Raw genomic sequence first — 576,716 nt, 5'->3', positions numbered from 1 at the left:
TATTGGTGAGAACTTTGGCTTTGGATTCAGCAAAAATTATCCCATTTCCACTACTTCCTAACTCTAGCTTCCTGGTCATGAATAATTATGGTAATAATTCACAATAGTAATAATAAAAGTTAACATATATGGAGTGCTTACTCTGCATCCAGGTGCTGTGCTAAGTACATTACATGCATTGTCTTTAATGCTTGCAACAACCTTATGAAGAACCTATGGCTATTAACGTCTATAGATACGGCAGAACTGAAGTTAATGGGTCTCTAGGACCTTGACCAAGGTCTTATGGCCAATAAGTAAGTGGTGGTGCTGAGACTGGAATCCAGGCTCTCTGACTCCTGGGCAAGAGTCAAGCTTTTAATTATCAACTCCTGGGCAGTTGTTTTCTGCCTTTCCCACTACACATACACGTTCCCTTCTCCTCACCTACTGATTCTTTTTGAAGCAAATCACAGACATTATGTCATCTTGTCTGTACCTACTAGATTATATTTCTAAATGATAACAGCTTTTTTTTTCTTTTAATATAGCCAAGTATCATTATCATTCCTTAAAAATATTAACAATAATTTCTTATTATCTAGTCAGTAATCAAATTTTCCTGGTGAGCCCATATTTTTTTTTAACGATTAATGTATTTTATTCAGAATGCAAACAATATTCACACTTGAGAGATGCATCCATCTTTCTTTATAGACTTCCTTTGTCTATTTTGGGCTTCCCTTGTGGCTCAGCTGGTAAACAATCCACCTGCAATGTGGGAGACCTGGGTTCAATCTCTCGGTTGGGAAGATCCCCTGGAGAAGGGAAAGGCTACCCACTCCAGTGTTCTGGCCTGGAGAGTTCCATGGACTGTATAGTCCATGGGGTCTCAAAGAGGTGGGCACAACTGAGTGACTCACTTTCTCTGTTTCCCCTCTTTTTATTCTTTCCTAGCAGTTTATTTGTTAAAGAAACAGAGATTTATCCTATGGGATTCTCTGAAGTCTGTAGTTTTCATCTTCTTTTTTAGTGTTCTTTACTATATTCTTCCGTTTCCAATACTTCCTGTAGTTTGATCGAGACTGGAAGCTTGATCAGGTAGTTTGGTAGGAGTACCTCATAGAAAGTGCTCTGTGAGAGGCACACATGCCTTTTTGTTTCTTTATTTGTGAGGTTAAGACTCACTGGACTAACTGGGTGGTGATGGGGGCTTCCCTGGTGGCTCAGTGGCTAAGAATCCACCTACCAATGCAGGAGACATGGGTTCAATTCCTGATCCAGGAAAATCCCACATGCCCCAGAGCAACTAAACCCATGAGCCACAACTAGAGGCTGCACTCTTGAGCCCGTGCTCCGCGACAAGAGAAGCTGCAGCGATGGGAAACTTGTGCCCTGCAACTAGAGAGTGGCCCCCACATGGCGCAAGTAGCAAGAAGACCATGCAGCAATGAAGACCCAGAGCAAAATAAATAAATAAATTTCTTTTTTAAAGAAAGACTAACTGGTGGCTTTAGGTGTTGGCAGTCTGATCTTTCCATTGGAAAGCTTCCCGAGGCCCTTCAAAAACCACTTTGGTCATTGCTTAGATATATTATTTCAGAAATTGTTGACAAATGATAATATTCTGTCATCTCGTCTGCATTTGGTTAGCTGGAGTTTTTCTATCAAGATGAGATTTACCACACCACTTATTTGGTCACTTCAGGGTGTAGTCCATATAGGACAATGAATGCTCAGTTTTATTCCCTCTATTTTAAATAATGTTCAGAATTGTGAGTTTATTTTCTAACATCTTTCAAAGAAGACCAATGAGAGTATCATTATGAACGCATGGATTTTAACACAATTCATGTGTTTATAGTCCTTTGCAGTTATTTCTTTTGAAGTTCAAGTTATCTTTGGCCCAAAGGAGAATCTTTAAATTGGCTTCTGAATCCTTTTGACGTGACTATGCTGGTGTTTGAGGATGTCCTCACTTTGTGGTATAACAAAGATATTTCAGAATTCTCTAGTATATTTCCTGTCCCAGATCTTTTTATTTATAACTGATATTTAGAGACCACAATACAGGTGTTAGGAGTTCTTGTTGCCTTTGGACTGGTCATTGTTCCTAGATCTGTTCAAGTGGACAGAGTTTAAAAATATAGATATGTATGTATATCTAGCTACGGAGACATAGATATATATATATGTTTGTGTATGGATATGTTTTTGTAAAAATGTGTGTATGTATGACGTGTGTGTGTGTATATGTGTGTGTGTGTATATATATATGCTTATTGTTTCTGTTTAATATAAGCAAGGGCTTCCCCAGTGGCTCTGCAGTGAAGAACCTGCCTGCCAGTGCAGAAGATGTAGGAGACACAGGTTAGATCCCTGGGTTGGGGAGATCCCTTGGAGCAGGGCATGGCAACCCACTCCAGTATTCACGCCTGGAGAATTCCATGGACAGAGGAGCCTGCTGGGCTACAGTCCATAGGGTTGCAAAGAGTCAGACATGATTGAAGTGACTGAGCACACAATGTAAGCAAATGTATCTATTTTTTCCCTTTTTCCTGAAAGGTAGCATACCTTACCCACCTTGCTTTTTGCACTTACTGGTATTTTTCAGAGATCACTCTGAAGCCATATATTAATATAAACATTTTTCAGTAACTTTTACAACTACAGAGACTCCATTGTGTAAATATACCAAACTTTGTTTGGCTACATGGCTATTTTCAGTCTTTTGCTTTTACATTGTAATGGGAATGGTTGGTTTTTGGTGGTGGGGGTTTATTTGCAAATCAAACATAAAGCCTGAATGGTTAAGTTTTTCCTTAACTAAATGGACAGTTGAATGAACAGTGCTATGGTGAATAGCCTTGTGAATATTTATATGTATGTATTCTTGCCAGTTTATCTTTAGATAGATTCCTAGGAGTGAAGTGGGATTGCTGGGTCAGAGGATAAATGGATTTACAGTTTTGTTTGATATCACCAAAGTCCTTTCTGTGGGTACTGTACAATTTTGCATTCCCACCAGCAGGTAGTGAGAGTTCCCTCTTACCCCACAGTCTTACCAGTAGACATATTGTAAAAAACCTTTGGGTCTTTGCCATTCAAATGGTGAGAGATGATACTCTAGTGTAATTTTAATTTGCATCTCTTATTATGAGCTAGCTTGAGTTCCTTTTCTTATGTTTTGGGGCCATTTGCATTTCTTTTTCTGTGAACTGTTTCTTCATATTTTTTGGCCATTGTTATAGGATTTTAGGTCTTTTCCCCCTTTATTTATGAAGCTTTTTATACATTAGGGACATTATGTACTAGGCATATGATCCCTAATATTTGACCCTTTTCCCCAGTTTATCATTTGTCTTTTTCCTCTGATTATGGTTTTTCTAATGTAATTTTTTCCCTTTACTTTCTCAGTTATGTCAGTCATTCTTTATTCCTTCTTGGATTTGAATCATGATGTCAAAAAACTTCTAAACTGTAGAGCAGCACTGTTCAATAAAAACATAGTAGGAATCATGTATGGAAATTTTTAGCAGCCACAATAAAGCAAGTAAAAAGAAAGGTGTAATTAATTTAATAATATATTTCATTTAATCTAATATGTCAAAATATTGTTATTTCAACAAGTAATCAGCATTTTTTAATTACTAATGAGCTATTTTACAATTTTTTCATGCTGAATTTTTCAGAATTGTTGTGTATTTTATACTATAGCACACCTCAATGTGGTCACTAAATTTTCATTGTAAATACTTAATCTGTATGTATATTTCATAAAATTTACAGTTTAAAAGTAAGTTTACATAACAAAGTTATTCCAAGTGTACATAAAAGTCTTTCAATAGCTGTATTGTCAGTTTTTAAATTTCAATTTAAATTATTCTGCAAATGCAGTTCTTAGCACGTTTCAGGTGCTTGTTAGCCATGTGTGGATAATGACTACCATCTTGGACAGCACAGTTATAGGCTAGTCACCCATATTTTCTTTTAGTATTTGTGTGGTTTAATCATTAACATTTAAATCAGTGACCATTGGAATTTATGTTGGTGTATGGTATGGGGAATGGATCCAATTTTCTTTTTTTCTAACATGTTTATTTGGAAATCACAAACCACCTATTTATTAAAAAGTTCATCTTTTCCCCACTAATTTGGGATGTACCCCTATCATATAGGCTTCCCTGGTGGCTCAGATGGCAAAGAATCCACCTGCAGTGTAGGAGATCTGGGTTCAATCGCTGGGTTGGGAAGGTCCTCTGGAGAAGGAAATGGCAATCCACTCCAGTATTCTTGCCTGGAGAATCCCATGGACAGAGGAGCCTGGCGGACTACAGTCCATAAGGTTGCAAAGAGTCAGACAGGATGGAAGTGAGTAAGGACATCACAGCACACTTACCATATACTTAATTGTCATAAGTAATTAATAAGCTATATTTCTACATTTTCTATTCTCTTCTGTTGGTTTGTCCCTGCATGTTCCAGTACCCTACTATTTTCATCAGAGAGAACAGATAAATATGTTTTAATACTAAAACCATGTTGGGATACCGTTTCATACCAAGCAGATTAGTAAATGTCTGTCAGCATCAAGCATTGGGCAAGAACGTGGAGTGGAGGAAATATATACATACATTGGTAGTGACAGTATAATTTGATAATGATTTTGGGAAGAAGTTTGGAATGCCTTGTGAGATGGTCATCCCCTGACCTTCACCTTCAGGAGAGCAGAGCAGATCCACACCTGGAGTGGGAGCAGTTTTGTCTAATAACTTCAGCTTGCCATTCTAATATTATCAATTTCTGTAGGAGTTGGATCGTGAAAAAGGTTAGGAACCAGTGCCTTAGAGAAACTTACACGTGTGCAAGAATGCTTAGAGATAGCAACCCTGTTCATAACAATCGAACACTGAAAACAGCTTTTATGGCAATCAACAGTATACTGAATACAGAAACTGTGATGTGTTCATAATAGTCCTGAGAGTAACCTGCAACTGTGTGTAACAATACAGATGAATCTCACAAGTGTAACGTTGAGAGGAAAAGGAATGTAGAAAAATGATACAGTGTGATCCCATTTATGTAAAATTCAAAAAATAACTAAACCAAAGCAATACATTGTTTAAGGACTGAGTCATATATGAGATGACTAAAGAAAAACGAAGGAACTATTAATATAAAGTGCTGGAAGATAGTGACTCCTTCTGAGGGAACAGGGGAGGGGCAAAGTCACATGGAACTTCGAAGGTGTTTATAAGGTTCTGCAGGCAGGTTCCATATGTAGGTAGGTGCATAAACATTTTTGTTATTATACATTAAATTGTATCTGTGTTATGTGACTACTATTTTATAACAAAACAGAAGCAAAACAACAGCAAAATTCCAGACTCAGGAACAGGCTAGCCAAAATTCAAATAATTAAATTTATGCATGAGAAAAACTTTAGATGTAAAACACTTTGCTTTTTCTGTCTCTTATTTAGTGGCAGTGACTTTTTAATTGGCTGGCAGAACAGTTGAAGACAGATTTGCTTTTATTGTCTGGGTCAGGCAGCAAGAGCTATATCGTTGTGTTCTACACACAAGAGTGACTGTCACTTTACCAGGTGACAACTACAGGTAGAAGGTTCTTTGACACTGAAGCAATTTGTTTTGGTACCAAGCAATTAATTTTGGAACCATTTTTTGCATTTTAAACTATGGCCAGCTTTAAACTTTATTCAGAGAGATTTTTGAAGAGACAGCATCATAAATAGCAAGCGTTTATCAAGTATATGCTATACTCCAGATACAGTGTGTACCTTAAGTCATTCAATCCAGATAACAGTCTCCTATCAAGCCATACAGGTTATACGTACTGCCAGAGAGTCAACACAGGAAATACATGATGAGATTTTCATGAAAGCTTGTCTGACCCCAAATCCCATATTCCAGAACAGCTTTTTAAGAGCTTCAAGAACTAATACATCCTTTACTTAGTGCAGTGCATCCTAACTCATTCCAGAAAGAGTATTTCTAGCCTTAACATTTCAGAGAAGGAAGTGCAGGTCTTCAGAATGTCTGTGAATTTTAACATCGGTTTAAGATTGCTGTCTTCAGTAGCATTAAGCAGTTGCTCTTTACCCCTCTGTTTGATGGTCCTTTCATAGGCTTGGTGGCCTTAAAGAATCTGATTGACTGGGCAGTGGAAGACCTGCCAGGGTTTCTCTTGGTTTTCTGATGTGAACTCTTTCTTAATTTTGCATCCCCAGGACTAGCCCAACCCCCAAAACCTCTCTTCACCATGCCTGTGCAAAGCCTTTGCAACCTATTGCACCTTCTGGCATTAAGATTACATGTATCTCTTTCTCCAACTTGCCAAAATTTTGAAACCATTTTTTTTCCCTTGGTTCTTCAAGGATTACCTTATGTATCCCAACTTGTCCTTTCAACAAGTGAAACTTATTCCTGATCTTTTATCTGAGTCGTTATTTGGCATATTATTATCAGACCCAGCACTGATCATTGTTATTATGCTTTGAAGTTACATCATGTTTAGCTTCAGAATTCCCCCATTCTTACCCCTTCTTTCCACTGGTATTTTTCTGGAGAGAACACAGCTGAGGAAGGCAACAGGGTGGGAAGGAGTATTCAAATGAGCATTTGGTTGCTAGGCAACCTGGCTTACTCAGGATTTGTGACTTCCTAAAGTTATGTAGAAATTAACTGCAGAGCTATTTGGAATCTCTGTCCAATGGCACATTCCTCTTTAGATTAGTGTACATTCACTTTGGAGCTGACAGTAGCTTCTAAATCTACACAGCCTCTTTTCTCTAGGAGCTATTAGACTTACTCTTTCAAAGAAGTGAATATGACAAAAAAAAATATGCTTTTTTTTTATATAAATAAAAATGAGGTCAGTGTGCAAGTGAAGATGGTGAATCCCCATCACATCCTGTGATCTATGGATGTGTAAGTGCCTTTCCAAGCCCTGGGAGGATAGTTTTCATAGTGATATTGAAGCCAACCTTGTATCTTCCTTCTGTCTTCATTATATTTGAGTTTCCGCCAAGTTTGCTTTAGGTTCTAATGTCAAGAAATATACTTGTCCTTTGTGTAATCTCCAATGAGAGTTATATGGTGTTCTGTGTGAAGATAAAACCGCTTGCCTGTGTTTAGATATTTTAAAAAGCATAATATCTAAGATTAACAAAGTTTAAAAGGAACCAAATAGAATTAAATAAGCTCCTATGATTTGCAAGGAAGTAAAGTGAGTATGTGCAGAAAATGAAATGCATGTGAGATTTACACTGGTTTTGTACTACTTGATTAGATCCTATAATAATATTTTTTGAGGGCATTTCCTTGGATCTTAGATGTTGTCAGCCACAAAGGTGGGATCAGAGTGAGGGTGAGGGAGTAATGGCCTTGAAAGGAAATTAAAAAAGCAGTGGTATTTATGATCAAGTGTTGTTCTTTGGAAAATAACATTTATTTTCAAACTTGTAGCAGGTTATTTGTTAAGTGGCAGAGAGGATCCGAATTCTGAGGGAAATTCAGTTCAGATAGCACTGCTTATCCTCTGCACGCAGCCTGAAGATAACCTTGTAATTTACAGCAGCACATTCAGACTGTATCTTCCTGATTGCTCCTTTAAAGGCCTATTCCGGAAGGACTTGAGCCTCTCTCTCTGTTACTTTGTGCTTTAATGGGCCAGCTGCGTGCATGTGCAAGCAGTAAGGGAAACTTGGAGAGGCTGTAGTCTTTTGGATACTTCCTTGAGATTGAGTGGGTTTTTTCCTCTTTTCTACACTGCCCTCCTTCCCCTTTCTCTATGCAGTTGAATTTTCGTTGTGGAACTAACACATGTGGCTATAACATCTTATATATTTAAAATGAGTGGGAAAAAATTAAATACATGCCTAAATGGTATTTCCCATAATTGAATGAACTACAGCTCCATTTGCTAACATTTAATATGAAAAACTCCAAGAATCTCTCAGGTTAAGATTTTCTCTCTAAGCTAAACAGAACTTTCCCCAAGTCTGATCAAGCCTGTGTCCTGCCACCACCACTTAGCGCCGTGAATGCATCTTTTAAACAAATGCATGCACAGTAGTTCAGAAATCCACAAATGCTGTTTTCTCTCCCCAAGTAAGTAAAACACTGGGTTGGCCAAAAGGGATGTTTGGGAACTGAAAACCCGAACAAACATTTTGGCCACCCCAGTGCGTCATCTTGGGTTATTTTGATAGCTCTAAGCAATCTCTTACCTGCTTACCTTTGAAGTATCTTGCCTTTTTTAGGGCAGATGGTGGGACTGGGGCACTTAGGGAAATGTGCCAGGTCTCTAGCAAATCATTCATGATGCCAAATGAACATTGTATTTCACATGGCTATTTATCTTTTTTAATCAGGTGTAAAGAAGTCTAAAATAAAAAGTTATGTCTCTTCCTTGCATTGATAAGTCATGCTGAGGCCGTGAGAAAGTCAGGATGAAGAGAACTCAGTCTTGTTTGTGCTGCATGGGTACAGGGATTCCACAGCAGATGTGCTGATGGGTGGCAGGTGAGGAAAAGAGCCGTGACCTTCCAAGACTAGGGTTTAGAAACCATGGAGTGGGCCACGGGGAGTTGGGATTCTCATTTTCGCTTTTCACTAGACTGGTTCTCCCTTTGTTACCTATGGTCAACATAAGAAAGAGCAGTTGGAGAATTAATAACTCAGTGATCATTATTAATACTGCGACAGGGCAGCTAAGAAGGTGAAACATGTCCTAAATCGAACTTGTAACAGTTCAGTATTTCCTTGCTGAGTGGGTAGATGACTCAATGCACTTGGTATAATACATTAGAATTGCTCTGTTAAAACTGGAAAATGTTTCTTAATATTGTAACATTGCAGTCAGGAATGGTTTATTTTTGTTGGTGGTAGTTTATTTCCAAATCAAACATAAAGCCTGAACTGAAACATTACTTGTCATTTACTGGACAGACAGCTGAATGAACAGAGAAGGTAACTGAATTTATTCTACAGCCGCCGAAGCCCTGGGTATGAAGGCTTTGTGCTTGTTGGCAAACCCTGCTGCCAAAGAGACTTCAGAGAGACTTAAGTGTCGCAACAGTGGGACCCACTCTATTGGTGAGAAAATACTGCTCTGCTGGGCTTTTCATGAACTTGAAATTTTAAATTCATCATTCCTTATTTTGAATCCAGCTCAACAAAGGGTTATTATTTGGGTCCTTTGCTAGGGCCTGGAGCTTTGCTAAATTGAGCTATAGGTTAAAATGTTTATCATCAAAGAGGAAATTTTGTCTATGTTAGGTATTTGTGAGGAATGAGAAATCCCTGATAAGCGCTGAGAAATAAGAATAGTCACTCAGCTGCTAAAGAGATAGAATGGGAAGGCACATCCCGCTGAAGGCTTTACCTATCCTTTGGGGATAGTCTGACCTTTGAAAAAGCTCCAGTGGTCAGATTTCACCACCTTTTCTCTTGCATCCCAATCTGATGAAGTCTCATGCATAACAAAAATGGCACATTAAGGTCCTTTTATTTAATTCTGACAATGCCCCACCAGAAAATTGTAGAACAAAGTCTGTTCCTTAGCCACAGGGCTATTCTCCCAGTGACCTAATGGGTTTGAATGTCAGCGCTCTTTCAGTAGTAGACTACTAAGAATTATTTCAGCTGAGAAGGTGAAATATGGGTAGTTTCCATCTATTCAGCACTTTTTTTTTGCATTCTTACACAACTTTCAGAGAAAGTTTCCTTTGGTGTTTGTAGTGTTGGGATGACCTGAGGCTAGCAGTTGGCTAAACTGTTTGCTGTAGTTTCGCCTTGGGCCAGGTGAGTCACAGCTGTGGGGCCAGGAATCTGCTGTTTGTATGTTTCAGTGAGTGGGCTCTTGTGTTGGAATACACTAAGGTCAGAATTGATTCTGACCTTCAGCCTTTGTAGAAAGAATTATCTCACAGTATTGGGAAAAAGTAAATGAAATGGGGTAGTGGTGGAGTGTGTGTGGGCTATGGAATGTGGACTTGAGATGGAGGCCAGGAGGACTGCAAGAAATGACCTGCAGATGGGTTTTTAACACAACACCTTTTTCAGGTCTCTGTGCTCAGTCACTTCAGCCATGTCCGATTCTTTGAGACTCCATGGACTGGAGTCATCTGTCCATGGGCTTCTCCAGGCAAGAATACTGGAGTGGGTTGCCATGATCTCCTGAACCCAGGGATTGAACCCGTGTCGCTTGCCTCTCCTGCATCGCAGGCAGATCCTTTACCAACTGAGCCACCGGGGAAGCCCCGCTATTGGAATAAAGGGATTCATGGTGGATTTTGGTGAATTAAAACAGAAAGAGCAAGAAAGTGATCTATACCAAAGTAAAATAACCCTCTTAATCATGAATTAATAACTCTTTTGTTGTAGTTTACTTGCTAAGTTGTGTCTGACTCTTAGTGACCTCATGGACTGTAGTCTGCCAGGCTCCTCTGTTCATGGGATTCTCCAGGCAAGAATACTGGAGTGGGTTGCCATTTCCTCCTCCAGGGGATCATCTCCACCCAGGGATCGAACCTGCATCTCCTGCATTGGCAGGCAGATTCTTTACCGCTGAGCCACCACTTTGCAGAGAGAGGATTTCAGTCCCCCTGGCCTACCTCAACGTTGAAGCTGACTGTCTTCCTAGCACACTGTCTGGTTCACCGCAGGCCTCAAAAAAATTGAATTAAATGTTATGGTGACTCCAGAGCCTCTAGGTATTCATTGTTTCTTTCCCTCCTCTGTGGGTTTCTGAGTAATATCTTACTGTTCTAAACTGTCCTCTCAGTTGGCTTGACTTTTATTTATGCCCTTTCCCAAGCAGCACTGCAGAGTAGCTACCAACAGAGGAGAATCAAGACATCTATATAAATTTGTATAATGGCAGGCAAAGACATATAGCAGAATAGAAATAAAGTATAAAAATTGGCAAACTTATAAAACATAAAATGATAAGACTATGGAGAAGAAAGTGTAAGGACAGTAGGAAATTTATTATTTCAGTATAATGGAAATAAAGCATCTGTTTGTAAATTTTAAAATAATATCTAATAGATATGCTGCAAGAGTCTTCTTTGTAAAGAATGTATTGTTCTGGTCAGGAAAAGAGAGAAAAAGAACTGTAATAGAAAAAAGGTCTGTGAATAGTATGTTTACATAGGAAATATGACTTTGGAAGCAATGTTCAGATAATTATGCTTGTATCTGAATAGGTAAAGATGTTTCAGGCCATCAGAATTTGTCTTGGGAGGAAGAGTTATACTAAGATCAAGGAGGCTTTTCAGGTGGATATATTGGATTTCATACTTTAGTCATAACTCTTGAACATGTTGAATAATTTTGACCAGATTTGTAATAGCAGAAGAAATGTCTTAGGTTCAACCCTGTGGTTTGATGTGCAGTATTGAAACAACCAGTGAAAGCCAGTACATTTCCAAATGAACATATTTCTGTGAATTAAAATGAATTACAGTGTACTTTAAGTGGATAAGGTGGCTAGTGGTATATGCCCATATTGAATGAGAAGGTGTGGTCAGTTTTCCAATCTTCTAATATACATTTTGGATTAATTTTATCTGAGATTATGAAAGGTTAATTTACCAAAACTGTTTTTTTCCCTTAAGTCCCTTCATCAGCTAGAGTTGTTTTTCTCAGGCAATTCTAAAATCCTACAGAAAAAATATAAATGAAATATTTCCAATTGGAGAAAGTGCTTTATTGATTCTCTAATTTTATTTCCATTAAAAAGATTTCAAAATATAGGCTTAAACTTGAATATATGTGGCTTCTGGGGAAGTTTATGATCAAATACACAATCAGTGGTGTCCTATGTAGTTTTCAGGGTTGGTGTTAAGCAGGCTTAGAAAACCTACTGGCTTCTCTGGTCTTCAGAGATCTCTTCTGCAAATGGGCTAGAGGCTGTTACTCCCTTACTCATGATTGCAAACGAATTATATTGATCTGTTTGTGTGTGTGTGTGTGTGTGTGTGTGTGTGTGCAGTAAATTGTGGCTATTGGGCAGCAACTTATAAACTAGGGTGTGGAGAGTTCAATGTTATCTTTTTCTTAAAGCCAACATAACTAAAAGTTATTGGTTACATGAGTCTCTTTGGAAATGACTCATCCTGAGTTTATTATGAGACATTAGTAGGTTCTGTGTTATTTCTGTCATAAGCTAAAATTTGTCTTCAGTCCAATAAGCTTGCCTCACTGTGCCAGACCTGATTGCAGGATTCAAAACTTATTTGATGCCCTCCCGGTGGTAATCATATAGTCAAGAAGATACATAAAATTATGCAAAGATGACTCTTTAGAGACTATTTGATATGGCTGATCATCATTGAATTAAATTTCCCAGAGAACTGGGATGTCCAAGTGTTCCTCCTGCACAAGTACAGATGGCTTTTTAGTGGGATGGATTCTATGGCAAAGATAATATCATTGGGTGCTTTTTATATTTCTTTGTTTTTAGTTTAGTTATTTTACTTCCCTAACCCCTGTTTTTCAGTCCCTGTCAGATAAAGCAAGGGTTTTCTTAGGAAATAATGCAGCCAGGTTTAATTGCCACTCAAATGAAGACAGCACACAACCCATAGTTAAAGCGAGAGTGTCACCCTGGGGATTGTCAGCAGACCAGCCATGGGTTTTCCTGAGTAAGGAATGTATGCTTGAAGATACAGTATAAATTATACACTCTGGGTAATGTGAACACATCTCCATCGGATGGAGGCTTGCAAACATCCTCACGGTTGGTGAACACTTAGAAGAAGCCTCATACAGGGGTAAATAATGCTCAGGTACTCATTTGTCTACTTCTTAAAGAAACACATTAGTAAAAACAAAGAAATCAGAATGAAAACGGCAAAGGGATCAAACCAATGAAGCTAGATGAGAGTTAAAGTCCAGAAATGCATTCTGGAAGGCTCTGCCTAATTACATTACAGGTAGTCTGCGGATTTAGCCCTGAGTTTCCCTGTAGCCATAGGAGAGGAAACATGATCAGTTACAAGATTCAGTTATAAAATAAAAATATGTCATTTCTTTGCACAAGCACAATTGTCGCAGCTACTCATACGGAGGAAATTCCCCCTCGTGAAGGGTCAGCTGGATGATGACAGTTTAACTTTGCTTTGGAAAATCCAGATTTCTTCCTGAGCCTTTTCTAGAAATAGTTCTGTTGATTATTGAAGGTGGGGAGCATTGTAAGACATCACACTTTACACATCTAGAGGGATTTCCTGGCTTTCCTCCTGGGAGTCAGTCATCTAAAACCCCAAGAGCAAGTGAAAGAAACATGATCTCTGCTGTTTGCCTGTTATCCCTTTGGTGGGTTTGTGTTGCTGGGTGACCCTGCAGTGTCCACCGTGAGTCATTTCTTAAATTCTTTAAGGAAAAGAATGAGGGACTTCCCTGGTGGTGCCATGGTTAAGAATCTGCCTGCTAATGTCGGTGACACAGGTTTGATCCCTGGTTTTCAGCTAAGATCCCACATGCCTTGGGGCAACTAAGCCCGTGCGTGGCAACTACTGAAGCCCGCAAGCATGTGGGCTGCAACAAGCACTGCCTGTGCTCTGCAACAAGAGATGCTACCAAAATGAGAAGCCCCGACTCACCACGACTAGAGAAAACCCAGGTGCAACAACAAAGACCTGGTGAAGCCAAAAATAAATAAATAAATGGGAAAAAAGTTTTTTGTATTTTTTTTAAAAGAAGGAATGATTGTGGCTTTGTGCATGTTGAGATGTACGGGTATGACAAAATCTATGTAGGAGAAATTCTTAAAACCCTAATATTGGTCATCAAACTCCAGAGGTAAAGCTCATCCTCACATCCTGATAAAAATTATACAGTGTCTGTAGGCAGTAAATTGAATTTATCTGAACTAAATCTCATAGTATTGATGATGACCAAGGTAAGGGAGTGAGTCGCTGCTTTGGGTCAGGATAGATGTCCTGTCTGAACATCTTAATGATGCCAGAGTTGATTTTCTTTTTAGGTTCATAAAAGCATTTGAAATCTGTAGGATGTTTTTGGATTCTTTCTGGTTTTGATCAGCTGCAGAGGTTGCCAGTCAATCTCTGAAGGAGTTCTGATCAGACCTGAGTTACCAGAGGAGTATGTTTCTGAAAAATGCTCAGTAAACCGAGGCATTGAATCTGTAGCCAGGGTTGGCTGTCTCTACCACCACTAGTTTCCAGAGAAGACCGCAGGGAATCTTGGAGAGGGGTGTAAGAAATGGAGTGAGAGTGTGTGTTAGGTCTGCCCGGACTCCCAGAGCCTTGTGAAGAATTCTCTCTGCTCCTGGAGTATGGCCTGTGTGTATGAGCGTATGTGTGGTAAGGACAGCTTCAAACCTCTTATTTCATCTATACTTTTAACAGAGAAGTCGAAAGCAAAGAGGAGCCTCAAAGTCAGAGAGGAGTGGCAAGGGAAAGTCACTCTGCCTCACATTTGAATATTTCCCTGGATAAAAAAAGATCCCCTTGTGTACATATCACAGCTACTTCCTCCTTCCTCTCAGGCAAATCCATTGGCCATTGTGGAGTTGCTTGTGTGATTATTAATAATAACCTTCCACTTACACAGACACTGGGAAATCTTTGCAGTGGAATATGTGACCTGAAAACTACAGAGTCTGGTTGTATCTCCTCCCACTCCCCAATAACCTAACACTAGACCCAGAACTTAATGGTTGCTCAATAAATGCATTTGGGATTGATTTGATTTTAGACACCGTGAAAACAGTCCTTGGGCAGTTTTTGGAAGAGAGGGCAAACATCACTCAGTGGAATCCTCAGAGAGTGCTGGTCATGCCTAGGTATTCCGGTGCTTGACACATGTGAACCTGAACTAACTGGAGGAGCCGTACAGATGGAAAATTTGATTTTAGTATAACGAAATCAGGAAACCTAACCAAACCATGGATCTGGCAGTAAACGTACTAATTAAATGGTCTACTTTTTATTCTCTTACATAAGACCCAAATTCATTCCCTGGATCAGGAAGATCCCCTGGAGAAGGCAGTGGCTACCCACTCCAGTATTCTGGCCTGGAGACTTCCATGGACAGAGGGGCCTGGTGGATTACAGTCCACGGGGTCGCAAAGAGTCAGACATGACTGAGCGAGTAACACTTTTCAGTTTCGCTTATTTAGTATGCTAGATTGACTTGCTTTTTGTTGATATTGTTCTTTGATTAAAATCTGAGAAAACTATTTGTAAGTTTTCTGATTTAAAAAGGAAAACGGATGCTTCTCATTACTAGTTTAGATGCATTTGATGAAGATGAGTACTTATTAAACAATGTGCTGGTTGTTGGATTGGCCATATGTGTGATTTTGCACTCTTGTGTTCTTGGAACTTTACTTTTCAAAATGATAAGACATACATTTCTGTGGTTCTTCCTTATTCCCACCCAGACATGGTACTGTGCTGGGCATTGGAAGTACAGCAGTGAGCGTGACATTGAGTGAAGTTGTGGGATGCATGCATGCATGCTCAGTCACTCAGTCATGTCTGACTCTTTGCTGCCCTATGGACTGCAGCCCGCCAGGTTCCTCCATCCATGCAATTTTTATGGCAAGAATACTGGAGCGGGTTGCCATTTCCCCCTCCAGAGGACCCTTCCAATCCAGGGATTGAAACCGAGACTCCTGTGTCTCCTGCATTGCAGGCGGATTCTTTACATCTGAGCCACCAGGGAAGCCCAGAGTTGTAGGATACTGGATCACAGATGTGTACAAGTGGTCTTTGTGTATTTAAAGAACACTACCCAGGAATACCCTGGAGAAGGGAATGGCTACCCACTCCAGTATTCTTGCCTGGAGAATTCCGTGGACAGAGGAGCCTGACAGGCTGCAGTCCATGGGGTCCCAAAGAGTCAGACATGACTGAGCAACTAACACACCCAGGAATACAGAAGGCAAGGCTCCACACTGTTGGCTCCACTACCAATTAGCAATGTGATGTTGAAAACACGAAGCCTCTTTGGACCTGTTTGCCTTATGACTCATGATTGGACTGGGGTCTAGATGAGTTTCCAAACTTCAGTGCATGTAAGAATCAGCTAGAAAAGTTATTTAAATGACAGTTCCTGGGCTTTACCATCAGATAATCTGTTGCAGTAGGTCTGGGATGGAACCCATAATTTTTTCTTTTTTGGATGTTCTGTTCTGATGGAAGTGGTCTGTGGGTTACACTGTCAAAAACACCTGGTATAGGTCAGTGATTTTCAAACCATGGGAGGTGTCCCATTAATGAGTCATGTAATCAATTTACTAAACTTTGAAAAGCCTTTAAAAATGAAATAGAAGAGTAGAGAAATTATCCAAGGTAGCTTCCCTGGTGGCCCAGATGGTAAAGAATCTTCCTGCAATGCAGGAGACCTGGGTTCACTCCCTGGGTGGGGAAGATCCCCTGGAGAAGGGGATGGCAACCCACTCCAGTATTCTTGCCTGGAGAATCCCATAGACAGAGGAGCTTGGCAGGCTATAGTCTAGGGGGTCGCAAAGAGTCGGACACGACTGATCAACTAACACTTTCATTGAGCAAAGATAAATTAGAAAGCCATTATCTATATTTTGAACAGTTTGTTACAGCAGAACCCAATTCCAGAAATCTAGAAGACTATTCATCCTATTCTCTGCTGATTGATTTGAATGTGCAAATAGATCTGGAACTCATCTCATTCCTGGAGCACTAAATATTTCAAGAAAATGAATTTATATGGGTTTTAATATGCACAGTGCCACCTGACCTGCCCTTGGATAGAAGTGCTGATCTCATCCTTACAGGGGAAACTTCTCAGTATCATAACATTGAATAAGAAGGTCCTTCCTAAGTCTTGTCCTCATGAATGTAAGAAGAAGCCCTGCTCCCTTCCACTTGTTGAAAATGACTTGGATAACATGGAAATTACAGTCCCAGGCCAAAAATAACACCAGAGGCAAACTCACAGCCACAAGATCTTCTTCCTAAAGAGAGGATTTATTGAGAGGAACTGTAGATGGTTACTCTGGAAAACTGAACATCTCTCTTTGCTAGTATTTGCCCAGTGTGTGTCTTTTGGATGAATGTTCTGTTGAACCACTTCAAGTCTAAGATGCTAAGTAAGACCTTTCTTTCATTCATTTGGTCACTTATTCCTTGAAGGAATCATAGCCTTTAATTTTTAATTTTTTCCCATCAGTGAATGATTTTAACTGATGAGAATGATAATAGGAAGAGAGTATAGTTTTGTGAAAATAAGATGTTAGATTTGGAGGCAATTGGCAGAAATCAATCATTTAATTTATTATAGATACTCATATATGTGTGTACAAATGGGAAACACTGTCTTCAAAGTAACTTTGCTGATTTTGTACTCATTCCAAAGATCTTATTGTGGCTTAAAAACCAGAGTGTCTATAGCCAAACACTATTTGAACTCCTTTTTTTTTTTTTGTATTTGCCTGCAGAGTCTAGTTATGAGCCTCCTAAGAAAACCAGTTTCATTACCTCTATGGTCACACCTCATTTTTATGAAAAACAGTATTACTCAACATGATTACCTGCCTTACTTGGCAAGCATGGCTCTGAATGTCTGTTGATTGCATCCCGGAATCAAAGACAGCTTCAAAGAATGACAGTATACTGTCACTGAGCTATTGAAATAAGAGTTCAGAAAGAGGAGTTTCAAAATGTATATGAGCAACCCTCTTCATTGTGTCACTGGAAGAAGTACAAGTTTCTAAAGGTGACCATTCTAAAAGGCTGGTACTCTTAAATATGACATTTCTGAAGCATTTGTTTTAAAACAATACTGGGTCACACTTACTCCATTTTGACTGACAAGTTGCCAACGATGGTCCAAAAAAGACCCAAGAAATGGTTGGAATTTAGGCCAGTTTCACCAGTGACAGAGACCTGAACAGGCTTTGTCTGTGATTCCTCCAAGGAATGAATGCTTGGTGAATAAAAATCACCTTTTTCTTTTGCTGGTGAATGCTCCTATACTGGTTGATCTATTCTCTAGCTGCATGTTTGTGGCTCAGCTAAAAGCATGGTGCCTGAACAGTAAGAGGGAAGGGGGACTGCCTAGGCAAGACAGGGCTTGCTTACAAAATAGTAGATTACCATCAAAGCCCTTTCCAATGAACAGAAAAGATGCATATAATGAATATGGCCTTTGCTAGCATAAGAAAAAACAGTCAAAATTCATTGCTGCTTCCATAGCGACAATGCTATTTTTCAAGTATTGTTAGATTCTAAGTACACCCTTCCCCCAAAGACATCCATGTGTCAAGACAGCTCTCAGAGTAGTTATGGAATACTTCTGAAGGTTTTTAATTAAAAATTTTCCCTAGAGATAGCCTGTTTGATTTACATTGTTAATAAAGTAAAAATGTCTGCAAATAAGAGGTCTCAAAAATTAAGGCTTTAGGATCTCACTTATGTGTGGAATCTAAAAACAAAATAAAAGAAAGCAGTATGAATGAACTTATTTACAAGACAGAAATAGAGTCATAGGAGTAGAAAACAAACTTATGGTTACCAGGAGGAAAAGCAGTGAGGGTTGGGGTGAGAGGGGGATTGCAAGGGAAGGAAACATTGAGAGACTGAGACTGACATATATACAGTACTATATATAAAACAAATAAGAACCTGTTGTATAGTCCAGGACTCTATAATGACCTATATGAAAAAAGAATCTAAAAAGTGTATATGTGTGTGTATATATGTATATATATATATGTATAACTGATACACTTTGCTATACAGCAGAAACTAACAGCATTGTACATCAGTTATAGTCTAATAAAAGTTAACTTAAAAAAAATAAAACTAATGGGATTGCCATCTTAATTGAAACAGTTTAAGCAGGGATTTTAAATTGGGGATTTTCAACAATTCCCTAAAGGGATTCTTGGCATTTATATGTGTGATCTAATTTTAGATATTTGAGCTCACAATTTAGAATGATCAAGTAAAAGAAAAACTTCAGTTATCCGTGGGATACATTGAAGTTTCAGCAGACATTTCTTGTGAAAGAGGCAATTTCCAACATCAGCATCTGCTAGATCCTCATTTACCTCTGTTCCTAGCCCCTGACGTTGCCACCTCCCATCCAAGAAGGATGAAAGAAGATATTTTGTTAGGCAATGTCTGAATTTGGGTAGAAGGTCTAATGAGCTGTGTCAGAATAAGGCCAAGTCTGACTGGGGAGAAAACATTGTCGTGCTCTGTGTACGGGAGCCCTCGGCTGGTCTTTCTTTCCATCCCTCCCAGTGTCTGTAGTTCAGGAATTGATTAAGGTGGGGACAGTAGCTTTGGGCCTTGCCTAACCACACAGCCTATTCTGAGCCATAGCTGTGGGTTTGGACCGTTCCCCCACGGTCTGAAGAGAAGCTGACCTTTCCAGAAACTTTTGCTCACAGACCCTGTCTCCTCTGTGGTGTGGTGGCAACTGAGACTTTGGTCCACCACTGAGATGATTCAGGGAAAACAGCCTCCATTGGAGTTGCTGTTTCTCTGCCACTCTCTGGGGACTGCTGGACTTAGCTGTCTGAGTTGACGTAGGTTTTCCTCTGTTGGGTTTGGGTAATGGCCCTTACACTACTCCTACCCACCTCAGAAACGGTGATCAGGAGGTAATTGAACGTACGGAGTGCTTTTCTTCTGTAAATTCATTCATTCATGCCAGTTGGTGGAGGCCCAGTGAAGAGGTTGGAGTCGTCCTGGTTGCACAGCTAGTCTTCAGGGAGACAAGTGGTGAAGTTACTTGGTCACGCCATCTCCCTTTCTTGTTCTGTTATTGCTGGTTTGATTGTAACAGTAGGAGAATGATTTCATTCAAATGACTGTTTTATTATAAAACTACAGCTCCTTTCACAAAATTGTATTGTGTGTGTGTGTGTGTGTTTTAATAGTCCAAGTTTTCTCTCTATAATTAACTGCACTGTGGATTCTTTCCCTAACACTTCCGTAGGGGTCTGTTTGTTATCTGGTGCTATCAAAGAAGTGAATCCATTTTAAATACTATTTATTTATTTTAAAATTTATTTATTTACTATAATTGGAGGATCAATATTGTGTTGGTTTCTGCCATACAGAAACCATTCAAATGTATTTGAATACATTTATTCAAATATTAGAATAAATATGTACGGTTAGCCATACAGATATTTGGGGGAAGGGCATTCCAGGTGGGGGGAGGGGGAACGACCGGTGCTGAGAGAGACCAGTGTGTCTAGAGGAGGTGAGCAAAGGGAGGAGCGGGAGATGAGGACACAGGGGCCTGGAAGCCCTGGTTGTTGCTGTTCGGTCGCTAAGTCGTGTCTGACTCTTTGCAACCCCATGGACAGCAGCATGCCTGGCTTCCCTGTCCTTCACTATTTTCCAGAGTTTGCTCAAACTCATGTCCATTGAGTCGGTGATGCTATCATACTGTCTCATCCTCTGTTGTCCCTTTCTCCTCCTGCCCTCAATCTTTCCCAGCATCAGAGTCTTTCCAGTGAGTCAGCTCTTCGCAGCAGGTGGCCAAAGTTTTGGAAGTTCAGCTTGAGCACCAGTCCTTTCAAGGAGTATTCAGGACTGATTTCCTTTAGGATGGACTGGTTGGATCCCTTTGCTGTCCAAGGTTTTACTCTGATAGGGAAAGTGAAGGGAGAGTTTTGAGAGCAGAACTTACAGGATCTGACTTAGTTTTAATAGGATCACTCTGGCAGATGCTCAGAGAGCAGCAGAGATGAAGAGAGAGCATAGATCTTGGAGATTATCACCTTTAACCCCTTCATGTTAGAAGAGAATTTGGATTCAGGCTTTGAATCTGGGTCTGCTGCTGTGCCCATCTCATGGGTATCAGAGATCCCCCAGGTAAGGAAATCTTCCACGTATCCTTTTATTCTTTGAGAGCCAGGATTAAGGCTTTTCAAGAAGGGTAAAAAAAAATTGCTGATTTCATGTGTTTTACTAACAATGTATCTTTGGGGTTAGAAAGCTGAGGAATTTTTGTAACCTAAAACTACTTTGGGGGCATTGGTCCATAGAGCTTTGGGTTGATGGATATTTCAAATAAGAGATGAGATTTCATTAGGTTGGCTGCGACATTTTATTAGACTTAAATGCTCTAGGTCTAGTTAGCTGTGAAGTTAGCTGTCAAGAAATTGTGGACTCAAAATATTTCAGTGGTATTAAAAAGGGAAGTTTGTGATAATATATCGTTTTTACCTAAAGAAAGAAAACCTTGCTAAAGTATCTAATTTTAGACTGTTAGGAGGAAAAAATAACTTAGTTTGGTAGACTTGCCTTCCTGTTAAGCCTTGCTATTTTTAACCTTGGTCAATATTCCATCCCCCCAGTCTCTCTGCTTTCAAGAACCCCGAAATGTCTTATTTTTGCATCAAAATGTTCTTTTGTCTTCTCTTTTGCTTAACATGAAGTTGTTAAAAATAAGCTAATGTCTTTAAAAAAAAAAAACTCAAAAGCCAAAAAAAAAAATTTCTCCTTCAGTTCTAATAAGCGCATGATTTTTTTACATAAGGAGAACTGTAATAAATAAAGATTAATCAGTGCTCAGAGGCCAAGTTAATTCTTTGAAGGAGGGCTGAGTATCTAATTTTGGATCTTCTTGATCTTTCTACTTCTTTTCTGTCATTTTGACTACATTGTGACCACAAATCTGCCTGCCCCTTCTATAATTAGATTGAAAGAAGGAAAGAGATGGAATTTATATTTGTCCATTTCATCCATTAATACAGTTTCACCATTTGGGGTGCATCTTCTCTCTGACTGGCTATTACATTTTAGCTTGATTGCATTCTTGAGGTGTTTGATCAAAAGTTGGCCATGAGAAAAACAAAATTCCTTCAGTCTTAAAAATAAAGCAATATTTGACATAGGCTGTCATTAGGAAATTTTTATTATGCTTCTGATAATTTTTAATATAAGATTCCTTCCAGGTTTTTTTCCACCCCAGCTTACAAGGAAGCCAAGAAAGTAAATATGACAATTTTAGATAAATGTGTATTGGAGAGGATAGAAGTTTCTTTAGTGTCAAGTTCTCCTTGTCCATTTTTTAACTATTTAGATGGAGTAGCAGTTTTAAATAATAAATCAGAATTTACCTCCCCCATCAGTGAGATATTCATGATAAGTTCGGATGAGTAGGCCATATTGTTTACAGTGGAGCTGTCTGCAGTTTTGAGAATGGTTTCTAAATTCAGCTCTGGAATGGTAATTAGTATAACAAATATCTCTGAACTTGAGCTGATGAGCATTATCTGTGGGGCTTTAGAAAGTATCTGCTGCATGAGGGTGAGGCATTCTGGAAGCCTGGAAGGTGTCTATTCATATACATGCATGTGTGTCCATACTTGTATGGATGAAAGTGTGTAACTATCAACTGCATACCCAAGACTAACCCTGACCAGAGAGGTATCAGCCAAGTACAGGGGGAGGAGATCAGAGGCACGTTCATGGAAGAAGTCGAATAGAATGGCTTCGTTGGCTGATGGGTAGGATTTCAGGGGGTCAGGATTGCTGGAGAAGGATCATCATGCAGAGGAAAGAATGAGCAGAAGTGCAACAGTAGGGCAGTGTGGAATATTGGTTGTTCCCATAGCTGATCATACCCTCCTTGCTCTTATCCCTTCAGTGCCCTTTCAAAGCCCAGCTCAAGTATCACCATGTCTTAGGTGTGTTCTGAAGGAAGGCTCTTGTGGATGGATGTGGGTGCTGGAATCAGACATTTACTTGCAATGCTGCTGGTCAGGTTATTTAATAATAAGTGAAATTTACGTAACACTGTATACCAGGCAGCATTTTTAGTGCCTTGCATAGGTTTAGTCTTTAAAAATAACAGCATCCCTTTGAGGTAGGAACTACTATTATTCTTATTTTACAGATGGGGAAACTAAGGGGCAAAAAGTGTGAGTAACTTGCTCAAGGGCTCACAGCTAGAAAGTCGCAGTACTGAGGGTGGAAGAGCAACACTTGGACATAAGAAAGTGCTGTCTGAACCACCAGTGGCACTGTAACCTTGATCAGCCTAATTTGTAACCTTGATCACAGCTTATTTGTAAAGCCTTGTGATTGGATTTTCAGCAAACTTCTTTAGCATGCAGTGGGCACTTGCTAATTGGAAATCGTTGCTATAATTAATAGTTCCTGTCTCCTCAGTTTGATTGATACTTGCCTCTCTTATGGACTTACCATGTGGCTCAGTGGTAAAGAACCCACCTGCCAATGCAGGAGACATAAGAGACATGGGTTCAATCCCTGGGTTGGGAATATCCTCTGGAGAAGGACATGGCAACCCACTCCAATATTCTTGACTGGAGAATCCCATGGACAGAGGAGCCTGGTGGGCTACAGTCCATAGGGTCACAAAGAGTTGGACATGACTGACTTAGCATGCATGCACATACCTCTCTTTTAGCCTGCTTGCATTGCACTATCATTGTTGATTTGTCTATTTCACACACTGAACTGTAAGCTTCTTGAAGGAGGGATCTCTGTGTACAGGGCCTGTCCGCTAATGGCTCAATAAATACTTGCTGAACGAGTGAATGGATAACATGTTTGGACTGTCATGGGTGGTCTTGCTGCCCAGAAAGCAGCACTGTAGAGCAGTTCTTATGCAGGACTTTAGAGTGTGCAGTTTAAGATTTGAATCCAGCCCCTACCATCTACTTGCTTTGTGTCTTGTGTAAATTATTTATCTTCCCTTCAGTCTCCATTTCCCTCTTTATTTATTGGAGACCATGGAGTTGTTATAAAGATCCAGGTAGGTAGTACATATCAGGAATTTAACGGAATGCCTGATTTCAGATAAACAAGAAGTGACTCCTATTTTATTACTATTGAATACCTGCTGAAAGGCAGGTGCTCTGCTATTCATTGGAAGCACAGAGGTAAAGATTCCTGCCCCACGCAAGGGCTTTACAGCTTCACAAAGAGAAGAGCTTCCACCAAATGCATTATAATGGGGTGTAATAATATCCAACAGTGACACGTTTCAGATAAACTGTGGGGGATAGGAGAAGGGTGGTCATTTTCTTGATATATCCAGGTTGGGTTTTGAAAAATGAGTTAAAGTCCTTAAGGCAAAGCCAGATAAGGCCCTCAGACATCAGGACTGTGGACTTAATTGAATAGGCAATGGGGAACTAGTAAATTTTTTGAGTAGGAGAGTGACATCAAAAGAACTGTCCTTTAGGAAGATTATTCTGATGAAATTATGTAGGATGAGTTAGTGGGGAGAAAATGAGGAAATAAATATCACCTAGACCTTTAGTGGAACCTCCTATATGGGGTAGAAATCCATTCTGCAGCACCCCTTACAGATGGTCATCTAGCTGTCTGTGTCTGAACATACCCAGCAAAGGGAGGTTCACTGCCTCTTAAGGCAGCTCCTTCTTGCCTCTTTTATCCCCTTCTTCCTTCCTCTCCTATGCATTCATCCACTTATCCACCCAGTATTCACCTACCCTTCCATCTATCTGTCCACCCATCTATTCACTCATCTACTCTCCCATCCATCCACCCATCCACCCACCCAGCTACCCACCCATCTACTCTTCCATGGACCCACCTATCCATCTCTCCATCATTTCTTCAGTGTTTCCTTTGTGCCACTTCCTGACTTAACAAGAGTACAAGGTGAATACAATATTGTCCTGCCCTTGAGGATCTCAGAATCTTGAATGATCATATGTCCATTATTGAATAATTTTTGTTGTTGGAAAATTCCTTTTTCCTTAGCTTAAGCCAAAATCTGCTTCCTTTGGAGCTTCTCTCCTACTGGGCCTACTTTTCTCATTATTTCTTCTAAAACACATTAGGTGTACCCTTCTTTTATGTGATTGCTTTTATTATTTTAAAAATTGTATCATGGAGCTTCTGAATTCTCTCTTTCTTTGGAAAATCTACTTCCTTTAAAGGTTTCTCATAAGGTAGGATTCATAATATTTAAAGACTTTTGGAGATGAATGGTACTTAAGAAGTCAATTAGAATTTATATCTTAACCCTCATCACTTTACAGGTAGGAGCTAAACCAAAGGTAAGTTGTGCCTTGCCTAAGATCACAGAGCTAGGTTAGGTGTCCATACTCACAAAACTACTGTCTTCTCAAACCTTGTCTCCTAATAACCCTTCCCAAACATTTTATAAATTTTCCATATCTCTCACAAAATGTGGAACCAGAAGTTGAGTGTGGTGTCTAGAATAACAGTGTTCTGACCTTGGGAGAGAGCTGTAACAAGAGTTAATAAAGCCCAGCATTAAAAGAGTGTGCCAGGCTTTGTGCCAACCTCAATACCTGCATTTTCCCATTCAGTCTCCCAACAGTCCTTCCAGGATGAGTTTACTGCTGCAGTTGGAAGATGGGGAAACTGCACTTGAGAGGGAAGTAATTTCCAGTCCATGGCCATGCAGCTAGTAAGTGGACGTGCTGGAAATGAAGTCTCTCTGCCTTCATAGTCATAGAAGGGCCATTATTAACCATAGTTTTGTAATTATATCTTCATCTTTTTTTAACTTTTTATTTTGTATTGGGGTATAGCCAATTAACAATGTTGTGATAGTTTCAAGTGAACAGTGAAGGGACTCCACCATACTATAAATATATCCATTTTTCCCCAATCTCCCCTCCAGTCCAGGCTGCCACATAACATTGAGTAGAATTCCCTCTGCTATATAGTAGGTCCTTGTTGGTTATCCATTTTAACTGTAGCAGAGTGTACATGTCCATCCCAAACTCCCTAACTATTCCTTCTCCCCATCCTTCCCACCAGCAACCATAAGTTCGTTCTCTTAAGTCTGTGAGTCTCTTTATGTTTTGTAAGTTCATAAGTATTGTTTTTAGATTCTGCATATAAGGAATGTCATACAATATTTCTCCTTCTCTATCTTTGACTTACTTCATTCAATATAACAATCACTAGGTCCATCTGTGTTGCTGCTGATGGCATTATTTCATTCTTTTTAATGGCTGGGTAATATTCCATTGTATATATGTACCACATCTTCTTTATCCATTCCTTTGTCCATGGACATTTAGGTTGCTTCCGTGTCTTGGCTATTGTAAACAATGCCACAGTGAACATTGGGGTTTGTGTATCTTTTTGGGTCATATTTTTCTCTGAATATATACCCAGAAGTGGGATTGCAGGGTCATATGGTAGCTCTATCTTTAGTTTTTTAAGGACCCTCCATACTATTCTCCATAGTGGCTGTACCAATTTACCTTCCTACCAACAGTGTAGGAGTCCCTGCTCTCCACATCCTCTCCAGCATTTATTATTTGTGGATTTTTTGATGAGAGCTATTCTGGCTGATGTGAGGTGATATCTCATTGCAATTTTGATTTGTATTTCTTCAGTAGCAGTGTTGAACAACTTTTCATGTGCCCCTTGGCCGTCTGTATGTCTTTTAACTAAATCTGTATCTTAAAGAAGCACTGGCTGAAGCATAGTATTTGCGAGCACGTGTTGAACTTATGGTCATCTCGCATTTCTAAAATTAAAAAAAATATATATCACAGTCTTTATTTTTTTTCTACAAAGTGTCGCACTGTTGTTTTTATCTGGTCTCATTGAGTGGAACAAGGCTCATGCATACGTCCTTGACTGTGACTCCTGGCCCCATCCCTTGTGGTTGGGTCACGTGTTCTCAGATGTCAATCCCAGTCAGTCCTACTGACCTCACTGTGGATGTGAGATTAAATTGGACAATATATGAGGAAGGGCATTGTAAGCAAGCAAGTTAATGCTAATCCTGATCTTTTAAAATATGGATTGGGGCCCGCCTTACCCCCAAGCTCTAGCAAGCTTGCTCCTCTCTGTTCTAACCTTACTCAGGTTTTTCCCCCTCCCAGGAATACCTCTTCCCTGCCCTCCTCCACCCCTCAAAAATGGTCCAAGTTTAAATCCTGGCTCAGTGCGTGACCTCTGGCAAGATATGTCGCCTCCTCTAAATCTCAGTTTCCTAGTCTGTAAAACGAGGATGATAATAGATCCCACCCACTTCAGTGGCTGTTGTGAGGTGTCAGTACCCCCCACTGAACACAGTAATTTACAAGTGATGAGCATGCCTTAAAAGCTGTTTTTAGTGTTTGTGACTCTTTTTGTGCTTTAGTCATTAGAATTTCCCCCAACAAACTTACACTGAATTCTCTAGCTATCACATATGGTATATCACTGTAGAAGATTGTATAAAATCCTACAAATTTGCTGCATGAAGCAGCATTTATTTATTTATTTATTTTTTAAAATAAATTTATTTATTTTAGTTGGGGGCTAATTACTTTACAATATTGTAGTAGTTTTTGCCATACATTGACATGAATCAGCCATGGGTTTACATGTGTTCCCCTTCCTGGACCCCCCTCCCACCTCCCTCCCCATCCCATCCCTCTGGGTCATCCCATTGCCCCAGCCCTGAACATTTGTCTCATGCATCGAACATGGAATGGTGTTCTGTTTCACATATGATAATATACATGTTTCAATGCTATTCTCCCAGAACGTCCCACCCTCACCTTCTCCCTCAGAGTCCATAAGATTGTTCTATGCATCTGTGTCTCTTATTCTGTCTCGCATATAGGGTTATCGTTACCATCTTTCAAATTCCATATATATGCATTAGTATACTGTATTGGTGTTTTTCTTTCTGGCTTACTTCCCTCTGTATAATGGGCTCCAGTTTCATCCATCTCAATAGAACCGATTCAAATGTATTTTTTTTTAATGGCTGAGTAATATTCCATTGTGTATATGTACCACAGCTTCCTTATCCATTCGTCTGCTGATGGACATCTAGGTTGCTTCCATGTCCTGGCTATTGTAAACAGTGCTGCAATGAACATTGGGGTACACGCGTCTCTTTCAATTCTCATTTCCTCGGTGTGTATGCCCAGCAGTGGGATTGCTGGGTCATATGGCAGTTCTATTCCCAGTTTTTTAAGGAATCTCCACACTGTTCTCCATAGTGGCTGTACTAGTTTGCATTCCCACCAACAGTGTAAGAGGGTTCCCTTTTCTCCACACCCTCTCCAGCATTTATTGCTTGTAGACTTTTGGATAGCAGCCATTCTGACTGGTGTGAAGTGGTACCTCATTGTGGTTTTGATTTGCATTTCTCTAATAATGAGTGATGTTGAGCATCTTTTCATGTGTTTGTTAGCCATCTGTATGTCTTCTTTGGAGAAACGTCTGTTTAGTTCTTTGGCCCATTTTTTGATTGGGTCGTTTATTTTTCTGGAATTCAGCTGCAGGAGTTGCTTGTATATTTTTGAGATTAATTGTTTGTCTGTTGCTTCGTTTGCTATTATTTTCTCCCATTCTGAAGGCTGTCTTTTCACCTTGCTTATAGTTTCCTTTGTTGTGCAAAAGCTTTTAATTTTAATTAGGTCCCATTTGTTTATTTTTGCTTTTATTTCCAATATTCTGGGAGGTGGGTCATGGAGGATCCTGCTGTGATTTATGTCAGGGAGTGTTTTGCCTATGTTTTCCTCTAGGAGTTTTATAGTTTCTGGTCTTATGTTTAGATCTTTAATCCATTTTGAGTTTATTTTTGTGTATGGTGTTAGGAAGTGTTCTAGTTTCATTCTTTTACAAGTGGTTGACCAGTTTTCCCAGCACCACTTGTTAAAGAGATTGTCTTTTCTCCATTGTATATTCTTGCCTCCTTTGTCGAAGATAAGGTGTCCATAGGTGCGTGGGTTTATCTCTGGGCTTTCTATTTTGTTCCATTGATCTATATTTCTATCTTTGTGCCAGTACCATACTGTCTTGATGACTGTGGCTTTGTAGTAGAGCCTGAAGTCAGGCAGGTTGATTCCTCCAGTTCCATTCTTCTTTCTCAAGATTGCTTTGGCTATTCGAGGTTTCTTATATTTCCATACAAATTGTGAAATGATTTGTTCTAGTTCTGTGAAAAATACCATTGGTAGCTTGATAGGGATTGCATTGAATCTATAGATTGCTTTGGGTAGTATACTCATTTTCACTATATTAATTCTTCCAATCCATGAATACGGTATATTTCTCCATCTGTTTGTGTCTTCTTTGATTTCTTTCATCAGTGTTTTATAGTTTTCTATATATAAGTCTTTTGTTTCTTTAGGTAGATATAGTCCTAAGTATTTTATTCTTTTTGTTGCAATGGTGGATGGTATTGTTTCCTTAATTTCTCTTTCTGTTTTCTCATTATTGGAGTATAGGAATGCAAGGGATTTCTGTGTGTTAATTTTATATCCTGCAACTTTACTATATTCATTGATTAGCTCTAGTAATTTTCTGGTAGAATCTTTAGGGTTTTACTTTAGTGGGCTTTATCCCAGGAATGCAAGGTTTCTTTAACATCCGCAAATCAATCAATGTAATACACCACATTAACAAATTGAAAGATAAAAACCATATGATTATCTCAATAGATGCAGAAAAAGCCTTTGACAAAATTCAACATCCATTTATGATAAAAACCCTCCAGAAAGCAGGAATAGAAGGAACATACCTCAACATAATAAAAGCTATATATGACAAACCCACAGCAAATATTATCCTCAATGGTGAAAAATTGAAAGCATTTCCCCTAAAGTCAGGAACAAGGCAAGGATGCCCACTTTCACCACTACTATTCAACATAGTTTTGGAAGTTTTGGCCACAGCAATCAGAGCGGAAAAAGAAATAAAAGGAATACAGATAGGAAAAGAAGAAGTAAAACTCTCACTGTTTGCAGATGACATGATCCTCTACATGAAGCAGCATTTAAAATCAAGGCTTTAATGCAATGAGGAGCGTTGAGAAGGAAGAGGATAGGAGGTTAAAAGGGACCAGGAGAAATGATTCTTTTTCTAAATGCTTTGGGAGATGATCGACCAGATAAGTTACATTAGAATAGCTTCAGATGGGAAGGAGGAGGGAACATGGACACGGCTGGTCATACTTCTGGAAGTGAAGTGAAATGAAGTGTTAGTCGCTCAGTTGTGTCTGACTCTTTGCGACCCTATGGATTATATTTCGTCAGGCTTCTCTGTCCATGGAATTCTCCAGGCAAGAATACTGGAGTGGGTAGCCATTCCCTTCTCCAGGAGATCTTTCTGACCCAGAGATCATACCCAGGTCTCCTGCATTGCAGGCAGATTCTTTACCATCTGAGCCACCAGGGAAGCCTGATCATGCTTCTTGGTGTATGATAATTAACGAAATGTACCCTTATCTTCTCAAAGAGTCGGTCACAACTGAGCGACTAACACAAGACCCTTATCTTATGGGGCTTCCCAGGTGGCGCTAGTGGTAAACAATCTGCCTGCCAATGCAGGTAGATGTAAGCGACGTGGATTCGATTCCTGGGTTGGGAAGATTCCCTGGAGGAGGGCATGGCAACCCACTCCAGTATTCTTACTTGGAGAATCCCATGGACAGAGAAGACTGGTGGGCTGCAGTTCATCAGGTCGCAAAGAGTCGAACACAACTGAAGTGACTTGGCACGCATGCACCCTTATCTTGTATTCAACCTGATTTATGTTTAACTATGTGAGCATTGAGCTGTATTTTTTGTTGACTTAAAGTAATATTTTGTAGACATTTAAGCAAACATTTGCTAATTTGGTAGTTCTCATTTCTTTTTGTATTCTGTTCATTTCCCACCCACCCCCCTCAGTTGGCAGTTGTTTCTGCAGGTCAGTGAGACCTAGGCTACTACCCATGCCTGTGATGGGTAAGGAGAACCTGGAGAAGGCAAGCAGCTGGGGCTGAGCAGACACCAGGCTGAGATCAGGTTGCCTTCTTGAAAACCCACAGGCAGGGAGTGTGGAGATCTTCACACCACTATTGGGGGACCAGACACACAAAAGGAGGGGGAACCTGGGGCAGGAGCTGTGATGATCCTGCCTTCTCCCATCCCCCTGCCCTCAGGCCTCCCTGCCTTTTGCTTTTCCCTATCTATCTCTCCCCAGCCAACACACATTTGGTATCAGTGACTTAAGACTATACACACCATCACTCATTCATTCATCAAACATTCATTGAGTGCCCACCAAATGCCAAACTCTTGGGTTACACAGATGAATTTAATACCCATTCTGTCCTCAAGGAGCTCACGGTCCAGTTCTCCTTTGCTTATATCACCACTTGTGAAAAGGGCCCTGAACAAGTTGCTAACACTGAGAAAATAAATAAATTCTGGGACTGGAGGGGCCCTGGAATCTTCTTGGCTCTTCTGTGGTTAAATGTGGTGCCCGCATCACTCTTCTCATTCCCACGTTGGTAATTGGTTGTAGGAAAGTTCTTTGCACTGGGGATGACATAATTTTTTTTCTTAAAAAAAAAAAATGAAGGCATCTATGCAAGTCTCCAATTCTAAAATTCTGTGATTGTATGATTCCAACTTAAATTAGGAAAGCAGGCAGACAGTTTCTGAACGTGTTGCCATGGACACTGTGGATGTTGGGTTGAGGTGTCTGCTTAGTCATATTTGGTGCCATCTGGCATGAAAGAGTTTCTGGATTTTGGTCTGAGGGCAACTCAAGGTACCCAGAGGGATTTGCTATTCTTCCAGTATTCGGTTGAAATGTCCTAGCGACTTAGCAGACCACCTGCCAGATAAAATACAATGCAGTATATTTAAAATATGAGTGATTGTTTTAGTGTAAGTACATCATGTGGAATGGGATGCACTTATACTAAAAAATGATCTGTTGTTTATCTGGAATGCATATTTAACTGGCGATTTTTTAGGGGGGAGGGTGCTAAATCTGGTAGCATCCACCTGTAATCTGTGATCTTGGGAACATTTTGGTACAGGTAATACTGCACAAAAGTGTCTGTCAGAAAATAAGAAAGTTTCCAGTCAATCAAGTCTGCCTCCTGTTCCACTGAATGTTCTGCACTCTGAGTTTCTCTTCACATTTTACTGTTTGCAGAACTTTGATTAATGTTTCTCTTTCCTGCACAGCTAATGAAGTGACGAACAACCGTTCTATTAAAATCCTTAAAATGTCCATAAATGTAATTTATATTTCAATTAGCAGTCAGCTACTTATATTTTGAAAAACAGGCTTCTTTTGGCTAAAAAATATTTGGTGAAGTTTGAATGTACAGTAATTTATGAGTACTTTGTGGCTTTCTTTTTCTTATCTGATAAAATAGCTCTGGAATTTACATGAGGTCAGGACCTGTTAACCCCAGCACATGGCAGCAGCTCTCCCCAAATACCAGATTTTTCTACAGTTCATCTTCGGTTTTCATTAGCCTTTGAGTATTTATAACTGTACCCATTCATCATTTTTCTTTTGAGAGCTGGTGCATCTGCGAGGAAGAAGGGAAAATACAGCCCTACATTCTTGCAAAATTTATAGGCTTTTGGTGAGTTAAGATATTTGGTGAAGATAAATGGAGAACATGAGAGTGTTTCAAAATCTTTATTAGGAACTCTCCTGCATTGCTTTTCCTGGTTTTCATGAAGGAAAATAAAGTATGGAATAATGAACTTGCTGGTTTTCATGATTGTATTTGATATCAAAAGACAAGTCTTAGAATATTTTTTTACACCTTAATTCAGTCATGGAATTTTGGCACTAAAGGTCAGGATCAGTGGTATCCAATCAGACTCAAGAGGCACATGCTTTTGTTTGCTCGAGTTTGTAGAGTGAGGAACCATATGTAATGCTCTATTTCTGAACTGTCCTCAGATGCAGTGGGTGAACTTCTTCCACAGCCCTGGATTCCCCCCTTCCTCTGGCCATTCCTTAGGCAGGTAGCTGTCTGCCACAGCCCAAGACAGCAGTGTCTGGCCACCTCCCCTTGGCCTCTAGAGGAATGGCAGAGGTGGCTGCCCTTCTGGTTGCAGGGGGAGGTGGGCTGTGGGGGGAGGTGTGTGCACGGTAGTCCTCTTTGCCCTGATCTTCCCTATATGTTAGTCACTTCAGTTGTGTCTGACTCTTCGCGACCCTATGGACTGTAGCCTGCCAGGCTCCTCTGTCCCTGGGATTCTCCAGGCAAGAATACTGGAGTGGGTAGCTAGTCCGTTCTCCAGGGGATCTTCCCGACCAAGGGATTGAACTTGGGCTCTCCTGCATTGCAGGCAGATTCTTTGCTATCTGAGCCACCAGGGAAGTCCCTGCTCTGGTCCAAAACCATAGCCGAGGAAAACCCTTTTCCCCCTGCTCAGGCTGCCAAGAGGAGTGCTCATTGCTTTCTAGTGGGCTGGCAGAAAGTAGGTTTGCAGAAGACTTTCTTTTCCAGTTCTGTCTTTGCAAGGGACTGAGAAAGGACTGATTTAAAATATGTAGTGCATACGTGGTGTCCCTTGTCTTTGTAAAGGGCAGATCTGAATGTACTACTTGCCTACAAAGATGCTCCCAGTGACTCCCATCATCTATGGAAAGAATTCGAAAAATCTAAGGATAGCAGCGTGATGAGAACCAAAGCCCAACTGGGCTACAAGGGAAAAAAAAAAGAGGATGTGAAGATGAGAATGATCCAACAGAAAGGGAGGTGCCGATGATGCAGGAGAAAGAGAACGATGCAGGAGAGACAGCGTTGGTAGGTGAGAAGAGGTGAAGAGGTTGGCCTTAGAAGGAATACTGTCGGCATTGTAACCAGCTGGAAGGCAGAGTATGTGGAATAGATGCAGCTAAGTTGGTGGAGTTATTGTGGAAAGACAGGGTAATTCTTTCATCATGGCATCTCTTTTCTTTATTATGTAGGTAATAAATATCAGTTGAGAGTAAAGGTTGAAATCTGAGATGTGAAGAAGTGAGAGTGATCAGTGTGGAGATTTGGAAGGTGCACACACATGGGGAGTGTAGCAGAGTGTGTGGCAAAGTTGACTGCCCGATACTCAGCATAATGAGAAGTCATCACTTGTGTGGTCTGAGGCAGAGTGGCTTCGAACCCCGTCCTGCCCACCCCCTAGGAGCCCATGACTTAGCAACAGGCTTTGGTGAAGGTTGAAAAATCATCCTGAGCTGTGCCATCCTGCTCCGTTGCCCTGTTGACTTGTTGTTAGCCACTTTTTGCCTTTGCCTCCCCTCTGCCTTCCTGGGCCTTGTCCCGCTCCCTTACCCCTCTAGCTATCTCTCCCTTGATCGTTCATTGATCATTCAACAGTGGCAGGCGTTGGTCTGTGTGCTGGGAATGCAGCTGTGACAAGGCAGACGAGGATCCTGGAACATCTGTTCTAAGGGGCAGCAGCCGTAATCAAGGAAAGAGAAATTGCCCACAAGACACCAAGTGCTGTGAAGTTAAAAAATGGAGGCAGTGAGATTGAGTGACCGGGATGTGGAAGGGGAAGGAATCTTAGAAAGTCCCTCCCAGGACAGGATCTCTGAGTTGAGACTCAAAGGGTAGGAAAAAGCCAGCCATGCTGCATCTGTCCCTTGTGGGGAAGAGGAGACAAGATGAAAGAGCAGTCCTGTGGGATGGGTGTTAGCATGGGCTGAAGAAATCCTCTGGCTGTTTTTATTCAGGTGATTAAAATATTAAAATATTTCAAGACTTCCGTGGTGGTCTAGTGGCTAAGAATCCGCCTACCAGTACAGGGGACACGGGTTCGATCCCTGGTCCTGGAAGATACCACATGCCTCAGGGCATCTGGGCCCGAGAGCCACAGCTACTGAAGCCCACGATCCTAGAGCCCAGACTCCGCAACAAGAGAAGACACCAGAAAGAGAAGCCTGCGCATCCCAACTAGAGAGTAGCCCCCGCTCTCAACTAGAGACAGCCTGAGACAGCAGTGAAGACCCAGCACAGCCAAAAATAAAAAAAATAAATAAAATTAAAAAAAAAATGTGTCGGTCTCGTCCTGGAAGGAATCTCTCTCTTTTCCTTCCTCCGCTACATTTCAACAACTGTTCATTTCAGGAAGCAAAATCACCCTGGTAGCACAAAAAGGGGTTTGGTCTTCGGATCAAACCCACTCCAGGCTGAACTCAGAAAGGGGACCAGTGACACGCAACCAAGGCTCTTGTTTCAGTAACACAAACAAACAACGACAATAAGGAGCTACTTTCTCAAGTAAGAAGTTTCACCCAAACCTTCTGGCTCTTGTTTTCCCTCCTCTCTTAACTTGGTATGTTGGTTCCTATCATGCCTGAGGATCGTTTTCATTTTTTCCTCCTTGTGTCACACCCCAAATGTAAAGACAGACAACGGCTGTGGGTGAACGTGGGTTGGAGGGCTGGAGGTATCAGGTTGTCTGTGTGCTTGTTGGGTGGAGCCCAGGGGAACTTAGGTTTAATTTGCAGCCATAATACCATTTTATGGGCTTTTCACAGTAGAAGAGGGGGGAAAAAAAACAAGCGAGGAAGGCTAAAAAAGGTCACATTTGTAGGTGCTCTCAAAAATAGACTCTCTTCCTCATGGCTGATGTGTGTCACATAGAACTTAGCTTTAATTCCAAACTCTGGGTTACCCTGGGAGTCCTGAGCAGGTACCATCCTGAGAAAAATTTCATCCATCAATTATATTTCACCTTCAGGGATCTGGGGGCCAGAAGGGATCTCGGGACTTGTCTAGGTCACCCAGAGAAGTCCCTCGGTTCTCCTTGGCAGTGCTTTGTCCGGATGACTTGGTGTAGGCAGAGCAGACCAGCTACTCTTGCTGGCAGCCCCTCCGTTACCATAGTGTACTTCCCAGCCTTTGCTCACTTCACAGGACTCGTAGAATATGATCACCTTGGCTAGGCACATTGGGGTTCATAGACAGGGTTGCTCAAGACTAGTGGTGGCAGGAGAGCTTGGGTTGGCGTGGATGCACAGAGCAGGGGGTTTGTATCTTGGCGCATGTAGGATCCACTGGTAGTCTCTGGTTGGGAAGCACTCCTGATAGACTGTACTCCTTTATGTGGGCCCCTTGAGAGTAGGTAGACTGTGTTTGGTGGTTGTTGAATACTTTGGGCCCTTAAAAAGTTCTTTACAACTGGGAGAGAGCCTAGGGAATATGGTTGCTTTCAATGCAACAAGGATGTCTTCAGTGAGAAATAGTCAACAGCTACAGAGAATTCTTGCTAAGTTACATCTTTGCACTGCCTGGAGTTGCACTGCTCAGGTTTTAGTTCTCATTGGCTGTTCCATCCTAAGTGGATTGCTTCATCTCTCGAGGGCATTGCCTCATCTTGGCCATGAGGGTAACACTATTTGGTATGCGACAGAGTCTAGACCCTACCCCAGAGCTATCTGACTTCAAAAGCCTTTTTCTACGTCACTCCATTGAAATCTCTGTGTGGAAGCCTTTTATTAACACAAACACATTTACAAGACAGTGGAAAAGTCAGAGGTTGCATTTTTTGGAGGAAAGATTTTGTGATTTAGTTAAAATAGATGTTGGCCAATAATGCCTAGATTTTTAAAGTGTTTGAGATTCATCATATCAGTACATTATTGGGCTTAAGAGTTACAAAGGTGATCAAAATAAAGATGGTATGAAAGAGTAGGAGAAGTGAGCCTGATGATTTCTTAAGGTTTTATGTGGTTGTTAATTTAGCAGAAATTTAAATGAAGTATTTACCATGTATGTGTGGAATGTAGAAAAATGGTGTAGATGATCTTATTTGCAGAGCAGAAATAGAAATACAGACGTAAAGAACAAATATATGGATATCAAGGGAAGAGGGAGTAGAATGGATTGGAAGATTGGAATTGACGCATATACACTACTGGTGCTGCGTGCCTGCCAAGTCGCTTCAGTTGTATCCAGTTCTTTGCAACCCCAGGGACCATAACCTGCCAGGCTCCTCTGGCCATTGGATTCTCCAGGCAAGAATACTGGAGTGGTTTGCCATGCCTTCCTTCAGGGGATTTTCCTGAAAGAAAAGTAAAGAAAGAAAGAAAGTGAAGTAGCTCAGTCGTGTCCTACTCTTTGCGACCTGGTGGTCTGTAGCCTACCAGACTCCTCCATCCATGGAATTTTCCAGGCAAGAATTCTGGAGTGGGTTGCCATGACCCAAGGATCAAACCAGCATTTCTTGCGTCTCCTGCTTTGGCAGGTGGGTTCTTTATCACTAGCTCCACCTGGGAAGGTATCAAATAGATGACTGAGAATATTCTGTATAGCACAGGGACCTCTAGTTAATGCTCTGTGGTGACCTGAATGGGAAGGAAATCCGAAAGGGAGAGGATATACGTGTGTGCATGGCTGATTAATTTTGCTATGCAGTAGAAACTAACACAATATTGTAAAGCAACTATACGCCAATAAAAATTAATTTAAAAAAAATGAATTCAGCTTGGTTACAAATCAATTTATCTAAAGAAATCACTACCCCTCCTAAATAATATTAAACTTGTTTCTTACTTCTGATTGGGGCTGAGTCTCATGAGAGTGAGGGTCCACTATGTAGGATTTTAAAATGATTGTTGGGAAAGGAAGTGATAACTAATTTCTCCACAGTGGATATTGTTTGCCTTGGTAGAAATTAGCATGATTGAGACTTGCCTTAAGATGATTAGCACCCAGAAAATATGTCAATTTCATTATTTTCTTTTTTTTAGTATTAGAGGAAACTGTCTGAATATTTGCCTTGAGGAAATATGATAGATTCACAAAGCTTCTTTGAAGTTTATTAAGAAGTTGAACAAACATATTCTAATATAATTAGTTTGGGAAAACATTTCTGACACTTTAAAGGCTATCCCATGAGTGACAAATAACTATATATGAAGGAGAGAAGAGTGCTTTATAAAGTTTGTGAAGTGTACATCCCTTAAAAGTATGTATTAAGTTATGCATTAAGCATTTATGTTAAAAAAAATACCTTTCCAATTAAAGGAACCTGTTTGAGAGGCCAGCCAGATTCTACATTTTCCAAGAAAATCAAGTCCTAGAAATGTTGCATTTCCTTTTGAATGTTGATGGCAGAGATACATCAGAGATACCAGGGGAAAATCTTACCAAGTTCTCCCTATAATTTGAACTGAAGGGTCCTATTTGATGTTTTTGTTGTTGTTATTGTTGGACCCAGCACCCTGGGTAAACTGAAATTCCACCCACTTCTTTTGGAGAGGCATCAGGGGAGGTGTACTTCCTTAAAATTCTAAGTCTTCTAATAGAAGAAGGCTTCCTCTCTCGGTTGGTGGAAATTTCCATTCCCAGGATACATATTCATTTTTACCTCAATGCAGCTTCCTCTTGGTTTTGTGATTGAGTTATTTTTAGTGAGTTACCATGCTTCTCCTCATTCCCTGCTTAACTATGCTGCATCTTTTACTTCTCTTTCTCCATTAATTAATTCCCACCGTGCTTTTCTTAAATTCTTCCTTCATACACTGAGGAGTATTTTAATTTTTTTACGTATACGTGCCTTAAAAAAAAAGTCATGTCCGACTCTGCGACTCCATGGACTGTGGCTTGCCAGGCTCCTCTATCCATGGGATCTCCAGGCAAGAATACTAGAGTGTGTTGCCCTGCCCTCCTCCAGAGGATCTTCCTGACCAAGTAATCGAACCCATGGCTCTTATGTCTCCTGTATTGGCAGGCAAGTTCTTATACCACTAGTGCCACCTGGGGATATATCTGGTTTATCTAGAAATCAGGTATCAGACCTGCCCAAAATCAGATGTTTGATTCCAGGCTTCTATTTCTGTGTCTTATGACACAATTTTAATTTGTTCATTAGTTTCTTAGATTTTTTATTCTTACTTGACCTGAAAGACCCAATTTCAAAAGAAGAGGGCAGTAGCAATGTTGTATGCTGATTATGTGTCATTGCTGTACACATTTATGATAAGTGATGTCATCCCCATTTTATAGATGAGTAGACAGAGCTAGTCATCTTAACCACCCTGCTTATACTGCCTGGTAATACTGTTTGGGCTCCCCAGGTAGCTCAGCGGTAAAGAATCTACCTGTGATGCAGGAGACACCAGAGATGCAGGTTTGATCCCTGGGTCCAGAAGCTCCCCTGGAGAAGGAAATGGCAATCCACTCCAGTATTCTTGCTGGAAAAATCTCATGGACAGAGGAGCCTGGTGGGCTACAGATGGCAAAGATTTGGACACAACTGAGCACTCATGAGCAACACTGTGTAGTAAAAGTACAATTCTGAGCTAGTTAGAAATTTATTCGTGTAGTTAAAGCTGCTGTAAATCCAAGATAACATTCAATCATTTGTCGCGGTTTAGAAGATGTTAAAGAATCTGACAATAATAAAAGAAATGGATAGGGCGCATTGTGCAATGCTTTATGTCCAGCAGGTGTTTAGTGGGATTGATATTCATTAGTGATCTTATGAGTGGATATCAGCGAATGACACAGCCAAACCCCTGGACTCCATTCAGTTATACTGTGGACAGTGGATGGAACAGTCCAGGTAGAGAGCACCCTGTGTTTTTAGGTCAAAGAGAACTTGATTTGAATCCCAACTTTTCCCCTACTCTTGGATAACCTTGCAAGCTGCTTAACCCTTCTAACCTCAATATATTCATGTGTAAATGGGAATATTAACACCTCATATTGCTATGGTAATGATTAAATTAAATGAGAAAATGTTTGTAAATTGCTTAGCGCCTTACACACAATATTCAGTAGAATGGCAGGTGTGAATTAACAGTTGTAATCACAGAATCTCTGAGTAGAGAAGGATCTTAGGGTCAGATGGACTGAGTACCAGTTCTGATTCTACGAGCAGTGGCATTAGCTGAGTCGTCAGCCTCTCTGAGTTTCTATTTCCTCATGTGCACAACGGAGATAATATTTAACAGGAGATTATGATCAAGATTATATGAAATGTGACATCTGTAAACTGCCTAGCACTAATTAGCCCTCATAAATGGTGATGAACCCCTCCCTTTGTGCTGACAACGTGAGGGGACAGGGTAGCTCTAGTTAGAATTGTTACAGCTTTGCTTGCACTGAACCTTAGTTTCCCTATGACATTTGCCAGTTTGGCTCTAATCCCATGACCTGATTGGGAAAGTTAATTTTTCTCTCAGGGTCATGATTTTGATTAGATCTAGAAATATTGTTAGGACCCTAGCCCACTTGCTTGATTGTTAAGATTAAAATTCTTATTCTTCTACAGTTGATCCTTATCTCCATCTTCCTGGATACATTCTGTGCCGAACAAAAATATTTGTGTACATGAAAAAAAAGTTCTAAATCAGAGGAATGTGACAGGCAGCCTTATCAGTGGATTGGATGGTTCAGTGCTCTGCGTGCATGTTGCCAGTGATTCAGAATTTAATATAGAGATCGGCGTTTTAAATAATTTAATGCTAAGTGTGACATTTTAATTTATTTGGTCTCTGCTCCATTCTCCCTTTCTGTCTACCTTCCTGTGAAACTCTACAGTTCGAAGTCAGTAAACAACAGTAGTATTATGGTGGGCTTTAAATGTGAAGACAACATGAATAAAGCAGCTGAATAAAGCATTTTCCTGAAGGGAGGGCCCCTTCCTGCAGAGTCTTCCCTGAGATTTAGGTGCAAAATCCCTTAATCATATACTTATCATTTCTATACTCCTTACATGCAGAGTTATTTGATTTCTGTGGGCCGTTCCTGTGTGCTCTGCATAAATAGCTCTGGGTGAGATTATTACATGTAATGCTAGATCTTACCTAACCTGCTTTTCAGTGTTTTGAAACTGAGAGTGCAGTAGCTGTTCTGATGTGAATAGTCACCTGGTTTTAACATCCAAAGTTGTGTTCGCCACTGGATGCCAGATTTTATATTCCACCAGCTTACAAGCCTATAAATACCACGTTAACTTTCCTTCCTTCTCTCTCAGAAGGAGACTTCATCTCCAGTAGCGATCACCATGGGCATATGCCCCAGGGTGGACTCCTGGAGCCCTCAAAGCAAGATTTCCTTTATAAACACAGTGCCTGTTAAAGAGAGTTTGCCTGCTTGGTGTTCTTTCAGGAGCATTGGGAAAGGGTTTTACCTAAGTACTTTTCTCTGCTGATGATACAGTTGATTCCTCCGGGGTCCACTTCTCTCCTTCCCAAACCCCATGTTTCCGTGGAGGGACACTACTTAAATCCCCGCTACTTGATTATTATTCCATTCAGTCCCTTTAACTGGCCCCCTTTTCCAGAGCTGCAGAAGGGATGGTAAGGCAGGGATGGGTTCCCATTGGTCTGGAGTCCCTGAAACAAGGGTATCAGGCCCAGAAATCCAATTAGAGCCTGAAGTGCCAGGGTTCCACTGTGTTCGGAGCCTTTAGGTAGGAGGGGACAAGGCCCAGTCCTGAGAAGTAGGCAGCATTTCCCATAGTGATCAGATATAAGTCACAGCTTTCTTGGATGAGCTGGTAATCAAAAATTCTTTCAATTATAAAAATAACTGCTTTTCTCTTTTTGACTTACTTCATTCTGTATAACAGGCTCTAGGTCCATCCGTCTCACTAGAACTGACTCAAATTCATTCTTTTTTATGGCTGAGTAATACTTCATTGTGTATACGTACCACATCTTCTTTATCCATTCGTCAATGGTCATCTAGGTTGTTTCCATGTCCTAGCTATTGTAAATAGTGCTGCTATGAAAGTGTATGGCAGAAACCAACACAACATTGTAAAAATTAAAAAAAAAATAGATACTGCTCTGAGGTGGGTGCAGGGAATTACAGCCTCCAACAGTTTGGAGTGTACAGCCTACTATCCCACTTTGTTTAACTCATGTCTCTTTGGAGGGCTCTGCCTCTCAATGAGGAGAGTCTTAGAAAGAGATGCCAGCACCCAGTTGTCACAATTTCTGCAAAGGAGGATTCTGTATCTTTTACCTCCACCCATAGGTCTTCTTACTTACCTATTCTCAAAATGGACTGGGTTCCAGGTATCCACTTAGTAGCTGTGAGACTTTAGTGGAGTCACAGTACTTGGAACCTGATTTCCTCACATGAAAGAGAATATGTAGTGTTCCTACTATCCACCTTGCCAGGTCGTTATGACGAAATTGAGACTAGTGCTTCTTCTAAGCATTTGACAAACACATAACAAACCCCAAGAAGGACTTATGCTAGGACAAAGACACGATGTGGTCCCCTATCTAGGGAGATAAAGAAAGCAGTCGTCCAAGCAAAGAAGATTCTGTCTCGCCTGTCATAATCTCAGTGTGTGGATATGTGTGGATACAGTATTTGTTATGTGTGGATACAGTATTTGATATGTGTGGATAAAAGTATTTGATATGTGTGGATACCTAGTGTGGATACAGCATTTGATATGTGTGGATACCTAGTGTGGATACAGTATTTGATATGTGTGGATCCAGCATTTGTTATGTGTGGATACAGCATTTGATATGTGTGGATACAGCATTTGATATATGTGGATACAGTATTTGATATGTGTGGATACAGTATTTGATATGTGTGGATACAGCATTTGATATGTGTGGATACAGCATTTGATATGTGTGGGTACCTAGTGTGGATACAGTATTTGATATGTGTGGATACAGTATTTGATATGTGTGGATACCTAGTGTGGATACAGTATTTGATATGTGTGGATACAGTATTTGATATGTGTGGATACAGTACTTCATATGTGTGGATACAGCGTTTGATATGTGTGGATACCTAGTGTGGATACCGTATTTGATATGTGTGGATACCTAGTGTGGATACAGTATTTGATATGTGTGGATACAGCATTTGATATGTGTGGATACCTAGTGTGGATACCGTGTTTGATATGTGTGGATACAGTATTTGATATGTGTGGATACAGCATTTGATATGTGTGGATACAGCATTTAATATGTGTGGATACCTACTGTGGATACAGTATTTGTTCAGTGGTCATGTGTAGTGTGTTTTGTGCTGTGATGTTATATGTGACTCCATAGGGGACAACAGAAAGATGGCGTGTGAGTGCCTCCGTAATAAATGTGGAAAGACCTCCTCACAGAGATAATGTTTGAGTTGGACCATAATGGATGAGTAAAGTTTTATGAAAAATTTAATATGTTGCCTGTGTTTTGTTTTGTTTTTTGCATTTCAGTGGGCTGTCACTGGTCAACAGACTGGCATCTGAGAAACACTCTTTGATTTTTAACTTGTCCGTTCATCTTCATAAACTCACCTCACTAATGTGTTTATAGATGTTTTTTAGCAGGATTGTTTTTGGATGAAAGTTTTCAGAATATAAAATTTTATAATGAAAAGCCTTCTAATTTATCTGAGCCCTTTTTTAAAAACCTGATACTACTGCACTTTAAATTAAGCCCTGCTTTGTTTTTAGTGCTGGCGCTTGTTCCTAATGGCAGGGTAATTATAGTGCATGGGAACACTCAGTGAATCGGAACATACTTGCTATAGATGTTGAAATAGAATTTGTTCTTTTGAGGCGGGGACAGGAGAAAAGTCACAGACAGTGAGACAGATTTTTCCAGAGGGCAGGTTGACAGAATGAATGTGTCCCTCAGGGGGCATTGGTTAATGGACTGTTTCTTACAGTTGCATTTTGTAAAAAGTTCTGGCCCTTAGAAAAAAATGTCATGTGAGGAAAATGGCAAAAATTAATTCAAAGGGCATATATAACCTTAGATCTTGCTCCTTATTACTGTTTTATGTCAATGTTATACTATTGGCTAAATATGTCCCTTGTAGGGTTGAAGGATGTGATTATATGGACTTTGTGTTTATAAGACAAAATAGTTACTCATATGAGTTATATGGTAGAGACCCCTCTTCAATGAATTTTCTTGGGAGATTAATTCTTTAAGCACAGAAGCTTCTAATTCTGAACATTCTAATAATAGACACTTTAAAAATCAGGAAATGCTTCATACTTTTGATCAAAGTAGATGCAAAATAATTTAGTTTTTTCTTTTTGATGCCTTTAGGATTATTGTGATGGGTGTCAGTTACTACCTCGAATCCTCTGGAGAGATGCTCAGGGTTGCTTGAAATGGTCCAAGAGTGTGGTGGTTTATGAGTAGAGGAAATGGTTGGTTTTTATATTTTTCTATTTCTTTTTTCATCATCCAGTGTCTTTTATGCCATGTTTTTTTCTGTTCCTCAACCTTGCCTTTTTCCACTGACTTCTTTTCCACAGCAGATAAGCATGATTTGTCAGCCCCATCTTTTACAAAACCCTGCTTGTATGTCTCCTGATGGAATAAACACTCCCTAGGAAGTATTCTTTCTAAAATATTGACCCTGAATCTAATCTAATCTAATCAAATCTCTACATCCAAGTACCAAGATACAGGATGCAGAGGAATAAAGTAAATTTTAAATGATAGTTCAAGGATGCAGTCAGCAAAATTAAACAAAAATGAAACAACTTTACAGAATAAATAAGTAAGGGAGTTTAAAAAAGAAAAAAGACAGACATGCAAGGGGAACCTTGCATTAAGGTTCATTAGGATTAAGAGACTATAGAGCCTCGTCAGCCAGTACAATGTATGCACCTTATTTGGATCCTGATTTAACTGAACTGAAAATAAAATGAAAAAATATGAGGCAATTGGGGCAAGTTGAATACTAACTGGATACTTGATGATTTTAAGGATTTATTATTATTCTTTAAGATGTGATGATGCTGTCATGGCTATGTAGTTTTTAGTATGGTCCTTTTATAGGTAGATACTGATATTTAGGAGAGCGCAGAAGAATTGATGCTTTTGAACTGGGGTGTTGGAGAAGACTCTTGAGAGTCCCTTGGACTGCAAGGAGATCCAACCAGTCTATCCTAAAGGAGATCAGTCCTGGGTGTTCATTGGAAGGACTGATGTTGAAGCTGAAACTCCAGTACTTTGGACACCTGATGTGAAGAACTGACTCATTTGAAAAGACCTTGATTCTGGGAAGGATTGAAGGCAGGAGGAGAAGGGGACGACAGAGGATGAGATGGTTGGGTGGCATCACCGACTCAGTGAACATGGGTTTGGCTGGACTCTGGGAGTAGGTGTTGGACCAGGAGGCCTGGCTTGCTGCGGTTCATGGGGTCGCGGAGAGTCGGACAGGACTGAGCAACTGAACTGAACTGAACTGAAATTATAGGAGTTTGCAATTCTTGAAGTTCAGACACAGGTTACAAGGGGCTCGATTATACTGTTCCCTCTACTTTGAATATGTTAGAAATTTTCCATAAAATTAAAAAAAAAGCCACCAAACTAAAACTCTGCTTCGTAGCCCAGTGCTGTCAATCTACACTTCCCACAGTTTCATGTTCATTTACAGAAGGAGTGGTATGCAGTCACTGTGGAGACATAGTTTTTCTCGGCAGTTCTTGCAATTTCTTTTGGACCCTATTTTGTAATTATCTCCTTCCTAAGCCCTCTTCTCTTCTTACTTTATACTAGGAACACTTAATCTGTGAGTTCACAGATGAAGTTCCTCTAAATCACGCCTTTTCTGTATTTGCAAATGTGCATTTTTAGGGATTAGGCGCATGGCATTGATCAGCATTTTAAGGGTCCATGATTGTAGAAAGTCAAACACCCACCACTGTCTGCTTTGCTCTACAGTCACATTCATGGTGTTTTCGTCTACTTGCATATTTCCTGGCTTATGCCTGTTCTGTGGTCAACAGCTTTGTCCTGTGCTTCAGTCCTGTCCATTCATTTGTCTCCTCTTTTTCTCCACTAACACCTCAAAGATAACATTTGGGTGATGGTTTTACCATTCACCCAATTGCTCTTCATGCCAAATACCTCTCAATTAGCCTAGATTTCACTTTCTTCCTTAATGAACATCTGCACCTAAATAGTCATCAAACTCCTATTATTTTACCTTCTAAATGATATTTTTTGTGTCCTTTTCTTACTTGGTTCAGTGTTTGGATGTGGATGCTCACTGTCTCTCATCTGGCGATTAGACTGGGATCCTTCATACTAACCTCCTTGCCTTTAGCCCAGCCCCTTCTGTTCCCAGAAATGACATTACTAACACAAAAATCTGATCATTTCACCCCTGTGTTGACATCAGTAGTTTACAGAGTCTTAGCAAGGCCCTTCATTATCCAGCCCCTATCTCCCTAAGCAGTCTCATTTCCTGACACTCCCTCCTCAGACCTATTTATTTAGAGCATGACATCCTTGTTAAATCTCCTAAACTTTGCTTATATCTTCACTCTGCATAGAGGTAGGCACCCCTTCCACCACCCTACGTTTGGTCATCTTGTCAACATGAGAAATGCTGCTTTACCTTTCAAGTCCTTAGGGGGACTCGTCTCTGAGAGGTGTCCTGGATAGTCCTTTGAGAGTACTTGGGACCTTCTTCTCAAATGCTTACTCTGCCATTTGCACAAACTGCCATTAAGTGGCATTGTTTTTCAGTTCATTTCAGTTCAGTCGCTCAGTTGTGTCCGACTTTTTGTGACTCCACAAACCACAGCACGCCAGGCCTCCGTGTCCATCACTAACTCCCTAAGTCCACCCAAACCCATATCCATCGAGTCGGTGATGCCATCCAGCCATCTCATCCTCTGTCGTCACCTACTCCTCCGGCCCTCAATCTTTCCCAGCATCAGGGTCTTTTCCAATGAGTCAGCTCTTCGCATCAGGTGTCCAAAGTATTGGAGTTTCAGCTTCAACATCAGACCTTCCAATGAACACCCAGGACTGATCTCATTTAGGATGAACTGGTTGGATCTCCTTGCAGTCCAAGGGACTCTCAAGAATCTTCCCCAACACCACAGTTCAAAAGCATCAATTCTGCGGTACTCAGCTTTCTTTATACTCCAACTCTCATATCTATACATGACCACTGGAAAAACCATAGCCTTGACTAGATGGACCTTTGTTGGCAAAGCAATGTCTCTGCTTTTTAATATGCTATCTAGGTTGGACATAACTTTCCTTCCAAGGCGTAAGCGTCTTTTAATTTCATGGCTGCAGTCACCATCTGCAGTGATTTTGGAGCCCAGAAAAATAAAGTCAGCCACTGTTTCCACTGTTTCCCCATCTATTTCCCATGAAGTGATGGGAACAGATGCCATGATCTTAGTTTTCTGAATGTTGAGCTTTAAGCCACCTTTTTTACCCTCCTCTTTCACTTTCATCAAGAGGCTCTTTAGTTCTTCTTCACTTTCTGCCATAAAGGTGATGTCATCTGCACATCGGAGGTTATTGATATTTCTCCCAGCAATCTTGATTCCAGCTTGTGCTTCCTCAGCCCAGTGTTTCTCATGATGTACTCTGCATATAAGTTAAATAAGCAGGGTGACAATATACAGCCTTGACGGACTCCTTTCCTATTTGGAACCAGTCTGTTGTTCCATGTCCAGTTCTAACTGTTGCTTCCTGACCTGCATACAGGTTTCTCAAGAGGCAGGTCATGTGGTCTGGTATTCCCATCTCTTTCAGAATTTTCCACAGTTTATTGTGATCCACAGAGTCAAAGGCTTTGGCATAGTCAATAAAGCAGAAATAGATGTTTTTCTGGAACTCTCTTGCTTTTTCAATGATCCATCGGATATTGGCAATTTGATCGCTGGTTCCTCTGTCTTTTCTAAAACCAGCTTGAACATCTGGAAGTTCACGGTTCACGTATTGCTGAAGCCTGGCTTGGAGAATTTTGAGCATTACTTTACTAGCGTGTGAGATGAGTGCAATTGTGCGGTAGTTTGAGCATTCTTTGGCAATGCCTTTCTTTGGGATTGGAACGAAAACTGACCTTTTCCAGTCCTGTGGCCACTGCTGAGTTTTCCAAAATGTTGGCATATTGAATGCAGCACTTTCACAGCATCATCTTTGAGGATTTGAAATAGCTCAACTGGAATTCCATCACCTCCACTAGCTTTGTTTGTAGTGATGCTTTCTAAGGCCCACTTGACTTCATATTCCAAGATGTCTGGCTCTAGATGAGTGATCACACCATTGTGATTATCTGGGTCATGAAGATCTTTTTTGTACAGTTCTTCTGTGTATTCTTGCCACCTCTTCTTAATATCTTCTGCTTCTGTTAGGTCCACACCATTTCTGTCCTTTATCAAGCCCATCTTTGCATGAAATGTTCTCTTGATATCTCTAATTTTCTTGAAGGGATCTCTAGTCTTTCCCAATCTGTTGTTTTCCTCTATTTCTTTGCATTGATTGCTGAGGAAGGCTTTCTTATCTCTCCTTGCTATTCTTTGGAACTCTGCATTCAAATGGGTATATCTTTCCTTTTCTCCTTTGCTTTTCACTTCTCTTCTTTTCACAGCTATTTATAAGGTCTCCTCAGACAGCCATTTTGCTTTTTTTGCATTTCTGTTTCTTGGGGATGGTCTTGATTCCTGTCTCCTGTACAATGTCAGGAACCTCCATCCATAGTTCATCAGGTATTCTGTCTATCAGATCTAGTCCTTTAAATCTATTTCTCACTTCTACTGTATAGTCATAAGGGATTTGATTTAGGTCATACCTGAATGGTCTAGTGATTTTCTCCACTTTCTTCAATTTCAGTCTGAATTTGGCAGTAAGGAGTTCATGATCTGAGCCACAGTCAGCTCCCGGTCTTGTTTTTGCTGACTGTATAGAGCTTCTCCATCTTTGGCTGCAAAGAATATAATCAATCTGATTTCGATGTTGACCATCTGGTGATGTCCATGTGAGGAGTCTTCTCTTGTGTTGTTGGAAGAGGGTGTTTGCTATGACCAGTGCGTTCTCTTGGCAAAACTCTATTCGCCTTTGCCCTGCTTCATTCTGTACTCCAAGGCCTCATTGGCCTGTTATCCCAGGTGTTTCTTGACTTCCTACTTTTGCATTCCAGTCCCCTATAGTGAAAAGGACGTGTTTTTTGGGTGTTAGTTCTAGAAGGTCTTGTAGGTCTTCGTAGAACTGTTCAACTTCAGCTTCTTCAGCATTACTGGTCGGGGCATAGACATGAATTACTGTGATATTGAATGATTTGCCTTGAAAACGAACAGAGATCATTCTGTCGTTTTTGAGATTGCGTCCAAATACTGCATTTCAGACTCTTTTGTTGACTATGATGGCTACTGCATTTCTTTAAGGGATTCTTGCCCACAGTAGTAAATATAATGGTCATCTGAGTTAAATTCACCCATTCCAGTCCATCTTAGTTCACTGATTCCTAGAATGTCGATGTTCACTCTTGTCATCTCCTGTTTGACCACTTCCAATTTGCCCTGATTCATGGACCTAACATTCCAGGTTCCTATGCACTATTGCTCTTTACAGCATCGAATCTTGCTTCTATCACCAGTCCCATTCACAACTGGCTGTTGTTTTTGCTTTGGCCTCATCCCTTCATTCTTTCTGTAGTTATTTCTCCACTGATCTCCGATAGCATAGTGGGCACCTACTGACCTGGCGAGTTCATCTTTCAGTGTCCTATCTTTTTGCCTTTTCATACTGTTCATGGGGTTCTCAAGAAAGAGAGGGAAATAATCAAGTCACCAAAGAAAAACTTCTCCTTGTAAAGTTTACCCCTCCCAGTGGCCACTCAGAACACCTCTCTCTTCAGGAAATGGGATCCAAGAGAAAAGGATCCCTAAGGTCTCCCTGTCAAAATCTCAGAAGAGCTCGAGGTGCTAGCCATGTGAATGGAAGAAGGTCTCTGGAGCCCCAGGTCAGCACACATTCAGCAAGCACTTATTCAACACTCATGGCCCCAGGACTGGGCAAAAGCTAAAAGTTAAAAGTTGTTTTCAGTTGCTTTTTAATTGTTTACAGGCTCTAAGCTAACCTGTTAGTACCTCCATAGCATCTATTTTTAGGAATGTGATTGGTTTGCAATGCTGTGTTACTTTCTGCTGTATAATAAAGTGAATCAGCCATCTGTATATGCATATCCCATCTCTCTTGGACCTCTCTCTCCCCTGCCCATCCCGCTCCTCTGGGTCGTCACAGAGTGCTGAGCTGAGCTCCCAGGGCTGCACAGCAGCTGCCCACCGGCTGCCTGTTTTACACACGTGAGTGTATGTATCTCACTCCCCATCTCCGAATTCTTCCAACCACCCTGCCTTCCCCCGCTATGTCCACATGTCCGTTTTCTGCACCTGTGTCTCTATTTCTGCCTTGGAAATAGGTTGATCTGTCCGATTTTTCTACATTCCACATATATGTGTTAATATACCGTATTTGTTTTTCTCTTTCTGACTTAACTTCACTCTGTATTAGATACCCTGCAGCTTTTGCCCAGTCCTGGGGCCATGAGTGTTGAATAAGTGCTTGCTGAATGCGTGCTGACCTGGGGCTCCAGAGACCTTCTTCCGTTCACATGGCTAGCACCTCGAGCTCTTCTGAGATTTTGACAGGGAGACCTTAGGGCTCCTTTTCTCTTGGATCCCATTTCCTGAAGAGAGAGGTGTTCTGAGTGGCCACTGGGAGGGGTAAACTTTACAAGGAGAAGTTTTTCTTTGGTGACTTGATTATATCCCTCCCACTTCTTGTCTCCTTTTTAAAAAAAACAAAACAAAACTGAAGTGTAGTTGATGTACGACATTATATGTTACAGATGTACTATATAATGATTGACAATTTTTAAAGTTATACTCCATTAATAGTTGTTATAATATATTGGCTCTACTTCTGTTCTTTCCCATTTCTTAGTGACTCCTTTAAAATATGTGAACATTGGGTCTGAAATAAGACTGCTGCTAATTCACTTCAGTCGTGTCCAACTCTGTGCGACCCCATAGACAGCAGCCCACCAGGCTCCACTCTCTTCCTAAACTTCCTACCCACGTATATGTATTTTTTAAATGAATTAAGGTGATTGAATTTTATTTTTAACCTATTTGGTAGTATTTTTAGGGTTTAATTCTCTTACTACCCAGGAGCCACTGAACTCAGTATTGGGATGCATGTGTGTATGTGTGTTAGTCTCTCAGTTGTGCCGCGACTGTAGCCCACTAGGCTCCTCTGTTCATGGAATTCTCCAGGCAAGAATACTGGAGTGGATTGCCATTCCCTTCTCCAGGGAATCTTCCTGACCCAGGGATTAAACCCAATTCCCCTGGATTGTAGGCAGATTATTTACCATCTGAGCCACCAGGGAAGCCTTAATATTGACAATGGAGCTTTTTTCCGAGAAAATGGTTATTTGAATTTTCTGAGAACAGTCTCCATCAGAAAGCTTTGCCAATGACCACAACATCATCTCAAAATTAAGATTTCTATTGCTAATATATTTATAAACCAACATATTAGCTGCTGTGAGTTTGTATCTAACTGTGACTCTCCATACACTTTTCCCCCCATGTTTAGTAACCTCATTCTGCCGGTCCATGGTGGAAAAGACAGGGTCTGCTAGCCCTTAGGCCTGAAAATAGGAAAGCAAGGCTTCCATGGGATCTGGGGCATCACATAAAAGTCTTCCTGCCTGGTGTGCAAGGTGTAGGTAAAAGGGAGAACACAAGATGGAGGGAAATTATCTTTATGGTGGAACTGGAGTGTGTGGTGGCTTCATTCCAGGCATGTGAGTCAATTGTGCAGTGAGGCTGTAGGTGGGTGCTGGTACAGTCATGGAGAAGATGGTGCAGAGAGGTTGCATGGAAGGTTTATCACTCAGTGTTCCATCAGAGAAGCACCCCTTGACTAGATTTCCTGGGGCCAGAGAAATGGAGAGCACAGTTTACACTGTGCGCAGGCCTCTCTGGGGCCCTCCAAGCCCAGTGCTCCTCCAGGCAGGGTGCTCATCACTGCCCTTTCCTGGGTTCCCCCTGATCTCAAACAGAACTTGCTAGGTTTCTAGCCAGGTAACGTGGAAGGGTATTAATAATGATAGAGTATGTTGTTTGTCCAAAAATATATGTGCGTTTAGTGGTTGTCAGCAATGCTTTAGGGACTTCCCTGGTGGTTCAGTGGCTCAGACTCTGCATTCCCAATGCAGGAGGCCCAGGTTTGATCCCTGGTTAAGAAACTAGATCCCACATGCTGCAACTAAGGCCCAGCGTAGCCAAATAGATTAATTAATTAAAAAAGATTAAAACAAAACAAAACAGTGCTTTAATGTAATGGATGAAAATCTGGAGTTTAATGGTGATAAGCAGCAGAGGTGATATTCCCAGTGATGTACCCACCTTGTGGTTTGTGACATGACCAAAAGGTGTATAGACACACACACACACACACACAGCTAGATGAAGCTTACCAAAATAAACATATAACCAAATTGCCTGTCCTTTTGCTATAACTTTCCTGTCCTCTGCTATGTCCATATCAATATTAAACTTAATTAAATTTCATCTGGATGAAAGGCTTTATAAAGGTCAGGAAGAAAACCTAACTCAGTTTTCTGTGCTAATGAGTTCTTTTATTCTTTAAAATGAGAATTGAGAATGGAGAGAAAAGAAGTGTCAGTTGATCTCTGAATTCACCAGCATAAAAATTGCTTGTTAAAGCTCTGACTTGAAAAAAAATGAATTACACAAAAATAATCACCATGCCCTTTTCTTTTTAAAATTGTATACTTTTACCGAATTTTGGAACTCTGGTTTTAATCTCAGTCTGCTCATCCAGAGTTATAATATTGTGCTTTGTGGCTCTAAAAACTCTACACATGCACAAAGAAAACTTAGGCATGGATGCACAGTATATTCAAAAACAAATGAATTAAAAGTTAGCAGCTGTATTTACCATCAAGTGAGTATCTTGCACACTGGAGGCCTCTTCTGCTCCAAGTTCACCAAAAGGGCATTAGCAAATGATAAGCATCTGAAAGCTAAAGTTTTCTATGATTGTAAACTTCATGAGCAAATGCTCTATCGAGTGATTTCATGCTTTATAAATAATTTTGGTTTTAGAAATAAATGTTAATGTTAGTCTGTTATTGGAGATGAATAAAAGCACCAACCAATCCCCATGTGATCTTTTGCTGTCCTTGGAAGGTGAAATATTTTGTGACATTGACCTCAGAAGTTGAAGCCAACTCCTTATGTGAAATTTCCCCCTGGATAGTGTACAGAATGCATCTTAAACTCCTAGATGTGTGTGTGTGCGATGCAAGTGTTCCTGATGAAGATTTTATGGAATGTTTCTTGGATGGAGCTTACTTCTCAATAACAAGATAGATGGTTTGGTTGGCAACAGTGATGGTATCATCACTATGTCTCCATGCTTAGTTGCTTCAGTAGTGTCCAACTCTTTGTGACCCTGTGGACTGTAGCCTGCCAGGCTCCTCTACCCATGGGATTCTCCAGGCAAGAACACTGGAGTAGGTTGCCATGCCCTCCTCAAGGCGAGCTTCCTGACACTATCTCCTATGAAAGGCTCATTCCCTTTAAAAAGATTTTGGTGTCTGGACTCCTCAAAGCCTAGTGCAGAGCAGAACTCCCCCTGTTCGCAATTGTGGGGGTGAGACCAGCTGTCTTAGCAGTCCAAAGGGAGAATATACTTCTCATGTCATTGGTGGGGTCACCGTCAGGTGTGGGTCGTTAGATAACGTTGTATTTGTCCCAAGCAACAAATTTAAGGGTTGCCCCCAAAGTAAGTTCTGTGGTTTTCTGCTTGTGAAATCAGATCATATTTGCTTTGTGTATTCTCAGTCTGACCCCAGCATAGCCAGGTGGCAGGAGAGGGTGTGACCAACACATGTGTTGTTGGCACGTAGGCAGGCTGTGATTTGTGTACCTTTTCATGGTCACGTCTGTGGTGTAGCTGATGGCTCAGAACAAACTTTGGTTGGCCTTTTTGTAGCTAAATAATACACGAGAAGTTCTGTGAGTCACTTTATTTATGGTGTTACACAGGATCGGTGGGATTATTCAAGTTATACAAGGTAGGAACAAAATCTGTATCTTGCTTGTTGATTCTCCCTGTCCCTTCTTGAGCTCTCTCTGTCTTTCTTGTGACCCAGAACAGTTTTATTATAAACTGCTCTAGCTGATGAGCAATTCTGAAGGCCTGTGAAACATTTAGTAGCTTTCCCTCACCTCTATCGTTGGTGCCTTAAAAGCTTTCTGCGGCCTCATGAGTGGAAAACTTTCAGTTAAAAGGAAGCATAAAGCCCTTTGCTGAGAGGATTGCTCTGTTCCAGGGGCCACTGGTCCCTACTCAGCTAGGATCATTTCCCTCCTCAATGGTAAACCAGCTGCCTTAGGAGCCACAGCCTGTTTCTAGAAAAATCTTAGCACTGGGAAATACACTCTGAAATGTTTCTTAAGTGGTGAGGACCACAGCCCACATCACTTTGGGGCGAAGAAGCCTGAGTTGTGTTGTAGCCAAATTCATCTGGAAGAACTGAGCCCCATTCAGTCTTCCAGCAACTCTACCAGCAGAGGTGAGAACTTGGTATTAACTGATGTTTGAGCTTGTGGGGCCCCAGGTAAACAACATTGCCTGGAGTGCAGGTAGAACGCTTCTACCTGTGTTTTGCTTTTGTTTTGCAATTCTTTCTCTGCTTTCTGTAAGATTTTAAAGTATTGACTTGTAGTTCAGTAACACATTTTTGCTAGATCTGCCTTTTTCAGGAAGCCAGTGTTTCGTTTTCCTAAAGGAAACAACCCATGGTAAACATGGGTCCGCCTTTCAGTGTTTTTGTCTTTTCCTTCGTTTGCTGAACCTTTGTTAATATCCTCTTTGTTCCAAAGCCTTGACATTTCTTGACATTGCCACCTAGTTTAGTTTTTAATCTCTGAAGAAATCTCAGCCCAAACTGGTTTTTTATTAGGTTATTTGTTCATAACTGCAGTGTTTGACTTGCTCTTCAAGAAATAGCTGTTCGTTTTATGTGTGAAACTTCAGGGCTTAAGGGACAGCGAGTGCCAGGTATTCTACAGTTTTTGTCTACCTAAGTTAGACTTTAAGGAAGCTGCTCTCCTGGTTTCCCCAGAACGTGCTTTTAAATTGCAATTTTGAAAGTCTCAACTCTCAAAGAGAAGAGAGATTATATTTAATCTTTCTTTCTGGCAGTTGGAGAAGGATTGAATTTCTTTTGAAACTTGAAAACAAGAAACAAAGTGTTGTATGGATAGAAGGTTAAGATGCATCATGTCAGGACTTCAAGTGCTCTGTACTAAATAATACACCATGAGCAGCAGATCCATAAGGAAAACTCTAAAAGTTGTGTATAGGGTGAGTTTCTTTTCATTTTATTTATGCTTGGAAAGACAGTAAGTGGAGAATAGCATGTATTTAAAGCTCAATACTTATCCAGTCATTGAAGCTGACAATCACAGAAAAGACTAGGAATATTTCAAGTTTTGATATATCTGATACACTTCATTCAGTAAGATTTGATTGAGTAGATTAGAAGCTTTCAGTTTTGTATTGTTGTTGTTCAGTTGCTAAGTCATATCTGACTCATTGTGACCCCATGGATTGTAGCATGCCAGGCTTCCCTGTCCTTCACTGTCTCCCAAAGTTTGCTCAAACTCATGTCCATTGAGTCAATGATGCCATCCAACCATCTCATCCTCTGTCACCCCCTGCTCCTCCTGCCTTCATTTTTTCCCAGTATCAGGGTCTTTTCCAATGAGCCAGCTCTTTGCATCAGGTGGCCAAAGTATTGGAGCTTCAGCTTCAGCATCAGTTCTTCCACTGAGATAATCTATTATCAGAGTTGATGTAAATCTAATCAGTAACTACAATCACAGATACTTAGAGGTCAATTTAATGGTAAGTCCAACAGCAATGGGCAACATAACCCATGTGAAAGAGACAGGATCTCTCAAAGTGATCTGGTATCATGGTGTGGTTTCTCTTAAGTTCCTTAGAATTATAAATTACTGATCCCAAGCAAGTGCAAACTGTCTTCAGATACTTGCATTCTTTGAAGAAATTAGGGGGTAGTAAATATATTTCTTTTATATAGGCTCTTTTTAGTTAGTTAGTTATATCCTTATTTCAAAACAGTCTAGCATCTGAAAGTGGGAATTAGAATTTAATGGAGTGCGATATATTGTGTATATCTGTGATCTGAATTTTGAATTCCTCAAAGTTCCACTGTTAAAGATCATATGAGTATTTGTGGGTTTGCCCCTAAGCTGACATTTAAAGGCCAAGGGAGCTCTCTCCTTGGTGTCAGTGTCATTGTATTGTCTCAAAATTTGTAAGGAACAACCTCTAAGGTAACAGTCAGCCACAAATAGAAGGCGATCCGTCTTGTAATTCAGCTTCTAAATAATATGTTAGACTAGCACTTCTGAAACTTCTACACGCACAGGAGTCACTGGGGATCTTGCTAGAACCGCACATACTGAGATCCAGGGTGGAGCCTGAGATTCTGTTTTCCTAAAAAGATCCCCAGTGGATCCCAATCCTGGTGGTCCCTAGATCACATTTTGATCTAGTAGCTGTGAGGTGGCCAGCTTCCCTCTCCCACCCCCAAACTGAAAACTTTATTTATTTTGAAGTATAGTTGGTTTACAGTATTGTGTTAGTTTCAGGTGTATAGCAAAGTGATTTGGTTTTATGTATATATATTCTTTTTATGCATTCTGCCTATGGTGTTTTGTTGGCTCCAGTATTTTTCCTCTTTGGAGAAGGCAATGAAAATACAGCTATAAATGGTAACCTTTTGGGATTTATCATAAACTCTTTTTCACGGTGACCACTTAAAGCTCCATATCATTCTTGTTCCCATCAGATCTTTAGCACCTAGAATGACTTCTGACCCATGATGGGCCTTGAATAAATATCCACTGAATGAGGTCATCATTCTATGAATGCATAACATTCAGATTTGGGGATATTATGAATACTCTTCATTTTGGATTTTCACTGTCAAATTTTCACTAGACTCGGAACACATCAAGAAGCTACGTAACTCTCTGATATGTGTAGTGTGTTTAGTCACTCAAGTTCTCTTTTCCTCTTTTGCAGCTTTCTGTCCCCTTTGGCTCTTTTCCTTTACAGATTGAAGAAGACTTATTTTATCAACCTTTGCAAAACTCTGAGCCTTTTCATTTTGTTCCTTTTTTCCTCTGGGCCGTTTATATGTTTATCATGTCATTTGTGTTTTGATCAGTGGAACTGATAATGCTGTATCACAAATATGACAGTACTACTGCTTATACACGATGAGGTTAGAGCATAAGAAACCCTTTATGCTGAGTTTCCAATAAACTTTCAGGTGATAACTAAAAAAAAGCAGCTGTATAATTCTGTGTGTATATGCTAGAGTGTGTGTGTGTGTGTGTGTGTGTGTGTGTGTGTGTGTGTGTACATACACTGGAACTTGGTTCTTACTTTCTGTGAGTTGTCAGGTTGACACTTGATCTCTTTTCATAGCTTCCTGCTTAAATTAACTTCCTCTTTTATTAACACAGTTAGGTAATTTCATTTTCATAGCTAACAACTTGAAGGCAATATCAAGAGTTTACTTCTGCAATAGAAACTTGATGATTTTCAGAAAGGTTATGATATGTTTATACTTTATCATAATAAAATATGGGGCTTCCCCAGTGGTTGAATCAGTAAAGAATCTGCCTGCAATGCAGGAGACTGCCTACAATGCAGGAGATGCAGGTTCAATCCCTGAGTTGGGAAGATGCCCCAGAGAAGGAAATGGTAACCCACTCCAGTATTCTTACCTGGGATTCCCATGGACAGGGGAGTCTAGCAGGCTACCATCCGTGGGGTTGCCAAGAGTCAGACATGACTGAGTCACTAAACCAACCATCACCACCATAATAAGATATTCCCATACTTCCCCTTTAGAAACAATGATGATAACACAAGTCCCAGATTTGATATTTTTATGTTAAAATCCTCCAAGTATCCACTCAGATCCCACCTTCTGCATAGTCTTTCTTGAATCCATCCAGGCTTCCTTTGTAACTTGGTTTAATGCTAGCCATATCAACCATCTTATAGTATTGGAGTTTCTTACTCATCTATTATTCTCTAACAGTCACTCCATTGGAGACAAATACTTATATCCAGATGTGCCCAATCTAGTGCTGGCCCATGGCAGCAGTAAATGTTGATCGAAAAATTGAATGAATGGTCACAGTATTTGGAAAGAGAGAGAAGACTTAAACCAAGCAGAAACTTATCTGAGACAACTTTCTGTAGAAGGTGATGATGATCATTTGGTTAAATGTTATCCCTTTCCTTATTGTTATGATAACATTGCTGCCAGTATGTTAGAGTTGTTAAGTACATACTCCACAAGAAAATGGGATTGCTGTATAAATCACTAAGCTGCAGATATTCACAGTGTGTTCTGAATTTAATTCTTACTCATAGGAAAAAACCTGTTGGGGACACAGAAGTGACTAAAATTGTATCTGTCATCTTGAGAGGAAAATTGACACATTCAGCAAACACTGAGCAAAGGTGAATAACACTGCTTACCTGCTTTTAAGAAGCTTATGCTCTCGTGCCGTGGAGACTAACACCAAATAGGCTATAAGGGGCTCTGTGTTGGAGAAGCAAGCAAAATGCTGCAAGAACCCAAAGGAAAGACATGGATTCCAGCTGCAGGGAGCAAAGGCCAACTAGTAGAATAGAGATATGTTTTGACATAGATCCTATCTCTCTTGCTTTCTGAAGTGGGGTCACTATGGCAAAGGCAGTCTGACCTGTGATCATCCACGTGAACACGGTTTGGGGGCTCAGTCACCTGAAAGCTGCTATCCCTGTACTGCGTTGCTCACACTCTTCTGGATTCTTGCATCTGCTCATAGTTCTGTTGTGCCTCTTTGATGGGAATCTTGCCAGCTGTCAGTGTGCTTACTTCCCCATCTTCAGTCTGATTTGTTATGGGCTGTAACAGATAAAGGGAAAGTGGGATTGCATCAGTTTTGAGTGTCCTAAAGCAATTTTATGGGAGCGAAGCTTAGTGTAAATGTTCTTTAGGCAGTCATAGCCATGTTTATCATCTAATGGCATGCATACTTCCTGATACGTATTCCCTTATTTATAATGAGAGTTATCTTCTACTCAGTGCTTGGTAACATGGTGGTTGCTTTGCAGACATTGCTTCGAATGTTCAGGGCTACCCTACAAGGTAGATGGTGTTTATATTCATTTTATAGAAGAGGAGACTGAAATTTAAGAAGTTAACTAACTTCCCTTGGGTCCCATAGCTGGTAAATAGCAGATCTTATTTGTTTCCTAATCTGTCTGACTCCAAAGCGTTGGTTCTTTTAGCTGCTCCATCCTGCCTCTGGTGGAGTTGAGTGTCCTGTGCTAGGTGAGGTGGATAGCTGGACTCAAGGAGACTCAGGGACCTCCCCTCATGGAGCTTTGACTGGGGACCAAAGTATGGTGGCTCAGACGGCTAAGAATCTGCCTGCAATGCAGGAGACCTGGGTTCGATCTCTGGGTTGGGAAGATCCCAGGGGGCAGGGAATGACAACCCACTCCAGTGTTCTTGGCCTGGAGAATTCCATGCATAGAGGAGCCTGAAGGGCTACAGTCAGTGGGGTCACAAACAGTCAGATTCGACTAAGCAACTAATACTTGCGCTTTCAAAGTATTTGAAGCCTAGATAACTGATCCCAGCAGAGGAACTATTACTATTTTGTGGTACTTACAGCAGAGTCAAAACCATATCCATTTACGAATCAATACAGATTGTTTCAGTGGTGTTTGTCCTTTTGTCCGTCTTCTGCTAATATTCGCTTCTCTTTGGGAATTTGCACAAAGATTGATAGGGGAAAAGGGTTTGTTACAACCTCTAATCACTCATTCATCTGTGTTGGTCCCACTGGGCAAAGGGACAAAAGGAATCTTGTCTCAAGGAGTTAACATATGTACCGCTAGATCTAGACTGTTTGCAGCAATGAAAAAACCATGTAGTATGCTTTGCACGTGTACACTGAATAGTAAATGGATATGGTTTTGACTCTGCTGTAATTTGAAACAACTCCAAGTATTCCAGTTTAACATCTTCATTTGTTTACACCAACTCTGGCTTTTACAACAGTCTGGCTTGTTGCCAGTTATCACAAGAGATTGGAAATTTTTCATAACAGGATTAATTGTAATTCATGACTAAATATATGCCATGAAGAAAATTTTAAAAGAATCCAAATTAGACTAATTCAGAATTTAAAGGGCCTTAAAGTTTGTGTCAGGAAACAAAATGGTGATAGAATTTTGGAACTTCAGAAAGAGTGAGAAATTAACTCTTGCATAAATGAGTCTGCATCAAATTTAAATAAATAAGGGGTGGGACTTCACTAATGGTTCAGTGGTTAAGACTTTGCCTTCCAGTGCAGGAGGTGTGAGTTTGATCCATGGTCGGGGAGCTAACACCCCACAAGCCTCACCAAAAAAAATCAAAACTTAAAACAGGAGAAATATTGTAACAGATTCAATAAATACTTGAAAAATAGTCCACACCAAAAAAAAAGAAATCTTTAAAAAAGTATTAGAGTAGTATTTGTATTTTTACTAAGTTTCTCTGTTTTAGAGGGGAATTCTATAAAAGATTTTGCCATTCCTTAAGTAAAGTTAAGTACATATTTGAAAAAAACCCAGGGAATCTTATTAATAATCATATCTACTTAAACATTATTTGACAGCATTCTATAGCTGTTACATTGTGTTGGTTGTTATGAAATACTTCTGTTTCAGTATCTTGATACCTTTTAGGGGAATGTTGACATGATAGACTTTTCCAGGGTCCTAAATTTTTCCTGCCAGCTTAGACCATCTTCATTAGAAGGGTAGATCAGGAAGTGGACTGGGGAGTAATTTGTTTTAGTGAATAGCTTGACATTTTAAGAAATTCATTTCCTTAACAGAATGGGCTATATTTTTTCAACAAATGAGTTGTTCCTGGACCAAGTGAAGGGCAAGTCAGACTCATTTAAGGTTTGCCTTAACAGTTTTAGATCAAAGAGTACAACACGTGAAACCTATACCCGTAGAGAATTGATGCCAGTTATAAAAATGCCTCATTTGGACTGTGAAATACTAAAGAAACTGCACGCAGCTTTCCTTGTTTATTTCTCAGCAACTGAAAGACTTTCCTTTCTCATCAGAGGGTTTTATTACTGTTTGTTGTGCTCTGTGTAGGTCTAAGATCCCAAAGCTGCTCTAGGATTGTTATAGCCATTATCTACATCTTCTCCATTTTTAAGATTCATGCTACTTGGCAAACATGTGTGGAACACCTTCTGTGTGTCAGTCATTGGAGGAGAGTTTTTTATTTTTTTTAGTGAAAAAGAGTCCCTCGTGGATAGTTGGGGAGACCAACATAGCAGGCAGTGAGGACATGGTGTGGAAAGGACAGGAATTGCTGAGAGAGCACGTGGGCAGAGATCACAGAGGATTCCTAGGAACTGGACACCTCGAGTGGAGTCTAGAGATTGAGTGGACCTTGCAAGAAAAGCGGTCATAAAAACTTTCGCATCCTTCCCCTTCTCTTTCCTTTTTCCTTTTCCCTTTTCCTCTGGCCGCTGCCAGTCTCCTCCACCCCCACAGCTGCTCAGCCTGTCTGTTCCTCGCACCCCATCTCTCTCCTGCTCTTTTGGCGATTCTTCAGGACTTTTCCACACGGGCACTCCCCAAGCAGCTCCGTCCACAACAGGGAGAGCAGAACGCGCGAGGGAGCAGGAGAGGACCACGCATTTCCTCCCTTGTGATGCTGGAAGCTGTCCCTGCTTTTCTCTAGATGTCTTAGCCACACATTTCATTCCAGATCACCTTGGTAAGGTAGTGATAGAAACAGGTTAGTGGTAGGGGACTGGCAAGCCGTGGAGGGAAGTCAGTCAGTGTGACCCCCAATAACAGTGTTCTCTCTGCTCCTTCGAGCAGCTGATACCATTGTCAGGAGAAGCAGGCTCCTTTGTGGGTGTTTACATCCCCAGTAAAACACAGCTTCAGTAGACATTCAATAGAAATTGAGTTGCGGAGGTGCCAGCAAGAGGTAATAAGGTCAGCGATGCTATAAATTCCATTGAATATGCTCTGATGCCCTTATTGATTTTTTTTTTTCACTAAAACCCTATTACTCTCAAGCAAAGGAAATCAAAATGGGGTGACTGTCTCTTTATCTAAAGGAGCATGTCCCCTTCCTCACCTCTCCAGATGTGCCCAAACCTGGATTCACTTCATTGGCATCTAGAGGTGTGTTGTCAGAGTTTTCTGAATCATCTACTGAAGACCCTGGCAGATTGACAGAGCCCAGTCTGTGTGTGAAAGGCTTCACAAATGGTGAAGAGATATATGAGCATCAGTTGTTTTTGCATCTGTGATGCCAGGAAAGGCCCTGAATTCCATAGCTCTCCATCACTGTTTGACATTGAAGAGGAGTTTCCTTCCTGTCTCCAGCTTGTCTACATTTTCCTTGTCTTTTCTTGAAAAAAAATTATTTATTTGATTGTACCAGGTCTTAGTTGCAGCACATGGGATCTTTAGTTGCACTGAGCAGGGTCTTTCATTGCACTTTGTGGGATCTGGTTCCCTGACCAGGGATCGACCCCAGGTCCTCTTCACTGGGAGCACAGAGTCTTAACTACTGGACCACCAGAGAAGTCCCATTGTCCTTGTCTTCTTTGTCTTCATTTTCTCCCCAGAAAATGTTGATGTTTGCATGCCTGCTGTCATCTGAGCATCACTGCTAGAGGTAGCATTTTCAACACTGGCACATCACCCTACTCCCATGACCCAGGAGCACTCACATCACCCATTCTGTTGACCAGACCTCTTGCTTAGGACCTCAGAGCTCTCAGTCAATCAAGGCTTGAATTGGTGTTCTTTGTATGCTGCTGTGATGGCTTGTCCATCTAACCAACTGTCAGAATGCTAGTGGACAGGGCTCCCCCATGGCTAACATACTCTGGTCTTCTTGACAGAATGTTCTTGGTGTCCACCTTCTAGTAATAGGTGGTAGAGTTGGAGGGGAGGAAAGCACCCCTGAGTACTCCTTATTGGATCCAGTGAGTCTAAGATTTTTGACCTTACGCACACAGCATAGACAGGCTTCCCAGATGGCTCAGTGGTAAAGAACCCGCTTGCCAAGGCAGGAGCCACAGGAGATATAGGTTCTATCCTTGGGACAAGAAGATGCCCTGGAGAAAGAAATGGCAACCCACACCAGTATTCTTGCCTGGGAAATCCCATGGACAGAGGAGTCTGGCAGGCTACAGTCCATGGAGGCACAGAGAGTCAGACATGACTTAGCAACTAAACAACAGCAACGACACAACACAGGCAGCCACCTGGTGTCTAGAACCTTGGCAGGTTTGGGTCTCCCTGTCCTCGGCCACTGGTGCCATTCAATTCTCCTGATCATTGCTACTGCCCAGAGACATGTCTTATCGGTGAGCCCATTTCCTGCACAGCAGACCCAGAGGCCCCAGCCAGGAGTCAGCTAATGTTTAAAAAGGATGCAAGTCTGGCTGCTGCATTTCCCGTCTTACAGATTGAAGCTCTTTGGCTATTTTGCTGATGTCATTGTACATCTGTTTTTTGGGAGTGAGTGTAACAAGGAAGGAGAATGGTTAATCTAGCAAGAACTCATTACACCATGAATGATGAAGGGTAGGCTCCTGTTTTATTCCTGTTTGATTTGTTTGCTTCATTGGGGAAAACAAATGATCATGTCACCCTATGGAGAATTTCGCTTTCTCTTTGACATACAAATAAACAGCCTCCCACGTTCCATTTATTTTTTCCACTGCTGGAATGGTTGATTAAAAAAAAAAAAAAAGCCACATTGTTATGCCGCTTTTCTGTATCATGACCTTCACAACTGGATAGGGAAAGGAGACCAACAAAATATGTATATTTTTTTAAGAAATGGAGGATGCTTCACTACAGATGCCCTTATAAATCCAGGTCCATTAAAGCGAGATAGATGAGGTGATGACAAAACCAAACTAAACAACAGCGAGGAGGGCATTTTCTTTCTGGTAATATGTCTCAGAGATGAGGATTCAGTTTTCATTAATTTATTGAAAAAAATTAAAGTATCCCTTTCTCTCCTTCTTGTCTTCATGTAGGAGAACATTCCTGGTAATGGAACTAAAATTCATTTTCTTGATGTTGTGTGTTCAGTCTTTGGCATATAAAACGCATGGAAGGTGTGGGTTATTAGAGGGTTCTAGATGCTGACTAACTTGGATTTTCCCAGAACCAAATACTAACTGGCAACTCTGTGGCCTGTTTCCTAGTAGTGTGTTTGTTTTCTATTTATATTCCTTTGCATGTATGCTACGTCACTGCAGTCATGTCGGACTCTTTTCGACCCTGTGGACTGTAGCCTGCCAGGCTCCTCTGTCCATGGGATTCTCTAGACAAGAATGCTGGAGTGGGTTGCCATGTCCTCCTCCAGGGGATCTTCCTGACCCAGGGATCTAACCCGTGTCTCTTATGTCTCCTGCATTGGCAGGCAGGTTCTTTACCACTAGTGCCACCTGGGAAGCCCTTCTATTCCTTTATTCTCTGGCTTTTGGAGCCCAACAAAAAGGCTCCTCTGTTTAGTGATATTTCCATTGCTGGCCACTATCGATTTGTGATCAGCCAGACCTGATTTGAACAGTGGGTTTGCAGACCCGTCTCTTGAGGGTGTGTGGATATTTGGCAGTTGAGGGTACAGATTAGGAGGTCTTGACATTCTGTTGCTAGGTTACTGAACCCTGAATTACTGATCCCTCAACACAGTGTTTGTGTTCTAAAATTGCTATTTGTGGTTGAAAGCAGCAGCTGTAACACATTGGTGGGGGAGGGTGGGGTGGGCTATAGTGAGATATAAAATGAGTAGTTAGACACAGTCCATCAAAAAATAATTACTGTAAGGAAATATTTGTGGCAAACTAGGAAAAAGAGATTGCTACTCCTCCCTCCTCCCCCTGCAACACTGGAAGAGCTATTTTGTTCATGTTCAGGGAGTTTCTGGGCAAGCATTTATAGAAGGCTGTGATGATAACTCAGTCATGAACTAGACCTTGTAATAAACATCAACGGATGCCATTGTGGAAGCTGCAGCCAGCCCTCCTGATTTAGGGGTGGGGATGGGGGATGTCAATCTTGAGTATGTTTTTCTTTCTTTCCTTTTTTATTCCTTTTCTGTTAAGTTTTCTCTTCTATTCATACTTTTTTTTATCTTATGGACAAAAGTTTCTATTTAAAAATAACCTTTATTCAGAGAGTAATTTAGCAAATTATGGTGTAATTATACTATCACCATTTGACCTTTTTAAACAGCCTCTAATAATCAGAAATTTCAACTGCACTTTTGGCAAAAGTTATGTTTTGTAATTCCTGTAATTCTCTCCTCCTATACACTTTTGCTTCTTAGCTAACACGTCAAGTAACAAATATTTATTAATCTCCTACTTTGTGTAAATAATTGCATCGGATCAAAGACATGGAAAGCATGACTTGCCTTGAAAAATGTATAAGTGGGCTAGGATACCAAGACAAAAATGCACACAAGTTAGCAATATAAAACAGTAGCGCAGGAGATGTCCCAATACCGTGTATATAATTATGTCCTAAGAGGAGAGGTAAGTGCTGACTTCGGAAGAAAGGGGATTCCCAGAGGCTGGGTTACACTAAGATGGAAAGATAACTGTGGACTTGCAGGAATTTAGACAGGTGATGAATAGGCCATGTGGACACTTGCTGATGAATTTAGAGCAGAAGATCTGTGTGACCTGGAGCAAGGTTTCTTTGAGGTGGTAAGTCTTGTTCTGGACTTTGAAGGGTGGGTAGAATTTGAATAACAGGTGGAGATGAATAACAGGAGGGCTTTCTATCTAAGGTGAGACTATGAGCGGAGGCATTTCAGGTTAGAATATGAAAATATGTTCGGGGTTAGTAGCTGGAGACTAGACTGGCTAGAGCGATATGCCTGGAGGAAGCTGAATGAGATTGGAGATCTGGAGGGAAAGCCTTGATTTCCATGAGGAGTTCAAACTTTCTTCTGGAGGACAACTCCATTCCTTATTTATTGCCTGACCACATATTCTCAGCTAAGTGCTGTTGGAAGCTAGGGATACAGTAGGAAGCAAGAAACACATCATCTGTATCACCCAAGGAGTTTATGCTCTAGACTTATGGGACCAATAGACAGGACAGTTAGGAATTAAGAATATTCTGCCCTTTATGACAGCTATGAAGGGGGCTGTCAGGTCTTGTGAGACCTTTAGGGAGGGACAGCTCATGCAAACCAGAGTTTAGCCAGGCAAAGGTGAGGAGAAAGAACCTTCTGGGCAGAGGATAGCCAGCACAGAGATGGGAAGACAAGGCCAGCTTGCTGGTCACTATTTTGAAGAGGGTTTATTGAGTTCCTACTCTGTGTCTAGCTGGGCTTTGGATATAACAGGGGAGACAAATACAGAAGGTAGTTTCTGGCCTCAAAGCACTTAGTATCTATTTAGAGAGAGAGGCCTAAGAAATGCAGAATAGTTGACTCTGTGAGTAAGAGTTTAGGAAAGAGAAAATTGACGGAAGATGTGAAATGGTATGAAGCTTCTTCCTGGAAAAGTAAAGGCTTAAGCAGACGTAGAGAGGCAGGCTTGTGAGCAGAGTATTAAAGGAGAAGGGTGGTCTATGAGACCCACCTGATGTGATGAAGAGGATGTTACCTTGGGGCAGTAGGAAGAGGAAACTGGGTCCTAAGGGACCCTGAGTTAGTCACCTGAACTCCTCAGTCTTCAGTCTTCTCATCTGCAAAGTTAAGAACCTTAACCTCAGTATCTAGCTTGAAAGTCCAGGTATCTCAGGCTTTACCCCAGAGGCATTAGTGAGTCGGGGGCTTTGGGGCCAGGGGAAGGACTCGATGGAATCGATGCACTAAGAATCTTAATTTGTCTTTGTTGTAGAAAACTAATTAATGGATAATTACTAACTTATGAGAAGTGCAATTTTTTTTTTACTAAAATTTTTAATCATGTTCTGATGTTTTTTAAAACTGCCAATAGGACCTTCCTAATGTCCACTGGACATGGCTTTTTAATTTTTTTCCTTTCTCAGAACAGCAAGTAAAGTGAAGTGCAAATCGCTCAGTTGTGTCTTACTGTTTGTAACCCCATGGACTGTAGAGTCCATGGGATTCTCTAGGCCAGAATACTGGAGTGGGTAGCCTTTCCCTTCTCCAGGGGATCTTCCCAACCCAGGGATTGAACCCAGGCCTCCCGCATTGCAGGCGGATTCTTTACCAGCTGAGCCACAAGGGAAGCCCTTGAACAGCAAAGACACAAACAAAAACTACAGCCTAGAAAATGCTGATCAAGAGTGAGAAGATGAGTCTAGAACATGGTTCACAAATACAAATTTGAGTTTGAATCCTAAAAATTCTTTAAAATTTTCAGGGAGATCTTGGAATGAGAAAATTGATGTCTTTTACACACTTCAGTATTTTTGCCTGGAGAATCCCATAGACAGAGAGGCCTGGCAGGCTATAGTCCATAGAGTCGCAAAGAGTCGGACACCACTGAAGCGACTTAGCATGCACACACATTTTTGTAGTACCGTTCCTAGGGTGGTAATGGCTGTGATGTAATATAGGTGATGTGGGGGTGACATCTCCCCTGACACAGGGATATCAAGCAGCCTACCTGATACGTCTTTGTCATATCTAGGACCAAAACCCCCTCGGCCTGGACTCCCCTAGAGATCCCAGCCTGACCATCCCTAGAGATGACAGCTGAGTAAAGGCCTTGTTAGAATAGAATGTAGTCAGGTTCTAAATGTAATATTTCTGCCATATCTCTCTCCAGTAGAAGAGTTTGCCATCAAGCCATGCAATTAGGTCTTTGTTCAGATGAAGACTTGAAACATTCATGTGTCAGGCTGGAACCGAAGTTGGATCTCCGGAGAGCGTTAGTGCCCAGAGGTGCTGGCTGGGGCAACTGGACGCTGAGCCTTGGTCTCCTGTGGGCAGGCCCCAGTTTGGCAGCTCCTGTGTTGTCTGGTCCTACTGAGCTTGTAGCTCTGGTCTCTTTTTTAAAGTACATTTTTCTGGATAAATGGGAAGGAACATCGTGTTCACTAATTATGCTACTTCAAATGGGCTGATTTCAAATAATTTTTAGAGTAGACTGCAAATTGTGATAACATTTGCAAGGTCATCATAGCTTGTAACCTGTAACCCTAGATGTTCCTTAATAGCTTTTCAGTGACTGAAGATGAGCGTCAAGGCTAGGGAAGAGCTCCTTGTCCTCTCTTTATGTGTTTGTGGTCTCAAACCCCACTAAACATCGCTGAAACAATGGTAGGTGCATGGAAAGACTCCCCAGTGCAGAGTCAGGAGCCAGAGAATAGCATCTGCTGGTACATCAGGGACCAGGGGCTATTTCTCCCATGACTTTGTCCTCCTGGGTCTGTTCTCTCAGCTTCTTACCTTTTGTTTTCTTTAAGTAGATGATCACACGGAATGTATTTTTTGGCCAAGCTCTACACAATCGATGAAGTTCCCGAAGTCTTGTGCCTTTCTTGAGAGCAGCATGAGAACTGAAGTGCTTTTTTTTTGTTTTTTGTTTTTTAACTCAGTAGGTTAAAGGGGCATTGATTTGTGCTACCTGAAATGGTATTTATACTTTCAATTTGTTTGGCTCTCTGAGGACATCTTCTGTAAATAGTTCTTTGTCATAGAAAACTCAGCAGAGATTTAAATTACAGCAAAAGCAAAAACAAACCTTTGATTTTTCAGATGGTTGAGTTTTAGAAGCGCTGCTCAACATCTTTGGATTCTAATTGACAGTCAGGAAATGCACATCAAGGTCTGGCTGACTTATCCATTTTGGAATCTCCGGTCCCTAGTGAAATGTTGAGAACTAAACAAGTTAGGAAAAAAAAAAAGATTATTGAAATAAATAAGCAGCCGAATTTTCTGGGGCAGATTAAGGACAACTATGGGTGTGTGTGCTTAGTCACTCAGTCATGTCTGACTCTTTGCGACCCCATGGACTGTAGCCCACCAGGCTCCTCTGTCCTTGGGGATTCTCCAGACAGAATACTGGAGTGGGTTGCCATGCCCTCCTCCCAACCCAGGAATCAAACTGGGGTCTCCTGCTTTGCAGAAGGAATCTTTACCAGCTGAGCCACCAGGGAAGCCCAGGGACAACTATACAAATGCCAAATGCTTCCAGAATTCCATTCTACTAGTAAGTGTTATATATAACTCTCTGTCTTTTTAGGGAGCAGATACTGAATCTTAAGTCATCTATGATGGTTCAGATGAACACTTTTAACTGTAGCTATTGGTGATACATGCTAAAGAGGTCAGTGTCCATGCAGGTGACCTAAGACCTCTGGGGCGGAGGAGAGCTCCCTTCCTTAAAAGTCCCCCATGTCTCCTTGTGAAAAGAGGTTTCCAAGAGAATTCGTCTGCTCAACATCTATTGCAGACCTACTGTGTGCCTGACCTGTGCTGGAAGGAATATAGAGAGGAATAATTAGGACATGGTCGTGACCTTGGAAGCCTGTCTGGTGAAGGAGAGAGGCACATAACCACAAAAGAGGGGAAGATGGGAGCGGCAGTCATCCAGCTGTGACCAAGCTTAGGGAAGCTCACTGACCTTCAGCTCGTCCGCACACAGCGGCCTCTGCCTTCAGAGCCCTGGGATGTCCCCACGGGGCTGGCCTGCCCACCCCCGGCGCCGCAGAGACACGGGCACTGCTCAGGGCTCTCTGTGCAGGAGCTGCAGTGAGGCCATGAGCCTCTCCTGCTGCAGAGCTGCTGTCTGTTCGTTTCCATCTGTATTCCACCTGCCTGCTTATCTTTGCTTTTGTTCCTAAGAAGAGCTAAGCTGCCAGACCTCTCATCTCTCTTCTGTCTCTTCTTTCTAGTCTCTTTTGCCCCTGCCCCTTTCTTTGCAAAGTTCGTCACTATCACAGTCATGATGATGGTGGTGAGAGTGACAGGAACTGTCATGTATTGATTACTTACTGATTGTTGCCAGGTGTTGTGCTTCAGCTCTTTACGTGTATCATCTCATCCACTCCCCTCAAAATTTATGCAGTCTTATCCATCTTATAAATGAGACCTCAAGGCCTTCTGAAGTCAATAACTTGCCCAAACTACTTTCCTTTACGAACTCACAAAATACTGGAGGTGATCTTTGCATCACTAGAATTTTTATTGTTTATGTATAAGAGAGAAATTGAGCCCTTCACCAACAAAGAGGTTTTATCTATTTGCCTTCTCTAGGTTTTCAGGGCATTTCCAGAAATGGAGCTGTTCTGGATAGAACTTGAAGATTCTAGCAGGCAGCCAAAGCTTTCTCTTAGGGACGCTCATTTCAGTGAATAGCCATCTCTGCCCAGCAGGAAAGTGATGGATTTACTCAATCACTAGATCATTGCTGGCTTCTCATCAGACCTAGGATTGTGTGGCCTGAGGCAAAGCAAAAGGAAAGAGATCTTAGGCCAGAGTTTGCAGCGGTCTCTGATGGATGGGTTCACTTATTGTGGCAGAGAGGGAAAAAAAGAGAAAAGAGGTTGTTGTGGGAAGAAAGAGGGATGTGCTTTTAGATTTTGAGAGAAATACTTTTTCCATTTCTAGCATTCAGATCTTATCAAAGTGTCACTACATTACTTTGCTGAAAGTTTTTATAGTTCTGAGGATATGAAACATACACATACTCAAATATTAGAACCAAAATCCACAAATAAAGTATCAGCTGGCTTTTTTATTTTTAAATGATTCTCACATTTTCTCCTAATGGTTAGTTTAGATAATTCTTATCTTATGTGTTGGTTGGTCATATTTCTTTTTTATCTACCACAGTAATCTGTTTAAGGCTGAAGTTTAGAGATTAAATTCAATCAGAAATGTGGAACACACTAGCCTTGTATAAAAGTTGTCTTTGTAATTCGGTGCGGAAAACACCCCATGTGCTTTTCCAGTGTGTGCATCAAAGAACAGTGGCATTCAACTCTTGCCCTCAGCACCACGAAAGTAAGACTCAGATTTCCAAGGAACGCTTCCCTGATGGCTCAGATGGTAAAGAATCTGCTTGCAATGCGGGAGACCCAGGTTCAATCCCTGGGTCGGGAAGGTCCCCTGGAGAAGGGAACAGCAACCCACTCCAGTATTCTTGCCTGGAGAATTCCATGGACAGAGGAGCCTGGCGGGCTGCAGTCCATGGCATCACAAAGAGTAGGACACGACTGAGCGACTGTCACACAATTCAGCTGCAGTTCTGCCGTAGCTTTTGGTGTTAGAGGATCAGCAGCGCACAACTTAACACGTGTTTCACTGTCCTCTTCGTCAGAAAATGAGAATCTCTTACCCAGGGTCTGCGAAGGGTAACACATTATGCTGGGTGTTTCTACATCTCTTGTTGCATTAAACAAAGCCGAGAACTTCGCTGGTGCTCCAGGAGACCCCGGGTTCAATCCGTAGTCTGGGAAGATCCCACATGCTGGAGTGCAACTAAGTGGGAGAGAGCCACAACTACCAAGCCCCCATGCCCTAGAGCCCATGCTCCACAACAAGAGAGGCCACTGCAGTGAGAAGCCCGCACACCACAACTAGACAGTAGCCCCTGCTGGCTGCCACTAGAAAAAGCCAACACACAGTACCAAAGACCCAGTGCAGCCAAAAATCGATAAACAGCTGAGACAAGCACTAATTTAATTAGCTTGAAATATGCTGTGACTTCAAAGAACATCTCCCATCATTTCTTCCCCTGCAGTGTACATTAGTGGTTGGAATTTTATTTTATTATGTTTATGATCCTTTAGCCCTGTCTGAATGCTAGCCCTTCAAAGGCAGGAATCATGCCTGTTCTTCACCATATGTTTCCACACACAGGTCACCCAGTTTGTCCTTCACTGGCCATTTGGGAAGAGTCGTGATTTATGTGCTTAGATTAAAATCAGATTGCCCTTTTAGTCCTTTGTACTTAGAACTTACATGTTCTAGTCATTTTTTGATCTTTATTCTTTCCTTTCCATCTGTTTTTCTCTCACTTTCTCCAGGGCCACATATGGGATCCCTCTGGGCAAACTGACTGCACCCAAAGCTCCTGAAAAGCCATGAAGCTGATAAGTAATGGCAGGCACATGGCCGAGCAGAGTGCACGCAACAGAAGATGACCTTGTATTTATAAGTGCCTTGCAAAGCATGTTATAATCTACCTAGGTTTCCAAAAAACCCATAAAAGAGGTAGAACATCTGTTATTATTAGGATACTGACAAGGAAGTCACATAGATTTGTCCCAAGTGACATAATGAACCAGTAACACAGCTGGCAAAAGATCCCAGTCGTGGGTGTCTTGGTATAGAAGGTTCCTCACTGACACAGATTGGCAACTTCCTGGAAATCCCTTTGGTGTTCAAAGTCTTGAAAGTGGGAAAGGGCTTTCCAGTGGTAAAGAACCTGCCTGCCAATACAGGAGACTCAAGAGACATGGGTTCAATCCCTGGGTCGGGAAGATCCCTTGGAGTAGAAAATGGCAACCTGCTCTAGTATGCTTGCCTGGAAAATTCCATGGACAGAGGAGCCTGATGGGCTGCAATCTATGGGGTTGCAAAGGGTCAGACACAACTGAGCACACACAAAGAATGGGGAAAAGTAGAACTCAAAGTCCGGGAATATCTGCCATTGGCCGTGATCACAGAGGAACAAATCTAGGAACAGCATAATTCTTCTGCACAGGTTCACCCTGGTGCGGATGGGGAGTTTTTATCGACATCAGGTGTTTTCCTCTCTTGCCTTCCCAGAAATAGTGTCAGCCATGCATGAACTTGTGTGAACACATATAGTCAATACAGGAATAGAGTTTTCAGCTATAGGGTAAAGTACCAAACTCTTAAATCCTTAGCTGAAGAACAGTTATACCACAAGCTTTTTCCATCCAACTCTCTGTAAGAAACATGTTAAAAAATTATTTTTATCTATGAAAGGCAGACTAGAAAAAAGAAAATAAGATGGCCAAGCCTTGTTCATTTTTTCACTGGATACACAATTGAAATCAACACCCTTGGGCCAAAACATAATTGGCATTGATCTTTAGACCTCAAAGGGCTTCCTGAAATATTTTTGGGGAAAAAAATTGCAAGTATATGTTAACTGGGTAAGGGTTGAAACAAATTTTGTAAATAAATTGAGTCTAGGTAGGAAATGGCCTTTTTATAAGTGGTAATTTCATTCTTCAGCATCACTTGGATATATGTTCAGGTAGATCATAGAATCAAAGGAAAAGGCACAGAGAGAGGAAGCCCAGCCTTGGTACTGAGACAGGCGTGTGATGCCTGAGACCAGAGCTCAGCATCCTCACCCCGCACCTCTAATTCTCTTTCCACTTGTCACCTTGCCTCCTTGTCCCAATTCCCCCACTGCAGGAATCCAACAGAAATGTATCTTGTTATGTTTCTGAGAGATATCTCTGTACAATTATTATTTGCAAAAGAGAGAGTTTTCCCATAGAGAAAGCAGAAGCAGATATTCCTATTTCTTTGGCATTAATAGCATGTTGTCATTTGCCATGTCACCAAATGAGTGTCAGGCGAGGAATGAATATCTTTTGTGATGCCAGCAATTCCTGGGTAATATTCCTGACTTTTCCAGACTATCCGCATGTCAAATGTGGCATCTCTTTGTGTATTATCTTTAACATGCACAATGAAACGTGAAATGGTGTTAACAGTAGCCCAAGGATACCAGAGCTTCAAAATGAGAAATCCCTTTTAGCAGTCTTTCTTCTTCCCCCCAGTGGGCTGCTATATTAACACTCATTACAGCGAAGCAGAACAGATGGGCACGCAGACTGATTAGTTATTTATATATATATTTTTTCTTTGTGGAGCTTGCATGTTGGCTCTTTCTTCAATAAAAGAAAAGAGTTTTTAGATGTTGCCTTGTCTTGATTTCCCTTTTTAATCAAAGGAAGAAAGGGGGGACACTTTGCTCCTGATCTATTAATAACATGCCTGTTATCTTTTTTTTACTGCTGACTTCATAGCTCTCTGTGTGCCCATTGCAATCAGAATTCAATTTTTCTCCAATCCTCCAAGCTCCATGTGGTGCCTTCGCATTCTTTCTGGCCTAGGATTTCTTTATGGAGTTTATCATTTTTAATTCATTTTTAGAAGTGTCTCTTTTGACAAGAGAACTGTCTACAATATTTTTGACTTTTCCATCCAAAATGAAAAAAATCCATGATTAATTGGTGAAAAGTGAAATTATCCATAATATTATGTAAGCAGAAATACCTTGCATAACCTTTTTTAAAAAAGGTCAGATATTTCTTTGATTTTTCTTAAAACAGATTTTGCATATTTTATTCCTTCCCAATTTTATGGAAGTAGGTTTTTTTCTGATAAAGTTATGTTTCCAGTTCATAAAGTTAAGGTAAAGAAAAAAGCCATCCACAGTCACAATTCTGGATATACACATTCAAAGGAAGTGAAATTATTATCTTGAAGAGATATCTGCACTTCTATTTATTGCAGCATTATTCACAATAGTCAAGGTGTGGAAACAACCTAAGTGTCCCTCAGTGAATGAATCGAGAAAATGTCACACACACACACACAGAGGAATATGATTCAGCCCGATTATGAAGGAGATCCTGCCATTTGCCACAATGTGGATGAAACTGGAAGGAATTATGCTAAGTGAAGTCAGCCAGACAGACAAAGACAAATACCACATGGCACCACTTTTGTGTAGAATCTTGTTTTTTGGCTGTGCTGGATCCTCCTTGCTGACGACCCTGATGCTGGGTCTTTTCCAATGAGTCAACCCTTCGCATGAGGTGGCCAAAGTATTGGAGTTTCAGCTTCAACATCAGACCTTCCGATGAACACCCAGGACTGATCTCGTTTAGGATGGACTGGTTGGATCTCCTTGCAGTCCAAGGGACTCTCAAGAGTCTTCTCCAACACCACAGTTCAAAAGCATCAATTCTGCGGCGCTCAGCTTTCTTTACCGTCCAACTCTCACATCCATACATGACCACTGGAAAAACCATAGCCTTGACTAGACGGACCTTTGTTGGCAAAGTAATGTCTCTGCTTTTTAATATGCTATCTAGGTTGGTCATAACTTTCCTCCCAAGGCATAAGCATCTTTTAATTTCATGGCTGCAGTCACCATCAGCAGTGATTTTGGAGCCCAAAAAAATAAAGTCTGACACTGTTTCCACTGTTTCCCCATCTATTTCCCATGAAGTGATGGGACCAGATGCCATGATCTTAGTTTTCTGAACATTGAGCTTTAAGCCAACTTTTTCACTCTCCTCTTTCACCTTCATCAAGAGGCTCTTTAGTTCTTTTTCACTTTCTGCCATAAGGGTGGTGTCATCTGCGTATCTGAGGTTATTGATATTTCTCCCAGCAATCTTGATTCCAGCTTGTGCTTCCTCCAGCCCAGTGTTTCTCATGATGTACTCTGCATATAAGTTAAATAAGCAGGGTGACAATATACAGCCTTGACGGACTCCTTTTCCTATTTGGAACCAGTCTGTTGTTCCATGTCCAGTTCTAACTGTTGCTTCCTGACCTGCATACAGGTTTCTCAAGAGGCAGGTCAGGTGGTCTGGTATGCCCATCTCTCAGAATTTTCCACAGTTTATTGTGATCCACAGAGTCAAAGGCTTTGGCATAGTCAATAAAGCAGAAATAAATGTTTTTCTGGAACTCTCTTGCTTTTTTGATGATCCAGCAGATATTGGCAATTTGATCTCTGGTTCCTCTACCTTTTCTAAAAGCAGCTTGAACATCTGGAAGTTCACAGTTCACGTATTGCTGAAGCCTGGCTTGGAGAATTTTGAGCATTACTTTACTAGCGTGTGAGATGAATGCAATTGTGTGGTAGTTTGAGCATTCTTTGGTATTGCCTTTCTTTGGGATTGGAATGAAAACTGACCTTTTTCAGCCCTGTGGCCACTGCTGAGTTTTCCAAATTTGCTGGCATATTGAGTGCAGCACTTTCACAGCATCATCTTTCAGGATTTGAACTAGCTCAACTGGAATTCCATCACCTCCACTAGCTTTGTTCGTAGTGATGCTTTCTAAGGCCCACTTGACTTCACATTCCAGGATGTCTGGCTCTAGGTAATGATCTTACATCTCCTGAAAGGCAGGAGGAGAAGGGGATGACAGAGGACAAGATGGTTGGATGGCATCACTGACTCAATGGACATGTGTTTGACTAAGCTCTGGGAGTTGGTGATGGACAGGGAAGCCTGGCGTGCTGCAGTCGATGTGGTCACAAAGAGTCAGACGTGACTGAGTGACTGAAATGAACTGAACTGATGATCTTACATATAGATTATTTAGTTTTTAAAATATGATCCTCAGTGAGACTTGGTATTAGAAGATCCTATGACACCTCACTCCAGTACTCTTGCCTGGAAAATCCCATGGACGGAGGAGCCTGGTAGGCTGCAGTCCATGCGGTCGCGAAGAGTCAGACACGACTGAGCGACTTCACTTTCACTTTTCACTTTGATGCATTGGAGAAGGAAATGGCAACCCACTCCAGTGTTCTTGCCTGGAGAATCCCAGGGACGGGGGAGCCTGGTGGGCTGCCGTCTATGGGGTCTCACAGAGTTGGACACGACTGAAGTGACTTAGCAGCAGCAGCAGCATCAAAGAGATACTTCAGTTTAATTCTCAGCCTGTGATCTGTGACTTCAGAAATAAATAACATGCTGTTAATGACAATATGTGAGAACGAGACTGTCTGCATGGTGCTCGGGTTTCTCCACGCTCATTTGCACCCTAAACCTTCCCTATGTTGGGTAGTTTCAGGGACGTGAATGAATAGATGATGTGGGGGCTGGGAGAGATAAGCTGAAGAAAACTCATGGAAAAGTGGAAACTAAAAAAAGTGCTTGGATTTATGTGAAAGGTAGTTAAGTAGAAACTTAAGGGAAGCTTTCTTTTTAAAAAATTTTTATTTATTTATTTAGTTTTGGTTGCACTGGGTCTTGGTTGCTGCCCGCCAGCTTTCTCTAGTTCAGGTGATTGGGGGCTACTCTAGTTTTACTCTCTAGTTGCAGTGCACAGGCTTCTCATTGTGGTGGCTTCTCTTGTGAGAAGGCTGTAGGGTGCGTGGGCTTCAGTAGTTGCAATTCCCGGGCTCTCGAGCACAGGCTGAGTAGCTGTGGCATGCAGACTTGGCTGCTCCATGGCACGTGGGATCTTCCCAGACCAGGGATGGGTTCTTCCCAGACCAGGGATGGGACTCACGTCTGCTGCATTCACGGGTGGATTCTCATCCCCTGGACCACAAGGGTAGCCCCGGGAAAACTTTGAGCAGATGATGGTGTCAGTCGGTAGGGGTTCATTTCTGAAGGTCTCCTCAGTTTGAGGTCTCCGTTGGTTTCACGTAAGTAAGAGAATTTTCAGTAGAAATGAAACCTTGACATTACATCAGACTATAAAAGAAATGTAGTTTTGGCGGGGGGGGGGGCGGTTTAGTGATGTTTATTCAGCTATGGTCAGATCTCAAATCCAACTTTTCTTGACATTCCTGATTTCAAGGCTGAATGAGGTACCTGTGAGGTGAATTCCCCTGTCTTCCTATATTTGACTGGCAGTTGTTGTACCACGTTGTGAAACTGGTCTTTCTCATGATCTCCTTTCTCTGAGTGTTCGTGTTCTTATAGGGACAGGAAGGAGACTGGTGCTGTTCATGTTTCTATACACAAGGTCTTCCGAAAATGTGTCTGTCACTTAGTATTTTTCAGTAGATGTCTATTGAATGAATGAATGAATAAATGCACAATGGTTTCTGTGCGGAGTCCTGATGACATAGTAAAAAAACTTTCCCCAGTACGCCGTGGTTCATTTTGAGAACTGTAGATCTTCTGCCTCTCAGGTAATTTCATAATGATCTCCTTTGAAATGGACAAAATATGAAAATATATTCCTGATGAAGTTGTAAAATTGGAAAACTTCACTCTGAAAATTAAATTACTGCAATAAAATACATAGTGTGTGTGTTTCAGAAACAAAATTTGCACCTAACTGTGTTTTGGAGAGAACTCATTTTGATTGATCGTGCTTTTTAAAAGATAGAATTAAATGAAGACTTCCCGAGTCATCACTTGAATTTTAAGTGTCTAATTAGAATCATATCTAATCTGCTTGTTAACATGCCCCTCGCTTCCATGCCTGAGTAATAGAGAAGTCCTTTGACAAGTTTTAAAATATGTTTTATTTTTGTTTTTGTTTGCCCTCTACAATGTGATTTTCATGTGACTTCAACTTTTCAAATTCAACTGAGATTTGTTGCTACAAACACAGCTTTTAAAACAGAAGAAACAGCACACAATGCTTTTGGAGAGAAGCAAAGAACAATTCACATCTTAGATTCTCACACTAATTTCTTGGGTACTTGTGAAGCTGTCCACACGAAATAGGAATGAGGAAAAGAAAAGCAAGAGGACTCCCAGAGAGGAGGGTTGTAAACTGTCTCCGGATTCCTATTGTCCTTCAGGATTTCGCCAGGGTTTCCCACTCTCCTTCCTGTTTTCACTTTGTTATGAGGAGGCGGCAACAGACTGGAAGGGGAGGGGAGGTTTCCTCTCCACGTCAGGTTGCTCTCTTGTGTATGCATGAAGTTGTTTTCCCACATTCCGTTTTGGGAAGTAAGGAATTCATTCTGGGAACCCACACCTGTCACCTTACCTGGTGATGCAGAATGAGGGGGAGGTGGCCCCTGAGAAAGTGCTGCCTGGTAGGGCAAAGCCACAGCCCTTGGCAGCCACCTGCTTGGAGAGGAGTTTTCTCCCTTCTGCCTGTGGAACTGAGCGCTGTCCCTGCTTCTTCTTGTCTCGTGTTTCAGTACTGTTTCTTTAAACACTGTAGTAGGTTGACAGAATGGATTTGAATGCTACTAATTCAGTATGTGGTGTTGGAGAAGACTCTTGAGAGTCCCTTGGACTGCAAGGAGATCCAATCAATCCATCCTAAAAGAGATCAATCCTGGGTGTTCATTGGAAGGTCTGATGTTGAAGCTGAAACTCCAATACTTTGGCCATCTCATGCGAAGGGTTGACTCATTGGAAAAGACCCTGATGCTGGGTAGGATTGGGGGCGGGAGGAGAAGGGGACGACAGAGGATGAGATGGGTGGATGGCATCACCGACTCGATGGACATGGGTTTGGGTAGACTCCGGGAGTTGGTGATGGACAGGGAGGGCTGGCGTGCTGCAATTCATGGGGTCACAAAGGGTCGGACACGACTGAGTGGCTGAACTAAACTAAATTCAGTATCTCTCAAAGTCTTCTCAAATTTGGATCAAATGGACTTCCTCTATCTTGCAACATCTTATAGTTTATCTTTATTAAATTGGGTAAAGTTAGCAAGGCTTCCTCCAGGCTCTTCACAAGCCTCAGCAGTGCAGTCCTCTTCCCTGCACCACCTCCAGTTGACCCCTCTGAACACACATGTGCACACACACACACACACACACACACACACACACACCCCATGCTCTTCCACATCCCAGTGTCTTAGCTCAGGCAGTTCTTTCCATTTGGATGATGCTACTATCCTTTCAAGCCTGGCAAGTTTCTACCAAACTTTAAGACGCTACAAAATATCACTTCCTCTTTTAATTCCTGCCTTTGCCTGATCACAGTTTAATCTATTTTTTTTGAATTCTGCATTGCCATAGATTCCTGTGATATGTTTATCATGGTACTTAATACACTGTGTTGTATAGGTGTTTTTAAAAATGTCAGTACATCTCTCCCATCTCCTTCCTTCCCAGTGTCGCCTCAGTGATAAAATATTGAATCATTTATAGAACCTACCAGAAATGCATAAGCCAGCCCATGTTCCAGCTCACTCCCTCCCGGCGAAATTGGAGTTGCTGGAAAGAGCTAGCTACAGGGCTGGATGAGAAAGATGGAGAACTTTCCCCAGCCTTCCAAACTCGGTGGATCGCATCCGTGTGCTCCCCTTCCTTTGAAGGTTTCTGAGATTCCAGAACATGAGCAAACCTAGATGGCCCTTCAAGTTGGTATGCGGCAAGTAGGAGCGCTCAAGTATTTATTAGAATAAATCAGAGAAACGTTTTATCTCCTCAAAATGTCCAGCCACGTGTTGTGCAGGGCGCAGGCCTTCCAACCCTGCTTTCCGAGCAAAGGGTGAGTGAGAATGACCCGGCTGTGTTTCCTCTTCAGTGCCTGGTTGCACCCCATCCAGTGGACTCAGGCAAGAAACATCGGGGACACGGAGACACGGGCTTCATGTTACGCATTCTGATCCAGCGCTCTCTTCTTCCAGGTGCGCACATCTTGACCGACTCAGCAAGAAGGTGGATTTTCCCCGTGTCTAAAGAAAAAAAAATGTCCCCGTGTCTGTAGAGATGATTTGCAGTTCAGCCCGGCTGAAGCTGACCGAATGAGACTATGGGCTGTGCCTCCGCCAAGCATGTTGCCACTGTTCAAAATGAAGAGGAAGCCCAGAAAGGGAAGAACTACCAGAATGGAGATGTGTTTGGCGGTAAGTGCCACTGAACTTCATTCTTGGCCCCCTTGATCTAGGCCTTTGGTGTTCGCAGGAGTGAGTGACTGCAGTGTCATGGTGTTGTTCCATTTGACAGGGGGAGCGGGTAAAGGGCCGATGAGATATGATAAACATTGATGCAGATCTTTTACACTGAACAGTTTCATCATAATTTATACCTGGAAGACTTTGAGGAGATTCATGGAGATTTTATACAGAGCTCACATTTATTTGAGGCTGCTAGATATGTGGTAGACAAATGTTAGTCTTATAAAATGACATCTACATATGATTTGCCTGGTAGGCATGTATTTTGTGTAACTTCCCTGGTGGCTCAGATGGTAAAGCGTCTGCCTACAGTGTGGGAGACCCGGGTTCAAACCCTGGGTCGGGAAGATCTCCTGGAGAAGGAAATGGCAACCCACTCCAATATTCTTGCCTGGAAAATCCCATGGTCAGAGAAGCCTGGTGGGCTACAGTCCATGGGGTCGCAAAGAGTCGGACACGACTAAGCGACTTCACTTTCACTTTCACATTTAAATCAAGTTTTGCAGAACTCGTAGGACTTAGGTGCGTCGGACAGTGGCCACAGGTGTTCTGGGCCAGAATTGTAGGACTGAAACGTGGAGGTCCAAAAATGGGTGAAGATTTACAACTGAGGAAATGTGGTGTTTCTTGGATTTTATTGTAAGTTTATGTGAATTATAAATCCTTGGATCCAAAAATACAATTTCAGTGAATTTAGAAATCATCTTTTAACCATCTCTGATGATTCATAGTGAGTTGAGACTGCAGTGCAAAGCTCACAAAGTGGCAACCCATGACCACATCTGGATTTTCTTTGGCCCCCAGAGAATTTTTAAAATAAAAAGAAAGACAGCCTTTAAAAATCAGAATGTTTCACACAAAACCCCAGATTTCTTGAGAAGATCTGGCAACACAGATTTTCCATTTCCTGAGGCAGCAGTTGGCAGGGTGGGGTAGAAGTTGCCCACTCAGTCAAGGAGTGTCTCCAGTAAACCGCTAAGCTTTCCCTGTGAACACACAGCAAGCCCAGTTCACTCGCTGATGTTCCATGCCTGGCCATTCACAGGTTTTGAGTTTGCCTAATCTTGAGTTTGTTAAGATCAGTGATTACCCTGATGAAGGCTAGCTATGTGTTTGTACTAGATTCCAGTTAGTCAAAGTAGATGAAACCGTTTTTGCTGAATTACTATAACAATAATACCCATTGACATTGGCATGGCACTTGTATTCATAAGAGCACTTCTTCATCTCTTATTCGTTAAAGAATCTTATTGAAATAATGTTTACATGTAAACAACTCAACTTGCACTATTCAGTCTCTGTCAAGAGCTTCTATGGCATTTTAGTCTCGAGCTTTTGATTCATTGCAATGGTTGCTTCAGTTCCCTGGGGAAGAATTGGGAACACTGTGGAAGGGATAACGCTCTGCTACAAGCAGACTTCGTGTATATGGAGGAAGAAGGACTCCTCTTGGTTTGTTTTAAGGAGATGTATTTGTTGCCTGGAACAAACTTGCTTCTAGCTGTCCCTACCTATAGAACCGAGAACTGTGGAGTGATATATGAGCATCTTAACACATTATTGACTGGAGACATCCCTGCATTTTTAGATGCTGATACAATAAGAATCACTGTGCAAAACTGTTAGACCTTAAAATTGATCAAGCATTCTTTATACAACTTGACTGTCATTATCATTCACATATTGCTCCATTAGGTTTTTTTCCAACCTTGTGTATATCATAAACATAGAATTTTCAAAAATGACACATTGAAAAATTTTGAGTGAAGAGGATTTTTTTGGTGAATTTTATGCAGATGCTTTCTCTGATTATCTGAGTGACATATATACTAAGTGTCTCAGAAGATCATAGTTCTTCAGAATATGGTTCTGATTCAAATGATGTAAATATTAGACCAACAAAGTGACAAAATATACTTCGTGATTCATTCTGATACTGAAAGTGAAAAATGAAACCCATGGTGCTGGAGAATGTTCCTTTGCTTCTACAGAAGAGTGGATTGAAGACAACATTTCACAAGAATTAGAAGACTTTACAGGTGTGTCAGTTCTAACTATTGAATGAAATAACCTGTAAAATGTTAGAAAAAATTTCGACCAGCGCCCTCCCCCCCAAAAAAACCCACCAGCCACAGTGTTAGTTTCTGCAAAAATCTCCTGGTCAGTAATGAGTTAATAAAACTAGAATCCAGATCTTTGAAACCACAGCTTCTGGGAAAACAGCTAATAGGAACTAGAGTTATTACTGTCACTCTCAAAATTGAACTTTTAAGAGGAAATAATTGAATATCAGGGATTTGTTTAAACCAACTTCTATGTGAGATTCTGTGTCATTGTCATTTTTGTAATTAGAGCTACCACTTATGGAGCCTCCACCATATGTCAGACAGTGAGAAGCATTTGCATTCAGTTTCATGTTGAATTTTCGCAACAATCCTGTGAAATCTGTGCCATCCTAATTTTACAGATTGGGGAGCTGGAGCACAGTGAGACTAACCGGTCCAAAGCTGCTCAGCCACTAAGTAATACAATCAGATGTCTCTGACTCCAAAGTCCACGAACCCTTCTCAGTGTTGTGGCTACTTCCTATCCATCTTTCATTCTTTAATGTGAAAAATTATTGACTAGCTGGTACATGATGTGTCAGACCCTTTGCTAAATGCCATGAAGGATACAGAGATAAGCCTTGCTTTCTAGGACTTTATAAGAGGATGAGGAAGTGTTATGAGGCAGAATAAGCCAAATGCCAGAAGAGGAAAAGACATACATATCATGATAAGAGTCAGAGGGATGGAGAGACTACCTTAAAAGATGGGATCAGAACAGATTTCTTATGGAGGGGACAGCTGAAACTGGCCTTAAAGAATGGACAATCTAAATCTGTTGGGTGAGGAGTGTAGGATGAAACTGGATGAGGAAAGACTAAAGGTGATGTGACATATTCAAAAATTACAAGTAATCCAAAAAAAAATTAAAAAGACAAGTAATCCAGTTTTTTTTTAATTGAAGTATAATTGCTTTACAAGGTTGTGTCTGTTTCTGCTGTATAACAATGTGAATCGGACATATATATATATATATATATCCCCTCCCTCTTGAGCCTCCCCCATCCCCTCAAGTAATACAGTTTGAATGGAATATAAAATATAAGTGAGAGGAAATTTGTTAGAAAACTAAGTTAGGATTATATTATGGAGAACTTTGAATACCAAATCATAACCTATAGAAAGATAATCTTAGATTTGTAAGAGCAAAAATTTAATGATAGTCTATATATATATAAAACCTTTTTATTTTGTATTGGGGTGTACCCGATTAACAAACAAGTCTGTGTAGCTTCAGGTGATCAGCAAAGGGACTCAGCCATACATATATATGTATCCATTCTCCCTCAAACTCCCCTCACATCCAGGCTGCCACATAACATTGAACAGAATTCCATGTGCTATACAGTAGGTCATTGTTGGTTATCCATTTTAAATATAGCATTGTGTACATGTCAGTCCCAAACTCCCTAACTATCCCTCATCCCTATCATTCCTCCCAGCAGCCATAAGTTTGTTCTTTAAGCCTGTGAGTCTCTTTCTGTTTTGTAAGTTCATTTGGTGATACTCAATGTATTGTATTTTCCCTATCATTCCTCCTCCCAGCAGCCATAAGTTTGTTCTTTAAGCCTGTTAGTCTCTTTCTGATTTGTAAGTTCACTTGGTGATACTCAATATATTGTATTTTATTTTGCTTGGCAGTGAAACCATCTAACCATTCATTTGCTAATATGGTTACAACTTTTATAACCAAGAAGACTTTCTGTTGTTCTAAAGTATCGTGTGTAGTTTGCAAATGTTGGCATCTAATAAAGGAGCTTTGTATTAGTCAACTATTGCTGGGTAATAGACAGCCTCAGAATCTCAGTGGCATTCAGCAATAAGTGTATCTTTCCTGATCACAAGGCAGTTGGTCAGCTGGAGTGGCTCTGCTCCATGTCTCAACTTCCTCCTGGGATCCAGAAGCCAAGGGGAGCATGCTCTTCTTTTTCAGAAGGGTAAAAGTGCAAGCAATATACATGATGCCTCTTAAGCTTGGACTTGGGCTTGGCACACTGTTGTTTGCACCCACATTTTATTAGCCAAATTGAGTCACATAAGAGGGTTCAAAGACAGAGGGCAAAGAAGTTCATCTGACCATAGCACATTGATAGCAAGGGTGTGGTTGTAGAAAAGGGTCAAGAATTTGGGGCTAATAATTCAGTCTATCCCATGCCTGCCTAGTCATTGCTGTCTGTGTGACTGCACGCAGTCCACACCACCAAGTGCGTTTAAGGTCTATTCCAGCTTCTTTCCATCCCCCCAGTATGCACAGTGAAGTTTTATTCACTCCAGCATTCATCAGCTTATTACTCTTTCTGATATCAACATTTGTAGGTTTGTGGCATGGTGTTAGATAAAGCAAGAATACAGGGAGAGAGAGAGCTTTGTGTACCAGTCAAGGGAGACACTTTTCCTAGTCCTTCCGGGTTCTGGGAGTAGAATTGTCAGAATCCAGTGTGAACATCAGTACCAGTATCCTAGATGTTACTGAGTGCTAGAGTCTGAATATAACAAGAGATGGTCCTATCTGTTTCTCCACTTGAATTAGCTTGCAAGCAGAAGTCTACAGAATCCCAGTGGAATCACAGATGGTCACAGGTGAATGGTAGATCGGACTCACTTTCAGCCACTTGATATCTGTTGTCACCCATTGTTTCAGTAATCTGTTATCACCTACAAAGGACCCCAAACTTAGCAGCACTGATTTATTATTCTCCTGATTCTTTGGGGTGGCTGGGGTTCATCTGCTGTTTTTCTGCCAGGGCTCCAGTCATGCTTTCCTTGTGGCTCAGATGGTAGAGAATTTTCCTGCAATGCAGATGACCCAGGTTCAATCCCTGGGTTGGGAAGATCCCCTGGAGAAGGGAGTGGCTGCCCACTCCAGTATTCTTGCCTGGGAAATCCCATGGACAGAGGAGCCTGGCGGTCTACAGTCCATGGGGTCACAAAGAGTCAGACACGACTGAGCGACTAACACTTTCAGTCATGCAGTTGCATTCAGCTGGGAGCTCAGTTGGGCTCAGCTGACCATGATGGCTTCAGATCTCTTTTTCCATCAGGTAGTCACATTTTCATGAGGCGACTAGCTGCCAAGAGAAGAAGTAGAAGCTGCTAGCCCTCTTAAGGCCTGGGCTTGAAAGTCCAAGAATGTTAATTGTGCTGTGTTCTGTTGAGCAAAAGCAAGTCACAAGACCAACCCAGACTCAATCAAGGCTCTCCATCTCTTGAGTCTGACCCTATAGGCAGGGGAAGAATTGTTGGGAGCCATCTTTGGAGACCAGTTACCACACCCGTTACCAGAGGCCATGAGAACTCATGACTGGACTGTATTCCATCCTGGACAGCTATATTCTGCTTTCTAAATCATGCCTCTATTTTCCACTGAATAAAGAGGCCTCATCCACTTTTTAAAAGCTTAATGTTTTAAAATGTTTGAAAATGTTGTTACAACATGTTGTGGAAGAATTGACAAAGTCTGTGAAAGGTGGCATATTTGAGGATGGCTCTGAAGTATGTGTACATACACACATTCGATCCTTTTCCTAAAAGTGTTAATTGAATTTTATAGCCTCTAAGGACATACTGGGGAGCATTAATAAGCCGTGTGTTTTTACAAATGATTTGGTTCAGTCGCTCAGTCATGTCCGACTCTTTGCAACCCCATAGACTGCAGCATGCCAGGCCTCCCTGTCCACCACCAATTCCCGGAGTTTACTCAAACTTATGTCCACTGAGTCAGTCATCAAACCATCTCATCCTCTGTTGCCCCCTTCTCCTCCCCTCCTCCTCCCACCATCAATCTTTCCCAGCATCACGGTCTTTTCAAATGAGTCAATTCTTCGCATCAGGTGGCCAAAATATTGGAGTTTCAGCTTCAGCATCAGTCCTTCCAATGAATATTCAGGACTGATTTCCTTTAGGATAGACTGGTTGGACCTCCTTGTTGTCCAAGGGACTCTCAAAAGTCTTCTCCAACACCGCAGTTCAAAAGCATCAATTCTTTGGTGCTCAGCTTTCTTTATAGTCCAACTCTCACCATCCATACATGACTACTGGAAAAACCATAGCTTTGACTAGATGGACCTTTGTTGGCAAAGTAATGTCTCTGCTTTTTAATATGCTGTCTAGGTTGGTCATAACTTTTCTTCCAAGGAGCAAGCGTCTTTTAATTTCATGGCTGCAGTCACCATCTGCAGTGATTTTGGAGCCCCCAGAAATAAAGTCAGCCACTGTTTTCACTGTTTCCCTGTCTATTTGCCATGAAGGAATGGGACTGGATGCCATGATCTTAGTTTTCTGAATGTTGCGTTTTAAGCCAACTTTGTAATTTCCATTTATGTGAAGCTTTTTGCTCTCTGTGATATTTTGGTTATTAGGAGACCTACCACTCCAAATGTAAGGGACAGAATAGAATATTCCATAGAATATTCCACTATCGAGGATCAAGTGATGGATGGGCATCTTGCCTTGTAGATTTCATAGGAGTTTTTTGACAAAGAACTTTATTACTGACATATACCTATAGACTTTCCTTCACTTTAAATATAGAGGTATGTGTGTGCATCTGTGCTAAGTAGTGTCCAGCTTTTTATGACCCCATGGACTGTAACCTGTCAGGCTCCTCTGTCCATGGAATTTTCCAGGCAAGAATACTAGAGAGTGAGTTGCCATTTCCTGCTCCAGGGGATCTTCCTGACCCAGGGATCAAACCCATGTCTTGCATCTTCTACATTGGCAAGTGATTCTTAACCACTGTTCCACCAAGTTTTAATCTAAAGTTGTGTCTCAGTACCATGGCCCTTTCAGAAGTAACATCCAGACCAGGAAGTTCCATGTCCAGATCAGAAATTTCCTTCCCTTAGTGGTCGGGTCAGACATGAAGAATGGTCAGCAGATCTTCTGAGGTCATTCAGAGGACAGCTGAGCAGATTGCCAAGACCAGCTTGCAGAAAGCAAGTGACCAGCAGGCTCAAGTTATCAGAAACTGGTTAAGCAAGTTCTGAGGAAAGCCAAGTGCTTATTGGATTTCTTTCAACCGTCATTCACTTAAACTATTAAAGTAGGTGCACAGAACAGATTCAGGCCTTATTAGGGAAATTTACATGTTAAATTTGAGATCATTATCTCTTCCAAAGCCCACCCTCCATGAGGAAAGCTGTTTAGTTATATTGACTTTCCTATTTGCATGAAGGTCACCATCATTCTTCCAATAATGTAGGCTTTAATCTTGAAAAGGCTTTAAACTTGAGGCCCTTGTCTCTTCCAGTTCCAGATCTGTAAATCTCATTCTCCTAACATCACGTTTCCTACCACCAGCATCATTTAGGTAGTTGTAATCCATAACCCAGAATAGTGCAGGGTCCTCTGAACTTACGCTCCATTAGCCCTCTTTGTTTGCCTGCTTCTTTGCTTTGTTTTTAACTCCATTTTTTTTTTTGCACCTGTAAATTGTCAGACTGTACCAGATTTTTCTAAAGCAGTCCTTTGTCCTAGTTAATTCTCCCACTCTAGAACTTTCTGTTGCACTTAGTTCTTAGACTGTAAAATCCTAAAACCTTAGTGAACATTCAAGACCTCTGAAGATGGCTTTTACCCTCTTACTCACTTTAGCAAACTTGTTCCATACTCTGTCCCTCATGTTCTACAGCCAGAGGGGACAACTTACCCTGTAACCACTTTGCACACCACTGTGCCCCAGGTCAAGTACACTGTGATCTCTGCTTGGCATGGACCCTTTGCCCACTTTCATCTGTTTAAATCCTGCTCTTTTTCCAAACCTGAGTGAAGCTTTTCTGGTACCTTCAGAAAGAATCCCTTTCCTGCCATCCCAGAATACATTTTATATACTTATGTATTTGGTTTCCTTGTTTATATGTCTAATCTCATTATTTGTGTATGTGTGTCTTCTCTTCTATAAGCTTCTCTCTTATGAGCCCCTGGAGGCAAGCACCGTTTGACCTTGAGAGGATGTGGGGTTCCAGAATGCCAGGAGCTGGAGGCAGAGAGATTGTTCAGGAACTGGGTTGGGCTCTGACCATGCTAGCTCCCTCTTTATGATGAGGTGGCCTTGACTGATTAAGGACCAAGATGGTCCTGGTTATTATATATGTTCCCTTAAGTGAAAGTGCTTAGATTATTAGAGTAAATTCTTCTGGAATGGTGGTATATAAAAGAGCATCAATAAAGCAAGAATCTGGCTGCTTTGTTTCACATGGGCTCTATACTGCTGTGTGGCTTCAGTTCTGGTCTGGTCCTTGGCTACCTAAATTGAGAACATATAACAGGTGTATGTGTGTGTGCATATGTATCTGTATGTGTGAGAGAGAGAGAAAGGGCAACCCTGTTATGCCAATCTGGTTCCTATCTAAAATACTATTGGGTCCAACTTCACAGGCTATGGGGAAGATTAAATGAGGAAATAGATTTTTGCAGAAATTCAAAGCAGTTTAAAGCAGATAGTAATTCAGTATTTCTTCCTGTAATAATTTCTGGTTGCATGAAGTGAAGATTAGTTAAGGATTAATTGATCTGTGTTTGTGAGACAGAAATGGAAACTCTGTGCCATCTAATATAATAGCCACTGGCCACATGTGATAATTAAGCATGTTAAATAAGGTTAGTCCTAATTGAGATATACTATAAGTATGAATTGGGAGTTGGTGATGGACCGGGAAGCCTGGAGTGCTGCAGTCTATGGAGCTGCAAAGAGTTGGACACGACTGAGTGACTGAACTGAACTGATAAGTATGAATCACACATGAGATTTTGAGGACTTAGTATAAAAAAAAGGATAAAAGAGCTCACCAATTTTCTTTGGATTACATGTTGAAATGATAATGTACAGAGTTAAAATTTATTATTAAAATTATGCCACTGTTTTCTTTTTATTTATTTAATGTGGCTGCTGGCAGTGTTTAACTCACTGACATAACTCACATTATTTATATTGGATAGTGCTAGTTTAAGTCACTAGAAGGTAGTGTTGGTGTTTATAGTTTCCTTCCCATTCATGTTTCAGTTTTGAAGTTGATTTATTATTGAATCGAAGCGGAAAGGGGTTCGACTGAGGAAGCAGCCCTCATTTTCTTCTTTGACTCTCCAAATGGGAGATACACACAGGTGAGGGCCCAGGAAAATCAGAGAGACAAGACTGGGAACCAGCCTGGCAGACGAAGAAGAGCAAATTCTAACTTGTTCATCTCTCAGTGCTCATTTGTGGTAATCTTTAGCTGCATTCCCTGACACTTTGCTGCTGGCCTACAGAAGCTTCTTTTGCCTTCTGAAGTTATTTCTCAAAGATCAGAGAGGACATCTTCCCCTCAACACACACCCACTTTTTTTTTTTTTTTCAGTGAATGGGGAAAGAACCTTAAAAGCAAAAATGTTTGATGAATGTATGATAGAGCTGGGTCATGGTCATAAAAGCTGAAAAAAAATTGAAAAAAATTTAAGTCAGGAAAGCAAGGAACCTGGTCCTGGCTTTAACCATTGAAGATTCCAGAATATCTTGTGCTGAGCCTCGTTCAGTGGGCCTGGGGCTTGTGAAATGATAGAAGTCAGCCCACCTCAGCCAGGAGTTTCCACCTCACACTTCCGAAGGGAAAGAGCTTAGGCCAGTGTCTGACTTAGAGAAGGTCTCAAAATGGCTTAGTTTCATTTTCTGCTGTTTCTGGGCCCTTCTGATAGGTGTTTATCACTTTGACAGGAGAGAGGAGACAAGCCCAAACCGTGAACCTGTAAAGCCGTGATTGTGAGGTCCCGCCTGCCAGCCGGGTTTCTTCCAGCTACCCCACTTCCGGTGTCATCTTTGACAAGGAGCCTCATCAGTGGCTCAGTTTCCTGTCTACAGCATAGAGAGAGCAGTGGTAGCCTCCACTCGGAGTTGTGTGGAGGAGCTAGTGAGTTAACGACAGAAAGCACTTAGAAAGATGTCAGGTGTCATTAGCAGTCGAGCATTGGTTGTACACAGGAGTAGACTGATCCAGCCTCTTCACTTTGGCCCCTTGCCCACCTCAGAACAGGCCACACTGGAATGCCACATGATGCAGAATTTAATCTAGCCAAAGAACAGTCAGGCTGAATTTCTGCTTGGAAAAAATTTTTTATGACAGAAAGTCTCGAAATGTGCTATACTTTCTATATTTAAAAAAAAAGAAAAGAAAAATCCAAGTGTTGTTTTTCCTTCCCTTGCCAACCACATCATGAGCCCGTTCTTTTAATATTAGAAATAGAGGTAAGCTGAGAAGTAGGACCATTTGTCACTTATTACTACGAAGCAGCCTGATTGCAAGATGAGGGAGCCTCTGAGTTCCCAGGTGCCTTCAGCAAGGACATGCTGGCAGGGCCCTTGGAGGCGTCCCTTCAGTTTTGTGTCTGGAGGGTTTCCTTCAGTTGCTCATTTGCCCCTCCAGGAGTCTGGTCTTCTCTGTAACTGACTGGAGCCCTTCCTCGGGTAGGAAATAAGACTGGATGTGGCCCCGGAGAAGGCAGTGGAGATGCTGCCCAGTGCCCCTCGGCCTCCTGGTACCATCCAGCGGAAACACAGAGGACCAGAGCTGTCAGCAAGGCTTGTTCTCTGCCGGGGGAAGTTCTAAAACAGTGACTCAGCCACAGAGAGAAGGTGGGAGGGTTTCTGTACCCATAGCACTTCTCCTTGGAGTTATTTTCTCCCGAATGATGTCATGGAATTCAGAAATTCAAAACAATAGCCTCTTCCTGGAATCCTGGCTGATGTGGCAGAAAGGACCTGTTTTGCTATCAGCATCTGCCAGGTAGCACTTACCTAGCAGCACCTGCCTGGCAGTGGCTACCTGCAGGGCATGCCTGGCCATCCCTGTCTGGTGCTTAGGCGCTGGCTCTCTGCGGAGCAGCATAGTACCTACCTTCTGCACCTGCAGCCTTACATGTGGCTGTTTCCTTTGCCCCTGAATTGTTACTTGGCATCAAAAGCTCCAACTCACACTTTACAGTTTAGAAGACCTTTTCGCGAGCAGTTATTATTGTAATCCCTACTTGATACAAAAGGAAAACTGAAGAGCCCTGCCAGTTCACTTAAGTAAAGAAGCAGGACTGTGGCTTAGAATTGAGGATGCCGGCTCTTGACAAAGGGTGATTCCCTCTCAGGAACAATGTATCGTCTTTGTCCTTAAATCTGAACCCACTTTTGCTCAAGAGTCTTTGTGAAGTGATTGTTAACAGGCTACCTGAGGTCAGTCTCAGTGGTTGTTTTTTTTTACAAGAGGATGTCAGGAGAGTCCATGATGGTTATTAAGGCTATTTTCAATGGACTTGAAGTTCACCATGCATAGGCTTGAAACCTGGCTAATTGGTTTCAAAGCCTGGCTCAGTTACTCACTAACATGTAGTCTTAGCAAATCACTAAATCACTGAGGCTCTCCTTGCCTCAGTTTCACCATCTGTATAGTATAGAGAATACAGTACTAGTACTTACCTGCCTTCAGAGGGCTTAAGTGTATCAAAGTATGGAAAGCCCTTAGATTAGGACTTGCCACATGATATGCACTGAGGGAAGCCCATTTATTACCACCATCATCTGATCCATCTTCGTTCCCCTTGACTATGCCGGGGAAAACGAGTTTATTGCAGATCAATTAATTTTGATTCTCTACATGATACTTACTTCTTTATCTTGTATTTTAGAATATTTGTGTTCCTATGATTTGTTCTTTCTCTGTTTTGACCTAGACTAGCTTCTGTTCTGTATAACGTATGAGTGTGTGTCTTTACATCAAAAGACTATATGATTTAAGAGCGGTGAATATAATGTTATGCCTTATTGCTATAAGTTGTTGTTGTTCAGTCACTCAGTTGTGTCCGACTTTTTGTGACCCCATGGACTGCAGCACACTAGGCTTCCCTGTCCTTCGCCACCTCCCGGAGCTTGCTCACACTCATGTCCATTGAGTCAGTGATACCATCCAACCATCTTGTCCTCTGTCGTCCCCTTCTCCTCCTGCCTTCAATTTTTCCGAGCATCAGGGTCTTTTCTAATCAGTCAGCTCTTCGCATCAGGTGACTAGAGTACTGGAGCTTCAGTTTCAGCATCAGTCTTTCTAATGAATATTCAGGATTGTTAGCAAATATATTTTCACTTATTAAACATAAATCTCTGTGTGGTGTGTTTGTGTGTGTGATGCAATCCAGCATTTTCCTACTCTTGTTGGATTTATCACATAGTGAGGATGTTTACAGAAGGAAGGACATTTCTTTGTGAAGTACTGTAGAGAAGCCAAGAGGGAAAAAACACAGATTATAATTGGACAAATGCATTCAGAGCTGACAGAACTAAAAAAATGCACAAATTAGATACTACTTCAATTCATATTTTATTCTTTATCCATATTCAATTCTGTTTTATTCTTTAAAATATGAATCATTTTATGGAATTTATATGAAATTACATTCATAAGTATAATATTACATTGAATTTCTAACTCATCCCTTCATACTAGAGTTTTCCAGATGAATCTAAAGAGCAAATTGTGAAATATGAAGCCATAGAAGTATTATAGAAAATATGGATATTTTTATAATCTTAGGTTGCAAAATGTCTTCTTTGAAATGCCACACAATCCAGCACCCTAAAAGAAAAGGTTGACTACATAAAAATTTTAAATCTCTGAGCATTGCAACAAACACACCAACTGCCGTGAACTAAGTTAAAAGACAAGTGTCAAAGTGAGACTAATATTTGCAATACAAATAGGGTTAAAATGACTAGTATAAAAAGACTAAAATTTATTAAATTTTTTTCTTAAAATCTATAAAGAAAGAACTAATACTCCAATTGAAAAATGGATGATGTTTGTGACCAGGCAATTGAAAAGGCAAAAATTCAAAAGGCCAATGAACATGCAGAAAGATATTCAACTTAGAAATCAAATAAACCACACCAAAAACCTAAAACAAAACAAGACATTTGTCACCACTCAAATTGGCAGGAACAGGCATCTGTCTTATGCCACAACTGGGAATGTCAAGCCAGAACAATTTTTCTGGGGCACCAAGTGGTAATATATACTATATAAAATTGAAATGAGCATGACCTTTGCCCCAGCAGCCCCACTTCTAGGAATTTATCATAAGGAGATAATTGGAAAAGCGTACAAACGTGTATGCTCAAGTGTCTTTTTCACTGATGAGACATATATTGAATGCAGCCATTAAAGATTAAGGTACTCTATATTTATTGAGATGGAAGGAAGTTCACAGCATATTGATAAAGGGTTTTACACAGCATACCTTGTTTATAAATTTTACGTGTTTAAAATATACGTAAAATTCTGTACAAGTGCATAAAAGAAATCTTCGGATGACTATTCACCAAAGCCTTAACAATGGCAGACTCTCTATTGTGGAGTTTCAGGTGATGACTAGTTACTTTTTTTCTTTTTTCCTGTGTGATTTAAATCTTTTATTGGTTAACATTTATCATTCAATACAACCATTTATTTTGATAAATAGAATTTTATGTTTCCATCTTCTGAAGGCCTTCAATTGTGCTTTAAGGGTAATGTGAAATCTGTCCCAGAGGAGAAAGTTTTGTCACTGGAAATAGCCCCAGGGCAACAGGGATTCATCTGATAGACTTGTTTGTCCAGGTAAATAGGTGGAGTCTGATCAGTGGTGCTTTTTTGGTTTCATTTAAAACCTAGCAGTTCGTTCAGTCTGCTAAGCGCGTACTATCTCATGTGGCTTAGGCACTGTGCTAGGCGCTGAGACTATAAAGGTGGATTAAACCTGGTCCCTGCCTTTTAGGAACTGATACTGCTGTAACAGATGAGCATCTCAACAAAATGTATCAGTATCCTATGATGATAATGCAGAACAGTCTTATCCTAGGAGTAGGAAGAGACTCATAAAAAAGACGATAAGGCTTCAGCTGAGTCTTACGAGATGAAAGGGTCAGAGATGTGGCAGGAGTTTCAGGCTGAGAGACAGTGAAAAGGCTCAGACATACATGATACATTAGGTATGTCAAGGGGAGACTGGACTGCTTTACCAAACCAGTGGAGAAATAACTTTAGAAAATATCATATTAGGGCAAGTATCTTCAATATTTGGAAATATTTTAAGTGTAATTTTTTTTCAAAACAACAAAAAGCTCACACAGGCAGTATAGGAGTCATCATTATGTTACCTAGAAATTGGCTGAACATTTAGAAGACACTGGACAGATAGTGTAGAAGATTTGACACTAATTCCTTAAGCTGCTGAAATGGTCAGCCTCACCTCAGTTTAGATAATTATAGGCCTTGAGATACTAATGCTAGTACGTGGCCTTGCATACATGTTAAGACTGTACTATCATTAAAGCATCATAGAACTGGCCAAGACATAGAATGATGGTGTAGTGTTTGTCCCATGTGGGGATCAGAACATGACAGTTATTTATTGTTGCACACTGGTGATGTCTCCAAAGTTGATTTTATATGCATCATAAGTGAAAAGTGAAAGTGTTAGTTGCTCAGTCACGTCTGACTCTTTGTGACTCCATGGACTGTAGTCCACCAGGCTCCTCTGTCCATGGGATTCTCTAGGCAAGAATACTGGAGTGGGTTGCCATTTCCTTCTCCAGGGGATCTTCCCAACCCAGGGATCAGTTTCTTTACCATTTGAGCTACCCGGGAAGCCCAACATATATGCATATATGTGCATCATATGTCTTGTGTAAATTCTTCATATCTGATGAAATAAGAAAGACAAAACAATGACGATAGTTACTGTCTTGAGAGACATGTAGGATGTCATTGTGGCACATGAGTCCTGAGTCTTTGCCCCAGATTTTAGAGAAGATGATTGGGACATAGTGGGAGGTAGCAATGGCAGGTCCATCCCCAAGAGACAGAGCAGAAGTAGGTGTACCATTCATTCAACCACCAGATCTTCCTAAGCGTTCAGCTGTGAAATATTTCCAGTTGAGTAGTTTGTGATTACAAATCAGTGTCACAGTTTAATTGTGTTTCTGATAACACATTCTAAACAGTGAGGAAAATTGCTTCACCCTATTAAGTACTCCCGGAGAAGGCAATGGCACCCCACTCCAGTACTCTTGCCTGGAAAATCCCATGGACGGAGGAGCCTGGTAGGCTACAGTCCATGGGGTCACTAAGAGTCGGACACGACTGAACGACTTCACTTTCACTTTTCACTTTCATGCATTGGAGAAGGAAATGGCAACCCACTCCAGTGTTCTTGCCTGGAGAATCCCAGGGACGGGGGAGCCAGGTGGGCTGCCATCTATGGGGTCGCACAGAGTCAGACACGACTGAAGCGACTTAGCAGCAGCAGCAGCAGCATTAAGTACTCCCAAGGTAGTAATCCTCATTCAGTGGTTGTTGATAGGCAGTTACGAGGTCAGAATGGCTCCAGTCAAATCAATGTTTATAAACAGGTCCTGTGTACTCCTGGGTGATGGGTACACGAGAAACAAAATCAAGTGACCTTGCCGTCAAAGAATTTGCCTTATTGTAGAAAAGACACCATTTATGCATGGGGAAAATTCAACAAGAAAAAGAAACTTGACAATGTGTAGCACAGTGCTACCCTGAGTGTCTGTTGGCAGAGAATGCCCTGGTATTTGCAATACCACGGATAATGGGAAAAATTAATGTAGGCCACCATTAGGGGTAGAGAGAAGAGTGAAATGTGATGGGAAAATGAAGACTTTTCCCTCCTAGAGAAAAGGGTAATCACTCCAGTAAATCGTTATTATTTTATGATCATTGACTTTGAGTGCCTTGAAGATTATGCTTATAATTTAATCATACAACACACTTGCCTAACATAACATAGTGTCCAATGTGTAAGTTATTCAATAATAATGAACTGATATTAATGATAGCTGTTATTTATCAGAGGCTGTTATGCCCTTTTATAGGTGACAGGGTGGGAGACCACCATGAGACATTGAGCAATTTCCCTAAGTTTACACAGGTTAACTTAGGGAACTTGGCTGTGTCTGGTTTCAGAACTTAAGTGAGCAAATGTGTGCTTTAGGAAGGGGGAGCAAGGGAGGTACTCTGTTAGGCATACAAAGGAAGTTTTTAAGTGTACAAAATACAGTGCCTCTGTTCCAGGAACTTTCAGTCTAATGGAAGAACAAAGCCATAAATCAGCTGCCTCTTCCTTTCTCAGCTGGGCTGTTCATCCACCAGGCACTGGTTGATGGAGACCTAATACACTTGGGGCCCTTTGGTCCCGCCCCCGCCCTGTGATCTGATGGCAGGCCTCTGGCCCAGTCCTCTCAGTGTCATCTTCACCTCCATGATCTTCCCATGACAGTGAACTTCAGTGTTCCATGGGAAGAACACACAAATGTGATGGGCCACGTTGTGCATTGAGTTTCTTTTCGTTGTTGTTGGCAAACAGTCACTGAGTACTGGTAGGAAAACAGCCCCTCCTACTGCACCCTGCTCCTGAGCCAGCGCCTGTTGACTAGGGTCTGGGAAACTTACGTCTGAGCCAAAGGACGGTCAAGGGCACCTCTGTTTTAGAGGCTGGAAACTCATCTGCATGTCTGACTCTGCAGCTCCTTGAACCAAATGAAAACTTAAGTGTATCAAATAATCCTCAACTCTCTAATTTGGGGATAGGAAGACTACACAGTTTATGATAGTTGATGTCGCACTTCCTTGTTTGGATATTTCTATTTGTTTGTTTCATTTTGTTAAGATGCTCTGATATTAAATGAAAAAAAAAAAAAAACCTGGTTGTGACACTTGTATATATAGAATGCCATTTAGCAGATGACGAAATATGTATATGTGCATGGACTGAAAACAAACCTCTGGGTATTTACCAGGAAGGGTGAATCTCTAGGTGGTGCTTTGTATTTCTGTTGTATTTTCAAATATCTACATCTTCTTTTCTTCTAAAAGAAGTTTTTTAAAAAATTAAATAAAAAATTTTTTCAAAGCACACTATGATGACAGACTTCCCTGGCAGTCAGTGGTTACAACTTCATGCTTCCACTGCAGGGAACTATGATATCATTCCCTCTCTGAAGTCTATTTTTAGCTAATGGGCCTTGTCTTGCTCTTCATTTCAAAATATAAAGAGGAGACATCATGTGGGGGTTGACAGATTACTAATTCGAAATTGAGCCATCTTCATCCTTTGTGACTTGAGTCTCAGTCTCTCGCTTCCTCTCACATTTTCTACTCTAAGTAATTCTTTGCAGAAGTTACTCTCTTAGCACCGTGGGCTACATACCTCATAAGGTTTTATTAAACAGAACAAATGACTGTGGCCCAGAAAGCCCAGTTTATAGAGCAACCCTTGACTCACTGGCTGGAGATCCTGGGTGTGTTCGGGTTTTGTTGCAGAGCAGCTGCTACAAGGCAATCGCTGTCATCCTCAGTTCCGCATCTTGGAGCAAGTGGGTTGAACTTAAGTGATTGCTGTTGGAGAGTATTGAATGCTCGTGTTCAAAGGTTGTACTTTACCTGTTTCCCAGCCTCTGGACAGTTCACATGATTCTGTGGGCTCCAGAGAGACCGTGGTTTCTCTCAAGCCATGGGGCCATTGGAAAGATTATAGATAATAGTATTTGACAATTTTTTTTTTAAGAAAAATGATGGTGGTGGTAGTGGTCAACAAGTGTGTTGATTGCTTCATACTTTTTTTCTTCTAAAAAGTTAGAAGTAGCCCCAACATCTTCTGTTGCTTCAAAGCATTACAGGAGTAGAAGACAAGAAAGGTGGAAATGTGGGGGTTACTACCCCTCTTTCCATCTTGGCTGGCTGCTTTTTAGTTTATCTTTCATGCAGCAGTGCTGGAATTGGTGCAGTTTAGTTGCTGCACCGTGTGAGATTTGTGTTGCTGACTCTCTGTTTTAAAGTTTTATTAGAAGTGGTAGTGGGATATGTTAGTTCTGTTATTTGTAAAGGATAATAAAATGCATGATAAGACATAGTTTTAAACAAAATTTAGACAAAAAGGGAACATTTAATTGTCCAGGTTGATGACTTTATACTGTCCTATACTCTAACCTGGTCACTTTCAGAATGTGATTTATTTTTTTATTGACCTACGTAGCTATAATGTGTTGACCCTGCCAGATTCTAAAAGAGCAAGAAAAACTCACAACTTGAAGTTAGATTCTGAGGAACAACAGAGAGATAAGCATCTCATGGCTGTTGTATTAAATCTACAAGTAAATACTATTCTACTAACATATAATTAACAATGCAAATGGCCTTTGGTTTAGAAAGATTGCATAATTAAATTTTTTATTTAATTTACAGGTGATTTATAATATTGTGTTAGTTTCAGGTGTATAGCTGGAGAAGGAAATGGCAACCCACTCCAGTATTCTTGCCTGAGAAATCCCATGGACGGAGGAACCTGGTAGGCTGCAGCCCATGGGGTCGCAAAGAGTCGGACAGGACTGAGCGACTTCACTTTCATGCACTGGAGAAGGCAATGGCAACCCACTCCAGTATTCTTGTCTGGAGAATCCCAGGGACGGAGGGCCTGGTGGGCTGCCATGTATGGGGTCGCACAGAGTCGGACACGACTGACGCAACTTAGCAGCAGCAGCAGCAGCTGTATAGCACAGTGATTCAGATAACATATAAATATTTTCAGATTCTTTCTGTTTTATAGATTTTTACAACATAGTAATTTAATTTTTTTTAGGAAAAAAGGGCCGTTGCTGGGAAAGGGAGTTGGTGGAGAGAGAAAAAGCCCAGGAGGGACAAATGTATGCAGTTCATCTCCTTAAAAGTAATAGTCCACGCTTAAATCATAATGTAAATGGATTTTACATTTTCACTTAAAATATATTTTCAAAAGCTATGTGCATGGCTATTAAGAATTGAAAGTAAATGATTAGCGGTGAAGTGAAAAAGCATGGTGCTAAAATACCAATCTGTGAAACTAGTGAATTCTTTCAGATTGTAAAACAAAGCCAAACTGGTACAAATCTCTGTTTAGATTATGTTTCATTTCCATTTTGAACACCACACTCAAGACAAGCTAAATTGCATTTAAGTTTCCTTCTAGCTACAGGCAACCATGCTTCACTGTATAAATGTCACTGTTGATTTTGATCTATAACAAATAAGACATAAAGTGATCAAATTATATATGAAATAAGATTTTATTTTTAATGTTTCACCCAGCGTTTTGGTCTGTATTGTGTCAGCTGTTGAACACAATATTTTTTCATCAATCTCTTATTTCCCATTGCCTTCTTTCACTCCAGAAATGTGTCTATGTTTAAAATGGATAATCAACGAGGACCTACTGGATAGCACAGGGAACTCTGCTCAATGTTATATAGCAGCCTGCATGGGAGGAGAGTCTGGGGAGAATGGTATATATATACGTATGGCCGAGTCCCTTCACTGTACGCCTAAAACTATCACAACATTGTTAATTGGCTATACCCCAATACAAAATAAAAAGTTTTTTAAAAAATAGAAATGTTTAGATTTTGAATTTTGACCATGGCTTTCCTCTTTTGCTCCTTGTCTTGTTTCCGCTAATGCAGTTGTTCACTTTCCAAATGTTAAAATGAAAAACAATATGCTTTTCGCTCAGATAGAACTCTGAAAATCACAATTATTCTTTCAAGAAGTATTTATTGAGCAATTGCAAGAAACTGGCTTTTACTAGAGGATGTAACAGTTAAAAAGACAATGACCGCCCTTGATTTGTTTACATCCTAGGGAGGGACCCAAGCTAACCGAGAGACATGTAATACACTGTCAGGTGGCGATGAGCACAATGAGAAAAACTAACAAACAGGAGAGAGAGTGACGCAGTGGCTATTTTAGACTCGCAGGTCAGAGAAGGTCTGCCTGAGCAGTTGACCTTTGGGAGCAGAGACCTGAACGAAGGAGCAGACCAGGAGAACAACCGGGAACAGTGCTTCCGGCAGAGGAACCCTGGGCCCAAATTCCCAAGAAAAGACCCTTAGGTTGGGAGAGGGGTGGGTGAAGAACTCAGAGAGGCAGCCTAGGCTTAGACTGTGTGTTGTCCTGTAGCTCAAGCGTAGACTCTGGATTCTATTCTAAATGTAACAGAAACCAGAAGAGGGTTTGGGGAGTGATTAAAAACCAAACTGACTTTGGTTTTAATTTAAAGGCTGACTCTGGCTGCTACATAGGGAATAGGCACTAAGGTGCACGAGTAGAAGCAGGTGACTGGTTAGAAGCTGGTGGAGACAAGAGATGACAGGGGTCTGGACTGAGGGGCTAGCAGTAAAGAGAGATGTGCTCAGGTTCAGGGGGTGGTTGAATGTGAGCTTCCTTAGAGCACGTCTTATCCTCGAGCTTCTTAGTGAGGCAGTGGGAGCGGTGAGGTGAGTGGGATTTTATACCAACAGAGGCTGCTCCTTGTTAGTGGTTTTCAAGTTCTGAAACCAGACCGTGCTTTGAGGCTTAGCACCGTGGGGTGAAAAGAGAAACAAGTATTATGAAAGTAAAGACTTGCTCAGATGGGGTTGTAGGGATTAACAGGATTCAAATTTTACAGTAATATGTTTTACCTTGTTTTTTTTTTGTTTTTTCTTTTTTTTAACCTTCTAGTGGCATGTTCATTGATGCAAGCTGGGATGCGGGGAGCAGTGTTCTGACTCTAGTTTGCAGTTCGTGGGGCATGGCCCCTGTGAAGGGAGTCACTTCAGGGCTCGAAAACCTCCTGGGCTGAAGTGCGTCGGTTCAGCATTTCCTCTGCTCAAATAGAAACCACTGTTTTGTTTCACTCAACCTGAGTAAAAAGGGATCTTCAGACATGACTCGTTTTTATTTTGTAGCACGTTGGTGGAAGGCTAGGGAGCCCTGAAGGCACATTTTTGGTCCCCCCTCTCCCTTCCCCTGATAACCACAGCTCCCCTTTCACATGGCTCTTCCCTTCCCCCAACCCAGACTCTTCTCATTCTGGCACTCTTTGTTCCTCATAGATCTCTGGGCTCCAGTTTCTTCTTTCCCTGACCTTCTCTGAGCTTTGGGCCCTCTGCTTCAGACCTAACCATCACCCCCCTTCAGTTACCTTTTACATCTTCCCAGAATAGGAGCCATATGCTATGAGATGCAACAACCGATACACAAATAAAACACAGATTTCTGTGGGGGCAAACGAAGGTCCCAGAAAATTTCCCATTATGAATTTCTATTCCAGTTTTCATTGTTAACTTTTAAGGAAAAAATAGCGTCACGCTTACTCACCTTCCTGCCCTCCCCTCACTCCCTGCACCACCGTGTGAAAGCATCGGTGTTCTCCAGGATGCTGCACAAATGACTTTCTTTTGTGCTCGATAGACTCTTACAGAGGAAGAAATCATCTATGAAAAGTTACGGTAAATGTGTAACCTTTTTGAGAGGTACCCTTGCTTTTTGTAGAAAGTTAGGCTTTGGCAGGTTCGATTTGCCTCCAGAGATGGTGGTGAGAAGAGAAGTTGACAATATGGAAGATGAGGTTATAAAAAGAGTCAAATGGCTGAAAGAGACAGAAAAGGGAACGGGTAACAGGGTGAGAAGAGTGGGGTTTGGTAAGCCCAGGCCAGGTCCACCCACAGAGCATCCCAAAAGAGTCAAGTGAGTCATCTTTACACCCTCCCCAGTTAAGGAGTGGTCAGAAGAACTTCGAGACCTGAAACCCACACCTTGGAGTGGGTGATGTGGCTTGCTGCCTGGGGAACAGGTGATGGAGGCTGTTTCTGGAAACCGACGTGGTGGTATAAGAGGGGTGAGCCTGCAATTCAAGCCCTTCTGGTTTGGCAGATATTTTGCTTGGCAGATATGTGCTGCCAAGACCCCAGACCTTGGGTGCACCTCTGCCAGACCCTGCAGGAGCAGTTTGGAACCTTATCACCCATGACCTTGATCAGGTGAAAGGCCTTTTTACACCACGTAAAAGAAACTTGGGAACACGTCCAAGTCATGCATTATACTTGAAGATTTTTGAACTCTTGGTATTTTATATAACTCGGGCCTTTGAGTGCAAGCAGCATCTCTGAAAAGGAACTAAGAGAAAACAGTACAAAAGATGTGCCAAGGGATTATGGCTGTTCTGTGTCTCTGTATGAACCATCCTCCCAAATTCTCCTTTGGTCTGTTTGTATAGAATTGTGTGGGCCATTCATACTTTGCTGTATGTTGAAAATGTCTGATTTAAATCAAAGTCTCAGAAATTGCAACAGCTCTTTTTTATATAAGGTATAAATTTAAGATATACCGTGTGGTGATTTGATATACATTGCAAAATGATTATCACAATAAGATCAGCTAACATATCACTGCACATAATGACCACGTATGTGCGTGTGTGCATATGTGTGTGTTGAGAACATTTAAGATTTACTCTGTTAGCAGCTTTCAAGTACATAATACAGTAGTGTTATCTGTAGTCACTATGCTGTACATTACATCCCCAGAACTTAACTCATAGCTGGAAGTTTCTAGTCTTTGACCAGCATCTCCTCATAGTCTCTCACCCTACAGCTGCTGGCAATCACCATTCTACACTCTGTTTCTGTGAGTTTAACTTTCTTAGATTCTGTATATAAGTAATATACAGTATTTGTCTTTCTCTGACTTATTTCACTTATCACAGTCCCCTCAAAATCCATCCACACTGTCACTAATGGCAGGATTCCTTCTTTCTTATGGCTGAATACTATTTCATTGGGTATATATACCACATTTTCTTTATCCATAATTCCATCAATGGACAATTAAGTCATTTCTGTACTTTGGCTCTTCTGAATTAGTGATAGTGTGGGAGTACAAATATCTCTTTGAGATCCTGATAGCATTTTGTTCAGGTGTATACCCAGAAGTGGGATTGCTGGATCATATATATGGTAGTTCTGTTTTTAATTTTTTGAGGAACTGCCATACTGTTTTCCATAGTGACTGTGTTAATTTACAATCCCACCAACAGTGCAGGAGAGTCCCCTTTTCTCTGCATCCTCCCCAGCATGTCTAATCTCTTGTCTTTTGATGATAGCCATTCTAACAGGTGTAAAATGATTTAGCAGTTCTGTTTTCTACTATACATCCCTCTTTTAAGATATTTATTTCTTTGGCTGCACCAGGTCTTAGTTGAGGCACGCAGGATCTTTAGTTGCAGCATTCGAACTCTTGGTTGCGGCATGTGGGATCTAGTTCCCTGACCAGGGATTGAACCCAGGCCACCTGCACTGGGAACACAGAGTCAATAGTCTCAGCCACCAAGGAAGTCCCTGTACACCTCTCTTGCAGAAGCAAAATGGACCCTTAAGAACATTCACTGTCTTTCAGTTCAGTTTAGTTGCTCAGTTGTGTCTGCTTGTTTGTGAACCCATGGACTGCAGCACGCCAGGCTTCCCTGTCCATCACCAACTCCCAGAGCTTATTCAAACTCATGTCCATCGAGTCAGTGATGCCATCCAACCATCTCATCCTCTGTTGTCCCCTTCTTTTCCTGCCTTCAGTCTTTCCCAGCATCAGGGTCTTTTCTAGTGAGTCAGTTCTTCGCATCAGGTGGCCAAAGTATTGGAGTTTCAGCTTCAGCATCAGTCCTTCCAATGAATATTCAGGACTGATTTCCTTTAGGATAGACTGGTTTGATCTCCTTGCTGTCCAACGGACTCTCAAGAGTCTTCTCCAGCACCACAGTTCAAAGCATCAATTCTTCAGCTCTCAGCTTTCTTTATGGTCCAACTCTCACATCCGTACATGACTACTGGAAAAACCATAGCTTTGATTAGATGGACCTTTGTTGGCAAAGTAATGTCTCTGCTTTTTAATATGCTGCCTAGGTTGATCATAGCTTTTCTCCCAAGGGGCAAGCGTCTTTTAATTTCATGGCTGCAGTCACCATCTGCAGTGATTTTGGGTGAGTGTCACTGAGGGCCACTTTCCCATCGTCTCTGTGTCCTCCCTCAGGCTCTGACTACTGAGCCTGTCTCACAGTTGCTATACCACTCAATTTGAATTTAATTGAACCATTCAATTGCCCTTATGAATCCTCCCCCAAAAGATGATAATACAAACAGCTCCCATCTCTTGCAAACAAATTGAGCAAAATGTGTTACTAAAATAGGCGTATTCAGACTGACCAGGTTGTGGAGGATGGTGTGTTCTTATTTACTGTGCTGCTCACCATTAAACTGTCATCGAACATGCTCTTGCCTCAACTCACCCAGACACCTTATTCCTAAAGAGCTATTCATTGTCACTCTCAGAGCACACTTTAGTCTCTAAGGGGAAGATAACTTGGTGATTCATTGCAAGTAGAAATGATCTTTTGCTTTGTGTGAAAGAAGCTCCTGTGAGAAGAGGTACAGACTTGTCAGAAGGAGAGGGAGTGTACGAGAGCCCTCTTCACCCCTCACAGACACATGTGAGTGAGCTCTCTCGCCTCCCTTCCGGGACCTTTCTTCATGACATCTGCAGTGAAAGTCAAGTCATGAATATTTTTCATAAGTGGGGAAGCTGTATTCTTTTATTACAAATTGTATTTTAGCCGTGTTTTTCCATTTTAAAAATTCAGTGGCCGTGCTTGTAGCCTTGGGAATTGCTTCAAATGAAAACGACTCTGTCTCGTTTTTTCCTATTCTTGCTAATGATTTCGCTGCCACTAAATTATTTCTAATGGTTGTAGAACACAGAAGCCAGCTTCAGTCCAGAGGCATAGGAAAAGAATCACCAAAGATCACTGAAAAGCAATTTAAAGTTTTACTGAATAACCTCAAAAAATCCCAAAGAAACATCTCATTATTAAACCTACTTCATGATGTACTGAAATCTATTCCCATGAATAGAGCTCTCTGCCTCTCTGGTGACTTTCTGTCTGCCCTTCTTTGGACTACCTAAAAAATCTCCCCCCTTTGTCTTTCTAATCTTCTACAAAACTTCCCTTTCCAGCCCAATTCATCTCTTTAGCTCTGCTCTTTGTGGTGTAAGTTCAGGCTGCTGCAGTTTCCCCATTGCCAGACTGTATCACAAAAGAGCACAAGCCAGGCCTGCTGGTCAGGTGCCTGGAGAGAGCAGGAGGGGACTGGGATGCTTAAGCATCTGGATTATAATCTAAGAATCTTTTCTTTAATAGAAATCCACTTAAGTCAGAACCCAATTAAAGGAATTAAATCAGATCAACATTAAGATGTCCTTCTTGTAACAAACACATACATACACATGCATGAGTGCGCCGTTGGTCAAATTGTTCAGTGTTTCAGATAACTCTATGGCAGCCACACTAAATGGGGAAGAATTCCTGGAATGGTCATGAATTTCCTAATTCACAACCATTGACCCTGGACAGTAGTGAAAGACTGACTATGGATGAATCAGCAGAAATTTATTACCAGTTTTAGAAAAGCAACTCTTGATGACATTTGAATTTGGTGAACTCCATGTCCAAAGGAAGGCATGTGAGCCATTCTGTTAGTATCTGTTTGTATTTGTTATTGTTATTTAGTTGCTAAGTCATGTCCAACTCTTTTGAGATCTCATGGACTGTAGCCCACCAAGCTCCTCTGTCCATGTGATTTCCCAGGCAAGAATACTGGAGTGGGTTGCCATTTCTTTTTTCCAGGGGATCTTCTCAGCCCAGGGATGGAACCCCTGTCTCCTGCATTGGCAAGCGAATTCTTTACCACTGAGCCACCAGCATTTGCTGTTACCTAAAAAGAAAATCACTGTTTGCATTTATTTTAGATCTTATTTTATCATAATATATATTTTAATGTCTGACCTGAAAAGGTTTATCTTAAAGATGATTTCCACTCAGGAAGAGGATACACAATGTGATAACATGTTGTAATAGTTCTGTGATGGAAATCAGCAAAGAGGATTTTTGTTTTTATCAGAAATTTCACTTTCATTTGTGGGAAAGTTGAACAAGAACATGGGGTGTCTGAATCAGACTGCCTGGGTTCAAGGGCTGGCCCCAGTCCCACCACATATTAGATGGTACAGCTGGATGAGTGAACGTTTCCTTGTGATGGAGACGTGGTTCTCTTTCTTAGAGCCCTGGGAGTATTAAATGGGTTGTGGTATAACAGATTTTCCAAACTGCATCTGGGACTCGATAATGATAGCTCTTATCCTCCTTCTCCTCCTTCTCCCCCCCACCTCTTCTGCCTTCAGTCCCTCCTCCTCCTCTTTACTCCAGTGAAGGAAGAGATCCTTGCTTGATCTTATTCCTAAGATCATGTATCAAAGTCATAGTGTATAACAGAAGCCTTAAAATGAAGTTATCTTTCAAAATGCAAAGTTTTTTGCAAAGACACTGCTGTATTTACTGCGTATTGGAGAAGAGCTTCAGTTTTCATCCATTGGATGCAGTGGTGGTCAAATCGCCATTGTAATGAAAGGTCTCGCAACCCTTACTTTGAATGGCCTGTTGATTCCTAACTTAAGGAGCACAGGGATAATATCTTCCACCGACAAAGACTCCCGACACCTGATGAGGGAGGGTCTGCTAGTTTCTCTGATGTTACCCATGAACTTTTGGTTAGATATCTGTATAGCTTTTATTTATATCACTGTGATTTGCAAATGTGTTCAGATCTTTTCTGAGTCCGTTCATACTTTATGCCTGTATCATTTCCCAAAGTGATTGTTTCCTGTGCTTTGTGGTTTAAGAAAAAGAACTGGCTTAGTGGTTAGGAGCCTAGATTCCAACTAACCTGGGTTAGAACCAGCACTGCGACTTGACCAGCCAATCAAGTACTGATCTCTGAAACTGTGGAAAGGAGCTTGTAAATACCAGCTTCATCGTACTGATGTGAGGATTAGGGAAGAGAAAAGACAGCTGGACAGGCAGGCTTTCTCTTGAACGGTTATCAAGGATAACAGGAACCCTGCCAAGAAGAGCAGAGAGGACTTAGCTGGTCTCCAGCTTTTCTCTGGTCGGTGGAGAACCAGCATTCCTGAAGAGGCAGAGCAGGGCTCTTGAGAAGCTGAGTGAATGGCTCGCAGAACCACCACGCCTGCCTTTCCTCTCTGCGAGGGACTCACCACTCTTTCTTGGTTGGGAATTATTATCGCATGGTATTAAATTAAACCCTCTCTCCATAGGAAAGCCTTGGTTTGCTTATGCTTTCCTAAAGGAACCCAGGCTGGATTTGGACCTGGTTGTACGTATCACTTCATGGGAAATAGATGGGGAAACAGTGTCAGATTTTGTTTTTTTGGGCTCCAGAATCACTGCTGATGGTGACTGCAGCCATGAAATTAAAAGACGCTTACTCCTTGGAAGGAAGGTTATGGCCAACCTAGAGAGCATATTTAAAAGCAGAGACATTACTTTGCCAACAAAAGTCCATCTAGTCAAGGCTATGGTTTTTCCAGTGGTCATGTATGGATGTGAGAGTTGGACGGTGAAGAAAGCCGAGCATCGCAGAATTGATGCTTTTGAACTGTGGTGTTGGAGAAGACTCTTGAGAGTCCCTTGGACTGCAAGGAGATCCAATCAATCCATCCTAAAAGACATCAATCCTGGGTGTTCATTGGAAGGTCTGATGTTGAAGCTGAAACTCCAATACTTTGGGCACCTCATGCGAAGGGTTGACTCATTGGAAAAGACCCTAATGCTGGGTAGGATTGGGGGCGGGAGGAGAAGGGGACGACAGAGGATGAGATGGTTGGATGGCATCACCGACTCGATGGACATGGGTTTGGGTAGACTTCAGGAGTTGGTGATGGACAGAGAGGCCTGGCGTGCTGCAATTCATGGGGTCGCAAAGAGTCGGACATGACTGAGCGACTGAACTGTGAACTGTGTATGTCTTTAGTCAGAGTATGTCAAAAGATGAATGTTCCAGGACCTTTAATGACTGGTTAATAATTCCCTGGTCATTGAATATGTGCTCAGTTGTTCAGTCATGTCCGACTCTTTGTGACCGCATGGACTGTAGCTGGCCGGGCTCCTCTGTCCATAGGATTTTACAGGCAAGAATACTGGAGTGAGTTGACATTCCCTTCCCCAGGGGATCTTCCCAACCCAGGGATTGAATCCAAGTCTCTTGCATCTCCTGAATTGACAGGCAGATATTTTACCACTAGCGCCACCTGGGAAGCTCCATCATTGAATAACAAGCCCCAGATGAATGGAGGAGACGTGCTGTCTGGCCTCTGAAATGATGAAATGATTCAGGAATGGGACCTGCAGGTCCAGTCTTAATTATTAAAGGCGTTATAGGGAGGGAAACTTTACCACTCTTGCATCCTTGCAGCTGTGGGCACCTTCAAAGACGTGAACAAGGCCCTAAGAATACTGAGAGGCCATAGCACCCATGCACATGCATCTCAACACACTCAGCTCACTCTGTCCCCTGCCTCCACGGCACATAGCTGGGAAGTCACCACGCCAGGTCCAGAAAAGAAGGGCCCTTTGAGCCAGTGCTCTGTCCCTTCTGATTCACTGCTGTCCCGCCAAAGGGAAAGTAGCTGGGGTCAGGTTCACTGGCAGCTCCTTTGCCCCAGGATAGATCACAGCCCATCCCAAGCACTCCCTGTTCTGCAAGCTTCGATACCTCCCCATCCCCAGGTGAAGGCATAACTCTCCAGGAGGCAGGAAACAGGTTCTGGCAGATGTTGTGCTTATGCTCCAGCCCCACCAGCTGACTCCAGGTAAAGACTCCACCCTCCTGAGACTCCTAGTGGCCACGCTCTCTGGCTCTCAGCCAGTCTTCACCTCCAGGTGTTGTTCTTCCTCACCTTCCTCAGCTGACTGGTCCACCTCCACTGTGTTCCATGTGTGTCCCACCTCCACTGAGTCTTCTTTCAGAGAGGCAGAAAGCCTTGGATTACAATGGCTGGGGTCTCTCCAGAGGAGATGGCTGAGGACAGAAGCTTAGGCTGTCACGGCCGCTTCAGTCTGGTACCTGGTGGGGGAGTCAATACACCCTTGGTGCGGAGCCTGACTCTAGTGGGATTTGCATCCCAGATCTTCCTGCACTTGCCCTACAGCCTCTTTTCTGTATATCTCTCTAGGCAGCAACCCCTTCCTGGCCTGCCCCCTCCCCGAATTCTTCGTGTTGGCTGTACTAGAACTGTTGCTGTTGTTCCTCTTGGCCATGTTTTCTCTGGCTGTTGAAACTCACTGTCCCCTTACCTACACCTGTCCTTCCCACACACCTTAGTGTTCCTTAGTACTCCTCTGAGTTACGTCACCTCCTCCAAGACTCTCCTTGACCTTTCTTAAGGGGTCCCTGCTTTCTGTTCTTATTACAACCACTCTGTGTTCATACTAAGTCTCTTCAGTCGTGTCCAACTCTTTGCGGCCTGGTGGACCGTAGCCCGCCAGGCTCCTCTGTTTATGGGATTCTCCAGGCAAGAGTACTGGAGTGTGTTGCTATGCCCTTCTCCAGGGGATTTTCCTGACCCAGAGATCGAACCTATGTCTCCTGTCGCTCCTGTGTTGCAGGCAGATTCTCTACCGCTGAGCCACTGGGGAAGCCCCACACTTGTGCTTTATGGCTGCAGATGGTCTGCCCTCATTTGCTCATTTTCTTAAATCTTCCCTCACTGGCTGTAAGCTCCTTGAGAACAGCATCTGCTTCCTTTCCCCAAGCGTAACCCCAGGACTGAGTACTCCGCTCTCTGGCATGTAGTAGGTGCTCAGTGAATGTTGCTGAAGTAAAGAAGGAAAGGAACACAGAAAAGATAATGTAGCATTTGACTGAAGAACAGAAAGCAGTTAGTTCCTTCCGCCTCCTCACGTCTGAATGAAACTCAAGAGGTGCTTTTGCACAGACCTTTTGGGGCCAGAAGTATATCCATAAATTGGTATAGTTTACAGAGAGCTCATGGCAGTCAATAAGAAAAATGCTACCACTCCAACTAGAGAAAAAGGGCAAAGAATATCAGAAAGAGGGGAGTACCTGTGAATTGAATGATCCAAACAGGGAAAAAGTGTTCAGTATCACTAGTAAATTTTGAAACATCAAACTAAAATGAAAACTAGATACTGTTTTCACCTCTCAATTGATTGCATATTTTTAAAAAAGGATAACACCCTTTATTAGTGAGTTTGTGCTGAAATAAGTTTTATAAGACTGAAGCAAGACTCTATCTTTTATCTATCTCTGGTTTTCAAATATGTCCCAGTGTTAGGTTTCACTAGTATACAGTAGGCATGTAAGACTAAGAATACAGTAGGCATGTAAGACTTGCTCTCTGAGTGCCATTAACAGTTTTCAATTATGAGCTATCATAAAGGGAGATGTGTACAAATATATGGGCTTCCCTCATAGCTCAATCAATAGAGAATCTGTCTGCAATTCAGGAGACCTGGGTTCGATTCCTGGATTGGGAAGATCCGCTGGAGAAGGAAATGGCAACCCACTCCAGTATTCTTGCCTGGAGAATCCCATGGACAGAGGAGCCTGGCAGGCTGCGGTCCTTGGGGTACAAATATATACAATATGCCTAATTCGCCTAGTGGAAACCCAGCGGCCAGGGTTTAATCTTCATAAATATGAAGTCTGAAAACATAATTTCCCTGTTTGTTATTTTTTAACAGCTTATATTCTTAGACCATGAGCACTTAATGCATCAAGCAATCTTACTTTGATGTTAGTTTTCCTTTATTAGGTTGATTTGAGACACACTTTGGAAAGAACCAAGAGCATTTAGTATTAAATGCACCAAAACCTTATTTTAGAAATGTTCAAAACCCTTAGAATGGGCAGTGCATAATTATCCTAGAAATTGCTTAATGATAACTGTTACATTGGAAAGAGTGAAATCATTTTCTGCAAGTGAGCATATGGTAATGATTGTGAAGGGATTGCCTAACTCAGAGAATTGCTAGTGGTCTGTGAGGTCCTTCAGCTGAGTCTCTACTTTGTGTATAATGTTTTCCAGATTAAGTCCATCCTGGTGGACTGTAGCCAAGTGGAATATGGTCAGCCTGGTTATGTGGTCAGTCTAACCTGAGGAATGTGCTCCAGGTAGTAGAAAGTTTTCCAGAGTATAAGCCTTCCCCAAGGACAGTGGTTTCTCTTGGGCACTGTTTCCTAGCCTCTTCGATTCCCTTCCTTCAACACCCCCTGCCATTGCTCAGCTCAGAGCCAGCCCAGAGTAAGCTTTCAGACTGTCCTGAATAAGAGCTTTCCAGGTGAGGAGGGTTTAGAAGTGAATCAGGGTTAGATATGCTGTGGTCATCAAAGCCTTTAATGCTTCTGTGACAAAATTCTCTTCAGTCCAACAACTATTAGGCACTGACCTGTTGCTGCAAAACTAAGAACTGCAAAGCTGTATCTTGGAGATTAGGATAATGGGAGAGGTGAGATAAGTTCCAAGCCATATCCCAATGATATAACAGTGAAGAGTGGGTTCTGAAGTCAGGCAGCTCCCCATTTACAAGCTGTGTAAAGATGGGAAGGGAGGCATGGAGAATATTAGCTGAAAAATCCCCAAATTTGATCAACAGCAGCAACCCACAGATTCAAAAGCTCAGCAGCTCCAAAAGAGATAAAGGATGGATGAGACTGGATTGCCAGCAGTGACTTTCCTACCCGATTAAGAAACTATGGCCCCTCACCCAACTCCTGGCCAGAACACTCATCAAGCCTCGAATTTTTTCCTTTATGTTGAATGTCTTAGAAGTACACCAATTAGTGATTCCTGATTTAACACAAATCATCTTTATTGGGGCACACACACAAAAAAAGGCTAGGGTGTAAGTTTGAAAAACAGGCTTTAATACACGCCTTAGTGGAATGCTACAGGAAAAGCGGGGAGAGGCAGTAGGGCTGAGAAAACTGCAGATTGAGGAGGCTTGGGGAGAGGTTTACATGGAGATGTAAGTTGGATTCAGAAGAGGAGGTTCTTTGACATCAAAGACAAACTGCCTATTTAAAGCTTTGGTTCAGGTCAAGCTTTACATCAAAGGAAAGAGAAGAAAGTGTTTCCTTTCTCCTTCTTCACCTCCTTGGATCACATGACCACCTTCTTCCAAGACCTTACTACTGAGGTGCCTATATTGAACGCGATTCAACTACATGAAATTAACTGGGTTTTCCATGGAGTAGTCTGGAAATGAAATCATCTCTTCACATGGAGAAGTTTACAATTAGTTGAAATCACTTCACATTTGAAGGAAAAAACACTAAGGGTGTTTGGGGCAAGTTAAACATGTATATTAACATATGTGAAACAGAACACCAGTCCAGGTTCGATGCAGGAGACAAGTGCTCAAGGCTGGTGCAATGAGATGACCCAGAGGGATGGGATGGGGAGGGAGGTGGGAGGGGGGTTCAGGATGGGGAACACATGTAAACCCATGGCTGATTCATGTCAATGTATGGCAAAAACCACTACAATATTGTTATTAGCCCCCAACTAAAATAAATAAATTAAAAAAAAATAAAAGTAAAAAGTAAGCACTTAGAAATTTGGAGGCAAAAGATGTTTGTATCTTAGATACTTGTAGTCCAAGGAGATTGAAGATTTCATAACGATAATGAAACTTGAACTCAAATAGTCTTTGAATCAACTGAGAGACTAGGAAAGAAATTCTCGATAGGGGAATAATACAAGTTTTAGCTCAATAGCCTACATATAAGTCAGCCAAGACTTCCACACTGAGGCCATCACAGCGAAAACGTCAAGGTGAAATAGCAGTTTCACACCCATTGCACTTGTTTGCAAAAATGTAAAGAATGGCATTGGTTTTTTGTTTTTTGTCATTAGATATCTTTTTTCTTCATTGGAGAATCCAGCAAGGGGAAAAAGGGACACCTTGTAGCAAATCTTTGTCTGCAAAGCTTGAGAGATCCAGTTAGGGGCCAGTGAGTTGTTAACAATGGAAGAATTGATAGGATCTAGAAAGTGGTGAAGATTCCATACCATCTAAAGCCAAGTCAAACCATTTTATTCCCTTCTAGCTCTAAAAACTTGGTTCTATACGCATATTTGTTGTTGTTCAGTTGCTAAGTCGTGTCTGACTCTTTGCAACCCCATGGACTGCAGCACGCCAGGCTTCCCCATCTTTCACTGTCTCCCAGAGTTTGCTCACGTTCCACTGAGTTGATGAGGCCATTCAACCATCTCGTCTTCTGTCGTCCCCGTCCCCTGCCTTCAATCTTCCCCAGCATTAGGGTCTTTTCCAGTGAGTCGGCTCTTCGCATCAGGGGGCCAAAATACTGGAGCTTCAGCTTCAGCATTAGTCCTTCCAATGAATAGTCAGGGTTGATTTCCTTGAGGATTAATTGATTTGATCTCCTTGCATTTTATGTCAAAAGTGAGCGCCAAAGATTTGGCGGGAAACAGTTGTCTTTAGTTTGATGGAGCTGCCCCTCTCTGGTGTGATCTGAGGAGTGAGATACTATCACCATGGCAGTGCTTCTACCCCAGATATATTTTGACTGGCACAACCTGCAACTATTTACACAGAGAGAAGGGGGAGCGGGTTTGAAATGGGGTGTTAGCCTACTGTTCCTGACGTGCATTTTAATAAGCCACCTGACAAGATCAACAAGAAGAAAAGAAAAATCGTGAACAGGTGTGAGGGAGCCGGAGGAAGATGGTCTGCTTCTCACTCCTCTTAATCAAGTTGGCACATTGTTCTGTCACCAGGACTCTGGCTGTTAACAGGGCTCTACTAATCCCCTGCAGTGTGGGATCTGATGAAGGGGGCCTAAAATCCCCCGTGGATTCCCCTGTTCTCTAAACAAAAGGAAAAATGGATTTCTGTGGTGGTCATGTCACAGCCATAGCCTGAAAGCTCTGTTCATCCACCCAGAGTGTCATTCGTGAAGGCGGCATTGCCATGGAAATGTGTGACACGTTGGTTGACAAGTTGTCTATTTCCAGATGGGCATCTTCATCCCCAGCATGAGCCTTTGAGAGATTTGACAGACTGTTTTTAAGTCTTGGCTTTGTACAGGCTGTGGTTTATCTAAGGGCCTTGCTGGCTTTTTTGTTTCACACTGTGATGGATTTTGTGCAGTGTGTTGTGTAAGTAATAATGATAGGTCTGGCTTTGCAGACGTGGCTGTTTGTTTTTTTCTTTCTTTTTTATCCAATCATAGTGTGTTCCATGAAATTGGCAGTGGCTAGCCAGCCGTGTTTGTTAATGACACACTAAAACCTATCCTCTTTCTAAACTGGTGATGTTATAGAAAGTCTGTATGTGGGATAATGCTCCTTGAAAGTCATGTAGCCAGCAGCTTTTCTTCATTGAAAAGAAGTATTAGAAAAATATCAATAGTTTGTCTACTACTTTCAATTCAGTTTTGTTTCCTGAATGGATAAAAAGAGAATGAAGATGGAATATCACTCCCCTGTTTAGAGAGTGTCTGCTGTTGCTTGGTATAGGAAGGGACAGCTGGCAAGGCCAGGGCAGATCCCCTCTAGGAGAGACCTTTTACTGTGCTGCAGGCAAAGGGCCATCTTTTGGAAGGCTCTTTCAGAAGGTTCTGCTTAGGACCTAAAATATTGTGCTTTCCCCATCTTATCACATGTGGTTGTGTGTCCTCTAGACAAAATCACAGAGTCTGCTGGAATTGTGTTTTAAAAAAAATAGGTATGTATGTGTGTAATTTAAGTAATCAGAGACTCACCATAAGTCATTAACATCATAATTTAGTTAAGTTAAATGTTAGTAATTATCCCAGTGAACTATCATTTATAAATATTAATGTTCCAAACTGAAGTTAGGGAGTCCCTCTTTGGCTATTTTTTTCTCTTTATTTTTATCTCTATATAATTGTACTGGAGGCATAATTAGTCAGTGTCTTTTCTTTTCAATTAACAAGTGCTTTTCCAACTTCTGAGTAAATAATTCCTATTTAAATGCACCAATTTTATTGATTTACTTTCATTTTTTTTCTCTTCTGCATACCAAATTGAAATGTGAAATTCTTATACATTGTAATTGTGGATCAGAACCCATTGATTAACTTGTTAATACATTTAGGATGTGGTATTCCCAAAGGACTCATTACTATAAACGTGAACTGCTCTTTCTAATTTCTTTAGAAAGAAGCAGGATCAATAACTACCTTGAATTGTCAAAAGGAAAAAACAATTGGCTTAGCTCTGAATAAGGAGTCTTGATTCAGAAATATGCAAATATGTTACTTTCATAAGGATGATAATTTTGAGAAACATCGGAACCACATAATTACTAAAGAAATATTACCATAACAAACATCTTTGGGGTGTAGCATATTGAGGGATAGTATGAGGAAGCCTGAAACTATTTTGGAAATGGTATTATAAATGATAAGGTAAGAAATTATGTAAGAATATAGGCATTGTAGCAAATTAACTGCAGACAATAAGAAACTACATTGCAACTTCCTAGTGATAGATATCTATTAGGTAGCCTGTTATAGACATTATTCCATGCCCTTTGCTAGGCAATCATCCTTTTATTGGTTGATGAATTTTTCTAATTCCATAATGTCTGTGATTTTTCTCCCCTCACACTAAAGATGACTCATAGTCACGTCTGTTTTTGACCTTAGTGTACCCAAGTCATTTCCTGGTGACAGAAATCTGGTGAAAGTGTCAGCATTGTCATCACCAAACCTTTATCCTGAAGAAGAACTTTAAAGTTTGACCTATGCTGTGTTTCGATATTGGAATTTGTTGTACTGTCTTTCTCTGGCTGTTGCAAAGTCCAGGTCCTGTCCATGGCCTGCTCTACTCTCCAGCCTTGACTGATACCCCTGCCAGTTAGAGCCATGCTCCTCCTGTGTGTGACTTTACAGCAAGGTTAAGAAAAAGTCTGTATATATCATATGAAATTGTTGCAGATTGTTGCACATTTAATATCTGAATCATCAATAGGAAAATTTCAACTTCCAATTGTTTACATTTATTTGTTGATCAGTCAAGCTCATTGCTTTTACTTTGTTTTTTCAAAAGAGAAAAATTTAGGTGTGAATGTACTGTATAACACTGCTGCCACAGGTATTTTGAACTAATATTCTCATGGAGGAAAATCTCCTTAGATCATTATGTGATATGCCCTATTACATGTAAATTCCAAATAGTCTTTAGAGATGGAACAACCTCCATTTCCACTGACACCATCTGCTCTCTGTAAAAGGACCAGGCAGTGCCACTTTCGTTAGCTGCCTTTATGATGCTGAACTTTTCCCAGTGGACAGAGAAGAGCACTTCATAAAAAGAGGCTAGTTAAGGGTCTTCCAGACTGTTTCAAATAAACCATATATAAAGGCCACAGGGAAAAAGGCTCTAACAAATTGTTCTGTTGGGCTTTTCTCACTGACACTTTCTACCATTGTAAAAAAAAGTTATAAAATGTCTTTTCTTTTTTTGGCACTCAGATGAGTATAGGATCAAACCGGTGGAAGAGGTCAAATACATGAAAAATGGGGCAGAAGAGGAGCAGAAAATAGCAGCCAGGAACCAAGAAAACTTGGTAAGAACTGCATTTCTTGTATAACAATGAATTTTGGTGACAACTTTATAATAAAATCTGCACTGCATGTTTAAACTGCAACTTAACACACCAGCGCACGATTTCTTGAAAATGCTCTTGCTATTTATAGCTTGCCTGGAAGCTGCACCATTTACTCCTGTATCCTGTTTGTTTTCAAACAAACCCTTCTTTAATCTTGATAGAGAATGCTCCAGGAGAAACAGCAAAATTTTTAATGTTTCAAAATGATTAAATTTAAAGGGAAAAATCATGAAGTAGGATTGAGTTTTATGGGGGGAGGACCTTTTTTTTTTTCTTTGCATCCCTTAACTCTTAATGCAGATCTGAGTGAATGGCTAAGTTTCATTATTATTGATATGTAGTGTTTTAAGGAAGTTGCCTTTCAAAGAAAAGAAGGTACTTAGAAGGTAGGTCTTTATCAAATAGTACTTCACATTCACAGTGTTAAGGTATTACGGGTTTTGAGTTGATGTGAGAATTCTAATGATCTGAAACAGATAGTTAGAAACCTCTTCCTCTAAAACAAATCAATAGACATGTTCCACCTTAATATTTCATCTCTGAAAAAAACATTTAGTAAATTATCATATTAGCTGATTTCTTAAGAGATTACAGATTGTTAAGAGTATGCATTTATTCAGTTGTGTTGGAGCAACATTGTTTTTCTCTTTTATTTTGGGATTAATTACTGCTATTTTTTCATGTTTCAGTGAATACATTTGTAAGAAGCTTGCAATGTCATAAATATTTTCACTTGACTTAAACTCCTTTTTCCGTGTTGTGCTTTGTTTTTGCTTTTATGATTTCTGCTACAGCAGAGGGAGTTGGTGGAATGTTAACCAGTGCTCATGAGTATTTAAGGCTGTCATTTTCCATGATACACTAATGAACATAACAGGCTCATTCTTTTTCCTCTATTCTTTTCTGAATATATAACTTATGACTTGCAGTACTCAAGTATCAACAACTGAATATTTTCGATAATTTTAAAGGAGCCAAAATACTTTGATAAAATTTTACTTCATAAATGGGATTTGGATGTTAAGGTATCCTTTAAGTCACAGAGTTTCATCATACCTTATGTTTTAACATCAACACTTAAATCCAAAAAAAGGTAGCTATGATTGAACAGTGAAATTAATATTATCAGGCTTTTTATATAGAAACTGTTGTGCTTTGAATAGATACATAGAATGTTTGAGTAGTTGAAGCATCAGTGGTCATTTGTCTACTCAGTTTTACTGAAAATCAGTTTGTCCTTGCTTGATATAATTTCATCTTAAGTTATAAATCTCATCTTGAGTAATAGTATTTTCACTGAATGCTAAAGAGACACTGGTGACCAGCTGGCCAGTAGCTGGTTCTTAGATGTAACAGTCCATCTCTACTTTCCATCCTTGTATCTCTGAAATCCTAAAGAAACCAATGACTTTTATCTTACAGTTTGTGAGTTCTTCCTCAGTGTTGTTAGGGCCAATACAACTTTTTTCCTTTTTCTCCCAGTTTCATAATCTGTAGACTCCTTGAGGCTAGTATTCTTTTTCAGCACTGTGGCCAAAATTGGTGCTAGCGCTTTTCCATGCAGACTGAATGGGGAGTTCAGACAAAGAGACATCTCTGGTCTTATTTATTCATGGATTATCTATGTCAGCCCCACATCTTTTTACCCTGCCCTTCAATCAGAATCTAGGCCAATAAGAGGAGTTTTCAAGTATCTAAAGATTTAGAAGGAAATGGGGAACTAAATGGTTGTTTTTGGTTCTGAGATTTCTAGACTGCTTCACAAAATTAAATGGTTTTCAGTTATCTGGAGTTATGTTACCTTTATCACCTCCATGTTGGGGGATGCATGATTAAGTACTAACCATGCATATCATTTGAGGAAACAAATAGCCTCCTAAATTTGAAGCTTACATTGGAAAGTGGAGAAGAAAGACTTAGCAATTCTTTATTTTTACACCCATTAAAATAATCTGAGAGTCAAGATGTTCTTATGTTTCAAAGAATGATTTTAAGATGTAGCTTGAAATATTTTTTAAAAGATTTTTTGTTTACCCAAATGTTGAACTAAGGGGAGTTGGCAAACATAACCAAGGCATATGGCATTATGGTGACAACCGTGGGCTCTGGAGGCAGAAATTGCTTGGGTTCAAATTTCAACTCTGCCACTGACTTGTTGCAGAATCCAGTCACTTCACTTCTGTAAATCTATGCCCATCCATTGAGGGAAAAGACAGTGCTTCATGGTGTTCTTGGTAGGATTACACAAGAGGATTGTTATAAAACTTTGAGTGCAGTGTCTGGGACAGGTGAGAGGTGATTTAGTGAATATTTTAGGTTAATGCTAATGTTACATGTGTTTTGAAATCTCTAACTCTGAAACTATGAAATTACTTAAAAACGAATTAAGTTTTGAGTACCTGTTATGCACAAGGCCCTTACATGTATTGAGAGACACTGTGTCCTTAAGATCATTGTTCTTAAGGAGATTACAGTAAAGTTGAGAGGAATGTTCAGGTCGACCAGTAGCTTATTGAGTACCTTTGTGTACAAGGCTCTGTACCAAACTCTTCAAACAATCACAAAAATAAGGAAACCACTGACCCTCACCACAAGGACCTTGTACTGCAATAAACAAGGTAAGTACCAAATCAGTATAAGTAAAGCAAGGTTAGATAAATAAAACAAGACTGACTCCAAAAAGGCAACACAAAGACCTGCTGATATCAAAGAAGGCAGCTATCTTGTCTGTGTGGTATTAGGACCTACTTCATGAAAGAGCTGACCTTTAAAATGGGCCTCAAAGGATAGAATGAGGAAGAGTGCCCCAGGTGGAAGTAACAGAGATGGAAAATGCAAGATGTATTTAATAAAAAGCACATCGTTGTATTTGACTGTGGAGTGGGAAGAGGCAGGAGAAGGCATCAGTAGATGAGCAGTGGTAAATTATAATCAAAATGTAGATGGGGTCATACATAAAGCTTTGATGTCCAGTTAAGAGATCCAGAATAATTTAGTGGATTCATGGGAGCCTTTGAAGGTTTGAAGAAAGAGATTGGCCACATGATATTATGACTCAGGAAAGTTATGTGACTTCAGCAGGTATAATATGGATCAGTGTGGGGAGCATGGGTGGGAGATCATTCATAATAGTTTTTGCAAGACATAGTATGCCTGAACCAAGGTAGTGGCAGGGAGAATAGAAAAGTTTTAACAAGGTTGTAATAGAAGCAACAAGATTTGACAGCTCATTGCCAGCATTAAAAGAAGGCAGAAGAATCAGGAGATAATGATAATAACAAAACTGTGACGTCTGGAAAGATGACCAGTGGTGGTGAGAATAACTAGTGACCTCAAGGAAATGATGAAATTACTAGGAAGACTGTGTTTGATGAAAACACAAACTATTCATTCTTTCATTATTCATTACTCGTTCTTGCTCACCCTTGAACGATCAGATGTGGTCCACAAGACAGAAAGGGAAGCCTTCACACACGTGACAGTGTAATAAGTGCAGTCACAGAGCGCCTATACTGCTACCAGGGTCTTATAAGCTCTGTGCTTTGGGGGCTGCAGAGGCACATGCTGTAAATCTCACCCTAAGGAGCTCACTTTCTGGTAGCAGATAGAAGGCGTGTGACCTCAATGACCACAACTCAAGGTACATTGCAAATGTAGAGGTTGGTTTTGAGCTAGCAAAGATTTAGGAACTTTCAGAATATCCATGCAAAGGAGCCTAGCAAAGTCCACACCCCTGAGTGTGTGGAGCTTGTCGCCAGGGACATGTTAGGTATTCATTATATTTTTGTTTGCTTCAATGGATGGAGGAATATATGAATAAGAGTCATTGTACCTCTAGGTCCAACTATTAGTTTGTGCCTAGTAGTTGCTCAATAGTATTTATATTTCCAGGTCACTTGGGCACTTTGACCACATTTTCTATGGATGGCAGAGATCATGCAAGTTTTCTGTAGCTGATGATGAATCATTTATTTATCAGTCATTTATGTAATCAGTACAAAGATGTCCATTCATGCAATTTTCACCATTGTTGAGCACCCATGTATTTCACTTTAGTTCTCTCAGATTTTAATTCCTTCTTCAGGAAGGTGGTATAAAGTAGTAACATTGGCTTTGGAGATTATGTATAAACATATATCAATATGAATCTTAGCTTATTTCTAGCTTTAGAATTTTGGTCAAATATCTGAGTCTTCGGAACTTCAAGTTCCTCATCTGGAATCTGGGAGTTATGAAATTATTGAAGTATTAGAAGAAAACATAGAAGAATGTGTTTAAAATAGGGGGCTTTCTTAAAACATAGAAAGCAAAAGCTATGAAGAAAGAAAAATAGTTTATTTCATTAGATCAAAATTAAGTGCTTTGTATGACAGACTAACTACAAAAAAGTAGTTAATAGGTTAGCAACAGTCTGGGAGAAAATATTTATGACATAAAAGACATAGGACTAGTACAGAGATTTATAAAGAACACTTGTAAATAATTAAGAAAAAGATAATCCACTAGAAAAATGGGTAAATGAAATGAACAGATGGTTCACAGTAGTGGATATTGGACAATAGCATATGAAAAGGTGTTCCACATCACTAGTAGAGAGACTACTTACTCCCTCACCCAACTTGCTGCATTAGAAGACTCTGAAAAATGCTGACTTCAGTCCAGAGTGGGCTCACTGGATGGCTGGGCAGCTACTCTCTAGGATACCTGTGTGCTTTTGCCCTCTGAGTTAAATATGTGCTTTCCAAGAGCCAATGTTGTGCTTTCCAAACCTGTTTATACTGGTTGAATGTAATTGTAATTATGTAATTCAGTTAAGTAACATGTAAACCAGTGAAACACAAGTGTGAAAAGAGAGCTCTTTTTGTAAAAATTAAATGCTTTGGAAAATCTTGATGAAGGTACATTACTAAAAACTTGTGACTAAATTAAGTTAAATTCTGCACTCAAGAGTATTTCACAAGGCTTTTACATTCTCACTTCACTTAAGAAACCAAACCACGGAGTCTTTGATGTACATTCTAAGGGTGTGGCTAATGCAGAAAGTATATGTATAGCCCCTGACAGTGATCCCTTACTTGAGAAGCTTTGTTCCTATATCAGAAGTTGGGAGGGGAAATGCACAATTGTGTATTTTAAAACAAAGAGCATGCTTAATGTATATATACATGTTTTTTATATTGCCCTTCTTTAGCTCACTTTATCATTCAATTACCAGTCCAGATGGTGTTACCTAATACAATTTGTATTGTAATGAGGGGAATGCATACTGAAACTTGATTCCTTAGCTTGGAAAAACTTTGCGATTGATAGTATCAGATTTTGGCATGGCTATAGGAAAATATTTATTCACATACTAGTGGTAAACATCTTAGAGGATAATTTAGCAGTACCTACTCAAACTTAAACATGACCTCAGCATCACCCAGCACTTCCATATCTTGATATCTACCCAAGCAGCTACCCTTGTGAATGAGAAAGCTTGCGCCAAGACTTTCACTGCATCATTTTTATTAGTGAAAAACTGAAAGTAACTTTCCTGCTATCACTAGAAGAACACTACAGGTGTAGTACATGTGCACGTGTGCTCAGTCGTGTCTGACTCTTTGTGACCCCATGGACTGTAGCCCACCAGGCTCCTCTGTCCATGAGATTTTCCAGGCAAGAATACTGGAATGGGTTGCCATTGCCTTCTCCAGGGGATCTTCCCAACCCAGGGATCGAACCTGCGTCTCTTGCATCTCCAGCATTAAAAAGCAGATTCTTTACCACTGTGCCACCTGGGAAGCCCAAAGCGTAGTACACTAGACAGCAATGTAAAAGACTGAGTTAGAACTTATGAACTGTCAGGGAGAAATACAAATGGTAAATTGGATATGTATAATATGGTACCATTCACTTTTTTTTTTTTAAGTGAAGCACAATAGCAACACTCTACATTTTCTGTAAGTGCTCATAAATGTATAGGGATCCATAGAAAAACCTGCATGGATATGTCTCTAACTACTATTAGTGGGCCCCTGAGTTAATAGGGGACATAGTATGGCCAGGCTCAGTATCCTTCTTTATAAAATGGGGATAATAACTGAACCCACTTTAGCAGGAAGTTGTGAACATTTAAGTGAGATATTCCAGTAATCTCTTAGCACAGTTTCTGGCATAGAAAACACCACTGTTGGCTGTTGTCAATAATGGAGTTGGATTGGGTGGGAAGAATGAGAAAGGACTGGGCATGTTGGAAAAGAGGGTTTTTATCTTTCTATTTAATATTTTAATTTTTAAAAGAAAATTGTTGTTGTTGTTCAGTCGCTCAGTCATGTGTAACTCTTTGTGACCCCAAGGACTGCAGCACACCAAGCTTCCCTATCCTTCACCATCTCCCAGAGCTTGCTCAAACTCATGTCCATTGAGTCAGTGATGCCATCCAACTATCTCATCTTCTATTGTCCCCTTCTTCTCCTGCCTCCAATCTTTCCCAGCATCAGGGTCTTTTCTAATGAGTTGGCTTTTCACATCCAAAGTATTGCAGCTTCAGCTTCAGCTCATAAAAGAAAATATGAGTATATTATCTGTGTGATTTGAAATTTATTTTGAAGGGGATAATAATAAGAAAACTTCAGTAACAACTTGGATATTTGGGAATCTGTAATGTAAGTAGGATTATGTCATTTTCTCACTATCTTAAATATCCTCAGGTTTTTACCATTCCCTGACATCTGATTAATAGCAGACAAGCTCAAAGAGCTCAAGGAAACTCAAGGACTATCCAGCTTCCTTTTATTTAGGTTAATAGTTTTGCATATAAATAATTTAAGAGTAAATTATGCAAGTCTTGACAGTATTCAGTCCCCTTGCATCTCTAAAGACAAATAAAAGACATTTTAGTTTTAGTTTTGAGGATTTCTCTCTCACTGTATACTAAAACATGCTCATATTTTCCTTTATTAACATTTGTCATTCTTGAGCTGTTCTCCCTTCAATTGAATTCAGTCACTCAGTTGTATCCAACTCTTTGCGACCACATGGACTGCAGCACGCCAGGCTTCCCTGTCCATCACCAACTCCCAGAGCTTGCTCAAACTCACGTCCATCAAGTCAGTGATGCCATCCAACCATCTCATCCTCTATTGTCCCCTTCTCCTCCTGCCTTCAATCTTCCCCAGCATCATGGTCTTTTCAAATGAGTCAGTTCTTCACATCAGGTAGCCAAAATATTGGAGTTTCAGTTTCAGCATCAGTCCTTCCAATGAATATTCAGAGCTGATTTCCTTTAGGATGGACTGGTTGGATCTCCTTGCAATCAAGCATCAGTTCTTCGGTGCTCAGCTTTCTTTATAGTCCAACTCTCACATCCATAATGGAAAAACCATAGCTTTCACTAGACAGACCTTTGTTGGCAAAGTAACCTCTCTGCTTTTTAATATGCTGTCTAGGTTAGTCATAACTTTTCTTCCAAGGAGCAACCGTCTTTTAATTTCGTGGCTGCATTCACCATCTGCAGTGATTTTGGAGCCCCTCAAAATAAAGTCTGTCACTGTTTCCATTGTTTCCCCATTTATTTGCCCTGAGTGATAGGACCAGATGCATGATCTTAGTTTTCTGAACGTTGAGCTTTAAGCCAACTTTTTCACTCTCCTCTTTCACTTTCATCAAGAGGCTCTTTTGTTCTTCCTCGCTTTCTGCCATAAGGGTGGTATCATCTGCATATCTGAGGTTATTGATATTTCTCCCGGCAGTCTTGATTCCAGCTTGTGCTTCATCCAACCCGGCATTTTGCACATAAGTTAAATAAGCAGGATGACAGTATACAGCCTTGACATGCTCCTTTCCCAATTTGGAACCAGTCTGTTGTTCCATGCCAGTTCTAACTGTTGCTTCTTGACCTGCACACAGATTTCTCAGGAGGCAAGTAAGGTGGCCTGGTATTCCTATCTCTAAGAATTTTCCACAGTTTGTCGTAATCCACACAGTCAAAGGCTTTGTCATAGTCAATAAAGCAGAAGTAGATTTTTTCTGGAACTCTCTTGCTTTTTCGATGATCCAACGGATATTGGCAATTTGATCTCTGGTTCCTCTGCCTTTTCTAAATCCAGCTTGAATGTGTGGAGTTCACAGTTCACATACTGTTGAAACCTGGCTTGGAGAATTTTGAGCATTACTTTGCTAGCGTGTGAGATGAGTGCAATTGTTCAGTAGTTTGAACATTCTTTCTCATAGCCTTTCTTTGGAATTGGAATGAAAACTGACCTTTTCCAGTCCTGTGGCCACTGCTGAGTTTTCCAAAATGTTGGCATATTGAGTGTAGCACTTTCACAGCATCACCTTTGAGGATTTGAAATAGCTCAACTGGAATTCCATCACCTCCACTAGCTTTGTTCATAGTGATGCTTCCTAAGTAAGGCCCACTTGACTTCACCTTCCAGGATGTCTGGCTCTAGGTGAGTGATCACACTATCGTGGTTATCTGGATCATGAAGATCTGTTTTGTATAGCTCTTCTGTGTATTGTTACCACCTCTTCTTAATATCTTCTGCTTCTGTTAGGTCCATACCATTCCTGTCCTTTATCATGCCCATCTTTGCATGAAATGTTCCCTTGGTATCTCTAATTTTCTCAAAGAGATGTCTAGTCTTTCCCATTGTATTTTTTTCCCCTATTTCTTTGCATTGATCTTTGAGGAAGTCTTTCTTATCTCTCCTTGCTATTCTTTTGAATTCTACATTCAATCATTTAATGCTGGTTTGGGATTTTTTTGGGGGGGAGGTTGGGTTTAGAGTCTTGGTATGTATTTCCTAGATTTATGTGTATAATAGTTTTGGACTCACTATTTCCAGATATCTTTGTATAAATAAGACACTCTTTTATATCAAGTGACACGGTCATGGGTGGGTAAATTTTGATTTCAGTCTTACCCTTACAATTACAGACTGAGTTGAAACATGCTTTTCTAAGTCACCAATTCCTGAGTACAATCAAGTGACAAGATAAAAAATAGAGCATTCTAATAGGCTTTAGTGGAAAAGGAGAATGAAATCAAGTTTTAGGTGTTCCCTCTTCCTGCCTGTTAAGTTTGTTAGAGCTTCTATACTGTCACCAGTGCATTACATTTCCAGTAAACGTCAGGACATCTGGTGGCAGGAATGAAGACCTAGAGGTTAGGAGACCTCCTTTGATAAGAGGCTATGTTCCAGAAGCCTTCCAGAGCTTTCTTTGGAGCAGTGACATTCAGCTGGTGAGAACTGGGAAGTGGCCCTGACCCACAGAATATGCCATGGTTGAAGCAGTCCGCTGGAGGAGGCTGGTGTTCTCCAAAGCATTGGATTGATTGACAATGCTGAAACAAACCAGAGCAGTCTGCAGTGTCTTCAGTACCTGTAGGTCAATAAGAAAACTAAGTACTCAAGATGACCATCACCATACGCCTATGAGGAACAAAAGGCATGTGAATGAACATTGTAAACTTTGACTCAATACTGTTTATTCTGATAAGGTATATGTGCTGTGCTATGCTCAGTAGTCTCTGACTGTTTTGGGACAGCATGGATGGTAGCCCACCAGGCTCCTCTGTCCATGGGATTTTCCAGGCTAGAATGCTGGAGTGGGTTGCCATTTCGTACTCCAGGGGATCTTCCCAACCCAGGGATTGAACCTGCGTCTCTTGCATCTCCTGCATTGGCAGGCAAATTCTTTACCACTGAGCCGCCTGAGAAGCACAATAAAATATATACTTCTCATCTAGACACTCTCATAATTAGGAACCCTCAAAGAGTTGATTTAAAGTCCTCTGTTTAACAAATACGACCATGTTTACTTACCCCATGACTCTGTAGAGCAACTAATATAATAGCAAACTGACTTTTCTGTTTAAAGGTTGTTCTTGGTGATCTTAGGAATAACTGTTTATCTTTTGAGTGCTTGTCTCAAATGGAAGGTCAAGTAATTATTTTGGGAAACCAAATAACGCAAAAGACCATGACTTTGAATTGAATCAGTCTCCCAAGTCATTTAAACATTCCTAGCACTCTTGAGAATAAGGCAAAATAAAGAGTCAAGAGACAAGAGTCAAGCTAGTATTACAGACATAGAGTCAAGCTTTACAAAGCACCTCTCTTCCCCTACCCTCCTACCCCTTCCCCTTCCTTCCTTCAAGGTGCCGATTGGATTTGAGCTCAGGCTGGGGCTGGAATGGATTGTGAAGGTGGGGCATTGGACTTGAAGGAGCCCTGGTTCCCAAACCAGAGTGAAGATAGGGGGGTGGTCCTGAGAGCATCTGATTTAGACAAGAGAGACCTCGCCCTCGAACAGCTTCCTAAGTGTCGCTTTAGCACAAGACTCATCCCCAAAGATTCCCAGCTTCTAGCTTAGTGAGTGGTCTCATTCTCACTTGCTGTTCTTTCATGCCTATGACACTGACACCAGTCTTATGTTCCTCCAGATAACAAGAGACAGCATCAGGACCTCAGACGTGATCTACCTTAACCAGAGCCTTTTAGTTTCTGAAGGGAATAACCTCTCACGTGAGCTTTAGTTTTGGGGATTCCATCCTCTTTCATGTGGTGTGACCCAGAGCGGATGGGAAGGAAGAATGCTGTCTCTTTGCTGATTTTGGAAATCATCCTTTGTCCAACGAGTATTTTTGTGTTACTTGAGCCAGGCACATTCAGGGTCTTAAAGATTCTCCTGGCACTGTGGTTAATTTACTTTAGAGGAGAATGGGAGTAGAAAGGATGAGGGATTTGTTGAATCGACCTTCTAAGATTTAAGTGTTGAACAGAAACAAAGTTCCTGATTCAGGAACAGAATATTATGAGAACAAAGGAAGGCCCACAAAGTGCTTTGTAAACATAAAGTCCAACACAAATTATAGTGATTATTGTTGTCCCTGCTTAAAAGGACACCTGGATTTGTTTCTGAGATTAGTTGCTACTTCAGGTGGAAACAAAGTTAATGAACAACATTCTTCTGGTTCCAAGTAAGAGGTAATACATATTCCCCTTGAAGGAAGACATGTTATCGTGTGTGTGTGTGTGTGTGTGTGTGTGTGTGTGTGTTAGTTGCTCAGTTGTGTCTGAGTCCTTGTGACCCCATGGACTGTACCCTGCTAGGCTCCTCTGACCATGGCATTCTCCAGGCAAGAATACTGGAGTGATAGCCATTCCCTTCTTCAGGGGATCTTCCCTACCCAGGGACTGAAACCGGGTCTCCTGCATTGCAGGCGGATTCTTTACCATCTGAGCCACCAGGGAAGACCTATATCATCATAGTACACTTTTTTCTCTCATAGAGAAAGGACAGTATTAAAGTGTACAGTTTCCCCCTGCTATCTGGAAGTAGTGCTGCTATGAAGCCTGTAAGCTGGAATGGTGTAAAGTGAAAAGGCAGTTACCTTAGGACACATCTTGCTAATGGAGGCACACAATAAATTGAGATACAGCACAGACGCTCACTCCTCTCGGCCCTCCTGTGCCCATGCAGCCGCCGCTCTTTGGACCTGGGGTAACACCTCTCGGCCACTGCCCCCGGCTTCGGGCGCAGGGTAGCTCCTTTCAGCTGCTGCCCCCGGCCTCCAGCCCGTTGTGACATTGTACAGGAGACAGGGATCAAGACCATCCCCATGGAAAAGAAATGCAAAAAAGCAAAATGACTGTCTGAGGAGGCCTTACAAATAGCTGGGAAAAGAAGAGAAGCGAAAAACAAAGGAGAAAAGGAAAGATAGTCCCATCTGAATGCAGAGTTCCAAAGAATAGCCAGGAGAGATAAGAAAGCCTTCCTCAGCGATCAATGCAAAGAAATAGAGGAAAACAACAGAATGGGAAAGATGAGATCTCTTCAAGAAAATTAGAGATACCAAAGGAACATTTCATGCAAAGATAGGCTCGATAAAGGACAGAAATGGTATGGACCTAACAGAAGCAGAAGATATTAAGAAGAGGTGGCAAGAATACACAGAAGAAGTGTACAAAAAAGATCTTCATGACCCAGATAATCACGATGGTGTGATCACTCACCTAGAGCCAGACATCCTGGAATGTGAAGTCAAGTGGGCCTTAGAAAGCATCACTACAAACAAAGCTAGTGGAGGTGATGGAATTCCAGTGGAGCTATTTCAAATCCTCAAAGGTGATTCTGTGAAAGTGCTGCACTCGATATGCCAGCAAATTTGGAAAACTCAGCAGTGGCCACAGGACTGGAAAAGGTCAGTTTTCATTCCAATCCCAAAGAAAGGCAATGCCAAAGAATGCTCAAACTACCGCACAATTGCACTCATCTCACATGCTAGTAAAGTAATGCCCAAAATTCTCCAAGCCAGGCTTCAGCAATACATGAACCGTGAACTTTCAGATGTTCAAGCTGCTTTTAGAAAAGGCAGAGGAACCAGCGATCAAATTGCCAACATCCGCTGGATCATCGAAAAAGCAAGAGAGTTCCAGAAAAACATCTATTTCTGCTTTATTGACTATGCTAAAGCCTTTGACTGTGTGGATCACAATAAACTGTGGAAAATTCTGAAAGAGATGGGAATACCAGACCATCTGACCTGTCTCTTGAGAAACCTGTATGCAGGTCAGGAAGCAATAGTTAGACTGGACATGGAACAACAGACTGGTTCCAAGTAGGAAAAGGAGTATGTCAAGGCTGTATATTGTCACCCTGCTTATTTAACTTCTATGCAGAGTACATCATGAGAGACGCTGGGCTGGAAGAAACACAAGCTGGAATCAAGATTACCGGGAGAAATATCAATAACCTCAGATATGCAGACCCTTATGGCAGAAAGTGAAGAAGAACTAAAGAGCCTCTTGATGAAAGTAAAAGAGGAGAGTGAAAAAGTTGGCTTAAAGCTCAACGTTCAGAAAACTAAGATCATGGCATCTGGTCCCATCACTTCATGGGAAATAGATGGGGAAACAGTGGAAACAGTGTCAGACTTTGTTTTTTCGGGCTCCAAAATCACTGCTGATGTTGATTGCAGCCATGAAATTAAAAGATGCTTACTCCTTGGAAGGAAGGTTATGACCAACCTAGACAGCATATATAACAGCAGAGACATTACTTTGCCAACAAAGGTCTGTCTAGTCAAGGCTATGGTTTTTCCAGTGGTCGTGTATGGATGTGAGAGTTGGACGGTGAAGAAAGCTGAGTGCCGCAGAATTGATGGTTTTGAACTGTGGTGTTGGAGAAGACTCTTGAGAGTCCCTTGGACTGCTAGGAGATCCAACCAGTCCATCCTAAAGGAGATCAGTCCTGGGTGTTCATTGGAGGGACTGATGTTGAAGCTGAAACTCCAATACTTTGGCCACCTCATGTGAAGAGTTGACTCATTGGAAAAGACCCTAGTGCTGGGGAGGATTGGGGGCAGGAGGAGAAGGGGATGACAGAGGATGAGATAGTTGGATGGTGTCACCGACTCAATGGACATGGGTTTGGGTAAACTCCGGGAGTTGGTGATGGACAGGAGGCCTGGCGTGCTGCGATTCATGGGGTCGCAAAGAGTCGGACACGACTGAGCGACTGAACTGAACTGAACAGATGCTCACAGACAGGGTTCCAAGCCACAGCAGCTTCATGCTGAGATGCTGAGTGTAGTTCCCAGGAAAGGAGCTTGGTGGTGCCACTCTCACTGTTTGGGGGACCCACTGCCTTTTAATGGCTCGAGCGAAACAAGTGCTGAATGTTGTTTTTCCTATTTTCGCGTTTTCCCATAACAACAAAAGTCCTCTTTGGATTTCTTTCAGCATCCAAAACAGGTACTAACATAGTTCTTTTGTAAAGGCAAAGCGGTATAAAGCAAACTTTGAAAAAAGCAAGGGATACCTGTACCGAAGAGATATAGAAACCCATGAATTGAAGGTGGTTTCTGGAGCAGCTACTATTGTCATTCCAGCAGCTGAGCATAGCAGAACATGATGGAAACCCTCTTTCAAATAGCTTTTCTTCTTTTCTATACTAATACACTGACCTGACCATAGGCAGGTGAAAATGGTGTTAGGGGTCTGGTACAACATATCCTTTTTTTTATAACCAGTTTTTAAATTGAAATATAGTTCATTTACAATGTTGTGTTAGTTTCAAGTGTACAGAAAAGTGATTCAGTTGTACAGATGTATATTTTTTTCAGACTTTTTTGCATAAGTTATTATAAGATATTGAATGTATCTCTCTGTACTGTACAGTAGGCCCTTATCTGTTTTATACATAGTAGTGTGTATACATTAATCCCAGACTCCAGATTTATTCCTCTCCTTCCCTTTCCTTTGGCAACCCATACAATTGTTTTCTATGCCTGTAAGTCTATTTTTGTTCTGTAAACAAGTTCATTTGTATCATTTTTTTTAATAATTCACATATAAGTGATATCATATGATATTTGTCTTTCTCTGGTTTTCTTCACTTAGTATTATTTTCTCTAGGTCCATCCATGTTGCTGCAAATGGCATCATTTCATTCTTTTTTATGGCTCAGTAATATTCCACTGTATATATGTGCCACATCTTTATCCATTCATCTGTCATTGGACATTTAGGTTGCTTCCATGACTTGGCTACTGTGAATAGTACTGCTATAAACATTGGCATGCATGTATCTTTTTGAATTATAGTTTTGTCCAGGTATATTTTTAGTTTTTTACAGTGTATCTCTTGAATAAATTCCTATTTCAATGTGCTCAGTTTTACTGTCAGGTAGCTACTATCTGGGTGCTGATGGAAAAAAGAATTAATGAGGTACTGCTATAACTCAGGAAGCTCAAGGGGCGACAGACACATACACCAAGTCTCTAATAAAGGCCCTAATGAAGTCTTTTGGGAAAATGGGAGTGGAACAGTGGACCCTGATTGGGAGATCTGAGGAGATTCACAGAGAGCTGACATTGCAGCAGGGTCTTGAATGAAAGCAGTTTTCATTGGAATATGAGGAGGGGAAAGGGGTTTCGAGCAGAAGGAATCGTATGAGCCAAGCACAGAGACGCGACATGAATAGTGAGTGGATTAGGAGACTGATGGAGCACATTGTGAAGTGTTTACTGGGTAGTTAATGTGCATTAGCTGTTTTTTAAATAAACCAGCACATTAATTTCTGGTTTACAGATAGCTACATTCTTTAGCCAGTTTGCAGCTACAGAACAAATAGAACAGACCTCTGCTCACCTGATTTGAAGATTGAGGGTGTTGATAATAACTTCCCTTTTCCCAGCATTGTTGCAAAATGTGATCGTTTTTAAATATGCCTTCCTTGGATGCAAAGTGTTGTCTTGACCTTCTCTGCCCAGTAAAGCATAGCTTCTGATTTATCCTTTAAAACCTTCCTTGGTTAACTTTGGGAAGTACAACAAACTGTATTTTTCTATTTAAAATTTTGGCCTCTTTTCCAAGAACCATGCCATTTAAATACCGAATGGAAAGATGCCCTCTTCAAACCCTGATTCTGTTTAATCCACATGGTCATTTTAGACGTTGGATTTATTTGTCTCACTGTTTTAGAATGGGCATTTTTTACTCAAAGGGTCCAGATACAAGAGTGGAGCAGGAGGAAATGAGTGACAAGTGAGAGGACCCCCTGCAGCTCACACCAATGACAGTATCTAGAGCAATAATAACACAGGCATGTGTCTTTTCTGCAGGTTGTTTGTATTTCTTTCTTATCTCCCCTGTGATGCTAAAAATAAAACCAAAGCATATAAGTTTCACTCCTCAGTTGGCAAACTCAGTGAGGTAGCTTCACCCAAAATTAATAATTTATGTGCTAGAGGTGAGAGTATCAAAAGGAACCATGATAATGTTTCCAGGAGTCTGGGCTTTGAATAGTGTATCTTCTGATAGAATTTATAATTAATACTTAATATTAACAGAGATATAGGACTCACCAGCCTTTAGAATTGTTTCTAAAAGGTTCTTTCTTGGTATTTTGACAGTGGATTCTATACCTGTCATTCAGAAAAGATAGAAATAAACAACCAGGAATAAAAAATTCATGCCTCTTCTTTGGAAAGGAGAGAATGCATTGTTTAGCCTGTCAACATTATAATAGATATCTGACGATGCCATTGTTACTGCCGGCTTCATGTTCACAATGCATCTAATTTATTTACTCTGTATGATAGTAGATGCCACATTTCCTCCTCCTTTGAAAATTAAAAAAACTGGTAATGACAGATATATTTTCTAAAACTTAATGAGCTGACTTCATTTTTTGTTCATATCAGAGTGTGATGTTATATTGCAGATTTTCATTTACTGACGAACTTCTGCTCATAACTAGATCATTTGAGGGCATGCTTGATTGGAGGCAAACCTTTTTTTTTTTAATATGTTATGAATTTGTATGAAGTCGAGAGCACTTCAACCAAAAACAAGACAGGAATCTGGTGACTAAAACAGGAAGATGAGGTTTAAAGGTTGGTCTCAGAAACAAGGCAGAAGAGAGACAAATATCACTCGACATCGCCAAATAAACTTATTTACAAAACGGAAACACAGACTCACAGACATAGAAAACAAGCCTACAGTTACTAAAGGGGAAAGTGGGGGAGGGATAAATTGGGATTTGGGATTAAAATATACACACTACTATATATAAAATAGATAAGCAACAGCGGCCTACTGTATAGCACAGAGAACTATGTTCAGTATCTCATAACAACTATAAGGGAAAAGAATCTAATAAGGTATATATATGTGTGGGGGGGGGGCTTTCCTGGTGGCTCAGAGGGTAAATTGTCTGCCCGCAGTGTGGAAGACCTGGGTTCGATCCCCAGGTTGGGAAGGTCCCCTGGAGAAGGAAATGGCAACCCACTCTAGTACTCTTGCCTGGAAAATGCTATGAACAGAGGAGCCTGGTAGGCTACAGTCAACGGGATTGCAAAAAGTCTTACACAACTGAGCAACTTCACTTCTCATGTAGATGTGTACATATTATGTATACATATAGATGTGTACATTATATGTGTGTGTATATGTGTGTATGTTATACGTGTATATGTACACATTAATATATGTGTACATATTATGTACACATAATATGTGAATAACTTTGTGATAACTGTGATTTATGAATTCACACATTCATAATATGTGAATATATCTGAATAATTTTGCCATATGCCTAAAACTAACACAACATTATAAATCAACTACATTTCAATTTAAAAAAATTAAAAATAAATAAATAAAAATAGGAACAAGACAGAAGGTTCCTTGTTAGAAGTGGAGTGCAGGCACAGTGATGGGAATCTGAGTCTCCCAAATGCTGACCAGGGTTCCTTTGCTTCTCCCGCGTTTGAGTTACTTAGAGCCTGAAATGAAAGGCAGGAAACACCAGCTGTAGGCAAAGAATAGAGAATCTCATTACAGTGAAATGCCTTACAGTCCGTGTGGTGCCTTAACACTCCCAGTATGTACGCTCACATCAGAGCATCCCCGCTGGCCAGGAGCTGGGGGTCTAGTGAAACAAGATGAAACAACATGAGCCATTGCATTTGGTTCCCTCCTGTTACTCTCTTACTTAGTTGTACTTTTTAAATGAATTTTTCCCTGATTAGAAATCTATTGCTTGCTTGAATTACTTCAAAACATCTTGGGAAAAACATAAAAATGAATAAAAACATAAATAAAATTGGTCATAAATCCTATCACAACTGTTAGTTTTGTGCTAAATACATAGAAGTATAATCTTCTTTTGAACAAAAATGGACCTGAATTTCTTACAAAGCTATACATAGTCTTACCATATGTCTAACACCCATGCTTCTAGGATATTTGAAAAACTATGATCCCACAAAAATCCTCATGTGAGTGTTGATAGTAGCTTTGTTCAGAATCACCAAAAAACTCTAAGCATGTAAGATGCCCTTCAGCGGTGAGTGAACAAACCATAGTACATCTACACAATAAGGTATTATTTAGTGAGAAAAAGAAATGAGCTAAGCCATGAAAAACATACATGAGTCTTAAGTATACATTGCTCAGTGAAAGAGTATAGTCCAAAAGGTACAATACATATGATATCATTCTATTTATATGACATCTGAAAAAGGCTAAAGCGTTCAATCAGTGGTTTCCATGGGTTTGAGGGAAAAGGAGGGCTGGGTGGGTGAAACACAAGGGAATTTTAAGGGGAGTGAAACTCTGCTGTATGATAATGTCATGGTAATAGATACATGACACTATGCATTTATTAAAACTCATAGAATTTACAACAAAAAAAGTGAACTTTAATGTTTGCAAAATAAAAAAAAAATTTTTAAGTGGTCAGGGGACCCCAAGATGGAATATAGATTGACAAAAGAAACTAACAGTATCCTAAGTATATGAAATAACCTCGCTGAAGGGGGGAAAGGATGGACTGACCTAAGTAACTTTGGAAAGGATGGATGGAGACTGTAGGACTAAAAGTAAAAGAAACTTTATGTAAGCACAGTAGTCTTTTTTTTTTTTTTTTCAGTGAAGCAAAGAATTAACAATTCACAAACACTGTTATTAGTGAATCCATGAATGCTGGGTGGTGGAGACAGGTTTCTCACTATTGGAATGAGAGGTTAGACACACAGTGGAAGGTGGCTAGAAGCATCCAGTGGCCCTGGATTAGAGCTGGAGACATCAGTGTGAATTAACGTTTAGCCAAATATAGATTTACATTGATGTGTGTAGAAATATTGATGGGTATGTGTATGTGTGCATGCTGCTTTGCTTCAGTCGTGTCCAACTCTTTGTGACCCCATGGACTGTAGCCTGCCAAGCTTCTCTATCCATGGGATTCTCCAGGCAAGAACACTGGAGTGGGTTGCCATGCCCTCCTCCAAGATATGTATATACTCATTTAAAAACATACACACACAATGTATGGATATGCGTGTATTTGTATACATATATGTATATACATGTATTATTGATATATATGTATGTGCAGGTATAGATATGGATGTGTACACACACACACACACACACACACACACACACACAATTTTCTTGCTCTCTCAGCTGAGGAGACAAAGGCAATGACATTCCAGATGCAACAAGCATAGCCAGTATCCTGATCTTATTTCTAGCACCATTCTCCAGAAAAAGGAACCAAGACTTTTTGAGCAAATGGTTGATTATAGAGCAGGGCGATATGTAAGATGATCCTGGAGCATTTTGTAGTACCCAAATCGGAAAGTGCTAACAATATATACACACAATGGTGGGTGTGTCAAAGAGACACAGGAGCGAACTGAAAGAGTTCCCAATGGCCAAAGCTGAAACAATTCAAGCAACAAAATTAATCATGTAGTTTTAGATCGTGATATTAATCTGGAGTAGTCTGTAATGCATTTACTGTATACAAATTATAAAAATAAATATCCATGAGTTACATACTAACATATATAAGTAATTGAATAAATGGAGAAGAGTTATAAATCTCATATGTAGAATAATTCCAAATCATTTTTGTATTACTCTGCCCTTAAGGAGGCAGAGCACAACTTCCTGCTTCTTCAGTGTGGGCTGTGCACAGTGACTTCTTCAGAGAGGATACATTGTGGATATGGAGGAAGAAAGGTAACGTTCCTCCGGAGAAAACTGACAAGCGCTACCCTAGCCAGGTGATCAAAATTAACATCCACAGTTTTAAGTTTATGTTCATAACATGTACCCTTGATATGATGTGATGAAAATGACCTCTGTGGTCTTCTTCCTCAAAACCCACAACCTCAGTGTTATCATGAGAGGAAAAATCAAACAAACCCCAGTGGAGGGACAGTCTACAAATTACCAGTACTCCCCAAAACTCTCAGGGTCATCAAACCAAAGAGAAACTGTCACAGCCACGAGGAGCCTAAGGAGACGTGACAAGTAAATGTAGTGTCCCGGCTGCACTCCTGGAACAGGAAAAGAACACTAAGTAAAAACGGAAATCTGAATATCATGTCAGTGTTGGTTCATTAATTGTGACAAGCAAATTGTCCTAATGTAAGATGTTACTAAAAGAGGAAACCGAATGTAGGGGATATGGGAGCGCTTTACTGTTCTCAGCACTTGTCTGTAAGTGCTCCATCATAAAATTTAAGTATAAAAACTGGACCTGTCCTAGACACACTGTGAATGTGCCATTTGAATATGCCATAATTTAACTAATACTTTAGTGAATAATTTTTCATAATACTTAGTATCTCTAATCATTTTCTACACATAACCCTATGTGTCAGATTACTGAGACAGTCGTGTTTTTTTGTATATATGTACACCAAATTACCCTATCTCCAAAAAAAGATCTTTCGCCAACTTATCTTCCCACCACTAAAGTATGATTGTCTATTTCTGTTGACCCTTTACCACATGGGGAACTTTATAAGTTTTAGTTGCTACTGTGTATCTTTTTTTGTTGTTGTTGTTGTTTTTACTAATGAGTTTACACTTTTAAAAATGTGTTTATACCTTAGAATGTAAGGTCCACAAGGTTGAGATCCTGTTTGTTTTATTCAGGACCTAACACTAATAATACTAATAAATATTTAATGAATAAATCATATTTAATATGCTTCATTTTTGCCAGAATTTGATGTTCTCCTTTCCTTGGCGTTTCCCTCATAGCTCAGCTAGTAAAGAATCCGCCTGCAATGCAGGAGACCCCAGTTCGATTCCTGGGTTGGGAAGATCCCCCAGAGAAGGGATAGGCTACCCACTCCAGTATTCTCAGGCTTCCCTTGTGGCTCAGTTAGTAAATAATCTGCCTGCAATGCGGGAGACCTGTGTTCGATCCCTGGGTTGGGAAGATCCCCTGGAGAAGGGAAAGGCTACTCACTCCAGTATTCTGGCCTGGAGAATTTGGTGGACGGTATAGTCCATGGGGTCACAAAAAGTTGCACACGACTGAGTGACTTTCACTTTTCCTTGGATCCTAGGGGGAGGAAAAGCAGGACAAAAGAATTTGTTAATTCTATTCTCACGCATGAATATAAGACTATAAAACTGGATATCTTCATGAGGAATTCCTAAATAATAGCCTCCTTGGATCTGATTCAGATAAGCTGGCCCATCCTTTTTTACACTGGATTTGAATTTGACCCAAGATATTGGCCCACGAGAACATTGCATAAGATGGGAAGAATCGTGACCTTTGAGGAATAGAACATTAGATGTAATTAATCCCAGATTACTAGTCCATCACCCACCCATCCATCTGAGCCTCTTTCCAATTAATTCGGATAAAGAATTGGGATAGCAATATTTTTAAAACAGTTTTGAAGTATCCATCAGTTCTTCCAACAGTGCTGAATTAAAGATATAAACATGGTTGAGCAGCATTGGGAGATTTAGGTCATTCAGTAGGTTTCAAACTCCTGGAGAAGAGCACTCTTAACCCCGTGTTGTGGACTGAGAACATCCAAACTTTCGTGATTCCTGCTTTAATCTCAGAATGATGAGGTAACTGAACTGAGACAAAACGCTTTGAACTGTGTGTTACTGGTCCCACTTTTTGTCATAGAAAGTGTTCTCAGAAGTTACTTAAGGTATCTATCAATCTGAGGAGTGCATCGAAAGTACTTACTAACAAAACCAGTATTTTCTGAGTTGGAACCATGGTGAACATTTTTTACTCCTTAAATAGTTAGACTCTTCTGCATCTACATTTCTGTAGTACAGTCATATTTTGCTTTTATATTAAGGCAAAGGTAAACAGACCTGCCAGGATAAATGGAAAAAAAATAGCTTTTATTTTAAACTTAACATTAGCTATTAACACCTCCTTGGTCTTACTTTTGTATAAATTATGATTTTTATAATAATTATTTTCATATCATTGGTTTCCATGGAAAATTAACTTTCAGTTGTAACATCTTAATTTGTCATCAAATTATCATAAAATTTGTACACTGTACTCTTCCTACTTAATTTCAGTGTGACTGAATCATAAGCTTCCAGTTTTAGCTATTCATTTTAATTTTATCCCTTTGTTTCATGGCATCTTTCTAGCCTATGATTGGTTTTGTGGGGTTTTGTAAACCAAGAAATCATATCAGCATTAAGAAAGATGGGCGTAGGGTCTTGATCGTGTAAGCAGAAGTCATATCAGTGTTGTGACATATGCAGGAATTTTGTGATCAGATCATGAAATGCATTTAAAGAATCCAAATCTGCTAGTATTAACTGAAACTCCCCCCCCCCCAAAAAAAAGTATGGTGTCAGGGTATCTCTGTGTTGCAGGGTTACAGAAGATTATTATTCTTTCTTAAAAATTCCTTTGTGCATTTAATGTGTTTTCCTCCTTAATGAACATTTGTTGCTTTTGGGGAAAGGAGATTCTACAAAAAGCATTTAAAGCACAAGGATTTACAGCAGAACAGCAATATCAGTGCTACTTCAAATATTAGTTGCTTTCTTTCTGGAAATGCATATCTCTGAGAGGAGGGAAAAGGACTATTCCCCGAATGTCCATCTCAGTTGAGAACCAGGGGAAACTTCATTTTGCTGTAGGCAGTGAGGTAAATGAATGAATGCAGCCCAATTACTGTTCAGGGCTTTGTAAACTAGGAAAATAAAAACATTCCCCATGTGGACAGATTGCCTTGCTTTTTAGGAGTTCTTTAAAAGATACTATGAAAGTACTATTGTGAAACTATTCCCATTATTTAGCAAAGTGGCAGTAATTTAAAATCTTTATTATTGAAGTTAATGACAAAAAATCTGAGTTAACCAAATTGCCCAGGATATGGAGTATATTGATCAAGCACCATCATTCTTTTATTCTTACCTTATTACTGCGATTCATGGGGTCGCAAAAAGTCGGACACGGCTGAGCGACTGAACTGAACTGATTATTGAAAGATTTTTGAAATATATTTTATTTGCCCCCTTTTTGTTACTAAGTACAAGATTTTGAGCATTAGTAAATTTTTCTTTCGTGATTCACTGTCTTGCCTGGCCTTAAGGTCGTTGTTCAAAACACTGAAAGCTAAACAGAAGATCCAAAAGCTGAGGGGTTTGGCTGAAATCTGGGCTAGCCTTCTGACATCTCCTAGAAAAGAGTTTATTTTTTATCTAAACATTATTTTTTCCTATACTTAACCTCCAAGTACTTTTGGAGTATCCTGTTTCCAACATTTTATTTTTTTTACTTTAGAATCATTAGTGCTGAATTCTCTCTTTGCTCAGGTGGAGTCTGGCAGGTAATGCAAACATGAATCAGTTTATCAGCATTCTGAAGCTGTACAGAAACTAAATTGTGTTTGGTTACTGCTTTAGAAAATGAGAATTGGAGATATCCCTGGTGGTCCAGTGGCCAAGACTCCATGCTCCCAATGCAGGGGGCCCAACTTCAGTCCTGGATCAGGAAACTAGATATCACATTGCTGCAACTAAAAAGATCCCACATGCTGCAATGAAGATGGAAGGTTGCAAGTGCTGCAACTAAGAGCTTGCATAGCCAAATAAATAAGTGAATAAATATTTTAAAAAATAAAAATTGTTTGACAGCCTTATGACAAACTAGCTCCAAATATATCTAATCATTCTTCTGAGAACCCACTCTGTTTTAGAATTTTCAGTCAGTTCAGTCACTCAGTTGTGTCCGACTCTTTGCGACCCCATGGACTGCAGCACACCAGTCTTCCCTGTCCATCGCCAACTCCTAGAGCTTGCTCAAACTCATGTCCATCGAGTCAGTGATGCCATCCAACCATCTCATCTTCTGTTGTTCCCTTCTCCTCCTACCTTCAATCTTTCCCAGCAGCAGGGTCTTTTCTAAGGAGTCAGTTCTTCCCATCAGGTGGCCAAAATGTTGTAGTTTCAGCTTCAGCATCAGTCCTTCCAATGAACATTCAGGACTGATCTCCTTTAGGATGAACTGGTTGGATCTCCTTGCAGTTCAAGCGTCTCTCAAGAGTCTTCTCCAACACCACAGTTGAAAAGCATCAGTTCTTCACACTCAACTTTATTTATGGTCCAACTGTCAAATCCATATATGACTACTGGAAAGGATGGCAAAAATTACATGATATACATGAAAGTGCCTTAGAACTGTAAAAGTTGATGCTGGTATCAGATATTTTCAATGTTTATAGTATAGATATTTTAGAATGTTTATATAGGTACATTTTCACGGTCTCTCAGTTCTTTAAAGGAATAACCCTGCAAAAGTAAATTTGCTTACTGCCCTGTCAGGATATATAATATTTCAGTATATCCCCCAAAATAACTACTCCCAGTTGCTTGAAAGAGATAGTTGCTTCACCCCACTGAAGAAAACCAACACCACCACTGTTCTGATTATCTACTGAAGTTGTATAATAAACTATGGGGCAAAATGTAGTGCTGTATAATAGCAAGTTATTATTCTCTCATGGTTCTGTGGATCAACTGGGTTTAGCTAAATAGTTGATGGCTGGCAGTTTTGGCCATGAGGTCAGCTGGGACTATCCACAAGTGCCTACGTCTGACTCTTCCACATGGCTTGGGCTTCTCACAGCCTGGAGGTCTGAGGGTAGTCAGCCTCTCACCTGACAGCTGGCTTCCTAGAGGAAGAGATTTTCTTCCAATTCTGTTTGTCAGGGCAGTCACAGAGCCTGCCCAGATTCGAGGGCATGAAAATATAGGCTTTTCCTCTTGATGGGGGAGCAGCAAGGTTACATCACACAGCACAGGGGATGGAAGATACCAGCATGGCCATCTTTGGAGACTACAGCCTGCTGCAACCACCAGCCTGTTCAAATGTTAGGGTGGGTAGGGGCCACTTTACGTGAAAAGCCTTGTGGGCAATCCCGCTGACTTCAGAAACCTAGATTGTGTCCTGGGATCTAATTTCAATTTTAAAAGACAAACTGACAGAGAAACACAACTACCTCATGCTTGTATCCTGAACAAAACACTTCTGTAAGTACCAGATACCCAAAAGGCTCAATGGATCTAATTATGTTATTCATAAGTCTTCTCAGATATAGGATGCATCTAAATGAGCCTACAAAAAACTCTTTGGCATTAAACCTAGCTGAACTACTTTCTAACTGAATGACCTTACTCATGGTCATAGACCATGGCCTTGATCTCTCATCTATAAAGTAGGAATAATAATAATAATTCTACTTCTCCTAATTTGATGAACTAGATGATTTTTATAAAACACCTAGTGTACTGCAGCACATACTTAGTACTTAATGAAAGATAATTTGTTTTCCTTTTTATTTTCTTAATGTCTATCTGTCTCATATGCCAGAGCCAGCTACTAGAGAGTTCCAGGTGCTTCTGTGTTTACTAACTTAGGTTTTACTATATTGTTGAACGTCATCCATAGAATTTTTAATGGAATTTTCTAACTTCAATTTCAGGTTTTTTCATAGTATCAAAATCAACATTAATAATTTTTCACTTTCCTAAAAATGTTTCCAGTGTGGTGGCTGATGTTAGATCACTGTGTTTAAAGTGAAAGGTATCCATTTTAGTCTTCATGTCTGATTTTGAAGTTTAAATTAGCTCATGTTATTGGAATTTAGGAAAGAACAAAAAAAAGCAAATTTATAATGGGTGTTTAACTAGAATTTGTCATCACTCATAATGAGGAAAAACTGTCTATCTCTAGGCAGCTCTCTTGTCTCAAGAGCCTGCTAATTAGCTAAATGTTTGGCATATCTCAGTAACCCTAGTAGCCTGTCTAATTAAAATTAGCTTTGAACACAGAGTATCCCACATCTTATTTCCCTTCTTGAAGGCCTCTTCTTCAACTGGGAGCTTTCTAATAATAGTTCCTCAGCACTGAACTGATCTCAGGATAAGGAGGGAACATGTCCATGAAATAAATCTTTTTATTTTGTGTTTTTTTAAAGAAGGCTTAAGTGGGAGGGTTTTTACTTTCTCAGAAGGTTCTGTTTTCAGAGAAAAAATAAATCCTTTATAGAGTTAGCACTCACAGCAATTATTGAAGAGAGTACAGAAAAATTCAACATAGATGGACAAGGAGTTTATCCTTTTTAGTTGCTCATTTGTTTTTCATAACATTCTAGAAATGCCATGAAATTGAAAGTTTCTTTTTTGTCTTGCACTGGTATAGTAGAGCATGCTACAAGTTGAAATATCTTGTCAAGACTGTAAGGAAAGAAAATGTCTCAACCCCATTCATTCAATCAATCACTCAGGAAATATTCCTTAATCAGTTGACACTTACTGTCCTTGGTTTTGAAGTTTATGAGGAATACTTACATTTCTATCCTCAGGGAGCTTACTGTTTAGAAGGATTCAGTAAGCCAGTGAGCAGAAATTTCCAATGTGTAGGCTCACAGGCCTAATGAGTAAACACATGGTACTATACACACTTAACCCAGACTCACTGCATCCAGGAAGTTTTCCTGATAGAGTGATCCTTTGTATGTTCTCATTTAACTAAACTACCTTTAACATCAAAGTTTTGTGAAAAAGAGAAATATGGGCTCTTGATTCTCCATCCTTTGTACATAGCAAATGATGCTTTGATGTAACGAGTGATTCTTGGGAATATCCTCTTGCTGCAAGTGTGTGTTAGCAAGTGGTTGTTCGGTCCTTGTCATCTTCTGGAAATTGTTCTGAGAGCCAGGAATACGCCATATACAAAACTGTATAAAACATGGTCTTTGTTGTTGTGAAACTCATTATTTATGAGAAACAAGCTGGTAAAGACATGTAGAAACAATATGGTACACAGTGACTTATAAGCACAAATTCCTAACTAAAACAGCAGCAGAAATGGGAACAATTAATTGTGCCTCTGGAGGTACAGGAAGGTGGAGCCAGGAAGGATGAGTGAGTTGTGAGGAGGATCAGTTGAGGAACAGTAGGAGCAGAGGCCAGTGGCTTAACAGGTCTTGGTGTCAACTCAAAATTCTCCCAGATCTGGAGTGAGGCGAGTATGCCAAGGTTTGGGGTTTGAAAGGCTGTGAGCACCATCCTAACAAAATGGGACAAACTGTCCCGTGGTAACAGAGCCCCTGGCTCTGAACTCTGACAGCCCCATGTTCAAACCTTGACTGTCTCCCTCACAAGTGTGTTACACAACCTCTCTGAGCCTGAATATCCTAAGGCCACAATTATAGTACCTACCTAAGGGATTGTTGTGGGCTTCCTAGGTCGCTCAGTGGGTAAAGAATCCACCTGCAATGCAGGAGACGCAGTTCGATCCCTGGGTCAAGAAGATCCCCTGGAGGAGGACATGGCAACCCTCTCCAGTATTCTTGCCTGGAGAATCCCATGGGCAGAGGAACCTGGCGGCTGGACACAACTAAAGCAACTGAGCGCATACACAAGGGATTGTTGTAAGGGCTACAGAAAATTAAGCAAGGAAAGTACAATGCATGCCATGTTGGCAAACAATAAATGTTAGCAGTTGCTTTTAATGCTGGATTTGATCCTGTGGACATTGGAAAGCTATTGAAAATTATTGTTACTTGCTGTCATCACTGTAGATTACCGAACCTCTTTCTCCTTCATCTTTAAATATTTTGATGATTAAACAAGGTAGTTTTTGTAAGGTGGTTAGAAGAGTGCCAGATACATAGTGAGTGCTATTTAAGTGTTTACCACATAATTTAATTTAATCTCCTAAGGGTTAGAAAGATGGTTTTCTCATTTTATAGATGAGTAAGCTAATTTCAGGGAAGTTCAGTTTCTTGCCTAAGGTAGTACAGCTGATAGAGTGGGGAAGCTGTGTTTCATTTCATATTCAACCCATGTTTTGTTTCATGTTATAGTGGTTGCATCTTATAATTTGATTGAAAAAATATAAAGTCCAACCATCACAACACATTTTTTATTTTTGTGAATTTTTGTCAAATGCTTTCTGTTTTTGCTCAGGTACAAGTAATAGTTTTTTACAGAGCAGGAGTCATATAGCCACATGTAACTTTGCATTCCAGTTTTTTCTTAGCATCATATCATTTTCCATTTTTCTTTGTAGTCATCATGTTAAATTTTAATGGATGAGTGAAAGTACTTTGGGCTTCCCTGATATCTCAGTTGGTAAAGAATCTGCCTGCAATGCAGGAGACCCCAGTTTGATTCTTGAGTCGGGAAGATCCCCTGGAGAAGGGATTGGCTACCCACTCCAGTATTCATGGGCTTCCCTAGTGGCTCAGACAGTAGAGAATCCACCTGCAATGCAGGAGACCTGTGCTGAGTCCCTGGTTCGGGAAGATCCCCTAGAGGAGGGCGTGGCAACCCACTCCAATATTCTTGCCTGGAGAATCCCTATGAACAAGGAGCCTGGAGAGCTACAGTCCATGGGGTCACAAAGAGTCAGACAAGACTGAGCTACTAAGGACACACAAAAGTACTTTAGATTGATTTTCCTTAGCTTTAACCCTGATGTTGGGTATTAGTCTATTTCCTGTTTTTCATTATTACATGGTACCCGATGGCACTGTAAGCATATCCCCAAATACAGCCATTTTCTTCTGTTGCTTTATTTTCTTACATACGTTTCCAGGATCATTGAGTTGACTGTTATTCATAGTTTTCTTGTTTTTGACATACATGGCCTGGTATCTTCCACTAGCCGTGTGTGGAGACTGCCAATTTCAACACCACGATAAAGGAGCAGAATTGATAGCCTCTCTAGCAATGAGTGTTTAATATTTTTAAACTCTTGAAAATTTAATTAACAAAAAATGATACCCCAAGGCCATTTTATCCTTTTGCATGTTTTGATTATTTATATATTTTTTGAAATGAATTGTTTTGAATGCCCTCTTTTATGCCATCTTCTCTTCCTTTCTTTTTCAACATCTAATATTTTTCAACCCTCCATATATGTCTCTTGTATCTGTTTCTGATGGACTAATCCAATTTTCTGCAGCATTGATTTTAATATTTACTTTATGCAATGATGATTTTATTGCTTCTGCCATAAGTGAGTGCATCTTTCTGTTCCTGTTTCTTTATGGGGATGTTTCTTTTTCTTTCCCTGAGAACCAATAACAGCTGTTTCCCAAAAATGTCTCACGTGGTGTACAAGTCTTATTTCAGGAAGGGTGATAATTGCTTCTAAGATTTTCCTAGTTTTTCATTTTTCTTCTGGGTTATAACTTTCTTGTTAGGGCCAGACTTTTTTTCTCTGTTTTCTTATACTTCCTCTTTGATTTTTGGAGTGTTTAGTTTAAGGAAACTGACTTTAAATTCCATTTCTACCTGTTGGGAGGTTGGAATCAGGCCCATCAGCGATGCTCTTTTTTCTCTCTGCTGTCCCACCCTTTCAGTAAGCAGTGTTGCATTTCTTCTAGTTGAGATTGTTGATCAGACCATTTGAAGGGTCTGTTCCATCTTGTTCCAGCCCATATGGTTATGACCAATAAGTATCTCCTGAAACAGGCTAGTGGAGCATTTTAAAAACATTGTGCCATTGATGTGGTAGATTAAAAATTTTCTTCTGAAGTTTTTCAATTCTTACTATTCCTTGTGGCTGTATATATTTGATTTATTTATGCATTTATTTAATTAACTTTCCAGAATATTTTATATAGTGTTGTTTTTTTTTTTTAATTTATAGCTAGGAAAACTTTTCCTTCCCATTCTGATTTTTCCTAGAAGACCAGAATTGGGCATTTGATAATGATAAAATCAAGAACCCATGTGGCATACTGGCAAGGTTTGGAGCCAGAGAAAAATAGACACGGGTCCTCATCACACTTAACTACCTGTGTGACCTTGGCAATTTTGAAAATATTTCTGAGCGTTGAGTTTAGTTTTTTTCAGGTGAAGCAGTAAAAAGTCATACCTACCTTACAAGATTGCTGTGAAGATTAAATATGGAAAGCACCTAACAGGTTGCCTGGCAAGTGGCAGGTTTCTAATAAACAGTTGTTGCTATTATTAGTAGTAGTTGAAGTTTAAAAGTGAGAAAGCAGTCAGTTCTGTCATTACATAGTTGTGAGTCTTAGGGTGGGAAAGCTGTGACTCCAGATTCACAGATAAAGGGTGGAGGTTGCTCTTACAGAATAAAACAAAGAAAAACCCCACTGGACCAAGAGTCATGAAAAGGAGGTTCTACCACTATCATTCTCTCTGTGTTCTTGGTCAGGTGACTTCACTTTTGAGATGTTGTCTTTATCCATAAAATGAAGGGATCCTGCAACCATGATGGCTCCCCACTCCCACCTCTGTCCAAATTCTCTGTGCTTCTTACCACCATCCGAAGCGTTAAAGTTGCCTTTTCTTTTTGCTTTTTACTGCATATCTGATCATATTACTCCCCTGTTTAAAAGCCATTCCTACAATGACTTTGTGTTGCTCTCAGGTTTTGACCTGAGGAGGGGTTGATCGCCCCTCACCACTGCCTGTCTGGGCTCCTCCACCTCCACCCATATAGTCTGGCCCAGGTCCTTCCTGCCTGGAGCCTGCATTCCTTCAGTTCCGCTCCCTGCCCCCAACCCCCTTGACTGCTTTCTCTCCTTCCTCTTCCCCTTGACCAGCTCCACCTACCCTTCTATCAGCCCTGAGGTCCTTGCCTCAGGAAAGCATTCTCTCACCCCTCCACCATCCTTCCTTGCTCCATACAGTTCTCACTGTAGCTTGAAACCCTCTACTGCTCCTTTGTCTCCCTTATCACAACGGCAGTTAAAGTTACTTATGTAATATTTGCTGCAGGTCACCTCTGCTTGTTCATGGCTGTTTCCCCAGTACCTGACTTACTGCCTACCATGTCACAGTGCTAAATAAGTATTGGTAGGATGAGTGAATGAATAAATGAATGAACGTCATCATGAACATAATGATAAAAGAGGCACAGGCTTTGATTTTTTACGTTGGATGCACAGGAAGAATGACTGCTTCCGAAACAATTTTAAAAATAAATGTTCTAGCAGGATATTTACAGCTGTTTGTTCTTTCACATGAGAAAAATGCAAAATTAAATTCTGTTGGAGTCCTTGTTTCCAGTAAGAAGTGACCAGCTCTGCTATATCCAGTCATGCTGGGAAGGGAGGATGCTTGGTGGTGGTTAATGGCTGAGCCTTTTCTTCTGTATTTGGAGTCTGTCTTGGCCTTGGAGGTGCATCTGTTGCTTTGCTGTATCCAGACCTGCCCTCAGACCATGATACTCAGACCCATGGGGACTGAACTTGTTGCAGAGTGAGTCCGTCTGAGAGCAGTACTCTGGGGGATTACCTGCCAGAGCAGTCCCAAGTCTCCGTATTTTCCTTGAATCCCTAATACCTGCTACCTTTCCTGGTCCACAGTGACCATTCTGAAGAGGATTGTTGAGTAAAAGTCACTTGTTTCCTTTTTTTTTTTTTACTTCGGTAATAATGATGCCTTTGTTGACTTAGAAAATAGTCACAACCTAAAAGTTGAGAATTATGTTCTATTCAGCAGAAATTTTTTGGACTTAAGCTTAGACAGCATCTCAAGTAACCCTGAGAGAACTGCTCCGAAGAGGTGGGGGGAGCAGTCAGGTTATATAGAAGTTTGCAACAAAAGGCAGGTAGTCTGAGCATCAAAAGTATTTTGTGAATTAGGGAAAACCGGATATCCCAAGTTAAGGGATTTAATATTTTTCTATGTATGGGAAGATGGCAAGAGTCCAGGCTCACTGAAATCATCCCTTTCATATGCATCTCAGGTATCTGAGACCACTGTCTTGTGATTTTTCACATCCTCAGTTCCTCAGTGCTCACCATAGGGAGTGGCTGCAGCCTGTTGGCCACCAGACCACGCAAATATTCTTCTCCTTCCTGAGTGCCCTAGAGGGCTGGAATCACTGATGACTGCGACACCATTGTTTACTGACACAACAGGAAATACTCCATTTCTCACCTTTCATTTACATGCCATTCTGTCATTTATAGAACACTTTCATGGCCACCAACTCATTGGAATCTCACTACGTGAAAGGTACAGCAGGTATTTTCATCTCCATTCTAAACTGATTTTTAAAAGGAAAAGAAAACCTCAGAGGAGTATTCCTTGCCAACAACCGCCTGAGACTTACTTTGGAGTGAGGTGGGATTTAGGTTTTAATTTTATAAATGTAAACTGCCTAGAGTTAAGGAGGCAGAAAGCTCAAAGCTGAAATTCAAATCTGGGTCTCCTAATTCCCAGGATAAAGATATCCATTGCCTCTTATGCAGCTTTTCTGCTCCATAAATGTTTTGCCTCTTTCTATCTAAACTTAAAAGATGGAATAAAGAGACACTATTATACATTATAATTTATAATTTCTTTTACACATTTAGGTTTTATTTTAATGACTTAGACTCTACAGTTTAGGATCCTTTCTTTTTTCTTTTATTGCCGCTGATCTATTGATTCAGCAAGCATATATTCAACAAGCATATCTTCTGTGTGCTAAGAACTGTACCAGATGACAGGGTAAATTTAGGATATGGAAAAAAAAAACTTAGGATATGATCCCTCTCTTTGATATGCTCACAACTTAGCAGGAGTTGTGGATATATAAATAATTAGAATACGGTTAAACCAGTGATATTGTAGAGGTAGGAAAAAACTAGGAGAGAGGCCAAGCAAAAAAAAAATAACTTTTCCAAAAAAAAAAAAAACGGAGGGGGGTGGGGGCAGAGGAGATTACCCCAGGCAGAAAGTGCAGAAGGATGGGTCCTTGATGTGGAGAACAGTCCAAGATAATTGTTGCAAAGAGGAGCAATAGGAGAAGATGGGGCTTGAGAGGCAAGATGGGTGGACTTGAATGTCTTTTGATGGTAAAGCTCAGGCACTCTCTAGGCAACAGGGAGCACCTGAAGCAGGTATGTGACATCAGATTTAAAAACATAACTGATATTAATATGTTCCCTTCTAGCAATTCTCAGTTCCAAATTAAGAGATTTTGAAAGCTAGAAGTGAAGTGAAGCAACAGTTTGTTGTGGAGAAGTGAGCCCCTCTGACACAAGCTGTCATTTCTGCAAATGATTCAGGACAGCTGTGGGGGAGATCAGAAAGAGGGATGGATAAAATCAAACCAAATGGCCTTGCATTCTGATGGCTGGTCCCCTGAGGTCTTGGTTCTGATGTTAGGCCTTGCTATCAGCCATTCAAACACAAGGACAACTAAAATAAATGTTTCCAAAGTATATTCCAAAGGAGAGAAAGAATTCTCGTTTTTCCATAAACTACCCAAAGCTTAAACCAACAAGGTCAGATGTTTTTGCTCTTTGAAACAGTTCCCAGCCATTTCACAACTCTTTATAGCATCAGATGCTCAAACCATGTCAAACAGTCTAATTTCTGTTGAATGGCACATGAACACAGCAAATGAGGATGTCAAGAAAGTGGGGAATTGAGAACTGTTTTTTTCCTCCTTTGCTACGAAAAAGTTAACTGAAAGCAAGTGTGGTTCAATGGGTGGACTTTGTTTAACTTATTTAAGCTTGTGGTTTCTTATATGTGTGCTGAAAGCTGGGTGCTTGCACCATCAGGGCCGAATTCCAGTCACATCTGAAGGCTTACTGTTCCTTCTCAGAAAGAAGTACAAATACAATACAACCCACTGATTGTCTCCATGTAGATTCTGGGAAATTTATTTCAAGAGTATCTTCCAAGAGTTTGACTGCTTCCTCAATCAGAACCTTCAGAATTTCCCATTAGATTTGAACCCTGGCAATCTACATTGAATTAAATTTCTATCAATAGGACATGTTGATTATCCTAGGAAACTTGGAGTGATGTAGTTCTTAGCATTAAGTTCTGTTGTTCCTTCCACTGAGTAAGACATTAAATCATTAAAAAGAAATTGTCAGAAACTTGACTCTCGTGGCCATTAACATGAGAGATGAGTAATTTTCCATCATTTTAATGTAGTCTACAGAGGGGGTAGCTGTATTACCATGGACAGACACATCTTTTAGTCTCTCTGGCCTTAGTTTCTTCATCAGAAAATAAGAGATTTGAACCAGCTGACATGAAAATAGTTGACACTTTATTTTTTTTAACCTGATTTTTAACTGTGGGAGCTTGTATTCCCAGTATATTATAAACATGTATTTCTCTTACATACAGTCCTTGCATACGCCCTCCAGGGCTGCCATGGAAGCTTCATAGTTTCAGAAACCCAGATTCCTTCTATCCTGTTGCTGTCCTCTGTTCAACACAAAGCTTCCATTTGGTGCTTAAAAATGCTGCCCTAGAGCCTGCCATCTTGCCCACATACCAGCCAATGAGAGACAGAAACGGTCAAGGGAAAGACGCATGCATTCCTTAAAAGGCATGATCTAAAAGTAACACACAACTTCCATTCAGACCGCCAGCTAGTCATGTGATCACAGCTAGCTGTGAGAGGTGTGAGGTGGCTGTCAGATCATGTAGTTGTCATCTACACTCTTCCGGGCAGGAGGAGGGGAGGCAGATGTCAGGACAACTAGAGGTCTCCTGTCATGACATCTGAGATCCTTTCCGGTTTTAAAATACATGATAACCAGTGCAGATTCCAGGTCTAATTTCTCATCTGCCTGGGAAAAAAATTCAGACCATATCTGTCTCCAGCATGTCCCTGTTTGAAGGTGTGGGTGGAGAAAAGCCCAGCATAGGGTGTCACTGTAGAGCCCTTGGAGAGTAGCCTGGTGGAGCACATTCTTTGTGTGAAAAAAAAAAAAAGTTACTTTCCCTCAAAAAGGGAAAAGAGTAAGACATATATGTTCCTCTCTATACTTACCTTGGGCTTCCCTGGTTGCTCAGTGGTAAAGAATCTTCCTGCCAATGCAAGAGACCTTGGTTCAATCCCTGGGTCAGGAAGATGTCCTGGGGAAGGAAATGGCAACCCACTCCAGTATTCTTGCCTGGGAAATCCCATGGACAGAAGAGCCTGGTGGGATACAGTCCATGGGATTGCAAAGGAATCAGACACAACTTAGTGATTAAACAACAACAACAATACTTACCTTATCACTTAACAAGAAATGAATTAACCAAGATCTTAATTTCTTCTTACTACTTTCATATCCAAGTTTTGTTTCCACTTAGAAGGGAGAATCAAGTTAGTTTCTGTTGGATACAAATTATTAATTCCCTCCCCTGCACAGCCCAGGATATGGCTGTGTAGAGCAAGGTGGCATTGCAAAAAAGCTGACATATGTTAATGACTGATGTTTGAATTAGCCACATCTGCGTGCTTAACCTTTAAAAGTGAAAGGATCCTGCAAAGCTCCCTTTAACAGTGTGTATATTTAACACTGAGGATGTTCACTAAATCTACCCACTCTGAGTCCATGGGGCACTTCTTTGCCCATAGGACCATGTGACTTGCTTTTCCTGACGAATGTGAATAGATAAGCCTTGTGTCATGTTTAAGGGAATATCTTAAAAGCGCGTGTAGAATTCTACATATTTCATTCTGCCTGCCGTGGTGACCAGGAAAGTTCTTGCCTACTGATCTCTTTGTATCTGCATCCCTGAGTGAAGACCTGACATGGTGACATGGAACAGCTTCCCTGCTGACCTGTGATGGGCATGTAGCATGAGTAGGAAAGAAACTTTGTTTATAAGCCACTGAGTTTAGGGGATGTTTGTTACTACAACACAACCTCCTGGCTGATACAAACAGAAATAAAAATGCCCCACCTATGGATGACAAGTGATGGGAGTAGGGGTCAGTTACAGCTCTATTCATGAAAGTCATTAAACAAAAATGCATTATTGTTAATAAGTGCCAAAGAAATTCAGTGTATAATGCATGCATCTTTTTGTTTCTTGTAAAAGCTTTTACCCAAATACTCATAAGTAGTGCTCAAATTATTGTCAATTTAGTTGTCTTTTCATAATAATAACAATATTTTAAGTAAATGCCAGTCCTAAACTCTCATCTTAACATAATTTTTAGGATATAACATATGCCAAAGTTTTAAAAGAAATTGACAAACTTATAGTATATCCTTGTGTTTGGCAGTTTTCAGTATTATAAGTTTTAGAAACTTGTAACCTAGTGTTGGAAAAAATTTATTTTGCTATAAAGTTCTGTTTTGTAGTTCTGAAGTCCTATAATTTGGAGAAGAAATGGTGACTTTTTGATCTGTAAACTTGCAAATGGCATTGCCATGAACAATATAAATGCCATTATATCAGTCCCCCCCCACAAATATTTATCGTTTTTTAACCATTTAAAAGAAGTATCAAAGTAAACTTATAAGTTTTCAAGTAACTTTAAAAAGAGTACTTCATTTACTTGAAAGCCAGCTCCAAAAACAATAAGAGCTAACATTCATTGTATGCTTACTATTCACCAGGTATGCTAAGTGATTCCATAAATTATGTCGTTAAACCTTCCTAACAATCCTGTTGCACATGAGAAAATTGAGGCACAGAAAACCTAAGAGATTTACTGAAGCCCATGTTATGAGTAGTTGTGAGTGAAGGAATTGGTTTGAACCCATGTTGTTTGCCCTCCTGAACCTCTATTTATATCCACGGTGCCATCCTGCCTCCTTGCGGGTGGGGGTGTTGGGGATCCCCAAAGTCCTCCTGTCTTTTGTTGACTTTGCCCACCTGTGTAAGAAGCAGGGCAGATGAAATATTGATTACACCTCTTTCCTCATTTTCCAGTTGCAGCTAGTATGTGATCCCCACCCCCCACCTCCCAGAAATACTAGTTTTATTTGTTTGGTTTTTGTTTACTTAAATATAGCTCTCTAAAGGACTAACTTGCAGCAGCATCCTAAGTGAATATGCTTGCATCATCATTGGAATAAGCCCTGACCTGGTGATCTGCTGTGCATATGGCCAGCTCTTCTCATCCCAGCAGATAGAATCATGACTTCACTCCCTTAGATCCTGGACTAGGACATTTACAGGTAGCCTGCCTGGATATCATCAGGTGACAGTAAGGATATCAATCTTATGCTCAGGACTTCCCTGGTGGTACAATGGATGAGAATCCACCTGCCAATGCAGACGACACAGGTTCAATCCCTTGTCTGGGAAGATTCCACATGCCACAGAGAAACTGAGCCCTCACACCACAACTACTGAGCCCCTGCACCTAGAGCCAGTGCTCTGCAACAAGAGAAACCACCCCAATGAGAAGCCTGTGCACTGAAACAAAGGGTGGCCCTCTCTCGCCGCAACTAAGGAAAGCCCGTGAGCAGGAACGAAGACCATAAGCAAAAATAAATAAATTATTTTTTAAAAAAGACCTTGTGCTCAGACTCTAGCAGAAATGATAAAAAGAAAATATCAGATCCTTAAATATTTACTTCGAGATCTCATCATGGTCCCCGATGATGCTGCAGATGCAGAGAGCCTAAACTGCTCTTGGCATTCTCCAGTTAAAACTTTAAAAGCAGGAGCCTGGCTTCCTCCTTTTGTGTGATAAGCAGAGCAGACTTGGCTGTCCAGATGAGAAGTGCATGATCTTGGTTGAGCTCTTTGAGAAAGGTGTGTCAAGGAGGGTGTCTCCATTTAATGATCTGGAAGCCAGGGAGGGGTCACAGGCTGGTGTGCAGAGCTACTAAGTCAGAGCCATCAGAGCTCGAGCGGAAAGGTAACAGCACTCCATGTGGCCACTAGCAGGTGTGGCATGTCTGCATGGCCAGCTGTCCTTTTACAGTTTCTTAATTGCAGAAATTGCTGAGTTTGCTGAAGTTGAATGTTCTGGGAGAAAAGGAATGAGGCTGATTAATTGCCTGAACTGTGCTCTTGTTTTTGCTTTCAGGCAAATTCTTTCTCCATACCGGGTGCAGTCATCCTTAGTCTGTCAGCATGTTATTGTCACAACATGTTGGGAGGCTCATCCGCTTAGCCACTTACAGCTAGCCAAGTGATGGAGTGAGAACCCCAGTCCTTCTGCAGGATCTCACCTGCAGATCTCCCCAGATGTGGGGATGCTGAAGTGTGTACAGGACAGGGTGATTCATATAGTAATGCCAAGAGCAAACACTGTGTGCCAGGCCCAGTTCTAGACGCTTGACATGCCTTCACTCATTTTTTAGTAATAACAAACTATGGAGAAGATTCTTTTAATAGCTCTTCTTTACAGATAAGAGGCTTTTAAGCACTTAGGTAACTTGCCTGGGGTCATGTAACCAGTAAAAGTCAGACCTGGATTTAAACCCAGAAAGTCTGGCTCTCGTAGCTGAAATGATCCAATCGCAGTTCACAGAAGCGTTCACTAGACTATGGGAAAGTACTGGATCGACAGTGATGCAGAGGGGAACTTCCCTCATGGTCCAGTGGTTGAGAATCTGCCTACCAATGCAGAGGACATGGGTTCGATCACTAGTCTAGGAAGATCCTATATGCCATGGGGCATCTAAGCCCATGGGCCACAACTATTGAGCCTGCGCTCTAGAGCCAAGAAACTGCAGCTATTGAGCCCACATGCCTCAACTACTGAAGCCCACACTCCACAACAAGAGCCACTGCAATGAAATACCTGTGCACCACAACGAAGAGTAGCTCCCGGTAGAGAAACCCCAAACTCAAAAATGAAGGCCCGGTACAACCATAAATGATAGATAGTTAATAATGCAGAGGAAGGAAGTATTTTAGCAAAACATCTAACTTTTAATCAGCAGAAAGTTGTAGATGATTACCTGAAAAGCAGGTCAGAATTCTGAGCTGCTATTGGATAAGATCATTTCACATAGAAGAAGCTTGTATCTCCTCTCCATGCAGAGTCATGGAGTTTGTGGTATAGTAACAGATAGCGCTTACACAGAGAGCACCCATTAGAAAATCTCTACAGAGTACATGTCTGTGGATCATGGAGCAATGACAGGATGGGAATGATAGTTCTTCATGTTTGCCTGAGGATCCAGCAGAGCTTTGGGGAGAAGGAGTCAAGTCTGCTGTAATGGACCCCGAGCTCCTGAAGAGCTCAGACTGCCAGCTCCATGGCTGCAACTTCCTAAAGAGAGAGAAGAAAGAGTTGCAGATCCATAGTCTTACCTGAAACTCTCTTAGGCTATGATCAGGGAGGAATGCTTTAAGGATGATGCTGAGTATTATGATTAGAATGTTCTCCCACCCAAACTATGGAGGACTGAGAGGATAGTATCTGTCTTACTGTAGGAGCCAAAGAAGAGAGCTGACGGTCCCTGAAAGAGCAAGGTCCCACTGGGCAGTGGCCCACTGCTGGGAGTGCTGACAGAGGAGGTGGTATATGGGGGGAAGGCTGGAGCCTGTCATAGGAGCCCAGGACCATATCAGGAAGAGCTAAGCTGACCCAAGTCAGGGCCAACTGGGAAGGAGGCTGCCCATTAGAGGTGACTCTGGGGAAGGGCAGGGCAGCAAGAAAGCCTTGACACCCTAATACCCACCCTGGGTTTTCCTGCCAGGAGAACTGGGGGGAGTCCTGCAGGCCCCAGAGCCTCTCCTGAGAGGAAACCATGTTTTACCCACATCCTTTGGTTTTGCTTCTTCAGAGCAGTGTAGCCTGAGAAGCAGCCACGGTAATTAAATTATATTGTCACTTATTTGTCATGTACTAGGTGAGGAGTCAACTGGTTGGTTTAATAACCATTCAGGACCTTCTGAGTTGCACATTTAAAGTGATCGTTTGATCTGCAAGCAGTTTGTCTTGGTTTTCCAATCTTAGACACCTGAATATTTAAGAAGGCTTTCTAGAGTTTCCCTGGTATAGTATGTCCATTGGATTGTTGACCAGTAGATTTTTTTTTCTAAAAATGTTTTTTATGATTTCTGGCAGTAGAAACAGATAGATGTATTTAATAATTTGGTGAAATGTCATCAAGAATAATATTTATTTTAAAAGATAACTAAATATACATTTGTTTACATTTTCTTAAAACTCAAAGTGTGCTGGTGATGGGAGACCTATAGTGATTTCAGATGCTTTTTCCCTAGTGAGAAACGTTATTTTTACTTCTCTCAAACATCACTGAGTTCCAGTCCTCTTTATAGGTTCTTATAAAAGATAAGAAGTTTTTTCCAGAACCAATTATTCTCCCCAAGAATTGAAGCCAAATTAGAAATTAGTTGAGTTCATATTTGTTTTGAGACAATTATGATGTTTCTTTTATGTAGTTTTGGAAAATACAGACATTTAGTTCCCATCTGATCCCAATCACTCACTCTATTTTTGTTTATAAGCTTCTGGTTCAGCAACATTAAAAGGAATTAATATTTGAATTTACATCACTTCTGATTTAGGGCTGATAGTTTTAAAGTTCAAGGTCATGCCTCTTACTGAAATCACTTAATGTTCTGAGCATTTTTGAGAAAACAGTCAAAACAAGGTGTTGACTTACCCTGCCAGACTTAAATTTCAGTGGTGATTTTATAAAATTAATAATTTAATAGAAACTTTAAATGATAAGGTAGTGGCTTAGAGCTTGAGGCATGGCGGCTCACTCTGTCACTTTTTAAATCATTTAGGACTCTGCAGTGCATCTTTTTCTTTTCATTTCTGATGCTGCATGGCATGTGTCCAGAAAAAAATTGAAATAAAAGAAACAAATCAAAGCAACCAGATGCCATGTGCTGCCCATTAATTTAGTAAAATTGTTTTAAGTTTGATCATACCTGGAGCTGTCGAGGTTTGAAGAAACCAACATTCTTGTGCTTTATCGGCATGATTATAAATTGCCACCACTCTTTGGTAGACAATTTGGCAATATCTTTCAAGTTTTTGAAGGCATTTACCTTTGATATGCCAGCAAATTTGGAAAACTCAGCAGTGGCCACAGGACTGGAAGAGGTCAGTCTTCGTTCCAATCCCAAAGAAAGGCAATGCCAAAGAATGCTCAAACTACCGCACAATTGCACTCATCTCACATGCTAGTGAAGTAATGCTCAAAATTCTCCAAGCCAGCCTTCAGCAATACGTGGACCGTGAACTTCCAGATGTTCAAGCTGCTTTTAGAAAAGGCAGAGGAACCAGAGATCAAATTGCCAATATCCGATGGATCATTGAAAAAGCAAGAGAGTTCCAGAAAAACATCTATTTCTGCTTTATTGACTATGCCAAAGCCTTTGACTGTGTGGATCACAATAAACTGTGGAAAATTCTGAAAGAGATGGGAATACCAGACCATCTGACCTGTCTCTTGAGAAACCTGTATGCAGGTCAGGAAGCAACAGTTAGAACTGGACATGGAACAACAGACTGGTTCCAAATAGGAAAAGGAGTACGTCAAGGCTGTATATTGTCACCCTGCTTATTTAACTTATATGCAGAGTACATCATGAGAAACGCTGGGCTGGAAGAAACACAAGCTGGAGTCAGGATTGCCGGGAGAAATATCAATAACCTCAGATATGCAGATGACACCACCCTTATGGCAGAAAGTGAAGAAGAACTAAAGGGCCTCTTGATGAAGGTGAAAGAGGAGAGTGAAAAAGTTGGCTTAAAGCTCAACGTTCAGAAAACTAAGATCATGGCATCTGGTCCCATCACTTCATGGGAAATAGATGGGGAAACAGTGGAAACAGTGTCAGACTTTATTTTTGGGGGCTCCAAAATCACTGCTGATGGTGATTGCAGCCATGAAATTAAAAGACGCTTACTCCTTGGAAGGAAGGTTGTGGTCAACCTAGATAGCATATTTAAAAGCAGAGACATTACTTTGCCAACAAATGTCCGTCTAGTCAAGGCTATGGTTTTTCCAGTGGTCATGTATGGATGTGAGAGTTGGACGGTGAAGAAAGCTGAGCACCGAAGAATTGATGCTTTTGAACTGTGGTGTTGGAGAAGACTCTTGAATGTCCCTTGGACTGCAAGGAGATCCAATCAATCCATCCTAAAAGAGATCAATCCTGGGTGTTCATTGGAAGGTCTGATGTTGAAGCTGAAACTGCAATACTTTGGCCACCTCATGCGAAGGGTTGACTCATTGGAAAAGACCCTAATGCTGGGTAGGATTGGGGACGGAAGGAGAAGGGGACGACAGAGGATGAGATGGTTGGATGGCATCACCGACTCGATGGACATGGGTTTGGGTAGACTCCGGGAGTTGGTGATGGACAGAGAGGCCTGGCGTGCTGCAATTCATGGGATCGCAAAGAGTCGGACACGACTGAGCGACTGAACTGAACTGACCTTTGTTCTAAGTAGTCCACAGCTAGGACTTTACTGTATGTGGTATATTAGTCATCTATTGTTGTTTAGTCACTCAGTCATGCCCACCTCTCTGAGACCCCCTGGACTGTAGCCCTCCAGGCTCCTCTGTCCATGGGATTCTCCATGCAAGAATACCAGAGTGGGTTGCCATTTCCTTCTCCAGGGGATCTTTCTCACTCAGGAATCAAACCTGTGTCTCCTGCATTGCAGGCAGATTCTTTACCACTGAGCCACCTGAGAAGCCCAGTCATCTGTTACTTCATAACAAAGTACCTCAAAATCTAGCAGGTTAAAACAAATACCTCACATAGTTTCAGAGTTCAGGAAGTGAGGGCAATTTAACTGTATGGTTATGGCTCAGGGTCTCTCATGAGCTTTCCATCAATCTGTCAGCAGGGGCTGCAGTCACCTGGGCTGGAGAGCTCCTCTCCACGTTCACTCCCCTGGCTGTTGGAGGCCTTGGCTCCTCACCACATGGGCCATCTCCCCACAGGCTGCCTGAGTGTCTTCATACCGTGGCTGCTGGCTTGCCTCAGAACTATGAACCAAGAGAGACAGGGTGAGCATGTGAGAGAAACCCAGGAGGGAGGCCACAGTTTTTTTAAACCTCACCTTGGGAGTGACATATTATCATTTCTGCCATAGATACTGGGTCACATAGACCAACACTGGTTCAGTGTGGGGGAGGGAAAAGCACAAGGTTTGAAAAGCAGGAGGGGGAGATTCTTGCCCCCTTCCTTGGAGGCTGCCAAGCACATGTGGCTACTTTAAAACAGACAAAAACCTGAACTATAACACCAGCCTGAATGCCCATCTCTATGTTATGTAAATTACAGTATACATCGTACTATGGAATGTGTTACAGCTGTTAACAAAGGAAAAAGATCTGTATGTGTAGATATAAAAACCTTTAAAATACTCTATTAGGTAAAGAATTCTAGTAGAGAAGGCTGTGTAGGATGATGTTTTCTATAAATATTTTCAAAGTATACATGTAATCCCCAACCTTTTTGGCACCAGGAACCAGTTTAATGGAAGATAACTTTTCCCAGACCAGGGTAGGGGAGAAGGATGGATGGTTTAGAGACGATTTAAGTGCACTAGGTTTATTGTGCACTTTATTTCTGTTTCATGGCAATCTCAGGCTATTCCACCTGGACTTTAAGGTTAGGGATCACACTCCTATGAGAATCTAAGGCCACTGCTGATCTGACAGGAGGTGGAGCTCAGTAATGAGAGCAATGGGGAGTTCACCCACCGCTCACCACCTCCTGTGCAGCCCAATTCCTAACAAGGCATGGGGACCCCTTTGGTAGAGCATCCTTTTTTTTTTCTAGAATGAAAACCTGTTACCAGTGATGGATTTTTGATCTTTTCCCTTCTCTCCATTTCCCCAATGAGTAATTTTTTAAAATTTGGAATCAGGGCACGGATGTCTGCACTGACACTCCTGCTGTCCTGCCCGTTCACTGTCAGCACCTCAGCCCTCCCCTACTCTGATCTTTCTTTTCCAAGTGCCTGAGGACTGCAGGAGCTGCTGGGCTGTGACTGTTCCTACACTGGCCTCAGGTGTTCCTTTGCAGCCTGCTTTACAGCGGTGCACGGACTGGGTGACACGTAGATGCTTTCTGCTTCAGTGTCTTCAGCCACCTGGGCAAGAATTATTGTTTGAACAAGTTTTGCAAGTTCCAAGATGCCTGGTCTACCTGGAATCTCATGAATCATTAGATTTCTGTCTCACTGAGGTTTCCTCCCAGCTGGCTGTCTTGTCTTAAAACTCCTTTTCTTCCGTGGCAGTCTCTTGAGGCACAACTGGCCTGACTCTGCTTTCTTCTACAAGTAGCTTGTTCCTTTCTAGCCCTGGGATGAAATGCTTCAGTGAAAATTATGCTTTCAGTTGTGAAGTTATGAAATCAGTCTCTTGGTCTGCCAGCTTCTGCTTCTCGCTGTCTTTCGAATCCTCGTTTACTCAGTAAGAGGAAATAAATTTGTTAGATACCTCCATCCTGTCCTGGGTCTGCTTATTTCTTCCATTATCCAGCTCCATGACCCTCCTTTTTATTAATTCATTCCATGAGTATGCAGTCAGCCTCCACTCTGGGCCAGACACAGTGTTAGGGACTGGGGAGAGAACTGTAAACAGAAAGTCACGGCCCCTCCCCTTACAGATCTTACTGTCTAGTTCGCATGACTGATACTATTATACCTAATTAAGTGTACGAATAATTGACTATAGACCAACAAGTGCTACGAATGAGAAACCCAGATGCATATGTCAAGCAGGCAGACTTGCAGGGCCAATGACAGGATATACATTGTGTCTGTGCAAGTTAGAAAAAGCCATCCCCTCTCTGTGGACAAATTAAAAGGCAACCCCTCCAGGTATATGCAAACCTGTAGGCACAGTTTGGCAACAGATGGAGCCTTTTTTTCTAGTTCACACAAACGGATCACCTTTTCCAGGCAGGTAGAGCCCAGTATCAGGGTATGTGACCTGGCCAGTACAGCAGACTTCCTCCTGCCCACCTTGATTAGAGCCCTTATTTCAAGCACAGTCTGCCCAACCCAAGGGGACCTGGCTGATCTGGAGGACTGGGTAAATCTAAAGGCTAAGTTAACCAGACAGTGGAGATGGGGCGGGGGGGTGGGGGGGTGGATGATGAGGAAGACGATCAAGAGCCTTCCAGGCAGAGAGAATTGCATGCTAAGGTCCCCAAAGTACAAAACAGCCTAGGATATTCCAGGAACAGAGACTAGAGAAGAAGAGTGGACGGACAGGTAGGCTGAGCTGAAGCCAAAACAGTCAGAAAAGGCCAGACCACACAGGGCAGGGTCTCCCTAGACCAGTCAGCAGGTCCCAGTTGAGGATGGCCTCAAATGCTGAGCTAAGGAGTTTGAACTGGAGCACCATTCTTTTATTTATGGAGGGTCTGAATTATTCTGCTTTCTTTTTGTCTTTAAGTATAATCATTTTTTTCTGGTTTAAGTTTGTTTATCATCTTCTTTCCTTGCCACTGAAAGGTACATAAATACTTATTTCTTCCTCTCTTAAAGAACTACAAATGGAAGGCATATTCAAGGCAAGTTCTTGGGCTTGCTTCTGGGTACATGGTTTCTGAGAACCACAAGGAGGAAATCATAAGGAAACTGTTCCCTTCCCCGTGACCAGCACCCACACACATATACACACTTGCACACAACCACAGGAATGTTCTCTACCATGTATCACGTCAAGAAAAGGAAGCCAAGTGTTTCACTCTGGCAGCATTTCACATATTTAGAGTTTTAGCTAACATCTTAAGTTAATTAAACTTGAATACATGAAGTGAACATATCCCATCAGTTATAAGGAGAACAATCAAAATGAATATGCTATTCTCTGGGAAGATGATGTGGATGAATATCAGACATTGTTTGACATTCACAACCATCTGAAATGTTGACCTAGGGCATCAGAACGTGCAGGGGCAAGGTAGGCAAGTCAGGTGGTTAGAAACAGACCCCTGCCCCCTGCTGCCTCGTCAGCACCCAGTCTGCTGGCTCCTGCCCCTCGTAACCAACTGCCACGGCCGGGAGGTTGCCGCAGCCCTGTGAAGGCTGTTACTCTCTGCTGAGTCTTGCCTCCTCCTTCTCCTCCTCCTCCTCCAGGTGTGTTTCCCAAAGACCTGCTGACCCCTCCTGGTGGTACCTTAGCTGCATGCTCTGAAGGAGAGAGTCAGCAGGTATCAGCCAGGTAGGATAATGAAAGTGCCTTTCGAAAATGTAGCCATTCACATTTCCCATTTTCAACTCTCCAGCACACACACACAAACATACAGGCAGGCATGCACACATACATATACACATAGACACGCATGTACACGCACAAACCCACACTCTTTGGCAAGGGGAGGCTGGTTAAATTGGCCCTGAAAGAAGTAAGCCATCAATCTGTAGTGCTTGACTCTGCTCAGTGTTTTAATGGGAACTTCCATTTGTTCATTTGTTTGACTCACCTTCATCACAGTTTCACTGTAGGAGTCTACTCAGTGTATACATGGAATCTACCAGTTCAGTACTTAACCAGTCCCTGAGGGGTCTATAGACAGAATTCTGAAGCTCCAATACTTTGGCCACCTGATGCCAAGAGTTCACTCATTGGAAGAGACCCTGATGCTGGGATAGATAGAGGGCAAGAGGAGAAATGGGTGACAGAGGATGAGATGGTTGGATGGCATCATCTACTCAATGGACATGAGTTTGAGCAAACTCTGGGAGATAGTGAAGGACAGGGAAGCCTGGTGTGCTACAGTCCATGGGGTTGCAAAGAATCAGACACAGCTTAGCGATGGAACGACAATGACGACTACAGACAGAATTCAGGGTGTCTATGAACTTAACTGAGAAGAAAAATTAACACCTTTATTTTCACTAAACGAACTAACATTCAAACTTCTGAATAGGACAAATATGTAGGATGCTTTCCTTTGGAGAAGGAAATAAGGTGTCTGGGAAGACAACATGATAATTATGAATGTGGTATACAAACCAGTAGTGGTACCTGTGACTTTTCAACAGTAGAAATCAGACGTTTTTATAGTATGGTTAAGTCATTGTAGATGTTATTATTTGTTAAAGTTGTTGAAATATTAATGCTCTTCACTGCTTCAAAATTACTATAGTTATCAGAACCTATAGTCTATCTTCTTATTTAATATTTAATAAAGAATATACATTGCTATATCACACATTATTTTCCTAAAAATATTTTGATAACTTGTTTTGTTATAATTTTTGTGCTTTATAACTCCATGTGTTTATTTAAGAATGTTAAAGCACGGTTCTGAGAAAAGGTACATTGGCTTTTCCAGACTACCAGAGGGGTTCCCAACACAAAAAGATTCTGACCTCCTTGAGCTGGAAAGCACTTGAGCTCTAGGCTCAAATCCTGCTCAGTCCCCCAGCTGCACAACTTTAGAATAGTAACTTCTGAGCCTCAGTTTCATCATCTGCAAAATGGTTTAATAATAGTGATAAAGCAGGTGAACGTCTTAGTTGAGGAAAAGACTTTTTCTTTTCCCTCTTGATACACTAACAAGTGTGAAGTCTTGTTTAGAGTGCCTGTAAATTGATAAAAAATAGAATCATTAAGAAATCACTTATACAACCCTCAACTTTGTTTTCTTTGCTTTTTGTTTCTTGTTAACAGCAGCCTTTTAAAATATGATAAATATATTTAAGTACAGTGTTAAATATATAAAATCAGGGAAAGTGTTATATACACTAACATTTTTACCTTTTTAGTTGTTGCATTGTAAAATATTTTAGTCTGTCTCTCTGTTAAGGGAATAACATTGCATTCCCCACCTATTGTCTGCATGTGAGATCATCTTTGTCGGCCTTTTTGTTTGATTGTTTTCGTGATGTGTAAAGATTCAAGTGAGGAGCTGTAGAGAAAGAACTGCCAATGAGGCAGTTCTGGGACATTCCTGGCAGATGTTTTTTCCCTAGTCCATCATTTTCCTTTCTAATGAAAAATTAATCAGTCAAGTCCCCCAAATTATTCTATTTATTTTTCTGTATTCCTATACTGCACCAAGAAAACTAATTATTAATATATAGAGAGAGTGCTTTTAGAATGATGGTTAAAAAACAAAATGTATTAGGTGATTAGAGATGTTAATGGTTATTTTTCCCTAAGGTACTAGTACCAATTGTATATAGTTATATAAAAATAAATAATATAAATAGATGTTTAAATATTAAAAAGATTTAATATCAAGGAAAGCATACTGTACTAGATCAGATTGTAAGACTTGTTAATGCCTATTTTTAAAAGCCATTTGAGAGAAAGTACATTAATCTGTTTTAATTGTGCAGGCTTCCCTGGTGGCTCAGATGGTAAAGAAATCTGCCTGCAGTGCAAGAGACCTGGGTTCCATCCCTGGGTCAGGAAGATCCCCTGGAGAATGGAATGGCAGCCCACTCCAGTATTCTTGCCTGGAGAATCCCATGGACAGAGGAGCCTGGTGGGCTACAGTCCATGGGTTGCAAAGGTTCAGACATGACTGACGGACTAACATTTTCCCTTCACATTAGTTTGTTTTAATTGTGCAGACTACCCAATTTTTTTCACTCAGTTTTTTAGAAAGAGGCAAATTATCATGCCGCCCACAGTGTGTTTGCTAAATTTCTCTTAGCTACCTTCTGGATTTCCAGAAGGTGATGAACAGAATTCATGGCAGTAAATCAGGCCATCCAGAAGTCAGGTGTCTTCTGGTTTGGTGAAGATGGACTTGGTGAAAGCATAACTGGCTGTTGAGAGCCTGAGATAGTCTAGTTAGTGACATAATGAAAGACAGGAACATCTATTTTTAATAGGTTTTTCAGCTCAGTTGAGGTGTATTTGATAAAATGTGTCTATACTCAAGTATACAAACTGACTTGGTAGATGTATGTGCTCAATCTCTCGGTCGTCTCCGACTTCTTGCGACCCCAAGGACTGTAGCCGGCCAGGCTCCTCTGTTCATGGGATTTCCCAGGCAAGAATACTGGAGCGGGTTCCCGTTTCCTCTTCCAGGGGATCTTCCCAACCCAGGGATCAAACCCCAGTCTCTTGAGTCTCCTGCATTGGCAGGCAGATTCTTTACCACTGCACCACCTGGGGAAGCCCTCATATATGTGTACACATTGTGAAATACCATAGTCAAGTTAATTAACGCATCCATCACCTCACAGTTACCTTATTTTTGTAGTGGGAGCACTTAGGAACTATTCTCTTAGCAAATTTCAAGTATGCAATACAGTATTATTCACTATAGTCACCATGCTGAACAGTAGATTCCCAGAACTTATTCATCTTGTAACTAGAATTTGTCCCCTTGACCAACATCTCCCCACCCTCCCCATCCCACAGCCCCTCCCTCTCAAAATATCTTCTGGTAACAAAATAGTTTAGGATAGGGTTGCTATGAAACAATTTTAAAAAGTGATGAAGAATAATTCAGTATCTCAAGTATCAAAATATTTAATAAGTGTACAATAAGTAAAACAATGTTTTGCAGGCATAAGAATTAATGCAACAGAATGAATAGCCCTGAAATACACACAAAGACACACACACACATATATACATACTCACATGCATCTATGATCATGTGGAACACAGCAAACCAGTAGGGGAAGAAATGGATTATTTGGCAAACCACAAACCAAAATATACTCTAGGGAACCAGGGAATTACGTGGGGTTTAAAAAAAAAATTTTTTTTTTAATCTAGGAGAAAAAAGTAGGTGACTAACCAATACTGGGATGGGAAAGGATTTTGAAATTTAAAAGCAGTGTAAGAAACCACAAGGGAAAGAATTACTTTACTTCAGTGTTGTTTTATTAAAGATAGTTAGGAGTGTGAGGAACTAAACCAACTTAAAATATCACAAATAAATGGAGGGTTTGCTGCAAAGGGATCTTGGATTAATCCACAATCCACAAGGATTGTGATTGGGATGGGCCTTCCTGAGGCTAAGATAGAGAAGCTACTTTAGCTTCTGAAAGGACCAGGGATCTGAGCACTGGACCTGAGTTCTGTTACACAACCTATTGTCATTGCTTCTTTCTGTCTAGCTGTTTCACTGTGAACCAGCTGGCCTTGATTAGTAGGAGGGAAGACCCACATGAATAGACAGTTTGCAAAAAAAGAAAAAGAAAATACTATATATGGAAAAAGAAGATTAACCTTATTAGTAGCAAAAGAGGGGACAAATTTGAGAAAACAATAAGATACATATCCTTTTTTTGGTCTAAGAAACTGACATGAATTTTTTGCCTTTTTTTGTGTTTTTAAAATCATATTGTCCTTTCTGGCAAGGGTAGAGTGGGTTAGACATTCGTATCCTTCTGCTGACGTTCAAATTGTTACAAGCTTTCTGGATGAAAATATTTTGAGCCATGAAGATAGATGCTCATGTTCAAGTTGATCAAGTAATTTTTCTGAGAAGAAAGCAGTCAAAGATATGTATAAAGATAGCTTTGTAGCATTATGTGTAATGGTAGAAATCTGAAAATAACCTAAATCTCCAATATTACCTAATTGTTACTTTATAGTTTATCCATAGATGAAATAAATGAAATAATATAAGCCATTAAAAATCATTTGTTCCAAGAATATTTATTTACATAATTCCAGTTTTGTAAGTAAACAGCAGAGAAAGAGAAAAAAATGATAGAAACAAAGACATGTAAAACTAACAAAAAATATTCTAAACTGTTAATGGCACTTGGTAGGACAATATATTTATTTTCTACAATGAAAATATTACTTTGGTTATCAGAAAAACAACAGCAGTGACATATTTGATATCTGTATCAAAGTAAAATAGACATTTTTATCATTTGACCTAGAGAAGGGACATACTTGTGCAGGAGAGCTGTTTCCATATATTTCTGCGTATTGTTTTAAAAGGATTAAATTCAGAAATCCATCTCTAAGGATCTTGGTCCATACCTGCTGCTCATCATAGTACTTAGTAAATGTCCACTGTACGTTCAGATCTCAAATCTCTGTTCGTACATGTGCAGAGGATTTAAACCCTACTGTGTGTATCTCCTTGATTCGTCATACAGTCTGGTTGTCACTTTTTACAGGCACCAGGATGAAAGAAGATGTATTTTATTATTTTAGATTAGGAAAAAAACAGATTTAAACTCTATTAATAAATCCAGGAGAAATAAACTAATTCCATTTTTTTCTTGAGAATATCTGTTGGATTTCTATCAATAATCCTAGACTCAGTAGTTTTTTCACCATCTGTCTTTTGGTGTGTGTGCGTATTCAGTCACATCCAACTCTTTGCGACCCTTGGACTATTTATTGCCCACCAGCCTCCTCTATCCATGGAATTTTCCAAGCAAGAATACTGGAATGGGTTAATGTTTTCTACTCCAAGGGATCTTCCCTACCCAAGGATCAAGCCTGCATTTCTTTCATCTCCTTCATTGGCAGGTAGACTCTTTAGCACTGTGCCACCTGGGAAGACTTCTTATTTAAATTTCTAGCTCAGGATTCACAAAAATTACATCTCGCTGTTTCTTCTTAAATCAAAAAATGTCAATGCCTCTTTACTCTTTGCCTCGCTCTGTATTACACACTCTGAAGTCACTGTCTTATCCTCACAAGTCTATGCTTATGGTTTTTACTCCCATTTTACAGAAATAGAAGCTTCAAAATCAAGTTAATAAGCGATGGCTTTAAATCTGTCTGCTTAACCAAGCTATCATGCCTCATTCATTCATTTATTTATTCACTCATTCAATGGATAAAACACATCAATTGAAGGAAGTCTATGTACAGCAAAGATTTGTAAACTTTATGATTCACTTCCTTTGTATCAATTTATAAAATAAAATCTAAGGACAATAAAAAACTATGAACAGTCCCTTAAAAATTCCTTGTAACTTAAATTGGCCTATAATAGGATTCTTTTAATTGTGATGGTTGGAAATGGAAACAAAAAGAAGCTTTTTTATTGTTTACTGTAAATTTCAAAAATATAGATAGGTGTGTTTGTCTAACAACAACATAAACATTTTGCTAATTCTGGAGACCTTGACCTCTAGCTATAGAGTAGTCTTTTCCACCAGCCCCTACTCTCTATTATCCAGTTGTATTAAAATTGTCTTCTTACTACTTCTCACTGCCTGACTGGATATTATCTGTGTGTTTGCTCATTTGTATTGCTCTTTGCTTTACAGTGAAATTTCTATTGTTGTTGTTCAGTCGCTCAGTCGTGTCCAACTCTCTGCGACCCCACGGACTGCAGCATGCCAGGTTTCCCTGTCCTTCACTGTCTTCCAGAGCTTGCTCAAGCTCATGTCCGTTGCATCAGTGACGCCATCCAACCATCTCATCCTCTGTCGTCCCCTTCTCCTCCTGCCCTCAATCTTTCCCAGCATCAAGGTCTTTTCCAATGAGTCAGTTCTTCGCATCAGGTGACCAAAGTACTGGAGCTTCAATTTCAGCATCAGTCCTTCCAATTAATATTCAGGGTTGATTTCCTTTAGGATTGACTGGCTTGATCTTGCTATCCAAGGGACTCTCAAAAGCTCTATTGGGCCACCTGTTTTTTTGTCTATGTTTTTCCCCTCCTCAGAACTATTCCTCAGTTCCATTTATGCAGAATGAATGAATAGATGAATCAATAAGTTTCTCTACCTCTATCTGCTATGTGGGAGCAGAGACCACACACACCCCCCATTTTAAGGTTCCTAAGCTGTTCCTGGGCTTTCCAGGGGATACCTGATGCATGACTTGTCCCAAACCTACCAAGTGGCACATTCCCCTGACCCCTCACCCTGCTCTGACTTCCTATGGGACCTGCCGCTGCAGCCCTACACCCAGAAAGTCCTTGGTGTCAGGCAGAGCCCCCATGAGCTGCTGCTGCTGCCTCCAGGCGCACAGCCCCTCGGAGCCCAAGCGGAAGGCACTGATGTCCATGGCCAGAGACTGCTTGTTTTTGTTATGGAAGGATCCTCACCGGAGTCCACCGTTTCGTGGAACTGTGCTCCGAGTCTCCGAGTCATCTCTGCCAATGTGGGATAACACACAGACTCTCTCGCCCACATGCAGAGACACCCATTACCTTTCTGGGCCAGGGCTACCTTGTGCTCTCACATTCTTCTCTGGTTTTAGGGGAAACCCTCCTTTCTATTTTTACCTCTAGAGCAGGGATTGGACTAAGGGGAGAGATGATTGTAAGGTGGGGTGGGAGGCTTGGGTAAATCAGAAGTTCTGAGTGAGGAAAAATGCATCGCAGCTCCATGTCAGCACTGAAGCATTAGCTAACAATGCTTCCTCCGGGAAGAATGACTTCCCTGCCGGCAACCTGGTACCTCCTGCAGAGGGTCACTGTGGGGAGCACCCTGCTGGCCCCCCAGGCCATCTGGATACCATGGACCCCTGAGATGAACTCACTTTAGCCCCAGGCTGGGATGGCTGCTAGCCGGAGATAAAGCTTAGCTGTTTCCCTTCTGCTTTGTGTTGGACTGTATTCTAGAAATATATGTAAGAAATGGTATCCTAATTAGTAATGGCTCACTCCACACACATACATACACATATACACACACACTTACACACACCACACACACACACACAGAAGAGGATTCACAGTTTTCACCACCACAGTCTATATTCTGACAGAGTTTTATTTGGCTTCTTGGACAAATAAACCGAGGCAGATGAGAGCTGGGTAAGCCGTGGGGTATGTCAGCCTGAGAAAAGGAATGTGCAGTGCCTGTTGACATGCAGGGCCTTGTTCTGCGCACGCTTCATGCAACCTAACAAAGCACATCCAGAAACCTGTTCTGGCTTCCAGAGCATTCACAGAGCCTCTGCTGGTAACGGAGGCCTTGTCCCAAGAAGGCTGGTACCTCTCGTGAATCTGAGCAGAGAAGAGGGGCAAGGGGCTTCTGCCAGAGGTCAGGCCAACCCAAAGAAAGGGCATCGGGGGGCTGCCCCCTATTGATTTATAAAAAAAAAAAACAAGAAGGAAGGAACCTTCCATCATCACTACCACTGTGACCACTGCTCACTATTTTTTCAGGTTTGTGTACTCATATAATGTTTCTGGGCTTCCCCAGTGGCTCAGCTGGTAAAGAACCTGCCTGCAATGCAGGAGACCCAGGTTCAATCCCTGGGCCGGAAAGGTCCCAAGAAAAAGGAAATGGCAACCCACTCCAGAATTCTTGCCTGGAGAGTTCCATGGACAGAGAAACCTCTCGGGCTACAATCCATGGGGTTGCAAAGCATCAGACACAACTGAGCCACTAATACTTTCACTTGCTTTGCTTCATAATGTTTTTTAACCATAAAAGGCTAGTATGTTTTATTTTGAAACAATTTAGTATGTTGAAGAAGAGGAAGGAAGGGAAAACAGAACCCGCCTTAGAAATCCTGGGCAAGTGATATCTGCTTAGCGACAGGGCACGGTCACCCTTTCCTGTGGGGGAAAGCCATACTCCACGCTTTGCAAAACATGGTCCTTCTTGTTAAGAAGGCTGGCTGTAATATTAGAGAGGAGAAGATGAATGGAGGACTGTCTTGGCTTAGGAAATCCATTTCTATTTTTTGTCCGACTGAGTCACTGTGATAAACGTGGCCCGAGCATCCCAAGACTTGTAACCTTTATGTCATCTCCCCTCCCACTCTCTTTCCAAAAATGCTCATGTTTCTGTTCTATCAGCTTTTCTCTTGCTTCAGACAGTAAAGAGTTTTTCTTCACTGGCAAACATTCCATCTATTTATGAATTGTCACTGATTTCTTTTCCTTTTTGCGTGCGCACGATCTGCCCTCTGCTCCTGTCTTTGCACCTTGTTGTTCAGTCACCCAGTCGTGTTCACTCTTTGCAACCCCAGGGACTGCACACCAGGCTTCCTTGTCTCCCGGGATTTGCTCAAACTCGTGTCCATGGAGTCAGTGATGCCATCCAACCATCTCATCCTCTGCCACCCCCGCTTCTCCTTTTGCTCTCAGTCTTTCCCAGCATCAGGGTCTTTTCCAGTGAGTCAGTTCTTCTCATCAGGTGGCCAAAGAATTGGAGCTTCGGCATCAATTCTTCCAATGAATATTCAGGGTTGATTTCCTTTAGGATTGACTGGTTTGATTTTTGCACTATCCAATTGGAATTCTTAACTGTATATGCCTTGGCCTCCTGCTTCTCAAGAATACCAGTGTGGGGGTCATGAATTGATCCAACATTGTTCTTGTAGCATTGAGTTAGCCTGAGATGCCCCATTGACAACATCATTCCCATACAGTTTTAATTTCCATTTAGGAAGTATTTAGATTCATTCTGGTTCTCTTTGATGACACATCATTAAGGTGCTCTTTGATTATACATTAGTTTAGATTATTTTTAAGTAATTTTGTTTCAACTTTAAAAAATCACCACCAGTAGCTTGGCAGTACTACCACAGACTGTAGCTGATGGACCCTTATGTGTTCAATAACCCCACTGTGATCTGGGCACAGCCATTCACTTGTGAAGTGGGGATTCCGGTGGGACTTCACCAGCGTGCAGTTGTCCTAAAGGACATCAGGATAAGCGCGTTTGTTAAATGAATTCAGGCGCAAGTCTATATACAAAGTCTAACATGTGTCCTGCTCTACCTGCTTGGTTTTCAGAATGCAAAGAGTTTAGGGCCGCCGGCTGCAGTGCCTGGATCCAACTCTCAGGACTGGTCACTGGAGCCCATTTTCTGTCCCCTCTTCCTTTCCTTCTCACTAATTCATGAGCAGCCATTAAAGGGGAAACTTAGTTACTGTTTACCCTTAGCTTTCTGTTTTCCTCTTCAGCTACCACTTTTCACATCTTTCCCAATACTCACTAATAAGAAGCTTCCAGCACCTGTATCACCAAACCTACAATCTTTAGTGGTCATTTGTAGTTGACTTCTGTGGCCCTGACTTGTGAGTGATGACTGCTAATTTCACTCGGGCTCTCTGAATCTTGGCAAGGTGACAAACTGCATTTTTTTCTTTAATTTCCTGGGATAATCACTAGGATTTCTTTTAACATCCATTTTCTATGCCAGGAATTCCAAAGTCAAAATACACATAAACCATTAGGTTGTAAACAAAAGCATCTAGGAATTTCTAGCTAGGAGAAGGTCTGAGGTCAAGGGCAACCATCTATTCCAGTATAGGGACGTCTTTCCAGTACCTCCAACTCAGTGTCCTTGGCAGCCAGCTGCCACCCCTGGTGAGGGGAGGAAAGTCCCAGTCACCAAGCTGCCACCCCACCACCACTCCCGGTTGTTGGGTTGGCAGATGCTTTTTGTGAGCGGAGGTCAGTGTCTTATGCTCTCTTGTTTCTTCACGTGAAATGGTGACTGTGATAATAGCAGCACTTCCTCATAGAGTTGTTGAGAGTGTCAGATCAGTTAATACACCTAAAGGTGCTTGTGCTCAATCGTATCTGACTCTTTGCAACCCCATGGACTGTAGCCCATCAGGCTTCTCAGTCCATGGGATTTTTCAGACAAGAATACTGGCATGAGTTGCCATGCCCTCCTCCAGGGGATCTTCCCGACCCAGGGATCAAACTTATATCTCCTGCATTGCAGGCAGTGTCTTTACCTGCTGAGCCATCAGTGAAGCCCCTGATACACATAAAAACTGTGGATAATGCCTGGCAAGAGCTAAGTGGGGCTCACTGCTCCTGGGTAATGCCACCTCTGTAGCTAGAACCCAGGAGTAGCCGAGAGAGGATGGATGAGATTCAGGCTGACTGGTCAGAGTTCAGACTCTGCCAGCAACTAGCTCTGTGAACGTGCTTAATACATTCTGAGCTTCGATTTCCTTCTGTGTAACATTTGGATAAGGAGTCGCCTGTATGTACTTGCTGTCGCAGGCAGTCAGTAAAATGCCAAGTGATTTAACGGGTTAGTAGGAATTTATGTAAGTCACCCAATACGGAGTAGACATGCATTAAACAATCATGATTAATCACATTTCCTGCTTGGTTGAAGAGGCCAAAAGAGAAGGTTCTGTTTGCCTCGCCTTAGGGGACAATATAGCACTGTGCTTGTCACATTAGTGCCTAATAGATATTGGGTTATTTTACTCAAAGGGGAGTAAAGATTAAATTGAAAAGTAATTCAGGTTTGGAGCTTCTAAGCACCAAAGAAAAGGTGTGATAGATATTTGCAAACCTAGAAATGAAAAGCCTTTTACATTAACCTACTAGAATGTATAAGGTTCTCTGAAGTGTATAAACTCAGAATTTCTAGTAATGTTTCTCTTCAATGCTTGCAAAACTATACTTGTTCATCTGAGCCAAAGAAAAAGCAACTTATAGGCTTTTTTCCTTTCAAGTTTTATAGTAAACCCTTTTCCTGGAGACTCAAGATGCAAGAGTCTTCGTTAGGTGTCTTTTCTGCGATAAAGGAGCTTCTAACTGAGGCTACCAGGCTTCCCTGGTAGCTCAGACAGTAAGGAATCTGCCTGCAATGCAGGAGACCTGGGTTCGATCCCTGGCTTGGGAAGATCTCCTGGAGAAGGACATGACAACCCACTCCAGTATTCTTTCCTGGGGAATTCCATGGACAGAGGAGCCTGGTGGACTACAGTCCATGGGGTTGCAAAGAGTCAGACACAACTGAGCGACTAACACACACACACAGAGCTGGGGCTACCAGCCTCTTTTCCACCCCTGCCAAGTCTCCTCCCCCATCAACTCCAGACGTCCCAGACCAGCAAGTCATGATCCCCAGGGGCAGACTCCAGAATCCTCAACCATAAACAGGATGATCCCTGGCTCACCACCTCTGAAAGGAGCCAGTTCCTGGCGAAGAGACCTCCATGACATTAATTCTTCTCTTTACCTTGAATGATCTTTGATTACAGATTAAAAAGATGGTGACTAATAGCAGTTTTTACATTGCTGGTTTAATGACTAGATGGGACTTATTTTTAATTAGTGCTTCAGTTGTCTATATGTAAATGATGCCCACTGATGTGCTTAAGGGCCTTTGAAAAGTGATTATTTTCTTAATTTTGTTAAACATCGCTTCTTTGCAATGCTATTTGTGTTCTCTATGAGAAATCTTTTAAGGAGAGATCATTTCCAGCCTTTGTGGACTAATTCAGTTTTAGTGGAGATCATCTTGACAAGAGCATTTACCATATTTAGAATAAATTGCAGGGCAATGGGTTTGCCTAGTCCAAAGAGAATCTACCAGTGCAGAACACGAAGGCATTTTCATGAAATTCAGAGCTGGTTCCCTCACCCAACCCTCTGCCCTCCTCAGATATACACAAGTATGCCCCCTAATTTCCATGGCAGCAGGTATTGGGGGTGCAGACACCTGGTAAACCTTGGCAGATCACCTTGAGCAGGGCTTGAGGCTCTTAGCCTGATAAAATCAGGTAGAGATATTACCCAGGTAACAGCATGCATTCAGTGACAAGATGAAACCACAATTTGGCATGTTGGGATCAACAGATGTGTTAGTTACAGGACATCAGCTGATTACTTGCCTCGGCTCCAATATCATATTCAATGTGTGTTCTCTCCTAAATCCTTGAAATTGCTCCCTGAAAAGTAACTTTGGGTTCCAAAAGTCTGACGTTGCCAATTAATAAATATAATTGTAGGATGTTTTTAGATAATACACTTTGGGAATTTTCACCCAGTTTCTTTTTTAAAAGAATCATCTTAGAATCCGTTTTCACCCACTGCGAGGCTTTTAGAGTTTTCTTTTTTTAGTCTGTATCTCAGAATAGTAGCTTCAGAGTTGCCAACTGAAAAAGAACCTATGTGTTTGTTGTGTATGTTGCTGCAAGCTATTTCCAAGCACACACTAAATAGTTTCAGAAAACTAGTACACGGAGTAAGTCACACGGCTTTAGTGGGAAAAACCACTTGACCTCAGTCCTTAGAAGCTGTCAGGTGTTCTGATTGTGAGCAGTCATTTCCTTGGACTTGCGAACTGAAAGGAGAAAAATTATATTTGACTTAGTCATGTCCAAGAAGGTAAATAAATGGTTCTTTTAGCCGAGTGGTGTTAGGCTGTTCAGTGCCACCTTTAAACTGCAGTGACAGACTAATGGCTCTCCCTGCAACTCGAGGAACCCATCAACCTGGATAAGCTCCATAGGAACCAGCACACATCGCTATCCATTCAGTTTGTCCGGCAGCAAATGTTTGCCTAGCACTGCAGTAGCAGCTGCATAAAATATCAGTGCAAATATATGTGGGAGAGCAGTAGCTGAAGCAATAAGAGAATAATCAAGGTCACATGGTCATAAATTGGTTAAATTGTCATTCATCACATTGTAGCTTTTGGCATACACAGATGATTTTTCATTTCCTTTTAAAAAGCAAATGTTAAAATGCCACAAACTTATGAGTGCTGAAGTTAAAAGATAATTTTTATTCATTCAAAAAAATTTAAACATCCACAACTAAAATTATTTTATGTAGAACTAGGAACAGTTTTAGAATAAATAATGTTTTAGACCACTATTGAAAGTTCAGAGAAGGCTATCTGTTTATACAAATGCTTAATTCCTGATTGGGTGGCCTCTAGGGGTGGTTCTGCATGTTGTTTGGCCTTTCATGTGTTTTAACTATATCACACTTTCTATTTTGGACTAAGCTCATGTGGCCAAAATTGTGTCAGTTCAGCATAAGCACTGCTGTGCTTTCTCACCATCCTAATCTTATGTATTTCCTGCATCATGATTTATTTAACAAGTATTTAGCTAATTTAGCTTAATTGTGGAGCAAGGGAGTTAGAACTAGAATTTCCTGATTGCTGATGTTTTGGTTCCACTAATTTGATTTTGTGCTTCCTTTAGCTCACGGTTTCCATTCACTATCCCAGGACACAAGTCTTGACACCATCAATAATGTTCTAGAGACATTTCCACCTTCTTTGGGTTTAATACCTACATCTCATTATCTTTTAATTGAGTTCTCGGACATGCAAGTGGAAAAGAAAATAATGGGTGATTAATGCTTCTGTCATGAGTAAGAACTAACTGTACCTATAATGAATATAACTTATTCTTCAATTTCTTCTGCAGTGGAATATTGTGTTGGTTAACAGTTACCAGACTGAGGTTAAACAGACTTTAATTGAAAACTACAAGTCCATAGCACTGCCACATGCAAATCTAACACCAAAATGAAGCAAACCCTAAAATTGTTCAATAGCACCCCCTAGCATACATAACTTTAGGCTTTCAGGCTAGGAAGCAAATTCTAGTTCTCATTTCCTGTCTAAAAAGTATATGTTTTTCACATGTCTAGTTATATTGGCACATTCTTCACATTATTCCTGACTTGAATGTCTAAAGGTAACTATAAACAGGGGATAAGGTAATCTAGTGGGCTTTCCTAATGGTTCAGTGGGTAAAGAATCCTCCTGCAATGCAGGAGACACTAGAGACTCGGGTTCGATTCCTGGGTGGGGAAGATCCCCTGGAGGAGGAAATGGCAACCCACCCCGGTATTCTCGCCTGAAAAAATCATCCCATGGACAGAGGAGACTGGTGGGCTACAGTCCACGGGGTCACAAAGAGTCAGACACAACTGAGTGACTAAGCACAAGCAAGCACACAGATGACTCTAGTGGAATAATTTCTTGTGCAAATGTTTTTGAAATGATTTTACTCTAACTGTGGTTTACTCTAACTGTGGCTGTCTTCTATTCATTGTCTGTGCTTTAGTTGGCTAGTTTAGAGGGATTTTTGTTTTCTTTTGGAGTAAGTCATCTAGGAAAGAGGAAAAGCACAGCTGGGGGATTGTGGAAATCCACAAGGTGGACATAGTATGTTTAACCGCCTTGGGTACATGTTAAGAACACAGCCTCTGAAGCCAGACTCTATGAGCTTTGTGATCTTGGGCAGGCTCTTAACCACCCTGTGACTTAGTTTTCTTTTCTGTAAAACAGGTTAAAAGTTATAGTACCTGTGTCAAGAAGCTGTCACAGTTAATGCAAGCATTTTGGAAACCTAGCACATAATGATTGCTCAGAGATGATAGATGGTCATTGTTATCATTATTTCACTGTGAATGCTTAGATGTGGTCATGATCTATAGTTTGGGATCTGACATCAGAAATTCCTGAGTTCAAATCCTCTAAGAGACCATGGGCAAGTTGCCGAAACTCATTTTGTCACCTCTAAATGGGAATAATAACAACAACTACTGCATAGCATTGTCTAATTAGACAATGTATGCAAGATGCTTAGATTAGACTGGGTAGGACAGGCGGATCATAGCTGTTACCTTTTATTTCTTCTGAAACAACTGATTAAAAAAAACAGTTAAAGACTCTGCAGAGCAATAATAAAATCCTCTATGACTAAGAACAGAAAAGAGATAGTGGAAACTGACTTAGCAAACCCAAGAAAGCCAGTTACACTGCAGAATTAGCAACAGGAATTGCTAGCACAGATGTCTCTGGAAATGGAGGGAAAAGTGGAGCTGAAAACAAGAGGATTCATTGCAAGTCGGTGTGAAAATCAGACTCTTGGGCCTCCTTCTACGCTCTTTCCAGCTGGGCACTATTGAGGGCTAGCATGCCAAGATGAACTCAGGGCTTTTAAGTGAAAGTCTGCATTCGGAATGCCAAAGTCCTTGGCATTGTTGCTTTTCCCTGTCTGGTTCCCAGAGTGCTGGCAAGGAGGATTGGACTCTCCAAGATGAGATGACATGCGCCTTTCTCTGGGATCCCTACCAGCCCAAGTAAATAGATCCAAATATGCTGCCCTTGAAAGTTATTGAACTAAAAAGCCCTGTTGCATCCCTGAAGCCCACAGTCTACACACCCATCCTGTGTGCATGGAGCTTCCAGTCAGCTGCCTAGTGTCCCATGCTTCATTAGGACCGACAGCCAGGGATCCCAGCCCATGGTCCCCTGAGGGTGTATCACAGTGGGGTGCACATGAGCCAGATCATTCACTCGGGCTGTTCCTCTTAGGTATGTTTGTTAAAGTTTGAGATCCATTCTTTGGGTCTCCTGCATTGCAGGTGGATTCTTTACCAACTGAGCTATCAAGGAAGCCCAATTCAATGCTAGCATATTCCAAACATACCCCTAGATTTGTCCTCAGGTATAGATCAAACCAGTCAACCTTAAGGGAAATCAATCCTGAATACTCATTGGAAGGACTGATGCTGAAGCTTCAGTATTTTGGTCATCTGATTCGAACAGCCAACTCATTGGAAAAGTCCCTAAGGCTGGGAAAGACGGGTCAGAAGGAGACGAGGGCATCAGAGGATGAGATGGCTGGATGGCATTACCAATACAGCGAACATGAACTTGGGCAAGCTTCAGGAGATGGTGAGGGACAGAGAGGCCTAGCTTGCTGCAGTCCGTGGGGTCTCAAAGAGTCGGACACAACTGAGCGACTGAACAACAGCAACATACCTGGCACCTAGCTGGCACTCTAGGTTCTGACATCATCATTCATTCAACCATCTCAGGACAGAGCAAGTCATCTTCCTGATGTTTCACCTGCTTCCGGAAGTAGAAGATGCGGTTTGAACATTCAGCTGCTTTTATAACTCTGCCACTTGTGAAAGTTTCACGGCAGAGAGGAGGAAGCCCTGGATTAAAGAATAGGGTTTTAATTCTGCCTCTAACAGTATGACTTTCACCACATCCTCTGATCTCTCTAGACAGTGGTTACTACCGATGTAAAGAGGAGAGACCAGACCATCTTTAGAGATGGCTTCCTTGCTCCCAAATACCCCACAACATCCCAACAAAAAGTGGTTCTGAACAAGTCTTTGAGGCTACATGTTGGAAGATTTCATGTGTATGAAATGCCCAGAACAGGCAAATCCACCAAGACGGAGAATAGATTAGTGGTTGCCAAGGGGCAGGAAGGTTTAGGGGAGAATAAGGAGTAAGTGGTAATGAGTACAGAGGTTTATTCGGGGATGATAGAAAATGTTCTAAGGTTGACTGTAGGGGTGGTTACACATATCTGTGAAAATACTAAAAATCACTGAGTTGCATACTTTAAATGAGTAAATTGTATGGTACAGTATGTGAAAAAAAAGACCAAGTCTTTGAGGTTGACCTGGTTATTTTCAGAAGTGTACATATATACTACTATAATCATAAAAATGTAATCATAGTAATAAATAACTCTTACATCATGAAAATAATAATAATATCTAAGAATGGTTAAATATGTACCATGTTCCAGATGCTTGCATCATCATATTTAATCTCATTTCATGAGCTGCTAGTACTTTATGAAAGACATCTGTTACCATCATTTTGTAGAGAAAGTAACTGAGGCTCTGAGAATTTTTGTGTGCAAAACTTATGGACACTAAACGGCAGATTCTGATTTTTGAAGATCTGGCCGTGTCTAGAGCCCCAGTTCTCTAGACCTCACCATGCACCTCTTTTGTGAACTCTGTTTGGTTGTTCCCCAATAAGATCATTACACTCATTCTGGTTTCCTCTCAGCTATTGTCAGTTTTCAGTCTGGCTTTATTGCCTTCCGCTGGAAAATTATATTTTTCCCTGTTAAGTTGATTGGCATCGGAGTCATAAACAAACCAAGACCTACCAGCCTTTCACAAAGTTCGTTTGCACCGAGTTCTCAAACCCCAAGGGCATTTAAAGCATTCTGCTTGTGTGACATAAAACAATGTAAAAGTTCCTGCGTAGCTGGACTGTTAATAGGATGTGTAGTTTCTCCCAGTGCGGCCAAACTTGCAGATCACTGTGTTTCAATGGATTATGTAACATACCAATTGTCCTTTGGGACTGCAGACTATATCAGGATATGTTTTAACAGATCTTTGCATATAAATGTCTTTTCTGTTTAATATTGATTTTGAAGTGTATAAAAATAAAGAAAGAACATAAAATAGATTTGACAAAGCAAGCAAGAAAATCTTTTAACAAAGTTTGGGGGAGGCTAGAGATGAGAACTTCTTCCAAATTTTGCTATGCACTTTTTTTCAGTTGGGTGAAAAACTTGAATGGTTTTCACCTATGTACATGACTTAAGTATACCATTTTAAGTAGCCAGTTCATTGGCATTATACACATTCACATGTTTGTGCAGCATCGCTATCATCCATCTCCAGAACTTCTTTCATCTTGCAAAACCAAAACTCTGTACCCGTTAAACACTTAACTCCCCTTTTTCCCCTCCTCCTAGTCCCTGGCAACAACCGACTGCTTTCTGTCTCCATGAATTTGACGACTCTAGTTTGCTGTGCGTTTTGTAGATGGTCTTACATGCCATGATCAGTATTATAATTAAGAGTAACAGCTGACATGGATTACTGTTAGTACCCAAACGGCTTACGGTGAAAATATCTCAGAGGTATTTAGAGTAAAATGACATATCCTAAGCTCTTTATCCTTCTTTGAAATAAGTAAAAATCTATTTTTTTAGACTCCTGAGGTTCTTGTAATTTAGCTTCTTAAATGTGACAATGCCCATGTGCTCAGACAGATGTTTCTCCTCGCTCTTTACTCCCGTGGGGCCCCAATCACAATTTTAGTGAAAACTGCAATAAAAGCACCGTTCCTTCTTCCCTTTGGTCCCCCCAGCCCTATGCCCCAGCTCCAGAGTTCATCCCCAAGATACTCCTGCCCTGTCGGTGCCCACCCTGATGTTCTGCTGTGCTTAGTTGCTCAGTTATGTCTGTTTGTGATGCCACGGACTGTAGCCCACTAGGCTCCTCCGTCCATGGAATTCTCCAGGCAAGAATACTGGAGTGGGTTGCCATGCTCTCCTCCAGGGGATCTTACTAACCCAGGGATCGAATCCAGGTCTCCTGTATTGCAGACGGATTCTTTACCAGCTGAGCCATCACGGAAACCCAGTAATACTGGAGTGGGTAGCCTATCCCTTCTCCAGCGGATCTTGCCAACACAGGGATCGAACCCAGGTCTCCCACATTACAGGTGGATTCTTTATCGTCTGAGCCACCAGGGAAGCTCATGTTCTGAGGGGGGATTCATGTTGCCAAACAGTGTAGCACTCGAATAAAGGAGGACAAATATTCGCTGATTGTTTCCTCAAACAAACCTTTACTGAACACCTACCGCTGTCACCTGGCTTACATTCTATTAGATCGAAGCGTGTGGAACAGCACGTGGTCAAGAGAGAGAGCTGTGTAAACAGATAAGCTGGGGCGCCATGACCGAAGTCTGTGCCAGCAACGGTGAAGGAGGAAGTGCCTTCACCCAGAAGGATGAGGGTGTCGTCATGGTGTTTCTTTGGCCTTTTTTCACAAGGCTGATGTGGTACACCATGGTGCCTTGAGTTGCTTCTGCAGCTCCTGTTCATAGTCTCTGGGTGGACTTGAAGTTGGCAGGAAGACACAGAAGCTGAGGAGCAGCTGGTGGTTCGTTCATTTGGACGGGGAAGCAGCAGTTGCCATTGCGTTTCCATCTTCCAGTCACTGAATGGAAGTGTAAGAATTTTCCAGAGCAGGGTTGAAAGTCCTGTTGTACACACACTAGCTACGTTGTTATTGGCCTCACATTTTGTTGGAGGTTTTAACTTTTCTTCAGAAGGCCCAACAAGGAAACACATTCGTATCCAGGTTACAGTATTCTTTCAAAAAACATTCGGAAATAGACAGCTGCCTGATTTAGAGGAGGAAAAACTAGAGCTTTCTACAAGACATAAGGATGCGAGAAATGGGTCTTGGCTAGGTGGTAATCTGAAGATGGGGACCCAAGGGGACAGAACAGTGAGTTAAGGATGGAGAAGGATCTCACTGGCATCGGTACAGAAAGAGTTCGCTATGCTGTGGAGAGGGCCTTGGCATTGTCCAAGGACCAAAGATGAGGAAAGCCAAGAATTCCAAATTTTTTAAGTATCATGATGATACTCCAGTCTGGTTCATCCGAAATATTTCCCTGGATTGTGGTTTATTCTCAACCACATATAAAGAGTATTTATTTTGAGGGGAGGATACACACACACACAGAATCATGTACGTGCACACTCATAGATACATACATACACACAGAGGGCTAATAAACCAGCTCTCTGGGGTGAAAAGTCCTGATTTATACCATTTGCCAATTTTCATAGTATAACTAGTCCCACAAAAACTGATTTTAAGTCTCCAGCAGTTCACTCACAGAATTCCTGAATAACAATTGCCTCACCCTAGTAAGAGCCAGCTTCAGCATACCACTGGATATGTGTATCATTTGCCCAGCATAAATGTGAGTATTAGTCATTCAGTTGTGTCCGACTCTTTGCGACCCCATGGACTGTAGCCTGCCAGACTCCTCTGTCCATGGAATTCTCCAGGCAAGAATACTGGAGTGGGTGGCCATTCCCCTCTCCAGAGGATCTTCCTGACACAGAGATCAAACCCAGGTCTCCCACATTGCAGGCAGATTCTTTACCATCTGAGCCACCAAGATAACCACATACAAAAATTCAAAATGCATTTTGTTTCAAACAAATGAGAAGTGAAGATGAAAACATTAGAAGACTCAAAAAGTTAGTGACTCTGTGTGCTAAGGCTTATTACACCATTGCTGTAGTTTGCTGCTGTTTGGTCACTGAGTCCTGTCCAACTCTTTGCAACCCCATGGACTGTAGCCCACCAGGCTCCTCTGTCCATGGGATTTCCTAGGCAAGAATACTGGAGCAGGTTGCCATTTCCTTCTCCTGAGACCTTCCCAACCCAGGGATTGATTGAACCCTCATCTCCTGCATTGGCAGATGGATTCTTTACCACTGAGCGACCTGGGAAGCCCCTCATTTTAAAGCCTCCAAAGATAGCACTAAGTCATGTCTTACTCTTGCGATCCCATGAACTGTGTAGCCTGCCAGGCTCCTCTGTCCGTGGGATTCTCCAGGCAAGAATACTGGAGTGAGTTGCCACTTCCTTCTCCAGGGGAACTTCCTGACCCAGGTACTGAGCCCAGGTCTCTCCCACATTGCAGGCAGATGCTTTACTGACTGAGCTACACGGGAATCCCCCTTATAAGGGAACCTTGAAGAGATAAGAAATGACATGAGCGGGGGACATAGTTCACTTGTTCTTACCTTGTCTCCCCAGCTTGGTGGCATTGCCAAAGGGGTCCCAGTCCAGTCCCATCGTGGTCCCACATCAGCAGCAAGTGCTCAGCTTGTATGTCTCTTGGGAACAGACACCCAAGTTGAGGGTCAGTGTGGACAGAAAGATCCGAAAGGCTTTTCTAGAAAGCTTCCAAAAGACTGAGGAGATAAAGAAAGACAGTCATGGTCAAACACACCCCTTTAAAACATTTCAGGGTCCATTCTATGTGTGATGTTTAGAATGAAGATATTTCTAGCAGCACATTTCTCCAAAAGGAGGGGGAAAAAAAGATGTGCTTACTCTATTGCCTGAAGTGCCATATTTCAATTTTAAAGAGATTGTTCAACCCGAATGCTAGCTGCAACCAACCAACCTTCCTCGCCCTGGGCGAAAAGGACATCAATAATGGAACAACACCAGATTTGATTATTGACTGTCAAGTCTGTTTATAAAAATCTAGTGACTGAGTCCACATTGTAAAATAATTGTACCGTGACAAAACTAATGCTTGTATTAATAGACAGCCTGGGGGTGACTATTAAAACAGCAACTTCCCCTCATTTACTCTGACTTCTGGTGGGAAGAGGTTACAGAAGAGTATAGGAGAGAGCATAAGGGTTGGGAGCTAAATTTAGAATTAGCTAGAATTCATTGTAGAAATGAAGGAAGAGATAATAAATGAAAAAAGAAGTCAGTTCTTTTCCACCAGTCATCAACTTAAAAGCTCCTGTATGGGAAAACATAAAAAGATGTTTAAGCACACTTTGAAAAATTATAATAGATGCAACAAAATTTATTTTTTTATAAAAATATGTATAGTGATAGAAAAATTTTTTTCATATGAAGTATTCATAGGCAGGAGAATAAAAGACGTTACTTCTCTTCCACCAGCAGGCTCCCTGATTTACAATGTTGTGTTAGTTTCCGCTGTAGTGCAAAGTGAATCAGTTATACATATATCCACTCTTTTTTAGATTCTTTTCCCATATAGGTCATTACAGAGTGCCATAGGGTCTTGAAAATGAAATCAAGATGATAAGCAAATAATGAGAGCCAGGGAGAGAGGGGCTATTGCTTGACCACTTCAATCCCTTTGGCCCAAGGTCAGATTCACTCCTGTGGGTTAAGCCAGTAAATGCTGGGCCTTCAGACAGGTGTTCTCACTGTCGGTAGTGCGTTCCCGCCATCCCTCTGACACAAGTGACCTCCCTCTCACTGCCTTGTTCCTACATGAATGTTGGTTAGGCTTCATATGGATTGTTGTTGTTGTTCAGTCACTCAGTCGTGTCCGACTCTTTGCCACCCCATGGACTGCAGCACGCCAGGCTTCCCTGTCCTTCACTATCTCCGGGAGTTTGCTTCAACTCATGTCCATTGAGTCGATGATGCCATCCAACCATCTCATCCTCTGTCGTCCCCTTCTCCTCCTGCCTTCAATTTTTCCCAGCATCAGGCTTTTTTCCAGTGAGACGGCTCTTTGCATCAGATGGCCAAAGTATTGGAGCTTCAGCATCAGTCCTTCCAATGAATATTCAGGGTTGTTTTCCTTTAGGATTGACTGGTTGGATCTCCTTGCAGTCCAAGGGACTCTCAAGAGTCTTCTCCAGCACCACAGTTCGAAAGCATCATTCTTTGGCTCTCGGCCTTCTTTGTGATCCAACTCTCACATCCATACATGATTACTGGAAAAATCATAGCTTTGACTAGACGGACCCTTTGTCAGCAAAGTGCTATCTCTGCTTTTTAATATGATGTCTAGGCTTGTCATTTCTTCTAAGGCACAAGCATTTTTTAAAATTCATATGGATAGACTGTGCAATAAGTAAAGGATGTGTCTAAAAAATAATTGCATTCTACTGTATCCATTCAGAAAGACAACATTTTCTCCTAATTTATTCTGAATCTTTAGGACATCATGGTCCAGGCTCTCAAGTTTCAGTTTCATTCCCTTCAAGAAAAATGCACCACTGCCTAGTCCATTTCTGCGTTAATAGCCATGTCAGCTTTCCTTTGCTTGCGGAGAAAGATACCTTTACTTGGAATGTCAACCCATCCATTATTTGTAGCAAGAAAGTAAAAGCACTTATTTATATATCCATATTCCATCCTTTTAATTAGTAACGCTAAACCTCCTTTATTTTCCATTTAGTCACCACCATTTCCTACTGTCAGCTAAGCCAAAGATCTGGCTGTTATCCTTCATGATACTTTTCCATCTCCTGCATACGCTCAGTTGACCTCACATCTTTTCTAGTTTTATATTATCATTTTGCATTTGGAGTTTTTCTTCACATATTTGCAGTTCCTCCCTGAGGCCAGGAATCTCATTGATCTTTTCTTATTGCGACCCTGAAAGCCTAGCAAGGTGCCTAGTACCTAGTGGATGCTCAGTTTTCTTTATAACCCTCAAATCTGTTCCCTTGTCTCTTAATTCACAAAGTAATTGGTTATCTTATCAGTACAAGCTAACATGTGGTATGCACTTCCTGTACAACAGGCAACCCAGGGAAGCAGGTGCAGCTTTTACCCTCATTTCATAAGTGAGCAAATTGAAGCACGGTGGTTACATAATCTGCTCAAGGTGACACAAGTAGAAAGTGGAGAGGCAGTAAGACTCCAGAACCCATACTCTTGTTATCTGCTAGGCTGTCCCCTCTTGTCTTGTTAGCTTCTCAGAGAATCTCTTCTAATTTGCTGGTACAGCTTCCTGACCAGCTCTCTGATCCCATCTTTTTTCTTTTAATTGGAGTATTACTATTTTACAATGTTATATTAGTTTCAGGTGTATGACATAATGATTCAGTATTTTTATAGATTATACTCCATGTAAAATGTTTATAAAAATATTGGCTATATTCCCTGTGCTATACCTTACACCTTTGTCTAATTTGTTTTATGGCTAGTAATTTGTACCTCTTAATCCTCTTACCCTGTTTTGCACCACCACCACCCCCTCCCCCAGCCTTCTCTGATTCCATCTTTGAAACACAGTTCTGACATGACAGAAGCTTCAATGCAGGGATTCATAAACCCCTTCAGGAGTTCCACCTTGTTTCAAAATCTAAATGCCCAACATGAGCCCTCTAATAGCCAGCCCTTGCCCACCTCACCCCCTCCTGGTACACCACGCTCTCTCTGGATCTGCCAGGCTCCATATAGCTCTGCACACCTGGTTCCGTTCTCTCCCTGCCAGGTATACGTTCTTCCCCCTTCAAGACCCAGCCCTGCCTTTCCTTCTCCAGGAAACTTCCCTGATCCCACTTCCAAGTTGTGTCATTGCAGGTGCCTGCACCACACATAACATCTATCTTTAAGTCTCTTCTCTTTGTTTTTGGTGGATAAGGATCATACCTTTGATTCCCTAGCATAACCTGCCACAGAAGTACCATGAAATAGCGATTTAGTGAAGAATGGGCCATTGGGTTTCTCTGCGATGGTTTTCCACTAGTACTTTTTAGTTTATGTTTCTCTCCCTATGTGATTATTCATGGTGAGCCATGGACCTGAGTTTTGATATTGGTTTGGCCTCATTGATGGAGATTTACAGATGTGATAGGCTGAATAATGACCCCCCCACCTCCCAGTTTGTCTACACCCTAATTCCTAGAACCTGTGAATATGTTCCTTTACATGGAAAAAAGGAAGTAACTTTGATTAAATTAAGGATCTTGACATGGAGAGATTATTCTGGATGATCACAAGGATCCCAAGAGGGATGCAGGAAGATAATAATTAGTAAAAGAAGATATAAAGAAGGAAGCAGAGGTCAGAGAAGAGAGATGCTAAGGGGCTGACTTTGAAAATGGATAAAGGGGGCATGAGTCAACAAAAGCAGCCTCCAGAAGCTGGAAGGCAAATTCTCTCCTAGAGCCTCCTTGACCTCCAAATTTATATTTTATTGAATAGGTGTGTGGTAATTTGTTAAGCAGTGGTAGGAAATCTATATATACATTTTGGTACCTTGAAACATGGCAGTGCTGTAATAAATACCTAAAAATGTGGAAGTGACTTTGAAATTGGAAAGTGGACAGAGACTAGAAGAATTTTGAAGAGCATAATAGAAAAAGCCTAGATTGCCTTGAACAGCTAGCAGAAGTGTGGATATTAAGGACTGCTAGTGAGGGTTCATAAGGAAATAAGGTACATGTTATTTGAAACTGGAGAAAAGGGAACCACTGTTATATAGTAGCAAAAAGCTTAGCTGACTGTGTCCTACAGGAATGTGGCAAGCAGAATTTGTAAACAGTGAACTTGATTATTTAGCTGAGAAGATTTCCAAACAGAGTGCTGAAGTCACAGCCTGCTTTATTCTTGCTGCTTATAGTAAAATGCAAAAGAAAAGAGATAAATTGAAGGGAAAGCTGTTCCTTAATCAAAAAGGAACCAAGATTTGATGATTTGGGAAATTCTCAGCCTAAAAAGACACTAAAACTTGGAGATTCACTACCAGGAAAGCATGCTCTGGAAAGAAAGCCAAGAATATAACTGAACAATATTGTGCTCGTTTCTGGAAAGGATTAAAAAGTCAGAGTATTTAATCACACAGATGTCTCTTTCAATAGACTTGGCATGTGATTTAGGCATGAATTCCCTCAGCCATCTCAGACGAAGCCAGGAATAGAGGTGAGATTATCCAGGAAAGATCTGTGCAGGAACATCCTGCATTACGGAGTGAATACCATGATATACACAGGAGACCCATGAGGATCTCAAGGAAGTTATATCAACAGAAATACTGCTTCTTTGAACTAAAATGAACAGAGGGTGAACTGAAAGAAGGGTGTTGCACTCCCAACCTTCTATAGGCAGGAAACAATCTGATAAGAAAAAATAAGATGCAAACCTGTACTGCCTTCAAGAAAAGAGGAAGGATGACTACAAGCTAGGAGCCACAGGCTCAGAGGGCAAAGTCTTAAACCACAGAGGATTATTCCAGTACCTTAAAACCTAATGGAGTTTGCACAGTTAGATTTTGAGATTGCTTGGGACTGATGACTCCGTTTTCCCTTCCATCTTCTCCTTTTTTGAATGGGATCACCTATAGCTGTTATAGATGTTTTGTATAACTTGTTTCTAGTTCCGCAGTTTCACAGATGGAAAGGAATTCTTCCAAAGGATAAGTTATACCCAGAGCCTAATTCATATGTAATTTAGATCATTTAGGTAGTGAGATAATTACATAATGGAACTTTTAAGCTGATGAAATTTAAACAAGACTTGAGACTTGAATTGATACTGTAGAGGGTTGAGATTTAGGCACCATGGATGAAGTGGAGGTATTTTGCATGTGGGATGGGTGTAAATCTTTGGGGGCCAGAGGGACACTGTGGTAGGCTGAACAAAGGCTCCCTACAAAGGCGTCTACATTCTAATCCATGAAACCTGTAAATATGTTACCTTCATGGGAAAGGGGATTGAATTAAGAATCTTGACCTGGAAGAATTATCTTGAATTGTTTGAGTGGGTATGATATAATTACAAGGATCCTTGTAAGAGTGAGGCAGGAGAATCCAAGTTAGATAAAGAAGGTTTAAGAAGTAGAGGTCAGAGAGGAGAGAAGATGCTAGACTGCTGCTTTGAAGATGGAGGGAGTGACCATGAGCCAAGGAATGTAGGTGAAGTCTAGAAGCTGGAAAAGCAAAGGAAACAGGATCTACCCTAGAGGCTAGGAAGGAAGGCAGCCCTGTAGACTGTTTTTAGACTTCTGCCCTCCAGAAATGTAAGATAGTAAATTTGCGTTCTTTTAAGTCACTAATTTGTGTTCATTTGCTGTAGCAGCAATAGGAAATTAATGCATCAGATTTTCTGGACACTGACAAATTTGGAATTAAAGAGAGTTGTGGGTATGTCAGCTAGATCAGGAATGCTGGAATCTGATTTTTTGCTGGCTTATACACCACAGTGAATGCGAAAAAAAAGATCATGCCTCTAAGAAAAACTAGATCGTTTAAGTTTTTGTTTTTAGCTTTGACATTTACAGTTTCTCAACTTAGTGAGGAAAACCTGTCAAGATTTTGGTTCATCACAGGCAAAGTTTAGCAATTCTGCACAAATGGTGGTTTTTTTATTTGTTAAAATATTAAAGATGTGATGGATGATATGTTTCTTTGTTCTAATATTTTGTTAACTTTGATGAAATATACTTTGATTTTTTTTTTGCCTGTGTTTTTACCCACCATAAAAATCTAGCAAAAAAAGATGTTTATTTGTGGCTATTCAGCTCTTAAATGCCAGCTTTTAGGGACCACAGTTCATCAATAGTTGGATTCTTAAAATCTTTGGTCTTTTTATTATGGATCACAATGGCTATGATTCACATCCCTATGTGTTTTGCTTTATTTGATGATTGGAAAGGAGAAATAAAAATAGAAAAATTAAGGGGTGTGTAGGTGTGGGAATGGGTGCAGTTTTCTGAGTGGGGAATAAACCACATATTTTTGCCTTTATTCTGTCTTACTGTGTCCAGGTGGCATTTAACATAATATACTAATGTCAGCTAAGCAAATAGTTTCAGCTTTGTTTGGAAATCTAAACTCTGGCATTTTGGCCCAATTTAAACTTTCAATAATTTTTTTTCATGTTTAACAAAAATGATATTTGATGGATTTACCCATCAGACTGTTTGGAAAGGAAGATCACAGTGCTTAATGTTAGGTAGTTCTTGATTTAAAAAAAAAAAGTAAGTTTTAAAAAAAATAGCATCACAGTCATCATTAGGGCTATTTTTAAAAAGTTTTTATTGGAATATAATTGCTTTACAATGTCGTGTTAGTCTCTGCTGTATAACGAAGTGAATCAGCTGTATGTCCCATCTCTCTTGGCTTTCCCTCCCTCTCCCAGCACCCCCGCCAGGCGATCACAGAGCACCGAGCTGAGCTCCCTGTGCTAGACAGCAGCTTCCACTAGCTCTCTGTCTCACACATGGTAGTGCATGTACGTTAGTGCTACTCTCCCAGTTCATCTCACCCTCCACTCCCCTCTGTGTCCACCTGTCTATTCCCTATGTCTGTGTCTGTATTCCTGCCTGATAATTGGTTCATCAGGACCATTTTTCTAGATTCCATATACATGCATTAATATACAATATTTGTTTTTCTGGCTTCACAACATTTCAGTTCTTCTCTTTCCAAGCACATAGGAGGATTGTATATTCTCCAGTCTCTTGAGTTTCAGTGTGGTCCTGTGACATGCTTTGGTGGAGTAAATGTGAACACTTAACTATTGCTCACCTTTGTTCGCCCCTCCCCTGTCATGTTGATTATGAGAGCGCATGTTAACATGGGGCCTTCATTAGCCCGAGTCCCTGAGTGATTAGAATGAGCCAAGCCCCTCTGCCAGCTTGCACTGAATGTGCAGCAGGTATAATTCATAAAGTTGTATATTATTAAACTACTGATACAAGGAGGTTTTTTTTTTTACTGCAGCAAAACCTACCCTGTCCTAACTGAAACAAGCATCTAGGTCAAAAACTAACTATGGTCCCCCCAAATTAGAAAAACCTGGAGATACATCATCTTGTTGAAAACATCCTTAACTTATAATTCTCAGTGTGATTTATAACAACGTTATAGCTTGTTTCTTTTAATTCCTGGTAACTGGTGTGAAGAGCCAACTCATTGGAAAAGACCCTCATGCTGGGAAATATTGAAGGCAAAAGGAGAAGGGGGTGGCAGAGGATGAGATGGTTAGATAGCATCACCAACTCAATGGACATGAGTTTGGGCAAACTCTGGGAGATAGTGAAGGACAGGGAAGCCTTGCATTCTGCCATCCATGGGTTCACAAAGAGTCAGACAACACAGTGAATGAACAACAAAATAGTAATTTAGTGACTTGGTTCTAGGTTTGTTGGTAAACGATGAAATCTGAGCAATTTCTTACAACTCTGTTTACTTTTTAAAGATTATTTCAAATGTTTTCATATACCTTGTGAAATAACTACGTGAAATATATTAAGAGCTTTAAAACTTATTTGCTCCACATAGCATTTACTTGATATAAAATGAGGTCCATGGTAATATTTTAATTTATAGAAAAAGAATTTCCATAAAGCTGAGACTTGCCATACTAATTTTATCAGTACTAAGTAATTCTAACAAAATACTAATAATTCTAATAATCTTTGTGGACAGGTAATTTATTACATTGACCTCACGTAATTATGATACAGGTGGGCCCATGTCAACAGTTGCATTGGTTCACCTGGGCCTTGTCATTTGCTTACACCCAGAAATTCTGTTGGAATCAATGTGGCTCAGTTGATCCCCATCACTAAGAAGACAGAAGATGAAATTCCTTTATATTTGAAGGAGGTGGTGTCCTGTCTCATGCTAATATCACTGAAGAAATCACACATAAAACGTCAAATGAGGTTGTTTTCTCAGAGTATATCGTATAGGATACTCCCCCAAAGCTGGAATGATTCTCCATTATTCACAGTTGAACATGTTCTCATTTTTAAAATGTAGGTGTATCCCACCCCACCCCCAAAAAAACCCTCTGAATTCTTGTTAACATATTGGGTTGGCCAAAAAGTTCATTCATAGTTTTCTGTACCATCCTATGGACAAACCCGAACGAGATTTTTGGCTAACTCAATGTTTACCTTTTCTAGTTTTCAGGTACTTTCTGAAATGCAGTGGTTGAAATGTATACACACACTGAGTCTGTGTAGAGAGAGAAACCCGCTGAGAGTTCACATATAGTGCTTTTGTATCTTTTCTCTGTGGCGGCCCCTCATTAGCAGTCCCAGAAGCTAGTACTCCAACCTCCATTTTTTTTTCTCCAGCCCTTCAGCTTCCTCCATCTATCAGGCCCCTGGGATTTCTTTATAAGACAGAATTTCCTGCTGTTGTACCCAGAAAAAAGAAAATGAAATCCCTCCTCACACTTCTCACTCCCTCACACTCACCTCTTCACACTTTGACTCAGGCAAAGAAATGACAGGAGCAAAGAAGCTCCTTCCCTCACTGTCAGGAAGGGGAGTGCTGTCTTCCACGGCCCAAAGGCATTGTGCTGCTTTCTTTAGAATTAAGGAGCTAAAGGTCAAGAGGATTTTGTACAGAAGCTGTCCGTTTCTCTTGGTATTCTGGCTTTCCCCTTGGGAGATACCCACCCCTCCATCCCCGCCAGGGACTGGGAGCAGCAGGATAAATACATTTCCGTTTGACAGTCTCCAAGTAGGGCTTCCCTGGTGGCACAGTGGTCAAGAATCTGCCTGCCAATGCAGGAGATGCAGGAGACACGGGTTCGATTCCTGAGTAGGAAAGATCCCCTGGAGAAGGAAATGGCAAGGAGCCTGGAGGGCTATAGCCCAAAGGGTCACAACGAGTCGGACACAGCTGAGTTTGCCTGCCAGCAACGTGAAAGAAGCTAAGAAGAGAATGATAAGTTTACCTAGACACTGACAAGTGTGTTCTGTTCATAAAGAAGTAAAATTATTCAAAGCAAAGGAGAAGTTGTTTGATTGGCTGTTTAAATAAACCTGTCACTACCTGATGTTAGTTTGCAAGCGTTTTTGAGAAATGGATGCGTTTTTGCAGTATCAGTGGAAAGCCCCCAAATGTAGAGTTCAAAGGATTGCTGCTCTGGGAGGCCTTGCTATTGACCCCTGAGGCAGCCCTGAAGAAACCCAAGGCCCAGTTTGAAAATTGCTCTGTGAAAGGCCAATAGGGGGAATTCTAAGCACAAAAGTTTCTTTTCTCTGGAAGAGAAGTCCTCCAACTTTTTTGAACTACCAATCATCTAGGATTCTTGTTTAAAATGCAATTTCCTGGGTACAGTCCCAGAGAGGCACACTCGGGAGGTAGTGCATAGGGCCTGGCAATCTGTATTTTAACAAGCATCCCAGATGGTTCTGATACCAGTATCGATAGATCATAAAAACACAGCTCCACCAGCTGCCTGCTGAGGGCCCCTTTAATGGCTTCATCTTAATCCCACTTGGTCCCAGTTTATTTTAGGTACTTAGTTTATGAATGTCAAATGCCATTAAAATAGTGTTTTTCTTGCCACGGGAAATAATATCTTCGTTACCTCTTCCGTCATCTCCCAGTTTAACTCTCTGTCCCTATGCCTGGAGCACCCCCGAGGTGGCAAGGCTCTCAGCCCTCCCTGTCAGATCTGCTCCACCTGAGACTCTCTGAGCCTCAGCCTTCCTCCAGCCATTCTTGGATTTGTTTGCTTGTTTCTTTTTTCAAAGGCAGATCTCTTTAAACCTCTCCTCCAACAAACAAACCCGAAGTGGAAGTTAAATGCAAATATAAGATGAACTTTTAAAAAGATCAATTTATTTCTTTTTTGGCCATGCTGGGTCGTCACTGCCGTCCGCGAGCTTTCTGTAGTTACGGCAAGCAGGGGCTACTCTCTAGTTGCGGTGCGGAGGCTTCTCACTGCGGGCGTTTCTCTTGTTGCGGAGAAGGAGGTCTAGGCACATGGCTTCAGTAGTTGGAGCAGACAGGCTCAGTTGCTCCGAAGCATATGAGATCCTCCCGGGCCAGGAGTGGAACCAGTATCTCCTGCAGTGGCAGGCGGATTCTTCACTCCTAGACCACCAGGGAAGCCCTAAAATGGACTTTTGATGCAAATACAGTGAACCTGTAAGCCCATAAATGTAGTAAGGTGTAGGTGTTCTGGTAGATACAAAAAAAACAAAGAACAAATCCAAATAAGTCACATTTGTAAAATAAATGAAGCCCACAATGAAACACCCATTTGAATGACTATAATCAAAAGGCAATACCAAGTGTTGGTGGGGAGGTGGAGAAACTGGATCCATCATGTACTGTGGAAATGTAAAAACGGTGCAGTCATTTTGGAAAACAGTTTGCTGATATCTTAAATTGTCAAATATAAACTTACCATATAATCTAGCAATTCCACTCCTTGAAATCCACCCAAGAGAAATGAAAATATATGTCTACACAAAGACTTGTATATGAATGTTCATAGCAGCATTACTCATAATAGCCACAAACTGGATCCAATCCATATGTTCATTAATTTTGCATGCATAAACAAAACACAGTATATCCATATGTTGGAGTATTATTTAGCAATTAAAGTAAATGATATACTGAAATATGCTAAAGTATAAATGAACCTCAAACATTACACTAAGTGATAATGCCAGATGCAAAAGCCTATATATTATATGATTCCTTTTATATGAATCTAGACAAAGCAAATTTGTAGAGACAGAAAGCAGATCTGGGGTTGCTGAGAGCATAGATGTATGATGAGACTTTGGGGGCTGATAGAACTGTTTTAAAACTGAATTGTGGTGATAGTTACACACTTCTATAAATTTACTAAATTATTTAAAGTGAAAATGTTAATCACTCAGTTGTGTCCGACTCTTTGCAACCCCATGGACTGTAGCCAACCAAGCTTCTTTGTCCATGGAATTCTCCAGGCAAAAATACTGAGTAGGCAGCCATTCCATTCTCCAGGGAATCTTCCTGACACAGGGATTGAACCCAGGTCTCCTGCATTGCAGGCAGATTCTTTACCATATGAACCACCAGGGAGGCCCCCACTAAATCATTTAATCATACATTTATACTGGGCAAATTTTACTGAATATAGATTTTATCTAATAAGGCAGGTAAATATTTTTTCTTAAAGTATATACCATAATTAAATAATCGACAATTCTTTGCTATACAAAAGAAAAAGAAAGACCCTATAGTTCAAGTGTGGCCTGCAGGCCCCTGGAGGTTCCTGAGACATTCTCAGGGAGTCTTCAAGGTCATTTTCCTAATAATAAAAAAGCTATTTGCCTTTTTCACTCTGTTGACATTTGCACTGATGGGGCAAAAGCAGTGATGGACAAACCTGCTTGTGCCTTAGCGCAAATCCAGGCACATCTTATTAGTAATCATAGTAGTGCTATTATTATTTTTTACTGGAGTATAACTGCTTTATACTGTTGTGTTAGTTTCTGCTGTACAATGAAGTGAATTAGCTGTATGTATACATATATCCCCTCTCTCTTGAATCTCCCTCTCGCCACCCTCCCTGCCACCCCTTTAGGTCATCACAGAGCACAGAGCTGAGCTCCCTGTGCTACACAGCAGCTTCCCACTGTCTGTTTTACACATGGTAGAGTAGATATGTCAATCCTAATCTCCCAATTCATCCCACCCTTCTTCCCCTCCTACCTCCACATGTCCATTCTCTGCATTTGCATCTCTATTCCTGCCCTGCAAATAGGTTCATCTGTACTATTTTTTCAGATTCCACATGTATGTGTTAAAATGTGGTGTTTTTCTGTTGCTGACTTACTTCACTCTGTATGACAGACTCTAGGTCCATCCATATCTCTACAAATGACCATATTTCATTTCTTTTAGAAATGATTCAGAAATTAATTTTACTAACTCTTATGCCTTAGATGCATATCTTTCTATTTTTGAATAAATAAGATGGTTATCTCAGGAAAAGCACTTCTGCAGTTGATTGAGCTGCAAGCTGAACTAGCAATTGTTTTTTTGAGTCACCATCTCTTGTGTAGAATACTGAATATTCAGACTTGGGTATCTGGCAAATGTTTTCTCAGAAACGAATGAAGAGAGCCTGTTACTCCAAAGAAAACAATTGTCAATTATTGTTGCTGGTTATAAAATTCAAATGTTAAACCAGAACTAGAAGTTTGGAGAACTTGTGTCCACCACCATAAGCCTGACAGCTGTTGTCAAGATTTTTCTTGTGAGATTGATGCTGATTTTAACAAATGTGGTTTTTTTTCATATTGTGTAATGAAATGTGTCAAAATTTGGAGAATATAGGTAAGGGGTCTCAATACTAAAAAGTTTGAGGACTACCAACTTAGTGACTAATAGCATGAACCCTGGGCCCATTCTGCATAGATTCAAATCCCAGTGCTGTTACTTGTTACTTATAGAATCCCAGTAAGTGCTTCACCTCTCCATATCTCAGCTTCCTCATCTATAAAATGGGGATAATAATGGTACGCATCTCAGAGAGGTGTGTGGGCATAAAAATAAATTAATATGTGTATACTTGTGAACATCAAAATGAGTTGATATATGCAAACCAGTTAGGAACTGACTTATGGTAAATGCTTCATGATTTGTTATTGATTTCTTGGCGAATGGTAATTTGTAAAAAAAAACAAATACATCGTAAATACAAAATAGATAGAAATCTCTATGTAATTATATATATATATTTGTAACTGGGAAATCTCCAGCTGCTTTGCCCCTTGCCCTTGCCTCTGCCTCACCTTTGGTCCTCTCACTTCCTGGGAAGGCATGTCTGTACTTGATGTCCTAAGGTATCTTCCCCATCTATTAAGTCTCTCTTATATCTGATGGGGGATCCTTCTTTTTAGCAACCACACAATACATTTTTAAGGAAGATTTGGTGAGACAGTATAATTATGGAGGGTAGTCTAATAAACTGAATCAAAATAGGATACAAGTATATTTCATTCTTAGAAGTCTCTTTCCTGCCTTAGCAGTGTTTAAAATAATGATGCATCATTTAAGTTCAAAGAGTTTAGGAAATTATATGAATAGAGAAAAAGTATAAGGTTCTGCCATATCATATAGATATTTTTTCAAACAGAAAAAATCCATTTTCAATGCTTAATCCAAGCAGACATAAAGTTTAGGGAGAAAATGACTCATTTGGAGGGAACCTACATCTTCAGTCCTGCAAAGAGACTACAGTTGAGCTATTTTTATCTCTAACTGTTTAAAAAAGTTGATTATGGGCTGACATCATTCATTTGTTCTACCAATATTTGATGAATGCCTCCTATGAAGTGCCAGTCTCCTAACCAGGCCCGTAAAGAAGAGTTGTGGGTCCCTCCCTCCTGGAGGCAGTGCATTCAAGTTTCCTAATTGTTCTCCCACCTTCTCTGTAAAAAATAAGATAGTTCATCTGTTGTTCTCTGCCTGTATCAGCAGAGGGAATACTATATATTTTATACTTTTCAAATGTTCATGAAAACAGTTTTGAGTTTAGTGTGAGATAAAGAAGGTAAGCTAGACTGCAAAAGGGTTGTAATGATTTTTTCTTCTCCTGGAGGATCACAGACAGAATTACCCTGTATTCTGGAGGACTGACATTATACAGATATGCTCATGTTTGATGGTAAAGAGCAAACAGCCTAGCATGTAAGTCACTATAGTTTCCCTGACTTACATGGCGGCTTCTGCTATCCTAGGAGAAGTATGAACTCTTGAAAGAGCTCATTTGAGGATCATCTGTTCTGTGTGCCCTCCCACATCACCCTGCCTCTGGTGAGAATGGTGGATTGGCCCACAGAACTCTTTATTCCTTGCCCTAGTCCAGGTCTTTAATTATTGCCACACCTCAGGTTGCTTGAGTGTATGTAGTCACCTGTTAAATGGGTTTAACATTTCATCTTGGTGGGTATATTTAGAAAGCAAATTTTAAAGCCTTAAAAATTTTTTACTGGACTATAACTGCTTTACAATGTTGTTTTTCTGCTGTATAACAATGTGAATCAGCCTTATATGTATATATATATATATCTCCCCTCCCTCATGAGTCTCCCTCCCTCCCTCCCCGTCTCACTCATCTAGGTCATCACAGAGCCCCCAGCTGAGCTCGCCGTGCTGTACAGCAGCTCCCCACTAGCTAGCTGTTTTACTCAGGGTAGAGTATACAGTATTTGTTTTTCTCTTTCTAGCTTACTTCACTCTGTGTAACAGGCTCAAGGTTCATCCACATCACTGCAGAGCAGTAGTGTTATTGAGATAGTGTGCTTGCTGATAATAGTTGCGTTTTAAGATTTGAAAGTATTCCTTTCCTATGTGGCTGGTTGATGGGGAATAAGAGATCAGATCAGGCTAAAAGCCAAGAAAGTACTTCCAGAATACAGGCTAGGTTGAGTTTTATGAATTTAATTGAATTCAATCTCAATATTCATCATTTGTGGAAAATATTAGCTATTTTTAGTCATGTCCCCGTCGATGCAAGGGCCTTGTACAAACTCAGTAACTTCAGTTGTCTTTCACAAACAAAATGCACAAAATTACTTATCCTGAGCAAGCAACCAGTGACTGTGATTATATACTACCGTTGCTCTTTTTCACAGTAAGATCTTCTGATCTTTGATTCTCTTACTATTTTCAGCAACTCCACCTAAAAATCAAATACTACTCACATGTAATTTTCTAAAAGGAGCCATTTTATAGCTGTTATAAAAATTCATTCTTCTTTTCACAATAGTGTTCTCTGTTAAAATATCTGGCAGTTCTACCTGTTCTATGTGACATCTTTGTAAGGACTTTTGTCTGCGTGAAGTAACCAGCCATAAAGTCTCCCAAACAAATTTCACATTTTGGTAATGAAAATTCATGCTCCTGTTTAATTGCTTATTCTTACCTTGTCTTTTCCATGTATGTTTATGTGTTTCAGGAAAAAAGTGCCAGTTCAAATGTCAGACTTAAAACTAATAAAGAGATTCCAGGATTAGTTCATCAACCCAGAGCAAAGTAAGTTCCATTTCCTATTTTCCTATATTGTTTTGAGAGAGAAAAACGTTTTTAGAGTGAGCTCCATTTTGCCTGCTAGATAACCAAGACTTAAGAAAAGGCCTCAGTAATTGAGACACATGATTTAGTCTAATGGAACATAATAGAGACCCAAAGCAGAACCACAGTATATGACAGAGCTGACACTTCACATCAGGTAGTAGACAATGATGGGGAGTATCTTCATGACCATGGGGTAGTGAAGAACTTTGAATAAGTCACAAAGGATACAAATTGTAAGAAAAATGATTAATTTTTATGACTATGATAAAATTAAGAACTTCTACTTCTCAAAATATACTATAGGAGAGTAAAAGGCCACAAAATGGTAGAATATATTTATAATACATATAATTAGCAATAGTGGATTCTTTACCAGCTGAGCCACAAGGGAAGCCCAAGAATACTAGAGTGGGTAGCCTATCCCTTCTCTAGCAGATCTTCCTGACCCAGGAATCAAACCAGGGTCTTCTGCATTGCAGGCGGATTCTTTACCAACTGAGCTATCAGGGAAGCCCAGTTAGATTTCCAGGATATATAAATTAACTATGTGAATCAATAAGTAAAAGATAGAACTTACAGAAAAATAGGCTAAAGACATAAACAACCACTTGACTGAAGAGGAAAATGAATAGCTGATGTGTCCGGAAAAACTACCATGTCACACCACAAGATTGGCAAAAATATAGTAGTTTGTTGATAGAAAAAGTTTACCAGGATGTGGGACAACCAGCATGCTTAACTCCTGGTGGTAGGAATATAAACTGGTACAATTACTTTGGAAAACACTTGTATTATCTAGTAAAATTGTACCTGGGCATACCTGGCTGCCTAGCAACTCCACTCTCAGATGTATACCCTAGAGAAACTCTTATGGAGGTGTGCCAGTAGGCATATTTTGAAATATCCACAGCAGCACTGTTTATATGAACTCTTAAAGTTCTTGAAAGGATGGGACTTCCCTGTGTCCCAGTGGTTAAGACTGCATTTCTACTGCAGCAGACACAGGTTTGAGCCCTGGTGGAGGAATTAAGATCCCACATGCCATGCAGCACAGCCAAAAAAAAAAAAAACCTCAGCGATAAAACCCAAATGTCCATCAAACATATAATGAATAACAAAAATGTAATATAGTCTTATGATGGAAATACTACATATCAGTGAAAATAAATGACCTGTAGCTACATAGATCAAGATGGAGGGATCTCATGAAATGTCAGACTGTGCCAATAAAGTAAGTAGTAGTACCTGCGTATATACAGTTTCATGCATATAAAAATTCAAAAACAGGCAGAACTAAGAAATATATGTATATACATATATTAAACATATGTATATACACATATTGCTCAGTCAGTAAAGAATGAGTGGCTCAGTTGGTAAAGAATCATCTGCCTGCAATGTGGGAGACCTGGGTTCAATCCCTGGGCTGAGAATATCCCCTAGAGGAGGGCATGGCAACCCACTCCAGTATTCTTGCCTGGAGAATCCCCAATGGACAGAGGAGCCTGGCTGGCAACAGTCCATGGGGTTGCAAAGAGTCGGACACAGTGAGTGATTAAGCACATAAGATAAAACAATAAAAACAAGCAAGGAAATGAAAAGATATTAAATTCAGGATAGTGCTTCTTTCTCCTGGATAGAAGACAATGGAACCAGAGGGTCTATCTCTTAATCCAAGTTGTGGTTACATGCATGTTCCTTTAGTTATTATTATTTAAAAATGTACAAATAGCATTATGTTTCCTTTTCCACGTGTTAAGTGTTTCACAATTAAAATGTTAGAGAATAATCAGTAGTTTTCTATATTATTCTGAAGCTGAGTCTGTCATTGGTGATAAAATGCACTTTGTGTGACTTTGAAGCTGCCTGTCCTTTCTTCAAAAACGCTGTTATCCCAAAGGCTGCAAATCTTTTTTGTGCTGTTCTGCCTAACTACGAACAAATTCCCTAAGGGTGCTGATCACACGAGTGAATCTGATACAGTCACTCCCATCCCCAATAAATTTAATGAGGACATATATGTAAATAAACACCGTAAGTGGAAAGAGTTGTGTTCTCTGATTCTTCCTGGGAAGGTGAGACAAAAATAACATCATCACTTAACCTGGGTGACTGTCTGTAGAACTGCTGCAGCGATGGCCACTGTGAGATGGTGGTTAGGACTCTTCAGGGGGCAGTCCATCAGCTCAGGGATTTAATTTCTTACTTCCAATGAAAACCGGACATTTTAAAATTCATTTATCATTTACAATGTCAGCCAATTTTTTTTCCCCAATAGTGGGAGAGCCAATTTTTTCACCCTCAGGTAAGTGTTATGCTATAATCACAACCTCCCTAATCAACTTCACTAGTAACCACTTTTATCTACACTAATTTTATCTGCCTCTGGGGACAACAGATATCTGAAGACACTATCCAATCATCTTTTCATCAAGCTGTTATATGTCTGCTATTTTTAAATGCTTCTCTTATCTCTGAGTTCTAAAGAAAAGACTCTATTAAGGAGAACTAAGGAGAGTTTCTTTTTTCCTTTAGAGCAAATACTTATTTACTTAATTATGACATACTGAAATAGCATGCTTTGCAGTCTGGCATGTGCTAAAGCTTCCAGAGAAGTTGATTAAATTGGCTCATGTGTTTACACTAAAATTATGAAGAGAATCCCATTTTTCACAGAGCATAATGCCCGTGTGTGTGTGTGTCTTTGTGTGTGTATGTGTGTGTATTTTAAACTGAGTCAGATCATTGGGTTTCCAGAATTCAACTAAGAAATCTTTCTGGCGGTCTGAGAGAAGGGTTTACTTTTCCTACATGCTGACACATAGGATTCAGAAAATTATTATTTATTATGCAGTTGTATGGGCTTCCCTGGTGGCTCAGAGAGTAAAGAATCCGCCTGCAATGTGGGAGACCTAGGTTCGATCCCTGGGTTGGGAAGATCCCCTGGAGGAAGGTATAGCAACGCACTCCAGTGTTCTTGCCTAGAGAATCCTTATGGACAGAGGAGCCTGGTGGGCTACAGTCCATGGGGTCACAAAGAGTTGGACACGACTGAGTGATGAAACACAGCACATACAGTTGTATAAAATGAGTTTGTTTCCCCCTTGAGTGGAGGGACAATCCCATACCTGCTAGCGGCAGATTTATTAAGAATGAAGGCGAATAGTGCTCACGCCTTCATTTGATGCACCACATAGAGTGCATTCTTACTGCCTTTGTAATCTCAGTCCAGTGAACTAATGTCTTGGAGCTTTAGTTTTCTCCAAGAAAAAGAGAGGTGAAAAATCCTATCTTATAGGCCTGGGGCTTAAGTGAAATAATGTATGCCTGGTGCTTATCAACGATGTCTGAAACTTGGTAAGAGCGACTTAGCAATTAGAAACAACTAAAAAAATGCCCTTTGACAGGAAATTGGGTAAATGAACCGCACTATATTCACACAGTGGAGTATTATCAGTTAAAACGAATGCACTGCAGCAATACACAAGGCTGGATGCCCCCTACCCGCATAGCTAGTTCTAGCAACTAAAACAAAGAGGAAGTCCTAAAACATTACACGGAGCATGATACACACTATAAAGTTAACAACAACCAAAATAGGGACTTCTCTGGGGGTCCAGTGGTGAAGAACCTGCCTTCCAATGCAAGGGGCACAGTTGTGATCCCAAGTCAGGGAACTAAGATCCTGCATGCCGCAACTACTGAGCGCACGTGCTCTAGATCCTGTGCATCACAGCCCACATGCTGCAACTGAGACCTGACACAGCCAAATAGATAAATAAATTTTTTAAAAAATCTGAAATAAATCATCCGCTTTTTAAGCACATAGAGAGATGGAATAAAGGAAAGCGGGGACGTGATGGTTGAGGTGGAAAAACACACGCATGGGTGGGAAGCAACCTCTAGGTTGTTGTTAAAATCCTAGCTTTGTTTTGTTTTGGTTTCATGGGTTCTTATTGTACTATTTTAAAAAAAATAACCAACTGAAGAAATGCAAGCCATGAACTACTAGCCACGGTGTGTCCTGCTGTGAGGGTTAGGATTGCCCCACTTCCCTGAGGTTTCGTGCTCAGATTGTATAGACAGTCTGAGGTCCTGCACCTCTGATCTCAAGCACGTGATAAGGACCGCTGAGCCTGTGTGTCCTCCTTCGCAGGGATGGCAGACACATTTGCAGAGTTGCTTTTACTAGAGAATCCTTCTCTTGTCCATGCAGTGTGCGTATGTCTGAGTACTAACCAAACATCCCCGTTTGCATGCTTTGATGTTTCCAATAATGGAGTTAATGGAAGTTAGTAACAATCACAGAACGTTAGTGCCAAAAGGACCTCAGAGACCTGTTCGCTGTTTTAAAATGAGGAATCAGGCCTACACCTCACCCATGCTAACAAATGGTGCTGTCTCTGTGAGCATCACGAATCACATGAATTTAAATAGAGACCACTTGATTAACTAATTAAATATTCATTACCCTCCTGTTGTATCCAAGGCGATAAATGCTAAAAATTCTAACCCAAAAATTTCCACAGGGAACACAGAACCCTAAAAGTGCCATCTTATGAAGCATCTTGGAGTTTCTTGGGGACACTAATGGCGCTAATGATAAAGAACCCTCCTACCAATGCAGGAGACACTTTAAGAGATGCGGGTTCCATCCCTGGGTTGGGAAGATCCCTTGGAGGAGGAAATGGCAACCCACTCCAGTATTCTTGCCTGGAGAATCCAATGGACAGAGGAGCCTGGTGGGCTACAGTCCGTAGGGTCACAAACAGTCAGACATGACTGAAGTGACTCAGCAGGCAGGCAGGCTTTTATATTAAGATACATAAATGTATTGGTTGTTCAGTCATGTCTGACTCTGTATGACCCCATGGGTTGTAGCCCACCAGGCTCCTGTGTCCATGAGATCTTCCAGGCAAGAATACTGGAGTGAATAGCCATTCCCTTCTCCAGGGGATCTTCCCAACCCAGGGATCAAACCTGGGTCTAAGATTTATATATAAATATCTTCAGGCCTTTCCTGTCTGGGACCCAGAGCTGTTCAACAAACTCACCTGCTGAAAGCTTGGCTAAGAACAGGAAGGATGCCCCCAAAAGTGTCTGAGCAGCCATGGTGGGTACCAGAATATTCATGTTTCCCACTAACAAGAATCCCCCCAGGCTCTCCTTTGGAGGCTGTTTGTGCTAACTTTAGATACAACTCGAACAAGTTTGCCTGCACTGCCTCTAAGCATGGAGTCAAAGCAGAAGCTGAGAAAAAAATGGAAAGAGGACTGATAGCTTCTCTGACAAGGAGAGATGAAAGGAAGAGCTCAAAAGCAGTCAGAGAACAAAAGGCTGGAGTTTAAGGTCATTTTGCTTAAAGAGAGCCGGCTCTAGCCATCTTAGAGGCTCCAGGGCTATCCCAGTATTACAGAAAAGCGTTGATTTAAGGTGAGGAGAGTGGCTGCTGGTCGTCAAGTGAAAGCTAAGTAATGTTTGAGATAGATAGCTATTAAAGAGTATACAGTTTAGAAGACTTGCATCCAGAGTGGCTCAAATGAACAATGTTTTGGCACTTAAAGAAGGAAAACTGTAAGAAATCTGGGAAAACTCAACTTTGCAAAATGGCTTTTCTGTCCAGCCAGAGAAAGAGAGGAGACTGTTTAATCTCTCTCATCATCCAAGATTCTGCCCTGCCTGTGTAAAATGCAGTGAGAGAGGACCTGTCTCTGAAACAGGACGTCTACCTTATTTGAATGATGATATTTGTTGTTGTTCAGTAGCATCCAACTCTCTGCAACTCCATGTACTGCAGCACGCCATACTTCCCTGTCTTTCACCATCTCCCGGAGCTTGCTCAAACTCATGTGCATTGAATCGGTGATGCCATCCAACCATCTTGTCCTCTGTCATCCCCTTCTCCTCCTGCCTTCAATTTTTCCGAGCATTAGAGTCTTTTCTAATGAGTCAGCTCTGTGCATCAGGTGACCAAAGTATTGGAGCTTCAGCTTCAGCATTAGTTCTTCCAATGAATATTCAGGACTGAATTCCTTTAGGATTGACTGGTTGGATCTCCTTGCAGTTCCGAGGAGCTCTCAAGAATCTTCTCTAACACCACAGCATCAAAAGCATCAATTCTTCGGCACTCAGCCTTCTTTATGGTCCAACTCTCACATCCATACGTGACTACTGGAAAGAGTGGCAAAAATTACATTATATACATGAAAGTGCCTTAGAACTGTGAAAGCTGATGCTGGTATCAGATATTTTCATTCTTTTATATCAGAGCTGATATTATTTGAAATCTAGATCTTACACACAGGGGAAGCCTCCTTTAAGCCTTATTATCTGTCATGGGAGGCCTGAAGGGTTTCCAGTCACTCGTGCCCCTCTCCGTGGCCCCTGCAGGGGATGTCAGGTAAGGTTGCCCGCCACGCCTAGACAGGAGCGGAAGAGGCTCTTCCAGAGCCACTCCTCCCCCTGCCCCCAGCCGCTAAACCAGTAGGCATTAATGTCAAGTGAAAGAAATTCTGGACCATGTGTCTCTTACCCCAGCATCCTGAACCACTTTGAAACACCCACAACTCTTTGCCAGGTAGAAACTACTGTCATTAAGACCACATTGCCCCCAAGTCCTTCCCCTCCCATCCGTGATCTTCTCTGCTCTCCTTACATTTCTTAGTTTTGTCCCCACCAACCACGCCCATCTTGCTGAGGATGCTGTTAAATAGCAAAGAACAGGGAATCAGGGCGAGGGCTGCTCAGAGATGCCTCCTCACTTACTCCACATTACACTGGAATTTCAGTTCCAAAGAGGCGCATTTGCTGTCACCAGTATCAAAGATGTTTAGGGGCAAGGTCAAGTTCTTGGCTCGTCTGCAGCCAGCGCACAGCCATACAGTCAGCTGAATACCGTGCTCATGCCTTTGTAAAATACACATTTTAATATCATAATTAGGATATGTTTTTTAACAAATCTGTTTAAAAAAATATTTATTTATTTTATTTTTGGCTGCACCGGGTCTTAGTTGTGGCACGTGGGCTTTTTATTGCGGAGCACAGATTTAGTGGCCCCATGGCGTGTGGGATCTTAGTTCCCCGACCAGGGATCGAACCTGCATCCCCTTCATTGGAAGGCAGATTCTTAACAACTGGACTGCCAACAAAATCCCAGGATATATTTTCTTCTTATAGTTACACACAGGGTTGAAATATGCCATGTGCTGCTTACCTGTGCTTTTTGTTTTAATTACAGATGTGTATCAGAAGAAAAAAAATGGGCACACACCTCCCAGTAACACCAACATAAATAATACGTACATTGAAAGCAAATTGTGTTCCTTAAGTTGTAGAAACTGATAGGCTATTATGAAATAGGATTACTCTCATGATATTTAGCCTTGGTATGACTTGAGAGCACTTCAGTGGAAAAGTCTGCAAGAAATAAATGACTACCCCAAAGTTTAGGTGCTCAGAAGTTTTCACCTGAGAGAACTGGGAAACACTGAAAATATGCACTTAATTACTCTTTGTTTTTCAGCATGCACATCTCTGAAAGCCAGCAAGAATTCTTCAGAATGCTGGATGAAAAAATTGAAAAGGTAAGAAGTAAAGTAACTGCATATTTCAGGGGGAATGTTGCCTCATGAGTTAGAGTAACAATATTCTGGTGTCTGTGGTACAAAGCTGTTCTTGAAAGGGAGTGGTTAGAATTAACAGCAGTCACCCCACACACACAACTCAGAAGGTGGCTGTGAGAAGGTTTAATGTATGACTGAACTTCCCAGGATCCTGGGCTACCACTGATCTTTCACTAAAGCGTGGAAACTCAGAGTGAGACTGGTGAGAGCCTTTGCCTAAAAGTGTTGCTGTCGTTGTGTATTGTCCACACCAGATCCCCTGCCCCGCTCTCAGGTTGCAGGCAAGGAGGTCCTTAGTACCTGCTTACCACATGCCCAGTGCTTCTCTGACTTCCTTACAAACATCACAAACATGTTGCAGTCAATATCTGCTTAAGGGAGCTGGCCGTGAGACAGGTAATATGTGCGTTTTACAGACAAAGAAACTGAGGCTTAGAATGCCTGAGTATAACTTAGCCAGGTTTGCAAAGCTAATAGCGATAGAGTTAGAATTCCAGCCCATGTCTGTCTGACTCCAAAGCAGAACCTCCAAGTCACTTCTCCATACAGGTGTGGATTTTATAATGACGGGAAGATTTTCAAAGTTGATCCATGTGGAAATTTAACCCATATTTATGCTCTCAGTGTGCCATATGCAGATCAACTGAATGAAGAGTAGAATATGGTAATCATTAAAGTTTTGCATGCTCATAGAATTTCAATTTATCACTGTAGGTAGGGAGTGAATTTTAAATGCTAAAGTCATATATCTGAGAACTGTAACTTGAAAGCTTTATTCTAAAGAAGAGTTAAATTCTAAATTCAGAACATATCCCAACTATGGTTAAGGCATCACAGACCAAGTTTAGCTTTGAAATGTTTTCCATTTTAATTTTTATTGCTTTTTTATGGTTTGTGGTCCTTGAGTATTTCTTCGTGAATTCCTAGGTTATGTATATATCAGTCAGTGGAAGATAATGAAGAAGGTCTTAAATTCATCTGTATTTCAGCAGCAGACTACACTCTGAGGTAGACCCCTGCCCCAAAAGAATCATTATAAAATTTTCTAATGCACCTTTAAAAGACCAGCATATATTACCAATGTAAAAAATAGAAATGGGTAATGAATTAAAATAATAATTTAATCTATAGTGTTCGTTGGCTGTGCTCACATACTCATTTGAGTATATATTTTTCCTTTTTCCTTTCAGTGAAATTTTAGCTTATGCATGGCTCTTTAGATTGAAAACGTCATCTAGGAATAATTAGCAATTTTCACATATTGATTCAAAAGCTGACTGACTTGCCGATAACATTTTGTTTTCAGTAAAGAGAAACCTAAAAAGAAATATTCTGTTCCCACTCTAATGGTGAAGATTTTTTTTTCTCTGCACTAACATTTTGGCAATAAAAATATATGCTTATTAGTTAGAGGTAATATGCAAAAATTGAAACCTGAATTGTGAGTTATCTTTTTAAGCAACATTTACAAACCCTGACAAGGTGTTTAAAATGATTTAATCTCTTTCCAGTGTGTTTCCATAATTGAAATTCTACTTCTTGTTACTCAAAACTGAAATTCATTGTTCTCATCTGGAATTCAATTTCCTGTCTTACTTTGCCTCTAAGGTGTAGACAATCATGTGTTTAGTGCAACAAAAGCGAAGTTTATAACTTGATCATTTGTTTGATGGAACTTTCCTTGGACAAAGGAGCATTTGTAGATTCAACATAAACAGTGTTCCCACTATATATTGAACACATTCATATTCAAAAAGGAGCAGTTATATAATCTGTGATAACTGCTCAGTTACAGGTTTCTAAGGGAATTTTCTATCAACTCTGAGCCAAACTTTCCTGTTTCTCCTCCCTTACCTAAAGTTCGTCCTTCTGAATTTTGTGAATATGCTATCCTTTGTATCATCTAAACATTAAGCCTCCCTTAAATTAAAATATTTCATCATAATGATATGTTTGGCTTAATATAATCTTCACAATAGTTTATATAGCCAAAATTGGAAGTTGCATTCTTGTGAACTATTTTCCTGACTTTTTACCATTGCTGAATATTTCTTTGCTCCAACTAACATGTGGACAACCATAAATGCAATTCAAAACTATTCTTTAGGTTTTATGTTGTTGTTGTTCAGTCGCTAAGTTGTATTCAATTCTTTGTGACCCCATGAACTTCCTCTTCCCTGTCCTTCACTATCTCCCGGCATTTGCTCAGACTCATGTCCATTGAGTCGGTGATGCCGTCCACCCATCTCATCCTCTGTCACTCCCTTCTCCTTTTGCCTTGAATCTTTCCCAGCATCAGGCTCTTTTCTAATAAATCAGCTCCTCTCATCAGATGGCCAAAGTATTGGAGCTTCAGCTGTAACCACAGTCCTTCTAATAAATATTCAGGGTTGATTTCCTTTAGAATTGACTGGTTTGATCTCCTTGCAGTCCAAGGGACTCTAAAGAGTCTTCTCCAGCACCACAGTTCAAAAGTATCAGTTCTTCCATGCTCAGTCTTGTTTATGGTACAACTCTCATATCCATACATGACTACTGGAAAAACCATAGCTTTGACTAGATGGACCTTTGTCAGCAAAGTAATGTCTCTGCTTTTTAATACATTATCTAGGTTTGTCATGGCTTTTCTTCCAAGGAAGCAAGCGTCTTTTAATTTCAAGTCTGCAGTCACCATCCAAGGTGATTTTGGAGCCCAAGAAAATAAAACTTGTCATTGCTTCCACTTTTTCCAAATTTATTTGCCCAGAAGTGATGGGACCAAATGCCATGATCTTAGTTTTTTGAATGTTGATTTTCCAGCCGGCTTTTTCACTCACCTCTTTCACCCTCATCAAGATGCTCTTCAGTTCCTCTTCACTTTCTGCCATTAGAGTGGTGTCATCTGAGGCATATCTGAGGTTATTGATATTTCCCCCAGCAATCTTGATTCCAGCTTGTGATTCATCCAGCCCAGCATTTCACATGATGTACTCTGCATATAAGTTAAATAAGTAGGGTGACAATATACTGCCTTGAGGTACTCCTTTCCCAGTTTTGAACCAATCAGTTGTTCCATGTCCAGTTCTAACTGTTGCTTCTTGACGCACATACAGGTTTCTCAGGAGACAGGTAAGGTGGTCTAGTATTCCCATCACTTTAAGAATTTTCCACCGTTTGTTGTTATCTACATAGTCAAAGACTTTAGAGTAGTCAATGAAGCAGAAGTAAATGTTTTTCTGGAATTCCTTTGCTTTCTCTGTGATCCAATAAATGTTGGCAATTTGATCTTTGGTTCTTCTGCCTTTTCTAAATCCAGCTTGTACATCTGGGAGTTCTCGGTTCACATACTATTGAAGCCTAGCTTGAAGGATTTTGAACATACCCTTACTAGCATGGGAAATGAGTGCAATTGTCCAGTAGTTTGAACATTCTTTGGCATTGCCCTTCTTTGAGATTGGAATGAAAACTGACCTTTTCCAGTCCTGTGGTCCCTGCTGAGTTTTCCAAATTTGCTGACATATTGAGTGCAGTACTTTAACTGCATCATCTTTTAGGATTTTAAATAGTTCAGCTGGAATTCCATCATCTCCATTAGCACTACCTTTGTTTGTTTTATAGGATTGACTTAAGAAATTAAACTCAGAGCTTCATGATGAAAATTGGAGTCATTCTGAAAGGGCTTGATTTTTGAGATTTAATTTTTCTCTGGATTCCTTTTTTTTCCTTAAATTGTTAAGAAGCAAAGCTGAGTGAATCTGTAGTGATTTAAACCTGCCCTTCCTTGATTCATCCTTTGTATTTATTGAATGTCTCCAGGGCATGATACCTTTCAGCTCTCCTCTCCATACCAAAAGAAATCTCTGCTCTGTCTCCTCAAGGTATATGCAAAAGTACCATTGATATAAGGAAACAAAGATGACTGGATTATTTAATATTTTTTGTGAAATTTAGTATGGACGACTCTACTTCCCGAGTGGCATAGTGGTAAAGAATCCACCTGCCAATGCAGGAGACACAAGAGACACAGATCAGGCAGATCCCTGAAGGAGGAAATGGCAACCCACTCCAGTATTCTTGCCTGGAAAATCCCATGGACAAGGAGCCTGGCGGGCTACATGGGGTCACAAAGAGTTGGACACAACTGGGCGTGTGCATACACACACACGCTACTTCAGAAATAATCATGATGCCGAGCTGCAGTTTACTTTTGCACCACAACTAGGCGAGCAGTGTTGTAAGAGGTTATCGGTGGCAAAGAAAAGCAAGTAGCAAAAATAAATTAATTATTTAGCATTTATGAGTACCAGGCATTATGCGATGACTCAGGATAGAAAATCAGGAAATGGGGGATACAAAATAAGTAGGAAACAGTCCCTTGCCTTGAGGCGCTCAGTTCTAAAAGCAAACTTCTTTGAAAAACTAATTATTTTAACCATGGAGGAGTCCTTCATCCAGCACCCCTACCTCCATTATCACCGTCAGTCAGGTGTTCCTTTATTGAATGCAGATGTTTCAGGAGTCAAGTGCTGAAACTTGAGGTCTATGAACCAGGCAGTTGGGACATCTTTGGCCACTTGACACCATTTCACTGTGCTGGCTTGAGGAAAGCCAAGACACTGAGCTGCATCTGAAGATGACCATGGGAGAGATTTTTATCAGGAGAACGATGAGAGTTCAAAAGAGCATTATAACCTCTGATCTACATTTCCTTTTCCTTTTGGAAAGGAAAAATCCTGTGAAACAATGAGAGCACCTCATTTATCTTTACCTCATTATTTTTTTACTCAAGTACCTACCTGACAATCTGTAGTTGTGCCTGACAATTCGCAGGCTCCTGAATCTTACGTAAAGTGATGACATTTGCCTAGTTTTGCATCTTAAAGAAAATGACAGTTCACTGCAGAGGAAGATAATGATTTTAAACTTGTCTTTCAGTATAGTCAGAGGAGAAAGAAGAGATCTAGATTATTAAAACGTGGCCCTGTTGGAGGAGTTTTTGAATATGATACCAAAGACAGATCACATCAGATTTTAATATACGCTTTCTACAATACATTTAAATTTACTTGTAAGAAGAAGAAAAAGTAAATACATTTTTAAAGTATCTGCCTTAAGAGTATCTTTTCCAGGCAAACACAGGGATTTATATTTTGCTTTAGGAAGATTTAAGAACAGCCAATGACTGGGAAATCTTTTGCCTTCTCAAAGAGAACCCTGAATATTAAATAAAGAATGTCTCGGCACAGAGCTATTTGCATCTCGTTAGTTTTCCTCATGCAAGTCATGTTAAGCTTTGCATCATGGGCATCATTTTGGAATTTTGTTAAAGTTATAAAAACACTCCCTATAAAAAGGCACATGCTATCATATACAAAACATTGTGAAGTAAAACTTTAAAGTTTATATCTCTCCGAAGCCTGTCCTTGGGCCCCAGGCAAAGAACTTGTGCATTTCACTGGTGTGCTTTGCTCAGATCCAGGGCCCGATGACTCCCATGAGCATCCACAAGTCTCAACAGCATCTTGTCTTATCCATATGTATCTCTCACTTAAAAGAAAATTAGGAGACCAAGCACAGATAACTCCAACACAACCCTGTCTGCTTCCTTTCTCATCTCCCTTCTCCTCTTTGAAAATAGCTCATAGTACTCCACCACCCCCGCCCATGGGTGAGCCATCAGCGTGCCACCGTACTTCACATATTCCTGTATTATTTTAAGACTCTGCCTCTGTTGACCAGAATTATTCAATGTGACATTTTGAGGAAATGTCTGAGAAAGAGCAGCGTGTGGATTTAAAATCAGCTGATTTTTAAAGATGCTTATCTGTAGACCTCTACATCTATTACAAAATCATTTATACTCAGAAAATGTTTGGGTTCCTGAAACGGCCTGAGTTTCTTGGCCCCAGAACTAACCTAGTTGGTGAGAAAGATCATGGTAAGTCTGCATTTCTAAATTTATTTCAAGGGCTCCTTTTCTTAATATTATGTCAGAACTCCATTATGAATCAGTGTGTCACAGATCAAAAGGTGTTTGCTTTCCATCTGGTGAAGAGACTGACTTGTGTGTAATTATGAACTGTGATTTGGGGTTCTATGTGTAAACTATTCCTGCAGTAGAGAGTTTAACCTCAGAGCTACTATAGAATTGAAGATAATGTTTGGCACCTGCAGGTGATGATAGGTTTTACTTTCAGGTGGTGCATTTAAAGGTTTCCTCAGTGCCCACCAGTGATGAGAAACATGGGACTGTGTTATCAAATCCTAAACACTGTCACCCAGCCTGCCCCATGTGTACAGATGAAGTCACAGCTTGTCCCTCCCACCCAGCTTGCCAATTTTGGTAACAACCCGGACCTTCAGCAATGGCGAAGAGATGCTCTTGGTGGCCTGAGTATTTTGGAAGTGGGCTGGGCTGCCGATATCATTGCATCAAACAGTTCCTTGCTCCACAGGGAAACACAATAGGGCCCTGCTTTTGCTAATAACCAAACCTTTCCTGGGTCTCCTTTCCCTTTATTCCCCGCCTCGCCTACTCTCTCCCCTGTATGCATCTTGTCTCATTCATCGGCCAGATTAAAGCTGTAATTACAATGGTAAGGACGTGACTCGGCCCTGTTTTGTTTCTCTCCCTGCTGCATAGCTTTATGCAGGTGACTTCTTCATTGAATTCAAGTTGAAATGTACCACGTACATGCCTACGTGCTATCACTTCAGTCGTGTCCGACTTTGCGACCCCATGGACTGTAGCCCATCAGGCTCCTCTGTCCATGGGATTCTCCAGGCAAGAGTGCTGGAGTGGGTTGCCATTTCCTTCTCCAGGGGATCTTCCCCACCTAGGGATTTACATCTCCTGGATTGGCAAGTGGATTCTTTACCACTAGTGCCACCTGCTTAGTCACGATGGTAACATGGTGCAGGAACCACTGGTGATGTGAATTCACACCATGGGCTTTAAGTATCCCCGCATCCCCCAGCATCCCAGGTAGCTTCTAGTCATGGGGCATGCAGCCAAGGAAATGAAAGCAGGTGGCAAGCCTAGAAGAAATACAGCACAACCAGTCTCCGCTCACTTTCTTTTTTTTCTGGAGGGCTTGATTTTCAGAGAATTCTCGAGGTTCTATCAGCCTGGCGCCTGAGGGAGTAGCAAAGGAGAGAAGAGTGCAGGTTCCAGAACAAGGGAGTACAAGAATGCAGACAAAAACCATGCCATTTTTATGAATGTGCCGAGGCTGACAGTTCTCTGAACTCAGCGGCAACGTGGGGCACAGCTGGTGAATGGTGCCATTTTGCTGGGCATGCAAGGGAAGACAGCCCGAGAAGCCACTCAGCAGGGAGACAGTGACGCAGGCTTGAGTCACTTTCTTGCCTTGTTCCCTCTTGGCTCCTCCTTTCCATCCTCTTCCTCAGCTGTCTGTTTCCCTTCCTCCCCATGGCTTTTCCACTCTTCACCTGTGGCAGCCAGGGACACTGCTTTAGCCATGCAGAGAACACTCAGGGACAGAGAGAGGAGAGTGCTAACCTCTGTAACTGCTGATGTTTTATTTAAGGATCTCAAAAAGGACTCGAAGCATTACATAGATGGTACCCTAAGGATGAACACTGGATCTCCCTCGTGTTTGTTTCCCTCCAACCTAGCAGCAGGCCTGGGTTAGAACGTGTTCTCCCCAGCCGTGGGCCCAGGACACCCACTGCTCACTGTGCTCCAGGCCTTCTCTCCCTCGTATCTGGCTCGTTTACTGCCCTGTGCCTTCTGCGGGTGGGGACCTCCCATCCGTAGCTGCAGTCCTCTTCCTGGCCAAATGCATGTGCTTCCTATTCTGAAAGCAGTCCTGCTTCCTATGCCTTTCCTCACCCCTCTGTGTAGGGAGGAAGGAAAGGAACCAGCTTGTCACACTCTCCTGTCTCTGGTTGGCTAGCCCAGGGAGCAGGAAAAGGGGCAAACCCAACATTGTCCACTCTCTCCATCTGTGACTGGGTGGGCCAGTCACCAGCCATTAGGCCTCGGTGGGGGATGGGAGGTAGGCGAGGGGATAAGCAGAGGTTTCTGGGTTCTCTAATCCAGCAAGAACTCTGATTCTCATTGACCAACTGCTCTCAGTTAAAAACTGTAAGGAAAGGAGATGTGTGCTTAGCTCCCCAAACCTCTAGCCTTGTTCAAAACAAATTATAGGGTATGAGCAATTTTTTCAGAACAAAAAGCTCTAAAGTTTGTCTGGAAGGCACATCTTTTTCAAGAGGCATATAGGGGCCCAATGGCTAAGTCTCTGCTCCCAATGCAGGGAGGTTCTATCCCTAGTCAGGAACTAGATTTCACGTGCCATGCCACAACTAAAGATTCTGCATGCCTCAATGAAGATAGACGACCCCATGTGCTGCAGCTAAGACCCAGTACAGTCAAATAAATAAATAAAACTTAAAAAAAATTTTAAGGCATATGGGTTGAAATCCCAGACTTGCTAAAGCCATTGTCCTGAAGGAAGTGAGTCTTAAAGGAGACATATGAGGCTTCGTGTCCTGCAGGAAGTGAATCCTACGGGAAACCCACAAGGCTGCAGCCCGCCAAGTGCATTCTCCTGGCGAGGGGGTGGTGTTGAAATCTTAACTCTTAATCCCTGAGAATAGACTAATTGAAGACATCCTTTGAATTAAGTCCATCAAAGGACCTGGAAGTCTTCTGCAAAAATACCACAAATTTTTATAGTGTTTCATTTTATCATTGTAAGGAATCAGGTATAACCGCGGTGCTGGAGTCCAGCTCCAGCAGGTCCAGGGGTTCCCTCAGGAAGGACGGCGTCGGCGATACGAATGAGAAGACACAGCGAGTCTCGGTGTTTCCAAGTGTCTCCCAAGTGTCTTCTACTTTATTGTTTTTTAAGACAGCTTTTATATTTTTAGTGGTATATAGAAACAAATGTAAAGTATAGAGTCATACCAATTCAGCTTAAGGGACATACCAACTTAGCTTAATGGGTATATCTTAATGGGCCTATCAATTTAGCTCAGTGGGCCAGCAATTTCAACCCTCACCGAAGCCGTTTGCATGTCTTTAGTTACAAAAAGCCTCATTTTGTTTACATCATCTTCTGGCCTGGTGGCCTGCTAACACCTTGTGACTCTCCATTGATAAGGGTTGATCAGTCAGAACACTTTTGTATCGGGCACATCAGGAAAGAATTCATCAACAAGAAGTTTTAAGGTAAAACCTGTTTTTGGTAATTTACTCTACGCCTTGAGCTTAACAGAAAAGAATGTAGTTCCATAAAGTCAAAGAACAGCAAGCTGAAATTCAGCTCTAAGTAAGAATCATCAGTTAAATCAACAATTGTCTTATTATTTGTATTAAAGCTAAACTTCTATTTATATAAATCTCTAACTATTATGCTTTCATTATATAGGCTAAATACGTTAAGAGTAAAAACATAGTGAGTAAATATAGATTAAGTAACAGTTCCACAAAGCAATATTTTTTATATTTCCTAACAAGCCTTTTTTCCTGCGAAGGGTTTTGTGCCCATAGGGGCTTTCTGTGCGGAGGCTCTCAATGCTGTTTTATTACTAGGGAGCAGTCATGTGCATTAGCTCCAAAGGCACAGGTACATTTATAATAAACCAATATGTTAGCAAAAGGAATTTAGATTAGCATACTCTATATCCCAGATAATTTTATTTAGGGTGCTACTTTTCAGGGGCCTTGTTGATTTGAGGTTTCAGAATGATCTGTTTTAGAAGGGAAATCAGGAAAGGCCTTTTGCCTAAGTCATAGAAAATAAGAAGAGGTTTATTATAGTAAACATCAGAAAGACAGATAGCATCTTTAAGGTGAGCACTGAGGCAGCCTTCCGAGAATCCCTGAGGCCTGAGAAGCCTCGCTCAAATCAGTCCTTTTCCTCATGACCCTGTCATGGGTGGGATCTCGTGAGCTGGCTCCCAGCACCGAGGAAATTGTTATAATACTAAGTAAAAGAAAATTTTAAAATCTTTCTTAAGATGTAAAGCATATCTGCTGTTTGAGCTCTTAGGAACAGGGCCTCTGAACCCACTGATTATAATTGCATTTTCTGTGACAAGAGTGGGCAGAATACAGCCCATGGGCCAGACCCAGCCTGCCAGACGAGCATGGTTTTTATGTGTTTAAATGGTTGAGGGAAACAAAATGCAGAATAATATTTTCTGATATGTGAAACATTATGTGAAATTCCAGCTTCAGTGTCTAACAAAGTTTTATTGGAACACAACCATGCTCTTTCTTTTACTTTTATCTTCTTTTACATTTATGGCTGCCTTCATGCTTATAGCTGCGGTAGAGTTGCATCAGAGACCCTTTGGAGTGCAAAGACTAGCATATTTACTGTTTGGCCCTTCACAGAGAAAGTCTCCAACCCCTGGTTTAAGACATGGCCCAGGGACATGGCATCCCGGGTTCCGTATCCTTGCTTTTCTCTGTCCTCAGTCTCACTTACCTCCTCATAGGGAAAGGAACATCACTGAAGTCACCTGAATGCCAACATCCAACAAAACTTGAGAAATAGGTCCCTTAACAGCTTCTAAAATACCCTCCTTTTTGCCAGTAGAAGGAAGAGCCGGGTTTAAGAAACACTTCATGCATGCTTGCTCAGTTGCTCAGTCGTGTCCAACTCTTTGTCACCCCGTGGACTGTAACCTACCAGGCTTCTCTGATCTTAGGATTTCCCAAACAGGAATACTGGAGTGGGTTGCCATTTCAGGGGATCTTCCTGACCCAGGGATCAAACCTGAGTCTCCTGAGTCTTCTGCATTGGCAGGTGGATTCTTTACTACTGAGCCTCTTGGGAAGCCCAATAAATACTTCATGGGGGTTTTAAAGCTGTTTAGTTAATACAGTCTCTCTTGGAAATGAAAAGGTCAGTCTACTAGGATTCTTGCCACTGTGCTTGTTATGGTAATCATTCCTATGTATGGTCAAAGAAACAGTCAGAGGCTGTCATGCTCCTCCCATTCATTACTAACGAGATCTTTTTCCAACTGAAATAATAATGCACGAGACTAATTAGAATAAAGCTCATTAGAAACAGGCATGGCCATTAATGCCTCAATTGATTTTTCTAATGAAATAAGCCGGGGGAGGAGACTTGAACAGCGCAACTAATTATGTCTGCTTTTCTTCGGCATTACCTCAAAACTGGTTATAAATTGCTGTTGGGCTGTAAGCGAAAATGCCGCTGAAACACTCCCTGGTTGAAGAGGCTCTGACACTTGAAGCCCCAAGGAAGAGATGGGGTGGGGGGCGTCTGCTCCTGGCCCACAGCCCTGCAGGAGGAGGAGTGAACAGCAGCCCCTGGGGGTGTCCTTCATTTCACTTTTCCACCCTTTTCCCGTCTCCTCCGCATCATCTTTGTTCTGGATTCTGGCTGGTGGTTCACAGATGCTCAAGCTGTGGAATGCAGCTTTCATGGCCCTGTATTCTTGGTTCAAGGATGGAACTTAAATGTCAAGATTCCCAGAGAAACTTAGATTCAAAGTTGCTGCTAGATGGTGATACATGGGAAAATGTTGGTGGGAAAAGGTGTTTGACGGACAGAGAATCAGGATGGCCCATTAAATTCTGTACCACAATACAGCTGGGGCAATTGTGTTTCATTAATCAAGACGTTTTTTAGTGCCCAGAAAGCCAGACCATCCCCCACTGATGGGTAGAAGGCTTCCAAAGAAGGATGACTGAGTCAAGAAACAAACTCAGTAAGCCCACGATTAGGAAGAGAGAGGAGGACGATGAATCATGTAAAGGAAGCAGGCAGGAGGTGAGAGAGTTAACATAATGCACAGGCTACAAACCTACAGAAGTTCCCAGTGTCCTTCAGAGAGGTATGGGGAGAGGAGGAGGAATTCTTCATTTGATGGGTAGCCTGATTTATGATGAGCTTAACAACGCATGTGCTGTGCTATGCCAAGTCGCTGCAATCATGTCCAACTCTTTGTGACCCCATGGACTGTAGCCCACCAGGCTCCTCTGTCCATGGGGTTCTCCAGGCAAGAACACTGGAGTGGGTTGCCATGCCCTCCTCCAGGGGATCTTCCCAACCCAAGAATCAAACTGGGGTCTCCTGATCTCAGGGAAGCCCTAACAATGCATGCATGCTTCCATACAAAAATAAGCCTTGTTAAAGCAAACTTCTCTGAACTGCACAAGGATTCCATTAACTGTCAAAAAGACGAAGAGGAGAGTGAAGTTGTCCTAGGTTCCCTTACTCTGCTGCTCTCCCCAGGGGCCCCTTCCCAGTAGAGTCTTTTACTTTATCAGCAAGATAAAAAACAAAGATGAATAAGAGACATGCTCTGTTCTGCAGCCTATAGTAAGGAAAACAAACATTTGGGCTACAATTACTATAAGGCATGGTGGTGGGATGGAAGGACCACCAAGAGGGGAAAAGACCAAGTCTCCCTAGAGCTCTCACTTGATGATGCTGGAACATGATCGTAAGGTTAAGTAGCTACTAAGTGAAGGCTGGGGCTTCCCTGGTGGCTCAGACAGTAAAGAATCCATCTGCAATGTGGGAGACCTGGGTTCAATCCCTGGATTGGGAAGATCCCCTGGAGGAGGGCATGGCAACCCACTCCAGTATTCTTGCCTGGAGAATCCCATGGACAGAGAAGCCTGACGGGCTGCAGTCCATGAGGTCGCAAAGAGTCGGACACAACTGAGTGACTAAGCACAGTACAGCAAGAGAAGGCTGAGGAGGAGGGAGTATGAGAAAAGAAAACAGTATCTGTGGACATGCAGGGTGCACAAGAAGGATCTGCCCCAGTTTGGGACACATGGGATGACTGGTCCTGTCATTTTGTTTGTCATTTATATGTTTCAAACATCCTTTCTTTGGGATATTAGCCTGACATTTTTGTGCCTAATAAAATGCTGCCATAAAAATATTTGTGCATATGCTCTTAAGAACGGTATGAAGGTATAGCTTAAATGCCATAAAATTTGCCCATTTTACGTGTACAGTTCAGTGAAGTGAAGTTGCTCAGTCGTGTCTGACTCTTTGCAACCCCATGGACTGTAGCCTGCCAGGCTCCTTCGTCCATGGAATTTTCCAGGCAAGGATACTGGAGTGGGTTGCCATTTCCTTCTCCAGGGGATCTTCCAGACCCAAGGATCGAACCCCGGGTCTCCCGCACTGCAGGCACTCTTTACCGTCTGACCCGCCAGGGAAGCCCTGTGATTTCTAGTAAATTTGCCAAACTGTGTGACCATCAGTACGACTCAGTTTTAGAACATTTCCATCACATCAGTAAGATCCCTCCTGCCTGCTTACAGCCAGTCCCCTTTCCTACCTCCAGCACCAGGGAACCAATCTGTATATTTTTAAAAACATGTATCTAGGGTTTTATCATCGCTATTAATTAACAATAGCAATGATTGCTGTAATAAGGGTATGAACAATTTTATGACTCATAATACATATTACAGACTACTTTCCAAAGCAGCCATACCATTTTACAAGTCTGTAGAGTTGCACTTCATTGTGCACTCTCAAGAATTTTTAAATAGTATCTAATTGTTTTCCTTTGTATTTTTTGATGACTGAAACAGACCATTTTTCTATTTGTGTGTTTACGGACTTTATTTTTTCTGAATGAATTTCCACTTTGTGCCCTTCCCTCTTACTGAGATCCTCTTAATTTTTTATTGGTGTGAGCTTCTCATATAACTTGTCATTTACATACTGTATGCTGCTGGTATTTTCCCAACTGAGGTTTGCCTTTTTATTTTATTCTTTTTTTGATATATGCAAAGGTTCATTTTTACGTGATCAAATATGTCCATCTTTTTTTATTTTTCTTTGTGATCTTTGTCCATGCCTTTGAGGCTGAGAGTTATATCCCTCTCAAGAGCTTTGATAGATGTTCAGTTTTATGTTCTATTTTGTCTTGTTAAGAATTAACACATCGTTTCTCTTGGAATCTGTCACTTGTGGTGAGCTCCTTTGTCAAATACTTAACTCTTACCTATTTTAGGCCATATTACTAGGATATCTGATTCTGTGCCAGTGACTTTTTTGAGGGTGCACTTAGAGAATGAGAAAACTGACACATATGCAAGATAGGAAGACCTGGGAGGAAACTTTGTTATTTGCAGGTAATGGACCAGAGGGTGCTATCAGTCTGGGAGGACCTAGCCTCCTGTCGCTAAGGCCCCGAGTACGCCATTCTGTGGGAGTTACAAAGAGGCAGCGTTTGGGCTCAGCTCTTGAACACTTTCATGGGCAGCTTGGGAAAGTATCTGACATATTCTAGTGAAAAAGAGGAGGCTCCCTGCCCATAATGTGGTCATTGGAGGTCTGTTCCATGTTAGGTGCGAGGTCAGAGAGGAAGACCCCCAGGTCCCCTTCCAACTCCAGAATCTCAGACCTCTCCAGATACTGTTCCTGCTTTCATTTATTCAACAAATATTTATTGAACATCTAATAGGTCACTGGTGCTCGTCTAAGCCCTGGGGATGCAGCAGTGCAGAAAACAGTTTCTTCCCTCTGGATACTTCTATTCAAGGGGAAGACAGTAAAGAAACAAATTCATATATTCATATATTGAATTCATATAATTCAAATTCATATATTCACAAATTCAAATTCATAATTCATAATCTATCAGGTAATGATAGATAATATAAGTAAAAATGAAGCAGAGTAAGAGCTGTTTTATGTTACGAGCTCAGTGAAGACAGTGAGGTGACATTTGCGCAGAGGTCTGAACAAAGCAGGGGCTTCCCTGGTAGCTCAGTTGGTAAAGAATCTGCCGGCAATGCAGGAGACCCTGGTTTGATTCCTGGGTTGGGAAGATCCCCCAGAGAAGGGATAGGCTACCCACTCCAGTATTCTTGGGCTTCCCTGGTGGCTCAGCTGGTAAAGAATCTGCCTGCAATGCGGGAGACCTGGGTTCGATCCCTGGGTTGGGAAGATCCCCTGGAGAAGGGAAAGGCTACCCACTCCAGTATTCTGGCCTGGAGAATTCCATGGACTGTATAGTCCTTGGGGTCGCAAAGAGTCAGACACAACTGAGCAACTTGCACTAAAGAAAGCAAAGTAATGGATGGGGTGAGGGCTGAGGGCAGGAGTCAGCCAGGAAGGAGAAGGAAGGACAACCACCCAGGCCCTGAGGCACCACTTGTGTGAGGCCCTGAATGCAGAGAAGCGATCCAGCGGGGAGCCCAATTTCTCACATAGTTGGTTTATTAACAGTTGGATCTGCGGATCTCATTTTTCAGTATCATCATAAGAGTTATAATTTATTAATTCCCATGTGCCAAGCTTTGCTGATCACCTATGTGTAATGACTGCTAAGTCTCACAACAGCACTGCAAGCTAGGTCCTCCTGTCCCCATTTTACAGATGGGAAAACGAGCTCACTGCTTCCTCTTGGGAATTTTCATCTCGGTCCAGACTGCCCCACTGGGGAGATACTCAGTTCACAGCTGTCTGTTAAATGCTCAGTGTGTACAGATTAGGCCAAATGCACACATGTCTACAGAGAAGTACTAGAGACTTCTGTGATAAACTCACACCGGAAACTTGACAGCCAGCCCTAGCCTATTGGCCTCCTTAACTTGAGGAGAAAAAGTACAGTAGGCACTTAGTAGGAATAACTCCTTTATTTGAAGTCACTCTCTGAGCTGGTCCTCTTTAAACTAGCAGAATATAACATCATGACAATGCCCTTTCCTTCACTACACTGTAATATTGCTAATTGCAAGCCTAGACCTTTCAACAATTAGAAAATCCTTATCCTAGAACCTTAGAAATGTAGGAGTTGACATAAACTTCCAGTTTCCAAGAAAAGCATGCAGACAGTTGAAGAGGACATGGAAACTACACCGAGTAAGCGTGTGGTCAGGGAGACTGTTAGTTGCTCAGTCGTGTCTGACTCTTTGCAACCCTGTGGACTGTAGCCCACCAGGCTCGTCTGTCCATGGAATTCTCCAGGCAAGAATACTGGAGTGGGTAGCCATTCCCTTCTCCACGGGATCTTCCTGACCCAGGGATCGAACCTGGGTCTCTTGCATTGAAGGCAGATTCTTTACCGTCTGAGCCATAGTAGGCAAAATCTCCTTAAGATCTTTTTGAGTCTGCACCACAGTGCCCCTCTGCTTCTTCAGACAAACCCTGCTTGTCAGCCTCATCGTGAGTTTGCATTCTTCACGCTTGTGGGGGCCTCATGGGGACCTGGCTCTCTGTAGCTTTCAGTGTGTCCTTTGCACAAGGGCGGAATTGTGTCTAACAGCCCCTAATTCTGGCTGCATAAAGCGTCTCTACAAAGACTTCCATTTTGTCGTCCCTTTGAGGGGAAAGGGCATGCTTCAGACTGAGAGAATTGCTGTGTAGCTCCTACACCCAGCTCACTCCTGCTTCCTGCCTTCAACAGCTGAAGGTTTTAAGATTCTCTTTTTAGCACAGTCCTTTAAAAATTTAAGTGAGACGTGAAGTCACATTACAGTAACAAGCTCCCTATCTTGCCCAGTAGAGCCAGTGTGCAGGTGGGGTCCCATGTGATGCTGAGATGGGGCTGCTTCCATAAGTTTTCTCAGGTTCCCCTTAAAATGACACTTGGCTGTATGGAGTGCTTACTATCCATGTTTTTGATTTCCAGGTTTTGTATTCATAAAATAATTGGTTCTCAGAACTGCTGACAGGTGAAAATAACAAAAATAAAACTGATTTGAATTTAATTTAGTCATCCGCTCACTACAGTCATTAACAAAAGAGACAAAGATTAGCCCTATGTTCTGGGCTGCGCTGAGATTTGCCCACAAGTAACAGGGCACAGGACTGCTACCTACTTTCAGGGCTGATGTGAATCACCAATCAAATAGTGTCTGCAAAGCAGCTGATGCAATTTTCTTTCTCCTTCTCATAGTCATAATAATTTCAGAGGAGCAAATGCTTGGAAAATAAAAGTTGCTGTTTGGGGTTGACACAGAGGGTTTACAGAGATTTGTCCCTCAAAAGGGGACACAATTCATTTTTGTATAGAATGATAGATTCCCTAAATTCTAGAGTGCTTTACAGTTTTCAAAATTTCACACACATGATATCATGTAATCGCATGATAACCCTTTTTCCCCCTACCCCTTAAAAGAGGGCACCTTCTTATGGTAAGAGTAATCTTGAAGGGTCTCAAACACTCCCTCTGCATAACCCTGTAACTCATTTACCGAGTTGGAGACTGCTTTATCGTTGAGTGCACTAGTTCGTGTGTGTGTGTGTGTGTGTGTGTGCATGCGTCTGTCTGTCTATCATTGCATCCAAGTCCTTGCTTGTAGATGAGGTGCCCTCTGAACCCCACATTGGCCAGCTGGTCCTTTTCTCTGATTGAGGCTTCATAAAAAGGGAAGGGACCTTGGTCTATGGACCATGGTCTGCCATAGAAGCTTTATTGGAGCACATGGAGTTCTGGTCTATCTGGGGTGCAAGGCTGAGGTGGGAGGAAGGGTTCCCCAACACCTGGCAGATTACCATTTGTGACGACAGTTCACACCCCCCATCAGCCACAAGGAAGGTGGTCCCTAATCCCCTGCCATGGCCTGAACAAACACGGGGTTCAGCAGCAACAGTAGTAATAATAGAAGCAGCTGATAGTTATTGACCACCTGCTAGAAACTAGATTTTTCCCACTTGATCCTGATCACAACCCAGTGAGACAGAGACCATGATTATCCCCAGGATATCAAAGCCCAGTGATGTGCCCAGTGCCACATAACAGTGTACGTGTCCACATCTACGTGGGGGAAGTCATCTTTCCTTTCCTAATAAAACCTCCATGGAAACTCCACGAGTTCCACGTTTCCCCTCCACCCAGACATCCAGCACCCACCCACAGATCTGCTCTGTGAGCCCGGTGAGTTGTTTCTGATAGATGTGGATGTGTCCTGTTTCCCACAATGGAGAATAAACCCCCCATGCTCAGGGTCCATGAGGACTCCCTAGCTCCCCATCGTGTGGCTCAGGGAGTGCCTTCAGGATGGCCGAGGCCAACAACAGCTGGCATCTGCTGGAGCAATGGGGTCGGGAAGAAGACTGCTGAGTGCACACTTCTTTTGTCAGGATTGGGCACCTTGCCCAGGAGATGTTTTTTACAGCGAGTAGCACAAGCCTGGAGATGACACCAGGTTCAAAAACTCTGCCGGGAGCAAGGGTGAGAATTGGTAGTGTGATAGTAGAAGAAACCAGAAGTCTGCTCATTGGTGAATCATTCAACGAGAACAACCCATCTGGGGCCATTTAGCATGGGGACAGGCCACCCTCATGCTCTCACAGGCCCTGAAGACTTCATCATGTGGCAACACTTTCTTATTTATCAAACACACGTGTATTTGTGTGCGACACATACCACATGTATAAAATTATGTGCCAGGCAGGACTGAATCACTCTACTATTATTAACTCATTTAATCTTCAGAAGCCAGGTGAAGTTGGTACTGTTGTTATCTTTGTTTTACAAATGGGAAAGTGAGACACAGGGAGATAATGTGATCAGGATCCCAGAGCTAGTGAGTCACAAAGCCAGGATGACCACCCAGCCAAGTGGTATAGCCGTGCGCTATGATGATACTGAAATACTAGGACAATGTGAGCTACTTCTAACACACAGATATTGTGACAAAGAAACAAACCATGCATTTGAGAAATGGTATATGCAAACTTACTTTCTTTATGTTTTAGATACATTTAGGAATAAGTCTATTTATTTAGACTTATTTAGAAAATTTAAGAAATTTTGCTAATTTATTAGAAAATTTTATTTTTTGTAGGTAGTTAGAAAATTTCATTTTTAAAGGAACTTGTTCCCCCAACAAACTGAAAAATGTAGTGTGTATTTAAAAAGAAAGAAGTCGGGACTTCCCTGGTGGTCCACTGGTTAAGATTCTGAGTTCCCAATGCAGGGGACATGGGTTCGATCCCTAGTTGGGGAACTAAGATCCCACATACCACACAGTACAGCCAAAATAATAATAATAATTAAATGAAAGAGCTCCATCCCTCCCCACTGCTGCTAAGCCAGTTGTTTTTGCCCCTGCCCCTAGCCACAGTCAAGCCCTTCCCCACATGTTTCTCCCATCCTTGTCTAGGTCATGGGGAGGCTTGGATGAGAAGTACTTTAGACAGTCAGGACATGGCTCCCACTTTTGTTGAAAAGAAGTCATGGTCTATGATCACTTATACGAAACCCTAAGATATTAGCACAGGATGTTTGCAGAGACCAAACCCAACTACCACCTATAAGAAAGTTAAAGATGTGTGTATGACCTGCCAAAGACTGGATGTTGGGTAAAAGCTTTACAACTTTGGAAAACTTCTGGGCCTCTCTGAGCTTTGTTCTTCTCATCTGAGAAGTGGGAGATGGGACAGTACATAAGACCTAGGGCTGTGGTGGCAGAATAAGCAGTATTTGAAAAGTGCTAAACGTGGTACCCAACATGTACTCACCAAACTTGAGCATCACATGATGTTACCTGTTCACATCTGTGTGATCCGGGCGTCGAGGGCTAAGTCCCGCTGAGTCAGTATGATTGTCACTCCAGGAAATCAGAAACAATAACCAGAGACACAGACTGAAAGTAACTGGAATTTGGTCACATTAAGAGCCTCTCAGGAGGCAAGGTCCATGTCATCCTACATGTATCCTTCCCAACCTTGGTTACTGAGCCTCTTGTTCTTTGGGATACTCTTGTATCTCTCCAATACATTCCTCTTTTAAAAAAAATAAATAAATAAAAGAAAGGAAGTGGTCAAAGGATATAAATAGTATGGATACGTGACTTTATACAAAGCCCTTATCTGTGACACTGTGAGACAGGCAGGGCAGAGACTTGTTCCCATGCTCTGTGAGGGATTACAGACCACAGAACCATGTGCTTTGACCAAGACAGTCCAGTGATGGGACATATGGAACTTAATCCCAGACCTAACTGTGCCTTCATAGAGTATATACCCTGATGGAGAGAGGATGATATATGTTCAAAAGTAATATAGTAGTTCTTAAGCCTTGAAGTAACCTGTTTTGTTAGAGAATGCATTTAAAGCATTTTTGCCTTCCTTGTGCATCCCACACGTGCCAAACATGGTCCTAAATATGTTATACATATTCAGTGAATCTTTGTTTTTTAATCCTTCTTTTAATTTAGAGCAGATTAAAAGTAAGATATCCCTAGATTGTACCATCCTCCTCCATAAAAGATAAGCTCTGGGCTTGGAGATGCAGCTGTGGAATGCTAGCAGCCCTGGCCCTAGGAGAAAGGGTCTTGTTCGCTGTTCGTTTTGTTTTTTCCTGTTCATGACAAACTGGTCTCCTGAATGGATCATCCGTTTGGTGATTATGTGGTGAAAGGCTGAGTCTTGTCTGTGCCTAGTATAATATAAATCCTTACCAATACAAAGCAAAGTGAGTGAAAGTGAAAGTCGCTCAGTCGTGTCCGACTCTTTGCAACCCCATGGACGATACAGTCCACGGAATTCTCTAGGCCAGAATACCCGAGTGGGTAGAAGATTCCCTTCTCCAAGGGATCTTCCCAATCCAGGGATCGAACCCAGGTCTTCTGCATTGCAGGCAGATTCTTTACCAGCTGAGCCACCAGGGAAGCCCAAGAATACTGGAGCGGGTAGCCTATCCCTTCTCCGGGGGATCTTCCCAACCCAGAAATCGAACTGGGGTCTCCTACATTGCAGGTGGATTCTTTACCAACTGAGCTATCAGGGAAGCCCTATCAATATAAAACAAAGGCTTATTAGAAGCTTACTAAAACCTCAAAGCGACGAGGTATATACAGTTTACAAGTTGGCCAATGTGTATTTATGACTTACATACCTGGTGCCCAGCAGTGACTGATGGAGCCTGGGTTTCATTGCAAGGAGACACAAACTGAGAAGATGGATTGCAGATAACTATCTCCAGCTCTGCTTTGAATTTCTCATTTACATCTTACTCTTTTCTTTTCCTCTCAAGGGTCGAGATTACTGTTCGGAAGAAGAAGATATCACATAGCACCAATCCTACACTCGAACCGGGAGCTACTACTGTGTAAATAGGTTACACCCCAGCTGAAATCTTTGCAAAGGTCGGTTCTCTTCAGCGAACAGCACTATAGCAAAAGAAGATCGTTCCATATCGTATGCCCCATTAAATTACAGTGTTTCTTAATGAACTTGCAAAGGAATATTGCTAAAAACAAACAAAAACTGTTATCGAACTTTCTTTGTTGCTGCTAGTTAAAACTTGTTGCAACTTTTCACTTCTCTCAGTGTCCAGGTCTGCAGCAAAATTCTGCAATTTCACCTTAAAGATACTGTTGGTTTTACAGATGCTCTCCAACCTATTTTCTATAAGATGAGGTAGTGGTGAACTCAGATATCCAACTTCTGTTCTAGACCGGTTCCGCTTCTAAGACAAGCGCCTCCTTCCCCCTCCCTCCTCCCTGCCTCCCCCAGCAGTCCAGAGCCTTGCTTCTCACTGGCAGTGTTGCGCTTTGGAGATGGGATGGTTGCTATGGCAAGCCTAGTTTCTCTGCTAAGAAGAAGTAGAGACGCTATTATCAATTCAAAGCATGTCATGACATGACTCCTGGAAGTGACATAGGAGCGAGCAGCAGGTGGTTTCATTTCCTGGGTCTCTTAAAGATCAAGCTTGCAACATCAGTTTTGCTCAGATGCAGACGGAAGTGTGATCACAATCATTTCGAATCCCTCTTGCCCACTTTTTTTTTCTAAGAAAATAAACATTTTACTGTTTTTATGTATCCTTGTCTTCTCCCATTCATCCAGCTCAGTGTTTTATGATGATCCTGGGTGCGGAAGATGAGTCCTCCTAGCGATGGCACCTTAATGGCTCCCTACCATCCCATGTTCAACCCCCCACGCAAGCGCAGTGCTGGCAGTGGTCAGAGGTGATGAGGGAACACCCCACGGCTTTTTAGGAGAGCCTGAAACCACCCCGTTACCTTTCACTTTGTCAGCAAATAAACCACCCTACTTCCTAATCCTCTCCCTTCAAGATGTCACGTGAGCCTTGCCACTTCCATTCTCTTGTTGACAGCACTGGATGGTGCAGTGAAAAGCATTTGCCGCCTGGAAAACGTAGTAATCCATTGACACTGGTGATGATTTTCAGAGATGCGAAAGCCAAAGCCCCGGGCCGTAGTGGGGAATGTGAACTGTGGGTTTGGTAGAGTTTATTTTTCCATATTCTATGAAGAGAATGATCTCTTCTCAAAGACAGAAATAATATTTTTAACACATGTTGTCACAAGTAAATAGCAATCAAAAGGAGAAAATAACTTTTGTATTTTTTTAACACGTCCGATAGCTTTGACGAGAGTTCTCTTTCTTACTTTTGGGGGAGGGCACTCTGTTCAATGCCACGCCAGCAGTCCAGGTCTAGATTTGTTCTACCCACACACACACACAAACACACACAAACACATACACACAAATAAAACAAAGAAAAAGCACTGTATGTTTCTCTTTGTGAGGTTATGAACACAAAAGGCCTCACTATCAGCCACTCTACTGCCCTCCGAAGGTGGGTAGTTAATACATTCTGGGTGGTCAAGAGATTACCTGCCACCGAACAGAATAGGAAGCTTAGTGTGGTCTCACTGCGAAGATGAGCCTTGACTTGAAAATCCATCCATATAGCTGATGGCACCACTAATGTGTCCAGGGAGAAATTCCTTATCTCCTTTTGAACCCAGCAGCACGCACCAAACATGAGGGGAAGGAAACTCAGTCAGGCACTAGAGAAAACGGATTCAAACGTTAGCAACAAAAGCCCTTCCTTCTTTCAGCCGGCAGCGGCAGCTATTTTGGGGAGCAGCTGTGGTTGTTACATAAATAGAGACGCAGCCAAAATTTCAGGCTTTTTATCCTGCTTCAAGCAGAAAAAAATGCAGGGAGAGTTCAAGTCGCCTAGGGTTTTACATCCCCTCCCTTTGTATGGTTTTTTTGGCCAAGTGACTAAAATAGTTTTCCTCAACTGTAAACGAACTGCTGAGCCCCACCTCAGACTTGTGCACCGGAGACTTGTTCACTGTTCCGAGAATGACCTTTTCCCGAGATCCCTTGCTCTTATCGAGCAAGAATGAAGCAGACACTGAACGCCTTCCATTTGGTGTCTCAGCGTCTTCCCAGAAAACCACCACCTTCAACCAAGATAAAACATGTTCACATCGTTTTTCTTGCGGTCGTGTTTAACAGTTTGACATGATACACACATACACAGAACCACGTGTCTCTTGGAATCTGATTTTTGAGGGTTTCAAGTGTCGTTTCCGTGAACCAGTGGCTTTTCATCTGGGTTCTGTCCTCCAGGTTTAACAATGGCTACCTCGCTGATGTGCAAAAGTGATTTCACCTGCAGACACGTGTGGTACACTTAGATCTGAGAAACGGGGTGGCCGAGCAGGTTGGCATGAAATGCTTGATTATGTTAGCAACACTCAAAACTGTCTGTTTTCCATTTGTCGGTTTTAATCATAAAATTGTCAAGTGATCTGTGTTTGTATTTTTTTTATGCCTTCTGAAAAGGTCTAACTCAAAAACCTGTTGCCTTTCTTCTCCCCACCCCCTGCTCCCTGCCCCGGTGTATCTGAACCCATTAAGTACATTGTCTCAGATACAATGAAAGAATAATCTGGAAGCTAGTGCTTCTGCTGGCAGTTATCTCTGAGGCCTCAGGGAGATGGAAGGAGGGAGGGAGGGAAAGGGCCTGGCGGAGGGAGGTAGAAGAAGGATGAGAGATGGACCCAGGAGCATTTAGGACAGAGCAGGTCGAAGGAATGGCCGTGGGCCGGGTGCGATGCAGGATCCAGCTGTTTGGCGGCCAGTGGGCAGGGCGGACTGTCGGCAAGATTTACTGCGGGATTACTCACGCCTGTGTGCTCTGAGTTGTCGAATTGTAAAAGTTCAGCAGTCTGTGCGTAGCTTTCTTTTGGTTGGCAGAGATTCGGGATCACGGAGTACTGCTGTCATAATTGAATGCATGTTTGTTACTGGCTGAGAAGCTTAAAAAGAGGCTTTTTAACCTCAGTGATGCCTCCAAGCCCCGGGCTGGAGCACAGGGCGGTGTTATGGTCTATTTAGGTACAAAGAAGGTACAAAGTCTGGGGACAGAAAACTAGGTCAGCCCTCAGACACAGCAGCGGCTGCCCAACCCCCCTCCCCCCGTCTGCTGGGAGTCAGGTCTCTCGGCGTCTGCAGCGCCCAGGGTCTGAGGTCGGGCTCTGATGCCCAGTGTGAGGAGGAACCTCTATTCTTTAGTCCTCTGTGCGGTGCCAGCCTCCTCCACCTCCATGTCGGGGGCTCCCCCAGGCTCACAAGCCGCAGCCCCCAGCCTCCAGGGCTGCAACAGCCCCCAGGGGCAGGCCCAGGGATGATGGCGCCCCCTTTCGGTCCCAGTTTGAGTTATAACTTTGTCTTCCCAGTTTCACTGAGATTTGTCTCTTAGGGCCAGCCTCTCCCCTAAGCCTGCTAAGAGCGGAAATTATACCTCTCGTTATGCAGTTTACCTCAGTAGCCTATGAGGCCCCCTGGCATATTGATGACAAGCCCTGCTTAGACATCAGGCAAGAATTTAAAAGAGCATTTGCACGTCTACTGCTTTTAGAAAAGAAACTCAGTTAAATATGTCAGTTTGATGGGAAAACTCAGTTTGATGGGAAGAAAAATTATCAAATTCTTAATCTAGGAAAATACCGACTCTGAATCTTGGACTCTGGGACTCATATATTTTTTATGAAAGGTGAAACAATTGGCTCTCTCCTTCCTCCTCCCAACTCCATCATTTGAAAAAGAACAAATATCAGATTACACTGTATAATTTTACATAAAATCTGCTTTTCCCCAGAAGATGTGCTCAGAGCTTTATTTCTTTGTACCTCTCAGAAATTAAACTTTTTGCTAAGTTACTTAAAACCCTAGTACAAGAATAAGGCCTGGTCAGGGAGAGGGGAGATATATTTAAGGCATAATGAAAAGGTGGCTCGAAGCTGGAAGGTGGCTTCTCCTGACACAGGTGGATTACTGAACACCCCTCCCTGCCCCGACGCCCACCCCAGGTGCTGTGTGAAGCCGGGTGAGGCAGTCAGCTTCCACACAGCCCAAGTCCCTGCCATCAACATTTGGAATTTCATGAATAAGGTCTACGAATTGCCTTTGCCAATGAATGGACATGTTTTTCCAAGAGGGGAAAATGCCTTGACTTCAGTCACTTTTTTGTATGTCTCTGGAAGAGAGTCAAATGCCATGGAAGAATATGAGGTTTGTGGGTAAATAGATTTACTTTTGTGAGAGACCTTAGGATGGGCTCACTAGTTATGCCATGCTCTTCAGAAGACTCTTGTACCTTACCTGGGATCTAATCTATTCTTAGGGAAAGATGAAAAGTAACTAACATTTATTATTTAAACTCACTCTGTGCCAGATACTGTGCTAGGCATTTTTATAACTGTCTTGTCACAATAATCCTGGGAAGTGAATCAGTTACTCCCATGTTCTGAGTAGTGTATCTTAAGTGTAGCATGCATCTATCCAACATGAATGCCCATGTTGAAAGAAGGAAAGATGTCATTCAAGTGCTTTTCCAAAATTTTATTATTATTATTATGCCCTTTGCAACATAACACTGTGAAAACAACCCTTTGGGGGCATCTCCCTCTTCCAGAGTCTCTCCTGGGCTCATCACCAGCATGGTTTCCCCATGGGGAGTGTTTTCTTGGCCTTCCCATATCTGATGAGCGACACACAAACCAGGAGAGGCTAGCAGGGTGTTAGTACCTGGAAGGAAAAGGCTTTGGAGTTTTAGACACATTTCTCTCTCCTTGGAATACTTTGAGCATCTGGAAAAGAAGGCTGCTATCTACAGTTAGGCATCTGATGTGGCCAGAACAGGCTTTTGAGTGCTCTGATTTCTTTCCTGGGTCCCAAGTCTTGTTTCATCCCAGAATGCATCCTTTGAAGAAAGTGAAAAGCCTTAACCTTCCGAGAAGCTTAAGAGAATCTGATCTCCAAAGGTGGAGGAAGGGCAATGCCTAGACCATTAACTTGAAATTCTTTCTTGTGGGCTAGGGTTTGACATCTCTTTTTGATTTTTGGACTGGGAACTCTGTGTTTCCTAGGCTGGTGTAAGCATTGAAACTAGATGTGAATCTCTTTCAAGACCTTAAATGTTTTAGATGGTCATGTAGTGACTTGGGTAGGCATTTAAATAATTTGTTCCAAGGTCAGAAGAGTCTGAGAATTCCCCCGAGTTCCTCTCCTTGTTTCTAAAGGCACAACAACCTCTGAAGAAGATGATTCATGTCTCCACAGCAACTGTTAAAGGTGCTGCCTGGAGGGGACCTGCCTCCACCCTCATTTTCTTAGCTTGAAAGAATCAAAAGAGTTGCCTTGTGTCAAGGGAGTGCTATGTCCAGTTTTCTCATGAAAACTGTCCCCAAGATTCCTGCCTAATTCTAACATGGTAGCTGTCAAAATCCTTTAAGATGGTGTCAGAACTGACTCTTATGTCTTGGAAGCCAGAGAAAAATTGCTTTAATTTAGCAAGACTCACCCCTAAACCAAAGGCCCTATTCTAATACTGTCTTCCCTCTCTTCTCTGAATGCTCCCTGCTTTCCTTTCCAGGGGTTATTTTTAGCCCAAGGCTTTGCATCTGATTGAGGAAGACTTAGAGGCAGTAAAAATGAATGCCACGAACTTGAACTCGGCCAAAACTGCGTTAGGGTCCCTCGGGTTGAAAAATAGCTCTAGAACGTTGGAGACCACTGGGCTTGGACCCAGAAGTGACTGAACAGCCCCTGGTTTCTGCCTTTTCAGTCCAGATCGTCAGAGACTCTTCTCCCTTGACAGTCCAATGAGCAAGGGAAGTTTTGAGGTAGATTGCAAGCCAGCTTTTCCATTCAGACCAAGATGCAAATTCATTTTTGAATTTTTGTATCGATTTTCATCAGGCAGCTGCTTTATTAGGACTCTACATTTGGATCAGTTTCCTAATACACTCATATACACACCACAGAAAGATACAAGGAGAAAAAATACATACTTTATCATTGAAGTACTTCAAGAAGAGCTGCATTTGGCTTTGTATAATCTCTAAGGTAACGTGTAAGAAATCATGAGTGTAATTATAATAATACCAAACTAGGAAAAGCTAGTGATCACACTCTCCAAAGTCTGAGTGAGACCCAAATAGGAGGATGGAAATCTGCTGGTCGTCCTTCCTTGCACCCCCTTTGTGCCCGGATGCCTTCCATTAGCATCTTTCACTCACCTGGGCTCTCCTACCTGGACTCTGTGGTTAGCAGTCTTTCCATCTTTGGGCAATACAGGACACAGGCCAGGTCCAGGTGTATACCCCAGCGTTTCTCACACTCTCCCACTTAGCCAGCGTGGCCCCAACTGCAGCATTTCACCCGCTCTACTGGGACACAACATCCCCAGGGAGTGGGGTTGGGCCCCTTCATCCAGGTTGGCCCAGATGTAGCATTTTTAGCATTGCCTTCCCCGGTGGGCTTCCCTGGTGTCTCAACTGGTAAAGAATCCTCCTGCAATGTGGGAGACCTGGGTTCGATCCCTGGGTTGGGAAGATCCCCTGGAGAAGGGAAAGGCTACCCACTCCAGTATTCTGGCCTAGAGAATTCCATGGACTGTATAGTCCGTGGGGTCGCAAAGAGTCGGACACGACTGAGCGACTTTCACTCACTCACTCCCCAGTGTCGAGGACTCAGTTATTTAACAGATCATTTGGAGCATCTCGTTATTAGCTCCAGGCACTGAGCTAATCGCCAGCAGTACACGGAAGACCCAAACCCAGCTCCCACCCATGAGGAGCCCAGCGTTAGTGGGGAAGACGGTGTGGGAAGTGCTGCTGCAGGGAATCCCTACCGGGTGCCAAGGGAGCATCTCAGAGGGGCAGCCACCCAGCTTTGCTAACCCGGGCTTCCCAAAAGAGGGGACTTCAAAGCCCAAGTGTGTCAGAGGCCTGAGGGAAAGCACCGCAGAGGGCCTGCAGGCTGAGGGGACAGCATGGGACACAGGCGAAAGAAGGGCCAGCGTGGGTGGTCAGGGCCGCAGGCGGAGAAGCAGCTGGAGTGGGAGCTGAGGAAGAAGAGATGCAGGCAAGGCAGCCAGGGACCCCGCCCCTGGGGCAGAAGGGGGCTGTGAGTGGTGCTCGGCTCTCTGAAGCCCACTTCTGAGGCCCACCAAAGAGGTAAATGTGGTCCTCGTTGGGACCAGGAGTCCCTTCCTCACCATGGAAGGGCACAGTTGCTTCCTGAGACAATTTATTCCCGTGTATCCTCCACCCCTGCCCCAGCTCCTGGTCCTCTCCCCCAGAGCTGTTTGCTCTCAAGGGCTTTACACCGGCCTGGATTTAGAGACATACAGGGGACAGCTCTGGGTCATCCTGACCTGTCTGTAGAGCCACCCAGACTAAAAATATCTTCTGGGAATTGGCTGGCCTAGAGCTCGGGATGAGGGTACACCCAAAGATAAATACGTGGGAAGCTGCCAAGGATTTCCCCACCCTGGGTATGAGGCCTTCATTCCTTCTACCCACAGGCAGCCTCCCTTGGACAGCCTTTCCCTGGGTTGGGTCCCACCTGGTGGCCGAGCTTCCGCTGTGTCTGCGGTGTGCACCTGTGTCCTGCCAAAGGAAGGGAAATTCAAACAAAACACAAAAGCACAGATGGACTGTATGCACGTGGAAAATACCTGCCAGCCTGCACAGCTGCTGTGAGCCTCGTGGGGGCGAGGAGGCCCCGGGGACACAGAGACAGCATGATCCCTCTGCGCAGACAACTCCAGGTGCCTTTTAGGCTTTCCAAAGAACCTCTTCAGAGCTCAGAGCATTGGGTTTCTCTTCCCCTTGCCCCTTAGACAAATTGTTAGAAGGAGAAGAAAAATAATTAGGCGCATCAAAACACTAGCTGTGAGAGAGCATGGTTTCTAGAAACTCAAGAAAAGGCCACAGCAGGTAGCATCATTTCCTTGAGGAGCTGAAGGCAGTTTTCCTAGCTGAGTGGCTCAGGTCTTCTGCCCAGGGATCCCCAAGAGCCCCGAGGGCTGCTTGGGACTCACCTTCTTTGCACAAACCCCACAGCTGCCATCCTGGCTGCGGGCTGGCATGTTCACCAGCCTTCTGGACTCTCAGAAAGACTGTAGCTCACACACCTACTCTTTTCCCAGATATTCCTCTGGCTCCTTGCAGAGGAATTTTCTAATTCTGTGTCTTGTGGTTCCCACGCAAATTTCACAGCCGCCTAGGCGTTTTGATGAGAATTCAGCCTGTGGTCATCACGATGCTGGAAACTGACAGAGCGTTTGGCCTCAAATACACCTACTTTAAAGTGAAGGCCTAAAAGGTCCCCTGAGCAGGGGTGTGGTCATGGAATCTGGCCAGGTCTGCCTTCCGGCATCCTCTCCCCAATGTCTGCCCTGGACCAGCTCCCTCTCCATCACCAGGAAGAGATCAAAAGGCTTCCTTGCCAGTGTCGAAGGCTGTGTCTGTGCTCTTCCCAGGGGCATGTGTGTTTTCTTGAGGATAGGCCTTAACATTTAAGGAAAATCAAGCAGCGGGACCAGGAGGCCTCAGCTCTTATTCAGGTCTGGGAGGTAATCTTGAGGCTTTGCTTTTCTGGGCACCTGCAAAAGCTTCTCAGAGGGGCATGAGCACCCAGCAGGGCAGCCTCCTCAGGGCTCCACGTGCACACGAATTCTGTAAAGCAGTGGGTGCCCATCTCTTTGGACCACACATGCCTATCAGCAAAAACCTTGCAAGATGCACCCCCCCATATGTTTATTAATTTATTTAAAGTATACATTCATATACTCCTCTACTAATATATTAGGCACATTTTTTACAGTACACCAGATAGAAATTTTTAAAGAATAAGATAAAAAATATTGTAGACAAGAGGTTCTAGTATTTTCTCTCTGAACCCCTGAGGGTTTGGGTGCTCTCTTGTATGTGCACAGCCACTTTGGACACCACTATTTTAAGAGCAAATCAGCACACCTTGATAGCACGCTTCCCCAAACCCTGTGCTGGCACTCGGCCCGAAGAATAGGAAGGTCTTGAAGCAAAATCCCCCAGGAGCTTCTAGTCTGGGAGACAGGGCAAGCAAGCTCTCAAACCACAGAAGCTTCGAGAGTTCAAAACCCCATCCAATAGGAGAGCTCTTCCTAGATAGTAGTGGCTGTAGGTGCTAAGAGAAGATCAGATACACTGTATGGAGCAATGGGGTTGCCCATCTTCCCTCTCTGGGTCTCCAGAAAAGGACATTTGGCAATATCCCCAACTCGCTCATGACTGACATTCTTTGACCCCTCCAAGTGCTTCAGCAGTACTATTATTCCCCACAGCACCAGTGGGTCCACGTCGCTTGAATATTATTTTTGATTTGACCACCCAGATATGATGATGATTCTGTTTCATTTGAAAAGGGTCTGAGAAAGTGTACAGGTCTAATTATATATACATATTTATACATGTGTATTTTTGTTTATTGTTACATTTTGACATTGGACTTTCTATTAAATAATTTTTAACAGTTGACCTGACTCGGTTCTTTTCTGTGCCTTTCTGTTTTCATGGATCTCAGGGACAAGGCTGTGGTCTGCAAAAGATCTTGGGGTCTTCCTGTCCCTCCACTCTTTTGTCTTCTTCCCTACTGTATGTACAGAAGTTCAGGTTCTTCTGTTTTTACAGGGAATGTGCCATGCCAAGCACCCACTTGGAAAGCCCCCAACCTTGTTTCCATCACTTTCAGCTTTCAGGGACAGTCAGCTTCTGCAAATTCAGAGCCTCACTGTCCCCTCAGCTTCTGCAAATTCAGAAAGTCATAGATTTGATGAAGCTGCAAAAATGAACAATGATAAAAAATGATGCTGTGAGCCTTTCAAATCTCTTGTGCGTCCCTCCCCCTCCACCACAAACACACACACACACACACACACACACACACACACACACACACACACACACTCCTAGATGTGAGACCTTGGACAAGTTACTTAACCTTAACCTTCCTGAACCTGCTTACTTATACTTTTCTCGTAGGTTTGATCTGAGGAGATCCCATAGTAAATGCTTAGTAAACAACCACTCACTTTCCAGAGGGACTCATTCAGCTGACATCTGCTATTTACATGATGTATGCCAGGCTCTGGGGTCTCCCAAGAAGAGGAACAGAGATGGGAAGATTTAAGGAACAGTATGAAAATGAGGTATGTACCTCATGAGGTGTGAGTCTCTCTCGTGGCCCACTCTTAAACTCCATGACTATCTAGCACATTCTGGGGGCTGAAAACAATTGACTCTCCCATACGCTCACCTTCCAGGATCTTCCAGAGAGAAATGCACATGTACACACACTCTCAAAGCATGAAGCCACAAGCAGTTTTTCTTGGCTTTGTCTTCCCTGTGGCATCAGCCTGTTCACCCCTGACGAGCATTGATCTGGTCAGTCAGCCCCGCCAGCCTCTCTCCACGCTTCTCCCTGCCTCTAGAGAATAGGCTTTCTTCACGATTTCCTGATGGTTCAGTGGTGAAAATAAGGATGGGAATGGTGAAGGGAGAGGGAGGGAGGGTCTGCCAGCCAAGGGGAAGGAGTTGATAACCATACCCAGACTTTCTCCTGACAGCAAGTGGGGCTGGAAGATCAGATTCACTGCTGAGTTTTACGGTCTGTCAAACACCACAAAAGCCCGAGCTTCTGCCCAAAGTAAACCTGGGACCCAAACTTGTTCTTTCAAAAACAATCAGCCCGTCTCTCCCATCTCAACCGTCTCATCCTGTCACCCCTTCTCGTCCTGCCCTCAATCTTTCCCAGAATCAAGGTCTTTTCCAAGCTTGAGGGGCTTCCTAACCTCATCCCAGTCCCCACTGCACCCCACACACATACACTTGCTGGTTCCCAGTACCCCCGATAGGGAAGGTTGGGAGCTTCTATAAGCTCGAGCCACAGAGGCATCAAACTGCAGAGAAGACACTGGACCACCCCTTGCACCCCTTGCGTCTGCTCCCCCAAGCTCTTGTAGGTGACGTCAGGGTCCAGCCCACCCATCACAGCTGGACTAAAGCCTGTGCGTGGTTTGCATGGAGTTCTCCTACTTGGAAGCAGGAATGGTGGGAAGGGCCACGTGAGTGATGGAGGGGAGAGGAAGACTGATTTGATAGCGCCTCAATGCTCCCCTAGAGCCAGACATCCTGGAATTCAAAGTCAAGTGGGCCTTAGGAAGCATCACTACGAATAAAGCTAGTGGAAGTGATGGAATTCCAGTTGAACTATTTCAAATCCTGAAAGATGATGCTGTGAAAGTGCTGCACTCAATATGTCAGCATACTTGGAAAACTCAGCAGTAGCCACAGGACTGGAAAAGGTCAGTTTTCATTCCAATCCCAAAGAAAGGCAATGCCAAAGAATGCTCAAACTACCACACAATTGCACTCATCTCACACACTAGTAAAGTAATGCTCAAAATTCTCCAAGCCAGGCTTCAGCAATACGTGAACCGTGAATTTCCAGATGTTCAAGCTGGTTTTAGAAAAGGCAGAGGAACCAGAGATCAAATTGTCAAGATCCTCTGGCTCATCAAAAAAGTAAGAGAGTTCCAGAAAAACATCCATTTCTGCTTTATTGACAAGGCCAAAGCCTTTGTGTGGATCACAATAAACTGTGGACAATTCTGAAAGAGATGGGCATACCAGACCACCTGACCTGCCTCTTGAGAAACCTATATGCAGGTCAGGAAGCAACAGTTAAAATTGGACATGGAACAACAGATTGGTTCCAAATAGGATGGTTCCAAATAGGAAAAGGAGTCCGTCAAGGCTGTATATTGTCACCCTGCTTATTTAACTTATATGCAGAGTACATCATGAGAAACGCTGGGCTGGAGGAAGCACAAACTGGAATCAAGATTGCCGGGAGAAATATCAATAACCTCAGATATGCAGATGACACCACCCTTATGGCAGAAAGTGAAGAAGAACTAAAGGGCCTCTTGATGAAAGTCAAAGAGGAGAGTGAAAAAGTTGGCTTTAAGTTCAACATTCAGAAAACTAAGATCATAGCATCCATTCCCATCACTTCATGGCAAATAGATGGGGAAACAGTGGGAACAATGGATGACTTTATTTTTCTGGGCTCCAAAATCACTGCAGATAGTGACTGCAGCCATGAAATTAAAAGACGCTTACTCCTTGGAAGGAGATTTATGACCAACATAGACAGCATATTAAAAAGCAGAGACATCACTTTGTCAACAAAGGTCCATCTAGTCAAGGCTATGGTTTTTCCAGTGGTCATGTATGGATGTGAGAATTGGACTATAAAGAAAGCTGAGTGCAGAAGAATTGATGCTTTTGAACTGTGGTGTTGGAGAAGACTCTTGAGAATCCCTTGGACTGCAAGGAGATCCAAGCAGTCCATCCTAAAGGAGATCAGTCCTGGGTGTTCACTGGAAGGACTGATGTTGAAGCTGAAACTCCAATACTTTGGCCACCTGATGTGAAGAGCTGACTCATTTGAAAAGACCCTGATGCTGGGAAAGATTGAGGGCAGGAGGAGAAGGGGACGACAGAGGATGAGATGGTTGGATGGCATCACCGACTCAATGGACATGGGTTTGGGTGGACTCTGGGAGTTGGTGATGGACAGGGAGGCCTGGCGTGCTGTGGTTCATGGGGTCGCAAACAGTCGGACACGACTGAGCCACTGAACTGAACTGAACAGCTCTCAGCAAATTGGAGGGAGATGAGACCACGAGTCCCAGCTGTGAGCACTGTGCACACTCAGCCTGGCCCGGGGATGGCTCTAGGGGATAATGTTTCTCCTCATGACGTGGTCTCCCGGCCACAATCACCTGCCTCTGCCCACTCACCCTTTCCATCCCGAAAGCTTGAAGTGATCTGGTGGGGAGCATGAAGCTTTAACTTTCAAGATTCATGTCATGTTACCCACTCTCTGACAAAATCTAGCTTCCATCAGCCACTGCTCTTAGCCCAGTCCTCACCCTATACTTCCCAGGTGGCACTAGTGGTAAAGAACCCGCCTGCCAAGGCAGGAGACATAAGAGACACGGGTTCGATCCCTGGTTCAGGAAGATCCCCTGGAGGAGGGCACAACAATCCGCTCCAGTATTCTTGCCTGGAGAATCCCATGGACGGAGGAGCCTGGAGGGATACAGTCCGTAGGGTCACAAAGAGTCAGACATGACTGAAGTGACTGAGCATGCACGCATGCACGCCCTGTACTACTCTGCCATGTTTATTTTCATACTCCAGCTCCTGATTGCCCACAGGAAGACCCTATCTTTTCTTATTACAGAAAATTGCACTTCCTTTGAGGTCCAGTTAAAACTGACCACGTATATGAGATCTCATCTTAGCACCCAAGATATGCCAAGCTTTCCTGCCAAAGGACGTCCCTTTCAGCAGGGGCCAGGTGGGGGTCAGGGGCACAAGCGCTGAGCGGCTTAAAGCACAGAGAGTTCTGGTGTCAGACTGAGTCTCCAAGTGCAAGGTGGAGCCCAGAAACCAGGTCAAGTTCAGAGTCTCACTAAGGGTCAAGTTGCCCGTACTGAAGAAGGTTGAGCCCATGGCAAAGCCCAGTGCAGGCAGCTCGCAGGTCTGAAAGCTGTGATGGTCATGGAGGCAGCATTTAAGGAGAGAGCGAAGCAGCTATGTGCAAGGAGAGACGTGAAATAAAGAAGCAACAAGAAGACAGTGTGCAGCATGGGGAATTATGTCCATTACCTTGTGATAACTTACAATGGAGTGTAATCTGCAAAAATACTGAATCACTATGCTGTACACCTGAAACTAATATAATATTGTGAACCAACTATACTTCAAAAGGAAGAGAAGGAAAAAGAGAGAGAAAGGATGAAAGAGGAAGGAAGGGAGGGAGAAGAAAGAAAGAGATATGTGTGCCAAAATACACATTACAAAAAAGGTGGTAGCATTATTTCTAACCAGGAAAAATAGAATGCACTCTTAAACCCATCAAAAAGAGAATGGATAAATAAATAGTAGTTTCATTAATCCTGTGTCAACATGGATAAACCTCAAAAACAGGGAAGCAAGTGAAAAACATGCAGAAGATGCAGTATGGTGCCATTTATATAAAGTTTGAAAGCTGGTAATACCATACCATATATTGTAGGCGGATGCCCATGTACATAGTAATATGCATAGGAAAACATACATGGGAAAGACAAATACCAACTTCAAGAAAGGAGATAGGGGGACTTCCCTGGTGGTCCAGTGGCTAAGATTCTGCACTCCCAATGCAGGGCACCCCGGGTTCAGTTCTGGTCAGGGAACTAGATTCCGCATGCTGGAACTAAGAATTTGCATGCCACACCTAAGACCCCACGCAGCCAAATAAATGAAACTAAATATTAAAAATGAATTTTAAAAAATGATTAGGCATACGTAAGATGTAAATTATCGAAGCTCATTCTTAAAATAAGGAGCGGGGAGGGGAAACGGTACAGGGGTGAGTGAACAGTGTTTCAGCGTTTAAAAAAATTAACTGGAGCAGGGACATCCCTGGCAGTCCAGTGGTTAAGACCCATATCCAATGCAGGAGTATGTGGTTCAATCCCTGGTCAGGGAACTAAGATCCCACATTGCCTCTGAGAAGCAACTGAGCCTGTGCACTGTAACTAGAGAGCCCGCATGCTGCAACCAAGATCTGATACATAGTAAAAAAATTAAAAAAGTAACTGGAGCACATATGGGAAATACTGTACCTGTGAATTTGGAAAATATTCCCTATTTCCCAAACTTCCCTATATTCCCTATTTTTTGTATGTGTGTTCAAAAAAAGACCTCATGCCAGGGACCAGCTGCAGCTGATTTAGGCTCAGGGGCTGCCGTCAGCCACAGCTGAGACACTAATGCGCTGTCAGGGAATGGACGTCACTGCTCTTGGAGCTCTGGGAGCTTTGGAAATCTCTGCTTCATCTCATATTTTGAGGTCCTCTTCTCTAGCTTTCCCACGCAGAGGGCAGGTACCCTGAAGTCCCACAGCCCCTAGCAGTGAGCTTCATGTAGAACTGGACTCAGCAAACTCTTTTTAAAATTTAGTGAATGTTGTGCTAATATCTGCTGTTACAGCAAAATGATTCAGTTATATGTACATGCATTCTTTTTCATATTCTTTTCCATTAGGTTTATCACAGGATATTGAATTTAGTTCCCTGTTATATACAGTAGGACTTTGTTGTTTATCCATCCTGTATGTAATAGCTTGCATCTGCTAACATCTGCTTCCCTCCCCCACCCCCCACCCCTTGACAAACACAAGTCTATTCTCTAAGTCTGTGAGTCTGATTCTCTTGCGTAGATAGGTTCATTTGTGTAGTATTTTAGATTCTACATGTAAGCAATATCATATGCTATTTCAGCAAATGTGCTGTGATCTGACTTCTCTCCTCATTTTTGTTGTGAATGAAACTCAGTCCATCACCTCATGTGTGTTCCCATTTGACATAACACACCCTGTCCACATGCATCTCCCTGCGGGCTGCTCAACCTACCTGGGGGCTCACACACAGCCCCTCAGACCTGCCCGCGACTACTTTCCACAAGGTTCAGAAACGTGGTCTCCCGTCCAGAAAACGCTGAAGAAGAGGCTTGGCAGATGTGGAGTGATGCTGGAGAATAGAGAGAATTCCGCATGCTAGAGAAGGAACTTCCTAAACCTTAGCTGTTGAATGCTGTTTCAAACATCAGAGTTGAAATGCCCTCCAGTAGCTCTCCTTCCAGAACTTTTTTTTTAATTGGAGCACAATTGCTTCACAATTTTGTGTTAGTTTCTTCTATGCAATGAAGTGAATCAGCTTATGTATAAACATATCCCCTCCCTCTTGAGCTTCCCTCCCACCACCTCTAGGTCATCACAGAGCCCTGAGCTGAGCTCCCTGTGCTGTATAGCAGCTTCCCACTAGCCATCCATTCTACACATGGCAGTGTATAAACACCAATCCCAAGAGTTCTATGGCTCAAACTAATGGCCTTAACAGTGAATAAATGCTAGGGGTGAGTAGGGCTTGAGAATCACACACATACACAATAAAAGAGAAGGTGTCACTTGGGGAAAGCTCGTTGGTTCATCCTAAGACAAGCTTTCATTAATGGTCTACTCTGGGGGAATGGTTCTCAACCATGGCTGAAGGTTAGGTCACCTGGGGAGGTTTTCAGACCACAGCCAATGTCCAGACCTCAGGTCACTTAAGTCAGGATCTCCAGGAGCAGGGCTGGGTAATTTTAGGTATCTCCCCAGGCCACTGTAGGCACAGGGGGCATCCCCAGGCCACTTGTGCCCCCACTATGCCACTGAGATGGTCACCAGCAAGCAAAGATGGATAAAATGAACCCTGCCCCCAGGAAGCTATGGAATAGTAGTGTGTGCTGGTCCATCCACACACTACAAGGGGCTGTGAGAGCCTGGAAAGGGAAGCACCCAACTCTGCTACCAATCATGATGATGAGAATGAACCGGGAAAGGTGAGGAATGAGGAGGACTCCAGGTGACACAGGAAGGCAAGTCCCTCTCGGTGGTGGACAAGAGAATGAATCGAACCCCAGAAGATGAAGCGCTCAGGCCAGGGAAAGGTGTCAAGGGTTCATCTAGTGTCCAGGCAGGATTTTGCTTCAGCCATTCCGAAGGAAGATAATTTCGTGAACTCCCCCATCCTGGACAGGAGACTGACCCCAGGTTATCACTGACCTCAAGCTGCAGCCTAAGCCTGCTCCTGCCAGCAGCGTTCCTCACCCCACTGCTCCTCAGCTCTCAGGACGCCCCTGGCTCTGGGAGATGCGTTCAGGCTAACACACAGCATCTCAGGAAGGAGCCCCTTCCCCTCAAATTGACAAACCTCAGGGAAGGCAGCTCCCACCCCCAGGAGAGCTGGGTCTCCTTTGCAAGAGACTGGGAGCAGTGGCTGCTCGTCTTCTCTGAAGCATCTCTCAAGTGAACACACAGAACAGGCCCTTGTGTGGGGCAGAGCCGAAGTGTGGGGTGGGGGTTATAATGGTTATAACTGGGGCTGCGTGGTTGGACTCCTGGTGAGTTTGGGAATTGTCAGCTGGGATGTTACCCGAGACATAAGCATCCCCCCACGTGGGGCAGCCAGGCTCACGGCTGGAATTTCAAGCACTTGCTCCAATTGTCCCCGGAGTTGTGGTCATTGGTATGCTCGGCACTTGGTCGTTGACCTGACACTGGGTTCTCATGGTTTGCTCTCCTATCTGGGACTGAGAGCCTTGAATACAACCAACACAGACAGTATCCTATAAAAAGCAGTTGTAAAGACTGGTCTGCCACCTCCCTGCTTCCCAGGGCCCCAGCTGTGGGGTGAGCCTGGGGCTGGCTGGTTTCCCCACAGTCCTTTTGTGTTGGCTGAAGGCTCCCCTGAACACTTCTCCTCAGCTACAGACCAAGGCTGGGGCCCACAGGGATATGAGTCTCCCATGATCAGACTGGAATACAAATGGAGTTGCCAATTTAAAGATCAGGTTAGATGGCGTGGGATGGGCGGGCCACGCAGAGGACAAACTCCCTTCCGAAGCTCCGTCATTTTACATGTGAAAATTCAAGTCACTAATAAGGCTCTGTCTGTTTTCGGCTCCCACCCCCTCTTCCCAGGCCCTTGCCTGAAAAAGGAGAAAGGGACGCTTTAAATCCTCACCCTAAACCCTCTTTTATACTTGACATAATCTTCAGGATTTGTGCTCCTAGGGACTCAGTGGAATTCTGGTGCCCTGGGGCCCCCTCTGACTCCTGCCACGGGCCACAAACATCTCCTCATTCCCACCCCTCCTCCCCCACACAAAATTGGAAGGAAAAAGCTTGAAGATTTTCCAAACTATAAATAAACAGGGTCATTGGTATTAAGCAGGAAGATCCAGGTAAACTGAAGTCTCTTCACACACTGAAACTTGGTCACGGTCAGAGCTGATTCCCATCCTCAGGTCCCAGGTGAAATGGACTTCTTAGCAGAAGCCGAGTCTACCAAACGCTGGCAGAGTCCACGTCACTGGGGGGCAGTGTGACATCAAGGTCATCAAATGGTCCCCAACTGATCCATCCATAACAGTCACTGCCACATACCGAACAGAGACTAAACGTTCTCCCACATAATCCTTCAGATAACCCCTATGAAGCATTATAGTTGGGGAAACTGAGCCGCGGAGACATTGAGTAACTTGCCCAAGGTCACACTGCATACATGGCAGAACCAGGATCAGTCACCTGACTCAGAGGCCTAGCTGGTAACCACTCAGCCACAGTGCCACCCACATGTGTGCCTTGGGTCAGCACGCCACGTCGTCTCTGCTTGATCACATCCTTTGCCTGGGCCACCACTGAGCCACCTTCTCCAGCTTCCCTCCAGTATTCTCGTCCTTCCTTCCTTCTCATCTTCCCTTCCTTCAGTTGAAATAACTCCCCTAAACACGTCCCTGCTGAACCAAACCCACCAAGTACTCCTCATAGTGAACATAGGCCACTGTGAGCAGGTGGAAGGGACCCCAGGCAGCCCTTCCTGCACAGCACCTACCCCTGGGGGTTCCTTTTTTCTTTCCTTCCTCCTTTCTTCTTTGCCCTCTCTCTCTCCCCCTGTCTCCCTCTCCCCTTCTCTGCCTTCCCAAGCTTTCCACTCACCTTTCCAGCCTTTCTGCATGCCAGCTAGATGATCTGGAGCCAGCGGATCATTCAAAGGAGGTTGCACAAGTTCCATAATCTTCCCTCAAGACCAGTCCTGAGACACCTGTCCTCGTGACAAGGTCAGCCCAGCATTCTCGGGCCCCTACCAGCAGAGGGGGACCCCCCTGCTCTCAGCAGATGACTGCCTTTTATCAAAGGCACTTTAAGAAGGACTTGTTAATAATGTGTTGTCACTGAATTTGTTTACCATTGTTACTTGACATACTGGACTAAGACCCAGCGAAGGCGGACATCCCATCTACCCACACAGCCACCTCCATGAGGCACCTCAGGAGTACTCAATCCTTGCTGCCGATTGGCTGAACCAGGCAGCCGCTGAGTGCACGTGAAAACTAGTAGCCAATCAGCACTCCCCATAGCTCTTTTGAAAGATTCACATGTGTTTAACGTGTATAAAGCCAAAGAAAAACAGTCCTGAATTCTATAGCAGTATTCTGTTCAATTCATGTGGCCATAGAACCTACAACTCAACATGTACAAAAATAACATATTTAGCAAACCCCACTTGTAAGGATGATATAGCTCTCTTTTTAGCTGCCAGGTTTGGGGACTGGGGAATATTACACACACACACACACACACACAAAACCAGCACAATGGGAGCTAACCCAGAGGGGCCCAAGGTGCAGGTGGGGGCGAGGAGGGACATGAGTCCCAGGGGAGGAGCTGTGAGGAGGTCCTGAGGCGGTTAGAGGCCAAGCCAGAGCTCAGCAGCTTGTCCACCATGGAAGGACATGGTGGAGCTGATCGGTCAGACCCTTGGAGTGGCTGCGCTCCTCCAGGAGGTTCGGGCAGTTCTTGGGAAACCCAGCTTCTAGTTGCTGTATTGACAGCTGCCACGCACGCTGGACACAGGATCAGTTTGCTACGGTCCTGGGAGACGCTGATTTGCACCCAGCCGTTACTGAGTGCAGGATGATGGTGCTGCGTGTGCAAAATCAGGTACACTGGTAGCTGGACGAGTCCAACACCTTCCCATGGGTGCCCACCTTCAGCAAGTGTCCACTCATGGAGTTTTGGAAATAAGTGGAGTGTGATCTTCATGGAGGAGTTGGGATGGAAACTCACGGTGAAGTGGAGCACTGTGCCATCACACTATTTACCACAGACGGACGCCAACAGGCTAGAGGACGAGGTGAGTCCTGTCATTGGAGAGCACCCACACACTTGGTCACACGGCTGATTCCCAAGGCTGCACTTGTCCAAATAGTCCCCCCACTTTGCTGACTCAGAAGATGGTGATGCTGGCAGAATCCTCAGCCTCCTCCTGCCTCACCAGCCCCCTCTCAGAGGGCTCGGAGGGCTTCATGCTATGCGGCCAATACAACCTGTCACCAAGGTGGCACTTGACCACTTCTCTGGTTTCCTGGACCATTGGTTCCTCTTTTTCCCAGGGAGTCTTGGGCATAGGGTTCTCCAGGCCTTTACTAAGGACTGTGAGAGGCTTTCTGTTCCTGGAGTCCAGTCTGCCGGGAGCAATTGAAAATATTGGTGGAATGGTGGGGCAGGTAATGGGGGTGGGCTGGGATGTAGCCAGAAAAACTGGTCTTGAGCTGCAATGGTCAGGTGGGCAGTGGGGTCTGTCTACAGCATCTTCTGGAAGAGGCAGTTATGTGCTTGGGAGTATGGCATTCATTCTTCTTGATCCAGAAGTCAGTAAGTTTAAGGCAAGAAATCTCAAAGGTGTGCTGCCCACTAACATGATGCACCCAGCGGACCCCACAACCACCTGGAAACACTGCCTTTTCTTGCTTAACATCTCAGGAATGGTTTGTTGTTGTTTAGTTGCTAAGTAGCATCCAACAGTTTGGCTCCTCTGTCCGCAAGATTTCCCAGGCAAGAATACTAGAGTGGGTTGCCATTTTCTTCTCGGGGATCTGCCCAACCCAGGGATCAAACTCAAGTCTCCTGCATTGGGAGGCAAATTCCTTACCACTGAGCCACTAGGGAAGCACTATGTATTTACATAGGGTCTTCAGCTCCCCAACATATTCGTCTTTGGTTGCCAGTCCAAATCTCCTATTTTCACCTCTAGATCCTCATTCAGGAAGACTCTGCCCAGCTTGAGGTCCCAGTGAACAAGCCGGTTTGGGTGCAGCCAAGGACCATCTGCCGCAGGTAGCAGCAGGTCTTATCCTGGCTCATGGATTTCCTCTGCTAATGCGGCTCCAAGAGAGATCTCCAGCAGCACCAACATGAGGTTCACATTCTCGAAAAAGCTGTGGAAGCCTCAGACTACATGCTGGTAGGCAAAGGGGCAGTGAATAGACCTCTCCCAGGTCATCGTCACCCTCTGGTGCGGCCTGAGCTGCAGCGACTTTGGTAGATCTTGCTCGCAAATGCCTCCTTGGAGTCTTCATCAAGATAGAGATGCCAAAGCACTTGGCAAAGCTGCTCTTCCCCCAGAAACTGGCCTGGGAGACCGCGCAGTCCACTGCATAGGTCCACTAGGGCTTCTGGGATCTCGTTTGCCCGCTGGATGTCCATAGGGGCCTTGGGAGCCTCAACTCCAAGGATCCGGTCTTTCCCGGGTGGGCTGGTGCCCCAGCCAGCCTCTCTGCAGCGCCACCTCTCTTGTGTTCCTGGGAGCTGCTCCTCCGACCACACAGGGTCTGAGCAGTGGTTTGGCGCTATTAGGCTTCTCCCTGAATCTAATGCTGCTCTGAGAATGTTACAAAAGCTCTTCTCGCTCTTTCTCTCCTTTTTTTTTCCTCCCACAATCCGGGAGGAAGAAGCATGGCAGCAGTGGCTTGGGTTCTCCAGGTACCCTGGGCAGCCTGGTCCCCCGCCCCACACCCCACACACTCAGCATCCAGCCCCCAGACTGGGTTTATTTCCTCCAGCAGAGGGGAAGTCAAGGGAAGGTGGTTTTATCAGATTAACTCTGACCAGTAAAAATGCTGTCTCCCAGCCTCTGTGAGCAAGCTGACCCAGCTGTGTGTGTACCCAGTGGTTTCCAGGCTGGTGGGCGGTTGTTTTTCCTCCAAACCCTTGGCTAGCTCCACATCTCACCCGAGGGCTGCGGTTTGGGGAATGTTTTGAGTTGAAACATTCAGGCCCCTCGTGGTATTCAGAGTTCTGAAACCCTTCTGTGCTAAAAGGAAAAATGAACGGTCTATTTAGAAACTGCTAACAATTCACAGTGTAAAGAAAAGGCCACAATTCGGCTGCTGACGGGCTGGTGTTCTATGGGTGGTCCCAGGGAAGCTGGCTGCATGACAGTCACGGCCCCCGCTCTGGATATTCCGCCTAGAAGACCCCCTACTAGTGGGGGCAATGCTTCCAGAAAACCTCTCTCTGGCCTTTTCTGGGCCCTTCCCCGAACATGCTCCTCCTGGGGCCTGTGGTGTGCTTGGGCTGTGAATGAGACCACTTTGAGCTTTGCTCTTGACAATGGAAGGAAAGGTGACTATTTGTGAATACCTGAAACAGCTGCTCTTGGGTTTGAGTTGTGAGGTTTTTAGCTATCGCAGACATAGACATGATTCTCCTGAAGGAGGAAACTGCCTTTCCTCTAAAGGACAAAACACACTTTAGGTGTTTTTTGTCACCAGAGGTGCCCACTTCAGCGCAGTAGCGCAGCGCTGCCCAGCAGAGCAATGAGGCGAAGGACACAGCCTCTCTCCTCACATTGCTCAGTCTAGTCTGAAACACAGGTAAGAAAGAGCTATTGAGAAGGATGGAAATAAATGACTGGAGAACACTTCCCACTCCTTAATGAATTCTGCCTTTTATCTCCCAATAGAATCTAAGCTCCACAAGGGCAGGGATCTCATCTTACTCACCACTGAATTTCCTGTACCTAACACTGCCACTGGCACATCGTAGACCTTCAAGAAATACCTGTTGGGTGAGTGAATGAATGAATGTCATGTTCCTTGTCATAGCCCCAGCTCCCAGCATAGCACTTGGTTCAGTAAATTCTTGATAAAAGAACAAATGAACAAGAGAGTGTCAGAGCAGGGCTTTAAAGTATAAACGAGTTAACCAAAAAAGGACTGAAAAGGAAAGGGGCAGGAGATTCCAAGGGCAGAAAGGATGACATTTACAAAGCCAAGCACAGATGTGCAATTTTCAGGGAACTTGTTGGAAGTAGCCCAACATTTTACCTGAAAATAAATTCAAACAAAATTTTGCAGAAAAGTAACAAGACAGCTTCCCTTGTAGCTGAGTGGTAAAGAATCCACCTACCAGTGGAGAAGACGCAGCTTTGATCCCTGGGTCGGGAAGATCTCCTGGAAAAGGAAATGGCAACCCACGCCAATATACTTGCCATGGAGAATCCCATGGACAGAGGAGCCTGACAGGCTACTGTCCACGATGTCACAAAGAGTCGACACGACTTAGCGACTAAACAACAAAAAAGCAGAAGACCACCTAGGTGTTTTTTAAAATGTTGAACATTTAATAAACTGCCATATAACATGGAGGAGTGTTAGACAGCCGTTACCACAATGAAGATGGCCATTTTTTGTGTGTTTCTAAATAATGCATAAAGTGAGCAGCAGAACTCAATAAAGCCTGTACATCATCACTGTCTTGTGGCCAAATCAACAGTTGCATTTGGCTGCTGGATGCTGTAACTTTTCAAAATGTTTATATATTTTTAATAGATTGTCTTGTCAATGTTTTTAAATAGACAAAAGAAGGATGTGGTCAACAGTAAACGTCCCCAGTCTTCTTCAAGTGCCAAGTCCCAGGGAAGACATTCTAGGTGAGGAAAGGGATTCTATTTACATTTCTTTATTTTCTTGGGCTCCAAAATCACTGTGGATGGTGACTGCAGCCATGAAATTAAAAGACACTTGCTCCTTGGAAGAAAAGCTATGACAAACCTGGACAGCATGGTAAAAAGCAGACACATTACTTTGCCAACAAAGATCCATCTAGTCAAAGTCATGTATGAATGTGAGAGTTGGACAAAGAAGGCTGAGTACTGAAGAATTGATGCTTTCGAACTGTGGTGTCGGAGAAGACTCTTGAGAGTCCCTTAATCTGCAAGGAGATCAAACCAGTCAATTCTAAAGGAAATTAGCCCTGAATATTCATTGGAAGGACTGATGCTGAAACGGAAGCTCCAATACTTTAGCCACCTGATGTGAAGAGCCAACTCATTGGAAAAGACCCTGATGCTGGGAAAGATTGAAGGTAGGAGAGAAGGGGATGACAGAGGATGAGATGAATTCACAGGGCCAGCTGATTCATGCTGATGTTTGATAGAAAACAACAAAATTCTGTAAAGCAAATTATCCTTCAATTAAAAAAATAAATAAATTTTTTCAAAAAGTCACAGTGCTGTGTGTTTCTACTGTATTGATTACAAGCTTTTTTTGTTTGCATGTGACAGAAGCTTAATGTAAACTATCTTAAGTAGGGGATTCTCCTGTGGTCCAGTGGTTAGGACTCTGTGCTTTCACTACAGGGTATACAGGTTCTATCCCTGGTCTGGGAACTAAGATCCTGCAAACCAGGTAGCACGGCCAAAATAAATAATAACAATAATAACAAACTAGCTCAAGCAAAAGAACCATCAAGTGCAGGAGCTGGTTCTTTCTAGGTTTCTCTGTGTGTATGTGTGTGTATACACATATGTATGTATCTATCATCTATCAACCATCTGTCTATCTAATTTTAGGTTTTCTTCCTTCCAGAGTAACCTCATTCTCTCCTACTTCATATACCTCCTCTTTGCAGTCAGGGAAGCATGCTAACATGGCCTCTGCAGCTTTGGGTCAATCCATAAAAAATTCCAAGAAAAGACTTTCATGAGTTCTGCTTTGGATCACATGCCCACTCCGGAACAATCTCTGTCACTAATGATCAGCCTGAGTCAAGGGCCCTCCCATGATGAACAGCACCTTGACTGCCAGATCTAGAAGAGGCGTGTCCTCCCAAAGGAAGAGATGCGGAGGAAAATCAAACCACACATCACCCCACGGCAGTCTTGCAGGTGTGCCAGGCAGCCAGGTGCCAGGTATGGACACGCTGACATCACATCTTCAATCAGCACAGGAGAAGGTAAGTTTTGAATACACATTTTTCGTGTCTTACTGTAGCCTCTCTTCTGGGACTTGGTTTCTTCACCTGTAAAATGTGTAAGTTGGGCTAAGTTCACCTTTAAAAGTCTCTTGTGGGAATTCCCTGGTAGTCCAGTGGTCAGAACTCTGCCTTTTCACTGCTGAGGGCATGGGTTCAATCTCTGATCAGGGAACTAAGATCCCACAAGGCTTATGGCTTGACCAAAAAAGAAAAAAAAGTCCCTTGAAAATATGACATTCTAGTGTTTCTGAGATATTCACACTTAAAAGTCTTGCTTACATCAGAATAATGGAAATGTCAGCTTCCTTGGTTGATTAATCCAGGAGGTAGTTTTGGAATTTTTAACTTTGTGGTTGTTATTCATTTTAAAAACACTTAATCTATTGTTCTGCAAAGAAATCTTATCTTCTTCCCACTGAGCATTTTTTAGTCTCACTCAGAATCTCAATTATTGGAATCATTGTCTTTGAAAGAATAAGGTATTTGGGAGCAAAGCATTTTAGATCCATCCCAATTTTTAATTCTTAGGCCCAAGGCTTTTATTATTTATAATTGATCCTAGAAGCTGTGGGAAGGGACATCATTGCTCCCTTAGGCTATTTGGGGACCCCTTGACCTTGGTAGAAAATAATTTTCCAGAAGGGGGGGGAATCTCTGAGCCAGAAATTGTTACTGTGCTGTTTGTTGAGTATCCATGATATACTTATGAAGTGCAAGGAAATCAGAATCACTGACACCTTCGCCCTTCAGGGGGGTGTGGGACTCAGTGCCTCTTGAAGCATGTCCAGCTGCCCCACCCCTACCCCCACCAACCCTGGGCCAAGGCAGCGCAGGTGCAGGAAAGAGGGACAAAGAGGAAAATGTCTTAGGCACAGTCAAGGACTGGATGGTAAAACCTGGGTTTTTTAAAATTGGAGAATAATTGCTTTACAACATTGTATTAGTTTCTGCTGTACAACAACGTGAATTAGCTATATGTATACATACAACCCCTCCCTCCCACTCCCACCATCTCACCTCCCAGGTCATCACAGAGCACAGAGCTGAGCTCCCCTCTAGTTCACCTTCAACATGATCTTCCTCTGTGTCCCCTTCACCTCCAGCCACCTTCAGAGCCTCCTTCTCTAAGACCTGAAACCAAGCCCAACCCTTCCTCACCCTCAGCTCCCAAGACCTGCTTGGTAGTGCCGTGACCCTGACCACCAGCCACGCTGGGCCTTTCAGTCTTGCCTCCCACAAGCATCTGGAGCGGGCACGTCACTTCCAGGCATCTGTTGTGTTTGCAGAGAAAGCCCTTTCCTTAACCCAAGCCTCACAATCCAAATGCCTGACTCCGCGAGGGATCCTCTAACAGCCAAGCCTTTGTTTCCTTGGGGAGCCTACCCCCCCACCACATGCTCTGTCTGAGGCTCCCCACCCACAGCCCCACTCCCCTGCACACAATGGAAGACCTGTGTCTTTCTTTCACAGCCCTGGGGATGTGACAGTGGATGCTGGGGCCACCTGCCAGTCCCTGGGGCTGCGGGAGCCTCCCCAGCCTGGCGAGGGTGACTAGCAAGGTCAGCAGCCAGGTCGATCCTGGGCCACAGGGGCTGCCACCTGCTTGGTGTTTTCTTGATCACTGGTCCAGGGAAGGGGTGACTTGACTTCTGGAACCCCCACCCCTCATATCCAGCCTGTGGAGCCCTGTACCAAGGTCACAGGTGTGGAGCCTTAGACCAAGGTCACAGGTGTGGAGCCTCAGACCAAGGTCACAGGTGTGGAAACTTAAACCAAGGTCACAGGTGTGGAAACTTAAACCAAGGTCACAGGACAAAAATTTCTAGAATTAACCAAGCCCCATAGCAACTGTTACCATGAGCCTCCTGATCTAAACCAGCCAGTTCCCCCACCCTATATTAAATAAAATACCTGCCCTATTACCCACCCTATAGCATCCTTACCAATCACCTAACGCCACCCTTCCAGTAGGAATTTTCTATCATGAGACTATAAAAATTGGCTACTAGGCCTCAAGAGGGGACGGCTTTCCTTTGAGCTGGCCCACCGTTCTAGCAGCGTCTCCCACTCTAATAAACTCTATATTTTCCTCTCGTTCTTCATGTCTGGAAATTCTTTTCCAGCCCGTGCACAAGCTACATGACACAACAGAACCTTATTCTTCAAAGAACAATGGGCTTTCTTCAATGGGCTTGGGTGGCCAAGGCCTAATACAGCAACAAAAGCTTCCCAACTTGAGGGGAACCCCCAGTCATTCTTCCAAAAAAACTAGTACAAACCATCACTATCTGCCCATTTCTTAATTTATTTTTTTCATTCATAAAAATATTTATTAGACTCTTGCTAGGTTCTTGGCAAATTAACAAAGCTCACATGCATTTTCAGAACCTTCATTTTCTGCATGTCTCAAAGCCCGTCATAAATGCTCCCTCATCCGGGAAGCCTCCCCTAGAATTTCTATTTTAACTCAGTTTCATAGGACACAGAACCCTGAAGGGTTTGCTGCTTACTGCTGTCTCCTCCACTCAGGCCCTGCCTTAGTGACTGGCACCTCAGCTAAGCCTGTTAACACTAGACTAGACTAGGACAGAAACAGAAATCTGGAAGCAGAGTTTCCAATTCTCTGCTCCTCGTGCAGACACCTCCAACCCATCAACCTTTTGAAGCCCATCGCTTCCCACAGGACATCTCTGCCCTCCATCACAGAGTACTTCCCCATGAAACCCAGGCTGTCTTTGGCCTGCTGATTCTGGCCTTCTGAACATGATAATAAGATTAGTCCACTTTTTCTCTTTGGCTGCACTGCAGGGCAGCATGTGGAACGTCTCCAACTGGGGGACCAGGGATCAAACCCGTGCTCCTCTGCAGTGGAAGAATGGAGTCTTGACCACTGAACCACTAGGGAAGTCCCAGATTAGTCTTCTTGTTGTTTAGTCCCTAAGTCATGTCTGACTCCTTTGTGAACCTGTGAACTATAGCCCATCAGGCTCCTCTGTTCCTGGGATTTTCCAGGCAAGATACTGGAGTGGGTTGCCGTACCTTCCTCCAGGGCCAGATTAGTCTTCTTAACAAAGCACCTTGACGGTTCCTAGCACTGACTTGGAAGGATGCATTAATTATCCACTGATCACAGGATTTTTTTCAGTCATTTATCAAGGATTTGTTGAGCACCTACTCTACTATTAATAATTACTCTGCAAGACCCTGGGGATATAAAAGTGAGCAAAATAGAATTGCAGTCTAGATGGGAAGACAAAAATAGACAAGGAAAATAATACATGTGATCAGCATTGTGCCAGGCACGTAGAAGAGGAGCACTTAGGCTGGCCTGAGAGGCGTTTGTCAGGCAAGTGGAGGTAAGACAGATAACCTGAATGAAAGCTCCCATGCCTGCGTTCAAGGTCTGTGGGCTTCCGTCCTCCAAGTTGTCCCCACTATGCGTGTCTGCTCTGAGGATGCCACCCCTCCACCAACTTCAACACCTTGGCCCACCTGTCTTCCTCCTTCCTCCTCTAGTCTGAATGGTTTCTCCAGCTGTTTAACTTAAATCTACAACTAAACAGGGAATTCCAGCAGGGCCGGACTGGCAGTCTTCAAGTCAAGTTCAGCATCATGGTCTGCAGGGGACTGATCTACGTGTTGTACTTTAAGTGCCTAGGGTAAGTACGCCAGCAGAGATGGCCAGTGGTACAGCCATGCAATAGCTGCCCAGCTAAAAATGACATTTCCCCACCAAGCAAAGGTCACATACACGTGGAACGGAGGAGGAGTTGGGCCTTCCTGATCTGGGCCTTCATGTTGCTGCTCATACTCTCCTCCACGCCCTTGTCCCTCTGCTCCTGGCCACATGAGGCTGTCACTCTGCTTTGATCATGACCTGCAAAAGAAATCTACATCCAGGTCCCTTAAGCCATTGTATTGTTGGCTCTCTTTGTTAGAGCAACCCAGTCTTACCTAGCCTTAATATGACGGCCAGCACGTCAGGTTTCTAGCTTTCACTGCAAACATGGAAAATCTAGCAACGCTATGCCTGCAACCCTGTGGGGCCACAGTCAGGAGGCACAGACCCCCAGTGTCCAGTGAAGCCAGGAGCCGATGCCCCTGCCAAGGCCTTTGAACTCGTGCTTTTCTGCTTCTTTACTCTTTCCCATGAACCGCCTGATCCTTGCAGGCACTTTAGTTTGCAGAAGAATTTTAGCCTCCAAACAGAACACAAGATTCAGGAAGTCCCATGGCTGATGATCCATCTGCCTGGCTCATCTCTCAGAAGTCTGTCCTGTTTTAAAGCCTAAATCAGACATTTCACCCCAGGTTTAGGACCTGGAGCAGACCCAATGTCTTCCCCACAACAAATATTCTACAATATCCCCTCTACATTCCTGAAATTAAACTAATATTAAATTAAATATAATCAACTAATTAATTGATAAATGATTTAAAAAACTAATAATTAGATTTGATATTAGTTAAATTAAACTAATACTACACACCATTTTAAAAATCAGTATAATGCCCTAATGGAATATAAAGGCAAAATAAAACCAGAGCTGCTTAGAATAACATCATATGTGTTTCAGTATTTAGAGGTTTGGTGCAACTCCATCAGGAGCCAACAGGAAGTACTCAGATCCCCAGATGCAGACAGGCACAGGTATGTGATTTTGGTAACAAATACCACAAGTGTCACTGCCATCAGGGATCTGATTCCCAAAGGAGGTGAACAACTCTTGGTAAAGGTGAACAATTTTGGGTAAAGCCCCAAACAAAACAAAATTCTGTCTTTCCTTGATTTTTCACAGCCATTAAAATCAAGCTTTCCTGGGGATTCCCCTATTGGTCCAGTGGCTAAGACTCTGCGCTCCCAATGCAGGAGGCCCAGGCTCGATCCCTGATGAGGGAACTAGATCCCATCTGCCACAACTAAAGATCGCATAAGCAGCAATTAAGACCCAACACGGCCAAATAAATAAAAATAAAAATTTTAAAGACCATTGGAAATGGTAAATATAAAAGACATATCTGAGTAAATGTAAAAAGATTATTTTTAAAAAATCAAGTTTTCCTGGAAAACGTCATGCTTCAAGTTTGAAAACTTGAAACAAATACTTTATGCTGATGAATAAAATGGAGTTCGGATGTACTCTGAGACCATTCCAAATACATCCTTCACAGAGAATGCACAGAGAGCCCCCAGCAGTCCTGCAGGGCAGGGGCAGTTCTTGGTTGGGGACACCAGCCAGAGAATTTCAATCTGTTTAGCATCTCTGCCCTTTTCCCCATAAATGCTGAGATCACCCTCAGCCCACTGCTAAGACAATCAAACACACCTGGACATTTCCAAAGCCCTCCTTTCAGCAGGTGTTTCCTGCATGAGAATCCCTTCTTCAAACTACGCAGATGCACAGGGAGAGAATGGCGTTGTCAAAGCGAATATGAATATGACTCAAGACATCACCTCCTCTTGATATTCTGTGACTGTCTGGACCTCAAAGGCTTGTGTTCAGCAAAGGCCTGAGCGGTAGTCAGAAAGGACTGTGATGGGACCCTCGGTGGGTGCGCCGCTGGGAAGGGAGTGGGAGGTGGCCACCTTCTCCCCATCCCCCTGGACTTCATTTCTGTGTTTGAAAAAGAGCTGTACATAAAGTGAGAGTCCAAAACTGAATGAAATTCAGTTCTCCCATCCCTCTCATATCCTGCCTATTAAGAGTCTCTTGGAACAAGTCACATTGAGATGTTTATTCACTGTCTGTGAAGATGTGTTCACCTGAAATAGTTTCTGGGCCATTTTTCTCAGCTTCTGTGATGCTGGGCAGCCAAGAGAGACACCATTTCTCAAAGTAAGGTGTGTGCAGCCAGGTCCCACCCGGGTTGGGGTGAAGCCTGGAGTCAAAACACCAATCAGCTCTTCGCAAACTTAGAAAACCAGGGGCATGAACGTTTCATCCTCTGGATCCTTCCCCAGGGACCACCCTCTTGGATTCTCCTCATTGAAGAAACTGCCTACTTTCTCCTCAGGCCTGGGTGTTGTCTAAGCTCTTACACGACTCCCTGTGGCCTCTGGACAAAGGCTGCAGAGCTACCGACGTGTGCCGTGGAGGGACAGTGACAAAGAGAGCAGGTGCCCTTCTTCTCAGGACCTTCCTTGGTCCTTAGATCTGATCCCCTGTGAGCAAATGCCTCCCTTTCCTCATTTCATGCCATTCCACCACCTCATTTCCTCCCCTGTCCAAAGTCATTTTTAACTGTCTGACCAGGAAGGATCTGATCTGACAGGACAATTAAATATTCATACCCTGATTGAAGAGTCTGTGCAAAAATCAATTAAAAATAGGACATGTGGAGCTGAGACGTTTTCAATCTTTTTTTTTTTCTTTCTGTCAAGAAAGCTGTGGTGCTCAGACGCCAATGCCCCGGGGCTGGGGTGGGTCCCAGGAGGCATGCACACCTTCTGTCAGCTGGATACACAGTCTCCACCCTCCTCGCCTGGGGCAGCTGAAGGGGCTGATGTGGCCTTTGTCCCTCCAAGAGGAAGAACAGGCACCTGAGCACAAACCTGCCCCCTGCATCCGTCTTCACCAGGATGAGCTACCGCGCTCTCTGGGCTTCCATTGAGTGCCCCCTTTCATCAGATGTTTGTCATTATTTGCTAGATTGGTTTGCACTTTGTTCTAGATTATGAGAGAAGGGAATGGCAGCCCACTCCAGCATTCTTGCCTGGAGAATCCCATGGACAGAGGAGCCTGGCTGGCTACAGCCCATGGGGTCGCAAAGAGTTGGACACAACTGAGCGACTAACACACACTGGAGAAGAAGGGAACAACGCATTGAGGGCAGGAACTGTCCTCTTCATCTTTCCACACAGATCCCCAGCCAGTCCCTGGAATCTGGTGCACAACTAATAAATGTTTGTGCAAAGAATCAGGAGGGCAGAACCCTGCCACTTTATTACCGCTTCCTGGTAAATCAGTTGAATAACAATTAAAAGTTCAATTCTTCCACTTCCTTCCAAGTCAGCTTGAGGTGGCATAGGAGTGACTCCAAGAAAAGTCCAAAACTAGTGGGGATTTATTTCTCTAAAGAAGCAGAGAGGGCAGCTCATCCCAGATCCCTGACATGATATGATTCTTAGGTAGATGGACCCCAAGATAAATTCATCGCCAAATAAGATCAGAAAAAATATCAAGATTAGTTAGCAAAATAAAAGCTCTGGGACATTCTGTGGTCAAGAAATCCACTTAACAACCTTTAATTTGGCATTTCCCAAATGTTGTTTTGTGGAAATCTGTTAACATCCTTCAGAATCAGGCAAAAGCTGGCCCAGCAGATCTCTAAGGTCCCTTTCAGCTCAATAATATCATGGTTTTAGATCCTTAAAAGGCAATGGCAGGAACAAGGAATTTGAAGAACAGGTAAGCTTGATTTCAAACATTGCCTCTCGTTAACTGAAAAAGCAGGATGAAGTCAGTGTCTCAGAGCCTCAGTCTTCTTATCTGTGAAATGGGGATTATAATAGCATCTGTATCATTATGCTGCTTTGAGGATCAAATTAGGAAACCAATGTACACTAAAGCAATTTATAAACTGGACATGGTGTAATTATATTAGCAATCACTAGTATAAATTGAGAATAAAACAAAATTAGAATTTGAAGTCGAAAAATCTCTTATCTCCTAGTCATTTGCTGGGAACTGGTTTCCCACAGCCCTGCCTGCTCTATAGACACATTTTTAAAATAACACAAATCCCTTGACTTCTTTCTCTTTCTTTTTCAGATCGATACTTTCAGTGTCATTTCAATTTAGTATTTGGGCTGGGAAAGGAAATACATTAAAAACAAGCAAATGATTTGTTCTATGTAGTGAGCCTCTGGTTGAATGAGTTTGGGGCTTTCATTCAGTGCCAAAGGCTGGTGGTCAAATTAAAAACAGAGTACAAGACAAGGGGGACTCTGATGGAGAAGAAAGTCATTGCAGAGAGCCAAATTCCACCACAGCAAATCCAATACAGACAGTGCTAAGACACAATTCTTTAGGGAAAAAGAAAATTGTCCTGCGGTCCTGAACATCTCTTCCCAGCTAGAAAGAATGTTGCTTTTTCACACCTCATGCTGGTACTTGGTGAAAAAGAGTCTTCCTGGTCCAAACAACGCTGTCTTCTGCACATAGTAAATAATATACAGTTATGCCATGAAAATAATCACATCCCAAATCCTTCTACCTTGTTTATTTTCCCTCTTGGTTTTCACTCAAACCATGACTTTGGCCAATTTAAAATAATACCTTCTATTTGTACCCTGTTTTTAGTTTTTTAACAATTGTTTCTTTAATAACACAGTGAAGCTGAAGATCCAATATCAAGTCTGCACAAGGCAACTTTCTAATTGATATTTTTCTGTAAGAATATTTCAGGTTCTGATTGAGTCACTGACTTCACACTGAAGGATATTCTCAAACAGGCTGGTTCTCAGCAGCAGCTGGGATTCCTCAGAGAAATCGTTATGATTGTTAAGAAATGAAGTAGCTCTTCCCCCGGGGGTTTCCCAGGTGGCACTAGTGGTAAAGAACCCACCTGCCAACGCAGAAGACAAAACTGACAAGGGTTTGATCCCTGGCTCAGGAAGATCCCCTGGAGGAGGGCATGACAACCCACTCCAGTTACTCTTGTCTGGAGAATCCCCATGAACAGAGGAGCCTGGCAGACTGCAGTCCAATGGGTCGCAAAGAGTCGGACACGACTGAAGTGACTTAGCAAGCACACACTCCTCCCAGGGCAAGATGTGTACCTGTAGGTAGGAAATGATGGCAGGAGCATTTCGAAAAGATGGTTTCCTACGTTTTACTAGATTTATGGTATAAAATCAAAAGCCCAGGTTCTGCATTTCTAAAATGTTCTGGTTGATAAAATTCTGCTCACAAATTTTTTTTTCTTTCAATTTTATGAAAAATGTGATGCATTAGCACAGGGGAAAAAATATAACCTCTCAGTTTTGCTGAACGCAGGAAGATTTCATTCAGCAGAACCTGGTTGCAAGAACTTAGACAAATCTCTCTAAAATAAAATAGTTCCGGTAGTAAACTATTCAAAAATGAGCTCTCTGAAAAAAAAAACTGCAAAGATAGTCTGTTGTTTCATCATCTGCTAATTTTACCCCATTGAGTTTCATATCCTATTTTAAAACGGTTTCACCTTGAGATGACGAAGCAGAGCTTTGAAATTAATATGGAGTATGTTATTTTGTGTATCAAAATAGTTTGTCTCTTAATTAGTATCAGATCAAAAAAAAATGCTAGTACATATGCTTAGTCCTTTAAGTTTATTTTCCAATCAATTCTTATGTTTTTGTTCTGTCGTTTTTATTTTCCCATTTCTCAAATGAGGAACCTCATTTTTAGAGAGTTTAACTCTTTAGCCCAAAGCTATGTGGTAACAACAGCCTTGGTATGGAGTCCAGCGCTGTCTGATTCTAGGACCTGTGTCCTCTCTCCGTACCTCATGCTGACTTTCTCATGGCTAACAATTCAGGAACATCAAATTCAGGAACAGAAAGGAACCTCAGAGATCATTTTCAGAAAATTCCACTTTATGTGAGAAATTGGAGCCCAGAGACATGAAATAGATTTGTTCAAATTATTTATTTATTTATTCAAATTTATTCAAATTCACGTCATTATTTAGGTAATAAGAGCCATCACTTCTCAGCAATTTCTGATTTTTCTGTCAGAACTTTTCTGGCACAACAAGCACTCAGTGTGAGCTTTTGCTGGGATTTTCCTTCCCCAGTGAAACTAGCTTCATCATATTATGTAATATACATGTATAATACACATACACATGTACATATGCACACACATATTAATATATGAATAATCAAATAGCATTCATGCTACGAGGATCTGTTTCCACACATAACACTCTGACACCAAATGTGTGGGTTTTCCCCACCAGGCAATTCTCCAGTTCTCTGGAAACCAGACAGGTATCCTACAATCTACTTCAATTCTGACACTACCTGGAGTGAGTACAGATGCCAGAGTTTAAGGGCTCAGTCCCCCAAGACTCCCCTTACCCCCACTTAAGTGCCTCACAACTAGTATGTCCCTGGGTTACCCACACTTCTGTCTGACTTGGCTACAAATCACAGGTTCCCATGACCCCTTCCTTCTCAGGTTTGAAAATCTGCCATCAATAAATGGTTCTCAGAACTCAGGGGAATGTTTTACTTACTATTACCAGTTTATTATAAAGGATACAAATGAACACCCAAATGAAGAGATATAGAAGGCAAGGTCTGGAAGCGTCCAGAATACAGGAGCTTCTTTTGACCCCATGGAGTTTGCAGTATACCACCCTCCTGGTATATGGATGCAGTCTCCAACTCAGAAGCTCTCTGAATCCCAGGTTTGTTTTTTTTTTTTTTGCTGTGCCTTGCGGTTTGGGGGATCTTAGTTCCCCAACCAGAGATTGAACTCATGACCCCTGCAGTGAAAATCAAGTCCTAACCGCTGGACTGCCAGGGAATTCCCCCGGAATCCATTGTTTAGAATTTTTATGAAAGTTTTATTAATTATGCACACTTGATTACATCATTGGCAATTAGTGATTAATTCAATTCCCAGCCCCTCTCTCCTCGGAGGTTAGAGGGGAGCCAGTAATCTGTGAACCCGTCCAGCACCCAGACCCCATGCCTCTGATCCTGGTGACACATTGGAAGCGAGCCTGCTGGGTGCATCCATTCTTCAGCTCCTTCCCACAGCCTTCTCCTTGAGCAAGGATTTCTCTCCAACTGTACATTTCTTATCCACTTCCACTAAGAGGTCCCAGTCACTCCAGGTGACAAGTGCCCCATCTCCTGCACTTTAATCTTCCAATCCAGTTAATTCTGTTTTAGGAGCACAAACAAAATTCTTCTGGTTTGCCCTTTTGGTTCTGCATTGCTTCTATTTCCCTATTCCTCTTTCCAGTTAAAGCAGGAGAAATCAGACCAGAATCTCAGCCCCTGCTCATCAGTTTCCATTTTTGCAAAATCAACTAATGCTACACAAGACCTCAGAAGCATTTTCTGCAGGACTCCACCACTTTGAGAAGAAGCAAAGCTTGTCTTTGGGTTGTTCCTACCAGTGTTGTGCTGAGAAAATATATACATAAACAAACAAACAAATAGCCCTGATTTGTACCTTTTGCTGCTTTCCAATTTCTGTGGTATAAATGTGTCTACTATGACCGATTTCAAGCTACAACATTTACCACCAGTGTGCAAAGTTCTTGAGTACTTAACAGTTGTTTTTGAGAGTCTACAAGAGCTGGCTCCAGCACATCCCTGACAGGGCTACCCTCCAATTCTCAGGGCACCCCCTGTGAACGCCCATCTTGCATTGCCATTGGCTGACACAATTCTGTCATTACCTAGCATTCACTGTGGTCCACACTCTCCTGGGGACTTTGCATACCTGATCTAATTTAAGCCTCACAAAATCCGCTATCTCTAGCTCCATTTCATATGTCATGGCTACTGCTGGGGGATTATCCCCCTCCAGTTGGCCTAAGCAAGATGTAAAGTACAGGACACTATACCCATTGGGTAAAGCAGTGCACCCCTCTCAAAAATATATTTTAACATAGCAAGTTCTTTTAAGCATATTTTTTTCATTACAAAAGTAGTGAACTGCTTTGTAAAGAAAATCGGAAAGTAAGTATTCATTCTCATATATTTTAAGATTTATTTGGTGTCATGGTAAAGTGTCCATGATACATTGTGTTTTAAATGTGGGATATAGTACAGTAGCATCCGATATGACACCGATTCTATTTTTTTTAAAAAACATATATATTAAGGAAATACTGGAAATAAAAGAAAAAAATGCTTTAACAGTAGTCATCTCTGAGAAGTGGGAAATAAAGATATTTCTACTTTTTTACAGTTTCTGTTTTCCATAATTAATGCATCAACATGTATTACAGTTTTAATAAGAAAACTATAACATGTGTGATTTTAATTTGGAAAAATATAAAAGTGGAATGAATTCAGACTCCCCAATTGTTCTATTCTGACTCAAAAATTGTTCCATTCTGATTTGAGGTAATGTTTTTTACAGAGATTTAGTTTTAAAGAACTATCAGTGATAAACATGGGCTCTGCAGTTCTCTGTCCGGGGAAGTCCCTTAACCTTCAAGGAACTCTACCATGTGCCTTTTTATAGTATCTCTAATTTTCACAAAAACCCTGAAAAATGCATATTGTTAACTCCAAGTTAGAGATGATGAAACTAAGAAACTCATTCTCGATGAGGACAGGTGTCTCAAATATCGTGTCCCCACGGAAAGCATCTTTGTGTGGGAGTCTAACAGTCAAGAGCATGGCCTCCCTCCAGGCAGCATCAGCTTCTAGCAGTGGTCCTCCTGGGTACATCTCCAAGGGCAAGGAGTTGAACTAAGGTTCCATTTTTCATAAAATAAAAAGATAATTTCCCTTAAAGTGTTGTTGTGAGTATTAGATGCCTACGGTTCAAAGCCCTTACCTGATGTTTAGCTAGGTGAGCTACAGGCTGCCGTAGCGCTAAGGTTGAAACACAGATATATCTGGTCACAAAGTTCACACTGTCTCTACTCTGCAAAACTTCTTTTCTCCACCAGGACTCCTCTGTGAGTGAGTGAAAGTCACTCAGTCGTGTCCAACTCTTTGCAACCATCATGGACTACACAGTCCATGAAATTCTCCAGGCCAGAGTACTGGAGTGGGTAACCTTTCTCTTCTCCAGGGGATCTTCCTAACCCAGGGATCAAACCCAGGTCTCTCGCATTACCAGGTGGATTCTTTACCAGCTGAGCCACCAGGGAAGCCCAATCCTCTGTGAGGGTTTCCTTTTTTCCTTCCAGCTCAAGAAATTCTGCCTTCAGTTCTAGCACAGTGCCCCCAACTGTCACCAGGCTCCCATTTTGTCTCTGTAAAGTAAGGTGTTTGCTGGGGAGCTTGGGGCTGGGGAGCTGAGAGACTGGGGGACTGGGGACTGGAAGCTGGGGGACTGGGGCTGGGGCTAGGGTTTGGGAGCTGGGGGCTTGGAACTGAGGACCGGGGGCTGGGAACCGGGGCTTAGGGGCAAGAAGCTGCCTTCTCTTCAGCCCAGTGGTCTCCCAGGAAGCTGTTTCCCAGGCACTTTCACTCTGGCAGGTGCATGGAGGTAAGGACCATCTTTCTCTCTCCTGGTAAGAACAGTGTTTGCTCCCCAGATTGAGTCTCCTCCTTGCTGACCAAGCATCTTGAGCAGCTGGCTTCAGCTGCATCTCTTTCTCTGGGGAAGTCTCTGCAGAGTTGTCAGGACCTGAATTTCCGTGTTTACCCTTTCCCGGTTACACCTTCCTCAGGCAGGTGGCGTCGCCCGGGCACCAAAAAATGTCAGCGCGCTGGCTGGGAACACGGCCCTCCCGCTGGCAAGCTGGCAGCTCCCATGTTCTTTAGTCTCTGGAGCAGCCCTGGCCAATTAGCTTGTACTCTGCCCACACGCCTGGGGCTAGAAGCGAAGTGGGCCAGGCTGAACCAAACCAGACAAGGGCTCCCAGGACACCCGAGGGCGGGTGGTAGGAGCACTTGCTATTCTCTCTACTCTGGGCTGATGCGGCGGGTAGGGTTGAAGGCGGGAAGGTTGCAGGGAGCGGGGTCAGGAAGTTCTTCCTCCCATCCCAGGGGGGGCTCCCAGGGGGCAGGCCAGGGGAAGGGGAGGGGTGTTAGCACTCACATCTGGGGTCAGTCACGTATCTGTTCAGCCAGGAAGAAGGCCTTTTGGCTTCTCCATCTCTGTGTCCTGCAGAGTCTTCGAGACTGTCTTGACCACTCAGATCGCGAGGGCAGAGGGCCGCGTGCGCAGTGGCTGGGGACGAAGACGGGCAGGGAGGCAGACAGGCGCTGTCCTCCCACCTCCCTCGCTGGCCCTCCCTGGAACCTCAGCTACTGGGCTTCTCGGTTAAGGTTTCTTCCCCTAAAAAGCAGAAGAAAAATGTCTACTTCTTAGCATTACTGTGAGGATGAAAAGTAATGAAATGTGCAACCCTTGGCACGTAGAAAGCACTCAATAAATTGTGGCCTTTTTATTTACAGAATCCATGCCATCTCGGTTTATAGATTTACTGGACTCTCTTCTGGGATGAAGAAAATCATAAGCCTTACCCAGGTAACATTTCATCTCCGAGGTTAACTAAAAGCAGCAGCAGGACAGAAGGCAAAGATGAACAGGGAGACGTAAGGAACATTCTCAGAGACTCCTCAGGTGCCAAACACTGGGCAAGGTGCCTTACGTCTGGTGTCTCATTTTACACTGCAGGTAACCTTTCTGAAAGATCAGGCAGCTAAAAGTCAGACAGCTTGCTGGCACATTAAAGAACCAAAAGAAATGTTCAAGACTGGAATGCCTGCTGTGTCAAGACACCCAATTAGAAAACAACGTCATAGTGAATTAGTAGGGCAAGTCTCCCTCTCTGCCGGCAGAGCTAAAATAAATGTGCCAACAGGGGAATCACAGAGCAAAGTCGATTATCATCCCAGTGATTCCATTGATTCCACATGCACGACTCGGAGGTTTGACAGAACCGGGCACGTGTTGTGTCTTGGTGTCATGCTAAACGGTAGGGCTTCCAGACACACTTGTCATATTGCCGAGGGAATCCTATTCCAATCAGAGATCTTCACATCAGTTGAACTTGTCTAGTTATAATAAGGAGACATCAAGGTAACTCCAGTCACCCAATTAAAACACTCTGACAATGACTGAGCAACAGCAGGATGTTGGATTTATAAAGATTTTTATTTCCAACTCATCAAACCGTTTTACAAGGGAAAGGCAATCATTTCACAAAGATTATCTTCACCTGCCGTACTGGGACACAGAAACCCATTCTTACAGTCAGTGTTGGTATCATTCATTCATTCATTCCATCTCTTACTTATTTTTCCATTAATTCAACCATGTGAGTTGAGTGCTGTTTCATAATGGGTAGAGCCAGGGAGACATAAAATGCCAAATAAGAGATGGTGCATTCCTTTAAGGGGCAAGTCTGTTAGAGAATAACCCAGTGGCAAAGACTGGCAGTTATGTAAATAACTGTCAGCCAGGTTTAGGCTAGGATGGGGTGTCTATGCTAAGCTTGACATTTATTGTGCAGGTTATAAGGGTGCTATTGAAGGATTATAGGCCTGAGTGTGTACATTTGAGAAGCAAGTGTGTAGGTGTGCAGGATGGAGGAGAAGCAAGGAAGTAAATTAGGAGGTGAGTGCCGTCACGCTTCATGGAGTCTACTCCCACTCCGGCTGCCTCATTATCAGTTTCCCCCTCCACTCATGGCATCTAGGCCTTTTCTCCACCTCTTGGCTGAAACTATTCTTTCCTATGTCATAAGCAAACTTCTGGCCCAAGTCCAAAAGTGCTTTCCATGTTTTATCTTATCTGATCTCTCTACTCCACTTGCATGGCTAGCCACTAACTAGCTGGAAACTTTTCTCTGGCCTCTTGATGCTCTGATTCAGATTTCTCATGACCTACCCGTCAACAAGTCCTGGTGTTTATAAGGGGCATGTAAAACTCTCCCTGGGAAATGTCTTGCTTGTTGGCAACTTCTGCAGCTAAAATTCCTCCTCAGTAGAAAATCCATTAATGAAGACAATCTAACATGGGGATTCTCTGAGAGAAAATTTTAATCACACAGTTGGTCTCAGCATTATATTATCATGAATCCATCTCTACTTATCTAACTTAAGAATGAAGATTTGGGGTCAGAATAAATAATATCTTCCTCTGGTTTGCCTTTGCCAAGCTGCACTGGGGCCTATCTGGGCCTATAATTGAACTTGTTAAGAAGAACAAGATGCAGAAAGAGGCTTTCTGAAAGTCCTTAGAGAAGGATCTTATCTTCTGGGTGACTTTTTACAGAGGGAAGGTCATTTAAATATCATCTCTGGTATTTTAAAACTATGTCTAGTCCCTCAATATATCTGCTGCTTCTCTCCTCAATATATGTTCTACTTCTCTCTGGTCTCCATAGTGAATTGTTGACTAAAACTCAAAGGGAAGCTGCATGGGGGTTAAAGCCTCAATTCGTTCACTGCTGCTTCCCCAGGACCTAGAAGAGCACCTGGGACAGACTAGGGACTCATAATTAGGTACAGAGTGAATGACAATTTGTTTCAAGTTGGTAGGGGATGCAATTTGTCCCCACGCATTGCTGGTTTGTTGGCATGAGGGAAACAACCACAAAACTTTGGCTAAACTGCTGAGATCATGGATGAAGAGAATTTAGAAGAGGTCACTTAAGGATTTACCAACTTCAAATCTTGCGTAAATTTATTATGTCCTCCAGAAGCCTCACATCTTTGTGGGAGGCCCAGGATTTGGCAGTTACCACCACAAATGAGGGAAGACCTGAGGACATAATCAACCAGGCATGAACTGGCTGAGTTTACAAACATGGAAGCTCAAATCGAGACTGACACCTTTCTGTTTTGCAGCTCTTCGACCTCAGCACAAATGTCTGAAAATCCATAGATTACAGGCGCCTCTCTGGTTGGATTTTGAGCATGTCTTCTCATAGAATTTAGTTTATTTAAAGCCTCAAAAAAAAAAAAATCATCAAACAAAGAGTCTTCCCCTGATACTGTGGTCTTCTCTGATGGGTAGGGTTCAAGGCCACCTGCCTACCAAGCTGAACCCACTGGGCAGTACAACAAAGGGACTTTATTGCCTTCTAATTAGTGCCCTATCAGTTTGCTAAACATGTTACCCAAATGCTGTGCCTGTTTCCTTCCTGGTGGGAGTCAGCCGAAATTTCCAAGGCTGCTTGGCCTGATTCCAGGTCCATGGACAATTGATACCTTCTTGATCAACTTGCGCAGGAATCTCTCATGAACAGTAGTAAGACGGTCTGTTGTCTCCAAGCTGAACTTTTCTCAACCTTTCATTCTGTAGCTTGAAGTCAATTTTGGGATTTAGCTTTTTGAACTCAAAATAGAAGCTTGATAACTGATCCTTATAATGAACCCAGCATGTTATACCGCCTTCAGAGTTGGAGTCAGTTAAGTATGGTTTCTGGAAAATACACAGTTTTCTTTTTTTAGTCAAAGAGCATTGCCAAATAGAGCAACATTTTGTTTTATGCCCTTTGTTAAAAATATGTGATTTATAGCCCCTTTTTTAATCCTGGCACAGGATCCCTGCATTCCCACCTGCTGTTGAGAGCAGAAAACAGAATGCTCCCTTGTGCACTGGTGATTTCAGATGATGGTCAGGGACCAACTGCAGCTTCTACCTCTCTACCTTCTGATCAAATGGCTTAGCATTGGGCCTCCATGGTAGCTCAGTGGTAAAAGAATCTGCCTGCCAATGCAGGAGACACAGGTTCAATCCCTGGTCTGGGAGGATCCCACATGCCAAGGAGCAACTAGGCCCGTGCGCCACAACTATTGAGCCTGTGCTCTAGAGCCTGGGCAGTGCAACTACTGAGCCCACGTGCCACAACAACTGAAGCCCACACACCCTGGATCCTGTGTCCCACAACAAGAGAAGCCACCACAATGAAATGCCTGCATATCACAATGAAGAATAGCTCCTACTCGCCGCAAATAGAGAAAAGCCTGGGCAGCAACGAAGACCCAGCACAGCCAAAAGTTAATTAATTAACTTTTAGAAGAAAGAATGGCTTAGTATCAGTTGCTGTTTAGTCCAAGTCATTTTTTGGCATATGTTCTTAGAAACATGATTTATCTGTTTACAATTCCAGATATCAGGTGAGTTCGTTCAATTTCTTAGAGGTTTGTTTTGTCATAGGGAAAAATCTTTCAATTCTATTGCAAGTTACTAAAGTGATGTTGCCTATAAGCTTAAGTTCTACATAAATGGCCCATTTCTGGGAACTCTACCTCCCAGGTAATGAACATTAAGCTAAAATACCTCTGTTTAGCTCACAGAAAACATCCTGACAAGGCCCACCTGTGAATGACTGCAGGCAGAGAGAAATTAACACATCCTCCCCAAAGGCTGCTGGGAACTCGCAAGTGTTTGACTTTACTCCCTCCCATTTTGTATTAAAGAAACTTGAGTTCTAACTCAGGCAAGATGGTTCTCTGGGATATGAGGTCACCATCATTTTGGTCTGCTGGCTTTCTGAATAAAATCGCTATTCCTTGCCCCAACAAGCTGCCTCTCGATTTATTGGCGTGTTGTGTGGTGAGCAGTATGAGCTTGGACTCAGTAACAGTTTTTGGTGACCCAAAAATGTGACCCCACTTGGAGAATTTTCAGGTAAGTTTCCAGCAGCTGACAGGACCTCTGGTTCTGAGGACCTACGGTTCAAATTTCCCCAAAGCGGCACCCCCTGCCCCAGTACTTGGCAGTTGGATCAAAGAATCAATATTTGGGAACCAACGTGCTCCACACAGAAGGGTAAGTCACTCCAGTGTGTACACCTGGAAACTATTTTCTCTCTATTTGGGGCTTTTGCTTCAGAAGAAGCCAGTTTGTTCTGTATTTGAGTGAGGTACTCTGTTGGAAAGAGGAAAGAGCTGTTGGACTTTCACCTGATTTGTGAACTTGTTCATTTCTTTGGATACTACTATTTGTGTGCACTGAGTCTTTTTTGTATTTCTGTCTCTTAAAAAATGGGGAATATTTCAGCTATCTCTAAAAAGTTCTCTGAGTCACATTTTGGATAAGTGCTCTGATTATAGCCTTGAACCCGTAAGTGAGAAGAAGCTAATTTATTGTAGGTGCAAAATCACAGATTCTCACATCTGTCTGGTGTTCTATATCATGACACAGGTTACTACAAAGTGATAGTGATAGAAACTAGGACTCAGTTTTGAAAGGAGAGGCAACCAGGGTGCCACTATTGAAACAGGCTGTCCAATTCTTTTTTTATAATTGGAGGATAATTGCTTTACAAAGTTGTGTTGGTTTCTACTGTACAACAACACGAATCAGCCATAATTCTGTGTGTGTGTGTATATACACACATATATACATATATCCCCCTCCTCTTGAGCCTCCCTCCCACCCTCCAACCACACCCTCCAATTGTTATGGTTTTGAATTTCTCATTCTCCGCATTGCTTGTTCAGGGAACCCCTCACCCCACTTGGTGTAACTGGCAGGTTCTTACTCAAGTCAAGAAAAAAGAAAGCACTCAATAAGCAGGTCAATTCTCTGATACTTGCAAAGAAAATTGCAAGGAAAGTATTTTAGGAACATAGTGCAGATAATAAAAAATGATGTATCTGGTCCAGTGTTTGTATTTCAGGAGAGAAAGAGACAGAAAGAGACAGAGAGAAAGAGAATAAGAGGTTTCTAGTTCAAGCCTACAGAGTAATTTCACCATCTGCTGGAAAGAGTCCCCATGACACAAAATTCTGCAGGTTTCCTACTTCTCACACCCCCGCACTGTTCCCAATTCATTGCTGGAAGAGGGTTTCTAGAGCTAGAAGATTTTGAAAAGCTGCTGGGGGAGGAATAGTTTTATGTATCACCACGTGTGCCCTGAATCTTTCCTGGAGTTTGGGGAAAAGGAGGGCAAGGAAGTTTTGTTTCTGTTCTTGGTTTGTTTTACAAACATTCTTCTTTCCCTGAGTATAAAAGCAATACATCAGGCTTCCCTGGTGGCTCAGTGGTAGAGTATCTGCCTGCTAATGCAGGAGGCCTGGGTCCAATCCTTGGGTCAGGAAGATCCCATATGTAGTGGAGCAGCTAAGCCCACGCCTCACAACTACTGAGCCTGTGCTCTAGAGCCTGGGAGCCACAACTCCTGAGCCCACAAGCTGCAGCTCCTGAAGCCCACATGCTCTAGAACCCCTGCCCCGCAACAAGAGAAGTCACTGCAGTGAGAAGCCCCCACACTGCAATGAAGAGTAGCCCCTGCTCACTGCAATTAGAGAAATGCCCGTGCAGCCATGAAGACTCAGCCAAACCAAAATAAATAAATAAAATGATTTAAAAAGAAAAAAGCAACATATCTGGCAATACCAAATGCTAGTAAGGATACAGATTCGCAGAATTTCATACACTGCTGGTGGAAATATGTATAGACTGAGGCAACCACTTCGGAAAACAGTTCCACGCTGCTGTTTAAACTTTCTCTCACCCTATCACAAGCATTTCCACTCCCAGTTTTATATCCAAATTGGTATATAGGGACAATGGGAATTCATGTACCGGAATATTTGTAGTACTGTTCTTAATAGGAAATGTCTGGAAATAGCCTAAAATACAGAATGAACTGTAATATGGTCACACAATAGAGTATTATATAGTAATAAAAATAAATAAGCTCCCAGGGCCTACGCATCAATAGAGATGAGTCTCAGCAGTATTAAGTGAACGAAGTCCTAGAAGACAATTTATAGCATACTACCTTCTTAAAAAATTTGAAGCCACCAAAATAAAAATATATAGTTCATATAGCTTTATAATAGCATGTATCAATTACATACAACTTTATTAAAAGGAAAAGAAGGGAATTATGAGATTTGGGAAGGTGGATATCTTGAGTAAAGAAAAGTACTGAATGGGATAGGAGAGGATTCATGCCTAGATGCAAATTTTTATTTTAATCTGAGCTTTTATATTGAGCATTGGGTGTATAAGTACTTACTACAGTCTAATGAACAAATTAATAAATAATGGCTATGTGTGGACTAATGAGGTGACTAGTTACTGAGTTAAGATCAACCCAGTTCAGAGTGTCTCTGGATCCAAACAAGAAACTGAAAGCAAAAATCATACATTCATTGTGAACAATTTAGAGCCTTAGACAAAGCATGTGAAGAAACAACCATCCCTAACTGTATCACTCTAGACATGATCATTCAGGTGTATTTCCTTACAGCCACTTTTCTCTGATTCCTATTTTGAACAAAAATGTAGTCATGATGTTTAAACAGTAATCTTATTCTTTACACTTAATATTATATACCTTTTCCCATGTGATGAAACAATCTGAATGTTTTTAACAGCTGAATAGTATTACATTATATGTACACATCATAATTTAACAAATTCTTTATACACATTTATTTTGCTTTCACTGTTTCTTGTTGTGGGTTAGACTGAAATAAACAATTTGCACATATCTGGGTGCTTTCTCTGATTTCATTACGATTTTTAAGAGAATCAAGGTGGGAAAATTTTTTTAGTTATTGTTCAGTTCAGTTCAGTCGCTCAGTCGTGTCCGACTCTCTGCGACCCCATGAATTGCAGCACGCCAGGCCTCTCTGTCCATCACCAACTCCCGGAGTCCACCCAAACCCATGTTCATCGAGTCGGTGATGCCATCCAACCATCTCATCCTCTGTCGTCCCCTTCTCCTCCCGCCCCCAATCCTACCCAGCATTAGGGTCTTTTCCAATGAGTCAACCCTTCGCATGAGGTGGCCAAAGTATTGGAGCTTCAGCTTCAACATCAGACCTTCCAATGAACACCCAGGATTGATCTCTTTTAGGATGGATTGATTGGATCTCCTTGCAGTCCAAGGGACTCTCAAGAGTCTTCTCCAACACCACAGTTCAAAAGCATCAATTCTGTGGCGCTCAGCTTTCTTCACCGTCCAACTCTCACATCCATACATGACCACTGGAAAAACCATAGCTTTGACTAGACTGACTTTTGTTGGCAAAGTAATGTCTCTGCTTTTAAACATGCTATCTAGGTTGGCCATAACCTTCCTTCCAAGGAGTAAGCGTCTTTTAATTTCATGGCTGCAGTCACCATCAGCAGTGATTCTGGAGCCCAAAAAAGTAAAGTCTGACACTGTTTCCACTGTTTCCCCATCTATTTCCCATGAAGTGATGGGACCAGATGCCATGATCTTAGTTTTCTGAACGTTGAGCTTTAAGCCAACTTTTTCACTCTCCTCCTTCACCTTCATCAAGAGGCTCTTTAGTTCTTCTTCACTTTCTGCCATAAGGGTGGTGTCATCTGCGTATCTGAGGTTATTGATATTTCTCCCAGCAATCTTGATTCCAGCTTGTGTTTCTTCCAGCCCAGCGTTTCTCATGATGTACTCTGCATATAAGTTACATATTGCTAAATTGGAGGGCACTATTCTTATGCGAGAAATGAAGTGAATAAAATACTGCACATAAAAATGCCTAATATATACATGATAGACATTCAATATCAGTTGACTATGAAGCTGCATATTAATTATAAGGTTAGCTAGAATATATTGGAAAAAGATAAAGGAATATCTTCCTCATCTACCAGGCTATGAAAATTAGATGACTTAGAATTGCATGTTAAGTTTTGGTGGAAATATCAGTACAAGTACATGACATAGGAGTATATAATTATATTAACTTTATGTTGCATTAATGATACTAAATATAATTTATATGTCATGCTTATTCTTTCAAAAACGTTTTCATATGCATAATCTCATTTGCTTTCCATGACAGTCCTCTAAGATATGTTAAATTACCTCCACTTTACAGATGAGGAAGTTGATATTTGGGTTACTATACTTACCCAAGATTTTGAAGCTTAAAACTGAGTTCTAGTCTCAGCAATGGTGGAAGAGCTTATACTGAATGATTGTCCTTCAGATAACACTTATAAATGATGGACAATAGCTGTTTTAAAGGTTCCAGAGAAAAACTAAAAGCAGGCAGAAACTGAAAAGGAAATGGTTAAAACCAATAACCTAAGTTTCCACCTTAAAGAACTAGAAAAATAAACTCACAAGATGTAGAAGAGAGGAGACCAAAATAAGAACAGAAATCAGTGGAACAGAAAACAGGCTGTAGAAAAATTTAACAAAACCCAAAATTTGTTTTATTGAAAAAATAAAATGGCTAAGCCCCTAGCTAGACTAATAAGGAAAAAAAAGAAATTCATCATATTGGGAATGAAGGAGGGAGCATCATTACAGATCTTACAAACAATAAAAAAGAAGGGATTATTGTGAACAACTGTCAATAAACTCAACAACTTAATGCACAAATTCATTGAAAAACATCTCACCAAAAATGAAAAGAGAAAAAAATGGAAACTCTGAATATCCATGTATCTGGTATTTTAACTGAATTTGTCATCAAAACTTTTCCACAAAAAGGATTCAAGGCCCAAACGGTTTCACTAGTAAATTCTATCAAATAGTTAAGGAAGACATAACACTAATCTTAAATTCTTTCCAAAAATAGAAGAGGGAAAATATTGCTAACTTTTCTGAGACCAAAAATATCCTAATACAAAAGCTTGATAAATACAAAAAAGAGAATAAATCATATCTCTCATGAATAGTGACCCAAAAATTCTTACCAAAATATTAGTAAGTCAGATTGAAAAAGTAATATTTCATTATCATATCAGGTTTAACCCAGGTATACAAGATTGGTTTAATATTTGAAAATCAATTAATGTAATTCACCATTAATATAAGAAAAAAAATCCACATGATCATTTCAATGGCATTACAAGCATTTGACAAAATTCAACAGCTATTCACATTTCTCAGCAAATTAGGAATAGAGAGAAATTACTCAACCTGAAAAAGGGCCTCTCTTAAAAACATATAGCTAACATCACATGTAATAATGAATTATTATTGATGGTGGAAGCACAAAAGGAACAAAAATAGGATTGTCCTGGTGGTTCAGTGGTTAGGAGTCCACCTACCAATGCAGGGGACACGGGTTTGATCCCTGGTCTGGGACGATCCCACATGCAGTGGAGAAACCAAGCCCAGGAGCCACAACGACTGAAGCCCACATGCCCTCGAGCCCATGATTCACAAGAGAAGCCACCACAATAGGAAGCCTATGCATCCCAACAGAGAGTAACCCCTGCTGGCCACAACTACAGAATAACCCCTTCTCACCATGAGAGAGAAAGTCTGACCGCAGCAACGAAGACCCAGCGCAGCCAAATAAATAAGATATTTTTTTATTAAAAGGAGCAAAAACAAAAAGGCAGTTCTCATGAATCAAGGAAAAATGATGTCCCAGTCTGAATCTGTAAGGCCTGAGGCTATGCCAGGGAAATGACTTCCCCCACCTTTTCCAGAAATATGAGTTGTGCAAAGTCCTTTTATGATGGTGAGATTAGAATTCCCAGGAAAGCATTTTTGTTTTTTTCCCTTGTAATGCTTATGCTTTATTGGAACAATTACCTATTTTTGTTTTAAATCTCTTCCTCCTCTGTTCCCGTGTAGCTCTCTGACAAATTTGGGCTCTTTCTCTGGTTTTAGAATTTGTGCAAAGAGGCCGGCACTCCGTAGCACAGACCCTCTGGCAGTGGGGCCACCACCCACGGTGGAGGGTCTCCCCTACAATGTGTTGGCCTGAGTCCTTCCCCCTGTTTCTCTCTGCCAGCCTTATTAGGGGGCAGCTTTAGGGAATGTGACTTCCCTGGTGGCTCAGATGGTAAAGCGTCTGCCTACAATATGGGAGACCCGGGTTCAACCCCTGGGTCAGGAAGATCTCTTGGAGAAGGAAATGGCAACCCACTCCAGTATTCTTGCCTGGAGAATCCCAAGGACGGAGGAAGCTGGTGGGCTACAGTCCATGGGGTTGCAAAGAGTCGGACACGACTGAGCGACTTCACTTCACTTAGGGAATGCATTTGAGAGCTAGTGAGTATCCCCACTGGACAGGCCTGCTCCTGGGAATTTTTGGTATAGTAACTACATACGAAGTTGTTCAGTCATGTCTGATTCTTTGTGACCCCATGAACTGTACTCCATCAGGCTCCTCTGTCCATGAAATTTTTCAGACAGGGAATACTGGAGTGGGTTGCCATTTCCTCCTCCAGGGGATCTTGTTGACCCAGGAATTGAACCCACATCTCTTGCATCTCCTGCACTGGCAGGTGGATGCTTTCCTACTGTGCCACTTGGGAAGCCCCAGAGAACAAACCCCCACCCCTTGTGTGTACTTTGTTTCATTCTGGGATTCAGTTTATCACCCAGCCTGGTCTCCAGTCACACAAGATTTTTTAAAACAATCCAGGCCATTCCTATCGTTTCTCCTCAAATACTTGGCTTTTGGAAACTCCTTATGATTTCATGGGATCTTTTCTGCTGTTTTTTGAGAGATTGAAATGATTAGTTTTGTCTCCGTTGGTGGGATACTCTCCCTGCATTTCAGCCTGGACCAGTTAAGAGGTTGAAGGGCATATATCTGAGCCACAGCTGCCACTAATGATGACCAGAACTGATTAATTCAGTTAGAGTTTCTAGGTGAAATTCAGACAGCAGTTTGATGAAAGAGAGGCACACACAAGGAGGGGACTTGAAAGCACATCTACATAGCACTTTATTTAATGATGTCTTTTTAAAAAATTAACTTTTATTGGAGTATAGTTGCTTTATAATGTTGTGTTCGTTTCTACTGTACAGCAAAGTGAATCAGTCATACGTATACACGTGTGTACGCTAAGTCGGTTCAGTGGTGTCTGACTCTTTGTGACCCTAATGGACTATAGCCCGCCAAGCTCCTCTGACCATGGGATTCTTCAGACAAGAATGCTAGATTGGGTTGCCATTTCCTCCTTCAGGGGATCTTCTTGACTCAGGGATCAAACCCACATCTCTTGTCTCCTGCATTGGTAGGCAGATTCTTTATCACTAGTGCCACATATACCCTTTTATACATTAGCTAATGATAGCTATTGTACTGAGATCCCACCTTGATTATAGCATTGCGCTGTTTTTAAACACAGCTATTCTTTGAGATAGATTCTATTATTATCCGCACTTTACAGATGGGCAAACCTAGAGACCCAGTGCAAGGTCACTTAGAGTAAGGGGTGGAGCCAGGATTCTAATCTCAGCAGCCTGGCTCCAGAGTCTGTACTCTACTTCCACATCCTGCATAATAACGATTGAGACAATCTTCCCTCCCTCAGCTCCCCTTGGTGTCACCACCAAAACCCTTCAAGAGATCTCTCCTCTCCAGTACCCGCTCACCGCAATTCTGCTTTATTTGGCCAGAGGGTGTTTCTTTGAGTTAAGAACCCCTAATGCTGCAGCTACTGCTGCTGCTAAGTCGCTTCAGTCATGTCCAACTCTTCACGACCCCATGGACTGCAGCCTACCAGGCTCCTCCGTCCATGGGATTTTCCAGGCAAGAGTACTGGAGTGGGTTGCCATTGCCATCTCCGATTACTAACCTTAATTTTCTCATCAGTAAAATGGGAATAATGATGATAGTTGTCTCATATGATTATGTAAGTTCTAAGCATGGGGTAAATATCCAATACATGATCCTTATTATTGCAAGCTATTAGGAAGTTTTACTCTATACTCTACCAGTATAGAGTAAGTAGGTTGTTTATCATTCTTTTCTGCAGTTCTCTATCTTACTCAGAATTTCAAACTTAGAAGTTTCAGTTTCAGCAATTCAGTTCTCAAGAGCACCATTCTTGACATCACTGCAAAGAAAGCTTGGGCTTCAGGGTGAGACCCTGAAGACTGCCCGCCCAGCACAGATCTCAGTCTCACCGCTTGAGCTCTGCCCACGCACATGTTAATTCAGATGAATAATGGCACCAAAGAAAGTACACAGCACGTTCTTTCATTAATGGGTTTATTCATCAGGAAATGAAGAAAAGAATAAATGCTGCCAATGAGAATAGCCAGTTTTCAGGGAAATAAAAGACATTTTTGCTTGAATGTGCTAAAAGTTTAAAAAACAAGCAATAAATTATCTAAGTCAGTAGTTTTCAAACTGTGTTCCGTGGAGGCCTGGAGTTTTGCAAATGCACCTCAGGGGCAGTGCTGGAGTTAGTAATTATCTTACCAGCTGAATGTTAACTTGCAAAGGAATGAATATACTGAGGCTCTAAAGTGGGTAGAATGTCTTTGAAACAGAAGAAACAGAACCTTCCTGCATCCCAAGAGCATAATCGATACTGGATATGTGTGACCTTGGTTAAGTCACTTCCCATCTCTGGCTTCTGTTCTGTCCAATGAGAAGATTCAGGGCTGTGATGATCACAAAAATCTTTTGGCTCTAAAGCTCTGAGACCATCTCTTGTTCTCCTCAATGACTACTTTCAACAGAAGATATTTTTAGAATTATCTTTAAACAGCTTCATTTTCACCATTTCTTTGATGTTTCTCAGTGATTGCACATCCTAACTCTCTCTGGATAAATGTGATTTTTGGACCTAACAGAAACAAAAGTGAACAAACAAAAAGATCCCCTACTTCAGAACCAGATTGTGAAATGAAATTCATATTTTACAGCAAGAAAAATTTAAACATAAAAAAATTTCTCTGGGGACTTCCCTGGTAGTCCAGTGGATAAGACTCCGGGCTCCCAATGCAGGGGGCCTGGGTTTGATCCCTGGTCAGAGAACTATATCCCACAGCCGCAACTAAGATCCAGAACAGCCAAATAAATAAACATTTTTTAAAAAATTTCTTTGCCTTTGGCCTCCTCTCTCCCCACACTGTGCACTGGGTACCCTTTTTGTGCATCAACCAAACCTCCCCACTGGCAGAAATACCTGCTCAACTATAGACAGCAAAATATTCCCAGCATCAGCAAGACAACTCCTTAAAAGATAACATTCCTTCTTAATCTTGTAAGGGGCCACAATGACCCCTGACCTACTGCTTTCTAGATTGTGTAAGCTGTCAATAATACATCACTTAATGTACAGCCCTCTGTTTCAAAAAACTTCAGTGACTGTGCTTGACTTCTAATGGGCAGAACAGTTCTCCAAGCTTTCTGAGATGCTGTTCCTGACTTAGATGATCTTCAATTTGGCTGAAAAAAAATTTTCCATTTCTTTCTTAGATCAGCTGATTAATTTTTAATTGACGAGGTATTTCATTTAGTTCTCCATAAGTGTTTAGTGAGTGCCTTTCAAGAGTCAGGTACTGATGTAGGGGAGACAAAGATGAATAGGCCAAACTTTTCTGTTTTCTCAAGGGGCTCCCAGTCCCTTGAGCTGGCACTTGTATGAATTACTTTTGTGCTTCGTAGATGTCACCTAGTTCTGGCCATTCTAGCTGGAGAAGATAAAATGTTTGACCCAGTGATCAGAAAAACTAGTAGTTGCCTTAGAAAGAAGGAGACCTATTTCTACCATTTTCAAGGATTTCTGATAAATATCCTCTAGCTCAGAGGCTGAATCTGTAAGTAGACCATGTGCAAATTACCTTCAGTTCCCAGATCCCTTTGGTAGCTGGCTGGTTGGCAGTAAAACCTGGTTTACTAGGATCTCTAAATCAGCTTTGTCTGGCAGCCATATTACACTTGGCCCAAATGGATAACTGTACGTAGACAGGAAAGGCAGCTTTTGTAGTAGAAATCTGATTCATTAAGCCCAAGTCCCAGATCCATCTAACTGGCTTTGGGACTTCAGGCAAGTCCCTCAACTTTATTGAAATATATATTTCCTTATCTATAAAATGAAATTACAGACATTTAACAATGTTGCCAAATGGATAAGTAATCACCTATATAGAGTTCCCAGTATATGTTAATACCTAGTGATGATTCAAAAAGTGGCAGTTCTTTTTATTAGCAGGTGGGGCTTCCCTGGTGGCTCAGACGGTAAAGCGTCTGCCTGCAGTGCAGGAGACCAGGGTTTGATCCCTGGGTTGGGAAGATCCCCTGGAGAAGGAAATGGCAACCCACTCCAGTACTCTTGCCTGGAAAATTCTATGGACTGAGGAGCCTGGTAGGCTACAGTCAATGGTGTCGCAAAGGGTTGGACACGACTGAGCGACTTCACTTTCACTTCACTTCGGCAAAGAGGAGCCCCAGAGGGTAAAGAGTCTGCCTGCAGTGCAGGAGATCCAAGTTTGACCCCTGGTTGGGAAGATCCCCTGGAGAAGGAAATGGCAACCCACTCCAGTATTCTTGCCTGGAAAATCCCATGGACGGAGGAGCCTGGCAGGCTACAGTCCATGGGGCCTCAAAGAGTCAGACACGACTGAGTGACTTCACACTTTCACTGCAAAGAGAGCATGAGTTATCACACTATCTATGAGAGGAAAGCTGACCTGGACTAGTCCTCTTGGAGTGTTGCTAGAACTTGAAGGAATCACCACTGAGCTGAGCAGAGGCTTATAAACGTATCCTAGGTGGTATGTGGCTCTGATAGGGCTTCTTGGAGAGAGCAAACTGCCAGGAATCACAGAAGGAAGACGTTGTGAAACTGAGTCAGCAGTCTGGCTGAAGTAGTTGATGGAGGCAAGGTCTGACCTGGTATCTCCTGGTTGACATTAGAATTGTAGGAAGGTGAATGGTTGAGACACGTTTTTCCATTGACCTACTTGATTGAGCCAAGGATCTCTGGAAAGCCACATGATCACTATGTGAGATGTTAAGCCGTCAGAAAGTCTCAACAGTTGGAGGAGGCCTTAGGTGCCTGTAATAGGTCTAGGATACTGGCAGACCATCTGACCTGTCTCTTGAGAAACCTGTATGCAGGTCAGGAAGCAACAGTTAGAACTGGACATGGAACAACAGACTGGTTCCAAATAGGAAAAGGAGTACATCAAGGCTGTATATTGTCACCCTGCTTATTTAACTTATATGCAGAGTACATCATGAGAAATGCTGGGCTGGAAGAAACACAAGCTGGAGTCAGGATTGCCGGGAGAAATATCAATAACCTCAGATATGCAGATGACACCACCCTTATGGCAGAAAGTGAAGAAGAACTAAAGAGTCTTTTGATGAAAGTGAAAGAGGAGAGTGAAAAAGTTGGCTTAAAGCTCAACGTTCAGAAAACTAAGATCATGGCATCTGGTCCCATCACTTCATGGGAAATAGATGGAGAAACAGTGGAAACTGTCAGACTTTATTTTTGGGGGCTCCAAAATCACTGCTGATGGTGATTGCAGCCATGAAATTAAAAGATGCTTACTCCTTGGAAGGAAGGCTATGACCAACCTAGATAGCATATTTAAAAGCAGAGACATTACTTTGCCAACAAAGGTCCGTCTAGTCAAGGCTATGGTTTTTCCAGTGGTCATGTATGGATGTGAGAGTTGGACGGTGAAGAAAGCTGAGCGCCACAGAATTGATGCTTTTGAACTGTGGTGTTGGAGAAGACTCTTGAGAGTCCCTTGGACTGCAAGGAGATCCAACCAGTCCATCCTAAAGGAGATCAGTCCTGGGTGTTCATTGGAAGGACTGATGTTGAAGCTGAAACTCCAATAATTTGGCCACCTCATGCGAAGTGTTGACTCATTGGAAAAGACCCTAATGCTGGGAAGGATTGGGGGCAGGAGGAGAAGGAGACAACAGAGAATGAGATGGTTGGATGGCATCACCGACTCAATGGACATGGGTTTGGGTAAACTCTGGAAGTTGGTGATGGACAGGGAGGCCTGGCGTGCTGCGATTCATGGGGTCGCAAAGAGTCGGACACGACTGAGCAACTGAACTGAACTGGCAGACGGTCCCTTGAAAATGAAGAGTCTTCTTTCCACCTCCACATCTGCCAGCTCTGAGGCTGCAAACTGGAGGCTTTTGTTGTCATATCTTTTTTGACTTGAACCATGTTTAAAATGAGATTTCACCAGAATTTCTGATTTTTCTCAAGTGTTAGAAATACCTAACCTGCATTCTGATACAGAATGGTACACTGACACCAGCTCTTTAGGGATTTCGGGTTATTCACAACTCCTTCCTTGAAATATTTCTTGTGGTTTTTATAACACTTCTCAGTTCTCATCTTCCTCTGCCCTCTTCAACTGCTTTTCCATTCCATCAATCCCTTCTTCCTCTGCCAATCCGTAAATGCCAGCACACTCAGGGCTCTGTTTTCCATCCTCTTCTCTTTTCCCCAGTCCACATTCTTTTCTTTCTTTCTTTTTTAAATTTTTTTGGCTGTGCCGTGTGTCTTGTGGGATTTTAGTTCCCAGACCAGGGATCAAACCTGCCACCCCTTGCTGTGTGAGCACAGAGTCTTAACCACTGGACCACCAGGGAAGTACCCCACATGCTTTTCTTAATAAACCTCATCTCCTCCCAAGGTTTTGAATCCCAGCTATATGATGCTACAGGCAAGGAAAACTTTTCCCTTCTTCCCTTTAGGTTCTTTGGCTAGTCTATTAATTAAATTGACACAAAACAGATTAACAGGAGAGAAAACAAATTTAATTTCTTATGTACAGGAGCTCATAAAAATGTGCGACTCAAAAGAGTTATCAAAGTAGACAGCTTTTATACCTTTTAGACAAGGGAGCAATAAATTTGTGAAGAATTGACAAGACAAAGGGGTTTGGGCTTGGGGTTAACAAATTGGTGGCGAAGTAACAAGGTTTGTTTATATAGCCTTTCATGTCCCTAAATTGCCTGTCTCTGGTGATAAGCATGCCCTGTACCCTCCTGGTACAGGGAGGGTACATTTAACACGGAAGATTGATTTCCTCCTTTCAGGAGGACAAAGGAGAGTCAGGATGTTCTTGCACTTTTCTTGTTCTTAACTTTTTAAGTTAATTCATTTATTCTTGGTTGCACTAGGTCTTCATTGCTGCATGCAGTCTTTCTCGAGTTGCAGGGAGCAGGGTCTACTCTTCATGGCGGTGCACAGGCTTCTCATTGCCGTGGTTTCTCTTGTTGTGGAGCACAGGCTCTAGGCCCACAGTCTTCAGTGGTTGCAGCACACAGGCTCAGTGGTTGTGGTGCATAGGCTTGGTTGCTCCATGGCATATGGAATCTTCCCCAACCAGGGATCGAACCCGTGTCCCCAGCATTGGCAAGTGGATTGTCATCTCTGGTCCCATCACTTCATAGGAAATAGATGGGGAAACGGTGGAAACAGTGTCAGACTTTATTTTTGGGGGCTCCAAAATCACTGCTGATGGTGATTGCAGCCATGAAATTAAAAGACGCTTACTCCTTGAAAGGAAGGTTATGGCCAACCTAGATAGCATATTTAAAAGCAGAGACATTACTTTGCCAACAAAAGTCCGTCTAGTCAAGGCTATGGTTTTTCCAGTGGTCATGTATGGATGTGAGAGTTGGACGGTGAAGAAAGCTGAGCGCCGCAGAATTGATGCTTTTGAACTGTGGTGTTGGAGACGACTCTTGAGTGTCCCTTGGACTGCAAGGAGATCCAATCAATCCATCCTAAAGGAGATCAATCCTGGGTGTTCATTGGAAGGACTGATGTTGAAGCTGAAGCTCCAATACTTTGGCCACCTCATGCGAAGGGTTGACTCATTGGAGAAGACCCTAATGCTGGGAAGGATTGGGGGCAGGAGGAGAAGGGGACGACAGAGGATGAGATGGTTGTCCATCACCAACTCGATGCACATGGGTTTGGGTAGACTCTGGGAGTTGGTGATGGACAGGAAGGCCTGGCATGCTGCAATTCATGGGATTGCAAAGAGTTGGACATGATTGAGCGACTGAACTGAACTGACACCACCAGGGAAGTCCTGAGTGTTTCTTAAGTAACTTTAATTCAAAATAATCAATATGCAGCATATTTGGGAGTGGCATATTTTGTTCCCCTTCGCTGTTGATGGTCGTGGTAAAGTGTGGCACACAGAGGACTTGTTGAATTGTCCTCTGTCTCAGAAGCACAAGATGGGAGGATTCTGGTATGTTGTTTTCTTTTTCCCTTTCATCGTTTAATTGACCTAGACTGTTTTTTAAAAAATTATTGAATTACAGTTGATTTACAATGTTGTGTTTAATTTCTGCTGTATAGCAAGGTGATTCAGTTATATACACATGTACATTCTTTTTTTTTTTCAGTTGAATTTTCTTTTATTTGCAACCAAAAGCATAGATAGTGGCTGATTCAAATTTCTTTCACAGTATGATTCAGAAGAATACAATTTGAAAAACTTGGAAACAGGACATTAACATGAGATGATAATTTCTGATAAGTATATGAACTAATTGTGGTTAAGAAAGGACAAAGGTAAAACTCAGAAGATTTCCAGAAGATGAGCAACTCTTGAGATTAGGGTGCAATACATTCTTTTTTGTGTTCCTTTCCATTATGGTTTATCACAGGATATTTAATATCATTTCCTGTGCCATACAATAGGAGAAACTTATTGTTTACCCATTCTATATATAATAGTTTATATCTGCTAATATCAAATTCCTAATCCAACTCTTTCTTCCCCCTACGCCCCTTTGGCAATAAGTCTGTTCTCTATGTCCGTGAACCTGTTTCTGTTTTGATGGTAATTTGTGTTGTATTTTAGAATCCACGTATAAGTAATATCATATGGCATTTGTCTTTCTCTTTCAGACCTACTTCATTTAGTATGATAATCTCTAGGTCCATCCATGTTGCTGCAAATGGCATTATTTTATTCATTTTTATGACTGACTAGTATTCATTGTGTGTGTGTGTGTGTGTGTGTGTGTGTGTGTGTATGATTTAGGTTGTGTCCATGTCTTGTGAATCCCCCTTCTGGCTCAGATGGTAAAGAGTCTGCCTGCAATGCAGGAGACCCGGGTTCGATCCCTGGGTTGGGAAGACCCCTTGGAGAAGGAAATGGCAACTCACTCCAGTAATCTTGCCTGGAAAATCCCATGGATGTAGGAGACTGGCAGGTACAGTTCATGGGGTCGCAAAGAGTCAGACACGACTGAGCGACTTCACTTTCACTTTCCTGTCTTCCTGGCTATTGTGAGTAGTGCAGCTATGAACATAGCACTGCATGTAGCTTTTTAAATTATAGTTTTTCCTGGATTCTGGATATATGTCCAGGCGATTTTCTGAGCAACTTTCACTTAAAATATGGGCTTCCCTTGTGGTTCAGCTGGTAAAGAATCCACCTGCAATGTGGGAGACCTGGGTTCTATCCCTGGGTTGGGAAGATCCCCTGGAGAAGGGAAAGGCTACCCACTCCAGTATTCTGGATACTGGATAGTATGGATAGTATAGTCCAGTTCACTTCAGTTCAGTCACTCAGTTGTGTCCAAATCTTTGCAACCTCATGGACTGTAGCACGACAGGCCTCCTGTCCTTCACCAACTCCTGGAGCCTACTCCAACTCATGTCTATTGAGTCAGTGATGCCATCCAACCATCTCGTCCTCTGTTGTCCCCTTCTCCTCCCACCTTCAATCTTTCCCAGGATCAGGGTCTTTTCAAATGAGTCAGTTCTTCACATCAGGTGCCCAAAGTATTGGAGTTTCAGCTTCAACACCAGTCCTTCCAATGAATATTCAGGACTGATTTCCTTTAGGATGGACTGGTTGGATCTCCTTGCAGTACGAGGGACTCTCAAGAGTCTTCCCCAACACCACAGTTCAAAAGCATCAATTCTTTGGCACTCAGCTTCTTTACAATCCAACTCTCACATCCATACATGACCACTGAAAAAACCATAGCTTTGACTAGATGGAACTTTGTTGACAAAGTGATGTCTCTGCTTTTTAATATGCTGTCTAGGTTGGTCACATCTTTTCTTCCAAGGAGCAAGTGTCTTTTAATTTCATGGCTGCAGTCACCATCTGCAGTGATTTTGGAGCCCAAAAAAATAAAGTCTCTGTTTCCACTGTTTCCCCATCTATTTGCCACGTAGTGATGGGACCAGATGCCATGATCTTAGTTTTCTGAATGTTGAGTTTTAAGCCAACTTTTTCACTCTCCTCTTTCACTTTCATTAAGAGGCTCTTCAAGTACTATTGAAGCCTGGCTTGGAGAATTTTGAGCATTGCTTTGTTAGAGTGTGAGATGAGTACAATTGTGTGGTAGTTTGAGCATTCTTTGGCATTGCCTTTCTTTGGGATTGGAATGAAAACTGACCTTTTCCAGTCCTGTGGCCACTGCTGAGTTTTCCAAATTTGCTGGCATATCGAGTGCAGCACTTTCACAGCATCATCTTTTAGTATTTGAAATAGCTCAACTGGAATTCCATCATCTCCACTAGCTTTGTTCATTGTGATGCTTCCTAAGGCCCACGTGACTTCACATTCCAGGATGTCTGGCTCTAGCTGAGTGATCACACCATCGTGATTTTGAAGATCTTTTTTGTATAGTTATTCTTGCCACCTCTTCTTAATATCTTCTGCTTCTGTTAGGTCCATACCATTTCTGTCCTTTACTGTGTCCATCTTTGCACGAAAATTTCTCTTGGTATCTCTGATTTTCTTGAAGAGATCTCTAGTCTTTCCCATTCTATTGTTTCCCTCTATTTTTTTGCATTGATCACTGAGGAAGGCTTTCTTATCTCTCCTTGCTATTCTTTGGAACTTTGCATTCAAATGGGTATATCTTTCCTTTTCTCCTTTGCCATTCACTTCTCTTCTTTTAATGGCTATTTGTAAGGCCTCCTCAGACCACCATTTTGCCTTTTTGCATTTCTTTTTCTTGGGGATGGTCTTAATCACTGCCTCCTGTACAATGTCACAAATTTCTGACCATTATTCTTCAGGCACTCGGTCAGATCTAATCCCTTGAATCTATTTGTCACTTCCACTGTATAATTGTAAGGGATTTGATTTAGGTCATACCTGAATGGTCTAGTGGTTTTCCCTACTTTCTGCAATTTAAGTCTGAATTTGGCAATAAGGAGTTCATGATCTGGGCCACAGTCAGCTCCCGGTCTTGTTTTGCTGACTGTATAGAGCTTCTCCATCTTTGGCTGCAAAGAATATAATCAATCTGATTTCGGTATTGACCATCTGGTGATGTCCATGTGTAGAGTCTTCTCTTGTGTTGTGGAAGAGGGTGTTTGCTATGACCAGTGTGTTCTCTTGGCAAAACTCTATTAGCCTTTGCCCTGCTTGATTCTGTATAGTCCATGGGGTCGCAAAGAGTCAGACATAACTGAGCGACTTTCACTTCACTTAAGACTGCTGGATCATATAGCAATTCTATTTTAGTTCTTTGAGGAACCTCCATAGTGTTTTCCATAGTGACTTCACCAGTTTATATTCACACCAACAGTGTGGGAGGATTCCTTTTCTCCACATCCACTCCAGCATTTGTTATTTGTAGACTTTTTAATGATGGCCAATCTGACAGTTGTGAGGTTGTTGTTGTTATTCAGTCATGTCCTACTCTGCAACCACATGGACAGCAGCATGCCAGGCTTCCCTGTCCTTCACCATCTCCTAGAGTTTGTTCAAACTCACATCCATTGTGTTGGTGATACCATCCAACTATCTCATCCTCTTTCATCCCCTTCTCCTCTTGCCTTCAACCTTTCCCAGTATCAGGGTCTTTTCCAATGAGTTGGCTCTTCACATAGTTTGGCTCTTCACCGAAGTATTTCAGCTTCAGCATCAGTCCTTCCAATGAATATTCAGGATTGATTTCCTTTAGGATTTACTGGTTTGATCTCCTTGCTGACCAAGGGACTCCCAAGAGTCTTCTGCAGCACCACAGTGTGAAGGCATCAATTCTTCAGCGCTCAGCCTTTTTCATTGTCCAACTCTCACATCCATACATTACTACTGGAAAAATTATAGCATTAACTATACAGAACTTTGTAGGCAAAGTAATGTCTCTGTTTTTTAATATGCTGTGTAGGTTTGTCATTGCTTTTCTCCCAAGGAGCAAGCATCTTTTAATTTTTTGGCTGAAGTCACCATCCACAGTGATTTTGGAGCCCAAGAAAATAAAGTCTGTCACTGTTTCCATTGTTTCCCCATCTATTTGCCATGAAGTTATGGGAACACATGACATGATCTTTGTTGTGTGTGTGTGTGTTCACTTACTTTAATAACACTACATTTACCATGTTATCACCATGGAATGTAAATTCAGGTTAGACAAGAGAATTTCACAAGTACAGCAAAGCATTCTGTGATATAGAAAAGTTTGTATAATATCTGACCAAACCAGCTTGCTCATCAATCACTTCCATTATAGGCATTTTATTTAGTTGATGATTCTTTTGGAGAAAATAAACATACTGCGCACATTTAAAAGGTGTTTTTTATTTACCTTTGCATTAGCACCTAAAACACACATTTGTTTCAAAATAACATTTAAAATTATTCTAATATAACAGCAGGAAAATCTAATTCTGCAATTACTAAAGAGCTAATAGGGATCTACAGTTAAGTTATTCTCATGTTTACAACCATGATCTAAAATAAATACTACTTCAAAGTGGCTCTGTTACCAACTTTTTACTTGCAGGGAGGTTTATAATGTTGTATTCCATGCATTGTTCTGAAAGGGTTCCTCAAGAGCCAAGCAGCCCTTAAAACAGTACTCAGTCCACAAGACAGTAAGAAAGTTAAATTAACTGCAGTAAATAGGACTCCTACATTACATCAAAAGCATATGATATTCTGCAGCAACTGGGAGCATTTTCAGGATTGGCAGGTTGTCTTCTTTAGAACTAATTTCAACAGAAGAGTTTAAGAAGGTGGACAGGTACCTCTATCAAATGTATTTAAAAGTGACATGTTTCTTTCATGCTGATCTGAATCTGACTGCCCCGAATGATCTAGCTAGTGAACTAGTCACCAGTAATTTGGTCAGCAGGCAAATCAAGCCTGCAAGAAAATAAACCAATATTCAAATTACCATGTTCTTGTCTGACCCCCAAAATTTATTTTCAGCATAAATATATAACCTCAGTATGAGATGTCTAATTAAAGCAAGCACCACCAACAAGACCAAGACGGCATCTCCTCTGCTAAGGTTTAGGGTTTGCCCAGAATTCTTGATACAGGGAATTGCCCATAGCAAGAGTCATTGCTCCCACAACAGAGCCTTGGGCTGCCACACACATGTGAATCAGGTGAACAGAAATTTTAGTATTTCCTCTCTATATAATCCATATGCAACAATTGCTGCAAAACCTGCCATTCCAATGTGGACAAATGGTGCCTCTCGTAGCTTTTCGGGTAAGTTAATTTCCCTGATCTTCATCATATGAGGAAAGAGAAACATCTGTGTCACCTGACATAGTGATTGAAGAATCTTCAGACAACTACAAGACGTTTCAGGTTCCTATCGGCTTGTGACCCCACTCCTGCACCTGCCGTCCAGCTGGCTTCTCCCACATATTCGTTTTTTGAATGTTGAGTTTTAAGCCAGCTTTTTCACTCTCCTCTTTCACCTTCATCAAGAGACTCTTTAATTTCTCTTCACTTTCTGCCATAAGGGTGGTGTCATCTGAATATCTGAGGTTATTGATATTTCTCTCAGAGATCTTGATTCCAGCTTCTGCTTCATCCAGCCTGGCATTTCACATGATGTACTCTGCATATAAATTAAATAAGCAGGATGACAATATACAGCCTTGATGTACTCCTTTCCCAATTTGGAACCAGTCTGTTGTTCCATGTCTGGTTCTAACTCTTGCTTCTGGACCTGCATATAGGTCTCACAGGAGGCGGGTCAGGTGGTCTGTATTCCCATCTCTTTAAGAATTTTCCAGTTTGTTGTGATCCACACAGTCAAAGGCTTTAGCATAGTCAATGAAGCATAAGGAGATGTTTTCTGAAATTCTCTAGCTTTTCTATGATACAATGGATGCTGGCAATTTGATCTGTGGTTCTTCTGCCTTTTCTAAATCCAGCTTGTACATCTGGAAGTTCTTGGTTCACAAACTGTTGAAGCCTAGCTTGAAGGATTTTGAGCATTACTTTGCCAGCATGTGAAACAAGTGCAACTGTGTGGTAGTTTGAACATTCTTTGGCATTGTCTTTCTTTGGGACTGGAATGAAAACTGACCTTATCCAGTCTTGTGGCCACTGCTGAGTTTATCAAATTTGCTGGCATATTGAGTGCTGCACTTTAACAGCATTATCTTTTAGGATTTGAAATAGCTCAACTGGAATTCCGTCACCTCCACTAGCTTTGTTTGTAGTGATGCTTCCTAAGGCCCACTTGAATTCATATTCCAGGATGTCTGGCTCTAGGTGAGTGATCACACTGTCGTGGTTATCTGGGTCATTGAGGTCTTTTCATATAGTTCTTCTGTGTATTCTTGCCACCTCTTCTTAATATCTTCTACCTCATTATAGTTTTGATTTTCATTTCTCTAATAATTAGTGATGATGAGCATCTTTTCATGTGCCTATCAGTCATCTGTATGTCTTCTTTGGAGGTAGATCTATTTAGGTCTTCTGCCCATTTTTGACTGGGTTGTTTGTTGTTGTTATTGAGTTGTATGAGTTTTTTGTACATTTTGGAAATTGATTCCTTGTAGTTGCTTCATTTGCAAATATTTTCTCCCATTCTGTAAGCCGTCATTTCATTTTGCCATGGTTTCCTTTGCTGAACAAAACCTCATATGTTTGATTAGATCTCATTTATTTTTGCTTTTATTTCTATTGCTTTGGGAAATTGACTTAAAATATTGGTATGACTTATGTCAATTTATGCTTTTTCTATATGTTCTTCAAGGAGTTTTATGCTGTCATGTCTTAAGCCATTTTGAGTTAATTTGCCTATGGCATGAGAGTGTGCTCTAACTGCACTGATTTACATATGGCTGTCTACCTTTCCTCACACCACTTGCTGGCGGTGCACGGTCTTTTCTCTATTGTATCTTCTTGCCTCCTTTGTTGAAGATTAATTGACCTACATGAGTGGTTTATTTCTGGGCTCTTTATTCTGTTCCATTGGGCCATATGTCTGTTTACCATGCTGTTTTGATTACTGTCACTTTCTAGTATTGTCTGAAGTCTGAGAGGGATATACCTCCTGCTTTGTTCTTTTTCCTCAAGACTGCACTGGCAATTCTGGGTCTTTTACAATTCCATATAAATTTCAGGACTATTTGTTCTAGTTCTGTGAAAAAATGCCATGGATAATTTGATAAGGACTGTATTAAATGTGTAGATTGCTTTGGGTAGTATTACCATTTTAACAATATTACTATTTTCAATCTAAGAGGGTATCTTTCCATTTCTTTGAATCATAATTTCCTTTATTAATGTTCTATAGTTCTCAGCATGTCTTTTCCCTCCTTTGATCTAGGCTGTTTTTATTTTTAAAATCATAATGTTCATTTTGGAAATATACCCAAACACAGATAAAGAAATAGAAATTGCCTGTAATCCAGAGATAATCATTGTTAATGTTTTGGTTACTTAAAGTAGAATTTTTTGTTGATATCCATCACTATCCTCTCACCTTAAGTTCTTTTCCTTCATAAGCTTATTATTGTATTTATTAATAGTTTTATTTTCTATCTTATGTTTGACCTAGTGTTGCAACCTCCAGGCCCTATAATGCCTGGCACACAGGAGATGCTCAGTAAGTTTTTGTTGAATAAATGAGTGTTTGGTTTTTTTTTTATTATAGAATAGGGCTGAGGTCATACTTCATATACAGTTCTAGATTTCTAGATTTTTATTCATTTAGCATTACATTTCATTATGCTAATTTAAAACTCTGTAGTGATTTCTTGTTACCCTTAGAACAAAGTCTAAAATCCTTACTAAATCCTGCAAGCTGCGAGTCTTTGGAAAGACATACAACCCTCATCTTTGAATCCTCAGAATCCACCATAGCCCAGTTCCAGGCTCTTCTCTCCATTTTCTCCCTTCCTAGATTTGTGTTCACGATTTAAAGTGCCAGTCAGCACTGGTGGTGTGAGTTCATCCCATTCCAATAACTACTTTCACTTAAGTGCTAAATCAATAAGTAGTTGGGCTTAACAAGATTTAAAGTTTTGCCAAGTTTGCTCAAAAGAGCAAGAGACGTTAGTGGTGGGTAAATTGGAAGTGAGGCCGTGGGGAAGGGTGATGGATTCTGAGAAAGTAGAAGGACCAATGGATTGGAGGTCCTGAAGAATTACCCAAGTGAATGGACAAGACTGAGTTAAAAGTAATGATTGGACACTGAGATAACAGGGCTTTAAAAATATTTACATATTTTATTAATATAATACAATTAAAGCCGGGATTCAGTTGGCATAGGACCTCAGGTAAGACGAGAGTGGCTGACTAAATAGATCCGTTCTTCTAAAGATAGCAACTGTCTGGGATTGCCTTGAGAACTCCACCTACTCTACAAGGAGAAAGCTGGATGGGAGAGAGGGGAAAGGGTGTTTAGGACAAGCTAGCTTGCAGTGTTTCTCAGGCTGCCTCTTGACCCAAGATCAATGGCTTTTCCCAGAAATTTGGAAAAGATACAAGTAGGGGTTTGCTGTGTAAGCTGTGCCTCCAACTGCTGCAACTCCAACAGTAGGGTGGTGGTGGTGACGGTGGTAGGAGGGGAACAGCCAGGCCCCAGGTGTTAGGTTTCTGTCTTTGACTAGTCTATTTAAGGACTTTGGTTCTCTCCTTAACCCTCTGAGGAAGGTTTTCAATCTTCTCTATGAAATTCCATCTTACTGTTACATCCAAAGTATTTTTTCAGTATTACCTGTAGCTGCTATGTCTCAAGACAGCACCCCTTCTTAGATAGCTGCGGCTGAAACAAGGGTAGAAATGTGCTCTAACACACCACAGGACTTCTAAAGTTAAGTATTTCTTCCACAGTCATCTGGGATGATGAGTGCATTCTTTTACGAATTCATAAGCTCTGGAAATAAACCAAGGCTCCCATTCTATGAACCAGGCACCTAAGCATAAGATGCTTAGAACTTGTTCAACTTTCAGTTTGCTTATCTTTAAAGAAAGTGATTATTAATATCAACGGATAATAGTGATATTATCAGATCTTTCAAGGTATCTTGTGTTCAGAAACCCTAGAACAGTAAGGATGAAAAGCATAGTATCACAGTATCTGAAAGTGGCTGTTAAACAAATGGTCTCAATGGAATTAACAGGAGAGGTCAGTATTACTTTTGATGACTATTAAAAGGACAACTGATTTTATTAAATATTAGGAAACAAACAAATGGTCTCAATGGAATTAACAGGAGAGGTCAGTATTACTTTTGATGACTATTAAAAGGACAACTGATTTTATTAAATATTAGGAAACTCAAAACATACAGGCTTCCCTGGTGGCTCATTGTTAAAGAACCCTCCTGCCAATGCAGGAGATGCCAGTTCAACCCCTAAATCAGGAAGATCTCCTACAGAAGGAAATGGCAATCCACTCCAATATTCTTGCCTGGGAAATTCCTTAGACAGAGGAGCCTGGTGGGCTGCAGTCCATGGGGTCTCAAAAGAGTCAGACACGACTTAGTGACAAAACCACCACAACAACAAAACTCAAAACACACATGCTACCAATACTGACATTGTAAATTAATAACTCTAGCTCTACCTTGAGGATACTAGTTAAGTTGTGGAACTGTTCAATGAATGTTTGCATGTCTATATTCTAAGCCATCCCCCAAATCTACTCTTCTAGGGTAAAATGAAAGGGAAGACAGTGGTAAAAAAAATTTAGAGATATTAAAGTATAAAGATATGCAAAGTATGCTAAAAATTAAAACTAGACCAGGATATTTACATATTTTATTAAATCTTTACAATCAGTAATTATAATCAAATACACAACTATATACAAGGATTATATACATTTTGCCCAGACTTTTACATCACAGTACATAGTTTCCCTTAGAAATATTGTATACATTTATCACCAAACAATAAAATCCAACAACAGTAGTGTTACAGCACCTGTTAGTACAGACATCTTTTTCATAAATTACATCATAAGAAAATATACGGCTGTAAATTGGGCTTTTAAAAATGTCTTTTATAAAATCTGAACATACAATATTTCATTCACAGAATGTTTTTTTTTCTATGTTCTGACTGAAGCCTTGTGCATAAAACGACCAGTTGGAATATTTACTAAATGCCCCCTCCTCTAAATTGATAAGCACTACTGGAATTATGGATGCTGAGCTTTCTTTACAATGAATTTGGCATGGGGTTTGGTGAGGGAACAAATGCTGGTTTTACTACTGAAAGGGCCATGTGATGGTAATTTAAATAAAAATAAAAATCTCGAGTATATTAGAGAAGTTAAAATCACAGAGTGTACAGTTTTTCATTTTACTCTCTAAACACCGCGAAGAAAAAGGGAAAAGTATGTTAAAAAAATTTTGTTCTGAAACAACTATATTCTTGTTGGAAGCCTATTAAAAGTTAAAAAGAAAAAAGAAAACCTACCCAACAAAATATCCCATCCCAAACATATCTAGTAAATTACAATTCTTTCACACCTAAAACTTTATGAGAAAAGCACTGCAAATTAGGGTGTATCATTTTAATGGACTTTCCTAAGCAGAAAAAACGAACTATTTTTAGCAAGTAAACAAGTGAAGTTTTAAAACTTGAAAATACCTGAATTAAATACTTTCTCTAATATCTAACTTTTAACTTTCAGATAAAATCCATACTTGATTCCAGGTTTGTAAACATTGTATAAATCCTTCTTAGTCAATCAATTTTATGGCTGTGGTGATCACTTCAGCTCTATTTTTATGCAGCCGACATCTAACTGAGGTAGACCAGATGTTTCTAAAATTCAGGGTCACACAGAAACCCCTGAATCTTTAGGAAGTAAATAAAATGCTATAAAAGGTACTTAAAAAAACAAAACAATTAAAAAAATGCTTAATGCTGTTGAAGCTTTTCAATGAACTCAAAAACAACTTCGTGGCAGTATGTCAATTAAGAATGGAGAGTCAGTGACAATGTTGGAGTTTTGAAGCTGAACATTATACCTTCTTTTCTTAGCTAGGGAAAAATCAAGTATAATTCCTTCTGCTATTAATTTTTATAGTTAATTTTATAGTTAAATTCTTTTTTATTTATTTATTTATTTTTAAGGATTCATTTTTCTAAACAAGCTGGTGGTTTAGTTGCTAAGTTGTGTCCGACTCTTGTGACCCCATGGAGCCTGCCAGGCTCCTCTGTCCATGGGATTCTCCAGGCAAGAACACTGGAGTGGGTTGCCATTTCCTTCTCCAAGTTGCTTCTAGACCTCAAAGAATGGCAATAACTCCCCCTAATGGCCAAAGAAAGGGTAAGTGGCAGTAAGCTGGCTTTTCTGTGTATGCCATAAGATCTCTGCTGGAAATAAAATTATGTTGTTTTGATAAATTAGAAAAGCTAGATTTAGACAACAATGGCTTTGAGCTACAAAAAGAAAACCAAATCAAAGTATATAAGGCTTCTGTCATCCAAGTCTTAAAGGAACATCTGCTCCTTTTCTCCAAGCCCCAGTCCTAATAAATCAAGGCAAGTCAAGTAATTACGCTTCAGCTATTTTGGCAGCTTTGCAATCAAAATGAACAAAGCACTATGTCTATCCTTCCATATACTGTATGTATTATAGTTCTATCTTCTTACACCAAATTTCACATGCAGAGAGACTAAAAATATCCATTTTGGTGTCAGGTTTAATTAAGGGCCAATAAAAGTCTTGTATACTACTCTTTTTTCCCCCCTCAAAGTGAATTCTCTATTAGATTTATTACTCACTGACCCAATTAACTTTAGCTGGAATTTTTGAGAGCAGCTATTTATCCCCTTATAAAAGAATATGTTTACCTGGGATCTAAGACATACTGTACATGAATATACATAACTACAATACAGCACTGCTGTTCTCTTAACAGCTCCATATACAGTTTAAGTTCATCAGTACCTCCAAAACTGTGTTTTAAGAAGAAAAAAGTTATTATATAATGACATGGTAAAGAAAAAGAAAATTAAGTCCCAAATATTCCTTAGAACTGATTCACGTATGTTTAAAAAAATAAATAGAGTAAAGCCATGATTTCAATTACAGGGCTGTCTACATTTATCAACAAAAAAGTTTTAAAAACTTAAATGTGGCCAGCACCAGCCTGACACACACACACACACATACACACACACACATATACACATCAAAAAAAAATTAAAAAATAGGGAAAAAGGTTCCATTAAGCTATATGGCTATATGTTAGTTGCTACTGTGTTTTTTTACACAGGTTACCATAGACTAATTTTCAAGTCCATATTAGAAGGAATACTCATTTAAAAAAGAACAAACTTAAAAACCATGATTCAACAGAAAATGTGACAGATTCCTTAGGTGCAACTTTAGCAACTATAGTTTCAAAGGAGGAAAAAATAGTAGTTACTCCAGAATTTTTAGATCACTACCACAGTTTTATCATGGCTCTCTAAGACAGAAAAATGGAACAAAATGTATTCAGCTATTGGCGACACAGGTCTTGTGGCTCAAAATGCATACTACACATGGGATGGAGTAAGGCTGATGGCTAGAGGTAATCACCTCCAAAGAAATGAACTGGAAAAGATTTATAATTTGCCTGACAAAAATATAACCTTAAGTTCCATTTCAGAGTAGTCACAGCTTTCCCTATGGAAGGCCCAATGGCAAGTTCATATTGCAACATTATAGTTTCTCCCTTGCTCCATTTTTCAAGAGTATTAAGTAACCAATTTCCACATTATATGACCTTTTTACCTGGTCCCAATGATTAGTCTTTATGCAAAGAACTCACTGAGAAAGTACACTGGCTTCACCTTTGGTTTAAATGAAAAGGACACTGTTAAGGGGAAAAAAATCAAGTCATCTTGATCATGTTACACAATGAAGCAAGTGAAAATGATGAGCAAAGCCTGTTTTCATCATGAATGCATTTGCTTCACAACCACTTAGGTCACTTTGAGTGTTTCCGTGAAGGCAGCATAACCAGAATGCCCACAAAACTCCTATGCATTTCCCTCAAAGAACCTCTAACCCTCAAACCAAGAAAACCGAGAGCTTCCTTTAATTAGAAAGCTGTACAAATCTGTATTCCCCACCTCATAGTTAACTGAATATGTTTCTTAGCTACTATCCAGAGACTGCAGAAATCTGGTTCCCAGGAATGCCCAGTAATCTTTTCCTGGCCCAAGGTGTGCAGCAGGATGGTACAATCCTGTCACCTGGGGAGTAGGGGAGGACCGTGAGTTTGCATTTTTGATGGGACAGTTTTAAACAAGGTCAGTTCTAACACAGCATGTTCCAGATTCCTATGATAACTAACTCTCCCAGTCAGAACGTGGTTGCTCATCACCATACTTAAAGCCTCCCATGAAGAGAGCCTGCTTAGTATCAGGGTGTCTATAAACCACAGTTTACCTTTTCTTTTGAAATACCTACCACCAGGTAGACTTTCGTGAGTCAGAGCTCATCCTTATCCATCATCTCAAATGCTTCTATGTCTTCATTCCAGTCTGCTAATATGGAGTCTATGGGCTGGACCTTTTTACCCCAGCTAACATTAGGACTGGGATCCTCCTCAGTTTCTGACTGTTCTTGAAGTTGGTTATCTAAATCTGTACATTCACCATCAAGATTTGTAGTCTCGTGGTTTTCCATGGGGTTAGAATCCTGTTCAGAAAAAGAAACGCTTGCAGCACTGTCTGTATCTACTGGAGATAACGATTCTGGGTGAGAGTTCACAGAACTTTCCTCAGGAGATTCTTGATCAACCAGATCAATCTCCTGAGATCTTGATGCAATCTGTTCAGCACTCTGAGAGTCATTTTCAGAGGATGGTTGTTCTTCATTTTCCATCTCAGGATCTGTACATGAAAGAAACAAACTTCATGCCACTTTCCTCCTCAAAATATGTACGATCATATTCTCAAAACCATACTGGTTTTAGTATTAAAGCAAAAAACAGAGTTAAAAGAAAACCGTATTAATGCAGGATGACTCTAAGACTGCCGTCAATGGGTGTCAATAAATGCCAAGAAATACACTAAACGATAATACTATTAAAATGCATTTAAATTTATATGTCTCAAATTTATTAAACATCTAAATTCAGGAAAGCCCACACATGAGAACATATTAAACCAAATAAAATTTAAATAGTGCATGCCACTGCTGTAATTTTAATATTCTTTGAAAAGTGAAATCCCCACTCAGTAAACCATGAAAATGCAGATAATACAAAATTAAATGATTCATGGATATCAATGTGATTGATTAAATATTTCTATAAATACAAAAACAGGTTATTTACAAAACTTCATTATTGGAAGTCTATGAATGATAAGATATAATCATAAAATCCACTGGAAGGCTGAAAAGCAGGCTAAACCTCTGGTAATGAATATACAGTAAAACCACTAGAGGCATTTTATTTAGGGTTCCTACAAGAAAGTGCTTAGGTAGCAGCATCTATAATCATGGGCTGCACAATTCTCAGACTCTGCAGTCGGTAAAGATCTCCTAAGCGTCTTACTGTGTGGCAGGCACCGTGCAAGATGCTCGAGATAAAACTAGGTAAAAACAAACACCTAACCTGCCCTTCTGAACCTCATAGTCCAGCTGAGGAAAATGTTTATGAATCATCACACAAATAAAGAGAAAACTCTGTGATGTATGCTATGGTGTTAGGAAAGAATAATAAGATTTGAGGACTTCTTTCAGAATGTGACACTTGAACTGAGATAAGCAGAATTAGTCAAAGAAGAAAGAGATGAACTTATTATAAAACCAGAAAAATGGAAGGAAATAAAGGCAGACAGGGAGGGACAGAAGGATATGTATGCATATACCTTGACCACGCAGGATTACCTGACATGGGAAGCTTAAGATAGTTCATGGTGGGGATGTGTCAGGGGGACGGCGGGCAAGGGGGAGGAGTTCCCCCAGGTTCTCTCAGCTGTGGAAAAGGTACATTTTAATTTGACATTTAGGGAAACTAAAGAACAGAAAGCAGTCTAGCAGCTTGGAGCTCATTTACGCGAGGCTACCCTAAGTTTGAGCGAAAACAAATGCAGTTTCTAGACTGCATTAATCTAGTTTAGAATACGAAAAGGTGTGGGGCTATTTTATCTAGTAATAAAGACTGTGCTTTTGACAAAGAATCACTCTAGGGTTACATGTTACATAATATTATTTTGGAAACCTAGCTAAGGATAAGGAAACAGAATGGTGTAGGCTCCAATCGCGATGTGGAGTAGAAGGACAGGGAACTCCCCTTCTCCCACAAATAACAGGAAAGATACATCTACAAACAGAACAAATCTCACAGAACACCTGTGAACACGAGCAGGAGACCTCAAACACCTGAAAGGACAAGAAAAATCTCTAAGTCATCAGGTAGAACGAAGGAAAAAAAAAAAAAGGATGGAGGGACGGGACGTGCGCCCCTGGGAGGGAGCTAAAAAGAGGCGGGGTTCCCGCATCCTGGGAAGCCCCCTCAGATCAGCGGGGACAGAAAGGGAGTTTCAGAGGCTGCAGAAAGCACAACCCCCATTTGTGGCAGGCAGAAGAGACACCGGTGCAGGCTGTAGGGCTGCTACCCTGCGCGCCCCGGCCTGAGACATGTGTCCGCCAGTATGGGCAGGGCCCGAAACTCAGGAGTGAGAGCACAGTCCCAGGAAGAGGACTGCTGTTGGCTGTGTGGACAAAGCCTGAAGGGGGCTGGAGTGTGGTATGGCCGCAACTGGGGGTGTTTGCAGAAGCACCCGGGCCACCATAGAAGTCAAGCACCATTGTTAAGAGAGGAGCCCCTTTCTCCACTGCCAGCCTCTGCCTATGCAGGCTCCGGGATAGCACACCTCAGTCGTGGCCTCGGTGGCTTAACAAATGCAAATCAGTATACATAGGATGGATAAACAACAAGGTCCTACTGTATAACACAGGGAACTATACTCCATATGCTGTGATAAACCATAATTCGAAAAGATGCATGCACCCAGTATTTCCTGCAGCACTGTTGACAAGAGCCAGGACATGGACGCAGCCTAGCTGTCCACTGACAGAGGAATGGATAAAGAAGAGGTGGTACATATATACAATGGAACATTACTCAGCCATAAACAGAATGAAATACTCCCATTTGCAGTGGCAAGGATGGACCTAGAGATTACCATACTAAGTGAAGTCAGAAAGAGACACGTACCATATGATATCACTTATATGTGGAATTTAAAATACGACACAAATCAACATATCTACAAAACAGAAACAGACTCACCGAGAGCAGACTTACGGTTGCCAAGGGAGAGGAGAGGTGATGGAGGGGAGGACTGGGAGTTTGGGATTAACATATCCAAATTAGTGTATATACAGGATGGATAAACAACAAGGTACTACTGTTTAACACAGGGAACTATATTCAATATGCTGTGATAAACCATAATGGAAAGGAACATAACTGAATCACTTTGCTGTACAACAGACATTTATACAACATTGTACATCAACTGTACTTCAATTGAAAAGAATAGTGTAAATATAGGAAAAGTAAAGAATCAAGTTGTCTTTTCAGATTCCATTTTACACTTAAAGCAACTCAATTTTTAACAACACTATCAAGATGATAAAAGAATTTGATAGAGGGTAAAAATAAGGTAAGTAGGCAAATACAAATAACCCCTCTGTAGTAGCAATAACTGGTTAGAAATAAACCAAGTATCCTTTTCATAATTAAAAACAATCTGCAAGACAAAGAATTAAGTTTATTATGAAATCTTATTGCTTAATATTATAAAATCTCAATGAAAAAATAAGATCTGATTCAATTTACAGGTAAGTACCTGTCTGTACCTGGATGGAAACTCAATATTTAACAAAATTTCCCTGTTTATATGTAACACATGCAGTTACACAATTCTAAAATGAATCCCAATTCTACTCTTTTACTTTTCGGACTGGATAGGATTATTTTTAAATTCCTATGGAAGAATGTCAATCACAGAGAAGTCAAGAAATTCTGAGAATTAGTGAGAGGGGAGCTGCCTTAAGAGATATTAAAATGTATTCAAAATAGCAAACTGTTATTGGCACTGGAATAAGCAAATAGATTAGTGGAAAAGAAGAGCAAGTCACCCAAAAACCGATCAAATGTATAAGAATATGTGATACATAGCAAAGTGGCAACAGTCAGCCAAATAAAAATGGCAGTTGGAGAAGGACAAAAAGGAAGAAAGAATCTATCACACCACTACAAACCTTCTTTCTAAGGGGCCTGTTGTCACAGTATGGAGTATCATAGTACTAATGACTACATCATTAAATAGAGGGATGGTGAATCAGACATGCAGAAGCAAAAAAGAATGAAGAAAATCTCAAGATACAAAAAAAAAAAAAGAAAAGTTTTAATAATGAAAGGACAAAGAAAATTGGCAAAGACTTTGAGACTGGATGTTCTACAATCATTCATTCACCCATTCAACCAGCATTTACTAACAGCAAGAAATACAGAGCTGAGACACAGGTAAAGAAGTACAATGTAATACAAATGTCAAAAGTACAGCTATATTAAGAAGATGTTGGGACTTTCCCTGGTGGTCCAGTGGTTAAGAATCTACTTGCCAATGCAGCGGACAAAGGTTCAATCCCTGGTCTAGGAAGATCTAGCAACGAAGCCTGTGTGCCACAACCACTAAGTCTATGCTCCAAACCCTGTGCTCTGTAACAAGAGAAGCCACGACAATGAGAAGCCCGTGTCACCACAAGCAGAGAGTAGACCCTATTTGTCATAACTAGAGAATGCCTGCGCACAGCAACAAAGACCCAGCACAGCCAAAACTAAATGAATACAAATTTTTAAAGAAGATGTCCATACATTTTATCTATGAGAATAAGAGAAAAAAATTCATGGAGAAGATAGCACTAAACTTGGTATTTAGAATGATGAAATGTTTTTAAAGAGGAAAAGGTTGTGGGAGTGGAATTAGGATTTACAAGGCATTTGTGGAAAGAGGGAAGACGTACAAATGCAAAGGTGCAAGAGAAAACATGTGGTGACTGAGGAAGAGAGGCTGGAGTTCTTAAGTGTTAATTCTACTAACAATGTTTCAGCTGCCCCTTTCCAAGCAAAGACGCCATCTGTTTATGTACTAGATTCACCTCCTCAGAACCAGATCCTTTTCAATAGAAATCCAAGTTCTACAGATCAACTGAAGGACAGATTCGCCCCAATCAAATTCAGTGAAGGATAATCTTAGGAAAAGGAATACTGCCACACTTAAATCTTAGGCAGTTCAAACCACTGGACCTTTCTTTTATTTCCCCTGTTCTTCCTGCCTCTTCACCAGACAGACACAAATATAAAAGTAGTTCTGAATCTGTGTGTCCACACAGCTCTTGACGCACTGGAAGCGTACACTGTAAACTACAAAATGACAACGTATTCAAACTTTTAAATGCTGATTTTTTTTTTTTCCCCTCTTGAGAAATACTACTGAGAAAAGTCAACTGAATCTTAATTGTAAATTGTTTCAATTTGGACCTCAAGGTAACAGTGTCTTTTGTTTGCGGGCACAGGGTGGGAATTATTCAGCACCTTTACAAATTCTAGAAATTCTGGAACTGGACAAATGACAAACACAATATTAACACTTCTGCAGATAACTTAACTTTTAGAAGTGTGACTGGTTTAACCTGAGAAAGCAGCATTTCTACTCGATAAATTACTAATGCTTTATTCTGAAGAAGAATGTATAATAATTATCTGGACATTTTTGCTAGGATATAGGACTGTTGCAGATATTTCTCTTATCAATGGCTGGGATTTATCAGAATTAGAAGGTGGGAGCAGGGGCTTGTTCTGGAGTCTCTATTTTCCGTATTGATATGTGGGAAGATTGGCTCCATCAAAACTGACTTCTTAAGGGAAATATGTATCTGTGGAATGAGATCTTTAGAGAAAACAATCTGGAGGACATTTTAAATCATTCAGATTTTATGGCTGCTATTATTTGGTGTACTTACAGAATCCTACCTAGTACCCTTGTGTGTGCTGTGTGCTAAATTGCTTCAGTCATGTCTGAGTACCCTTGATGGCACAATAAGGCCATATACAGAGCTGGGAGATTTTTTTTTTTTTTTAAAAGGAGGGGTGCCTTCATGGCCTTGTTCAGTGTTTCTCAAAGTATTGCTAGTTGCTAGTTGCTAAGTTGCTTCAGTCGTGTCCGACTCTGTGCGACCCCATAGACGGCAGCCCACCAGGCTCCACCGTCCCTGGGATTCTCCAGGCAAGAATACTGGAGTGGGTTGCCATTTCCTTCTCCAGTGCATGAAAGGGAAAAGTGAAAGTGAAGTCGCTCAGTCGTATCTGACTCTTAGCGACCCATGGACTGTAGCCTACCAGGCTCCTCCGTCCATGGGATTTTCCAGGCAAGAGTACTGGAGTGGGATGCCATTATAGCTGAGTGCAATTAACTGGAATGCTTGTTTAAAATTTCAGATTCTGATCCCCTGCTTTCAGAGAGTCTGATTCAATATTCTGGAGTAGGCCTCAGGAATATACCCTTTTAACTACTACATCAGCTAATTCTGAAGCAGAAGAGAAACACTGATGCATGCAGCAACAGCACAGGACAGATTAATGGTACCCACAGCAGATATTAACTTAGAATATTTTCCTAAGTAAATAAAGCAGTTGATTTAATAAACTATTATCACTGACTTCTGTTACACTGATAAATATTAACAATTATAACTCATTGCTGACAGTTAATAATGCCCTACAGTTCTTCAAAAAGCTATACAAAAAGGGGAATTTTTCAAGGCTTTTTGTCAAAATATCACACTATAACAGAATTGCAGTAAAAAATGGACAGACTATCAAAACTTTAAAAAATATATAATTTAAATAAAGCCCTTTTACTGCAAGGTCCTTAAGGGAATACTATTATGCTGTTCAGACTTTTTATTTAAATAGCATAACTGATCTCTTTTCATAGCCTTTCTCTGGTATAGGAAGCACGTGCTCTACCACAATCTCACAGTCCTAACCTTCACACATTTCCTATAGATATATGGGTTTTAAAAACAAGTTGATACTTTAAACAGTTAATACTGCATTCCAATAAAGTGATCAAAAGTAATACATGCTATACAACAATGTCTTCGTTAGAATAATTCTTGCATAGTGAATAGTGAATAGTGAATTCACCTATTATTTAATTTATAGAATTTGTTATGACAGGATCAATAAAGAATCATCATTATGGGACAAGCTGACTAGACATGAAAATAATTTAATTACTTTAAATGATGTATTATCATGATAGCCACTGAAACAATATATATATGCACACGCATGTGTGTATATACATGTATATACATATATACACATGCATATACATATATATAATTTAAGGCTTATTAAAGATACTTACTACTATTAATAATGTAGCTTGGAATCATTTTACCTTTTAATATTGCTGCTGAAATTCCAATGGTAGCACAACATGGGGGGGGGGAAAAGCAAAGGCGTTAAAGAGTTACATGGAATAATTTGCCTGTGTTTTATGTGCCAAAATGCATATAAAGATCTAACTGAAAAAAGGGCTCAGGAAGAAAAAAAAAACAAAACAGGCACACAGGAGGATTTAAGATTAGGAATCCTTTCTATTCTGTTCTATTTATACATCCTTAAGTACACACCCCTACTCACTCCATACTGCTTAAATAGTTAACAACTGAATGAACCTCAAAAAAGAATAAAGCAATACAAGAACACAAGGCAAAACACTGATTTGGCTAGCACTAGATTATTGCTGAACTTTTTTTTTTTAATTGTTCCACTTGGAGGTTATACTGAATTGAGTAAGTTTCCTACATATCTCCCAAACAAACATCCCAAACATCAACAACCATGTACAAATTACACAACTTTGTCTGTTTAAGGCGAGGTAGGAGGAGTAGTGCTCTCTCTATAGGAGTCTCCAGTGCTAAGAAAACTGCTATTAAAAGCAGGATTACAGACTATGTCTGACAGTTCACTTTCCCTCATTTGCCCTCTATCCCTAGATGTGAAATTGTAAAAGAATACTAGTGAGACCTTGCATTTATACAGTAATTTGGGTTTCAAAGAGCTTTCAATTTACTAACAAACATTTTGGCCCAAAGAGGGATATATGTATACACTCTCATGAATTAAGGCGTGCTATCTTTTTCTTCAGGCACTAGCCAGCCATGTGTAACTCTTACAACTTTTAAGTATCTATGTGATGAAATTAGATCTCAGTGAAGAGAAGCTGCTAGATTTCTACTGCTTTCACCAAAACTGGTTATTTGATTACAGGTGGCCTGGTGAAACCCAATTACTACTATATTGTATACAACACCGTTCTATATAATCTCTTTTTACTTCTTATTCTAAAAAAACCCAGAGGATATAGTATCTGTGAAACTGAATGGTGAGCCTCTGTGGATGTTAAAAATGACTCTTAATGTAATCTCTTGTATTTTTATCACTGGCAGAATCATAGCAAAAATTATAAATTTTATATAAAAATGTAATTCTAATGACATTCTAAATCAGCAAACAAAGCAAAATAACATTTCATTACTCATCTTTCCAAAAGAAAACATATTTTGAAATCACCTTCTAAAAATTTTTACTTCTTTTACCAGTAAACCATAAATAATCATTTTGTAACTCATTTTTGTCAAGTTAGAAAAATTAATGCGAAGCAGAAAACAAAGGATTTTTTACCCTTACCTCGATCTTTTGCTTTGTCAGAAAGGAGCACCTCTACCTCCTCATACTCCCGGATGGCATCCAGTATGATACTTCCTTCTTTACTGAATAAAAACAGCATGGGGATCTTAATGTCATCTGTGTCCTTTCCATCCCCCGCCATCTGGAACAGAGGGGCAGTGTCACTGCTGCTCCCCTCATTGTCATCTAGCCAGAGAATGAATAAAAGCAAACATCAAAACGTTCGTCCATTAGAAAGGTCCAGCTACCAATCTTTACTATTTTTCACCTGTCGACATTAATTTCCTGCATTAAGAACCACAAAAACACTCATACTTGTGGGGCCCACTAAGTCTACTCCTAGAAATTTATCCTGAGGAAATAAGTCAAAAGAAGCGAAATGATCTATGCCTGAAAAAGTTTACTGGAGTGCTTTATATTTGTTAACAACTGTAAACTGTAAGTAAATTATAATGAACTACCTGAGGGAACACACAGAAAAACAAAATGTTATTATTACATAAAAAAGTAAAGCACAAAGTTCTATGATTGTGACTATAAAAATTTCAGATGCTTATGAAAAAGCCTAAAAAGGGAAAAATTCAGAGACTTGAATTACAATGATAGAAGAATGAAAATTTTATTGTTATTTATGATTTCCTCTAATGGCATTATATTATATATTTTTAAAACAGTCTTCACAAGGAATAATTACGACTAGACTGTTTTTTCTTCTGTAAGTTGAATGAAACATTATTCTGACTTTACACTGGTTAAAAAATAGTAGTAGGACTGCTAAATACTATTCTACTGGAGATGTCAGTTATGTCCACTCCTAATCTCGCATGCCAGTCTCCCTGGAGAACCTGTCTGTCACCTCTCAAGAGAGCTTGCATGGACAGGCCCTGCTAAGTGGAGAATACCATGCAGAATCACCCCCTTCAACAACAACTGACCAGACAAAGAATGGCTACCTGACCCTCAGTGACTCGGGGAGATTTGAAAGTGGCACACTTTCAAAAAAGAAAGACTTTCGGTTAGCAGTGGGTAGAAGTCCAGTTAAGTGACACAGACTGATGGCTTAGGTTGCAATTTTGGAAAGGCCATTTTGGAACTGCTAGGTAAAGAGAGAGCAGGCAGGTGAGAAACTGCAGAATGAAGCAGAATAGCAAAGAGCTGCAGAAAAGAGTCCAGGAGGGCCCACAGATAGAGACAGAGACAAGAAAAATGCTAGCCGTCATGGTTCCTGATGATTTTTTAGTTTCCGCTTCTAACTCCTTAGAGCACTCAGTTGTATTTCTTACTCTTGAATTCAACAAAAATAATCCATTTCCATATAGTAAACAAACCTCCCTTACGCCAGCTAAATAAACTGTCTCTTGTAGGCAAATGATTTCTAAGATAATCTATAGTTCTGGTATTTAGGATAAAAAACAACCAAGTCCTAATTTGTTCATTTATATACAATTAAAACCACTGTAGATGGTGACCACAGCCAGGAAATTAAAAGACACTTGCTCCTTGGAAGGAAAGCTATGACAAATCTAGCCAGCATATTAAAAAGCAGAGACATTACTTTCCTGACAAAGGTCCACAGAGTCAAAGCTATGGTTTTTCCAGTAGTCACATATGGGACTTGGTTTTTTCAGTAGTGATGTGCGAGTTGGACCATAAAGAAAGCTGAGTGCTGAAGAATTGATGCTTCTGAACTGTGGTGTTGGAGAAGACTCTTGAGAGTTCCTTGGACAGCAAGGAGATCAAAGCAGTCAATCCTGAAGGAAATCAGTCCTGAATATTCATATGAAGGACTGATGCTGAAGCTGAAACTCCAATACTCTGGCCACCTGATGCAAAGAACTGACTCATTGGAAAAGAGCCTGATGCTGGGAAAGATTGAAGGTAGGAGGAGAAGGAGACAACAGAGGATGAGATGGTTGGATGGCATCACCAACTGGATGGACATGAATTTGAGCAAGCTCCAGGAGATGGTTAAGGACAGGGAAGCCTGGTGTGTTGCAGTCCATGGGGTTGCAAAGAGTCGGACAGAACTGAGCAACTGAACTGAACTGAAAACCATTAGAAAGTAAACAAAATGCTTCACCAGAAACAAACAAAAAAAAACTTCCGGGAAAGGAGTTACAACATAAGAAAGTTTCCACTTAGACATTAATTTTTTAAAAATTAAGGACCATTCCCTTTTAATTATTTACTTACAGATCTCAAGATAGCATTCTGTAACTAATAGCTACTAATGAAAGCATTTGATTTGACAAACCTTGTAGTGTATGCTATGCTATGCTATGCTAAGTCGCTTCAGTCGTGTCCGACTCTGTGCGACCCCATAGACGGCAGCTCACCAGGCTCCGCCGTCCCTAGGATTCTCCAGGCAAGAATACTGGAGTGGGTTGCCATTTCTTTCTCCAGTGCATGAAAGGGAAAAGTGAAAGTGAAAGTGAAGTCCTGTCCGACTCTTAGCGACCTCATGGACTGTAGCCTACCAGGCTCCTCTGTCCATGGGATTTTCCAGGCAAGAGTACTGGAGTGGGGTGCCATTGCCTTCTCCTTGCAGTGTATAGAATACCACAAAAATTAGACTTTACCAAAAAGTGGGGAAAATCTAAAATATTCCACATATGTTCCCAACTTTATTTTTCCATATTTTTTAAAACTCAGTAAGATGTTTAAAATAATAGTAGTGGCAAGCTATTAAATTCTTTAATAAAAGTAATCTCAGAGTGGAAAATAACCAAGGATTAAGAGGTGATTTAAGTCAGGCATCAGCATCCTCTTTCTGTAACTAGTCAGATAGAGAATATTTTAGGCTTTGTTACTGTTACCACCACTCAACTCCAGCACTGTACTTGAAAGCAGTTATAGAAGACAGGTAAATCGAGGAGCTGTGTTCTAATAGAACTTTTACTTAGGAAAAAAAAGCAGTGAGCCAAACTTGGCTTACAGGCTAAAGTTCTCTAGCCACTAATTTAAGTTATTAAGCAGAACTTCTCCTAATGTTAATAGTTAACTAATGAAATTCATGCATTCATTAAATCAACACTGTAGTGCCCATATAGGATAAGCAAAAGGAATAGCAAGTATTTTTTCAATGAAATAAATCCTACTATTTTGTTTTTACCCATATCAGTAATTTTAGGAAATTTTATTTACATTATCTTTAAACCTCACAACCACCTAAAAGATGTTTATTACCATTTTCACTGGAACTAAAGAAAATTCTACTGAATAAACAGGTAAACAATCTAAGGGTGGGCCAAAGTGACAGCATGATTCTGTGGAGGAGCCAGGAACTGCACCCCATGCACCTGACTCCAAAGCTTGCATCTGTGTGGAGGAATGGATATGTTCAGTGACTTTCTACTGGAGGTGGCAGGTATAATTCTTGCCCCTAGGGGGATCTCATGGGCACATTTTCTGATCCATGGTATCAGGTGTTTTTACCATCACTCCTGCTGCACCTTCACATCTGACCCAAGTACTTTTATTGGCATTAATATACAGAAACTCAGATTTAGATGTTCAAATAAGGTATGAGACATACACAAATTATTAAGAGAGTCATTGAATTACCTATCCAATATGCTGGCTAGTGAAGTAAAAACAATATGACAAACTCTGATAAAATTTTGGAAAACGAAACGAAAAACCCTAAAAATGATGTTTTAGTTATTAATACAGTGACATGGAGGATTACTTACCAATAACAATGCCACCAATGGCTCCGGCATTCTGTATGTTGCGTGCCTTTTCTGCAAACATGCACTGCCCTCTTTGTATCAAAGCAATTTTTCCCATCACTGCTTCAGGGTTAGTAAGCTCTGAACAACCATTGTATGGTTTACTGCTTGCAACAAATCCTCTTGTCTGTCAGAAATAAAAAGTTACTTGAATAACTTTTATCTTCTCAAATCACTACCATGTCATTAAAATTCAAATATCTAGAGCTTTAAGGAGATCTTATTTCTCTTCTAATGATAACATATCCAATACACATTTAGCATAAATTTTTGCTTTCAACATTTTGCATGTCATAGTCCCCAACCAATATTACTGTACTTTGCAGTTTATAAAAGCATTTTTACATAAATCACTCAACCTGATCTTTATAATGACTCTGAGTTAAATACAGATAACATATACATTTTACATATGGGGAACCGAGATTCAGCTTTCATAATTTGCTCAAGGTTACGATGTTAGAAAGTGGTAAAGTTGGAGCCTGTTGGCAGACTCACTACATACCCAAACCCATACTTCAACAGCTGGGAATCATTTTTAAACCATCACTGGTAACCAGAAAAACTTTTGAAAGAGGCTGAAAAAATGGATTAGTGTACATAAATCTGCAAGCAATTCTTCTTCCTAGAAAAATTAAATCTACCAGAGAACTGATTTTCAAGATGTGAGTGTAAAGATGTTTTAAGATCCTTCTCACTCTTAGAATGTAAATTTCAAGAGGGCATAAATCTTCACTGGTTTTTATAAACATGACATACAGCAAAAATCTAAAATGTTGCCTAGAATAAGAGCTGTTGAACAAGTCAACCAACTATAAACCTACACAGCTTTAAAGTATATACTAGAAAAAGTTTAAATTAGCGGTAATAGAGTTCAAAGACCATTGGTTTTAGATGATCAGGATACTTGGGTTCTGGTCTAGTAGCTAGCTAGCTTTGCTACCAATCAGTCAGATAACTGAACTTGTGAGCTTTGTTTCCTATATTAAACTAAACTAACAGGATAAACTAGCTTAGTGGTCTTCCAAGTTTGCTTAGTGGAACCTCAGCATCTGATGCGCTTCACAGCCACTTGTCCAGAGCACTTTTGCTTTAGCTGTTCTCTACATTAAGCCTCTGAGTTAGATTTTTTTTCAAAGAAAGGTTCTAGTAGTTTAAAAGCTTGAAAACCATTTTTAGATAAGTTAAAGGCTTTGAATTAAGAGAACAGTATCTGAACAACATTTTAAGTAAAATTCTATAACCATATTGCAAACATAAATTATGACTCAATATTTTCAAGATATGCTTTTAAATTTAATCTCCTTTAATCTGAAAGATTAAATATTTAGGTGTTTTAAGTAAGTTAAAAGTACTGAATTAGAAAAGAGATTAAGAAATTAACAACACTTAAGTACCATCCAAGTTCAACCTCAACAATATTATAAGTGCACACACCTCTTTATGTTTAGACAGGTCTGGCCCAAACTGTGCTGGACCAGCAGTTAATACCACCCGGCCAAAAAATGGGTGGGAAACAATTTGTACAGCTCGTGGAGGGAGCTGCTGTTCTTTTTGTTGCTGACTTGACAATTCAATCATCTCCTGCATAAACCTCAACCCATCTTCCGCATCAATCGAACTAGCAGCCTAGGAAAGAAACAAGATTAATTTTATCCTTTTTGGAAACTCAACTTTTTTATTTTTTAAATACTTCTGCAAATATAGCCTTCTACTCCAAAATTTCTCCTTTCAGTTTTGGTCTCTACCAAATATTATATTTATGTCCTTATTTCTTCTCAAAAATATTGCTTCTGGAAATATTTTCTGAATATAACATCTGAAATTTTTATTCATGTCTATTTCACTGTTTTATAAACCACTTTTGGTACAAACTGAGAACTGGACTTCCACCAAAGGCTCAAATGCTCACTTTGCTTGTTTTCTCCCCTGGTTGTCCTTTTAAGAAATAAATTTCATACCTGACCTATACTCCCCTTCTTTGAAATTATGACCTAACAACCAGATTATATTCAAGGCATAAGTATCAGTCACCTATTACCTCCTAGAACTTGACTAGGCACTGGGGACATAGTCTTTTACTTTAAGAAGTTTGTATCTAGAGAAGAGATGTAAAATTAGCTACAATAAATTTTCTCAAGAGGGAAAGCAGACTAGGAACATAGACAAGGGAATGAATGACTGATTTTGTCAGTGTGTATCTGGGAAATATTTGGAATGATTCAAACTGCATCTTAATAGAGGAAAAGTTGAAGAGTGCCTGACCGTAGTAGGAAAAAGATGAATTCCTAACACTTCACAGAAAAAGTCAACGGAACTTCATAGGATATAGAAGATAGAGGAGAACAGAGAGGAGCTGGCAAACAGAAATTCAAGCCTATCCTGAGATTTCTAGTTTTGGTGACTTAGAGAATAATGGCAGGGCTGACTAAGATGGAGAACAAAAAGGCAGAGAAAGACAGACTGTGGTGGAAGCAGGGAGAGAGAATTAGTTCAGGTTTGGACAGACTGAGATCTGAGATGCAAAAATGTATGACAGGTAGATTAAAGTTGGGTTTAAGAAGTAAAGTTCACACTCAGGATTACATACAGATGATCCACTGAAGAAAGAAGTAGCAACCCACTCCAGTATTCTTGCCTGAGAAATCCCATGGACAGAGGAGCCTGGTGGGATATAGTCCATGGGGTCGCAAAGAGTTGGACACGACTGAGCACACACGCATACACATATCTCTAAGAAATCACATGTACAAAGATGATGGGGGAGCTTGTAGAAATAGATGATACTATTGAAGAAGAGTACAGAAAGAAAAAAATACAGTCCAGATTCTTTGACAGTGCCTACACTGAGTGGCTGTGCCAACAAAGAACAGTTGCAAAGGAATCTACAAGATACTGAACAGAGTATTTGGAAAGATGTTGGGATGCCCTGGAAGACAAGAAAGGGGTATGTTCTAAAAAGCGACCAGTCAATAGTTACATGAAAGTTCAATTATACGAGGATGAAGGGGCCACTAGCTGGCAACTATGTCACTGGTGACCCCAGTGAAAGCAGTGTCATTAGAGATGTCATTCCCTCTGCTGGGACGAGAGAAACATAAGGAAGCAGACAGAAGATTCTTTAAGAAGGATGGATGTGGCAAGAATAGAGATGAGACAGAAACCCGAGGGGAAGATGAGGTTGTGAGAAGGTTGAATTGGAGATTAAGGGATATCTGAATATGATTCTACTTTGTTGAAATTATTTCTCAAATTGTACTTTTCTCAGAATTAAGGTAGGAATAAGGTGGATAATTTAAAGATCTCAGGTTATGAAAACTTTTAAATCAAAAATCAATAAAAATTTCCCAAAGACATGTGTTATGTTGCCTAGGCATAGATAAATAAATGCAAATTTTGATTAATGAATGAAATATTTAATACTCCTTGGAAACTAAAACAGTATAAAATAGAGATATAAATATTAAAACTAATTATTAGCTTTTAAGACTACGTCCTAAATAGTGGAAAGACAAGAGACTGAGAAACAGAAAATTTAGATTTGAGTTGGTGTTTGACTTTATCAACACAAGCAAACCAGCAACCTATTTGTGATTTAACTGATTTATAGTATAAATCAGGTTGAATTAGATGGCTTTCCAAGATACTTCCAAGTACTAAAATTCTGATCCTCTAATTTTAAACTCGCAGAGTCGGACACGACTGAGCAGCTGAACTGAACTTTAAACCATACATTCATGGTTTTTAATAAGCCAAATGTCATTATGTTATTAAAGCTAGTGAGACCAAACAGGACAGAGACCGTAGCTAATTAGTGCAGCAATGTCTTACTTGGATTGCATGTTGAACCAACTGGACTCTCCCATCTTTGAGGTGAATCAAACTCACCCCCATCTTCTTCAAGATTTCTAAATGCTCAGGGTTAGTGGCCATGAAATCTCTGGCTCTCAGAGGGGGTTTAGCTCCACTCCTCATACTCTCCTCTCTGCTAAAAGTAATTATAGGCAAGGCTTAAAAAACTACAAATCAGAATTGGGAAAAAAACATAAGGCAAAATAAAAATAATGTTAGATATTTGCAGAATTGCCAGTTTTAAACTAGTGAAAAATGGAATAAATATAAATAGTTATTTACCTACATACAACTTAGGTTTTTAATACGTGTTATAGCTTTCAAATATATTTTACAGTTATCAAAAGCTTGTATATTATCTGTATGGCAGTATTAACAGCATTGAAACCATCTGAAGGTACAGAACAGCTTGGCTTGGGGATTTATTACTATTTATTTCTCATTCAAAAAAAACCCAGACATTTCTCTCAATATTTGAAAAGCAAAACAATGCTTATATCACTGAATAACATTCACTTAAATTTTCTAGTAATAGCTTTTCTAATTAACTATTTAGAAGCAAACGAACTCATTAAGGTAAAAACTTTTGTTCCAGCAACCAAGAATAAGTATCTCATCAAAAAATCAAATCAAAACACTGTATTTTTCTTATACGGAAACTACAGATAAAAGGAAAAATATTTTCTACGTAAACAAGATGTGGAAATATTTGATGAAACTATCCTGTGTAAAAATGTGCTGTGGAAGTTACAAACTATTATATGCTGCCAAAATTACTTGGTTCATTAATCAAAAGATATACAGAAATTTCCATAATAATAAAGACATTACTGCTGAATAAACTTTGCTATCTAACTTTATTCACCAATAATTTTAATTTTAATCTGTTAACGTACATACCTCCTCAATATTTTGGTTCTAAGTGAATGTATTCTTGGTTACTCCTTACATTCTCTGTCATTTACTAAGAATTAATTTTGGTACTAATAAATATAAAGTAAGACATCTTACACTCTGATGATGCCTCTAGGACAGCTCTTGTCCACCACATTTTTCAAGGGTTCACGGATGCTCTGGGCATATAGTGGATCGTTAGGGAAGAGGATCTGAGTGTTTGGACAAGTCCAGTCAAAGTTACTGTCATCCAGTTCTGTATATTCTGAGGTCTAAAAAGAGAAAACAATGTTAAGTACAAATAATTATTTTACTTAATATTATAGTTTGTGCAAAGGAAACCTTAAGTGGAATCTAAGTATACACAGGATGCAATATAAGAAAATATCGAAGGTACTTCTTCAGCCACACTATATTTATTGAATTGCAGTCATGGATTACTTTTCACTTAGAAAAACAAAACAAACAGATAGGAGTGAAAAAGAGAACGAGATATTTAATTCAAAAACATAACCTACTGTGTTCTTCTTAGAGACTCTTTGATTTGTAGTAGAGAGCCAAAGAGGTAACAGATGAGCTTCTGTTGTAAAAATGTAATCTTCTATGTCAAAAATAATGTCTTCTTTATCCGCGAATAACAGGTAAAGATATTTAAACATTTCCGCCAAGAAGAAGGAATCCATTCTAAAATAAAAGGTTACAGACAAATCTAAGTATGTAAAAATATCCAAATGCCAGCTATCTGAAAGTTGCAGAATCAAGGTCGATAAGCCTGTCTACACCAGTACAGACATCCAAAGAACTACAGAACATATCTATTCCCCAGTGGTAACAGCCTTGACTCCAGGTGTATTCCAAGGAAGTAAAAAAGACCAGAGGGGCTGCCTACCACACAAGTCCACTAAATCTTGTCAATAATGCAGACAAGATTTTCCTATGGGCCTTCTGAGAAAAGAGTTTGGCATTTCTTCTACAGAGAACCAACATCAGGGAGGTAATGCAGATGAACTTTACTACTGAGAACCTTATAGGAATCTTCAATTAACATTCACTGAACTGGATAAAGTAATGCAATTTTGATGCAGCTCATTACATAGCCATTTAAGTGATAAACAAGAAGGCTTTAAAAGAAATCATTTATGAAAAGTTACATGAAAAAAGTACAACACAAAATCATATGGACTATGATCATAACTTTGTAAATACTGAACTACTTCTCAAGAAGGGAATATGAATAAAGGGAATTAAAACCATGTGACTTTACAAATGATTAATGTTATAATGTTTTAATAAACATTTTAAAGAAAAGCTTTAATAAAAAATGGTAGAAAGAGAGCATATGGAGTCATATGGAGTTACAGTAACAAGGAATTTAAGTAAACGTGCTACATTACAAAGCATTTGAGCTTTTAGCAGTTACTAGACAGGCTGCACAGTTTCATAAATCTGGGCAAGCACAATTCCTGGCATACAGTAGGCACTCAATAAGTGTTTTCAAATGCAAGTTTAAACAGCATTACGAAAGAATGAAATGGAGAGGAAGCTGGACATAGTGGTAAGGATCTGGGGCTTTCAAAATAGAAAAGACCTTCCAATGGCTAGCTATGACACCAAGGGGATACTACATAAGGACCATGAGCTCCAGTTTCTTCTGAAAGCACATAATACATGCTTAATAGTGGTGTAAAAACTAAATGAGATTCTACAATGTCAACCATTTAGCATAGCAGTTGGCATGCACATGAGCTCAAAAATAGAACTATCATAATTTTTCCCATACATAAATGATGTTTTATTTTAGAACAACTCACCTATAATGTTTCAAAACTTTTTTGAACATTTTGGATGTTAATCATTATAGAATAGATAAAATACTTCCCTGTCAACCTGCAATACACTTATGGTAATTTAACTTTTTCTGAAGGGCTGATAGTTACTATCATGAGCAAATGCTAGTTTGAGAACTGTAAACTAATGTGCAAGCTGTTGATTTTTAAAAATTTTATTTATTTTTTAATTGGTGGGAAATTACAATTTTGTGTTGGTTTCTGCCATAAAACAATGTGAATCAGTCATAATTATATATATATATATCCCTCCTTTCCCTCCCCACCCGCCATCTCATCCCTCTAGGTCATCATAGAGCACAGGGCTAGGCTCCCTGTGTTATTTAGCAACTTCCCACTATCTATTTTACATATGATAGTGTATATATGGCAAGATGTTGATTTTTGGCAAATTCCACAGATGATTATGAAACAGATGATTTGTAAATGCTCAGAAAAGAATAGACATGGTAAGATCACTGCAGTATGAGCTGGGTAAAGCTAGCTTGTTTGAGTATTGTATCACATAATCTATTTTGTACTTAAAAATCATAACTATATACATAAATGCAAATACACAGCCATTAAAATTGTCTGGAAGACTGTTTATAAAACTGCCAACAGTGATAAACTTAGGATGGCAAGTAGGGAAAGTATTGCAGGAAAATTTTCATATTCTTTTTTGCCATTTAAATTCTTTAAGTGATAATTATTAGAAAGATACAGATATTTCTATTTTGAAAACTGGGAGGGGGAACAGGGAGGGGAGACATAGGTGAGCCAGAAAATAAGGTAGATCTGTAGAGGAATAAGCAACCAAATGCAGAGTATTAGCTGGAAATTTTTACAGCATACTTATCTAAACCCCAAATCACTGAAAACAGTCGTTTAGCTAAAAAAAAAAAATCAGTTTCTTAAGAGCAGAATAGAGAACACCCATTTGTCAGTAAGTCATTGTTAAGTATCTGAGGTCAACTGGCCACAAGTTCACTGTGTGTTGAACATAATAAAGCTGCTGAGAAAATCTAAAGCACATCTACTAACATGGTATGACGAAGATTAGTAGTTCTCAACCTTTTGTTGGACCGAATGCATCCAAGAGATACAATGCTACCATGCGGAACAGTGGACAGAGGGAGGAAGCCCATCAGCCCCTCAGAAAATGACCCATCCTGTGGCTGAACCCAGATGGTTAACAGTGCTGCGGGTCAAGCACACCTCAAGTACTGTTACTTCTGGACATGACATTTTAAGAGACACTCTATATACTGGAATACAGTCAGAATGGGACAAAGGCAACAATAAGAGATCCATAAATGTAAGGAATATTCAGCAGGAGAAAAAAAAGGATGCTAAATTTAGAAAAAATGGAACTCTCTAGATATAGTAAATCACATCTTCCTCTGTAATTCCTCCACCTGCTACTTTTGTTTCTACTCTAGCACACATCAGGCTTCCTGGGGCTCAGCAGTATAGAATCTGCCTGCAACACAGGAGACTAGCAGGAGATGTGGGTTTGACCTCTGGGCCAGGAAGATCCCCTGGAGGAGGAAATGGCAACCCACTGGGAAACCCCATGGAGAGGAGCCTGGTAGGCTACATAGGTTTACATAGAGTTGGACACAACTGAGCAACTTGTGATTCTTTTGTACCCACCTTCCTCACTTACTACAAGTCACAGGAGGGCAGCGACTAATTCTAATAGATCTTTTCATCCTCTTACCTAAGAGAAGCATCTGGTATACAGTAGACAGCTAATTACTGTTCCTTCAATGAGTTGCCAGCATAGCATATAGTCAAAAGCCTATCTGCCTTGATTAGAATTAATCTAACTAATTCTGCGACCTCGGACAAGTTTCCTAATCTCTCTGTGCCTTGGTTTCTTCATCTATAAAATGAAGATCATAACAGAAATTATACTTCAGAGGGCTGTTGTAAGGATCAAAGGAATTAAACATAGAAAGTGCTTAATTAGAAGAGAGCGTGGAATGTAGGAAGCAGCCAATAAATGTTACACAGAAATACACGAGCCATCTGCTTTCATTTCTTGCTGTTTTCTGTATGCCTGCTTCCAGAAACCTATCCATTTCTTATCAGCTGTAGTCAAGGAAGGAGACCTCAAGTCTAATCAACTATCACCTGAACACTCTGAGAGAAGGACTGAGGGACAGCTCTGTGAGTGTTGTGTTTCCCCTGTCCCTAGTTCCTCTGCTGGAAACTCCTTTTACCACTTTCCTTTTTCTAGTCCTGATCCTTCAGGACACAAGATGCTCTAGAAACTTTTAAGTGAATATCACATCCCACTCTGCATTTCACATCCCTTTGATATGATCCATAGCACAAATACAATACTTTAAAGCCTGTTTATCTGCCTACCCCAGTGATTCAAAGATAGAAAGGACATGTCTTTTTATCTGTGATCTTCAAAAACTAGTATAACTCTGGCACATTAGACATTTTAGTAAATATTTGTGGAATGAACATTTGCTAACCAAATGAACAAATTGTAATGTTCATGTAGACATGTGTTGCTATGTTCTGAACAGTTAAAGCAACCAAATCGAATGATCCTGGAATAACTGGAATTTTAGTGACTTTCACATTAACCAAAGCATGCTTTTTGTATCTTGAATGCTCCACGTCATCTACATCTATCCAGTATCCAATAAAATATGACCTGCCAACAATCCTCCACAGCCCTCCAAATCAACAACAGAATAAGAATATACACAGTAACCACCACACTGCTTTTGACTGAACAGGAATCATCATCCAGATCATATATCATCACCTTGATGATTTCTAACATTTTACATAATAGGAAAAACTATTAACAAAGAAGAAAATTCCAACTTTCCTAATACCCCAAAGACCAAGGTTCTGATGTTTAACAATAATTTATTCATCTATTTAAAAATCATTTGAGCACTTACTATATGCCAGTCACTATGGCAAAGATACAAACTTTCAAACAATTTAAAATAAGCCTATTTAAGAGAATTTAAAAAAAAGCACAATGAACTAAGATTTACATCTTCAAATACCCTTGTAAGAGCATTAAGCTTATCTGAAAGCTGACTAAGAATCGTATTTTGTGTTGTTTCAGAGTTACCCTGAGGAAAGGGGAGGTTAGGAATTGTTTTACCTGTCCTCATGACTTCCAGTACGAACATCCTTCATGGCAGCAAATCCGCAAGGCACTCTAGCATATTTATTTAAATTTTCAATAAGTGTTTTCCCTACTTCAAGGTAGTAAGGATCTCCTGTAGCCTATTAAAAAGGAGAATATATGTATACATATACATAGCTTATATAGTACCATATAACCATTCATTTATCAAATATTTATTGAGCACCTACAGGGTGCCAGGCATTGTATCAGGCACTGGAATACATGTTACATGGAGCCTAGTTCTAAAAATAAGCCATGAATCTGCTTTATGAATTTCTTAAATATACAACTGGAAAGCAGCACAACTGCACATCTTAGGCTTTAAATGAAATTTCTAACGCCCAGGAGGGCTGCCTGGCTGAAAAACGGCAAAAGACATGCTTTAGAAGGCAGCTCTAGAATATAAAATTTCTCTTTAACGCAATGTTTAACAAATGTTTTGAAAAGGCATAAAGCTTAGATGTCAATTCTTGCATCTTTCAATACTCTATGAACTAGATGAATAAGAACCATGATATATCCAACCATTATAACATTAAACAAGGACTTTGAAAACCCAATACTATTACTCTAAGATAGTGAGTTATCCAACAGAGAATGAAGGCTAATGGCAAAAGAGAGTTAAATTAGCTTACTTTATACAAGAAGTAGGTACTTTCTGCAAATTCTGGCCTTAAAGGATGTTGAGCCCAATGTACCCTGAAATCTGTGGTAAATGCCTAGACAAAACAACATACAAATATTCATAAAAGTGTGATTTAAGAAAATAGTTCTAAAATATATTGTAGTACGTAAATTAGATCACAGACAAGTAAAAATAGCTAAAATATTGATAACAATCTACGAAATGAAAATTTTCATTGCTTAAAATCACAGTTCACTTTTGTGAGGCTGTTATTTTTACCAATTAAATGGGATTGCTTTTTTAAACGATCACTTTGGCTATTAGGAAGCTTAGGAAAAACTATGACTTCAGTAATGCTACTACACAGGTCACCTGATGGCCTACATAATTGTTTTCTCTTCTTTTTTCCTTATCGCCACTTTTTTCTCTTAATTATTAAGACCCTCACCGTCCTATTTCTATTTTAGCATATGCACTCTTTTTCTGTTTTTTTTTTTCTTTTTAATAAGAATCTCAAATCCTCTGTGGCTTGAAACAAACACTTCAGGAAGCCTTCTGTATTGGTGAGATGCTTAGCTATCTCACAGAGAGTGCGGTCATATACAAATTTGGAAAATTTTTATGGTACATTTCTGGAAAGCCAAAAGGAATGCTATTAAAATCCTGCAGTATCAAGCTAGCAAGAATATTTCCTATTAACATATAAACACCAGGGAGAATAATTTTTAAACAGCATGAAGAGCTAACATTTCCAAATATCTAGGGAGCACATGTGATCAGCAAAGGCTATTCAATGTATGTAGTTTTCATAAAATACACTTTAGAAAATGCAAAGTACAAAAGTCTCCCTAGCTGGCAGGAATGTGTCAAAGCTAGAATGAGACAACATGCAATGGTATGGATTAGAAAAGGTTGAGAAATACCAATCTGGAATATTTTTTAATATTAAATTAATAAACCGTCAGCATTATCCTAAACTGCTGCTGCTGCTAAGTCGCTTCAGTCGTGTCCAACTCTGTGCGACCCCAGAGACACTAGACTTCTGTTAATACATAGGAAAAGGAAAACCATATACTGTGTAAACCCAAAATATATTAATTAAATAAACTATTTAACTAGGAAAAATAAAGAAGAACCAATCTTGAAAATGACATTTTCTACCTTTAAATTATTAATCTATAGATTGAAGTAGAATTCCAAAGATGATCTGCTTACCTCTGGCAGAAAATTGTGTTTTTTAATCACCTGATATAACATTTCATGAGTTTCAATAGCAGGTCTAATATCTCCCTTTAAGACCTAAAAACCAACAATAACAACAAAATAACCTAGTAAAGCATGAGTTGATGTTATTTTCAATCATTAACATACACAGAAAAATCCAGGTTAATACAAATTTGAGTGTGACTCTGTTTTGATAATTCAATTTTGGAGATCACAAATACACTTAATCATTCTACTTCAGTATTACGAGAATTATGAGTTTTTTGGGTTTTTTTTACCTGCAAACCTGGAAAAAAGGCAAGCAAAGCATCCATCCAAGTCCGAGCATTCAGCATTGGCTTGTGGATATGCACATCAAGTAGAAGAGGTGGCTGGCTTATGTATCTCATTATGGCATCATAGTGCTAAAAAAGGTCACAATATGTGTTCATGAAAGTCGATGAGAAAAGATGTACTGTTCTAAATACAGCATATCATTAAATAGCACTGTGAAGAAATGAAACCTGAATTTACATATGAATAAATTTACTAAGGAATTGTTACCTAAACTAATGCATCTCATCAGTGTTGCCACTCTTATGGTCCACTACCTCTGTCTTTTATGGTCTTAAAAATTCTTCTCCCCTTCTTTCATCTTCTCCTAGACATTTCTCAGCCTTGACAACAACAGGTTGACCTGTCAGAGTCAATGAATGATAACAAACCAACAAAAAAAATAATATCTGTCCTCATGCACCTCAAGAAAATCTTGTTATAATCTAATAAATGATATATGCAATAGTGTTTCTAAAAGTATTCAACTGATGACTTATTAGGACTTTTACTAGGTTCTTCCCCTAACTCATCTATTATTTGTTAACTATTATTGAGTACCAGCTAGATCTTAAAGCACTGTTCTAATCATTTCATATGTATTAGCTCATTAATCCTCCCAATAAATAGTATGGGAAAAAAATTAAATAAATAATTCTCATTCTGTGGATAAGGAATAGAGGAAAATATCTAAGTTACTTGCCCAAAATCACAAAACCAGTGGTACAACCAGGATTTAAACCCAGACAGGACAGCTCCCATACTTTTAACCACTATATTGTATTATGCCACAATAACGTGAGTAAACTCATGAGAGGGCAAAGAAATGGTAAATTATTTTGAAAAGAATGTGGTGACACAGTTGATGAGTTTATTCTAATTAATTTCAGTTTGATTTAATTACAGACAAAGGCAATCCAATTAGGTTCAATAATCTCCTCCTTCACCCCTAAAAATATGCCTATGAGTCTGATCCAGACTTAAAGACTTATAGATCTGCTTTTGAAACAAATACTCACTGGTTTGTTCAAGTCTCCAAAACCCCGATACTTGGTGTGGTCAAGGACCAAGTCAAACTTCCTAACTATTCCAAAAAGAATTAGAATACAAAGGAGAAAGCGAACTAGTAATTAATTTCAATAAATTCTCTTCCTGGTATAAAAGATTAGGTAAAACTCATATCTACATATTTTATTACTTACTGGAAAATCTTGAAAACTTCTGATGATAGATGAAAATAAAAACTACTTTGCAAACCAGTTTTTGAAATGTATGTAGCTTTTTACCCTGTCCCTGTCCAACATCAGGGAATACTGACCAAAAAACTACTATATACTTTAAAATAATTTTTCAAAATATCACTCAAATGACTGAATTTCTATCAAAATCTGGCAAATTATAAATTGGCTCTAAAATTAATACAAAATTGGAACAACTTACTGTATTAAATCTTTCCAGAAAGCTGTCATCTCCAAGCAAGACATAGGCTTTCAGTAGATATTCATAATACGAATCAATCCCTGCTCCAACTCCACTATCTATGGAAAATACATATAAATGTGGTTTTTTATTAAACAAGTCTTAAAAATTCTTTACAGAGTATAAGGTACTAACAGACTAAGAATGAAAAATTAGTCTAAATGTGAAACTGTCAAAAGTAAAAATTATACATTTATAGAAACATTAACCCTACTATATGCCTAATAGGTTCCTTTACTGATAATAGTTTATATGTTTAAAAAAAATTCTTGCTTTGTAAAATTGGCTACAGAAGTCTTATTTAAAAGCCAGAGATACTAGTTTTAAGAATTTTTTTAAAGCTGATTTTATAATGAGGAATTTCAAAGAGGAAGCACTAAAGGGTATTATTATGCAATTATTATGTAATTACTGGATCCTTTATCAGTTAGCCATCAATCTTTAGTTATAACAGATATGAAAACAACACTGCTGCTGTTTGGAGGTTACAGTTTCATTGCTGAAGCTAGCATAACGGCTGGCTTTTTCCTCCAAGATCATCACAGGTCAAAGAAAGAAAATAACAAGAAGAAAACTGTATGAACTTGGTGGGGGATGAGGAGGGGAGGGACTTAGTTCTGGAGCAGAAGGCAGCCAGGCATAGCTATAGAAGGATCAAACAGCAGAAAACCTGCTGGAATTTTGCTCTGGTTTCTCTCCTACCACTGTCTTAAGATACCACGTCTCCTCCCCCTCTACTACAACTCAGACATACGCTCTAGGCAGCCTCAGGAATAAAATCAGGGTAGCACAGAAGTCCTATGTAAGGAACAAAAAGAGACAGGAACTAATTTTAGATACTCTCTTCCCAACCTTTTCTCCTTCAAACTCTTAAGGCTAATGAATGAAAATCTAAGCTATAACTACAATTATAATCTTAGAAATCCCTATATCCAGGGTATACTCCAGGCCAATCAAATCATGATCTCTAGGAGTCCAGGCACTGGTATTTTTAAAAACTTCTTAGAATCCATCCCTATGATAACTGGGGCTGATAGGAATTGGAATCTTTCCCACAAAGTAGGTGACAAGTCAACATGAACTTATAGAACAAAAACATTTAAGATGCATGACTTTTTAAAAATAAGAAGAAAGTACTGGAGGAAGAGTTTATCAGAGGTACAAAATATTAGAACAGGCAAGCCAAGATTTAAAATTAGTCTAATAAACACACTAAAGAGACAGGAAAGCGATTAGCAATACAAAAGAAGAAATTTTTAACTGAGAAGAAATTATGGAATAAAAACATAAGAAAATTTCATAATGGATAGGATACACAGCATCTAGGATATAGCTGAGAAACAAATCAGCAAACCCAGAAGACTACATGTAATAACAGGCATTGCAAAAAGAGATAAAAATGAAAGAGATAAAATATCTTTAAAAAAAAAATCAACTTTCAGCAATGAAAAACACAGATTTTAAATTGAAAGGGCCCATAGAATACCAAAAGGAGAAATAAAGAAAATTCTACACCTAAAATTATTGTTACATTTTCAGAAACTTCTCTGCTTTGATTTTCTTAATTTTCTGGAAAAAAAAACAGATCACAAATAAGAACATAAAAATCAGAATAACAGGTTTTTTAAAAAAAATTTAAGAAGACAATGGCTTCCCTGGTGGTTCAGGGAACCCGCTTGCCAATGCAGGAGGCATGCATTTGATACCTAGATCAAGAAAATCCACTGGAGAAGGAAATGGCAACCCACTCCAGTATTCTTGCCTGGGAAATCCTAGGGACAGAGGAGCCTGGTAGGCTACAGTCCAGGGGGTTGCAAAAGAGTTGGACACAACTTAGCGACTAAACAACAAGAAGGCAACAGAGTTGTATTTTCAAAGAAAGAACTTGAACACAAGATTATTTACAGCCAAACTTTCTCAAATATGAAAGCATAATAAAATTACTGTTGGGCATCTATGGCCTCAGAAGCTATTAAAAGCTACTGAAAATCGGTTGGGATAAATATTTATACAAGAAGAAAGGCAAAACTAAGAGATATTGCAAGAAATATACAAAGTACAGGTGACAAAATACCTCGTTAGAGTTGAATACTTTTAATGAAAGAGGGAGGAGGGGCAGCACTAAGACTAAAAGAAAAAAGAGAAAACATTCATAACCAAAAAGAACTAAATATCTAATGATACTAACAGTGGATGAGGGTTGGAACAGAGGGTGACAAAAGAATGGCAGAGCAGGCTGAAGCTCATGTCTCACTAGGAGGTAAATATAGCTTTCAATTAAAAACAAAAGGATTAAAAGGAAACAGAAAAGGTGAGACACACTGAAATAAAAATTAAGATAGTATAAATAAATCCAAATATATTAAAATGCCAATAAACATAAATGAACTAAATTCACCAATTAAAAGACAAAGACTGACAAAAGGATTTTTTAAATCTATAAATTTTACAGGAGTAACACTTATAGCATGAGCATCTGCAAAGATTGAAAGTAAAAGAGCAGAAAAAGACCTATCAAGGAAATACTAAGCAAAATAAAGCTGACATAGCTGTATTACTAACAGACTAAACAGACTTTAACAGAGTATTATTAGAGATGATCACTACATAATGATGAAAGGTTCAACTATCAAGAGATAGCACTTTTAAATTAATGCAGCCAACAAAATATATAGAGCAAAAATACAACTACAGGGAGATACTAATAGGTGCACAATCATTGTCAAATTTTATCAACTTTCCTTAATATGTCAAGCAAACAAAATTAGCAAGAATTGCACAACATTATTCACTGAAAAAATTGACATATGTAGAACTCTATATCCAACAATTAGAAAATACATATTTTTTTCTTAAGCACAAGTGAAAGCTGACCATGCTCTAGGCCAAAAAGAAAACCTTAATAAATTTCAAAGGATAGGTACCACACAGATCATAAGTATCATATAAGTATCAATATTAATTCTTTAAAAGAATTAACTCAGTAGAAAATGGACAAAAATGTAAGAATATCCACATTTTTTAAAAAAGGAAACACATAGCCAATAAATATGAAGACATATTCAACATCATCAGTGCTCAAAGAAATACAAATTGAGTCACCGTGGGAAATCATCTATACACTCATCTGATTGGCAAAATCTTTGTGTGACAATACAAAGTGCTGGAGAGGATGCTAATCCACAGGATCTCTTCTATGTTGCTGGTGAAAGTATAAAGTGGTGTAAAGTGGAAACAACTTTAGCAAACAATCTGACATATCTCCTATCATTGAACTTTAACTTAGTGTATGATCTAAAAATTCTACCTAGATATATAGACAAGAGAAACTTTTATATATGTACAACAGAGAAACACAAAAATACTCACAGCACTAGGGTTCACAAGAGTAAATTCCTAGAAACAACCTAAATGCTTATAAATCCATGGTTTATTCACACAAAGTATTATGCAGCAGTCAAAACAGAATGAACTACATCATGCAACAATGTGCAAGAATTTTAGTAATATAGTTTTAGGTGAAAAGTCTCAAAAGGTCTCAAATGACACGATATCCTTTTATAAGTTAAAAATAAAACAAAAATATGTACCTTAAGGAATACATATGGATGCATAAAAATTTATAAAAGGAAAGCAAGGGATTGAGCAATACAAGATCAGGATGATGGGTATTTCAGTTAGAGGCAGACATATGAGATTACAGAGGTATGGGATTACAGAGGTATGAGGTTACAGAGGTATGAGATTACAAAGGTATGGAGAGTCAAGGACCATAAGCAGAATCAGTATATTGTCAAGTCAGCTGTCTTTATAATGGATGGTCGGTCTATCTGTGAGTACTTAATATATTATTAAAAATGAACTAAATACAATGAGCCATGCATGGACCAATGATGAGAGTGAATTAAGAAAAGAAACTGCAAAATTCTGGAGCCAGAATTCAGATCAGTTTCAGGAAACGAGCATTTAGATAATACTTTGAAAATTTTCAGACAATGCTGAATAGAGGCAATAATTTTAATATGTTCAAATTAATATTTATATCATTTCATTTATTTAAATATAGGCAGTTATTTATTTTATACATAAGCCTTTAGAAACAGAGAAATGTATAAATAAGATAAACAAATCTCATTAGTAATAGTCTAGTGTATTTCCATTTGTTTATGCCTGTTTTATAGGGTTGTCTTATAAAGATCATATTTTTATATGATTGTACATCCTGTTTATTCATAAAACATTGTTATATGTTTTGTCCCGATCCAATTCAATTTAATAACTTATTATTCCAACAATGATGTAAAATAATTCTCAAACATTGATGCTACTCTTTACTAATGATCACTTAGACTGTTTCCAAGTTTTCCACCACTACAAATAATTTTATGTGATAAACGTCTTTGGGAACAAATGATTTTCTACCTTTTATACTGTTTCCTCAGGCTAGATTCCCAAAAGTGAAAATTTTAACTAAAGGAATTAAAATCACATTAGTGAGCATTTACGTCACAGTAAGCACAGCATATGCCAGGCACTGTTCTAAGTGCTTGTGCTCTGTGTGTGTGTGTGTGTGTCTGCACTCAGAGATCAAATTGCCAACATTCTCTGGATCATCGAAAAAACAAGAGAGTTCCAGAGTTCCAGTTCATCTATTTCTGCTTTATTGACTATGCCAAAGCCTTTGACTGTGTGGATTACAATAAACTGTGGAAAATTCTGAAAGAGATGGGAATACCAGACCATCTGACCTGTCTCTTGAGAAACCTGTATGCAGGTCAGGAAGCAACAGTTAGAACTGGACATGGAACAACAGACTGGTTCCAAATAGGAAAAGGAGTCCGTCAAGGCTGTATATTGTCACCCTGCTTATTTAACTTCTATGCAGAGTACATCATGAGAAACGCTGGGCTGGAAGAAACACAAGCTGGAACCAAGAATCCGGGGAGATATATCAATAACCTCAGATATGCAGATGACACCACCCTTATGGCACAAAGTGAAGAAGAACTAAAAAGTCTCTGATGAAAGTTAAAGAGGAGAGTGAAAAAGTTGGCTTAAAAGCTCAATGTTTAGAAAACTAAGAGCATGGCATCTGGTCCCATCACTTCATGGGAAATAGATGGGGAAACAGTGGAAACAGTGGCTGACTTTATTTTTTTGGGCTCCAAAATCACTGCTGATGGTGACTGCAGCCATGCAATTAGAAGACGCTTACTCCTTGGAAGGAAGGTTATGACCAACCTAGATAGCATATTTGAGAGCAGAGACATTACTTTGCCAACAAAGGTCCGTCTAGTCAAGGCTATGGTTTTTCCAGTGGTCATGTATGGATGTGAGACTTGGATGGTGAGGAAGGCTGAGTGCCGAAGAATTGATGCTTTTGAACTGTGGTGTTGGAGAAGACTCTTGAGAGGCCCTTGGACTGCAAGGAGATCCAGTCAATCCATCCTAAAGGAGATCAGCCCTGGGTGTTCATTGGAAGGACTGATGTTGAAGCTGAAACTCCAATACTTTGGCCACCTCATGTGAAGAGTTGACTCATTGGAAAAGACCCTAATGCTGGGAAGGATTGGGGGCAGGAGGAGAAGGGGACGACAGAGGATGAGATGGCTGGATGGCATCACCAACTCGATGGACATGGGTTTGGGTAAACTCCAGGAGTTGGTGATGGACAGGGAGGCCTGGCATGCTGCGATTCATGGGGTTGCAAAGAGTCGGACACGACTGAACGACTGAACTGAACAAATAATCTTATGTGATAAACATCTTTGGGAGCAAATGATTTTCTACCTTTTATATTGTTTCCTCAGGCTAGATTCCCAAAAGTGAAAATTTTAATTAAAGGAATTAAAATCACATTAGTGAGCATTTATGTCACAGTAAGCACAGCATATGCCAGGCACTGTTCTAAGTGCTTGTGCTGTGTGTGTGTGTGTGTGTGTCTGCACTCAGTTGTGTCTGACTCTTTGCGACCCTATGGCCTGTAGCTCGGCAGGCTCCTCCATCCATGGGATTTCCCAGGCAAGAATATTGATGTGGGTTGCTATTCCTACTCCAGGGGATCTTCCCGAGATTAACTCATTTAATCATAATAACTCTAACTGACTGCTGTACTGCAGAAACACAACACTGTAAATCAACTATACAATAAAAATTTTGCTCCAATAAAAATTATTTAAAAAACACAAACAACAAAAATCAACACAACAAAATCATAATAACTCTATGAAGTAAGTACTATTATTTTCATTTTCACAGATACAGAGGAACACAAAGGTTAAATATTTGCCCAAGATCACATGACTGGAATTCCAAAAATATGGCTCTGGGGTCTATGCTCTTAGTTACCATGCTATACACAATTTCTGGCAGTAGGGGAAAAAAAAAAGATTGGTGATAGTATTATTAAATATAGATTTCCACTTAATTACACTTTAATGTGAGATGGTTAAGGTATTCTGTTCCTCTGGTTCTCAAAGAAATTAGTTCTATTGTTTCATCTATAATGCTATAAGGTATGAAACAGGATATTAAGCCATCTGGAATAAGGGTGCTATTATTTGGCACCAAGGAAGAAAATCTGGCTACATTTGTTAAAATTCTAGCAATCTTCTGAGAAATTAGGCTTTATACTGTCATAAAGACTATTTTAACAAATAAAAATCCTTTATTTCCCAACCATTTTTAGAATGTGAAGGCCTAATTTGAAAAGTCCAACTTACATACCTTTTCGTACCCAGTCTCCAGTATGAATATTTATAGTCACACCCACTAAATTACTACTTCTCTGTCTTTTCTCCCAGAGAAAATCAAGAGCTTTTCTTGCATATTCCTATAATAAAAAAGAAAAGTATACTTGAAGAACTGCATATCTTTGCCAAACAAAAATCAAGGGCCCATAGTATACTTTTAGGATTAAGTAAAATTCCAAAGATGATCACTTATACATTAAATTTTCTTACAAGTCAAAAATATTGGCTCTTTCAGCCAATTGAGTCTAGTTAGAAAGAATGACTCTAAAAATGCTATTTAGTGCCAATGATCTCACTTTGAGACCATCCTTGTTCATCTACTCTTGTAGCATAGGTCCACATTTACACACAGGAATTATTGAAATAAAAGCAATTGGCATATATTAAAATAATTTCTATCTTTTAATGCAAAGTGAAAATCTCCTTAGATACTCTCATTCACAAAACTGAAAGAGAATTTCAAAGTTAGTATGCCATCTCTGAAACAGAATAGGCATTTCAAATCCTACATTTTAAATAGCAGGCAACTTCATTAGTGAAGAGTAAGTAAAGCAACTAGCATTCATTTAACAGTACCAAAATTATAACCTTATAATAACATTCTTCTCTTTTTTCATTTATTTTTATCCCTTGGACACTAAATTATTTCTGATTAAATTCTTGGCTTTGGATGAAAAGATGTTAAAAAAACAAAAGCAAAGAACATGTACAAAAGAATTAGGTTTAATTTCAGAGCATGAATCTACTCAGCATTGCAGAAGTACTTCTACAAAAGAAATCATTAAACCAGTTTGTCACTCTGAAGATTTAAGAACAGGGTATAAAATAGTTTTCATTCTTGACTCAATCTATTTATGCTGAATTTTTAAAACAAAGCAGATTGCAACTTTAATTGTATAATTTCAGAGCTGAAAAAATTTCATAAAGATTACATTTCCCTATTCCTATCTTATAGCTAAAGAAACAGGACCAGTGAAATCAACAATTTAACCAAAGTTTAAAACTAGACTACAGGACAGCTATTAATGATATGAGAATTCAGATCTCTTCATATATATCAGACCAAAGGTCAACAAACTTTTTCTGACAGGTGCCAGCCAGTCAATATTTTAGGCATTATGGGTGAGACAGTCATTGTCACAATTACTCAACTCGTCACTGTAGCACAAATATAGCCCTAGACTAAAATCAATAAATGAGCTGGCTGCGTTACAAGAAAAACAGGCAGTGGCTTGATTTGGCCTCAGACTGTAGTTTACCAGTCGTGTATTAGTTTGAGTCTCTGTCAACTGCATGAGGTTGCTTCTTCCATAATAAATCACATTCAAGAAGCTAAAGAAAAAGCATGATTTTAAAATATAAAATAACCCAGTGGAAAGAGGCTGGGCTTTGAATTCAGAATTCATGGATTCTAATTCTGGTTCCACTCCTTCACCCACTAGTCAAGCATCTTTGAGCCTCACTTTCCTCAAGTGTAAATGCGTCTCACAGTTTATAGGTCAAATTAAGTTAGAAAGGATGTAAAGAATGACTTTTTTTTTAAATGAAGGAAAAATATTAGCCAGCAAGTTAAAGAATAAAAATTAAACAAAATAAGATTAACCTGTTCTTAAGATACTTTGAATATACATCCACACAAAGACCATTAAACTTGTTTTACGTAAACTCAGACCCAATGTCTCTAAATGCTAGTATTATACAGTCCCTATTTCTGCTCATTCTATGTGTAGCATTTGCTGAATTTGAAACAATTCTAAGTCATATGTTTGAACATAGGCTGCTACTATTGCACTCCAATGACACGGTTAAACAGTTAGCTAAAATTAAAAAGTGTGAGACATAGCTAGTTCACAACAAACTATTTGGGGGATATTAAGTCTTTGGATAATGAATGATATTTCCACTGGAGTAAACAAACTTACAGATAAGACTCTCAATGAAGGAAAGTGCGAAAATTTCACTATGTTTTAGATTAGCGAAGTTTTCAGAAATGCAACAGACCACACAGAAGTCTAACAATAAAACAAAGCGACACAATATTTCATACAAGACATCTGTGACATCAAATTTCATATAAGTAATATAGCTAAGGCATTTTCTAAGAATAAAACTAAAAGGTTACAATTTGTGAACAAAATGCAAAGTTGTACTTAATATAAGTGTGCTTTTGACAATTAAAAACTATGTGTTGCATGAAAAGATGCTCAACATCACTCATTATTAGAGAAACGCAAATCAAAACCACAATGAGGTATCATTTCACACCAGTCAGAATGGCTGCTATCCAAAAGTCTACAAGCAATAAATGCTGGAGAGGGTGTGGAGAAAAGGGAACCCTCTTACACTGTTGGTGGGAATGCAAACTAGTACAGCCACTATGGAGAACAGTGTGGAGATTCCTTAAAAAACTGGGAATAGAACTGCCATATGACCCAGCAATCCCACTGCTGGGCATATACACCGAGGAAACCAGAATTGAAAGAGACGCGTGTACCCCAATGTTCATCGCAGCACTGTTTACAATAGCCAGGACATGGAAGCAACCTAGATGTCCATCAGCAGATGAATGGATAAGGAAGCTGTGGTACATATACACAATGGAATATTACTCAGCCATTAAAAAAAATACATTTGAACCGGTTCTACTGAGATGGATGAAACTGGAGCCCATTATACAGAGTGAAGTAAGCCAGAAAGAAAAACAACAATACAGTATACTAATGCATATATATGGAATCTGAAAGATGGTAACGATAACCCTATATGCGGGACAGAATGAGAGACACAGATGCATGGAACAATTTTATGGACTCTGAGGGAGAAGGTGAGGGTGGGACGTTCTGGGAGAATGGCATTGAGACATGTGTATTGTCATATGTGAAACAGAGCACCATTCCATGTTCGATGCATGTGACAAGGGCTCGGGGCCGGGGCAGTGGGATGATCCAGAGGGATGGGAGGGGGAGGGAGGTGGGTGGGGGGTTCGGGAAGGGGAACACATGTAAACCCATGGCTGATTCTTGTCAATGTATGGCAAAAACTATTACAATATTGTAAAGTAATTAGCCCCCAAGTAAAATAAATAAATTTATAAAAAAAAAAAAAAAAAAAAAAAAGAACATAAAAAAAAAAAAAAGGAAAATAAGAGAATATTATGAAAAGAGAATATTATGAAATATTTATGTCAATAAATTCGATACCTTGAATAAAAAAAAAAAAAAAAAACTATGTGTTGAAATTTAGACAAAATGTTCACTGAGATAACAGAAATCCTCCAATTGATTCTCTTAATACTTGATCAGTGAAGAAAAGCTATAAAGTAGTTATTTATGCCCAATACCCAGGAGACCAAACTATATAAAGCAAACCTCAAATATTGTTGCTCCTGTGAATCGACTCAGAGCAGCAAACTCAAGGATCAGGGTGCCTGCACAAGCTGTACAGGTATCAGTCTCAGTACCTGTCCGAGCTTCTGGTTTTCTGATACCAAACTTCAAATTGATCTAAATAAAATCAGAAGATTATCATTAGTGATTATCAAGAGACAATGATTTCTGGATAAGAAACCATTTTTCAATTGAGACTCTAATCAAATCACGAGGATAATTGATAAAATTTTCTCTGCTGATCTTTGTGACTTTCCAATTAGCATCTAGGGAAGTACATTCTAAGCACATACTATTCATGGGATAAGTAAGTTTTCACTTAGCTTCTTCTTCAAGGATATCAAAATTCAGTAAGAATATAATAATTATACAAAGCAAATACCTGCTATAACAATCGTGTTCTCTGGACAGTTTGAACTAGTCAGTACCAAATTAGGAAACTATACCAGTCCTAAAACAAACTGAGGTGTAACTGAGAATCTGTGAAAAAGTATTAGCATTAGTCTTTCATAGAGAAAAAACTAACTATAGTATATATTTAAAAGAAGATTAAGATTGTATTTACTCATTGGCAAATGCTTTTTATATCAATTGAATAAATTTTTTATTATGTTTCATTGAAAAAAAAAGATTAAAATTTTATTCACAGGTTTTAAAATTCTGAAATACAGAGTATGTTACCTTGCTGACAGACTAACAAATAACACAAAGAAAAATGTTTCAACCAGCCAAATACCACCACAATATAAACTTGAACCAAGATGACCAGAAATGAGCTCTAGGGTTTTATGTGGGTATAAAAAAATAACCATTAACTGTTCAATAGCATTTCTGTCCAGCAAATACTTCTGTGTTAAAACCATTACTGCAAATAGTATCAATTATGTATTTATATCCAAAAGAGGTTGACTGTACCAATTTTCATGAGCAAAAGCAGTATTTACTAAGTATATTTAAGAAGGATGGGAAGGTAGCTATTTTCTACCTGTAGTTCTCTTCTAAAAAAATAATTTTAAAAATTATATTGATACTTCTGAGGATACGTAAGTAATAATACTGTCTTTGTTTCAATTTCTTGTCTGCTTCTCACATTATGACAAAAGTGAAGAACTGCTAGATTCTTCAAAATTTAGCACCTCCATTTATAATAAGAACTAAAAATATTTACTAAAAGTAAATTCAATTAACTAAACATTTAGATGGTTTAAAATAATTTTGATTTCAATTTTAATATGCTAAGGAAGCAAAAAGATTAACAAGAAAGTTTAAGCCACACTAATAAGCAAAGAGATTTCAAATTTTAAACCACACAAGCAAAAGAAATTTCAAATTAGAACATGTTTCCATTTTTTCCTCATTAAATCGGCTAAAAGTGAAAGTGAAAGTCATGTCTGGCTCTTTGCAACCCCATGAACTATACAGTCCATGAAATTCTTCAGTCAAGAATACTGGAGTGGGCTGCCATGCCCTCCTCCAGGGGATCTTCCCAACCCAGGGATCGAACCCAGGTCTCCCGCATTGCGGGCGAATTCTTTACCAGCTGAGCCACAAGGGAAGCCTAAGAATACTGGAGTGGGTAGCCTATCCCTCCTGCAGCAGATCTTCCCGACCCAGGAATCAAAGCGGGATCTCATGCATTGCAGGAGGACTCTTTACCAGCTGAGCTATCAGGGAAGCCCAAATTGGCTGAAGAGAGGTAATACACAGTGTGGGCAGCAGTATGACCCATGCACTTTTACATAACATAGGAAGTATAAAGTAGAACCTTTCTGAGGAGCAACTGGTCAATAAGCATACAAAGCCTTAAAAAGCATTCCCTGTTTTATGGCGTTTTTGTTTTTTCTTCTAGTAATTTATCCTAAGGAAGAAATAAGTAAAAAAGGTGTGTATAAGGATATTCACAGACGAGCTATTTAAAAATATCACAGACGAGATAGAAATTTAAATAAGAAATTTAATACTAGTCTTTTTTTTAAACAATAACAACAAAAAAGATGTTTTCACGATCCACTAAATCAATGGGTAAACGAATGGGCTGCGACCTTCAGTTTGAAAAGCATGTAATATCACGCTGAATCTCCAGTCAGAGATTTCTTGATGGAGGAAATGAGTCTTATTTATATTGGTAGAGAAGTTATTATGGCAAGCCTAAAGGTTTGGAAATGAAAAACAAAACCAAAAACTCCCTAGGTGTTTTGAAAAACACAAACAGATTACTTTGTCTGAAACAGAACATGCATTTCACTGGCGTACGGGTATGAAAGAACCTCAGAAAGAAAGTTGATTGCCAAACCAGAAAGAAACCTGGAAGTTAAAGGACATTCAGCACAAAAGGCAGAGTCAGTAAATTTCTGAGAGCAATTTGATAAAAATCAGCTTTAGTAAGATTAATTTTTAAGTCTCTGAAGCAAAACCTAGAGAGAAAAGAGTAAAATATACATTTGTAATAGTTTATGAATACAATTATATTAGTTTCAACAATAAAGCAATGGTAAGAAATAAAATTAATAGAGTTTGGTAATGGCTGAGAGGTCTGGCCCAGGTAAGAAGGAAAGAGTAATACTGTTATTAATAATAAAGAATGAAATATATCAGGAGAGAGTTCTTTCCATCTTCAATAGCTCCTTTCCCTCTGCCTTAAATATAAAATTTTCTTGGATGGGGGAGTAACTCCTAGGACTTCCCTGGTGGTCCAGTGGTTAAGAATCGACCTTGCAATTACAATGCAGGGAACAAGGGTTCAATCCGTGGTTGAGGAACCCATGCTGCAGGGCAACTAAGCCTTGCAGGCTTAGTACTACTGAGTCCGCCTGCAACAACTAGAAAGAAGCCGACCTGCCACAGCGAAGAGCCCATGGACTGCAATGAAAGACCCAACACAGCCAAATAAATAAATAATAATAATAAAAACTCCCTCAATTGACTGTGCTTGTGCTGCCAACTCTCCTTAACTACTAACATAGAGGAAATCTTAGAATGAATGTCCCTATACTTTCACCTACGTTGAATCGTTCTTTTCCTTTATTCTGCCACATTACATCCTTCAAGGCTCTGTTTACCCTAATTATCCTAATGTTTGCTGGAACGTGTCCTTCTGAAACTCTTTTTTTTTAGTATTTTTAATGCCATACACTACGTTGTGGTTCTCCTCCTAAGTCTCCAAACAATCTCCTTTTCACTACTATACTTCTTCCTCATTCCCCTCTGTCCTGTATTCTCTCAATATCCTCTCCTCTGGAGAGTGAACACCTCCTCTATTGCTTCCACCACATCGTCTGCACAAATAATTTGGGGCCCAAATTTTAGTCTGGCATTTGTTTTTTCCTTCTGCAGCATAACCTTATGCAATGACACAAAAAGTTTTAACGAATCTAAGTTCTCACACCACTCAAATGCAAATTACCCAATATGTTCATATAAATTTGTTATAGTGCTTGAAGCAATTTTTTTTCCAGCCTCAAGCAGGTAAGGAACGATGGTTGGATCACAAAAATTGATTCTTTCAAAACAGCAAAGAAGTATACAAAGGCTGCCAAATTTTTCAGAATTACTTACTCTTGGATAAGGAAGGCCACTGGTAGTATTGAAAGCTGGTAAAAGTTTGTAACCCAATTGCTTTGCCATTTGGAGAAGTTCATCATTGTACCACTGCATGTACTCGCCTTTTTCTTTCAGCATGATTGCCAGTGAGTGTCCACCCAAAAGACCCCTACAACCAGAGAGATGAAACATTAGTCACACTGTACACATACTTACACATCATCACCTAAACAGATGTGGGTATCTTGCTACCAACAATTTAGCACATAAGGAACAATCACAGAAGAACATAATTTCTTACCTAACTCTGGATACTCAGTTTGTGGCAAACCATTATAAAAACCATTATTAAACCATGGCCAGTATGAAAAAAAAAAAAAGAATCAAATGTAACTGTTGTAAAAGATTTGGCCCCTGGAGAAGGGAATGGCAACCCACTCCAGTATTCTTGCCTGGAAAATCCCATGGAGAGAGGAGCCTGGTGGGCTACAGTCCATGGGGTTGCAAAAGAGTCAGACACGTCTGAGCAACTAAACAACAACAACAAAAGGGTTTGGCATTCTTAAATAACTTACATTTTCTTAAAATAAAAAACAACCTAGAAATCATTTATCTTAATAAGTTTAACACATTTGATTTTAACAAATTTTAAATTTAATTATAGCACCCTGAAATCTCTCACTTTTAGTATAACATTAACAAAAATTCCCCACTCTTTATTAAATGTAGTAGATTAATAAACTCTGTGAAAAGCTAAAAACAATTTTTTAAATTTAACTGATGAATAGACTCACTCTGCCTGTGTGACAAAAGGAAATGAGTTACAGTAACACAAAAATAACCATTAAATATAAAAATGTAATAATGTTGAAACGTGAATTAATAAATCCTGTACTTCCTGTGTTCCAAGAATATTTCAAACTGTTAGTTCAAAGGTAACCCTATAAATTCAGTTTGGCTTGAAGTGCTAAGGTTAGTAAAATAGATAAGCTGGCAAAAAAACTGTGATGTAGCTAATATGCAAATACTTGACCTGTTGTCAGTCCATTTTTACCAACATACAAGGATTACCTTTGATTTGAGTCTGCACCTTTGATTTGAGTCTGCAGCTATTACTATTCCCAGAGCTGGTTGCTGTCTGTGCCTCACATATAGCAGGGTCATTCCACAGTCTGTGTTTTCCAGTATCCCACCTTTTATTTTTTAAACATAAGAAATTTCTTGCTTTACCACCACCAAGAAATAAAGAGTATACCCTTATTCTTCTGTTATTAAAATCAGAGTTCAGTATCTCACATACTTACCCAAGAACTCTGATGTTTGTTTCAAAGACTGAAACAACTACATCATTATCTAAGTTAACATCTCTTAAAACTTTTCTCACTGCATCTTCAAATTCTTTAGTTTTATTTAATACCTAGGAGAAGAAAATTATTGAAAGTAAAGTTATTTTCAACCAAGACATAGAGAAATATCCTTAGAATGGGCTACTGATAGCAAGTTAATACCTTAAGATTATAAAAAATAACACAGAAAAAATGTTTCCCTTAAGCATATTATAAAAATGTGATACTATCTAAAACTGAAAAAGATTAAATGCCTACTTATATTGCAAGGAATCTTTATATACTTCTTTTTTTTCGACACACTGAAATATCATTAGGACTTTAAAACAATCATCATCAGAACTGTTAGCTAGTGTGTATAACCCATGACCTAGAGCTGCAAGAGGAGAACTCTACTGGGATTTGGTTCCCAAGTCAAACAAAACAAACCCACCCTATTCATCAAATATCATTTTAAAACTTGCTTAGTCTCAGAAGAAAGCACATCCTCCAGGGAATGATCAATTGATCCTAAACCATACACCGCTTGCCATCTTTCACCCCATGGACGTCATGGCCCCTAACTGAGGAGGCAGTGCAATGTTGGGCTAAAGAACAAGCTCTGATTTGAATTCTGGTTCCTTAGTCTCATCTCTGAGCCTGTTCTTTCATCTACAAAAAGAGGAAATACCTATCCTCAGAGGTTTGCTTTCCTAAATGAGGTAATGCGTGTAAGTACTTTTAGTAGAGCACCTGACTTAGTAAGTGCTTGATAGCATTACTATCTATTATTACCATTATTACCATGAGGGTCTATAATCCTGATGAAGCTAAGAACTCTGGATGCTTGCAATCAGCTCCAGAAGAGGGTCACTGTCATTACACAGGTTGTGTCGGTTTTTCAGTCTAAATTAAGGTTGCACAAGTAGATGTTATTTAGATCTCAGGTCCTTTAAAAGTAGTTTTCCTTTACTTGACTGTTTAATCTTTTTGTTTGATAATATTTTATAGTGCTTTCTCTTCTGATCTGATACTTCACTAAAAATCTTAATTTAGGGACTTCCCTAGTAGTCCAGAGGTTAAGAATCTGCCTGCGAATATAGGGTTGATCCCTGGTCTGGGAAGATCCCACATGCCAAGGAGCAACTAAATTGGTGCACCCCAACTACTAAGCCAGTGCGCTAGTGTCCAGGAATTGCAACTAATGAGCCTTTTCCCCACAACTACTGAAGCCCGAGTGCTTAGAGTCTGCACTCTGCAATAAGAGAAGGCACGGCAATGAGGAGTTTGTGCCCTGCAACAAAGAGTAGCCCTGACTCGCCGCAACTAAAGTAGAGAAAGTTCTTGCACAGCAATGAAGACCTAGCACAGCCAAAAGGAAGTAAAAATTTTTTAAATTCTAATTTAGGCATAAAACATAAGAGTCTTACTAAAGTTAAAGTAAAATTTAGGGTAAGCCTTGAGTATAATATAATATAAAACCTGATTTTAAATTGAGTGCTTTTCTTTCTCAGTCTCCAAGTCCATGTAAATTCTGAAGCCACAAATGTGAATGTACAAAGAAAGACCTGTATCACTTCTGGGAGACACAACTGTTCTACTCACTCCTCACACACACACACACACACACACACACACATCTTTTTAATATAATTCTGTTCATCTTATTTCAAAGTCTATCTCCTGAGAATTGCTCCCAAGAATAGTACCTACACTATCTGTTTCAAAGAAGAATAAAAATGAGGAGAGTTTTGTCCATAATTAGCTAAAAATTCATTCTAACACCTCCATTAGTTATCAGGTTTCTTAAGCTCCTAACTGATAACAAAGAACAAATTCAGGTCTCTTCCCTTCCCCTCTTTAATTTGTTCAGTATCTTTCTCTCTGTAGATTTCATGGTAACGTTGACTTTAGTGATAAATTTAAAGTTTTAGTGTTTGATCTCATTACAATCAATAGAAACTATATGTCTAGAATTATGAACAAGAGTTTAAATTGAAAGATCAAACTCTGACAACAGAAGTTCTATTTAACATATTATGGTGTGACCAGAATAAAAACAATAAGGTTGCATCCTGTCCCAAGTGCTATGTCCTCCAATATTTTCAAATAAAGAAACCACAAATCAAAAAATGATCACAGAGTAAATTAGAAATATTAAATACTTGTATTGATAAAATGTACAACATTCCTTCTAAATGTAGGAAAAACTTTCAAACTAATTTCTTTTAATTCTTCTGTTTAAATAGATATTAATAGGTATCTTAGATATCCAATCTAGGCCCTTCTGAAGTGAAAACAGGGGTCCAAAGAAGAGAAATAATTTGGCCAACGTCACATATTAATATTATGTGATCACTTTCTGGTACTCCCTGCCACAAGCAGCAAGAACTCAGGTCACACCGAACGGTACTCCAAGTGTGGTCCGCTGACCAGCAGCAACAGCACCACCAAGCGGCAGTTCGTTAGAAAAACACCTCCTTGGGCCTGCCTTCAGTCTACTCCATCACAATCTGCATTTTATTTTAGCGAGATCCCCAGGTGATTTGTAGCAAACAAGTCTAAAAAGCACTGCATCATTACACGCGGTTCTCAAACTTTGGCATATATTAGAATCATCTGGAAGCTTGCTAAAAAAAAAAACAAACATTCCTGGGCATTACTCCCAGACTTTCTGATTCAACAGGCCTGGTATGAGGCGCTACAATCTGCATCTCTAACAAGTTGCCAGGTGATGCTGATGCTGGTGGTGCTGCAATCATATTTTGAGAACCAATGCCAAAGTGGTTTAATTTCAAAACGGAATAGAACCTGTTTATAATAATGGCTGCTCAATTAGAGACCAGTAAATTTCTAAATATAGGGAAGTTATGCAGCCTAGAAACACATTTTCTCCTTCATTTCTGATAAAAATTTTTAAAACACATAGAATATCTGAGGTGGAGGTTCATAAAAATCAGTAAGAGCTTGGAGAGAGAGGATGGAGAGCTTTCAGTATAAGGATAAAGCTAAGAGGACAGAATGAGAAGCAAACGTACATCCACCTGTGGTCTTTCCTAATACGCAGCTACTGCCCCTCACTCACTCCCCTGTATCAGGACAGACAGGACGTGCATCATCCAGCTACACTTATAAGTAAATAACACCACTTAGTTTCTCCCAGGGTGGCAATTTGTGTCTCCTGGGATACCTGTTTATCTTTTTCTCTTCTCCTATCATAGCAGAACACAGAGGACTACTAAACCAAAAATAAGGTACACAATAGTCTCCCTTATAGTCATTATAATATGATTCACACATTCCTTTTATTTCTGAAAAATGAAATCTCAACTTTCAAAACTCTGATACAGCTAAAAAGGTCTAAACAATCATGGGCTTCTCAACAAAAAATGTCTCAACTATGGCTAAATGTTATAAACAAAGAGAAGCTTTAGAGAAATACATAATAATGCTGGGTCCCATTTCAGGAAAATTAAATCAGAATAACGGGAGAGAAGGATATTTTTTTAAACTTCGTAAGTAATATTCCTAAGGTGCTGATATAGTGGAGAGTCTCTGATTAAAAAAGAAAAGAAAAAGAGAAAAGAATCACCCAGTGAAATAAAAATGTAGAAACAGTACTGGAAGAAAAGCCAGGCTCTGAAAATTTTCTGCCACCACAAAGGCTTTTTGTTGTGTTTTTTAAAATATTAATCAATACTTTAGACATTAACTCAACTTTGAGAATTATGCCTTAAGGAAAATTCTGCAACAAGCCTATTTTTATACCATAAATGATCTGAGTGTAAAAAACTAGAAAGATACTACCTTCAGAAATCATGACAGATGGAACTGAGCCATTCCCCTCTGCCACCACAAACCATCCCCAATGAGAATTAATTTAAATAATTTTGCATCCCATCGGGTTTAAAAGGAGTGCTAAATAGTGATCACTTGGTATTAAAAATCACTTTTGAGAAAGAAGTAAATTTTTAATGGACCTAATATATAAAAATTTTAATTTAACTATTTCAGTATCATTGCAGCATGTCCTTCTGGAACAAGAATATCAACAGCAATTTTTAGAATTACTTTTTTCCAATAGCTTCAACCTACTTGTCCAAAAGGAAACAACTTTTCTGATTAAGGGGCATCATGTAAACTAACATACTATACATTTTGAGTATCTCCATGATTCTACATAATTTCACTTGACACTCACATGACATTATCAACTCAACAGTATGGAAGATTTATTTTGAAGCAAAGATCAAATTATCTTAAATTCTGAAAGCTTCTATTTCAGACTTACTATACTACAATTATATTCTTAGTACTTGAGCATACATATTATGAAATTTATAAAATAATTTAAGAAGAATCAAACCTACCACAAGAGTGTCCAAAGAATCAATCAGCGTCAGGGAAAATCTAAGAAACAAGTATAGTGAGATACAAAACATTAGAATTCTGAATATTTGTATCCATGAACATATAAGACATTATCTGCATCCTACTGACTGGCTGGCAGTTTCCATTATTCCATTAACTAGTACTTTCATGCATCTACAGTACCATGTAACCTATAAAACACCAAAAGAACCTGAAAAACCTTAACATCACATTTGCATTCGGCATAACTACAAATCCTTCGAAGTGAACAGAAATAGTCATTAGCTCTTTTAAAAGCAAAAAACAATATTAACGCATCAACACCTTATAAGTGTCAACGATTATATACATTCTAAAGGCCACATTCATCTTAACAAACGACTCAACTTTTCATTGATCTAAGAGGTAAACTGATTAATAGTGTACAAAAGATAACAGAAAGGAATAAAGGAATTTAATGTAATACTTAGAGCAGTCTTTGAAATTTAACCAATTCCCAGATACACAATTATACACTGCCTCTAAGATGCCTTAAGACTTGAGAACTTTGAGATGCCATGTTATGCCCTGTTAATACTCACTTTCCCAAGGCATCATCAACATCACCCCGACTTGGCTCCTGGCCTCTAACCCGACCTCTGCAGGTCAAAGGCATGAGTTCATCCGCTGGATAAGCATGTTCCTGCAAGGAAAGTCTTAATGAGTCACTAAGGAAAGTAAGAGGAAAGTGCACATCTTTTAGAGAACATAACTTTTCAGTTTTTTAACAAAAATTAATCAAAAGTTTTATTATTGTTACAGTCCATGAAACCTTAAAAGAAAACTTTTTAGCTATAAATATAATATGTACTTGTAAAATACAAAATATTTCCTTAAAACTCTAATAACAATCCATTTCCCCTCCACCCAATCTCACTTTCCAGAGAGATAAACTGCTGTTACAACTGGCATTTATCATTCCAGACCTATCCACACACATAGAAATACATGCACATACATCATTTAAAAATTTCATTACAAATAGGTACTCATGCCATATGCACACACTGTCCTAAAACGTGTTCACTTAAATCACTCTGGGATTTTTTATGCTGAAATTCTACAGATGTATTTTATTTTTTTTAATAACTCCATAGTGAAAGTTTAATATTAACTAATATCATGAGAAACGCTGGGCTGGAAGAAACACAAGCTGGAATCAAGATTGCCGGGAGAAATATCAATAACCTCAGATATGCGGATGACACCACCCTTATGGCAGAAAGTGAAGAAGAACTAAAGAGCCTCTTGATTCAAGTGAAAGAGGAGAGTGAAAAAGTTGGCTTAAAGCTCAACATTCAGAAAACTAAGATCATGGCATCTGGTCCCATCACTTCATGGCAAATAGATGGGGAAACAGTGGAAACAGTGTCAGACTTTATTTTTTTGGGCTCCAAAATCACTGCTGATGGTGATTGCAGCCATGAAATTAAAAGACGCTTACTCCTTGGAAGGAAGGTTATGGCCAACCTAGAGAGCATATTTAAAAGCAGAGACATTACTTTGCCAACAAAAGTCCGTCTAGTCAAGGCTATGGTTTTTCCAGTGGTCATGTATGGATGTGAGAGTTGGATGGTGAAGAAAGCTGAGCGCCGAAGAATTGATGCTTTTGAACTGTGGTGTTGGAGAAGACTCTTGAGAGTCCCTTGGACTGCAAGGAGATCCAGTCAATCCATCCTAAAAGAGATCAATCCTGGGTGTTCATTGGAAGGACTGATGTTGAAGCTGAAACTCCAATACTTTGGCGACCTCATGCGAAGGGTTGACTCATTGGAAAAGACCCTAATGCTGGGTAGGATTGGGGGCGGGAGGAGAAGGGGACGACAGAGGATGAGATGGTTGGATGGCATAACCGACTCGATGGACATGGGTTTGGGTAGACTCCGGGAGTTGGTGATGGACAGAGAGGCCTGGCGTGCTGCAATTCATGGGGTCACAAAGAGTCGGACACAACTGAGCAACTGAACTGAACTGAATATTATTGAGTACTTATGTTCTAAGCACTGTTCTATATATTTTAGTTTATTTAATTTGTCACATAACCCTCTGAAACAAATTCCATTATTTCTGTTTTATAGATGAGAAAACTGACGGCCGGAGAAATTAAGTAAGCCTATGTCATGCAACCAGTAAATGACGGATGCAGAATGCAAACGTGGCAACCTGATTCCAGAGCCCACACACTTCATAGGACCTGCTCCTCATGGTATTCCAAAGTATGGGTACTGATGAACATGTAGGTTGAATTCAATTTTTTGCTGTATAAACAATGCTTCAATAAACAGCTATATGCCCATATCTCTTGTACATATGCTTGTATTCTATGGATTAAATCTCTAAAACCAGACCCAGTCGGTCAAAAGTACGGATAGTTCATTTTTTCTGTGCTGTGCTTATCCAACTTATCACATACCCAACTCTTTTCGACCCCATGGACTGTAGCCCGCCAGGCTCCTCTGTCCATGGGGATTCTCCAGGCAAGAATACTGGAGTGGGTTGCCGTGCCCTCCTCCACAGGATCTTCCCAACCCAGGGACTGAACCCAGGTCTCCCACATTGCAGGCAGATTCTTTACTGTCTGAGCCACCAGGGAAGCCCGAGAATTCTAGAGTGGGTAGCTTATCCCTCTTCCAGGGGATCTTCCTGACCCAGGAAATTGTACTGGGGTCTCCTGCATCGCAGGCAGATTCTTTATCAGCTGAGATACCAGGGAAGCCCTTTCATTTTTGCTAGCTACTATCAAATTGAAGACAAAGATTTACACTCTTAACAACACTCTCAGGCAATGATCAACAGTTTATATTTTGCCAATTTCCTGGATAAAAAATGGTATCTCAAGTTTCATTACAAATGAGGATAAATATCTTTTTGCATTAGCCACTGCTATTTCTCTTTAGAAATGTCTACTTATACCCTTTGTTTATTTTCTATTGGTCATCTGACTCCTTATACATTGTTACGTATAGTAAACGTTTTTTCTCCTATCTTTCCTTTGGCTTTTAACTTTGTTTATGGTACTTTTTACTTTCATCTTTAAATATGTAGTTAAATCTATTAGTCTTTTCATGGTTTCTAAATTTGGGGCACGGTTAACAAGGCTATCTTGGGTCTCTGAAAACAGCACTTATAATTTTATTTTTTATACGTCTAGATATTTACTCCATCTGGAATCTAATTTTGCTTATGATGTGAAGTGGGAATGTATTTGTATTTGCTCCCCCAAATAGCCAATTTTCTAAATACCACTTTTTAAACAATTCATCCTTAATTGCTTGAAATATAGCTTATAAACTGTCTACATGAACACACATTTTTATAGCCTCTACTTTGTTCTACAGACCTAGTTCCTACTCCTATTGCCCTACAGACCTATTTGTTTTACAAACCTACTTCCTGCTTCAAAACCATTGTCTTAATCAGTCTTTACAACATGCCTTGCTACTTGGTTAAGCAATTCACTCCCCCCCAATTATTTTGTTCTAAATTTTCTTAATGAGTTTTTCAAGTTTACTTTTCTGGATAACTTTAAAATTTCCTTAAAATTCCATTGAAATTTTAATTGAAAGAGTCTAAATTGGGGAGAATTGATATTTTTTACCAACTGAATCTTCCCATCTAGGACTACTGTATCAATATACTAGTTCAAATCTTCTTTCATGAATTCAGTTTCCACCATAGGTCTCATATATTTCTTAATATTTATTAATTGGTACTTTTTATTGAAATAGGTTGATGCACAAAATTATGTTCATTTTGGGTGTACAACACAATGATTCAACTAATAGGCATTTTATAGCTTGGCATACTATTGAGTAGATTTTTTTTTGGATGAACAACCATGACAATGTATGTCTAGTCTAAATGATAATGAAGCACACGCAAGAATCCTCCCTCTTGTCTACTACACAGTGAGATGTTGTATAATTTTTTAAAATTATTTTTAATACATAGCTAAGCTTGAAAATAAGAAATTTTCCAGTACCAAAACTGAATAGTGGAATGAGAAGATGAAGCTGCATTGGGCTTAGGAATGCCCACAACATGAACATTAGGAATAAAGAAAGGCTTTAAAGGGAAATAGGTTAACACCCAAAGTGTCAGAGAGTTGATGCTGTTAGCCCTCCATGCGTGGCCATAGCCAATGAAGTAGGTTCTTTAAGTTGAATAGCTGCTTCAATGAAACTGGACTAGAACATCTCCAATTACTTGGCTGCACATCTTAGAAAAGGAGAGAAACAAGAAAAGCCTGCTAAACTTTATATTCTCGTTAACCAGGGGACTGTCCCTAAAAGAGTCCCCCAAAATTAATGTGACTATAAGAAACATTCAGAAGCTAGAATCACTGTATTACATATTTCAATTTTAGATAATACTTACTGACTACCTGACAAGGATAACAGCATTAATATACTCACCCTTTTCCCTAATTCAACTTGGGATTTTTATCGATTATATTATTATAAACAGTTTTCACTTTGCATGTTTTCACTGTACACACACAAATTGAGATTCACAATTTAAACTTTCAGCAACATGGTTCAAATTCCAGGTACCATTGTATTTTTAAATAATTGCACAGAATGCAAACTGAAGTGCCAGTTCTTCAATCCACAAATTACTATGTATATACCAGATGCTTCTTGTGATCAGGGATCAATCACATAACTTCTTTCAGAGTGGAACTAGTGATTGATCACCGTGTATTTTTTAGTTTAGACAGCAAACATGAAGTTATATGTCTCTTGTCACCTAGTGATAATCCTACATGACAGTTTGACAGTTTATAAAAATAGATAATCAAAAGAGGAAATTAACCAATGAGGATGAAAGCTCACAAAGAAATGAAAAGTGGAAACACTGAAAGTGAAATTCACATTGAACATAAAAGGTATTACAGAAGAAACAGCTGACCATGGAATGTTGATACTGCTGTCACTGAAGCAGTATCTAGATATGCAGCTAGAGGAATTCAGTAAAGGCCAAATTATCCATGTAGATGAAAAAAGTGGTTGTGACATAATAATGTCTGCAGAAATTTCATGACACAGAGGGAAAAGGATAAAATTTTTGAAGTGGGTCCAAATTTTGAGATTTCTGTATCTACCATACCAGGTATGCTACTGCTGCTGCTAAGCCGCTTCAGTCGTGTCCGACTCTGTGCAACCCCAGAGATGGCAGCCCACCAGGATCCCCCGTCCCTGGGATTCTCCAGGCAAGAACACTGGAGTGGGTTGCCATTTCCTTCTCCAATGCATGAAAGTGAAAAGTCAAAGTGAAGCCGCTCAGTTGTGTCCGACTCTTAGCGACCCCATGGACTGTGGTCTGCCAGGTTCCTCTGTCCACGGGATTTTCCAGGCAAAAGTACTGAGTGGGGTGCCATTGCCTTTTCCACTATACTAGGTATAGCAGAGATTTACGTCGTATCTTAAGTCATATAACAAGAAGGCAGCAAGCAAGGCGAGTCCTGTTCTAACTTCTCTTAGTCAGGTTTTTACAAAGAAATAATACTTCAATTCCAAAGTCTCTAATATTTTGAATAGGGAGAAGGGAAGGGAAGGGAAGTCGCTCAGTCGTGTCCGACTCTTTGCGACCCCGTGGACTGTAGCCTACCAGGCTCCTCTGTCCATGGGATTCTCCAGGCAAGAATACTGGAGTGGTTTGCCATTTCCTTCTCCAGGGGATCTTCCTGACCCAGGGATCGAACCCAGGTCTCCCACATTGGAGGCAGACGCTTTAACCTCTGAGCCACCAGGGAAGTCCATATATATATTTGAATAATGGTACACTAAATATTAGTTTTAGCTATTTCAAAAATTTCTCTGTACATTTATAACTATCAGAAAGAAAATTTTAAATGCTTTGACAAAGATTTTTTTTAAAGGTTTATAACATTTATAGTCTGGTCTGGAATCATAATTTCCCCAGTTGCTAGTGTTAGAATTCTACTTAACTGGAGTCAATGCACATCACTTTTCTTTGGCGTCTCCATTCCTGAGTTTTCATCTCTTGGGTGCCTGGACTTTGTCCTCAGGTAAGTTATTTTTGTTTACTTTAAAACAGCGTCATTAGTACTGTTATTTCTGGGTTAAGCTAGCTCTTGCTTTACACTTGAAGAACAATCCGAATGATTATACAATGCCTGAAACATATTTTCTCTCCTTTAGAAGTTTGAAAATACTATTCCACACCCTTCTTGCATTCATGCAATATCACCATGGCAAAGTTTCTAAGACTACTCTGATCCTTTGTACCTTGAATATGACTTGTTCCTCCTATACCTGTATGCCCATATGATTCTTAATTCTAAAAATTCAGCAAAAATATTCCTGACCCCCAATGTCCAACTCTATCTTCCTGCCTCTCACTTAACTCAATTATCTGGATTCCAAACTCATTACCATGTTTGCAGCAAAAAAAAAAAAAAAAGGGTCAGGAACACTACACAGATGGTCACACAAAAGGAAAGACCAAAACAAAAAACTTAGACTAAACACAAAAAGACTTGCAGCCTGCAATCCTTCAGGTTATTTTAAAAACTTCGGTGTTCTACAATGATTTATTTCCTGAGGAAAGGATTCCAGGTAACAAATGCTTTGATATAATTAGAACCCACATGCAGCTACCAAATTCTGAATTCAATATTTTATAATTTTAATATTATATATATATTTTAGTAGAAATTCCTAAGTACTTTTACATGTGGCTTTGAGATGTCAAGATCCTAACTACTTTTTCAGTTAATTCCAACAGAACCATGATTTACCAGAATGCACAATATTTTATTGCTTTATAGTTTCATATTCAACACATATAAAAAACACTTAGAAGTAGCTCAAGTATCATTTTTTAAAAGTTGCTTATGTATTTTGAAAGATACTACATAAGAGATCATTCAAATGTTAATTTGATTGTAAAGAGCTCTTTTTAAATGACTGCTTAGAAAGCTTAATAATACTATTTTTAGGGTTTTGCAAAACACATACACAATCACCTTTATCTGAAATTAAATACGAAACTCAAACCCTAAGCTTATCCAGGTAAGAAAAATATTATTAGCAACTGAAAACCAGAATAATCAAATGAGAGAGCTTTGAACCAGGTGTAAAAATACTTTATGTCCCCCTGTTTCAACATTAAGAATAGAAACAAAACCACAACCTTTTCTTTCGGTTAACCGCAAAGCAAACTACAGTTGGTTTGCATAATTTCAGAGCAATGCATGTGTGTGTGCTTAGTCACTCAGTCATGTCCGACACTTTGCGACCCTGCCAGGCTCCTCTGTCCACAGGAGTCTCCAGGCAAGAACACTGGAGTGGGTTACTATGCCCTCCTCCAGGGGATATTCCCAACCCAGGGATCAAACCCGGGTCTCCCCAGTTGCAGGTGGATTCTTTACTGCCTCGGCCACCAGGGAATCATAAAGCAAACTACAGTTGGTTTGCATAATTTCATGGCAATGCATACTTGGCAAATAAACAGCATACAAGGCATTACACATCAAACATTCTGGCTAACTGAGGTTACAGTAAGTCTTTCTCTTCACTGTATTGCCAGAACAAAGGATAAGAATTTTCATACTGCTATGACCAACAGCCAGAAAAAAAAAAAAAAACCTTTAAAAATTATCACTAAAAATAAAACTCAGGTGATAAAAGTCCTATATCAATTAAGTATTGATAGAACATGTGCTTAGCTCAAAGCAAGAGCAAAAACATAAAACACAGTAGACTCTCCACATCAAATTCTAAACTCACTAGCATTTTGATACAACTGCTTCAAAACTCCAATCAGGGACTTCCTCTGTGGCTCAGTGGTAAAGAATTCACCTGTCAATGCAGGAGGCATTGGTTTGATTCCTGATTCGGGAAAGATCCCACATCCCTTGGAGCAACTAAGCCTGTAGGCCACAACTATTGAGCTAGAGCCCGGAAATAGCAACTCCTGAAGCCTGGGAGCCCTAGAGCCCGTGCTCCACAACAAGAGAAGCCACCACAATAAGACGCCCGAGCACCACAACTAGAGTGCAGCCCCTGTTCCTCACAGCTAGAGACAAGCTCGAGTAGCAACAAAGGCCCAGTGCAGCGAAAAAATAGACAAACATATAAAATTTTAAAACACTCAAATCAGGACTTCTCTGCTGGTCGAGTGATTGGAATCTGCCTGTCAATGCAGGAGACATGGGTTTGATCCCTGGTCCGGGAAGATTCCACATGCCTCAGGACAACTAAGCCCGTGTGTCTCAACTACTAAGCCCACGTGCTGCAACTACGGAGCCCGGGCCTTGGATCCTGTGCTCTGCAACAAGAGAAGCCACCAGAATGAGAAGCCCTCAGACTGGAATGAAGAGTAGCCCCACTCACTGCAACTAGAGACAGCCTGAGCAGCAACAAAGACCCAGCACAGCCATAAATAAATACATAGGTTAAAAAAAAAAAAAACACCACTCAAATCAAAGCAGCATCCAAACCTGACTTCTTGGTAAAGCCAATTCCAAAAACTAGCCAAAGGGAAGAGACTTTATTCCACTAAAATCAATAATAAGACAAAAGTACTGTTTATTTATAATAGTGAGCTATTGAAGACACCAAATCTATTTAATTCCCCATAAAATTATATACATTTTAAATGTTTTATTCCAGATCCTTATTGTTATACATCTTACCTCCCTTCTTGAGGCAGGTAAGATATTCCTTCCTAAAACAAAAACTAAATGATATCTAATATACCATCTATTATATACAGATAGCATATGGTAATTACTGACTGAACTTACATAATTTTTCAATTCTCTTTTCACCCCAAATCAAACATTCCTTTTCCCTTTTGTTCACTACTTATGCTCACTAAGCCATGTTTCAGGTGTTTAGGATTCCATTTATCTAAACTATTAAATTATTAATACTTCTACCCTGAACATATGGTCCTTTGAGTACTATATTTATGAAATGTTTCTCAGCACTGAGGAGAAATAAGTAACAAAACTGCAGTTATAAGATTTTAAATTAAGCACAGAGTAGAATGCTGGCAAGCTTTAGAAGTCTGTACTCAAAATAACAAAAGTTTCCAAATTCTTCAATATGTTAATCAATTTGGTTTGATCAATGATGAAATAAATTGAACTTATGAAATAATATTACATGGAATAAATGATAATAATAATGTTGTAATGAAATAAATCCTGCTACCAACAGATATTTTTAGCAAGATTATTACCAATAATGCAGAAAAAGTATTTGACAAAATTTAATAAATACCCTGTGATGAAGAAAATTCTCAGCAAGATAGAAATAGAAAGGAACTGAATACAGAGCATCCATGAAAAACCCACAGCTAATATCATACTTAACAGTGAAAGGCTGACTGCTTTTGTCACAAGATTAGAAGTGAGATAAGGATCTCACACTTCTTTTCAACATAATACAAGAAGCCCTAGCTACTGCTCTAAGAAAAATAAAAGGTACACAGTTTGAAGGAAGAAGGAAAAATCTTTTTTTTGCAGATCACATGACTGATCATATAGGAAATCTTATGGAATCTACCAACAAAGCTACTAGAAATCATATGTGAATTTAGCAAGGATCTCAAGTTATCAGAAAAAGTTGTATTTCTGTATGACATCAATGGACAGTTGGGAATTAAAATTTGAAAGACTATAATTTACAAGAGCATTAAAAATATGAAATACTTATAAATAAATTTAAGAAGAGATGTGCAAGACCTGTACACTGCAAAGTACAAAACACTGCTGACGTTAAGAACTAAATAAATGTAGAGACACCATCTTTACGGATTAAAAGACTTCATACTATTAAGAAGTCAAACTATCCAAACTGATGTATAGATTTTAACATAATCCCAATCAGTATCTCCACAGGCTATATATTTTTTTTGGAAATTGACAATATGATTCCAAAATTTACATGGAAATGCAAAATATCTAAAATATTCAAAACAATTTTGAAAAAGAACAAAGCTGAAAGACTTACACTGCTTGATTTCAGGACTTGATATCACTTAATTCAAGACTGATATGGATGGACTAATAGATATTTAGATCAATGGGGAAAAAAGATAGTCTAGAAACAGACCGAAACATATACAGTTAGCTGATTTTACAAAGGTGCCAAAGTAATTCCGTGGGACAAGGATACTCTTTTCAACAAACAGTACTAGAATAATTGGATATCCACAAAGAAAAAAATATAAACAAAGCTTTACCTCACACCATATATACAAACATTAACTCAGAATGAGTAATAGATCTCACTGAAAAAGCTGAAATCATTAAAACACCTAAAAGAAAACAGGAAAATCTTTGTGACCCTGGGCTAGGCAAATATTTTTTTAGGTAGGATATAAAAAACATAAGTCACAAAAGAAAAAGAATAAATTGGACTTGGTCACAAGTTTAAAACATTTATACTTCAAAAGACATTAAGAAAATTAAAAGGCAAAGTACAGACGGGAAGAAAATATCTGTAAAACATACATATGATAAAGAACTAATATCCAGAAAATAATATATCTCTTATGACTCAGTTATAACAGGACAAATGACCTGATTTTAAAATAGCAAGAGATATGAACAGATGTTTCACCAAAAAAAGATATACTAAGCACATGAAAAGATTTTCAACGTCATTAGTCATCAGGAAAAATAAAACTAAAATCACAACAAAATACCACTACACACCCACTAGAATAGCTAAAATTAAAAAGACTGAAAATACCAAGTGTTGGAGAAGATGTGGAGTAACTAAAACTCTTAAAATTGCTCGTGAGGAATGCAATGTGTTACAGCCACTTTAGAAAAGTCCGGCAGTTTCTTATAAAAAGTTAAATTTACCCTTCCCATACGACCCAGCAATCCCATTCCTAAGTATGAAAATGAATGTCCACATAAAAATCTGCATTCTCAAATTCACAGCAGTCTTTTAATAAGAGCCAAAGACTAGAAACATGCTAAATATTTATCAACGGGTGAATGGTGTTTTACCAACTCAACAAACACTACTGAGCAATAAGTAGGAACTATAATATCTCCAACAACATGGACAAATCTCAAAAGCATCATACTACGGGAAAGAATGTGAACCAAAATACTACATACATATTCTAAGATGCCACCAATATGAAATCCTAGAAAAGGGAAAACTAGTGACAAAGACCAGATCACAATGGTTGCTAGAGGTCAGAGGTGGAGAAAAGGAACTAATTGCACAGGAGCATGAGAAAGCTTCTGGAGGGAGATGGAAATGTTCTGTATCATAAATGTGGTGTTAATTAAACAACTGTGTACAACTGTACAACACAGAACCATGCATTTGAAATCGGAAATCCTTTTCTCTGTAAATTCTACCTAAATGTATAGGAAGATTTGGTTCTACTGAGTCAAAATCCTTCACAGAGTATCACAGTATGATTTAAGAAACAGAACAAACAAACAAAAAAACCTACAAGAAGACACTTTAGAATTTAAGTCACTGGCAGTTTTTTTAGAATGTTGTAAAAGTAGAGGCCAAGGAACAATGATTAATAAAAGGTAGTCCCACAACCATTTACACACAAAAATTGCACATACACATGTATTTGTATCTTCCCTCCTCCTGATCATTAATACCACTTTTACACTTATTTATTTATAGAATTACTCTTTTTGATTAAGAAACTATCAAAAAGAAACATTAGGAACAGTTTCAAATGAAAATATGAAAAAGTTCTGAAGATGGATGGTGATATTTGCACAACAATGTGAACATAATTAATGCCATACACTTAAAAAGGGTTTAAATGGTAAAATTTTAGGTATATTTTACCACAACGAAAAATGTGTTTTACAAATCAGGAAAAAATAATTCTAAGAAAACTTACACAAATCTGGAAATCCACAAGGAAGTTACATTTTAAAACAGTTCCTTTTGTTTAAAGGATAAACACTGATTTTTCTTTGAACCGAGCACTCACGAAGATGAAGTAAAGTGAAGTTGCTTAGTAGTGTCTCACTCTTTGTCACCCCATGGACTGTAGCGTACCAGGCTCCTCCATCCATGGGATTTTCCAGTCAAGAGTACTCGAGTGGGATGCCATTTCCTTCTCCAGGAGATGTTCCTGACGTAGGGACTGAACCTGAGTCTCCCACATTGCAGGCAGATGCTTTATTGTCTGAGCCATCAGGGAAGCCCATGCACTCAGGAAAGCAAGCTTAAAAGTGAATAGGTATGATGCTCTAGCTAAAGGAAACTGTGCTACTGTGCTTACCAACTCTTTCAGAATTTATTTATAATGTTTAGGTCTCTACCAAAGTAGCTTCTGCTTATAACAGTTGATAACTGAGTTGTCTATAGTCAACAGGAAAAACATTAGAAGACAGAGATCATCAGATCAGGGAGCTCAGATCCAAAACAGTTCTGTATTTGGTGGCCTAAATACATGTATTTTGTCATCTAATTTAGTCTGCAGACTGGCCTCAGCACAAATACTAAAAACATGCTGATAGAAGTGGCTGTGGTCTAAGGTTAAATAAGGTCACGCAGAACTGCCAAAAAACACATCCAATTTCATTTTATTTGGGGAAAAAAGTCATCTTTGCAATTCACTGTGGATAAACTGCAGTCTGATTGAGGCTACAGATCTGTCAAGTACATTCATTATAATTGTTAGTATTTATGCTGTTGTGTGCTTAGTCGCTCAGTTGTGTCCGACTCTTTGTGACTCCATGGACTGCAGCCCACCAGGCTCCTCTGTCCACGGAATTCTCCAGGCAAGAATACTGGAGTGGGTAGTCATTTCCTTCTCCAGGGGATCTTCCCAACCCAGGGATTGAACCCAGGTCTCCTGCCTTGCAGGCAGATTCTTTACTATCTGAGCCACCAGGGAAGCTCCTTATGATGCTGAGATAGCCCCAAATAATATTCTTAGTTGATAGAATGCATGTGTTCTAAGCCTCTCAAGTCGTGTCTCTTTGTGACCTTATGGACTGTAGCCCGCCAGGCTCCTCTCTGTCCATGGGATTCTCAAGGCAAGAATACTGGAGTGGGTTGCCATGCCTTCCTCCACAGGATCTTCTCAACCCAGGGATCAAACCCAGGTCTCCTGCATTGTGGATTCTTTACCATCTGAGCCACCAGGGAAGCCCAAGAATACTGGAGTAGGTAGCCTATCCCTTCTCCAAGGGATCTTCCCGAGTTAGGAAATCAAACCAGGGTCTTCCGCATTGCAGACGGATTCTTTACCAGCTGAGCTACCAATTGATAAAATCAGAAAACTCTTGGATGTAACAGCAAGAGATGGCAAAGATTTAGTAATCTACCTAAGGCTGGCAGGGCATTGTTATTGAACAATAGCATTACTAGAACCTGGGGAATCATAAAGAAAAACAAAGTTCAAAGATGGCGTGCCTCGAACAGGAAAGAATGAGTGTGTTTGAAGAAAGTTCTATGCACCATCTAGGGAAGGAGTTCTGAGTTAAAGCCTCGATAAATTTTAGGCGGGCCATTTCAATCTCAGGTAGACAATGAATTGTGATGATAGCAGCAGTAGCTGGTGGCAGTAAATACGTACTGCTTCCTATCTGCTGGACACAAATTCCAAGTATTTTAATTATATTAACTTGCTTAATCTTTAAAACACTGTGAGACAGGCAAACCATTTTAGAGAGATGAAGAAATAGGTTCAGGGAGATGAGGTAACTTTCCCATTGTAATCCAGCTAGTAGGTGGCAGAGCTACCACAGGATGTCCTGCTCCATTTCCAGAGTTTTTGCTCTTAATATTATTCTGCTTGTCTTTGGAAAATAACATTGTTTTCCCAGAACCAAGAAAGTTAAAAGAATTGCTGTAATTGTGTACTAGACTGGAGAGTAATATTTTTAAAATCTAGTAAGAAATGAAAAGTTTTCAACATTTATGAAAAGCCATTTTAGCACAGAAGGCAACTGACTAAAGCAAGCAAACAGTTGTACATCCCCAAATTTACCATTAACGTATATTTTTAATAAAATTTATTAAACAATTTTTGATTTTAAAAGGTAAAAATATATCACAATAATCAAATGCAAAAAAAAAAATCATTTGATTATACCTTCATAAGAATTCAAGTCAGTGCTTTCAAGAACAAAAAAACAAACAAAAAATTTATGTACCAGGTATGATGCTAGCTGGGCTTCCCTGGTAGCTCTGCCCGCAAAGCAACAGACCTGGGTTTGATCACTGGGTCTGGAAGATCCTTGGAGAAGAGAATGGCTACCCACTCAAGTATTCCTGCCTGGAGAATTCCACAGACAGAGGAGGCTGGCACGCTACATACAGTCCATGGGGTCACAAAGAGTCGGACACAACTAAGCAACTAACATTTTCACTTCATTTTTCATGATGCTAGTTAAATACAGGACATATAGAAGATGAATTTAATACAAAGTAAAGAAAATGGCCCTGTGATCTCAAAAATCTTATACTCTACAATAATTCTTTGTACTAATCCCCATTTTTCATAGGGCTCAAGGGGGTTAAATGATCTGTTTAAGGTCCAAGCTAAATAACTGACATAGGATTTGAACTCAAACCCATTTAACTCCAAAATCTATATATACTTTTACTCTATAACAAGCTAATAGTGTTTCTGAGTATAGGAACTAGAAAAAAAATTGCAACTGACTTCATATAACAAGTACAGGGTTCCTGGTCTCTGTTGAACATTTTAGAACCATTTCATGATAGCTGAGAACTTGAAAAGGGGAAGTGTGAATTCTAGACTAAATCTTGGGTTACAAACCTCACATAGTTTGAGCACAGCACAAGTACACTGCAAGAGTCGCTCATGTTGTAAAATAGTTGAACATTTTAAAATACATATTGCAGTGGACTGCAGATGGTGTGACTCCACTGGAAAAATGGAGGGCGGGAGGTGTTAATTCCAAGAGTTTCTGGTCTTTGGAACTGAAATCCCTCTCCTTTAGATCTTGCAGGCAGATGACTGTAATAAAAGTTACCCAGTTAGGGTCCATAAATAAGAACTGGACCAGGAAGTCTTCTGAGGGCTGCCATTGGTAGCTGCTCTGTCAGAAACTCGTTTCTATATTAGGAAAAAATGTACTGATATAACTTTCAGCTGCTTACCTAATAAGGAACAAAATGTTAAAGATACTGTGCTTCACAAAAGAAGACCCTATTCTCAGTGAGATGTATTGAATTAATCCAGCTGTATAACATCTTATTCAAGTTTGGAACTAAAAGTATGCATTTATGACATGGCTTAGGTTTGAAGATGTAACCTAGATCCACTTGGCCACCCTAAAACTATTAGCTTAGAGAAAATTATGCTTTGCCCAAACTGAATTAACCAGGGATAAATGATTTTGAAAGAAATGTTAAGGAAATGGCCGAGTCTTGAGAAATGAATTCAAAACTGTGCTTTCAACATGGTTAAAAACACCCAGAACTTCATCACCATTATATCCTAAAAACATTTAAGAACTCAGTATGTACTCTTAAAAGCTGTACAATAGAAGGGAATTAGAATTATCAAATATAAGAACGGCTTAAAAATTTTTTTTAATGTATAAAAGCGTATGTACTTACATGTTCATAAAGATAATGTAAACATATGAAGATATTTGGGTAACAGAAAAATGGATTCAGAATCAGTTGAAAAACACAGCAGAATCAATTAAACTTAGTTCTTTGCCAAACTTTCCCCAACTACATTTACAGGCCTTAATCATAGAAGATATGCTGACATAACAATTACTTCATAAGAAGTAATTCTCAGAATAATCTGATTAAACTCATCAAAATTACACAAATTTACTTGTAAAATTATCTTTCGAACTCTAAAATTTGCTGACTAGTTATCTTTTAAAAAGTATTATGATTCTTTTTTTTGCATTTTAAGATCATTTTATTGGGGGGATCAAGAAGTCACTGGGTGGGGGGGGCAGCTACAAATGCCCTTCCCTACCTCCTAGCCCTGTACTATTTAATTAAAATTAAATTTTTAATTGTGGTAGAAATCATGGAACATAAACTTTACCATTTTTAAGTGTAAGTTTAGCAACATTAAGTATATTCACTATTGTGCAACAGGTCTCCAGAACATGTTTTGCTTTGCAAAACTAAAGTTGTTATTTCGTCTCAAGTGAGCACTAAGGCATTTAAAAATAATATGGACCAGCATATCTAGAAAGCAAAATATATTCAAATCAAGGCCCACTGTGAGGATATCATTTGGACAGAAACTAGATGACAGTCTGCCTCTCTTAAAGCAATGGTTTTCCTCATAAAGTGAATAAAGTAATTTTGTAAATACTTTTTTGTTTAGTTAAGAGAAGCATTTCCCTTAAGGCAAAGATAACGTCTTATTCATGTTTATATTTACCATATCTAACTATACAAACTATTTAATACACACTACTGATAGCATCAAAGGAAACTATTTAAACAGTTTCATAATCTAATTAAATTTATTCTTACATATTCAACATATTGGTTCTCTAATAACCACTATCAGGAATACCCTGTTACGCTATGTTCACACTATTTTTAAAAACTTTCTTTAAAAATGGATTTTTAAAGGAAATTAAATTTATTCATTCAAGTTGTAAAATTCCCAGTTGACTGTGCTCACATAATAATCAGCTCACATAAATGGTATATAAAGATAAGCTTTCTACTTACCATATAGTTACCATAAGCATGATCAAACATTTCCAGTACTTGATTCCTAATTTTAAAAGAGCAGAAATGGGAAAAAGTTAAATATATTCTACTTAATGTCTTTCAAACAGTTAATGCTCCTTCATAAACATATACCAACAAAAAACAAAACAAATATTTAGTTAGGAAGGAACATAAAGAGTCAGGAAACAGACCAGTGTTAGCAGACAAGTGAATCAAACAGAGCTAGGCTAACCTTTCACTATTCTAGAAATTCATATAAAATTCATCTTACACTGTTTCCTAAGAAAATTGTTGAAGGATGCATGCCATAAAGAGAGAAGAAAATCTGATGATGAAAAACAATTACCTCTTAACAAAATTATTTAATATAAATGCTCGAAAGAGGAAAACAATAAAGAGCCCCCAAAGAAATAATTATTGTTAACATTTATTGCTTATACTAAACATTCTACAAAAAAAAAAAAAAGAGGTGGGAATGTGTATTACTGTAAAATAACAATACTTTATCAAGTCTCTGCCATTCCCCTTAAATTAAATAAGATCACTAATGCCTAGTTTAATACATATTTGTTAATATGTTGGCCACATTTCCAAAAGCTATATTTTATGATTCTGTGTACCTTTTGCTCCTTTAAAAAACTGTCAAAAGTCAATAAACAATATTCATTCCTAAAGTAAGAAAACTAATCCTCAAAAAGAGATTTGTGTATTTGGCTAACTCTGTTTCTCAAAATTCCAAGATGACTGTTTAAAGTGGAGATTTCTGATCCCCACACCAGATTTTGCCTTTGTCATTCATGAGCTGGTTAATTACGTAGGCTGCCCCCTAATAAACAGGAACTGCACTGGTAGTTTTGGCTCTCAAAGCATGACAGAACTGCTCAGAAACTCATGGCTTCACTGACATAAAGCAGGACAGACCACAGCATTGTCAGAATATTGGAGAAGCAATAATGATATTTACTTTGTAATATTTAATACGTGCTGGTCACTGTTTTAAATGCTTTCCGTATGTTAACTCATTTAATTATTACAACAACCCTAATGTAATGGTATTACTATATTATAGATGTGGAATATGAGAAACCAAGAAGTTAAACAACTTAGACAAGGTCATCCTGCCTTGACTGAAAATGGCAAGGCCAGGAGTCAACTCCCTGTGTTGTTCTTGTTTGTTCAGTCACTCAGTCGTGTCCAACTCTGTGACCCCATGGACTGCAGCACACCAAGCTTCCCTGTCTTTCACCATCTCCCAGAGCTTGCTCAAACTCAAGTCCACTGAGTCGGTGATACCATCCAACCATCTCATCCTCTGCCTGTCCCCTTCTCCTCCTGCCTTTAATCTTTCCCAGCATCAGGGTCTTTTCCAATGAGTCAGTTCTTCGCATCAGGTGGCCCAAGTATTGGAGTTTCAGATTCAGATCAGTCCTTCCAATGAATATTCAGGAGTGATTTCCTTTAAGATGGACTGGTTGGATCTCCTTGCAGTCCCATGGACTTTCAAGAGTCTTCTCCAACACCACAGTTCAAAAGCATCAATTCTTCAGCACTCAGCTTTCTTTCTAGTCCAACTCTCATATCCATACATGACTACTGGAAAAACCATAGCTCTGACTAGAAGGACCTCTGTTGGAAGAGTAATGTCTCTGGTTTTTAATACGCTGTCTAGGTTGGTCGTAACTTTTCTTCCAAGGAGTAAGCATCTTTTAATTTCATGGCTGCAGTCACCATCTGCAGTGATTTTGGAGCCCAACAAAATAAAGTCTGTCACTGCTTCCACTGTTTCCCCATCTATTTGCCATGAAGTGATGGGACCGCATGACATGATCTTTGTTTTTTGAATGTCGAGCTTTAAGCCAGTTTTTCTACTTTCCTCTTTCACTTTCATCAAGAGGCCCTTTACTTCTTCTTCACTTTCTGCCATAAGGGTGGTGTCATCTACATATCTGAGGTTATTGATATTTCTCCCGGCAATCTTCACTCCAACCTGTGCTTTATCCAGCCCAGCATTACCCATGATGTACTCTGCACAGAAGTTAAATAAACAGGGTGACAATATACAGCCTTGACATATTCCTTTCCCAATTTGGAACATGGAAACAAGTCCACTGTTCCATGTCCAGTTCTAACTCTTGCTTCTTGACCTGCATACAGATTTCTTAGGAGGCAGGTAAGGTGGTCTGGTATTTCCACCTCTTGAAGAATTTTTCCACAGCTTGTTGTGATCCACACAGTCAAAGGTTTTAGCGTGGTCAATGAAACAGAAGTAGATTTTTTCTGGAATTCTCTTGCTTTTTCTATGATCCAACGGGATGTTGACAATTTGATCTGTGGTTCCTCTGCCTTTTCTAAATCCAGCTTGAACGTCTGGGAGTTTTCAATTCACATACTGTTGAAGTCTAGCTTGGAGAATTTTGGACATTACTTTGCTAGTATGTGGAGTGAGTGTAATTGGCCAGTAGCTTAAACATTCTTTGGCTTTGCCATTTGTTGGGACTGGAATGCAAACTGACCTTTTTCAGTCCTGTGGCCACTGCTGAGTTTTCCAAATTTGCTGGCATATTGAGTGCAGCACTTTCACAGCATCATCTTTTTAGGATTTGAAAGAGCTCAGGAGGAATTCCATTACCTACACTAGCTTTGTTCGTAGTGATGCTTCCTAAGGCCCACTTGACTTTACACTCCCAAGATGTCTGGCTCTAGGTGAGTGATCACACCATCATGGTTATCTGAGTCATTAAGATCTTTTTTGCATAGTTCTTCTTCATGTTCTTTTCTTGTTTCTTCTTCTTCTGTGTATTCTTGCCCCCTCTTCTTAAAAGCTTCTGCTTCTATTAGATCCATACTATTTCTGCCCTTTATTGTGCCCATCTTGGCATGAAATGTTCCCTTGGTTTCTCTAATTTTCTTGAAGAGATCTCTAGTCTTTCCCATTCTATTGTTTTCCTCTATGTCTCTGCACTGTTCACTTAGGAAGGCTTTCTTATCTCTCCCTACTATTATTTGGAACTCTGTATTCAGATGGGTACATCTCTCCTTTTCTCCTTGCCTTTCGCTTCTCTTCTTTTCTCAGCTATTTGTAAGGCCTCCTCAGATAACCATTTCGCCTTTTTGCATTTCTTTTCTTGGGGATGGTTTTGATCACTGCCTTCTGTACAACGCTAGGAACCTCTCCATAGTTCTTCAGGCACTCTATCAGATCTAATCCCTATGGCCAAGCTCCTTTCCTACCTAGAACTCTTACCCACAATAAGCAGAGCCTGAGGCAGTGAACTGAATCCTGTGTCCTCAGGGCACATCCTAGCTCTAAAATCTTCAGTCTCATCAACTGAAAAATGAGACTAATGCATCTACTTCAGTTGAAAGGATTACCCAAAATAATCTATGAAAGCATCAGATAAGTAACAAGGTCTCCAGCTCAGTAGGTAAAGAATCCGTCTGCAATGCAGGAGATTCAATTCCTGGGTTGGGAAGAGCCCCTGGACAAGGAAATGGCAACCCACTCCAGTATTCTTGCCTGGAGAATCCTATGGACAGAGAAGCCTGGCAGGCTACAGTCCGTGGGGTCGCAGGAGTGAGACATGACTTAGCGACTAAACCACCACTGAAGTGGCTCAGTGGCAAGGAATCCATCTGCCAATACTGGAGTTGTAGGTTCCATCCTTGGGTAGGGAAGATCTCCTAGAGAAGGAAATGGCAACCCACTCCAGTATTCTTGCCTGGGAAATCCCTTGGACAGAGGAGCCTAGCAGGCTCCTGTGGGGTTGCAAAACAGTAGGACAGGACTTAGCAACTAAAACAAACAACAACAAATGCCAGGCTTACTAAGTCAAAATCTACAAGACTTGAGACCAAGAAATCAGTCTTTCAATTAAACACTCTTAAATTTGGGGGACTGAGGGTTACAGGAAAAACTATAAAAGTCAATGTTATGGCGAGGCAAGGCCAAGTCTCCTGATAATCATCAAAAGAAAAACATTTTATCAGTAATAGTCTTGTATTAATTCTTACTATTATTCCTAAAGTTTCAATCACTAATGTCAAGAATTAAGAGTCTTAAAGAAAATGGCTGGATCTATTTTTCTTTTATCTCCTGTTGTATTGCAATTGTCATTTTAAAAGCTGTAATCATGGATGATGAAATATTGGTAACAGTAAAGTTAGCAGACAGAAAAGGACTAATTTCCAGAACCTGCTATAATAATCAGCAGAATCAAGTACACTCAACCTTGTGAACTGAACAAGCTAAGTCCTACCAACTTTTTATAAACAACGATTATTTAAAAACACCTAATCATTAAAAGGGGCTTCCCTGGTAGCTCAGGGAAAACAAGGTGATAAGCCACTTTGCTAAAACATTGATTCTTTCTATGTTTATATGTATGATAGAATATGGATCAAGTTATCTCAGAAAATTATGGAGTATCTCAAAGAATCCTTCTAGACATTTTTTTTATAATATTGCAGGTGACAAAGAGCTCTCAAATTAGCTAATTAAAAAAAAAGGAGCTAAATTTCCCCTTTAAGCACTGATATCAATAAATGGAATATGGAAATTCCTTTTTCCTTCCCCTGAAATAGAATTAATAAAAAATTACTGTTAAGACAAATTCCTGTAACTGGTAATAGTAGTGCCTAGACATATATATTACAGATAACATAAGGATTAACTTGTTAACCCAACTTTGCCCTCAACCTTCAAGATGATGAATAAATTATGTTTGCAAATGACGCATTATTTTCCAATTCTTACATTTATGAAGCACATGACCATCCCATGATCACCAAATTTCACCAATCATACTTCAAACTGGAGGTATTTACTATCCAGCTGAGCTCTCTCACTTTCTTAATTACACATATAAGTCCTAACAATCATATTTAAATAAAGAATGGTAGAATAACTACTATATCATACAGAAAAACAGTTTTCTATTGTGTTTTGTATCTTTAACAACTGAATAAAAATGTATTGGAAGTCAGGTCCACTCTTTCTTCACTGTAAATAATTTCTGTAAGTCAGCTTTTTCTAAAGTTACATTGCTTGCCAACATGCTACAGACACTGAACTGTTTCACACTTCATTTTTAAAGCAAAAACATTAACAACTGCTGCAACATTTAAAACACAAAAACAATAAATGAATTCCATGAAGTATAAGACTACATATATCCAGCTAAATGATTCCAAAAACCATAAACTGCAAGTAACCAAGCAATTTTTTACTATTCCTTATCATTTCAGTCTTTATCATCAGTTTAGTCTGGGGGGGAGGGTAAGGGATGGAGCATTTTCTGCTTTTCATCATAAATCATTATTCGGATTTTTGGAAAAAATTGTACAGGTAAACCTAACAAATCAAAGTTCAGTCTCCTGAAAACTCCCAGAGGAGAAAACAGTCAAGCAATGTGTATTTGTGGTTTGTAGCTATAGACTCTTATTATACTCTTATCCTAGAGGAAGGCAATCTAAATTAACAAGCCTAAATAATTGTAACCACTTTCATAAACGATCTCAAAATCTGAGCTGAAATCTCAAGCCAATTTGGTTGGACCGCTCTAGTTAAAAATTTGTCTTGGTCAAAAATAAGTTATTCAAATGACTTTTCTTAACAAAAATTTTTAATAAAAAAGGAAAGGGATTTCCCTGGCGGTCCAGTGGTTAAGAATCTGCACCTCCACTGTAAGGGGCACAAGTTCCGTCCCTGGTCTAGAAACTAAGATCCCCCATGTTGTGCAGTGTGGCAAAAGAAATAAATACATAAAAGAATAGAAATTAAAAAAAAAAGGGGGGAGAGGGAGCAGTGGTCAAATAAAAATACTTGTTCTCCTTAACAGACTTGAAGCATCTCTTTCCAAGGCTTATGGAACTAACTACAGCAAAGTGCAGGGAGCACAGACTCTGAAGCACTTGGGAGCACTTAGGTTTGAATACTGGCTCCACCATTTAATTAGCTCTGTAACTTTGAAAACATCAACCTTGAGTTTCAATTTCCTCATCTGCAATACGGGGATCGTATTCATCTCATTAAAAAACAGGATTACAGAGACAGTATATGTAAAGTGCCTGGCACTGAACACTGAGTATTCAGTAAAGCAGTTATCAGTGTTACATTAAATCTATAAAAAGAAAATTTAAGACCCTTATTAGAGTTTATTAGTCAATTTTGTTTGGATAGCTGATACTTTTTTTCCAAACAAGTGTCTTTTCCTGCTATTTTATTTAAAAACTAATATAAGACTTAGCAACAATTTCAGTAAAGTGGAAGCCTGTATCTAAAACAAATCCTGATGGTTTCACGCCATCTCCATCATAACTCCAGGAGGTAATCATCTTTCCATGTTTTTCTGAGCTTAGACAATTTATTCTTTAAAAAAGGGGGGGGATGGTACCACAGATCTCATTCTATAACTTACATCTTTTTTGTCTTGAGAATATATTCTGGGCAGCCTTCTGATGACCTAACTCCTCTTTAACGACTGAGTTTTATTCCATAATATGAATGTTCCGAGGGACAGCTCTGCTATTTCAAAATGCACATCCTTGTACACCTATCTCTACTTAAATAGTGCTTTTATTTCTGTAGGATAGATTCCCTGAGATGGGATTAATGAATCAACGAATGCAGACAATTTAAATTCCAGGAGACTGTAAGTAAAGTACAGCAATTTACACTCCCACCAAGTTTCTTCTCACACCTCAACTATTCAGGCACTCTGCTTTGTATTTATTTACTAACCTGATGGCAAAACCCAGCTATCTCATTGTTTTAATCTGCATCTCTCACATTTATGAGGTTGAGTAGCTTCATGTTTATTAAGTATTTGCATTTCCTCTTGTGTGAATTAACTCTTCATGCCCTTTGCCCATTTTCTACCGGTTCTTGGCTTGTCCCTTATTCATCTGTGGGACCTGGCCTATATTAGGAATACTGACTCTAAATGAAATGCTATACATATAGCTTGATGATTTTATACCTTTCAAGACTGATAAAACTACTGAGTAAAGTGAATAGGCACACTTAATCTGGGCTACGAAACACTACCATCCAATATTGTTCTACTACGAAGATGCAGAGCAAGAAAACATTGCAAAGGAAATGGTAAAACGCGTCAAGTTCAAGTTCCAGTGAATGCTCCCTATTCCGTAACAGGTGTAAACATGATTTCCTTAACTAGTGAGATCAGCCGCATTTTTCCCACCTGGGAGCTCACCGCTGCGAGAAATCTAACCACGTCTCTGAATCAAGCGCGACCGCAGAACTCTCGCGCGCAGGGACCCCGGCCGGAGCCCACTTCCCGAGCCACTGACATAGCAGCTGCGTTGACACACCGCGGCTGGTCTTGAGGAGCCTACATAGGTCACAGACAGCACGGGAGACACCCCGAGACAGTCCCCCGATGTCGCCTCGCGGGCCGGCGGCCCCCGTCTTCCCGCACCCTGTCCACCCCGCCAGGGTCCTCTAACAGCCGTCCCCAATCGCGACAGGAGAAGCCACTGCGCGCCCGGGTCGCAATGACAGGCACCTTCGCCCGTGGTCAGCCTCAGGAGGAAACCCACCCCCAGGCTGTCAGGCACCCTTACCCAAGCTTCTGCTTCTCCTCGCGACTCATGGGCGCGGCCCCCGCCGTCCACACGGACGTGGCCGACACCAGGCACAGCGCGGCCGTCGCCGCCACCAGGCTCCATGGCGCTCGCTGGGGGACCGAGGACCCAGAGCCCCGGCCGCCGCCGGCTTCGCTCATGGCCCCGCGGTTCCGCGCACGCGCAGCTGCTACGCCCTGCCGGTGGGACACATTGCCGGATGCCGGTGGCGAAGGGGCTGCGAGCCGTGCTGAGGGCGGGATGCGGAGGGACGCGAACGGCCGCCGTCGCCGAGCAGTTTCCCGAAGCCACCAAGCCGGTCCCCAGCGCCAGCGCTGCCACCGCCCTCAGCCCTCAGCAGCCCGGAGCGCCTCCCCCAGCTTTCCGGTGTCGTAGTCTAGGAAACCGCCTTCCCCCAACGTTACTTCCGGGTAGAGCCCGGGCACGCTGCGCCTCAGGACCAATGGGGGCCGGATCGGAGATGGGCTGGCTCCCGGCGACAGGGGAGAACGTTGGTCGGCAGAAGTGAGACGTGGACAAAAGGCGGGACTGGGGAGGGACCTCTCCGCTCGGCCGTCCTCCGACCGGTGCTCTTGAGACCCGAAAACTACCGGTCCCAGCGTGCACCGCTGCCTCCCCGGCTCTCTCGCAGTCCGACCCCACCCGGGCCAAATTGCCACCCTGGGTGGGCGCGCTGCAGCCTGGGACGTGTGGTCCTCCGAGGGGCTGGAGTGGTTCCTGCGATCCCGCTTGCCCGGGCGCCCGACAGCCAGCGGTCCCTCCGTGGTCTGCAGAGTCCAGGGGAAACCCGTCAGCTCTTTATCCATCTTCCTGCGAATACGTTTCGCTGCGGGCTGGCAGGAATGAGGCTCAACACGGCCTCAGGTCAGTGCTGCACGCCTTAGGGAATAATAGTCTCTTTGGGGGGCTTCCCTGGTGGTTCAGATGGTCAAGAATCTGCCTGCAATGCAGGAGACCAGGCCTCTTCTTCAGGGAAATTTCAATACCATTACAGCAAAAATGAATTGAGCCTTTGATGGCAATGTGCTGAGAGTTTTTACTTGCATTCTCTCATGCACTCTTCTCAGCTTAAATAGGTAAGTACCACCACCCCCAGGAAACCGAGGTCGGAGAAATTAGGTTACAAGCCTCGCCACGCTGCTGAGTTAGATTCCAGCCAGCCTCTGTGACTCGGAAGCCCTAACGTGTAACCAGAGTGAAGGAAGGCACGGGAGGCCTGGTACTTGATTAATAATAGTCATCTGAAAAGCTCAACGTCAGGAAACTAGTGTGAGCTGCGAAGAAAGTTTAATGAAGACTAGAACTTGCAATTTATTTTGATGACCAAGTCCCAGGTTAACCATTGGCAAAATGAGAAGATAAGTTCCTCTTGAAAAACCACATTGTTTTTCTTGTGTGATAACTCAGTAGGTATGTGCGGAGCTTAGGGAGGGCGTGACCTGTGTGACCACAGGAAATCAGTTAGTCGACCCCTCAGCAGCTCAGCCCTTCGTCCTTGGTTTCTATCCCTTGCATCATCTGCTTCCCTCTCAGACTGACTGTTCAGGTGACACCGATGACGCCTCTGCTTTCACTATCCATTTCGGTCTTAAAATGCAGGTGTTTCCTGCATCTTAAGGTTTTCTTTTTGTACTCTATTTTGTATTCTATAAAACTCTTGTCAGTTTTCTCTTTGTACTCTATTCCTTGGTGATTACTTCCCCTCTTGTGGATTCAACCATCATATCGCTGTGGTTGATTTGTAACTCAGTAGCTGTCCTTATCTGTGTGTGTGTGTGTGTGTTTAGTCAGTCGTGTCTGACTCTTTGCGAACCCATGGACTGTAGCCCGCCAGGCTCTGCTGTCCATGGGGATCCTTCAGACAAGAATACTGGAGTGGGTTGCCATGCCCTTCTCCAGGGGATCTTCCCAACCCAGGGATCGAACCCAAGTCTCTCACATTGCAGGCAGATTCTTTACCATCTGAGCTTCCAGGGAAGCCCATGCTGATCTCTAAACCTCCTTAATAGAAATCCCCTTCTGTCTGGTCCAAGGGTAAGCTCAAATGTAATGTTTTCAGTGATTCAAATTAATCTGTCGGAATCCTCTTCAACTCATCGTCCTCCTTCACAATCTATGTCCAATCACGTGCTAATTATATAGTCTACTTCTGCTATCACTACCTTTCTTTACAGTGCTACTTCTACTCCATTCAAGCCTCCGTTACCTCTTTCCTGAACCATCACAGTGACATCCTAAATTATTTCCTTGCCACCCTAACTTTTCTCTACATTGCTACCAGAGTTGGCATTCAAGGATATCTACAAGCCCTCTGAACACATTATCTCCCTTCTGCCCCTGCCCTGCGCTCAAGTCCTATGAGGTAACTGACAGATTCTCATGTTATATCCTTTCTATGCCTTTGATCTTAACTGGCCCCTCTGCCATCCCACCGTCTTTGTCTGTAGAATACTGCCTAACCATTAAGTCTCAGCTCAGATTTCATCACCACAAAATCCTTCTAAAACTTTCCAGCCATCAGACGTCATCCTCCCATTGTATTCTGTGTCTGTATTATTGTGTTTTTTTTTCACAGTCAGCCATGTCCACTAGACTGTGACTGCTTGGAGGGTGTTGACTTCAGCTTATTCATGTGTATGTTCCAGAACTCAACACTGTGCCTCTCCTATTACAGAGTCTCAGTAAATGTTGAATGTCTTTATTTGTTTCCTTGTACCTTCAGTTTCCGTATCTATCAAGTGGTAATAATACAGTTTTTATCTACTTACGTGGAGGCTGTGAAAACACATGAGGTCATTTCTGTGCAATATTTAATTTCATCCTTTGTACAGACCTGCAACCCCTATGTTAGTTCCATCCTGGATCCTCTTTGGCAGCTTTAGTGATAAAGTTAGCTGAGTAAATAATACCTGGGAATTGTTCTTGACTCTGACCCAGAGAACATGGCAAGCTAAAGGTCAAGACCAATCATTCAGAATTTGAAAACTAGAGCAAAGGAAATGGAAAAGTAGTCAGTGACCTTCAGTTATATTGAAATGTGGTCAGGTCAGCTATTTGTAGTGAATTATTGGAAGTAACTCAGTTTTCTTTGCCTTCCTGATGTTCCAAGCATTTATAAGAAGTCAAAATTGACTGGTAACTGTCACTGAGAACTCACTCATTGGAAAAGACCTTGATGCTGGGAAAGATTGAAGTTAGGAGGAGAAGGGGACAACGGAGGATGAGATGGTTGGATGGCATCACCGACAACATGGACATGAGTTTGAGCAAGCTCCAGGAGTTGGTGATAGACAGGGAAGCCTGGCGTGCTGCAGTCCATGGGTTCACAGTCAGATATGACTGAGTGACTGAACTGACTGATCACTGAGAAACAGTGTCCTCAGGAAGGAGAAGTATTGGCTTTTAATGTGTAGCGTTTTCTGTTTGTTTTTTCCCCTTGACTTATTTGTTTTTAAGCTAACACTGCATTTTAAAAGTGTATAATGAGAATATAGAACATATCTTTGTTGACTTGCTAAATAGTAAGCAACTTTTTCTCCCTCACTGAAATTCCATTTCTAGCCAATTGTTGAGTCCATTTTTCTCTAATCTCTGCAAAACCATAAGAATAAAAGCTGTGGCCTGAAAAGCAATGTAATCTAACAGATCTAAAGTGGAGCCCATGGAAGTGAAAGAAAAATATATTCACAAAAAAAGAACCCATTTCAACCCCTTACTAGAAATAATAGAAATTCTTAGCTAATTGGCAATTTGTGAACACAAGGAAACTTTGACATTCATTATTTCAAAACCTACACACATTATTTTAGAACGTATATACTTAGTAGTAAAAAGGATATGAGTTAAATAGGGCTTCGCTCATAGCTCAGTCGGTAAAGAGTTTGCCTGCAATGCAGGAGACCAGGGTTCGATTCCTGGGTTGGGAAGATCCCCTGGAGAAGGAAACGGCAACCCACTCCAGTATTCTTTCCTGGAGAATTCCATGACAGAGGAGCCTAGTGGGCTACAGTCCATGGGGTTGCAGGAGTCAGACACAACTTGGCGACTAAACCACCACCACCAAGAGTTAAATGAGAGAGACCTTGGTGTGTTGTACAGAAGGAAAAACACTGGTGGGAAGAGAACAGGGATAAGGACTTTTAAAAGACTAAGGAAGAGACTTTAGATGTGTAAAGTCCATTAAAATGGTAAGAAGAGCCATTTATATACTGCCCTTTACCCTAGGTGAGAGTTTGTTTGCACAGCCTTGAAGCTTATGTAAATATGTATGCTCACCTGGTGTTCTTACTTGCTTCCGTGGATGAATCAGAAAGTAGGGAGGGGTTGGAGCCCTGGTTGGAATCATGTGGAGTCACAAACATAAAGGAGAGTTTCCACTTTAACATGATGGCTCAGAACTGGTCCCAGGAGGCTGTGACCAGCTGTGTGAGACTGACCTACAACAGCAGTTGCCTCTAAATGACTTGAATTCTTGAGTATGACAGATCTCATTTCTCCTAAAACTGTAGTGTAGAATTTGGGAGTGGTGATTTTGTCATTCTTCAAATCCACTTTTCCTATTGTTTGAGAATGTGTGGAATTTGCAGAGCATTTTTCTTGCTGAGAACCCAATCTTGCAAACATTAAATAAATAAAGACTACTTATTCTATGTTTACAGCTAGGGACTTTGAGGGCCTTGCAAAGAATACTTCACGGAAACGTTATTTGGTGAATGATGTGGACTGACTCCATGCTTGGCTCTCTAACTGAGGTTTCCAAATTCCAAGAAAGAGAATGGGAAATTTGAATGATTCACTACCCCGCAGAGATGTCCCCAGGGTTTTTTCCACCTCTCAGTGAGAGTTGAGATCTTCAACATCACTTCAGCTTCAGATTATAATCTCACTTCTCTCTGGGGCACGAGCGCCAGCTCTCTCAGGCAAGAGGCTTTTCTCCTATGTCAGGTTTCACGTTGAGCTCACCCTTATGGTTGGGTCTCACGTTCCCTTGCCATTTTTCATTTACTTCATGAATCAGCAACAACTCCAAGTAACATAGCACTTCACAAGTGAGTGTCTCTTGCCTCTGGCCCCTCTCTCCTAAATCCACATTTTGTACTCCAAACGTAGTTTCTACTTCACATGTTAGACCGGCCACCAGTTTTTAAGTCAGCACCATTCAACAACATTCTGCACAGCCCGCGTAGGTAGCTTGATGGCCAAAAACAGTGACTCTGAGCCAACTGTGCTGCTTATTAGCCATGTTATCTTAGGAAAATTACAGAACGTTTTTGTGCCTTCGTTTCCTCATTTGTAAAATGGGAATAATATTGAGGTGGCCAAAAAGTTTGCTTGTTTGTGTGAGGTTTTTCTGTAACATCGTACGGAAAAGACCCAAAGGAACTTTTTGGCCAACCTGATAGTACCTATCCCAGTGTGTTTTTTTTTAGGAGGATCAAATTGTTTAATTGTTGTAATACCTTCATTATAGAGGTGTTGTGAAGGTGATAAGATGATGTGTGTAAGATATTTAGCACTACTTGAAAGAGCTCAGTAAATAATAGCCATTGATACTATTATGAAGAGCAGAAGAGAAAATTTGCCCTTTTTGAGAGTAGGATTCAAGGGTACAAATGTACTAGTCTTAGTCCACTGCTAAAGATTAATGGACTTTGTTATTTTTTTAATTTTTATTTTATATTGCAGTATAGTTGATTTACAGTATTGTTAGTTTCAGGTGTACAACAAAGTGATTCAGGTATACGTATACATGTATCTATTCTTTATCAGATTCTTTCCCATTATAGGTTATTACAGAGTATTGAGTAGAGTTCCCTGTGCGATACAGCAGATTCTTATTGGTTGTCTTTTTTATGTATAGTAGTGTATGTATGTTAATCCCAAACTCCTAATTTAGCCCTCCCCCCCTTCCCTTTTGGTAACCATAAGTTTGTTTTCTAACAGACTTCGTTGTTATTTATAGAACTATTATTTTACTGTTATTTTCAGAATTAGAGCTAGCTCTTGAGCAAGTATCTTCAGAGCAAATATCTTCTATGCCTTCTTTAGGGGCCTACACTTATTTTTAGTACTTCTTTAGGTTCCCAGGGCACTGTATTCTAATGTCTAATTTTTATCTGGTTTTTCTCCATGTCCCCTCACATTGCTTCCCTTTTCTTCCTATTCTTCCTCTTCATCTGACATGGCTGTGTGTGTGTGCGCACACACACACATGCGCGCGCACACACACATTTGCTTTGTGCCCACCGCCAAGCATTGAGCTTCAAATCACATGTCTTGAGCTGTCAACCTGGGTCTACCATTTGCCATTCTATGCAAGTCAGTTTATTTAAGCCTCAGTTTTTCTTTTCTTTTTTTTCATTCCATATGGCCCCCAAAGATGGGCTGAAGTTCTAGATGTGGAATTACATTACTGACCCGTGGTTAAGAAGCAGCAGCTAACTTGCAAATAATTTAATTATGCAAAACTGCTGGCTTGTTTTTGTAGATAGTGATGGCAGCCAAACTTTAGGAATTGGGATGAAAATTGACTATTCTCCAACAACCTCATAACCAGTTTATAATTAAACCAAGTCTTGGCCAGTTTCTGTCCTACAGATATTTGTTAAACAAACAGTTGTTTAGCAAGCAGACACGGTAACATATAGCACCTGTTCTGGGAGTCTGATGAAGTGCCGGGTCTCGGTCCTTTTGGAATCTGCAGTCATGACCTTACATGGAAGATTCGCTGGACGCATATGAACAATATTCCAGAGCCAGGATTCTGTCACCCTTTTAGTAAGCATCAACCCACTGGAAGCCCTCCTTCCCACACACCATTTCTAATGGTTCAGCTTTTTACAACCTGTTCATGCTGGAGTGGAGTGCCTCTAATATGTTTCAGCTAGTCCATCTATCTTGGAAATCACAATTTCTATCAATGAGAATTATTTCTAACATCCATTATGATGACTAACCACTAATTTCAACAATGAAAATTCACTTTTGACACTTGTTAAATTGAACAGAACTTGAGCAACTCCAGGAGGTAGTGGAGGACAGGGAAGCCTGCTGTGCTGCAGTCCATGGGGTTACAAAGAGTCAGACACAGCTTAGCAACTGAACTACAAATATTAAATAGAATGATCTTTAAAAATGTAGCTGTAGTGTGTTAGTCACTCAGTCATATCTGACTCTGCAATCTCATGGTCTGTAGCCCACCAGGCTCCTCTGTCCATGTGATTCTCCAGGCAAGAATACTGGAGTGGGTCACCACTGACTTCTCCAGGAGATCTTCCTGACCCAGGGATGGAACCTGGGTCTACTACATTGCAGACAGATTCTTTACAGACTGAGCCACCAGGAAAATCTATACCTACCTCTATTGGGAGTCTTCCTGATGAGCTCTCCAGCTGCCATCCTGGAGTAGGGATTTTTGATGAGGCAACTGACTGTACCTCAAGTGCAGTTTAACCTAATCCATTCATAATATTGTGCTGTCTATGGTGAAGAACTTTAGATACACATGCAGACATCATCAGGATAATACTTACAAAGGATATATACTATGCCAGGTCCCTCTCCCCTCTCTTAACATGTGAGAATTATTATTGCTGTTTTACTAATGTAGAAGATGAAGTTCACAGAGATTATATCACTTTGCACCAGTCAAAATCAAGGAAATGGTATGGTTGAGATTTGGTTATAAGTCCAGACCATTTCCACCATATTAGGATGACCATAAATTCTCGTTTGCCTCTTGATTGACAGAATTGTCCTATTATCTGATTAGTGCCCTCTTCATTTTCAAAACTGTCCCAATTTAAATAAAAACTTATGTAATCACCCCAACTCTATTACATGGTCTCCAAAGTCCAAGGATCTCCTTCCCCCAGCTCTGTCAGATTCTCTCAGATCATATGAACACACAACAGTAAGTGCTCCTGGCCTGGCTCTTTCTTTCCCCATCATGTTATTTTGAATAAAAGGGAGAAAAAAACACCCCAGTATAATTAGGTTGCACAAATTCAGGAAAAGAAAATCCTGCTAACAGGAATTACAGGTCTTCTCCTTTGCTAAGAAAGATGTAACAATGAGTCACCAAGAAATTGGGCAGACTGTGGTAACTGATTATAAAACGCGATAAAAATTATGGGAAGAAGAATTTTTTAAGTTAAGCTGTATTTTCAACAGTGTTTGCCCAGAAACATTCATATTGATTAATTCAGTGTCTTTTTTTGTCTGTTACCATTTGTCCTTACAAAGAGAGAAAAAAATTGCACCCAGTTTTTACCACTTTAGGTATAATATAAAAATCACACTTTTGGTTACAAGCTATAAAATAAATGTCATGAGGATATAATGTTCAGCATGGCAACCATAGTTAATAACAGTATTTCGTATTTGAAAGTTGCTAAGAGAGTGTATCTTTAAAGTTCTCAACACAGGGAAAAATTTTTTTTAACTGTGTGGTGATGGATGTTAACTAGATTTATCATGGTAATCATTTTGCAATACACACAAATATTGAAGCATTATGTTATCACCTGAAACTAGTATAATGCCACGTGTCAACTGTACCTCAACCCCACCCCTCAACACACGTCTTTGATAAAGAATTAGATGTTAGATTTACCAGTCAACTATAGGAATTATAAAGCAGTTCTCTAGGATTCTTTGAAAATTTACTCAGAAAGCATTCCTTCTCTAAGCGATGCTAAAATACCTTACCCTGCCATGACCTTTTCTTACAATGATAAATACAGTGTCTGTGGATGTGTATGGGTTGAGGATTGCTGGCCTTTGCTCATCTGTGGGTTCCCCGTGGCAGAGACACATCTCCCTGTGACACATGAGCGAGCCTCCAGAACCTTCTAAGAAGTGCTCTTGTATGAGGCAAAGGCAGCCCTCTGTCACTCATCGTCCCATGACTGGGTTGACTATCAGAGGCATTGTTTCATTGTGTCTCATGGTCCCCTCTCTGAAGTGTACTATTCTTTGTAGCTTCTGCTCCAACTTTAAGCTGCGGCCACACTCTCTTCTCACCTCTTCTGACATTGCCTGAAGTCTTGCCAATAGTGGGTTGACAGTAATGGCAGTTTGAGACCGTCCTAGGAGGTCAGCAAGGTCAACTAGCCAGCCTGGAATTCCCTGGTTAATTCTTTGCATAGTGCCCTAGATTTGGTTAGATACACTGCCTTTCTTTAAATTCTTGGAAGCTTTTTTGGGTGAAGAGTGGGGAGGATTGGAGAAGAGGACAACCACACTGTTACCTTGGTTTGGGAGGGGAAATAAGTTTTTTGAGTAGGGAATGCTAAAAAGGATAGAACATGGTTTGTGTGGAATCTATACCTATTTAATTTAAAATACAATGTGTTTCAGCTCTTACCTACATCTTAAAAATACCTGTTACCAAGTCCAAACTCTGTCTTCTCACCACGTAACAGGCCACTTAACCAAGGGAGCAGGTGTTGAGGCAAGGAATACGACTTTATTCTGAAAGCCAGAAGACTGAGAAAATGACAGACTAATGTCTCGAAAGAACCATCTTCCTAGGGGGTCTGGATGCTGGGTTCTTTTATACGACAGAGAAGGGGAGGAGTTGGGGAAGTAAAGACCATTATCTTGCAAATATCTCCTGGAATGGCCAGGGACGGAATGTGTTAATCTCTTCAGGCAGAGGGCCAGGGCTCCCCAAGACAGATCTTTATGTATAATTATAATAATAAAAGCAATGAAAAGCAAAGGTTAAAGTCAAAGAAATAGATCCAACATGGAGTCAGAATTGACTCCTCCCTGCAACATACAGTCTAGGCATTTGTGATGTCATGGTTAAGTTGAGGGTCCTGGGAATGTTTTGAGCTGAGAGGATAGGAGAGATGTTGTCCACATCATATTTTCTGAAGAAGAAAATCTCATTCTTTCCTAATTTAATAAATGATCATTATCACTCCCCCCCTTCTTCTTGTTGGGATTATAAGAAAATGATGGCTAGTATCCAATGAATTCAACCACCATTCTCTGTGCATTGTGTGTATACATTATTTTTTATCCTTTTAACAATTCTGTGGAGTACTATTACAATTCTCATTTTCCAGATGAGGAAACTGAGACACCAAGAGTCCCTCAACCTGCCAGCCATTGAATTGGCAAAGCCAAATTTCATAAACGCACAGTCTTCCCCTGGAGGCAGCATTTAACCAGACAATATCTTGCCTCATGAATAACTTTCAAAAATGGGTTAGCATGTTCCTTGCTGCCTTGAAGTACTAAAACATCTGTAACTTGCTTAATTGTTTGATATGCAGCTTTCATATTAGGAACATGACAAACTCTATAAAACCAATTGTAACAATTTCCTTGATTTGTAGGACATTTGATATTATCTTTAAATGGGATTGTTGATATTGAAAAACATTCATTGACAATATTTACTGTTCCCCTTCCAGATATCAAATATTTACTGTTCTTTACCTGAAACTATCACAACATTATTAATTGGCTATACCCCAATATAGCATAAAAAGTTAAAAAATAATAATGTTCCCCTTTCAGATACAAGGCACACAATTGGGTATGTAGAGTCTTTGCGAGGGGCTGGGAGTGAGAGGGAAAAACCTCTCTAAGGTGGATAAAAGCTGCACACAGATCAGTATAAAATGAAACAGAAAATAAGTGCCATCAGAGAAAGGCAAAGAAAGAGCTGAGGGAATTCAGGGAGGCAAAGCCGCCAAGTTTCATGATCTTAACCTCCAAAAAGTGTCCCATTTTCTTGAGCGTCCGCTGTAACAGCTACTATGTATAAACTCTGATGAAATCTTTGAAGGTATAATAAAAAGGATCTAGAGAAGCTATTAATAATTGAGCATTTATTGGTCATGTGGTAAGATTCAGTTCAGTTCAGTCGCTCAGTCGTGTCCAACTCTTTGCGACCCCATAAATCGCAGCACGCCAGGCCTCTCTGTCCATCACCAACTCCCGGAGTCTACCCAAACCCATGTCCATCGAGTCAGTGATGCCATCCAACCATCTCATCCTCTGTCGTCCCCTTCTCCTCCTGCCCCCAAGCCTACCCAGCATTAGGGTCTTTTCCAATGAGTCAACTCTTGGCATGAAGTGGACAAAGTATTGGAGTTTCAGCTTCAACATCAGTCCTTCTAATGAACACCCAGGATTGATCTCCGTTAGGATGGATTGACTGGATCTCCTTGCAGTCCAAGGGACTCTCAAGAGTCTTCTCCAACACCACAGTCTAAAAGCATCAATTCTGTGGCGCTCAGCTTTCTTCACCGTCCAACTCTCACATCCATACATGACCACTGGAAAAACCATAGCCTTGACTAGACGGACCTTTGTTGGCAAAGTAATGTCTCTGCTTTTAAATATGCTATCTAGGTTGGTCATAGCCTTCCTTCCAAGGAGTAAGCGTCTTTTAATTTTATGGCTGCAATCACCATCAGCAGTGATTTTGGAGCCCCAAAAAATAAAGTCTGACACTGTTTCCACTGTTTCCCCATCTATTTGCCATGAAGTGATGGGACCAGATGCCATGATCTTAGTTTTCTGAACGTTGAGCTTTAAGCCAACTTTTTCACTCCTCTTTCACCTTCATCAAGAGGCTCTTTAGTTCTTCTTCACTTTCTGCCATAAAGGTGGTGTCATCCGCGTATCTGAGGTTATTGATATTTCTCCCGGCAATCTTGATTCCAGCTTGTGTTTCTTCCAGCCCAGCGTTTCTCATGATGTACTCTGCATATAAGTTAAATAAGCAGGGTGACAATATACAGCCTTGACGGACTCCTTTTCCTATTTGGAACCAGTCTGTTGTTCCATGTCCAGTTCTAACTGTTGCTTCCTGACCTGCATACAGGTTTCTCAAGAGACAGGTCAGATGGTCTGGTATTCCCATCTCTTTCAGAATTTTCCACAGTTTATTGTGATCCACACAGTCAAAGGCTTTGGCATAGTCAATAAAGCAGAAATAGATGTTTTTCTGGAACTCTCTTGCTTTTTCAATGATCCAGCAGATATCAGCAATTTGATCTCTGGTTCCTCTGCCTTTTCTAAAGTAAGATGAATTAAATTTAAATAATATTTATCTCACTTGAAATACTATTACTACTCTTTTCTGACAAACCATGTTCATCATTTCTTTGAAAACATTGTTAAAGTCTAACCCTTAATGAAATCAGTGCCTCACACAATACCTTGTTTTAATGGGTACTAAAGAATATATATTCCTCTGGGTCAAGACTTTGCCTACTTAAGCAAGCCTTTAGCATTCATGTACATTTGAACCTAAGCTTCATTATATCATTCTTAATAGCTATTCTCTGTTGTCTCCATCATACTTAATCTGTTCTTCCATTCGTTTGTTCACTTAATCATTCGACAAACACTGCTTTAGAAGTAGTAATCTGGGTTGATGCTTTTATTTCTTTATAACTTGAGCAGTTTATTGGATGGTGGTATGACTCACCAAACTGGAAACCATAGGATGAGGGGTAATTGGAGAGCAAATGATTGATAAGTTCAAATGTCGAGTTTGAGTTTGAGGTGCCTGTTTGATATCCAAGTGAAAGGATGTATCAAGAAGCTGGAGATATGGGTCTGGAGAGAGAAGGATGGGACAGGGCAGGGGTGGGGGAGAGGAGCCCAGCTAGTTATAAAAGATTTGAGAGTCATCAGGCACCAAGGTAGTAGTTAAAGCCATGGAAAGGTGTTCTTCACCTGAGGGCTGAGGACCCAGAGGGAGTCACCAGCTGCTTCAGGATGTCCAGATAACCCTAAAACGATACACAACAGGCCCCCCCCCCACAGGGTGAGTTTTATCACATTCTCCAAGGGGTTGGTGACTCGAAAAAAGCTAAGAATGAAGGGTGAAAAGAGAAGGTTCAGAAAGGAACACTGGGGCTCTCTAACATTTAAGAAGTAGAAAAAATAGCAAAGAAAAGATGAGAAAATTTGAAAAGAGTCATGGCAGTCAAATGATTAGAATGTTTCATGGAGGGGGTGTCATATAGTGTCCCACGTGGCAGAAAGGTGAAATGAGATAAAGGACATTTCAGTCCTTATCTTTCTTGCCAGGTCCCTCAGGAGTGTTCTGTGTGCAGTGGACACTTAGTAAATGTTGACAGAAAAATTACATTGAATCATTTGAGAGCAGTGAAAGAAAAATTAATCAAATGGTATGCCAGTGGCAGGTTTAATTAGGTTTGCTGTCACATTAACAAACACATAAGAAATTAGATAGTTAACATATTGTGAGACCATTTTATAAAATCTCTTTTAAGTGGTGAATTGAATCAGTCTCCCAAAAAACTAGAGCCAGCTTTATATACAGATAAACAACCCCTTCCATGGAATGAATGAAAAGATTGTGTCTCTGTATACTTCATTGTCCCTCCTGCTATATTACAGTACCTGAAAAACCAATTATTCTGGAAGCATGTGAATGTCTGCTGTATTATGTTACCTTGGAGGTGAGCTAAAAACATTAGTTGGCTAAAATGTTTGCATAAACACTATTAGCACACTACTATTATGGATTGTTAGCTCGAGGTTAACATAATGACTTTTCATTTGCAACTGTTTTAAGTTTATGAAGATTTCATAAACACTGTATCATGTCATTTAATACTGAGTCTCCGCCCTAACAGATAGTTGTAGAAGCCTTTCTTCTAGGTTAAAGAAAAAAACGTCCCTATGTCTTTTAAGGATATAGTCTCATATAGTATAAAGATGGTTAAAAATAATAGACAAATAGTGCAAATGATAGTGATGTTGATGCTAAACACTTTTATTAATTATGATATAAGCCAAGGGGGTGAGAGAATGAGATCCCAAATGGAATGATTTATACAAGATAGAAAGTTGTTTCTCAGAGGGTTTGAAGACTTGAGAGAGTAGTGTCGAAGCATATATTACCGTATGTAAAATAGATAGCCAGTGGGAATTTGCTGTATGTGGCAGGAAAACCAAAGCCAGTGCTCTGTGACAGACAGCCTGAAGGGGTAGGATGGGGTGGAAGGAGGGAGGGAGGTTTAAGAGGGAAAGGGACATGTGTATGCCTGTGGCTGAGTCATCTTGATGTATGGCAGAAACTGTCACTGTATTGTAATTATCCTCCAATTAAAAATAAAATAAAACTTTTTTATAAAAGAAATATAATTTTCCACTTTCTCACACTTTAAGTATATACTCATCTGTAACCAAGTGAATTAATAGTACTGTAATATTTTGGATAAAAATACAAAGTGAATAAAATTTAAAGTAGCATGTTAAAAAAAAAAAAAGAAAGTTATTCCTCTCCCAGGTAATATTCAGAAGCAGATGGGTAATTCAGGGCACCTGATGGGCAGTTCTACTCTATGAAATCATTCTGGAACTCAGGTTGCTATTCTATCCCTGATGGGCATATCTATGGTAAAAGCTGGTTTACCAGCATCATATAAACCTTCCAGCCCCCTGAAGGAGAAAGAGAAGAGGGCAAACAGTTTCTTTCCTAAAGGATGTGACCAGGAAGGTGAACTTACCACTTATGTTCACATCTCATTGAAAAGGAGTTATTCAGTTGGTCACACCAAGCTGCAAGGAAGGCTGAGATTTTTTGCCTCTAACTGAGCAGCTGTGTGTCCAGCTTGAATTCAGGAGATTCTCTTACTAGACAGAAGAAGAGAATATCAAATATTGGGAGACACTTGGCCATCTGTGCCACACTCTTGCGTTGATAGTCTTACAGTCATGATTATACTTATAGATACCAAGAGAGTTCGTGGATTCCTAAAGTGGGTTAACTATGGAAAAATCCTGCTTTAGTTTTAATTTTGTTTATTGTATATTGTTTATCAAATCCTCAAATACGGTAAATAAATTATAGAATCTCCTTGGAGAAGTGTTAAAAAAAATATTATTTTGACTGAGCCCTGGAGGAATTTTGCTTACAAAGGTAGCCCAGTTTATCTTTCACTTCAGTTCAGTTGCTCAGTCGTGTCCGACTCTTTGTGACCCCATGGACTGCAGCACACCAGGCCTCCCTGTCCATCCCCAACTCCTGGAGTTTACTCAAACTCATGTCCATTGAGTCAGTGATGCCATCCAACCATCTCATCCTCTATTGTTGCCTTCTGCTCCCGCCTTCAATCTTTCCCAGAATCAGGGTCTTTTCAAATGAGTCAGTTCTTCACATCAGGTGGCCAAAGTATTGGGGTTTCGCTTCAACATCAGTCCTTCCAATGAGTATTCAGGACTGATTTCCTTTAGGATGGACTGGTTGGGTCTCCTTGCAGTCCAAGGGACTCTCAAGAGTCTTCTCCAACACCACAGTTCAAAAGCATCAATTCTTCAGTGCTCATCTTTCTTTAGGATCCAACTCTCACATCCATACATGACTACTGGAAAAACCATAGCTTTGATTAGATGGACCTTTGTTGGCAAAGTAGTGTCTCTGCTTTTTAATATGTTGTCTAGATTGATCATAACTTTTCTTCCAAGAAGCAAGCATTTTTCAAGGAGCAAGCAAGTTTATCTTTATGACTTTCCTTATCCTGTCTCATCTGCATAAGGTGCATAGAGATGGTGTGTTACTGGAAATACTGCAAGGCTGCTTCCCTTGAGAGTATTTAAATCCCATAGTGAGAAGAGACACAGCTAGTAAACAGTAAAAGCTATCATATCTGTAATTGCAGTTGTTCCTGGAATAAAAGAATAAAATAAAGAATTAAATATGGTAGGATTAACATGAAAGCACTGGAGGGCTGTTTTTTAACTGCTTTACTTTTTGGAGGGTGGGTCCTGTTGGAAGTTGATTTTAAAAAAGTTGGTGCTTTGCAAAATTATTTACTTAATATTAGGTTTTGGTGAGAAAGCAGGGAAATTATGAGAGTAGTTACGTGAATGTACACCAGTCAATCAGGAGTGTTTTCCCAACACTTGCATTCCTCCAGTACACCAAGAAACCTAGATTTTAGACACCATTTTTATGCATTTATGAAGTTTCTTTTTCCAGCTCCCAGAAATCTTACTGGTGATTTTATTAACAGCAAATTCTAGAACTGTGCTGTACAACATAGTAGCCAGTAGCCACACGTGGCTGTTGAGCACTCAAAATGGGATTAGTCCATAAATGTATACACTGGATTTCAAAGACCTGTTAAGAAAAAATAATGTAGACTATCTGATGACTCTTTAATATTGATTCCATGTTTAAGTGATAGTATTTTAAATATATCGGGTTAAATAAAATATATTACAAACACTGATTTGACCTGTTTTCATGTTTTTAATGGGACTAATAGAAAAATTTTTAATTATGTTATGATTCATATCATGTTTCTATTGAACAATGCTGATTTAGAAGCTAAGGGAGAGGATAGATAATCTCTTTTTCCAGGCTTGAATTGACCTATTCTATGGCACATTGTCTTAATCCAAGGGTTATAGAGTTTTAAACCAACAGCCTCTCCACCCTATAATCTCTCATACTCCAAATCACTGATACTCCAAGGACACTGATAATATATCCTAGGGTCATTGGCCGTGGGTTGAAAATTTCTAACAGTGGCTGTGTCACTGCTCTGCGTGATGATCCTTTCTGCTTATGGACAATTCTAACTATCAGAAACGTTTTATTTACAGTGAGAAGAATGTTGGCTCTCTGTACCTTCAGCTTCTTCTGAGACTTTCTCTTTTTAGAATAATTAAAATAAATCTAATCTTTCTTGCCATGTGAGTCTTCCCATTTAATTAATTCAAAAAGTATGAGGTACTGTATGCATGCATGCATGATCAGTCACTAAGTCACGTCTGACTGTTTTGCCACCCTGTAGACTGTAGCCCTCCAGACTCCTCTGTCCATGGAATTTTCCAGGCAAGAATACTGGAGTGGGTTGCCATTTCCTCCTCCATGGGATCTTCCCAACCCAGGAATTGAACTCAGAACTTTGGTGTCTCCTGCATTGGCAGGTAGATTCTTTGCTACTGAGCCACCTTGGAAGCCCAAGGTATTGTGTAAGTAATATACACAGTATCATGTGCCCCTCATCTGCCCCAGCTCACGTCGACTCCTCCCCAGGGCAAACAGAACAATTCCTGTTTCCTGTACTTGTTTGACACATTCTCATTTGTTAATAGAAGTTCTTTTATCAGAACAGGCAATCTCTACAGATACAAGTTTGTGCAGGAAAGCAAGAGTCATTATAAGATAAAAATATGAACTGACCTCTGAAAAAGTTAGCCTACACCAACTTTATTTTCAATTTAACACTCATGTCTCTAGGACACAATAGTTTCTTCCAAAAGGAGTGATTTAAATACCAAGGATTGTGAAGCACCAGGGGAAAATTGATGAAGCTTTCAAAGAATTTTTATGATGGTGTAGCAAAATTCATATAATCTGAATTGTCTCTCATACTATCAAACAATTTTTTTGGTCAGGAAAGTTTTTTTTTCCAAAACAACAACAACAACAACACCGAGCTTGTGTGATAGGTTGAAAAACATGGCCCAAATATTAGATTAATGAATGAATTAGGAAATACCTAGGAACGTAAATTTTCATCCTGGAAAATACAATACTATCTTTTCTTGAAATCCTTCATGTTTTTCTCAACTCTACTTGCTTTATTTTTGAGAAGAAAAATCCCAAATTATTACCCTTTAATTCCTTCTCTTTTGCAACCCTCTATGTTTTTAAGTACCGTATGATACCTTACAAGGCCTTTGTAGTGGTTTGAATGGTGGCCCCCAAGAGATATCTGCAAAGACCTTTGTCCAAATAAACTCACATTCATCGGTTTCAGGGGTGAGGATATGGATGTATCTCTTGGTGTCCACCATTCAAGTGACTACAGAGGCCTTGTAAGATATCATATGATACTTAAAAAGATCAAGAGGGTTGCAAAAGGGAAAGGATGAAAGGGTAATATTTGGGGATTTTTCTTCTTAAAGATAAAGGATACAGAGTTGAGGGGGAAAAATGTAGGATTTCAAGAAAATATAGTATTCTATTTTCCAGAATGAAAATTTTCATTCCTGGCTATCTTTGGTAGGTCCTAAAGCCAATGACAAGAGTTCTTAGAAGAAATAGAAGAGAAGACGCGGAGAAAGCCAGGTGAAGACTGAAACAGAGATTGGAGTTGTGCAGCCACAAGCTTGGAGCCACCAGAAGCTGGAAGAGGCAATGGAGGCTTTGCCCTTAGAAGCTTCAGAGGGGGCATTGCTTGTGGACACCTTGGTTTTGCACTTCTGGCTTCCACAACCATGAGAAAATAAATTTCTGTCACTTTAAGCCACCAAGTTTGTGGTAACTAATTACATCAGCCTTAGGACCCTATTTCCAGGTGGTGCAGTGGTAAAGAATCCACCTGCCAATGCAGGAGACTCAGAGATGTATTCAATCCCTGGGTCGGGAAGATCCCCCAGAGGAGGGCATGGCAACCCACTCCAGTATTGTTGCCTGGAGAATCTCATGGACAGAGGAGTCGGGTGGGCTGTAGTCCATGGGGGCGCATAGAGTCGTACATGACTGAGCGACTATACACCCTACTACACACGGCCTTGCTTGTGATTGTTGTTGTTCAGTCGCTCAGTCATATTCGACTCTTTCCGACCCCATGGACTGCAGCACATCAGGCTTCCCTGTCCTCCATCTCCTGGAGCTTACTCAAACTCATGTCCATCAAGTCAGACATGCCTTTCAACCACTCGTCCTCTGTCATCCCCTTCTCCTCCTGCCTTCGGGCTTTCCCAGCATCAGGGTCTTTTCTGATGAGGCAGCTCTTTGCATCAGGTGGCCAAAATATTGGAGCTTCAAAATCAGTCCTTCCAATGAAAATTCAGTATTGATTTCCTTTAGGATTGACTGGTTTGATCTCCTTGCAGTCCAAGGGACTCTCAAGGGTCTTTTCCAACACCACAGTTCAAAAGCATCAATTCTTCAGCACTCAACCTTCTTTATGGTCCAACTCTCACATCCAGTTCTGGAGAAGGGAATGGCAAGCCACTCCAGAATTCCTGCCTGGAAAATCCCACGGACAGAGGAGCCTGGTGGGACAGAGGAGTCCACGGGATTGCAAAGAGTCGGACATGACTAAGCAGCTAACACTGTCACTTTCACATCCATACTTGACTACTGGAAAAACCATAGCCTTGACTATACAGATCTTTGTTGGCAAAGTAATGTATCTGCTTTTTAACATGATGTCTAGGTTTGTCATAACTTTTCTTCCAAGGAGCAAGCATCTTTTAATTTCATGGCTGCAGTCTCCATCTGCAGTGATTTTGGAGCCCAACAAAATAAAGTCTGTCACTGTTTCCATTGTTTCCCCATCTATTTGCCATGAAGTGATGGGACCAGATGCCATGATCTTCGTTTTTTGAATGTTGAGTTTTAAGCTAGCTTTTTCACTCTCCTCTTTCACTTTCATCAAGAGGCTCTATAGTTCCTCTTTGCTTTCTGCCATAAGGGTTGTGTCATCTGCATATCTGAGGTTATCAATATTTCTCCCAGCAATCTTGATTCCAGCTTTTGCTTCATCCAGCCTGGCACTTCGCAGGATGTACTCTGCATATAAGTTAAATAAGCAGGGTGACGATACACAGCCTTGAGGTACTCCTTTCCCAGTTTGGAACCAGTCCATTGTTCCATGTCCAGTTCTAACTGTTGCTTCTTGATCTGCATACAGATTTCTCAGGAGGCAGGTGAGGTGGTCTGGTATACGTTGGCAATTCTGATCTCTGGTTCCCCTGCCTTTTCTAAATCCAGCTTGAACATCTGAAAGTTCTCAGTTCATGTACTGTTGAAGCCTAGCTTGGAGAATTTTGAGCATTACTTTGCTAGCGTGTGAGATGAGCGCAGTTGTGCAGTAGTTTGAACATTCTTTGGCATTGCTTGCGATAAAAAGCCTTAATTTATAAACTAGCTGAGGAGAGGGGAAGGAAATAGTCAACTTTCAATCTTCATTTTTGGCCCAGGGAGCCAATATACTTTTTCTTGGTATCAAGGTTGGACAGAAGTAATATGTCAAATTATTCAGGCCTAAACCGTAAACCATACTCTGACATTATCTTGATAATTTAAGCAAGTTATTTTCTTTCTTTAGGTCTAAGTTTGCCTCTCCCTACAATTAAAATAGTAAATTAGATCAGAACATCCCAAACGGGTATCTTGAGGAATTCTGTTTTGAAGGATATAAATGAGTATACTGCCTCCCCCAACAATACCCTTACCCAGTGCATGGGGTTGCACTGTGTTCGGTGTTCAAATAAACTTAGGAAGTTCTGGGCCAGATGTGTCCTATGTCACCTTACCCCCTGGCTATAGCTGATTTTTTTTAAAAAAAATTTTATTGGAGTAGGTTGCTTTACAATGTTGTGTTAGTTTCTACCATACAGCAATGTGAATCAGCTATATGTATACATATATCCTGTCTTTTTTGTATTTCCTTCTGATTCAAGTCACCACAGAACACTGAATAGAGTCCCTGTGCAGTAGAGTACGGAGAAGGCAATGGCACCCCACTCCAGTACTCTTGCCTGGAAAATCCCATGGATGGAGGAGCCTTGTAGGCTACAGTCCATGGGGTCGCTAAGAGTCAGACATGACTGAGCGACTTCACTTTCACTTTTCCCTTTCATGCACTGGAGAAGGAAATGGCAACCCACTCCAGTATTCTTGCCTGGAGAATCCTAGGGACGGCGGAGCCTGGTGGGCTGCCATCTATGGGGTCGCACAGAGTCGGACACGACTGAAGCGACTTAGCAGCAGCAGCAGCAGCAGTAGAGTATGTTCTCATTATTACAGTGAGCTTCCCACATGGCGCAGGGGTAAAGAATCTGCCTGCCACTAACAGGAGACGCAAGAGATGCAGGTTCAATCCGTGCATTGGGAATATCCAGGGACTGAGCTAATGTTCTCATTATTTATCCATTTTATGAAAGTGAAAGTGCAAGTTGCTCAGTCATGTCCGACTCTTTGAAACCCCATGGACTCTACAGTCCATGGAATTCTTCAGGCCAAAATACTGGAGTGGGTAACCTTTCCCTTCTTCAGGGGATCTTCCCAACCCAGGGATCGAACCCAGGTCTCCCACATTGCAGATGGATTCTTTGCCAGCTGAGCCACAACAGAAGCCCAGGAATACTGGAGTGGGTGGCTTATCCCTTCTCCAGCGGATCTTCCCGACCCAGGAATCGAACTGGGGTCTGCTGCATTGCAGGCAGATTCTTTACCAACTGAGCTATCAGGGAAGCCTGATGTCCATTTTATACATAGTATCAATAGTATACATATGTCAATCACAATCTCCCAATTCATCCCAACCCTCTAGGATCCCTCTTGGTATCCATATGTTTTGTATATTAACACATGTTTGTGGAATCTGAAAAATTTGGTATAGACAAACTTATTTACAGAAGCAGAAATAGAGATGCAGATGTCGAGATAGGAATTTATGCAAACTAGGCCTCACAGTGTCTCTCTCCCGGGAATTTGGAATTGAGATTCAGAATTATAGTCTTTGCTAGTTCCTAGAAATGAGGATAAATAAACTCGGAGCCTTTAGTTAGCTACAGTCCTGCCTATGTAAGAAAACTGGAGAAAGCTACTCTGCAGAGAGATGATAATAGAGCAGATGAGCAAAGAAGCAAAATGGGATAGGGGGTAACCTCAGAAATGGAGCAATTATCTCCTGATAGATTTGGGGTTCTTCATTTCCAGTGAGATGCTTCTATAACCATAAAATCAACTCTCTTCTTTTTTGCCTAGGCTAGTTTGAGTAGGTTTGAATTTTGTTACTTGTATCTAAATTAGCCTTTACTAAAACAGGAAGGTTAGCACTTGGTAACTGTTGCCCAGTCGTGTCCAGCTCTTTGTGATCCCATGGACTGTAGCCCACCAGTCTCCTCTGTCCATGGAATTCTCCAGGCAAGAATACTGGAGTGGTTGCCATTCCCTTTCCAGGAGATCTTCCAAACCCAGGAATTGAACCTAGGTCTCCCACATTGCAGGCAGATTCTTTACCTTCTGAGCCACCAGTCAAGACCCTAACTAACATCTTATTGGTGCATCTAAAATACTACAGAGAGAAAAAGTACTGCAAACAAATCTTGGCTAAAGGCCCAGGGATGGGAGTTAAAATTCCAAATAAATAAAGAGGAAAAGAAAGCAAACTTTACATATGTCTCCATTAGCTTCATCACTTACATCTTAGCACTAATTCAATTATCAAACGGTAAGCATAAACTTTAATGCATAATCCCTTTTCCCAGGGTTTTACTAGAATACTGCTGATTCCAAACTAATGTTAATCACAATAGATTCTCAATCAATTAACTCTTGCTCAATTGATAAGGGGTCGCCAGTTTTTATTAAGCGGAAGGAGGTTACTGCTTCCCTGATAACCATTATATAACTAGAAGTGAAAAAATATTTCATTTAAAGGAGTGTCTCTCCAAAATTTATGGGTTTACTAAATTTCAGAGAATGATTATTAGATTATCTTTTTCATGGAGATGTATTTAAAATGCTTCATGTCCATGTGTTTAATCTCATCCCTTTAATGGAGTCTAGCAACTTTATCTTCAGGTGATTTTTACCCACTGAGAGAAAGTTTCCATCTGTGGTTTTGATCTCGAAACTCTTATTTTTCAAAGAATCAGAAAGGACACGATTATACATCAAAGGACAGTCAGATGAAAAATTTAAAACTCAGCAGGATTTTCAGACTTCAAATGACCATATGTTGTGTTTTTCAAAACATGTCATGTTGTGCTTTAATGAGTGTGACCTCTTTTGTATTTGTCATTTCTTAAGGCATATCAAGCAAGCAGTAGTGGGCCTAAATACATTGTCTTTCATGTAAGACCTCTTGGGAGATTCCTCAGTAATCCATGAGCAAAAATAAAGCTAGGAGTTCCTAACTTCCCACTGGGCAGTCTGTTGGATCTTGCCATGCCCAGGTGCCTGGCTTTTTGTGGTGGGAAGAAAGTGCTGGCAAGATGATCTGGCAGATGCTGGGGCGTCACCTTAGGAATTCTGACGAAGAAGCTTTGAGTCAAGATCAGAACTGCAAAAGAAGCAACAGAGCCCTTCAGAACAGTACTCACCAAACAGTTATCCTAAGGGCTAATTTTAACTTGGCAAGGTTTCTAGTGACTTTCTCCCTTTTGCTTATATATCATTCCCAGTTATGGGGGTCAACGGGCTTAAGGCTAGAAGTAAATGCACCCAAAGGGTCCTTTATCATATGGGATTCTAGGAAAAAAGAGGGTATTTTTTGCTGAATCTAAGTGCAAATTTGAGATATTTAAAAACATTCACATTTTTCTGATTTTGACAGTCAGATTATCTTCATTTTGGAACATGGAGGGAGAGAAGGGAAGTGGATACAAAGCATAATAATAGCCATTTAAAAACTCACCTGTCCAAGCCCCTGTATCCATCTGAGCAAATTTTCTTCCAGGCATATTTTGCCTATACATATATATTTAATTATTTAATCTCCCTGTGTTTTTTTTTTTTTTTTAAACTCAAAGCTGTAGTTAAGCCTTTCCTACATTGTTGCAAGCTCCATGTTAACAGTTCTTTTCAAGGATGGTACACCTAGATATATCAAAAATCAAATAGCTCAGCAGAAACATTTAAATGGCTCTTCTTAATATTCTGAAGTTCAGTGCAGCTATGAGTTTGGAAACCTGCAGGTGAAGACTGTTCTTTCTCTTCTGTCTTCTTCCTGCTGTTTAAACGGAGACTTGGAATCCATTTTTAGATGAGTGATGTAGGCTGTACCTTGTTGGAGAGCTTCTTGCCAAGAATGATGGCATTCACCTCCTACATGTGTTCATGGTGTGGAAGTCATTGCCAGGCCCAAGTCCCATTTTTCCATGATGATATAAGCCACCATATCTATGATGTAGTCTTAGCTCATCTTGGTAAGGCTCTGGTTATAAACACAATTTTTAATGACTGTTCTATCCATTCTAGGTTCCTGGTTGCAAACAACAACACGAATGGCTAATTAAATTAATTAACTTAAATTTTATTAAATTAATGTAAAAGTGTTAATCTCTTGGAGGGCACAAGAGCCAGGCCTGAGGAATATACAGCTCAAATTATAGCCCCAGGATGCTTCAGGAACTTAACCACACCTCTGACTTTGGAGGTGGAACACTGCTGCTCAACCCTCTGTCACTGCCCTTCTGGTCATCTCTCTCTGCCACAACCCACCACCCTCAGCAGAATGGATTACTTTGTAGACACCTCTTTCTTCTCACCACGGTTTTGAATTGGAATTTTGTTAAGAGTGAATCTGACACACAAGAGGAACATACGACACACACCCATGCCCTAGCTGCAAGGGAATGTGGTAAAACAAGTCGGTGACTTCTAACTTAGGAACAGAGAAATTTTGCCCCTGTGTAAAGGCTCTTTTCTAAATCATTTATTTATTTTTGGCTGTGCTGGGTCTTTCTTGCTACGTGTGGACTTTCTCTAGTTCGGCGAGCAGAGGGGCTGCTCTTCATTGCGTGCACAGGCTACTCACTGCTGTAACTTCTCTGGTTGGCGAGCACACTCTATAGAGCGTTCGGGCTTCAGTAGCTGTGGCGCGTGCGCTTAGTTGCACTGCGGCACATGAAATCTTCCCAGACCAGGGATGGAACCGTGTTTCCGGCACTGACAGGCAGATTCTTATCCACTGTACCACCAGGGACGTCCCTGTAAAGATTCTTCATAAGCTACTGGGCAGAGAAAAAGTCTAACAAAGTCCAAAACAAGTGTGTAATGCTTTATTATATAAACGTTTCATAATATACTTAATCATCACTGTTGAAAATTTGGGCTACTTAAGGAAATATATATTTTTTAGTCATGTTTATTGAGGTGTAATTTACACATGGAGCTTCTCAGGTGGCTCTGTGGTAAAGAATCTGCCAGCAGCACAGGAGATGCGGGTTCGATCCCTGGGTCAGGAAGATCCCCTGTAGGAGGAAATGGCTACCCACTCCAGTATTCTTGCCTTGGAAATCCCATGGACAGAGGAACTTGGCAGGCTATATATAGTCCATGGGGTTGAAAAGAGTCAGACACAACTTAGAAACTAAATAATAACAATTTACATGTGACTAAAATCTTCCCTGTTCTGTGTACAGTTTTACGAGTGTTGATAAATGCGTAAAGTCATCAAGCACCATAATCAAATGCAGAATAGTTTCATCACCCTTCAAAATCCCCTTACGTAGTCAGTTTATCCTACTGCCCCTCCTTGTAGGTGACCAAAGATTTATTTTTATCCCTATAGTTTTTCTTTTCCTAGATTGTAATATAAAAGGAATCATACAGTATATCCTTTTTCACTCTGCCTAACAATTTTGAGATTCATCCATGTTATTGTATATGTCAGTAGAGCATTCCTTTTTATTGTCGTTCAGTTCAGTTCAGTTGCTCAGTCGTGTCCGACTCTTTGCGACCCCATGAATCGCAGCACGCCAGGCCTCCCTGTCCATCACCAGCTCCCGGAGTTTACCCAAACCCATGTCCATCGAGTCGGTGATGCCATCCAACCATCTCATCCTCTGTCGTCCCCTTCTCCTCCTGCCCCCAATCCTTCCCAGCATTAGGGTCTTTTCCAATGAGTGAACTCTTCGCATGAGGTGGCCAAAGTTTTATTGTTGAGTAGTCTATTATATGGATGTACCAGTTTGTTTATCCATCCACCACCTGAAGAAATTTGGGTTGTTTTTGCAGTTTTTTGACAATTATTAATACAGCAACTATAGACATCGGCATAAAGGTTTTTGTGGGAACAAAATTTTAACTTCGCTTCAGTAAATACCTAGGAATGGAATTACTGGGTCATGTGGTAAGGATGGGCTTCCGGTGGTGCTAGTGGTAAAGAACTCACCTGTCACTGCAGGAGATGTAAGAGACATGGCTTCGATCCCTGGGTCAGAAAGATCCCCTGGAGGAGGGCATGGCAACCCACTCCAGTATTCTGGCCTGGAGAATCCCATGAACAGAAGAGGCTGGCCAACTACAGTCCATAGGGTTGCACAGAGTCAGACACAACTGAAGCCACATAGCATGCATGCATGATAAGGATATGTTTAACTTTATAAGAAACTGCCCATCTGTTTTCTAAAGTGGACATCCTGTTTTGCATTCCCACCGGCAGTGTATGAGAGTTCTAGCCGCATCCTCTCCAGCATTCAGTCTTGTTTTCATGTTAGCTATGCTAATATATGTTAAAAATAATATTGATGCTAATCTTTGATGAAATTCCAGGACAGAAAATAAATACAACATAGGAACCCCAATGAAAAGTCATTTTCTATGTTCTCCCTTCTTCCCCTTGGCTTGACTATTCTTGCTCCCTATTAACATTCCTTATAAAATCTCACCTCCTTGGGAACAGGAAGAGAAATATGGAGAAGATGCAGTAGAGTTAGGAGAATTCATCATAGCTGGTTACTTGGCCAGTCCAAGAAAATGTTCCATGTGAGAAAAGCTACTTAGGAAAGATCCAGAAGACCTGTCTTGTACCATATTTTTATTTATCAAAAGCCCTTAATTTTAAAGGACACACATCCTTGCATGTGGACTAGAAGAGATAAAACCCACCTGGAAGTCCAAAAATTAGTGTCTACATATGAACTCTTTCCCTTGAGCCTGTTGTTAACTTTGGATATTCTTTTAATTTCTCTAGCTTCTAGATCTGTCCCTTATATTTAATCTGCTCATCTAGGTTGTGGTTTGGCTCAGTTCCTGGTTTCTGCCTCATTACTTATCCATTGTCTTTCCCATCTTGAACAACACTTAATACCATACTCACTGACTCCACTGGCTTCAGACCTGCTAGTGTCAGCATTTAGACACTTATTGGCTTCAGACCCAGCCATATCTTCAAGTTTCCACCCAATCCTTGCCTGAATGCTTGGGACTTGACATTATTGATGACTTGGATGGAAACACCAGTGTAAATCAAATTTATGGATGCCGTAAAGCCAGGAGTATAGCTAATATGTAGGATGACAGAATTAGGACAAAGAATATTCTTTGTCCTAATTCTGTCATCCTACATATTAGCTATACTCCTGGCTTATTCCCATAGGTTGGAACAAAGAACTGAAACTAATAAGGTAAATTGTAGCTGAATGAGGTTCTGAGCTTAGTTTTAAAACTCAGCTGCACAAGCGCAAGATGGGAAGTCATGTATTAGTTCTGCCATGTATGGAAATGACATAAGGTTTAAACAGACTACTTTCATGTGAGTCATTGGAGTGGTGCAATAAGTGGGACTGCCAAAAATAACTGAATGTGGGCTGAAGCTTCATTACCAAACAGAGTGAATTGGTCAAAGTGGACATGATCTCACTTTACACCACCTGTCAGACCACACTTGGAATATATAGGTTCAGTTTTGGGTCATACATGCTAAGGCAGATAAAGACAAACTGGAGTGTATCCACTTTCATCTCCCATCACAGTCTGGTTTCTGTCTCACCAAGGTACTAGTGACATTTCTGTGAGCTAGTGGGCACACTTCATGCCTTTTCCTATTTGACCTCGCTGCAGCATTTGACTCATGGACCACTCCTGCCTTCTTCAAGTTGTCTTCTCTTTGGTTTCTTGTCATTTATATCCTTTTCCTTTTTTTTCCCTACTTATCTCACTGTGACTTTTTCTCCTCCTTTGATACAAACATGGGTGTTCCTTAAGTTCCCAGCCCACTTTCCTTCTTTAGATTCCCCAAAGGAGATCCTATCCATTTCTGGAGCTTCAGTTACCAAATGGATGCCACTGACTGAATCCCAGATCCTTATTTCTAGCCTTGATATTTTTTTCACTCTTGTTCTATGTATCTTTTTTTTTGTGGTGAGAATATTTGATCAATAAATGCCCAGAAGTCAACAAAAAGTCTCTAAGGAGAATGATAAAATGCCAAAATGAGCTAGAACTCCAAAAGTAGGACAAATCTAGTGGAGATTATTTGCAATCTGGGGGCCTTTCTAGATGTTTAACCATTGAAGCATTTGCTCTGCCTGAATCACATTCTGGAAAGAGGTGCTTTCTTACAGGAATTAGGGAAGGGTCAGTAAGTGGAGAAGGAATGTTGGTGAGTCCCATTTCTAGAAATAAGGCAATGGGCTGACAATGAACCAGTCTTCCTTTTACTTTCTCAAAAGGAGTAAAAAACAGTAGACCTGGAAACTTACTTCTAAGGACTTAACTTTTATATAACTTTTAGAGTTTTTACTTTTTTATTTCATGTATCTTCCCCACAGTGCTTGAAAGCAAAAACTTTACTATAAAAAAATGTTCTTTGCTTCCCTTTGAAGATAAACAAGAAAAGGGGAAAGGGACAAAAATGTGCCTTCCTCTGGGCTGGGGAGAGAAGATTTTTGAGAGAAAGGATGCTAGGCTAAGTGCCTGTGTGTGTGCTAAGTCATTGCAGTTGTGTTCAGTTCTTTGCAACCCCATAGACTGAAGCCCACCAGCCTCCTCTGTCCATGGGATTCTCCAGGCAAGAACACTGGAGTGGGTTGCCATTTCCTCCTCCAGGGGATCTTCCCCACCAGGGATCCAACCTATGTATCTTACATCTCCTGCATTGGCAGGTGGATTCTTGACCACTAGCGCCACCTGGGAAGCTCGCTAGGCTATGAGGTAGAGGCTACTGAGGGAGAACGAGGAGTTTTGAGGAGTCTGTTTCAAGAAAAAAGAGAAAACACAAGGAACTAGCTTGTAATTGAGCTGTGAAAAGACTCAGCAGAGGAGCTCAAAGCCGTGTTACATAAAAAGAGGTGAATTGGGGGATATTTAGTCTGGAAAAGACATCTCAGTTATTTGGAGATGTTTGGAGATGTTTGAAATCTGTCAGGAGGAAAAGAGCTTAGAAAATTGTATATTTCCCTGATGGAAAAAATTGGACCCATGGGATGGAAATTATAGTTGAGGATGGTGGCAGAGGAGGAGTGGAATATCAGAGTAATATTTTTGCTCTCCAACCATCAGAGTCATCTGAAAACAAAATAATTTCCTTTGGGAGATAGTGAGTTTCCCATCCCTGGAGGATGACCAAAAGCAGGAGGTTTTAAAGCGGAAATGCAAGCACTGTGGATGCTTTTGCATTCAGTGAACATTTAGTGTGTCTTCCAACCCTAAGAGTCTATGCTTCTATGAATATATTGAGTCTCTAGGCATACAGGGAAAACTCCCTCTCTTTTAAAAGTCATGAGTCAAAACATATGAGAAATCACTAAAAATTTCTTCATGGTCGATGTTTAAAGTGCCAAAATCAATGTTGTCAGCATAAAAGCCAAAGGAATTCAGAGGAAGAAGGTTTGAAATGATGGCAGGGAGCACAACGTGAGTCCTGATGTGGTCCTTTGGGTTGGACAGACAAGAAAAGAAAGGACATTCTTGGTGAGGACATTCTTTCTTACTACCAAATGTAAGCCCCCAAACCTTTTATTCAACCTTCATTAAAATTTTAAAAAGAACCCATGGGTCACTAGAAACAACAATATTCTAGCAAGAAAGCTGGAAGGGCAAAATCTGATCCAAGCTCTCTCAAAATGTTATATCCTGCTGCTGCTGCTGCTGCTAAGTCGCTTCAGTCGTGTCCGACTCTGTGCGACCCCATAGACGGCAGCCTACCAGGCTCCGCCATCCCTAGGATTCTCCAGGCAAAAATACTGGAGTGGGTTGCCATTTCCTTCTACAGTGCATGAAAGGGAAAAGTGAAAGTGAAGTCGCTCAGTCATGTCCGACTCTCAGCGACCCCATGGACTGTAGCTTACCAGGCTCCTCCGTCCATGGGATTTTCCAGGCAAGAGTACTGGAGTAGGGTGCCATTGCCTTCTCCAGTTATATCCTGAAGATCATCCTTTTCTGGGGAAAAGGAGAGGGATTGGGAATATTTACAAATCTGCTATCATAGAGTTACAAAGAATACAGAATATTAACCAGATGGGATAAATTTTCAAGTAAAATTTATCTTTACTTGTTTTGTGGTTGGTTTTAAAATGTGTTTATTTTCCTTTTGAGGAGGACTGTAACATTTTCTGAAGACTACCGTTATTTTCTATAGAAAATAATGTTATTGATGTTTGTTAGAGATAACGGGGTTTGTTTATATGAAGCTAAATACTGCTTGTCACGGGTTAAATTTTCTCACTCTCCTGGCATAATTAACATGTTTATCATGACCAATGACCTTGTTATAATTAAGCAGTAGATAAAGTACATATTGCTAAGATGGGAAGGAATTTCTTTTAGACATTTTTTCTTCAAAGCTTATAAATTAAAAAAAAAACAAAACTTTTAGGGCCTTCCCTGGTGGTCAAGTGGTTAAAACTCCGCCTGCCAACACAGGGGACGTGGGTTTGATTCCTGCTCTGGGAAGATCCCACGTGCCCTGGGCAACTAAGCTCAGGAGCCATAACTGCTGAGCCCACAAGCCAAAATTACTGAAGCCTGGGTGCCTAGAGCCCATGCTCCACAACAAGAGAAGCCATCACAATAAGAAGCCCGTGCACTGTGGTGAAGAATAGCCCCCACTCCCTGCAACCAGAGAAAGCCCACAGGCAGCCACGAAGACCTAGCACAGCCAAAAATAAATTAATCAGTAAATATTTTAAAATATATATTTTCAAATAAGAGACTCATTTTCCAAACAAATGCAAAAGCCAGAATTCTTTGATAGGTCAAAGTTCGAGTTGGGAATGATGGTGTTTTGTTCATCTAGTGGAGAGTGGGGCTAACGCAGGGCACAGACATTAGGGAAGAATGTGAGAGGGGCCGGCACTGGCTGTGTGTTTATAAACAGTGCTCTACAGAGACAAGAGTACAGTTTTAGAATCAAACAGGAGTCATGTGAATGCTGCTGAGGCAGGGTGATTGCATCGATGGCCCAGCTAATGACATCCCTGAACTCACGTGCAATGCGGTGTGTGACTGCAGCAACTCCATCCCTGAATCTCACCCCGCCTTGTGACTGGCTTTGGTCAGTCGAACATGGCAGAAGTGATGTTGCACCAGTTCTGAGCTTTTTGCCTCTTCTCTCTCTCCTTTTCTCCTTCTGGCTTCTACAACAGGAATGAGCCTGCACCAGCCTACTGAAAGATGGGAGGCCACATGGAGAGGAGCCCAGCTGCCCAGCAATGGACAGGCCACACCAGTGGACAGCCAGCCACCTCCCACACCTGTTAGGGGAGTCAGCCAGGATGATGCGAGCTGTCTCCCTGGTGCTTGACCCATAGCCTTCTGAGCAGTAATAAATGCTTCCTATTTTAACCACTGACTTTTGGAGTGATTTCAGTTTTGCAGTGATTGCTAAATGATACTCCTGGGTCAACTAGTTACTAGCTGTGTAACCTTCAGAAGTTGCTTCACTCCTTTGAGCCTCATTTTACTCAATGTGGACAGTAGCATTTCTACGTGGGGGCTGTTGTTGCCATTTTACAAAAAAAATTCTTTTAAAGGTTAAGTGGTTAGCTCCAGTTCAGAAAATAAGTTGACACCCATACAATTTTCTCATAAAGGACCTCAGAGCAAACCAAGTTCCAAGTCTATAGGTAAATTTGGTGAAGAATTCTGAATCGTGACCTGAAAGGTGGAAAGGCTCATTAATATTAATAGTATTTCCTTAAACTGAATAATTGAAAATGTCGGTGGGGAAAAGATAACCCACAAACTGAATGTAATGGTGGCAGGGACTGATTGTTTTATCACTCTATTCCCAGGGTCTGGAAGAGTCTGTGGTACATTAGTAGATATTGATAAGTATTTTGTGAAAAAAAATAATCCATGAATGAATCTGGATGTTACATGAAAAACATAATTTATCCTAAACTCTGGATAAAAATTTAAAGTTCAAAACTTGAAGCCTCCAACAGACAGAAATGAAGATGCCTTCATTTTCCCCTCACAACATCCCTGTCAAACCAGTGTACAGAAAGAACTGTCCGCCACGTGACTCAGGCAGCAGCACAGAACAGGGTCAGGCAGGGAGCAGGGTGTTGAAGGTCTTAGCTTCAAAATCACCTCAATGTCTTGTAGAAATTCTCTGAAACATAAGCCCCACCTGGTTCCTACCCCAACAATTCCACTTGGAATTGCTAATACAAAGTGAACCCTTCCCAATACATATGCATACCCCTCTGTGTAGGGAGCAGACAGGTAGGGCAGGAAAGGATCTTGATAAAAAATTTCTTCAGAGTATCTGGAGGCAGCTGGATTTTTTTAAGTTTTCATTTGTTTATGTTTTAACTAAGAGGTCCAACTGCTGTTACAAGTTACCACAAATTTAGTGGTCAAAAACAACACACATTTAATATCTTACAGTTGCAGAGGTTAGAACTATAACACAGGTCTCACTGAGCTAGTATCAGTGAGCAGGCAGGCCTGCATTCCTTTCTTGAGGCTCTATGGCAAAATCCATCTCTTTGCCTTTTCCAGTTTCTGGAAGTCAACTCATTCCTTAGATTGCCCCCCTCTCCCATCAAGCAAGTTATGATTAAATCAATAGGGCCCACTGATTTCCTTCCATTGTCACAGCTCCCTCTGACTGTAATTCCTGACCACAGCTCCCTTTAATGGTTCTGGCTGCTGGATTTTGGATTTTAAGTTCATGAAGAAATCAAAGAGGCAAGAAACAAAGGGCAAACTTGATAAGTTTAACAATCGAACCTTCCTTTTCTTGAGCAGAGTCCTCAGTTGCCACTTCTTCTGCCAGAACCCTTCTTCCTCTTCTCACAGAACCACCATTTGCATTTCAGCTTTCTCAACTGGACTGAATTTCCTAAAATCAGGGACCACATCTTCTTCCCTGCTCCTTATCCAACCTCACGAGGAGGGCTTTCTAGAAGGAAGATGCTGCCCATTAATTCTCAAGCATTTGCTCATGCATCACAGCCTCGGGTACCATTCAGGGGTAAACTTCTTGACCTTTTTACATTGCTAACCTCTTAAGGACCTCAGGAAAATCCAGTGGAGGCCGCTGTCCCCAAAACTAGGAAGTGGCTCATAGTAGCTTGATTTGGAGCCAATTTGGCTCTGACTTGCCCTCCCAGAAGGATGAGTGTACAAAAATCCATGATCAAGTCTCATCACTAAAACAGAACTATCTATGTAGACTGAGGGTGGGTAAACTTCCCAGCATCACAGATTCTTAATACGTGCTAAGGATCACTGACTTGTTTCTTCATCTGGGATTGGGGGTATTTATTCAACATTTCTTGAACTTGCTATCATTTCTTGAACTTTTCATGAACTTGCTATCTGCAGGGACCTAGGCTCTCCTAAGGATACAAAGATTAAAGGCAGGGTCCCTGCCCCAAGGCACAGGTCAGGTGGATGACTGCAGCAGTGAGAGAGGATGATTAGAAGTAGACAGGTACATTTGGCTGGGAGAGTTCAGCAAAGCATTACTAGGGGTAGCAGCCGGGTGAGGAAACTGGCCTGACTTGTCCTCTCACAGGAAAAGTGGGAATTGGCTAGATGGGGAAGGGAGGGACAGATATCCTTGACAGTGGATATGCCAAAGGTTGAGAGGTGCTCAAGCTGGAGCGGCTCCAAGCTTGTGAGGAGAGAAGAGCTGTTAGTTGACTCCTCCCGAGATCTCCATCACTTCCATCCTGGCCACACCGGATGAACCTACAATCTGAGAAAAAGACATGCAAAAGTGGTTTCATGATCCCCCTCACCTCCAATTCCAATCTGATTATTGGCCCCAAGTAGAAATTCTGGAGGAGCCACCAGAAGTTTGCTATGGAAGGAGGAGATGGAGAGAAGCTTATGCCACACCGAGTGTCCCCATCACTGCTGGACATGATTTCTCCAACATACCTCCTCTCTTGCCTGAAGCTGATGGTATAAAGTTAAAGCTGAGATCATAGAAAAGTCTTATGCCAAGTGAAGAAGCAAACACCCATTCTGGGCTCTCCCTGGCTGTTCCACTCTGAGAATTTGAGTTTCGTGATATGAGATCATGTCCATCGTATACACTTCTGTGTCTTCAGCACCCACTAGAGCACCTGCATACAACAGATGCACAATCATTGTTTTTCAGATAAATGAATTTATGGATGGATGAGCAACTGTGGATACTGGTGAGTAAATACTGCTTTGTTTATAATTACAGAAAGAATGGATATATTGCTCAGTGTTGCCCACTGAAAGCAAATTTGTTTGAACAGCAATTCAATTACATCAAGAGTAATTGCCCATTGCTGTATTATAGACCTAATCCAATTCCCACAGAAATTAGCATATGCATTTTAAAAGCATGATTACAACTGATATTAAGTGACTTCCCTGTGGATTCCTTCCTGATGGCAGAAAAGTAAAATTCCATACTACACTGACTCACTTTTCCATCTCTGAGGAGTTCCTCCCAGCTCAAGTACGACATTTGCTTAAAAGATGAAAACAGCCCCATTCCAAATAAATATGACGTCTGGATACTTTTTCAAGGACAAACATTTTATTGCAATATAGGCACTTGGCAGGGTAAATATGTGGTTACAAAGTGGTTTAAGTTTATCTGCTTTATATAGTGACCAGAAAAACCAATCCACAGAGTAGATTTCCTTATTGAGGTTGCAGACTTCAGAAGCAAATTGTAAAACCCACTTGTTTACGGTAAAGAAGGTACATGTAACCGACTTTTTCACCGAGTGAAACTGTATTATTTATTTTAGTCAGTGATGTCTTTCTCTTCCCCAAATTAAACTTGCTAGGTTAGCATACATCATTTAGCACTTTTTTTTTTTTAGCACTTTTTATAAAGAAATAAAATCACTTATGTGAGAGAATCATGGAACCCTTTGAAATCACTAGCTCTAATCTGAAGATTATAAAACTAGACTTGAGAATCTCTGTAGGAAAATGCAGAAGATGGAGCATGAAGACCCATAGTTCTTCATACTCAGTCTCTTTCTAAAAATTTTGAACAAGCTGGAATCTTTTCTTGTTGTCTCCAAAATGCATTTTTTTTTTTTTTTTGCAATGAGTTTACTCTGAATAATGCAAGACACTACTGACTCTGCTCTAAGCTGCAAAGGAAAAACTGACAAGCAAATTCTTTTTTAAGGAAAATACTCTTTCTTTGTGAAAGGTCAATAAAACGTAACTAGTCATGGAATTTTTGCCAAAAACCACGTCTTGAGGTTTTATGCATTTCAAAGAAATTTGTCCATAGGAGAGAGCCCCTGAGCAGCCTGCAGAGGCTTTTCCTGCTGCTTACTTAAATCACAATAACCTTGCTCCAACCTGGAAACCACTGAAGCAATCCAGACAAGTCTGTATCAAAAGCAAGAGAAACTCCCAGTAATAGGAAACTATTCCACTCAACATGTGAAAACAAATAAGGAAATTTTAATGCACTTTAATTTCCTGCTCCATCTTCAAATGAAACAGTCACCTAACTTAATCTAGTGGATGTGTCTTTTGTGAAATATGTACAGAAAAACTCTCTGCATTCTCAGCTCTGTCCTTCCTCTTAATGTCTGGTCCCCTCTACCTACGGGTGGGTAGACATTGACGTTCGTCCGTCCAGTGAAGTGACAGGTACTGTCGTTTAGGGTTGGAAAAATCTCTTAGCTTTCCAAGTGGTGCCAGGAACCGTGAGGTGAGCAAAAGGGAGGAAGCTAGAAGCTTCTACGTGGGCTTAGCCTGCGCCAGGACCTCCTTGCTTGCTGATCACCATTTTCCCAGAGAGACGGGCAGTCCTTGGGGAGGCTGGGCACTGCTCCTTTGGCTCTTGGTCTCACTAGGCAGCGCATCAGACCATCTGGCCAGTTGCCTTTTGGACTCTGGACTTGATTTAAGGGAAGACTCCCAAGGGCAAAAAGCCCAAGTAAAATATATCTCCTTGCCTGACAGCAAGCCCCAAATAGCCCCAGCACAGCGGTGTGGTGGGTGATCAGTTCTCACATTTCCGGAGGAGCTTGACACAAGCAGTTCCTTGTTAGGCATTAGGGATATTAAAGTGACTTGAGAAGCCAGGGAGCCATTATTTAAGGCAGTGTGTGCAGGAAGTACACAGGATGACTAAACCCTAGCGTCTGTCCTTGAAGGAAGGAGCCCCTAGAAGAGACAGGAAGTAAACAGAATTGCAATATTTTGTGCCAAATGCAAGGATATGAGTGAATACGGGCGCGATAAGGACTAGGGAGGGGAGTGACCTCTGCCTTCCACCTATAATGAGAGGATCTAAACACGCTAAGTGTTAGTCGCTCGGTCATGTTGGACTCTTTGCCACCCCAAGGACTACAGCCTGCCAGGTTCCTCTGTCCATGGAATTCTCCAGGCAAGAATACTGGAGCGGGTAGCTATTCCTTTGGCCAGAGGATCTTCCCGACCCAGGGACTGAACCCAGGTCTTCCGGCATTTCAGGTAGATTCTTTACCGTCTGAGCCAAGAGTGAAACAATTCAATATGAGAGTATATTGATTTTTTCATCCCCTATGACCCAGAAATCCAAGCAATTCTTCATAGGGAGGTGGAGACAGAGATATTTTAATTCCTGGTTAAAGGGTCAAAATATGGGCAAATACTTTAAAAACTAATTCTAAAAAACTGATATTAACTACTTGCTGATGATAATCAAAACAAGCTCTTAGGACAATATGTTGAGATCTAATATTAAAATTTGTAGAAGGAAATTTCAAGATGTAGACCTGGGACTAAAGCTTTTAGAAAATCATCTGGTATTTTTCTGAAGGACAAGAGAACACATCTTCTTAATTTTTGGCAAGAAAGTTCATTCTACCTGTAACACTCACAGGTAAAGGTCATGATCCATTCAGAAGATGTATTTCCGTCTATTTCCATTAAAGCAAGTTCTGGGAGAAAGGAACAGAGCCATTTTCACCACAGTATCAGTGCCTGGGACATAACAAGACTCAATCTGCTGAACAACTGAGCAAATAATTTCCATTGTTGGTAACATCTTTGGAACCTAATGATCTGTAGCTTGGTTTCTCTCTTTCTTCCTTTCTCTCTCCCTTTTACTTCCCTCTTTTCTTTCTTCTTTTATTCATTTATTCACTTTATTCCCTTCTGGGAATAAACCAGGACTGTTTCAATGGAAAGAAAGAAAGTTGTCATGGTTTGAAAATCGGTATATTTTTTTTCTTTTAGATTAAATTCCTTTGGATCCTTTCATTTATACTAGACAACCACCTAATCTTTTTTTTTTTCCCTTTTGTTCTTTTTTGTTACTATGCCTAACACAGCATGTGTCACAGAATAGCTGTTCAAATAATGTTGTTTAATTGGTCGGCTTTATGCTTGATAATTTAGCTAAGCTCTTTCTCTGCACAGTCTAAGGCTAATTTGGAATGCTTTCAGCCTTAAACATGCCAAAGAAATTTCCTTGCCTCATCTGATGTTCTCCAAAAAGTGATTAATTAATAAGAATTAACAAGATTAATTAGTAGGGAGTTGATAGCGGAATTAGTAAGAGGCCCAGGCAGCACCCCCCAGACCACAGCCTTGCTCTGTTTCCGCTCAGCCTTCCTGAGATGTCTCAGGCTGATCGCTCAGGCTCTGCGGGCTGCACACAGCAGGCGGGAGGGGCCGGCGCACACCATCTCCCTTTCCTGCAGCCTGACTGTGGACGAATGGTGAGGCTGCATTGACAGGATCTACCTTTGCATTCTCACAGAACATGAAGAAGACTTAAAGTGCGTTAGGAGAGAATGTGCAGGGTGCTCGGCTGTCTCCTCCGCCTTCCCCGCAGCCCCGTCCCTCCCTGGGCCCCTCAGCTGCCTCTCACCCCCCACACACTCCATTACCTTTGTCATTCCTATTCAAATGCTAAAGCTATAATTCATGGGAGGACAGTTCCATTCCACAAAGGTTTGCCTCAGTGCTCCTGCCCTGTGTGCAATTCCCTGTAGCTTCATTATACAAATTAAAGAAGTACGTCATGCCTTTTTTTTTTTTTTGGTAATAACTTGCAGGCACCCCCCCTCCCATTTTGGGCTGAGTTTATTCCAAGAAAGACTTTGGCCACGTTGTCCCTTTCACTCCTCTGAAGGGGGCCCTGGGGGGTCTTCTCTCTGTGTATCTAGGGGATCAGTGTTTGCGTCGTTCTCCACCACCCACTGACACTCGTGAAGGGGGTCGGCCTTCCTCTCCTGGGCATCCACGCTGGTGGCAGACTGGGCTGTGCTGCAGCTCCCGCCCACCACCTCTTCTTCCACAGAAACCTGGCTCTCCCTGGGGCTGACGGGCTCAGAAGGGAACACGCAAGCTTCTAGGGACACAGCCTCAGCCTCCACAGAGCACACGGGCCCTCCTCCTTCGAGGGCGCCCAGTCCGGAAGCACCCCCTGTGAGCTCGCCCTCAGGGGACTCTCCCGCCTCCCCCAGCTCCTCTGTGGGGCCTGGGCCCCAGGCCCCCTCGCTGAGCCCTCCACAGGCTGGCTGAGCATCTGGAAATTCTCCCAGCTCCACCCCGCTGGCTCCAGCCTTGGGAGCCAGACCATGGGCCTCCCCCTCACTGACTTCACTCTCTTCACAGTTGTCCTGACCAGAGGCAGATGCTTGACTGGCCTCTGTGTTGATTTGGGTGGCTTCCTCTTCTTTTTCAATTTCTTGGGGAACAAGGGTCTCCTCATGTGTATCTTTCTCAACCTCCAGCACAGCGGACTCCTCTGGTATTTCGACGGTCACCATCAGCAAATTTCTGAGCTCCTTCAAGGAGCCTGCGGCAGAGGTGGGCTCTGCGTCTTCCTGGGTGGGTTCTCCGTCCTCAGGAGTCTCTTCCAACTCCAGCTGTGACAAGTGTGTGCCCAGGGCGCCTGCTGTCACCTCTGTAGCCACCAGATTCACAACCGGGCCATCTATACTTGAATCGATGACCTGCCTCTCCCCATCTGGGGGAGGGCTAGACATAGGGAGGGAAAGGCCTTCTTCTCTGGCCAGTGGACTAGGGACCTCTGGCTGTTTCATCTCCCCTGCTTCCTGGAACACCTCATTACTCAGGATCTCACTCTCTGAAACTCCGAGGGGAATGGCCGAGGCTCTCCTGGCGGGGCTGGCCTGGTTTGACCCCGCAGGAGTTTTCAGATCAGTGAGGCTGGACACGCTTTCACTGGGCAAGGCCATGTTATCTTCAAACAAATTGTGTTTCTTCAGGATAGCAGCCTCCTTTATCACTGAGAGATACCAGAAAGCAAAACATAATGTTAAAACCTTGCCCTGGCCAATCTGGAATTTCTGATTTTTTTTCCAGAAGCTAAACACCCCTCAGCTTTTCTGACCATCTGAATTTCCCAATTTCAAATTCCAGCTTACATCTAACCCTCTTTCAGGAAGCCTTCCCTGATGACCAGAGCCTACTGGTCATGACCAGGTAGGACCAGTAGGTCATGACCAGAGACTCATTCCAAACCTTGGACCTCTGTAATGTTCACTCATTAATTCCTTCACTCATTCGTTTATCCAAACAGCACACTTTTACTGGACATCAACTACGGGACATGCTCTAAGAATCCAAAGATGAATGAATAAAACATGGCCTCGGCTTTCAAAGAGGTCAAATCTATTAGCATCATTGGTATCACCCTTGGAGACCCCACCACATCTCATTAGCTGCTAGTATGTGTGGCTGCAGTGTGTCTACTTAGACTGACACTCCTTTAGGGCAGGGCAGGCCCTTATATTCTCTGCTTTTACATTCGGAACAGTCCTGAATGTGTAATGGGTCCTTAGTACTGAGCCTGCAGAGAGAGCCTTATGACCTGCAGTGTCCAAACTGAAGGCCTCTGTCCATCCAACTCAGTCCTACAGGTCCTGAGAGGAGTAAAACCATTTCCTTCATGTTCTCTCCAGAATTTATTGTTTGTAGGTTTTTTGATGATGGCCATTCAGGTCAGAGTGAGGTGATACCTCACTGTAGTTTTGATCTGCAGTTCCCTAACAATGATCATAATTAACATAACAATTGAGCATCTTATCTTGTGTTTGCTGTCTCTACTGTACAGCACAGCAAATTCTACCTAAGGGCGCTCTGGTGACTTGAATGGGAAGGAACTCTAAAAGGGAGGGGATATGTGTGAATGAATGGCTGATTCATTTTGCTGTACGGTAGGAACTAACACAGCACTGTAGAGCAACCATCCTCCAAAAAAAAATTAATTTTAAAAAATAATGACAACCAGCAGCTGACGTTTTTGACAATCAGCCTCCACCTCTGGCTGTGTAGGTTGCACAGAGCCCAGCAATCTCACACCCAAGGGGATAGCATTCACAGATTTGTGTTTCAGCAGAGTAGTTTTCCAGCAGGCTGCAGTAGCGTGTCCTGCTTGAACCAAACCAGATATCGTGACCATTTTTTGACAGAGAGCAGTCAGCCGTCTGGAGGAAGAGAGCTTTTTTTCTAACTTGCCCAAGGGTGCTGTGGTGGACTGGCAGTGGCCTTGACTGAGCCCTTCTTCCTGTGCAGATGCTGAGATGACATCTTTGTATTCCTTATCTCATTGGATGAGCTACTTTGACCCAGGGCTTATGCTTGGCCAGCTTTCTTTGTGGAGACCAGATATGTTTCAAGCCTATAGTTTTAGGGACAGCCCTCTCCTGTGTATTTCTATCAAAGTCTTCCTAACTACACTCCTATCCTGAGCAGGGCCTGATTCCACGGGATACTGGGAGCCCGAGTCCTAATGAGACTCGCCGAGGACGGAGTCACAGCCCAGTGTATTCTGTCCAGCTGAGTGGAGGTGAGGAATGTGCTGAGAGGGCAGAGCAGCTGGGAAGCCCCGCTACTGAATCATCTGCTCCAGGCTGGGGAGGTGCTGTAAGCCTGTGGCCAAGAAGAGCCACAGGCTCTTTTTCCTTTGTTCTGTCTGGAACAGCCGGAGGAGGCCAGCTGTTCATGAGACACCCTAGGTTAATCTCTCTAACCTTAGTTTTCTCATCTGAAAAATGAAGCTTAAAATTCCCAGTGCACCGAGTTCTTATTTGGATTGAAACCGAAATAATATCTAACAGGCCAGTGGAGTGTGAGCCAAATTGCGACGGCTCCAGCGGAGGTCAGCGGCCCTTGCTTCTTCTGTTCCTGTCCTCTGTCTCCCCAGCTCTCGGTGTCAATTTCCTCTTCCCCTGTCATTCCTGTTCACAAAACCTAGCTGGCCTTGTGGGGTCCCCATCAGGGGTATGTCCCTCTATCTAGAGCTTTCTCCAGCACCAGGGAAACCTTCCATACCTTTCAGACTTTCATCTAGGAGGATCTGATGTAAAATCTCCTCATAGACATTTTCAACATGGATCATATTGGTGTGATCTGCAAAGATGTACTGCTCATATTTCTGAAGCTCCTGGAGAAGGAGAGATAAGAAGATAAAGGGGACAACACATGAGACACCAGTTTGCAGAGGAGCTCCGGAAAGGACAGCTGTCCCTCTGTTCCCCTTGGAGTGTGAAGCATTGGTGACCCGCTTCCTTTCCCCCAGACACCATGCCCTGGACTGGGTTCACGTTCTATGCCCTTCGAGGGGGCAGACACCAGAGACCCTGATGGTCTCAAGGCCTTGTCAGTGGGTCTGGACATTTCTTTCTTTTTCTTCTTTTTTAATGCCAACAGTACTTTACTAGGGTGTAAGATATACCAAGAAAAATGCACACGTTTTAAAAGTAGAGCTCAATGACTTAGAATATATAAATATACTCAGATAAGCATAACCCAGATCAAGGTGAACATTTCCATCACCCCTATATCTTTTTCCAGTCTAGACTACCCACCAGGAGATCAAGCACTGATGTTGCATCTATCACACTAGATTAGTTTTTCTTGTTATTTAACTTCATGTAAATGGAATCCTGTACTCTGTTTTTGTGTGCGTTTGTTTTTGGAGATTCATCCATGTTGCTACATGTATCAGTAGTTCATTCTTTTTTATTGATAAATGGCACTCATTATATGGACAAGCTAAAACTGTTTATCTATATTCCTACTGATGGATATTGACTGTTATGAACATAATTGCTATTGATATTCTGGTGTATGATTTTGTGGATGTAGGGCTTACATATCTTGAGTGTATGCCTAGAAGTGAGATTGCTGGGTCCTAGAGTAGATGTATGTTTAACTCTTAGGATGCATCGCATTTTCAGGTGTGGAGAATCCCTAGTCACAGACTCTTGAGAAACATTCTCCTCTGTCCCTCCAACTGGCCCTGGAACTCCATGATTCTAAGACAATCCAGGCATCACACAAAATCCTTTAACACTTCCTGCTTTCCAAGGGTCTCCACATGGCTTGCCTGTTATCAGGTCAAGAAAGGGATCAAAATGAGCCAAGTCATATCCTTGCGATTAACTCCATAATCCTTGCACCTGATAGTGCAAGATGAGGGCTCTTGATACCTGGATCTTAGAGAGCCAGGGCCTTAGCGGTGGGATTCCATGGCTTTTGCCTGGAGGGAGGAGATTTACAGCAGGCCATCAGAAGCCACCTCATTCAGACTCTCAGAGCCAGAACAGGGGGGTCTGTAGCCCAGGACCAGATCCCAGTGGGTAATAATGGGACCCCTCTCTAGTCACCCTAGGGAAAGCCACAGGGTTAGGGACATGAGCTTCCATGACCCTGAGAGGGTCTGTGAGACAACACTGACCGATAGATAAATGCCCCGTGGGCAGAGCACTGCTCAGGGACTGCACACTGCCCTGGGCTGGCTGTGGGGCCCTGGGCAAGCCAGCTCACGGCTCTGTGCCTCTCTCTCCCTCTGCAAAACGAGGTTTGTGTCTACACCACCTTTCATCTCCCCACGCGATCTTCCACTACTTAGTTCCCTGTTATTCATCCCTCAGGACTGGGCAAAAACATGGCTCTGGGAAGTCCTCTCCGTCCCCGTAGACAGAATTGGGCACCCTCTTCCGAACTCGGCCATCTCTCTTCCCCACAAAGCTCCTGCCATGTTCATCACAAAGTGCCCTCTGTGCCTGTCTCCTGTGTCTAGGCTGTGAAGTCCAGGACAAAACAGGGACACTGGCTGGGCCTGTGCCTGGATCATGCTTATACACGTTTGCTGAATAAACAGCAGGCCTTTGAACTTGCAACCAGCTAAGTAATTGTGTGGAAAAGAATCATTCTGAGGGGCATTTATCCTGTTGTGATGTGCACAACTCTACAAAACAGGTTTTCTATATTGAATTGACTGAACTGTGACACATATTAATTCCCTGGATCTGTTAAATTGGAATAAAAAAAAGAGTCTCCCCAGGCAATTCTAATGTGCAGCCTGGGTTAAGTACCGCAGATCTTAGAACCAAGGGAAACATGCTTTAGTAAACGAAAGAATCTTTGCCTGAAGCAGATGCTCCCCTAGTTCACCTACTCTGTAAATCCAGATGTTTTTAAATTTCTTGATACTGATACAATATTCCTCATTACTGAAAATGCTAGGCCTCAATTTCTCTCCAAACCGGTCTCTCTTGATTAAAAAATCACAAGCGCCTCTTAGAGATTTGGTATAACTCTGTGGATGGCTGGAGAGAGAGGAGCAGACAGGAAGAGGGGCTTTTTTTACCCTTCTCCTCTCTTGGGAGGATGTGGCTCCAAGGCCCCCACATTGCCTTTGGGATTGGAAAAGAAAAATACCCTACACAGAACGTCTGCATGCAGACATGTCCAAGGTGGACTGAGTCATCCTTTGAATGGCTAGACTTTTCCAGCCAAAAGATGGAAAATCATATAGGCAAGAGACAATCATATAGGTAGATTCTTTACTGCCCTGACTTGATCAAACCTTTTCTATGAAAGAAATTTACCTTCAGAAATAAGAGCCAGGTACTTGGTATGCCTCTGGCTTTCTGAAGAAAAACAACATGTACAGAATATAAAAATGATCAAGGAAATTTCTGCAATAAAATAATTCATGCAATGGACTTTAATGTTCTAATGTTTGGAGACCCTCTAAACTGCAAAAAGCCCTTTTTAAATTCTAAAAAGCTCTTTATCATTTGTGCCAAGAGGGAGCTGGCCTTGCGAAGGTCCCAGCTTGTAGATCATGAAGCAGCATAAAAAGTAGTAGTAAATACCATTTATTGAATGCATCCCGTGTTATCGATGAGTGTGAGCTGAGTTCAAACTCTGGTGGATTCCAACTCTGTAACTTTGGTGCCATTACTTAACCCCCCAGGTTTCCTCATTTGTGCAATGAGGAGATATACAGTACCTCCTCACAGGGTTGTCATGAGGATCAACAAGACAATCCATACAAAGTGCTGAGCATGTGGCAAGCACTCATCAAATGTTCACCGTATCACCCTGGTCTTCTCAGTCTTAAGAAGGATACTGCAAAGTATTATTACCTCCACTTTCTAGATGAAATCTAGGCCAAGAGAGAGGGAAAGGGTCTTTCCCAAGGCCCCAGAGCTGATATGTAGAGGAGCTGGGACTTGAACCCAGGTCTTGACCTGGCCTCCTTAGTTGGCTCACCTATGACCCTGCTCTGCAGACCTAGTCATACCTTCACAAGCATGGCTGTCACTGGTTGCCTAGTGTTCATAGAAGCTTTAGATGATTTTAGTTTCATTGATTTCAGTAAGCAAATATTACTGAAATTACACATATCCTTCTGAAATTGTGTGACTTAAGGTCTTTTCCTGGATGGAGTGGTCAAGTTTCAGAGGCTGTGTTGGGCCTATGGTGGGTGGGTGGGGGTCACACCATAATGAGGAATAATCCTTAGGCACTCTATTGCAACCTTTAACTTGGTTCAAACTCAGATCATTACCCTTTGAGATTCTGTCTTGTCCAAGAGTTGGCAAATGCAGACAGCTGCTTGCCTTTGTAAATAAAGTTTTATTGGAATACAGACTGCACATTTGTTTATGGGTCATCTATGGCTGCATTTGTGCTATCATGGCAGAACTTTGTGATTGCAACAGAAATAGTATGGCCGTGAAGCCTAAAATATTCGCCACCTGACCACTTACAGGAAAAGTGTGTTGACCCCTGCCTGGTCATCTACTGCTTGTAAGTGCATCATGACCAAAAAAATTTACTTGAACTTCATAGGCAACAAAAGCAGGTTCTGGAGTAACCCATCCCCTTACTGGTTTGCACACGGATGCCAGTGCCTTCTGCAGGGTGGGAAGTGTGATTTGAACCAGCGCCTCTTGAAATATCCTCTTCCGGATGGTGCTGCTGTCATAATCATATTGCTGTCGGTACAGAGATAGAAACGTATGCTAAATAGCAACATTACAACCTGTTAACTTTTGCGTAAACAAAAAACTCAGCTACTCAGTCCCTTCCCACCCCCGCTCTCCTGTCCTAATTTCTGAGGACCCTGGTGGTGTTCCAAGGTTTCAGAGATCTTTCTGTGCAGTTCTCTCACATTCCAGGTAGGGGTTATGACTGATCATGACCCACCTCCACCTCCCCTCTTACAGATATGAAAACTGAGGTAAGATCAAAGTAGAGTGACTTCTGTGTTATAAAGTTGAACACAGAACTAGGGGATGGGTTAAAACCTCATCATCCCTGTCTTGGGTGCATGGGAGCCATGATCATCTCCTTCCTTCACTCTACATCCTGAAAGCGGGATTGGCAGGTTGTAATGATTTCTGCCAAGGAAGACAGCGTCTGGCTCACAGCTACATTAGCACTGCAGTATGTTCAACAAAGAAATTCAGTATCTAGAATAGGAAAGAGGATGTCTTATTGACACATGGAACAGCCAAGTCTAGAGACCAGGGTTTGATTTTAAAAGGGGTTCAGGGAGAGGGCACAAACTGGAGCATAGTCACAGGGATGTGTGCAGAATGGTCAGGCCAAAGAAAGAATGCTTAAAGAGATTTATGCCAGAGATAACTTGGGGTAAAACCATAGCTCTATTCAAACAACCAAAGACTACCATGTGGAAGAAGGGCATGAGAAAAGACGGTAGAACTAGAATTACCAGTGGTGAGAACTTTGACTTCGCATTGGGAAGTATGTTCTTGTAGTTTAAAGTGTCCAGAGAAGAGATGGACTGTCCTGAGAGGTAAAAATTGTGTTGCCATGGGAGGGGGCATTGACCTTGATACTATCTTTTCTTTCTCAATGGCAAGTTCATTATTTTGTGTGTTACCATGGCAATTATTGCTTTTAATTTCAATGATTTGGTTGCCAGAGTTTTCTACTGCCTGTGAGGTATTAAGATCAGGTCTGAAATTCAGGGATCACCTCCTAGGCTCTGTGAAACTTTGATCTTCCATGCCAAAGCTCTGCTTAGGGAAAGTAGATCATAAAAAAATTAGTGGACTAGGTTTATGGATAGTTTTAGCCCAAAGCTCAAGTAGCCTGTTAAGCTTACATAAGTCAAGTTCTTGTGAGGATCAAATGAAACAGGATAAGTTTTTCTAAAAAGCTTAAAGATATGCCCTATATATATGCAAGCTCCTATTATTACAACTATTTTGATATACACTTATGCATGAAGCACATTTAAAACAATTTCACACAGCAGCTGTCCCTTCCTTGAAGTAGTTTCTTTGCCATGAGGTTTTGATTTTTCTAAAAACTGTTCATTTAAATGGGTTTTACTGTACTGCAAACTCGGAAGAAAGAGAGTGTGAGTTTTATATTTTCATATTCCATGCAATACCTATCACAATTCTTTGCTTATAGTGCACAGTCAATATCAAGTCCAATTGCTATGTAAGTAAGCCTAAGACGTGTCACTTCTGGCTGGTGACCAATGATGCCGAGGACCTGTGGTCCCTAAAGTAGCCACTAGATGGCAGAATAGGCACGACAGTCGAAGGGGAACTGCCACTAGATGACTGTCACTGGTTATCAGGGAGAAAAGACCAGGCTCTATTTTTAAAAGGGGAGGCAAGTCAAAGAGAGAACTTGATATTTTCCACTTAACAAAAGAAATGAGTCACGTTCTTGCTTCATGCTTCCCGCAAGTGAGAAAACAATTTTACCTTTAAGACTCGGAGCTTAACCTTCTCAATGGCGACTGTGGTTTTGGAGGCCTCTCCTTGGAGATGTGGGGAAAGCAATTGCTCAAAAGTGAATACTGCATTCTCCATCAGCTAGAAACCAAGGCAACACAGAAACAGAGGGCAGTCAGAAGCTGGGATCGCCACCCTCAGGTCAAAGTCAGCTTGGAGACAAAGGAGGCCATGACCATCGGAGATGGTCACTACCCCGGGAGTGACCCAGGGCAACAAGTCCTCATTCCACTGTGTGGTCTGTGAAATGCATAAGCCCACAACCACAGCAAGATCAGTAGGAGGCTGGGAAACACACACACCTGTACCTGTATGTATACATGTATATACACATGTATGTATCTTTTCTTCTCATCTCTCTTTCCACCCCGCACTGGAAAACCCAAGACTATGGGATAGGGGATATCATCATTTCCTGTGGTCATTCCCATCCCCTGCAGCCAGGGCTTAATGAAATGAGGTGGGAGGCTTCTCCGATTATTTTTGGGCTCCTTAGCTCTGCACCTCTCCTTTCAGATGGATGTAAACCATCCCAGCACAACTCCTACTCCACCTTCCAGCCTCCCACCCTACTTCTCTCCCTTTCTCTGCCAGGCTGGGAAAGAAGACACGGTCAAGGCTCAGTGGAGCCCGTGACTGTCACACTCATGGGTTAGGAAATGGAAGTGGTTCAGATTTCTTATTCTCTGCAGTTATGCCTGTATCTGTTTCACCACAGTCCAGTGCTGTCAAAGGAACTTCAGTTAAGCCATTGGCCAATTTTGCTCCTCATTCATCTTTAATCCTTCACAACTCAGAGGTAGATAATAAATAAAATGTGCCACTTAATCCTGATTATAACTTTTAAGGGAAAAAAAAAGCTCCTTTCTTCCCCAAGCCTGTGATCTGAAAGCATCCAACACAGTAGCTTTCCTCTCAGCACTTTCAATGCCATAGTGAATTTATCTAAGAATCTGTCTCACTACCAGCTCCCTTAAGTGGGGTCTGGCACAATGTCCAGCCCAAAGGAAGCTCCCTGGGAATATTTGTGAAGTAGACTTGTACTCTTACGGCTTCAGTGATCATACCCTTCCTTCATTTAGAAAGTGCTAGAATATGGAACAAATTTGTGCTATTCATCCCTGTTCCTAAAGAAAAAGTTCTTTATGGGAAGGAAAAAGGAATCTATGAAGTAGACTCAAGAAATCCAAATTTAAAACTGTGATTGATTGACTGAGTTACTTTTAAGTAGATTAGGGAATCGATTCAAGCTAGTGGTTCTCCATTCTGGCTGCATATTTAATGCAGTAGGAATGGGAGTGGGAGAAGTTTTTTTAATTACCAAAATATCTATCAAAATCACTGGCAGTGTGGCCCAGACATCAGTATTTCTTAAAAGCGCCCCAGATGATTCTAACGTAGAGCCAACATTAATAGCACTGACTTGACAAATCAAGTAATTATCAATTAAAGCTACTCTATTTCCCTGAGACATTTCTCCTCTATGATGCTCATCAACATGGAAGAAAATGAAGCCAGCTGGAACAGGACAAAATATGTCATCACTCAGCATGATGACTAAAGAAACGGGCCCCGTTTGCCCCAGCCACGCCAGCACACCTGTCTCATGTGCTGCGCTTGCTTGTACGCAGCCCCATCCTCATCCGCCGGGGATGACCCCGCCGTCCCTACCTCTTGCATGTAGTTCTGCGTCCTCTGGACCACCAGATCGATGTGGGGGAACCTGAAGCGGCTCTTAAGATCCTGAAGGTGCTCCTGAAGCAGGTTGACTTTATTATAACAAGGCTCCATCTTCACGGAATCCAGTGGAAGATTCATAAGCTGGTCTAGATGCTGCATTTTGGTGGAGGGAAAAATGACACACTTCAGACCTAGGAACTACATTACATCTCTATTGTGTATGTGTTTGCTCAATCGCTCACTCATATCTGACTCCTAGCGACTCCATGGACTGTAGCTCACCAGGCTCCTCTGTCCATGGAATTTTCCAGGCAAGAATACTGGAGTGGGTTGCCATTTCCTACTTCAGGGGATCTTCCTGACCCAGGGATTGAACCTGCGACTCTTGTGCCTCCTGCATTGGCAGGCAGATTCTTTACCACTGCACCACCTGGGAAGCCCATTACATGACTATTACGTAAATTCTAAACAATCAAACATGTGTTATTAGAGTGAATCACTTCTCAGATCACTATATCTGTGATATCTTCATTGCTTTATTCCCCTCCTTTGATGGGTCCCTAGGACAGCTCTATTGCTAGGATGCAGACAGGTAGAAGAACCAACCGGACAATGGACACATCCAGGGATGCATTGCATGGGACTCCAGTCTTGTCAAGCTCTTGATGGACTCCAAGCACCCACTTCCAGAGCTCAAGAGTTCAGGAAGGCTCTTTGGCACATGGAACAGCTGCTGGGCTCACAAGCCTCCGGAGCCTTGTTTCATGAGGGACATCCCTCTCAGAAAATCCCAGGGAAGTCAAGATGCCCCCTGGACTTCTGGACTCTAAGAGTAAAGCCAGGTCTGCAGAGCTCTCTGAGGCTCTGTCTGTGCCCTTCCCTCTGCTGGTAGATGGGGGGTGGGGGTGGGGAGGGAGTGAGAAAGGAAGAAGCATGGCCTCGAAGAGGCGTCCAGTTTTAAAAGCTGGGGTTCCCCATCCTCTAGTCTGTACAAGTGATAGCTTGATCAATGAGGCCCTACAATTTCCAGCAAGAGGGCAGCAACAGACATTATCTGCTAAAGACCTTAAGTACTATCAACATAGACTTACACTATGAATGATTTTGCCAACAGAGTGCATCCTATTTTTCAAGCCTATTTAAAAATTATTTTAAAAATTGAATTTTGGAGATCTAGAATAAATAAGAGGGTGGGTGGAGAAAGAGAAAACAGAAAGAAGCATGCTGAAAACAGAGGCCTAGGGAGCAACAGGGTAACTGTGAACAAGACAGGATGTACTTGCTGTCTGAGTTTCAGGTCACAGAAAAGAAATACATCTAGATTTCTAGATTTCTCTAAAGAAGAATTTAACAAGGGCCCACTTTCATGGTGCTTGTAAGAGGAAAATATTACTCCCTTAATAAGTGAGTTCTAGAGAACTCCACTGAAGTAGAATTAATGATCAAAACCATGCTGTCAAACTTGCCTGTCGTCACATAATTTGCAATGTGTCTATTTTTAAAAATAGCAATTAAACAGACAGGAGAGGAAAAATCAGTTACCACTTTGCTCCTGTAAGACTGGCAAAAAGTTGAACAAGTGATTCCTTAAGGCTGATGAGAAGAAAGTCCTTTGCCACATACAGTTGGTGGAAATGTAAAACCTAAATCCTTTTTTAGGGATGTCAACAGAAACATCAGTTAACATGAGAAAAATTCCCACCTTTCAACCTAGCAATCTTGTCCTAGGAATAGATCCCATATAAATAAAAGCATCAAAGTAAATGAATATATGTAACAAGGTTATTTATTGCAGCTTTGTGTGGTGCTAGCAACATTTGGATGGTTGAACGAATCACAGTGTGTTGGTAGATGAAATATTATGCAGCTGTTACAAAAAATGAACTAGAACTAGAACATTAACTTAAAAACAGTTTCATGAGGTATTTTTGAATAAGAAAACAGAAAAGCAAAGCTATATATACATATATAATACAATCCCATTTTTCTAAGAACAAACAACCTAAACAAACATATCCCACAAAACATGTGTTTTATATGCTATATGAACATGGAGAAAAGCACAGAATAGCATATGCTAAGTTGTTAACACTAGTTGCTTGAGTGGGAGAAGGGGATGTGGGGAAAGGAGGGACAGTAAAGTTAAGTTTTAAAAAGGCTACCGTGAGAAACCTCAAAATACTAACAAATGATCTTGTTTATATACAATTTTGTGTATGTATGCATTAAAAAAGAAAGGTTTTTTCCTTTTTTTGGGGTTTCATCCACTGGCTTGACTTGTAGGGATGTTCATCATGATACAACAAGTGTAAAATAAAGCTGCCTGGTTATGTCTGTCACTTTAGGATACAGCGAGTCCTCTGGAGGTCTTGTTGAACCAGACTGCTGCTGGGCCCTACCCCAGGGCTTCTGATCTGGTAGCGCATCGGTATGGCCTGAGAATCTGCATTTTTAGCAGTCATATGATGAGGATGATGATACTAGTCCCAGGACCATACTTTGAGAAACACTGGTTTTTGTCATGAGTCCATACTTTTGGAAGCAAATCAACCACAACACTAAATATATATAAATGAGGATATACGCATATATATTTGTACAAGCAAGGACAAAGCATGTGAAAACACACACTAAACTATTTATATTAGTTAATTCAAGGAGTTGGAAGTGGAGATACTTTAGGAGTTGGGGGTGGGCTAGAATTAGGTGGGTATGAGCGATGGTGATTAATTTTGCCTTTATGTAAGTATCTTTGTATACTGTTTAAGTTATACAAGCATGTTATTTTCATAACATGAAAACCATTAATAAAGGAAATCAAGTAGATGGATGGATAAATGGATGAATGAATAATGTGGATGAATGAATGACAGAAAGACTAGATGAATAGATGGAAAGGCAGATGAATGGAAGTAAGGGAAGAAGAAAAGACAGGAGAGAGGGAGGGAGGGAAAAAAGAATGAATGAATGCAGACAAAGACCCACAAAAAGACAGACCATTCACACTCCACTCCTTTGCTTCGTACCCTACCTCCTTTAGCTGGACACTGTCTTTGGTAGTCTGAAAGCTCTGGCTAAGTTCATCCACTTCTTTTTCAAAGAGTGAGCGCAGTTCACTGAATCCCGAGCTCACGGGTCCCATCAGCTCCTCCAGAATGGACCCCAGGAACGGCTGCACACTCTCTGCACAGCTTCTTTCTGCTGGCTGAGCCACCATCGCTGAGGTAGGAAATAGCCAGGAAACTGTGAGTGATGGCAAAGCTGGATTCAGAGGCACTGGAGCCAGGCCAGGCTGGACAGTGCCCCACGGAGACATTTAACAGCCAACGCGAGCTCAGACAAGCAACACAGACGAACACAGTGTGTCCTGTGCCAGCACTCACCAGAATGGAAAACCAGAAAAGAGAATCTCTCCTTGAGAACTGGAACAAAGAGAATCCCCTCCCCAAGATTACCTCTGCCCTGGGATGAAATACATTTTTCTGCTTCGTCCTTATGAATAGACAATGTTTAATACAAAAAAATGAAAATGCTAATGACTCATCTATTTCCTATCAATCATCACCATTATAAATTCATAGTTTGTCTTCTAAAAACACATTTATTAGGTTTTAATTCATTTTTCTAAGAGTTAATCAGTTGATCTAATTCAGTTTTCCTCCCCTCTCCTCAAGGGCCTTTTAAAAAATTCAAATATGGTTTCTTTTTAGGCAAAATGGAAACAAATTCCAATCGGCTTGCCACCCCGCCTCCCATCCTCACATCCAACTTTTAAAAACACGCTATTTTTTTCTGATAATCAAGGATGATAAATTTAGTGACAAAAATATAAAGAGTACAGAAAATCATAAAAAGGGACTAAAAGGTTCAGGAGGGAGGGGACACACGTATGCCTATGGCTGATTCATGCTGACGTATGGCAAAAGCCATCACAATATTGTAAAGTAATTATCTGCCAATTAAAATAAATTTAGAAAAGGATTTAAACAATGCATCCGTACTCTTTGTTTCCAGAGGAAACACTGCTCTTTGATTTAGAAGAGGAGGCCATGGAAATCTGTATTTTTTTTTTTTAAGTGTTGGAGCGATTCTCATGATTAGCCTGGTTGGGAAGCACTGAGGCAGTAAAGGAAGTCTGAGCTGGAAAAGGCTTGAGCTCGCTCTGTGGATGAAAGGCTAGTTTTGTGGAGCTTGGTAAGCCACCGAGCCTTGTCACAGGGCCACAGAACTGAGAAGGGAAGTACAGATTCATCTTGATGTCCAACTCCTCATTCTACAGGTGGGGAAGGGGGCTGGGAGATGTCAGATGATTCAACCAAGGTCACACCCTAACTTTCAGATCCAGATTTACAATTCAAATAGACTTCTTATTTTTTACTGGCAAATAACTTGCTTATGGTGAGAACAATGGCCACGTTCTCACTTCAATTTGCAGAAATCTTTCACAGGGTTACAAAGGATCAGACTGCCTCTTACTCTGAAAATCTGACATGACCAATGCTATTGATATTATGTACTTATAAATATTTGAGATAGAAAATATTAACTAGGTCATAGAATTACTAGAGGGGAAAAAAACCTTTCTATTGTATAATTCAATGAAACAATCTGTAACTCCTAAAAATAACTAACTTAATTGATACCAAAATGCAAAACTGTTTGCCAGGAGGATAAATGAATTATTTATAAATTAACTCTGGGAGAAGAACTATGTGAAGAGTCTAACTGAAATTTCAGAGCAAACATGATCATGGCTAATATATAGTAAAGATTTAGTAGTTGGCTGGTATGCCCTGCTGGGTGGGGCAGAGATGGGCGCAGGGAGGGGTCGTGGGCAGCCATGCTCCTCTCTGCCAGACCTCCCCTTTCCTAGGTACCACCGCGGGCTCCAGCCCCCCTCTCTGTGCCTTTATTCAGTGTTCCTTCCACCTCTGCCTTCCTTCCTCCACTTCTGTTTGCAAACATCCTACTCACCTCTTCAAGGCCAAGTTTAAATTTCATCCACTCAGAACAGCCTAATGCCCTAAACTACCACCCAGCTTCCTGAACTACGGTCTACTGGTGTTTCCCTAATGATCAAATAAATTTTACATCCCACACAAGTATGCTCTGCTATTTTTCAGGGATGCAGAGATGAATCATGTATTGTGACACATTAATTCATGAGCTGTACATTAATTCAGTTGAGCAGAGTGATGAAGAGAGAAAACCCTGGAGCTACGGGCTGGGTTTGGTCTGTTTCACAATCTACCTTCGGAATCTCAGGCAAATTACTTCATCTCTACTTCAGTTTTCTTATCTGTAAAATGGGGCTCATAACAGTAATTACTCTGAGGGTTATGGTGTGGATTAAATGAGTTTGCTGTGTTCAAAATGCTCAGAACTGTGTGTGAGCCTCTGGAAGTACTCAGAAACTGTCAGCTCTTACTGTATCTGTTAGGAATATCACCCTTTCCAATCAACTGACATTAAAACATTACTCTCATGGTGGGGGGCCCACGTGACTTTTTTTGAAGCTGAAATGGTTCCTGCCTGGGAGTCACTGTGACCTCTGTTCTTGCCTCTTTTGTGGCATTTATCATATTTTTCCTTCTGTTTCAGTGTCTGTGACATGACTTTTATCCTCATCCACTTCTCTTCTTCCTAAGCGCCTCATACCCCTTGTATTCAGCAGGGGCAGGATAAATGCTTATTAAAGGATTCGGTATTTGTGCAGCAGAACATAAGCCAAGAATCACATGGGAGGAAGCGGAGAGACTGCTGCTTTAATACTCCCGAAGTTTTTTTGAAATCCAAAGCCCTTTATCAATGCAGCCTGATGTGCACTTTCTTGTTTTAAAGGGGAAGAACAAGAGGCCTGGTGAAAATGTGTTTCTGATATTCCATTTTTAAAAGACCTGATCATGACTTCCTTTCAAGGCTTCCTTTAGGAAACCAAAACCAGTCCAGGGCATAATATTTTTCCATCTTATGTGAAGGGATTTAGGCAAGAGAGAAAGAGAGACTCGTTTAATTCAGGCCAAGAGAATGGCCACCATTAGGCTCAGCTCAACTCCAGTCAACAGGAATGTATTTGGCTGCGGCAGTTTAGTGTTGGCCATTTTAAGTCGTATAAAGCATTTCAGCATACAGTCAACTCCAGATCAGTCGTGCTAATAAAGGAATAAGAGACCCGGGTAATAGGAACCAGAAAACAGTCTGAAGTTAATTTATATCTGGCTGGAGAAGGCATCGCATGAACAGATAAACAATAGATTCAGACACACACACCCTGGCTCTAGATATGCCTCCTGCAACCTCCTCTCAGGAGGACTTGTTAGAATAGCCCAGCGTGAGCTAGGCTGCAGTATGAACAGAGCCTGAAGTGTAGAGGATAATCCTCCAAGCAGAAAATCCCATTAGGTTCCACATCTCTTGAACACAGGAACTAGATCTTCCCTGTTCGCTGCTAAAGCTGCATCGCCTTGCTCAGAAAGCACTTAGTGAATGTCACTTGAATGAATGGCTGAGTGAAGAATTTGAAAACTGACTACCTAAGAAGATTGCTGATAAACAATCACAGATGAGCCAGCATGCTTCCCTCTGAAATGATGTTCAGTGTGGTGTGCTTTGGGGTATGTAGGAGGCAGAACCATAGAATTTTATTCTGTAGAATTTCTTAGAGGCCGTCTAAGGCCTCCTGGTGAGGAAAGAGGCAAGCTTTTCTCTGTCAAGGGCTAGGTCAGGAACATTCTCAGCTTTGCCACCCGTAAGATCTCAGTTCTAACAACTCAGCTGTGCTCCTGCAGTACCAAAGCAGCCACAGACAATACAGGAAGGAGTGGGCACAGCTGTCTTCCAGTAAAACGTTATGTATAAAAATAGTGGCAGGCCAGACTTGACCCAAGGGCTCCCGTATGCTGACCCTGATCTCATGGGCCCTTGTGATTTCAAGAGGAGGGCACCGAGGCACATAGAAGTTGAGTGACCTCCCTGAACCCACACACCCAGCTAACGTTAGAGCTGGGGCCACAGATGGTCCCTGATTTAGGATGGTTCACCTTTCAAGCTTTCAAGTTTACAATGAGGTGAAGAAAGCATTACCCGTTCAGCAGAAGTGTTAGTTGCTCAGTCATATCTGACTCTTTGTGACCCCATGGACTGTAGCCCACCAGGCTCCTCTATCCATGGGATTTCCCAGGCAAGAATACTAGAGTGGGTTGCCATTCCCTTCTCTAGGGGATCTTCCTCACCCAGGGATCAAACTTGGGTCTCTTGCATTGCAGGCAGATTCTTTACTGCAGTCTGGGCCACCAGAGAAACTACTTCAAATTTTGAATTCTGATCTTTTCTGGAGCAGGTGAGATGCAGTATGATTCTCTTTTTGTGATGCTGGGCAGGGTTAGCAGCCGCAGCTCCCATCAGGCACAGGATCACAGGCATAAATAGCCAACACGCCAACAGCCATTCTGTACCCAGACAAACCTTTTTGTTTTTCCCCTTCAATACACTATTCAATAAGTTACATGAGCTATTCAACACTTTATTATAAGATAGACCTTGTGTTAGGTGATTTTTCCCAACTATATGCTGATATAAGTGTTCTGAGCATGTTTAAGGTAACTAGGCTAAGTTATGATATGGGGTAGGTCAAGTGTATTAAATGCATGCATTTCAATTATGATGAGTTAATTGGCTCGTAACCCCATGATAAGTGGAGGAAGATCTGGAAGATCTAGATTTATTGACTCTAACCCAAAGCTTTTTCTTCTTATTAAAGGAAAATCCATTATTCACTGATTTGGATATTCACTGGGAGTCTACATATACCAGACACGGTACTAAGCACAGGGAATACTTAAGTGAACCAGGGTGGCATGGCCCTACTCTTTAAGAGCTTACAGCAGGTGGAGGGTAGGGCAGAGCCATTACAATTTGGAGTAAGAGGTATAGGATCATGACACATAGGCACCACTACAGGCAAGAGGCACTTTTTCCTCCAGCCTGTGTCACTGAAGTGTCCATGGGGAGGTCCAGACCCTTAACAGCACCACCAGCATGCTCCTATTACAAGTATTACCTCTTTCTCTCAAAGTCCCTCAGTTTAATCCTCCTCTGAACCTATGAATTCTCACCATGTAAATGCTAAGTCACCGCAGTCGTGTCCAACTCTGTGCAACCCTATGGATTGTAGCCTACCAGACTCCCCTGTCCATGGGCTTCTCAAGGCAAGAATACTAGAGTGGGTTGCTGTGCCATCCTCCAGGGGATCTTTCCAACCCAGGGATCAAACCCACGTCTCTTACGTCTCCTGCCTTGGCAGAAGGGTTCTTTACCACTAGCGCCACCTGGGAAGTCTCACCATGTGGTAGAGCTTTAAATGCACAGCTTATCTAGCTCAGAGGAGCATGCATTATCTCCACTGACCTTTGATCTTTCCAATTAAGAAGTTCTTTGAGTTCACAATCTGATCCATGTCTGAACGGATGGTTCCTTCTAGGCCCTTCGTCAGAGCCCTGCACTCCTCCTTCAAGGCACTTAACCCTTCTGAAACTTGATGCTGAACCAGGTGGTAGGCCTCTTCGAGAAGCTGCAGCAGAGAACAACATACAAATTGGGGCTCTGTCATGCATCAGGGCCTGACGGAGTCAAGTACAGGAGGGCGGGTTAATCACAGATGATCGCAACATAAACAAAACTGTGTGCACACTCTAATTTTTCTTTCAAAGTTGGAGTTTGTTTGGATTAGTCCTGATGTATATGAGACTGAGCAGACTGGGCAGTTCTCCACCCAGGGAAGGAATTACGTATTTAAAAAAAAAAAAAAAGAAAAACAAGACCTTAAAAAGAGAGGGGAAGGGAATGTGCATTTTGAGCAGCAAAGCTGGCAGAGCAGAGTCATCGCTCACCCCGAACCAGGCCCTCTTCCTGTCGTTCTTCTTCCCCTTCATTTTAGGCAGGATGTCTGCCTGAAGGGTTGGCATGAGCTCCTCCATCACCAGGTTACTCAGGATCTGTCGAGAGGAAGACAGCCACTATATCTGTGTCTCTATTTCTGCTTGCCAAGGCGGAAGTGAGGGGTGGGATGAAATGGGAGATTGGGACTGACATATATATACCACTACATATAAAACAGGTAACTAATGACCACTATAGAGCACGGGGAACTCTGCTCAATACTCTGTGGTAACCTACAAACCTATATGGGAAGGAAATCAAAAAAAGAGGAGATATAGGCATAGATATAGCTGATTCACATTGCTCTACGGCAGAAAATAATACAATGTTGTAAAGCGACTATACTCGAATAAAAAGAAATGCTTAAGTGAAAAAAAAAAAAGAGGAAGAAAGCCTCAGAGCTGGTTTAGCTGGTAATACCTAAATCTGTGCATCAGGCCAACTGAAGGTGTCATAACTGGCCTCCCCGTCCTGAATATTCATTGGAAGAACTGATGCTGAAGCTCCAATATTTTGGCCACCTGATACATAAAAACGAACTCATTGGAAAAGACCCCGATGCTGGGAAAAATTGAAGGCAGAAGAAGGGGGTGACAGAGGATGAGATGGTTGGATGGCATCACTGACTCGATGGGCATCAGTTTGAGCAAACTCCAGGAGTTGGTGATGGACAGGGAAGCCTGGTGTGCTGCAGTCCATGGGGTTGCAAAGAGTCACACACAACTGAGCGACTGAACTGACTGACTGTCCTGGCTGCATAAGATTGTCTTGCACTCCATGAAATCTGTTAGGTTAATAGTTTAACTTGGGTCTGAGACCTCAGAAATCTCTAGGAAGACAGTCACAGAGGGTGAATGTTCTAAATGCCTACAGGGAACAGTCTCGCCTGCTGACATTTTCCCACTGGAAAGGACAAATTCCTCAACTTGAACTTCTACTATTTGAAATAGAACAATCTAATGCATTTAGGATAAGAGGGGAAACGTCAATTATGGGTAAGGGTATCCTTAGCAAAACTGTGAAGGGGGTCAGGCTTGGTTTTGGCAGCTTGAGTCCTTGTCTGTATCTCCCAAGACCATCGTTTACCCTTGAACTTTCCTGGCATCTAAGTGTCTTCATGCTCTTTGTCCCTACTGCGCCCTGAATCCCATCTCCATCTTCTTTAAAGTTGAAAAAAATAAAGGAGTAACAAATACTTTGAAACAACGGGACATTGGTGGGATAAGAATATGGGAGAGTGGGTGTCTACAGCTTTCAGAGTATTTTTTTTTTTTAACTATTCCCAAGTCTTTCCTAAAATTTTGCTTGGCTCAGTGGAAGTGTTTCTTTTGAATGTGAGCAGTGATTTACCTGTCTGTACATAAGGCCCCACGTAACACTGGCCTTTCTTCTTTATATTCCCCCACTGGAATTGGAGCAGTTTTGTTGTTTAGATTTAGATCTGCCATGAGTTTTGGGGCTCACAGCTCAGCTTTCAGTATCAGGCTGTAGCCCAAGATTTAGAACAAGAGTAACTTGGGGAAAGGAGGCAAGCAGAATCATAGTAGAGAATCATTTGACATCTGCTCTGTGAATTGAAAAAAATATTTGTCCAAAATAATTGACCTGCTCATAAACACTCAAATTAAGATTTGGGAAAGACTTTCTTTGAGGTCACTGGTCAGCCTCATGCTAGTTCATGAGCTCACTAGAGTTTGCCTTTCAAAATGGCTCTGTTTACAGCAGACAGTCTAGATGAACTGGACAGGAACACTCCCAGGGTGGAGGTGGGTGAGTCACTCAGTCCGCATAGGTCTGCGAGTTCCTAGGAGAGAAGGCTGGGAGTCAGTGTAGCCAGGGGGGTTTCATCATCTGTGATGTGGAACTTCAGGTGTGACAGATTGTAACAGGGGGAGGATTTCCACTAGTCCTAGTAATTCACTTGGAGAAGGCAATGGCAACCCACTCCAGTACCCTTGCCTGGAAAATCCCATGGATGGAGGAGCCTGGTAGGCTGCAGTCCATGGGGTCGTGAAGAGTCAGACACGACTGAGCAACTTCACTTTGACTTTTCACTTTCATGCATTGGAGAAGGAAATGGAAACCCACTCCAGTGTTCTTGCCTGGAGAATCCCAGGGACGGGGGAGCCTGGTGGGCTGCCGTCTATGGGGTAGCACAGAGTTGGACACGACTGAAGCGACTTAGCAGCAGCAGCAGCAGCAGCAGCAGCAGCAGCATGTCCATCAAGTCAGTGATGCCATTTTTGAGGATTTTTGAGGAGTTAAAGAGAAACCTGACATGTGTAAACCCCATAGAAATCAGCAAGTGCCCAAATTGGGTTCAAGTACATAACTAAATTAATAATTCATAATCCTTATCTTGCCCAATGGAGTAAATTCTTGTTTGGAACACACCTGCCCAAGAGTGATGAAAGCGTTGGCATTGGGAGGATGAGCTAAGAGCCTAAGGAGACTAAAGCCAGAACTTAAAATCAATGGGAAATACTGTCTTAGTTCAAAAGTATTAAATTCAAGAACCATAATAATTATCCAAACCCATCCTTTTTCAGAGATTGGCTAGAATCTGAGCATGACCGTAAAGAAGATTTGAAAGATGAAAATGTTACACAGTCCAAAGGAAAAAGAATGCTCCATTTGGGTGGGCTTGTAGTTTGCTTTTAGTCTTTCCCACACAATGTTCCAAGAAATTTGGTTCTATTTTATAACTTAAGGGATTGGAAAGGAAATATGTCTGGAAAAAAAGAAGGGGGATGAGAGTGGATTGAAGGAGAAGGAGGGGTGGGGAGTGTGAGATTAGGGAACAGCCCTTGGGGAGGCAACGGCCAACTCCGTCTCCTCCCAACAGTTCATCTTGTTTCTCTATCTGACAGCCCCAGCCCTCTCTGTGAACTGCTCCTCACTAGCCCAGGACCTGCTCTGGGATTCCCTACCTTGGTCAGCCCTCCATGAGCCCTGGGGCTATCAGGGAGAAAGCAGTTAATCTAATAAAAACAAATCATATTAATGAAGGGGTTCCCCAATGTTCTTCCTTCAGAATAGAACCCACTGAGTTCCAGCGTAAGAAACCTAAAAATATTTCCTGTGCTTAAGAAAAAGGGGCGTGTGTGTAAATTTAACTGCTGGGATTTAACTGGGAGATTTAAAAATTCCATCACACATATAAGAAACCAAACACACCATTAGGTTGATGGAAACCAACAATCCCAGGCTCACTCCCTGAGCTGTTGCTGTTCAGTCACTCAGTCGTGTCTGACTTTTTATGATCCCATGGACTGCAGCACGCCAGGCTTCCCTGTCCTTCATTATCTCTTGGAGCTTGCTCAGATTCATGTCCATTGAGTCAATGATGCCATCCAACCATCTCATCCTCTGTTGCCCTCTTCTCTTCATGCCCTCAATCCTTCCCAGCATCAGGGTCTTTTCCAAGGAGTCAGTTCTTTGCATCAGGTGGCCAAAGTGTTGGAACTTCAGCTTCATTCCCTGAAGGCCACAATACATTTACCTTCTATATGCTGCAGCTGTGGGGAAGGTGTGAGGCCCAGCAATACTGCCCTCTTTACTGAGGCTGACTCCATGGTCTGACCACGCTGTTGGCCTCGTGCCTTTTGTGTTACTGAGCAGCCAAGTGTGAAATAATCCATTTAAAGGGGGTCACATTCAAGGTCATCAGAAAAAGAAGACTTGAACATATGGACAAGGGAAAAATGTGGATAGCTTTCTGGTCTTGAAACCACCCTGATGTGTGGGAATTTTGAGCTGTTCTCTTAGCCCATCTGGTTAATTTAAAAGCAAATAAAAAATAAATCACATAACTTGTATTTACATTTTCCAAAATGCTTTCCCTCATGACTTCATTTGATACATTTTTAATTGACAAGTAGAAAATATACTGATGCTTTTACTGGGGTACAAATATTTTCACCTTAATAGTCTGTCAGGCAAATTATTCTAAGATATTTGCTTTGCCTGGACACTTGCCTAAAATAACCATCAGCACGAGGGCATGCCATATTTGCTGTATGAGTCATTACTATGAAGATAATAATGTAGCATTGCTGAAAATCTTCTGAATATAGTCTCTTAGGGTAGAAGGGGTTAGGATAATGTTATGATTAAGTTCTTATAAGACATGAAAACAATGCAAATAAACTCAGTGCTTTAAACAAAAGATGTCGTATTCTCAAACTCAGTCATGCTATGCCCTTTTCTTTAACTAACTGGTAGCTTCTTTGGGACCTTGACCTGTTTTTTCTGTGAGTCTTAGAATAGACTGCTTCAGTTCCATGTGTAATGGTTAAGATGAAGTTTACCCTCACCAGGCCTCACACAGGAAAAGTCTTGAAAGTTATTTCCTTTCAGCAGCTTCTTCAAGGATCACCTGACATGGCTCAAAATGCATTTCTGTCACAGACTGGTTTTGTGATTTGGGCCAACTTCTCTGAACGTTCTTTCTCCTGCCTGGAGGGTACTGCACAAATAATCCTGAAATGCCCTTCCAGTGCTCACATTTTCTGAGGTTGTGACTTCACAAAAGGAACTCAGATTCCTGGAGGGGCAAAAGCATTTACTGATTGCTTCTGTTTCTTTTTCCCCTTTAAGGTATTTTTAAATTTTTTATTTTATTTTTAATTGGAGGATAATTACTTTACAATACTGTGTTGGTTCCTGCTATACATCAACATGAATCAGCCATAAGCATACATATGTCCTCTCCCTCTGAACGCTCCCTCCCACCTCCTACCCGTTCCCATCCCTCTAGGTTGTCCCAGAGCCCCAGTTTGAGTTCCCTGAGTCATACAGCAAATTCCCACTGTCTCTCTATTTTACATATGTTAGTGTATATGTTTCGATGCTACTCTCTCAAATCATCCACCCTATTCTTTCCCTACTGTGTCGAAAAGTCTGTTCTTTATGTCTGCATCTCCTTTGCTGACCTGCAAACAGGATCAACAGTACCATATTTCTAGATTCCATATATATGTGTTTAATATATGATAATTATTTTTCTCTTTCTGAGTTACTTCACTCTGTACATTTGGCTCTAGGTTCATCCACCTCATTAGAATGGACTCAAATAAGGCATTTTTTTATTCTGCAAAATTAGCACCTTCCTATGACTGCTGCTAATGCTTTATGATGTCCATATAAGTACAGACCACACACGGTCCCACATACACCTCTAAGGCTGCCTTGTTCTCTGGATGCTTCTAGGTATGTCTTGCCTCACCAGAATGGCAAGGCATGAGTCATTTCATTCTCTCGCATCTTAGAGCAATTCACACATATCAGCCCAAAGCAAAGAGCAGAAAGTCAACCCCCCGCAAAAAAAAGAAAAACAAACTCAACACTCAACTCTCAGAAAAGAATTATTAGGTACCTGCTTTCCATGGGATAGTGAAGGAATGTGAGCTGATATAAGATTTCAAATGAAAGAAAAAATTAAGCAAGTACGTTAGCTAAACTCAAGGAGCTAAATAACTGTTTAACTTGAACCTATAAATGGATGCGCTTCCTCCAAATATGAGAAATCAATAATTGACTAAAGTCCTTGAGTAAGTCTTAGGATGGGAAATAAATGAGTTGAGAATCTACCGAAGAAAAAGAAGGGGGAGGAGCGGGAGGGAAAAGAAAGAGGAGAAGGAGACGGAGGAGGAGGAGATTCTCTGTCATACGTTAAAACAATAAAGAACAGCCCATTACCATGAGAAAATGTTTTCCGCTTTAGATATTCAATGACCACATAAAAGCAAGATACCATCTGGCATCTTCCAAATACTGTTCCCTAGTAACAAATTTCACTGGCCCCCAAAAGAGGCACTCTGGGCTAGGAGGGGAAGTTAAAGAAGAGCCTTCGTGGACCCTCTGCACTTCTAATTAAATGTCCACACCCAGCCTCTTCTTCCTGGCTGAATCAGCCTGCGATTGGTGTCCTCATGGGGGATGGGGTCACACCATGAAACACAGTCTCCTTGGAGATCTGTAACAATGTACCTGGTACCAAACCAACCCAGACACTTAGCCCCTGATTGACATTTAATCAAGGTCATGGGAAATTATGGACCTGGACCACTCGAAAAGGTAAATGAAACATCTAGAAAACTATCTAATGCTTTCAAATTTGGTATCCTTTAATTACTTCATTTATAAATCACTCCATAGATGAAGACAGCTATTTGCCAACTACTTTCCCAACAACATCTTATTTAATTCTCACAACCCTGTAAGGCAAACATTACCATTCCTATTTTTTCAGAGGAGTAACCTAAAACTAAGAGAAGTTAAATAACTTGTCAGGCTTTAACCCAAATCTGCTGACTTAAAGTCCCACCACAAACTTTGCACTACGCCACACTGCTCACATTTGCTGCTAGTCTCGAAGCACAGGTTACTTGAGAGAATATGCTTTTTCTGGAAAGAAATTGGAAATTGCTCTTCCACTGCAGTTGCAGTTGTCTGGGCTGCCCTGCTTGGAGGTCTGGAGGTCTGGAGTGCCCGGTCTGGAGGTCTTTAGAGTGCCCAAGAGCTTGCTGATCAAACGCTTCTAGACAGTGAGAGAAATGGCCTATGGAACCACATCTTCCATGCCTGCAACTTTTTCGTTTGGTAGTTTATTATGATCCTGACCTCCTACTACTTAGACGAGAATAGGATCCAAAGTTCTGAGCCCCACGTTACCTGGACTGCATCCCCAGTGACCATTCCCCATGAGCCGTAGTGTCCCTTCTCCTGTCGAAAGAATTGAACAGCTTCCAAAAAGGCTTGGACTTCAAATGTCGTCTGCTTCATGTAATCTAAAAGAAAGAGGCAAGGGCATTTAGCAAAGAAAAAATTCTTCATATTCTTCCGTGGTGCAGAGACCATTACCTGAACATTACAAGGAATAGAATTATGAGACACAAAAAAGTTAAGCAAGTTCTGAATTCAAAGTTCATTTGCAGGTGGGGACGTCCCTGGTGGTCTAGTGGCTAAGACTCCATGCTCCAATGCAGGGGCTGGAGTACCATCCCTGGTCAGGGAACTAGATCCCATGTGCTGCAACTAAGACCCAGCGCAGTCAAATAAATAAATAAATTTTCCTTAAAAAAGAAACAACAACAAAAAAACTCAAAGTTCATTTGCATGAATGAAAATGAACTTTCAGGTGTATATCACATGACTTCCTCATTATACCAGCTGATTAAGTCTATCAGTTACTAGACATGCTGGTTATGACCAGAAGCAAATCTATCCCCATTTATCTCTCTTGTAAATGTTTCCCCCAGACATCCAGGCTCTCGTGGCTTTATGTCACCAACAGTAACACCTCAGTAAGGCAGACTATTCCTTAAAGTGCCTCATGTACCCAAGGTACCCCCTCCCAGTTTCCCAAACAAAATATCAACTTTTTGTCAAAAGGACATCAATATAAGAGGCTGATTTGTGCGAATGGAGGATAATAATTGTTAAAACATATAGTAAGAAACTGTTACTTCTAAGTATGTCACGTATGTCAGTGAAATCTCACAAAACCCTCTGAGGTGAGTGTTATTATCATCTCCAGTTTATAGATGAGGAGACTGAAAGCACAGAAAGGTCAATTAATTGCCTAAGGTCATATACCAATAAGGAAATGAACTTGGGCAGTCTGATTCAAGAACCTACTTTAAAGCACCACACTATACTACCTCACATATTAGTTTTGGGGTTTGCCTTTCCAAACATATTGGATTTTAAAAGGTATTATATCTGAGAGGTAATATCCTACCACAAAGGAATGGATACCTAATGGTACAGGATTTTTAAGTGTGCTGAATGGCCTTCCCAGAATTCCACAAATCACTCCATGCATGCAAATATGCTCAATTTCTGCTGTGGACTGAATGCTTGTGTCTCCTAAAATTCATATATTAAAACCCCAATCCCCAAAATGTGATATTTAGAGATGGAAGCTTTGGGAGGTAATTAGGTCACGAAGGGGTAGATCCCTTATGGTGGACGTAGAGCCCGTATACATAATATACAGTGGAATATTACTCAGCCATAAAAAGGAACAAAATTGGGTCATTTGCAGAGACCTGGATGGACCTAGAGTCTGTCACACAGAGTGAAGTCAGTCAGAAAGAGAAAAACAAATATCATATATTAACACATTTTTGTGGAACCTAGAAAAATGATTGTTGTTGTTTAGTTGCTAAATTGTATGCAATTCTTTGCAACCCCATGGAGTGTAGCCTGCCAGGCTCCTCTGTCCAGGGGATTTCCCAGGTAAGCAAATGGAGTGGGTTGCCATCTCCTTATTGGCAGGGCAGAAATACAGACACAGACACAGAAAACAGACATGTGGACATGAGGGGAGGGGCAAAAGGAGTTGGATGAGTTGGGAGATTGGGATTGACATATATACACTACCATATGTAAAACAGATAGCTAGTGGGAACCTACTGTATGCCTCAGGGAGCTCAGCTCCGTGCTCTGTGGTGACCTACAGGGGTGGGACATGGGTGGGCAGGGAAGTCAAGAGGGAGGGGATACGTGCATATGTATGGCTGACTGGCTTTGTGGTACAGCAGAAATGAACACAACACTGTAAGGCAACTATATTCCAATTTTAAGACAAGAAAAGGCTCACTCCCTCGCTCTCCTTCCTTTGTCTCTCTCTCACTCTGTCTCTCTCTCTCACCAGACACCAACCAGATCTACCACTGCCTTGGTCTTGGACTTCCAAGAGTATGATATTTGTTAGAGCAGCCCAAACTAACCCAGAGAATTTTCAACACATAAAACTAGCTCATGGAGTATACAGTGATAACCAAATTATAGGAATATTAGCAGGGAAGTGAATTTTAGAAATAATCTAATCTAACAATAAAGAAATCAAAACTTAGGAGAGGGAAATAAAGTGGGCAAAGTGAAGCGACTGAAAGGGCCAAGTACCCTATCTTCTGCTTCTCCCCAGTAGGACACAAAGTTCTTTTGCCAAGAGCATAGGATCTGTATTCACGGGGTGATGTTAGATTGGTCAGCTGAAGGCAGCTGATTTGCTGGGGGGACCTTCAAAGCTTTAGCCAATGGGACTGCTCAGTGACTCAGTGGTTGATTCGGGGACTGAGCAGAAAGAACCTAAAGATGACTCTTTCAAGACTGGCTTAGTAGGTCATAAGCCTCAGGAACTTGGAAAAGAGAAACTACACCTCAAGGAATAGCCTCTATAAGAGGATGAGCAAAATTCTTCACAATGAGGATACCATGATGCCCAGAAGGTCCACATTCAAAAATGTAGAACTGACATTTCTAATATCAACAGAAAGACTGGTTAAAATCTAATTCAGAAAAGGGCATGTTCCAAGAATCAGGTTTTTAAATGGAAGCATTTTCTTCTTTGTTATTTTTTCTTGGTTTGGCAATTGATTTAGTGTTTAATGTTAGAGGTTTAAAAAACACAAATTAAGATTTTGGTATTAAATTGACAACAAGGGGGCTGTGATATGGGACTCAGTACACTGGGAGGAACTATATCAACTGAGATGGAAACTGTAATTACTACATTGAGATTCAAAACTGACTCACGAGCTCTTATTTTTTACAGCTGTTTTCATTTCCAGCCTAAGGAAACAAAGAGATGGAAGAAAATGTGGTACTTAGATGAAGTGAGTATTGCCAGACCCGTGAGCCTACGAATGAGGTTTAAGTCCTTCAAGTCCTTACAAGAAGCATAAATTTACTTATTTCTTCTCAAACTGATCCAAGTAACCGAAGGAAGAATCTGAAATCCTGTAAATACCATGTATATCTATATATAAAAAACTATGACACTCCCACTGATGGTTGATTCTTCAAAGATCTTCTGAAAACATAACTTAAGAAATGAGATTTGAAGGCAAGATGTGGAGTCAGAGAGAAGTCAAAGAAGAAACAGAAGAGCTAGAATGTAGTAACGGTGCAGGATGGAGCACCTTAATATAGACAGAGAAGAAAAGTATTAGTAATCAGATGGACCATAAAGGAAATTATAGTCATTGAATAGTAGTAATAAAATTTAAAAGAATAAGGACATGAATCTCCATTTTGTACTCTACCATTAAGCCAGACTTAGATCGGATTTTAACTACTCTTTTTCCATATGGTAAAAAGGGTCTAATTACTGATTTCATCATTAGATTTTTAGTTTATAAAGTGATTAAATTAATTTATATAAAACTTTTAGAATAGTACCTGCCACAAAATAAGTTGCTTTATGGATACTGGTTCTCATGATTATAAACAAAGTTCAATAGAAACTGCCAGATCATTAAGGAAATAAAGAACAAAGGTTTGCTTTGTAAAGGACAGAGCTACATTGCAAGGGTCATATGATATTCATTTCTTCTAAGCTGCTTGCAGAGGCATTGCTGAACTCAGCCAGAATGTACAGGTGTTTGAAAGAAACCAGATTATCAGTTATTTAATCAACTTCCTGCCACAGATCCCATGGGAACAAATTCCAGGATCACAATCACCCACTCTCCTGCCAACAAGAAATTGAGAGTTAGTTCAATGGCCCCCAGGATCAACAATGGCTTTTGGTCTTTCAGGCTTCTTCCTGCAAGATGACTCACAAAGATGGCAGGCATCAACTCAAACTCAACTTTTCCAGCATGCTGTAGTTAAGAGGATGCTGAACGACACAGATGTGCTGAGAAAAACTTGAGCATCATTAAATCCAGCTCCTTCATTTTACGGACAAGGAAACTGGAAGAAGAAACGGTTAATTTCTTAGCTGAAGGTCACACAGCTGGTCAGAATCAGAGCCAAGAATTGAAAAAGTGCCTCTGGCATGTCACAAGCAGCCTTGGCATTCATGCTCACTTAAATCACAGACTGTGAGAGTTAGAAGTGATCTCAAAGGTCACCCACCCCGAGCTCTTGTTTAAGGCTGGGAGCCTTCAGAATTCATGACGGACACTCATCCAGCCTTAGCTTGACTATTTCCAGGGACAGGAAGCTCACAATGTAATGAAATAGTCTTTTTTTTTGTCACTGAACTGGTGTAATTATTTGAAAATTTTTCCTTCTGCTGAGCCAAAATCTGTTTCCACGAACTCTCATTAATCCTGCTTTTGCCTTTCAGAACAAAATAGACAAGTTTACTCTTCTTCCATATGGTATCTAAAAGATAGCTGAGTATTCTCATTTTCCTGCAATCATCTTTTAAACAATATAACTTAGGGATTGTTTTTTAGAAGTTGGCCCTCCTTTTTCCTTCCTTCTCTTAGTGACCATTTTGAATCTATCAATATATTTCTTAAATTTAGACCATGATTGAATACACTACAAAGAATATTGTCTAACCAGTGCAAATTATGTAAAGTAGAAAGATTATCTTCCTTTTTCTGGTCCCTAACCTCTTTTTTCATCAATCACACCATACTTCTGGCTCATACCTTTTTCGTAGTCCAATAAAACCCCTACAACTTTTTCATATAACACCCTTGTCAATCTAAGCCTTTTCTAACCTGTATTTCTGCTTTTGATTTTGAAGTGCAGGCTTTAACACTACTCTGATTAAATTACAACTTGCTATGATAAGTTAGTGCCCCAGAGCCTGCCAAAATCATTAATAAAAATTGTAATTCTGTCCCTAGACTCCCATTTACCCCAGTATCATCTGAAAACTTGGTGGGCTTACCTTCTACTTTTCTATCCAACTCACTGACAAAAACATTCATCAGATCAAGGGTGAGGACAGAGGCCTGCGTAACTCTAAACATTTTAGGGGACAGATGGGAGACACATCTTGGCCATTCAGTCAACAATCACATCCTCAGGGCTAAGACATGTCTATTTTCCTTAGTCTCTTCCTAGTTCTCATCTGTGCAGCTGCATGGAAAACTCATATTTGGGAGACATGATTATGAATTTTTGCAAAGGAAAGAAAGCTCCTCTAGGCCCCGTGGGGACAATTATTCAAGGGGCCAGCCAGAGAGAAATCGCTTTTGTTTTTTTCCATTTATACAGATTTACCGCACGTCTGAGTCAACTGAAACGCCAAAGCTCCAAGGCCTATGGAGTCATTCTGGAACTTGACTCTGGCTGCTATGTCGGGACTCCCTGACTCGGGCTGAGTTTGGAAGCCGCCTTGTTATTTTATTTCATCAGTAAGCTGTGCCAAGCCATGTTAGCCAATCTGCCTGGTGATTTGTGCAAGTTATGTAACGGCATTACTCACTCCACTGCTATGGGGCTCATCTCACTAATGTATACTTCTAAACTGTCTTCAGCTTCAGGTCATATGTTGTCTTTTTTTAGGACATAGGCAAGGCTGTTTTGTCCTAGTTTCTTTTCCAGAGCAGAGAAGCAGCACTAGGGGAAAGGAACCAACATTTCTTGAATTCTGTCATGGAGTATGAACCATAGGAGATGTTTACACATACTATCTCCTATAATTCTTCCAATAATCCCATTAGGTAGGAATTCATAGTCCCACTTTAAGGCTGACAAAGAAACTGAGTTTCAGAAAGGTTAGCTAATCTATTTAAACTAGTAGATAGACAAGCAAGGCCTCTTTGCTTCCAATATCCTGTTATAACACTCTCTGGTTTTATTTTTTTAACTTTTTATTTTGAGATAATCATAGATTCACATTTTTATAAGATACAATACAGAGAGATTCAATACATCCTCACCCAGTTTTCCCTAATGGAAATATCTTATAAAAACTATGGTACAATATCACAGGCAGGAAATTGACATTGATGTAATCTAGCCACCTTATTCAGATTTCATCAGTTTTACATGCACAGATTGTGTGTGTGTGTGTGTGTGTGTGTGTGTGTGTGTGTGTATTGTGGCTTAACTTAAGAATCATTTTAAATTTTATTTCCATCTCAAAGTTTAGAATCATATAATTCTAGAGTTTGACTATACCATAGGGATCATTTAGTCCAAAGCATTCATTTAATCAGTGAGCAGCTTGAGGACTGGATAGAATGTGATATGCATTATTAAAACAGAATAAAACCCCCTCATTGTAATTAAAAATGAATGATATCTGTCCCAATAAAATGGTAATAAAAGTTTTTATTTTTATTAAAAAATTTATTTATTCATCACCAACTTAAGCAAATATTTACTACCAAATTGTAAATAATAACTCTTATGAGAACTAGCCCCGGGATTAATTAGAAATCCCTAAGTCATATTTTGACAACTGTCAGACTAAAATATTCATCTACATCTACTGGCCAAATCATACCTGTTAGTGAGCACAGACGTACCAGAAAGAGAAGAGGAATAAGCCAAGAAGGAATGTATATATATCCTGAAGATCCAGGGACCCCAGGATGAATTATAATGTTGTTACTCTAGGTGAAACTACTCTACAAAGATATTAATACGAGAACTTACCCTGAGGATATAAAAGACTTCTTAAATAAAGGTAAGAAAGGCGTTTTCATTGTTTTGATAGAATGTCTTAGCCACACAGAAAAATTGCATGCCTCATCCAGCTAAATGGGGTGCATCTCATGAATTTTTGACTTGTCAATAAATATTATAAGAAACACAGAAAAGGAAGTGGTGATTACTAAAACAAGCGAAGACAAACTAACCTCATTTCCTCTAGATAGACATATTACGTTGGTAGAATACCTACCTTTGGCTTTGGAGACATTCTGTATCAAGATTTTAGCAAGGCAAATATTAAGAGTTTTGCATAATTCTGACTGACACACTGAAGAAACTTAGATTAGCTGATAATGCAAATAAACATAATGAAGTAGTGAAACAGCCTAAATGATGGGTGCTGGTTAAAGGGCTGATGTTACTGACATCCTAGAGGAAAAGGTTTTCAATTTCTTGGAAAAGGTAATACATAGACAGACAGATAGAGGTAGTTAGGTAACCCTAGGGTTTCACTTAATTGTGAGCTCAGTGCAAGTCAGTGGTGTGACACAGTGAAACACAGCATGTGAGGTTGGACAACAGGAGTGTGGAATATGTCAAAGACAATGACAGTCACAGCTAGATTCTAAGATATACTCCTCTGAGCTTATCATTGTATACTTCCAGCTCATGCTGAGCAACAGAATATCTTTTTAAAATGTTAAAAATAAAGAAGAAAAGGTGGAGTACTTTTGAAGAAGACCAAGTAAATGAGGAATCTCACAGCCTTGGCAAGAAAAAGCCTAGAGGGAAGAAATCATTTTCTGTAAGATCTGCAATGTACAAGAGGACTGGATTTGTTCTGTGTAGATTCCAGATACTAGAGTCAGGAATAGTATGGTCCAAAGTAGAGCGTGGCAGAGTTTGACTCAGTACTCTGAGTCAAAATTTCTAACATTTAGATTTATCTTAGAGTGAAATAGGCTCCAATAAGTTGTCAAAAGTTCCTCTTCAAGATGAAGTGCGCAATTGGGGCTGAGTTACCCTGCAGATGGTGTACAGACTTGCTTAAATTTCTCTATTACACACTGTCATGACATCGTGTACCTCCTCACCATAGCACTTAGAACAATTGAAATTTCATAGTTGTTAGTGTAATTATCTTGCCTGGAAAATCCCAGGGACGGTGGAGCCTGGTGGGCTGCCGTCTATGGGGTCGCACAGAGTCGGACACGACTGAAGCGACTTAGCAGCAGCAGCAGCAGTGTAATTATTTAAATAGGCCTTTTTTCCAAGACTGTAAATTCTAAGAGGACAGAAGACTGCTGTTTGGATTCATCACTGCACCCTCAATACCTGGTCGAGTGTCTGGCACACAAGAAAGGGAAAGAAAGAGGGAAGGAAGGAAGGAAGAGAGGAAGGGGAAAAAGGAGGAAGGGAGGGATCCAAATACCAGAGAGAGGGCTGGACTAAGTCTCTTTATAAAGTTCCTTCTAAACTGAGATTTCTTGATTACAAACAAAACCCAAGCATTGCAAATGAATCAGATTCTCTTAATAAGCCTTTCCCCTACTGTTGTAAAGAGCTTCTGAAGGAAATGGATGTATTCATCTCAGTGCTTCTCAGACTTTGTTGTGTATCAGAATCCCCTGGAGAGCTCCCTGAACTGACTGTTGGGCCCCACCCCAGAGTCTCTGATTCAGCAGGTCTGGACTAGGGCCCCAGAATTTGCATTTCTAACGAGCTCCCTTTTCACACTGTGAAATCAGTCCTGAATACTCATTGGAAGGACTGATGCTGAAGCTGAAACTGCAATACTTTGGCCACTGATGCGAAGAACTGGTGCATTGGAAAAGATCCTGATGCAGGAAAAGACTGAAGGTGGGAGGAGAAGGGGGCGACAGAGGATGAGATGGTTGGATGGCATCACCGAACTCGATGGTATCACCGACTCGATGGACATAAGTTTGAGTAAACTCAGGGAGTTGGTGATGCACAGTGAGGACTGGCGTGCTGCAGTCCATGGGGTCGCAGAGTCGGACACAACTGAGTGACTGAACTGAATGAGCTCCCAGTTGAGGCTGCTGCTGCAGGCCCAGGGCACACTTTCTTGAGAACCATTTCTTTACCCAACATGAGGGGAGTGATTCTCAGACAGAAGAATCACCTCAAGTGCTTGTTAAAAATATGTTCTTGACCTTGCCCCCGAGATTCCAGTTTAGAAGGTCTGGGATTGTACCCAGGAATCTGAATTTAGACAAGCTCTTCAGGTGATTCTGTTGCAGGTGGTTTACAGACCAGATTTTGAGAAAACAAAGTACATGGAAGCAAGAGATGCAGTGGAAGTTTGCGGCTCCTGAATGCTTAGTGTTTTGATGATGGCTTTCTCTCATTGTCAGGTTAAGAAATGTCCCCTTTGGTCATGGGTAAACCTATGGCTGATTCATGCTGATGTTTTGTAGAAACCAACACAATTCTGTAAAGCAATTATCCTTCAATTAAAAATAAATAAATTACAAAAGAAATATCCCCTTTGTCAACTGCTCGCTCACTTAATACAAATGAACCCTTCTACTTACTCAAGGTGATATATAAAAATAGTACCAAAGGTATGTGGATAAGGAGCCACTTTAGGCAGGTTTGTAAGGACATCATCTCACACAACTGGAACTCCACCCATGAAAGGGAACCCCCATTCACTTCAGAAGCAGTTATCATTGTCTGGACATAAATCGTCAAATGCAACCCTAGTTGAACCTAATTTTCCTTTTTTTGGTACTCAGTGGCTATGTGGACTATATCTTCTGTGGCAGCCTTCTTTAGCATATATGATGTCACTTTCCTTATCTTAATTTTTTAAAAGACTTAAAGAAATAAAAATGCCCTATGCTCTCATCTCTTCCCAAGATAAGGATAGTATAATTAAACTCCTGACAAGGAAGGACACAACAACAGTTTATTCTTTGCAAATACTGGGAAGATACTCTATGCCTTGAAGCTAGGTTCATTGAATATGCCTTCCATGGCCCTGAAAGAGTTCGCCTATCACCCTGTGTATCTAAGATACCTGAGCAGAATCAGATCAAGAGAACAACGACAAAATCAGTCATTTCCTCTCTGCCCAGGACAAACATCTACGGCTTTCTACGGGTGAGAGCTGTAATTCTAAGACTGAGTGCAGAAGTGTTTCCCAATCGTCTAATGACTATTTGTGGAGATGATGCTGAAATGTCTCAGGAGGAAAGTATAATTGCATCCCGAAAAATCTAAGCAAAACAAATGAAGCCTAATTTCCTCTTTAAAATGTGAATTTTAAAAGAGTACACCATATAATGCTTACTTACAGGCTGTTGTGACTGTGCACACACTCAGGTAATCTTTCAGCTCAGACCATGGAAACTGGGTCAGGTGCCCCTCACTGATACTGTGGAGAGTTTATGGCTTAATTCCTGCAGGCAAAACCTTTAACCACACACTCTGGACACAATTTAAAGCAAACTTGAGTATTCAGATGCATAGGGAAGATGCTTATCTAGCCACAAACTTGTCTTTCATTTTTGATGACACTTTCTCTTATTCCTGAAACAACTGTTTACATGGGCTTCACTGTTGGCGCAGTGTAAAGAATCACCTGCCGATGCAGGAGACACAGGTTCAATCCCTGGGTTGGGAAGATCCCTTGAATAAGGAAATGGAAACTCACTCCAGTATTCTTGCCTGGGAAATCTCATGGACAGAGGAGTTCTGGCAGTCCATGGGGTCGCAGAAGAGTCAGACACAGCTTAGTGACTAAATAACAGCAACAATAAACTGTTTACACCTGGGTCTTGGTATACTTTGTCACTGCAGCACCCAAAAAATACTAGGGGAATTCTTCCTGGCTGATTCTATGAATGACATTGTCAGTTCAGAACACCTTGCCTAGTCTTACTCACATCTGTAGAAGCAGCTTTCTACAGTTAAAGGAAGAGGTTTACATTAGGGAACAAGTCACTGGTGTTAGCTAGCATCCTAGCTCGACACATCCACAGAGTGTACTGCTGCCTGATGATGTTATCTGGGGATTTTCATCATCATCATTAATCATCACCAGTGATTAATAATAGCATCCACCTTGCACTTGTCAGAAGATGTTACAGTTTACATCTCATTTGATTCTCACAGCAATCTCATGAGACAGGAGAGCCAGATGTAATCATTCCCAGGTAGAAAATGGAAAAAAGTGAAAATCAAAGAACTTTAAGTCATTGCCCAAGGTCAGACAAATACATAACTCTTTATTTTATCAGGTCATCAAATGAAAGTTAAAATAATAGGCAGAAAAAAATTTTCTGCTCCCATACAGACTCAGTATCAAAAAGGACCTAACCTTACTTAAAAGGTCTAACTACAATAGAAGTTGTAACTACTTTTATTGAGGATAAAATATCTCAGTTTCCTATATCATTTATAACATTTTCCCAAAGATTTAAACAATGAAGTTGACCCATGCTCCATTCCCTTCCTAAGAAGTAGGGATGGCAGTCACAGACTCCTGGAACCCATTATCAGGTCCTGATTAAGAAGCTGAACCTAATAGGGAGCTCAACCTGGGGCTCTGTGACAACCTAGAGGGGTGGGGAGAGGTTGGGGGGGAGGATTCAAGAGGGAGGGGAAACGGATTCACACTGTTGCATAGCAGAAACCAGCACAACATTGTAAAGCAATTATCATCCATTTAAAAATTAAAAAAGGTGAGCCTAGCTAATCCATGGTCTCCTCCTTATATTTGAGGAGGGTCAGTATTTAATTTAGTCCTCAGATTCTTAGGGACCAGATCATTTTATGAAAACTAAGAACTTCAGCAGTCATGTACCAATAAAAACAGTGTCCACATTCCTGACCTATTACAAGAAGGGGCAGTGCTGCCAGCAGAGTTCTTTTTCATTTCTGGGTTAGCTGAGCCCATGATACGTATCAACTTTGCAAAATTAAACCAAGAAACACTTTGAAAGCATCTTGCTATTGGGGAGGCTGAAGGCCTATGACTCTACAGCAGCATATACCATCCCACTAAATGACCCACTGAATGTGGCTTTATACTTAGGGTACATATGTTTTGGGGCCTTCCTGGTGGCTCAGTGGTAAAGAATCTGCTTGCCAATGCAGGAGACGTGGGTTTGATCCCTGGGCTGGGAAGATTCACTAGAGAAGGAAACTGGCAGCCCACTCCAGTATTCTTGCCTGGGAAATCCCGTGGACAGAGGAGCCTGGCAGGCCATAGTCCATGGGGTCACAAAAGAGTTGGGTAAACTTGGTGACAAGCCACACAATATGTGTTTTTATTATGAAAACTCTTACACATTCACAATCATTATCAGTAAATTACAAGGAGCAGCTTGTTTAATAACTTGGCTAATGACAAGTTTAAGCAAAACATGATAGGATTACTGAATGGAATATTATGCAGTCACTAAATAACAATTATGATGACTTAGACACATTGTGGAAAAGCACTTTGGGGAAATTTTTAATTGCTAAACCCAGATTATAAAAATCACATACACAGCCTGATTAAGCAACATATACACGCATAGAAGCAATGACCAGAAAGGAATGCATAGGAAATGGGAAATGAGTTATGGGAACTTTGTGACTCAAACCTCATGAATGGTTGTATTGTTAGCCTTAGGAAGATACGTGCTGATCTAGTGACTTTTTTGATTGTTTGTTTGTTTGACCAGTCCTCTCTTGACTATGAACAATATGGCCTCTCCAGAGTCCAAAGAGTCCTGTGGCAGTTTGTCTCTTAAATTCTCAAAGCAGCTGCCAAATCGTGGCATGTTCCATGATCTCAACATTCAGGGTCCATCATGAAGTGTTTGTAGAGTAAATTAACTGACGTGAGTGGAATAGCCTTTCTCTCCATCAGGATGGGTGGAACTCAAGCCTGGCTCCTCATTCAGCCCATTGAGCAGTTTTCAGTGTGATTTCAGCTGAAGAGGTCATGATTTTTGTCCTCTCCTGAATCATACTTTTTAGTGTGGTGCACTCAGGTCTCTGCTGACTCCTTTAGTGTTTTCTCTTCACAAATGGAGGGGAAACTCTTACCTCTTGGAGCCCTTTGAGCTTATCACAGATATCCTTTAAAGTGTTATTACTATCCTCTGTTTGCCATGAAAACTGAACAGCATCACAGGATGACATAATGTCCTTGAGGACAAGGACTGGCATATTTATCACCGTATCCCTAACAGCACAGTGCCTGGCCCCATATGCTCTTTTGAACAGACCAAGGAACAAAGAAATGAAGGAATCAATAATTCAGAGGCAGCACAGAATAGTGAGGACAACTGCCTAAAGGGAATATAAACTGGGTGGCTATTTCCACTTCTGCCACTTTGGCTACGGGACTTGAGGTGAGTTACTTTTTGCTCCTTTCAGCCTAATTCATCTCACTTGAAATGAGAGGCTGTCAGGTCTCCTTTTTCAGCTATGAAACAGTGTAATCCTATGATAAGCCACAAGTACAGTTAGTTTATCAACATTTGGAGAGTACTTTCCATGACAGTGTTCCAACCTGGGGATATAAAGTTCCAGCTGGAGACCACTTTATCTTTGACTTCCCATTACACCTTCTCTCTGTCTCGCAAATAATGCATCTTTCTCTGAGCTATTAGAAAATATTAAATTACATGTGTGGCTTTCACTACATATTCTATTGGCTAGTTCTGGTCTAAGTTTCTGGATCCTCCCGTCTCCCCTTTCACTAACCTAAATAACGGTTCAGTTTGTGGTTATTACCACTGAGCTCACCACCTGGGCTATTTAATTAATTAAGCCAATAAAACAGTGAAAATACTCATTTGCCATTTCACATCTATGACAAGATTATAGTAAAACTGATTTGTCTCATATAGAATCATTAACTTAAGTCATATGGGCTTGGTCTCTAAAACATCCTTCTTCCTTGAAAAAGTAGAACCTGCCTGATATCTCTGAACTTTTAACAAAAGCATCTTGATTTACAAAATCTTCCAGTTCTCCAGGAACACCTTACTAGTTTGGGTGTTTATTTAAGTATAAACTATAAGATCATTAAAAGATTCTGTCTCAGCCAGAAATTTCTTTTATGAAATGCTACCAAACAAAACATTATACCCTTTATCCAAATCAGAAGTATCAATTGGGATATAGGTCAGTTCTTGATTATCTTTGTTGATTAAGGAAAGCAATGACAATGATAATTCTTAAAACTGTGTTTGCATCTGTGCTTTTTGTATATCTACACTTGAATTCAGAAGAGTCTGTTGTCCCAGTGCTTCAACTTCTATTAAAACAAAGAACAGATTAAAGAAAACACAAAAACAAAAAACAGTAGTCCCAAGATGGCAGAAGAGTAGGTGGCCGTGCAGTGCATCTCTTTCCATGGATGTATCAGAAATATATCTAGAGGATGTACCTGGTGGCACCGTGGATAAGAATCCACCTGCTAATGCAGGGGACAGGGGTTCGATCCCAGGTCCAGAGAGATTCCACGAGCCAAGGAGCAACTAAGCCCATTTGCCGTAACTGCTGAATCCCTGCTCTAGAGCCCATGAGCTGCAACTACTGAGCCTGTGCACCACAACTACTGAAAGCCGTGCACCTAGCGCCTGTGCTCAGCAACAAGTGAAGCCACAGCAATGAGAAGCCCGCGCACCACCCCAAAGAGTAGCCCCCACTCAGTGCAACTAGAGAAAGACCACGCAAAGCAACAAAGACCCAGTGCAGCCAAAATAAAGAAATTAATTGTTTTTTAAAAAAGAAATACATTACAGATGCAACAGTTCTCACAGAGCACAGGGTGAACACTAGTAGAAGACCTTGATCACCAGAAAGGACCGTAACACAAAGAACAAAGTTGCCTGGGGGGGGAACTAAACTGTGCTCTGCTACTCTTCCTTCCTCACTTGGGCTTCCCTTGTGGCTGTGGCTCAGCGGGTAAAGAATCCTTCTGCAATGTGGGAGACCTGGGCTCGATCCCTGGGTTGGGAAGATCCCCTGGAGAAGGGAAAGGCTACCCACTCCATTATTCTGGCCTGGAGAATTCCATGGACTACAGTCCATGGGGTCCCAAAGAATTGGACACGACTGAGCAACTTTCACTTTCACTTTAAGTGATGGCATCTCAAACTGATGTTGGTTCAAACAGCTTCCTTCTCTTTCCTTCCTTTGTTTCTTATCCAGCCCCACCTCCCCCACACATGCACTAACATGTATGCACACATGTGTACACACACCATGCAGCTAATCTTTCCCTGGGCTGCAGAAAGTAATCAATACTGGTTTTAAAGGCTTAAGAGAAGGTAAGAGAAAGGAAAGTGGGAGAGCAAAGAGACTCTAGACCAACGCTGTGCAGTAGAAATATAATGAAAGTCACATATGGAATTTTAAATTTTATAGTAGTCATATCATAAAAGTAAAAGCAAAGTTAAGATTAATAATATATTTTATTTAAACCAATATATCCAAAACATGTAAGCAATATCAAAATTATTAATGAGATAACTTGCGTTCTTTTTTTTATACTAAGTTTTTGAAATGTAGTATTTCATAGTTTCAGCACATTTTATTTCAGACTATCAGTATTTCAAGTGATCAGTAGTCATATGTGGCCAGTAGCCATTACGTTAGACTACAGCGCTCTGCATGTTCATGGTTTAAGTTCTACTGTTTATCTGAGTGGGGACAGAGGAAGGAGGCAATAAAAGGGAGCAGACCATGGCACACCCAAACTGTATTCAAGCAGCATCATTACAAAGGAGATGTACTCAGATGTATTCTTACTCTAAATCAACAAAGAAGGAAGAAACCTGACTTTATCTATAATTTATCGTTACATACATAGAGAGTTCATCTACTAGAACAATCCTCGGAGCACAATAATACAGAAAAATAAGAAATAAGATGACTTACAACAAGTCCCATATGGATTAAGGTTAGAGTTGAAGACCCTTGACAACATGTCTCACTCATAATCCTTGCTCTATGGGCAGTGAGGAATCCTTGTGGCTTTAACTTGGAGGGTTCTCTAACAACAGAGCCATATCATAATACTTCTGCTTAGCGTGGCTAACCACCAACGGACATATTAGATGAGATCATTTCCAAACAGGATACAGCCTTGCAACGATCTGCTATATTTGTAGCAGCAAATTGTTCACCCTTCTCTGATTGCACCAAAAAAGAAAAAACAGCTAAAACGCTTGATGGATTTAGGTGTCTCCAGTTCCTATTGTAGACAATCTCAGGAGTTGCTATAGACTTCAATTACATGATGTAATTAACTCATTTCATGGAGCACATTTGGAAGAATTGACCCGATGATGTAATTCCCTTATGGTAAAACAGAGAAAGAGGAAATAAAAAGAAAACCTCAATTCCTGTGTTGGAATTGAGCTTCTGAAATGCATGAGAGAGAGAGAAACATGCGTGCATATTTCTTATGTTGATGTGCTGTTGTTGTTGTTCACTCGCTAAGCTGTGTCCGACTCTTTGTGACCCCATGGACTGCAGCACCCCAGGCTTCCCCGTCCTTCACTATCTCCAGGAGTTTGCTCAAACTCATGTCCATTGAGTTGGTGACGCTATCCAACCATCTCATCCTCTGTCACCTCCTTCTCCTCCTGCCCTCAATCTTTCCCAACATCAGGGTCTTTTGATGTGTTACTTATAAGCAAATACATCTTGAGTATTTACAGTTCTTTTACCACTAGGGAAGACATGATGGAATCATAGAACTAGAGTGGACTTTAAATATTTAGTTCATTTCTCTACTAGTAGGGTAGCATTTATTTATTTAATAATTGAAACATCACATAAATTATTCCAGATCTATGATCATTATTGGAGAAGGCAACGGCACCCCACTCCAGTACTCTTGCCTGGTAAATCCCATGGATGAAGGAGCCTGGTAGGCTACAGTCCATGGGGTCGCTAAGAGTCGGACACGACTGAGTGACTTCACTTTCACTTTTCCCTTTCATGCACTGGAGAAGGAAATGGCAACCCACTCCAGTATTCTTGCCTGGAGAATCTCCGGGACGGCGGAGCCTGGTGGGCTGTCATCTATGGGGTCGCACAGAGTCGGACACGACTGAAGCGACTTAGCAGCAGCAGCAGCATGATCATTATTAATCATAGTAAAGACTAATATTTATTAATTAGTACATTTCATGTGTGGGTTTACAAATTCAAATTAATCAAGTTTAAGTCATTCAGAAGACATTCTCTCAGTCTTTCTATATATCACACTTTAGAACACAAGAGTTCTCGGGCGACCTACATTCCTCATGTTGCAATTGAGAACATTTCTGCAAGTAGCATCTTCAGTGGAGTTAGAAATACCATTGGAAGGTCATTATTGTGTCTTCCCAGACCTTTTCTTTTAAGCTGAGTAATACAACTATCTCTAATACTCCTTTCAGTTTTTATTTTTCAACACCATACTTATATTTTTGAATCTCCTCTGATAGCACTCTACAACTCCACATTTCTTAAGTTTTAGGCTAGGCGTAGTTCTCCTTGTTTAATTCTGTGAATATTTAATATAACCTTATTTTATACTGCAGCCTGCCCTCACTTCTTCACTTTCAGCACTCTTAAACTCTCTTAATCATTCCTACTATTTTTCCACAACACCTATTACCTATTATCATGTTTTATAATTTTCTTATTTACTGTATTTATGGATTCTTTCCTGTCTCCACTGTTGGTCCCTAACTAGAACATAAGTGCCACAGAACAGAGGTCTTTCTCTTGCTCATTGCTGTATCTTGAGTCACTAGAATAGTGCTTGGCACATAGTATGTGCTGAATAAATATTTGTCAAATAAGTAAATATAGACCTGATCAACATAAATTCACAGTTTCTAATTAAATAAATGTATAAGTATTCATCTATACACATGCTTCTAGTTGACTGGTAAGTAATTGGGCAGGACAATTAAAGGTCTAAATTTAAAATATATGTTTGTGTGTGTGCTAAGTCGCTTCAGTTGTGTACAACTCTTTGCAACCCTATGGACCACAGCCCGCCCAGGCTCCTCTGTCCATGGGATTCTCCAGACAAGAATACTGGAGTGGGTTGCCATGCCCTCCTCCAGGGGATCTTCCCAACCCAGAAGAACCCCTGAATCTTATGTCTCCTGCACTGGCAGGCAGGCTCTTTACCACTAGCACCATCTGGGAAGCCCAAAATAAATGTTTATTTTATTACAATAGAAAAGAAAATTGGGTTATATTGGAAGTACTCACTCTTCAAGAAGTTTGTTACTTACTCCTCAGGATCAAGGATTGGGAATACTGATTATTTCTGATTTATTCTCGTATTTTTTCTAATTATGAACACCAAGTCCACAAATAAAGAATATTCAGTTATGCTCACTCGTCAATTTAAATATAGGTATCAGACATTAAATGTATTTTACATGTTTTACAAGTTAGAGCTCATAATTTTAGATTAAAAATTACTGTGCCTACATGCTATCTTGAGAAAATAGACCCAACTTCCACTTTTAAACAGCAATTTTATTGATGTAAGTTTATTTTAATCCCTATTTTATCCCCAGTGGTTATTATGGTACCTAAAATATAGTAAGGGATATTTATTTATTTAATGAAAAATGATCCTGGCAAAGGGCTTCCCTGGTGGCTCATATGGTAAAGAATCTGCCTGCAATGCAGGACACCTGGACTCAATCCCTGGGTTGGGAAGATCCACTAGAGAAGGGAATAGAAACCCACTCTAATATTCTTAACTGGAGAATCCCATGGACAGAGGAGCCTGGAGGGTTACAGTCCATGCGGTCACAATGAGTTGGACATGACTGAAGTGACTAAAACACTTTTCAATCATAGCAAATGAGGGAAAATTTGACCAAGGACATTTTGGAGGGAAAGCAACAAATACAGCATATTCTAAAAAATTTTAAAGTAGGAAAAAAAGTGGTAACTGATGGATGCAGAACCAAGAAAAATCATATTTCAACCAGAATCATTGCACCCATGGCCTAATCCCTAGCACATATTCACTCTCTCACCAAACACTGGTTGAACATGTTCTATGTATGAGTCACTGTGAAGAATTCTCTGAATAGAAGGGAACAAGATTTGGTTCAGGGGCATGAAGTTTAGTGCAGGAAATAATGATAATTCCACCATCTGTTCACCACTGTATCCCCAGCTCCCCAAACAACCACAAGGCAGATGCTTAATTTGGTAAAAGTGGTACAAAGAAAGGATAATAATCCATAAGACAATAAAGGGTGTGATAAGTGCTATCAGAGAAAGCAAAGGGCCATGGGAGTTAAGAAGGGAAAGGAGTCTCTCTGGTTTGGGATGGGAATGTTTTCCTGGAACAGGGAGCTAAGTGGATGAGGACAGGTTGAGGAGTGGCCGGTGGCGGGTGTTCAAGGCAAAGGGAGGAGCATGACCCAAAGCAAAGAGGCGACGCATAGAGCACATACGACCTGTCCTCCCCAAACGGCATTTCCTGTTTTAAAATATCCGAGTTACAGAATCTTCAAACCAACCTGCAGAAAGGGCTTTTGATGTATATTAGGTGCAGATATAAAATTAAGGGCTTATAAAGGCTTCTGAGAGAGTACAAAGCAGCGGGCTTTGGAGTCCAAGAGGCCACAGGGCTTTGGGACTGTGACCAAGATGCCGTTGTGTTGTATGAGGTCTGTGCAAAGGACTGAGGACAGAGTCTGGCACTCAGTGGTTTGTCTATGGCGGCTAGTGGCTTTCCTTCCTGTCCTTCACTCAGGATCCTAACCGCAGCCTTGAGTTACTTGGCAGGAAAAGCACACATTACAGGCATACCTTGGAGAGACTATGGTTCAGTTCCAGACCACTGCAATAAAGCAAATATCCCATTAAAGGGAGTCACATGAATGCTTTCATTTCCCAGTGCATATAAAAGGTATGTTTACAATATACTGTAGTCTATGAAGTGTGCAATAATAGTATGTCTAAACAAATGTATATACCTTGATTAAAAAATATTTTACTGCTAAGAAATCCTAACCATCATCTGAGACTTTCATGTCATAATCTTTTTGCAATAGTAACATCAAAGATCACCATAACCATAATAATAAAGAAGCTTGAAATACTGCAAGAATAACTCAAATGTGATACAGAGACATGAAGTGAGCAAATGCTGTTGGAAAAATGGGGCTGATAGACTTGCTTGACACAGGGTAGCCACAAACCTTCAAGGTGTAAAAAATGCAATAGGTGCAAAGTGCAACAAAGCAAAGCACAACAAAACAACGTTTGGCTGCACAGCCCTCTAGTCTACCCCCATCAGTGTGAATACGGTCTTTAAAAATGAGTTTTTAAACTTCTCCATTGAATATGACATGTAACAAATTAACACTTTCTAAAGTGATTTATAAATTAATGTGATTCCAATTGGAATCCCAGCAGGCATTAGGGGATAATTAGCTACAATGAATGTGAATTCACAAATAAGACAATATGCCTAAAGTAATCAACAAAAATATAATATAAATGAACTGTAAGGGGAAACATTTTATCAGATATAAGAACATACAAGAAAAATCTACTGTAATAGAATCAAAATTGCATTAATATGGGAATGAACAGATCAATGTGAAATAAAAGAGAATACTTAGATAACCTAAAGATTATATATATGTATATATATATATATATAGATATTTAATTTTACATGACAGAGATAGTAGCTTATTCAGTTATTTAGTGAGGAAGGTTAGATTTAATAAATGGTGCTAGCCCAATTGATTATCACTAATATACATATATATACATGATTTTCAAACAGCTAGAGACTTAAACGGGCTTCCTAAGTGGTGTTGTGGTAAAGAACCCATCTGCCAGTGCAGGAGACATAAGAGAGACAGGTTCGATCCCTGGGTTGGGAAGATACCCTAGAGAAGGAAATGGCTACCCACTCCAGTATTCCTGCATGGAGAATCCCATGGACAGAGGAGCCTGGAGGGCTACGTCCATAGGATGGCAAACAGACCTGGACACAACTGAAGTAACTTAGCACACACAGAGACTTAAACATTAAAAATAAAACAATGTAAAAACTTTAAGATATATCAAGGAAAATTACATATCTAATCCAGGGACAGAGGAAATCTTAACCAAGGTAGAAAATCCAAAAGCCATAAAAGAAAAGATACATATATCTGACTGCAAAAAATAAGGTATCTTTGTATGGTAAAGTATATCACAATTAAAGCTTAATAACAATATGATCAGTTAATGACAACAGATAAATGATGAATTTGAGGGAAAGAGATATTAATGAAGAGATAGAAAAGAGTTAATACCTACACAAAGCTCTTATAAGAAAATAACAAAAATAGTGGAGGGTAGAGAACAAAAGAATGAATGAATGAATGAAAATGGTCAAAGAGCCTCAATGGGTAATTCACATAAAAGTAAATTAAGAAGGCCAATAAATACTGGATAATTAGCTTGGACTCACTGGTAGTCAGAGGAAGGGCAGTCTAGGTTTCAAGGAGATTCCCTCCTCCCCTATCAGCTTGTCACAGCAGGAAAAGAGCAAAAGGACTTTTGGAGACAGGGATGCAGGAAAAAGAGTGCTCTCATAAACTGTAGAAATGTGAATTTTTATAATTCATCTTAAGATTAATCTGGAAGTATTTACTAAATTAAAAATACATTTAGCTTTAAACCTAGCAATCCTACTTCCTAGACACTGCCTCGGAGAAAAAAGAACATGAGGATCCATGCACAAGGATATCTATTTAACCATAGATTATAGTGGTCAAGGAAGCAAAGGTAAGGCCATCAGTAAGAGAATGGTTGAATAATGTACCATAACATATCATATGGCCCCTAACAAATGAATCATAAGTATATCAAGTGACTTGGATAGATTTCCATGACGCCCTATTGAGTAAAAAAAGGCAGAAAAGAATGTCTTATTTTAAAAAAAAGTGACCACAAAAATCCTATAATGTATGTATGTATATGAAAAAAATTTGGAAAGATACAGGGTTTTTAATACGGTTTACAGATAAATGAAAAGACTAGGAAGAAGAGAGCAAACAAGAAAGCCTAGAACTTACGAAATGATCCAATCTATGCATTTATAAAAAATACATGTGTATATATACATATTATATATGGGTAGAGAGATAGATGAGAGTATTTTAAAATAAAATAAAAAAGAGGGAAACAACATTTGCCCCCAAAATCATGTAGTGCACTAAAACTGCCTGCAGCCTGCAAACTGGTCCTCTGCCCACCCACATTTATCAATGCTGCTCTTCCTCCACATGGTCCTGGGGTAGGCACCTAGTCTCCCTGTGTCCTTCTCTATTAAACGATGGCAGTGGAGCACATGATCACCAAGGTTCTCTCCAGCCCTGGCGTCATCATCTGATGCCTCTGAGAACGCAACTCTGTGTTTATATTTCCCTGGTAACCACGTAGCCTATAGAAATAAACCAATGAGGGTCAGAAAGCAGAAGCTGGCTACATCCCACTACCCTATTTCTGTTTTACTTGTTCTCTTTTTACAAATGTTTCCTTGACTAAGTAATCAGGCCAAAGCTTATTTTTATGATGCTATGAAACCATCACCATGGTGGGTAAGCACGCTCACTTGTGGTGCATTTGCTGGTTTACTTTGCCATGTTCACTAAATTTCTGTTGGATGAGTGCTGGCCACCAAATAGGCATTTAAGGGAAGGGCTGGGTGCCAGCTTCCTGAACAGCATGGTGAGAACTCCAGCACTGCTCACCTGGGAACTGAGGCCTGGAGTAGGTGAAGGGTCAGCTGAACAGGGCATAAGCAAGGCAATCAGCCTTCATTGCTGCACCCTCATCACCTCACAACTTTTCAGATGATCACTGATCAGCATCCATGTGCCTCTGCACATCAGAGGCATGAGGAATTGGAACCAAAGCTAGAAAGTTAGGGCAGAATGGATTAGGGTAAGATGGGGGTGAGGGAAGTGGACAGGTCGAATAAGGACTGTAGATAACAAAGAGAGAAAGAGAAAATAAGAAAAGGTTACAAGAACAGACCCTTTCTAGAATAGTTGAAATTAAACCCAAGAACTGTGGTATCGGGTGGGGTTGGAATTAAAGCTACAGGGATAATACAGGCTGGAATTGTGGGCAGAGGGAGCCAAGAGGAGGATGATACACCTTGATGGGCATTCATAGATGTGAAAAGCTGCAGGCAGTTGGCAATAAGCAGGGGAGTTCAGTAGGAAGTGGTGGTGGTAGTTTAGTCACTAAGTCATGTCTGACTCTTGTGACCCCGTGGGCTGTAGCCCACCAGGTTCCTCTGTCCATGAGATTCTCCAGGCAAGAATACTGGAGTGGGATGCCGTTTCCTTCTTCAGGGGATCTTCCTGACCCAGGGGTCAAACTTGGGTCTCCTGTACTGTAGTCAGGTTCTTTACTGACCGAACCACCAGGGAAGTCCCAGTAGGAAGTACACATGCCCCAAATGTAGCACTGGGAGAGGGAGACGGGGATGACAGAGTAGGTAACTCCCTCAGATTTCCAGAGTTTTAAAGAAAAATTAATTTTGTAAACTTGCTGAAAATTTTAAAATATTGTAACATCAACTTTAAACATTGCAAAATTGTGACTTAAATGTCATCACTTTCATCTATCCTCAGTCATCATGAAAAAAAAGTGTTTTATTAGAAGAGAAAAAATAATGAAAAGCTGTGAACATTGTTTATGGGATGACATTACAAACATTGACATGTTATTTTATGAAAATATTTTTCTCTCTTAAAAACAGTTACAATGTATATGTATTTGGCATTTACTGTATGTTAGTCATTGTACTAAGTACTCTCTTGCATTATTAGCTCATGTGATTTTCACAATCACTTCATGAGGTCAGCACTATAGGTACCTCTCTCTTACTGATGGAAAATTGAAGAGTAATAAAGGTAAGTAACACAGCCCCTAAGAGGGTCTCCTAAAAGATGAAACCAGTATTTGAATTCAAAATAATATGATTCCGTATCACCATGTCATAACACTCTCCACAAACAGAAAATCCACTTGAATTATGCAAAGTTTCAGAGAAAGTTTTTTGCTTAAAGTCTGCTTCATTAAGAGACATACACCATCATGTTCCCCCCCAAAAAAATGTGCCCACAAATGTTTCAGTCATGCAAGGTCTATGACCCACGTTGTTTGAAAATGCATGGGTCAAACTAAATATCAGAGCTCTTATTTTCAAGTATTTTGTAGACAAGTGGTCAACAAGCTTTTTCTGTAAAAGATAGAACAGTAAATGTTTTAGGCTTTGAAGGCCATATAGTCTCTGTCACAACTAGTCAACTCTACCACAGTATTGCAAAAGGAGCCATAGGATACCTAGGTGAACAGTGTGACTGTTTTTACACAAAAACAGATGGTGGCCAAAGGTGGCCTATAGGTCACAGTTTGCCAAATCTTGCTCTAGACCACGTGTTCTTCAAGGCTAATTTGCCATGTTATTCCTTCAGAGAATCTTTCCCTCTGGACCAAGCTAAACCAAGTCCTTCTGTTATAATGTTCTGGTGCATCTTTTACACACACACATCTCAATTTTTTTTTTTTTTATTATTACTAGCTTGTAACATCTAGGAAGGTGGGGGGCATGTCTATTTTGTATATCATTGGATTCTCAGAACCTAGCAAATGCTCAAGAAATAAAAAGATACTCAGTGAGTATTTGTTGGCAGAAGGAAGGGAGGGAGAAAGAGGGGCAGGGAGGAAGGGAAGGAGGAAGGAAGGGAGGGATGGAGGGGGCAAGAAAGAGAAGAAGGAAGAAAGAGAGGGAGGGAGGGAGGGTGATAGCAGCTGCTCACACTTCACCTGCTTCTGTGTTCCAGAGTAGAATGTGTGCTTCAGAAAGCCTCCTTCCCCAGCACCACTGTGACAAGCATCGTGCAGTTTTATGGTACCATTAGAAATCAAAATGTCCCAGCGTCCTTCTACGTGATAGAAAAACAAATTCTTACCTTTTTTTATCTGTAGGTGCAAGGGCACCCATTCTGAATGGTCATTCGAGGAGTGGAAAGAATGACAAGATCCACCTGGTCTTTCCTTGTACCATGCCAACATTTGGCCATGTCAAAGCATACAGTATTAGAAAATCTGACCTTCCCCTGGTGCTGCCTATTTAGCCTTAAATTCTCCCCCTGCCCGATTAACATCAGCCACTATATTGTGATGGAAAGTGATTAGTCAACCTACCAGTCTGGCTAACACTTTACCTCTCTCTTTTTTTTTTTTACTACTTTATTTTTTTCACTTTTTACTTTATATTGGCGTACAGCTGATGAACAATGTTATGACAGTTTCAGGTGGACAGCAAAGGGACTTAGCCATACATATACAAGTATCCATTCTCTTCCAAACTCGCCTCCCATCTAGGCTGCCATATAACACTGAGCAGAGCTCCCTGTGCTATAACAGTAGGTACTTGTCGGTTATCCATTTTAACTTATAGCAGTGTGTGTACATGTCCATCCCAAACGCCCTAACTATCCTTTCTCCCCATCCTTCCCTCCTGGGAACCATAAGTCTGAAACACTGCATCTCTTGATCCTCTTCACACCACTTCCTAGTTGGTGTGCAAACTCTCACCAGGTTTTATTAAGTTAATATTATAAGCCTCCTCTAAGGAGCTCCAAGAACTTCATGTTTAGGGGTTGACCCTCACCTATCACTACAATACTGTAGGTGTTATTAGTTGACTTGCCCGAAGCCCTCTGCCTTATGAAGACTTGGAGCACTAAGGCAGTTCCTCTTTCCTACCCCATCAATTGACGTTATCTTCCTTTGGAACTACTGACATCTTATTTTTAGAAGGATAAAAAGAAGAAAGATGAGATTATTCTTCTTTTCATTCTGGCAGATAAGAGACAAACTTGAGGCTTTACCTCAGTCATTCTTGAAGATCGTTCCAGATCATTCCTTCTAGTAGAAGAAAAATGTGATGGCAAACTTAGAAATGCACGTAATAGATGCTACTCAGGGGCTTTCACTGAGCTCAAGCTTAATTTTTAGTAATTTTGAATTATAGATTCAATGTCTATTTTTAATTAAATAAAACGCCTAGAAGCAAGTAATTGCAATTGTATTTCAGAATCTGGACTGCCAACATTTATAAGAAACACATGTCTTTTGGAGCCAAACAAAATATGTCTGATCCTTCTTCTATGTGACAGAAGATAGCTGAAGACTTTTCTCCTTTCCTCAATCATCGTGAGGCCACATGTCCAGTTTTCTCATCTTATAGCCTAGTTTCCTGACCTCATCTCTTCCCCACCTCTCTGAAGACGCTCTAGTACATTGCCACAGCAAGAACACAGATCTGTGCAAGAATCAGGCTGAGTTATTTAATAACTTTGTGACCTTAAAGGAGTTTCTTAATTTCCATGAGTCTCAGTTTCTTCATCTGCAAAATGGGGCTAAAAAGTAATTCTTCTTAGCATCATCATAGGGACTGAAAGATCATATATCAACCACCCAGTACATTGCTTGGCATAGCAGGCATTATTCCAGTTATTCCATTATTCCAGGATGGGATAGGGGTTCAGAAGCCAATTCAATGTGAGAGGGAAAGTCTATGAAGGTGAAGAAATGTTCTTTGTGTTCTTCTTTTGTTAAGTTACTTATTCAAAAGTGAAGGTAAATTTACAATTACCAATATGACTGTAAAGGATTATATGCAAAATGACAACAGGTGTACAAAAATAATAATGAATTTTTTAAACAAAAAGGAGGGATATTTAATGGGGCACAACCAGCAAAACCATTAATTTAAATAATAACACAATGCAACAAATTTCACTTTGCCTGGCCAGTTTCAGTAGTCAGAAATCTGACGAGTAAGATAGATTTCCACCAATTATCCAAATAATAAGCCAAAAGTACTCTTCTACACCAAGAATAAAGACTAAACAGGAATGATACGGAGTGATAAGGAGCACGAGAAAAAGTTGCAAAGGTGATGCACTTATGGAGAAATGGAAAATAAGCAAATAACACACAATCAAGTGGAAAGTCCAGGAAGGAAGCAGAGTCTTCCAAGGAAATTGCCTTTGCTGTTAATACAAATAAAATGGACCCTCCTCCCAATACTCTGGATAGCTTTAATAGCTACTCTTATCATTTCAGACACTTCAGCTAATGACCTCCTCCCTAAGATCATTCATTCAGTTAAAAAAAAAAAAAAGGAAGAAAGAAAGAAAATGTGTTCCTATTTAATATACCCCAGGCCCGGGGCTGGAACTGAGATCCATTAGTACATAGGCACTGGCCTAGCCTCCAGGAGTTTCTAATTTTTGAAGTCAGACAAGTAAGCAGTCAATGATGTTATAATGTTGTTATACTGGGAGGAGAGAGGGAAGGACAGATGGATGGACAGACAGAAAGAACGAAATCAGAGGGGCTTTCATCTGGCCCTGATAGATTAAGGAAGGCTTTACAGGGGGAATAACACATAAGCCAAGGCCTTGAGAAAGTCAAACTAAGGATCCACAACAGAGCTACTAGTGCAGGATTTATTTCTAAGGCAGAAAGAAGCAAGAGACAGTGAGAACAGTGTTGTAATTCTACGATATGTTCTTTGGAGGAAAGTTAAGAAGACAAGAAATAAAATTTCAAGATTATAATGTGTAACGGTCCATTTATTTCCAATTGTTAGCTCCCTATTATAATATTTCAATTTCAAATCTGCTCCCTTCTCTTCAATTATGAAATTCACATTTCTAGGAACATCTTAATTAGAACATAGCGACTTAGAGTCCTAACCTGGTAAAAGGAAAAATGTTTGAGTAGAGTAGTACCCTGTTCATTTAAAATCACCAAATATGGATCTAGAAATCAGAAGAGGAACCAAAAGTGGGAAGACTTTAGACCACCTTCTCTGTCTACTCATCTATGTTGGGAATTTCCCTATACTTACTTCATAATGACCAAACCCAACTATAAATGTACATCAACCTAACACAAAATGAATGATATTAATGATACTTACAACTTTCTGGCAATCCTAATGTTTGCAAGATCTGTTATAGAAGAAATAATAGAAGTTTTGTTTCTGTCGACAAGAATTCAATTTCTTTTTCATTTTAATGTTGCTCATTGACCAGTGCAAATGCAGGTAAATTGATTTATTTTATAGTCAAACACTAAATATGATGACCTGCATCTGCATAAAAGATACACAATCCAGCACCTACAGTGAGACAGCAATGCCAGCAAGGCCAACCAGAAAGCTGGAATGTAGTCCCCACCACACACAACACACAACACACACACACACTACACTACACATATCAAAAGTGGCCCAGCTGTAACACTGCATGCCCTTAATGAATGGCCTTGTCGCACAATGTTGTGGTTTCAGACTAGGGCACATAGTGCCAGGAAGTACAGCTCATTCTGTGTGTGTTAAGCTTCTTCTGATAAGAAGAGTGAGGTGGATGTAAGCCACCTATGGTCTCGGCAAAAATGACTCATTACAATTACCCAAAGGAGTCTATAACTTTCTGGAGAGGCTTTTGCTTCTCACAACTTGAAAATATCTCATTTTATGTCTTAAATAGTGGAAAAGAACAGAAGAGGGGAGACCTTCAGCTATCACCCTCCTCACAAGGAACTGAAGAAGGAAAGGACAATGGCTAAGATGTCTGATAGAAGCACATGTGGGTTGATCCACCATGTTCTCAGGAGCCAAACCACTTCAAGTTGGGCAAGAGTTGACTTGAAATGAGATGGAATGAAGTAAAATGATGTTCCTGGTCTACTTCCTAGTTCTGTTATTCCACCTGTCCTTGATAGTCAGAAGAAAATAATTAATTCCCAAAGTCTCCACTATCAATTGAATGGACTAGCCCTACAATGGAGTCTTGTTTACAAGCAGCGGCTGTATGTTTGAGGTTGGTTTCCTCCCACCCAGCATCTAAGACAATGCTCTGGATATGGTAGTTACTTAATAAGGGTTCTTTTGTTCCAAGTTTTGCCTGCCTCATCATTTAAGGTGTCATTTATCCCTAGCACAGATGCACAAAACTAGAAGAAAATTGGTTATCGCCAGTCCAGGCATGTGTGCCACCCTCTACCTTCTATGGAAAACTGGGGAAGGAAGAGGGAAGTACAAACGAAGAGAAGTTTCAGTTCTTTTCTTAGTTTTCTTTTCTCAGTTGGTACTTGCATAGACTGTACCCTGATCTCCCACAGGAAAAGGAACTTAGACCAAGCGAGTGGCTTGGTCAAAAATGGGTATTATGATGTCAATGCTCCTCCCCAACTTCCCTCTCTTTCACTCCCTTTCTAAGGCCCTTAAAATAGGAAGGCCCCACTAACAGGCAGATGGTGGTCACTTGAAGCATAATTTGCGGTCTTCAAAAGAAAACGCTAAAAACAAACAAAAAAATCAGGTCAAGTCAGGACTTCCCTTCAGCAAAGCCAACATAGGAATCCAGCTAGCATAAGGAAATGTTAAAAGGAAAAAATAAATAAATATATAGGCTATGTACTTAAAGCATACAGAGATGGTAATACAGAAGTACCATGAATTTTTATTTTCACCCCTGCAATATATCCCAATATATCCCCAAATTATTCTCAGCTGTATATTTGCATAAGCCAAGAAAACTCTGATTTTGGAAGAGCATTTTTATAGTACACAGTTTGCTACAAGAACACCCATCTGGGTCAGGGCACAATTTCACATTTAAAAAAGAGAAAAGAGCAATTATCCTTCAATTAAAAGTAAATCATGTTTTTTAAAAGGCAGAGAAAAGACTGAATTTCTGTGTCTTAATTGTCACCTGAATTTCAACAAATGTACAGCAGCTCACTTCCCTCTCAGATAGATAACATGAAATTAACTATGCTGGTATGGATCAGTGAGAAGGGATTATCCTCAAATCATTTGGGCCTGAATAAAGAATTGGACTAGATTTTTAAAACAGCAGCTCGTCAAATAACGAGCACACAACAGGTGCTTGATAAGTACTTGCTCACTGAGAAGGCACAACGGTCCAGCTGGTGTGATAGAGCATGAACTTTGGAGTCAGATTGCCTGCGTTTAAAATCTTGTCTTCCTGGCTGCCTCAGAATCCTCATCTATAAAATGAAGGTATGATGATAATGGTGTTCACTTCCTAAGACTCTTGTGAGAGTTAAGAGTTAATACAGTGGTTTTCCAAGTCTGGTCAACCAGGAATATCAGCATCACCCAAGAACATGGTAGAAATGAAAATTCTTAGGACTCAGTTCTTTTTTTTTTTTTTTTTTTATAAATTTATTTATTTTAGTTGGGGGCTAATTACTTTACAATATTGTAATAGTTTTTGCCATACATTGACATGAATCAGCCATGGGTTTACATGTGTTCCCCTTCCTGGACCCCCCACCCACCTCCCTCCCCATCCCATCCCTCTGGGTCATCCCATTGCCCTGGCCCTGAGCCCTTGTCTCATGCATCGAACACGGAATGGTGTTGTTTCACATATGATAATATACATGTTTCAATGCTATTCTCCCAGAACGTCCCACCCTCACCTTCTCCCTCAGAGTCCATAAAATTGTTCTATGCATCTGTGTCTCTTATTCTGTCTCGCATATAGGGTTATCGTTACCATCTTTCAAATTCCATATATATGCATTAGTATACTGTATTGTTTTTCTTTCTGGCTTACTTCACTCTGTATAATGGGCTCCAGTTTCATCCATCTCAGTAGAACCGATTCAAATGTATTTTTTTTAATGGCTGAGTAATATTCCATTGTGTATATGTACCACAGCTTCCTTATCCATTCGTCTGCTGATGGACATCTAGGTTGCTTCCATGTCCTGGCTATTGTAAACAGTGCTGCGATGAACATTGGGGTACACGCGTCTCTTTCAATTCTGGTTTCCTCAGTGTATATGCCCAGCAGTGGGATTGCTGGGTCATATGGCAGTTCTATTCCCAGTTTTCTAAGGAATCTCCACACTGTTCTCCATAGTGGCTGTACTAGTTTGCATTCCCACCAACAGTGTAAGAGGGTTCCCTTTTCTCCACACCCTCTCCAGCATTTATTGCTTGTAGACTTTTGGATAGCAGCCATTCTGACTGGTGTGAAATGATACCTCATTGTGGTTTTGATTTGCATTTCTCTAATAATGAGTGATGTTGAGCATCTTTTCATGTGTTTGTTAGCCATCTGTATGTCTTCTTTGGAGAAATGTCTGTTTAGTTCTTTGGCCCATTTTTTGATTGGGTCGTTTATTTTTCTGGAATTCAGCTGCAGAAGTTGCTTGTATATTTTTGAGATTAATTGTTTGTCTGTTGCTTCGTTTGCTATTATTTTCTCCCATTCTGAAGGCTGTCTTTTCACCTTGCTTATAGTTTCCTTTGTTGTGCAAAAGCTTTTTGAGTATACTACCCAAAGCAATCTATAGATTCAATGCAATCCCTATCAAGCTACCAATGGTATTTTTCACAGAACTAGAACAAATCATCTCACAATTTGTATGGAAATATAAGAAACCTCGAATAGCCAAAGCAATCTTGAGGAAGAAGAATGGAACTGGAGGAATCAACCTGCCTGACTTCAGGCTCTACTACAAAGCCACAGTCATCACGACGGTATGGTACTGGCACAAAGATAGAAATATAGATCAATGGAACAAAATAGAAAGCCCAGAGATAAACCCACGCACATATGGACACCTTATCTTCGACAAAGGAGGCAAGAATATACAATGGAGAAAAGACAATCTCTTTAACAAGTGGTGCTGGGAAAACTGGTCAACCACTTGTAAAAGAATGAAACTAGAACACTTCCTAACACCGTACAGAAAAAGAAACTCAAAATGGATTAAAGATCTAAACGTAAGACCAGAAACTATAAAACTCCTAGAGGAAAACATAGGCTAAACACTCTCCGACATAAATCACAGCAGGATCCTCCATGACCCACCTCCCAGAATATTGGAAATAAAAGCAAAAATAAACAAATAGGACTCAGTTCTTAAACCTGCTGATTCATAAACTTTGGAGCTAGGGCCCAGCAATCTGTGCTTTAACAGGCCTTCCAGGGGATTCTGATGCTACCAAAGTTGGAGGATCACTGGGTTTATGCCTGTAAACAAACATCTCGGTTCACTTTGTTCCCAAACTCAGAGGAGCACTCAGGGAGCCCTCAACATTTAAAGGCAGCACCAAGTTAACTCAAGTTTTCAAAACCCAAGATTCCTCTGCTACTATGAGAGATGCCCTTCCTATACATGGAGGAAGGAGTCTCCTCAACCTGAAGACAGAGGGACACCAAGAAGAATTCATACAAACAGCCCTTGCTTAGGTCCCCAGTACACTGCATGCATGCGTGCTCAGTTGTGTCCAGCTCTATGTGACCCTACGCACTGTAGCCCACCAGGCTCCTCTGTCCATGGGATTCTCCAGGCAAGAGTACTGGAGTGGGTTGCCATTTCCTCCTCCAGGGCATCTTCCCAACCCAGGGATTGAACCTGTGTCTCCAGTGTCTCCTGCCCTGCAGATGGATTCTTTATCACTGAGCCATCAAGGAAGCCTCAGTTTACTGCACTTAGCTCATACTCTTTGACCTATCATATCTTTCCACAACTTTCCAATCTTCATCACACTCAGCATAAAAACACTCAGATTTAACCATTTCTCCGGGTCTTCATTTCCTTGTGAAGGCTCCCACATCACCTAAAACTTACATTAAAGAAATGTATAAGCTTTTCTCCTGTTAATCTGTCTTTGTCAGTCTAATATTCAGACCCAGCCAGGGACCCTAAGAGGGTGGAGAAAAACTTTTTCCTCCCACCCAACAGTTAGAAGAGGACATAGGCAGAAAGGGAAAGAGTCCATCTTTTAAAGGAGATCATCCATATATACATACTTAAGGTACAAGCTTGGCAGAGGGAGCTGTTATGTAAAATTAGATAATTCAATAGAAAAGAAAAAGGCTCACACTGGGAATGCAAAACTCAGTAAATAAATAAAATACATCACAGCTGTACTTGTTGTTAGATTTAAGATAATTCTGAGAAAGGAAATTCTATGAAGTTGTAGTACCCTAACTAAAATACTATGTAAATGGTTCAGTGTTATCACATAAATGTTAAGCACACTGTGGCCATGCACCATTTTTTAACAGCTTGTTGAATATCACTTCAAACACTGATTTCATATTATAAAAATCCTAACTCTCTACCAGGAATGTAATTTAAGAAAAATAAAAACTGAGTTGCTTAAAGCAAAATACCTTACCTTTTAGAGGAAAACCCTAGGCAGTAACCATTCTCTAACTTTGAAGGGATGCTGGTTTACAATACAGATTTCTGGGCTCCTCTTCTCAGAGATTCTCATTTAGTAGGTGTGGGGTAAAGCCAGGGAATCTGAAATGTTAAGTCTGCTCACCACCCTGACCCCACACACCAGGTCATTCAAGGGCAAGTGGACATTCAGGGACCACATTTTGAAAAACATGGTTTAAAATCCTTGTCTCTGGATAACCCTAAACCAATTAGTGCTTCTGATTAAGTTTTCAGAGAGCTGAGACTTTTTGACCCTTTATAGGAATGGTTCGAACTATTTTTAATGGAAGGCTTCCTAACATGTAGTCCACATTTCTCTGTCATCTTACCTAAAGCATGTAAGGTATAATTAAATCATGATGACTGAAGACTTTATGATTATTATCATGGCTGATATGTGCTATTAGTTGCAGAAAGCATTCAACCTAGAGTTGACGAAAACATTGATTCCTGAAGTGGCCCCAGAACTTGAAATGTTCCAAATGTCAGATTTAGATTTTGAGTCTCCTTCCCAAGGGCAAAGGGGGAATGTGCAGTTGCAGAACCTCAAGGGCAATACAACATGGTTGCAGAATGAATGGGGGCTTCAAATATGGAAGATGCCTTTGTAAAACTACTACTAGTGACAATTAACTTTGAACATCATTCAGATTTTATCTATTGGTATCTAGCAATATGGTAGGCTCTCTACTTTAACCATTCCTCTAACCGAAAATAAAAATATGTTGGATAAATTACACTGTAAATAATATTTTTAAGTGCCTTAATGAGCTGGCAATAAAGTAAGGAATTTGTTATGAGTGACACTGAGTTCCCTCCAAATTCATATGTTGAAGTTCTGACCCCCAGTATTTTAAAAAGTGACCTTGTTTGGAAAGAAGGTTATTGTAGAACAAAGTAGTTAAGATGAAGCCATTCTGGGGTCAGTTGAGCCCTCATACAATGATGTGCGTGTGTTTAGTTACTCTGACTCTTTGCGACCCCATGGACTGTAGCCTACCAGGCTCCTCTGTCCATGAGATTCCCCAGGCAAGAATAATATAGTGATGTCCTTATAAAAAGGGGATATTTGGACACAGACATGTACATAGGGAGGATGCCATGTGAAGATAAAGGCAGAGATAGAGGCGATGCTTCTATAAGCCAAGGAGAGAAGCCTGGCTTCTCTCACAGATCCTTCCCTCACAGCACTCAGAAGGAATGCACCCTTCCAATATCTTCCTGCCTCCAGAATGATGAGACAATAAATTTATGGTGTTTTAAGCCACCCAGTCAGTGGTACTCTGTTAGATCAGCCTTAGCAAACTAACACAAAAGCCAACAACAGCCCTAGGAAACTAATATAAAACACCAAAATGTAAATCCAGACTTGAAGCCGCTTTTAGAAAAGTGAAGACATTGGTAGACCTAATGCCTTCACGATCTTTGAGCTAATGACATTTAGCTACTCTCTTCTTAGCCTCCCAGGATGCTGAGTACCAGAAACAAAGGCCCAGTCTGTCACTGGCAAAGCCTACTGGGGTCCTTGGGATAAACAAGCTGGAATCTAGATGGTAAGTTCAAGTTTAACATCTTTTGTGTTTAATCTAGTGTCACTTGCCAATAGGGGGCCGGGTGCAGACACCTTGCGCCTAACTCCTGGGATTCGAGCTCCCACTGAAGAACTGCTGCGCCTGACACCTCAGCTTGGCAGGCTGTGTACAGAGGCCCTGCACAAGACACTGTAATCCAGGATGGCGGAGGCAGGCCTTGTGTGGAAGTGCTCTACCGGGCACTTCAGTCTGGCCTGTGTTGTTGTTGTTCAGTCAACTGTGTCATGTCCGACTCTTTGCAACCCCATGCACTGCAGCACGCCAGGCTCCCCTGACCTTCACTATCTCCCAGAGTTTGCTCAAATCCATGTCCATTGAGTCAATGATACTGTCTAACCATCTCATCCTCTGCTGCCCCCTTCTCTTGCCCTCAGTCTTCCCCAGCATCAGGGTCTTTTCCAATGAGTCAGCTCTTTGCATCATGTGGCCAAAGTACTGGAGCTTCAACTTCAGCATCAGTCCTTTCAATGAATATTCAGGGTTGCTTTCCTATAGGATTGAATGGTTTGATCTCCTTGCAGTATCCTGGGACTCCCAAGTCTTGTCTAGCACCAGAATTTGAAAGTATCAACTCTTCATCACTCAGCCTTCTTTATGGTCCAACACATATCTGTGCATGCTACTGGAAAAATCATAGCTTTGATTATATGGACCTTTGTCAGTAAAGTGATATCTCTGCTTTTTAATATGCTGTCAAGGTTTAATGCTGTTTTTTTTTTTTTTAATATGCTGTCCTTTCCTTCTATGGAGCAAAGCATCTTTTAATTTCATGGCTGCAGTCACTGTCTGCAGTGACTTTGGAGCCCAAGAAAATAGTCTGTCACTGCTTTCACTCTTTCCCCTTCTATTTGCCATGAAGCGGTGGTACTAGACCCCATGATCTTCACTTTTTAATGCTGAGTTTCAAGCCAGCTTTTTCACTCTCCTCTTTCACCCTCATCAAGAGGATCTCAGGTTCCTCTTCACTTTCTGCCATTAGAATGGTATCATCTGCATATCTGAGGTTGTTGATATTTCTCCTGGCAGTTTTCATTCCAGCTTGCACTTCATTCAGCCCAGCATTTCACATGAGGTACTCTGCACATAAGTTAAATAAGCAGGGTGACAATATATAGCCTTCTCATACTCCTTTCTCAGTTTTGAACCAGTCTGTGGTTTCATGTCTGGTTCTAACTGTTGCTTCTTGCCCCACATATAGGTTTCTCAGGAGACAGGCAAGGTGGCCTGGTATGCCCATCTCCTTGACAATTTTCCACAGTTGGTTGTGATCCACAAAGTCAAAGGCATTAGCATAGTCAATGAAACAGAAGTAGACGCTTTTCTGGAATTCCCTTGCTTTCTCCATGATCCAACAAATGTTAGAAATTTTGGTCTCTGGTTCCTATGCCTTGTCTAAATCCAGCTTATACATCTGGATGTTCTCATTTCATGTAGTGATGAAGCCTAACCAGCTTAAAGAATTCTGAGCATAACCTTGCTAGCATGTGAAATGAGCACAATTACATGGTAGTTTGAACATTCTTTGGCCTTGTCCTTCTTTGGGACTGGAATGAAAACTGACCTCTTCCAGTCCTGTAGCCACTGCTGAGTTTTCCATACTTGCTGACATACTGAGTGCACCTCTTTAACAGCATCATCTTTTAGGATTTTAAATAGCTCAGCTGGAATTCTGTTGTCTCCATTGTCTTTGTTTGTAGTAATGCTTCTAAGGCCCACTTGATTTTACACTCCAGGATGTCTGGCTCTAGGTGGGCGACCACACTGTCGTGGTTATCTGAGTCATTAAGATTTTTTCTGTTTTTTTGGTATAGTTTTTCTGTGTATTCTGACCAGCTCTTCATAATCTCTTTTGCTTCTGTTAGGTCCTTACCATTTCTGTCCTTTATTTTGCCCATCTTTGCATGACATGCTCCCTTGATATATCCAGTTTTCTTGACAAGATCTCTAGTCTTTCCCATTCTGTTGTTTTCCTCTCTTTCTTTGCATTGTTCATTTAAGAACATCTTATCTCTCCTTGCTATTCTCTGGAACTCTGCATTCAGTTGGGTATATCTTTCCCATTCATGCTTGCCTTTCTCTGTCTGGCATACCATTTCCAAAACACCTGCCTGGCCAACTGGCAAGAACTCCACCCTCTCCCTCTGCAGACAGAACCCTGTAAGGCAACTCGGCCAAGAGCCTGCCCAGGAAAGTGTGAATTCTAGAGCACAAGCTTTTCCATTCTTCACTCAAAGAATAAAGCTTTCCTTTGCTTCTGAACTGAACTCAATCTCATTCTATTGGCACAAACAACACCAAGCAGGAGGACCCTCACTGGGCCCCAACTCAAAAGAGTTGGTAACAAATCCATGTAAGGTACTAAATTAAATTGCAGAAACCACCTGCAGACAAATGGTCTTAGACCAGTACAAAGAAAATTGCCTGTCTCAAAACCTGGGCATTAAGTGAAGGAGATAAATATTCCTCATGAAAAATCACATTCATAAGCATGTCCCCACAGCCTTTATGGCCTAAATTCACATTAGCTGAGTGGTCCAAATATCCAGCAGTGCCCTCAAGCATCTGGTAAGAGGTAACACGAATCCTCTCCAGAGGAATTCACCTTCAGTTGGCCTCGATGCAATATGAGCTTATCATCAAAAATCACAAAGCACACAAGTTATTAAGGTGCCTTGAGCAAGAACGAAGAGAAATGAGATAGCAGAATACAACCCATAAAGATCTTAGATACTGGAATTAGTGACCACAGAACACAAAATATACTAAGATTAACACATTTAAAAATAAAAGAAGCAATTGAAAATGTGAGTGAACAGAAAGAAACTATTTTAAGACTATTCAGATTAGAAAAAGATTCAAACTGAAAATAAAAAAAGATATTAAAAACATGGGCTTCCCTGGTAGCTCAGACAGTAAAGAATGTGGGAGACCTGGGTTCGATCCCTGGGTTGAAAAGATCCCCTGGAGGAGGACATGGCAACCCACTCCAATATTCTTGCTTGGAGAATCCCCATGGGTCACAAAGAGTCACACACAACTGAGCGACTAAGCACAGCACAAAAGCTGATTAAATACAGCTGAGAATAGAGATGTGTAGAAACTGTTCGGAAAAAAAAGATGGAAAATATTGAGTAAAAGGTTAAGAGAATAAGAATATATATTCTATATTTAATCAGATTTCTCAAAGGAGAATAAACAGAGAATGAGGGAGAAGAAGAGATAATGGCTAAGAGTTTTCCAAAATTGATTAAATAATAATCCACAGATTCAGAAAGACCAACAAATCTCATGCAATATAAATAAACAAGAAATCACGGCTAAGACACATTCTTATAAATCTGCAGAATACCAAAGAGATGGTTTTTTGTGTTTTTTTTTTTTTTTAACTAAGAAAGGAACCAAATTACTCTCAAAAGAACAACAATTAGGCTGATAGCAAATCTCTCAACTTAAGTGATAGAAATCAGAAGATAGTGGAAAAAATATTCAATGTGGTAATAGAAGCATAACTGCCATACCAGAATTTCATATGTAGTGAAAATATCTTTTAAGAAGAAGGATAATATAATGATACTTTCTGATAAACAAAATCTAAGAAAATGTGATCCCAAACTTAAGAAATTTCTGGAGGGTAAACTTTAGGAAGAAAGAAAATGCTCCCTCATGAAAGGTCTGAGATATAAAAAGAAATTATGAGCAAACAGTGATAAAGATAGGGTAAACATTAAAGCTGTAAAAAGTAGTAACAATAATATATTGGAAGGTTAAAATAAAAAACATAAAATTAAAATTCAAGTCAACAATATCTGCCTATCAGTGAGTAGGGAGTGAGGGGAGCACTAATGGAGTTAAAATGTTTTAAATTCTCTGTATTTTTTGAGCAAAAAATAAGGATATTGATTAATTTTTGACTTTGAAAAGTTATGCAGCTAACAAAATATAAATAGAATACACATATCTACTGTATAGTGACAATAATTCAGAAGAAGGACAGAATGTAGAGAAAAGGCAATGGAAAAGGTGGGCTATCTAGAAAAGACAAAATAAGATAGTAGGTCTGTATGAGTAATTACAGTAGATGTAAGTAGAATGAATACTCCACTTGAAACGTTGTTGTTTCTACTAACTGGATATCCAGGCAAGCACTAAAGAAAAAGAGTTAGTGTAGCTACATTAATATCAGTCAAAATAAAATTGAAGGCAAAAAGCATTAATAAAGATAAAATGAGTCATTTCATAATAATAAAAGACACTAGGAAGATGGAACAATGTCCAAAATGTATTCATCTAGTTGTGTGTGTGTATATATATATATATATATATATACACACACACAAATATATGTATAACATATATATATTACAAAATATATAGCAAAATATAATTCAACAGTTAATAGAAATGAAAACCATCTATCACCATAGTGGCAGATTTTAACATACCTCTCCTAGTAATTGATAAATTTAGCATAAAAAATAATGAGGAAAAATACAGATTTGAATGACATAATTGACACACTTCAGCTAATGGGTGTATACAACTGTTAAATATATCTTCTTTTCAATTATCTATGGAGCTTTCAGAAAAATTGACCACATACAGAGCCATAGAGTAAGATGCAACAAATTTTAAAGCCATATAGACTCTATTTTGTGTTACAGTGCAGTTAAACTAGGAATTAATAATAAATATACACTAATATATATTTGGAAATTAAGAAATGTAATTCTGAGTAACTCATAAGTCAAAGAAGAAATGATAACAGAAATTAGAAAATATTTAAATCTTAATGATAATGAAAACTACTGTCTATTTAAATTTGTGGGATTTAGTTAAAACAATATAGAGAGGGGAATTTATAGCATTTAAATGCTTATGCCAGGGTAGAAGGCCTGGTGATTAATGAGTATTTTATAATAGTTTCTATTGTTGCAAGACAAATTATCCCAAGAGCTAATGGCGTAAACCAAAACAATAAATATCTATCTTCTCTCACAGTTTTTGTGGGTCAGGATTTTGAAAGCATGGCCACATGGTTCTGGCTTGAGGTGGCTCCCGAGGTTGCAGTCACATTATCTGGAGGTCACAGTGCGTCCACTTGCAAGGTCGTGGCCGGCAGGCTGGTGCTGGCTGTTGGGGGGAGGTTTCAGCTTCTGCCCACGTGGCCCTTCACAGAGGGCTGCTTGTGTGTTCTCACTGCATGGTGACTAGGTTCTCCCAAGTGGGTGATCCAGAAGAGAAAATGCCAGGCAGAAGCTATTCTTTCTTGTGACCTATTCTTGGAAGTCACATACTATCATTTTTGCCACTTTCTATTTGTGAGAAGTGAGTCATTAAGTCTGGCTCACAAGAGAAGGAGAATTTGGTTCCCCCCCCCTTTCTTTTTTTAAAGGAAAGAGTCTCAAAGCATTTTTAAACAATCACAATGAACTGAGCATCTACTCATTGTAGAGGTGAGGAAAACACTCCAGCAAAATAAATCCCAAGGAAACAGAAGAAACGCAATTTTAAATGATAACATCAGAGATTAAAAAAACAGCAAACAGATACACAATAATCTGCAAAGTCCAAATTTGGTTTTTTGAAAAAGCTGACAAAATTGACAACCTTCTAGTAAGACTGGACAAGAAAAAAAGAGAGGAGCTATAAATAAGCAATATGAGAAATAAGGAGGGAACAAGTACAGACGGTACAGAGAATAAAGGAGGCATTGTGAGTGCATTCTTTCAAAATATGATGATACTATACACAACTATATGCCCTAGTTTTTTAAAATCATAAACAAAATGGAGATATTTCTAGGAAACTGTAATCTACTAAAACTGACTTAACAAATAGAAAAACTGAATAATCCTACAACAATTAAAAAAGCTAAGTCAGTAGTTTAAAACCCTCTCTCAAAAGAACACTAAATTTAAAAAGTTTTACAGGCAAGCTTTACCAAGTAGAAAAATACACTAGTAATTCCAGTCTTAAACTATTCCAGAATATAGAAAAGGAAAAAAGAAGAGATAGGAACAGTCTCTAACTCCTTTTCTGAAGCAAGAATAACCTTGATAGCAAAATCTAAAACTGTCATTGCAATATAGTAAGATTACAGGTCAAATATAACTAACACAGACGTGAACATTCCTTAAGACATTAGTAAATCAAATCAAAAGTAAATTTCTACAAATGAGCAGCAGAGAGTGTTCACAGTATCACTGTTAATAATAAATAATGGGAGCAACCCAAATGCCTATCAATAGTAAAATGGATACTAGAAATAATGGCATAGTAATATAATGGAATGTATTCAGCAATGAAAATGAAATATAGCTACAAGCAATAACATGGGTGAATCATTGGAGTATAATATTGGAAAAAGAAGCCATGAAAGAAGATGTCACAAAATTTCATGAGATTAAGTCTAAAAACATTCAAAATGATTAAACATACGTGATAAAACTACAAAATCCAGGGTGGTACTTTCTCAAAGGGAAAAGAAGGTAATAGGATCAGAGAGAGGCACCTAAGAAATAAGAGGTAAATGTATGTTCTTTATATTTTCTGCAAGCTTCATAAGCATTCTTTTATAGCTACACAATGTTTAATTAAAAAATTCGAGACAACTAATAGAATGGACAATAGCTCCTAGTATGATTCTCTTCCATTCCATATGCTCTAAGTTTGCTTACAGGGCGGGAAGGACAACTGCAGCTCACTACTCCAAAACAATAGGTGAGGATTTTCTCCAAGCTCTCATGAATGTTGATTTTTCAAAGCTACCTGGGGACTTCCCTGGAGGTCCAGTGGTTAAGAATCTGCCAGCCAATGCATGGGACCAGTTTGATCCCTGGTCCAGGAAGATTCTATGGGGCCTAACTGCCCTGCACCACAAGTACTGAGCCCAGGCTCACAAATGGCAATGAGAGAAACCACCACAATGAGAAGCCCATGCACCACAACTAGAGAACAGTCCTCACTCGCTGCAACTAGAGAATAGTCCCCACTCGCTGCAACTAGAGATGCCGAGCACAGCAACGAAGAGCCTGTGAAGCCAGAAATAAATCATTAAAGAAAACTGGAATATATGCCAGATAGAGTTCTTTGGTAACGTTGATTATCTATTGAAAGTGAAAGTCGCTCTGTTGTGTCCGACTCTTTGCGACCCCATGGACTGCATAGTCCATGGAATTCTCCAGGCCAGAATACTGGAGTGGGTAGCCCCTTCCCTTCTCCACGGGATCTTCCCAACCCAGGGATCAAACCCAGGTCTCCCAACACTGCAGGCTGCTTCGTTACCAGCTGAGCCACCAGGGAAGCCCTAGCCACGTATTAAAACAACCATACCATTTGCTCTGCCATTTTAAGAAGTCTGTTTCAATCTTAACTACATTCCATCTACAAGTTAAAAAACTAGAAGGCTATTTAAGCTTTCAGTCATAATAACATCAAAAACTATCCTGTGATTTTGGAATTTATCCAATCCAAATAGCACAGACAAAAAATTTTTGCTTGAATTCACTTTACTTCTCTGATTGCTTAATCTTTTTGATTATTGCTCTAACTTGTCACCTTTAACTATCATAATAACACAATTTTTAGACTTTCATACCAAAATAACCACTTGGTTCATTGGAAGTGGAGGGGGAAGGTAGGCAAGAATCTGTGGTTTCACTGAAACTATAGTGTGTGTTTGACAGGACAAAAAAAATATTCAATAGTAGTTCAATGGTAACATAGCTTTAGACAGCCAGTGAACCAAAGACTATATATATATATATTGGTGGTGATAAATGCTCAGTAGCTGAGAGCAGCAGTTCTGTTTATTCTGGTCTCTGATGGAGACCTGTTTTTTCAGGTCCAACTGTTACATCTGGACTAATTCCAAGCAGCTCAGATGGTAAAGAATCTGCCTGCAATGCAGGAGATCTGGGTTCAATTCCTAGGTTAGGAAGATCCCCTGGAGAAGGAAATGGTTACTCACTCTAGTATTACTGCCTGGAGAATTCTGCTGACAGAGGAGCCTGGCAGGCTACAGTCCATGGGGTCGTAAAGAGTTGAACACTACTGAGTGACTAACACAAGTTAGTTGGCTCCAACTCTTTGAGAGGGTCAAGTAATTTAACTAAATCTTTAAGCATATATAATAAGAATAAAACATGTTGAGACCTAGTATTTCAGATTTATTGAGATACAGTTGACATAAAATTATGAGATATTTAAAACGTACATCATGGTGACTTAATGTACATAGACATTGTGAAAGGGTTACACCCATCTTGTTAATTAACACATTCATCACCTCATGTATTCATCCTTGGGGGGGGCAGTGAGAACATTTAAGTTTTACTCTTTTAGCAAATTTCGTTACAGGGCAGTGCTATCACTCCAGTCACCATGTTCTCATTAGATCCTCAGACTCTTTTTATCTTATAACCGAAACTTTGTACCCTATTACCAACATCTCCTTATTTCCCGTACCCCCTTAATGCTGGCAACCACTTTTCTCCTCTGTTTCTATCCTTTGGCTTTTTTTAGATTTCACATATAAGTGATACTATGCAGCATGTATCTTTCTCTGTCTGGCTTATTTTAGATTTATTACATTTAAAGTATTCTAACCTATGTCCTTACAGGCCTTTACAAATCAGAATTTTTATTTAAACTGTATAAAACCATATATGGTTTGTATTTTATACTATACAAAATTTAACCAGTAAACAGCTACATTGACAAGTATTTTATTTCACAAGCAAAATTAAACTAAAAAATATAGTCATGTTTAGCTGGTGGACAAAATACCAAGGTATCAGATAGTGCTACTTATCAAGAAACCCGACATATCCCGGTCTCAGATGACCTCTGGTGAATGGCTACAGGTTTGCTTCACTTTGGTCCAGGCAAACGTATCGCAAGAGTAACTTGATTTCATAGTAATGTGCTTTAAATGACGGAAAGACGAAAATTCTTTTAAAAAGTAATGTTGAAGGGACTTCCCTGGTGGTCCAGTGGTGAAGATTCTGCCTGCCAATGCAGGAGACACTTGTTCAACTCCTGGTCTGGTCTGGGAAGATTACAAACGCCGCAGAGCGACTAAGCCCGCAAGCTGCAACTGCGGAGCCTGAGTGTTGCAACTGCTGAAGCCTTGCGCCTTGAGCCTTTGCTCTGCAAGAAGAGAAGCCGCTGCAGTGAGAAGCCTGTGCACCACAAAGAGTAATCCGTTCTTGCCACAACCAGAGAAAGCCCGCATGCAGCAATGAAGACCCAGAGCAGCCATAAATAAATAAACAACTTTTTTTTTAAGTAATTTTGAAAAGGCAATGTGGTATGTTTAACTGAGATGTCAAAGACCAGGTGTCAGGACAACTGCTCTTCTACCACTCACTAGCTGTGACCTTGGACAAGTAAGTTACTCTTTGATCCTTATCATAGACTCTGAAGGGATGCAACAACGGGTGATCACTAAGATCCTTTCCGAATTTAGAGTTCTTTGAACAGTAAACAAGGGTCAGAGAGGGGAAAATGATAACTTCTTAAGAAAAAATGACATTCACATATGAATGTCACATATTTAGAATATGTTGAGTATTACCTGTGTGAGGCAAAGAGCACACACTAACTCAAGGAGAGACTAAACTAACTCAAGGAGAGACCAGCCTCCAAGCAGAGAGAATCCTTTAAAAATTTTTGTTGGGGACAGTCTATGAAAACTGGACATTGATGTCTACAGTAATTAGCAAACATTTTTGCTTACAACACAGAGGTTTTAATGCATTGAAACAAATGTGGACAATGAAATTCTTTTTATAAGTAAAAACATTCAAAGAGATGTTTATAAAAAATGTACTTTTATTTATGTCCAGTCAAACATCATTCATTTGTAGTAAAGTGTCCAAAAGAGTCCAAGCACTGTTGCATGTAAGTGTACTCAGTCACTCAGTCGTGCCCAACTCTTTGTGACCCTATGGACTATAGCCCTCCAGGCTCCTCTGTCTGTGGGATTTCCCAGACAAGAATACTAGAGTGGGTTGCCATTTCCTTCTCTAGGAGATCTTTCTGACCCAGGGATGGAACCCTCGTCTCCAGCATCTCTTGCAATGGCAGGCAGATTCTTTACCACTGAGCCATCTAGGATCCCCAAGCAGTTAGAATTCTCTAATTCATAGATATGTGTGTATATAAATATAAGCATGTGCCATAAATCCAGAAATATATTTTCAAATATTAAAAAGAAAATTCACTGTATATTTTTAGTTAAAATTGACTGATGCCCATATCAGACACTTAGTCCCTCAAGTAATAAACTTGTTTCATAAGTGGTGATGGGTGTTCAAATAAGCATACCGAAAAGGATTTTCTCCAGCTAATTTGAATTATATGACTCTTTTCTGTTTTAAAATTCAATTTAATTCAGCAGCATTAATTGAACACTTAAAACATGCAAGTGTCAAAATCCAATCTAACAGAGGCATTTGATTTGACATGGGATTTCTGGGATAAGAGCTCAAGGCATACAACCCTGACAGCAACTGATTCCAAAGTTTAATCACTATTACAGTTCCACATTCAGCCTAAGTCACTTCATCACACACACCCTTGGATGACATAAATGTAATGGGTGATTGAGCTAGTCCAAGTTAAAGCAGAAGTTTGAAAAGTGTCTTTACATAATTGTGTTCTCTTCATCAAGAAACATGCACCTTTTTATATATTAATACTATCTTTTCCAATGCAGGGGCCCTTAAGCTTCCCGGATATTCTACTGTGCCCTCTTTATGATGACAGCAACTGGTGTTTGTTTAGTGGCAGTCCTGGCTGTCCTTCAAGCTAGAAGAGTACTGTTGAACAAAACTTTGCCAGCATTCCACCCTGGTTCCAGAATCACCTTCTTCCGGTGATGATGCCCTAATGTGTGACTCCTTTATTACTCAAATCTGTTATGCTTTATACTGGCAATTCTTTCACTTACTCATGCCAGTGTATTCATGAATTATGCCAAACCACATTTATAACTGTCATCTCTAACATCACACAAATTCTAAAATCAGCTTTACTTGCGTTATTAATTCATTAGTGTCTTTGAACCATTTTAAGAAACACAAAATATTTACCTGAGCACTGCAGGACACAAGCGCTTCCCAGGTTGAGCTAGTGGTAAGGAATCCACCTACTAATGCAGGAGACGTAAGAGACGCAGGTTTGATCCCTGGGTCAGGAAGATCCCCTGGAGAAGGGCATGGCAACCCACTCCAGTATTCTTGCTTGCAGAATCCCATGGACAGAGGAGCCTGGTGGGCTACAGTCCATAGGGTCGCACAGAGTCAGACACAACTGAAGCAACTTAGCATGCATGCACACAGAGGGACATAGGATGATACAAGATTTACCTTTAGGAATTTACAATAGGGTTAGAGAACTAGGACACCCAGACATGAAAATGAACGCAGTAAGCATCCAATCACTGGAACAGATAATAGGCACAAGTGAAGTTATTCTTGGGGCCTTCATGGCAGGGGTCAATCTGAAGCTTGTTCTTAGAGGAGCAAGAGAGAATGTGAAGAGGTGAGGAGTGAATGTTTCAGGTGTATGAGAAGGTCCAAAATGTCTAGGTAAAGCTTCCATTAAAAGCAGGTGGGTGGGGTAGGACAGCAAGGTTGGGGGAGAGGAAGCTTGTACGTGAGGAGGAAATCAGGCACACACAACCAGTCTCTTTGGAATGAAGTGTTTTATTTTTTCAAAAATGGCAGTGCCGCTGAAGGCTTTTAATAAAAACAATTGTGTTTAAATATGATTTAGCTGACCATTACACAAGAAAGGAGATGGAGGTAATTGGGAAGAGTAAAATCAACTGAAAGCTTCTTAGAATGTTTTTTATGAGTCCAAAGCAGGTTGGTAGCAGTGAACTTGAAATAAACTACAGAAAATACATTGGCAATTGAGTAGGTGAGTCAGAGAGCCTAAATGAGTTACTGAATTTCACATGGACTTGGTATACCTAATGAACACGTTGCTTAAATGCCCAAAAGTAAAATCACAGATCCATGTAGTGAGTGAAGTTAGTATTTAACACAAGATCACCCACCTATTTTGCATTAATGTTTACAGATTTGGGGTGCAAACATCTGTAGGCTACCTCAACACACTCCCCATACTTTGCCCCCCATGGGCATATTTGCAACTATACCTGAAGATGGAGAGTAGATATATTTGCAGAGCCTGTACCACGTGCCAGGCCTTCAGCCAATGGCTTCTCCTCTGTCTTTGAGGGGCTTGAAAGTTCTATCCTCTCTCCAAGGTTAGTCACGGCTTCGATGACCACATGCAGGCTGCTGACGTCCCACCTGTGTCTGCACTCAGGACTGTGCTCCTGCTCTCCAGCCTTGTCTGGGCATCCATTTACAAGACTCTCTCACCTGGATGTCCCTAGACTTCCCCAGCTCAATAACTGCAACACTGAACACAAACTTTTCCTGGAGACTGCTCCTCTTTTTTTTTTTTTAAATTAATTAATTAATTTGGCTGTGCCATGTCTTAGTTGCAGCACATAGGATCTTCAATCTTAGTTGCAAGATTTGGGATCTTTCAGTTGGGGCATGCGGGATCTAACTGCATAACCAGGGGTTGAACCCAGGCCCCCTGCACTGGGAGCGTGGAGTCTTAGCCACTGGCTGACCAGGGAAGTCACTGAAGGCTACTCTTCTTTCACACAAGCTGCCCATCTCAGAGAAAGGCAGAAACCCGTAGCTCTTCCTTGGGTTCTCCCACCGCTTCACCCTGCATGTGATCTATCCTTAAGTTCTGTTGATTCTACTTCTGGATATCTCTCTTATTCAGCCACCTCTTGCCACCTTCACTGTCACCTCGTTGGTGCAAGCTTCCACTATCTGTTGCCTGCCAGAGCTGCCTAAGTGGCCTCCTGGCATCCCAGTGGCTACCCTCCATCCACTGCCCACACAGCAGCCAGTGTGTGTGACCTTTCTAGCATGAAAATATGACTAAGTTGTTTCTGTGCTTGGAACCCTTCAATGGTTTCCAATTGGTGCTTGAATAAAGTGCAAATCCCCCAATATGCTTCACACAGCCCTTTATAGTCTGACTCCATCTCTCCATCCTCACTTGGCATCTCTCTCCTCTCTGAGCACCAGCCACATGAAATTCTTTTAGTTCCTTTAATAGTCTATGCTTTGACTCTCTTCCAGCTCCAACAAATCCTATTCCTCCTGTCAGGAACACTTTTCCCCCTTCCTGAAAATTCTTATGCCAAGAAATGATTTTCCTGAGCTGGAAGGACAGACTCACATTGATAATGATCATTATTCCACATTGCATGTGTACAGCCCTTTCTACATGCTAATAGTTTTAACTACATCTCTGTAACTACAAGGACCACATTTTGCAATGGTGCTGGAGAAGACTCTTGAGAGTCCCTTGGACAGCAAGGAGATCAAACCAGTCAATCCTAAAGGAAATCAACCCTGAATATTCATTGGAAGGACTGATGCTGAAGCTAAAGCTCCAATACTTTGGCTACTTGATGCGAAGAGCCAGCTTACTGGAAAAGACCCTGATGGTGAGAAACAGAGAAGGCAGAAGGATTACGTAGTGGCATGCCAAATTGTGCCACTCTAGTGTGAGGATTATTTTGAGCTGAAAACAATCAAAGCCCCAAAAGACTCAGGAAGAGCCTCTTAACTTCTCCTTTACTGACTAAAGGAATTAAGGTAGGAGGACTGTCCTAGAAAGAAGATATCACCATAGATAAGTAAAGTATTAGGTGTGCTAGACAGAGAGGAACCTAGCAAAGCCTTTTGATCAAAGTCTTCTGTGTCCCATGGTCGTTTTTAACTTTTTATTTTGTATTGGAGTATAGCTGATTAACACAGTTGTGATAGTTTTAGGTGGACAGCAAAAAGACTCAGCCATACATATACATGTATCCATTCTCCCCCAAACTCCTCTCCCATCCAGGCTGCCACATAACACTGAGAAATTCCTTGTGCTATACAATAGGTCCTTATGGCCATCCATTTTGAATATAGCAGTGTGTGTACATGTCCATCTCAAACTCTCTAACTATCCCTTCTCCCCTTCCTTGCCCCTGGCAACCATAAATTCATTCTCTGTGAGTCTGTTTGTTTCTGTTTTGTAAATAAGTTCATCTGTTCATGTCCTTTTAGATTCTGCATATAAGGGATGTCACACCATGTTTCTGCTTCTCTGACCTACTCAGTAGGACAATCTCTAGGCCCATCCATGTTGCTACAAATGGTATTATTTCATTCTTTTTGATGACTGCGTGATATTCTATTGTATATACGTACCACATCCTCTTTATCCATTCCTCTGTTGATGGATGTGCCTCACTGTCTTTGGATGGCCCAGAAAACATTTGTTCACAAAACATTAACTGCTCTATCTTCCTATGAATTTAGAACCCTGAACTACCTTACTTCCCTTTGAAGCCTCAGACCCCAACTTCCTTCTCCATAGTCCAGAATATATATAAATCTCACCATATCTTACTGTTTTTGAAATTGTTCATACTTAAGTGAATTCCTCATCCACAGGTTATAAATTTGGTTTTCTACTGTTAATCTATCTTGTGTTATTTTAACTGCCAGCCAAAAGAACTACAGGGGAAATTTCTCCTCCCCTTCCCCCCTTCCACAATGGGCCTCATATTTAGTCTAGTGTGTTGGAGGGGGATGGTAAAAATTACTCTTGTGGAATTTTCTTATGCCTGCTCAATGAAAGAGTGTCCAAAATAAAAAAAACAAGGCTTCCCTGGTGATCCAGATGTTAAGAAACTGCTTTTCAATGCAGAGGATGCGGGTTTAATTCCTGGACTGAGAACTAATATCCCACGTGCTGTGGGACAACTAAGCCTGCACTCTAAAACTGACATGATGCAGCCCAAAATAAATAAATAAATAAATATTTAAATAAATAAAATAAAAAATAAAAATTTTAAAAAATAACAACAACCACACACACATAAGATATGCAGATGACACCACCCTTATGGCAGAAAGTGAAGAAGAAATAAAGAGCCTCTTGATGAAAGTGAAAGAGGAGAGTGAAAAAGTTGGCTTAAAGCTCAACGTTCAGAAAACTAAGATCATGGCATCTGGTCCCATCACTTCATGGGAAATAGATGGGGAAACAGTGCAAACAGTGTCAGACTTTATTTTTGGGGGCTCCAAAATCACTGCTGATGGTGATTGCAGCCATGAAATTAAAAGACGCTTACTCCTTGGAAGGAAAGTTATGACCAACCTAGACAACATATTAAAAAACAGAGACATTACTTTGCCAACAAAGGTCCTTCTATTCAGAGCTATGGTTTTTCCAGTGGTCATGTATGGATGTGAGAGTTGGATGGTGAAGAAAGCTGAGCGCTGCAGAATTGATGCTTTTGAACTGTGGTGTTGGAGAAGACTCTTGAGAGTGCCTTGGACTGCGAGGAGATCCAACCAGTCCATCCTAAAGGAGATCAGTCCTGGATGTTCATTGGAAGGACTGATGTTGAAGCTGAAACTCTAATACTTTGGCCACCTCATGCGAAGAGTTGACTCATTGGAAAAGACCCTAATGCTGGGAAGGATTGGGGGCAGGAGGAGAAGGGGACGACAGAGGATGAGATGGCTGGATGGCATCACCGACTCGATGGACATGGGTTTGGGTAAACTCCAGGAGTTGGTGATGGACAGGGAGGCCTGGCGTGCTGCGATTCATGGGGTCGCAAAGAGTCGGACACGACTGAGCGACTGAACTGAACTGAACTGAACACACACATACACACACATCTCTGTGCTCCTTAGGAGTGTAAATAATCTTTGAGGCACGCAAAGGAAGTGCTGCCTCTTGAAGGAAAGAGGAGCAGAGAGCTCTCTACTTGTCCTTATCTATCTTGGAATACAGCCTTATTGGCCAAGAACAGGGTGTAATCAGGCCCTCTGTCAGGGTTAAATAGGGACAAATCCCCTCCATAAGGAGGAACAGAAGAAGTGGTTCCAGATTCAGAATGAATGGACATGGGTACCTAGATCACTTTGAACCCAGAACTCCCAGGGTAAGTGGCCTGGGCTGTGTGGTGGAATTTGAGCACAGCGGGAGGTATCCTGGGACACCTCCCCCTCCTCCCCTCCGCCAAGTGACAGAAATCCTGGGTGGAACTTACCACCAAGGTAACGAGATGATCTTCCCTGAAAGATTTCTTGAGGGCAGTATGCTAAGTGAAATAAGTCAGACAGAGAGAAACAAATACTGTACGATCTCACTTACACGTGGAATTGTAAAAAAACAAACTGAACTCATAGAAACAGGGAACAAACTGGTTGTTGCCAGAGGAGATGGGGGTAGGATGAATGAAGGGGGTCAAATGTACAAACTTCCAGCTATAAAATAAAATCAGGGGGTGTACTGTACAACATGGTAGCTATTGTTAACAATACTGTATTGTATATTACAAAGTTGCTAAGAGAAGAGATCTTAAAAGATCTCATAAAAAATTTCTGTTAACTTCTTGAGGTGACAGGTGTTAACTAAACTTGTGCTGATCATTTTACAATGATCATATATTAAAACATTACATTGTACACCTGAAACTAATAACAATGCTATATGTTGGTTATACCTCAACAAAACTAGGGAACAAAGATCCCTCAGGACCTGTGAATGGATGGATCAACAGCAGCTCAACATCAGCTGCTAGGATATCTCAGAGCTAATTCTCAGCAGCGGCATGTGCTGGCCTGAGAGCCCATGACAATAATACAAGCATACAGGTCAAACTCCGGTTGCCTGGGGACGGAGCTCAGCAGGCTCTCCGCAGCCCCCTCAGATTTTCTGGTCCTATCACAGCATTCATTTGACACCTATTTCTAAACTCTCCTGGTAATTATGGAAAAAAAATAATGGTTAACTGGCAGTTTGTGAAATCTCTTAATGGTTTACTCAAGATCCTACAATGAATAACAGGTAGAGATTGAAACCCCAAAAGAGTGACTCAGTAAAGATGGGTGGTACATTGTGTGGTTAAAAACAAAGGAACAGAGGCAGGAGAGGAGAGATCCATGGGCTCATTGGCCCAGGGCCATCAAGAACAGTTCTCTACAATGTTCTGATGGTCTTTGGTTCTGACGGGAGCCACGGGAAGGTCTGCCAAGTCACACTAAGTCTGCAGAAAACCTCAGTGAGTTTTCTGGACAGAGGAATGTGACACAGAAAAACTAGGGCCACGTGACTAGACCTCATTATCTCAGTGCCTTTGATAACATACTGGAGAGCAGAGTGGGGTTTTGAATCGACTGATATCTTCCATAAATGGACAGTAAATGCAGGCTTACAATGCTTCCAAAAACTCCCCAGAGAAATTCCTATTATGTACATGAAGGGAAAATGAAGCCAGCCCCATCTGGCAGGGTAAAGAACATTCTCTGCTGAGTGAAACTTCATGGCTCTTGTGTTCAGTGCCAATGGCATGTTCATACTAGACCATGGCTCTGCACACAGAGGGGCAAGTGAATTGAAAAAATGAGTAACATGGTGCAGGCAGTGCTGGGCAATTCTTTGCTCTCTAAAACATCAAAACCACAAGGCAAGATATCAATAAGGGTAACATTTCTATAAAGTCCCTAATGAGTTATGAGCCAGTATTATGAGGAATGTTACTCAGAGTTGCTAGAGCAAAATAGAGTGACATTATCTTTTTCCATTAGCCTCCTATCACTACACCAGTTAAAATCAAGAGCAGGTTGAGAAGCATCATTAGCGACTTTTGCTCTGCGTAACTGAAACTCTCAGGAAAACCTCAGAACTTTAAAGTAAGTGTACAATACGTGTGTGTTCAATTATTCAGTCATGTCTGACTCTGCGATCCCACAGACTGTTGCCCACCAGGCTCCTCGGTCCATGGGACTCTCCAGGCAAGAATATTGGAGTGGGTAGCCATTTCCTTCTCCAAAGTGTACAATGCAATTAGCTGTATTAGGAAATAAAGGCACAGAAGAATGAGGTGACTCAACTCAAATGTCACCTCCCCAGAGGGGCCTCCTCTGACCAGCCTTCTCCATTCTTCCCTGTGCAACGACTTCTAGTTACTCTGTAACATGTATCTTTGACAACCATCAGGTTGTCTTCTGAATCAGTGCATGTGTTTGTCCCTCCTTCCTGTGTGAATGTAGACCCCAGAGAGAGGGAATTTGCATAGTTCATTACTCTGTTCCTAATACCTTTAGAGAGGTTGGAACAGAGTAAAGCTCTCAATAACATTTGACTGGTTACCTTTCCAACTGCCAAATGACAAAGAGCTCAATTATCTGTAACAGAAGGCTTCGTGGAATCCAGAAAAACCAGTATTTATATCGACTTTCCAAAAATGTCACATACCAGAACGAGAAGTCTTTTTTATTATAGACATAACAATTAAATCAGTATATAGAGGCAACATGGTCTGAAGCAATGCCATACCAAGTGTGGTCTGTGGACCAACAGCATCAGCATCCCTTGGCAGTTTGTTAGAAAAGCAAAATCAGGGCCCCATCACAGACCCTGTGAATATTTGTAGGTGGAGCCAAAAAAATTCTGTTCAGCAAGTTTTCCAGGTGATTCTTATGTACCCTAAAGTTTTGAGTAACTAATTCGGAAATAAAAGTGAGAAAAATGAAATGTCATAAGGACTAGGATTTCCTTAGGGACAACTGGTTCATTCTTGATGTCACTGAGATTTTTTGAAAGTCAGGACACGGGCCTCCCTGGTCGTCCAGTAGTTAAGAATCCACCTGGCAATTCAGGGGACACCGGTTAAATCCGTGGTCTGGGAAGACACCACATGCCACGGGGCATCTAAGTCCAAGCACTGAAACTACTGAAGTCCACATGCCTAGAGTCTGTGCTCTGCATCAAGAGAAGCCACCCAGTGAGAAGCCTGCTCACCGCAGCTAGAGAAAGCCCATGTGCAGTAATGAAGATACAGCCAAAAGTAAATAACATTAAAATAAATATTAAAAAAAAAATCAGGACAGAAGAGGAGGAAGAGGCATTATACTCAAAATTGTATACATGAATATGGTGCTCTGCCTACATGGGCCCTCAGATACCTACTCCACGTCCTGCTTCACTGAGGCTCCACTACCCTGGGCTTCCCAGATGGTGCAGGTGGTAAAGAACCTGCCTGCCAATGCAGAAGACATAAGAGACGAGGGTTCGATTCCTGGGTCAGGAAGATCCCCTAGAGGAGGAAATGGCAACCCACTGCAGTATTCTTGCAGAATCTCATGGACAGAGGAGCCTGGTGGGCTACAGTCCATGATGTTGCACAGAATTGGACACGACTGAGCAACTTGGCACGCAAACACACACACATAGCACACCCTGCCCAGGCTAAGCAGATAGCAAATTGACTGCGCTCTTTGTGTACAAAACTCACACTTTGCTCAGCTTCCCTCTCCTTCCCCAAGGCAACACCATCTGTGGCTCTTTCAAGAAATCATTCTACAGCTGACTGACCAGGCCAATCGAGAAAAGGCAGCCCAGCTGGGGACCAGCGGGCAGCCATGCCATACCATGATTTAGATGTCTGATGCAGTCACTCAGGAGAGCACTGAACTTCTTCTGGTCAGCGGCATCCTGGAAGCAGAAGTAGCCGTGTCTGAGGAAGGGCTGCCACAGGTACACCGGGAATTCCTTGGGCAGGACCACAAAGGGCTGCGTGTTCTCCTTCTCACTGGACGCTGAAGAAACATGGAAAACACCAAGACATCTTAAAATGTGTATCTCTTATTTAAAATTCCTATTTCAGGCTGTGAGAGTTTACTTCAGGCTGCGGGGCAACCAATGGGCTGAAAAGGGGGTATGAAATGTCTTCACAGGGTCGGGGAAAAGGAGAGCTCAGGCTCCCCTCGCATCCCGCCAGCAGCTTCACCCGCCTCACTGGAGCAGGAGGCCTCACCTCCAATCCACAGGGACGGCCGAGGCCATCAGACACAATCGAGCTCAGCTTCCTCACCTGGAACGAGCCACAGTCAGAGCTGGTTCTTTCCTCGGCTGCCACTGTGTCCACCTGCTGGACACTCACCCTACCAGCTCCCGATTCAACAGGTCTGCTCTCTGCTCTCCACTCTCTTCCCGCCCCCCTGTCACTGCCAAACCAGCATTTGCAGCTTTGATACCATCAACCCCTATTCTCACCCTAGACTTGTTCCTTCTTCACCAGTCCCCAAACCAAACTGCCTAGGTCATTAATGTCATCCTGACTGCCAGCTTGTGGCTTCTTCTTTATTACCCACCCTTTCAACCTGATTGGGAATTATCTGTTGCAGCCAGTTACCCCTTCCTTTGAAAACATTCTCTTCCCTTGACTTCCAGGAGCGTGACCTTCTCCGTGCTTTTTAAACATTGCTGCCCCTTTTCACTTTTATTGGTTCCTCTGCCCCTTCTCTCCATCTCTCTCTTTAAGTGTTGGTGTTTGCCCTGTTCTGTGCTGGTTTCTGCCCCACTCTCTTCTCTACTCTCCCAAGGGAAGTATTGCCATTTTTCCTATGACTTTGCATATTGCTTCTGCAGTTCCTGCTTCCTTTTTCTCCTTTCCTTCCATCATACTTTTGCATAGAAAACTCTCATTCACCCTTTGAAACTCAGTTCAAAAGCCACCTCCTCTGGGATGCCTTTGTTGGTACCACCCTCTGCCACCAGAGACAGAGTAGGGTGCTCCCTACCTTGTTGTCCCCAAATATTGTAATGATCTGTGTTTGTGTCTGGTTCCCACACTCAGAGTGAGGGACATAAAGTGAGATAAGCGTCCCCCATTTCCAATTAGGGCTTCCCTGGTGGCTCAGAGGTAAAGAATCTACCTGCCAATGAAGGAGATGCAGGTTTGATCCCTGGGTTGGGAAGATCCCCAGGAGAAGGAAATGGCAATCCACTCCAGTATTCTTGCCTGGAGAATCCCATGGACAGAGGAACCTGGCAGGCTAGAGTTGGACACGACTAAGCGACTAAACAACAACCACCTCCAATTAATTCTCCCAGAAGCAGAACCACTACCCTAGAGCTCCTTGAGGATGGAGGCTCCATCATACATATCTCTGCATGTTCAACTCATAGCATACAAACCTAGTAGATGTTGTGCTGCTGCTGCTGCTGCTAAGTCGCGTCAGTCGTGTCCGACTCTGTGTGACCCCATAGACAGCAGCCCACCAGGCTCCCCCATCCCTGGGATTCTCCAGGCAAGAACACTGGAGTGGGTTGCCATTTCCTTCTCCAATGCATGAAAGTGAAAAGTGAAAAGTGAAAGTGAAGTCTCTCAGTCGTGTCCGACTCTTCGCGACCCCATGGACTGTAGCCTACCAGGCTCCTCCATCCATGGGATTTTCCAGGCAAGAGTACTGGAGTGGGGTGCCATTGCCTTCTCCGAGATGTTGTACTACAGTTTGTTAAATGAATAAATATGCTATGTGGTCCTGGGAAAATTTTAAAGCCTTTAACAATAGAACTTTCAGCCCTTTCTTCAAAATCAATTCAAAGAAATTCAAGTTGAGCCATACAGTTACTCAGATCTCCTGTCTAAGCTTTATTCCTCTCCACGCATTCCATTTCCATGATATTGCATTCATTTAAATGAGCCCCAGCTTGTTTCTAGAGTTGTGGAAAACAAGCAGAAGGAAAAATGAATTCTGGGCTCCCTGCCTACGTAATGGGCACTATCTCAAGGGAAGCAAGGGGAGAGGGACCTACTAAGAGGCAACTGAAAGCACTGGGCATACCAAGAAACTGATCATAACCATGACGAAAGCTGCAGAGCAGAGTCTTGCTACCGGCAAGCTGAGATTGGTTTAGATACAGAATAGATTTCCTGGGACATACATGGGCGTTCCATTTTTGAACTTGACAAAGTTGAACATGTTGGGAGCACAATCTTGAGCTCACCAGTCCCGAGCAAAATACCAAGGAATGAATCAACATGTGAATGCCAACAAAAGAATAAATGATTGAATACTGTAGCAGAGACCTCTAGGTATAACACATTTCTGTCCTCTCCTCTTTCTCAGTAAAAAAAAATCCCTGATTTTTAGTTTAGCAAGTGCCTGAATAGACTGAAGACTACATTTCCAGCCTCCATTACAGTTTGGTTTGCCAACACCACCAAGTTTTGGCCAACTCTGTGTAAAGAAGACCTATATTGATAAACCCTTTAGTGCTTTTTCTCAAGTGAAGTTAATTTCTCCAATCTTTATGGTGCCTTTATTCTTCTAATAAAATTAGAATCACACAGCAATCACAGTTTGTGAAATAACTCTCCTTGCCCTTTCCAAGATGTCACAATATTGTATAAACAATTGAAAGCAACACTCACCCTTTACATTTCAAAGCTTTAGCAAGGCTGATAAAATTCATTTCTATTTTCCTCTAGTTATAACTCACTTAACCTCTTACAATAATTTTCCAGATGCCATTTTTTCCAGTCTGCATTTTTTCTGAGTTACAAGGATATCACAAATGATCTCCTATAGACTATTCTATTTTTAAAACTGAGAAGGCCACAACATACAATTTAAAAAGTCACTGAAATACCCGTCTGAAGTTCTGGGTCAAGTGGCAGTAGTCACCAAGGCCTTGTGTTTTTTATTCTTTTTCATTCCTTCTGATTTTATCTCATCAATAAATCCATAAACGTATTATCTGTTCTGACTGATTTCATTGGAAAGTTCTTTGAAGTGGTTCTAAAGAGTCTACATGTTGGTATCCCCATTTCTAGGGGCAGCTCCAGAGCCAAGATAACATGTAAGTAGACATTAAAAGAAAATATAATAATACATATAGTACACATAAAGTGTTGTTTTAGCTTGAATTACTTAGTAGGAGTTTGTTAATCTAGGTTTATGGTTCATGTACTAATCCTATAATAGTGTTATTAAAAATACTACACTAAGCATTCTGCACTGAAATAATAATTGATAAAATTATTTTACATTTTCCCCATAAATTCCAGTGAAATGATTATACCTATTAATAAGAACCAGGACTCTCTTCAAGAAACTAAGTAATTATTGTGTGCTTTGATTTACACAAAGCCAGATGGAGTTATTACATTATCCACAGTTCATGAATCTCTATGAAATGCTCTATTTGGTCTGTATATTATCCCTTACACTCTCGGCATGGAAAAAGTGAAATGAATGAGAATGAAAGTATGTTAGAGTTGGTAATAACCTTCTAGATTTTCAATTTCAAGTCCCTAGAGTTGGAAGAAACAGAATTCAGAGAGGTTCAGCAATGGCTAAGGAATATGCTTGATAAGCATCACAGAACAGATGAAAATTCAGTCTTCAAATTCTCAGTTCAATGCTCTTTCTATAGCAGTATTCAGCTATTATTTATAGATATGCTAATTAATGCAATGCTTTTTTACACAGTACCTAAGAGTTACTCTAATGCCTAATGCCTACTAAAAGTATTTTGTTGACTTAGGATATTTTACTGCAAATCATCCTAAAATTAGAAAAATAACATTCTCTGACAGGTTTTACTGAAAGATGGGATTGTACATTTCACAAACTGGGCCTGACATATTTATTTTTGCTGTCCTGTGTAAAGCTTGCAGTATGTTCCAAAGCCTCAAGATATCTGACCAACGGTACATTTTCTATATGCTAGAAACACAGTGACTGACTTGTGTATTACCAAATATGATTTAAAGTAATAGAAGTGGTACAAGGTTTACCTGAATTAGAGAAATTATATCTTCCATTTGCCTATGGAGAATGTGTGTCTAGCCCAGGGTTCCTCAACCTTGGCCTATTGATATATAATGCCAGATAATTCTTCACTGTCAAAGACAGTTCAGTGCATTGTAGGATATTTAGCAAGAATTATGGGCCTCTATTCATTAAATGTCTATGGCACCATCCTCCCAAGTTGTGATGACCGATAATATCTCCAGATACAGCCAAATGTCGCTGGAAAGTGAAATCCCCCACCCCCACCCTTGAGAAGCACTGGTCTAACTAAACAGAACATGTTTAGGAATTTTGTCTTGGGAAGGAATGCTCAGTAACTCACCAATAGGGTCTGGGAAATGCCGATCAGATAATAAATTGTATTCATCTTCTGAGGTTAGCACCTTGCCACCAGCTGGAAGAATTCGGCTTTTAGGGGGAGCTCCTTTCTGATAGGCCTAAGAAAGGAAAGGCAAAAATGAGTGGACTTTTTCCTCATTGGATTTTTGGGAAATATCAGGAATATTAGAAATAGACAAACCCAGACACCATATACTCAGAGATAGAAATTCCCATACTATACCACTGAGTAAGAGCCATTTATACAAAAAATATATTTTGCACAACAAGCCTCTGTCATAATAAATATCAGGACTTGTTCTAGGACCAAAAAAGAAAGAAAGGCTCTTACACTTTTCACTGGCTATATTCTGGCTGTAGTGACTGGGACAGGAAAGGTCACATGACCTCAGCATGTCCAATCAGATTGAGTGTTAGGGTCAGCAAGAAAGGTTCTTACAGTTTCCACTGGTTATATCCTGGATGCAGCGATTGGGTCAGGAATGATCACATTACCTGATTCAATCCAATCACAGTGAGCTTCAGGACTTGCAAGCGAGGCTGACAGAAAGCCTCAGCTCTGAGAGGAGGTGAGGACAGGACACTGGGCTGCCATCTTGTTACTGTGGAGAAGTCTGAAGGTTTCTGATCATGGAGATTTGGGTCTGGTTAGGAAGCTAGGCTGAATGAAGGCAAAGATTTCAGATGGAAACAAGAACAAACTGGGTTCTGATATCACTGGAGCCATGAATCCAACCACACCTGAAGCTAGACCTGTGCCCTGGGGATTTTAGGTCAGGAGTCAACCAATCCCAGCCCTTTTTTCCCTTTTTTTTTAATCTTAAAATTTTTTTCTCTTTTTTTTAAACTGAAGTAGAGTTGATTTCAAGGATCATAGCCTTGTCATGGCAAAGAGGCTTGCATAACTCAATAAAGCTAAGAGCCATGCCATGCAAGGCCACCCAAGATGGACAGGTCATAGTGGAGAGCTCTAACAAGATATGGTTCACTGGATAAGGGAATGGCAAACCATTCCAGTATTCTTGCCATGAGAACCCCATGAACAGTATGAAAAGGCAAAAAACCATGACACCAGAAGATGAAGCCTCAGGTTGGAAGGTGTCCAATATGCTACTGGAGAAGAGTGGAGAAATAACTCCAGAAAGAATGAAGTGGCTGGGCCAAAGCAGAAAGGTCACTCAGTGTTGGATGCATCTGATAGTGAAAGTAAAATCCAACACTGTAAAGAACAATATTGCATACCAACCTGGAATGTTAGGTCCATGAATCAAGGTAAATTGGACATGGTCAAGCAGGAGACAGCAAAAGTGAACACTGATAAATTAGGAATCAGTGAACTAAAACGGATTGGAATGGGTGAATTTAACTCAGATGACCATTATATCTACTACTGTGGGCAAGAATCCCTTAGAAAAAATGGAGTAGCCATCATAGTCAACAAGAGTCCAAAATGCAGTACTTCAGTGCAATCTCAAAAATGACAGAATGATCTCAGTTCGTTTCCAAGGCAAACCATTCAACATCACAGTAATCCAAGTCTATGCCCCAACCACTAATGCTGGAGAAGATAAATGGTTCTATGAAGATCTACAAACCTTGTAAATAACAAAAAAGATTTCCTTTTCATCATAGGGGATTGGGATGCAAAAAGGGAAGTCAAGAGATACCTGGAGTAACAGGCAAGTGTTGCCTTGGAGTACAAAATGAAGCAGGGCAAAGGCTAACAGTTTTGTCGAGAGAACACACTGGTCACAGCAAACACCCTCTTCCAACCACAAAAGAGACAACTCTACACATGGACATCACCAGATGGTCAATACCGAAATCAGACTGATTATATTCTTTGCAGCTGGAGATGGAGAAGTTCTATACAGTCAGCAAAAACAAGACGTGGAGCTGACTGTGGCTCAGGTCATAAACTCCTTATAGCAAAATTCAGGGTTAAATTGAAGAAACTAGGGAAAACCACTAGACCACTCAGGTATGACATAAATCAAACCCTTTATGATCATACAGTGGAGGTGACAGATTCAAGGGATTAAATCTGGCAGACAGAGTGCCTGAAGAACTATAGAGAGAGGTTCATAACATTGTACAGGAGGCAGTGACTAAAGCCATTACAAAGAAAGAGAAACATCAGAAGACAAAGTGGTTATCTGAGGAGGCCTTACAAATAGCTGAGAAAAGAAGAGAAGTGAAAGGCAAGGGAAAAAGGGAAAAACATACCCAACTGAATGCAGAGTTCCAGAGAATAACAAGGATAGAAAAGAAGGCCTTCTTTGAACAATGCAAAGAAATAGATGAAAACAATAGAATGGGAAAGACTCGAGATCTTGTCAAGAAAACCAGAGATATCAAGGGAGCATTTCAAGCAAGGATGGACACGATAAAGGACAGGAATGGCATGGACCTAACAGAAGCAGAAGATATTAAGAAGCAGTAGCAGGAATACACAGAAGAACTACACAATAACAGTCTTAATGACCTGGATAAGCATGACGGTGGGGTCACTCACCTAGAGCCAGACATCCTGGAGTGTGAATAACAAAGCTAGTGAGGTGATGGAATTCCAGCTGAACTATTTCAAATCCTAAAAGATGATACTGTTAAAATGCTGCACTCAGCAAATATGGAAAACTCAGCAGTGGCCACAGGACTGGCAAAGGACAGATTTCATTCCAATCCCAAAGAAAGGCAATGCCAAAGAATGTTCAAACTACCGCACAATTGTGTTCATTTCACAAGCTAGTAAGGTTATGCTCAAAATCCTTCAAGTTAGGCTTCAGCAGTACATGAACTGAGAACTTCCAGATTTACAAGGTGGGTTTAAAAAGGCAGAGGAACCAGAGATCAAATTGCTAACATTCATTGGATAGTAGTAAAAGCAAAGAAATTCCAGAAAAATATCTACTTCTGCTTCATTGACTGTGCTAAAGCCTTTGGTTGTGTGGGTCACAACAAACTGCAGAAAATTCTTAAAGAGATGGGAATACATACCACCTTACCTGCTTCCTGAGAAATCTGTATGCAGGTCAAGAAGCAACACTTAGAACCAGACACAGAACAATGGACTGGTTCCAAATTGGGAAAGGAGCACCAGAAGGTTGTATATTGTCACCCTGCTTATTTACCTTATATGCAGAGTACATCCTGCAAAATGCTGGGCTGGATGAAGCACAAGCTGGAATCAAGATTGCTGGGAGAAATATCAGTAACCTCAGATATGCAGATGATACCACTCTATGGCAGAAAGTGAAGAGGAACTAAAGAGCCTTTTAATGAAGGTGAAAGAAAAGAATGAAAAACCAAGTTTGAAACTCAACATTCAAAAAACTAAGATCATGGTATCTTGTCTCATCACTTCATGGCAAATATTAATAAAGGCGGGGGGGAGTGGAAGCAGTAACTGATTTTATTTTCTTGGGCTCCAAAATCACTGCAGACTGTTACTGCAACCATGAAATTCAAAGACACTTGCTCCTTGGAAGGAAAGTCATGACAAACCTAGACAGCATATTAAAAAGCAGAGATATCACTTTGCCGACAAAGGTCTGCATAGTCAAAGTTATGGTTTTTCCAGTAGTCATGCACAGATGTGAGAGTTGGATCATAAAGAAGGCTGAACACTGAAGAATTCATGCTTTCAAATTATGGTGCTGGAGAAGACTCTTGAGAGTTCCTTGAGCTGCAAGCAGATCAAACCAGTCAATCCTAAAGGAAATTAACACTGAATATTCATTGGAAGGACTGATACTGAAGCTGAAGCTCCAATATCTTGGCTCTCTGATACTAAGAGTCAACTCATTGGAAAAGACCTTGACACTGGGAAAGATTGAGGCAAAATGAGAAGGGGGCGGCAGAGGATGAGATGGTTAGATAGCGTCACCGACTCAGTGGACATGAATTTGAGACAACTCTGGGAAATAGTAGAGAACAGAGGAGCCTGGTGTGCTACAGTCCATGGGGTCACAAAGAATTGAAGACACCGTCTTTTCTCCACTGTATATTCTTCCCTCCTTTGTTGAAGATTAATTGATTGTAGTGTGTGGGTTTATTTCTGGGCTCTCTATTCCATTCCATTGACCCATATGTCTGTTTCTGTGCCAATAACATGCTGTTTTGATTAATGTAGCTTTTTTTCTTTTTTTTTGCAAGATCATATGACCAGCTCTAGACTAGAGCAATTGCTTCAGTCAGGGTCGAGCTTTAATTGACCTGACATGGGTCACGGTGCCTCCTGGAGCTAAGGTGAAAAAAATGTTTATGTACTTGCTACTCGTGGGTACTTCAGTACTTTTGTGTAATGGTCACAAGATGATAAATCAGAGTCTCTAATCTTGGGGAGATTCACTGTAGATATGTCTCTCAAAGGAGAGAAATACAATCTCAGTAACTTCTAGAAATTCCACACTACACTTATCATTTCAGATGCTAGCACCTGAATCATTCTAATAACCACAAGGATGATGACGCATACAGATATTTACAGTGCAAAATACTTGGAGACTGATGACTAATGAGACTGTGGGACATGCAAGTGCAATTATGGTTGCTAAGGACTTTTACCAAAAGCATAAAAATGTAACAATGATAAAATATGCCACCACTTGCCCTCATACATGAGGCTGTTTTGCAGTAAAATGGTCTAGGATGGAATTATATCATGACATTTGAACAATTCTGGTCAGCAGACAAAATGCTCTGCTGTTTGGGAAACATAACAGGATTGCAGAGTATCATGAAAGCAGTGAAGCAGCTGGTTAAACAGATATACCCACGTGGATATACAGATAAGATAAAATGTAAGTATGTGCTCTGATGGGAGGACATAAGTCAAGGGAAAATTGTGAGACTAACAAGCTACAAGCAAGTTGAGAACTGAAACCACAAAACTGTGGGACCTAAAGTCTGGCATGGTGGTTCTCTTGGGAATACCTAAAATAATGTTGATAGGGCCACAAAATCAGAGTAACAATAACATATTCTGCATCAATAAGATAGTGACTGAAGAAACCCAAACAAAACAAACTCCTGTATGTCTAAGAAGGCTGTTTTCATTCTTGTAAGAACCACTAATCAACTGCTCACAGATATCAGGACCCACAGCAAAAGAGAGAAGATTTGAAAACGGTGTGATCTTGAGAAAGTTTAGGAACAGTTTGATTCAGATTGGCCTCAAATCTGAATTGTGTTATCTAATCTAGGTTTTTAAAAACATTATATATTCTATTATTTAATCCTCAAAACAGCATTGTGAATTAGACATTATCTCCATTTTATCAATGAGAAAAGTGAAACTCAAAGAGTTAAATAACTTGTCAATGACCCAGTGGTGAGAAGGTGACGAATCCAGCCCCAGGAAGCAGGAATTGAGAATGAAAATAAGAATGCTCATTTTTTTTCCTGCTCAGTTACCATCCAAAACTGGTTTCTTAATAAAAGAATTGGCAGTTTATAGATATTTAATTTATAACTTTCAGGTGTAAGGGCTTTTATTGTTTTTTTTTTTGTTTTTGGCTGTACTGTGTGACATATAGGATCTAAGTTCCCTGAACAGGGATTGAACCTGTGGCCCCCACAGTTCTATGGTGGAAGCCTGGGGTCCTAACCACTGGACCGCTCAGGAATTCCATCTTAGGTGTAATTAAAAAAAAAACAAAAAAATCCTTTTGTAATTAATAAACAGGATATCATTAAAACTTTGAGGAACTATGGCACACTGCATGGGCATTTTTTTCCAAGTTAAAAAATATTGGTTATTACCATCTCAGTGACCATATCTTAGCAGCCAGAACAAATTCACTTGAAAATGATGAGCAAAGCAAAGAAAGCAATATAGTTCATAAATTGTAAGTTAAGGGAGCAAGTTTAACCTTAAAATGAAGGGGAAAAAAACACCAAAATTTGATTCAAAATGAAACTTCAGTTAGTGCCAAATGTGATGAAAACCTTAATAAATACAAGAGTGAGTTCATGAGTGTTTCCTCCACATCAGTTAGTTGTCATACCAACAACTGCTCTATAATAACTTATGCAAGGACACATATATCTAGAAACTGATAAAGGTGTGGTTCAAAGTGCAAAATATTAACCATTACGCTACACTGCCTCTTCTTAAGCTTCCCTGAGAGGATGATTTGGTGGGACACAAGAAATATAAAGTGATTTGTTGTAATTATCATTATTATTTGTACTATGTTAATCATTTGCTTCAAAGAGCAAATCAACTGTTGAATAAAATCCTTAAATAGACAAACCAGAGAAGCTATTAGCTTAATGAAGGTTATAAAGAATAAGATTACCCAAGAAAGCAGTATAAGTATACCTGGGAAGCGGTATAATAAGTTTGCATTCTATGTTATTTCTGTTTTCCATCAGAAATGGGAAGGAAAGATATTGTCAGCCTGAAGCCTCTTCCTAATGGTTTAGCATCAGAGGTGATTACTCATAGTATCTGTAGAGGATGTCTTGACTAGTTTTGAACTTAAGAGTCAAGAGAGTAGAGTTTTAAATTGGTTACTACCTTTAATCCATAAATAGTCACTATTCATTTCAAAGGGAACTTGAGAATCTATTGACTGAATATGTGTGCCGTATGAGATCTAGAAGGAATCAGTGGGATCATTCAGCTTCACACTCTAGTTTAATGGAGGCCAGAGCTCAATTTTCCAAATTCTCTCCCCAATGATCTTTCATTTATACCACATTACACCCTTGATGGGGAAAGACATGAGAGCCAATGAAATCTGAGGTCCTCTCAGGTGCTAGGCACTTTACATATGTTACCTCGCTTTCTCCACATTTTACAAACAAGGAAAAGAATGAGATAAGCAGGAAAAAGCTAATGAAAAAAATCCATAAGTATAAATGGAATAAAGTGTGTGAAATGTTCTGAATTTTTAGGGACCCATGCAAGTCCGAACACAATCTTAATAAATAATTCTTCAGCAACACAGGAGGCTTAAGACTGGGATGACGCAGAGACACAGAGCAGAGAGGGAGAGCTGTCAGAGGTGACTGGACAGACCTCGAAGCCCAGTGATTACAGGGAAAGGTTCCTGCACTGGTCACTCAGTAGAACCTTCCATGTTCACACTCACTTGTAATTACTTGTTCAAAGTCTATCTCGCCCACCAGCCTGCAAGCATCTGTGTGATCTACAGCTATATGCCTAGAACCTACTATAACCCATAGTAAGTATCTGTTGACGGAAATGAATACCTGAATCCGTTAGTGCTCATTGAATCAGTCGGTCTCAAAGAACAGGGCATGCCAATCAACCCAGACAACATTTAAGAATACTGCAAGAACCAGAAGTAACAAGGAAATGTCTTACCTCTTTGTTCTCATAGCTTTCCACAGCAAAGTCATTTTTAACCACAACATATCTCTCTTTCCATTTCTTTATGTCCTCAGCAAACTGTGACAATTCTGCTTCATACAAAACAGTTCCAGGTTCCAGTGGTGGCTTAAAGAAGATGAATACAATTAACCATGACAACAGAAGATGGCATATCATGCTATCACTGTCCAGTCACAGTATTTCAAGGAATATTTTCAGAAACTATCTTGTGCTGAGATCCTTGGGAAATTGTTGTTTCCCCCACTTCCCTCCACATTTCCCATTCCTACTTCTCCTGACCAAATACAACTATTTGTCTTATTGATAATTTTGTAATCTGCATTTCCTCCATTATCCTCCAAGAACAGAAGCATATGGCAGAAGGAATTATAGTAGAAAGGTTATGCCTTGCATATGTGTGGTACTTAATAAATTCTTCATACACTCTGTGGAAGAGATGGAGAGAAGTGGTTAGCTGTAAGTTGTGAACATCTATCCCAGGACCCTGAACATGCCTCAGGGTTAATTCCTGAAAAAACAGGGGAGTCCAGAGGCTGTTCCCCTATTTGTCAACCTTCAGTGGCTGCCTCAATAGTCAGTGCTCAGCGCTTTTCCCAAACGCAAAGCTCTGGGAACCCAGGCTATAAAACTTAACCTACCTCCAAGCTCCTCAAAGAGATAATGCTCAATTTTTTCAACAACTGTTTTATGGGGATGACAATCAGTTATCTCTGCAAACCCATGCCACTAAATCTGTTGGTCAACTTGCAGCAGTATTTGACCCATTTATCATTCACCCTTTCTTGAAATCCCTTCTTTATCTGTCTCAGGCACATTGCACTTCCCTGATTTTTTTTTTTCCTACTCCACAGCCTTTTTTTTCCCCCATCCATCTTGCTGGAATCTTCTAATTTTTCTGATCTCCAAATGTTGAAGGGGCCAGGACCTCGTCACGGAACCTCTCCTTTTCTCTGTTTACACTCACCCTTGATTATGTCCCATGACTTTAATACCAGTTAGGAGCTAAGAAATCCCAAATTTCTATTCTCTAGCCTCAGCCTCTCCATTGAGCTCCAAATCAGACCATTTAACTGTCTATTTCAATATTTCCACAGGTGCATGTCAAATAAGTATCTTAAACACAACATGGACAAAAGTGAACTTAGGATCCCCGTTCACCTCTGACTTTCCTGAGTAAAAGACAAATCCTTCTGCTTATTTGATCAGGCTGAAAGCTGTCATCACTGATTTCTCTCTTCTTCTGTTCTCTCATATCCAACCCATCTGCAAGTTCAGTCAGCTCTGACTTGGAGTCTTCTCACAACAGCTTCCATCAACTCCCTCGTCCAGTTTGTCATCATCCATCTCTTGGATTGCTACAGTGTCTCTCTTGCCAGTTTCCAGTTCCCTCTCATGTCCCTCCCTGTAGTCTATTCTCTACAGAAAGCCCAGAGAGATCACTTAAAATTATAAGTCACTCTGTATTCCATACCCTCCAATAACTTCCCATCGCACTTAAAATAAAAACCCGTATTGTGGTCTACGGTCCCATATGATCTGGCTTCTCTTAGCCACTCTGTATCCCTTTTTCAACTCTCCTCCCTTGCTCACATGGCTCTCACTCAACACACCAGCCTTCCTGCTGCACTTTTACCTGCTGCAAAATCTTTGCAATTTTGTTCCAGGTGCTTGGAACACTCTTTCCATAGATACTTACACAGCCTATTCTTTTATTTCACTCTAGTTTCTGCTCAAATGTCATCTCCACAAAAGGCTTCTCTGAAATATTTATGACTCCTGCTTTATTTTACTTGATAGCATTTCTTATTACCTGATATCACCTGATACTCATTTATTTATTGTCTTTCTTCTATTTGAATATTAACAGGAAAGCAGAAAATTTGTCTTGTTCTCCAGTACTTAAAACAGGGCCTGGTGAGCAAGCGTGCATGCTAAGTTGCTTCAGTCATGTCTGACTCTTTGCAACCCTGTGGACTGTAGCCCGTCAGGCTGTTCTGTCCATGAGATTCTCCAGGCAAGAATACTGAAGTGGGCTGCCATGCCCTCCTCCAGGGCATCTTCCCGAACCCATGTCTCTTGTCTCCTGCATTGGCAGGCAGGCACTTTACCACTAGTGCCACCTGGGAAGCCCCAGGGCCTGGCACATAGTATTAATAAATATTTGTTTAGGCTGTGGATAATTATTATAATGGAGCAAAGAAGAAAGAATAAACTACAGTTTAGAAGATAAAATCACATTTGATCAATGATCAAAATAAAAATGCCAAAAGTATGAGGCACTGAAATTATGACTTTTTTTGTACTGAACTTCATCAGAGCAAGTCAGATGTCCTGACATCAAAGCATCAGTGTGGAAAAAGATAATAAAATTGAAATCATGCTTGTTTTCTTTTTTATATGGATTGCACCATCAACAAGAAATCACATGTTCTAACTTCTGGGCAAATAGCTTTTTGAGCATGATTTGAGAACAGATTTTTTAAACTGTCACACAAGTTATTGTTTATTTCAGAAATATTATGAGCTATAAACCACCATTCTTAGTGGGAGAAATATGGAAACCAAATGCCCATGGGTTACCTTGGTCTTCAAAAATTGTGATGTCAAATCTCTTTGCTGTTCTACTTCACTGCGTACATGATTGCAGAAAGCCACAGAGTACTGGCGACTGTAGTAGGGGCTGAAGTTTTTGATGGCTGCCTCAGTTTTCCCTGAAAAAATATGAAAATTAGAATTTAGAAATGTATCATCTGTCACAGAATAGACACATATCTCCATAATTCTATAAATACCCCCTCAAGTTTCCCCCACATCTCTGCTTTCTAGGGATTTGTTATTTTCCCACAGTTCCTGAGAACTTTGATACCTTTATCGATTCCTCCCTTCTGGCATCACCCTGAGTGACTTCAAGGTCCCTGAGGACCATCTATCCAGTAACCTACTTGCTCCACTTTATATCAACATCCCATTGTCATGACCATAAACTCAACCATCCTCCCAGTTCTTCTACAACCACCATTCTACCTCACCCTGTTCTCCACTTCACCTTGCTCTTCATTATCCTCTACTGCCAGTCATTCAACTCCTCCTGCACAGCAACACCACAGTCCCAGGGTCCACCATTTCAGCTCTGCACACACATCACTCCATTTTTTTTTCAGCTCCTGAGGCTCTACTTCTAGTCCTGCGGATCCACAGCCCTGGATAAAATCAACAAACTATTCCTTCTAGTTTTGCTCCTACGTCTCTGGTCTAAAAGTTTGTTGTGATTCAAAGAATTAGATAATTACCATGGGGAAACTTTTGGCGTAGGAGTCTTGAGACCTGAATTCTGGTCCCAATTCTAGAAGACAGAGAAGTGAACCAGCTGTCTGACCTTGGGTATCACTCCTCTCTGGGCTCCAGTGTCCTAACTATAAAAGAAGGTGCTCACTAGTCCACACTTTTCTTGGAATCTACTTGACAGTGAAACATAACCATGGAAGTACAGCTGCCTGACAACCAAGACTAATAACTACAATATGACCTCTCAGCACCAGAAGAAAATAAAGCTGAAGATTAATCATTTGGGAGGGGGGTGGGGAGAGGTTGAGGGCTGGAGATGGAGGGAGAGGGAGAGTTAGTCACTGGAATACTCGTGAGCTTTTCCAACCTGGGCAACCAAACTGCAGGAAAGGAGAAGGAAAAATAGGGGAGGAAGGGCAAAGGAGCATTCTGAAGCAGATGAGAAATCCTCACAACCTTTCAAGGATTTGCCACTGAGGGTAGAAATAAACACAGGTCCCACTGACTGTGCTTACTAGCTGTTAGTCCTTGGAATGAAATGCTAGTTTGAGAAAAAGTAAATCTGATATAACATCCCAAAATATTTTAAAATGCTCTCATGTGAACCTGGCATAATTTTTGTTTCCAAATTTGATGTTATAGTCAACAGAAAAATATTAAAACATACAGGCAAAATTTGTTTAGAGCTATTATGCCTGTAAAATTTCAAAACTAAGTGAAGGGTTATAACCACACAGATAAAGATACTCAATGAGAACCACGAATCCATACTTGCCAACCTCTATGCCTATGGAATCATTGCCCCAAACACCCACAAGTGTATGAGTTGTGGTTCAGTCGCTCAGTCACGTCCAACTCTGTGACCCCATGACGGCAGCACACCAGGATTCCCTGTCCTTCACCATCTCCCGGAGCTTGCTCAAACTCATTCTGTCTATACGGAAAGTCCTCCTGTAGCCCAGGCATTTAGGTCTCATAATATAAATGAGGTAAAGGGGAATTCTCACTTATTCCCTCAATAAAATGACATTTTCTGGTTGTATTCATGAGTTTTAATAATTACTACTTGTAAGATGCTTTGAGACCTACTAATAATAGGTTCTATAGAAATGCAAATAAAAGCTCCTATAATTTGAATCAGGCATGCTTTTCCTTGCTCTGTGAGTTTATGGTATTATGATTAATCAGTATTTGCATAATACTCTCATGCTCAGGCTTTTAAGTATCTAATTGGTCATTATTTTATTAGCTTTAATGCAGTACATAAGAAGGAAAATTCTATATACTTGTCTATAATTTCCTTGTATAGGCGTGGGGTATCTTTGAGAATTCCCACAGTGAGGATGTCTCACCTCACTGAAACATATAAATGATTAACAAAAGTTGCCCATTAGGTCCAAGTAACCACTGTTTAGTCTAGCAGAAGAACAGCTGGTTAATTTCTGATGCTAATTTTTACATGCTTGCAAGCACTTGGATTTAAATAAAAGGAGATGGATGTCATTTTATGATGAGTTCTACAGAACCTTGAAACCTTATATCCTGCCACATCACCAAACCTCCCTCAAAGACGTTCTGCTTCTATTGAGATGCTACAATGCCACTACTGCCTTCCAACATAGGAGAAAAACGCTTCTGTGACTTGAATATCTGCATATGGTACAATCCACACAGCAGTGACCAGGGAATACTCATAAAAAAGGGATCACAGCTTTCAAGGGTAATTAACCTAATGACTATTTCCAAATGTGAATAAAACAGCTAATAACATCACAAGTTCTAGGAGGAAAATAACTTAAAAGCTATTCCCAAAATGTACCTAGATTTTAGATTCAGCTGATCTAAACCCAAATAAAAGAATGCCCAGTGTAGGGATCTTGACAATTTGAGAAAAGCCTAGAGTTGGGGCCAAATAACACTGTAGTTAGGAAGATGGATTCTAGAGTTAGATAAGGGATGAATCACATCTCTGCTACTTACTAGTAGTAAGACTTCACAGCAGTTACTTCCCCTCATATAAAATGAAGCCAGTAAGAGTAGCATTCTCATGAATTAAGGTGTTATATTACTCAACCATTAAACATGAAATATTGCCATTTGTAAGAATGTGTCTGGAGCTAAAGAATATTATGCTTAGTGAAATGTCAGGCTGACAAATACTGTATGATACCATTTATATGTGGAATCTAAAAAGTAACACAAATGAATGTATATGCAAAACAGAAATAGACTCACAGATATAAAACACAAGCTTGTGGTTGTCAAAGGGGAGAGGGAAAAGGAAATGACAAATTAGGGGTATGGAATTAATAGATACAAACTACTATACGTAAAATAGATAAGCAACAAGGATATACTGTATAGCAGAGTGAATTATACCCATTATCTTATAATAACCTACAATGGAATATAATCTGCAAAAATACTGAATCACTTTACTGCACACCTGAAACTAATACAACATTGTAAATCAACTATACTTCAATTTAAAAACAAGAGTAACAATCTCACAGTGCGATCGTAATTACATGAAATAACACAGTAAAGTGCTCAGCACTGCATTTGGCACATAGAAAGTGCTCGGTAATCCCTAGTAATTAAATTGATGATGAAGAACTCAAGCCAACCACCCAGGAAAGGTCCTTAAACTGAACTAAGGAATGAAGAAGTCAAAAGCAAGTTGTCTACTGTAACTCTTTAACTAGGACCTGCCCGGTTGCTTACAAAACCACTATCCTACTCACTGAAAGCTCAGGACAAACATAAGCTACATTTTCACAGATGTTTCAGGAATGCTTACTAGCATGTAAGACGCTCTCAGTGCAACCTGAATTAAAACCAACTAAATCAAACATTAGCCTTAATGAGCCAAAGTGAAATGGCAAGTTAGTATACGTATTATATTGAGTTCCCCACTCTGAGCCTTAATTTTTAAAATTGAAATATAGTTTATTTACAATGCTAATTATTGCTGTACAGCAAAGTGATTCAGTTATACATATACTGTTGTTGGGCTGTTCAGTAACTAAGTCACATCCAACTTTTTGTGACCTCATGGACTGCAGCATGCCAGGCTTTCCAGTCCTTCACTATCTTCCAGAGTTTACTCAAATTCATGTCCATTGAGTCACTAATGCTCTTTAGCCATCTCATCCTCTGCCATCTTCTTCGCCTTTTGCTTTCAATCTTTCCCAGCATCAGGGTCTTTTCCAATGAGCTGGCTCTTGACATCAGGTGGCCACAGTATTGGAGCTTCAACTTTAGCATCAGTCCTTTCAGTGAATGTTCAGGACTGACTTCACTTAGGACTGCCCAGTGTGATTGCCTTCCTGTCCAAGGGACTCTCAAGAGTCTTCTCCAGTACCACAACTGGAAAGTATCAATTCTTCAGTGCTCAGCCTTCTTTATGTCCAACTCTCACTTCTATACATGACTATTGGAAAAACCATAGCTTTGACTATATGGGCCTTTGTCAGCAAAGTGATGTCTTTGTTTTTTAATACACTGTCTAGGTTTGTCATAGCTTTCCTTCCAAGGAGCATCTTTTAATTTCATGGCTGCATACATTCTTTTTAATATTCTTTTCCATTATGGTTTATCATAGGATATTGAACATAGTTCTCTGTGCCATACAGTAGGACCTTACAACTTATTCAGTCCATATGTAAAAGCCTGCATCTATTAACCCCACCCTTCCACTCCATCCCTTTCCCAACCACCTTCCCCTTGGCAACTACCAATCAGTACTCTATGTCTATGATTCTGCTTCTGTTTCATAAATAGGTTCACTTGTCTTATTTTAGATTTCACATACAAATGATATTGTATATTATTTGTCTCCCTCTTTCTGATTTATTTCATCTAGCATGATAATCTCTAGGTCCATCCATTTTGCAGCAAATGACATTATTTCATTCTTTTTCATGTCTGAGTAATACTCCATTGTATAGCCGTACTGTATTTTTATCCATTAATCTGTCAATGGACATTAAGGTTGCTTCCGTGTCTTGGTTATTGTGAATAGTGCTGCTATGTACACAGCAGCGCACGTATCTTTTTGAACTATTAGTTTTGTCTGGATATATGCCAGGAGTAGGATTGCTGGATCATATGGTAATTCTATTTTTAGTTTTCTGAGGCACTTCCACACTATTTTCCACAGTGGCTACACTAACTTATATTCCCAACAACAGTATATAGGAGGGTTCTCTTTTTCTCCACATTCTCTCAAGCATTTGTTATTTGTAGACTTTTTAACAGTGGTCATTCTGACTGGTGTGAGGTGGTACCTCTTTGTAGTTTTGATTTGCATTTCTCTAATAATTAGAGAAATGTTGAGCATCTTCATGTGCCTATTGGTCATCTGTATGGCTTCTTTGGAGAAATGCTTATTTAGGTCTTCTGCCCATTTTGGGGTAGGACTGTCTGTTTTTTCATTGTTGAATTGTATGAGCTATTTGTATATTTTGGAAATTAAACACTTGTCAGTTGCATCATTTGAAACATTTTCTCTCATTCTGTAGGTTGTCTTTTTGCTTTGTTTATGGTTTCCTTTGCTGTGCAAAAGTTTGCAACTTTGATTAGGTTCCATTTGTTTATTTTTGTTTTTATTTGTATTGCTTTGGGGCTTCCCAGGTGGCGCAGTGGTAAAGAATCTGCCTGCCAATGCAGGAGACGCAAGAGACATTGGTTCAATCCCTGGGTCCAGAAGATCCCCTGGAGAAGGAATTAGCAACCCACTCCAGTATTCTTGCCTAGAAAATTCCATGGACAGAGAGCCTGGTGGGCTGCAGTCCATGGAGTCACAAAGAGTCGGCCACAACTGAGTGACTGAGCACAGCGCGGGAGACTGCCCCAAGAAAACATTGGTACAATTTATGTATGTTTTGCCTATGTTCTCTCCTAGTAGTTTTATGGTGTCATGTCTTATGTCTAAGTCTTCAGCCATTTTGAGTTGTATTTTTGTGTATGGTGAGAGGGTGTGTTCTAACTCCACTGATTTACATGCAGCAGTCCAATTTTCCCAGCACCACCTGATGAAGAAACTGTCTTTTCCTCAATGTATATTCTTGCCTCCTTTGTCAAAAATTAATTGACCATACGTGTATGGGTTTATTTCTGGACTCTCTATTCTGCTTCATTGATCCATTTGTCTGTTTTTTGTTCTAATACCACACTGTTTTGATTACTGTAGCTTAGTAGTATTTTCTGAAGTCTGGGAGGGTTACGCCTTCTGATTTGTTCTTTTTTTCTAGGATTGCCTTGGCAATTCTGGGTCTTTTATGGTTCCATATGAATTTTAGGATTATTTGTTCTAGTTCTGTGAAAAATATGTGAGCCTCAATTTTGTCACCTATAAAATAGGGATTATAATACACCCACTTTCACAGTGTTTTATAAGTATTCAATGGGATATTCTGCAGGTTAAAAAGTACCTAGAGCAGTATCAGACACTTTAGATACTCAATAAATTTTGACTATTATTACTATTATTTAATATCCCACCATAAGGGCATTCAAATAAGTGGATCGGCCCACAGGCACAACATAAAATAATTTCTGCTTAAACCAGCTTCTTTCCATAGTTTTCAAGATTCTTGAGTATTGAATTACCTTCCTCTCCACCCTCTGCAATTTAGTATCATATTCTCTTGCCTAAATTGTTTTTGAAACACAGTGCCAGGTCTTTCTCTAAAGGGAAGTTACTCAATAATATAAAGACTGGAACCACAAAGGGCTTCTTCCACATTTTCTTGTACCAGCATTTGGGGCACAGGCATATTTCTTCTAATCCTACTTAAGTATTACAGCCTGTGCTGGGCGTTGTGCTGGTACAATTTACTTGACCAGGCTGGTCTTAATACCCTTCAGGGTAATCATCACTGAAGTTAAAAGAAACCTCCATGAGAGCTCTGTCCACAACACTTAGCTTCAGTTCAACTTTGTAAAAGTAAGAAAAGTATCTTCTGGCCCTTTTAAAAGCATTTGAATTCATACAGGTTCAAAACTCAGCACTATTATTTGATTCCTTTTCCCTTGCTCCCATATTCAGTCATCAGATCTTGTCGCTTCTATTTTCACAATATTTCTTGAATCCATCTCCTTTTCCCCATCCCAACCACCACACCTTCAATCAAGTGTTTATTATATTGCAACAACAGTGTACAAGTGCCTTAATCTGCCCTATCTCAAGATCCCAACACAGCAAAAAACAAAACAAACAGACAAAAATCTTTTGTAGCTCTTAGTTCTAAAAGAGGAACAAAAAAGTCAAAACCAGAGTGAGGGTTGGGGAATGCCACTGCTAATACATAGATTCTGGAGGATTACAAGAAATAGCCAAAGCTTGGTCCCTATTGCAAAGGCAAGACTCTGAAAAGTGAGCGGAATGAGTCTAGAGTCAATGGAACAGAATAAGAGAGGCTGAATCCTATCTGGCCGCCATGGTTCCATTCAAGAAAAAGCTGACACGAGTTGTCAAGGCCCAAATATTAAATAGGGAACTGTCCTTCAGAACCAAGTCTTGCCTTTAATCTTCCCAGGCAACTCTTTTGAAAGCCTTAAGAGGCACACCTCATAGTCAAAATGCCCTGGTGGCTGAGAGGATAAAGCGTCTGCCTGAAATACGGGCAACCATAGTCATAGACCATAATCCTCTGTATCCTGGCTATACAAGTTTCATTTGACATGTTGTTGCAAGACTATGTTAATTCCTTCATAAAAACCTTCAACAGCTCCCCATTGTCTAGAAGAGTAACCACCCAGACTGGCACCAGCGGCCCTGTGATCTGGCTCCTGCTCTCTTTTACTTCCCACCTCTCTTACTCAAACTAACCCTTCTCATCCCCAGTACATGGCCGTGCCTTCACCCCTCCTTTTTTCCTTCACTTCAAGCCCAGGTGGCAATCCCAACCCAAGAAGAAGCCTTTCTGGCTCTCCCCAGCTGGAAACACTCACCTTTTTTTGTATTCTTCCAGAAATATACCACTTTTGCCACAGCTATTTAATATAGTTTATCTGTCCTCCAAGTATATACTGTATTTATGTACTCAGCAAATATTTGTTGAATGAATGAAAGAATAGCTAAGTAAATAGTGCATCATAATCATGAAACCTATGCCAGTACTCTAAGAAAGGAGTAAGGTCCAGTTTTCAGTCTGACTGTTGCTGCTGCTGCTGCTAAATCGCTTCAGTCGTGTCTGACTCTGTGCGATCCCATAGACGGCAGCCCAGCAGGCTCCCCCGTCCCTGGGATTCTCCAGGCAAGAACACTGGAGTGGGTTGCCATTTCCTTCTCCAATGCATGAAAGTGAAAAGTGAAAGTGAAGTCGCTCGGTTGTGGCCGACTCTTAGCGACCCCATGGACTGCAGCCCACCAGGCTCCTCCGTCCACGGGATTCTCCAGGTGAGAGTACTGGAGTGAGTTGCCATTGCCTTCTCCTCAGTTTGACTACTTATTATTAAAAATATGTATTCTTACACAGGCTTCCTGGGTCAGGAAGGTAACCTGGAGTGGGAAATGGCCACCCATTCCAGTATTCTTGCCTAGGAAATCCCATGGACAGAGGAGCCTGGCAGGGCTCCATGGGATTGCAAAGAGTTGGACATGACTGAACACACACACATGCACACACACACACACAAACGCACACGTACTCTTACACAGCATACAATCCATGAGGAGCCCTCGATTAGCCAGTAGCAACCTTTTCCAGTTGTTGGGTCTGGTCAATGGAGTAACAGAGGAAAAGGACATGCCTGAAGAATTGCTGAAACAGAAAGAACAGAATCAGGAGCAGGGGGGAGGATTATGAAGATGTCAACACTGACCAGGAAAGTGTTGACGAGGAAGGTAATGAAAAAAAGCTCAGACACGTCCCCTCCTGAAGAGGCCTGCAAGGCACTACCTGAGGAGTCTCAAGCAGCTGAGCAGTCCACACCATCTTTGTCTTGGATAAAATGACTGAAGAGAAAGATAGTGCTTATGACTTTGGTACAGATTATGTTTAATAAATCCTGTCCTTCTGTAAGGGTTTTTTTACATTGGTGGTGGTTTTTAACATTGTGAGCAGACTGCTAAGCTGTTCCATGTGTGTCATGTACCAGTTTGTTAACAGTATCACATCAGCTGTGTAAATTTTGTGAGTATGTATATAATGATTGTTGTTCAGTCACTCAGTTGTGTCCAACTCTTTGCAACCCCATGGACTGCAGCACCCCAGGCCTCCCTGTCCCTCACTATCTCCCAGAGTTTGCCCAAGTTCATGTCCACTGAGTCGGTGATGCTATCCAACCATTTATATATAATGATATATTCATTATATCAACCATATATAACCATATATAACCATATATAATCCCTTTAAAAGAATAAAGCAACTTTATAAAAATGCACTCTCATAGCATAATTCTTTTGTTTAAAATCTGACTCTTATGGGTTAATTCTGTTTAAGCTTTTAGATCAATTTTGTCCCTGAAATTATATATGGGGAATTACGTGAAAATAAAAGCTTTTCTTGGTTTGTGTGTTTTTCTTGACCAGTTTATAGAAATGGGAAATATACAAGGGCCTAGATAAAACTTATATGAAGTCTGAAGAACCTGACAAATTTGTATATATTCTCATTCTAGAAGGTTCTTTATCAACATTCTAGTCTTGAAGTAATTTATCTCAATTTTACCCTTTATCAATAGCTTTCTTCCTCGAAAAATACTGTTTCTCGTGGATTTTTCCTAGTTCCTCCATCATTCCCAGGATCAAAACAACTATGGCATATTAAAATATCTTCTCTGAAATATTCATATTCTGTCCTGTTTCAATTACCTTGAGAAAAGGAGCTCAGGAGTTACAGTAAGATACAGAAAATCCAAACATTACTTTTGCTATATCTCCTTACCTTTTTTCAATTATTTTTTAAATAGTTGAGATTATAACATTTTGTATCCAGTTTTATTTACTTAACATTTCACCTTTGGTTTTTCCTATATTACCCTCCCAAATCACAATTTTCAGATGTTACATTTCTATTGTTACTTGAAACAGAAAAATGCAGAAATTAAAAAAAAAAAAAAAATAGGTTCCTTTGAACAAGGTGGCTGTTTCCTGGAAACTGAGGCAAATTCAGGAATGAGAAAAGGGTTAACTAGGCCTTTGGCACACTTCGTAAGACCTGTTGAGGTTTCAGGTGAAGATTAATTTGGGAGAATGAGAAAAGTCCCTCTGAAAATAAAATATTTTTAATATTTATAAAACAGAGTATAATAATATCTAGTATTTGCCCCAGAGTTTCTCAGATTATAAAAGTTAAAATACTAATGAGTTATAACATCTGCTTTAGTTTCAGGTTTCTAAGCACCATCACTTTGCACCATAGGGTGAAAAAGTCAGAAATCCCAATTCACAATGCAAGGTGCAAAAAGCTAATTACACAGAATAATGCCCACAGACTCTCTCTTTCTTCTAGGAAATGCCTTAGAGAATCAGGATAAATTGGATTCTCCATAATGGAACTAAATGATGTTTTATCTTTTAAGCACATTTATTATTGGAACTTGAGTGAAAGGTTTTCTTAGACTCTACTACAAAAATTCTTCACGGGCAGCATTGATGCCAGCAGGTCCCTGTATCCTACCTGGCAGAAACTCTACTCTGAGTTAAAAATGAGACACATAAACTAACTTAAGTTCTCTGTGATTTACTTCATGTATTCAGAAGAGAACACATATTTGCATTCTCAAGAGCTTATATTAAACATATGAGTCTTGCTAGAATCCTCCCCGGACTATGGATAGAAAGCAGATATACTTAGGAACAAAGAATAGTTTCCTCATTTCCAAAACTTACACCCATAGAAATTCTAAACTCTGCGTGTACTTGCCCTTGGACTGTTAAAGACTCTCATTTTTTTTTTTCCAATCCCTATTCTAAAAGGAGGCACCATATCTTTAATATGGCCACAAAGCTTAGCCCATTAAGGGCATTCAATGAATCCACATGTACAAACAGATGCTAGATAAGGGGTCAGGCACCAACTCCAGTTGGTGAGGCACAAGTGAAAGCAGTATTTTCTACAAATGATCACAGCCACTGAAATAAATTAAGGTTTCCATGTGCACTGTATATTTAGCAGAACAATACTATTTAGTAGAACAATACTTTGACGGGTTAGTATGAGAAAAATGAGAGGGGCTATCTATGGGAGGAAAGTGAAAGTGAAGTTGCTCAGTCATGTCTGACTCTTTGCGACCCCATGGACTGTAGCCCACCAGGCTCCTCTGTCCATGGAATTTTTCAGGCAAGAATACTGGAGTGGGTTGCCATTTCCTTCTCCAGGGTATCTTTCTAACCCAGGGATTGAACCTGGGTCTCCTGCATTGCAGGCAGATGCTTTACCATCTGAGCCGCCATGGAAGCCCTTAACACTACCATTTTATAAGTTACAGTCCCCCACTACCTTACTCTATGGAAAAATAAAAACCCTACTGAAGTCAGCTATTCCAGAGAATAGCTTTTGAGAACCTGTAGGATCTTAAGTCTGGTTTCCTCTTTTTTAGAGAAAGAAATCAATCATAGTGTTAGAAAAATAAATATATGCCCATACTTGTATGCACACATTTTTTTTAAATCATAATTAGATGGACGATAACTTTAAATTTTCTTCCATTTCATTTGGGAAAAGCGCTTGGAAATTTTAAAGATTATTTTGCCATTACTTCACAGCATGCCTCCAATTTCCTCATGACACATTTGATGAGAACAAATCTTGTTTATTTTGCCACTTCTCTAAACTATCTAATCTCCCCTAAGGAAGATGCAGATTGGCAATTTTTTTTAACAAAAAGGAGAGAAAAGAGTGTGAAAAAGAATATTAAGCCAATCTGACCCAGCTACTTTTTCAGAAAGCATCACAAAATTATGAATTCATGAAGAATACTAATATTTCACCCATTAAACAACCTTGAAGAAAATATAAAACTAAAATGAAGAAACTAAAAAAATGAAAATTCCCTTTGCTCTTTTTGAGTCTAATTATGGTTATTAATTTTATGCACATATTTTATCAGAGGCTCTCAGATTATTCCAAAATCCTGAAAATAATATTTTCTTTGAGACTTCAACCATGCAAATAAACACAGCATGCACATTAAAAGAAGTCAGGCCAGACTTTAACCAGACAACAAGCTTAGGAATGTCGCTAAGTGATTTCCCCTTCCAGAAGGTTCTCCGGTGTCTCGTCCAGATTCTGTTTTATTTTCCTACCTATGTCCTCTATTTTTCATTTTATTCCACTTTTCTTCTTCCTGCACAGAATGATTTTTGTCTGAAATGCCTTCTGTTACAGGTTTTACTTCTTCTCTTCAAGAATCTATGCCATTAATATAAAAAAAGATGGTAGAAAACTATGTCTGAGACACAGATATGCTTGTGTTTTGTTAGTCTGAAAAGATAGGTAACAATAAGGAGGGGGCTCTGCTAGAAAATTAAAGGTGGCATTGGTAGGTTTGGGAAAGTTCAGGAAAACTTCGTAAACTATTCAATATTTTCAACATTCATGACTTTTTGAAACTATTTACAAGGCAGATAAAGTACTCATTATGGAAAACTATTTTAGCATGTTCTTTCTTAGCCTCACATGAATTTCAAAACTGCCAAAATGGTTCTGACTCCTGTCCACTTGATTCAGTCAAGCATTGGGTCCTCTGAATACAATTTTCTTGATGATAGCTCAAACACTTCCAATTTTGCTTTTTTGCCAACCTAACGATTGCCAGCCAGTGTATCAGCTAATCACTAAATTTGAAAATTCTTGAGTAATGTACACCAGTGAAAAATTAACTAAAAGCTATTGCATGTGATGCTCTAAAAACAGAAACAGAAAAACTCCACCAAAAACCCCAACAGTACTATTGAGATAGAACCAGGTTATATTTTTTTAGTACTAGGTTATTTAAATCACCCATTTTTCTATGGGAATCGCTCTTTCATAAAGTGAGTTCTCATGGCGCTTAATAAACATGGTAGAACCTTATAAAATTAGCTCTGCTTGGAGGCCAAGCCTTACAGATAATCCCCTTGTTCTAAACTAGCATTATATGCACCAAGGGGATGAAATATGACATAGAACTGTAGATAACTGAGACTACCTTTCACCCACAAAAGGGATTTGAGTTCATCTGGACCGTAGCACAGACATGCCAATGTCAACAACATTCCAACTTCCATACAGTGATGAAAAGACTGAAGGTTATAGACTTCTAGAGGTGGATGGGATCATAACGGTCATTTCCAACCTTTGCCTATTTACAGATCAAGAAATTAATTGACCCATGATCACAAAACTAGTAAGTAATAGCACACATGAAAATTTACAAAAATCTTTGTCAGTGTTTTTAGCAGAGTTTTTCTCTCTACTAATACTACACTGATTTTTATGGAGGAATTCAAGCATTTCATTTTGACTAATGTTAAGTACTCTTTTGTAATAAAAACCACATTGTCATGAAGCTTTGTGAAATGATATTAAATTGAGGTAAAAAGATGTTTTTATGGTTAATTTTATGTGCCAGCTTTAGTGGGCTGTGAGATGTCCAGGTATATGTTCAAACATCATTCAGGAGGGTGCCTTTGAGAGTGCTTCTGGATGAGGTTAGTATTTGTATAAATACTAAACTGAGTAAACTGACTCGTGACCATTGTCCTCCCCAATGTGAGTGGGCCTCATCCATTCAGTTAAAGACCTGAATAGAACAAAAAGGCTGAGTAAGAGGCAATTTCCTCCAGCCTGACAGTCTTGAGCTGGGACACTGGTGTTTGCCAGCCCCTGGTCTTACATTGAAACATCACCTCATCCTGGCTCTCAAGGCTGACTTTCAGACTGGAGCTCCACCATCAGCTCTCGTTCTCTGACCTCAGATCTTGGGACCTGTTAGCCTCCAGAATCGCAGTGAGTCAATTCCTTATTTAAAACATCTCTCCTGTCTCTCTCTCTTTCTCACCCTGACTAATAAAGATATAGTCGATTGAAATACATTATTGAGTCCCAGCATAATTATCAATTTATTTCATTTCATTTCAGTTCAGTTCAGTTCAGTTCAGTCGCTCAGTCGTGTCCGACTCTCTGCGACCCCATGAATTGCAGCACTCCAGGCCTCTCTGTCCATCACCAACTCCCGGAGTCTACCCAAACCCACGTTCATCGAGTCGGTGATGCCATCCAACCATCTCATCCTCTGTTGTCCCCTTCTCCTCCCGCCCCCAATCCTACCCAGCATTAGGGTCTTTTCCAATGAGTCAACCCTTCGCATGAGGTGGCCAAAGTATTGGAGCTTCAGCTTCAACATCAGACCTTATTTCATTTAATGTATATTAAACTGTTGGGTCAACATGTTAAAAGCAATGCAAACCTCTAGGGCTTCAGTGTAATGAGTTCTGAATTTATCAGTAGAGTCTGCATGCCAATGTGTTTCAGAATACTCTCTGAAATACATGAAGTCTATATTTAAAATATTCCCTTAAGTGATTTTTGAAGGACAGTAAAAGCATTTGGCTCAGCTTTATCCAATTGGCAGGGGTTGCCAGCCAGAAGGCAGAGATCCAGCAAAGCTCTGGGCACAGGGAAAACAAGTTGACCTTATCTGAGTACCCCTTAATCTCATTAAGGTGTTCCAATTAAGTGGTATCACTGTCTCAATTAAAGCTGCTGTCTCTGCTGGCTAATACCATAAAGCTTCCTGGGAAATGCGCTAATTAGGTAGATCTTGTCTACTGACTAGGAATCTGTTTTGTACCAAACCAAGGTTAAAGGGTACTGCTATGAACCAACCCCATCATCCGTAGGATATCTGAAATGTCTTCAACAAAGTTTTTCTTGTTCCTCTTGTCCCTTCTCTATTTGTTGTTATTGCTTAGCTGTGTCAGATTCTTTGTGACCCCATGGACTGTAGCCCACCAGGCTCCTCTGTCCATGGGATTTACTAGGCCTAATACTGGAGTACTCACTGGATTACCCACTCCAGTATTCTAGCCATTTCCTTCCCCAGGAGATCTTCCCAATCTGGGGATTGAACCCGAGTCTCCTGCATTGCAGGTGGATTCTTTACTGAGTGGGCCACCAGGGAAGGCCCTAGTATTCCTACAAGAAAGCTGTTCTTTCCTGGGATGCAGGACCTTAACCACACATCTCATATTGTGACTATCCTAGGCAGAAGCTCTGTTTCCACTCATTAGCATGGCATAATTCTTCATTTATTCAAGTCTTCTTTAATGTTCTTTGATAATATTTTGTCACTTTTATTCATAAACTTTTTTGCACATCTTTGTTAGATTTATTTCCAAATCCCAATTTCATATAGATTTTTCTTGCTATTTAATGAATAGAATTTTTTTCTTTTACATTTTCTAATTGGTTATTACTAGCTCAACTTTTAAATGTTTGACCTATATCCAGGAACTTTTTTAAACTCTTCAATTAATTTATCTTTAAATTATCTTGCATTTTCGATATACTCAATCATATCTTCTGCCGAAAGTTTAAAAATTCTCATTCACACTTCACACACAGTTCACACTCTAAAGTTGATTAAATCCCAACATGAAGTCACATTTTAATTCTATGTGGGAATTAAATCAAATGAGCTATATCAGTTTAGAAAATGTTTTTATGTTCCTGTTCAACAGATATGGAAAATATATGGATAGAGTAAATTGGGTTTGTTTGCATTTCACCCCATCTGTAATTAGTTCAGTATCAAATTAAAACTCTAAGATTTGTGATTCATTAAGAGTTCATTAAATTAGTGTTATTCAGTTTGAATCTCTGTACATTTTCTCAAAACTCTTCATTTTAAAATAATTTTTGTAGCCACTGCAATGTATTCTTTTCTTAATTAAGAGATCTAGGAAAATTCAGGATTGAAAGCAGTTTCCATGGAAATAGATAGGTATTCAATACAATAGAAATATCAATACTACAATATACAGTGCTTTTTCCTAATTTTTCTATTTTAATAGAATAATATGATATGGGGGGCTGGCAGATAATAGATGAAAACAAAGTATGAAAGGCAAAATAACTTCAAAAAAAAAGGGGGTAGATGTTGTGGTGCTAATGCCAAAGCAGGCTAAAGAGTAATTGCAGTTTACACTTGCAATTGGCTCTCCAATGCAATCCAACAAATAATTAGCTCCTTTTACATTTAAGGTCCTTTCCAAGTTCAACAACTGTTAAAGTCAAGCAAGAGTCCATGAGGTCAAGGAGCATACAACCTACAAAAAAGAAATGACAGGTGTTGTTGCTGTTGTTGTTTAGACATTAAGTCATGTCCAACTCTTGCGACTCCATGGACTGCAACCCACCAGGCTCCTCTGTCCATGAGATTTCCCAAGCAACAATACTGGAGTAGGAGCTATTTCCTTCTCCAGGAGCACCCATAGTTATATTCAAATGATTATGACATAAGGCAATGAGAAGCATTAAAAGAAAAGCATCAAAAACATGGTTTCTAGCTTCATGAAAGAGGAATATTTGATTGGACCCTTTAAGAGTTTTTAGGTTTTCGGTGAGTGGCGTAGAGACGGTGAGAATTTATCTGCTACAAACTTTCCACTACCTTAGACACTATATGGAGGTGTAGGGCCCTGCTGTTGTACAGCTAGATATCTCCCAAAACGATATCCTTGAGCCTAGAGAGACCCATAGGAGGGATCCTTGCTCCACCCTCCTAAGTGCAGAATGTATGATAGCAAGGTGCTGATGGAAGTGTACAGGAAGAGATAAAGCCATGTTTCAAAAAAGTATATGAGCACTAAGGAAATAATAATAGTTAGCATCCTAAACCCTTTATGTTATTGAATTATATACCTATGTTATTAATTATATACCTATTTTACAGATGTGTACGTTAAAGCAGAGAAAAAATGCTTATAGTTCAGGAGAAAGTAGAAATTGAGTTGTTTTGAATCCTGCACATCTCAGAAATAGAATTCTGAGAATCAAAGGAATAACTCATGTGAAACACCTGGCAAAGTGCCTGGTACATTATAAGCCCTCAATAATTAGTAGCAAATATTTGAAAAAATGCCATTGAAAATTGTGAAATGGCCCTTCTAGCTCCTATTGGGAATCATTGGCCTTGAATGATTTCTTTATCTTTCACTCATTTTATTTTTAATTGTGTTTAATTAAATAGGTAATATTCAAGTATTCAAGATGGGAGAGATTAAGGGCAAGAAGAGAAGGGGGCGGTAGAGGATGAGATGGTTAGATAGCATCACCGACTCAACGGACATGAGTTTGAGCAAATTCCGGGAGGTAGCGAAGGATACGGAGAAGGCAATGGCATCCCACTCCAGTACTCTTGCCTGGAAAATCCCATGGACGGAGGAGCCTGGTAGGCTGCAGTCCATGAGGTCGCGAAGAGTCGGACATGACTAAGCGACTTCACTTTCCCTTTTCACTTTGATGTGTTAGAGAAGGAAATGGCAACCTACTCCAGTATTCTTGCCTGGATAATCCCAGGGACGGGGGAGCCTGGTGGGTTGCTGTCTATGGGGTCTCACAGAGTCGGACACGACTGAAGCAACTTAGCAGCAGCAGCAGTGAAGGATAAGGAAGCCTGGTGTGCTGCAGTCCATGGGGTCTCAAAGAGTCAGACATAACTTAGCAACTGAACAATGAATGACAACATTCAAGTAGTTGAAAAACAAAACTGATAAAAAGAGGTATACTTTAAGATATATTCCTCCCACCTCATTCTTGTCCATTCCATTTCTGCCTATCTCTTAAATGCAATAACTTTTACTCGTTTCTAATATATCTTTCCTGTGCATGTATGTATGTATATACTCCTATTTTTAACAATTTATTACACAAAGGTTAGCATATTTATACACTGTTTTGAAACTTGCTTTTCATTTAACAGCATATCCTGAAAACTTTTCAATACTGGTACACAGAAAGTATCCTCATTCCTTATTCCTTTTTTAAACCTGTGCATGGGCTTTCCTGGGGGCTCAGATGGTAAAGAATCCGTCTGCAATGTGGGAGACCTGGGTTCGATCCCTAGGTTGGGAAGATCCCCTGGAGAAGGAAAAGGCTACCCACTCCAGTATTCTGGCTTGGAGAATTTCATCGACAGAGGAGCTTGGCAGGCTACAGCCCGTGGGGTCATGACGAGTCAGACATGACTGAGCAACTAAGCACAGCACAGCACATGGTATTCCATTACATGGATGAACCAGTTGTTTAATTTGATGGTTCTTGAAGTGTGGGCCCTAAACCAGCCTCATCAGCATCACTTAGAAACTCGTTAGAGATGCAGATTCTCAGGACCAGCCTCAGACCTACTGAATCAGAAATTCTGGAGGTGGGGCTCAGCAATCTGTGTTTTGGGAAGTCCTCTAAGTAAATCTGATGCACATGAAGTTTAGAACCATCAGTTTATTCAATCCTCTACTGATGGATACTTAGTTTCCTCTGTCTAGTATAAGCAATGTGCTAAAGAATCATTGTATATGTGCCTTTTGTGCAAGAATGTATATCAGAGGGTGGGAGGTGGGGGGAGGTTCAAGAGGGAGGTGATATCTGTATACCCATGGGTGATTTGTGTTGATGTATGGCAGAAACCAGCATGATATTGTAAAACAATTATCCTTCAATTAAAAATAAATAAATTTTAAAGAAAGAATGTATATTAGAATGTATATTGTATAATCTCACAAAAGAGTGGTAAATGGCAGTCACATATAACTAACAGTGTTTCTACTTCCTTATTACTATTTAGGTGCATTATTTCTTTTCATCATTGCAGATTTTTGTTGGCCAGCCTGGTAACTAAGCTAACAGTTATAACATTGTTTCTACAAAAAAAAAAAAAACCTTCCTAAATCCAAATCACTGACTTATAACTGAAGCATGTGGAGTACATGAAGGACTGTCTAGATATGAGAAGAAAAACTGTTACTTCCACTTGGCAAAAGGGAAACATTTTAAAAGGAGATTCTCTTTTGGGCAAGATGGACTTCTGTGGTTGACTGAATGTAGATCAGAGGTGGACTGCTCCTATGGATGCAAATTTGACTTATTGTGCAGTCATATTAGTGGCTGTCATCTGTCCACAGTCCCCCAACTATGTCACCATTTGAGGTTTTACACCAAGCACTCAAAGGCCTCATTTGGTTTCAGAACCAACACCCAAAATGAGAGACTTCTGGGGTTTCAGATATCTCTGGAGAAAGCCGGCTCAGTCTCTGCACTGAGCAGATCCTCCAACCTCTTTCTTGAGCAGATCCTCCTGAACGAGGCTGGACTTACAGTGGTCAAAAATTCTGAGAGGTGTGCATCCAAATACCCATTAATTTGGTTCCATAACTTATTTGTTATGTGATCGTAGGCAAGTTACTTATCTCTGGGGCAGTCTCATTTAATAGACATTATTGCCATGATGAAGATATCCTACATCTGCTCTATGTAGTACAATAGCTACTAGTCACATGAGGCTGTTGATTACTTGAAATGTGTGGCTAGTGTGACAGAGAAACTGAATAATATTTCAGTGACTTGTAGTTAACTTTAACAACCATGGCTAGTGACTAGCATGCTGAGTAGCGTAACTCTAGAGAACCTTCATATCTTCATCTCAAAAGGGGGGTAAAAACGACACATCTCAGTGTTTTCCTTCATCTCTCTGGTCATAGGATTCTCCTCGGCTGCCTGATTTTTTAAAAAAAATTCCACTTCCTACCTCAGACCTACTGAACTGGAATGTACTCAAGAAAAAGCTAGAGATTTTGTACTTTCAATCACAAATCCAGCCACTGAATTTAAGCCAGTAGAAGAAAGTTGTTTTTTTTTTCCCCCACCCTTACAGTACCCAATTCAAAACTCTCTGACATATGGTAAGACAGTGTAGTGCTTCTGGGGTGGGGGATATTCCAGAAAGCTGAGGGCACTTTATCAGTTTTCCTTTGTCTGTTGTAATGGAAAGGAATAGATTATATAAGGTACCTAGAACAGTCAAATTCATGAGTCAGAAAGTGCATTGGTAGATGCCCGGGGGCAGGTGCTGGGGAGGGAGAATGGAGACATGGTGTTTAATGGGGACAGGGTTTCAGTTCAGAAAGGTGAAATCTTCAGGAGACAGATGACAGTGGGGTTGCACAGCCACGTGAATGTACTTGATGCCACTGAACTGTACAGTTAAACATGCTTAAAATAGTATGCTTTATATTATGTAACTCTTATCACCGTTTTTTTAAAAAGTAGTCACATGCAATTTTCTCTATTAAAAAAAAAAAGAAAGGACTAGAACAATATAAGCCAAGGATCTCTTAATGGATTGCTTTAAGACTGGATGATCTTGATTTTATTTGATGAGATAAATTATTTTGGAATTAGGTGGAGGAAGTTGGAATAGGGAGGTAAGAGAAAACTACTAATGTGTCATTATAACACCCAGATAACTTGAAAAACAGATGTAAAAAAGGGATGGGGAGAGAAGCAGAAAGAAAAATCTTTTATAACAAAAAGCTTCTTTAATGTCAAAGCTGTTAACTTCATGAAATAGAGAAAAGAAGGATCTCAGTAGGATTAAAAGATGGCTTTTTTGGCAAATGGGTTGCATTCTAGTTCAGTCCTAGATCTGCTGCTGCTTCAAGGAGTATATTATATAACCACCACAGGGAATTCTGAAATTTCAATATAGAAATCTGTGAGCGTTCCCATTTTGCATATGTGGAATTAATCTGCTCATTTACATTCCTTAAGAGAACATAATGACATTCTTTTAGAGTATTTGAAGCTCTCCTAATAGAAGATACAAACAGTACAAAAAAGTTTGTTACTTGTAGAAGCAGAAACATCATAAGCTAATAAATGTGTCTGTTATGACTCTGTGGGTTCTTCTCATCAAGCAGACTGATCTGGAATCATATAAATAGATACCGTTGGGTCTGCTTCACAGTGGATACATGAAAACGGGAATAAAAGATGGTAATTAGAGGAAGAAGAAAGCTACGATGAGGTAAATAAATATATATGTATAAAGATAAAAGAAACTCAGGTTGGGAACTTCACCTGAATTTCCATTTTAAATTTTGTTTTATTGTAATGTGTATATTACAGCATTAGGCTAACTGCAAATTTCAATTTTTACTACTACAGTAGATGGGAGAAAGCCTAGCTATGAGAAAAAGTGTAGAACAATTCATTAATTCTTCTTTATCTCTTTTAAATAATTGATTCATGTTAAAAACCAAATAAAGTATATATAATTTGGTCTAAAGCTTTAAACTAAGGAATTTTAAAATGTTTAATTTCCAAGATTGGGAGATTTTTGTTCCATCTAATATAATAAAATATAAATATTTTGTGTAATAATAATATAACAAAAAATATATTTTTACTGAATGAATGAACATATGAATGATCTGGGTAAGTGTGAAAACACCACACTTTTGCCCACAACATCCTCTCTTCCTTCTTCCTCATTCATACTCTTCTCTCTCTCTCTTTTATTTTTTGATGTGGACCATTTTTAAAATCTTTATTGACTGTGCTACAATATTGCTTATGTGTTATGGGATTGGGTTTTTTTTCTTTTTGGTTTTTTTGGCCTCAAAGCATGTGGGATCTTAGCTTCCAACAAGAGACTGAACTCGTGCTCCCCTTGCATTGGAAGGTGAAATCTTAACCACTGGACTGCCAGGGAAGTCCTTCTCTTTTTTTCCTTTAAGCCGAATATTTTACTATTCACCTCTGGCCCCTCAGGCACTTGCCCCTCCTGAGTCTCCCAACCCCTAGCTGCCTCCAAGCTCAGCTTCCTGCACTACCTGTCCTAGAGCTCTGGGATACCACTCTAATACCACAGTCAAGAGTATCTTTTATTTCCTTACTCCTAACTAACTTCAAAAATCTGCCGCATCCATGTGCAGCCCTGGATCAACTCCTCTGCCCAGTTTCCCGGCTGCTTCTTGCAGGCTTCTCAGCAGTACAGAGGACATCACAAAGCCATGCACATTTAGCTTCAGCACACAAAAAAATGAGCTCCAGTCTGGTCTGGACCCATTACTATTCAGCAAACCTTTTCTTATCAGTGGTTATTGCCTCTTCGGGGCTTCCCTCATAGCTCAGTTGGTAAAGAATCTGCCTGCGATGCAGGAGACCCAGGTTCGATCCCTGGGTCAGGGAGACCCCCTGGAGAAGAAAATGGCAACCCACTCCAGTATTCTTGCCTGGAGAATTCCACGGCAGAGAAGCCTGACAGGCTACAGTCCACAGGGTCGCAACAGTTGGACACGACTTAGCAACTAAACCACCACCACCACCACCATTGCCTCGTCTGCTCTCCACAGCAGCTATTGCCTCTTCATCAGTATCCTCACTCCCTCCTCCAATTTCCTTTATTCTCAGACTTCCTCTTTTAAGAAAATAGAGATAACAAGTGTTATTCTCTCCTATCCACTTCCAAGTTCATCTCATTGTCAAATATACTTTCTTCCTGCCTGCCTATCTCAAAGGAAGACATTCCCAACTTCTTCCTTCAAACTCTTACCCCATAAACTATGTCCTTTTTCTTGGATTGTCATTATCTTCCTCTCCACTGGTTTTTACCTCTAAGCCCACAAATGTGCGCAAGTCCTGAAACAAAAACAAACCAAAGCAAAAAAATCCGCTTCCAGATCCATCACCTCCTATGTCCTTCTCAATCAGCCACTTTCCCCCTTAGAAACACAACCCCAACCCACAGGCTACATGCCTTGATGACTCCCACGTGTGTGTCCATCATCCCACCCTCTCCTGAACACTGCTATATATTTCCAGCTGTCTCCTCCTAAATACACCACGTGGATGTTGGTAGAGGCACTTCAAATTGGCTTCCTCTCTTACTTAACAGATCCGCCACTACCTGGGTGCCTGCTGTAGAAATCTCAGCCATCTTTTCCCTCTTTGGTGTCACAGACATCAAATTCTGCTGTTTGACCTCAGAAATTGCTCTCAGTTTCAGCTCTCCTATCAGGGACTGTCTAGACTCTAGTCCCTGGCAAGAACAATTTCTGGGTTTTTATCTTGTTTCCTCCCTCTGATCTCTCCCTTTTCAAATCTGTGTTTCACACCACCAGCAAAGGCAACATCGTGAAAAGTGCATGACTGATCAGATCCCTCCCCTTGTATAAACTATCTTGGGCTCTTCAGGCTCTTCTCAAGTTGTCCCCAGTCCACCTCTCCAGGCTGTCTTCTATCCACAGAGCACAGCGTGCAATGGCCATGCCATGCTCTGCACTGTTGTTGGGGCATGCACATCTCTGACCCTGTGCCTCTACCATTTGCTCTCACCCATAGGTCCACACTCCCAAACATCCTCAAAGTCAAATTGGAAACGTACCCTGAAGCTTCTCCTGACTTCCCTTCACCTACCACTTCAGTCAGAATTAATTTCTCCCTCTTGTATATTTACAACCCAAGCTGAACCCCCAGTTTTCCCTTTTCCACTGTAGTACACCGTAGTGTAGTTAATTGTTTACATCCCCTCTCTCACTGGGCTTCCCTCATAGCTCAGGTTGGTAAAGAATCCACCTGCAATCCAGGAGACCTGAGTTCAATCCCTGGGTTGGAAAGATCCCCTGGAGAAGGGAAAGGCTACCCACTCCAGTATTCTGGCCTGGAGAATTCCATAGACTGTATAGTCCATAGGGTTGCAAAGAGTTGGACACAACTGAATGACTTTCACTTTCACTTTTCCCCTCTCACCAGCACAGCAGCTCAGGGAAAAGCCCTGAGAGCCTAGAGGGGTTACTGCCAGGCATGTGGTATGCCTCAATAAATATCTGGGGAGTTGATATTGTAAATATTAGCTTTATATTGAATGCATTTTCTGCCCATTTTCCCAACATCCACCACCATAAGACTAACGAAAAAGCAGGTAGAAAATTAATTTGGCAAACAAATGGAATATGCACACCAACATTTAGACTTGTAAGTACCTCTAGAATTCTTTAGAAAGTGCCATTTCAAAACTGTTCTCTTTCTTACATACTTTGGGTTTATTTTTCCTTCATTAGAGAACCAGGAAGCCTTCATTAAATAATACTTTGTCAGAAAGAGTCATCCGAAAGCAAATTGTTTAGCTATGTTAGGATTAAGTATGAGACAAATTGTAAAAAAAAAAAAATCAATAATCTGTGTTTAGATAGCTGGTACACACTGGACTGTGGTGACCTCCTGATGAATTCATCTCATTTGCTCCCAGCAGCATGGGGCTGCAGAAGAGGAGCTCACAGAGGGAGCATTTTATTCTTTTTCCCCAAATCTGATCTGAAGCTTACTGTTCCACTGGGAACAAATCATCAAAGAAAGCTACACATTTACAAAGAAAGTTGTGACGTGGAAATTTACATTAAGACTATGCTTGGGTGGCACCAAAATATTGGGTTGGCCAAAAAGGTTGTTGGGGTTTTTCTGAAAGTTCTTAGAGAAAAGCATGAATGAACTTTTTGGCCAGCCTCAAAGACCCTGATGCTGGGAAAGACTGAGGGTAGGAGGAGAAGGAGGCAACAGAGGATGAGATGGTTGGATGGTATCATCGACTCAATGGACATGAGTTTGAGCAAACTCCGGGAGACGGTGAAGGACAGGGAAGACTGGCGTGCTGCAGTCCATAGGGTCCCAAAGAGTCAGACACGACTGAGCAACTGAATAACAATACTTAGGTGATTTAATCCCACTTAGTATGAAGGAGAGGGGGAGGGAGATCAAGTTTAAACAGTATGGATATTAGAAATTCACAGCTTCTTGGAAAAACAAACTCAAATTTATTGTGGCAATAATTTTAAAAGAGAGACCTTTAGGAAGAAAAGAAGTGAGTTCCTCTGTCATCTGTCCTGCTGTTTTCCATGAAGGGTTTCTATGGTGCTTTGGGCTTGTCTATATTTGGGTAATGACAACAGGTGAGAAATAAAGAACAGCTGCATATTGACTCCCTGGGGAGGGGGAAAATCTGCAGACATCCTAGGTAATGAGTAGAAAATATATCTGTATACACAATGCCTTCTATGAGTCACAGGCTTTTTAAAAATCTCCAGATAAACAAACAAATAAAACACCACTAAACAATAACCAAAAAAAAGTTTTTTAACCAAATACAATCAAAAATAATTTCCAGATTGAAGGAACTTCCTTTAGGAGGGAAAGAGATGAAAGTCTTGTCTCAGTCACCCAGGGCTAGAAAAAAAATATCTATATATATTTGTTGTTAAGGTTTTAAATAAATAACACCTGCCAACCAAAGCCAGGGAAATGAATGGACAGGAAATGAGGCAAACTTTAAAGAGGAAGTGGTTTTGAGCTGTCAACTGGAGTGGATTAAGGAGTAGGAAACCCACAAGATGTGTAAAAATGGTAAATCAAGGGCCTCACCTTAAGAGAGAATCTCAAAGCCCAAGGCTAGATTATCACAAAGACAAATAATACAACATATTAGATCTTTATGGCTACTTGAAGAGACCACATGAAGAAAATCAAGAGACATCAAGAAGATAGAAGGTGTATTATATATAAGACCTTCTAAGTTTGCCACTAAAATGTATGCAAATCACTAAATCATTAAAAATCTGAAGGAAATATTTTAAAAGTGCAATTAAGAACATCTCTTTTTGATTATATAATCATCTGGGATTATTTAAAATTCAGTTGTTTGAACTTAAATCTTAATTGTTATAAAATTTGGTAGCTTATCTGCTGCTTTAAAGTTATAATATAAAAGTTGAAGCAAATAAAAATTCCTTCCATCGAAAAGCAATGTGGCACTTTCCTAGCCATTCAGTGATTGGGACTTCACCTTCAGCAGTAGAGGGTGAGGGTTCCATCCCTGGCTGGGGAGCTAAGATCTCACATGCCTCAGAGCCAAAAAACCAAAACATGAAACAGAAGCAATGTTGTAACAAATTTAATGAAGGCTTTAAAATGGTCCACATCAAAAAAAATCTTAAAAAAAAAAAAAAAGAAAAGCAATGGATTTCTCAAACTAATTATGCATAATAAAGTTTAAGAAAGTGGAACCATCAAGGAAGTAAAGTATGTGAAGTGAAAGTCACTCAGTCATGTCCGACTCTTTGTGACCCCATGGACTACACAGTCCATGGAATTCTCCAGGCCAGAATACTGGAATAGGTAGCCTCTCTTTTCTCCAGGGGATCTTCCCAACCCAGGGATCGAACCCAGGTCTCCTGAATTGCAGGCGGATTCTTTACCAGCTGAGCCACAAGGGAAGCCCAAAGTGTGGTATATTTTAAGTTGAATGTAACCACTAAAAATACATTTGTGAACAGAACTAGCATGTAAAAATGCATGTTATAAAAGTAAACAGTCACCAGAAAATGAACATAGAGTTTACATATAGAGTTCACAGAGAAGTAAAATCTCAAAACCAAAACAAACAAAAATCCCAGCTGGGCAGAGGGGGAAAAAAGACTGAAAGAAATCACTAAAACAATACCAGTGATTACCACTGAATAATAAGCCCATGGATGAATTTTTTCCATCTGTTTTTATAAAGGGCCATGCTTTGTAGGTATATTTTATTTTTAAATGGGTAAGAAAGAAAACTTTCTCCAGAGAGACAGTACAAAGTAATAACCTGCTTGGTTAAGGTCTAAATAAAAACAGATTAGAGAGCACACAATTGCCCAAATAAAACCATTACATATTATTAAATTAGTAGTTGAAAATCAAGGTAAATGACTGTTCCATTAATTGACAAGGCATGGCATAATCAAGTCAATCATTTTAAGAGGAGTAGTAATCAATAGTAATCTCTCAAACAGCATCAATTCGGCCATCATTTTCAAGAACACTTATACAGTTGAAATAAGCAACTGATTTAGCTAAGCTATGATTTTGCACTCAGGTTATTTTAAGCATGTAGTCCCAATTTTAAAAAACCAGTAGTTCTATAATAGCAATTTTTGCTTAACTGTTTCTACAAGATTACATTTTTAACACATGATTCTTTCAAAATATATTAACTGCAAAATATATTAAGCCATTCTGACTGGTGTGCAATTTATTATATACACATAATAACAGTAAGTGAACTGAAAGAAGCAGAAGGTATAATTCTCCCCAGTCTCTACCGAATCGCCTCCTTCATTCTTCTTCCTTTTCTGTGAGGCACACCTGCCGCCCACTCCCTCTTTCCCACTCCACTCCACCTCTAGACATACAAATGATTATAATGTCACTGGGGAAAGAACTCAAGCATACTGGGAAGTATAATAAATATGTAAAATATGATGACACAATCATTTTTCTTACTAATTTCATCACATTTGACTTCTGATTAAAATAAATCATTTCTGTTGCCATCTATGACCTTGGTGTCATAGTTTATCCATAGAATCTCCCTTTCTTGAAAGTATCAAAATACTTTATTTTTTTGGTCAGCATTTTTGAAACATAATTTATATACCATAAAAGTCATGAATTTTAAGAGTACAATTCAGTGAGGTTTTTTTTTTTTTGAATTTTTTTTAATAAATTTATTTATTTTAGTTGGGGGCTAATTACTTTACAATATTGTAATAGTTTTTGCCATACATTGACATGAATCAGCCATAGGTTTACATGTGTTCCCCTTCCTGGACCCCCCACCCACCTCCCTCCCCATCTCATCCCTCTGGGTCATCCCATTGCCCCAGCCCTGAGTATCTGTCTCATGCATCGAACCTGGAATGGTGTTCTGTTTCACATATGACAATATACATGTTTCAATGCTATTCTCCCAGAACGTCCCACCCTCCCCTTCTCCCTCAGAGTCCATAAGACTGTTCTATGCATCTGTGTCTCTTATTCTCTCTCGCATATAGGGTTATCGTTACCATCTTTCAAATTCCATATATATGCATTAGTATACTGTATTGATGTTTTTCTTTCTGGCTTACTTCACTCTGTATAATGGGCTCCAGTTTCATCCATCTCAGTAGAACCGATTCAAATGTATTTTTTTAATGGCTAAGTAATATTCCATTGTGTATATGTACCACAGCTTCCTTATCCATTCGTCTGCTGATGGACATCTAGGTTGCTTCCATGTCCTGGCTATTGTAAACAGTGCTGCGATGAACATTGGGGTACACGCGTCTCTTTCAATTCTGGTTTCCTTGGTGTGTATGCCCAGCAGTGGGATTGCTGGGTCATATGGCAGTTCTATTCCCAGTTTTTTAAGGAATCTCCACACTGTTCTCCATAGTGGCTGTACTAGTTTGCATTCCCACCAACAGTGTAAGAGGGTTCCCTTTTCTCCACACCCTCTCCAGCATTTATTGCTTGTAGACTTTTGGATAGCAGCCATTCTGACTGGTGTGCAATTCAGTGAGTTTTGACAAATGTTTATAATCATACAACTACCACATGATATAAAATATTTTTATCACCCCCAAAGACTCAATTAAAAAAAAAAACAATTCGGGCCATCTACCTAACAAGTAATAACATTTATTCCCATTCAAATATTCAAGTACCCTAAAATCAAAATTTTAAATGATTCCAAAGAGTGTTGTCCTTTGACTTATTGAGATTTAGTAAATCTGGTTTCTAAAAGTTTGAAAAGATGGTCTATGCCAATATTGTCTGTAAACAGCAACTTCCTAGAAGATTTCTTTTCAAAGAAAAAAAGAAATATTAAAGTTTTTTAAAGCACTCATTTAGTTTCTAAGAAATCTCACTGATTTAAGAATTTCCTTCTGAAAGTAAGTCATTTTCTCCACCAAATAGCTTTTACACTTAAATTTACATTTTGGAGGTTTTCTTAATGTAAAAAAAGCAAAGAAATTGGTTAATTGTATCAGCTCCATGAACGCTTAGTCAAAAATGTGAGAGTGTACTGAATAGATTATCATGAAATGTGAATAAGAAGATTTGTCTACCTTTTGCTGAACGTTGTACTTGGTGCTTTAAACACGATTAGATGTCATCATCTAACCAGCCATAAGCCCACACGCAGCAGATGAGAACAGAAACACCCTCCAGAGATAGTAACATTCATAAGATCAAAAACAGGAATCCAGGACCCTTCTATCCCAAGAGAACGTGCAGAGGATCAGTGTATCCAGTTCCAAGCTGCAGTCATCTGCTCTGTGCTTCAGTGACCTTGGCTGCCAGAAAGCAAAGCCACCACTGTGTTTTCCTGACACATCATCTCTCACAGACTTTTCAGGACTTTCTGTTTACTAGGCTTTTCTTGATCCTCTTTCTCAACTTCCTACTCAGTAACTCTTTTACCAATAAGAGACTGGAGAAAAATGGCTAGGGTAAAACTCAAATCTATTCATCTTTCAAATAATCAGTCATGAAATAATCGTTTTCAGAGGTTAAACTCCAGGGAGAGTACTGAGAGGAAAGTGTGGAATCTGTTCAATTCAAAGTGAAGCTGCTAAAACAGATGTATCTATCAACCTTCAGCCTGGATGATAGAGAGACTGACAGACTGATTTCTTCTGGCAGGCTTCCCACAAATCTATTGTGGGGTGTGATCCTTAGTACAGTGATGCCTGAAATGAGCATGCTCAGAGTAGGTATATGAATGAAACTGACCCAAGGAGAGCAAATTACATGATTTCAACACACGCTTTCCTGTGTGTCTATGAAAAGACATGTTTTAGTAAATAGGACCATCAAAAAGTTAATCATGAGATATCACCTCACATCAGTCAGAATGGCCATCATCAAAAAGTCTACAAACAATAAATGCTGGAGAGGAATGTGGAGAAAAGAGAACCCTCTTGCCCTGTTGGTGGGAATGTAAATTGATACAGCCACTATGGAAGATGGTAGGGAGAATCCTTAAAAAAACTAGGAATAAAACCACCATGACCCAGCAATCCCACTCCTAGCCATATACCCTGAGGAAACCAAAATTGAAAAAGACACATGTACCCCAATATTCATTGTAGCACTATTTACAGTAGCTAGAACGTGGAAGCAACCTAGATGTCCACTGACAGATTAATGGATAAAGAAGTTGTGGTACATATACACAATGGAATATTACTCGGCCATAAAAAGGAACACATTTGATTCAGTTCTAATGAGGTAGATGAACCCAGAGCCTATTATACAGAGTGAAGTAAGTCAGAAAGAGAAAGATAAATATCATATACTAACACATATATATGGAACCTAGAAAGATGGTACCAAAGAATTTATTTGAAGGGCAGCAATGGAGAAACATAGAGAACAGACTAACAGACATGGGGAGAGGGGAGGAGAGATGTGTGGAGAGAGTAACATGGAAACTTACATTACCATATGTAAAATAGATAGTCAATGGGAATTTGCTGTATGTCTCAGGGAACTGAAACTGTATCAACCTGGAGGGGTGGGATGGGGAGGGAGATGGGAGGGAAGTTAAAGAGGGAGAGGACATATGTATACCTATGGCTGATTCATGTTGAGGTTTGACAGGAAACAACAAAATTCTGTAAAACAATTGTCCTTCAATTAAAAAAATAAATAAAAAGAAGAAGAAAAAAGAAGTAAATCAGAAAACAAGAAGTAAGACAGAAGCATGAAATCATCCATTATATAAACTCCTAACTGGTGTATAATATGGGTAGAAGAGAGCAAAGGCAAATATGCCTATCAGTTTGGGAAAGAGAGTTCAGGAGCATGGGCACTCAGTGCTTCAGCCTCCCTCCTGGAAGAGCCTTTGGTAAGACAACTGCAGTCACCAAATGTACATTATAGTTTGGGGACATGTGTTAGTATATTTCAAGAAACCAGAACCACAAAAGGATATGGCTTAACTAATTTAGTCTTTAGTGATAGAGGCAATACTTCAGTAAGAGATAGACTGGTCCCTGGCATGTTTTAAAGTAAGTGTATTTCATTACTCCTAAAATGTACAGTCTCTTTGTATTTTAACATCTCTAAATTGAGACTGTGTTTTATAATCAACGGGGTCTTATGATTGCCTTCCATGAAGGTGCTATCATGGCATGATTGCATGTGCACAAACTTGGTCATAGCTGTTCACACTGCTATGACTGTCACTTTAACTGAGCTTTGTTGATAGTTGGCATTGAATTTAATTGGCATTTTTAACAGACTATATTGATTTGACATCAAAACAAAAAAATCATTGTATAAATAGAAAGGTATGGAAATGGAGTTGGAGGATAAATTTTATGTCAGTGAAATGAATATTTATCTTTGGGAAAGTGACCATAATTCTTTAGCTTATTGCAAAGCAATGCTCAGATTTTTAAATGAGATTTAAACAAGAGGTGAAGGAAGCTGAATTGCATGTTGTTACAAAGACTCGGGCAAAGGACTGTCCACCGCAGCCAAGCAGTACAACTGAAAGCAGGTGGAAGTGTCAAATATCTCAAAAGAGATGCAAGAAATGTCCAAGCAATAATAACCCAGTTTGGCCAAATCATGTGTAGTACAAAATGAGCATTAAACATAATGGTCAGCACCTTCTTTCATAATGGTACCCAAAATAGTTGTGCACTGACAAGTGAGATCAGATGCAAAGCAATGAAATAACATAGTCAGGGACGTCTTCAGCATCCCCGCCATGGTCCTCCCCTCCTTCAGGGACCTCAGTACACTCCCAGCTGTTTCTGTGCATTAGTATTACCTCTCCGGGAGACACTACTATTTGAAACATAACATCTAATTATGAAATAAGCTATGGACATGTCTGATGCAAGCTATAAACTGCTTTACATAATTCCTTGAAACAATCTAGAATATTTGGAAAATCATAGGTTTATATACATTTGATTCCTTGATTGCTGGTTATAAACAGAGTGCCAATTCATCCAAACATCATGAATTCTTCCATTTAGGGGGAAGAATTTGGCTTCTCTGATTTGAATTTATGATTTTTTTTAAAGCTTTAAAGTTATTAAAGTTTAGCAGAGGATTTAAGAAAAGACAAAGTTTGAACATAATAAAAAAAAATCTTACCTGCTTCTCTATTCCTTTTTTGTACCGGTCTCTTTATATCTGTTTTCTTTAACATATAGAAATTCTTTCCCTTTATCTCTACTAAAGACTACTTATAACCCTGCCAACAAAAAGCAGAAGCACAACAGTTGACAATTATAATGGTGAATTTTCAATAACCCAGAAAGAATGACAAAAAAAAATCCCTCCCCCCAAATTTGACTGGAGACAGAGAAGTTAAAGAGTAACTAGACTGAATGTGGGACTTCCCTGGTGGTCCAGTGGTTAAGAACCCACCTGCCAATGCAGGGCACATGGGTCCGATCTCTGGTCCAGGAAGACCCCACAGTCCGCAGAGCAGCTGAACCCATGCACCACAACTACTGAAGCCCGCGATTTAGAGCCCATGAGCTGCAACTGCTGAAGCTTGAGCTCTAGAGCCCATGCTCTGCAACAAGAGAGGCAGCCACAGTGAGAAGCCCCTGCACCACAACAAAGAGTCGCTCCGGCTCGCTGCAGCTAGAGAAAGCCCATGGGCAGCAACAGAGACCCAGTGCAGCCCAAAATAAACAATACAAAAATTTTTTGTTTAAAAAAAAAAAAGTGACTGAATTAAGTACAAATTCCCCACTCTAACACTGTTGGTTGTTCAGTCGTATCTGACTCTTTGTGATCCCAAGAACTGTAGCCTGCCAGGCTCCTCTCTGTCCCTGGAATTCTCCAGGCAAGAATACTGGAGTGGGTTGCCATTCCCTTCTCCAGGGGATCTTCCCGACCCAGGGATCCAACCCAGGTCTCCTGCCATACCAGAAACCCTTTAAAGACCCATATAATATTCCCAGCTTGCATTTTCCTCTACTTCTGCTACTTTCCTACACTCTGATCAAACTATTGCTCCTTCAGCAAGAGCTGCACCTGCTCATGTCCATGCTGTGCCCTCGGTCTGGAATGTCCTTTCTCCAAGTACAACTCAACCCTCCAGATTCCTGCTCATCCTTCAAAATCCATTCATTCAATATATATGAAACACAGTCTATTTGTAGAACACGAAGGATAAAAAGAGTAATTTGGAAGGTTGTTCCCCTGCAGAACCACCATTCTGACCTATAGTAAATGCTGCATCTTCCACAAAGCCCCTTTGGATCCACTCAAACACTTGCAATCTCTCCCTCCTCTAAGTCCTCTTCTCTAGTATTATTTCAATTCAACAATCCCTTACTGAGCTCCTGCTCTGTACCAGGGATAGTACTGGGCACGTGCAAATGCATTTACATCATTTAATACATGTAACAGACTCACTAAATAGAGTCTCCACAGACCTACTGGTCATGTGAAAAAAAAACCAATGCTCATAAATTCACATTCATGGCAAGGGTCCTATTAGGCACCAGAAGCAGGTTCTATTGACTTTTGTATCTGGCACTATTTCAATCAATATTTCAGTAGCAGTCACTTGATCTTATTATTTGCAAGTCATCTTACCTTTTCTATTACAATAAAATCTTCAAACAAAAATTGGATCTTATTCTAATTTACAACTTGACACTATATGAAATATCTGGCTTACAGCTGCTCAAAATGTGTTTACAAAGAAAATTGTGTTCCAAAATTCCTGGTGAATGATTGTTCATAATAATGCAAAGATGAAGGTCTGAGACCAACTGACATTGTGCGAAGTAAAGAAGTACCAAACCCTTAACAGAAGTTGGAATGAGAGGAAAGATAAGAATTGTGGAGAATCTCAGAGTGCATGTGGGGAAATCATTTGTTCACAAAAGGGAAAATAATCTATGTGGACCTGACTGAGACTGGAAGGTCTAATGTAACAACATGTTAAAAAGTATTAAAAGAAAAAAAAATGTGAACAAGAGAAGAAAGTTTGCAAGAATTCAGACTGGCCTCATTAAGCTCTGTTCACAGATGCTAAGTTAAAGGTAGATTCTGGGGACCAAAGAGATTAGTTGAATAAATTCCAAGGTCTGAATCCAGGGACATCAAATTAGTTAAGAGCTAAGGGGTTTTTAAGCCTTAACTAGGACTTGAGATCCAGAAAGAAAAACAATCCTCCTTCTCTGGGAACGTAAGTAGTTGAGAGACACCTTAAGTTACTCTGAGAGCTCATCTTGGATCAAGAGGTAGAAGAAGCTACACAGTGAGAAAGAGCTACAGGCTCACGTTTAAAACCAAATGTAGACAAGGGAGAGACCGGCAGGATTTTACAGCCGGAATAAACCATAGCTGTCATCTAATGAAACCTAGCCTTGCACAGACACAAACGCAAGGGAGAGTTGAGTCCCTTTAAAGATTTACGCTTATGCTAAACTAGTTAAGTAACATGAGCTTGCCCACTTATAACAGACGTCATCTAAATATAGCTTTGTGCCCACATTCCATTACCAGGCAGTGAAAGCCATATATGCACTCCAAAGGAATACATATACGCCTTGCCGGAACTGTGGTGGGATCAGAGAATCATAGGAGACAAAGGAACCACCAGAAGGTTCACAAAGCCCAGAAGTAGAGTTCTGGAGGCAGACACTCTTCACTTTAGATCCCCTGGGAAGTGAAAGTAGAATGCTTTCCAATGGAAGCAGGGTAGAGAGTGATGCAAGGGCACTCTCCATTTATGGGGTCTCATGTTTATTACACTTCCCAGTGTGTACTAGTTTCATAGTTTTCCTAGGGCTTCTGTAACAAATTACTACAAACTTTAAACTTTTAAAAAAATGACCTATTATTAGCCAGTGGGAATATGCTGGGAGCTCAAACTTAGTGCTCTGTGACCACCTAGAGGGGTGATATGGGATGGAAGGTTGGAGGGAGGTTCAACAGAGAGGGGACATATATATACATACCTATGGCTGATTAACATTGTTGTATGGCAGAAAACAACACAACATTGTAAAGCAATTATCCTCCAATTACAAATAAATAAATTAATAAAACAAGAAAAAACAAACAACAAAAAAGGTCTATTAAACAATACAAGAGATGACTCTACACATGGACATCACCAGATGGTCAATACTGAAATCAGACTGATTATATTCTTTGCAGTCAAAGATGGAAAAGCTCCATACAGTCAGCAAAAACAAGACTGGGAGCTGACTGTGGCTCAGATCATGAACTCCTTAATGCAAAATTCAGATTTAAATTGAAGAAAGTAAGGAAAACCACTAGGCCATTCAGGTATGACCAAAATCAAATCCCTTATGATTATACAGTGAAAGTGACAAATAGATTCAAGGGATTAGCTCTGATAGAAAGAATGCCGGAAGAACTATGTACAGAGGTTTGTAACATTGTACAGGAGGCAGTGATCAAAACAACCCCCAAGAAAAAGAAATGCCAAACAGCAAAATGCCTGTCTGAGGAGGACTTACAAATAGCTGAGAAAAGAAGAAAAGCAAAAGCCAAAGGAGAAAAGGAAGATATACCCATCTGAATGCAGAGATCCCAAAGAATAGCAAGGAGAGATAAGAAAGCCTTCCAAAGTGAACGGTGCAAAGAAAAAGAGGAAAACAATAGAATGGGAAACACTAAGAAAATCAGACACCAGAGTACATTTCATGCAAAGATGGGCACAATAAAGGACAGAAACAGTATGGACCTAACAGAAGCAGAAGATATTAAGAAGAGGTGGCAAGAATACACAGAAGAACTATACAAAAAAAGATCTTCATGACCCAGATAACCACGATGGTGTGATCACTCACCTAGAGCCAGACATCCTGGAGTGCAAAGTCAAGTGGGCCTTAGGAAGCATCACTATGAACAAACCTAGTGGAGGTGATGGAATTCTAGCTGAGCTATTTCAAGTCCTAAAAGATGATGCTGTTAAAGTCCTGCACTCAATATGCCAGCAAATTTGGAAAACTCAGCAGTGGCCACATGACTGGAAAAGGTCAGTTTTCATTCCAATCCCAAGGAGAGGCAATGCCAAAGAATGTTCAAACTACTGTACAATTGCACTCATTTCACATGCTAGTAAAGTAATTCTCAAAATTCTCCAAGCTAGGTTTCAACAGTACATGAACGAAGAATTTCCAGATATTCAAGCTGGATTTAGAAAAGGCAGAGGAACCAGAGATCAAATTGCCAACATCCATTGGATAATAGAAAAAACAAGAGAATTTCAGAAGAACATCTACTTCTGCTTCACTGACAATGCTTAAGCCTTTGACTGTGTGGATCACAATAAAGTGTGGAAAATTCTCCAAGATATGGGAACACCACACCACCTTACCTGCCCCCGAGAAACCTGTATGCAGGTCAAGAAGCAACAGTTAGAATTGGACATGGAACGATGGACTGGTTCAAAATAGGGAAAGGAGTACCTCAAGGCTGTATATTGTCACTCTGCTTATTTAACTTATATGCAGAGTATGTCATGTGAAATTCTGGGCTGGATGAAGCACAAGCTGGAATCAAGATTGCCAGGAGAAATATCAATAACCTCAGATATGCAGATAACACCACCCATTTGGCAGAAAACAAAGAGGAACTAAAGAGTCTTTTGAAGAAGGTAAAAGAGGAGAGTGAAAAAGTTGGCTTAAAACTCAACATTCAAAAAACTAAGGTAATGGCATGTGGTCCCATCACTTCATGGCAAATAGATGGGGAAACAATGGAAACAGTGATAGATTTTATTTTGGGGGGCTCCAAAATCACTGCAGGTGGTGACTGTAGCCATGAAATTAAAAGATGCTTGCTCCTTGAAGAAAAGCTATGACAAATCTAGAAAGCTTATTAAAAAGCTGAGACATTACTTTGCCGACATAGGTCCACATAGTCAGAGCTATGGTTTTTCCAGTAGTCATGTATGTATGTGACAGTTGGACTATAAAGAAAGCTGAGCGCTGAAGAATTGATGTTTTTGAACTGTGGTGTTGGAGAAGACTCTTGAGAGTCCCATGTACTGCCAAGAGATCAAATCAGTCAATCCTAAAGGAAATCAACCCTGAATATTCATTGGAAGGACTCATGTGGAACCTGAAGCTTCAATAGTTTGGCCACCTGATGCAAAGAACCAACTCATTAGAAAAGGCCTTGATGCTGGGAAAGATTGAAGGCAGGAGGAGAAAGGGACAACAGAGGATGAGATGGCTGGATGGCATCACCGGTTCAATGAGTGTGAGTTTGTGTGGGCTCCAAAAGATGGTAAAGGACAGGGAAGCCTGGCATGCTACAGTCCATGGGATTGCAAAGTATTGGACATGACTGAGCAACTGAACAACAACAATTAAACAAATTAAAGCAATTTAGTAATAGAAACCCAGAAGAGACGTTCTTAGAATTCACTGTGCAGTAAGTCAATATAAATCCTGTGTAAAACCTGGTACCCCATCTGGGTCAACCTCTTAAATTATCACACACTTTAAATAACAGAAAAGAACTCTTTGCTTAAAATAACAGAAACTTGTTCTCTCACAGTTCTAGAGGCTAGAACCTAAACCAGTAGCACTGGGACAAAATGAAGATGCAGTAGCCCCCCTTCCCTTGGCAGTGCCACACTCCCTCCAGAAGCTCTCAGGGAGAATTCGATCCAGCGTCTACCAGCTTCTGGTAGCTGCCAGCATTCCTCGGTTTGTGGCTTCATCACTTAGAACTCTGCCTCAGGGCTTTCCTGGTGGCTCAGTGGTAAAGAATTCAGCCAGTGCAGGAGACATGGGTTCAACCCCCAGTCTGGCAATATTCCACATGCCATGGAGCAACTAAGCCCCACCATGCGCCACAACTATTGAGCCTGTGCTCAAGAGCCTGGGAGCTGCAACTGCTGAGCCCATATGGCACAACTCCTGAAGCCAGCGTGCCCTAGAGCCAGCGCTCCACAACAAGAGAAGCCCCCACAATGAGAAGCCCGCATGCTGCAACTGGAGGGTAGCCCCTGCTTGCCACAACTAGAGAAAGCCTGCACACAGCAATGAAGACCCAGCACAGCCAAAAATTAATTAACTTTAAAAGATTTATTAAAAAAAAAACAAACTGCCTAAATATTCACATTGCCTTCATGTGTATGTGTAATCACCCTCTGCTTCTCTCATAAGGATACATATGATTGCATTTAATCACCTCATCTTAAGACCCTTAATCACATCTGGCAAGGACTCTTATTCTAAATAAATTAACATTTACAGATTTTAGGAGTTAGGACCTGATACTTTCTCTGAGGGACATTCTTCAGTCTACTACACCATGTTACCAAAAGTCAGTCACTCCCACAGTTAACATAAAAATATTTTCAAATAAAGAAACCGATGGTCTCATACGATGCTCCACTGCAAGACTCTTCTCCACTCCATTTCTATTCTTCCTACACCCCTGTGTTACTTGCAGAGGCACATTTCTCTGTAAAAATTAATTGTAAGCTCATCTACGGAAGCATGTTAGGCAGCATAAACATTCAAAAAATCTAATAAAATTATCTAGGTATTCATTCCTGACTTCTTTTAGCAGCTGATTCTTAAATCCTTCCTAAGATGGTTCTGGACGTTGTGCAACCCTTCTGCTGGCCTCCAGTAACCCTGCGACTCTAGTGACTGGCCCTTATCAGTCTTCCCTTTCTTCTGCTTCTCCACACCACATACAGAAAAGACCAAGTTATATTTTCCTTCACAGACAGTTGAAATTTATATACCGGTTTTTCATGTTGTTTGTTTCGTTCACTCAATAAATATTTCTTAACTACCTACCATGATCCAGACACTGTGCTTATCCTTGGAGATACAAAGATGAGGCTGGTGTCCCCAGTGAACATAGCAGATATAGAGAACTGTCAACATAGTAAACGTGATGAATGCCAGAGCGAAAATAAATACAGGTGCCAGGAGAAGCTACAGTAACGGAACAACACACTGCAGAAAGAGCTCAGGTTCTGGAAACAGAACTGGCTTCAAATCTCAGCTCACCACTGACTGCCTGACTCTGAGACATTAGTCAAATTACATAAGCTTTTTGAGCCTCACTTTTCTTACCTGTAAGATGGAAACAAAGACTGCTCACTTTAAACAGCTATTGTGAGAACTAAACAATTATATATATATATATATATATATATATATATATATATATATATATATATAAGGCAAGGTGCAAGGAGCATCTAAGTGGCCTGAGGGAACTAGGAAAGCCTGACAGAGAGGTAAGTCTTGAAACGAAACTCAGCATACACGTAAAGGCTTGTCAGGTCAGTCCAGACAGAGGCTGAAAAAAATTAAAAAGTTCAAGGTAACTAAAAAGAAGGTCACAAGATGAGGATGGCGAGGTTGGCAGGAGTCAGTCATGAGGTTCACAAGGGGCCTCTGGAGACCTCCAAAGGGGGAAGGGACACACTCAGATTTCTGCAGACATGTCAAGGATGGTTTGGGGTACACAAAAATGAGCTGGGAACATCAGTTACAACTTGGGGTAATAATCCTGGCAAAAGTTCATAAAGACTTGAAGCTGGGCAGTAACATGGAAGAGGGTATGAGAGGAGGACTATTAGAGACCTTTTGGAGGTAGAGTTTACCATTTAGTGGGGGACTGTCTGTGACAAGTAACGGCGAGTCAGGACATAAGGATAGCTCCAAGATTCTCAGGTGACATCTGCATCTCTGTCTCCACCTCTCTATGTTTTCTTTCTCATAAAATCGAATGAAATCTTTCTTTTGAATCAAAGAAGAAATTCAGACTGAGATATAAATACAAAAGTATGTTGAACATACTTTTCAGCTTTCAAGTGGTTGTTTTGACAGCATGAAGCCACTATAAATGTATTTTTAAAACCCATTAAGCTTTCTCTTCAGAAAATTTTATTATTCTGATGGACTTCTCCAGTTAAAGCGTTCTTTTCACTGATAGGAATTACAGAGTGCTGAGAAGCTATAGATGCCAAATGTAAACACAGAATTCAAGGTAGAATTTTAGAGTTCACCCCAGTAATTATGACCAACATCCCACAGCCAGTGGTTAAACTGTGTCCTTAAAAGCTAGCTTCAGCAGCTAAACCAAGTTACTGGGAGTAGGTTACATTATCAAACATCCACTGGCTAATTCACTCCTGAACTAAATTGATTACCATTACACTTGGCAAGGATTATGGATTATTTTTTCTTTTCCAGTAATTTTACTTTTCTTGTGCTTATCAACATTCATTCAATATTCAGTTATGGTGTATTGAGTTGCTATTATATGCAAGCGTACGAGAAGCCACAGAACTGATGAAGAACGCAATCCAGTGCCGAGGGAGAGATGAGATACAGCGTGTTCTGTACAAGGCGGAAGGCAATGAACAGCCCTCAAGTGCCATAGCCAGGGCTCTGAATGTTCAGAAGAGAGTTATACTTTCGGAGCAAATAACTGAAGGCTGAGATGAAGGGAGAAAAAAACTCTCTGGCTGAGAGAACCACATAAACAAAAAGGCAGAATGTAATAAGCCCAGGGTTTCTCCCCTAATTCTTTCAGTTCCCCGGAGACAGCCTGTTCTTTCCCACTGAGGCGACTTTGCCTAAAATGCCTTCCTTCCTTCCTTTCTCCTTCTGCTGGTCTCATTCAAATGTTACTTCCTCTAGGAAGCCTTCTCAGACAGTTTTAGCTAGAATTTAAAATTTCCTTTTTAACTCAGAAGGACCCTCCAAATACATTTTAAGTGCATGTATCAGGTTATTTAAGAACGACTGCCTGGTTTTATGTTTTGTTTTTAATGGGAGAAAATAAGATTTAATTTTATTTGTACAAGAACTCCACATACATAACAGGGCCAGAGACCCCAAAGACATGGGAGGTTAAAAGACAGAGAGGTACAATGAGGTCTATATGCCATCCTGAGCTAAGGGTTTGGATAAGAGGCTGGGTCTCTGAAGACTGCCTGTTTTTAAGTTCCCCAGTTCTGCCACTTGACATTCAAAGGACTTTGGGTAAATTCCTTAAGTTTTCTGTGCTTTGATTTCCTTGTCTGTGAAATGGAGATCCCTATAGGATTGGTTTAATGGGATAAATTATGTCAAGAGCTTAGCACCAAACCTACCAAGGTCAATGCTCAATAAGTGCTTTTATCACATGCTTAGAACTGTCTCTGCCTCTAGAGTATAAATCTCTGATGGGCAAGGATATATCCTATTTATCTCTGTAGTTTCAGACTCTTGCACAGCACTTGGAAAATGCTGAATAAATTAAAATTTTCTGTAGCTGTTATCTGATTCTGGGAGTGTCTCGAGAAGATCTTGAGGAGAAAATATCAAATAAGCTGATGGTGATTCAGATTAGCACTCAGAAGAAAATCAACTACATTGACGTGTAGATTTAAGAGTTATGCACACAGAGTGATGTCAAGAGGTAGAAGACAATGAAGAACAGAAAAAGACACAATAGAGCCTGGAATAATCTCATATTTTCCAATTTGGAGAAGAAAGAAAAAACAAGGATGGTGCAAGATGGGAACCGGCTAGGGAGAGAAGAAAACCATAGGACAGACTTGTTCATGGAAACCAAGGAGAAAAAGAGATTCACATGAAAGCAATTATCTCAACAGTGGAGAACAAGAAAAGGAAGACCAAAAAAATGGATTTCATGAATAGAGGTCACTGATAACATTAAAGTTGTAGTTTTAGTAGACAAGTGAAGGTGGGGAGAGGGATACAGGGTGAATAAGATTGTATTAATTTACTATTGCAGCAGGCATTTGGCAACTGAAAGAACTAGGGGAGAAACCTTAGGGTGAATAAGAAAGTAATGAATACAAAATCCTACACTTGAAAAAAAAGGTGGATGGTGAAGGAAAAGAGAGAAACAGGGTGGCAGCTCAAGATATAATAACTCAAAAGGTCAAAGGAAGGAGTTCCCGGTGGTGAAGGTAAAGATGGCGATATCAGTATGTGAGATATAGGAAGGGCTTTTGCCATTTCCAAGACAAGAAGAAACCAGTGCAGAGGCAAAGGCTCCAGGTAGAGAGGAAGAGAGAATGGATGAGAAGGTCAGGTCCTAGGTAACTTGGGATGAAAAGAAGACTTCCTTTGCCCTGAAAAAGGACAGTGTGGCTAAGTGGCCATTCAGAGACCATTATGACAATAGATTCAAGAAGCCAAAGACCCTGGATTACTAGAACAGCTCTTCTTGGTGTTGGCCCAACAGAACTGTGGCTGGACCTCAGAGTGAAACAAGAATTCCCCCATCCACTGCAGAACACCTGGTTTTGAAGAAATCAGCAATTGCGAATGGTAGCAAGGAAGCATTGTAGTGAATACATTTTTCCAAATTTACCTTTTCTTTTTTTTTTTTTTTTTTAACAATCAGATGCATTTATTCATGTTTTACCAATAAAAGATGAATGATTTTCATGAAGTATTTTTTTTTTTTTTAATAAATTTATTTATTTTAGTTGGGGGCTAATTACTTTACAATATTGTAATAGTTTTTGCCATACATTGACATGAATCAGCCATGGGTTTACATGTGTTCCCCTTCCCGGACCCCCCACCCACCTCCCTCCCCATCCCATCCTTTTCAGACTTGGCAGTGACTTGGAACTTTGAAAGTTCCTCAAATCAGATAATACCACAGAACCCCCACCCTACTACTCAGCACGAAGAAGCTTAAAAATATGGGGAAAAAACAATTTATAACGTATTGCTTTAAAATCATTTTCTGATGAAACCACAGTGAAAGCTATACAGGATCCTAATTAGTATAAATTTGGTATACTCTAGTTTATTTTAGTAGTGGGCTAGCAAGAGGACTGAGGAAAACACAGCAACCCACTCCAGTATTCTTGCCTGGAGAATCTCATGGAGAGAGGAGCCTGGCGGGCTACAGTCCACGGGGTCACAAAGAGCCAGACACGAGTGAAGCAACACATGCGGCAAGAGGACTACTATTGTCTTAAGGTCCTGTGACAGTAATAAGGATCATGTTAACTTATTATTGCAGCAGGCATTTGGCAAGAAAGTTAAGCAAAATACTTGTACAATAATTTTTTTAACTTGTCCTTGTTAGTTCTATGAGTAAAAATGCTCAAGGACATTCTGCATTCTCAGTTAATAGACAAAATAAATGATCTTTGCAAAAATGTGAGAAGGCTCTATTTCAATGGAAAATACAGTGAAATCATCAACATTTTGTCACTCACTCCGCTTGAGATGGGTTGAGTGTGTTACTTCCTACATCTCCTGTTGCTGTACAACAGAAAAGGCATCCTCTCCACTCTGTCCTTTCTGTGTTCCAATTATCTATTTCCTGGTTCACACACGGAAAATGTGGTAAACATTTTATTGACTCTGGACATCACTCACAACAATACCCTAGCTACTTTGGGATTTGGCAAGCAGAAGGAAAAAGAAAAAGGAGATTTAAAGAAGAGAAGAAATTAAGGCAAGTACACTAAAACCAACTGAAGCTTTTTGGCATTCCTTTCCCTCTCAATGCCAACAAGTCTTGTTCTAGATTAGGAAAGTTAAACATCTAAAATGTCAACACTTTTATTTAAAGAATCTGGGAGAGAGTCCATGGACCTCCTGGATTCAGATGGGGGTGGAGATATAACACATATATCTTACAATAGTAGTTACTTTATTGTAGTTACTAAAAACCAATTAGAAGTGCTCCCTTATGTCATAGGCCAAATATCATAGATTTGTGTCTATTGTCATGTCTTGCAACATTCTCAGAGAGGCATCTATAATTTGGCTTCAGGTCTGCTGCTGGGAGATGGGGGAGATTATACTTGCCCTAATTTGTAGCAAATCTTCAACCATTCATTTTGTAGCTCTCTGACCTCCTCACACCTAATTCAGGTCTTGTCTTCCCAATTCTCTTTAAGAAAGAGGCTGTGTAAAGATATTAATCCCTCCATGAATTGTGTCTCTAGGACCTAGAAAGATTTACACTAGTGTATGTGATGATAGCCACGTCTATAATTAAAGTATCAGCTGCTTGAACAGGGAAGTACAGAGAGCATGGGAATCTTCTTTAAGAAGGATGTTCACAGTTCTCAGGAGAAATGGGAAGTTTTTAACTTAAATTTTTTAATAGGGAAGGCTACAGAGACAGCTGAGAGATAATGATGTCAAAATAGAGGACCAATCTTGACTCAACCTCCCACAGCTCACAGCCCAATTACGGAAACTACATGAAGACAATGCATAGTACAAAACAGAGCCTGAAGGTCACAGAAACAAACTAAGTGGTACAATTTCAAGTTCCCTGAGGTCGCTGAGTTGTCACTGATTCAAATACACAAAAATTATTGATCTGTAGAATAATTTCTCAGGGAGCTGATGGAGGTCATCATGAAAGCTGTGTATGCCAAGAAATGAAATAGTAAACTATCAGAAATAGAACATAGTAATCACTGTCTCTTTCCACTTCCTGTGTGCATGAAAGTTATGCTTTTTAAAGTCCATTTGGCTGTATTCAGCTTTAAAAAGGAGATGCATTTTGCAGGTTATAAAATACAATACCTAGCTTTAGAGAAAATCTGTAGCACAGCAGGAAAAAGACAAATGAAAGAGACAGAAGCCTTAAAATCTTTACAAATTATGGGCAAATTTTTTTTTAAATTGGAGGGTGATCGCTTTACAATGTTGTGTTACTCTCTGCCATACAACGAGAATCAACCATAATTATACATATACCCCCTCCCTCTTGGGCCTCCATGCCCTCTTGGGAAAGCTTTAATCTCATACATATGTGGAGTAAAAGTATGTTTAAAAATGCCATTTTAAAAGGAATCATGTTTCTCCTGGATGCTGTCCACTGACGTGGCTGACTAGCTGTCCACATGTAGCACAAAGACACTGACTGGTGGGAGCCAACTCTCACTCTCCAACGTTGCAACTCGATGCACTAACAGAACAACCAGGAATCATGTTTCTCCTGGATGCTGTCCACTGACGTGGCTGACTAGCTGTCCACACGTAGCACAAAGACACTGACTGGTGGGAGCCAACTCTCACACTCCAACGTTGCAACTCGATGCACTAACAGAACAACCAGACCTTGTGACTTGTCACATCAAACATGAGAAAGGCACCTCCATGGGACTTGACAATCGATGATGTTTTAGAAAAATCCTCAACCCAGAACAGGAAAAAGAAACATGTGAAGATAACAACATCAGTGAGAACATGAGCTGTTTTGCTTCTTTCGGAGAGAAAGTGATACTTTCTGTTGTCATCTAATATGTCCAGAAAAATGGTTAGGCTTTGGGAGTCACAGGCCCCTTTAAAAGAAGGCTGTAAGTTTTGGATACCAGAATAAAGGTATATGGACACAAAATTCTGAATCTTCAAATTCCCTGGCTTCAAGTCAAGGCATTTTGATTTAGATGTCTGAGAAGAATCCTTCTGAAGCTAGCAAGACAAATATTCTCAGTTACAAAATTAGATCAGAATGAGTTTTATGGGAAGCCTGCCTTGGCCAACAAATGCAAAAATAATGGTCTTGTTCTGAAAGAGTAAAGGAAAAGAGGAGATTACATCTAAATTTTATTAATATTTTAGTTCAGACTTAAATTCAATTTTAAGTCTTCAAATTTAAATTTAAGGGAGGAGAAGGGGACGATAGAGTATGAGATGGTTGGATGGTATCTCCAACTCGATGGAGATGAGTTTGAGCAAGTTCTGGGAGTTGTTGATGGACAGGGAAGCCTAGCACGCTGCAGTCCATGGGGTTGCAAAGAGTCGGACATGACTGAGCGAATGAACTGAACTGAAATTCAATTTTTAAATGACGACTCTCTGGAATTAATATAGGCACCCAATCATTGCAACTTTAATATACCAGATGCATCAACACCATTTCTTAGATAGAAATTTCTATTTTCTTAATAGAAACAGAGAGGCTGTAGTTGAAGTTTATTAATGAAGCTAGCAAATGTTAATGGTGAATTACACAGAAAAAAAAATCCTCCATACTGTTTAGAGTTGACCGTGTATCTTGAGACTTGAATATCTGCAACCTGTAAGGAAATGCAACATAGCAAGTCAAAACAAATAACCTAGCAATTGCAAATTGCTGTTCAAATGTGGATTCCAAAATCTTTGCTCATATAATTAATGGGATCTTTATGAATTAATTAACTTAAAAAATCTTGATTAAATGCTGAATCATCCAGCACACTATATTAAGCATTGTGTGTGATACAAGAGTACAGTTCACTGTGGAAGACTATACCCCAAATGGAAAAAAGAAAGCTCAAGATCTGAAATTTATCACAAAAAAAGAGAGGTAGAGAGGGTAGGATGAAATTCCAAAAAGAAATACAGAAAAATCATATACTACATTTATGTCTGCCACATTGTACAGCAACCTCTATATAATTACCTCTACAGACACTGCTTATTTTTTTCTTTGTGTACAAGGAGAATCAAGGAGTTGCATCCAGAAGATACCCAAGCAGCACTAGAGTACAGAAACCTGGGAGGAAAAGAGTGAGTGATGGTCACCACTCCTTGTCGGGGGTATTAAGGGCTCTGTGCAGATAAGACATCGGCAGTCTTGCTTGCTGGCCATCTTTCTGGCGATTAGTTCTGAAATATAATAGTCTACTGAAACATGCTACACCCCACTAATCAGGGATTCAGTCCTTGGATCTTTATGGGAATGAAAGCTAGAAGACAGAAGTCCCAGGCTGGAGACTAAAAGACCCAGGAGCACAGGTGAGATTCTCACATCCCTTCCTCTCAATGGTTAGGACTCTGGAAAAGTGGGAACATTGAGGAAGTGAACTTACTAGGAAGAGATTATTGGCAAATAACATGTCATTTTCTGTTTGATGACTTCATGGAGTACCATGATGATCTTTGGGTAGGGTTGGAGTACACTTCATGAGGACAGGAAGAGTCTTGGAGACTATTAGGTGGTCTTTAAATTGAATATGAAAGAAAGAAGAAAGCAATGTTCATGCAAAACCATAAAACCAGTAACCAGAAAGGTCTGTAGTCATGTCATGGGAAAATGAAGAATAGTTCAGAAGGAGCCACAAGACTCCTATAGGAAAATAATTGGGAAAAGCTTACAAAATAACACTGTCAAGGGTCTCACAGTTATAAAGGACCAGTACAGAGCACGACAATTGAAAAATAAGATGGTAAATACTACCTCATAATAATTACTGGGAGTTGGTAGTATTTCAAAGAAATATTTGTAAGGAAGGGTGCCAAAGAAATATCACTTATCTGTGTGAAAATTCATCAATCTAGATGGTAAGGTAATGAAGAAGCATTTGAATGAGGATTAAGTGAGAGGAAAAGATATCATCTTGCTGATGAAATTCATATTAACAGATTATCTGGCCAAATGGAAGAAATGGATGATATGTTCCTAATTTAGTTTACAATGCTGGCACAGAGGCACAAAACAGTTGTAATGGGAAACTTCAACTTCCCAAATATTTGACTGACAACTCTAAACTGAAAACAGAATGTCTGACAAGTTGCTGCCTGTACTGGATAGTAACTTAACTTTTCTATAAAGAGAAGCAGTAACTAGGGACATTGCTGTGCGTGCTTAGTCCCTTCAGTCGTGTTCAACTCTTTGTGACCCCATGGACTGTAGCCCACGATGCTCTTCTGTCCATGGGATTTTCCAGGGAAGAATACTGGAGTGGATTGTCATGCCCTTCTCCAGGGGATCTTCCTGACCCAGGGATCGAACCCACATCTCCTGCGGCTCTGCATTTCAGGCAGATTCTTTACCACTGAGCCACCTGGGAAGCTACTTGAATCTAATTTTAAACAACCAAGATATTAGCTAGTGAAGTGAAATAATGAGCCTTGAGTGAAGCTATGATGCCACTGTAGCACATGATAAAGCCCTCTTAACCATCCTTTACTCACCCAAGGTTTTTCACTATCTTTGTAAAACACACTTGCTGACCCAAAGAGTCTCAAGGCCCAGGTTTGATAGACTACCCTCTAGTACCTCCACTCACCTGCCAAGCCATGTACTTATCAAACATCTGTTGTATTTCCTTCCAAACCTATTTGTGCCAGTTCTACTGGATATTGTGGACAAATAAATTAAATATTACACAAACTGACTACATATTAGTACAAAAAGAAAGAATTGTTAACAAAGTTAAATGTTCTGATAAATTTTGATAGAGTTCTAAAGAGAATTGTTGTTAAATTAAGTTAAAGCAATTCAATAGTAAACATTGTTTGAAAACTTAAAAACCACACCAAAAAATGGACTTAGATAGATTTTGTGATCAGATTTCTTTACAAGACTTTGCCCAACTCAAAAAAAAATCAAAACTGAAAATTACAAAAATTGTAAATGACACAGAATTATAGATGGTACAAAAAAATCCCTTTGCCCTACGTCAAAGATTGGTGACTGAATATATTTGTTTCATTAATATATTTTAAGTTAAAATACAACATTCAAATTACATGTTATCTTTTTATGATTTTCTATTTTAACTGTCTTTTTGATTAATAGTCCAACTTCATTCCAACAGCAACAGATAAAAGCTCCTGTCCTGGCCCTTTTGATAGCCAGGTAGTGGGTGGTTGAAAATATGATGATAAAAACTAGCCTTCAGGAAGGCAGACTTCAAAAGACTCAAAAGAAACAGAACCAAGACGCTGGGGCAAGAGACTCTGAAAGAGGGTTTAGTAGCACCTTCCAGTCCACATAGTCCGTAATTCTGTCTATACAGTCACAAATTGTGTTTCCAAGGGAGAAATGATAGGAGTTCCTACATAGTTCTATCACAACCTCTGATTTTGACAGGTTAGGATAAAACGTAGACAGATTGAGACCTCTAATTTATAAGAACAACAAAAAGGGTTCTTTTAGTTATGTCAGAAACAAGAGGAACAATCAGGAAGAGATAAGCCAGATGTTTGGCACCAAGGACATGTTGTTGCTGGAATCATAAAGAGAAACAACTGCTCCGCTATTATTTTTATCCTAGTCTTCTCTTCCAAGAAGAATTTCTAGACTTAAAATAGTAGACTAAATATGGTAAGAGAAAAAGAAAGTGCAAGACTGGTAAAAATATTTCAAATGAGAAGTGGAATACTGTAAAATAGCTACAATCCAGTGTACTGAGAATATTCACAATTAAGATTGATAAACTGCTGCTGACCAATAGAGGTGCTGAAAGAGTTGAATGGATAAATGTAGATCTGATTCTCAAACAAAGAAAAGAGGAAGAATAAACGTAGATTTTGCAATCTACAAGACTTTGAGCTTAATTTAAAACCAGGAAAGATAAGAGTCAATATTAATGGGATGGTTTGAAATTTCACAATTAAAAAATAAACAGCAATAAATAAATGTCAAATTTTAGCAAACTCTAGGAGACAGTGGAGGACAAAGGAGCCTGGAGTGCTACAGGAGCCTTTGCATCCATAGCGTCACAAAGAATCAGACATGACTTAGCGACTGAACACCAACAGCAATAAATAATAGCATCTGTTTCAAAATAGAAGCAACTATCAAATTTATTGGGGAAATAGTAGAGGCACTTTTTAAAAAAAGCAGGATCAAAACTAGAATGACTGCTATGGAGGAGGGGGACACATTCTCTCCATTCTTTATATTTTCATTAAAGGGAATCTGGTAAAACAGGAAGGAGAAATTGCCTAAAGATGAGTTTAGAGTCCAAGACAAAGAAATGCATTGTTTTTCCTGCCCTGCTTTCTATTGGAGTAACTGACATACAGTCAAAACTTTTGAGATCTTTGTAAAAATGTGGCAGCTCTTGGAATTAAATGAATTTAAGAAAATTTATACAGACAAAATGCATTAGTAATGGTAAATGATGCTGTGAAGTTAAGTGCTGTAGTAAAAAGAGGTCTGGCTTTAGAAACAGAAGGACAAATACTGCATGATTCCTCTTCAGAGAGGTGCCTAGAATAGGCAAATTCATAGACAGACATTAGAATGAAGGTTATTATTCAATGGGCACAGAGTTTACATTGGGGATGATGAAAAAGTTTGGGGTATATACTATAGGTAGGGGTGATAGTTACACAATATTGTGACTGTATATAATGCCGCTCGATTGTATTCTTACAAATGACTAAAATGATAAATATTGTGTTATATATACTATACCAAAATAAAAGAGGTCTGGCTTTGACCAGACAGATGTGGGTTTGAATCCCAAGTTCTTACAGACTGAGAGCACCCTTCTTTTTTTTTTCCTTATTGAAATATAGCTGATTTAAAATATTATATTAGTTTCAGGTATACAACATAATGATTCAATATTTTTTAAGGATTACACTCCATTTAAAATTATTACAAAATAGGGCTTCCCCGGTGGCTCAGAGGTAAAGAATTTGCCTGCTGATGCAGGAGACACGGGTTCGAACCCTGGCCCAGGAAAATCCCACATGTCTCAGATCAACTAAGCCCATGTGCCGCAGTTATTGAGCCTGTGCTCTAGAGCCCAGGAGCCGTGACTACTGAAGCCACATGTCCTAGAGCCTGTCCGAGCTCTGCAACAAGAGAAGCCACTGCAATGAAAAACCCACACACAGAAATGAAGAGTCACCCTCGCTTGCTGCACCTAGAGAAAGCCTACACAGCAACGAAGACTCAGCACAGCAAAAATAAATAAGTAAAATTATTAAAGCTATTACCAAATAATGAATATATTTCTCTGTGCTGTAGAATATATCCCTTATACACACAGCAGCCTGAGTGCAACCAAGGACCAAAGGCCAGGGAGAACTGGCTGGTGCTGGGCAAAGGATATGGCAGAGGGCCTGGTACAGGAGCTCAGTGTCAGCTGAGAGGCAGGGGAGGAAACAGAATAATCCAGTTCTGGCAGAATTCACTAACAAAATCATAATCCAAATATGGATAGACTGGGCTTAGGAGATAATGAGATTCCTGTTACTGGAGGTATTGAAAGCTGTTCACAGTCTTATAAGGGCATTCAAACATAAGATGACCTTTAATTGCCTTTCAAAGGGGTAAGCAGGTGATGTTCATTTCTTTATAAAAATCTGCTTAAACTATGGGACATTTACAGTGATACCCTCAAATAATGGTGAAGTAGAAAAATAATGGGGATGGAAAAAGAGCTCTGATTATTTGATTATTCAATCTACTCCTGGATAAGCACAATCAAGATATTCAAGAATATGTAGCAGGAAGAACATATCCTTAGAACTAAGAATTGGAAAATATAATAATCATTATTAAATATGCCTATGGAATTTTTTTTCAAGAGATTCTTAGGTATACATGGTGCTTGAAGTGAAGTCAAAGTCGCTCAGTCATTTCCAACTCTTTGCAACCCCATGGAATTCTCCAGACCAGTGGGTAGCCTTTCCCTTCTCCAAGGGATCTTCCCAACCCAGGGATCGAACCCAGGTCTCCCGCAATGCAGATGGATTCTTTACCAGCTGAGCCATCAAGGAAGCCCATACATGGTGCTTAGAAAGGACTAATTCAGATACATTTCTATCTGAAAGAGATCTGAAGATTCAGTTGACTCTAACGCAAAGCAAATATTTATTCATTTATTCATTTCATTCAGTAAATAAGTATTAAGGACAGAGATCATGGAATACAAAGAGAATAAGAAAATGCATAAGGTAAAATTTCTGCTCCCAAGAGCTCAGGTTACTTACTGCATTACAGAGAATTCAGAAATTCAACATGAGTGTTACATTGTGTATCTATTATGCCTTTTGTTTTAATGCTCTAATTTTTTAAATTGTTCACCCTCTTTGACACCCAAGAAGTACTGCTAAGAGAATAATCACAGAGGCACATAAATATTCATGTGTTAGGATGCTCACTAAAATTATTTTTAACAATAAAAATTTTAAAATGATAAAAAATAAAAATAATAATTTAAACATTCAATAAGAGGAGAATGGTTAAATCAATTATAGGCTATAATTTACAGAAGCTGGTATCATCCACAGCCAACAAAACATGCTTTAGAAGGATATTTAGAAGAACATTTGGTGATAAGAGAATTGTTTGTGACATAATATGGAATAGCAGTATATAGATTTGTATACAAAATACAATCTAGAGAGATGGCACACTGTACTTCCTTTCAAAACAAAGCAGTTCTTAATCCCATGATAATGCTGTCCTTCAGAATAACTATCAAAACTGAACCAGTGAGATGAATTGAGAGACCGAGATGGACATATATTATACTATTGATACTATGAATAAATAACTAATGAGAACCTACTATATAGCTTTGAGAACCCTACTTAGTGCTCTGTGGTGACTTAAATGTGAAGGAAATCCAAAAAAGCGGGGATATATGTATACATATAGCTGATTCATTTGCTGTACAGCAGAAACTAACACAATACTGTAAAGCAACTATATACCAATAAAGATCAATTTTTAAAAAATGAACTAGGATAATTCTAAGGGGTGTGAATTGTACATATTCAAGTATAAAATCACAAGTTAGAATTTTAGTTTCAGTTCCTAATCTGGAAATTGGGGATGATCATATTTACAGAAAATTATGTATAACTGAGCTTGGATCCCTGCTCTGCCACAGACCAACCATATGTAAGGCTCTTGCAACCAACAGACAGCAACCATCGCCATCTCTACTGCCATCATCATAACAGAGTGGAGGCCAAAAAAGAAGCAGTAAGAGATAATTCAATGGAGTGATTATTTAAAACAACTCATTGAAGATAATCATTTTTCCACCTGCTTGATTTCCCAGATAGTTATTTTAAATCAATGGTTATAAAGGTAAGGGACCTCACCCTCAACTCAAGGGAATGTATTATATCTATCGTGAGTGCAGAGGAGTCTTCACTGATTTAAAGTTGATGGTCTCATGATTGACCATCAGTTAGCTTGATGCTGAACAAGGAATCTGAGCCTGTTGGTGAAAAAGTACACAATTTTTTTTTTAGGTCATCTAGCATTGTTTAGCCTAATAAGATGAAATTTGCAAAAGATAACAGAATAATGAGAAAGAGCTAATGTAATTTATTCCCCACTATAATTTACTCCACATCCTTAAGAAGGCAGGCCGTGGACACACTGACTTTTCACTGCATCATTCTCCCGATATATACTAGGGGCCATTAAACTAGGTAAGAAGATGAATTACTAGAGATGATTATGCATGCCTTCAGCAGTCCATGAAATGTACCCGAGAACAATAAAGATATCTGATGACCTGTCAGGGAGATGCTTATGCAAATGAGAACATCATGATTATACTTCTGCTTGTTCATCTAAAGGCTATCATGATATATAGACGGAAAAACTACACTTGCTCTGTAGCATCACAAATAAGAAGCTAGTTTCAGATTAAGATATGCCAGAAAGGAAAATTCATGGCCAAATTTCTAGTTCAGCTGTAAAAGAGGACAATAATGGACATAGATCAGCATCCAAGCTTATTTCCTTTGAAAACAATAATTACATTAGATGACAGTTCTTATTGCTCTCCTGAAATTATAGTATTTGGCACTAAAAATTATTTGTAATCCTCAGAGGTAAAATATGTTGCAAATACATATCATCAGCATCTTTCTGCTCCTAAATAATAAACAATATTTCTGACAAGAGTTCAACAACCTTCAAGGTATCCATGAGAATTAAGACAAAAAGAAGATGAGGCAACTGATGGAACTCAGCTAGGTTACTATGAAGCCCAGCCTCTTCCTCACTTGGCAATACAGTGACGGTGTTAAGAGCAGGGCCTTGATTTCAGAGGGAATACCATCTACTACTTAATATACACGTGGCCATAACCACAGACATAATCTCCCTGAGTCTCAGTCTTACCATCTGCAAAGTAAGCATGATAATAGTACCTATCTCAGAAAGTTATTCTGAGGATTTAAATGAGATAACTTGTGAAGGTTCTTAACACAGAGCCTGTCAGATAATTAAAGGTTTACAAAACAGAAACAGAGTCATGGATGTAGAAAACAAATTTATGGTTACCAGGGGGATAAGGGACAGGGAGGAATAAATTAAGAGATTGGGATTAACATATATACATTATTATATGTAAAATGGGTACCTAATATGGACCAACTGTACAGCACAGGGAACACTAGTCAATATTTTGTAATGACCTATATGGGAAAAGAATCTAAAAAAGAGTGGAGATATATATATGGGCTTCCCTGTTGGCTCAGCTGGTAAAGAATCTGCCTGCAATGTGGGAGACCTGGGTTCAATCTCTGGGTTGGGAAGATCCCTTGGAGAAGGGAAAGGCTACCCACTCCAGTATTCTGGCCTGGAGAATTCCATGAACTGTATAATCCATGGGGTCGCTAAGAGTCGGACACGACTGAGCGACTTCACTTTCACTTTTCCCTTTCATGCACTGGAGAAAGAAATGGCAACCCACTCCAGTATTCTTGCCTGGAGAATCCTAGGGACGGCAGAGCCTGGTGGGCTGCCGTCTAGGGGGTTGCACAGAGTCGGACACGACTGAAGTGACTTAGCATAGCATAGCATAGTCCATTGGGTCACAAAGAGTTGGACACAACTGAGTGACTTTCACTTTCACATATATATACGTATATAACTGATTCACTTTGTTGTACGCCTAAAACTGACACACACTATAAATCCACTATACTCCAATAAAAATTTAAAAATAAACAAACAGCAGTTATTATTAGAGGAGATGTCCATTGTCTGATAGTTCCACTTGGATCTCAAACTTACCATGTCTAAAAATTAACCCTTCAGTCTCAAAATGTATTTTCCCCAAACTTCTCTGTATAGTAAGTTGCAACTCCATTCTCCATGTTGCTCAGCTCAGAATACTTGGAGCTGTCCTTGAAGCCACTTTTATTCCCTCTTATTCTGTAGACCTGATCAGCAAATCCTGGCAGCTCTATCTTCAATACGTATTTATAATCCAACCACTTCTCACTACCTCTAGCTACCCCCTAGTCCAAGGCTTCCCTGACCTGGATCACAGATCTAGCCTCCTAAGTAAGCTCCAGCTTTCTCCCACTTCCCTCTTACTATCTCTTCTCTACACAAGCAGTCAGAGAAATCAGGTTATTTCATTCTTCTGCTCAAAACTCCCCATGGTTTCTCTTTTCTTTCAGAGTAAACGCCCAAATCCTTACCAGAGCCTCTACGTCCCTCTGTGATATGGCCTTCCCTAGCTCTCTGCCACCATCTTCCATTGCTCTTTCCTCTCTAACCACACTGGCTTTCCCGCTGTTTCTAAGACAGGATAAGCTCCTTTCCAAATTCAGAGCTTTCGAAATTGCTCCTCCCCCTGCCCCGGATGTACCTGCCCCTAGACCTTCCTGTATCCCACTCTAGCACTTCATTCAATGTCACAAAGGGCTTCCCTGCCCCCTTATCTGAAGTAGCAGCCCCCATCACACTCTCCTCTTTTCTGCTCTTATGTTTCTTCACAATACTCACTACCACATGCCATCTTATTATTTGTTCGGTTTATTTTTCCACCAATACTTCCATGATAAAGTCCCTAAAGGAGGAGGAAAGTCTATGAAAGTGTTCTAGCTATGAGGCAATAAGGCTCTGAATTAGGAGGATGGCAGAGTGAATGGGAAAGAAGAGATATTTGGAAGAGGCCTTATCTGAGAAGAGTCTGTAAGACTCCACTATTGATTACATGAATTAGAGAAGCTAGCCAACATGATTCTGAGCTTATTATTCTCAAAACACAAATAACCTTAGAGATTTAAAGGCATTGTATACAACAGGGTGTTCTCTCTTGAGATGCTGGAAATGCCCATTTTGATGAGTTATGTTTACATAGATGTCTAAGTAAAAAATTTATCACACTACACCCTTAAAGTTTGTGCATTTCACTTTATGTAAGTACTCAGGAAAAGCATACAGAGAAAAGGATATATTAAAAAGTCAGAAAGTTAATTAATAAAAATATGCTTCTAAATTTAATTAAATAAATAAAGTCCCTCAAGAGCAGTTTAGTTTGCTTCTTTCATCTCAACTCATGAAGCAGGGTACATTTTATTTGATGACTGAAAGGAAAGATACCTAATGAATGCCTCACCATAAAAAATAGGTCTGTCCCATGACATTTTCTAAGTTCATCCTAAGTAAGGTTCTATAGAGAGGCAATTAATTAAATGACTTGTTTCACTAATAAGAAAACTGAGGCCTATAGGCAAGGCCAAAGTCATATGGTAAGTGTTAGAACCAGGGCTCGCTTTAGCAAGTTCTTCCGTGCTGAGCGTCATGCACTTATCCCTAAAGTCCATGCTCTCTACCGAGTTTGGAGCACGCTGTAGCCTCAACTCCACGAACGGTAGAAAATGTGTATCAGTTCAGTTCTGGTTCAAACCAACTGATGAAGAATTTTAAGGGAAAGGACTTTATATAACGTACAATTTATCTAAAATCTTTTACTTTGGTTTTAGAATAAATAAGGTAAAACTATTGTAAATGAATGAGCAGCTAACAGCTGAGAGTCCAAGTCTCTAGCAAGGTTAAGTACTTCACAAGGATTAGTACAGGGAATCCTTACAACCACCATCTGAGGCAGTACTATGACCCCCATTTTACAGCTGAAGAAATGAGGGTCAGCGGAGGTTGCGTGCGCGCATGCTCAGTTGTGTCTGATTCTTTGCGATGTTAGAGAACTTGAAAAGCTTGCACAGCTAGCAAGTGAGGGGTCAGTACCTGAACTTGAGCAGTCAACCTACAGAGCCAATATTCTGTTAAATCAAGAAAGCTGCAGAGGTAACATGTATTTGAAAGTTTTAAAAGGACTTATCTGCTCTGTAGATTCATTTGATTTTGTCCACTCTTCTGAAAATGGGACAGATACATATTATAAATACCATTTTGAAATTTTTATTACAAACTCAAACATCTTACACTCATTTGCAATATATATACATACTTCTCCTTTTAATTCACAATGCAAAATTGAAAAAAACATCCTTAGAGAAGTGATGAGTTTAGTCCTCAACATTTCTCAAGACATCAAATATTTTCATGAAAACCATAAAGAGACACTAAGTGTTTGTGTTCTCTTTTTCAGACATCCATTGATGTCAATAATTGTAATGATCTGAAATAAGCAAAGTAGTCATGGTATGCCTCAAGCGTTTCTCATGGAAGTGCCAAAGAACAATACTGAAGAGAGGAAATGCCAAAACAGGAGACGTGCTGGTAAGTAGGTCACAAAGTTGTCATGGGTCAAGAGGTGGCATTCTTTATGGCTCTTCTGGAACTTAGAATTCTAGAGACTACTGAAAATGCAGAAAAATGTAACCTCAGGGAAAATGGGACATCCCAGAGTCTAGGTGACATATAACGCTTTCCAAAGAGTGTTGAGTAAGGCAATTATGTTATTTCAACTGCAACGACAAATTATATGCTTCAAGAAGCACTTACAGGACTTGCCCAGTGGTTCAATGGTAAAAAAATATCCACCTGCTAATGCAGGGACATGGGTTTAATCCCTGGTCCAGAAAGATCCCACATGCCACAGAGCAACTAAGCCCATATGCCACAGGTACTAAGACCTTGTGCCTAGAGCCCATGCTACACAAGAGAAGCCACCACAATGAAGAGCCTGGACATCACAGCTAGAGAAAGTTCACGCAGCAATGAAGACCCAGAGCAGCCAAAATAAACAAATAATTTTTTTAAAAAAAGAAGCACTTACATTATTTAAATTCCTAAAAGAGGAAAAAATTATGTATTGGCAATACATCATTTAAGATAAAGGTTTTTTGTCTAACCCTTTATCTTAAATATCATTTAAATACATGATAGCCCAAATGTGATCCTATGAAACATGGTGCATCATAGAGGGAGAGTGAGTTGGAGGAGGGAAAAAAATTCATAGGAAGGAATATTCTGGAACGAAAAAGTCAATAACGATTCCAGATATCCTCTTAAATTTGGCTCTAGAGTCCATAGCAGGAGCCAAGAAGAGAAAATGGGAGAAAAGAAAAGGAAGCCCCCCACTCAGTTCTTCTAATTGCTCTCCACTGTGCTCCCTCCTGGCTGGGAGAAAGGGTTGATCATGTTAAGTATTAAGGTTCCACATGTTTCCATTTCTTTAAGATAAAATCCAGAAGATACAAGAGTGCAGCATTTCTTTATGAGCTTAAACATTCAAGAGAGGGAAATACAGGGGGAGGAACGATCTCACGGCCTCTTTTATCTGAGTTCATGAAGGAGGAAGTCAAGCACCAGCCATTCTGTCTGCCCACCTGCGTCTGCAATTCTTCAGTAGCAGGAGGATGTTGTACTTAAGTTTTGAACCTGAGGCTGAATAATACACCAGATTCAAAGGAAAAACTTGCCATTTTCAGGATTTTATGTATAACTCTGAATAAGAGTGTATTCTGGTATGGACTGGAAACTTAAAGCTTAGAGATTTTTGGTTTGGTTTGATAGAAATATCATGGACTTGATGAAAATAGCTCTGTACCAGGAGTGTGGAGACCTGAGTTCCAGTCCTATAGCTGTCATTGCTAGCTATACAAACAGGAGCAACTCAGTTTCTCAGATCACAATTAGGTGATTGGATGAGATGTTTATCTCTAAGGTCCCTTGCAGCTCTATGAATCTTCCACCAGTCTTTATTCAAGAGCAGGCTCCTAAAAGAAATATATGAGCCACAGACATGAGCCTCAAACGTAATTTAAAGTTTCCTAGAAGCGCATTAAAATTTTTAAACAGATTGATTTAATTTTATTTTATTTGTACTTAATGTGTTTTATTTACATATGTATTTAATCCAACAGGCTCAAAATCATATCACTTCAATCTGTAATTGCTATTAAATAATATTAATGAGACAGTTTACATTCTTTCCTTTTTCTACTAAATCTTCAAAACTTGATACATATTTTATACTTGCATCATATCTTTATTTGGATTAGAGGTATTTCAAGTAGTTAATAGTCAAGTTTAGAGGGTGTGAATTTTTCTTACCTAAGGATATAGCTTACCTTCAAAGTGAGATTACATTTAAAGTAGAAAAACTATTCATTAAAACATTAGGGTCAACATATTGAAATGTTAGGGAAGAGATGGTCAACAAAGCGATAGGACTTTTTATGGTAATTGCCAAATGGAAGGATACAGAAGGAAGCTGTGTCATGTGGAAATTCAAGGGTTGGGCAGAAATGACGTATGCCACCTCCAGGCCCAGTCAATAAAATGTTTGCCCCTAATTCAACACTGTCCCTTTTCTCTTATCTACAGACATATGCAATGTGTTCAGTTAAGGTCTCTGTGGTCATAAGAATAGAGGAGTCACTAGATCAGGGGTTCCTAATCTGGGGTCTATGGATCTTTATGGGATCTTCAGAGAGAATTCAGGGAGTCCAAAAGTGGAATGGGGGGAAATAACATCTTTACTTTTATTAACTTCAAACTTGAATTCATCATTTCCTTCAATTATGAATGTAGGCAAACCACGGTAGAATTTAACAGAGCTTGTGACCTCACCCTCACCAGAGATCACAGATTCTTCCCGGCACATTTCATTAACTGCACATCGTACAATAGCACTTCATCAATGTGACGGCGGTTATCAGACCCTCCATGGGACCTTATCATTGAATGTATTAATAAAGAAGCACATATATTATTATGTCACAGGTTTTTAATATATTTTGATATGTGTTTCAATAAAATTGGTTTCTTTTGTAAGCCTATGTATTTTTTTTAATTTAAAAATGTTACTATGAGAAGGAGGTCCACAGATTTCGACAGACTGCCAAAAGGTTCCATGGCACAACGCACTAAAGAGAGAGGGTCTGGGTCCTTGAATGACCCTAACTCCCTTCTCTATCCCACACTGAATCATACCGGATTGTGTAATGAGTGAGAAATAAATCATTATCATGTCAAGTCACTGATATGTGAGGAGAACTCAGCAATTAGCCCACTGTAGTGTACAACTGAAATGTGGCTTCAGGCCAATGACAGTTGGCTACAACTGCAGCCAGATTCCATGCACTGAAGAGACGGGCACTGGCAATGATGTGCTGGTAAGTTCAGTTCAGTTCAGTTCAGTTCAGTCGTGTCCAACTCTTGGCGACCCCATGAATCGCAGCACACCAAGCCTCCCTGTCCATCACCAACTCCCGGAGTCTACCCAAACCCATGCCCATCGAGTCGGTGATGCCATCCAGCCATCTCATCCTCTGTCGTCCCCTTCTCCTCCTGCCCCCAATCCTTCCCAGCATCAGGGTCTTTAAACTGAGTCTCAAAGAAAAAAAAAAGATCTACCATGGCTGATTTTCAACTACCAATACAATGGCACTGAACTCTGAATTAGAAGGATTGCCCAGACTCATGCTTGCAGCCACTGTGAACTGACTTCTGGCCCGTCGTTGGAACTGCTCTCCCCATAACAGTTCCTAGAAAGCTGTCTTGCTATTGACGTCCCCTGGCTGGAGGGGAAGGATGTATGCAGAATCTTGAGAATAATTGCTTAAAGGCTCCTATTTAAACCATCGTGTCTGACTTTTTCATGATGAATAAATAAAGCAGAATACCTTAGTTGCAGCAATTTGTACATTCCACAAGCTGTTGAAAAGAATCTAATTAGTACTAATTACAACACTAGAGTGTCCCAACAAATTATAATGCCATTGCTTCTGTAGAGGCATTGTGTTTAAACACTCTGAAACATTAATTAGTCTACAGAACAAATGTGTGAGATAGGTATTATTCAGCAGTGTCTGAAAGCCAATTATTTACTCTGGGAAAGCCTGATACTGTTTCTGATAGTAAAAACAAATGGACAGTAGGACTGGGAAATCCCAGAATCATATGAACTTCATTTCTGAACTCCTTTTATTTCACTGAGCATTACTGCTGTCCCCATTTTACACATGATAAACTGAGCACAGCCCGTTATCAGATCCAAAATCTACAGAGAATCCAGCCTCAGACTCAGCAAATCCTCAGGAGATTATCATGCTTGTTTTTCTAATTTAAAACCTCCCTTTATGAGTCTTTTGTGTCTTACTTTCCAAACATATTTTCTTTTATAATGAAGAAGTTGTTTAAAGGTACCATTTTATTAAAGTGACCTACTATGCCTGCTTTCACTTATTTATAAATTCCCTATTATGTTTGCCAACATGTAGACAAATTTTACTTTCTGGATTAAGCTACTTAAAATCTCATCTACTGAAAATATTCACTTCAAAATATAGTCAAATCATTTAGAATTAAGCTATGGAATCAAGGGTTTAGTAAATGTTTCAATCTCATTTAAAGTAAATGAGTTGGGCTTCCTTGGTGGCTCGGTGGTAGAAGCCACTTGGCAGTGCAGGAGACATGAGTTCGATCCCTGGTCCAGGAAGATCCCACTTGCTGAAGAGTAACTAAGCCCATGTGCCATGATCACTGACCCTGTGCTCTAGAGCCTGGGAGCCATAACTACTGAGCCTAAGCACCACAACTACTGAAGCCCAAGAGTCCTAGAGCCCGTGCTCTGCAACAATGAGAAGCCCTTGCACCACAACTAGAGAGTAGCCCCCTATCACCACAACCAGAGAAAAGTCTGCCCAGCAATGAAGACCCAGCATAATCAAAAATAAACAAGTAAATAAAAATAAAATTATAAATAAATAAAGTGAATAACTCACTGTTCAAATCTTATCAAATTGATGCTCCTTTTTATCAGAAAGGAGCTATGCGGACAAGAAAAAGCTATATGGACCAGACTTGCAATTTCTGGAAGAACATTTGATATTCTGTTGCTTATTCTCTGAGAAATTCACTTGCCTGTCAAATAGTGGGCACTCAATACATGTTAGTGTTTAATGTTGCTGTTATCATTATTATCACTCCTCAGGCCAGGAGTTATCATTTTTAGTTAAGAATTGATATCCCAATTGAATGCATAGGTCTTACTTATGCTCCAAAATTCTTAGCTGCTTTAAATCTAAATTGTTGTTGTTGGTTAGTCGCTCAGTCATGTCCAATTCTTTGTGTCTCCATGGACTGTAGCCCGCCAGGCTCCTCTGTCCATGGGATCACCCAGGCAAAATTACTGGAGTGGGTTGCCATTTCCTTCTCCAAGGGATCTTCCCAAGCTAGGGATCAAACCTGCATCTCCTGCATTGGCTGGCAGATTCTTTACCACTGAGTACATTTCAATTAATGTTACTAATTTAATTCCTCTTTACAATGAAACAATTGGAAATATTTATGCCAAAGCCTTTGACTGTGTGGATCACAATAAACTGTGGAAAATTCTGAAAGAGATGGGAATACCAGTGAGAGAGTCCTTTCCTAGGCAGGTTGATAAGAAGTCTAGGGGTCCCCAAGGACAGAAGGGTCTGGAATTCTCAAGGAGGAAGAAAGGACAGACTTTTTTTTTCTTTTCTCTCTACATTCCTTAGGATTATATAACAATAATGTATCCTGCCTGAGGACAGTCTTTGGATTAAACCTTCTGGCTAATCCTGTTATCTTAAAATGTAAATTATGGGAGTAGGTCTGTCTTTACAAGGATTATAACAATAATGTATCCTGCCTGAAGGACAGTCTCTGGATTAAACCTTCTGGCTTATCCTGTTATTTTAGAGTATATAACTCCACTGCTAACACTAGCAAGGGGGTACTCTTTCTGCTCCCTTCTGATGCCTATGTCAGAAGCTTTCTCTGTCTCCTTTATACCTTAATAAAACCTTATTACACAAAAGCTCTGAGCAATCAAGCGTTGTCTCTGGCCCCGGATTGAATTCTTCTCCTCTGGAGGCCAAGAATCCCGACGTCTTTTCGTGATTCAGCAAACAACCTTTCGCCAGACCGTCTGACCTGTCTCTTGAGAAACCTGTATGCAGGTCAGGAAGCAACAGTTAGAACTGGACATGGAACAACAGACTGGTTCCAAATAGGAAAAGGAGTACATCAAGGCTATATATTGTCACCCTGCTTATTTAACTTATATGCAGAGTACATCATGAGAAACGCTGGGCTGGAAGAAACACAAGCTGGAATCAAGACTGCCAGGAGAAATATCAATAACCTCAGATACGTAGATGACACCACCCTTATGGCAGAAAGCGAAGAAGAAATAAAGAGCCTTTTGATGAAAGTGAAAGAGGAGAGTGAAAAAGTTGGCTTAAAGCTCAACGTTCAGAAAACTAAGATCATGGCATCTGGTCCCATCACTTCATGGGAAATAGATGGGGAAACAGTGAAAACAGTGTCAGACTTTATTTTTGGGGGCTCCAAAATCACTGCTGATGGTGATTGCAGCCATGAAATTAAAAGACGCTTACTCCTTGGAAGGAAGGTTATGACCAACCTAGATAGCATATTTAGAAGCAGAGACATTACTTTGTCAACAAAAGTCCGTCTAGTCAAGGCTATGGTTTTTCCAGTGGTCAGGTATGGATGTGAGAGTTGGACGGTGAAGAAAGCTGAGCGCCGAAGAATTGATGCTTTTGAACTGTGGTGTTGGAGAAGACTCTTGAGAGTCCCTTGGACTGCAAGGAGATCCAACCAGTCCATCCTAAAGGAGATCAGTCCTGGGTATTCATTGGAAGGACTGATGTTGAAGCTGAAACTCCAATACTTTGGCCACCTCATGCGAAGAGTTGACTCATTGGAAAAGACCCTAATGCTGGGAAGGATTGGGGGCAGGAGGAGAAGGGGACAACAGAGGATGAGATGGCTGGATGGCATCACCAACTTGATGGACATGGTTTTGGATAAACTCCAGGAGTTGGTGATGGACAGGGAGGCCTGGCGTGCTGCGATTCATGAGGTCGCAAAGAGTTGGACACGACTGAGTGACTGAACTGAACTGAACTGATACTCCAGATATTCAGTTCAGTCCCTCAATCATGCCCCACTCTTTGCAACCCCATGGACATGCCAGGCTTCCCTGTCCATCACCAACTCCCGGAGCTTGCTCAAACTCATGTCCGTCAAGTTGGTGATGTCATCCAAGCATCTCATCCTCTGTCTGACCCCTTCTACTCCCACCTTCAATCTTTCCCAGCATCAGGATCTTTTCCAAGAGTCAGTTCTTCTCATCAGGTGTCCAAAGTATTGAAGCCTCAGCTTCAGTATCAGTCCTTCCAATGAATATTCAGGACGAATTTCCTTTAGGATTGACTAGTGTGATCACTTACTCCAAATATTGCACAATATTATTAACATTGCGAGTGAAATTTACCTTTATTCTAACTACGTCTCTTTTGTTTAGACCATTATTCAGGCTTCCCGGGTGGCTCAGCAGTAAAAGAATCCACCTGCAAGGCAGGAGACACAGGAGATGCAGATTCGATCCCTGGGCCGGGACGATCCCCTGGAGGAGGCAATGGCAATCCACTCCAGCATTCTTGCCTGGAGAATCCCATGGACAGAGGCTACAGTCCATGGGTTGCAAAGAATCGGACACAAACGAAGCAACTGGGCACACACACGTTATTCAGACATACCTATCTAACTCACTCAGCATGACTTACGTAGGAAATAATTTTAAAAACAAGCATCTTCAACCCAAATTTGGAAAACTTCTGAATTCTTAAGCTAATCCTAGAAATTGTCACCTGTCCTGTGTGAGCCCCCAAGGTAATGGTACAAGACCACCACTAACAATGGCCTTTTTGAAAGAACATCCACAATTTCCCTTCATTTCACAGTCAATCCTGCTCATGTGTCCTGGCCCCAGACCAGCCCCACCTCAGCAATTCTTCATGAAGATCTGCTCTACTCCTCTCCCAAACCTACTGAGAATGTTGGTAGCAGGTAGCACAACTACATTCTCCAACAGCTGTTCCAACAGACCCAAAACACAGTATTCATATTGTTCTTTCCTAGAGACTTGGAGACAAGAATTATTTCTGTGTTCCATTTCTCTCCTCATTGTGTTCATATTTTCCTCTACTTTGGCACATGGAACATATTTATAAAAAACTGTCTTAACACCATTGTCTGCTGATTTCATCATGTCTGTAATTCCTAAATCTGTTTCTATTGAGAAAATTTTTTTTTCCCTTTGAGTTATGATCTTTTCCTGTTTTTGCATTTGCCTGGTAATTTTTTATCAGATGCTGGGTATTGTGAATTTTACATTGTTGCATATATATTTTACTGTATTCCTATAAGGAATATTGGACTTTGTTCAGGCATGCAGTTAAGTTACTTAGGATCAATTTGATCCTTTTGAGGTTTGTTTTCACATTTTTTTTATTAGAGCAGGTTCAGACCAGTGTTAGAGTTTAGAGTTAATTTCTGTTCACTACTACTGAGCACTTGGAGAAGGAAATGGCAACCCACTCCAATATTCTTGCCTGGAGAATTCCCATGGACAGAGGATCCTGGCAGGCTATAGTCCATGGGGTCACAGAGAGTCAGACACGACTAAGCGACTAACACACACACACACACACACACACACACACACACACTACTGAGGACTCCACACAATGCTCTAGGTATTACAAGATCTTTCTATTTCGTTGCTGTTGTTGTTTTTCTAATGTCCTTCTATTTGGAATGGTGGGGATGTAAACTATTTCTAGCTCTGCATGACCTCCAGGAACCGTTTGACTCTATAAAATCAGATACACGTGATCTTCTATTCTAGAAAATGGTCTTATATTACTTCTCTGCTAATTTTCTCCTCTTCATTTTCTTTGTTCTCTATTTCTGAGAACTTCAGAGTCAGACATTGAAATTTCTGAATTGACTCTTTAATTTTTTAATATTGCCTCTTCCATTTCCTATCTTTTGATCTTTTTGTTCTATTTTTGCAAGACTTTCTCAACTTTGTTTTCCAAAGCAACAACTAGATTTCTAAATTTCTTGATCATTAGATCTTTAATTTCCAAGAGATATTTTTTATTATACTATCATCATTTCTTGCATTGTCTTGCAACCTGAACTTGTTTTCCAAACTCAATATTTCTCTTATTTTTTAGGATATTCACTATAAATTTTTTCCTCCTTTCATTCATTTATTAAGCAAATACTTATCGGTAACAAACCATGTATCGGACACTGATCTCTCAAAACAAAGACCCTGCTCTCATGAAGGTGAAAGTCAGTGATAGGCAGGCATTAAAAAACTAACAAACACATTTTATTAAAATGTTGGTTGGTAATGAGTGCTATGAGGAGCCCCTCTACCAGAACACTCTCCCCCTTGCTCACTATGCTCCACCCATACCACCCTTTCTTCCGTTCAAGTTCCTTTTTCTCCTTCCCTTTCTATACACTGTTTTCTATACTCAAAATATTCCTGATCCTGCTGAGCACTCTATCTTCAGTGTATCTCATCTCCTTGCCCTACCATCAGTTTTCCAATCTCACTACACTTTCTATTCCATTCATAACATTTATCAAAACTTGTAATGTGCCTACTTACCACATAATAGCCATTCATGCTTCTTCCTTGTCAAGTGAGCCCGATTTTGTTCAGGTGTCGTTATAGGCAGGGACTTCAGAGAAGATAGGGCCTGGCCCCAGCCAGGGGTGATTCTGGATTAGTCTAACCAAATCATGATCATTCCATACTATTGCCAGCGATGGCTTAGGAAAGAATGCGTGACCCAGTTCCGATCGGTGGGTCACATATCAAGGGAAGTCTGCTATGGGAAGCTGGAGAAAGTTTGCTCTTATAAAGAGACTGAAAAACAGTCCTGTTCTCAGCCTCTGGAACATTGCTTTACTTAAGAATGTGGTGTCTTTCGCTACTCTAGTCATCTTTCAACAGCAGGAGAGCTAACCCACAGAGAGCAGAAAGATAAAAATAAGCTGACTTTTGATGATATCACTGAGCCACTAAATTAGTACTATCTTCATGCTTCTTTACATTCCAATGAGCTCTACTTGAGAAATCTACTAGATAATGAGCTTCAAACATCAAAGAGACATCAACATAAGGACTGATGAATTAAGTGACACTTACTTGGAAAACAAGGAGTAAATGAGAAAAAAGAGTATAATGTAATGGTTATATGTTCTGACACAGCAAAATCATAAAATAAAATTGGAGAACTGTGATGGCATGTATAAAACTTTTATTACTAATTCTTTTTAATTTATTTTTTAATTGGAGAAAAATTGCTTTACAATGTTGTGTTGGTTTCTGCCATACAACAATGCAAATCAGTCACAATTATACATCTATCACCTCCCTCTTGAGCCTCCCCACTAATTCTTAAAACAGTTTGTTCAACAGTTTTCTGCAATCATAATTGATGGTGGTAATATTCACATTATTGTCTGATACAGTTGCATGTATTAAGTGGGATAATGCAGAATTTGAAGGTATTTAATTCCATTATCTATTGAAACTTTGAGAACCAAGAAAAAGGAGATAAAAATATAATGTAGGAGATACAAATTTTTTTTCATAGTTCTGTCTATTAAAATGGGCCAGAAACAACAGCCAACCCAGTTGGCCTCCCTAGGCCCAAACTGTCTTCTTAAATACCATTTTCCACTAAGAGAAATCAGGGATTCTTTTAGACGTTGCTTATTGCAAGTATGGGATAGGAAATAAACATGATGAACCAAGAACATTTTGACATACCAGAAGACAAGAAAGCTATCAAACACTACTAGGGTAATTTCAAAAGGACTCAGGAGCCAACTTGAAAAGGCTTTCATTGCCAATGACGGGAATTTTCAATAAGGATAAGAATTTTCAGTAAGGATAAGAATTACAACAAGCTCATGAGTTCATAATATTTTTAAGTTAATTAATAATCTTCAGAGGATGATAGGAAACCCAAAATTATCTTGAAAACTGATAAATAAAATGAAAGGGTAAAGTTTTTTATTCTGCCTTTCCTATGTGAACAATCATGTGAGGTCATCAAATAGTAAATAAGGAAAGTAGCACTACATAAAATTAGTCAAGCTAATAAATGAAAACAAAATGACATAATTAGAATATCACCATTCTTCAATCCCAGAGATATTAATGGGTCTCAGCAAAGAGCATCAATAACTGCTAAGTGAAAATGAAAGTGACTCAGTTGTGTTCGACTCTTTGTGACCCCGTGGACTATACAGTTCTATACTATACTATTCTCCAGGCCAGAATACTGCAGGGGATAGCCTTTCCCTTCTCCAGGGGATCTTCCCAACCCAAGGATCGAACACAGGCCCCTCCATTGCGAGCAGATTCTTTACCTGCTGAACCACAAGGGAAGTCCAAGAATACCAGAGTGGGTAGCCTTTCCCTTCTCCAGCAGATCTTCCCAACCCAAGAATTGAACCAGGGTCTGCACTGCAGGCAGATTCTTAACCAGTTGAGTCTGCTAACATCACCAAAAGAGACAACCAAATGTTAGGCGCCTCCAAATGAAGAACACAGCACCACCTATAGCTTTGACAAAAGTATTAATTCTCAACCTGATCACATCTCAATATCCCTCTGTCAATTTGTAGAAAATATAGGAGAAATGTGTGGAATGGCACCATGAAAAATTTCCAGACTGTGGAAAACCTACACGTCTAATAGTCCAGGTCTGTCAATACATCATTTGCAAGTAAAAATTAGATACATAAGGGAAACCTGTAGGTTAAAAGAAACTTAAGACAGAGATTTTTATAACGGGCAAGACTAAACTATAGTGTTTAAAAATATATTGTTGGGTGATAAAACCATACGAAATGTAAGGAAGTCATTACTATACAATCTAGGATGACTAGTGTGGTCATTTGTTATATTGGCAGCCCTTAAGGAATCACAACTCATGGTATTCACGACTTTGTGGAGTCCCTCCCTCTTGCATCTGAACTGGCCCTGAGACTCGCTTTAACCAATAGAATATGGCAGAGTAATACTGTGCTGTTCCAAGCTAAGCCATAAAGCCATAAAAAGCTCTGGTCTTTGCTGTCTTGCAAACTCTGACCTAGCATTTTATTTTTTTAGTAAAGAAAAAATAGCTGCTGCTGCTGCTGCTAAGTTGCTTCAGTCGTGTCTGACTCTGTGCGACCCCATAGGCGGTAACCCACCAGGCTCCCCTGTCCCTGGGATTCTCCAGGCAAGAACACTGGAGTGGGTTGCCATTGCCTTCTCTGAAAATAGCTAGTTTTATTCAAATTTATTTGGCACTAGGGGCAGAATATATCCTTAGGCCATAAAGGAGAGTAATTCTCTGTTTCACAATTTGGAAACTTTTAAATAGTATTTTCAATTATGAGATCTATTCTTTTCATTCATCTCTCAGATGAGCGACATAAAATAATAATAATAAAAAAATTTTGTTTACCCTCTTCAAAAATCAATCTTGATTTTTCTTCTGTTGAAGGAACTGTGCTGTCAACAGTCACCTGTCAATCCATGACGCAGCTGTAATTAGGATGGAGAATCTGACCATGGGGAATGACTTCATTTTCTTTTTAATTTTGCCTTGTTAAAGATAAGTTAATAGATAAAATTGATAAAATTAAAAAATAGATAAAATTGATAAAATTAAAAATTTTAAAAATTTTTTTTAATTAAAAAAAAAATTTTTTTTTTAATTTGGAGATAATTGCTTACAGAGTCATGCTGTGTTGGATTCATGATTCAACATGAATCAGTCATAACTATACATATATATTCCCTCACTCTTGAGCCTCCCTCCTACCCACCCCTATCCCATCCCTTTAGGTCATCACAGAGAGCCAGGCTGGGCTCCCTGTGTTATACAGCAGCTTCCCACTAGCTATCTATTTTACATATTGACCTAGCATTTTAAAATTCAGGACCCTGTTGGAGAGACCAGTATCTTCAGGACTGAACAACAATCTCTGGGAGTAGGTTTTTTTTGGATATTACAGAGGGGAGGCTTCTGGGATGGCTATTGAAGCTCTTTCCATTTCTTAACCTGCGTGATGGCTACAGAATATTTGCCTTATAATGATGCATTAAGCTATGAATTTGTTTACATGGTTTTGGAGCCTATGTTTTATTTTTAAATAAAAATGGTTTTAAGAAAAAGAAAAAAATCCCCATGGTTTTACATAGAAACTTTTACTCTTCTTCCAAACTTCCTTTGGACTGTGGACTTTTTATTTATTTATTTTTAGACTATGGACTTTTTAAAAAGCACTCAAGACTCCTAGTTTAAAACTTCTGATTTATTCTGATCTATCCACAGAAACATCCAAACACACCAAGCAGAGAAATATAAACTTCTTTGGATCTTAGATCTTGCAATTTGTAAAACTGAATTAATTTCTTTCATATACAAATCTTTTCTTCTCTCCTGTGAGAAAAAACATATAGTACAAAAAAAAAAGAGGCACTTCTATAAACTGGCTTGCATTTTCTTACTGGCAGCAACTTGCTAGTCTCTTTTTAAAATGAGTTTTCCAGCTTCAAAGGAGAAAATGTGTATTACATTTGGGATTGTGTGTGTGTGTTTTAGTTTGGAACTGTTAGAATTTAAGCCCTCATGTCACATTTTACTAAAGTGCTTTAAAACAGATTGTAGCAGATGAATTGTGCTTTTTTATTCTCTTGTCTTCCTTTTCATTATTATCCTCACCTCTGACTTCATTTTCCATTTCAAAAGGCAAATAGTTGTAGGTATCTTTTTTTCTTAAAATAGTGTTAGCTAGCTTCACTGACAAAAAAATAAAATAAAATTTCAGGTTAAGGGATAAAAATTCACTGCTATACAGCACATAAAATATTTTGTAAAACTTTCACAGTCCATTTACTTTGAATTAGAAACTACTGTTACAAATTGTGCTCCTGCTATTGCACGTCTTACCTGGGAATCCAGTTCAGATCATCCCAAAGAATAACAGAGTAAAACCACAATCAGTTCAATAGTTCACAGCAAGATAAATAAATAAAAATCACTATTGTCATCCTAGGAGTTACTATTACAAAAAATAAATAAATAGATAAAATTTTAAAATCACTATCATCATTCTAGGAGTTTCTATTACTAAAGCACTCTTGAGGAAGTGGTTCTCTTGTAGCAAATGTCCATAGGAGAAAAATGTGTTTCATCAAGACCAGATCTTGATTTAGCATCTGACTCTATGAATTCATCAAAGCATGAATCGGGGCTCAAGAGGGAAGACCATTCTTTCTTCCACAAGTACAGGAGAAAACGTTGGTTTGTCTCAGCCAAGTGTCCTTATTTTTAATGAGATTTCTGAGATTAAAAAACTCAATTCACATTAAATTCTTCAAGTCTTGATTTCCATTCACAAAGACTAAAGGTAGCAGAAAGTAATAGTTTCCACCAGAAATTCCCAATCTGCAACAGTTTTCCTAATGCAAAACTCCTGCTAGCTTCATTAGTAGATTGGTATTTTTAAAACTAAGATATAATTTAGATGTATATTATCAATACACATTTTTGCATTATTTATACCAGGTCCTCTCCTTCTTTTCTCCCATCCCTGCTATTTCCACCTGAGGCACTGCAATTCCCCACTTCTTAGGAGAACTCATTCATTTCTACAAATTAGGAACTGAGACAAATACTCATGCTATAATTCTTACCCACTTCCTACTTCAGTTGGATTAATTTTTCTTACAGGGGATCTAGGAAGGTGCTACACTTGGTGTACTGGCTAATAAGCTTTGGGCCATAACAGAAGACAATTATATTAGTTAGAAAGAATTTGACTGTGAATAATAGTAATAGCACAGGGAACACTGGCTTAAGTAAGATAGAAGTTTATCTCTCCCTTATTATGGTCCAGAGGTAAGTAGTCCAAGGCTGGTGTGGAAGTTCTACTACATGAAGTCCTCAGGACCTGGGCTCCTTTTGTCCACTTACTTCATTTTGCATGAATTCCTTCTTAAAGGACACCCCATAGTCCAAGATGGCTTCTCCAGTCATGTTCACAATCTAGCCAGCAGTATGGAGGACAACAGAAAGAAAGGCACACCCTTTACTTTTAAGATCACTTTCTGGGGATCACATACACTTCTACCTACATCCCATTAGCCAAAACTCAGTTACATGACCCTATCTAGTTGCAAAGGAGACTACAACTAGGTATCTTTATTCTAGGGGTTCATGTGGCCAGCTAATACTTAGAGCTTCCATCATTTTAAAAAGCAAGAGAGTATTTTATTAGGGGATAACTAGCAGTCTCTACCAGCCCAACTTGTATCTCTCATAACAAGAAGTACCCAAAAGCAGGGCAGGCAGTCAGTGAGGTTTGTTGGGCTCCAACTTCTCCTCTCTGAGGCTGCCTCGGCCTGGCATGGCTCCACGTGTCGCCTCTGTCTTAAGCTAGCTCCCTTCCTGCTCCTCAAGACAAAAACAGCAGTTCTGGGCATCATATTTCAGATGCAACAAAATTCAAAAGAAGAGGAGGAAGGATGTATCTCTTCCCTCTGTCCCCTTTAGAAAAGGGAAGAAAATTTTCTTAGAAGCAGCTGGCAAAGTTCCCCTCAAGTCTCAGTGGCCAGATTTCATCACAATCCCATGCTTTGTACACAGTTGACCCTTGAATATCATGGTTGGGGGGGATGGGTGTGAGGGGTGCCTACACTCCACACAGCTGGCCCTCCATATATACATTCCTTGGTAACAGCAGTTTCTCCATATCTGTGATTCCACATGCTCAGATTCAACCAACTGTGAATCATATAGTACCGTGGCATTTACTATGGAAAACAAATCTTACCCATGAGTTCAAACCCATGTTGTTCAAGGGTCAACTGCAGTCACTGACAAGAAGACACCACCATGATAGGCAGGGACTCATCAGCACCCACCTCTCAGAAGCCATAAGTGGGGCTAACCCCTCTGAAACAGAGGGCTTCACAGAGGTTCAGTACCCTAACAAAAGTGGGGTTCTGTTATGAAAGAGGAATGGAGAAAGGATGTTGGGGTGGCATCTAACAGTGTCTACCACACTCTGTATCCTAAAGTTCCATACAGTTGACCTTTGAACAACACGGGTTTGAACTCTGTGGGGCCACTTATTTTTTTCAATAGTAAATACTGTAGCACTACATGATCCACAGTTGACTGAATCTAGGGATGTGGATCCATGCTCAGTGAGGAACCAGAGTTATGAGGGCCTACTATAAGTTATACGCAGATTTTCGACAGCACAGAGGGTCTGCACCCTTAACCTTCATGTTGTTCAAGGGTCAGCTGTACTATTACTAGAGATAAACTGATCTCTAAGATCAGACCAGGTCTTATACCCATCTCCCACCAACAAATTACAAGTGAAGAAAAAGCAAATGTGTAGACTAGTAACTACACATCTAGGTTGTGTAGACCACAAACTTCCTAGTGTCCATTCACCTGGTTCTAGGCAGACTTTTCACTCCAGATACTATAATCAGCATGAATTTCACATTTCAGCTGCCTGAGTTAGCCCTTATGGTATAAATAGGAGAAAATTTCCCTGAGAGAAATACATGTTGTTTTCAAGATGAAACTCATTTCTTACTTTATAAGCATCAGATCCCTTATGAGTATTTCAGAAGCCACTTTACAGGTTCAGTGTGGCTGACGATGCAATAGTAAGGCTAGGTTTTCCTGACTATCCGCTGCTGCCAGGCCTGGAGGTGTCCTCCAGTATTCTCTCACCTCCACCAAGAACCCATGCATCCTTCAATTCTCAGCTATCGCACTGAATTTCCAGTGTTTTCCTGGCCCTCCATGGGACATATGTGGGAGAGTTTTCAAGTTTGTTTTCTTTTGATTCATTAACAATTCAACGGCAATTTTCTTAAGGAAACAAAATTATTGCCTTAACAGGAAAACACTGTTTTTGGAAGCTGTAGTTCACTTTTAGGCATACCAAATGTTTGAAAGGAAAAGAAAACAAGCCAGAAAAGGAAAAAAGTGCCCTAAAATGACCACTGATGCTTGCATTATATGAGCTTTCTTTTTCCTTAAAGACAAACCCTTTTAGGTCACTACTAAAAAGCATTTCTGAAGGCTAACGGATGACACCACCCATGTGATTACAAGTTGATCTTAGTATTATTTACGAATAACATCATTTTATCAAGGGACGTTACTCAAAGACTTATTGACACTATCATCAAAATGTATTCTGTCCTTAAGAAACATGAGCCAGTTAGTAATTTCAAAACTAACATCTTTAGCGACGAAGTAACACCTTTAACACTTCTGACGTCCCTTTACCTAGAGATTGACTAAATCCTAAGAAATAATGTAGTTTTGAAATATCCATGTGACAGAGATCACTATTAACACAAAGTTTTGAAGCACACAAACCAAATGGCAGCTGTTAAATGATTTGCCGAAAAGCCAGTGCTGATTCAGAATCATCAGCCTACTAAAATACAGCTGCTTGCAACACGTACAAGATTAAGTTAACAAAATTCACTGCAAATGTATTGACTAGTTATTCTCCATGTTGGTAAAGTTTATTAAGCTTGAAGGAAAGTTATTGTCTCAGCTACAGAAGCTTTCAAATCCATAATATTTCACTGGCAGCTACTTTATGAGAAACAGGTCATAAAATTGTGTTTAAACTTTACCGTCATACTTTCAATTGTTCTGCTTACGATTAAATCAAAGCTTGAGAATATTTATGGGCTAAAGGATGGGCAAAGCAGTGAAGACAGGGTTACGGTTTTTTATTTTTCAGGGATCTGGGGTTTCAAAACCATCAGGAAATCACAGCCTCATGACCTTCTTTTGCTCATGCACTAACAATTCACAACACCATGCATTTTTCCAGTGCTGTTTTCTCTTTTTGGCAAGACTAGTATTCTCAAACGAGGAGACTTCTCATTTTCTCTGGAGGTATTCTAACTTTAACTCTTCTCTTGCCTCCACCCCTACATATTTTGAAAGTGCCCTCCCAAACAATGAGGAGATATACGAGAACAAGACTAGAGGATGTAACGACTGTCACACAGTCTGTTATAGTTTTAATGCATTCAGAACGCATTTATTACCAATCCTTCCTGTGCACTAGCTATCTCATATTTTTGTATGTGTAATAATTTGATTTCAGAATGAAAAAGGTAACACGTTTTCTTATCACATGAGTACAATGCTAGCATCAGCAGCAATAACCGTGGTAACCATGAAGTCTTCTTCAAGCAAGTTAACCTCTCATATGGCTGGACTTCCAATGATTACTGTAGATGGCCATGCTACAACTTTATGTGTTTCTAAGCTTTTCAGTGAAATACAGTTTTATAAAATAAATGCCATAAACCTATTTTGCTAATAACTAAATGCAAGCCTCTTCTCACAATGTTCTATTACATTGTTCTTTCAGTCCCCTACACACTGATATCAACAATAAGCCTGTAGCCAAATTTGTAAGACTAAGGCACACTTAGTTTAGCTTTTTTTTTCTAATATAAATAAGTCATCTTTTCCCCCATGTTAAATAAACAGCAAAGGAATACTTGACCAAGTTTTGCTCCCTGACAGTATGGGCTGTTGGTGATCATCTACCTCCGAAAGCAGCAGAGCAGAAGTCTGGAAAATCAATTAAATTGCTCTCACGTGCCCTGATTTGATATCCTTTTTAAGTGGTTTTCAATGTTGTGGTAACTGCAAGCAAATACGGAATAAGCACACTAAATAAATCCTTTCCTCTTAGGAAATAGTTCAGGGGCCAGAAAGAGGTATCAGAAAGAACTTACTTTTTTTTTTTTTTAACAGAATTAGGATAAAACCTAGAGTATAATACTAGTTTAGCAGGTATTTCTAAAGCCAGAAAAACATAAATTCGCGAGCTAACCAACTGTTAGGAGGTGGTTGTCGGCAAGGTTTGTGGGGGAGGGAAGAGAAAGAGGCCAATTTCACCCAGGAGATAAAGAGTCATGATTTCCTGCAGTTTCAGCTCAGTTTGGGTTTTGTTTTCTTCTGCCTCACACTCTTTACTGTATCACTGTTTCCCTTAAAGTCTCTCAAGTGAGTTTCTCTCCGTCTACAACTTCAGCCACTGTTACACAACACGCGTGTTCCTCTTTCGCCTGCCCGTCCCCCTCGCCCCTCGCCTCCCCTCCGGGAAGGGAACAACCTGGGGGAGGAATGACACTGGCCTTCCTGCCTCTGATGAAACCATCCCACAAGTGACATGATGCAGCTCAAGTGAAGCTGTGGCCGACGCTGCGCTTTGCAAAACCCGGCCAATATCACCAGGAGGGGAATTCAGCTCAAGAGGCCGGGAATCCCCAGGGAAATCTCTAGAAGCGGGGGGGTAACCCCCCACCCCGTTCTCTTTTCGGCAAGTTCAGAAAGGGCTCGGAACTGTGTGCCATGCCAGGTACAGGGGGGCGAGGTGTTGCTGGGCGGGGGGCGGGGGTTGGGGGTGTGCAGAACAGACACGGAAGACCGCAGAGTGGAGGAAACGGGGGGGGGGAGTGGTCCCCCTCTCCGCAGCCCGCACCTGCGTCTCCCAACCATCCGGCGGCGCGTCCGAAGCATCCCGAGCCTATGTGCCCTGGACCCGCGCACCCCACCCCGACCAGGGCGCTCCAGCGAGCTGCCCTCCGGCGGGGGGACCCCCGTGGCTGGGGAGGGGCAGTGCGCTCCGGTCATCCCCGCGCCCGCAGCTCCTGAGCCGGCCGTGGAGGGCGGGAGCGCGGCGAGTACCGCGCGGGTTACCCACTCCGGGACGTGTGCCCGGGCGCTCTGCCTGGCCCCAGGCTCCAGGCTCCAGGCGGACCCGTCGCGCTCCCGGGAAGCCCCCGGCGGGCGTACCTCGGATGTAGGCGCACTTGCTCTCGTCCAGCTGGCTGGAGGCCGAGCCGCCCATGGTGACGGTGCCGGAGGATGCGGAGCGCCGCGGCTGCCCGGGAGGGAGGAACTGACACTCCCGTCGGCGCCCGCTGCCCGCTCCTGGAAGTTGGTGCAACGGCGATCCGGGCTCTGCAATTAAAGGGCAAACTTCCTCCGAGAGGCGCGGCCTGCCGGGGCGCCTCCTCCGGGTCCGCGCCCTCAGAGGATCTGTGGGCCGGCCCGGAGCTGTCTTCCCGCCCTCGCTCCACGGGTGAGCTCCGAGGGGATGGCGGGTCTGGAAGGACTTTCCCGGCGTCGTCTCTTCTCTGGCTTCTTATTTTCACCTTGGGGTCAGAGGACGGTTTCCCTGGTGACCGGACACCTCTGAAGCTGGAACCATCCCCCTCACCTCTCAGGAGATGGAGGTCAAGCGCCCTTTGCTTTGGTACCAGAAGCAACAGTTCTTA

The 576,716-nt window shown here is 40.7% G+C and overlaps 4 protein-coding genes, 1 long non-coding RNA gene, 1 other non-coding gene and 2 pseudogenes across 10 annotated transcripts in view; 4 read left to right on the top strand and 4 right to left on the bottom strand.

Annotated features, from left to right (window-relative positions):
• C5H1orf21 (chromosome 5 C1orf21 homolog) overlaps window positions 1-229,833 on the top strand; it is a 240,096-nt gene extending 10,263 nt beyond the window's left edge. The window contains exons 2-6 of the mRNA XM_081485763.1: window positions 79,921-80,139; window positions 116,545-116,639; window positions 198,600-198,676; window positions 206,241-206,301; window positions 227,293-229,833. Coding sequence (XP_081341889.1) covers window positions 80,046-80,139; window positions 116,545-116,639; window positions 198,600-198,676; window positions 206,241-206,301; window positions 227,293-227,331 — 366 coding nt within the window. The 5' untranslated portion in view covers window positions 79,921-80,045 and the 3' untranslated portion in view covers window positions 227,332-229,833. The remainder of the gene's footprint in view (window positions 1-79,920; window positions 80,140-116,544; window positions 116,640-198,599; window positions 198,677-206,240; window positions 206,302-227,292) is intronic.
• A 14,668-nt stretch (window positions 229,834-244,501) lies between these two features.
• LOC145505157 (serine/threonine-protein kinase PLK1 pseudogene) lies at window positions 244,502-248,461 on the bottom strand (annotated as a pseudogene).
• A 22,045-nt stretch (window positions 248,462-270,506) lies between these two features.
• LOC145506094 (uncharacterized) lies at window positions 270,507-275,129 on the top strand. Its single transcript, XR_014053542.1, has 2 exons — window positions 270,507-273,281; window positions 274,156-275,129. It is a non-coding gene; the product is annotated as an uncharacterized LOC145506094 (long non-coding RNA).
• Window positions 275,130-289,675: 14,546 nt separating this feature from the next.
• On the bottom strand, window positions 289,676-289,948 carry LOC145504850 (HIG1 domain family member 1A, mitochondrial pseudogene; annotated as a pseudogene).
• A 5,791-nt stretch (window positions 289,949-295,739) lies between these two features.
• On the bottom strand, window positions 295,740-367,531 carry EDEM3 (ER degradation enhancing alpha-mannosidase like protein 3). Of its 5 annotated transcripts, XM_081486147.1 has the most exons (21): window positions 367,168-367,531; window positions 359,581-359,626; window positions 343,453-343,553; window positions 342,871-342,910; window positions 338,480-338,592; window positions 337,191-337,344; window positions 333,618-333,752; window positions 330,224-330,329; window positions 323,459-323,556; window positions 321,985-322,110; window positions 321,698-321,781; window positions 320,493-320,576; window positions 319,831-319,955; window positions 315,378-315,543; window positions 314,977-315,131; window positions 313,945-314,098; window positions 311,551-311,742; window positions 310,075-310,240; window positions 306,383-306,568; window positions 305,055-305,102; window positions 295,740-298,490 (listed from the first exon to the last, which is right to left on the bottom strand). In XM_081486147.1, exons 1-21 carry the CDS (start codon window positions 367,326-367,328, stop codon window positions 298,087-298,089), a joined length of 2,844 nt encoding a protein of 947 aa, XP_081342273.1. In that variant the 5' UTR covers window positions 367,329-367,531; the 3' UTR covers window positions 295,740-298,086. The 5 variants fall into 5 exon arrangements, with proteins under 5 accessions (XP_081342273.1, XP_081342274.1, XP_081342276.1 ...); XM_081486148.1 differs by lacking the exon at window positions 305,055-305,102 and having other exon boundaries at window positions 313,945-314,101; XM_081486150.1 differs by lacking the exon at window positions 305,055-305,102 and having other exon boundaries at window positions 314,002-314,101.
• LOC145505156 (uncharacterized) lies at window positions 367,327-398,455 on the top strand. The gene is made up of 4 exons (XM_081486954.1): window positions 367,327-367,482; window positions 367,569-368,052; window positions 385,215-385,276; window positions 398,260-398,455. Exons 1-3 carry the CDS (start codon window positions 367,327-367,329, stop codon window positions 385,241-385,243), a joined length of 669 nt encoding a protein of 222 aa, XP_081343080.1. The 3' UTR covers window positions 385,244-385,276; window positions 398,260-398,455.
• A 3,698-nt stretch (window positions 398,456-402,153) lies between these two features.
• NIBAN1 (niban apoptosis regulator 1) lies at window positions 402,154-576,425 on the bottom strand. Its single transcript, XM_081492192.1, has 14 exons — window positions 576,232-576,425; window positions 500,031-500,161; window positions 497,424-497,555; window positions 490,071-490,185; window positions 485,576-485,743; window positions 431,416-431,531; window positions 424,692-424,796; window positions 424,210-424,372; window positions 418,835-419,022; window positions 415,795-415,956; window positions 414,094-414,204; window positions 412,234-412,341; window positions 408,380-408,491; window positions 402,154-406,331 (listed from the first exon to the last, which is right to left on the bottom strand). The coding sequence occupies exons 1-14, from the start codon at window positions 576,284-576,286 to the stop codon at window positions 405,196-405,198; spliced, it is 2,802 nt and encodes a 933-aa protein (XP_081348318.1). The 5' UTR covers window positions 576,287-576,425; the 3' UTR covers window positions 402,154-405,195.
• On the top strand, window positions 521,849-521,921 carry TRNAR-GCG (transfer RNA arginine (anticodon GCG)). The gene has a single exon. It is a non-coding gene; the product is annotated as a tRNA-Arg (tRNA).
• Window positions 576,426-576,716: the final 291 nt, after the last annotated feature.

Source organism: Giraffa tippelskirchi, chromosome 5 (assembly GCF_054371585.1).
Source record: "Giraffa tippelskirchi isolate mGirTip1 chromosome 5, T2T-mGirTip1v1.2.pri, whole genome shotgun sequence".
Lineage (NCBI taxonomy): Eukaryota > Metazoa > Chordata > Mammalia > Artiodactyla > Giraffidae > Giraffa > Giraffa tippelskirchi.
Note: the sequence above shows the minus strand (reverse complement) of the source record. Positions and strands in the feature narration are given on the sequence as shown.

Bases quoted from the DNA above. Each gene is read 5' to 3' on its own strand.
- LOC145505156 (XM_081486954.1), top strand. From the start codon at position 367,327: ATGGCCCCGCGGTTCCGCGCACGCGCAGCTGCTACGCCCTGCCGGTGG. The intron at 367,483-367,568 runs GCCGGTCCCCAG...GTCGTAGTCTAG, and splicing joins CAGTTTCCCGAAGCCACCAA to GAAACCGCCTTCCCCCAACG. The intron at 368,053-385,214 runs GTCAGTGCTGCA...TATCTTTGGTAG, and splicing joins GAGGCTCAACACGGCCTCAG to GTCCTAAAGCCAATGACAAG.
- EDEM3 (XM_081486147.1), bottom strand. From the start codon at position 367,328: ATGAGCGAAGCCGGCGGCGGCCGGGGCTCTGGGTCCTCGGTCCCCCAG. The intron at 342,911-343,452 runs GTGAGTATTAAC...CTTGTTTCTTAG, and splicing joins GTTGATGATGCCTTGGGAAA to ATTTTCCCTGACGCTGATTG. The intron at 311,743-313,944 runs GTAAGACATTGC...TTTCTTTCCTAG, and splicing joins TGGTTCAACATGCAATCCAA to GCTGCTAGTTCGATTGATGC.
- NIBAN1 (XM_081492192.1), bottom strand. From the start codon at position 576,286: ATGGGCGGCTCGGCCTCCAGCCAGCTGGACGAGAGCAAGTGCGCCTAC. The intron at 415,957-418,834 runs GTAGGGTACGAA...ACCAAAATGCAG, and splicing joins ACAGTGTCCAGCTAAAGGAG to CATCTAGACCAGCTTATGAA. The intron at 406,332-408,379 runs GTATGGAAGGTT...GGTATCTCTCAG, and splicing joins CCTAGATGAAAGTCTGAAAG to TGATAAAGGAGGCTGCTATC.